This window comes from Bombyx mori, chromosome 24 (assembly GCF_030269925.1).
Source record: "Bombyx mori chromosome 24, ASM3026992v2".
Classification (NCBI taxonomy): Eukaryota; Metazoa; Arthropoda; class Insecta; order Lepidoptera; family Bombycidae; genus Bombyx; species Bombyx mori.
Window position 1 is genome coordinate 17,008,519 of NC_085130.1, and position 482,854 is coordinate 17,491,372.

The 482,854-nt window shown below is 39.5% G+C and overlaps 18 protein-coding genes and 4 long non-coding RNA genes across 42 annotated transcripts; 14 read left to right on the forward strand and 8 right to left on the reverse strand.

Moving 5' to 3' along the window:
* Positions 1–244: 244 nt before the first annotated feature.
* Positions 245–63,787, reverse strand: LOC101746479 (pantothenate kinase 3). Of its 4 annotated transcripts, XM_038019722.2 has the most exons (12): positions 63,591–63,787; positions 58,708–58,821; positions 14,965–15,053; positions 14,118–14,242; positions 12,819–12,997; positions 12,545–12,718; positions 11,562–11,705; positions 10,883–11,034; positions 9,836–10,012; positions 9,168–9,303; positions 8,028–8,143; positions 245–7,095 (listed from the first exon to the last, which is right to left on the reverse strand). In XM_038019722.2, exons 3-12 carry the CDS (start codon positions 15,051–15,053, stop codon positions 6,990–6,992), a joined length of 1,398 nt encoding a protein of 465 aa, XP_037875650.1. In that variant the 5' UTR covers positions 58,708–58,821; positions 63,591–63,787; the 3' UTR covers positions 245–6,989. The 4 variants fall into 4 exon arrangements, with proteins under 4 accessions (XP_037875650.1, XP_062531876.1, XP_062531877.1 ...); XM_062675892.1 differs by lacking the exons at positions 58,708–58,821; positions 63,591–63,787 and adding an exon at positions 48,147–48,167; XM_062675893.1 differs by lacking the exons at positions 58,708–58,821; positions 63,591–63,787 and adding an exon at positions 47,483–47,502.
* LOC134201341 (uncharacterized) lies at positions 35,494–37,886 on the forward strand. Its single transcript, XR_009976574.1, has 2 exons — positions 35,494–36,289; positions 36,381–37,886. It is a non-coding gene; the product is annotated as an uncharacterized LOC134201341 (long non-coding RNA).
* Positions 63,788–66,300: 2,513 nt separating the features above from the next.
* LOC101742544 (charged multivesicular body protein 7) lies at positions 66,301–86,155 on the forward strand. Its single transcript, XM_038019756.2, has 11 exons — positions 66,301–66,700; positions 66,906–67,125; positions 68,477–68,651; positions 69,436–69,602; positions 70,503–70,639; positions 71,491–71,578; positions 72,805–72,949; positions 73,590–73,781; positions 74,984–75,127; positions 75,578–75,722; positions 77,476–86,155. Exons 1-11 carry the CDS (start codon positions 66,426–66,428, stop codon positions 77,618–77,620), a joined length of 1,833 nt encoding a protein of 610 aa, XP_037875684.1. The 5' UTR covers positions 66,301–66,425; the 3' UTR covers positions 77,621–86,155.
* A 2,970-nt stretch (positions 86,156–89,125) lies between these two features.
* LOC119630411 (endocuticle structural glycoprotein ABD-4) lies at positions 89,126–104,283 on the forward strand. The gene is made up of 4 exons (XM_038019757.2): positions 89,126–89,572; positions 99,450–99,558; positions 100,862–100,956; positions 103,806–104,283. Exons 1-4 carry the CDS (start codon positions 89,549–89,551, stop codon positions 103,947–103,949), a joined length of 372 nt encoding a protein of 123 aa, XP_037875685.1. The 5' UTR covers positions 89,126–89,548; the 3' UTR covers positions 103,950–104,283.
* Positions 104,284–117,578: 13,295 nt separating this feature from the next.
* On the forward strand, positions 117,579–120,659 carry LOC119630413 (uncharacterized). 3 transcript variants are annotated; one of them, XR_009976568.1, is made up of 2 exons: positions 117,579–119,481; positions 119,549–120,659. XR_009976568.1 is itself a non-coding variant. In XM_062675886.1 (2 exons), the coding sequence occupies exons 1-2, from the start codon at positions 117,579–117,581 to the stop codon at positions 120,094–120,096; spliced, it is 960 nt and encodes a 319-aa protein (XP_062531870.1). In that variant the 3' UTR covers positions 120,097–120,659. The 3 variants fall into 3 exon arrangements, 1 of the variants encoding a protein (XP_062531870.1); XR_009976569.1 differs by having other exon boundaries at positions 120,080–120,659; XM_062675886.1 differs by having other exon boundaries at positions 117,579–118,521; positions 120,080–120,659.
* Positions 120,660–120,906: 247 nt separating this feature from the next.
* Positions 120,907–134,552, forward strand: LOC101742042 (uncharacterized). The gene is made up of 5 exons (XM_038019767.2): positions 120,907–121,168; positions 123,095–123,592; positions 125,462–125,503; positions 130,309–130,480; positions 131,801–134,552. The coding sequence occupies exons 1-4, from the start codon at positions 120,987–120,989 to the stop codon at positions 130,472–130,474; spliced, it is 888 nt and encodes a 295-aa protein (XP_037875695.1). The 5' UTR covers positions 120,907–120,986; the 3' UTR covers positions 130,475–130,480; positions 131,801–134,552.
* Positions 134,553–135,902: 1,350 nt separating this feature from the next.
* On the reverse strand, positions 135,903–155,712 carry LOC119630809 (zinc finger protein 26). Of its 2 annotated transcripts, XM_038021333.2 has the most exons (11): positions 155,287–155,712; positions 153,286–153,397; positions 152,157–152,240; positions 151,328–151,427; positions 150,030–150,142; positions 148,110–148,237; positions 140,919–141,054; positions 140,003–140,136; positions 138,968–139,100; positions 137,066–137,298; positions 135,903–136,058 (listed from the first exon to the last, which is right to left on the reverse strand). In XM_038021333.2, exons 1-11 carry the CDS (start codon positions 155,413–155,415, stop codon positions 135,993–135,995), a joined length of 1,368 nt encoding a protein of 455 aa, XP_037877261.1. In that variant the 5' UTR covers positions 155,416–155,712; the 3' UTR covers positions 135,903–135,992. The 2 variants fall into 2 exon arrangements, 1 of the variants encoding a protein (XP_037877261.1); XR_009976567.1 differs by lacking the exons at positions 135,903–136,058; positions 137,066–137,298; positions 138,968–139,100; ... (5 more) ...; positions 153,286–153,397; positions 155,287–155,712 and adding an exon at positions 142,283–148,102 and having other exon boundaries at positions 140,928–141,054.
* A 324-nt stretch (positions 155,713–156,036) lies between these two features.
* LOC101742836 (major facilitator superfamily domain-containing protein 6) lies at positions 156,037–185,737 on the forward strand. 5 transcript variants are annotated; one of them, XM_038021328.2, is made up of 11 exons: positions 156,037–156,560; positions 168,926–169,071; positions 170,294–170,879; positions 172,074–172,261; positions 173,162–173,298; positions 174,250–174,365; positions 174,969–175,087; positions 175,748–175,874; positions 178,487–178,624; positions 181,142–181,291; positions 181,372–185,737. In XM_038021328.2, exons 1-11 carry the CDS (start codon positions 156,503–156,505, stop codon positions 181,470–181,472), a joined length of 1,866 nt encoding a protein of 621 aa, XP_037877256.1. In that variant the 5' UTR covers positions 156,037–156,502; the 3' UTR covers positions 181,473–185,737. The 5 variants fall into 5 exon arrangements, with proteins under 5 accessions (XP_037877256.1, XP_037877258.1, XP_062531868.1 ...); XM_038021330.2 differs by having other exon boundaries at positions 181,145–181,291; XM_062675884.1 differs by having other exon boundaries at positions 181,356–181,447.
* A 3,284-nt stretch (positions 185,738–189,021) lies between these two features.
* Positions 189,022–218,326, reverse strand: LOC101742979 (programmed cell death protein 4). Its single transcript, XM_038021334.2, has 11 exons — positions 218,260–218,326; positions 217,737–217,801; positions 214,504–214,524; positions 202,782–202,883; positions 200,896–201,013; positions 197,678–197,837; positions 196,597–196,686; positions 195,663–195,795; positions 194,597–194,707; positions 193,566–193,705; positions 189,022–192,792 (listed from the first exon to the last, which is right to left on the reverse strand). Exons 1-11 carry the CDS (start codon positions 218,324–218,326, stop codon positions 192,720–192,722), a joined length of 1,080 nt encoding a protein of 359 aa, XP_037877262.2. The 3' UTR covers positions 189,022–192,719.
* Positions 215,573–236,255, forward strand: LOC101743118 (uncharacterized). Its single transcript, XM_038021335.2, has 8 exons — positions 215,573–215,900; positions 218,835–218,971; positions 219,800–219,887; positions 221,465–221,609; positions 222,249–222,440; positions 224,273–224,416; positions 225,163–225,307; positions 226,375–236,255. The coding sequence occupies exons 2-8, from the start codon at positions 218,928–218,930 to the stop codon at positions 226,517–226,519; spliced, it is 903 nt and encodes a 300-aa protein (XP_037877263.2). The 5' UTR covers positions 215,573–215,900; positions 218,835–218,927; the 3' UTR covers positions 226,520–236,255.
* Positions 228,426–255,500, forward strand: CPR51 (cuticular protein RR-1 motif 51). Of its 2 annotated transcripts, none has more exons than XM_038021327.2 (4): positions 228,426–228,567; positions 250,688–250,796; positions 252,079–252,173; positions 255,023–255,500. In XM_038021327.2, the coding sequence occupies exons 2-4, from the start codon at positions 250,691–250,693 to the stop codon at positions 255,164–255,166; spliced, it is 345 nt and encodes a 114-aa protein (XP_037877255.1). In that variant the 5' UTR covers positions 228,426–228,567; positions 250,688–250,690; the 3' UTR covers positions 255,167–255,500. The 2 variants fall into 2 exon arrangements, with proteins under 2 accessions (XP_037877255.1, NP_001166706.1); NM_001173235.1 differs by lacking the exon at positions 228,426–228,567 and adding an exon at positions 239,482–239,680 and having other exon boundaries at positions 255,023–255,460.
* A 10,419-nt stretch (positions 255,501–265,919) lies between these two features.
* On the forward strand, positions 265,920–271,836 carry LOC119630412 (uncharacterized). 5 transcript variants are annotated; one of them, XM_062675876.1, is made up of 3 exons: positions 265,920–269,492; positions 269,584–270,657; positions 270,726–271,836. In XM_062675876.1, the coding sequence occupies exons 1-2, from the start codon at positions 267,909–267,911 to the stop codon at positions 269,590–269,592; spliced, it is 1,593 nt and encodes a 530-aa protein (XP_062531860.1). In that variant the 5' UTR covers positions 265,920–267,908; the 3' UTR covers positions 269,593–270,657; positions 270,726–271,836. The 5 variants fall into 5 exon arrangements, with proteins under 5 accessions (XP_062531860.1, XP_062531862.1, XP_062531858.1 ...); XM_062675878.1 differs by having other exon boundaries at positions 269,584–269,697; positions 271,257–271,836; XM_062675874.1 differs by having other exon boundaries at positions 265,920–270,657.
* A 327-nt stretch (positions 271,837–272,163) lies between these two features.
* On the forward strand, positions 272,164–292,555 carry LOC101742349 (uncharacterized). The gene is made up of 5 exons (XR_005246170.2): positions 272,164–272,345; positions 274,272–274,769; positions 276,432–276,473; positions 280,497–280,668; positions 281,624–292,555. It is a non-coding gene; the product is annotated as an uncharacterized LOC101742349 (long non-coding RNA).
* Positions 292,556–293,199: 644 nt separating this feature from the next.
* LOC105841481 (zinc finger protein 26) lies at positions 293,200–316,877 on the reverse strand. The gene is made up of 11 exons (XM_038019766.2): positions 316,487–316,877; positions 314,487–314,598; positions 310,451–310,534; positions 309,680–309,779; positions 308,331–308,443; positions 302,333–302,460; positions 300,903–301,038; positions 299,912–300,045; positions 296,610–296,742; positions 294,755–294,987; positions 293,200–293,355 (listed from the first exon to the last, which is right to left on the reverse strand). The coding sequence occupies exons 1-11, from the start codon at positions 316,613–316,615 to the stop codon at positions 293,290–293,292; spliced, it is 1,368 nt and encodes a 455-aa protein (XP_037875694.1). The 5' UTR covers positions 316,616–316,877; the 3' UTR covers positions 293,200–293,289.
* A 360-nt stretch (positions 316,878–317,237) lies between these two features.
* LOC101743822 (major facilitator superfamily domain-containing protein 6) lies at positions 317,238–345,594 on the forward strand. Of its 5 annotated transcripts, none has more exons than XM_062675882.1 (11): positions 317,238–317,760; positions 330,420–330,565; positions 331,615–332,200; positions 333,096–333,283; positions 335,285–335,421; positions 336,126–336,241; positions 337,062–337,180; positions 338,784–338,910; positions 339,785–339,922; positions 342,783–342,932; positions 343,001–345,594. In XM_062675882.1, the coding sequence occupies exons 1-11, from the start codon at positions 317,703–317,705 to the stop codon at positions 343,033–343,035; spliced, it is 1,800 nt and encodes a 599-aa protein (XP_062531866.1). In that variant the 5' UTR covers positions 317,238–317,702; the 3' UTR covers positions 343,036–345,594. The 5 variants fall into 5 exon arrangements, with proteins under 5 accessions (XP_062531866.1, XP_037875688.1, XP_062531867.1 ...); XM_038019760.2 differs by having other exon boundaries at positions 343,017–345,594; XM_062675883.1 differs by having other exon boundaries at positions 342,786–342,932.
* Positions 345,595–361,128: 15,534 nt separating this feature from the next.
* Positions 361,129–361,659, reverse strand: LOC134201344 (uncharacterized). Its single transcript, XR_009976577.1, has 2 exons — positions 361,526–361,659; positions 361,129–361,420 (listed from the first exon to the last, which is right to left on the reverse strand). It is a non-coding gene; the product is annotated as an uncharacterized LOC134201344 (long non-coding RNA).
* Positions 361,660–362,161: 502 nt separating this feature from the next.
* LOC134201340 (uncharacterized) lies at positions 362,162–366,807 on the forward strand. Its single transcript, XR_009976572.1, has 3 exons — positions 362,162–362,181; positions 363,539–365,746; positions 366,096–366,807. It is a non-coding gene; the product is annotated as an uncharacterized LOC134201340 (long non-coding RNA).
* Positions 365,020–395,137, reverse strand: LOC101737003 (programmed cell death protein 4). The gene is made up of 10 exons (XM_038019769.2): positions 392,460–395,137; positions 387,690–387,850; positions 377,801–377,902; positions 375,915–376,032; positions 373,805–373,964; positions 372,724–372,813; positions 371,796–371,928; positions 370,669–370,779; positions 369,492–369,631; positions 365,020–368,812 (listed from the first exon to the last, which is right to left on the reverse strand). The coding sequence occupies exons 1-10, from the start codon at positions 392,701–392,703 to the stop codon at positions 368,740–368,742; spliced, it is 1,332 nt and encodes a 443-aa protein (XP_037875697.1). The 5' UTR covers positions 392,704–395,137; the 3' UTR covers positions 365,020–368,739.
* Positions 392,999–395,142, forward strand: LOC101739165 (probable basic-leucine zipper transcription factor G). Its single transcript, XM_021347304.3, has one exon. It carries the CDS (start codon positions 393,744–393,746, stop codon positions 394,989–394,991), a length of 1,248 nt encoding a protein of 415 aa, XP_021202979.2. The 5' UTR covers positions 392,999–393,743; the 3' UTR covers positions 394,992–395,142.
* Positions 395,143–396,881: 1,739 nt separating this feature from the next.
* Positions 396,882–413,730, forward strand: LOC101739017 (uncharacterized). 2 transcript variants are annotated; one of them, XR_009976571.1, is made up of 6 exons: positions 396,882–397,056; positions 402,307–402,388; positions 404,826–405,002; positions 405,303–405,417; positions 406,319–406,662; positions 411,430–413,730. XR_009976571.1 is itself a non-coding variant. In XM_062675909.1 (5 exons), exons 2-5 carry the CDS (start codon positions 402,319–402,321, stop codon positions 406,440–406,442), a joined length of 486 nt encoding a protein of 161 aa, XP_062531893.1. In that variant the 5' UTR covers positions 396,882–397,056; positions 402,307–402,318; the 3' UTR covers positions 406,443–413,730. The 2 variants fall into 2 exon arrangements, 1 of the variants encoding a protein (XP_062531893.1); XM_062675909.1 differs by having other exon boundaries at positions 406,319–413,730.
* A 2,593-nt stretch (positions 413,731–416,323) lies between these two features.
* Positions 416,324–444,957, reverse strand: LOC101743391 (cilia- and flagella-associated protein 91). The gene is made up of 26 exons (XM_012689519.4): positions 444,883–444,957; positions 443,697–443,773; positions 441,930–442,006; positions 441,092–441,155; positions 440,472–440,604; positions 438,953–439,069; positions 438,031–438,131; positions 437,461–437,527; positions 436,247–436,367; positions 435,416–435,584; positions 434,799–434,996; positions 433,412–433,585; positions 431,736–431,920; positions 430,314–430,391; positions 429,486–429,554; positions 428,270–428,399; positions 426,871–426,962; positions 426,188–426,336; positions 424,395–424,561; positions 423,804–423,926; positions 423,335–423,424; positions 421,449–421,565; positions 419,439–419,558; positions 418,931–419,038; positions 418,737–418,832; positions 416,324–417,630 (listed from the first exon to the last, which is right to left on the reverse strand). Exons 2-26 carry the CDS (start codon positions 443,770–443,772, stop codon positions 417,563–417,565), a joined length of 2,889 nt encoding a protein of 962 aa, XP_012544973.3. The 5' UTR covers position 443,773; positions 444,883–444,957; the 3' UTR covers positions 416,324–417,562.
* A 7,132-nt stretch (positions 444,958–452,089) lies between these two features.
* Positions 452,090–481,210, reverse strand: LOC101742971 (uncharacterized). Its single transcript, XM_038019916.2, has 17 exons — positions 481,029–481,210; positions 480,702–480,812; positions 479,651–479,777; positions 478,812–478,953; positions 477,651–477,738; positions 476,991–477,089; positions 475,632–475,736; positions 473,752–473,884; positions 471,189–471,332; positions 469,913–470,040; positions 468,652–468,744; positions 466,798–466,924; positions 466,226–466,345; positions 464,981–465,090; positions 463,758–463,874; positions 454,133–454,223; positions 452,090–453,986 (listed from the first exon to the last, which is right to left on the reverse strand). The coding sequence occupies exons 1-17, from the start codon at positions 481,071–481,073 to the stop codon at positions 453,814–453,816; spliced, it is 1,953 nt and encodes a 650-aa protein (XP_037875844.1). The 5' UTR covers positions 481,074–481,210; the 3' UTR covers positions 452,090–453,813.
* Positions 481,211–482,854: the final 1,644 nt, after the last annotated feature.

Below are 482,854 nucleotides of genomic sequence, written 5' to 3' on the forward strand. Positions count from 1 at the left end.
GCTAATAAAAGCGTATTAAAATAATATCTTCGTAATCAAATATAATTAGTATGTCCTAGTGGCTGGCTTTGTTTTCTCCATTTCTTGTTAATAATATATGATAATATACTGTACACCATCAAAACATTATAAGTGTTTATAAAATAGTGTGATTATTTATTTTTGAGGGCTATTTCCCGCTAACAGTAGAGATCACACAACGACATTCAGTTAAGAAAGTGGGCAATGAAAAATGAAACCAAAATAATTTTTTTCTCATATATTTCTAAATTAATACAAAAAAATATATATCAGCCGTTGTGCAATAATCACGTTAATCGCAATTAATTCCGTACATACAATTCACCGAAAAAAAATAAAAAAAAGATATAAATAAACAAAAAAAAATCTAATTATAATAGTTATTAATAATAATAGTAACCCTGATATTATAACACATACATTATGCAGAACAAAAAGTTAAATTACTTAAGAATATATTTATTCGCACGTGCGTACCAAATTGAGACAAGACAACTGTCACATAATATCGATGCGTCAAAGGCTGTTTGGTGTTTTTTTTTTTTTTTGGTCAGAAGGAAATCGCCGGCTTCCGCCCTTTTCTGGGGATACTGGGCGGGGTATGTCAGAGTCGAACTGACTAAAACCTCCTGTCGCTCAACAACCAACGTCCAAACCTCGCATGAGACAGAACTCATGACAAGGCAAAGGGGGGAAAGTGAAGTGTTTGGTGTAAGCGACATTTTTGTAAATTTACTGGAGATATATTTAAAACTAGCTGACCCGGCAGACTTCGTAGTGCCTCAATCGATAAATAAAAGACCTAAACTTTTGTATAAAATACACTTAAAACAAACAAAAGGAATCCGTCCGACGGGGGACACATCAAAGGAAAAACAAAATTGTTATTTTTATTTAATTCCAAGCATTTTCATATTTATCTACCTTTTAAACCTTTTCTGGACTTCGACAAATAATTCAAGACCAAAATTAGCCAAATCGGTCCAGCCGTTCTCGAGTTTTAGCGAGACTAACGAACAGCAATTCAATTTTACGTATATAGATTTTGAGAAAATATCATAACACAAAAAAACTTCAGCTATTTTTCAAAGGCAGTAAACTTAATTGAAGTTGTCGACGTCGCCCAAAACACGTCATTTCGGATCCTACCGATCCATTAACGGTGCTTTTAGGTACCTCAAGCACCGGTCACTGCTCGCGCTAACTCGTCGCTTGCGACGAAGGGCTCGACGAGTAAATTAACCCACAGACACAGCCCACTGAGTTTCTCGCCGGATCTTCTCAGTGGGTCGCGTTTCCAATCCGGTGGTAGATTCTACGAAGCACGGCTCTTGCTAGGGCCAGTGTTAGAAAAACTCCCGGTTTGAGCCCCGTGAGCTCACCTACACGTCGAGGAGAAGCTGAAATAGCCTCTCAAGGCTATCAGCATAGTTAGGAAAAAAAAGAAGAAGTTCAATTAAAAACATCGAACCGTTGATGCTAATACCGAATAAACCTATAATTACAAAGATAAATGTCGCTTAAAAAAAATAGCTTTCCACCCTTCGATATGTGAATGCGACTACTTACTCATTTGGAGACATTAAATTTTCAATCAATCACATACATAATTATACAGCCATCTTTTTTTTTAATGCGTCAATAAGTGAACGATCTCACTGTCCACCTGATATTATATACATCAACAATGTAAATGCCGCCACCCACCTTGAAACACGAGTTGTAATGTCTCACTTTTAACAGTACAACGGCTGCCCCACCCTTCAAACCGAAACGCGTTACTGCTTCACGGCAGAAATAGGCAGGGTGGTGGTACCCACCCGCGCGGCCTCACAACACGTCCTACCACCAATAAACTACCACAACCATCTCACTAATACGGATAACGAAAAGCCCCTATTGAAAATGTATTTCCCGCGAAACGATCGCACAAGAACTTACCAAATACGACCCATAAATATATGAAGACATGAGTGGATGAAGGGGATATGATACTATTGTTAATTTTGACAAAACGGGCAACAAACTTTAATTGTACTTTTTCTTCGTACATAAAACTCCTTCATTGCATGCAATTTCTAAAAATAGCCTTTAAATCCCGAGTTTTAAGGTCTAATATGGTTTATACAGGCACATAACACCTTATAATGTCAGAAGCCCTAAAACTGCGATACTTTAAGAAATATTTTTTCTATATGGAAACTAGCGACATCTTGTAAGCGGGTACCCCTAAACTTATATTTTGTTAAAGCTAAGGCATTTAATTATTGTATAAATTAACACAGAAGATAAAAAATTAATAAATCATACAAGTCTTTATTTGTTATAGACAAATTGATTAAATTTTATCAATTGGTGGTTTCTGAAAATTTACCAAATCCTTCATTAAAAATAAAGTATAGGATAGTTAATATGTCACTGCCATCTACAAGAGGAATGAGAAACTAATCGAAGCGAAGCCATCTAGTGGCTGACACCCGTAAACATTTTTGTTGAGTGCCTGAGTTGCTTATCTATAACTAATCTAATCCACTCAGGACTTTTTGGCGGGAACGCAAGGAGAGAAGTTGTGTGATTTGTTTTATTTCTCTATTTAGTGTTTCTTCAGGTTTAAATGTGTAATAACGGTGGATTATTAACTGTTTAGTATCTATGAGTGTGCACAAATGTGGGAAAATGAAACAAAGCCGCTGGACGTAACTACTCGGGATCCTCCCAAAAAGTCCACTGAAAAAAATCTCAGCAAATACCACCATTTTACTAAGATTATATTTCATCCCATATCATCTCATCTCATTTCATATAATTTCATCCCAGTCGATTAATGTCTCAAATTAATCATCTTCATTTCATTTCATTCCATATTACCATTTTTCATAAAAATAAGAATATAAAGTTAAATAAGACATGACCTAAAGGTCTTAAGTTTTATGACCTGGTGGTCATAAAATCCTTTAACAAAAAAAAATTATCCACTCGTGTCTTCATATTTAAGTCGCATCCGGACACGACAAACAAAGCGAAAGCGCGCCATCTAGTGGACGCGGGCCACAACCACTCGTCAAGCATCAGGTTACTTCGGGTGGAGCGCTTCGGCAGAGTCGAGGTGTCATTGAGAGCACATGCGTTGTCTGACTTAGGAAGAGTGAAGATGTTTCGCAACTGTCACACATTCATGCTGCGCAATTTCTTTGCACGACTACCCACCATATGTCAATAAATAATAAAAACATCGGCCCATTCTACGAAAAAATATAGTACATTGTGCACTAATGGAGAAAAGTAGGACATTTCCTGCCGCGTGTATACTTCACTATTAAATTTTATTGCCTTTTGTTTATTTCACTTTTATACTAAACACAATATTGCAAATTACCCGAGCACAACAATGGCAGAGAATTTTAGGTGCGTGAGAGCAGACGTAGACACTAAGGCGCATGCGCACTTGTCAGTACCCAGGGAGGAAAAGTTACACTTTCTTCCCTGTACAGCGGGAGGAAAACCGAACTTTCGGCGTCGGTAGGAGAAAAAATATATTTTTTACCTACCTATGCTGGTTGAGGGGGAGGGTGATGGGAGAAATGTGCTCCGCACTAAGCGCTTCACTTTCCCCCTTTGCCTTTTCACGAGTTCTGTCTCATGCGAGGTTCGGGTCATGCGACAGGAGGTTTTAGTCGGTTCGACTCCGACATTCCCCACCCTCCAACCCCAGTGGAGGGCGGAACTCCAGCGATTTCCTACTGACCAACAAAAAAAAACATATGCTGGTAATCTTGAGGTCTTAAGCCAGCGTAACCCAACGAATAGGTGAGCTCACGGGGCTCTAATTTAGTCAATTTGCTAACACTAGCCCTAGCAAGAGCAGTGCTTCCCCATTAATACATAGATCAGTGCATTCCCAATTTTACCCCAACAGTAGTATTAGTACGTAATAACCAAAACCATTTATCGTATTAAATAAGCGTAGAGTGTTCTTTATATATTTGTACGGTTTAGGATTTTCACATATTTCATTTTAAACTAATAATAACGTCGACAGTTTAAACAGATACAAGTAACCAAATACGGATTTCAAATAAGAACATTCGAAATTAATAAAAATTGATTGACTGAAACTTTTATATACTGTGATCGACTTATACAAGTTGAAAATGTGATGCAGAATTATGTGCGTAAATAAGAGACATAATTATGTACGTACACGTTCGAGAATCAATTGTCATTGTCATAAACAACTGTCGATTAGTTCAGTCAATTCAAATCGTGAACAACAACAACAACCAACAAAACAGAAATACTACCAAAATGGTAGAAAATCGATAGAATATTCACCCAAAATGGTAGAAAATCGATAGAATATTCACGCAAGCACCGTAACAACAATATTTTGCTTCATAATTTTAAATATTTATCTGTAAAACATTTTATATACGCCCAACGAATCTATATAAACATTTCTGATATTAACATCAAACAAATTGAAACAACAGCGAAATTTGAATGTCAAATTTTCTAGTCATTGGTTAAATTCAATAAAAGCGATTGAAAAAAGGAAAAGCTCAATTGGAAAATGCTTTAAGCTTTTCCCTAGAGTAGCAACGAGAAGTTCTCGCACTCGTTTTGTTTTAGGCTTTTTTTTATTGCTTAGATGGGTGGACGAGCTCACGACCCACCTGGTGTTAAGTGGTTACTGGAGCCCATAGACATCTACAACGTAAATGCGCCACCCACCTTGAGATATAAGTTCTAAGGTCTCAGTATAGTTACAACGGCTGCCCCGCCCTTAGAACCGAAACGGCATTACTGCTTCACGGCAGAAATAGGCAGGGTGGTGGTACCTATCCGTGTGGACTCACATGAACTCCTATCACCAGTAAAAACGGAGCCAAAAACAAAAATTCCATAAACCTCTATAATTTTTACACAAAACAATTATATCCCTTTGCCTCTGATGTTTTAAAATATTACCATTATCTATACTATACATAACGCTTTTCTCTCGTCACTATTAAATTCAATCAACGACTCGTAAATATTTTTCTACATACATTTATTTGTTATATTTATAATAACACATGTATCAGTCATTAGGCTAATTTTTTTAATTTCTTTTTTCCGTGTAGGGTAAGCCGGACTATTACTAGCACACTCATATAAAATATCAAAGGGGTTTAATTTTATTTATTTTTTAATTTTGTTTGCTGGTAGCAAAACTTTACACAATGGCAACTCGAATATCGTGTGAATCCTTATGATACTGAAAACTAATTTATATTTTTTTATTTCTTTAATCCATTATTCTTTCCTGTATAGATGTTTTTAATATTTTGATTTCTTCGGAAAATTCTAATTGAGTTTCAGTATTTTTGCCACTTTTTTTGTTTGCCTCAATGAAATTCCATTTCCATAGTTTGTATAACATACAAAATAGCTTCGTTCTATTAGTAAAATATATAGGCTGTATGCCTTACGTTCCTTTAGTCAATCTAAATGGATAGCCTAACAAAAAAAAAATGAATCACTAAAAAATTATATAAATATTTGATTGATTTTTTCGCCATCAAAGAATACACCACAGCTAGGTGTGTCAATAATAGTGCAGTTTACCCTGTAAACTTTATTCTATATACAGAATTCAAATTTCAAAAATGATTAAAATCAGGAACTAATATTATTGTAAAACAAACTTTTACATTTTATTATTTTGATGGTTTACGAATGCTCCATAGTTTTCCTAGTCCGCGAACGACTCTTGTATTTATCCGTTGACATTTTATATACAGATATTCAGTATTTATTGTATTTATATTATATTATATTCATTGAAAGACAAGCATCGTTACAACTAAAGTCATGTATAAGATACTACTACTCTCCTATCAAAGAGAAGCTTTCTCTTATAGTACGCCCCCCGACCGACAGATGGAGTTAGAAACGCAATTTAGTTACATTTAAAAAAGTTGGTACTTTCCATGTATTACACTCGCAGCCAACATTTAATCATTTTTGAGAACAATTCGGACTTTAGCTACACTAAACAACAATTAATATAATTTGTTCAATACAATCGTTCTTGGCAAGTTTCTTTCTTTCGTTTCATAGTCGACTTCCGTCACGCTCGCACTCGCAGCTAACGTCGCAAGAGCGCACGAGACATGACTAAATTCCTTTTCTTGTTAAAACTAAAGCTTCTATTGCAATCTTATAGCAAGAAAATAGTACATTGTGCACCAAGGGAGAAAAGTTGGACATTTCCTCCACACGTTTGTCCAATTTTACACGTGGGAGGAAATGTCCAACTTTTTTCCCGTGGTGCACATACTATTTTTTCTCCTACCAAGCCGAAAGTTCGTGGAGTAATGGGCCGGAAGCCCCTGTGGGGATAGGGGGGGGCGAAGCTCCCCACACTCATATATTTTTAAATAAACTACTACTAATTAAATAAGAACTTTCTGATGAACTCATCTTTGTTTAATACTTCACTATTAAATTTTATTGCCTTTTGTTTATTTCACTTTTACACTAAACACAATATTGCAAATTACCCGAGCACAACAATGGCGGAGAATTTTAGGTCCATGAGAGCAGACGTAGACACTTAATGCGCATGCGCACTTGTACCCAGGGAGAAAAGTTACACTTTCTTCCCTGTACAGCGGGACGAAAACCAAACTTTCGGCGTAGGTAGGAGAAAAATATTCTTTGTTTGTTTTTTTACCCGAATTATATTTAAACACCAAAAAAAAGACCTATCATTATCTTTACAAATTTTGAGAGCACTTCAAACACCCAGACCGTCTCGCGTCCCCGACGGCGACGACAACGAACGCCACAACCATAATTAAAATTAATGGAAAATAATAATAATAATAATATGTAGTACATAACGATAATCATTAAAATAATAACCCAAATGTCAAAAAACGTCGGTTTTGACGTGCGTCAAGTTGACAGCTGTCAGTTCAGGTTCACCTGTCTGCGTGCGCGGCGTCGCCCGTCGGTGGCGTGCGGTTCCGCAGCTTCTTGTGGTTCTCAGCGTCGAGGTGCAGGAGACAGCCGACGGCCCCAAAGTAGCTGGAAACAAGCGTCATTAGATCTGTTTTTAATTTTTGGCGGGAAACGCGAGGAGTGAAGTTGTGTAATTTGTTTTATTTTGTCTATTTAGTGTTTCTTCAGGTTTAACTGTGTAGTAATGGTAATTTATTAACTGTTTAATATCTGTGAAAGTGCACGAATGTGGGAAAATGAAACAAAGCCGCTGAACGTAACTTCTCGGGATCCTCCTCCACTGAAAAAGACTCGGTAAATGACCACCATTTTACTGAGATTATATTTCATCCCATAACATCTCATTTCATGCCATGTTTCATATTAATCAACTTCATTTCATTTCATAATATCATCTTTCATATAAAAAGTTTTCATTAAAATTAATATAAGACTTGACCTAAAGGTCTTAGTTACCAGATCATAAAATCGCTTAAAAATTAGATCTGTTTAGAACAGGGGCTCCCAAACTCATTAATCTACTGCCCACTTTGAGAATAAATTACTTTTTATTCGCCCCCATTTTTTCACCTACTTAAAAACCACTATAACGAGAGCTCAGTCGGTGACTAAGAGCTCCGCCCCTTTTTCTGGGTTTCTTACCGCCTAAAATTCATTTAAGAGTCTTACGGAATTTGCGTGCATGCATTTATATATGTTATTATTTTTTTGACATAGAAGAGTGACATTAGGCTTCCTTTTATCTCAAAGAAACGTCTCATTTCCACTAGAAACTGTTTTTATTATTTTATTGCCCTAATAGGTAGAAGAGCATACGGCTCACCTGATGGTGAGTGGTTACCGTCGCCCATGGACTACAGCAATGTCAAGGGCAGAGCCAAGCCACTGCCTACTGTTAAAGCTAACCTTATCAGCTAAATGATTAATTAAGAAATGTGAATTCGGATCTCTCGTTACATCGTCTCGCCAATCAAGCCACGCACGCTTCGGAAACTCACCCCTCGTGCTCCAAGAACAGTGCTTTCAAAGCTCCCCTCGACCAGTAGGACATGGCGTACGACAAAAGCTTCATCGACAACGGATTCACTCGTAGGAAGTTACCGCAAAATACAACCTACAAAATAATTTTTGAATTAGTATTGTTACACCGGTAAGAGCAACGCCATCTATCACCGAATAGCCGAACGAATATCGGAGGATCTAGTAGCACCTAGAACGCTCGATAAGTACAACGCCATCTATTGTCAGATATCAGAAACACAATACTCGAAATGTGTGGAATATTCTCGATAATTCTAGGGATGTCGTATCGACTATAAAAGCGTTGCAGAGATGACACGCAGTCAGTCAGTAATCGGATCTACTCGAAGCAAAGCAGCGAACGGATCAGCTGAAGCGAATTGAGAAATTTAAAGTGTTTGTTAATGTTTTAAAGTGTTCTAAGTGCAAATACAGTTTTTAGTTGTACTTTGGTGGAACATTTATTTATCCCGAACCCCAGCTCTTAACAGTATATCTGTTTTGAAAATAATGTATTTGCAAATTCAATTTTATAAGCTTCAAATTGAAGACATTCAGTTGAGTTGTAATATTTTTTACATTTTCTTATTTTTTATTTTTGTTTTCAGGTTTGTTAAATTTTAAAATTATTATATATATTATTATAAAATTCTGACTTTCACACGGAAATTGAATTTGATATTTACAAAATCGAACTTGAAGTTAATAAAATAGTCTGTATGTTGCTTCGAACATACGAAAATGACTAAACGAATTACGAATGAAACGCATATAAATCGTCCACGGCCCAATTGAAACACTTAGTTTTTTTTACCTATTCATTGGTAGCCTAAGCTATTTTAGATAATCACTGACTGGTAGTTGATAGATTCGATTTGAAAGAATTTGCCAACACTGGCCCTGGCAAGAGCAGTGCTTCGCTGAATCTACCACCGGATCGGAAACGCGACCCACTCAGTGGGCTGTGTTTGTGGGTTAATTTACTAGTCGAGCCCTTCGTCACAAGCGACGGGTTCGACGAGAACGATGACCGGTGCTTGAGGTACCTAAAAGCGTTTGGATCCGACGTGATGACCACGTATGACGTCACACCGCGACGCGATATAGCTACCACTCACCCTCTCGACGCGCTCGTTGCAAGCGCACAGCCTCGCTATCGAGCCGATGTTGTTGGTGATGGTGACCAGCGTGGCCCGCGCCAGGTCCTCCCTCGACACCTTGGCCCTTCGGTCCGCGGAGCACATCTGCCCGAAGCTGAAAAAAAATAATCAAAAATGATTTAAAAGTCATATTATTATTAACGATGACGCGGGGTCGCTGACGCTCTTGGACATCGACAACACCACATGAGTCCTTTTTTTTATTGCTTAGATGAGTGGACGAGCTCACAGTCCACCTGATGTTAAGTGGTTATTGGGGCCCATAGACATCTACAACGTAAATGCGCCACCCACCTGGAGACATAAGTTCTAAGATCTCAGTATAGTTACAACGGCTGCCCAACCCTTCAAACCGAAACGCATTACTGCTTCACGGCAGAAATAGGCAGGCGCGGACTCGCAAGAGCTCCTTCCTACCAGCAGTAATTACGTAAATTACAATTTTGCGGGTTTCATTTTTATTACACGATATTATTCCTTCATCGCGGAAGTCAATCGTGAACATTTGTTAAGTACGTATTTCATTAGAAAAATTGGTACCCGCCTGCGGGATTCGAACACCGGTGCATCGCTACATACGAATGCACCGGACGTCTTATCGTTTAGACCGCGAGGCGTGCCGTTACCTGCTGGCCACCAGGTCCCCGGGCAAGCCGAAGCGCGCGTAGTCCCCGCCGTATATGTCGCGCACCAGCTTGTCCACGGTGGTGTTGTCCCCGGACGCCGCCAGAGATATCGCCTCCTCGAAGCTGCTGCAGCCGGTCAGCAGACAGCACAGCCCCAGGAACGTCCCCCCGCCGAGACTGCAAGCAAGGCGAGGCGGTGCCATCAACTTTTTTTTTATTGCTTAGTAGGGTGGACGAGCTCACAGCCCACCTAGTATTAAGTGGTAACTGGAGCCCATAGACATCTACAACGTAAATGCGCCATCCACCTTGAGATATAAGTTCTTAGGTCTCAGTATAGTTACAACGGCTGCCCCGCCCTTCAAACCTTTCAAGCTGAAACGCATTACTGCTTCACGGCAGAAATAGGCAGGGTGGTGGTACCTACCCGTGCGGACTCACAAGAGGTCCCACCACCAGTAATTCATGAGACGCATGATGCACGCGGACGACTTCCACCACGAAGGAATGACATTGTGACGGACAGCCATCATAGAACAGTAGGTAGCAGGTAGGCAGCGACTTGGCTCTGCCCCTGGCATTGCTGATGGCCATGGGCGACGGTAACCATTCACCATCAGGTGGACCGTATACTCGTCTGCCTACAAGGGCAATAAAAAATAAAAAACATAAGATATTTGGCGGATGCCCGAATCTTGCCCACGACATTATCAAGGACGTCTTGTGAGGCCGCACGGGTAGATACCACCGTCCTGCCTGTTTCTGCCGTGAAGCAATAATGCGTTTCGGTTTAAAGGGCGGGGCAGCCGTTCTACTGGTAAAACTGAGGCCTTACAACTCATATTTCAGGATAGGTGGCGGCATTTACGTTGCAGATGTCTATGGGCTCCGGTAACCATGGCACCCATTGCTGCCAACAGGTTCCGTTGACCACTTTACCATACCAAGCGACATATGGGTCTATTTGTCTACCCTTGCGGACCACGAGACCCCCTACCGACATTAGACCACGAGGCTCTACGTATCATCATGACATGGAGGACGTACCTGGTCCCGCTGACTCTGTAGTAGTTGTCCGGTCCGTTGACCACAAGCAGGGACACTCCGCTGCCGATGTTCACCAACAGGAACGGGTAGGGACAGGAGAAGTCGTAGGGCTTGCGAACGTATTGACTAAGGGCGGCTTCCAAGTAAGGAGGCTGGGAAAGTAACAAAAAAAACCAAAACTGTATTTTGACGAACTTCAAAAACAAAGGAAGAGGTTCCTCAATTGAAGTCGGTTTGAATCGTCGCGGTCTAAAGGATAAGACGTCCGGTGCATTCGTATCTAGCGATGCACCGGTGTTCAAATCCCGCAGGCGGGTACCAATTTTTCTAATGAAATACGTACTCAACAAATGTTCACGATTGACTTCCACGGTGAAGGAATAACGTCGTGTAATAAAAATCAAACCCGCAAAATTATAATTTGCGTAATTACTGGTGGTAGGAGCTCTTGTGAGTCCGCACGGGTAGGTACCACCCCCCTGCCCGTTTCTGCCGTGAAGCAGTAATGCGTTTCGGTTCGAAGGGTGGGGCAGCCGTTGTGAGTGACGGCATTTACGTTATACTTGTAATAAGAAAATGTCACGCTAAAAAAAAAAACCACGATCAGCGCCATCTCTCGTCAAAGGACGGTACTAAGCACAACAGTAACGCCATCTAGTTGGTTGCGTGTGCGACTCACCGTGTCGCTGGGCAGCTGGTGCACGGGCTGCTCGTCTGGCGGCGCCCAATAGTAGCACTCCCTCGGATTCATAGAGTCCACGTACAAAACGCCCGCGATCAGAGCGTCTAGTTCGTCCATCTTTGAGAGACGCATATTCACCTCCTGAATTTACAAATGAATTCGGGTTTAATTGTAATTTATATATATATGGGATTGGTAAGAACGGAACGTGTGAAAAAAGTGTGGAAGAGTGGAATAGGAGAGATGGGTGGACAAGCTCACAGCCCATCTGGTGTTAAGTGGTTGCCGGAGCCCATAGACATCTCAAATGAAATCAAAAAAAATTATTCAACATAAATGAAAGTACATACTTGTTGAACGTCAAAAAGAAACTACTGCCAATTCACAAAAACTAGCCTCCGTCCTGAGAAGAATTGGCAAGAAACTCAGCGGGCATGTCTTTTTTTTTTATATTAGATATATATTTTTTTAATATTATATTTCAGAATCTACAACGTAAATGCCGCCACCCACCTTGAGATATGAGTCTAAGGTCTCAGTATAGTCACTACGGTATAGTGAGAGAGAAAACGGTATGAAAGGAAAAAGATAATGACAGAAAAAAGGAAGACGGCGAAGACGGTTAAAAGATAAGCAAGGCGTAATAAAAGGCAAAATGAAACAAAGCCACTGAACGTAACTTATCGAGATCCTCCAAAAAGTCCACAGAAAAAATCTCAGTAAATGACCATCATTTCACTGAGATTATATTTCATCGCATGTCATCTCATTTCATTTGATTTGATTTGATTTCATTTCATTGATAATATCAATTTCCATAGAAAAAAGTTTTCGTTAAAATTAAAATAAAACATGACCAAAGGTCTTAGTTACCAGGCCACAAAATCCTTTAAAAAAATTTAAAACTATTGACAATCTATGAAGATTTTGACAAGGATTAAGCTAGTTAAAATAAATTATATTTTATACATAGTTTATACCTTAATGAAGTCCTCCTCGAACTTGTACGCGCCCCCCCCTGTCGCGTAGATTGTGTTCACCAGATCCGCCATGCCCTTAGAGCGGGCCAGCTGGAGGAAAGCTCCCACCTCCGAAGTCGGGAACCTTATGAAGTGCAGCGTGCCCCTGCGGCCTCTTATCGTTACGTTCTCCATCTATTAGGAGAGGGGAGAACCGGCCATTATAGAAATGAAAACTTTTTTTAATTTTCCTAATGGGCCCAAAGCGTCCCACCAGTAATCCCACCATTATTACCTGCAGATGAACGTCCCTTCTCCCGGTCTTCCCGTAAGCCGAGTTCCTCGTCAAGTATCTCCTGATATTCTTCAGGACTTCGGTCTCCTTGTCGAGTTCGCGTCTGTTCGTCTCGCGGGGCTCGAAATAGACCAGTTTCGTCAGCGTGCCCCCAATGTCCATGCCGAACCAGGGCATCGCTGGGAAGCGTGTTCAGATGACTTTATTTGTTCGTAATATTAACAGACAGCTTTAGGCAGCAAAGCTAGGAGCTGCAAGGTCTAGGAGTTGTAAAGTCTAGTAGTTGTAAAGTCTAGGAGTTGCAAAGTCTAGGAGCTGCAAAGTCTAGGAGTTGTAAAGTCTAGGAGTTGTAAAGTCTAGGAGTTGCAAAGTCTAGGAGTCACAAATTCTAAGAGTCGCAAAGTCTAAGAGTCATAAAGACTAGGAGTTAGTTTAGAAAGCTGCGATCCAAACAACGACCAAAATTTTGTCGATAGACCGAGAGCTCGGCCAATCTTAGCTCTAACATTATGAATACAAAGATTATAACAAAAACAAAATTTTAAAAGTGAAATGAGAACATCATTAATATAATCGAAGTAAATTAAATATGCATCATTAAGGATAGCCCAAAAACTAATGACCGGGTTCTTGGTACAATTTACCACACGAAGGCCACAAGAGAAGCACTAGTTTTCCAATAAATCAAAGAGGATCAAAAAGATGGGCTCAACTAAAAACCTAGGTGTGACGTCACACACAAACCCCCCCTCGATATGTTTAAAAACATATGTTAAAAAAATGGTTGTTTGAATAAATTTCCATAGGCCTCTTCGATCGCAAGCCACTGAGCGCGATTTCTTTTTGTTTTATTGCTTGGATGGGTGGACGAGCTCACAGCCCACCTGGTGTTAAGTGGTACTGGAGCCCATAGACATCTACAACGTAAATGCGCCACCCACCTTGAGATATAAGTTCTAAGGTCTCAAGTATAGTTACAACGGCTGCCCCGCGGACTCTCAAGAGGTCCTGCCACCAGTAAGGCTAGCGATCCTAGGCTTCTCTCATTCAGTGTGCTAAGTGTGAGTTTTTTAACGTTCTCGATAGCGTAAAAGTTAACTCAATTTGCATGGAATTGGAACAGCGCCCCTAGCGGCAAACGAAGGCAAGCGTTCCAACTCCATACAAATTTGAGTTAACTTTTACGCTATCGAGAACTTTAAAAAACTCACATCAAACACACTATAGAATTAAGAACCCCCTCGATTTTTCTAGAAGTCAGTTAAGATAGTACGGTTTAATTTTAATGAGAGCACTTACGTGGGGCGTTATTGTCGGGCGGCGTGGGCGGTGCGGACTCCGCCATCTTGGCTGGGAAGTGTTCCTTTGTCGTTGCGTGCGGAGGCGAGTACGGATTACGTCTCGCTCGTTTCAATAGCTTAGTCCTGTCGAGGGAAAGAGATGGTGTTTGGCGCAGAGAACTGTTTAAGCATTTACAGGGTTTTTTTTCCATTCCTACCTATGCTCAAGGCTATCTTGAGAGGCTATATCAGCGTTACCCTAGCGTGTGGGTGAGCTCACGGGGCTCAAACCTGAGGTGTTGCTATCACTGGTCCTAGTAAGAGCAGTGATTGGCAGAATCTACCACCGGACCGGAAATGGCGGATCTTCTCAGTGGGTCGTGTTAGCAACGTTGTCAGGTTTGAGCCCTATGAGCACACCTACTAGTTCGGAGAATCCAGAATAACCCCTCGAGGTTACTAGAATAGATGGTAAAAAAAAGGTGGACTTACTAACCACGTATGACGCAAGATCCGTCGCCAACGATGCCTACTTCCTTAAAGTTACTAAATGACAAAAGGATTTTCTCCACCTTATCCCACTAGGTGGGGTCGGCACAGTTAATTTTTCTCTTCCATTCTCTTCTATCAGCCGTCATCTCAACACTCACTCCTCTCTCTCTCTTATCGTCATTCACACACTCCATCCATGTCTTCTTCGGTCGACCTCTTCCCCCTCTACCTTGCACTACCATTTCCGTACATCTCCTAGTCACATGGATCTTCTCTCTACGCATCACATGTCCATACCACGCTAAGTAATTATGGTTAAAGGATTATGGTTTTGACTGGATGGAGCCAATTAATAATTCTATCAAGTGGTTTACCTGATGAGGGGTCTAGGGGTTGAAGAGAGGGCGGCGCGGCGTTCTCTGCCGCACGCCGCTAGGCAGCCCTCACAACGATGAAGACGCATCTAGAACAAATTCGTTTCTGTTTAGTAACACTTTTATTGTTTACTAGCTGACCCGGCAGACTTCGTAGTGCCTCAATCGATAAATTTAATAAAAGACCTAAACTTTTGTATAAAATAAACTTAAAACAAACAAAAGGAATGCGTCCGACGCGGCGACGGGGGACACATGAAAGGAAAAACAAAATTGTTATTTTTATTTAATTCCGAGCAATTTCATATTTATCTACCTTTTAAACCTTCTCTGGACTTCCACAAATAATTCAAGACCAAAAATAGCCAAATCGGTCCAGCCGTTCTCGAGTTTTAGCGAGACTAACGAACAACAATTCATTTTTATATATATAGATAGATAGATAGATAGATATGGGTGGGTGGACGAACTCACAGCCCACCTGGTGTTAAGTGGTTACCGGAGCCCATAGACATCTACGACGTAAATGCGCCGCTCACCTTGAGATATAAGCTCTAAGCTCTCAAGTATAGTTACAACGGCTGCCCCACCATTCAAACCGAAACGCATTACTGCTTCACGGCAGAAATAGGCAGGGCGGTGGTACCACCAGTACGTTTATATTTAATTTTAATTTAAAAAAAAAAAACTAAATAATTTCGATTAATTCAATGACCGGTTCAACTATCACAGTTCTATAGTTTCCAAACAACATTAATGTCTTCATGTCCTAATATCTTCGGGTCATTTGTAAATGTTTCCTTGTCATTAAGAAGGGCTTGTTTGAGAACCAACAAAAAAAATGAGTACTCATTAGGACAATGTGGCGACGAAAATTCAACGGTATTTTTTTTAATATTAATACGTGAAGCAAAAACTTTGTACCTCTTTTTACGAAAATTGCGCGGACGCAAGAGTATGAAATTTTCCACACTTATAGGAAATGTCGAGAAGAAGTGCAGAATACTAATTTTTTTTCAAATTATTTATTAAAAAATACGTTAAATCAATAAAGAAAACATTACACACGCTACCGTGTATTTGACACACACACATATATAATATACTCTTTGTTTATTGTCAAACTTTTGTTATTGCTTAAAGTCTGTGATCAAATTGAGAATAGGTTAATATTGTTTATCTTTAATATTACGAGTATTTGTCTATAGTGTAGTCTTGGCGAAATCTGTAACAATAGAACCATAATAATGTTGAAACTTATAATTTCAATTGATTATAGTCGAATTTCGACTACTGCGGGGCCACTAGTTTTTTTTAATTACCCTACCATGATCGTTGGTAAGGCTAAGGGGCTTATCCAGCTACTCGGGGACCGGTTGGTGAGCTCACGGGCTCAACCTGGCCCAAGAATTGCTAACACTGGCCCTAGCTAGAGCAGAGTTTCGCTGAATCTACCACCGGATCGCGACCCACTGAGAAGATCCGGCGAGAAACTCAGTGACCTGTCTCTATGGGTTAGACTAAATCCGCTACAAGCAATACATTCGTCAGCTTATCTTTAGGCCGACGTGTGCTGCCAACGATAACAAGTGTCCCATAAAATACTGATAATGGACAGGCTTATCTCGCCTAATAATTATAGATAAATATTTGTTTTTTTTGCAAGGAAACACAGTAAGTCCGCGGTGAAATGTTAGCGATTGTGCATTATTTAATACTATTAATAATTTATCTATCTCGGCGGTGGAATTAATTAGCAGCTTTGACTTTAGCGCCGAGGGTCGTTGGTTCGATTCCCACATCGGGCAACCTTTCGTGTGATGAACAGATTTTGTTTGCTCTTCGTTTGGGTGTTTTTTATCTATATACATATATATTTAAACGATTATAAGCATGTACGTCAGTTTCTAGTACCCGTAACACAGGGAATCGTAATTTGGGAGCGGATGATCGTGCGCGATTGGTTCCCAGTAATATATATTTATTAAGACGCTTTTATTAGCTTCAGACGTATGTATGTTAGTATGTAACGGAATCTTTGAACATGATTTTGACCCCCTTCAAAACATCGGATTAACTCGAAATTTGGCGTAAAGCCGATTTAAGGACCGATGACAATTCAACAAAAAAGGGAAATCACTAGGTGCGCCGATCACCTATTTCTCGGATAAGTTACCGAATGATCTAGATAAAATTTTTGAAAAATTGAAAATATCGCAATTCAACTAAAAACTGAAATACAAATGCTTAATAGTTTAAAAAAAAACTAAAAAATAAGCTTTTGTAGAAATTCCAACAAAAAAAATGGAAAATTAATTTTAATAAATTTCAATTAAAAATAGTGTAAGGAAAAATGATTTTATTCAGGATATTATCAAAATATTTATAACTATTAATGATAAGCATTGAGGTGTCACTACTCGGCCTAACTTTTAGCAAAAATCGCGTGTTCCCGTTTGAAAAATTGCACAATGGGCTCCTCATAATCTATACAAATATATAAATCTACAGTGGTTTTTACGGATGTTCCGTTATAACTATTGAACCACGCATCCGATTGACTTGAAACTTGGTATCCATGTAGAAAATACATGTACTTCATGGATAGGCTAATATTTATATGAGTGTTGGACTCTCTAATAATAGTGACAATAAATAATAATGTTCATTTTAAATGCCCAGCGAAGCGGACGAGTACAGCTAGTAGACTCATATAATCGAGACATTAATATAATTTATCCTTAACCATACAGATTTTCGCACTTACCAAAAAAAAAGACAAAACAAGACGTTCAAAGTGCAACGACCATAAGAGACAAAATCTGACAATTGACAACCAAATATTTATCTATACATACATATAAATAAAATTGGAGTGTCTGTTTGTAGTATTGAAATAACCGTTTTTTACTACATGCATAATATGAATATAATAATATATACGGTACATACACCAAAATAACATATTTACAATTTTTCTGTGTCTGTATGTTTTTTTTTATTGCTTAGATGGGTGGACGAGTTCGCAGCCCACCTGGTGTTAAGTGGTTACTGGATCCCATAGACATCTACAACGTAAATGCGCCACCCACCTTAAGACATGAGTTCTAAGGTCTCAGTATAGTTACAAAGGCTGCCCCACCCTTCATACTTCAAACCGAAACGCATTACTACTTCACGGCAGAAATAGGCAGGGTGGTGGTACCTACCCGCGCGGACTCACAAGAGTTCCTACCACCAGTACAATAGTCTGTCTGTTTGTTCCGGCTAATCTCTGGAACGGCTGCACCGAATTTGACGAGATTTTCACTGATAGATAGCTGATGATATAATGAGTAACTTAGGCTACTTTTTTAGACTAGCTTCGCCCCGCGGCGTCACCCGCGGTACGACAATAACCGCGGGTAACATCGCAGGACTCGGATATCAATAATAAAAATTAATGTTTCCGAAGCGAAGCGAGGGCGGGTCGCTAGTTATAAAATACAAACAAAATCAGTTTCCTACAAAAACGTATTACGTAAATAGTAGTTTCTATGTTGCCGGATGCTTTTTTTTATTTATTTATTTTTATTGCCCGAGCAGGCAGACGAGCATACAGCCCACCTGATGGTGAGTGGTTACCGTCGCCCATGGACTTCAGCAATGCCAGGGGCAGAGCCAAGCCGCTGCCTACCCATCTATCTATCTATCTATTTGATCTAATCAGTAGGTAAGTACATACACATTGAAAAAAAAAAAACATATGTGCAATTCACTAAACAATTATCCTAAATGTCTAAGTATGTATATCGACCCTTGAAAGGCAAACATGACTGAGCGACAATGCGTGAACTTTACAGTAGACTAATTTAAAGTTGAAATACCTGAAAACAAAATCTATTTTAACGAATCTAGCTGTAGGATTGAAATGATTTTAATAGACCTAGCAATATATATTTTTTGCGCATCGAATATGGTTATTGCCTATCATTTATGTACAAAGCAGTTATTGTCGCTTAGTCACGTTTGCCTTTCAAGAGTCGATATGTAAAATTTTGTGATTAGTAAATAATTGTAAATCATCTTTTATAGTATGAGGTAGCGCCCTCTGTGAATTGATATTTTAACTTCACGTCTAATGTGTCCTATCTCGTTCTCTCGCCGGCTGAATCTTATACATTTATGTGTTTGTGTCTCTATGGACTTATTTTTTCGTTTCATCGAGTTTGAAATCACAACGATTCTTTTTTTATTTTTTTATTGCTTAGATGGGTGGACGAGCTCACAGCCCACCTGGTGTCAAGTGGTTACTGGAGCCCATAGACATCCACAACGTAAATGCGCCACCCACCTTGAGATATAAGTTCTAAGGTCTCAAGTATAGTTACAACGGCTACCCCGCCCTACTAAAGAAGTTTCACTTCAAAAAAGGATTCCAATATGTAGGTATCCAACCGAAGATCCTTTGTGAGCTCGCTTTCCCATACTCATATTCGCGGCATATTTACAGAACAAATACCTCACGAAATAAATTTTGATAAATTTGAATTAAAAATAGTGTAAGAAAAAGCGTGGGATGCTTTTCAGGATATTTTCAAAATAACCCATCTATCTACTCATATCTGTTCACAAAATATTTAAACTACTGATACCATGCGCCCTACGCTTTTTTTTACAATAAAATCGTTTTTTCTTACACTATTTTTAATTCAAATTTATTAAAATTTATTTTCTATTTTTTTTTTTAATTTTCCAATATTTCATCTGAATCTGTCGGTAGCTTACGACACGATGCACATTTAACCTTCAAAGTATTTGTATTGTTCGAGATGATGCCGTCATCTCGTTTTTACTAACACTCCGCCCGCCACCGGGGCAAAGTTCATCCAGACTACCCAGAACCGTTGCGTTTACAGGCAGCGCGTTTCCAGAGAGATCTGCCCTAAACACGTCATTACGGATCCTCCCGATCTACTAACGGCGCTTTTAGGTACCACAAGCACCGGTCATCGTTCTCGTCGAACCCGTCGCTTGCGACGAAGGGCTCGGCGAGTAAACTAACCCTTAAACACAGTCCACTGACTTTCTCGCCGGATCTTCTCAGTGGGTCGCGTTTCCGATCCGGTGGTAGATTCTGCGTAGCACGGCTCTTGCTAGGGTTCGTGTTAGCAACGTCGTCAGGTTAGAGACCCGTGAGCTCACCTACTAGCTCGGCGAATCTAGACTAACCCCTTACTAGAATAGGTAGGGAAAAAAAGGCCGCTTATAGCCAGCAACTAAATTCTTCATTAACTTTCCTAGTTTGCATCGCAACCTGCTCAGGGTCAAAGATCATGAGACGAAAATACAGAGTAACAATTCAAAACGGACATTTCGTATGCAAATCAAAACGAAACGACTCCATTGTTACGTCGAATGCGGTCAATTTGAAAATAAATTTTTAATTAAAAATGACGTTTAAAAGGCTAACCGAATTAATTACACAAAGTATACTATCCGGTCAGGTTATTAGAGCTAAATTTTTTATTTTATTTAATTTAATTTGCGTAATTACTGGTAATTACTGGTAGGACCTCTTGTGAGTCCGCACGGGTAGGTACCATCGCCCCGCCTGTTTCTGCCGTGAAGCAGTAATGCGTTTCGGTTCGACATCGGTTGTGACTATACTGAGACCTTAGAACTTATGTCTCAATGTGGGTGGGGCACTTTGTAGATGTCAATGGGCTCCAGTAACAACTTAACGCCAGGTGGGCTGTGAGCTCGTCCAACCAATATACGCAAAAAAATATATTATATCCTCATCGGTTCTTGACGCGTTTGAGAATTCTTCAAGTCGATCGCATGGAAATGATATAAGCTCAAAGTTCCCGTTATATAGATATAACCCTATAAAGCCCTTGCTAGGGCTAGGGCTAGTGTTAGCATCGTCCAACGTCCAACGTTATGTTAGAGCCCGCGAGATCAGATCACCTACTTGTTAGGTTACGCTGATATAGCCTCTCAAAGCTATCAGCTTAGGTAGGAAAGAAACAAATAGGGCTCGTGCGAATCAAGAATTTCCGGCACGTCAATAACACGTGCCAATAATTAGCAACGTTCATCTGTACGCTTTGAAAAAAAAACGTTTTAACACGTTATGCTAAATTTGGTTTTTAAATAACAAACAATAAAAACGCGCGAAACACACAAACACACCGCATAAGTAGCTTGTGTTCGCGTAATCTATACATTAATACGTGAAGCAAAAACTTTGTATCCCTTTTTACGAAAATTGCGCGGACGGAGGAGTATGAAATTTTCCACACTTATAGAGAATATAGAGAAGAAGTGCACAATGCTAATATTTTTTTTAAATAATGCCTAAAAGATACATCAAATCAATAAAGAAAACATTACACACACTATATACCATGTATTTGACGCACACACGCATGCATACTATTTATTGTCAAACTTTTGTTCTTGGCGTCTGTGGTCAAATTGAGAATAGATTAAATATTGTTTGTCTTTGTTAATATTTTTTTATAGTGTAGTCTTGGCGAAATTTGTGATTATAGAAATATAAAATACAATCATAATAGTGTACAAACTTACAATTTCAATTAATTATAGTCGAATTTCGACTACTGCGGGACCTCTAGTTATTATTATAACATACATATGAGGAATAAAGATTTGTATATTTTTTTTTTCAAAGGTATGTTATGTAAGTATGATAAAAGTTGATTTTCATTTATTATCTGAAGTCGTTTGTTTATCAATTCGCTAGAGCAGTGATTCTCAACCTTTTTTTTTGTTACATATACGGCACATATTTAACGATTTCAAAATTTGGCGGCACACAAAAAAAAAAAAGATAAAAATAATTATTTACTTATTACAACACACTGCATAAATAGTTTATCAAAAAATTTTAATATACGAAATAAACTAAAATATACTATAATTTTTTTTTGTGGATTTAAATATATATATTCATGTTTAAAATATTTTTCTTTTAAAATGATATCATTTAATAATATTAACATTATTATATATTCGAAAAATTTGGCGGCACACTTTTGAAATTTGGCGGCACACAAAAGTGCCGCGGAACAGTGGTTGAGAATCACTGCGCTAGAGAAATCCGGCTGCGCTTGACTTTAAACTATCGCTACCTACCTTATATGAGGACATCAGCGCAAAAGTGGCCTAACCCACAACTTTTTATGTTCAAGCTTATATGACGTATATTGGAATTTACTTAAAATGAGTCGACTATTATCAAAGGCGGCAATCTGACTTTTGGACAATGATTGGTAAATCAGAAAAACGAATTATTGACTTTGTATTCCATTGGCAATCACAAAACTCTTCGGAACGACATCTTAGATAAATAAGAGGTTAACTATTAACCTTTATTTAATGCGGGTTTTGAACCGTATTCTTTGAAGGAGACGATTATATTCAAATAAATCTGTATTGACATATCAATAAATTTTTTTTGTCCAAATGCACAGATTGCCACCTTTGATAATAGACGACTCAAATATAATAAATTTGGATGCGAAACCGGCTTATCCATAGTTTCACCCATAATCTATATATATAAAAATGAATCGCTGTTCGTTAGTCTCGCTAAAACACGATAGCGGCTGGACCGATTTAGCTAATTTTGGTCTTGAATTGTTTGTGAAGGTCCAGAGAAGGTTTAAAAGGTAGATAAATATGAAAATGCTCGGAATTAAATAAAAATAACAATTTTGTTTTTCCTTTCATGTGTCGTCGTCCCCCCCGTCCCCCAGCCGGGCGGATTCCTTTTGTTTGTTTTAAGTTTATTTTATACAAAAGTTTAGGTCTTTTATTTATCGATTGAGGCACTACGAAGTCTGCCGGGTCAGCTAGTATAATAATAAATAGCTTTGTAAACATTATTTTTGAGCGTATTGTTTTTTTGTCTACTCAAGTTCAAATTGATGAAAATTCAAAGCTAATTTTTTTTTTTTTTTTTATTGCTTAGATGTGTGGACGAGCTCACAGCCCACCTGATGTTAAGTGGTTACTGGAGCCCATAGACATCTACAACGTAAATGCGCCACACACCTTGAGATATAGTTCTAAGGTCTCAGTATAGTCACAACGGCTGCCCCACCCTTCAAACCGAAACGCATTACTGCTTCACGGCAGAAATAGGCGGAGCGGTGGTACCTACCCGTGCGGACTCACAAGAGGTCCTACCACCAGTAATGCCAGTAATTGCCTCAACTATGGTAAGCTTAGGCCACTTTTGCGCTGACGGCCTCATATAGTACGTGTGAAATACACACATCTGTACAAACTAGACGCACGCCATCTGCCGGACGTTGATCGTACTATGACGGAAACTTTTTTCCTACTTATGCTGATAGCCTTGAGAGGCTATTTCAGCTTCACCCTAGCGTTTAGGTGAGCTCTCGGGGCTCAAACTGGAAGTGTTGATAACACTGGCCCTGGCAAGAGCAGTGCATCGCAGAATCTACCATCAGAACCGAAACGCGACCCACTGAGAAGATCCGGCGAGAAACTCAGTGGGCTGTGTCTGAGGGTTAATTTACTCGTCGAGGCCTTCCTCGCAAGCGACGGGTTCGATGAGAACGCTGACCGGTGTTTGGGGTATCTAAAAGCATCGTTAATGGATCGGGAGGATCCGTAATGACGTGTTTAGTGCGACGTCGACTGTTTACCGGAAACTTTAAATGCCAACAATAACTATAACAAATTTCATCCTAATCCGACAAAATTTTGTATGAAGGACAAACATAAGGATAAACAAACGTAATTATTTTAATTCGATTTTTACTGGTGGCAGGACCTCTTGTGAGTCCGCACGGGTAGGTACCACCACCCTGCCTATTTCTGCCGTGAAGCAGTAATGCGTTTTGGTTTGAAGGGTGGAGCAGCCGTTGTAACTACACTTGAGACCTTAGAACTTATATCTCAAGGTGGGAGGCGCATTTACGTTGTAGATGTCTATGGGCTCCAGTAACCACTTAACACCAAGTGGGCTGTGAGCTCGTCCACCCTTCTAACCAATAAAAAAAAGACAGCACGGCGCTGGGGGGTTTCTGCCAGGCGTCAACCCTGGCTAATCGAATTAAGTATAAGTATATATAGATGTACAATGCGGCCAGTCATGCTACGAAAAGCCCCCTCTCAATTCCTCCCAGCATCAGCCTCACCTCTGCCTTTCATGGCAGGGAGCTTCTGCCCGGGCAGCGGCGTTTGTCCCTAAGACCTGTTCCGTGTCCATGTAAGGGGGTACAACGACCTATTTAACGCGTCAAGTTGTTCAACGAGGAATAAACGCTCTAAACGTCCATTACGCGCAGAAGTATCTGCGAAGCACCGCTCTTGCCAGGGCTAGTGTTAGCAATTTCTCTCAGTTTGAGTCCGTAAGCTCACCTACCCGTAGCATAGCTAGAATAGCCTCTTAAGCTACCAGCGAATAGGTAGGGGGGAAAAAAGCGTAGAATATCCCTACGAGAGGCAGAAAAACAATACGGACTACCTATACCTATTATAGAGTTGATTGCAGTCAAACCAGGAACTGGTGTGTCGTGATATATTGTAGTACTCTGAATATATCAAGACTTCGTGCACTAAAATCACGATGAATGGACATTAGCGAGACATAATTGTCGGCCATTACCGACATGTATATTACAATATTTACCTTGGAAATGTCGTTAGGGCGATTTTGACAATTATTTTTTTATTCTATGACTGCTCATGTCTTATTTGAAGCGAAAGAGGGTGTTAGTCATTCTGTTCACCAATGCTCCCAAAACGAAAGAGGAAACTCGAAGAATTCCTTCAGACCCAAACATAGAAACCCACCTGTATGTATACGACAAAGGGAAGATCTTCCACCGAGCGGGTGATATTGCTCGGTAGACCGACGGTCCGAATGTTGTTGTTCGGAACTTGTATATATGCAAGCTTATCTCGTAAATGTCGTAAGCGAGATTCAGGCATCTGTCAAATATCTTACGGCCACACACCTAGTAACGTGGCGTAGTGGCATAGCGGTCATAAAAGTGCATCATAATCCTCCATCGAATTGAGGACGTTCATATTCCCTTTGCCGTGCGTATAATTAAATAAAAAACAAAAAAGGCGCGCCGCCGTTAACCTATCCTAAAACGTAATTACCAAAAACTGGATACAATTCTTTATTTTTTAAAACAAAAGCAGTGGTTCTCAAAGTCAATGAACACGTACATAGCATAAATATTTATGTACGTAAACAAGGGTGTTGTTGACGTAGCGATAAAATTGTAACAATTTGTTATCCGACCAGGGATCGGGGGGAGGGGGTGCTGGGGTCTTAAAACCAACTATTATTAACATGGTAATGAAATTGCGATCCCCACGATATCAGGTAAATCGACTTTTTGGGGAATGCTCCCCCACAAACACAGCCCACTGAATTTCTCGCCGGATCTTCTCGGTGGGTCGCGTTTCCGATCCGGTGGTAGATTCTGCGAAGCACTGCTCTTACTAGGGCCAATGTTAGCAACGACGTCAAGCTAGAGCCCTATGAGCTCACCTACGCGCCCGGTTACGCTGGCATAACCTCCCTATGTTACCAGTTTAGGTAAGAAAAAACAAAAAGAGAAACGCTCAGAGTAATATAGATATACCTGGTTTCAGTGTCGGATACTGACAGCGCGGGACCACGCTTTTTAATACGCTTTTATTAGCTTCAGACGTATGTATGTTGTTAGTATGTAACGGAATCTTTGAACATCAGTTTGACCCCCTTCAAAACGTCGGATTAACTCGAAATTTGGTATACTTATTAAGGACGGATGACAATTTAAAATAAAAAAAATGAATGAAAAAAGTCAACTATAAAAATGAAAAATAAATAATAGTTTAAAAAAACTAACAAAACACGCTTTTATACAAAATCCAACTAAAAAATAGAAAATAAATTTGAATTATTATAAAAATAGTGTAAGAAAAAATGATTTTATTGTAAAAAAGCGTGGGGTGCTTTTCAGGATATTATCAGAATAACCCTTCTACTATATCTGTTCATAAAATATTTATACCATGCACCCCACGCTTTTTTTTGAATAATTTTTTTTTTCTTACACTACTTTTAATACAAATTTATTAAAATTTATTTTCTAGTTTTTAAGTTGGATTTTCTATAAAAGCGTATTTTTTTTAGTTTTTATAATCTATTATTTATTTTACAGTAAATTTACTTATTTTCTATTTTTTACTTAGATCTTCTAAAATTTATTTTTGGATAGTTAGGTCCCACCTATGCAAGAGAGCACTGACCTGGAAAATGTCTGACAAAAGGATAAGAGGTCGTCCCAGAACACCTTGGCGTCACTCAGTGGAGCAAGAGTTAGGCGTCTTGGACATGACGGGGGAGGAGTTAAAACAGACTGCCCAAGACCGATGTAAGTGGAAGGATTTGATTCGGGCCCTACACCCCGGCAGAGGGTAGTGAGAAAGAAATAATATTTATTATTATTTATTTTTTCTTCTTTATTTATTGCACACTAGCGACCCGCCCTCGCTTCGCTTCGGTAACTGTAATTTATTATTGATTTCTCCACTATTTAATTGATGTTATTATACATAAAAACCTTCCTCTTCAATCACTCTATCTATTTAAAAAAACCGCATCAAAATCCGTTGCGTAGTTTTAAAGATTTAAGCATACATAGGGATATAGGGACAAAGAAAGCGACTTTGTTTTATACTATGTAATGATATATATAAGTGGACGAGCTTACAGCCCACCTGGTGTTGAATGGTTACAATGTAAATGCCGCCACCCACCTTGAGATCTGAGTTCTAAGGTTACAGTATAGTTACAACGGCTGCCCCGCCCTTCAAACTGAAACGCATTACTGCTTCACGGCTGAAATAGGCAGGGCGGTGGTGCCTACCCGTGCGGACTCACAAGAGGTCCTACCACCAGTACCTTCTTCAAGCAACATATTTGTTTGGTTAATCAACAGATTTTCCTACCATCGGTTCGAGATTCGATTCCCGATCGAAGTCACTATCTAACTCCGCTAAAGATATTTCGCCTTTTCGCATTAAAAGTGTACAATTTTATTAAAATACTCGAAATTGAATTAATATACGGGATGATTTGGTATCACCAGTATTTTTCTCATAAATACTGTCAAAGGGCGTAGTTTAGTTTTATTTTTTAATTTTTTTTAATTTACCTATATTTTGACTACTATTAACAAAATTAATACATAATTTTATTTTAATTTAAAAGACAGACAATGTAACTGGTAAAAAATAAAAATAAAATGTTGCAAATATGATTAATATTAAAAATATTACATGTAAACATTTAAAACACTCTCCTGTAAAATTTGTAAGTTCTGAGAATTTTTTTTTTATTGCTTAGATGTGTGGACGAGCTCACAGCCCACCTGGTGTTAAGTGGTTACTGGAGCCCATAGACATCTACAACGTAAATGCGCCACCCACCTTGAGATACAAGTTCTAAGGTCTCAGTATAGTTACAACGGCTGCCCCGCCCTTCAAACCGAAACGCGTTACTGCTTCACGGCAGAAATAGGCGGGGCGGTGGTACCTACCCGTGCGGATTCACAACAGGTCCTACCACCAGTAATTACGCAAATTATAATTTTGCGAGTTTCACTTTTATTACACGATGTTATTCCTTCACCGTGGAAGTCAATCGTGAACATTTGTTGAGTACGTATTTCGTTAGAAAAATTGGTACCCGCCTGACAGTTTTAATGCGAGAAGACGATTTATGGTCCTAGCTAAATTTTCTTTTTCAGCTTATTTTTAATATAACACAACGAAAAATACAGTAGCTAGTTAGTTAGTCATTTATTATGAGTTGTCAATTTATGTTTGCTTAATGACTGAAGTTTAAAAATTTATAGCCAAACTACTCACATTCGTAAGCATAACCATAATATATCAGTTAATTATTTACTAAATTCAAAATTCTTTTTTTAATTTATTGCTTAGATAGGTGGACGAGCTCACATGGTGCTATGTGGTTACTGGAGCCCATAGACATCTACAACGTAAATGCGCCACCCACCTCGAGATATAAACCGAAACGCATTATTGCTTCACGGCAGACATAGACAGTGTGGTGGTGCGGACTCACAAGAGGTCCTACGGTCCTACCACCAGCAAATTACGCAAATTATAATTTTGCGGGTTTGTTTTTTTATTACACGATGTTATTCCTTCACGGAAGTCAACATGTTGAGTACGTATTTCATTAGAAAAATTGGTACCCGCCTGAGATTCGAACACCGGTGCATCGCTCAACACGCATGTACCGGACGTCTTATCCTTTAAGCCACGACGACTAAATAATGTAATTAGAGTATAGAAAATTTTCCGTATTGATTTTAATACTATAAGCCTTAAAGCATATACCTTATAAATTAAGGTATCCGTTTGATTTAAAAGAAACGGAACTATGTACTTTGTCTTTTTTTTAACCACAATTGAAATTTTATTTTTAACTAGCTGACCCGGCAGACTTCGTAGTGCCTCAATCGATAAATAAAAGACCTAAACTTTTGTATAAAATAAACTTAAAACAAACAAAAGGAATCCGTCCGACGGGAGACATTTAAAAACTTGTTATTTTTATTTAAATTCCGAGCATTTTCATATTTATCTACCTTTTAAACCTTCTCTGGACTTCCACAAATAATTCAAGACCACAATTTTAGCCAAATCGGTCCATAGCCGTTCTCGAGTTTTAGCGAGACTAACGAACAGCAATTCATTTTTATTTAAATATAGATTTAAAAAAATGTATTTTATAAACTAATAGAATTCTTAAGTAGTATTAAGTATAAAACGCATTTTCTTAAATTTTTAGTTAAGCCACTTTATTTCTATAGGTGCGATATATTCTGTCTGTCTGTCTATTTGTTCTGTGTATTTGTTCTCTCGGTCTGTCTGTGTGAAGGATGTCTTTTTTTGTCCCTACCTATGCTGATAGCCTTGAGAGGCTATTTCAGCTTCTCCTCAACGTGTAGGTGAGCTCACGGGGCTCAAATCGCAAGTGTTGCAACACCGGTCCTTACAAGAGCAGTGCTTCGCAGAATGCAGAATCTACCACCGGAGATGATCCGGCGAGAAACTCAGTGGGCTGTGTCTGTGGGTTAATTTACTCGTCGGGCCCTTCGTCGCAAGCGACGGGTTTGCAGAGGACGGTGACCGGTGCTTGAGGTATCTAAAAGCACCGTTAATGGATCGGGAGGATCCGTAATGACGTGATAAGGATGTCAGTACAGAGATGACATACGACGAGAGGCGTGAATGGAAATAAGACATTCTGCGTCGACCCCACATTGTGAGCTAAGGTCAAGAAAAACAAGACCATATTTGTTTGTTTGCGCAAGATTCATATTATGCATTTGTAAAAAAAAACAACTGCGGTTTTTTTCCTGCAAAGTACGCAAATGAAATCATAGGCAAAGGGCTAAAAACCAAACATCCAAATGCGTACACTTATCAATAATGAACTGCTCAAATATCTTTTTTTAATACGCTTTTATTAGCTTCAGACATATGTATGTTAGTATGTAACGGAATCTTTGAACATGATTTTGACCCCCTTCAAATCATCGGATTAACTTGAAATTTGGTATACTTATTAAGGACCGATGACAATTTAATATGAAAAAATAATTGAAAAACTTGAAATTCAACTATTATACAAAATGAAAACTACATAATAGTTTAAAAAAACTAACAAAATACGCTTTTATAGAAAATCCAACAAAAAAATTGAAAATAAATTTTAATAATATTAATACGTGAAGCAAAACTGTGTATCCCTATTTACGAAAATTGCGCGGACGGAGGAGTATGAAATTTTGCAGACTTAAAGAGAATATAGAGAAGAAGTGCACAATGAAAATTTTTTTTTTAAATAATGCATAAAAGATACATTAAATCAATAAAGAAAACATTACACACGCTACATACCATGTATTTGACGCACACACGCATGCATACTATTTATTGTCAAACTTTTGTTCTTGACGTCTGTTGTCAAATTGAGATTAAATATTGTTTCTTTGTTAATATTTTTTATAGTGTAGTCTTGGCGAAATTTGTGATTATAGAAGTATAAAATACAATCATAATAGTGTACAAACTTACAATTCCAATTAATTATAGTCGAATTTCGACTACTGCGGGACCTCTAGTTTTAATAAATTTGAATCAAAAATAATTCAAAAAAATATGATTTTATTGTAAAAAAAGCGTGGGGTGCATGGTATCAGTAATTATAAATATTTTATGAATAAATATGAGTAGAAGGGTTATTTTTGATAATTACCTGAAAAGCACCCCACGCTTTTTTACAATAAAATCATTTTTTCTTACACTATTTTTAATTCAAATTTATTAAACATTTTTTTTAATTAACTAGCTTATAGACTGACTCGGTGGTCGAGTAGTTAGCAGCCCTGACTTTTGGGTCGAACATTGTGAGTTCGATTCCCACATCAGGCATACGTTTGTGTGGTGAACAGGTTTGTTAGCTCATTGTCTGCGTGTTGATAACCTACATATTTTAATATATGTAGTATATATATTTAAAACGTATACAAGTACGTATGTTAGTCTCTGACCGTATCTAAGTCCGTAAAACTATCCTAATTTAGAGCCGGATGACCGACCGGGCGTGATTTGTTCCCAGTTATTTTTATTATAATTTTTTATTGCTTAGGGTGGACGAGCTCACGGCCCACCTGATGTTGAGAGGTTAGCAGAGCCCATAGACATCGACAACGTAAATGCCGCGACCCACAACGGCTGCCCCGCCCTTCAAACCGAAACGCGTTACTGCTTCACAGCAGAAATAGGCAGGGTGGTGGTACCTACCCGTGCGGACTCACAAGACGTCCTACCGCCAGTAATTACGCAAATTACAATTTAACAAGTACGTATTTTATTAGAAAAATTGGTACCCGCCGGCGAGATTCGAACACATTAGTCAAAAGTTAACTCAAAATTGTATGAAGTTGGAACGTTTGCCTACGTTTGCCGCTAGGGGCGCTGTTCCAACTTCATACAAATTTGAGTTAACTTTTACGTTATCGACAACGTTAAGAAACTCTCACTAAGCACATAGACGACGGAGCAACGCAAAGTCGCCGTCGCCCGAAACATCGTCTTATCGGAACCCCCAGATCCACTGCTTATAGGCGATAAAGTATTTTTTTATGATTTAAAGTTTACTGGTGGCCCGAAGGCCTTTCCAGTTTCACCAGGACAGCAAAGGCTCAGCCAGGAGGAGTGGGATTTGCTAACAACTGCCCTAGCGCCTACGAAGAAGACCCGACAACTCAAGAGCAATTGCTTCGCGAATGAATCTACTACCGGATCGGAATCGTGACCCCCTGAGAAGATCCAGCGAGAAACTCAGCGGGCTGATGCACGGGTTAGGTTGCACGTCGACCTCTTTGTTGAGTTCGACGAGTACGGTTACCGGGGTCCCCCTGCTCCTAGTGTTAGAGCTGAAGGCGTCTAATGCAAAGGTTATTGGATCTGATGGATCCGTAAGGGCGCGGGGCGATGAAGAGTTCGACGAGAGCACTAACCCATAGACACAGCCCCCTGAGTTTTTTTATTGCCCTTGTAGGCAGACGAGCACACGGCCCACCTGATGGTGAGAGGTTACCGTCGCCCATGGACTTCAGCAATGCCAGGGGCAGAGCCAAGCCGCTCCCTACCGTTACTCGCCGGACCTTCCCAGTGGATCGCGATTACGATTCGGTGGTAGATTCAGCGAAGCACTGCTCTTGCTTACCCACTACATCTTCAGTAATACAGCTTTTCTTATGCTTAGTTGGGGCAAACGAACTCACGGCCTACCGAGCACTAAGTGATCACAGCAGCCCGTAGACATCAACAAGCGACCTTGAGGAATTCGCGACAAAAGTACGCAGGTCGGTGATAACAGTCCGTGCGGGCTCACAAAACGCTCATCCACAACCAAATGACACTATGTACACTTACTTGATGTATCGTTATAACTCCAGACTGTTCTGTCATTTTCCTTCACAAAAACAAAACACTTAAAAACTATTATCACAGATTGAATAAATAATAAATTAATGTTACGCTATGTAATTAAAACAATATTATCAGAACATTTTCGATCAATCGTCTTCAACGTCCAGATCCCACATGTTCGCTAAGCCCGATAATAAACTTCGGATAACCGAATCTACGATCTTATTCAAAAATATAAAATAATAAAACAGAATCCACCAGAATTCGATGAAAACACGAAAGTCGGCGGTTAACATTTAATAGGCGTGCGTATCGCGCGGCGGTCGGCCACCGAATGAAGCCGTGACATTTCGAATTCTGCGCGTGCGCAAGCTCTGCGAGGTGTGGCGCGATTTCTATGCCTCGTTTGAAATGAAATAGTCTATTGTGCAGATTGTGCTCGGTAATACTAATATTAATAACTAGCGGCCCGCTCCGGCTCAGCTCGGGTCTTTAACAAATATTTCAACGATTCAAAGAACACTTATTGCGGCACAGCTATAATAGTTAGACATATGCTGTCGCGACACTTTTTGTAAATAATAATGTGCTCTACAAATTCGTAATACATTATTTTATTCTATCATCAATAGTTTTCGCAGGGCACGCGATGTAAAAATATTTTAAGTAATTTTTTTTTACACGTTGGGTTACATTATTAAAGTTTATGTAAGGATCCCTAATTTTTTTCAAAAAACATTATCACCGTCTGTGTCACTCGGGAATAGTGTAGCTTCCAAACAGTGAAAGATTTTTTCAAATCGGTTCAGTAGTTTCGGAGCCTATTCAATACAAACAAACAAACAAATCTTTCCTCTTTATAATATTAATAATATAATAATAATTAATATTAGTAATATATTAGTATTAGTATATTAGTATTAAGTATAGAAGTATAAAAACCTAACAACTCGAGAGTAGCTGCTACGCGAATGAATCTACTACCGGATCGTTTTTAACTTCTCGACCGCGTAAAAGTTAACTCAAATTTGTATGGAGTTGGAACAGCGCCCCTAGCGGCAAACGAAGGAAAACCGTTTCGACTTCATACAAACTTAAGTTAACCTTTACGGGGTTCGAGAAGTTAAAAACTCGCACTAAGCACACTGCTCTCACAGCCTTAGTTTAATTAATCTATTAACCACTAAACAGTGGTAGGCAAGTCGAGTGGCGCATTGCAAACGGTGCATAAAGCAATATTGATACGCGGGACATTATCATTCAGTGTTCACGGCTACATTGCTAAGCGAAATTATTATTACGTTAAACAAGATCACTGGTGGTAGGAACTCTGGGAGTCCGCACGGGTAGGCACCGCCACCCTGCCTATTTCGGCCGTGGAGCAGTAATGCGTTTCGGTTTGAAGGTTGGGACAGCCGTTGTAACTATACTGAGACCTTAGAACTCATGTCTCAAGTTGGCATTTACGTTGTTGAGGTCCATGGGCTCCGGTAACCACTTAAGGCCCTTAGCTCGTCCACCGTCTAAGCAATAAAATAAGCAAAGAACATTCATCATCATCATCATCATCATTTCAGCCTATCGCCGTCCACTGCTGAACATAGGCCTCTCCAATAGATTTCCAGTGCGACCGGTCCATTGCCACGTGCATCCAACGAGACCCAGCGCTTTTTACTAGGTCGTCGGTCCATCTAGTAGATGGCCGTCCCACACTGCGCATGCCAGTACGTGGTCGCCACTCCAGGACCTTTCTGCCCCATCGACCGTCCTCTCTTCGTGCTATGTGGCCGGCCCATTGCCACTTCAGTTCACTAATTCTACGGGCTATGTCAGCAACCTTAATTAATTAAGCAAAGAACATTAATTAGTAATTATTTTATCGCGGTAACAATTAAAGACATTTGATTTATTTAATTACATTTCTTTAATATTAGTCATTCAGTTGTTATTTCCGAGGGCTGATAGCGAACAAATAGAATTTATTATTTGATGAACGAAATATCTAAAATACAACGTTAGAATATTCTCGAAATCACTACATAGTTTAAAAAACAAAGTCGCTTTCTCTGTCCCTATATCTGTCTGTCCCTATGTATGCTTAAATCTTTAAAACTACGCAACGGATTTTGATGCGGTTTTTTTTAACAGATAGAGTGATTGAAGAGGAAGGTTTATATGTATAATAACATCCATCAAATAGTGGAGAAATCAATAATAAATTACAGTTTCCGAAGCGAAGCGAGGGCGGGTCGCTAGTAGTGAATATAATAGTGTCGAGGGTTGACAGCAGGGGGGTGCAACTCCCATACAAAGGAAAATAACATACAACTAGCGTCATCTTACTCCTGTGGCGACGTCATTTTTGTAACTTTTAGGCATTAATGATCTAATAAACTCACTAGATGGCAGATATGAGTTCTGACTCAATAAAAAATGTAGCGTACTTTGAAGCAGTGCTTCCACTTTTAGGGAATTCTCCCTTTTTTAAGGAAAAATAGCTGATATTTTGGATGATAAAGACAATTTAAAAAATACCAGGATTTAGGATATTTCGGGGTAAAAAGCAAAGCCTATACTAGTAACTGTTGTGAATTTTAAAATAAACGATAATTAAAGTAAAACAATGAACATTTTATTTTATGGAGAGAGAATGACATTAAGTCGAGTTGACAAGTAAAAGAATAAAACAGAGTTGTGTATAAAAACTATAAAGGTTTGATTCAACAGTAACCCTCTAGTAAAGTAAATCATAGATTAAGCCACTGCTTTTTCTTAGGGATTCCCCAGAATCCCAATAAGTATAATCCGCCAAATTTTTATTTACCTATTTTCGTTGATGTCACCAGAACTTACTTGTATTGTAATATACAGGTACTTCATGTACCATGAAAGATTATCATGGTAATTTCATTTACGAAAACCTTGTAATTGTCATTTCACTTTTGCTAGCAGTTCCTTCTTCAAAGACTGAGGTGGAAAGATTATTCAGTGTTCTCAAATTTAAAAACTGACAAAAGAAACAGGCTTTCTAATGAAACCCTGAACGGCTTGCTTCATAGAAAGTTCCCAACTTTGCCAGCAAACAATTGCTCAATTTTAGAACCGAACAGTGTTAGGTTGTGCAGCAAAAGAATATAAAAGCAATGCGTCGACTTCCTTGAAAATTCTAATCCTATAGATCTATGATCTTCTGGGGGCGTTTATATTATATATACCTACATTAAATAATATGCTGTGGTTTATTTTCTGTATTTTATTTACGCTTTCTATATAAAGGATTTATGAAAGTTGTCTAGGAAATTTTAGGGTAAATTCAAAAGAAACTAGGGTAAAATGTGTTAAAAAAAACGTAAGTGGAAACACTGCTTTGAAGTTTTCAAAATTCCAGGGCCGTAAAACAATCTCAAAAAAAAAAAAAAAGTTTTCAAAATGTCGTAACGATTTAATTTTTTAAATCGTTTTTTTTTGGTCTTGGTGTGAGTTATTTTACGTTGTAGTATTAATTTAGAGCAACTTTTAGCTTTATGAGAATATTAGACGATTAGACATTGAGAAACTCTGTTTTGAATTCTCTTTAGACATAGCTTGGCTCCAATACTTTTTTCTTCGTTAGCGTTTCGTAAGCCTGTGTAACTATTTTCATTTCTTACAGAATGTTTATTATTAAAAATCAGCATGCCTCGAAGATCGAAAATGAAATGCTATTTCGGATGCCTTGATAACGGTGAGTTTACACTATTTTCCCGGTATATTATTTGCTAACAGAATTATTATTCATAATATAATTAAATGAATTAGCACCAACTAATGGTCCTTCCTATTTCTGCTGCCTAGCTATCATATATGTTAAGTTTTGATCAAAACAGTCGGTATTAAGTCTCGTACTATCACACACACACCTCAGATAATAAAATTGTCTCGAGTGGGTGGAAGTATTTATGTTTTGCAACTCAGCGTATTATATGCTTATTGTCAAGTGGGCCCGAACTAGTTTTTTGGAATGATCAATCAGTCATGCTTTCCTGTTTAAATAAAATACAGCACAATTGATCTCACATCCAAAGTTAGATGATGGCATTCACGTTTTGTTTCCTGGTGTTTGATAACTAAGTTACACCAAGTGGCCTGTGACCACGTTCATCCTTCTACCCAATATAAAATAATGTTTTTATTTTTGTAGACAAAGGTTTGATAATGACAAAATTTTATGGAAAAATTAAAGGAGCACTAAAATGTCTGAAACATGAAAAGATTGATGCACTATATTTGAACCAGAACGTGTTATGTAATATATTAATTTGTAAGTAAGATTACATTAACACTAAATTTTTCATGGTCGTATTTTTTCAATATTTGTTACATACTTAAGATACTTTGTTTCTCCGTTTCAGAAGAGAAACTGATTCAGCAAGGAACGTGAACTCTCAAGGGATCTTATTTTTTTTAAATATGTTTATAATTGATAAATTAATAATTGAAATAGTTCATAAGAACTAAATTGATGCCAATTTTGTTTTAAAATAGATTGTTTAGTTCTTATAGTTATAGTATTACGTTTGAATAGTTGTAATTAGTAAGTTAGTAATATATGAAAATACTGATATAAATTTTTGTAAATAACCTTTTGTAAATTCTACGAGAAGATGATTTTAATTAATGATCAAAAGTCAACGGTCTTTAAAAGCATTATTTGCAATTATTTAGATTAACTGTGGAATATATTTGCTAAGTTGTGTTTTCTGTATGAGCAGATATAAATGAAAATGCCCAAACATGATTATGTTTCTTACATTTTCATTATGTGAAATCAATATGCTTGTGACTGAGTATATTAATAATTTATTAAAACTTAAGTGATAGACAGCAACCCCTATGGCACTGCTGAAGTTTATAAGCACTGGTGACCACTTATCATGGGCCGGGTTGCGTGCTCGTCTGCTGTTGAGTGCAATAAAAATTTTCGAAACCCTTTCTATTATTTAGATGTAATATTAGTGTACATTTAATTTGGATTAAAAGATAAATTTACATTTTATGTTTGCATGTGTATGTTTATAATTCATTTGCATGTAACGAACACCAGTTTCTTTTGTAACAAAATGTAAACTAATGGTTTGTAATGAATGTAATTAACTTTAAGATGATTTTCTTTCAATCTGCTGTTTGTTTCATCTAGTATTACCAAAGCTAAAGCATCAGAAACGTCAGAATAGAAATAATTTAGATAGGGAATAAAAGTATAACTAATGTAATCATGTCTAAGATTACTATAAGCGTCATTAAGTACAAACTATCAATATTTAAGAGTACTTTAAATCATCATTACATTTTTTAAACATTTTTTGTTTTTCAAATCATGTAATAAAACGTTTGTGCAGAACAAAATGTCACATGTTATGAACATGATTGTGGGTTAATCGTTTCTTAAATTTCTAAATGTTTATAAGAATGCTAAGAATAATTTAGTATTCACTTTAGTGTGTGTATTATCTCTACAATGCTAGTATAAATGACAATTATTGTATGACGAAGCATAGGTAGTGTTTATAGATGTAATATTTTCATACAAGGTCATGATCTGTCACGATCAACTTTAAGCAAGAACTGCTATAGTTAAGAAACAAATTTATTAAATTTAATTCAAATTGTCTACTATGTTTGTAATGGAAAGCTGACATGTTTATATTTCGCACAAATGACTTAAGTGACATTGAATGATTTGATTATCTAGACTTAATTAACTTTTAGATAACTTTCGATTTAATGTTATTAAGTACTCTAGTAGGATTAATCTAGAGGAGTTATTGTTATTCGAAATTTTATACAATTGTACGTTCATACTATCTTTTAACAGTAAATTGTTTGTAATATAGGGAAATTAAATAGCTTACAGAGAATTACAGCTTTTTATTTAAAAAAACTGTTTTCTCTCTGTATGAAAAGGTCTTATCGATTAGAATGCTGAACACAATCAAACGTTCTTTAATATTTCATAAGTACTACCGGGAATTTCAGCGATTCTAAACGATAAGATTTTTTCATAAAGAGAGTTAATTATAAAAAATATTAAAATTACTAAAAAAGCCACCTGGTGGGGGGTAGGGAGACTAATAATCGACAGCAGCGACGCCTGCTGTCCCGGGCTCTAACTAAAGCAAAAATAAAAATGAGAGTTGCGCATCTATCTCAAATATATTAAGTGTATAATCTATGGTTGACAGGTTATTTGGTTTGAGCGACATTTATTTTTGTAATTAAGGTCGATTTTTTTTTATTACATATTAGCATCAACAGTTCGATGTTTTTAGTTGAACTTCAATTAAGTTTATCTCATTCATATAGCCGAAAAATTTTGTTTCGTTACGATATATTTTTTTTCAAATTATAAACTTGAAATGGCTCTACAAAGTTGCAAAAATGAAAAAAAAAAACGCCATATTGAATCGTCAATGTGTAGTTTTAATTAACCCTTTTAGTGCTGAGCTTACTATCAAATATTTCCGAGAAATCGCTAAAGGATTTTTGAAAAAATGGACTCTAAATTCGTAGCAAAATACATATTCTATTTATAAATTTTAATAACTTATTGCAAACGTTAAATGTACATGAGCGCGTTAAGACACGTCCGCACAGGTCAATACGTAATACCTATAATCAAACTGCACAATAGTCGGTATTCCGACGCGACGCTCCGCACTTTATACGTGTTAATAGAGGGACGATCTATCGACGGTTCGCGCTCAACCATGTCGGTTTTTCGATTAAAAATCTTCGTAACCGATTACCGGGACGAACATAAAAGAAAAAAAAAACTATAATTTGATTCCTAATCCCCAAACGAAGCGGTCGTTACCTACTGTCTTTTGCTATGGCTAGTAGCCTTAAAAGCTATTCCAGCTAGCTACACGCGGACCGATAATGCCGACTTAACTAACCGCATTCATCGAATTCTCCAAAGAGTTCGAAGTTCAACCTAACCCATAGATAAGCCCGCTGAGTTTCTCGCCGGATCTTCTCAGCGGGTCGCGATTCCGATCCGGTACTAGATAGCCCACTGAGTTTCTCGCCGGATCTTCTCAGCGGGTCGCGATTCCGATCCGGTGGTAGATTCTGCGAAGCACGGCTCTTGCTTGGGTTCGTGTTAGCAACGTCGTCAGGTTTGAGCCCCGTGAGCTCACCTACTAGTTAAGGTTCCGCTGATATAGCCTCTCAAAGCTATCAGCTTAAGTAGGGAAAAAAAAGGTACTAGATTCATTCGCGAAGCAGCTGCCCTTGAGTTGTCAGGTCTCTTTCGGAGGCGCTCAGATAGCCGTTAGCAAATCCATTCCCTCCTAACTGAGCCTTTACTCGATTGCCTGTCCTGGTGAAACTAAAAAGCCCTCCAGGTAATAAGCAATCCTATCTACCCTTCACACACAAACAATCCAAGACAGAAAGTTACCTCTACTTAACAATTTACCCTAACGGTCATGCCGCACGGGAAAAACCGCAATTGCTCACCCCAGGGTCGGGTGTCATTTGATAAAATAATCTCTGGAAATGCAATATTCATACAGTATCTCTGATTCGTATGGACACCCGAGTCCTTCTGTACCAGTCAACCGATATTAAAACGGTTTTCACGAACAGATGCGAGCTGTAAACGTGGAAGGGTAGATAGAATAGGAAAATCCATTTATTCGATATCAAAAGAATGAATGGCTGAATATGGCGACAATTCGTTTAACTTTCTATCTTTGTAATTATAGATGTTTTATTTGTTACATATTTTGATGTTTTTAATTGAACTTCAATTAGGTTTACTCTTTTTTTATTGCTTTGGTTGGTGGACGAGCTCACGGCCCACATGGAGTTAAGTGGTTACTGGAGCCCATACACATCAACTACGTAAATGCCGCCACCTACCTTGAGATAGAGTTCTTAGAACGCAGTTTTTACAGTACAACGGCTGCCCCACCCTTCAGACCAAATCGCATTACTACTTCACAGCAGAAATAGGCAGGGCGGTGGTACCTACCCGCGCGGACTCACAAGACGTCCTACCACCAGCACTCCATTCAAACAGCTGAAAAAGTTTTTTTGCTACGATATTTTTTTCAAATTTTAAACTTTAATGGCTCTCCTGTAGAGTTGCGAAAATGTAGCTTAAACCATATAATAACCTTTTACCTATCGCTTTAATTATTTCTGCGATATAATAATTACTAATTAACGTTCTTCATTATTTTCTTATATTGTTTAAAATTGGGGTCGGTAAAGCCTTGTTCGGACTAGACGAGTATTTTTAGTCGAGTACCCAATAATTTAGTAGCTAAATGTGTCTGAGCACCAAAAATTTAGTCGAGTAGGTTTAGTAAATAATTTAGTCAAGTCAATCCATTTTGTTCTATTTTTTCGGGCGAGTAGCGAGTAGTTTAGCCACTAAATTACTCGGTGCTCGACTAAAATACTCGCCTAGTCCGAACAAGGCTTAAATGCTTTATCGAAGTCCACAGACAAAAACGTAAGTACCGCCATTTACATAAGTTCTAAGTCTCAGCTTTTTTTAGGTACAACAGCTCCTACCTCATTCAAACCGAAACGCATTATTGCTTCACGGCAGGAATGGGCAGGGTCGTTGTACCTACATGTCCAAGTTACCAATACGACCTATCACCAGTGAATAGCTAACGCTAGGCCGAAACTTTGGGGATGTAGTCCGCAAAGTTAGGGCCGAAAAACAACCCATATAAAAATTAACAAAAATAAATAGCTCAGTACATTATGCCCTCAATTTCTCGACAGAATAGTCCACTGGACCGAATGGAATTATCCCATAGACAGTTTCTCGCCGGATCTTCTCAGTGGCTCGCGATTCCGGTGGTAGATTCAGGGTTATCCCATAGACAGTTTCTCGCCGGATCTTCTCAGTGGCTCGCGATTCCGGTGATAGATTCAGGGTTATCCCATAGACAGTTTCTTGCCGGATCTTCTCAGTGGCTCGCGATTCCGGTGGTAGATTCAGGATTATCCCATAGACAGTTTCTTGCCGGATCTTCTCAGTGGCTCGCGATTCCGGTGGTAGATTCAGGGAATCACTCTTGCTAGGGCGAGTTGGAACCATAACCAAATCATGCATTCCAGAAACTTCTTCGACGGAATTTGCCGACCAGTTATGAGGCTGGGAGAGTCGTTAGCACAATTAAGACTTCCAACCCCATTCCTAAAGTTAAGTGACATTCACGTTGCCATAGTTACTGACTCTGGCGACTTATAAACACATTTCCGCTCGATTATGTCCTTAAAATAATTAATAAAAGAAACGTATTCATTATGACCAAAAGCGTGTTTACGATATAACCACGCCACAACATCGGCCATAATATGTGAATATATCACATTCTGTCTCAATTACCGACATTGAAAACATACGGTCACACAGAATTGTGTTAGCAATGACCCGGTTTACTGACGATCTTTGAACATGAGCCGATATTGGAAACGAAATCGAAAAACTGGTTGTAGCAAACAAAAATATATACACAAATTTATTCTCCTATACCTTATATCCATACATATATGATAAATGTGAAAGTGTATTTGTTTGTCCTTCTTTTCCAGACGTCAAAACAAAGCAACGGGGTTCGACATGAATATTGTGGATAGTCACATTTAATCCCGGAAAATAAATAATAGTTTAAAAAAAAACTAACAAAATAACCCTTCTACTAATATCTGTGGTTTTTCTTACACTCTTTTCAATTCAAATTCATATTTATTTTCTATTTTTTAGTTGGATTTTCTATAAAAACATATTCTTATTTATTTTTCATGTTTTAGTTGAATTTCAATTTTTTTTTTTTTTAATATTGTATTGTCATCGGTCCTTAATAAGTATACCAAATTACAAGTTAATCCGACGTTTTGAAGGGGATCAAAATCATGTTCAAAGATTACGTTACATACTTACTAACATATATTATACGTCTGAAGCTAATAAAAGCGTATTAATATCACATTTCCACCGGAAAGCTACACAGATATATTTCGCGCAGACCAAACCCCTAGTAACCGCTAGTCTTTCTATACCTATACTCAGTAACCACGCTTATAACGCGGTACCTCTATAACGCGATTTCCTTTCTCTGGTACGATCCGCGTTTTAGGCCATATAACGCAGGGATCTCCCGCATTTATGTACTGTGACATTTATAATGACTTGTTCATTTCACAACTAATATCGCATTACGTAGGTCGCTTTCGAGAAAATTCCCCGAGCTCAACCTATTGCATGATTCCCTGTCTACCCCGGGAAACACGTCAAGTTCAATCCTATTCATATGATCTTAAGCTTTAACAATCTTAAGCTTTTAAAATTACTAGTAAATAAATAAATAAATATTTACTAACAATCCCGCCACATTAACTGGTCCCGTACTAAGTTCGTAAAGAACTTGTATTACAGGTACCAGATAACGGAAATAAATGTAAGATTTTTATTATACACATACATATAACTAGTCAGGTCATAAGTATTGTCACACAGTAAAAACTTTTCTTTTAGAATGCTGGCCACAAAAAAGTTTATTGAATTCGAATTTCGAATTGTTCATGAAAATAAAAATGTATACTTTTAGAATTTTACTCATTTTTAAATATGGAGTGGACGCTTAAAGAAGACCGTGTTGCAGTTATTGCGTTGCATCGTTGCGGTTACGCGCCAATTCAAATTTTTAACATACTGATAAATTTCAATGTAACCAAAAGATTCGTTTATCGTACCATCAAACGATACAATGAAGACTCTAGTGTAGATGACAGGTCAAGAAGTGGTCGCCCTCGGTCTGTTAGGACTCCAGCAGTGATAAAAGCTGTGAAGGCGCGAATTCAAAGAAATCCCAAACGTAAGCAGAAACTGTTGGCCCTTCAGATGGGGTTAAGCAGAACCACGGTGAAAAGGGTGTTAAATGAAGACTTAGGGCTTCGGGCATATCGAAGATAAACAGGACATCGTTTGAATGCTCGTCTAATGGACCTGAGACTGAAGAGATGCCGCGCTTTGTTGAAGCGGTACGCGGGAAAAATATATCGGGAAATTCTTTTTTCGGATGAAAAAATTTTTACCGTAGAAGAGAGCTACAACAAACAAAATGATAAGGTGTACGCACACACTAGTGAAGAAGCGAGCAACCGTATTCCGCGTGTCCAACGAGGTCATTTTCCATCCTCGCTCATGGTATGGTTGGGAGTTTCTTATTGGGGCTTAACAGAGGTACATTTTTGATTTTTCTCATACCATGTTCAATAACAGGCACTGGGTATTCCAACAAGATTCGGCGCCAGCTCATAGAGCGAAGAGCACACAAGACTGGCTGGCGGCGCGTGAAATCGATTTCATCCGGCACGAAGACTGGCCCTCCTCCAGTCCAGATTTGAATCCGTTAGATTACAAGATATGGCAACACTTGGAGGAAAAGGCGTGCTCAAAGCCTCATCCCAATTTGGAGTCACTCAAGACATCCTTGATTAAGGCAGCCGCCGATATTGACATGGCCTCGTTCGTGCTGCGATAGACGACTGGCCGCGCAGATTGAAGGCCTGTATTCAAAATCACGGAGGTCATTTTGAATAAACTTTAGTGTCATAAGAATGTATGTTTTGTTAAGTTCATTTTGGTATATGAATGGTTACATATTGAATAAACTTGTTTCAATTATTTTACATTAAACATGTGACAGAATTTATGACCTGACTAGGTATTTAATAAACATCCATAACCCTGGAAAAGACATTTACCATACAAATATCTTCCCTTGGCGGGATTCGAACCCGCGACCCCCTTGTGTAGTGACCATGTCACTTACCACTACACCAGACGGCCGTTAAATAGTGATGTGATCTCGCAGTAGTCGAAATTCGACTATAATTAATTGAAATTGTAAGTTTGCACACAATTATGATTCTATTTTCAAAGTTTTTCGCTAAGACTACACTATTAAAAAATATTAATAAAGACAAACAATATTTAATCTATTCTCAATTTGACTACAGACGTCACGAACAAAAGTTTGACAATAAATAGTATGCATGCGTGTGTGCGTCAAATACATGGTAGTGTGTGTAATGTTTTTTTTATTGGTCTAATGTTTTTTTTTATTTAATGCTTAGATGGTTGGACGAGCTCACAGCCTACTTGGTGTTAAGTGATTACGTTTCGCGCATTAACTCTGTAAATGTCTATGGGCTCCAGAAACCACTTTACACCAGGTGGGCTGTTAGCTCGTCCACCCATCTAAGCAATAAAAAAATAAAATAAACATATTTCATCTCGTTGTCGATGCCAGGTCAATGTCAGTAATGCCAGGGGCAAGGTCAAGGCGCTATCCGCGTGCCATTTCAACGGTATCTGCACGGACGAAGGCCCTTGGAAAATACGACATGATAATGGCACGTTTCAGAGCACGAGATTCGCGCATGCAGTTCGAATCGTTAGATCTTCGAATCATGACCTAGCCCAGGTCAATCTTAGCGAAAACGTCTTATAATTCGATGGAGCCGGCTGCAAGCACGAAAAAACATGACTCATGCGGCGTTACCTCGCTCTGAGGCGATGCATCCGCGTGGCAGCTGCTATACAATAAAAAAAATTGTGAGCCGTCACGGGACGCCTGGCAGATGTGAAACATCGACATTATTTTGTAAAAGTAATATGCAGAAAAGAACAGACTGTGATAGGAACTAAATATGTCATAATGATCAAATAAAATATTACGAAAAAATAATTTGTTTTCAAGTAAAACACAGGTTATGTGTACTGTAGTAAACAACACTGTATACACTACGGAGTATACACTATAGGTATCCGAGCTCAGTGTAGCGAGAGAGATGGCTTAACGCCGGATCGAGTGGGAGAGAATCGCACAGTCGATTGCGCATGGCGACGCGTCGCCACACCGTACACACTACTGCATATAGACTGTATATATATATATATATACCATCATATAGCGTGGCGATGCGTCGCCACGGCATGCGTCGCCACGCCAGAAATCGGTTTTACGTGCGGCTATAGATGTTTCACATCAATACAATTCAAAGCACATTCATACTTGTAAAAAAAATATATTGACATAATTGTATTTATGCGTACAAATAAATGTAACTTGATCAAAAGTGACTTCCATTTACCTCTTTCTCTATATCCATACAAAATGTCTATCAAACAAATAAAATTAAAATTTTCTTTTGAATAATGAAACCATTCCATCAGTATTTTCTTATGACGTTGTCACGTTCAACTATCGTCAGTAAACCGACTTTACAGACAACCGATTTTTTTTTATTGCTTAGATGGATGGACGAGCTCACAGCCCACCTGGTTGTTAAGTGGTCGGTGGAGTCCATAGACATCTGCAACGTAAATGCGCCACCCACGTTGAGGTATAAGTTCTAAGGTCTCAGTATAGTTACAACGGCTGCCCCGCCCTTCAAACCGAAACGCATTACTGCTTCACGGCTGAAATAGGCGGGGCGGTGGTGCCTACCCGTGCGGACTCACAAGAGGTCCTACCGCCACAAAATGTTGTTCCAATTTAGTTACCAGAATTCCTTATTCCGTTCTAGAGTTAAAAAGCCAATGATTCCGTATAATACAATTCTGAATTCACCGTAATTCGCTTCGATCATATCGCGCAATATTATAATGCATATCAATTATTATATGAACGATATCTCGACAGATTCGAGGTCAAGTTCAAAAGGTTATTCAGAAATCACGTGTTACTGGACTGATAAACAAGATTTTCTCGTACACATACAGACACAGTTCCGACCTACATCTAGCCGAGAGTCCTATACTACACTACCAGATACAGTCCTCTGCAGGTCTGTACTGATCCCGAGCACTTCTCGTACACAAACGGACACAGATCCGACCTACATCTAGCCTCTAGTCCTATACTACACTACTGTAGACACAGTCCTCTGCAGGTCTGTACTGATCCCGAGCACTTCTCGTACACAAACAGACACAGATCCGACCTACATCTAGCCGAGAGTCCTATACTACACTACTGTAGACATAGTCCTCTGCAGCTCTGTACTGATCCCGAGCACTTCTCGTACACAAACAGACACAGATCCGACCTACATCTAGCCGAGAGTCCTATACTACACTACTGTAGACACAGTCCTCTGCAGCTCTGTACGGATCCCGAGCTCTTCTCGTACATAAACAGACACAGATCCGACCTACATCTAGCCGAAAGTCCTATACTACAGTTCTGTAGACACAGTCCTCTGCAGCTCTGTACGGATCCCGAGCTCTTCTCGTACACAAACAGACACAGTTCCGACCTACATCTAGCCGAGAGTCCTATACTACACTACCAGATACAGTCCTCTGCAGGTCTGTACTGATCCCGAGCACTTCTCGTACACAAACGGACACAGATCCGACCTACATCTAGCCTCTAGTCCTATACTACACTACTGTAGACACAGTCCTCTGCAGCTCTGAAATGATTCCGAGCTCTTCTCGTACACAAACAGACACAGATCCGACCTACATCTAGCCGAAAGTCCTATACCACACTACCAGATACAGTCCTCTGCAGGTCTGTACTGATCCCGAGCACTTCTCGTACACAAACAGACACAGATCCGACCTACATCTAGCCGAGAGTCCTATACTACACTACTATAGACACAGTCCTCTGCAGCTCTGTACTGATCCCGAGCTCTTCTCGTACATAAACAGACACAGATCCGACCTACATCTAGCCGAAAGTCCTATACTACAGTTCTGTAGACACAGTCCTCTGCAGCTCTGTACGGATCCCGAGCTCTTCTCGTACACAAACAGACACAGATCCGACCTACATCTAGCCGAAAGTCCTATACCACACTACCAGAGATACAGTCCTCCGCAGCTCTGTACTGATCCGAGCACTTCTCGTACACAAACAGACACAGATCCGACCTACATCTAGCCGAGACTCCTATACTACACTACTGTAGACACAGTCCCCTGCAGCTCTGTACTGATCCCGAGCTCTTCTCGTACACAAACAGACACAGATCCGACCTACATCTAGCCGAGAGTCCTATACTACACTACTGTAGACACAGTCTTCTGCAGCTCTGTACTGATCCCGAACTCTTCTCGTACACAAACAGACACAGATCTGACGTACATCTAGCCGAGAGTCCTATACTACACTACTGTAGACACAGTCCCCTGCAGCTCTGTACTGATCCCGAGCTCTTCCCATACTCAAACAGACACAGATCCGACCTACATTTATCTACATTTAATTACAACCTACATTACATCTTTGCAACTCTATACTAATTCTACTGGTATAGAAACCGACCTCTGTACTTATCTCCACTTACATTAAATCAACAGTATTATAAAATACACAAAAACTGACCAACAATTTTGTACAAAAAACGACATACGATCATCTAAAGTAGCCTTAATGAGGTATCAAAGTAGTGAAAAGGATCTCACACGATTAAGAAGCAGACCAATGGAATTGTGAACGCATTTCCAACAGCCCAAGTTAATGGATAGAATACCTGGAAAAATAAATTAAGGTAGAATTTGCTCTTGTGAGTCCGCACGGGTAGGTACCACTACCCTGCCTATTTCTGCCGTGAAGCAGTAATACGTTTCGGTTTGAAGGGCGGGGCAGCCGTTGTTACTATACTGAGACCTTAGAACTTATATCTCAAGGTGGGTGACGCATTTACGTCGTAGATGTCTATGGGCTCATTTTTTTTTCCTACCTAAGCTGAGAGAGAGCCTTGAATCGCTATACCAGCGTAACCTTAACTAGTAGGTGAGCTCACGGGGCTCAAACCTGACGACGTTGCTAACACGAACCCTACCCAGAGCCGTGCTTCGCAGAATCTACCACCGGATCGGAAACGCGACCCACTGAGCGGATCCGGCAAGAAACTCAGTAGGCTGTGTCTGAGGGTTAATATGGGCTCCAGTAACCACTTAACACAAGGTGGGCTGTGAGCTCGTCCACCCATCTAAGCAATATTTTTTTTATTAAATCTTACAAAATATCAATAGGTGGAATAATTTTTTAAGTAAATTTGAAATACCCAAGGTACAAAATTACTATGCAGATAGAACGTTATAAAAACGAGTTCTCCATACTTACTCAATAGTTTACCCGAGGACATGAGACGTGAGCATATACTAGCTAAATTTAAAAGTCTATAAAAAAAATATGTGAGCCGTCGCGGGACGCCTGGCAGATGTGAAACACCGACATTATATAGTAATATGCAGAAAAGAACAGATTGTGATAGGAACTAAATATGTCATAATGATGAAATAAAATATTACGAAAAAATAATTTTTTTTCAAGTAAAACACAGGTTATGTGTACTGTAGTAAACAACACTGTATACACTACACACAAACAAATCGCACAGTCGATTGCGCATTTGTCGCCACATCGTACACACTACTGCATGTAGACTGTATATAATAATATATACCATCATACAGATTCTGGCGATGCGTCGCCACGCCAGAAATCGGTTTTACGTGCGGCTATAGATGTTTAACATCAAAAACACTTGTTAAATACGTTGTAACCATTTACGTAGGTAAATTAATTGTATTAATAATATAACCTAATTTAATAATTTATAAGCTATGTTTATATAAAGCGGGTTGCCTGCAGTCAAACTGCGTAAGCAGTTTTTCGGGACGTGGTTTATATGAAAGTGTAACTTTATGAATAAATATATTACATACTAGCGGCCCGCTCCGGCTCCGCTCGGGTCTTTAACAAAAATATCAACGATATTTGACGTTGTTTAATTTTTTTAAATAAAAGAACACTTACTGTGGCATAACTACAATAGCTAAACATATGCTGTCGCGACACTTTTTATAAATAATAATGTGTTCTACAAAGTCATAGTACATTCTTTTTTTTATTCTATCATCAATAGTTTTCGCAGGGCACGCGATGTAAAGAATATGTTAGGTAATTTTTTTACACCTTGGGTTACGTTTATTTATTTATTTATTTATGTATACACAAAAAAGAAGACATAGTACAGAGTAGCAGGAAAATTATGTACAAAGGCATTATGTACAAATTATGTTGTAATGGTAAAAGCCCGATAAAATCGTTTCTTTTTTACATATTCTTACACTAGCGGCCCGCTCCGGCTCCGCTCGGGTCTTTAACAAAAATTTCAACGGTATTTGACGTTGTTTTATTATTTTAAATAAAAGAACACTTATTGTGGCATAACTATAATAGTTAGACATATGCTGTCGCGACACCTTTTGTAATTAATAATGTGTTCTACACAGTCGTATCATTATTTTATTCTATCATCAATAGTTTTCGCGGGGCACGCGATATAAAGAATATTTTAGGTAATTTTTTTACACCTTAGGTTACACTATTGGAGGTTTAGTAAGGATGCCTAATTTTTTCAAAAAAAATTATAGCCAATGCACTCCAGAATAGTGTAGCTTCCAAACAGTGAAAGAATTTTTCAAATCGGTTCAGTAGTTTCGGAGTCTATTCAATACAAACAAACAAACAAATCTTTCCTCTTTATAATATTAGTATAGATTTACCGACTCGTGTTGGTAGACCCTAAGATTTACTGGTAAAACCTAAGATTTACCAATATTCGCGCTTTTACAGTAACATATACACACAAAAATGGATTTTCAAAAATCCCCCCATCGGCCAAAGCTTTTACGCGCCATTAAGCACCGTTTTCGTTGATGATGCTGAAGGGGAGAGTATAGAAAGGATTGAAAGCATTCGAGTTTCTCGCTGGACTTTCTCAGTGGGTCGCAATTACAATCAAGTGGTAGATTTAGCGAAGCACTAGTCTTTTTAGGGCAGATGTTATCAAATTCTCTCAGTTTGAGCTCGTGAGCTCAAGGTTATAATCAGGTAGGTAAAAAAAACGAACTTTGGAAACATTTACCCTTTTAGTGTTAAGCTTATTTTCATTAATTGCTAAAGGTTTTTTTTTTTAAAAAGTTTTTTAAACTTAAAAATATACAAAATCGATGATAAGCTGTTAAGATAAGTTATTTATAAGCTTTATTAACTCTGACTTATTTAGCTTATTAAAAACGTTATACATGAGCGGGATAAGACACGTCCGTACAGGTCGATATTGATCTATTACTTATAATCAAACTTCGCAATAGTCTGTATTCCGACGCTCCGCACTTTATACGCATTAATAGAGAGTCGTTCTATCGACGATTTCCGCTCTAAGGGTCAAACCGAAGTCCAGCTTTATTAGGTCTTTTATCCCACCCTTAATAAAAACACCACAGAGTTCTCTGTATAGGACACGAAGGTATAGTTTAAGTCTTACTAGAATACTAACGACCCGCCCTCGCTTCGCTTCGGAAACATTAAATTTTATTATTGATAGTTGGGTCCCGCGATGTTACCCGCGGCTATTGTCGTACCGCACGTAACGCCGCGGGGCGAAGCTAGTCTAAAAAAAGTAGCCTAAGTTACTCCTTATATCATCAGCTACCTATCAGTGAAAGTCTCGTCAAAATCGGTCCAGCCGTTCCAGAGATTAGCCGGAACAAACAGACAGACAGATGAAAATTAAAAAAATTCATTTTTTGGTATATGTACTGTGTACGCATTTAGTAAAAAGTGGTTATTTTATTATTACAAACAGACAATTCAATTTTATTTATTTGTATAGATAATAAAATATCTTAACACCCTAATGTCACTAGCTTGGTTCAGCGGCGATATCGACGTATCGAATACTCAATTAACTTCCCGGAGGAGTTCAGATTGCATCAATCAATTAAACAGCATTTAACGGTTGGCAACGGCTCGGCTCTGCCCCTAACATTGCTGAAGCCCATGGGCGACCGTAACCACTCACCATCAGGTGAGCCGTATGTTTGTCTGCCTACAAGGGCAGATGTTTATGGGCTCCAGTAACCACTTAACACCAGGTGGGCTGTGAGCTCGTCCACCCATCTAAGCAATAAAAAAAATAAAAAAATGGGCAATAAAAAATTTGACGCTTCCGTCGAGTTTCTGGCTAGACTGACATCTAATAATCTTAAGCAACAGTTCGACTCTGCCCCTAACATTGCTGAAGCCCATGAGCGACCGTAACCACTCACCATCAGGTGGGCCATATGCTTCTCTGCCTACAAGGGCAATAGACTAGACTGACATTAATACCATTCAAACCGATCCAGCCGGTTTGTTTGACGCCAGTGCCCGATATAGGGATTGGAGAAAGAAGGAAAAGGAGACATTAACAAGAATTCTACAAAGGCCGAATGATGCACACAAATAGGTTGTAGCATCGCATAGCATCTTCTACCCTTTTTTCCCCACCTATGCTGATAGCCTTGAGAGGCTATATCAGCGTTACCCTAGCGTGTAGGTGAGCTCACGGGGCTCAAACCTGATGACGTTGCTAACACTAACCCTAGCAAGAGCAGTGCATCTGAGCGGAAACGCGACCTACTGAGAAGATCCGGCGACCAACTCAGTGGGCTGTGTCAGTGGGTTAATTCACTCGCCGAGCCCTTCGTCGCAAGCGACGGGTTCGACGAGAACGATGACCGGATAGCATAGATAGCATAGCATCTTCCGTCCATCACCCGTAAGTAAATACTATCGTTATGTATAATCAGTCGCACAACAAGAATTCTGCTGTTGCAACAACAGACGCAAAACAACAACAAACACGTCGGCCAATTGTCACATCAGGTCAAGAACCAATACGTGCATTGTTTAATTCATGCATCTGTTACGTCAATTCGCTTTCACTACCCTCGTGGCGTCAGTGTCGTTACAACTGTACGTATCTAATTGACACATCCATAACAATTTGTTCGTATATTTTAATCTATATATCGGTTTTTTTAAATCAAATACAATTTTATAAACATCAAATTCAATTTCTACACCAAGATTAAAAAAAAAGAAAGGTAATAAATAAAATTCAATTAAATCAATCAATCTTAAAGTCGTGTATTTTTTTTGGTTCATTTTTTTTTGGCTTTAGTTTTATTCATTTTAAAAGAATAATAAACAATTATTATAATGTTGGACCTTGCCAACAGTACCTACCACAGGCCACAAAGATTTAAATACTCTTGAAACAAGTGAACTCTCCAATCCGCAATGGCGAGCGTGGCGTTTTAAGTCCAATGACCTTCCTATATTATGCAAACTTATATTGAAAAAATCGTTAGTGATATTCATGCATCTGTCAAATATCTTGTGTTTTATTATAGCTACCGCCACAACGGTAACTACACTTGAGACCTTAGAACTTATATCTCAAGGTGGGTGGCGCATTTACGTTGTGGATGTCTATGGACTCCAGTAACCACCTATCACCAGGTGGGCTGTGAGCTCGGTAATGAGAATTGACCGCAAATAAAACAGTATTTCAATAACACTTCAGAAAGTCTGTTATTAGGTTTATGTCCGTGTTTATGGTGCTATGTCATTTAAATAAAATAATCTAGAACCGTTCCATGACCATAGTGTGGTCAAATCATATCAGCCCTATTTACTTTGATTGCATTAATTAAAAAAATATTCCTAACTGTAAATATGTTCCTTATGAACTCCGAAACGGCCGGATCGAATCCGATGGAAATCTTCAGGTAATTTTCAGACTGGCCCAGCGTTTGGTTAACCCTGTGCAGATTGTAACGTACGGGCCAAAATCTTAAGATGGGGTCATTTGCGATGGCCCATAGACACAAACCACTGAGTTTCTCGCCGAATCTTCTCAGTGGGTTCTGATTTCAACTTGGTGGTAGATTCTGCGAAGCACTGCCTTTGCTAGGGCCAGTGTTAGCAAACTAGCGGAATGGCCCCTAATAACCTACCCGCTAAGGGCAAGGCAACAAAAACACTGCAGTGGGTATGTGGTATTCGCAGTTCCTGAAGCGCTAACGAGCTCTTTCACACATCCAATTCCCACGGAGACATAATTCGAAAAGCGTAGTCGCGGTGGATAGTTGGTTTTCTTATCCAACTAACTTAAATACTACAGATCACCGTACCAGTGGTCATCAGCGTCGCGAACTCAACGCCCAGTCGAAATTAAGTCCTCGCAACCTAAAAGATAAGACACTAAAAACAAAGCGCGAATATAAGTATGTTTGTCAATCTCTAGTGCCTCATACCCGATCTTGTAGACCGAATAGTAAACAGTCGACATCGCCCAAAACACGTCATTACGGATCCTCCCGATCCATTAACGGTGCTTTTAGGTACCACAGGCACCGGTCACCGTCCTTGCGACGAAGGGCTCGACGAGCGAATTTACCCACAGACACAGCCCACTGAGTTTCTCGCCTGATCTTCTCAGTAGGTGGCGTTTCCGATCCGGTGGTAGATTTTGCACTGCTCTTGCTAGGGCCAGTGTTAGCAACACTCCGGTTTGAGCCCCGTGAGCTCACCTACACGTTAGGGTGAAGCTGATATAGCCTCTCAAGGCTATCAGCATAGGCATGGAAAAGACAAAAAAAAATCTGGTGCCTATAATACATGGAATCCCAAATTGGGGACCGATGACCATGTGTAAGTTGTTCCCAATTATTATTATTATTACGATGCCCAATCGCGCGAGTAATACGGCCCAACAATGTACACCGTAGAAACAAAATAGCTCGTAACACGAAACCTCAGAAGCAATATTTTGCTGGCAATGAGACGAGGAAGTGCAATCCGGCATAATCGTTTGGCGTTTCGCCTAGGATAGATACACTTGGACGGGGAATTGTTAGCAACGAGCCTACAGTATCACCAATCTACGCTATTGTTACAGCGGTTGCAGAGGGAGCCACCTCTGATCGATTACAGAGACTAATAACGCTGTAGCGACATCTAGTAGACAATGCTAGAACATAAAACAGAAACATTCCAAGAAATAATAGTTAAAAAAAAAATAACAAAATACGCTTTTATAGAAAATCCAACTAAAAAATAGAAAACAAATTATGATAAATTTGAATTAAAAAGTTTAAAATAAAAATATTTTATTGTAAAAAAGCGTGGGTGCATGGTATCCCCATAAGTTTTGAGTTAACTTTTACGCTATCGAGAACGTTAAAAAACTCGCACTAAGCACACTGACATGACTCGCCAGACCTAATTTCCTTTTAAATAGGGCTACATCAAAAGACATGACACCAAGTGCTATGGGTGAGTACATAAGATGGCTTCGATACCTTTGCGTGTTTGGCGTTTTGCTTCGCGTATCCCACCATGTCCCACCACACCCTATACGTGCTACGTTCAATATTACTTTGTTACACGTCCGTCTGTCGCGTCGCTTGTGATAAATAAATAAATAAATAATAAATATTTACTAACAATCACGCCACGTTAAATGGTCCCGTGATAAGTTCGTAAAGAACTTGCGTTACAGGTACCAGATAACGGAAATAAATGTAAGATTTTTATTATACACATACATATATATAATATACATCCATAACCCTGGAAAAGACATTTTATATTTGTCACACAAATATCTTCCCTTGGCGGGATTCGAACCCGCGACCCCCTTGTGTAGTGGCCATGTCACTTACCACTACACCAGACGGCCGTTAAGCTCGATTTTCTGTGCTATTGAACCCTAAAAGCGTCAACAACGTTCTCGAATCTTACAAACGTCACGCGTTGACGTATAATGTGCGCACGCGAACCCGAGTATCAATCGAAATCTGATATTTACCTGAACAATGGTTATGTTAATAAGAAAATATTAGGTGCTAGTCAAAGTCCAGCCCAGTTAGCTGGGCGATCTTTGGTCGCTTCCAACTTCACGGGATCACCCGCTGGGGCATTCCTCAGAAATTTACGTTACGCTGAACTAGCCTCTCAAGGCTATCAGCTTAGGTAGGAAAAAAAAAGAAAAGCGATTGTAAAAACGAGATGATGGTATCATCATCTCAAAGAATTCCTCAGAGCCCTCCCCACTCCTCTAAGCCGCTATGAATTTCAGGCCAGTGGTCGTAATTCGACGTCAATTTTAGGGACCACTGTCCAAACTACCAAGAGTAGACACATCTATACTAATATTATAAAGAGGAAAGATTTGTTTGTTTGTTTGTATTGAATAGGCTCCGAAACTATTGAACCGATTTGAAAAATTCTTTCACTGTTTGGAAGCTACATTATTCCTGAGTGACATAGGCTATAATCTTTTTTGAAAAAAATTAGGGATCCTTACTAAAATTCCAATAATGTAACTCAAGGTGTAAAAAAATTACCTAAAATATTCTTTACGACGCGTGCCCTGCGAAAGCTATTGATGATAGAATATAACAATGTACTACGACTTTGTAGAACACATTATTATTTACAAAACGTGTCGCGACAGCATATGTCTACCTATTATAGTTATGCCGCAATAAGTGTTCTTTTATTTTTAAAAAAATAAAACAACGTCAAACATCCTCAAAAATTTTTGTTAAAGACCCGAGCGGAGCCGGAGCCGGCCGCTAGTAATAAATATAGCGAGTTAATGTTTTTTTTTAATTTCACACGTGTGTACTTATTCCTTCACCTTGGAAATCGTTCGTGAACAAATATTAGGTACGTATTTCTTTAGAAACAAACAAAAAATGTATTTGCAAGCGGAACTTGAAGCGTTTGTCTTCTAATAACTTTTTAATTACTTAGTGGTCACTGAGCGACCACTCGAAATACGACTATAATCTATATATTAATAAGTGAAGCATATATTTTGTATCCCTTTTTACGAAAATTGCGCGGACGGAGGAGTTTGAAATTTTCCACACTTATAGAGAATTTAGAGAAGAAGTGCACAATGCTAATATTTTTTTTAAATAATGCATAAAAGATACATTAAATCAATAAAGAAAACATTACACACACTACATACCATGTATTTGACGCACACACGCATGCATACTATTTATTGTTAAACTTTTGTTCTTGACGTCTGTTGTCAAATTGAGAATAGATTAAATATTGTTTGTCTTTGTTAAGATTTTTTATAATGTAGTCTTAGTGAAATTTGTGATTATAGAAGTATAAAATACAATCATAATAGTGTACAAACTTACAATTCCAATTGATTATAGTCGAATTTCGACTACTGCGGGACCTCTAGTTAATTGTAATTTTATGTATATTTATCTATTATCACAGATTTCGCCAAGACTACATTATAGACAAATATTGAAATAATATTAAAGACAAACAATATTAATCTATTCTTTTTTTAAAATGGATTTTATGACCTGGTAACTAAGACCTTTAGGTCAAGTCTTATTTTAATTTATATTCTTATTTTTATGAAAAATCATAATATGGAGTGAAACGAAATGAGATGAAATGATATGGGATGAAAATTAAATATAGTCTACTCTCAATTTGACCACAGACTTTAAACTTTAAACAATAACAAAAGTTTGACAATTGACAATAAACAAAGAGTATTTATATATGTGTTGTGTAAAATAGATAGTAGGGTGTGTAATGTTTTTTTGTTTTTTAATTAGTGTATTTTTAATGCATAATTTAAAATAATAGCATTCTGCACTCCTCTATATTCTCTTATAAGTGAGAGAAATTTTATACTCCACCGTCCGCGCAAATTACGTAAATACGGATACAAAGTTTTTGCTTCAAGTATTAATATATAACTATCTGTTTTAGCATACTACAATTATATGCAAATTAAAAACATCTCTGTGAAGTCGCATAGGAACTTTTTGGTCGTATTGCCACTGCTAGCGCCATCTAGTATATATTAATGTAACTACGTTGACGGCGTTGGTCTAATGCAGGCCTTTGTAACTCAATTGATATCAAACATGATAAGGCTAAACGAGATCTTCAATTATCAAATGTATCTGATCAAGATTATACATCAAGTTACATTACTTCGTATAAAAACGAATATTAGCAGATTTGCAAGTGATTGTAGTTTACTTACGAAGTATCAGACAATTTCAACTAGATGGCGCTACTTATGAAGCACGTACTCAATATCAGCTGTACATAATTTTAATAATTATAATAAACGTAATTAATTATTGTTATATTACAAATGGCGGATTTTTTTCAAAACAAGTATTGAAGAACAATCATTCAAATTAAGCCAATCCTAGTTGCTTAGTAACCGCAGTTAGTTAGATACGTCCCAGGATGATAGTTTGACCCAATCAGGTAAGCGGATTACGGTTTAATTACAAAAAAAAATAACTCGATAGTGTATACTGTCGGAGCTGGTCATCGTAAACCAGTGATAACATCCAAAAACATAGAAGAAAGAGGGTAGATAGATAAATCTGCTAACAGCAAATCAAATCAAATCAAAAAATTTTTATTCAACATAAATGAAAGTACATACTTGTTGAACGTCAAAAGAACTACCGCCAATTCACAAGAACTAGCCTCAGTCCTGAGAAGAATTGGCAAGAAACTCAGCGGGCACGTCTTTTTTTTTTTTTTTTTAAGTATGAAATTATTATTTATTTATTTTTTAATATTAGATTATTATTTTTTTAAATATGATTTTTTTACAATGAGTATTATAACGTAACAATTACTACGATATTGAAATGCCTGGAGCGAGCAACTCATTCCCACTTTGTGCAATCTTCTAGATAATCATTGACTTTATAGTAAGCTTTATTGCACAGATGTTCTTTAATAGTTTTCTTAAACCTATGTATATGTAGGTTCTGAACATCTTGTGGGATTTTGTTGTACAGGCGCACAGACAAACACCCGAATGAGTTTCGTATCTTATGTAACCTACTCATCGGCACAACAAGCTTGTGTTTGTTCCTAGTATTTCTATTATGTATGTCCGACTTTTTAGGAAACTCCTCAACCTACCTCAGCCTACCCACAGTCAGATATTCGCCTACCAACAGCATTGGAATATCAGGAACAGAGTATAGGTAATTCTTGTTACAGGCGGTAGAGCGTCTTGTAAGTCTGCACGGGTAGGTACCACAATCCCGACCATTTTTGCCGCGAAGCAGTAATGCGTTCCAGCCTGAGAGGTGGGGCTGCCGTTGACTATACAACTCAGACTTAGAATTTGTGTCTCAAGGTAGGTGGTGGCATGTATATTGCTTATGTCCATGGACTCCGGTGACGACTTAGCACCAGATGGAACGTCAGTTCGTTCGCGAATCTAAGCAAGTGAAATCATTAGAGTATGTTAAAACATTTTTTTTTCATCAAGCCTTGGTATCATCAAGCATGGTAGTTTAATGTATCTATACATATAAATAAAATTGGAGTGTCTGTTTGTAATTTTGAAATAACCGCTTTTTACTACATGCATATGAATATATGTACGGTACATAGACCAAAATAACATTTTTTTACAATTTTTGTCTGTCTGTCTGTTTGTTCCGGCCAAACTCTGGAACGGCTGGACCGATTTTGACGAGACTTTCACTGATAGGTAGCTGATGATATAAGGAGTAACTTAGGCTACTTTTTTAAGACTAGCTTCGCCCCTCGGCGTCAATCGCGGTACGACAATAGCCGCGGGTAACATTGCGGGACTCAGCTATCAATAATAAAATTTAATGTTTCCGAAGCGAAGCGAGGGCGGGTCGCTAGTCCTAAAATATAATTCAATATACATTGACTGTTATGAAGGAACAACAGAAAGGCTGACAGATGACGACAGAACAAGTTACAATAAAAGACTCACCTAACACCATAGTCGATGGGATCTCTGTCTATGTACACATAGTAGTCCTGGACGGTTGTGTGTGGATGCGTTCCGTGTGTGCGCCACTAAATTGTTGCCATACTTCTTGATCATCTTAAAAGAAAATGTAAAATTTTAATTACCCATGTTCGCTGATATTTTTTTATTGAATCATAAAAAACCTAATCATCAGTAGAGACCATTGGCGAAAATGGCAATCGTGTTCTATATTGGTTGTCCTACACGTAAAATCAGAAATTGTGACTGCAACAATATCTAGTAAAGTAACAATAAATAATAAAATAAATAATAAATATTTACTAACAATCACGCCACGTTAACTGGTCCCGTGCTAAGTTCGTAAAGAACTTCTGTTACAGGTACCAGATAACGGAAATAAATGTAAGATTTTTATTATACACATACTTATATTTAATATACATCCATAGCCCTGGAAAAGACATTTTTTTTATATTTATCATACAAATATCTTCCCTTGGCGGGATTCGAACCCGCGACCCCCTTGTGTAGTGACCATGTCACTTACCACTACACCAGACGGCCGTTATAACAATATCTAGTTAAAGGTACAAATCTTAAGCTGGTAAAGTTATTGATTGGAATGGTACATAGTGGATGGAGATTTTATTACCGGTGGATAGTACAGGATATATTATTAGGACACTTGAGTCGTCTATTATCAAAGGTGGCAATCTGTGCATTAGGACAAAAAAATGTTATTGATATTGCGATACAGATCGATTTGAATATAATCGTCTCCTTCAAAGAATACGGTTCAAAACCTGCATTAAATAAAGGTTAATACTTAACCTGTTATTTATCTAAGATGTCGTTCAGAAGAGTTTTGTGACTGCCAATGGAATATTTGTATTCCATTGGCAGTCACAAAACTCTTTGATTTTTGTCAATAAAGATTTTTGTCAAGACTTTGGTCAATAATTCGTTTTTCTGATTTACCAATAATTGTCCAAAAGTCACATTGCCGGCTTCGATAATAGTCGACTCACTTGTAATAAGCATCTACCTCTCGTTAATTTAACACAGTGACTGGTATAGTGGTGATCACTCATTTAACATTGTTTCATTATTGATTGTATTAGTTCCTTTATTTAATTTTAATTTTATATTAGTAGTTGACTATTTTAATAATTGTGATTCCGTTTCATTTGATTTGATTTCATTTTTGTTTATTTTTATTTTTAATAATTCTGATAAATTGTAATTATAATTTTAATGTATTTTGATTTAAATTTTATGCAATTGTATGTCAAATTTTATGGGTTTAAGTTGCCTGAAATAAACGCATTTCATTTCATTGTTATGAGGCAAAGAGTGGTTTGAGGAATAATGTAATACAAAAAAAAATACAGAGGTTGAAGTGTCAGGCAATTGTTTGTGCAAGCCGTAAAAAAATCTAAGATAAGGTACAGATATAAGTATAATAATACCATACGACGTACGACATCCTGTTACTAACAATGAGAACACTGAGAACTGATTTCTGATAAAAACACTGATAAGTTAAGAAATAGAATGTAAGGTCAAGCTAGACTAGATTACGTGACAGATAAATGATTTAATCAAAAAAAATGTGAGCCGTCACGGGACGCCTGGCATATGTGAAACATCGACATTCTTTTGTAAAAGTAATATGCAGAAAAGAACAGATTGTGATAGGAACTAAATATGTCATAATGATAAAATAAAATAGTATTACGAAAAAATAATTTGTTTTCAAGTAAAACACAGGTTATGTGTACTGTAGTAAACACCACTGTATACACTACGGAGTATACACTATAGGTAACCGAGCTCAGTGTAGCGAGAGAGATGGCTTAACGCCGGATCGAGTGGGAGAGAATCGCACAGTCGATTGCGCATGGCGACGCGTCGCCACGGCATGCGTCGCCACGCCATAAATCGGTTTTACGTGCGGCTATAGATGTTTCACATCAAAAATACAGTTTCTAAAAACAAAATTAAAACTCTGCCCGCTTATGATACCAGCAATAAAATTCTTCAAGAATAAACGTGAAGAATAATTAAAACTACTTTTGTAGTTTAGTTTAATCTCATATTTATGGATTTATGCTATTATTTAACTTCTATATCACTTCCAATAATTTATTTTTTGTGATCACAGATGACTAAGGTCTTAAGTCTAGGTCTAGGTCATGGACGGTTAGCGGGGTATGGACGCGTGATGCGTAGACAGAAGATGCATGTGACTAGAAGATGTATGGAAATGGTAGTACAAGGTAGAGGGGGAAAAGGGCGACCGAAGAAGACATGGATGGAGTGTGTGAATGACGATATGAGAAAGAGAGGAGTGAGTGTTGAGATGACGCCTGATAGAGGAGAATGGAAGAGAAAAATTAGCCTAGTGGAATAAGGTGGAGAAAAAGAAGGATGACTAGGGTCTTATTCATTCAGATTTAAATACAATCTACAGTCTCATTTTGTTAATTTATAAATTTGGAACGTAACCAAAGTCATAAATGGGACATCAGTGTCATATTAGCTTTAATATTTCTTTAACTGGCAAAAACCAATAGAAAAAAATCAGGCGCATAACGCATTTCGTGTGACATGCTATACTCTCTAGTACGATTTTGGTCCCCATAATTTTCATACCCCGGGCCTATATATGTAAATCGATTCTTAAGGAGTAAACTCCAATAAACTCCAAAAATAAATTTAAAAAAGTGTGTGTGTCCGCTCCGACGCACGACTAGAGTTTACTGGATATAAATATAAATTTGTGTCAGTTGAATACAGTAAAATATGGAAGTTACGTATTCTAGTGAGAATGATCCGGGAGTTGCGGAACACGTGGATGCGGTAATTAAGTAAGTCTATATAATTCACTTTTACAATTAATATATAAGTTGTCCATTCACTGATAGAAGGAATTGTTTATATTTAATAAGCTTTATTAATAAATGATTTGTAGCGGGTTATATTCGGGTATCAACCCACTAACAGTTGATACGTTCAGGAATCGAACCCGAACGGCGTCCGGCCACAAGCAAAACGATGTCGGTAAATTAAACGAAACAATACGAGAAATAGTTCTATATTACGACAACACGATACACTACAGATTATTAACAAATTAACGAGACACAAAACAAACGACTAACAAATATATGAAAATACAATAATGAGAGAAACGCGCGATCAGTACGAGGCTTTGTGGCGGACTGCCGGCGCAGCAGCCCGGCGTCACCTGCGATAACGCGGCCGCGCGTTGGCTCCTGATTGGCGCGCGCACGCATCACGCAATCAGGAGCCAATCAGGCGCATAACGCATTTCGTGTGACATGCTATACTCTCTAGTACGATTTTGGTCCCCATAATTTTCATACCCCGGGCCTATATATGTAAATCGATTCTTAAGGAGTAAACTCCAAAAAATAAACAATAAAAAAATAAACTTGAGGAATTTGTGATATAGAACCTTACAATATAGGCATCAGCAAAAGCTACAGTATGTATATTTTATTCGGTAAATGAATAAACGTCTAATGTAATAAATGTCACTAAATATTAAGTGAGACTTTTAATGCGAGGAAATGGTATTACACCATAAGTCAATTAATCAGTTATATTTAGCACAGTCAGTCAGATTGTTAACTGCACTCATTATCTGTATTACCAATAAAATAAGATAAACATCAGTTTAATTCAAAATGAGTGGGCTATAAATAGGGATTACTATACTCAATTTACTGATAACCATAAAACTAAGAACATAAGAGTTATCTATCATCTATCAAACAAACAAAAAACTCTCCAGTTTTCTATGGCCCCTACAACATATTGTAAGTATAGGTATTTGTTGTGATATCATCACATGTGACTTTGTTTCACCACTACACATACCCTAATTTAAGTATTGAAACAGATTATTTCTGAATTTTCATTAAGTTTCTCAATTAAAACTTCCTAATTTAAAGATGTGTAGAAGTATTTATATACAGATAGAGGTCTTAAGGAGGTATCTTTTTTAAGATTAATTGTGTTGCAATTTGTTGTGTTGTAACTTCGTATGTACTTTACCAAGGCTGTATGACTACAAAATGACTACAAATGAGTATTACTAATTTAGTAATTGAAAGAGAATCAGTATTTATGTCAGGCAATGCACATCCAGCAATGTGATATTTAAAATTCTATCATATTTCTATCACATAGTAACATTTAACGGCCGTCTGGTGTAGTGGTAAGTGACATGGTCACTACACAAGGGGGTCGCGGGTTCGAATCCCGCCAAGGGAAGATATTTGTATGATAAATATAAATGTCTTTTCCAGGGTTATGGATGTATATTAAATATATGTATGTGTATAAGAAAAATCTTACATTTATATCCGTTATCTGGTACCTGTAACACAAGTTCTTTACGAACTTATCACGGGACCAGTTAACGTGGCGTGATTGTTAGTAAATGTTTATTTATTTATTTATTATGCACATACAATCTTAAGCAGCAAAATAAAGATTTACCTGCTGTGTATTAAGATTACGATTAAGCGGAGGTCGATCGTCAAAAACAAATGTAAAATTAGATTCACAATACGACAGAGCCGTTTATGTTATTAATTATGAATAATTAAAATTATTTGTCTTTCGTTTGATTCTAGAATTCGTAACCGCAGTACGTAATTACAGTTACAATTAACTTGTTTCACACAAAATATTCGATTGCGAATAAGTAATTTATAGTAATATAAATACAGCCAAAGTTCAGTTACGACGGGTTTTTTTATTAAGAATTTTTTATACAAACATTGTAAGTAAGCCGACTCGCTGGCTCAATAGAAACTTTGACATATTTTTTTTTTATATAAGTTTCTTACCGGATTCAGATACAACGTTTCTTGTTGAAATTGCGAGAATTCTTCAAATTTGTTAATGTCTTGAAATTTTAACAGTTCTTCGTACAAAATGACCAGCAATAATGCACATTAACACACGACAAAACATAAACGAGTGTCATAGGCTGAAGAAATACCTATTAAGATTCAATTGGATTGAATTGAATTGAAGGCAATTGAAGGTTTTACCTGACGTTTGGCATTTAATGTTATCAGCCTTAATAATTGCCTGAAAATTGCTGGAAAGAAAAAAGTTCACACATTTTAAAAATATATAATTAATAAAATATGTACAATTAAGACAATTGTAATATATATTTTAATAAAGCAACTTTGCTACTTATTGGGAATTATTTTAGCCAGAAAGATGAATTGTTTTAGTTTCTTAATTTGCTGTTTCTGTAGGTTTGTATGTTTAAATTAGTGGGCTATTAACTGTTTCGCACTATTGAAAGTTCACGATTATGGACAATGAAACACATGCCCTTACGGATCCTTAAGATTAATTATTCTCAGCTAGAAGCTTTCAGCTCTAACACTAGGAACAGACTAGAAACCCCAGTAGCCGTATTCGTCGAACTCGGCAAAGAGTTCAACATGCAGCCTAACCCACACAGCGGGTCGCGATTCCGATCCGGTAGTAGATTCATTTGCCAAGCAGCTGCCTTTGAGTTGTTAGGTCTTCTCCGGAGACGTTCGGACAGCCGATACCAAATCCCTTCCCTCCCGACTGAGCCTTTGCTTGCGCACCTGTCCTGGTCAAACTAGAAAGGCCTCCGGGCCACCAGTAATGGCAGTAATCCCTCTTTCCTTTAAAAAAATGAAACAAAATGCTGGGTGTGATTTCTCGAGTTTTTCTTTAAAGACCAGTATATTCCGTTCATTAGAAATCTTTCATTATGAAGTTTCAGATAAACCAACTTTTTTCCATTACACTCTAACTTACTTTTCCATACCCGAAGCTTGTAGAAAAAAAATAATTAAATAAAGGGTTGCAATATAAGCCTTTAAATTATTTAAAAACAAATAATTCGTTTTCGTTTAAATTTGGCCCATTCTATGCTATGAGAACAGTACATATTAAGAGCTGTAGCAAAAACACACCGTGAAATGATTGAAAACAATTTTAAATAATTTTGCGGCTAATTATTTGACTTACGACTAATGTTGTTTTTATATTTCAGAACTACGAGAAGTTAGTAGGTACGAAGGTAAGAAGTTAAATTGATTTTAAATTTTACTTAGCATTCACTTACTACAATCGATGTCGAAATGAATGGCAAAATCGATTTCTCACCCGTTTATTTGAACAACGTATGATGATCCAAGATGCATGGTAATCGAAAAGCTCCCAATAGTACGACTATCTAATTCCTTGGGCTTATTACTTTTTTTTTATCGCCCTTGTAGGCAGACGAGCATACGGCCCACCTGATGGTGAGTGGTTACCGTCGCCCATGGACTTCAGCAATGGCAGGGGCAGAGCCAAGCCGCTGCCTACCGATTACTTTAATTGATTAATGATTTTGACGAATGAGGAATGATGTGTGGGCCAACTGATTCACTGTTACGTTTGTTTATAGGTTCTTCGTCGTTCAGGGGCATTTACTCGTGACTAAAAGGCTTCCTTTTTCATATATATTTTAATTATACATATTTTAATAATGTTGATACAATTATTGTCATATTTTCTAAAAATTGCTATCCTTATTCGCGATCAAGTCGATTGCAGTAGTAAATTAAGACCAATTATGTGTTTTTCCAATCGTAAGAAATCGATTTGACGATGTAGGCTTAACCTACTATATCACTACTATATATAGATCTATGAAATTTACGAATTACGAACCATCAATGATTAGCCGTCCTAGAACGTCAAACTAATAAATGGACCACAGCAAAGTAAAGGAGTGGACTTTTGGCGGTGGACTACTTTTGGTGTGGACTACTGAATTAAATTATGTGAATGCTTTCAATTTGTTCTTTTAATATTTCTTCAGGTTCCAAATGTAGGGAAAAATAATCTTAATGAATATAACTTCTCACGTTTTTCCAAAAAGGCCATCAAAGTCTATAAATCTCCATTATTTAACTAAATGATATTTAAAGTGAATAAATTCACCTTTTGATTCATTTCAATAATAATCTATAGTCAAATTCATGTATCATTTAGATAAATCCACTTTAAAAAAACCGCTCTATTTCATTTCGTGGATCCATACACTAATGAAGTTTGACATAAAAATCTTGTAATCTGTGTTGGACTTCACTACTATTTTAACTGACTTTTTGGCGGGAACGCGTGGAGTGAAGTTGTGTGATTTGTTTTATTTTGTCTATTTAGTGTTTCTTCAGGTTTAAATGTGTAATAACGGTGGTTTATTAACTGTTTAACTGTGAAAGTGCACAAATGTGGGAAAATGAAACAAAGCCGCTGGACGTCACTTCTCGGGATCCTCCAAAAAGTCTAATGAAAAAGTCTCAGTAGATGACCACCATTTTACTGATATTATATTTCATCCCACATCATCTCATCTCATTTCATTTGATTTCATCCCAGTTGATTAATATCTCAAATTAATCATCTTCATTTCATTTCATCATTTATCATAAAAATAAGAAAATAAATTAAAATAAGATATGACTTAAAAGTCTTAGCTACCAGGTCATAAAATCCCTTCAAAAAAAACATTTTAACTGTCAAAATTGAAAATTTCAACACGCCATTGTGCGTGATAAAAATAAACACGTTTTCGCTAAAAAGAAATACTAATCGCAAACAAAGAGACTGCTAATATTTTCCGTCATTACTGTCCCATGATGGGTCTACCCGACCGAGGAATACCCGAGGACAAGCTCCCGCAGTGTTGGTACGACGATGTCCGAATGAACGCACTCTTCGCCCCGTTTCGTTTAAAAACCACCAACCCTGAGTCCTGGGACATGAAGATGAAGTTCTGGTCTGATATGCTCAGGCAGTGGTGTAAGCACAGAAAGGACCCTATAGTGTCTCCTGCAGACGCAAGAGCAGCGTTCCAAAGAAAAGGACGCACTCCGGCCTGTCTTGATATTGTTATCGAAGAAATGTTTCGGTCAGTGCAAATTATTCTTTTTTTTATTTATTGCCTAGATGGGCGGACGAGCCCACAGCCCACCTGGTGTTAAGTTGTTACTGGAGCCCATAGATATGTACAACGTAAATGCGCCACCCACCTTCAGATATAAGTTCTAAGGTCTCAAGTATAGTTATACTTGCCCCCCTTCAAACTTATTGCATGCATATTTCCTCATCTACAGAAGCGGAGAGCTTTGTCCAATCTCAAAATATCAACGAATTCTTCACAACGGGACTGAGGGCTGGGTACGTTGGACAGCTCGACTTGCTCTCAAACCTGCTGCACTCGCTCTCACAGCTGTCTCTTCATTTCTACCTGCACGACAAACTCTGGACAATGATGGCTTGCCTAAAGCTAGTATAGAATGCACACAGAGGTTCCTACTTGAAGGATCGGTCAAGGTTAGTAACTTACTTTGATATTTATAAATATTTCGCTAGCGTAGTAGTTGTGACCTTCATAGCTCATAGCCAAGTTATTTACTGATTACACATTGATTTAAGTAATAATATGATGATGGTTGTATTTTTGTTGATTTAAGCATTCACACATTGTTTGATTGCACTCTGAGGAAGTTTTCTAGCATAGTCTTCTTTGTCGTTTCCTCATTACTGAGGATCGTGACCACCTTGGTCCAGTTTTTGCACCAGCTTCCTCCAATGTTGCCTGCATTCGGCCTGCTTAATGACGCAATAATCTAGCATAGTACATTCTAGTAATATGTATATCATATTTCAAGAGCCCCCTTTTCTAAAATGAACTGATACTTCAGATAATATCCAAATTGCAAAATGTATCTCTAGTTTTCTCCATTGATACAAATTAAAAAAAACTTTATGGACAGTATAATATTATCCAGTTTGTACTTAAGTGATCAAATTTTTTTTCTTTATTTTTTTATTGCTTAGATGGGTGGATGAGCTGACAGCCCACCTGGTGTTAAGTAGGTACTGGAGCCCATTGACATCTACAACGTAAATGCGCTACCCACCTGGATCTAAGGTCTCAGTATAGTTAGAACAGTTGCCCTACCCTTCAAACCGAAACACATTACTGCTTCACAGCAGAAATAGACAAGGTGGTGGTACCTACCCGCGCGGATACTTTACCCCGTAAATCAAGCTCTTTGGAAATCCCTTGGCAATTATTTAGTAAAATCATACGTAGTAGTAGTAGTAGTAGAGTTTATCCATACTACCTGAAGCCTGGACATGTCCTTCTTTAAATGAGGCTTGTGAAGAGTACTTAAAGGTAGACAGCGGCTTGGCTTAGCTTGGCTTGGCTTGGCTCCTGGCATTGCTGAAGTCCATGGGCAACAGTAATTACTAACCATCAGGTACGGTCGTCTGACAACAAAGACATTAAAATAAAACGTTACAATAATGGTACAGATACTAATAACAAATTAGTACATTTGTCTTGAATATCGAACCTAAATTGAGATAATCAACAGTCAGAGGTTACTAGGATTCACCTGTTTCCTATCACTACATAGTATAAAACAAAGTCGCTTTCTCTGTCCCTATATCTGTCTGTCCATATGTGCATACATATGGATAGACAGATCTTTAAAACTACGCAACGGATTAAGATGCGGTTTTTTTAATAGATAAAGTGATTGAAGAGGAAGGTTTATATGTATAATAACATCCACTAAAAAGTGGAGAAATTAATAATAAATTACAGTTTCCGAAGCGAAGCGAAGGCGGGTCACTAGTTAAATAATAAAACATTATACAAAAATTAATTCAGGAGCTAGCAACAGAACTACTTCACACAAACGTACCTGAAATAGACCGAATCGGTACTATAGAAGAATTAATGAAGAACTTTGAGTATCAAGGTGGCAGAGAAGTCTTCGAAGTGCTGCTCGGTTGGCTGGTAGCTCAGGGCTATGCAGTAAAAAAAGATGAAGTTATTAAACTGGGTTAGTATGAAACGTCATTAACATTTATAGAAATACATCATATCCGTGGTCATTGACCGTGGTGTCCAGTGAAACCTTTTTTTTTTAAATATTTTGAGTTATTATGTTGAGATTTTAAATATGGAATATCATAAATACCTAATTAGATTAAATCCAACCTATACATATACCTAACAGTGTATAATTTTTGTTATTCTAACAGAGATGCATAGCTCTGCCCTTCTTGGGCTTACGGTTACTCAAACCATAGACACACCGTGAAGTCGTGGCCTAAGGGATAAGACGTCCGGTGCATTGATGTTGAGCGATGCACCGGTGTTCGAATCTCAAGCGGGTAGCAATTTTTCTAATGCAAAAATACTTAACAAATGTTCACGATTGACTTCCATGAAGGAATAACGTCGTGTAATAAAAATCAAACCTGCAAAATTTTTGTAATGAATTGTAATTTGGGTTATTACATGATCTCTTGTGAGTCCGCAAGGGTAGTTACCACCACCCTGCCTATTTCTGCCGTGAAGCAATAATACGTTTCGGTTTGAAGCGTGGGCAAGCCGTTGTAACTTTACTTGAGACCTTAGAACTTATGTCTCATGGTAGGTGGCGCATTTACGTCTTAGATGTTTATTGGCTCCAGTAACCACTTAACACCAGATGGCCTGTGAGCTCGTCCAACCATATAGGAAAAAAAAAATCTCCCAACAAATTTCATTGATACCCTTACTAACTAAAACATTTTGTCGGTCAATGACTTGAAAGGTAATAAGTATTATAAATCAAACAGCTGAACCAGATAAGAAAGCCACCCCCGTGACAGAGTCAGATGAAGCGCTTGTGAAGCTAGTCACAGCTGAGAGGCACTTGCACGGAGACTCCACAAGACTGTCCCGAGAACTAGCAACTATTGAGAATGATGCTCGAGCTGCACTTCAGCTAGGTAATAGGATTGCGGTAAGTTTTGTTAGAAGTACATTTCTCTGTCACATAATTGGAAGCAACCCCAGGGTCTAGGCTGGGCACTGTCTGGCATGGATCAGGATTCCCCTACCGTCTTCATACCCGATCCTGCAGACCAAATGGTAAACGGTCGACGTCGCCCACAACACGTAATTACGGATCCGCCCGATCCATTAACGGTGCTTTAAGGTACCACAAGCACCGGTCATCGTTCTCGCCGAATCCGTCGCTTGCGACGAAGGGCTCGACGAGCGAATTAACCTATAGACACAATCCACTGAGTTTCTCACCGGATCTTCTCAGTGGGTCGCGTTTTCGATCCGGTGGTAGATTCTGCAAAGCACTGCTCTTGCTAGGGTCAGTGTTAGCATCACTCCGGTTTGAGCCCCGTGAGCTCACCTACTAGTTAAGGTTACGCTGAAATAGCCTCTCAAGGCTATCAGCTTAGGTAGGAAAAAAAAACCGTCTATTGGCCAGCGGAACTTTTATCTGAAGTCTATAGGGGATAAAGTATGATGTTTTTGTAATTATTATTTTAAAAGTCGAAAGAGTTGCTCATTCCTACTTTGAGTATCAAATTTTCACTACTTTAAATAGATCAATTCTGTGGCCAGTTATCAACTAAAAATTTCAGCTGTCAATATTAAGACAGAAAATTATGATAAGTTTAATGATATTAGTTTGTCGTCAATCCTTATCGAGGCCAATAACTGATGTTTAACATGTTTCTAATTGCATTTTATTAGATTGGAGGTAACAGTACTGTAAAACTCAACCGTCACTATGACCCATACAGATTTATAATTTTACATATCCCCTTGTTTAATGATATCAGAACCATGCATGGTCTTTTGATGAAAATTGTTCATTGTCATTTCTATTCAATTGTTACAGGCCAAGAATCATCTGAGACGTAAGCACAAAGTGCAACGGAAACTGGAACAGTGCACGAAAGCTCTGGAAAACGTACAGAACTTACTACAACAGATGAGGGATGTACATTTCAATGCATCAATTGTCGATACTTACAAGTAAGTTATATATTGTTACGTGCTGGGTTTCGGGATAAATAAAATTTCATCAAAGTACAACTAAAAACTGTATTCAACACTTAAAGCACACTCAACAAACACTTTAAAACTCTCAATTCGCTTGTTCCGCTTCGCCTCAGGTGATCCGTTCGCTGTTACGCTTCGAGTAGTTCCGATTCGAGTAGACTGACTGACTGCGTGCCATCTCTGCAACACTTTTATAGTCGATACCACATCCCTAGAATTATCGATAATATTTCACACATCTCTAGTATTGTGTTTTCGCTATCTGACAATAGATGGCGTTGTACTTTTCGAGCGTTCTAGATGCTACTAGATCCTTCGATGTTCGTTCGAATATTCGGCGATGGATGGCGTTACTCTTACCGGCGTAACAATATTTTTGGGCTGCATAAGCTTTAGATCAAAGTATCCAACAAAGAGACTGTTCCAGGAAAAACAGCCTTAAAGCTTTGTGATAATGATTTTGATCACATTTGATCAATATTACTATAATATAATACTCTAAACAGAAGAAAATTATTCTGATGTGTCCCGAGATAAATTATTACCTTAAATTATAAGGCGCTAATGGTGTTGATTTCATTTTTGCACATGCAAATGATATTATTCATATCAAGTACCTGTATCAACAGTATCATACAATAGCATAACTCATTTGTATCTAGTATCTTCTCATTGAACCTCCTCTATGTCAGTTAGCGTAACTCTATCCAATTGAAAAATATTCATAATATTTCACATTATACTATTAGTAACACAATATTCTCTTGGCTTATTGCGTATAAGTGTCTTATATTTTTTTATTTTTTTATTGATATTATTTTCAGGACAACATCAGAAGCTATGAAGCGAGGATTAAAAGACAACGGTCTTGAGGTGGATACAGTTCACGACACGATGGACGATCTGAAAGAGGTATAAAAATTAAGACGAATTTTTAACCTCATAGCTCTGAAGGTTGTTTTTTTCTGCCTATGCTGAGAGCCTTGAAAGGCTATTTCTGCTTTACCCTAGCATGTAGGTGAGCTCACGGGGCTCAAACCAGAGTGTTGCTAACACTGGCCCTAGCAAGAGCAGTGCTTCGCAGAATCTACCAGCGGATCGGAAACGCGACCCACTGAAAAGATCCGGTGAGAAACTCAGTGGGCTGTGTCTGTGGGTTAATTTACTCGCCGAGCCCTTCGTCGCAAGCGACAGGTTCGACGAGAACGATGACCGGTGCTTGAGGTACCTAAAAGCATCGTTAGTGGATCGGGAAGATCTGTAATGATGTGTGTTATTTGTAATTCAGTCGATATAATATGGATATGCCACATGGTTGCGGGTTATGCTATGGGAGCTATCGGGTGGGCTCATTCGTATCTCAGGAACTATAAGAACTTTTTATGGAAAGTATAGGACGAACAAAACCAAACACTGTCAGGATCACTATCGACACAGAACTTGAGAGTAGCAGTGTAAATTGATATAAAATACACGATTAAAGGATTTCATTCAAAAAACTTTCCTATTTTATCTATTTAAATAAGCTTTTATTAGCTTCATATGTGTGTTAGTATGTAACGGAATCTTTGAACATGATTTTGACCCCCTTCAAAACGTCGGATTAACTCGAAATTTGGCATACTTATTAAGGACCGATGACAATTCGATATTTTAAACAGTTTGATCCGTTATCCTTACTAGGGACAACGATTTTTTGTTTTCCTGAGACTCGGAGTGTCTGCGTCAAGACCAAGAAGGGAAACTACCAGGCGCGCCGATTACCTATTTCTCGGATAAGCTTACCGACTGATTCAGATGACATTTTTGAAAAATTTCGAAAATCGAAATACAATTTAAAAATGAAACATAAATAATAGTTTAAAAAAGTAAAAAAATACGCTTTTTACGGTGCATGGTATCAGTAGTTATAAATATTTTATGAACAGATATGAGTAGAAGGGTTATTTTCATAATATCCTGAAAAGCACCCCACGCTTTTTTTTCCAATAAAATCATTTTTTCTTACAATATTTTTAATTCAAATTTATTTTTTAATTGGATTTAGTTTTTTTTAAACTATTATTTACTGAATTCACAGTCTAACGACTACAGAAATTGTCTCCACATCCACATTGACATCAAATATGTCTTCTTAGGTAATGGATTCATATAGCGAAATGGAGAGAGCACTTGGTACAACAATAGACGACACCGACACAGCTGAGCTTGAAAGAGAATTGAAGGAACTGCTGTCGGGACCGTCGGCGCCTGGTGGCGGAACTCCCGGGAAGGAGGGGGAGGGTAAGGCCTTCATCTTATTTACCTCTTCTTTAAATTTGAACTTTAGTCTCCGATGGAAGAAGTCGTCGTAGCCTAAAGGATAAGACGTCTGGTGCATTCGTGTTGGAGTGATGCACCGGTGTTCAAATCCCGCAGGCGGGTACCAATTTTTCTAATGAAATACGTACTGAACAAATGTTCACGATTGACTTCCACAGTGAAGGAATAAAATCGTGTAATAAAAATCAAACCCGCAAAATTATAATTGGCGTAATTATTGGTGGTAGGACCTCTTGTGAGTCTTGTGAGTCTTGTGTCTAAAACAGATTCTAACAAGAAGCTTAGTAATCTTTTTTTTTTTTATCGCTTAGATGGGTGGACGAGCTCACAGCCCACCTGGTGTTAAGTGGTTACTGGAGCCTATAGACATTTACAATGCAAATGCGCCACACACCTTGAGATATAAGTTCTAAGGTCTCAGTATAGTTACAACGGCTGCCCCACACTTCAAACCGAAACACAATACTGCTTCACGACAGAAATAGGCAGGGTGGTGGTACCTCCTTGCGCGGACTTACATGAGGTCTTATCACCAGCTAAGATCATACCACCATCTTTACAGTTTCGATCATGGAATTATTATGTTATCTTGTATGTACAGTTGGAGCAACGCAGAAGCCGGTCAGAAAGACATCGGAACGAGAATTCATCTTTGATGGTGAAGAGAGAATGCTGGCAGAACTGAATGACCTGGGTATAGAGGAGGCAAGTCCCAGTGGAAAGGCAGAGAAGGATAAAGAGAACAGAGTCAGGAGAAAGATTGCAGTACCCGATGGAGACTGGGAGGAGAAAGGTAAGAGAGTGTTCTTCTACCCATAATAAGCTTACTGGTGGTAGGACCTCTTGTGAGTCCGCGCGGGTAGGTACCACCGCCCTGCCTATTTCTGCCGTGAAGCAGTAATGCGTTTCGGTTTTAAGGATGGGGCAGCCGTTGTAACTATACTGAGACCTTAGAACTCGTATCTCAAGGTGGGTGGCGCATTTATGTTGTAGATGTCTGTGGGCTCCGGTAACCACTTAAGATCAGGTGGGCCATGAGCTCGTCCACTTATCAAAGAAATAAATAAAAAACTTAGCAAAGTTACTCATTCGGTTATGATGAAGTTCACTACAGGTTTTCGTTCGTACCGTTCTTATTGGTACCTATCTAATTATTAATGGAACCTCTGGGTCTGCGGTTTCTGCAAAGGGACTTCGGTTCCCTGAGTATTTTGTACCGTATATTCCATGGCGAGTGCTCTGAGGAATTGTTCAAGAAGATATCATCATCTCGTTTCTACCATCGCACCGCCCGCCACCGGAGTAGAGTTCATCCATACTACCTGGAGCCACTGCGGTCATCCACAGTGCGTTTCCAGAGATCTTTCTTGCCACGTACCATCCGGCTATGGAATGAGCTCCCCTCCACGGTATCTCCCGAGCGCCACGACATGTCCTTACTCAAACGACCCTTGTGGAGAGTACTTAACTACTATTTTTGAAGTTATACTTCTTTAGGCGCGTTATGAAAATTTGATGAGAGTGAAATTTTACAATGCGCGCGCACCGTGACACAAAATTAACAGAATGAAGTTGCCCACTAAATCGCTCATTACAATACGACCGACGTAACTTGGCGAGTCTGAATATAGCCGCAGGTGAACTTTCCGAACCGTACCGAGAATTACCGAATTTATACGATGTCAAGAAAAGGGATGTCCAATATGCGTGTTTGAGGATGTTGTTTAATCGATTTTTTTCAAATTGAATAAAATTTAAATTAAAAAAAAAGAAATAAATTTAATAAAAATAAAGTATAACTTCTTAAGCGCGTACATAACTGCAGGCACCCTTTTTTTATTGCCCGTGTAGGTAGACAAGCATACGGCCTATCTGATGGTGAGTGGTTATCGTCGCCCATGGACTTCAGCAATGCGAGGGGTAGAGCCAAGCCGCTGCCTACCTTACAACAGCTAGTTAACAGTATTTGATTTAAAATGATTTTTTTTATTGCAGATAAGGAACCCGCAGACGATTTGGATAATGCGAAGCAATCGAAGCCCTGGTACCCGCGCTTTGAGGAGTGCCTTAAAACGGACGCGGCATGGCGGGACGCGGACGCCGCGCACGAGATACGAACCGACGATAGACTTCATCCGGGTAAGAAAAGCTTTTTTGTAACTTTTATTCGTAGAGAAAACGGTCCAAAAAACAGGATTTAAAAACAAAATATTGCTTAGATGGGTGGACGAGCTCACAGCCCACCTGATGTTAAGTGGTTACCGGAGCCCATGGACATCTACAACGTAAATGCGCCACCCACCTTGAGATATAAGTTCTAAAATCTCAGTATAGTTACAACGGCTGCCCCGCCCTTCAAACCGAAACGCATTACTGCTGCACGGCAGAAATAGGCAGGGTGGTGGTACCTACCCGCGCGGACTCACAAGAGGTCCTACCACCAGTAAGAAAATCGTTACATGAAAACCTTACATTACCTGTACCTTACATTACATTACCCTTACAGGCCTGCAGCGCCCATAAGGGGACGTTATCGCTCACTTTGAGAAAGGCTGTCTTAGTGCCTCCATATTCCTTTCTATTGTTTAGGTCAGAAGCTGGATGTGGATTACACGAAGCCCCCTCGGCTGTACAACTCTGACTTCGCCGTGAAGGACCACCGACTGGAGGCCGGGGTGTGGCTCTACAACAGGCGAGACGCCGACGACTTCGCCTGCAGCACGGAGTTCTTTAGGTGAGACCTAGAGGACGAGCCACTGGCTTGTGACGTCATTTGTGGTCAACGACGTTGTTTAATAGAATACGCCACTTTGATAAAGCGGCACGACACGAGAACCCTCTCATCGTAGCCGCCGATACCTACATTTCCGATCCTGCGGACAGAATAGAAAGCAGCCGATGTCGCCCCAAACACGTCATCTCGGATCCTCCCGATCCACTCACGGTGCTTTTAGGTACCTCAAGCACCGCTCATTGTTCTCGTCGAACCCGTCGCTTGCGACGAAGGACTCTAAGAGTAAATTAACCCTCAGACACAGCCCACTGAGTTTCTCGCCGGATCTTCTCAGTGGGTCGCGTTTCCGATCCGGTGGTAGATTCTGCGAAGCACTGCTCTTGCTAGGGGCAGTGTTAGCAACGTCGTCAGGTTTGAGCCCCGTGAGCTCACCTACTAATTAAGGTTCCGCTGAAATAGCCTCTCAAGGCTCTCTCAAGCTCAGGTAGCAAGAAAATAAAATAGAGTACGAGTTGTTTAATCGTTATCGAAATAACAGAACAGTTTATTGACGGCTCAAACAATTTTACGTTGCGTTGGATGCAGGTGATAACGGACATCAATTGGAGTAGCCTATGTTCAGCAGTAGATAGGCCGAGATGATGGTAATGATGATGATAAAAATAATAATAAAATTAATGATGGCTAGAAATATCAACTGATTTTCGTTTATCTAAAAATAATAGTGGTCCCGCAGTGGTCCAAATTCGACTATAATTAATCGAAATTATAATTTTGAACATTATTATGGTTCTATTGTCAAAGACTTTACTTCTATAATCCCAGAGTTCGTCAAGACTACACTATAGACAGATAATATTAAAGATAAACAATATTAATCTATTCTCAATTTGACCACAGACTTTAAGCAATAACAAAAGTTTAACAATTAACAAAGGGTATTTATCTGTGAGTGTGTGTGTGTGTGTGTCAAATACACGGTAGTGTGTGTTATGCTTTTTTTTTTATTTAGTGTATAATATTATTAATGCATAATTTAAATAAAATATTAGCATTGTGCACTTCTTCTCTATATTCTCTATAAGTGTGGAAAATTTCATACTCCTCCGTCCGCGCAATTTTCGTAAAAAGGATACAAAGTTTTTGCTTCACGTATATATAGATTATATAGATTATGCGCCCTCATAGAAATATCAGATGAATATGACTGTATTCAATTTCAAATAATTTCAACATAATAACATTACTATGTTGGAATTATTTGGAATTGAATTGGAAGCTTGCCTTCGTTTGCCGCTAGGGACGCTGTTCCAACTCCGAACATATTAGAGTTAACTTTTACGCTATCGAGAACGTTAAAAAACTCGCAATAAGCACACTGATACTTTCTGCCCATGCAAATCGGTAGCTTTTGTATTTAAATTTCGAGTGTCCTGGTAATCATTGTATCGTGGCTGGTAACAATTCCTTGCAGTTTCCATACAAATTTGAGTTAACTTTTACTCTATCGAGAACTTTAAAAAACTCTCAATAAGCACACTGATACTATCTAATGGTAGGCAGTGGCTTGGCTTTGAGCCTGGCATTGCTGACGTCCATGAGCGACGGTGACCACTTACCATCAGGTGGGCCGTATGCGTGTCTGCCTACAAAGGCAATAAATAAATCTGCCCTTGCAAATCGATGGCTTTTGTATTTAAATATCGTGCGTCGTGGAAATCATAGTATCGAGGCTGGTAACACTTTCTTGCAGTTCCGAGAGTCCCGGGAAAGCTCCGGTCGGTGGCTTCCAAATGGCACCCGGGGGCGAGAGGAAGAAGTCACAGCTCTCGCCTGACGAGGAGACCCCGGACGAGGAATTGGAACGAAGATTGAAGAATCTAAGGGGCTTTAACTAGTAAACGTATGTAGTCAAACGTTAGAACGAATGTTGCCATAGAAAAAAAAAAAATTTTTTTTTAAATCAATTTCTAATTATATATCGAGGGGTGAAAGGTTGTTTGGTTCAAGCGATATTTTTGCAATATTACAGTAGAGCCATTTAAGGGCCTGTGCACACCACGCCTTTTAACACAACACACCGCGCTTTTAATCTACAGAGCGATTTGTTGTCATCTGTATCGATACAAACGCGATACTGACGCGCGTCTGTATCGATAAAAACGCGCGTCGACGCTGCGTTTAAAAAACCGCGGTGTGCACACGTCCTAAAGTTTGAAATTTACAAAAATTATTATAACAAAAAAAATCTATTCTTCAACTATTCGAATATAGTAAACTTATTTGAAGTTCAATTAAAGACCAAATAAAACTGACCTTTAATTACAAAGATAAATGTCGCTTATGACTTTTCACTCCTCGATACATTGGAATTATAGGGGATACCTTTTTAAGTGACAAAATAAAAACACACCTTAGGCGTAGTTGTAATAAGGTCTAGTTTCCTTTTTTTATTAGTCTTATTTCATGAAGCCTTCCCAAAGGACTTTTACATACATATTGAAATCCTTTTTATCAATGTGTAAACTTAGGCCAACCAGACGAGATAATAAACGTAAGCAAGCGGACCGTTACTGAGTTACATTGCGATGGCGAGGGATTATTATCTCTGTCCTTATCACTCGTACGCGCAGTTATGGCGTCAGTTGGTCGACAACAGCTGCCGTTGTGTGTTTCGTGGTACAGGAAAGCACTGAGTACCGCAGCTGTCAACATTTGGTCCGCCATTTTGTGAACAAGTTCATTCCTGTTTGGATCGCGTTCGAAGTGATACATGAGTCGTCTATTATCAAAGGTGGCAATCTGTGCTTTTGGACAAAAAAAATTTATTGATATGTCAATACAGATTTATTTGAATATAATCGTCTCCTTCAAAGAATACGGTTCAAAACCTGCATTAAATAAAAGGTTAATACTTAACCTTTTATTTATCTAAGATGTCGTTCAGAAGAGTTTTGTGACTGCCAATGGAATACAAAGTCAATAATTCGTTTTTCTGATTTACCAGTAATTGTCCAAAAGTCACATTGCCGGCTTTGATAATTAATAGTCGACTCACATATATACTTTTATAGCAATATTGACAACATGATTGATAATACAATAGATAGTTTTATCATAAACACAACTGACTCGGACTCTTCCGACGAATCATCTTTGTCTAGTACAGATGACGGCGATTAAAATTCGAACTTTGTAATAATTTATATTTAAATAAAAATGTTTTTTACTCCTCTGAAACTTTGTTTACATTTTTTATCTCGTCTGGTTGGCCTTACTTTAGTATGTACCGATATAGCGATCAGCTTTGCGAACAAAGAATTCTTTAGTTGTGAATATAGGAATTGGGTCGTTGTTTTTTTTTATTTATTTAATCCGCGAATAGTGAAAGCACAAATAAGGAGCTTTTGCTATACATTAAATAAATTGACGTAAGTGATTTTTATGATTAAAATAAAATGCTGTGTTATTCACTTCTTAATTGAAAATAAGTTAAATTTAGGTTAGTATAAATAATATTAATAAATAAATAAAAATGTGTACTACACGTCGACTGGTGGTCAAATTTGTATGGAGTTGGAATGTTTGCCGCTAGGGACTTTGTTCCAACTCCATACAAATTGAGTTAACTTTTACGCTATCGAGAATGTTAAAAAACTCGGACTAAGCAAACCGAACGAGTCGTGACGTCCCTATATCGAGGGGTGAAAGACTGTTTGGTTTTAGTGACATTTTTGCAACTTTATATTAGAGATTCTATTTTTTCCTACCTATGCTGATAGCCTTGAGAGGCTATTTCAGCTTCGCCCTAACGTGTAGGTGAGCTCACGGGGCTCAAACCGGAGTGTTGCTAACACTGACCCTAGCAAGAGCAGTGCTTCGCAGAATCTACCACCGGATCGGAAACGCGACCCACTGAGAAGATCCGGCGAGAAACTCAGTGGCCTGTGTCTGTGGGTTAATTCGATGACCGGTGCTTGAGGTACCTAAAAGCACCGTTAGTGGATCGGAAGGGTCCGTAATGACGTGGTGCTAAGACGTTGCCACGCGTTCGACATAACGGTAGAGATCACGATAGAGCGAGACATAATAAATCAATAAACTTCACTTTAATAAAAAAGTCCACCAGTGCTGCAATCATTTTTATAGCAGCCGTATAGATATTATTTAGCCGTATTTCGGTTTGAAAGGTGGGGCAGCCGTTGTAACTATACTGAGACCTTAGAACTTATGTCTCAAGGTGGGTGGCGCATTTGCGTTGTAGATGTCTATGGGCTCCAGTAACCACTTAACACCAGGTGGGCTGTGAGCTCGTCCACCCATCTAAGCAATAGAAAAACAAAAAATACATGATTCTACTGTGAAATCAAAACATTGGTTAGACGTATTTATTGAGACCGTAGAATTAGCTCGCATTGACTATATCGGTCACGAAGCAGTCAGAGCTTTCTTTTATTTGTAACATCAATCAAACAAGAGCGCATCGTAGTAAAGTTGTAGTTATAATACTAGCTGTACCCGTCCGCTTCGCTGGGCATTTAAAATTAACATTATTATTTCTCTCCCCCACAAAGATTCTCAGTATTAACGCCCCCGCAACTGGTGTAGGAAGTCCAACACTCATATAAATATTAGCCTATCCATTAAGTACATGTATTTTCTACATGGATACCAAGTTTCAAGTCAATCGGATGCACGGTTCAGTAGTTATAACGGAACATCCGTAAAAACCACTGTAGATTTATATGTTAGTATAGATGTATGTAAAGAAAAACCTTTAGTATTGAAAACCTTTAAAACTTTCTTTAGTTTAAAAAAAAGAAAGATTTTTCTTAGGCAGATTCACAGACCTATCTGCCATCGAGACAAAAAGAAGAGTTTTGTTGTAACAAAATTCAATAATACTGTTTAAAAAAAAAAAATTAAAAAAAAGAGATGAAATGGCTTTAAATGCTTTTTTATAATATGGTTTTAAATACTAAAGGTTTTTCTTTTTTACATTTATTTTAAGTGAGTAGTTTCTTTAAGAAAAATTTAAAAAAATAAAATAAAAAAAAGATCATAAATATACTTATATATGAGGTCGTCAGCGCAATAGTGACCTACGCTTACCATAGTTATTATGGAGCAAACAATGTTTTAAGTTTTCATGCATTTGAATTTGAGTAGGAGGCAAAAAAACAATACCCGCAAAAATAATGTTTACAACGCCATCTGTGTTTACTATGGGTGAAACTATGGATAGGCCGGTTTTGCATTAAAAAATTTTATATCTTAAATAAGTTGCAATATACATAATTATAAGCATGATTATGAAAAATTGTGGGCTAGGCTACTTTTGCGCTGACGGCCTTATATATTAACAACTATTTTTCATTAAGTATAGATAGTAATAGTATTTTATGTATTAATAAGAATATAAAAAAAAATAAGACTTGACCTAAAGGTCTTAGTTACCAGACCATAAAGTCCCTTTAAAAAAAACTATTAATTATTATGATAGCGGCTGATATGGAGAGTAGAATTGTAGAGTACCATCTAGTAACACTAAATAGTGGCGGCGCCACGGAAACAAGTGGAAGGATTTTTAAAAAAACAGTGTCATAAAGTACCATACTTCACTCTGTTCAAAACTGCTATATTCCTATCATTTCCACTTCCTACACTAGCGCTGTTTCGGTGAGTCTTCCGACAATAACTCGCCATTTACAGGCGACCGCTTTTTCGACTTGTCCCCTATGCAAGATGGCGCCTCTTACTTCTACCCTCCATGGTTATCAGTAGAAGACGTGATAATTCTTAGTATGGCCGTAGTTACCATGTGAGCTTATTGTTGGTAGAACGTCTTGTGAGTCCGCACGGGTAGGTACCACCGCCCCGCCTATTTCTGCCGTGAAGCAGTAATGCTTTTCGGTTTGAAGGGGAGGGGCAGCCGTTGTAACTATACTTGAGACCTTAGAACTTATATCTCAAGGTGGGTGGCGCATTTACGTTGTAGATGTCTTATGGGCTTCAGTAACCACTTAACACCGGGTGGGCTGTGAGCTCGTCCACCCATCTAAGCAATAAAAAAAAGCGCACGTCGCCGGATGGTAAGGTTAGGTGAATGGTTACCATCGTTCAAGGTCGATCGATGTTACCAGTGGCGGGTGGTGCGATGGTAACCTTTATATGACGACATGACTGTACGTAATAACAGGATTGACTGAAGTATCATTAGACCGAGAGGCTGAAGCCATTTTATCATTGGAAAAACAAACAAAAAAAGTTTTTTTAAGTCATATTTCTTTGTATAATGCACCGTTATAATAATAATACTCGATAGTGAAAAATTGAATTTGTAATAAAAATAACATTTAGGGTGTCGACTCTTAGACTATATAGGTTTTTATAATAGTTGAAATCTTCAAAAAAATATTAGCATGTAAACGTTTGAATATATCTATAGTATACTCGGAGCAGTTATAACCTAAAATGTTGCCATTGAAAAAATGTAATCATAGATGTATACAACTTTATGGTATTTGTATGTCTATGGTTTTTTAGCTATATTTTTTTATATTCGACTATATACGATAATAACTTACTTGTAAATATTAATTATAAAGATGTACCTGCTAATTTTAGGATTATATAATTAATGTGAATAATTTAATGAAATGAACAAAAATGTAAAAAAAAAATGTGTTTGTAAATATATGTAAGTGCCTTAATTTTTTTTGTTTTAAATGTAATTTTCAATTTTTAATCTATGATCAACTAGGTAAACAAACGGTGATAACTCCAAATTTAAAAATGTTCAAAATGAATTAATATTCCTTTTTTTTTTAATGTGATATGTGACGGATTTTATGTTCATACAGCCACCACTAGCAGTGTGTACCAACAAACAGCCAAATAGTCATTATCCATGTTGAGAAACCGATGAATTGTTTGAAATATCTCAATCCAAATTGAAATCCGGTCTTATTCATAATTAAAAGCTTATTAAAATTATTAATGCTAATTGAATTTATTGTTGTGTTAATGAACTCATTAAATCGATCGATTGATTATAACGAAACAAAAAGCGTTTTTTGACAGTCTTATATAATGGGCTAATAAAGCTCTGATTGCTGATTATGAATAAGACCGTCCCAACGTTGTTTAATAGGTACATCGGGATGTGAAAGGTTATTTGGTTTAAGTGATATTTTTATAGGAGAGCTATTTAAAATTTAAATTTTGGGAAAAAAATATCATAAAAAAAACTTCTTCGCCTATTGTGTATGGGATAAACTTAATTGAAGTTCAATTGAATATGTTTATTGACTGACTGAATATGTATTATGTTTATTTAATATCTTTTTGTAAATATAGTCAGCGGTAAGAAGGTCACGGTATCCGTAGATCGCATCAAGCCGGCCTACATACTGCATGACTCAGACACCACACACTTACACAGCCCACACATACACCACACACACATACACCACACACACATACACCACACACACATACCAACCACACACACTTACGTACTCCATACACAGACGATCGGGTGCTACCAGAAGCCGAAGAACATACTCGTCGAACTAGATCAGGGCGTAGGGTCAGATTTCCGGACCATTGTCGCCCGTAACCCGGCCTCTGGAGGGGGGTGATGTAGTGTAACTATGTTGTTACAAAACATATGCAATTTTGAAAAGGGTACATGTCGCATATTTTGTCAAATACGTTTTTTTCATATACATGTAGTTTTGAGGCTCACCTACTACACCCGTTTTATAATAATTCCAGTAATTTTCAATTGCTAATTAACACTAAAATATATCTCGAAAGTTGATATTTTAAATTTTACACTGCTTTAGAAATAAATCAGTTTTTTTCGTTTCCTGAACATTTTAAATTTTCAGAGATGTGCCCTTTTCGAAATTGCATATATCTATATATTAATACGTGAAGCAAAAACTTTGTATCCCTTTTTACGAAAATTGCGCCCGGACGGAGGAGTATAAAATTTTCCACACTTCTAGATAATATATAGAGAAGAAGAGCACAATGCTAATATTTTTTTTAAATAATGCATAAAAGATACATTAAATCAATAAAGAAAACATTACACACACTACATACCATGTATTTGACAAACTTTTGTTCTTGACGTCTGTGGTCAAATTGAGAATAGATCAAATATTGTTTGTCTTTATTAATATTTTCTATAGTGTAGTCTCGGCGAAATTTGTGATTATAAAAGTATAAAATACAATCATAATAGTGTACAAACTTACAATTCCAATTAATTATAGTCGAATTTCGACTACTGCGGGACCTCTAGTTCAAATTAAAAACGCCGCATTGTTGATGCTGATACCAAATGAAACGGACCCTTAATTTCAAAGATAAATGTCGCGTATTAGACGTTACAAAGATAAATGTCGCGTATTAGACGTTATACCGCTTAAACCATTTTGCCTTTCGCTCCACGATATACTTAGTCTGGCCATAAATACTGTTACAAAGGAAAACAAAAAAAAGTCTTAAGTCATCTTTTAAAATACGCGACATGGTTCTAGGTGCTATCTTCATCTCCCGATATAAAATATTTTGTTTTCGGACAGGATTTCTTCGAATTCTTTCCCTTACTGCTTTGACCACCGTTTTCGTACGAAAACTACGTGGACGGCCAGATCTTTTTCTGTCACAAACAGAGGAGGTCTCATTGCACCTATTAATAGCCCGGTACACAAACATTTTACTAATACCAAGCGTATGGAGAGTTTTAAAAATTGCATTTGGCTCCATACCTACTTTGTGTAATGCAATCACAGCGGTTCGGTTCTCTTTATCACCCCACTCCATTTTAATATCGCAAAATATTGTACAATGTATTGGCGTCAAAATGAGAAAACTCAATGAGCAATCATATAAAAATGACAAATAGCCCGGTACACAAACATTTTACTAATACCAAGCGTATGGAAAGTTTTAAAAATTGCATTTGGCTCCATGCCTACTTTGTGTAATGCAATCACAGCGATTCGGTTCTCTTTATCACCCCACTCCATTTTAATATCGCAAAATATTGTACAATGTATTGGCGCCAAAATGAGAAAACTCAATGAGCAATCATATAAAAGTGACAGATTCCAAATTCAAATGTAATATTTTGTTTATTTTTAATTGTAACAGTATTTATGGCCAGATTAAGTATCACATGTATGCGTGAATAGAAAAAAGTTCTCGAAATGAAACAAAGCTATAGTAAACGGTAATATGATTAATTAAATAATTTAGAATAAAAATTATCGATCGTGTAATTTTTTGTGAGCCAGCAATGTACAGTGTAGGTAGACGGCGAGCGATTGAGGTCATTGATCCTACGCGTCATTTGATTTTTAATTGTGTTTCATTGCGTGTTTCAGAGAACGGTATTTTTCGGTTATGATTATTTTAATGTGTCAGGAAGCATCAGTTCTGCTGTATGTCTCCAATGTCCTAGTTGTAAAATGGCTCCAAAATACTATGCTCTATACAGATGTATGTTTTATAGCAAGATTGTTTTTCTATATAATAGGTTGGGGAGAAAGTTTTTTCGCATTTTTTAAGAAAATTCACAACATTTTTTTAATATAGTTTATTTACGAACTAAAGTATGTAGGTACCATTTTGTTCGATAACTTTTTGCCATCTTGTAGATAGGGATATGATCCCATTGCTATAGAAATTTTGGGGCTTCTGATCAAAATACCGCAACAATTAGTTTTGGCATGAAAAACAAATAAAAATCAGACATTCTCCTAATTTGAATTTGGAATTATCTTCTTTAAAATTGAAACTTTTAATGATACCAAAACCAGCCAGTTACAAATAATATAGCCAAAGAAATTTTATTACAAGTTCATACATACAACGCTAAAAGACTTTTTACCCAACCTATTAGGTATTTGTTTCAAAGATCACTAGGTACTTCGAGGAAAACAATTTTGTCTTGAAAACGGTCATGTATAATGATATATATATATAATAACTAGCGACCCGCCCTCGCTTCGCTTCGGAAACATTAAATTCTATTATTGATAGGCGAAGCCCGCCATGTTGCGCGCGTTACGACAATAACTGCGGGTGAAGCCGCGGGGCGAAGCTATTCTAAAAAAAGTAGCCTAAGTTACTCCTTAAATCATCAGCTACCTATTAGTGAGTCCAGCCGTTCTATAGATCATCCGGAACAAACAGACAGACAAAAATTGTAAAAAATGTTATTTTGGTGTATATGCATGTAGTAAAAAGCGGTTATTTCAATACAACAAACAGACGCTCTAATTTTATTTCAATGTATAGATATACCGTTAATTATGTTAATTATAATAATGTCAGATCTTATCCGGAATGCTTTTGATAAAATATGTATTTAATCATGTGAATAAAAATGTATGATGATGAGAAAGTGGAAAGTGTGCGTGTTTTTTTTTCCAATTCGTATTCTGAAGGGTCATATTTGGTTTGAAATAGATGCAGCCAAATTTGTTTGGTATTAAACTTGTCCAGTTGAGTGAGGACAACAGCAAATTGGATTTGTCAAGTTCGTGTGCTGAAAGATGGGGTGATTTGACCGCGGCTTAAATCGTGTAAATGGGTTTTTTTTTAATGGTAAATAAAGACTAACACAGTGAAGGAATAAATATTTACCGGTGGTAGGACGTGTTGTGAGTCCGCTCGGGTAGGTACCACCACTCTGCCTATTTCTGCCGTGAAGCAGTAACGCGTTTCGGTTTGTAGGGTGGGGCAATCGGTTAGGCAGATCGGACCGAGAACCGCATAGTGTGGATCGAGCCTTGCGTTTCAAATTGACAATTTCGTTGTTAAAAAATTGACTCTGGGTCATTCATTATACAGGCGAGAATCCGTTGTTATGTCAATATAGGCCTAAGTCAAATCGCGTTTCTTCAGAAAAACCAATTCCTTGGTATATTCGTCCTCAATATATCAATGAAAATAATCATCTGTGCGTCAACTAATCAAACAAGGAAATACACTACTACGGTAATTAGAACTGTGCAAAACAAATTCTTTTGGTTATCGCAAATATCTAATATTTGTATTACTATTCAAACTTGTTTGATTTTCCGAGGTAATTAATCGGTTTTTATTAATGTAAGGACAAAATGTCTTAAGCCGGCCCTGGTGGTATAGTCCATTGAAATGTTACATGAGCTTTGCAGTTTTTAGGAGACGCAATATTATTTTTGGGACATGTGTCAATAGAAGCTTAACTTCCAAGTTTGTGGGGTTGCCACCCTTGTGTCCTGGCCGCCATTATGGAAAAAGGGGTGAAAACACTTTTTTCGCGATATCTCGGAAACTATACGTCTTACAGAACATTTGTAAAGTCATAATTTGTAGCAAAAGGTTTTGCCTACAAATATGTTTATATAACTTTTTGCCATAAATTAAAAAAGTTATAATTATTATTATAATTAAAGGCGGACTTAATCTTTTCTATCCTGTCATTGCTTAGAAACGAATATTGCAAGTAGCCTCAGGGGCTATGCAAGGTTCACCGAATGTGTAGGCGAGCTCATGGGGCTCACATCACACATAATGTGGGATTAGAGCAAGAAGAAGAACGCATGGATGTGCATTGACGTCTCTAGCACCGCGTGCAATCATTACCCTAGCGACCTGCGCGGTCAAAATGGAATAGGTACAAATGTAACAGGTTCATTGAGGGTGCCGAAATCCTTAGTACTCATTCATAATACAGTAATACCCCCTATAACGCGGTAGATAGATTCCGCGTTATGTGTGTATTCCCGTATAACGCGTTTTACGACCTCGTATAACGCCTTACGTGATAAATAATTCATCACGTTCAACTTTTAATATTTCTAATTATTTTTTTAAACAATATTTATAAAAGTAATATTTAACCTACACCTTTTAATACACAAATTTTATAAAATAATTAATTTTTGTAATAACTCAATTGAAAAACGTGCAAAGGTACGCGAGGTTAAATATGAACTGTACAAATCATTATAAATTTCACAGTACAGACATATGTATGTGGGAAATCCTCGCGTTATATGGGGGAATGTCCGTGTTATACGGGGGATTGAAATCGCGTAATATGAAAACGCGTTATAAGGGTACCGCGTTATAGGGGGATTACTGTACACCGCAATTATTTCCATTCCAAATTTTTTTTTTTTTTTGTGTGTTGTCTAAGAAGGCTTCATCCGAACGTTATGCAGTATGTTTTCACATTCTATTTGCCTAAAGACTTTCCGTCAAATTATCACATCAAAGTGAAAGGAATGTAGTCCTTTCGTAATAGGCAACAGGTATGTTATTATTATATACACTATCGAAAATCGTTATGCAATATGGATTCATACATAAAGAATTGAATTTGTGGTAGAGTAAATTCTTTTTTGTTTTATTGCTTAGATGGGTGGACGAGCTCACAGCTTATCTGATGCTTAGTGGTTACTGGAGCCTATAGACATATACAACGTATATGCCACCCACCTTGAGATATAAGTTCTAAGGTCTCAGTATAGTTACAACGGCTGCCCCGCCCTTCAAACCGAAACGCATTACTGCTTCACGGCAGAAATAGGCGGGGTGGTGGTACCTTCCCGTGCGGGCTCACAAGAGATCCTACCACCAGTAATTATGCAATTTATAATTTTGCGGGTTTGATTTTTGTTACACGATGTTATTCCTTCACCGTGGAAGGCAATCGTTAACATTTGTTGAGTGCGTTTTTCATTAGAAAAATTGGTACCCGCCTGCGGGATTCGAACACCGGTGCATCGCTACATACGAATGCACCGGACGTCTGATCCTTTAGGCCACGACGACTTCAAAATTCGATATTGTTTTGTGTTATTAACTACAAGTGTCGATTTTATTATACTTTTAACCCTGCTATGTAATATGGACGGGTAGTGGTGAAGCAAACAGTCTTGTATATAGGGCACAGGTTGAAAAAGTGTCCGTCTGTAAATAGCAAGTTATTGTTGGACGGGTGGAGGTAAGGAGCACCATCTTGTATAGGGGACAAGTTGAAAAAGCGTCCACCTGTAGTAACCAGCGAGCTATGACTCACCAAGACTCACCGAAATAGCGCTAGTGTGGCAAGTGGAAGTGAAGTAACATCGTGTAATAAAAATCAAACCAGCAAAATTATAATTTGCGTAATTACTGGTGGTAGGACCTCTTGTGAGTCCGCGCGGGTATCACCACCCTTCCAGGGGCGAGGGACTTGGAAAAGCCCTCGCCCCCTATTCGATGGACCCGAAGCGGAGGCGCGTGCCGGTGTCTGCGTGTGCCTCTGTGACGATGCACGGGGTAGCTGAACACCTCACTACCCCGAGACGAGGCCTGGACAGACTGGGCCAGCACTAGTGTGGGGCTGCGGAAGAATTTCGATTACCGCGGCCCCGCGCGCACTTGTGGGGAGATACCGGGGTGGTTTTAGCCGGAGTCCGGCACGCCCCTCCGCCTTTCCCTAGGCGGAGGTAGTCCATGAGGATTTCCCCCCGAAATGTTAAAACTGTTATTAATCGTTGGTTCATTTCTGCATGGCACCAATTCAGATATATCAGACGTAACATAAGATGGGTCGGAGGTCGCCACTTGTTTAAGCTCTTCTCAAAGTGCAGTCACGTGTAGTACGCTTACACAAGCCGCCGCCATTACAGTGCGCTGGCAAAACGGCGGGAAAATATTTCATTGGAATATAATATATTAATACAATTTTTTTTAATTTTTAATTCTTGTATTCATTTTGTCTGAATTTTTAATCTGACTCTGAATCAGCGTTTTCAAATTTCTAAGTTATGAGGCTCAACGCTATTTTTTTGGTGAGTTTTTTTTTTTATTATTTCTAAACTATGAGACTCAAGATAATTTTTTTTGTGACTTTTTTTGTAATTTTTTTTTAAAGTTGACCGTTATACATTCTCGTCGGTTAGTTGGCGTCAAGTGTAGCCTTGAGACGTGATGAGGTTGAAGTGTTAATGACTGGGAGTAGTTCGTGAATTCATTCTAAATATTGGTATTTGATTGTGTTTGAACTCAACCAAAGACATCGCGTATTTTATTTATTAGACTCACAATACACATCACAAGCTAAAAAGATACATAAAAAACACAAGTAAAAAGAAACCATATCTGGCTTGCAACATAAGTTATGTGAGCAACAATGTTCCTTACAAAACAACACGATAACGAAAACTAATCTAACTTATAATGTAAGGGAAAAAAAATTATTCACAATATGATACATTAAACAAATTTTTTTATTGCCTTTGTAGGCAGACGAGCATACGGCCCACCTGATGGTAAGTGGTCACCGTCGCTCATGGACGTCAGCAATGCCAGGGGCAGATCCAAGCCGCTGCCTACCATATACATTACATTAACCTACCTATTACTAACGTGGTATGAACACTTGACATGAAATAGTAGTGAATTAATACGAAAAAAAGCATAATAAATAAATAATAGTTAAAAAGAAAACTAGGATATTATCAAAATAACCATTCTACTCATATCTGTTCATAAAATATTTATAACTATTGGTACCATGCACCCCACGCTTTTTTTACAATAAAATCATTTTTTCTTAAACTATTTTTTATTCAAATTTATTAAAATTTATTTTCTATTTTTTAGTTGGGTTTTCTACAAAAGCGTATTTTTTTAGTTTTTTTAAAGTTTAATTTCAATATTATATTTTTTTGGTTTTTCAATTTTTCAAATATTTCCTCTTTATCAGTCGGTAACTTATCCGAGAAATAGACGATCGGCGCACCTGGTAATTAATTTTCCTTCTTGGTCTTGACGCAGACACTTCGGGTCTCAGGAAAACAAAAAAATCGCTAATCCTGATTATCCTAGATCCTAACGGATCAAACTGTTTAAAATATTGAATTGTCATCGGTCCTTAATAAGTATGCCAATTTCCGAGTTATTATGACGTTTTGAAGGGGGTCAAAATCATGTTCAAAGATTCCGTTACACACTAACTTCTCCTTCTTTCTTTTTCTCCACCTTATCCCACTAGGTGGGGTCGGCACAGCTAATTTTTCTCTTCCATTCTCTTCTATCAGCCGTCATCTCAGCACTCACTCCTCTCTCTCTCTCATATCGTCATTCACACACTCCATCCATGTCTTCTTCGGTCGACCTCTTCCCCCTCTACTTTGCACTACCATTTCCATACATCTCCTCCATCTCCGTTACACACTAACATACATACTAAAACATATGTATGAAGCTAAAAGCATAAAAGCGTATTAATAAGAAAAGCGACTTCAAAGTTCTGAGTATATATCTATTTATGGTTTACCTATATATGTATATATATTTTTTCTTTAACAATGTATTATTAATAGTAATACCGTAACATACCTATTGTATATTTATCTTTTCCAGAATTTCTGTGAATTAAACGGTTGTCTGGAAGAGATCGCTTTTAGCGATAAGACCGCCTATTGTACAAAAGTATCTACTTGTTGACTTTTTTTTAATGTAGTGTTTCAGTGTGCATTTAATTCTATTCTTTCTCTCTGTCTCTCCCTCTCTCTCTCTCTCTCTCTCCCCGTCTCTCTCTCTCTCTCTCCCCGTCTCTCTCTGTCTCTTTCTGTCTAATTAATTAATGCACATAAAAAACAGTCGAATTGAGAAACTCCTCTCCTTTTTTAAAGTCCGGTTAATAATAAAAAGATCGACACTCCGATATTAGGCAATGAAACCTTAAAAATCTAATTTGCATTTCGTTCTCGAGACACGCCTTCGTACGGCCAATAGTTTTTAAATTCTTTGATGATGTATATTGGCAATCAAATTATTACTTACTAGCGACTCGCCCTCGCTTCGCTTCGGAAACATTAAAACACACATGAAACCAAAAAAATAAAATAAAAAATAAATAAATAAAAGTAGCCTATGTTCATCAGGGACAATGTCGGCTTCTAATGGAAAAAGAATTTTTCAAATCGGTCCAGTAGTTTCGGAGCCTATTCGAAACAAACAAACAAACAAATCTTTCCTCTTTATAATATTAGTATAGATATAGATTATTATTATAATAAACTAGCTGTACCCGTCCGCTTCGCTGGACATTTAAAATTAACATTATTATTTCTCACCCCCCACCAAGATTCTCATCATTAACGCCCCTACAACTGGTGTAGGGAGTCCAACGCTCATATAAATATTAGCCTATCTATTAAGTACATGTATTTTCTACATGGATACCAAGTTTCAAGTCAATCGGATGCATGGTTCAGTAGTTATAAGGGAACATCCGTAAAAACCACTGTAGATTTATTTTTTAAGATTAAAGTACCGCTGGTCTGAGGCTGTGGAAGGAAATTTACGTGAACTCTAAGTGTCGGAGTGGCGAGGCGTTGCGCAGCGCAGGGATGATAGGCAAAGCTTATTGTCAGAGACCAAGACCCATTTCGGGGTCATAATACCAGCGCAGTAGTAGTATTATAGTATTCTGGAAACGTCAGGGGGTGAGAAGCTTTATGGTTTAAGTGCCTTTTTTATTGCTTAATTGGGTGGACGAGCTCGTAGCCCACCTGGTGTTAAGTGGTTACTAGAACCCATAGACATCTATAACGTAAATGCCCACTTCGAGATATGAGTACTAAGGTCTCAGTATAGTTACAACGGCTGCCCCACCCTTCAAACCGAAACTCATTACTGCTTCACGGCAGAAATAGGCAGGGCGGTGGTACCTACCCGTGCGGACTCGCAACTGGTCCTACCACCAGTAATGTCTGGTAGACGGCATGATATGTCCGAAGAAGCTCATATCACGTTCCCGGCAGATGGAAGAGAGCCTTTTTCGGGTGTTTAGCTCTCTTAGAATCCCTAATCGCTTGTGTCCTCGAGCGGCTATCCCAGACTGATGGCCAAACTCGTGGGCATCAGCCTCAGAGATGCTGCTAACACTGGCCCTAGCAAGAGCAGTGCTTCGTTGATTCTCCCACCGGATCGGAATCGCGGCCACAGAGCAGATTCAACGAGATACTCAGTGGGTCTGTTGATAAAGATACATATCAAATTTATCAAATAACAGAGAGATACAAATTATTCTTCATCTAAAAAAAACAAATTATGTTAATGATTGAATCAAAAGGAAAAATCATAATTTTAATGCCACACCGGGTCATCGGGTTAATGGTTAATGGTTTCTGAATGTTATTACACTGTTCCAGCTCATTAATGTTTTGCGCAATGATTAGATTAAGGTGAGATTTGAACATCAGGTCCAGTCGGCAATGGTGCCTCGCACCTTAGATTACAATAGATAAAATATCTATATCATGATTAATCTATACACTAGATGATGACCGAGCTTTGCTCGCTATTTTTTTTTTATTTTTATAAATTGTAACGGACGTGACGTCAGCTGTCATGCCCTGCCGCCAGCCAAGCCGCCAAGCCATGTTAACACGCCCCCTTCCGCCACAGCCACCGCCGCCGCCGCCAGCCAAAGCCAACGAAGGGGGGATAGTGTTAATAAAACAAGCCGTGCCAGCCATTTCTACCTGCTTTCTGCATTCTCGCACAAATAAAAGAACTTGTCGTTACGCTGCTGGTTTTTATTGTCACATCATTTGCAACAGGATTGATTTTTTTAGAAATTATATTTAAATACGAATTACATATTGACAAAATGATGAAATATTCCAAGATCGTTTACTGTAGGCAGCGGCTTGGCTTACGGTAGGCAGCGGCTTGGCTCTGCCCCTGGCATTGCTGAAGTCCATGAGCGACGGTAACCACTCACCATCAGGTGGGCCGTATGCTAGTCGTCTGCCTACAAGGGCAATAAAAAAAAGGCATTTTTAAGAGGCTTCGGGTGGCTTAACAACGCCATCTGCTGAAATAGCTTTAGTGTTATTGTGTCTTTAAAGCAGTTAGTTAATTCGCCAATAGATGTCGGGAAGAGTCACTAAGTTGATTATCGATAAAGTTGATTATTGAAAACACGAATAAAACAGCATTTTCTGAAAATAAATCGTAGCTAGATCGATTTAACGCCCCCGAAATCGCCTGTATACTAATTTTTATAAAAATCGTTGGAGCCGTTTCCGAGATTCAGATTATATATATGTCGGCGCAGCGCCACGGATGGCTAAGCGGTAGTTTCCGTCATCACTCGTATTTGGTTGAACTCAGTTTATAAAAGTCAATAAAACCTTTTGAATAATAATTATTGAAACTCAACACACAACTTTCACAATGATAGGGTAAACTGACAGTTTCGTTCCACATACCGACTGACTGACTGACTGACTGTCAGAGACTCACTGCTGAGACGGACGGACCGTCCGATACGGACTGGATGACTGTCTGATACGGAATGCCACGACTCTGTCCACGTACCGCCATTTTATACTGTGGCGTTACGGAGTCTACCCTACATTTTGTGATATTTATCAAAACAACATTTCATCATTTAAAATAATAGTCAGAACAACGTCTTAATATTACTAAAAGTCGTTAACCACGATATATGAGTCGTCTATTATCAATCAAAGGTGGCAATCTGTGCATTTGGACAAAAAAATGTTATTGATATGTCAATACAGATTGATTTGAATATAATCGTCTCCTTCAAAGAATACGGTTCAAAACCTGCATTAAATAGAGGTTAATACTTAACCTGTTATTTATCTAAGATGTCGTTCAGAAGAGTTTTGTGACTGCCAATGGAATACAAAGTCAATAATTCGTTTTTCTGATTTACCAATAATTGTCCAAAAGTCACATTGCCGGCTTTGATAATAGTCGACTCATATATAAGAATTGTTCGTTTAAAGGTATAAGATAAGATATTGTTACGCCGCTAAAAGTAACGCAAATAAAAAAAGCTATAAACAAAAATACCACCACACCCAGACACGTGAGTGAGTCTTATTTAAATTCTCAATCACGTATCTCTGTTGTCTTAAACATTACCTATACATACACGCCATTAAAATGTTAACTGTCACAGTACACACTAAATATTCGGACAAAAAAGAACGAAACAATTCGTAATAAAAATAAATTTACATCTATAATTTTATGTTAACCTATTCTCAAAGCGTATGTATTTGTTAATGAAACTATTCTTAGAAATATACATATGTGTTTCTTTTTACGATTGTCGTTAAGGCGGCAATCTTATTGGGTTTTTTGCCTAACCATCTTTTTTTTTATTTCTGGTATCCACGTGCTACTAAATAAAGATATTAACCCTTTGACTCCCATGTAGGTCACCGGTGCCCTACGCGGCGCTCTGAAGTAATTATGTCTCTAATTATGTCTGTCCTACAGAGCAATCAAAGAGTTTAAAAAAAATGTTTTTTTAACTACTCTTTTTTATGAACCAGAAGCTATATATATATATCTATATATATAAAAATGAATTGCTGTTCGTTAGTCTCGCTCTTCGCTAGAAGTAATAGTGTTCGTTAGTCTCACTAAAACTCGAGAGCGGCTGGACCGATTCGGCTAATTTTGGTCTTGAATTATTTGTGGAAGTCCAGAGAAGGTTTGCAAGGAAATATGATATGAATATAGATAAATATGAAAATGCTCGGAATTAAATAAAAATAACAATTTTGTTTTTCCTTTGACATGTCCCCCGTCGGACGAATTCTTATTATTTGTTTTAAATTTATTTTATACAAAAGTTTAGGTTTGTTATTTATCGATTGAGGCACGAAGTCTGCCGGGTCAGCTTGTATTGTAATAAAAATAACAAATAAAGTACATATTATGTCTAGAAATATGTATGTATAAATTTATTATTATAGGTTTAGGTCGTCGTTTAGGTTGTTTCGTTAGGTTACGTCTTTTAATATCGCGGAGACCGACGTCGTTGGTCGTCGACTATCGCCTCGACGACCCGTCGGTCGGGCGTCCTCGGGGTGGCGCCGCGTGTCTGGTTGTAGTGTTGACCGCGGGAACCCCCCTACTCTGACCGGGTTCTGACCCTGGACGGAGATCGGACGTCGGGTGTAAGAGTGCAGGGGAGTCGTTTAGTGGGTGGGCCCTAAAATCCTTGGGCCCGCGGTCTGCTCACAACACCATGCAGACCGTTGAGTCTCACATACCCCGCGCGCCCCTTTTGCGCGGGGACCTCGTAGGAGGTTCGGCCATCTGCCCGAAAAAAAAATATATATATATATATATATATGACATATTCTTCTGAGCGCTACGACATATCCTTTTTCAAACGAGGCTTGTGAAGAGTACTTAACGATAATCGACATACTTAGCGCCGCGTAGGGCACCGGTGACCAACACGGCAGTGAACGTGTTATTTTTTTTATTGCCCTTGTACGCAGACGAGCACACGGCCCACCTGATGGTGAGTGGTTACCGTTGCTCATGGACTTCAGCAATGCCAGGGGCAGAGCCAAGCCGCTGTAGGCAGCGGCTTGGCTCTGGCTCTTGGCTTGAAAAGAGAGAGAGTTGCGGTAGGCCGCAACTCTCTCTCTTTTCGATCGGTCCCTCACTGCTGAGGATCGTGACTCCGTCCGATTTCGTCAACCAACTGTCTCCATCGATCCCGCCCTGCAGCCCGGTGGAGTGCGTCGCTGATGGGTATCCCCAGTTCCTCCGCTATTTGGTCCGACCATCGTTTGGGACCTCTACCCCTAGGTCTTTTTCCCTCTATTTTACCGGTCACCACAAGGCGTTCCAAATTGCTGGTATCCCTACGTGTAACATGACCAAAATACCGCAATATTCTTTGTAGGCAGATTGTGGATAGACGTTGAATCTTTTCTATTTTTAACTGCCTGAGAATAGATATGTTGGTGCGGCGGGCCGTCCATGGTATTCGTAGCATACGTCGCCAGCACCACATCTCAAAAGCGTCGATTCTCTGCCTATCTGCAACTACAGTAACAATTTTTTTTTTTTAATTTTTTTGTGGTATGATATACAGCGTTAATATGGATCTTAAATATTGTAAATGGACTCGTTATAACCCATTTAACCTCCTTTCGGCTTCACGGGTAGTTTTGTAATACCCTGTATATTCGTCTATATGTATATAAAAAAGCGTGTTAAAAATGGGCCGTCATAAGACCGAGAACGGTTTTCAACATGCGGACGTACTTCAGAATCTTATATAATTTATTTATTCGTATTCATCTCTTGCTCAATATTGACGTGGTCACATAAGGCACTTGAAGCTGTGCTTGAGGTAAGTTAATAAAGACCGGAGAAGAAACATTGGGGGTTCCGTAGCGCCGAACAAAAGAAAAACAAAAATGAAAAATGTATCTTTTCAATTCTCAAAGTACACCTTGCTTTTGGTAGGACATCTTGTGAGTCCGCACGGGTAGCTACCATCGCCCTGCCTAGTTCTGCCGTGAAGCAGTAATGCGTTTCGGTTTGAAGAATGGGGCAGGCGTTGTACTGTTATAAAAGTAAGACCTTAGAACTTATGTCTCATGTTGTAGATGTCTATGGGCTCCGTTAACCACTTAATACCATATAGGCTCGTTGACCTATCTTCTTCTTCTTTTCCTCCACCTTATCCCAATAGATGGGATCGGCACAGTGAATTTTTCTGTTCCATTCTCTTCTATCAGCCGTCATCTCAGCACTCACTCTTCTCTCTCTCTCATATCGTCATTCACACACTCCATCCATGTCTTCTTCGGTCGACCTCTTCCCCCTCTACCTTGCACTACCATTTCCGTACATCTCCTAGTCACATGCATCTCCTCTCTACGCATCACATGTCCAGACCACGCTAACCGCCCGCTCTTTAATTTAGTTTCCTCATTGACCTATTTATGTATTAAATAAAAGAATAAATGTCATTTTGACAGACTTCAAAGTTCACACACACTTCACGAACAGTGTGCTTAATGCGAGTTTTTTAACGTTCTCTATAGCGTAAGAGTTACCTCATATTTGTATGGAATGGGATCGTTTGCCTACGTTTGCCGCTAGGGGCGCTATTCAAACTGCATGTATCAAAGTTGCGTTAACTTTCACGCTATCGAGAACGTTAAAAAACTCGCACTAATCACACTGATGACGTTACTAGATTATTACATAAATTATTATCAATATTGTCGTCCATAATTATTATAAAATATTTTTTTGTATCTCAGGAATGTGGACAAGATAGGACCATAATAACAAATTACATTATTATTTTTGCAACGTTTCGGTCTTTTATTAGACCTTCATCAGGCATCTGAAAATTACACATATTAATAACCAACACTATAAAAAAACAACAATTGTCAACACTACAATATTTACCATAATATGAATTACATAAATTATAATTACTTACATATCGATTAAAAAAATATGGTAAGCGTACAACTTGGTGCACGTGAATGAAGTGAAACTTCTTTTGCGGTGTGAAGTATTGTGGTTTTCTTAATTTTTCATTCTTAAATCAAATTTCTCTTGTAATAGGGAATGATGTGTATAAGAGAAACGACCTAACTCGCTTTGTCCTCTCCCTCTCTCCACGGTCGAGTGGTTCGCGAGACGCTCTGTCTATTTTCTCACTCTCGCTCTTCATAAATTGTATCTTTTCTCTCTAGCAATACTTTTAGTAATGACGATTAAAGTTTAGGCACCTTTCCGGTCACCATCCTCGTCAAACCCGCAAGGACTCGGCGAGTGAATTAACCCTCACACACAGCCCACTGAGTTTCTCGCCGGATCTTCTCCTGGGTCGCGTTTCCGATCCGGTGGTAGATTCTGCGAAGCACTGCTCTTTCTAGGGCCAGTGTTAGCAACGTCGTCAGGTTTGAGCCCCGTGAGCTCGTGAAGCTGAAATAGCCTCTCCAGGCTATCAGCATAGATACGAAAAAAAAGGCATCTTGTTGGCGCCAATTTCCGATGAAAGCGCGCCACGAAAGAAATCTGACAAATACCCGAGAACCATACTAATAATAATTTAAAAACAAATCATGGACGACTCGACGCGGTCTAGAAAAACATACGAAAAACTTTCTCTATGTAATGCTCATTAAAGTTCATTTTAGGTTACACAATCAAATCACTAAACGACAATTTGAAAAAACATACTTCTGTACGAGGTGCTAATGAAATTTTATTTCAAACTAGTCTCATCAAAATCGGTCCTGCCGTTCCAGAGATTAGCCGGAACAGACAGACAGACAGACAAAAATTGTAAAAAATATTATTTTGGTGTACGTACCGTATATATTTTCATATGCATGTAGTAAAAAGCGGTTATTTCAATATTACAAACAGACACTCCAATTTTATTTATATGTGTAGGTTATATGCGATATTAAATATTTCTGTTTTTTTTTTCTTTCAAATAATCAAAATCGGTTTTCAAGTAATCTCTCTATTCGTAATTTATATTTAAACAAGCCATCCTAACATCCCCAATGTTTGTCTCAATTGTTAGAATCAATTAGCATTTATTACATACACCATTAGTACCATTATCCGACCTTGTTGCTTGAGTGGATGTTAAACACTTCTAGGCAATATGCCATTCTCCTAACCTAATTTTCAACGGAAGTAGCGGTTCTAAGCGGCTATATGACTTCCAATATATGTAATTACATCTATGAACTTATGTACACATACTGAGTCTCTCGCCGGTGTGCTTAGTGCGAGTTTTTTAACGTTCTCGATAGCGTAAAAGTTAGCGATAGGGCGGTATCGCCATCTTGTTTAAATGGCGCCTTTTTTTTTTCTTCGCAGTTCATGGCAGTTGCGTCCTTGGGTCAATGTCAACGGCACAGCCAGATAATTCGAGACGACATTGACGGTCCGAACCCGGATGGCTCTTACAAATGGGCAATCGAAACAGGTATATCAAATGAAATGAAATCAAATTTTTTTTATTCAACATAAATGAAAGTACTTACATACTTGTTGAACGTCAAAAATAACTACGGCCAATTCACAAAAACTAGCCTCCGTCATGAGAAGAACTGACAAGAAACTCAGCGGGCATGTCTTTTTTTTTATTCAATTTTAGTTTTTTTTTTAAATATTCATTTTTACAAGGAGTCTTATAACGTAACAATGATGGCAATATTGAAATGCCCGGAGCGAGCAACTCATTCCCACTTTGTGCAATCTTCTAGATATAATCATTGACTTTATAGTAAGCTTTATTGCACAGATGTTCTTTAATAGTTTTCTTAAACCTATGTATATGTAGGTTCTGAACATCTTGTGGGGTTTTATTGTACAGACGCACAGACAAACACCCGTATGAATTTCGTATCTTATATAACCATCGGCACATGAAGCTTGTGTTTGAATCCCGGGAGACTGAATACAAACATCGCAACCATAATTCACTATTCGTAAAACAACATTAATTTGCCCAAAACGAGCATAAATACTTTTTATCGCTTAAATGGGTGTTCGTTCATCCTGTCCGCCTAGTGTTAAGTGGTTACCGGAACCAACGTGTGCGCTACCACCCATACAAGCTTACGCTATTACGGTAGGCAGCAGCTTGGCTCTGTTCCTTCCGTTGCTGAAGTCCATAAGTAACGGTAACCACTCACCATCAGGTGGGCCGTATGCTCGTCTGCCTACAAAGGAAATAAAGTAACTAAATTGCTATTTAAAATTAATTGTACTTGTGCTATTTAAAATGTTTGCAAGTTTGATTTTGATTACACGACCTTATTCCGTGAACAAGAATCGAATACATGTTTCACTAAAAAAAATTAGGTAGGTATGGTAGGTACCACCGCCCTGCCTATTTCTGCCGTGAAGCAGTCATGCGTTCCGGCTTAAAGGGTGGGGTAACCGTTGTAACTACACTGAGACCTTAGAACCTATATGTTCAGGCAGCGGCTTGGCTCTGCCCCTGGCATTGCTGAAGTCCATGGGCGACGGTAACCACTCACCATCAGGTGGGCCGCATGCTCGTCTGCCTACAAAGGCAATAAAAAAGAAGGTGGGTGGCGCGTTTACGTTGTAGATGTCTATGGGCTCCATTTTACACCAGGTGGGCTGTGAGCTCGTCCACTGATCTAAGCAATAAAAAAAAAGCAACGTCTATTAAAAAAAAGACTCATCAGACACAAGACATACAGTCGGACCACATTATTTTTTGAAGTCCGTGAAAAATGAACATTGTCCATACACAGATGAGGGAATCTACCACGAGCAGCGAGGGTCGGTGCAAGAAGACACCGGATTGGCTGTGAAGGGGCAGTATCAATACGTCGCTCCCGACGGGCAGGTAAATCGTACTTCGGTTCCCTCTGTATTTTGTACCGTATGGTCCATGGGGTGTGCTCTGAGGAATTGTTTGAGATGATCCCTTCATCTCCTTTTTATCATCGCACCTCCCGCCATCGGAGCAGAGCTCATCCATATTATCTGGAAGCGCTGCGTTCATCCACAGTGCGTTTCTAGAGGTCCTTTTTGCTATCCATCCGGCTATGGAACGAGCTCCCCTCCACGGTGTTTCCCGAGCGCTTTGAAATGTCCTTCTTCAAAAGAGGCTTGTGGAGAGTATTAAGCGGTAGGCAGCGGCTTGGCTGTGCCCCTAGCATTGCTGAAGTCCATGGACGACGGTAACCACTCACCATCAGGTGGGCCGTATGCTCGTCTGCCTACAAGGGCAATAAAAAAAACTTAAATAAGATACCTGTTTTTCCCCTAGCGATTCGCTGGTAGCCTAAGGGGCTATTCTAGCTATACTATGTGTGGTAGGTGAGCTCACGGAGCTAAATCTGAGGGGGTTTGCTAGCACTAGCAAGAGCAGTGCTTCGCAGAATCTACCAACGGATCGGAAACGGGACCCACTGAGAAGATCCGGCGAGAAACTCAGTGGTCTGTGTCTTTTTTTTTTATTGCTTAGGTGGGTGGACGAGCTCACAGCCCACCTGATGTTAAGTGGTTACTGGAGCCCATAGACATCTACAACGTAAATGTGCCAACCACCTTAAAATGGGTAGTTTTCTCCACCCACCTATGGGCTAGTTTTCTCGTCGATTCCGACGATGACTGGTAATTTATGAGCCTAAAAGCACCGAGACGAGAGTTGACCCTGTTTATCCGACAATGTTTCAGGCGACGCGACGGCGGATTTACGTTGCCCCATCGCCTGGGTTGGATGTGTAATTAGGGGCGGTCACGTTAAGAGGGTTTTCGTGTCGCGCCGCTCGTTCAAAGTAGCGTTCTAACGCTTTCTTTAAATACATACGAATCGGTTCTAAATGTCCCCGACGCTCTATCGAAGCTAGAGAGGGGATTGGCTGGTATTGGCTGAACGTATCAGGCGAATTATTTGCTTTTAAAGAGTAAAGTGTTAATTTTATTAAGTACTAGCTGACCCAGCAAACTTCGTAGTGCCTCAATCGATAAATAAAAAACCTAAAATTTTGTATAAAATAAACTTAAAACAAACAAAAGGAATCCGTCTGACGCCGGAGATATCAAAGGAAAAACGAAATAGTTATTTTTATTTAATTCCGAGCATTTCCATGATTATCTATCTTTTAAACCTTCTCTGGACTTCCACAAATAATTCAAGATCCAAATTAGCCAAATCGGTCCAGCCGTTCTTGAGTTTTAGCGAGACTACCGAACAGCAATTCATTTTTATATAATAATATACCTAGTCAGGTCATAAGTATTGTCACACAGTAAAAACTTTTCTTTTAGAATGGTGGCCACAAAAAAGTTTATTGAATTCGAATTTCGAATTGTTCATGAAAATAAAAATGTATACTTTATAGAATTTTACTCATTTTTAAATATGGAGTGGACGCTTAAAGAAGACCGTGTTGCAGTTATTGCGTTGCATCGTTGCGGTTACGCGCCAATTCAAATTTTTAACATACTGAAAAATTTGAATGTAACCAAAAGATTCGTTTATCGTACCATCAAACGATACAATGAAGACTCTAGTGTAGATGACAGGTCAAGAAGTGGTCGCCCTCGGTCTGTTAGGACTCCAGTAGTGATAAAAGCTGTGAAGGCGCGAATTCAAAGAAATCCCAAACGTAAGCAGAAACTGTTGGCCCTTCAGATGGGGTTAAGCAGAACCACGGTGAAAAGGGTGTTAAATGAAGACTTAGGGCTTCGGGCATATCGAAGAAAAACAGGACATCGTTTGAATGCTCGTCTAATGGACCTGAGACTGAAGAGATGCCGCGCTTTGTTGAAGCGGTACGTGGGATAAAAATATCGGGAAATTCTTTTTTCGGATGAAAAAATTTTTACCGTAGAAGAGAGCTACAACAAACAAAATGATAAGGTGTACGCACACAGTAGTGAAGATCCGAGCAACCGTATTCCGCGTGTCCAACGAGGTCATTTTCCATCCTCGCTCATGGTATGGTTGGGAGTTTCTTATTGGGGCTTAACAGAGGTACATTTTTGTGAGAAAGGTGTAAAAACGAATGCAGTTGTGTATCAAAATACAGTCCTGACGAACCTTGTGGAACCTGTTTCTCATACCATGTTCAATAACAGGCACTGGGTATTCCAACAAGATTCGGCGCCAGCTCATAGAGCGAAGAGCACACAAGACTGGCTGGCAGCGCGTGAAATCGACTTCATCCGGCACGAAGACTGGCCCTCCTCCAGTCCAGATTTGAATCCGTTAGATTACAAGATATGGCAACACTTGGAGGAAAAGGCGTGCTCAAAGCCTCATCCCAATTTGGAGTCACTCAAGACATCCTTGATTAAGGCAGCCGCCGATATTGACATGGACCTCGTTCGTGCTGCGATAGACGACTGGCCGCGCAGATTGAAGGCCTGTATTCAAAATCACGGAGGTCATTTTGAATAAACTTTAGTGTCATAAGAATCTATGTTTTGTTAAGTTCATTTTGGTATATAAATGGTTACATAATGAATAAACTTGTTTCAATTATTTTACATTAAACATGTGACAGAATTTATGACCTGACTAGGTATAGATAGATAGATAACGGCTGTCCAACCTTTCAAATCGAAACGCATTACTGCTTAAGGGCAGAAATAGTAGTGGTACCTATCCGTGCGGGCTCACAAGGCGTCCTACCACCAGCAAAATGTCTAAAGATCCAGTTTTAATGCCCTTCGTGTTCACAGGTGATCAACGTACTGTACAGTGCTGACGAGAATGGGTTTCAAGCGAGCGGCGCTCACCTGCCGACACCCCCACCAGTCCCGCCGGCCATACAAAAAATCATTGACTACCTCAACAGCCATCCGACAGAGCCGACTCGGATATAAATAAAAAACGCGCCCCGCCGAATCCGTGTGCGCGCATTCGAGAACATTCCTTCATTTTTACGCGCTCTTTTCTCCGTCAGATTATTTTTCTTTAATTTTTGGTTCCGACACGGTTTGTGCCAGCGTCAAGTAATAACATTTTTATGATTCGCCGTTTTAATTATTTACAGTTTATGAATAATAATAAAAACTAAGGAAACTAGTCGTGACATAACGTAAATCATTAAAAACGAATTAAATTTACAAATGAGATGATATGTGATTAAATATAATCTCATTAAAATGGTGGTCATTTAATAAATACTTTTCGGAGGATTCCAAGAAGCTAAGTCCAGCGGCTTTGTTTCATTTTCTCACAATTGTGCACTTTCACACATTCTAAACAGTTAATAAGCCACAGTTATTCATTTAAGCCCGAAGAAACACTAAATAGACAAAATAAAACAATTCACACAACTTCGTACCTCGCATTCCCGCCAAAAAGTCGTCAGATTCTTTAATGAGTTTGACACCGAATTTGACAGCTGTGACAAAATCACAGGCTATAGTTTATTAAGGCTATGTTCCGATTATGGAGTGTAGAGGTAAGGAAAACCGTTTCATATTAGAAAAGCTTGAAAAAGTGTCCCACTTTCAGCACTAAATAACAGCTCAAAAATCCTCTAGAATGGCGCTATCATAGCCACAGGGTATGATATGAATTGAGCAGGTCTTAACTGTTTGAAGTATGCTGAGTTAGAAAATTTAATATTTTTAATGACTAGAGTAGTTTGTGACAGTGTAATAATATACAAGACCTCACATGTTTACGTAGTCCAAACTAATTTCGTCAATATAACCTAAAATTATTGCTATGGTAAAGCGTGGAGACATCGATTGCATTTTCTTATCAGCTTAAAATAAAATACTTTTTGTGATTTTGTAGCGCTTACAGTTCTTTCGTCCTTTTTTATTTCTCTATCTTATTCTAATAACTTTCGGCGCCGTTTTTAAGATTTACCCGGTTGCTACTGTAGCACCACCCTTAAAGGACACTTTTTCACACACAGAGACAGTTCTCCTTACCTCTACCCTCCATACTTTTTACGCGCTCTTTTCTCCGTCAGATTCTTTTTTTTTTTATTTTGGCTTCGGCACGGTTTGTGTATTAGCCAGCGTCAAGTAATAAAAATTTTATAATTCGTCGTTTTAATTATTTACAGTTTATGAATAATAATAAAAACTACGGAAACTAATCGCAACATAACGTAAATGATTAAAAACGAGTTAAATGTACAAATGAGATGATATGTGATGAAATATAATCTCCTTAAAATGGTGGTCATTTAATAAAGACTTTTTAGGGGATCCCGAGAAGCTAACTCCAGCAGCTTTGTTTCATTTTCTCACAATTGTGCACTTTCGCGGATTCTAAACAGTTAATAAAGCACCGTTATTACACATTTAAACTTCGTTCCTCACGTTCCCGCCCAAAAAGTCGTCAGATTCCTTAATGGAACTTGACCCGAATTTGACAGCTGTGTCAAAATCACAGACTATAGTTTATTAAGGCTATGTTCGATATGCATTGCGGGCAGGTAGGCTCACTGAAGTTGGTCCCACTTTTTTTATTTTCGGATTTTTTTTATATTTAATTATTTGTTCGTCGTTTGTTCGTTAATGTTCGAATGTAAAAATTATTTGTTCGTCTTTTACTTGTTTATAATTAATTAAACAAATGATCACCCTTAAGTCGGCCCCCCTTACTAGATATCTTTATTTTTATCGCTCAGATTAATCAATTATCGTTTGTTCGACGACTATTGGTGATTGTTCGATCATCCTCCTCCTCCTCCGTGCGTCGTATTCCTCAGTTCTGAGGGTCGTGACCTTTACTGAGCACTTTTGTCAGGACTATGTTCTTCCATTCACTTCTGTCCTCCGCGCAGTGGATAGCGACATTGATGCTGGATTCCAAAGTCGTCAAAAAAACAATTAAATTCCCAATTCTTAATTATTTTATATCTAATAAGCAAACCATCACCTCACGCCTACATTGCGCATGCGCCGGTTTTGTCAGTCAGCTGGCAATGGCCCTATTTAACAATATATCAATCAACTTCTCGATAGTAATAATTAAGATAATATAGACGTAAAAATTAAAAAAAATCCGAAAATCAAAAAAAGTGGGGTCAAATTCAGTGAGCCGGGCAGGTATGACGTCAGGTATATTAGGTATACTGCGAAGCTGTTCCTTTATAGTTAGCTAGTCGCTGGTCAAAAACGGACATCAGTACAATAAACTGTCATGTTACAATACAATAAAATGTCATGTAAGCTTGACGTTGTTTTAAAAAAATATTGTTTTTAATTTAGCTAGATCAAAATAATTGAACATTCAAGTTATTGTCAGTTGAATTGATCGCATATAAACGTAACAATACCTTTTAGTAATAGAAAATATTGTTTTTCAATCAATATATTTTTTTTTTTCCTACCTAAGCTGATAGCCTTGAGAGGCTATGTCAGCGTAACCCTAACTTTAGTAGGTGAGCTCACGGGGCTCAAACCTGACGATGTTGCTAACACGAACCCTAGCAAGAGCCGTGCTTCGCAGAATCTACCACCGGATCGGAAACGCGACCCACTGAGAAGATCCGGCGAGAAACTCAGTGGGCTGTGTCTGAGAGTTAATTTACTCGTCGAGCCCTTCGTCGCAAGCGTCGGGTTCGACGAGAACGGTGACCGGTGCTTGAAGTACCTAAAAGCACCGTTAGTGGATCGGGAGGATCCGAGATGACGTGTTTTGGGCGACGTCGACTGCTTTCCATTCTGTCCGCAGGATCGGGAATGTAGTTACCGGCGGCCACGATGAGAGGGTTCTCGTGTCGTGCCGCTTTATCGAAGTGGCGCATGGACGCCGACTGCAGATACTTACTGATGGACTCTAAGTCCAGGTCGTCATGGAGGTCGACATTCCTGACGAACCACGGGGCTCCGACGGCTATCCTGCAAAAACGGGATTGAATGATTTGGAAGGATTTTAAGTGTATGCGGGCCGCGTGAGCGAACACTACACTTGCATAGGTCATGACGGGGCGTATGCAAGTTTTGTAGAGTGTCACCTTATTTCTAAGGGACATTTTACTTCGCCTACATATCATCGGGTAGAGACGTCCTAGAATGAAGGCGGCACGGTCGCGTACCGTCTTGATGTGGGGGCGGAATGTCATCCTACTGTCGAGGGTGACGCCTAAGTATTTGACCTTCGGAGCCCACGGTATGGGCTGGTCGAACATCGTGATTGGGCGAACGGCGGGGGCGGGGGTGTTGACGCGCCTAGTCGGGAGAGGGATGCTCAGCGTGGTGTTCGGAGGGCGACCCCTTTTGAAGAGCACCGCTGTGCTTTTCGTGGGGTTGATGTCGATGCGCCACTTCCGGAACCACTGTCCCATGGTGGTAGCCGCGGTCTAAAGTCTTCGATGAAGCAACGCCTTCTTCCTACACGAGTAGTAGATGGCGGTGTCATCGGCGAAGAGCGCCAGATGGGTCTCCGGAGACCGGGGTATATCATTGATATACAAACTAAATAGTAACGGGGAGAGGGCGGAGCCTTGCGGGACTCCGGCTGTGACGTGACGGGGCCGGGAACGCGTTCCCTCGACTCGATATCGGAACGAACGGTTCGACAAGTAGTCTCGTATGATGAGCACGAGTCTGTCTGGCACTCCCATGTTATACAGTTTGTATATCAAACCGTTGTGCCAGACTTTGTCGAACGCCTTCACTATATCGAAGAAGAGGGCTCCTGTCGGAATGGGTTTCCGCCTGTTCAGCCCTATTAAGATGTGCTCCGTGAGGCGGTGCACTTGATGGACGCACGAGTGTCTGGCGCGAAATCCAAACTGCTCGTCTATCAGAATTTTGTTCGCGGATACGAAGTCCCAGAGGCGTTTACGAAGGAGCCGTTCGTATAGTTTGCCTATCGCCGGGAGGAGACTGATGGGGCGGTAACTCGCGGTTTCGTTCTTCGGTTTGCCCGGCTTGTGTATGCCGATAACGTCCGCTTCTTTCCACGCCGCGGGAAAGATGCAGTTCGTCATAGCAGCATTTAATATGGTGGCCAACATCGTTATCAGTTGGGCTGGTAACAGTTTAAGCGCGCGGTTGCGGATGCCGTCGGAGCCGGGAGCTTTCCGTGGTTGTAGGCTATCGATCGCCTCCTTGACCTCGGAAGTGGTAATGGGGGGTAACGCGTCCGAGGGCGGCAGGGAAGCTCTACGCTCGACCTCCCTGTCGACGAACTCGGTGTGTTCGGGGTCCGCGTGTTGAGTGCTGGTGGTGCACTGCTCTTGCAGTGCATCGGCCAGCAACTCTGCCTTGTCATCGTCATCGTAAGCCGGTGATTGGCCTGAGGGGCGTACGAGAGGCGGCATAGTGGCTATAGTTTCGGACTTGAGGGTCCTAGCTAGTTGCCAGTATGCTTGGTGAGTGGGCGCGAGTTCTTCTAAATAACTATCCCAGTTTTCGTTTCGGGCGTCGCTTAAGCGGGATTTGACCTCCCGCTGTAAGCGACGCATCCGAGTCTACATTCCGACATTGCCTCGATGGAGCGTAAGCGCAGAGTTACGTTCCTCAGCAGTGCCAGATCTATTGTGCTCGGACGACGCGCGGCGTTGTACGGATAGCACGTGGGGGTCGGGGGGTTGAATATTTCGAATGTGAGGTCGTCTATGAACGCGTCGAGACGCCTACCGTTCACATTCATGCGATGGCAGTTCCACCTAGTGTGGTGGCAATTTAAATCGCCTGCCAGGATGACTGCGTCCCCCATACCGAGCAGTGTCTCGAGGTCACTGCTCAGGAGGGGTTTGTCAGGGGGGAGATAAACGGATGCAATGACGATCGGCTGGTGTCCCGTCAGCGCGATGCGGCACACTGACGCCTCGATATGTAAGAGAATCAATTTAATGTATGTACCTTATAACCGAATTATTGAAGTGAGATTGTCCACGGTAAAAGTGATCACGTGATCACCTTACTTCGGAAACACCTGCAGTGATCACAGTATAAAAATGGCGACTATTTATGACGTCATATATTTCTATAAGATACTGCGACAGTATTCAGTCAGTCATGTCCGTATCTTTAGACGTTTTGTAAAATAGTCCTCCACTCTTAGCTCATGCGATGATACTCGAGCATTCCTCCCAAACTTACTCGAGTTTGGTATTTTTAGTCGACCATAACAATATTCCTCAACGGTCCTCGAGTGAGGAAGAGTCGTGTTATTGCGTCACCACAACAACATCAGTTTGGGGAAAATTTGATCAAGCTAGCATCAAACCCATAGAGTTCTGTAGTCTATGGTCATTGTTTAATGTCAAAGTCAAGCTGCCGCTGTCTGTTTGACACACTGAAGGTTTGACACTAGAAGCATTGAACTTGTTTGATGTTTTGGTTGCTGAGTTATTCGTAAATATGTGTGCGTGCGGTAAATTTGAAAGTGTATTATTTATTTTCTAACCTATTATTATTTTAGATTTCGGATCCGGCTTTGTATTTTTATTCTCCGCTTTTGTGTGATTTTGATTGAATCGTGTTGTTGAAGTGCTTTTCCACAACCACCAATTTATTATTATATAAATAAAACTTATAATCGCATTGACTTTATTTATCAGGTAGTAAGCAAAATATGACTCTTATGTAGGTAAATAAAATAAAGAGTTTCAAATGTCTAACCTCGAACTATTTACCTACTTTATTAATAAATATTATCAAAATTAAATTATCAAAATATGCGGAAATCATGCACAGATCCAGGCCATTGCACAACAATATCATATATTTCAATTTGCGGTCCACATACTATTTGGACATTGATAGAAAACCAGCCTTGAGGAACGTTTAAGGTACGTCGCGACGTACCTTTACTTGACAGTTCGCTTCACTCCGGTTAGGAAAATTTTCCAAGGACGTTTGAGTGGAGTTTATTTTTACGACTAATCATACCAAAACGCGCGTTGGAGGTTGAGTCGAGTCGAGTCGAGTTAAGCTCGTGTATACGACTAAAGATACGGGGGTTAGTCAGTCATTTCTGAAGGAATTCATATTAATCAGAAGAGTTTTGAAACTTAGTGTATGTATGCGTTAAAATAAATATGATTAATAAGGTTTTTGGTGGTTTTTTTTCATTGCTTCGATGAGTGGATGTCCATCTGGTGTTATATGGTTACCGGAGCCCGTGGACATTTACAATGTAAATGCCGCCAACCACCTTGAGATATGAGTTTTAATGTCTCAGATTTTAGAGTACAACAGCTGCCCCGCCCTTCAAACCAAAACGCATTCCTGCTTCACGGCAGAAATAGGCAGGGCGGTGGTACCTACCCGTGCGGGCTCACAAAATGTCCTAGAAGTAATCTCGCCGGATCTTCTCAGTGGATCGCGATTACGATCCGGTGGCAAATTGCCCTTGCTAGGACTAGTGATGTCCGGTAAAACTATTATAACCCATCGCTTAGTACCCATCGATTAAGTAGGCAAAAATATATATTGAGAAAGTTGCTGATTTGCTTCAGGTTTCTTGCTAACCGTCTTTAATTTTACGATATCTAGCTCTACTGCAGTGTTTGATATGTACTTCGTATGTCGCGACCCGCTCCGCTCACATTAGTAATAAACCAGCTGTTATTACGTACGGTCGTTTCATTGCCCCTAAGTTCCGAACTGGAATTACCCACAAGTGCACATTATACATTAAAAAAAATATATATAGCTCAACTTATGGGAAACATATTTATCTGTGTTTGATTATAAAACCCAAGAAACAACCGTATTTTGCCGCCATTTTTTTTTCTTTCTTTCTCGGCTCCTACTGTTTTCGCCGTATCGTCAACAGATGGCGTAAGGTGGCGAAAAGAACTAACACGAAAAGGAAGTACCAACAAATACGACTTATCCAAAAAATAAAAAGTGTCTCAATGATTTATAATATAATTTTACTTGACAGTAAACACAAGCGTGTACACGTAAGTATTATTTTGCGAACAAAATTATTTTTCCGCTGCACTATGTTCCTGAAATAGGAAAAAGTAACTTTAGATTTCAATAGATAAACAAAATATTCGTTAATGAATAAAATAAAATAAAATAAAATAAAACCGTTAAAGAGTTATAACCCTGCCTATATGCCGTGAAGCAGTAATGCGTTTCGGTTTGAAGGGCGGGGCAGCTGTTACATTGTAAAAACTAAGACTTTTGAACTCATATCCTAAGGTAGGTGACGGCATTAATGTTGTAGATGTCTATGGGCTCCGGTAACCGCTTAACATCAGATGGGCCGTCAACTCGACCAAAACTAAGCAACAATAATAATAATAAATAAATTCACTGGAAGATAGTCGAAACTAATCACCAATAGTCCAAACATTAATATAACGTTAAAATAAGAAAATGAACTAATCTATTGATGTTGATTTTAAGGGAAGAATCGTCCCTAATACCATCCCCCCCCCAACCCCCCAACACCCCGCCCCCGTCAAAAACTTCCTTACTGCTACTATCTTCGCCGATTCGCGCCTTGAGCTCCGTGCGGTGGGGGAACCTTCCTTTCTTGCCACCAAGTAAAGAGAAATGTTCCGACCGCCACAACCGCCATCGCGCCTAGTGCTAAAGCATTAGCCTGAAAAATAAATAAAAATGAAAGAGACAAAAAAATTTTTTTTTTTTCCTACCTAAGCTGATAGCCCTAGCGGCTATGTCAGCGTAACCCTAACTTTAGTAGGTGAGCTCACGGGGCTCAAACCTGACGATGTTGCTAACACGAACCCTAGCAAGAGCCGTGCTTCGCAGAATCTACTACCGGATCGGAAACGCGACCCACTGAGAAGATCCGGCGAGAAACTCAGTGGGCTGTGTCTAAGAGTTAATTTACTCGTCGAGCCCTTCGTCGCAAGCGACGGGTTCGACGAGAACGGTGACCGGTGCTTGAAGTACCTAAAAGCACCGTTAGTGGATCAAAAAACTTGACACTCGTTGCTTATATAAATACTAGCTTTTGCCCGCGACTTTGTCCGCGTGGAATAGTTACTTTGGCATAACGCATAAATTTTACCCACCTCTTCATTTACGTAGAAAGTGAAAATATTTTTGAATAACAGAATGTTAAGGGGTTATTTAAGGTACCGAAATCACGCTACTTAACCGACTTGCATTGGTATTAGCGTGATGTTAAGCAGCCTGTAGCCTTCCTCAATAAATCGGCTATCTGACACTGAAAGAATTTTTCAAATAGGCCCAGTACTTCCTGAGATTAGCGCGTTCAAATAAACAAACTCTTTAGCTTTATAATAATACTAGCGACACGCCCTCGCTTCGCTTCGGAAACATTAAATTTTATTATAGATAGTTGAGTCCCGCGATGTTACGACGCCGCGGGGCGAAGCTAGTCTAAAAAAGTAGCCTAATACTGAAAAATTTTAATATAAACAAAAGATTCGTTTATCGTACCATTAAACGATACAATGAAGACTCTAGTATAGATGACAGGTCAAGAAAGTGGTCGCCCTCGGTCTGTTAGGACTCCAGCAGTGATAAAAGCTGTGAAGGCGCGAATTCAAAGAAATCCCAAACGTAAGCAGAAACTGTTGGCCCTTCAAATGGGGTTAAGAAGAACCACGGTGAAAAGGGTGTTAAATGAAGACTTAGGGCTTCGGGCATATCGAAGAAAAACAGGACATCGTTTGAATGCTCGTCTAATGGACCTGAGACTGAAGAGATGCCGCGCTTTGTTGAAGCGGTACGCGGGAAAAAAATATCGGGAAATTCTTTTTTCGGATGAAAAATTTTTTACCGTAGAAGAGAGCTACAACAAACAAAATGATAAGGTGTACGCACACAGTAGTGAAGAAGCGAGCAACCGTATTCCGCGTGTCCAACGAGGTCATTTTGCATCCTCGCTCATGGTATGGTTGGGAGTTTCTTATTGGGGCTTAACAGAGGTACATTTTTGTGAGAAAGGTGTAAAAACGAATGCAGTTGTGTATCAAAATACAGTCCTGACGAACCTTGTGGAACCTGTTTCTCATACCATGTTCAATAACAGGCACTGGGTATTCCAACAAGATTCGGCGCCAGCTCATAGAGCGAAGAGCACACAAGACTGGCTGGCGGCGCGTGAAATCGACTTCATCCGGCACGAAGACTGGCCCTCCTCCAGTCCAGATTTGAATCCGTTAGATTACAAGATATGGCAACACTTGGAGGAAAAGGCGTGCTCAAAGCCTCATCCCAATTTGGAGTCACTCAAGACATCCTTGATTAAGGCAGCCGCCGATATTGACATGGACCTCGTTCGTGCTGCGATAGACGACTGGCCGCGCAGATTGAAGGCCTGTATTCAAAATCACGGAGGTCATTTTGAATAAACTTTAGTGTCATAAGAATCTATGTTTTGTTAAGTTCATTTTGGTATATGAATGGTTACATAATGAATAAACTTGTTTCAATTATTTTACATTAAACATGTGACAGAACTTATGACCTGACTAGGTATATATGTCGGAGACGATATGTCGGTCATTAGTTTGGTAGCTACACGAAACGCAACACGATTCCCGACAGATGGCAGCACAATTGCGGTGTCGTCGGAACTCGGCTAACTTCATGCTACGACAGAGCCTAGCCGATGGAGGCACGTAGACGCCAACACATGATCACAATTACTAACCAGCATTCTTGAAGTTTTGGTATGAAGGGTGGGGCAGCCGTTGTAAGTATACTTGAGACCTTAGAACTTATGTCTCAAGGTGGGTGGCGCAATTAGATTGTAGATGTCTATGGGCTCCAGTAACCACTTAACGCCAGGTGGGCTGTGAGCTCGTCCACCCATCTAAGCAATAAAAAAAATACAAATTTATCTGGGTCATTGCACTTTTTCGCATTAATAATACATACGAGCCAAATTATCATTTTCGATAATTCTGATATTGAGCTATCTTATCTGTATAATCTTGGATTGATTTGACAAAAGAAGCAGCTATATATTATGAATAAAGAGTGGATTTAAAAACTTTCAAAACTTTGCCGAATATTCATGTTAGCATTGTCTGTGTATACAGATAAACGGTTAAGTGTCACTAGATAGAATATGGTGGCTGGATACCAGTCGTGCTGGTGGCCCAGGCCCCCGGGACCTAGCCTCTAGTTAAAAAACAAATGTACCGAAACGATCTAGCCAATTGCGAGAAGCTCTTACCGCAGGAGGATACCTCCGGGTCGCGGTAGGGGACTGCCTTCAAGGATATCTACTGATGCCTATACGCTGATAGCTTTAGGAGCAATTCCAACTACGCCTGGACGGGTAGGTGAGCTCACGGGCTCAACCTGAGAGATTTTTTTAATACTAGCCTTTTAGCAAGGGCAGTTTTTTTTACCTACCTAAGCTGATGGTCTTGAGAGATCATTTCAGCGTAAACTTAACTAGTAGGTAGCTCACGGGGCTCAAACCTGACGACGTTGCTAACACTGACCCTAGCAGTGCTTCGCAGAATCTACCACCGGATCGGAAACGCGACCCACTGAGAAGATCCGGCGAGAAACTCAGTGGGCTGTGTCTGTGAGTTAATTTTCAGGACGAACCCTTCGTCATAAAAATCATACCCGCCAAAATTATTATTTGATATTATCAATATTGTCGTCCATAATTATTATAAAATCTTTTTCGTGTATCTCAGGAATGTGGACAAGATAGGACTATTATAACAAATTACATTATTATTTTAGCAACGTTTCGGTCTTTTATTAGACCTTCATCAGGCATCTGAAAATTACACATAATTGATAACCTACAATACAAAAACAACAATTGTCCAAACTACCATATTTACCATAATATGAATTTAAATAATCTCTATCATACACTGCACAATTGTCTCAGACATCAGAGACTAATACAAATCTACAAAGCCACTAAATTATTTAATTACTATTTTTTGATTCCGGAAACAAAGCCAACACGACACATAAAATTGCTAATTGCGTGACAAAGGTTAGCCCACTATTGAAACTTCAGTACATAGACTATACTTTACAATATTTTATACTAGCGCAAACCTCGCTAAGTATCAAATTCAAATATATCTGAAATGAAGGTTATTTTTTTCTATTAGATTTATACTCTTTTAATATATCATTATATAAAATACTTAAATTGTTAGTGTCTGTTCGTTTGTTCACAGTATCATTAGTTTTTATAAAGATCATTTCACTAACATTACGTTTCCACCAATTCATTTCTTTATCCAAGATTTCTATCTTATCAAACTTAAAATTATGATGTTGGTCAAAGTGGTGGGTTGCTAATGCTGTTTTATTCTCTTTTAATATATTAATATTTTTACAATCATAAATGTGTTGTTTTACTCTATTACTCAAATACTGCCTAGTTTGTCCAACATAGCATAAGTCACACGAACAAGGTATTTTATACACTATTCCAGTTTGTTGTTGTTTATTTACTGGATCTTTTAACTTAGAATAGATTGAATTAACTCTCAAGATGTTATAAAATGCTAATCTTACATGAGTTCCTATAAAAACTCTGTTTAATTTATGTGATAATTCTGCTATATAAGGAAACCGACAATATCTAATGTTATTATTATTTGAGTTGACCAAACTCCTTGGTTTATTATTTAAGTTCTCTTTAAATTTATTTATAACACTGTCTACTAATGGTATTTCATAATTATTATTCAACAATATGTTACGAATCTTACCAAAATTAATTTCATAAAAATCACTACTACTTAACTTTGTCATTCTATCAAGTAAACCTTTTATCATACCTATCTTCTGAGACCGAGGATGATTTGAATTCCAATTTAATAGCCGACCTGAACTAATGGGTTTGACAAACCAATCAGTTATCAATTTATCATTTGATCTTTTGACTAACACATCTAGAAAAGATAAACTATCATCCTTTTCTACTTCCATGGTAAATTGTATATTATTGTCAAAGCTATTAAATAACTCTAAGATATTATTTACTTCCGACTCCGGTATGGCTGCGATAGTATCATCCACGTATAACTTTAAGAAGTGAATTTCAAACGGTAGAATCTTCAATATCTGATCGATGACATAGTTCATAACGATGTTAGCTATGACTGGACTTGCAGGGTTTCCCATACTGCTGCCTTCCGTTTGTGCATAGAACTCTCCTTGATATACAAAGTAACTTGAATCATAACAAAACGTAATGAGGTCAACTAACACACTCTTAGGAATTTTTACTAAATGCTTCATGTTATCCCAAGTTTCCTCAATTACTTTAAGAATCAAGTCACGACGTACATTCGTGAACAATGACACTACATCCAATGAAATCAGTACATAATTCTTCGGTAAGCTAACCTTTCTACTAAATGTCACGAAGTCAAATGAATTTTTTACATTATATTGAAACTTCTCAATCACTGGAGTCAGTATTTCATGTAGGAACCGTGCCAGGCTGTAACTCGGGGAATTAACACAACTGACCACTGGACGCAAACAACAAGTCTCCTTATGTGTTTTCCTCAAACCATAAATCCTGGGTGCAACAGTATACTTTGCTTTCAGATGTTTACCTTGTTGTTCCTCAACAATTTTTGCTACTACTAACTTGTTCACTAAACTGTTTGCAACTTTTTGCCATTTATTTGTAGGATCCTTTTTCAGTAATTTATATGTCACCTTGTCATTCAACATCTTTCTCATTTCAGTGTCATACTCAGTTTTTAACATTATCACTGTTGTGTTCCCTTTATCCGCTCTTGCAACTATTAAGTCCGGTCTCTCTTTTAGAAATTTTCGAGTAATATATAAATTTTTTATTAATACTGTATGATTTAGTCTATCATTTTTTTTTTTGTTTTTGTTTTTTTGTAATAGTTAGAAATTACATTAATCGCTTTAGATCTCAAATTATTCTTAACAATATCTTTTCCTTCATCGTTACAATCATCCAACTGTACAGCTTCAATTCCAAATTCTAAATCCTTAATCACAGTTGGTATCACCTTCCACTTTTCTTTTATTTCTATACCAAACTTAGGTTCTAAGTTCAATATCATTTCTACTTCAGTTGGTAGCTGTACATCTGTATAATTGTAAATATGTTTACTCTTGCTTGATAATGTATGACGGTTTATTTTTTGTTTAATTAATATATCAAATTTTTTAATGTTGGTATTTTTTATCTTATTAAAATTATATTCATATCTTTTGTTGATCATTACCACACATCTTCTAAATAACTGTTCTGAGACCAAACCTTTAACTTTATCCTCCATGTCTACTATCCGTTTATTTTGTTGCTCTAATTTCCATAGTGTCACCTTTATCTCCAGACTCAATATCGAACCTTGAAAACCCGTAATCAATCTATCCGACATCTTCTTAAAAGGATGATCCTCAATATTTAATGATAAAATACATTTCATATTATTACTGATATGTTTAGGAATAATATTATTTGTACGGCATTTTAGTAAGAAAATTTTTCTGTTATGTAATGATGCCAATTTAATTATGCTATTCGACCATTCCTTTACTGATCTTACTACTTCATCTCCATGTGCAATTCTCATTACTTGAAAAAAAATGTTAAAAACTGAGTATGACACTGAAATGAGAAAGATGTTGAATGACAAGGTGACATATAAATTACTGAAAAAGGATCCTACAAATAAATGGCAAAAAGTTGCAAACAGTTTAGTGAACAAGTTAGTAGTAGCAAAAATTGTTGAGGAACAACAAGGTAAACATCTGAAAGCAAAGTATACTGTTGCACCCAGGATTTATGGTTTGAGGAAAACACATAAGGAGACTTGTTGTTTGCGTCCAGTGGTCAGTTGTGTTAATTCCCCGAGTTACAGCCTGGCACGGTTCCTACATGAAATACTGACTCCAGTGATTGAGAAGTTTCAATATAATGTAAAAAATTCATTTGACTTCGTGACATTTAGTAGAAAGGTTAGCTTACCGAAGAATTATGTACTGATTTCATTGGATGTAGTGTCATTGTTCACGAATGTACGTCGTGACTTGATTCTTAAAGTAATTGAGGAAACTTGGGATAACATGAAGCATTTAGTAAAAATTCCTAAGAGTGTGTTAGTTGACCTCATTACGTTTTGTTATGATTCAAGTTACTTTGTATATCAAGGAGAGTTCTATGCACAAACGGAAGGCAGCAGTATGGGAAACCCTGCAAGTCCAGTCATAGCTAACATCGTTATGAACTATGTCATCGATCAGATATTGAAGATTCTACCGTTTGAAATTCACTTCTTAAAGTTATACGTGGATGATACTATCGCAGCCATACCGGAGTCGGAAGTAAATAATATCTTAGAGTTATTTAATAGCTTTGACAATAATATACAATTTACCATGGAAGTAGAAAAGGATGATAGTTTATCTTTTCTAGATGTGTTAGTCAAAAGATCAAATGATAAATTGATAACTGATTGGTTTGTCAAACCCATTAGTTCAGGTCGGCTATTAAATTGGAATTCAAATCATCCTCGGTCTCAGAAGATAGGTATGATAAAAGGTTTACTTGATAGAATGACAAAGTTAAGTAGTAGTGATTTTTATGAAATTAATTTTGGTAAGATTCGTAACATATTGTTGAATAATAATTATGAAATACCATTAGTAGACAGTGTTATAAATAAATTTAAAGAGAACTTAAATAATAAACCAAGGAGTTTGGTCAACTCAAATAATAATAACATTAGATATTGTCGGTTTCCTTATATAGCAGAATTATCACATAAATTAAACAGAGTTTTTATAGGAACTCATGTAAGATTAGCATTTTATAACATCTTGAGAGTTAATTCAATCTATTCTAAGTTAAAAGATCCAGTAAATAAACAACAACAAACTGGAATAGTGTATAAAATACCTTGTTCGTGTGACTTATGCTATGTTGGACAAACTAGGCAGTATTTGAGTAATAGAGTAAAACAACACATTTATGATTGTAAAAATATTAATATATTAAAAGAGAATAAAACAGCATTAGCAACCCACCACTTTGACCAACATCATAATTTTAAGTTTGATAAGATAGAAATCTTGGATAAAGAAATGAATTGGTGGAAACGTAATGTTAGTGAAATGATCTTTATAAAAACTAATGATACTGTGAACAAACGAACAGACACTAACAATTTAAGTATTTTATATAATGATATATTAAAAGAGTATAAATCTAATAGAAAAAAATAACCTTCATTTCAGATATATTTGAATTTGATACTTAGCGAGGTTTGCGCTAGTATAAAATATTGTAAAGTATAGTCTATGTACTGAAGTTTCAATAGTGGGCTAACCTTTGTCACGCAATTAGCAATTTTATGTGTCGTGTTGGCTTTGTTTCCGGAATCAAAAAATAGTAATTAAATAATTTAGTGGCTTTGTAGATTTGTATTAGTCTCTGATGTCTGAGACAATTGTGCAGTGTATGATAGAGATTATTTAAATTCATATTATGGTAAATATGGTAGTTTGGACAATTGTTGTTTTTGTATTGTAGGTTATCAATTATGTGTAATTTTCAGATGCCTGATGAAGGTCTAATAAAAGACCGAAACGTTGCTAAAATAATAATGTAATTTGTTATAATAGTCCTATCTTGTCCACATTCCTGAGATACACGAAAAAGATATTATTATTTGAGTATATAATTACTAGTGTGAGTCCGCAAGAGTAGGTACCAGCAATCCCCCCCCACCCCTCGATTTGTATGGATTATCCTGCGTTAAAAAAAAGCAAAAAGGTACCACCACTCTGCCTCTTTCTGTCGTGAAGCAATAACACGTTTCGGTTGAAGGGTAGGGCAGTTGTTGTACTGTAAAAACTCATGCCTCAAGGTGGGCGGCGGCATTTACGTTGATGATGTCAACGGGTACCGCTAGTCATTTAACAGCTGGTTGGTCGTGAACGCGTTCACTCTAAGCAATAAGAAATATACTTATAAAATTACACATGCTCAGCTAATTAGACCCATTCGTAAATATATACATATAAAATTACACATAATATTCAGATAATTATATTAGACCTATTTATTCGTTTTAATTGTTTATTAGGAAAAGGAAATGATTAAACTCACAGCGGATGTGTTGCTGCCCTGCGAATTAGAATTCTTGGTCATCGCAAAATGGCAATTTATTTGTGGCAACGAAAAACGACAATGATTGTGATGGAACACTTTGCACGGTACAGATTGAAAACGAGACAAAACTAGCTTGCCGTTTCACAATTCACTGTCATTCGCCGCCATAATTTGTTGTCTGACTGAAAGGAATTTACGTAATTCCCCGAACAAAATATACGTTTGCGCGTTCCGTTTATGTTTTTAATATATCACTATGCGCATACCTAATTTTATTTCTTGAAAACAATAAGTTTCGTATGTGGCAAATAAAAATCTAAAACAAAGTGAAATAGATAATTGACATGTTGATGAAATGACATGTAAAAACGTATTCTTGTATTTTGAAAAATTATATTGAAATAATTATTTTCTTCGTATAAAGAAACTTCCGTTCAATCGGATGGGGATTATCTGTGAACTATCTCGAGAAAAACCAGATTCAAATGAATGTTCAAGGCTACTGCGTAAAACTACTATTTACACTTATTTTATATATTATATCATAAATCTGACTCTAATAAGTTTTATTTAATTAAATGAAGCCTTCCCAACGTTTTGTTTATTGGATTCATATACAAATAGCAGTGCCAAATTTTCAAATCGATAATCTCGATTCTATACTAACGTACGAGCACATCACTAAACCACAAAAAATTACTGTAATTCTAGCATCACATCGACCTATCTCTCTCCCACAGCGCCAAAATAGACAGAGATAAAGATAATGCTAATTAAAAGACATTTCATGTCATCAAATCTGGATCAATGTATAGTTACATCAAAACATAAATATTTTCGTTGACTTGGTATTTTTTAATTTCGATTATTTTTAATTAATAATGAGTGTACGCGAGGAAGACAGGCAGAAAACGGGATGCACTGGTCGCGGCCTTGGGATCGCGGCCGCGGTCGGTGTCGGCGTTGGTGCTGCTTTGTATTACTTCTTAAGCAAAAGGCCTGAGCAACCCGATACTGAGGGTTCCACCAGTTCTGCGTGGGCATACAACGATCACAGTGCTTTGTAAGTAATAATAATATTTTTGTAATATTCTCGAACTTTTTACGTAGGTACATAAATACGTAAAAAAAATTACATAAACAGAAAACGGTAAGCCATTTTTTTTTCAAATCCACCTACATTACCTTTTTTTGGCGCTTTTTTGAGCACGCTTCTAAAGAGATTCCATTATTTTTTTCATACATATAAGCGTGTTAAGCTACCTGAAATTCATTTTTCCATACATAAACAGTTACTATTAGAATAAATATTATAAATTGCATCATTATTTTAAGGTATTGTGTGTTCTCAATTTTTTTGGGTGTTTTATAAAAGTATAATTTCGAATAGATTTAAAAACTAGTTGATAATTGACGAAATAAATTTGTATTGTGGTGTCATGTCAATCTATCAGTTTTAGTGTGATAATAATGCATTAATAATGTCGAAAATAAAAACTTCTTTTGACACATCACTTAACACATAGCAGTTGGAGAAACTTATTGAGGGGTAAAAAGTTATTTGGCTTAAGCGACATTTTTGCAACTTTACAGGAGAGCCTTAAAAAAGTTTAAAATTGGGAAAAATATCATATCAAAAGAATTTCTTAAGCTATGTGTTTGAATGGAGTAAACATAATTGACGTTTAATTAAAACAATGGAATCGTTAATACTAATGCCAAATAAAACGGTTCATTAATTACAAAGATAATTTCATTGTATTTTTTTATTGCTTAGATGTGTGGATGAGCTCATGTGACATCTTCAACATAAATGCCCCACCCACCTTGAGATATAAGTTAACCACTTAACACCAGGTGGGCTGTGAGCTCGCCCAGCCATCAAAGCAAAAAAAAAAGGTCTCTAGTATAGTTACAACGGCTGCCCCACCCTTCAAAACGAACCACATTACTGCTTCACAGCAGAAATAAGCAGGGTGGTGGTACCTACCCACGCGGACTCACAAGAGGTCCTACCACCAGTAATAAATGTTGCTTTAACTAAATACCTTTACCCCTCGATATAGTTTTAATGTTGATATTCAGTAGTGATAACTGTGGATACAGGTTATAAAGGAATTGAGGTCATTTGTAATTTTTACAAACTTCTAAAATGGGAATATTATTGTTTTAACATTAGCACAACTGGTGCCAAAAACTGTAGGCAGCGGCTTGGCTGTATCCTAAGGTATTGTTGATGTCCATGAGTGACAGTGAACACTTACCATCAGGTGAACCATAATAGATATATACACAAATAGCTGTTATTACCCATACTAGATGCTTACATAAATAGTTCCCCACTAAACTGTATTAAAATATTAAAACATGAAATCAAATCATCTTCGCATCGAATCAAATTAATTTTAGTACATTATTTTAAAATATAATAGCAATAATCTGATAGTCTTATTTGTATAGTAGTTGGCTAGATACTCGGTAAACACCTTCAGAATTTATATTTGTACATGCTATTAATGCATTTTGCATTGGCATAAAAAAAATGCATTGCGCATCCGATAGTCAAAGCTTGGCTTAAATAACAATCTTCACTGTCTTAGTAGTTTTTATTTATTGGTTTTTTATTACCTACTATATATTTCAATATGAATAAAATGAAACAGAAAAAATCACCACAAACCATAACCCGCTCATTTATTTGCACTAACTACAATAATATATCAACGCTTGAAAGGCAAACATGACTAAGCGACAAGGCATGAACTTTACAGTAGACTAATTTAAAGTTGAAATACCTGAAAAAAATTATATTTTAACGAATCTAGCTGTAGGATTGAAATGATTTTAATAGACATAGAAATATATATTTTTTGTGCATCGAATATGGTTGTTGCCTATCATTTATGTACAAAGCTGTTATTGTCGCTTAGTCACGTTTGCCTTTCAAGCGTCGATATGCTTTTCATCACTCATTTTTGTCAATTCATAGCCCATTAACAGATAGAATGGACTCGGATAGCTATTCCACGATATCAGAACACAGCACTTCCGATACAAGCATAATAGAAGACTCGATGCCGGATACAAGTATTTCTAGCTGCCGTTCAGAATCTACGAATAGCGTATCAAGTGATCAAGATATGTCTAACACTGAAGATACACATTCACCTTCGAACAATGACACCAGAGGTTCAGGTTCGATCTATTCAGATGACGCTGAAGAATCTGATGACGACACAACGTACGATACTGATACGTCCATTTCTGAAATCAGCGACTTAGATGAGTCACATGAGAACCGGAGTGTGACCCTCGAGACAGGGTATCTGTCGTTTCAAAACGTCGAGGAAAGAGTGGATTCTGATTCCGATATTCAAATGGAATGGGACATCACTAATTCTTCTATCGATGTGCCCTTTGAGGAGAGACGGTCTCCGTTAATGATGTTTTTTAGTGGATTAACGCATATGATAAGTCCAAGGAGAAAGTGAGTAAATGATTTTAGCAAAAGATACTGTGGGATCTGAATAGTTATTGTTATTTTCATATATATTTTTTGAAGTGAAAACTTCTTTAGAATCGTTGTGATTTCAAACCGGATGCAACGGAAAAAACGACAGGTAAGAGACACAAATACAAAAATGTGTAGGATGAAGCCAGCAAAGAATGAGACAGAAATACTATTTAATACAGCGCCATCTGTGAGATTTTTTAATACTAACGTGTGTATGAAAGCTCTTGTAGTGAATTTTAATTTAGGATTATACGTGAAATTAAAATATCAATTCACAGAGGGCGCTACCTTACAATTATTTACTAATGACAAAATTTTACATATACTTAAGACGTTTAGGATAATTGTATTTTAATTTTGGAAGGTTTCACTTCTACCACGTGTGAATTGCACACATTTTGTTTTTTTAATTTAACCCTTGGAAACTCGTAGGTCACCGGTGTCCTACGCGGCGCACCGAAGTGATTATATCGATTTCTGTTACTCCGTCATTCGTGGCCTTTTTTCCTACCTATTTTAGAAAGCTCGAGGTCATACTAGATTCACTAGCCGACTAAGTGAGCTTACGGGGTTCTAACCCATGGACGTTGCTAAGGGCTTGTACACATAACTGCGAATCGGCGCGATGCGAATAGGAATGATGAATAATTTTCAAAATCTATTCTATGATTAAAGCGAAAACAATAGGTTTTTTTTTGTTAAAATTGCATTGATCGCGCGTAAGCTCAAACGAAACAAGATGACGATTACTGAGGCGTGACGTATATCGCTCTGATTGGTGTTTAAGCTAACATGGCTGATTGTTGTATTTTGTAGATTCATTTTAACAAATAAATCATACATCTCGTCGTTAATATGAAAATAAATACATTTTTCAAAATCGTTGAATCCTGTTTCATTAGATCAGTTAAATATTTTGGTGATACTTGACTATTCAACTAGTCATCATGCATAATAGGCACACACAAAACTACGACAAGAATTCGTGCGGCAAGGCCTTCCACAACTGTATTTCAATTTTTTCTTTTTTTTTTTCTTTGATGAGTAGAAGGGCTCACAGCCCACCTGGTGTTAAGTGGTTAGTGGAGCCCATAGACATCCACAACGTAAATGCGCCACTCACCTTGAGATATAAGTTCTAAGATCTCAAGTATAGTTACACAATTCTACAATCGTTTCACATCGCAGGAATGCGTACGCGAAATCAATTCGCAATTTCTTGCGATACGTCGTGGCAGCTCGTATATTTATACGATACGTCGTGGGAGCTCGTAGATTATTACGATGCGTCGTGGGAGCTCGTAGATTTTTACGATGCGCCGTGGGAGCTCGTAGATTTTTACGATGCGTCGTAGGAGCTCGTAGATTTTTACGATGCGTCGTGGGAGCTCGTAGATTTTTACGATGCGTCGTAGGAGCTCGTAGATTTTTACGATGCGACGTCGCATCGCAGCTATGTGTACAAGCCCTAACTCTAGCCCTAGCCAGAGCGGTGCTTCGCAGAATCTACCACCCGCTCAGATAATCCGGCGAGAAACTCGTGGGCTGTCCGTGGCCACTATAAATGTGAAGTATTTTCTAGACGTCGGAAATAATGTAGTAATGACAATATAGAAACGCGTGATCAAACCGTAAAAGAAGTTTGAATTTTTTTCTTTGTTTCCGATATTTTCGGCAACAATTTGAATAATTACGCATTTCCACGTAATAAATTTTATTAGTTGTTGTGTTGTTTAAAACAGAATAGTGAGAGCCTAATAATAAATGAAAATACGTGTTATACGTTAATCGAATTGATACTAACGCGATACTGGTTACGGTAATAGCTGATATTTTTCGCAGAGCGGAAGACAGCCAGATAAATAGGCTCAGGGATGAGCACTTGTGAGTCCTTCTTTTTTTTTTTCGTTGTTTTTGTTTTTTGGTTTTAAAAAAAATATCGTATTTAATTTTTTGTGTTAACTTTTTTCGTACTACCTACCTTAATACGCGTGTATTTTTTTCTTTTCTAACTTTACTAACCTCTATAATTGAGGTCGTAAGTACAAAAGTGGCCTAATAGTTAGTATGGGAATAATGAGGTTCGAATTTACTTTTACAATACTTCGTAAGCAAAAAAATACGCGCCAAAATGATATTTAAAAAGTCATCTGTTGTCTATGTATGGAAACTAGGGATAGGCTACGCGCTACAATGATGTTTACAAAGTAATCTGTTGTCTATGTATCGAAACTAAGGATAGGCCGATATTGCATAAAAATTTATTAAGTTTTAAATAAATTGCAATACATAAGCCTGAATATAAATTGTGGGTTAGGCCACTTTTGCGCTAACGGCCTCAATTATGTATTATATATGTCATTGTCGTCATCAGCCTATAGCAACGCACTGTTGGACAATAGGTCTGTTCAATTTCCACTGAACGCGATTGTGGTTTGTTATTTACTCTCCGTATTGGCGGGAAATTTTCACTCAGAATATATAAAAGTTGTTTTAGGTGCATGTTTACGATAACAACAAACAAACAAAATAAATTTTAATAAATTTTAATTAAAAATAGTGTAAGAAAAAATGATTTTATTGTAAAAAAGCGTGGGGTGCTTTTCAGGATATTATCAAAATAACCCTTCTACTCATAATATCTGTTCATAAAATATTTATAACTATTGATACCATGCAACCCACGGTTTTTTTTACACTATTTTTAATTCAAATTGATGAAAATTTTTTTTCTATTTTTAGTTGGATTTTCTATAAAAGCGTATTTTCTAACCTAAATTATTCTTTATTTTTCATTTTTTAGTTGAATTTCAATTTTTTCAATGTTTTTTTTAATTTATTTTTTAAATATTGAATTGTCATCGGTCCTTAATAAGTATACGAAATTTCGAGTTAATCCGACGTTTTGAAGGGGGTCAAAAATCATGTTCAAAAATTCCGTTGCATACATACGTCTGAAGCTAATAAAAGCGTATTAAAAAAGGAGGAAATGGCGCTGAGCACTATAGACGATACAAATTATACTAAAATTTAAATCGGCGCGCGAATAATGTTGGTGTGACGCCAGATAACACCTGTGCCTTCGGGAATTCCGATCGCGCCCGATTACACCCGAATGCGACCCGATATGACAGTGTTCCACGCTATTTTATTTATTTTTTTCGTACCTAAGCTGATGGTCTTGAGAGACCATTTTAGCCTACCCTTAACAAGTAGGTGAGCTCACGGGGCTCAAACCTGACGACGTTGCTAACACTGACCCTAACAAGAGCAGTGCTTCGCAGAATCTACCACCGGATCCGAAACGCGACCCACTGAGAAGATCCGGCGAGAAACTCAGTGGGCTGTGTCTAATGGGTTGTTTTACTCGCCGAGCACTTCGTCGCAAGCGACGGGTTCGGCGAGAACGATGACCGGTACTTGAGGTACCTAAAAGCACCTTTAGTGGATCGGGAGGATCCGAAATGACGTGTTTTGGGCGACGTCGACTGTTTTCCATTCAGTCCGCAGGATCGGGGGTCCGTCCTCTGTTTCCCTAATCCAGCTTTTGCCAGCTACCCTTCATAGAACGTCACTCATCCGAGCCTGAGGATGTCTTACGCTACGTTTGCCCGTGGTCTTCACTCAAGAACGCGTTCATCCCAACTGTTCTCCGGCTAATACCGCCAGCCCATTGCCACTTCAGCTTACTAATCTATAGCAGTGGATTACTATAGGCTGATTATGACTTTTTGGCGGGAACGCGAGGAGTGAAGTTGTGTGATTTGTTTTATTTTGTCTATTTAGTGTTTCTTCAGGCTTAAATGTGTAATAACGGCGGTTTATTAACTGTTTAGTATTTGTGAAAGTGCATAAATGTGGGAAAATGAAACAAAGCCGCTGGACGTAACTTCTCGGGATCCTCCAAAAAGTCCACTCAAAAAAATCCCAGTAAATCACCACCATTTTTCTGAGATTATATCTCATCTCATTTCATTTTATTTTATCCCAGTTGATTAATGTCCGAAATGAATCATCTTCATTTCAATTCATTTCACTCTGTATTATCATTTATCATAAAAATAAGAATATAAATTAAAATAAGACATGAATGACCTAAAGGAATATAGGAAAATAAATAAATGAATAAAGGAATACCGTGGACAGGGGAAAGTGGAAAAAGATCCTAAGATTGAAGCTCATGAGTGATGGTGGTCACGACCCTCAGACATGAGGAACACGACTCGAGGAGGAGGAAAGGACTTAGTTACCAGGTCATAAAAAAAACAGGCTGATGATGACGGTGATGATAAACATATTTTATGCATAGTATTTAAGGTACTAATCAATCGTATCATCATACAGCCTTACCGTAATTTCTAAAGTTGAATTAGTATCTAACCGATATGTAATTGTAGTGTTTGAAGTGTTAACTCCATTAAAACAGTTGCATGGTCTCCCAGAAATCATAACAGAAAAAGTATTCCGCGCATTGCTCAAAATAGCTTTTACACAGAATTATCGTATAGTTTATTTTTTGGAAAACGCTCCTTGCATTGTAGCAGCTTTTTTTTAAAGATTTTTGTGTTAAAGTTAATTTTGGGTCGGCGTGACCATCTAGAACAGCATCAGTCCGTCTCTTTCCCACCCCGAAAGGCGTTGAAAAACGCACTTAACTATCACAATCGACTTCCACGGTGAAGGAATAACATCGTGTAATAAAAATCAAACCAGCAAAATTATAATTTGCGTAATTACTGGTGGCAGGACGTGTTGTGAGTCCGCGCGGGTAGATACCACCGCCCTGCCTATTTCTGCCGTGAAGCAGTAATTCGCTACGGTTTGGTCTTGTGTAGTGGTAAGTGACATCTGGTCACTACACAAGGGGGTTGCGGGTTCGAATCCCGCCAAGGGAAGATATTTGTATGATAAATATAAAATGTATTTTCCGGGGTTATGGATGTATATTAAATATAGTATGTTGACGCTTGAAAGGCGAATGTGACTAAACGACAATAACTGCTTTGTACATAAATGATAGGCAATAACCATATTCGATGCGTAAAAAAATATATTTCTAGGTCTATTAAAATCATTTCAATCCTACAGCTATATTAAAATAGATTTTTTTTTCCAGGTATTTCTCAGGTACATTTTAAATTAATTTCAACTTTAAATTAGTCTACTGTAAAGTTCACGCATTGTCGCTTAGTCAGTCACATTTGCCTTTCAAGCGCCGATGTGTATAATAAAAATCTTATATTTATTTCCGTTATCTGGTACCTGTAATGCAAGTTCTTTACGAACTTAGCACGGGACCACTTAACGTGGCGTGATTGTTAGTACATATTTATTTATTTATTTGTCTATGGGCTCCGGTAACCGCTTGGCAACAATGAATACTATAGTAGAATTATTTTGTCCGTGCAGTGGGTCATAAAACGAGTCGACTATTATCAAAGCCGGCAATGTGACTTTTGGACAATTATTGGTAAATCAGAAAAACGAATTATTGACTTTGTATTCCATTGGCAGTCACAAAACTCTTCTGAACGACATCTTAGATAAATAACAGGTTAACTATTAACCTTTATTTAATGCAGGTTTTGAACCGTACTAGAGGTCCCGCATTAGTCGAAATTCGACTATAATTAATTGGAATTGTAAGTTTTAGTGTACAAACTTACAATTCTAATTAATTATAGTCGAATGTTATGATTGTATTTTATACTTCTATAATCACAAATTTCTCCAAGACTACACTATAAAAAATATTTACAAAGGCAAACAATATTTAATCTATTCTTAATTTGACAACAGACGCCAAGAACAAAAGTTTGACAATAAATAGTATGCACGCGTGTGTGCGTCAAATACATGGCATGTAGTGTGTGTAATGTTTTCTTTATTGATTTAATGTATCTTTTATGCATTATTTTAAAAAAATATTAGCATTGTGCACTTCTTCTCTATATTCTCTATAAGTGTGGAAAATTTCATACTCCTCCGTCCGCGCAATTTTCGTAAAAAGGGATACAAAGTTTTTGCTTCACGTATTAATATATAGATTCTTTGAAGGAGACGATTATATTCAAATCAATCTGTATTGACATATCAATAAATTTTTTTTGTCCAAATGCACAGATTGCCACCTTTGATAATAGACGACTCAAACATAGCCCAGCTAGGGCGGTGAGCATGTTGCGCGGACGCAACGCCATTATCGATAAAAACAAACGAGTCATCGAAGGCAGGTAGGTACACGCGGCGACGGGGCGGTATACGAAGTAGTGGGGGTGAGATATTATGTTATGAGTCAAAGTACAAAAATTAGACTTTTTTGCAACATAATACTTTATCATCGACGATAAACGGTCTCATTGCGTTGACTGTACAATCAACATTCGTCGGCAACCCGCATTTCGACAGATGGAGAATTTTCAATCAAGTTTATGTAGACTGTGGACCACTGCGTCACTTATTACAGTGAATGGTGGTTTAACAAAAATCCTAATGTTAAATGGTTACCGTTATAATCCATAGACATCTTAACATTTCGACAATGGGGGTTTTTATAGTTTTTGTTTGCAACAAACGATGGCGCGTTTTACATTTTTAATCTAGCGACATCTATTGACTAACCGGGCTATGGTTTATGACACGGACAAAATAATTCTACTATAGTGTGTGACACATGAACAACCCAACAGCCGTAAGCGCTCGTGGTCGTTGGAAGAATGCTCCATCTGCTTCGAGATCATGCTGAAGGATCAGGAGCTGATGGCCCTACCGTGCACCCACAATTTTCACTCGCAGTGCATCATGCCCTGGCTTCAGGAGAAACAGACGTGCCCCAATTGCCGGAAGGACGCCTGATCGAAGGTAAGCCGCGTTTGGATTTTAAAGATGTATATGTATGAACCAGCGACCCGCCATCGCTTCACTTCGGAAACATTAAATTTTATTATTGAAATAGTTGAGTCCCGCGATGTTACCCGCGGTTATTGTCGTACCGCGGGTGACGCCGCGGGGCGAAGATAGTCTTAAAGAAAGTTACCTAGCTTAGCCTAAGTTACTCCTTATATCATCAGCTACCAGTCAGTGAAAGTCCCGTCAAAATCGGTCCAGCCGTTCCAGAGATTAGCCGGAACAAACAGACAGACAGACAAAAAATGTGGAGCAATGATGTTTTTAAAAATGAACACGTCATCATTCTTTTAATTATTATGATTGTCTTCCATAGTGACAGTAATACGAACTTACTTTTTCCAACGACTCCTTTTTTTAAGTATACTACAGTAACAATGGAGAGGTCCAACCCGTTCGGTTGCTCATGATGGAATGTCTTGCGCTTTTTTTTTCCTACCTACGTTGATGGTCTAAGAGAGACCATTTCAGCATAACCTTAACTAGTAGGTAAGCTCACGTGGCCCAAACCTGACGACGTTGCAAACACGAACCCTAGCAAGAGCGTTGCTTCGATGAATCTACCACAATAACGAAATAACGACATTAACTGTCGATGCATACTCTTTGCTCGCCGCGACCGAATCAAGAAATTCCGTAACGAAAATAAAACCTAACGCTCCTCACTCCGCCTACCATGTAGCTCGCGTTCAACACATTCACACGTTGCGCTTGTGTAGTGTTTGTGAATAAACGCGCGGCGTGACATCGGACTGCATACGCATCATGAAAACTGCCCAGCTCTCTCTCGCGCGGTCTAGCTTATGAGTGTGAAGAGGACAGTTAATGTTTTGCTTTTGTTAATGTTTATAAATAGGGCGTGGTTTATTTTATTATTGTTTTAATATTAAATTATTATTGTCTAATTAGAATTGCATAAGTTGATAAAAAATGCTATGCAATAGTTTTACCGCGGCAGTCCCCGAGTGCCACACTTGTTTTTTTTATTGCTTAGATCGGTGGATGAGCTCACAGCCTACCTGGTGTTAAGTGGTTACTCGAGCCCATAGACATCTACAATGTAAATGCGCCACCCACCTTGAGATATCAGTTGTAAGGTCTCAGTATAGTTACAAGGGCATCCCCACCCTTCAAACCGAAACGCATTACTGCTTGACTACAGAAACAGGCAGGACCACCCTACCTACTCGCGCGGACTCACAAGAGATCTTACCACCAGTATATTACCTAAAGTAATTAAAGTAATCTTTATACCTATGTTATTTTTATTTACAGGTGATAAAGGAAGTAAAAAGCGCTGACTGGATCAATGTTTTTTTTTGTTATTAATAACGTAAAATAAAATGATAGTATTTTTTTTTTGTAATTTTTATTATAACTTTTTTTTATAAGACGAATTAATTTGTAAAATATAAAAAAAACGGTGTAAAAAAGAACTTATCAGCTGCTTCGCTTGCTAGAACGATTTGTATCATGAACCATATTATTTGCAGTAGGAGTTAAACACGAAAAGGACAATCTACCTGACATCTCAAGGTCTAAATTTGCGTGCGATATCATCTAAGTACCTAGAATAGACTTTGGTCTGATTATCTACAGTAATAAAAAAGAAAACTGCTTAAAATATTTACCCAGATATCGAATGCTGAAAGGTTATTTGGTCTAAGCGACAATTCGCTCATTTATCTTTGTAATTAAAGGTCCGTTTGTATTTGATATTAGCATCAACAATTTGATGTTTTTAATTGAATCTCAATTGAGTTTACTCCATTCCAAAAAAGCTAAAGAAGTTTTTTTTGTTGTTATGATTTGTTTTTCCGAATTTTTAACCTTTAGCTCTCCTGTAAAGTAGCAAATTTACTTCAACTTTTTCCTCACAAAAGTTTCATTTTTACCCTCCAAAATTTCATTTTACCCCATTTGGGGGTAATTTACCCCGGCTCCCCGACCGCTGTTCTAAAGCATCGTGATGGAATTCAGCCTCAGAATCACTTCCCCCTTTATCGGTTCCAAAATCCACTGCTTCTCCAATATGACTGTGTTTGATCGCGTTATATGTCCAAAGAGAATTGGTTGATTTTCTCGCTCTATGAGAGGCAAGTCGTAGTTTTGATGCAAGAGCCCTTGTAGAATCGATCTCTTTATGGCAGCTTCCATGGTGCCCTCAGATTCCCCTCCTAATAGAGCCTTTGCTCGCCCATCTGTCCTGGTGAAATTGGAAATCCAAGCAATAATCCTTCAATCGTAAAAAAAAAGTTAGTCTCTAAAAGTTAGTCTTTAGCGGTAGGCAGCGGCTTGGCTCTCCCCATGGCATTGCTGAAGTCCATGGGCGACGGTAACCACTCACCTTCAGGTGGGCCGTGCGCTCGTCTGCCTACAAGGGCAAATAAAAATAAAAAAAAACTGCACCAAATTTCAAAAGCCCGTATTTCGTTCATATCTCGACTTTTGAGGCTCCTTGTTTCGATGACTTCCTACAAACATTTGTCTGTTATGTTTGATAGACAAAATAACACTAGATACGTTCCAACAAAATATCTCTGCTGTTTTGCGAAACAGTATGAAACTGTAGACGTCAATACAATAATAATTGTAAATAGACATGCTTTAACAAAAACTGACTTCAAATAGAAAAAAAAAAGATATTCCAAAACAAATTAATACACACTAAAAGCAATAATCATCGAAATCGGTTGGTGTGATATTGAGTTAATGAGCTATTCATTTATTTGTCGCGCACGTATTTAATGCAAATTTAAGACTTATGTATATGGTCTTCTCATGGGTACCATTATCAGATCTGGACTAAATTGAAATGAGACCACACGGGAAATATCAGCTTTCTAATAAAAAAAGAATCATCAAAATCGATTTACCCAGTCAAAGTTATGAGGTAACAAACATAAAAAAAACATACAGTCAAATTGAGAACCTCCTCCTTTTTTGAAGTCGGTTAAAAAGGCAGATTTTTTCTGAATGAAGCATCTCAACTATGCCTGTATGTGATTTTTACGTATTATACATGAAAAAAATGAACAGTAAAATTTCGGTTATTCCCATTTATTGTGTGTTCATAGTGCATAGTGTAATTTTCTAAAAATTTTTAAACAAAAATTTCGTTATCGTGTTCTAGAAATACTGTGTTATGAGAGGGTTTTGTGGAAATTTTCTTTTCGTGTTAGAGTGGAAGCATGTTGTAAAATACCGTGCTATAGAAGGTGTTAACTGTAATAAGAAATATCAGAATCGCACAGTAAAAGCCAGCCAGTAAAATAGACAAAAAAATCTAAAATGAGAATGAAATACGGCATAGATATATTATTTATAAAAATATATAGAAAAAGTATATGTAATCGTTCCAATAGATCTGTAAAATAGTATCTAGTCATTTGTCTCGATTCTTCTTTAGAACAAATGCAATTGTTTTTTTTTGCAAACACCTAGGTTACATATTTTTAATTAAGACCTCATTCAGTAATTGAATTTCAGTCCGTTGTTCGTCGCACTATTGGGAATTTAAAGATTATAATTATTTGTAACAATAAAAATTAAATTATTTTGATAATGTTTCATTTTATGCAATAAGGAAAATAAAAGGTGTCACGCATTAAACTCAAAGTTTTTAATAAATTGAGGAAGATATTCGTTTGCCTAAGAGAGGAGTTCCCGCCAAATTTGCTGTCAGTCAAATAGAAACTCTTTGTTTATTTAAGAGAACTAAAATGCTGGTTTGATTCAAATATTCCAAAAATTATCTACATTTATCTACATCTTTTAAAGAATCCTTTGCCGATACGGTACGTTAATAAAAAGGTACTTGTACAGCAAATTTGTGGATTAACTTTTTTTGTCTAATTGATTAATTGTCTCCATATCAAAGTAAAATTTTCATTCGCATCGATAATTAAATTAAAGTTGATGTTATAATATCGTTAAGACTATATTTATATATACGAAATAAATTATTAGAAATTATAATTGAAAACGTTTGCTATTGCTCAATTAAAATAAAGATTTAATTAAAATATTTCGACTCTTATTTTAGAAATAAATACGCCTTTGAGACAGACCGCTTTACACGACGGTTACAGTGGTAGTTTTCCAATTACAGCACTAGAGCGCATTATACGGCATAATGCCCAACGTTGAATGTTCCAACTACAGCAACGCTTCGCACAATCGAGCACTCTCAAAAGTACTGCTCTCGCGAGATACTCGCAATCGATACCGACTCAGTGACAGAAAATTGACAAGTATTTTTTCTTTAAGTTGGCATCGATCGAATTTTTTTTTTTATTTTTTTTTTTTTATTGCTTAGATGGGTGGACGAGCTCACAGCCCACCTGGTGTTAAGTGGTTACTGGAGCCCATAGACATCTACAACGTAAATGCGCCACCCACCATGAGATATAAATTCTAAGGTCTCAGTATAGTTACAACGGCTACCCCACCCTTCGAACCGAAACGCATTACTGCTTCACGGCGGAAATAGGCGGGGTGGTGGTACCTACCCGTGCGGACTCCCAAGAGGTCCTACCACCAGTGATAAATTTTGTTTATATTATCGTTCGTAATATTATTTAATGTTGAAAAAAATGGTAAGGCTTTCGTTTCGTCGTAGTTTCTTAGAAATAATCAATGTTAATTAAAACTGTGCTAACTTAGCGCACTCTGCTGATGCATTTGAAAACTAATTCACGTTCCAATTAAGCTTCAGCATAATTCGGCATTGTGCGTCACTGAGTCGCATTATGCTCTGTAATTGGAAAACTAGCAGTATACTAAAAGTTTAAGTTTCCACGTTGACGTGCTAGAGATGTAAGCTTAAAACTGCCTTAGCTCTGCCTTAAATAAAGCTCTGATTTGAAAGTTTTATACTACTTGCCAAATAAAAAAAATTGACTTTTTCGTATTTTAGGATTCTTTGACCTTTAAGCCAAATGATATTTTCTGATACTCTGACTAATATAATAATTACGGAATTACATTCAACAAAGAATTATTTTAGAAGAAGAGATTCTTTTTTGTTATTGTTGTACGCTTGAAATTCAATAAATGGAATTCATTGGAAGAGTGAGGTTTTTTTTTATTGCTTAGATGGGTAGACGAGCTCACAGCCCACCTGGTGTTAAGTGGTTAACGGATCCCATAGACGACTACAACGTAGACGCGCCACCCACCTTGAGATAAAGTTCTAAAGCCTCAGTATAGTTACAACGGCTGCCCCGCCCTTCAAACCGAAACGCATTACTGCTTCACGGCAGAAATAGGCAGGGTGGTGGTACCTACCCGCGCGGACTCACAACTGATCCTATCAACAGTAACAAGTCTTATTTATTATCACTGTGGAAGGCAATTACAACAAATAAAACTAAAATGAAGAAAACAATCAATCCTTTATTTTAACAAAATTAATAACTCCTCAACTTAACCTATAATTTGTCTATGTCTATCTACATTATTTAAACTAAAATATATTGATGTTGTGCTCCAATCGTATGTGATCCGACCAAGATTCTAGATTCTGAAAATCCTGCAAATAAATGCTAATGCTCAAAAATAAGTCAATGACACGTCAGAAAAACAATATGGAAATTTTCTGAGAGATTTTTACAATTTTGAAAACGTTTTTTTGAATAATAGGATCAGAGTCCATAGACATTTACAACGTAAATCCGCCACCTACATTGGGATATGAGTGCTAATGTCTTAGTATAATTACAACGGCTGCCCCGCCCTTCAAACCGAAACGCATTACTGCTTTACGGCAGAAATAAGCAGGGTGGTGGTACCTACCCGTGCGGACTCACAAGAGGTCCTACCACCAGTAATTACGCAAGTTATAATTTTGCGGGTTTGATTTTTATTACATGATGTTATTCCTTCACAGCGCAAGTCAATCGTGAACATTTGTTAAGTACGTATTTCATTAGAAAAATTGGTATCCGCCTGCGGGATTCGAACACCGGTGCATCGCTACACACGAATGCACCGGACGTCTTATCCTTTAGGCCACGACGACGCAGTAATGCGTTTTGAATTAAAAGGCATAATAACTAATGTCCCAAGTCGGATAGCGGCATTAACTTTGTCCGGGTAAGGCTCCGGCAACCACTTAACACATGATGAGTCTCGACAGCTAAGTACCCTTCTACTTTAACGCGAAATGAGATGAAGCCAGTATATTTGAAACCGAAATCAATTGGGTTGGTTAGTGGAAGATCCGGCGAGAAACTCGGTGGGCTGTGTCTGTGGGTTAATTCGCTCGCCGAGCCCTTCGTCGCAAGCGACGGGTTCAACGAGGACGGTGACCGGTGCTTATGGTACCTAAAAGCACCGTTAATGGATCGGGAGGATCCGTAATGACGTGTTTAGGGCGACGTCGACTGTTTACCATTCGGTCTACAGGATCGGGTATGTATAGGAACCCTAGCAAGAGCCGTGCTACGCAGAATCTACCACCGGGTCGGAAACGCGACCCACTGAGGAGATCCGGCGAGAAACTCAGCGGGCTGTCTGTGGATAAAATTTCGCACTCACATCGTCGCAATATTGACACGAGTACATCTCGAGGCCGTGCGTCGCGATGTGGCCCCTGAACTTGTCGATCGCGTAGAAGGCCATCCCGCAAGCGTCGCATATCAACGCTTCGGTTTCGGCCATCTCGTCGGCCTCGTTTTCGGCCTTCGGCTCCATTTCGTGCATCGACGATTCGGCCGAGGAGCAGTCCGGCTTCGGCTTCTTCGGCTCTCGGGGCTCAAAATACGGACAGGCTATAGTGGGAGGGAATAAACGGAGGCTGGGAGACGATGGGTCGCACTAATTGGCCATTTAGAAACAGGAGAACTATCTAGAACAGTGACGCGCAACTTTTTTCGACTAGGATCCCTTCAATGGAAAAAAAATTTGGAGATCCCTTAGTTAGTCCGAAATTTGAAAAATAACGACCCCCAACAAACTTTTAACGACCCCCAAAGGGGACGCGACCCTTAGTTTGCGCACCACTGATCTAAAATATCTTCTAAGTACTACTCGCAAAATTTAAAGCATATTACTTTACTAGTTTTTATTCTCCATATTCTAGTAGTACGGGCCAGAGACCGTTGGTTTGCAACCAGTAGCGATTTCGGCACTTTTAGCGTTTTCTTAATCAGAAAAGTTAAAAGTAGCCTATTTGAGATGCTGCGAATTCCTGCGACGGCACATCGAACCAACTTTGGAATCAATCCTGGAAGAACTAGGCGTTTCCATAAGACTTTCCACCACTTGCCTACGTAGGATTTTCGAGATGGTCACGTTACGAGGAAGAAGGACGACGGTTTCGAAAAACTACTCAGCACCCACAGGAGTGGAAGGAAAGAGGCCAAGGTGGCGTAGCCCCATGCACCTATTCTATGCATTACGATATTCTACGCACTATCTAGAAGTAAGGAGCACCATTTCGGTGTATTAAAGTGTCCGCTAAAAGGAAGCCAATTAAGGTGGCGCCACAGAAGCAAATGGAAGGATTTTAAAAACAGCACCATAAACTATTAGAGTAGGATACTAAATTAAGAAGGAAACACTTCCTACGTAAATAGTAATAAATTAAATAGTTAAGATTTTAAATGCTGCGTATTTTTTAACTACACGAATTACGAAAAATATAAAAACTTTCAACCCAGCACACTACACTCTAACTGCTATATTCATGTTTCCGCATACTACACTAGCGCTATACCCTATCCACATAGTGGCACATAGTACTCTTTACCTCTAACCCACTCTAAAACTAAACAAATAGCAAGCCAATATAAATTTTTAAAATTACTTCCTACTGGTGATCCTAGTCGAGATATTTTAGAGAAAAACAATAAGCTCAATTATTCTATTGGACATCGCACGTCTTAAACTTTTTTTACTGCGGTCCCCTTGATGGTCAATGCTCACCGTCGCTACCACTATGGACATGAGCAATACGAATGACTTCTAAAACCTCAAGACGCCCGATCAACTTGACCATCTGCAGACGCATCATGATCCAATGACGGTTCCAATAACACTGGCCTTCGTTTCGCCCTAAAATGTCTTGACCTAGATCACTATGGCGAGACATAGGCAGATCAAGCCATAACTTTAGATGGATGGACGAGCTCACAGCCCATCTGGTGTTAAGTGGATACTGGAGCCCATAGACATCTACAACGTAAATGCGCCACCCACCTTAAGATATAAGTTCTAAGATCTCAGTATAGTTACAACGGCTGCCCCACCCTTCAAACCGAAACGCATTACTGCTTCACGGCAGAAATAGGCAGGGCGGTGGTACCTACCCCCGTGGACTCTCAAGAGGTCCTACCACCGGTAATTACGCAAATTATAATTTTGCGGGTTTAATTTTTTTTTACACGATGTTATTCCTTCATGGAAGTCAATAGTGAACATAAAACTGTCTCAACTAACGGCCGTGACCCACGTGGGTCTTGTAAAACGTGACCAGCACCCGGTCCGTCGTCTCCGTGACGATCATGTGGGCCGGACACGCCTTCCCGGTCTTGTATATCTGGCGCTCTGGTGCCGGCCTCTTCCCCTTACCCTGGACACGAGATATACTCGCAGTTTTTTTTTTATTGCTTAAATGGGTGGACGAGCTCACAGCCCACCTGGTTGTTAAGTTGTTACTGGAGCCCATAAACATGTACAACGTATATGCGCCACCCACCTTGAGATATAAATTCTAAGGTCTCAGTATAGTTACAACGGCTGCCCCACCCTTTAAACCGAAACGCATTACTGTTTCACGGCAGAAATAGGCGGGGTGGTGGTGCCTGGCCGTGCGGACTCACAAGAGGTCCTACCACCAGTAATTACCCGCAGTTTTAAACGTCTGCTATTAATACTAGCTGTCGTATTTGACTGCTTTTTGCTTAAATGAATGGACGAGCTCATCCCCAACCCTGAGTCAGCATCCCTAAGCCGGTGTGCCCTGTGTCATGGCGTAACCAGAGACAGATACATATCTTTACATATAGATATATACCTTTAAATATATACATATATAGATATTACACAGCAAAGAGCGAACTAAGCCTGTTCGTCACAGAAAAGTCAGCCTGATGTGAGACCACGATCCAAATCGAAGCCACGTCCTTCCTTATGCACCGGAACTAGCGAAATAATGCATATCCTCACTTTTTTTCCTACCTATGCTGATAGCCTTGAGAGGCTATTTCAGCGTAACCTTAACTAGTAGGTGAGCTCACGGGGCTCAAACCTGACTCCGTTGCTAACACGAACCCTAGCAAGAGCCGTGCTTCGCAGAATCTACCACCGGATCGGAAACGCGACCCACTGAGAAGATCCGGCGAGAAACTCAGTGGGCTGTGTCTGTGGGTTAATTTAATCATTAATCGATAACCGGTGCTTGAGGTACCTAAAAGCATCGTTAGTGGATCGGGAGGATATGCTCACGCTACGTCTTCCAAACTATCAAAATACCTGGTAAACATAAACTCCAGACTGACTGCACATGTAGTGCGACCTGATCCCCTCAATCGTCTGTTTGCTGGCGGTCGTCTTCCTGAACCTATATTTGGTTTCTTCCTGTATTGCGCTTTTGTAGATCATAAAGTCTGAAATATCAATCTTGGCGCTTAAGGGAGGATGTGGACAGATGCCTGGTTTCTTCATTAGTTTCTAACTTAGATTGGGAATTCTAATAAATCTTGTGCTATCAGAATGCCCGTGCACTTGTGATGTCCATAAATCACAATGACAATGGCCCGATCCACTTTCAGGACCGGTTAAGTACAACGGCTGCCCCAAATTTCAAACTCCGGTTTTACTGGTTCACGGCAGTAATACGCAGCGCGGTAGGCCGTATCTGTGCGAGTTCAAAGGACGTCCTTTATTCCTTCCCCCTTAATCGACGGAAACGTAGCTGTGATGCTGTATTTTATTGGCTTTTAGGCAGACGAGCTTGCGACCCTGTCTATTATTACTTATATTATCGCTATATCACTATGGACATCAGCAATGGCACAACCGTTGTCTAAGGCTGACCACTCTCCGCAACTCTTGTTTGAAGGACATGTCACAGCGCTCGAGGAATATATTTGCAATTATTTTCAAATGAGCCACGTATTTGAGAAATCTTCAAAATCTTTTTTTTTATTGCCCTTGTAGGCAGACGAGCATACGGCCCACCTGATGGTGAGTGGTTACCGTCGCCCATGGACTTCAGCAATGCCCGGGGCAGAGCCAAGCCGCTGCCTACCGCAAATACCGGACTAAGCCTGTTCGAAACTCCTTATTGCAAATAAAAGGCAAACTGTTCGCGTTCCCGCCAAAAATTTGACAACTTTTTTTTAAATATTCTATGGTCTAGCAATCCAGTTCAGCACAGATAACTCACCGTCCATATCGTGGAACTCTAGTTGCTCAACGTGTTCGTGTACTCTGTGCACGTGCAATAAATGCGCACTGAAATTCGACCCGTAGCTCACTCTCTCGTCGCACAGCGGACAAATAAAGGCTTTACGTTTTTCTACCTATAGAACTATACAGCGTGTATATTATGTAGGGTGATAATGTTAAAAGACACTACCCGTGTGCTTAGTGCGTTTTTTTTAACGTTCTCGATAGCGTAAAAGTTAACTCAAATTTGTATGGAGTCGAGCTGCAAATGTCTACAGGCGGGAGGGCGTGTTAGGAACCCGCACGGGTGGGTACCACCGCCCTGCCTAATTCTGCCGCGAAGCAGTAATGCGTTTTAAATGATAACAACTGTAGCGGGTGTAGTTTAGTTTAGTGCCGGTAAACGAAAGGAATATGTTCCAACTCCATACAAATTTGAATTAACTTTGACGCTATCGAAAACGTTAAAAAACTCGCACTAAGCACACTGAGGATAAGGTGACGACGCAAAACAACAAAACGGATATATCAAAAACGAGCTTTAATTACGTCAGCTAGTCGCGAAAGCTCGAAGATTAGTTCTTGATTATGTAAACAGGCTAGAGGTGCCATAGCCTTTTAGGTGTCAGAATCACAAGTAATTCATCCACCCTTGATACGTGAGACGAGGACCCACAACAAACCCAGCCAATTAGACTGATCTAGTTATATTAAGGCTTCAAACGTATATTACAAAATAAAAACATCACTCTTTTGTTTTGTCTGGAGGAAATCGTCTTTGATCTGTGCATTGTGGGTATTATTTTTTCGAGAATTAGGTGGACCTTTTCTCAATCATTGCAGAGAAGTCCACAAATTTTGCTCGTAATGGTAAACTATTTTAATTGTATTAATAGTGTATGTATGTAGGAACGGAACGTTATGGATGAATGACAGTTAAGGAGCATGACTGAATGAGAGAGATAGGAGATATCGTGTTAGGAAGTAAGCAAGACGGTGAATGAATGCGGAACACATAGTATTATTTTTTAAGCGAGAAGAGGGTAGTTGCCGGACGCTACGGCGGACAGACGCGGTGTAACTCTGAAGAAGCAAGACGTTTATATTTTAATTAAGATTAACACCATTAAGACAAAATAAAGAATCATGTTTGTGTGAAGTGATCAATCGTTTCAATGACCCACCCTGAATATAAAACCATGTATGTTATCCTTTTCTTTTGTTTTCTTACTTTAACTTTACTAGCAATTACTACTACATTTTTTAAGAAATCGCTGTTACTAACTGGATTAATATTTTATCTGCAATAAATGAATTTAATAATAATGTACAGTAAGGAACGAAATAAGTCTGAAGACTTACCGGTTCACCTTCCTTCCACTGCCTCGCGCTCCCTGGGCTCAGCGTCGTTTCCGGAGGTGGGACCGTCTGTCCCTTGACTGGTACACGATGAACAATTGTCGCTGGTTCTAATGGTTACGCGTGACTTGCGTTGGGTAATTTTTGTTGTTTTTTAATAAAGAATGTCTGCCGCGGAACGCGTGTGCTAAGTTACTATACGACGGCGATCTCTGCCCGTATGCTTGGAGGGGTTGCTCAGCAAGCTTCTGGTTGGCTAGTCGGCCGTCTACAGGCGAGATCGAACCTTACTGTACCTAGGTTAAGATTTGTGTTGTCTTGAAGATGTATTGCCTAATACTCGATATTAATAAAAATACAGAAACACGAAAAATCTGTTTCAGTACGAAACATGCCGCTCACCTTAAAATAATGAAATTGTTTTAACACTACTTATGAAGGAATTTAAACTCTCAATAACTCAACCACGTATGTGTGAAAATTAAAAGTACTAACAAAAATAAAAGAAAAAACAATGAGTGACATAATAATAATAAAAAAGTTAGTTTATTGGAAGTGGACAAAGTTTGACTACTGCACGTTTAACGAAGGTTTTACCGATTTGAACAGTTACTATACGAGTAACGTTGTCAGACCCGGGATGAAGAGCGCGTACGCAAGCCAGTCTCCAGTGTAACGGAGGAAGATTATCGTCGCGTACCACGACAATGGTGCCTTCACGTATGAGTGGTCCGCGATTTTGAAACCATTTATTGCGACTGGATAAGATCCAGAATCTTTGAAATAAAATGTGTTGAACAGATTGAGATCCGGCATGCAAATTTGTGATATGAGCGTTATCGATTATTAAAAAAGTTAAATGATGTTTTTTAGGTAGAATCAACTGGTGCTTAGAATCAAAATTCAAAATCGACTTGTGAAGTCGTCCTCCTACTCGTAAATTATTGTCTTTGTCAAGAAAGGGATTTAAACGTCTGAGTTTATTTGAAGGATATTTTCCCTGTGAAATATTTTTTATGTCCTCATAAAAATAAAATAACTGAACTCTGTGAATTAATTTCATTAAAGAAAACTCATACTCGGACACCGTAATAAAATCAGGATAGGATTTTTTTATTCGCTTACAATTATTGTAAAAACGAAATATTCGAGCTGTAATTCTAACGAGTTTACCTAACGTGGAAAAGCGTGATATGTATTCCACGTCCTCCGGTTGTGTTATTACTGAATTCAGCATTACTGTTAAATTACGTCTTTCCTCCGTAGTATTAGGAATGTTTTTGTTCGTGGGCCAGTAAGACGGCTCTCGGGCAAGCCAGGGCGGGCCATTAAACCACCTTTCATTATTTAGAAATGTTTGAGGAAGCATCCCACGAGATGGAGCATCTGCTGGGTTATCCTCAGATGGAACGTGACGCCAGCACCTTGCTGGAAGTCGTGAGAGTATCTCGCTCGTTCGATTAGACACGAAAGTTTTCCATGCATGAGGTGGTGATCGAAGCCACGCTAACACAATAGAAGAATCTGACCATGCGTATATATCTTGGCAGTTCACACGATCTTTATAAATACATAGCACCCTCTCACACAGCTGAGACAATAATACCGCCGCACATAACTCTAAGCGTGGTATCGTCAAAACCGGTTTGATAGGCGCCACGCGAGTTTTTGCAATTAAAAGAAAGCATCTAACATTATGTTGTAAGTTCGTAAGACGTAGGTAAATGCTAGCAGCATATGCTTTCTCGGATGCGTCCGAAAACCCATGAATTTGGACAGCATATGTATTTGGCAAAACATAACGTGGAATTTCTAATTGCGATAAGAGTGGTAACTCATTGATAAAGGTCGACCACGCGTTTGCTATATTCACGGGCAGTGGGTCGTCCCAGCCAACTTTTGATAACCATAATAATTGTATTAAATGTTTGGCATATAAAGTGACAGGAGCGAGCCAACCCATGGGATCATAAATTTTCGCTATTTGAGAAAGAATCGCACGTTTTGTTATTTTATCGGTTCGTACTTGAACAGAAAATGAAAAAACGTCAAGCTTTGGGTTCCACTGCAGACCGAGGACTTTGATTTGCATATCATTTTCCATGGAAGCGAAGGATATGTTGTCCTGCCGCTCACCGTGAAGACTTGGCGTCTGAACTGCCGCGAGTATCGCGGGCGAGTTGCTGCACCACTTTCGCAGTTCGAATCCCGCTGATTGACAAATACCAATTAATTGTTGTTGTAAAACTAAAGCACGTGACTCGTCACTTTCTCCCGTGACCACGTCATCAACAAACACTTGGTCCCTCAGGACCTCGGAGGCTAACGGGAACCGCGTCTGCTCATCGACAGCTAGTTGTCGTATCGTGCGTAGTGCTAAATATGGTGAAGAACTAATGCCGAAAGTAACTGTTCGGAGTCGATAGTCGCGTACGGGTTCATTTAATGATGACCGCCATAAGATCCGTTGAAAATCGCGATCCGACTCGCGTATTAAAATGTTTCGGTACATTTGTTTTATATCTGCCGTGAAAGCAATAGAATTTAATCTAAATTTTAGTAAAACATCGACTATGTCTTGATGCAATTTAGGACCGACTAACAATATGTCATTCAAAGACTTTCCATTGGAAGTTTTGCAACCTGTATCAAAAACAACGCGCGTTCGAGTAGTAGTACTCGATTCTTTGACCACGCAGTGGTGCGGTATGTAATACGAATTGTCCGGGACCAGGGATGGAGTGTTAACTAACTCCATGTGGTCAAGATCATCGTATTCTTTTAAACACGTGTGATAATTCATTTTTAACAAAGGATTACGTTCTAAACGATATTCTAATTTATTTAATCTAGCTAAAGCTATACTCCGGGATTCACCTAAGGACGGGGAATCCGGTCTAAGCGGAAGGGGGACTATGTATCGTCCGGTTTTGTCACGAGTATGTGAGCTAACAAATAACGATTCGCACAAAGTTTCATCTGGAGTGAACCCTTTCCTTTCAGGCAACGACTCCAATTCCCAAAATTTTGTTAGTTCCATGTCATCGTAGGATGAGCTAAAACTTGAATGATAAACTTGTATTCCTGTAGTAACAGGGGAAGAATTGTGATTGAAAGAAAGACTACCTAACAATAGATAACCGAAGATACTATTTATAGCTATCGGCGAACCAGGTGGTCCCGTAATCACATTGCCTAATAATATTTGGGACAGTATGTCCGCACCTAAAAGCATTTCCACTGGTTGTGGACTATGAAAGTTGGGATCAGCTAATGTAATATTCTGTATATGAGGCCATTCCGTGAAAGGTAAAGAAACACTTGGCATATTTTGTAAAACAATCTTTGGTAAAATTAATGCTTCAACCGGGATCGAAGGCTGATCCCCATTACGAGGGGTAACGCAAAACGTTACGCAGCCATTCGGGTATACAGGCTTACTATCACCCACACCGAACACCGGAACGTTAGTGTATTTACGCGCCAAATTTAAACGCTGCGCGCAAGCTTCTGTGATAAATGTCGCCTGACTACCACTATCTACAATACATCGAACGATGTGTTTAATACGCGGAGTCACACATACATGGATGAGCGCTGTGGCTAACAAAACTGTATCCCGAACATACGATGCAGTAGACTGTGTGTGATTCACCGCGGTCATGACGTGTTGAGCGGCTACGTCAGATTGAGATGACTCGTTGCGCGAGAGAGATGCAGAACTACTTTCTGTCATACCACTATTTACTGTAACCGACAAACGATGAGAATCAAAATGAAGCAAAGTGTGATGTCTTTTTTGACACGAGCGACACACAAAATTGGACTTGCATTGTTTCACATCATGACCGACATTTAAACAATTAAAACAAACGTTTTTATTTTGAATGAAAGAATATCTATCACGCGGAGATAAATTTAGAAATTTGCTGCATTTATTTAACGTATGCTGAGCCTCACAACATAAACATATATTGTTCTTCGTGTTTTTATTTCTTAAGGGAACGTCATGAATGACGCTAGCGGCAAATGAACGTCGCGTACCTAAGGTGGCTTCGCTTGACTTAGAAACAACACGCGATGCATTTTGCGGTAATGTTCGAGAACTACCCCCATGTGCGACCATTTTATCATTTGTATTTAAACTAACTGAATTTGAGTTTGAAAACTGGCATGCAGATAACTCACGTTCTAAGAAGTTTATTAACGTGTCAATGTCTGGAATATCGCATGGTTGTATTAGAGATAACTCGAACCTCTTACGTATTGATGGTGGTATTTTACGCAGTAGGATGTTCAATAATAAAAAACTCCATTTTTTCGTAGGCAATGACATAACTTCCAACGCTTTTATATTTTCTTGATATACGTTCAGTAAATTACGCAAAGTAAGAATGTTTCTTTCGGAACAAGGTTCGATATCGAGTATTTTGTCGATATGTTTCACTGCGATCACCCGTTTATTATCATACCGAGAAATTAAAATGTTCAAAGCCACAAAGTAGTTGTCCTCTGTTATCGGTAGTGACTTTATTAAATTATACGGCTCATTTTTTAAAGTTAAAAGTAAGTAACGGAATTTCTCCGTGTTGGTGAAGGCATCACTGTCGTGCACTAACGAACGAAATAAATCTTAAAAGGGGGGCCACTCGGTAGGTTCCCCGTTGAAACACGGCATAGGCAAAGTGGGTAGTTTGGTTGCGCAACCACCGCTATGAGCATTGAACGAAGAATTTAAAATACTCATCCGTCTACTCTCTTCATCCGATTTTTTCAAACTATTCATATGAGCAATTATGGCGTAGTAACAATCATTAAAATCACCACGAATTTTAAGCTGTTCATCTTTATCGAAACATTTTGATTTGATTAGAAGCTTTTCAATTTTCGATTGTAACTTTGAGAACTTTCTGTGTTGAGAAGTTAGGTCTACAACACGAGATCTAAATTGTTGTTCATTAATTTGAGCAACTTGTAATGTACGTTTGATATCGTCAAGAATTATTTCGCGTTCAAACAAATCTTGTTCGATATCCGCCATGATGGCTACGGAGCAGCGCGAGTTAATGGCGGTTATCGTGAATTTTATTTTATTACAAATTAAAAATGAATACAACTCAAGACAACACAAGGTCACGCTATGCAATTCGGTTCGAATGGACCAAAAAAAATATGTACAGTAAGGAACGAAATAAGTCTGAAGACTTACCGGTTCACCTTCCTTCCACTGCCTCGCGCTCCCTGGGCTCAGCGTCGTTTCCGGAGGTGGGACCGTCTGTCCCTTGACTGGTACACGATGAACAATTGTCGCTGGTTCTAATGGTTACGCGTGACTTGCGTTGGGTAATTTTTGTTGTTTTTTAATAAAGAATGTCTGCCGCGGAACGCGTGTGCTAAGTTACTATACGACGGCGATCTCTGCCCGTATGCTTGGAGGGGTTGCTCAGCAAGCTTCTGGTTGGCTAGTCGGCCGTCTACAGGCGAGATCGAACCTTACTGTACCTAGGTTAAGATTTGTGTTGTCTTGAAGATGTATTGCCTAATACTCGATATTAATAAAAATACAGAAACACGAAAAATCTGTTTCAGTACGAAACAAATAATAATAATAATTATGCATAGGACAACGGAATCGAAGACTAAACGGCACTGGGCACGCAACCCATCTCTCGCCACCACCACAAACCATGTAAACCCAATATCAGTGAACCCATTTTTAAATGCTTCTCAATTCTGATTTGGTTCTTCCACTGGAGCCTTGAGTACAGCAAAATGCTCGTTAAATTCTGAAACTACACACGCCATAGCTAGCACTACATCAGTTGCTTACCTCGATCCCGTGAGCCTTCATCAGGTGTTTGTTGAGGATCTGCTTCTGACTGAAGTCCCTACTGCAGAGGTGACACTTCTTGCGTTCCCTTACGACAAATTTCGGAGTCTGGTCGTTGCATAGCTTCACTATTCAAGGAAATGTGCACGAAAATATAAACTATAACCCCTTTAGGGAAACATTAAGGACACTTTACTGTTTTAACAAGACTTATCTAACTAAACGAGCAAATAATGATATAAATTTTGGTACGTTTATATTCTCAATCAAATTACTTCATAAAACTTAAGAAACTTAAGTTTTGTAAAGTATTGGAAGCCTTATAGTCTAGACGAGATGAGCTAATTTCCCTTTCATTTTGGAACCGATTTACTATGTTAATTTTACACGCCAAGCCCCTGCCAAGCGACCGTCCATTGCGCTGAAGCGATTAATCAACCAGATTCTAGCAAAGTGACGCTCTTCATCACAAAGGCGTCTCTAATCCATGCAGTGACGTGTGTAATCATTACCCTAGCGCTGTCTAGTAAACCCGTGGTCATAACGGAATGGCTACAAATGTATGAGACCGGCAACCCCTAACACCGCTGTACCACAAATAGCCTCTGACCAACAAACTTGACGTATTGCTTACTGCGAGTTTTTTAACTTCTCGATCGCGTAAAAGTTAACTCAAATTTATATGGAATTCGAACAACGCCCCTACGTTTACCTACGTTTGCCGCTAGGGGCGCTGTTCGAGAATCGAGAACGTTAAAAAACTCGCACTAAGCACACCGAGCTGCGATTAGCACCAAACTAAAATGTCGGGTGTTAAGCGAAATGTTGCTTAAACCAAACAGCCTTTCACCCCTCGACATAGAGACTCATTTCTCATTAAATCAAAGCGGGAAGGAAATAGTATGCTTCAGTAGACGTGTTTCAAATAGGATTTAAAAGTTTCAGAGTCACAGTGTAGGGTAAAACAAGCACGTATTGCGAACGATGTGTTTGTCATTCGGCGTGCTTAATGCGAGTTTTTTAACGTACTCGATAGCGTAAAAGTTAAGTCAACTTTGTTTGTAATTAATGACGTTTGTAATTAATGAATAAATATATATAATAATAATAATTCACTTACTTCTCTCTTAAAGGTACAAGGTACATACAAATTCAAATGGAAATAAATTAACCTTATAATTTATTTTGTAAGCCTTTGAAAGAGCTGAAGTCTGTACTAGGTTCAAAGACCTGTATTACTGATCTCCAGGCTCCCTCCTTCTTAAGAATAGATTAGGTTAGGTTAAGTCGTGAACAGATGCTGCGGACTAGTGTTGAGAGATCATTAGGTGTTATATTTTAAGAAGGTCATTTTAAGTGTGTGTGCGTGTGTGAATGTGTGTGTATTTGGATGTGTGTGTGTGTGTGTGTGTGTGTGTGTGTGTGTGTGTGTGTGTGTGTGAGTGTGTGTATATGTGGGCGTGTGCGCGCATGCATGTTGTATTGTGTATGTGTGAGTATCTGCATCTATGCGTGTTTATTATTACTATTACATAGGTATAAATAATTTTTTGCTTAATTGGGCTCGAAAACAAAATTTGTATGGAGTTGGAACAGCGCCTCTAGCAGCAAATATTCCAACTCCATACAAATTTGACACGGAACAATTCGTTCGCCTACAGAACCCATTACAGACCAAACGATAAACAAAGAGCGAACCGAATTCAGTTTTTTATTTCCTATCTATGTTGATAACCTTGAGAGGCTATTTCAGCTTCGCCCAATATGTAGGTGAACTCACGGGGCACAAACTGGAGTGTTGCTCACACTGACCCTAGCAAGAGCAGTGCTTCGCAGAATCTACCACCGGATCGGAAACGCGACCCACTGAGAAGATCCGGCGAGAAACTCAGTGGGCTAATTCAGCATTATCATACTCACATCCGTGTTTCATTCTCAAATGTGTAAAGCACGCTTTCTTGCTGATATAAACGTTATCGCAAAAATGACAAGAGTATTTCCGTCCTTCGATTTCTGACTTCAGACTGTGGCATCTGGAGTCCAACGCAAAATAAACATTATAGAAATAGTATTATAATAGTCCTCCATGGGAAATGCTCTGAGGAATTATTCGAGATTAACCCCTCTTTTCATTTTTACCATCATACCTGCCACTACCAGAGCAGAGTTCATCCATATTATCTGGAACCGCTGCGTTCATCGACAGTGCGTTTCTAAAGATCTTTTTTGCCACGTACCATCCAGCTTTGGAATGAACTCCCCTCCACGGTTTTTCCTGAGCACTATGACATGTCCTTCTTCAAACCAGGCTCGCAGAGATTACTCAATCGTAAGCAGTGACTTGGCTGTGCCTGACCGTAACCACTTACTTTCAAGCCGTATGCTCCTTTGCCTAACAAGGTAATCCTTTTTTATATTCTTTGGTATTCGCGAGGTATGTATATGCCCAATTAAAACAAATTTTTACGTTTTAATTTCGCGCTTATATTGCCATTATATTGTTTTAAAGGACATATTAAGTGGTTACTAGAGCACATACGACATTAACCACCGACACAACTTGATACATGAGTTCTAAGGTCTCAGTTTTATGGTAAAACGGCTGTCCTCTGCCCTTCAACTTCAAACCGAATTACTGCTTCACGATAGAAATAGGCAGGACGCTGGTACCTACCCGTATGGGCTCCCAAGATGTCCTACCACCAGTAATTACGAATATAAGACTTTAGGATGTGCGACGTTTGAGTCAGCAATGGTTATTCCACCCTATAAGGCGGCACACATGACGGCGGAAATAGGCAAATATTTATTAAAAAAAAAAAGGATTTTTCCAGCGATTTTTATTGTTATTCAGCTATATAGAAACTCATAGACCGCAGCGTAAATACCTAACTTGCTCCATGTCTTTCAATAGCAGAATATGGATAATGCAGGCTACAAATCTTTTTTATTTTTTATTGCTTAGATGGGTGAACGAGCTCACAGCCCACCTGGTGTTAAGTGGTTACTGGAGCCCATAGACATCTACAATGTAAATGCGCCACCCACCTTGAGATATAAGTTCTAAGGTCTCGGTACAGTTATAACAGCTGCCCCACCCTTCACACCGAAACGCATTACTGCTTCACGGAAAAAATAGGCAAGGCGGTGGTACCTACCCGCGCGGACACAAGAGGTCCTACCACCAGTATTGCGACACCAACGAAACACCCTCTCACCTGTTCTTATGATCGTCCGGATCTCTGACTGTCACACCGCAAATGGTGCATTCCGTGAACATCGTCCCATCTAAGGCCTCAATTTGATCAGAATCCAAGTCTAGTGAAGAAAACCGCTTTTTAAATAATCACGCTCATTCTCGATAAGCTATCAGAGGTATTTTTGAAGATTCTTAACGTGTCAAAGTCCCCTAGGTATTTTCGTAAAGCCACTTCATTACTCTCGCCCTGAGCGGCATATTACGCCTTGACTCTGCTTCTAGTATTAAGGGTGAACATGAGCAATGGTTGCCGCTTGCTCGGACGGCTCATTGGATTAAAGGCACTCTGCCCTTTGACCAGCAACGCAAAATCGGTACAGAAACAGGGTCGGATTTAGGGGAGGGCAACCGGGGCCTTCACAATCGAAGGGCCCCCACAATAGAGACTTTGGAACAAAAACCTTTCAAATTCCGACAAGTAAACACTTCCTTCTCCTTCGCTATTCTTTCGCTGTTTTGCTTAACGTTAATACCAAAATTTCATTTCAGATAATTCTTGTCTCCGATTATATTTATGTATGTTTGTATTTAACAACTAAGAGAGTCTATGTGGCTTCACAACAAATTATTTATTTATTGTGAAGCCTTCGACTGAAAAAAAATTGTTCATTTTATTTGGATCATTCATCATTCAATTCATCAATTTGCGGAGGGGGGGCTTGCGCTCCTCTGTTGCCCCGAGGCCTCCAGACCTCCAAATTCGACCCTGTATAGAAATCAGCAGGGCTTCGAACCAAACTCAGTGGGATCATTACACGCCCCAATACAGAAAGCATAGGTTACGTTACCGTCAAATTCTTTCATGTCATTTCGGTGGAAATTGTTCGAAGATTCAGCCTCTTCGAGTATTGATTCGTCCAGATATTCCTCGTCTGTTCACAAATCGAAAAGGCTATTAGAGACTATATTTCTTACTACAGCAGGCTATATCCAAATAATTGCACTGTCGAATGATTTAGATGAGACGTCTGCTACCATCACCTTGCTTTATGAATTAATTACTCGGTGACTCCGATATATAAGAATGTATGTTAGTCTCTGGTTATGTATGTTAGTCTCAGCCCACTTGGTGTTAAGTGGTTACTGGAGCCCATAGACATCTACAATGTAAATTCGCCACCCACTTTAAGATATAAATTCTAGGTCTCAGTATAGTTAGTTACAACGGCTGCCCCACCCATCAAACCGAAATGCATTACTGCTTCACGGCAGAAATAAGCGGGGTAGTGGTACCTGCCCGTGCGGACTCACAAGAGGTCCTCCCAGTAGTAATTACGCAAATTATAATTTTGCGGGTTTCATTTTTATTACACGATGTTATTCCTTCACCGTGGAAGTCAGTCGTGAACATTTCTTAAGTACGTATTTAATCAGAAAAATCGGTACCCGCCTGCGAGATTCGAACACCGGTGCATCGCTACATACGAATGCACCGGACGTCTTAGCCTTTAAGTCACGACGACTTAAATTGCGGCAGAATGACTATGGGTGACTCCACACGTGATATCCTTCCACAAATGTGCTAATACGGATTGGTACAATTGCATTGGGAGCATTAGCGTGCTATGGACGAGACAATGATGCTTACTATTATTAGTACTTAGGTATATATTTTTTAACCTAAGCTAATAATAGCTTTGCGAAGCTATGTCAACGTAACCTAACAAGTAGGTGAGCTCACGGGGCTCAAACCTGACGACGTTGCTAACACTGGCCCTAGCAAGAGCCGTGCTTCGCAGAATCTACCACCGAATCAGAAACGCGACCCACTGAGAAGATCCGGCGAGAAACTCATTGGGCTTAATAGTAGTGATTACGACTTCAATTAATATCTCGAGGCGGCTTTGTTGAGCCTCATCAGCTCCGCGACCCATTGCGCTAAAGGACTCTGGACTTTTGGCCTCAAATCAAGCTCACCTCTGATATTCTGTAGCACAGCCAGATTCTTTTCCGTCTGTTCTTTGAGGGTCGCACACTTTTCTAGGCTTTCGACACACTCATAGCATATGTATCTGATGTGAATCGGTACCTGGATTGGAGGAATTAGCGGGTCAGCCCTAGGAGAGCTTGGGAGGAGGAAAGGACCAATAAGGTTTTTTTTATTTATTGCTTAGATCGGTGAACGATCTCACAGCCCACCTGGTGTAAGTGGTTACTGGAACCCATAGACATCTACGACGTAAATGCGCCACCTACCTTGAGATATAAGTTCTAAGGTCTCAGTATAATTACAACGGCTACCCCGCCCTTCAAACCGAAACGCATTACTGCTTCACGGCAGAAATAGGCGGGGTGGTGGTACCTACCCGTGCGGACTCACAAGAGGTCCTACCACCAGTAGGTAGGTTTGATGAACTAGTCTAGAGCCTCTCTATTTAAGGTCTTTTTTTTCCTACCTATTCCCTGGTAGCTTAGGGGGCTATTTCAGCAATGCCCGAACAAGTAGGTGAGTTTATGGGCTCAATAAGCTTACTCTAGCCATAGCAAGAGCAGTGCTTCGCAGAATCTACCATCAGATCGGATTCGAGACTCACTGAGAAAATCCGACGAGAAACTCAGTGGGCTAAACGAAGGTCATCGGAAGACTACACACACCTCACCTCCCATGTCTGGTAGATAATGACCTTGATTATTTTACCACTAGCTCAAAGGTCAATTCCAGAGACAGTTTTTTTTTTTTAATAAAACTTGATATTCTTAGTCGAAGTTGATCTAGTAAGTTTTCCGATACTAATGAAAAAGAGAAGATTGAAGCTCTTTAATATTAATTCTACTCCCTGCTAGATGGCGCTACTAAGTAGTTCCGCTACGAGAAATAGTCTATAATCAAGGGCGGATCCAGCTTTGGCGCCAGGAGGGGGTCACATAGTCAAATTTAGATGCGTTCGTTCCCAAACGTTTGCCATTATACAAAGTTATTATATTATTATATTAAATTAATTAAATATTGAAGGTATGTAGTTACATAAAATCTGTATGGTGACAAAATATATAAATAAAATCATTATATTCAATTAGTGGTCCACCTAAGTCCTGGAACCAGCTCAGGGGGTGGTCATGACCCCCATGACCCCCCCCCCCGGATCCGCCATTGTCTATAATATATAGTATGGAAAACAGTATGCAATATATCGAGGGGTGAAAGGCTATTTGGTTTAAGCGACATTTCGCTTAATACGCGATATACATTTTTTTTTTGTGATTAAAAGTCCATATTATTTGGTAGCATCAACAGTTCGATGTTTTTAATTGAACTTCAATTATGTTTTCTCTATTCGAATGAAGAAGTTTTTTTGTTAATATTTTTCCAAATTTTAAACTTTAGTTGGGGTCTTCTGTAATGTTTCCAAAACGTCGCTTAAACCAAATAGTCTTTCACCTGTCGATATTTTTTTGTTACGGATACAATGGTTATTTCTGTCGCGAAAGAGTCTTAGAGTCCGGTTTGAAGAATGATCCAACCAGTACGATTGAGACTTCCAAGGTGCACATTCAGTTTGTGAGGTCTATGGCCTCTGGTAACCACTAACATCAGGTCAGCCGTCAGGTCATTCATTGACTAATTAAAAAAAAATGCAAGCCATCTTTGTGACGGGACTATCAAAACAAGAGGGTTCAAAATACGGACCAAATTTAGTGCTCAATACGTGTAGGAATAGTAATTTCTAGAGCTAGGATCACATACTAGAATGTACGAAATAAGCCGACCAAATTCGTAACATTCGTAATGATCAATTACGGTTGGATTATAATAATAATGTCTGTGTTAAAAACTCGAATTGTTAATAATCTGGCGCCGATTTTTAAATCGTCATTGTTAAAATACAACCGATTAATGTAATTTCGTTAAAATCCTAACTTCTGAATAAATACTTAAAGAGGTGTTAGAACGAATCAGAGCCAATAACTTTTTTGTACCTTAATTCCGAAACAGGTTTCAAGCAAACTAGCGTAGGTTTCGACATTTTCTTCATAAACAGCAAATAGGTCGTACAGATCACTAGTTCCCATGCAGCTGATGCAACCTACAAACTCCTCCTCGTCCATGATTTTTTTTACAAATATACTTTTTCTAGTACGTCACGCGTGCACGACGAAAAAGTCCATGTTTTTTCATTTCGATATTCAAATAACAATTGGCGATCGCGCCATGGCGCTTCGCTAGTGTCGTTCTTGACTCGAATTTAAAAGTCGATCGATTTAAATATAATTTGTATTTGTAACTAGAGAAATGAAGTCAATGTTGAACAGCTCAATGATGGCTAAATTCGCATATAAATTACAATTTAAAATTCAAGATAACTTAATATGTTCATTAATAAAATTGACAATGTTAGTGACCTTAGGAGAAATCATTGACCCCATTCTTTGTTGTGACTGGTTTTGACATTTAGAAAGAGATATAAGATCCAAAAAATGAAAGAATAGTACTGTACACTTTTCCGCCATCTATTGTTTAAGTTGAACATGATGTTAAATAATTTAAGAAGAAAGGCGCTTAGCTAAAACAACACGAGAATGAGACAATTGATATCATTAAAATTATATGTATTTTAGGTTTTTTCCACTATTCAAAATCTTTATAAGCTATCGTTAAGTTTTTATTCAGTTTTTTTATTTGACAGAAACTATGTATTCTTGAACAACAGATGGCGCTATACCCCACCAAGTTATCAAAAATTGGAAAGTTAGCTTGACTGTTGTTGATACTAAACTTGTTATCTTTCGTCTTCCAATATTCATATTTCAAATGTTGCTCTTATTGATAAACAAAAGTGAAAATCCTAGACTGATAACCCATCACAATTTTATCACACTGAACCATGTTTTGATAGAAATGTTAGATTGCTCTGTTAAAAATACACTTCACAACAGAGCTGCGACTTTGTTTTTAAGTCAACATAGTTTAATGAATACAGTTGAATAGAAATTACATTTTAATCACTTTAATTTATTGTGGAAGCAAACAAAGATTATTATTTATGGAACTGCGTCTAGATTTTTAATTCTGTATGGTTCGCGGACTACACGACAGGGCAGATCGTTATGTTAGTGTTCAGTTTCGTCAAAAAATAAAAACTAGTTTTAAAATTAATTTCATGAATACGCCATCGCTTAATGAAATTTGCATAAAATGAAGATTAACAAAAGCTTGCTGCCTGTAAAGGCGCATTTCTTCTTTTTCTTCGCCGGTAAGTAATATTTATTGTTATTATTTTAAATCATCAAGAAAAATATTGAGTAATCAAAATACACTTAATGGTGGTGTTTATAAAATGTCTTAAAAAATGAGAATAACCTTTTAATTCTTGATCTATTTTTTAACATTACAATTGAATATCAGGAAATTTTGGGAATTTCAAAAATTTGGTGAAAGTTCAATATGGACATATAATAATGGCTCCATTCTATATTTGCTTCAACTACTTCACTAGAACAGTGCTTTCGAGTTTTAAAAAAAATAAATTGCTTAGATGTGTGAACGAGCTGACAACCCACCTGTTGTTAAGTGAATACTGGAGCTCATAGACATCTACAACACGAATGCCGCCATCCACCTTGAGGCATGAGTTCTGAGGTCTCACTTTTAACTACGGCTGCCCTGCTCTTCAAACCCAAACTCATAACTACTTCACTGCAGAAATAGGGAGGGTGGTGGTAGCTACCCGTGCGGACTCACAGGACATCTTACCACCAGTAAAAATTAGAGTACTTAAAGAATTATTTTTAATATACTTAAATAATTTTACCTAGAAACAGTTTAGTCGACTTAATAGAAACTACTGCTTAATCTCACAGCTTGTTATGGTAATTTTTACTACGTTTTTAATAATACTAGAGGTCCCGTAGTAGTCGAAATTCGACTATAATTAATTAGAATTGTATAATAAGTTTGTAAACTACTATGATTGTATTTTATACTTCTATAATCACAAATTTCGCCAAGGCTACACTATAAAAAAAAATTTATAAAGACAAACAATATTTGATCTATTCTCAATTTGACCACAGACGTCAAGAACAAAAGTTTGACAATAAATAGTATGCATGCGTGTGTGCATCAAATACATGGTATGTAGTGTGTGTAAGTGTTCTTTATTGATTTAATGTATCTTTTATGCATTATTTTAAAAAAATATTAGCATTGTGCACTTCTTCTCTATATTTTCTATAAGTGTGGAAAATTTGATACTCCTCTGTCTGTGCAATTTTCGTAAAAAGGGATACAAAGTTTTTGCTTCACGTATTAATATATAGATATAGAGTTTCCGTGGTCATAGATGACTTTATTTGACTTTTAACCAATGAACTAACTTCTTCTCTATTTGGCCTAAGTTAATTTAGCTATGATGCTCTAACGAAATTACACAACTTAGGGCAGAAATAGACTGGACAACGGTACTTATTGTTAGGTTTAATCTTACCTCTTGTGCTGTTCCCAGAGTGATAACTATCCCATTTAAAATCAGATTTGAAAAGAATCCTTTGCCACAGTCCTGAGCTATCTTCATATACAAAAACTATTTTTTACTTCAACATTAAATTGCAAAGGAATTTGATAAAAGTCCTTATCGGTAAGCAGCAGTTTGACTGACAAGTCCATACCGACTATCCCATAGACATCTACAACGTAAATGCTGTCACCCACCTATGAGTTCTAAGGTCTCAGTATAGTTACAACGGCTGCCCCACCCTTCAAACCGAAACCCATTATGGTTTCACGGCAGAAATAGGCAAGGTGGTGATTCGTACCCGTGTGGGCTCATAAAAGGTCCTACCACCGGTAACTGCCTCAAAAATTATTAGTAAAGTATAATTTATTAGCTTGTTACCTGTGGCTTTTTCTGTATGGTTTTTAAAAAATGTTGGTGTTATTACTCGTGATAATGACATGATTTTAATCTGACCCAATACAAAACAACACAAGCCTATTGGCTGTTTTTGAATGTTGTTTGTGTGTTGGTCTGCAATAAAGTCTAAGGTCTCTCTGTCTCTTTCTCTCTCTCTTTCTCTCTCTCTTTCTCTCTCTCTTTCTCTCTCTCTCTCTCTCTCTCTCTCTCTCTCTCTCTCTCTCTCTCTCTCTCTCTCTCTCTCTCTCTCTCTCTCTTCTCAAAAAAAGCAAACACATCATCACAGGTTTCACCACTGAAACAACAAACTCAAAACTTTCTCTTCTCCAAATAAATGTACACTATACAAACATGATAATACATTATTATTATATAATATTTTAGTAGATGCTTGCTCAATCTTTGACCTTGAATAAATCACTTCAGAATTAATTGCCTAACATTATGTGATCATACAGTAATTCGCGGTATCAACAGTCTCCAGATTGTGATATTAATGTTATCTAAAATGCTATATCTTATATAATCAGCAAATTATGTTATAAACATTACTATATGAATAGATAGCACAAAATGGTTATGAAACGTTTTGTTCCATAGTTCTTCTAATTTGTGACACCGTCTTTTAAAGTACCTTTATTTTATGTTTTTATTTAACACTAGCTTTTGCCCGCGACTCCATCCGCGTGGAATAGTTATTTTGGCATAACGCAAAATTTAACCCCCACTTCATTTATGTAGAAAGTGAAAATATTTTTGAAATATACCTAGTCAGGCCATAAATCCTGTCACATGTTTAATGTAAAATAATTGAAACAAGTTTATTCATTATGTAACCATTCATATACCAAAATGAACTTAACAAGACATAGATTCTTATGACACTAAAGTTTATTCAAAATGACCTCCGTGATTTTGAATACAGGCCTTCAATCTGCGCGGCCAGTCGTCTATCGCAGCACGAACGAGGTCCATGTCAATATCGGCGGCTGCCTTAATCAGGAATGTCTTGAGTGACTCCAAATTGGGATGAGGCTTTGAGCACGCCTTTTCCTCTAAGTGTTGCCATATCTTGTAATCTAACGGATTGAAATCTGGACTGGAGGAGGGCCAGTCTTCGTGCCGGATGAAGTCGATTTCACGCGCCGCCAGTCAGTCTTGTGTGCTCTTCGCTCTATGAGCTGGTGCCGAATCTTGTTGGAATACCCAGTGCCTGTTATTGAACATGGTATGAGAAACAGGTTCCACAAGGTTCGTCAGGACTGTATTTTGATACACAACTGCATTCGTTTTTACATCTTTCTCACAAAAATGTACCTCTGTTAAGCCCCAATAAGAAACTCCCAACCATACCATGAGCGAGGATGGAAAACGACCTCGTTGGACACGCGGAATACGGTTGCTCGCTTCTTCACTACTGTGTGCGTACACCTTGTCATTTTGTTCGTTGTAGCTCTCTTCTACGGTAAAAATTTTTTCATCCGAAAAAAAGAATTTCCCGATATTTTTTTCCCGCGTACCGCTTCAACAAAGCGCGGCATCCCTTCAGTCTCAGGTCCATTAGACGAGCATTCAAACGATGTCCTGTTTTTCTTCGATATGCCCGAAGCCCTAAGTCTTCATTTAACACCCTTTTCACCGTGGTTCTGCTTAACCCCATCTGAAGGGCCAACAGTTTCTGCTTAAGTTTGGGATTTCTTTGAATTCGCGCCTTCACAGCTTTTATCACTGCTGGAGTCCTAACAGACCGAGGGCGACCACTTCTTGACCTGTCATCTACACTAAAGTCTTCATTGTATCGTTTGATGGTACGATAAGCAAATCTTTTGGTTATATTCAAAATTTTCAGTATGTTAAAAATTTGAATTGGCGCGTAACCGCAACGATGCAACGCAATAACTGCAACACGGTCTTCTTTAAGCGTCCACTCCATATTTAAAAATGAGTAAAATTCTAAAAGTATACATTTTTATTTTCATGAACAATTCGAAATTCGAATTCAATAAACTTTTTTGTGGCCAGCATTCTAAAAGAAAAGTTTTTACTGTGTGACAATACTTATGACCTGACTAGTTAGAATGTTAATGAACTATTTAAATGCCTATTTTGAAACATTATTTATTGGTGCTTCACTTGTATTGGCCTTACCGTGATGCTATAAAGCCTATAGCCTTCCTCAATAAATGGGTTATCTAACACTGAAAGAATTTTTCAAATCGGACCAGTAGTTCCTGAGTTTAGTGCGTTCAAACAAACAAACTCTTCAGCTTTATAATATTAGTATAGATAGGAACATAATAATAATTTTACTGATAGATAAATAGAGATATGACATTTATGGGTAGCCCATGGCCCAGCTTATGTATAGTAACCCACTGAGAAATAAAATAGGTGTTTTGCACACACGGTGAATGCTCACCGTCGCTCATTTAATATTGTTATCCTAGAGGTGAAGCCGAGCCTTGGTACTGTCCTGATTCTCTTGTTTAGATAAACAATGCGTTATGGAGTCAATATCCACTGTAATAACACTATAGAATTGCAGCAGTAATAGACCTTAATTACAACAACAACGTGCTATAAGTGGCTTCACTCACATATCAATTGAACTGCCATATATTATAGTAAATTTTATGAATAATGTCTGCACTCTTTTTTATTATGCAGATGAGCTCACAGTTCTGGTTTTTTTTTTAATGATTAGATGGGTGGACGAACTCACAGCCCACCTGGTGTTAATTGGTTACTGGAGCCCATAGACATCTACGACGTAAATGCGCCACGCACCTTGAGATATGAGTTCTAAGGTCTCATTATAGTTACAACGGCTGCCCCACCCTTCAAACCGAAACGCATTACTGCTTCACGGCAGAAATAGGCAGGGCGGTGGTACCTACCCGCGCGGCTTCACAAGAGGTCCTACCACCAGTAAAAAAGGTAGAAGCCAGTATGAGATTACTCTGACTACAATCAGGCACGAGTTCAACTGTAAAGGTCTTCATTTTATAATACAGATGTTTCATGATTAAAACCGGTACCCATGATTCTTTTGTTGTAATAATAGCCATAAAAACCAAAATGCTAAGAAAATACGGATCGTATTTACGAACCTGAAATCCAAGTTTATTATTTTTACACTATGTAGTCTTATATTGCTAAGAAGAAAATATTCAAATCACGTTCCTTTACGACTGTAAGTAAGTTAGCAGGTATTTCCATAAAAAATGTTGGCAAAAAATCAGTTAGATCTTATTTCTTCTTGGTGTGTGTTCTTAATAAGAAAACAAATTACATTTTTTTAAATAGGTAATATGTATTTTATTAGAAAAATACAAATAAAAGTAGCCACTTCTAACGTTAAGGTATAAATCTAACAGATGGCGCGAAAAAACGATTTCAGTAAAAATGTGAGGTTAGGAGGTATTGGCAGCTTACGGTCGATGTACATGTTTATAAGTTTTCACTGGTGGTAGGGCCTCTTGTGAGTCCGCACGGGTAGGTACCACCATCCCGCCTATTTCTGCCGTGAAGCAGTAATGCGTTTCGGTTTGAAGGGTGGGGCAGCCGTTGTAACTATACTGAGACCTTAGAACTTATATCTCAAGGTGGGTGGCGCATTTACATTGTAGATGTCTATGGGCTCCAGTAACCACTTAATAACAGGTGGGCTGTGAGCTCGTCCACCCATCTAAGCAATAAAAAAAAAGTTGTTCAAAGTATAAAAATTATTTTCTTAATTTTTTTAGTTCAGCCAACTTCAATTCTAAAGGTGCGATTTGGAGCCTTGTGTTTAAAGTAAATGTTCAAGAGACGAGTCTTAGTAGGCAAGATAATAAGTAATATTCCGTGTCCGAATTAAACATTTCGCGGAAGAGTCGTAGCTGAGGACTCCAAGAAGCCGAGGGTAGCTGACCACTACGATAGACCAAACGAATGGTCATTCAATCGAAGAGACAAGGACAGTACGGCTGGAGTTCCGCAAGGCTCTGCCCTCTCGCCCCTCCTATTTAGTTTATTCGTCAAAGATATTCCCCGGTCACCGCCGACCCAGTTAGCTTTATTCGCCGACGACACGAGTGTTTACTATTGGAGTAGAAACAAGTCCCTAATCGCGAGGAAGCTTCAGATTGCAGCCGTAGCCCTAGGACGGTGGTTCCGAAAATGGCGCATAGACATCGACCCAGCGAAAAGTACTGCGGTGCTATTTCAAAGGGGAAGCTCCACACGGATTTCCTCCCGGATTAGGAGGAAGAATCTCACACCCCAGATTACTCGGGCAGCTGTTAGCAAATCCCACCTCTCCTGACTGAGCCTTTGCTCGCCCACCTGTCCTGGTGAAACTGGAAAAAAAAGTTTTACCGATACGCGTTGAACAAGACCCCAATTAAATTCTAAAAAGCCTCTTCCCTGTTTAACAGCCGTTATAATTATATCTGCAGTGCTACACTCGTATTAATTTAACATTCATAAACAAGTCAATTGGTCTTGATGAAAGGCGACGTCGTATGACAACAATGTGCTTAGTGCGAGTTTTTTAACGTTCTCGATAACGTTAAAGTTTACTCATATTTGTATTTTTTTTATTGCTTAGATGTGTGGACGAGCTCACAGCCCACCTTGTGTTAAGTGGTTACTGGAGCCCATAGACATTTACAACGTAAATGCGCCACCCACCTTGAGATATGAGTTCTAAGGTCTCATTATAGTTACAACGGCTGCCCCACCCTTCAAACCGAAACGCATTACTGCTTCACAGCAGAAATAGGCAGGGCGTTTGTACCTTCCCGCGCGGATTCACAAGTGGTCCTACCACCAGTAATTACGCAAATTATAATTTTACGGGTTTGATTTTTATTACACGATGCTATTCCTTCACCATGGAAGTCAATCGTGAACATTTCTTAAGTACGTATTTCATTAGAAAAATTGGTACCCGCCTGCGGGATTCGAACACCGGTGCATCCCTAGATACGAATGCACCGGACGTCTTATCCTTTAGGCCACGACGACTTCAGACTTCAGTATGCAGTTGTAACAGCGCCCCTAGCGGCAAACGTAGGTAAACGTTCCAACTCCATACAAATTTGAGTTAACTTTTACGCTAGCGAGAACGTTAAACTCGCACTAAGCACATTGGTATTCGCGATTTGTTTCGATGATGCGACGCGAAAGATTGTTACATAACGTTGCGCGACTATCAATTTAAATTCGCTTATCGCTTCAATGCCAATGTTAATGACCCCCTTTCGGCCGGTTCCCGGTTTCCTATGAGACCCAACTGGGTTCGCCGGTTGAATTCACGTGCCTTATCGTGCTAGATGTTCCGCTGTTTTGTTTTTTTTTTTTAAAGAGCTTACTAAGCGAATGCCTGTAATGTTTGTGAACATAAACTTTTGCGGGTTTACGATGAAGATCTTCCACTGAGCGAGTGAAATTTCACGGTAGACAAACGATCCGAATTTTGTTGTTCAGAACTTTACTGGTGGCAGGACCTCTTGTGAGTCCGCGCGGGTAGGTACCACCGCCCTGCCTATTTCTGCCGTGAAGCAGTAATGCGTCTCAGTTTGAAGGGTGGGCCGTTGTAACTATACTTGAGACCTTAGAACTTATATCCCAAGGTGGATGGCGCATTTACGTCGTAGATGTCTATGGACTCCAGTAACCACTTAACACCAGGTGGGCTGTGAGCTCGTCCACCCATCTAAGCAATAAAAAAAAAAACGAAAATTTCCAGTGAAGAGTTTTGGATGGAATCTGTGTGCGGTTACAAATATTCAGAGCTACAAAAATTAATTAAATCTACAACGCAAATGCGCCACCCACCCTGAGATATAAGTTCTAAGGTCTCACTATACCTAGTTACAACGGCTGCCCCACCCTTCAAACCGAAAAGCATCACTGCTTCACGGCAGAAACAGGCGACCACCAGTGCGTACTGTATAGTTCAAATTTCTGTGTTCTCGTGGTCCGCCTCAAAATGGTTCGGCATTCCATTCAATGGGTGGCGACCCCTAGAACCTAGAAAATAGTTCTCAGATAACACAACCCCTCCTTTGTTGAAGTCAGGTAAAAATAATAATATACTACACAGTACATTATGGTTTTGTTTGCCTCAAATTTCTCTCAGAAATCACGCATACAAAACCAGACCAGTCTTCGTTTACATGTTATCTAATTGTCGCTATCTCAGAGTGTACATAATAAAATCCAATTAGGGTATTGTGATGTTTGACTTGTCAATGCATGCAATAACAGATAACATTCATACAGATAATAACAACGAATTCGTCGTGGCCTAAAGGATAAGATGTCCGGTGTATTTGTATGTAGCAATGCGACGCGACGGTGTTCAAATCCCGCTAGGGGCACTGTTCCAACTGCATACTACAGTCGTCGTGGCCTAAAGGATAAGACGTCCGGTGCAATCGTATCTAGGGATGCAACGGTGTTCGAATCCCGCAGGCGGGTACCAATTTTTCTAATGAAATACGTACTCAACAAATGTTCACGATTGACTTCCACGGTGAAGGAATAACATCGTGTAATAAAAATCAAACCCGCAAAATTATAATTTGCGTAATTACTGGTGGTAGGACCTCTTGTAAGTCCGCGCGGGTAGGTATCACCACCCTGGCTATTTCTGTCGTGAAGCAGTAATGCGTATCGGTTTGAAGGGTGGGGCAACCGTTGTAACTATTCTGAGACCTTAGAACTCATACCTCAAGGCGGCATTTACGTTGTAGACGTCTATTAGACTCATATGTCAAAGTGGGTGGCGAATTTACGTTGTAGATGTCTATGGGCTCCGGAGTGGTGGCTCTTAATACCAGGTGGGCCGTGAGATCGAAGCCCCCACGTGAGCAATAAAAAAAAATGACTTGTTCATCACACGAATCTATGGCCCTATGTGGGAATCGAACCCACGACCCTCGCCGCAAAAGTCAGGACCGCTAACCACTGCTCCACCGAGTCAGTCAAATTGTGTCAAATAATTGTGAATATTTTTCTAACTACCGTCAATTTTTTCGATAAATAAATTTACTCAGAACGCTCTAACAGTAATCTGTAAACGTTATTTTGAATTATGTCTTCGGGACTTTTTGGCGGGAACGCGAGCAGTGAAGTTGGGTGATTTGTTTTATTTTGTCTATTTAGTGTTTCTTCAGGTTTAAATGCGTAATAACGGTGGTTTATTAACTGTTTAGAATCTGTGAAAGTGCACAAATGTGGGAAAATGAAACAAAGCCGCTGGACGTAGCTTCTGGGATCCCCCAAAAAGTCCCCTGAAAAAATCTCAGTAAATGACCACCATTTTACTGAGATTACATTTCATCTCATATCATCTCATCTTATTTCATTTGATTTCATCCCAGTTGATTAATTTCTCAAATTAATCATCTTCATTTCATTTCATTTCACTCCATATTATAATTTTTCAATACTAATATTATAAAGAGGAAGGATTTGTTTGTTTGTTTGTATTGAATAGGCTCCGAAACTACTGAACCGATTTGAAAAATTCTTTCACTGTTTGGAAGCTACACTATTTCCGAGTGACATAGGCTATAATCTTATTTGAAAAAAATTAAGATCCTTACTAAAACTCTTATAATGTAACCCAAGGTGTAAAAAAATTACCTAAAATATTCTTTACATCGCGTGCCCTGCGAAAACTATTCATGATAGAATAAAATAATGTACCACGACTTTGTAGAACACATTATTATTTACAAAAAGTGTCGCGATACATATCTCTAACTATTATAGTTATGCCGCAATAATGTTCTTTTATTTAAAAAAATAAAACAACGTCAAATATCGTTGAAATTTTTGTTAAAGACCCGAGCGGGGCCGGAGCAGGCCGCTAGTTTTAAAAAATAAAGCAACGGCAAACATTGTTGAAATTTATGTTAAAGACCCGAGCGGAGCCTTAGCGGGCCGCTAGTCATAAAATAAGAATATAAATTAAAATAAGACATGACCTAAAGGTCAGTTACCAGGTCATAAACTCCTTTAAAAAAAAATGTCTTTCATTCACGGAATATACAATAAAATAAATATATACGTATGCGAATCTTGGTGTTTCTCTGACTTCCGTGTGCGCTACACTTATCTATAACGTAACATACAAACTTATCTTTGGATCGTTCAATGCCTAAAGTGTTTTATCAGGCAGATACAAATATTTCTTTGGTAAACTACATGATGATATATTTATCTTGATGCTGGATTTGTTTAAGGCTGTTTTGTATATGTGTTTCTGTTTTTATAAATTTAACTAGCAGGCCCGGCCACACGTTGCTGTGGCTAAGGTTTTTGGTTTCTAAGTAATACGTGGCCGGCTATGCTAATACCAAAAATTAACAAAGTAAGAACAATTGGATTTACGAAATAAATTTTACTTATACTTTAGCCTCAGCAACATGTGGTGTTTATGCCATTCAATTGTAGCTTATATGAAACGTTGGTAAATTTAACACAGCGCCATCTATGAGATATTAATGTCAGACAGTATCACAATTGGCTGTAAAAACTAATTTAAAGCGCCATCTGTTTTAGACTTATGAAACTTACAATTAACAACAATAATCAATATAAGAAATTATTTTATTGTTAATTAATAAATATAGCGACCATTAATCGAAATAAAAACCATCCTATGGCCTAAGTTGGAACAAAACACATATTTAAAATTAAAAAAGTTACAATCGGTTCAGTAGTTTAGGTGTCCATCGCGGACAAACAACGTGACACGTAATTTATATATATATTAAGTAATGAACGATATATAGCGCTCGGCTATGCTTGCAATATGAAGCAGAATTATGCGATCCTACTATATGGACCGAATGGTAAATAGTCGACGTCGCCCTAAACACGTCATTTCGGATCCTTCCGATCCACTATCGGTGCTATTAGGTACCCCAAGTACAAGTCATCGGTCACGTCGAACTCGTCGCTTGCGACAAAGGGTTCAGCGCGTAAATTAACCCGCCGGGTCTTCTCAGTGGGTCGCGTTTCCGATCCGGTGGTAGATTCTGCGAAGCACTGCCCTTGCTAGCAACGTGGTCGGGCTTGAGCCCCGTGAGCTCACCTACTCATTCTGTGAATCTAGTATAACCCCTCGAGGTTACTAGAGTAAGTAGGATAAAAAAGAAAGGTTATAAGGTAGATGCATGCTAGTCTAGTTTTGTAATGTTATTAATGTATATGCTGTTATAAAAAATTTCGTTACGTCATTCTTAATTAGATAAGTAACGAAGCTTTATTGACAATGGCAATATACATACATACCTACATTTGATAAGAATGCAATGCTAAGAAGATTTTCCACGGTGTTTCCTGAGCGCTATGACATGTCCTTCTTCAAACGAGACTTGTGGAGAGTATTAAGCGGTAGGCAGCGGCTTGGCTCTGTCCCTGGCATTGCTGAAGTCCATGGGCGACGGTAACCACTCACCATCAGGTGGGCAGTATGCTCGTCTGCCTACAAGGGCAATAAAAAAAAAAAAAAAAGATAAATGATTTCACAGACTGTGACAAGTTTTAGGATCTTTTTAACCATAACTCTTAAAGAAATTTCGTTGTTTTGTCTCATAGCGTGTGCTTCACATCTTCATACCCGATCCTGCATACCAAATGGTAAACAGTCGACGTCGCCCAAAACACGTCATTGCGGATCCTCCCTATCATTAAAGGTGCTTTTAGGCACCTTAAGCACCGTTCACAGTCCTCGTCGAGCCAATTAACCCATAGACACAGCCCACTGAGTTTCTCACCGGATCTTCTCAGTGGGTCGCGTTTCCGATCCGGAGGTAGATTCTGCGAAGCACTGCTCTTGCTAGGGTCAGAGTTAGCATCACTCCAGTTTGAGCCCCGTGAGCTCACCTACTAGTTAAGGTTACGCTGAAATAGCTTCTCAAGGCTATCAGCTTAGGTAGGAAAAGAAAAAGTGCTTCACATCATGATGTCCACGGGCTACGGTAGCCAATTAATATCTTATGGCTCGCTTGCGTTCTCTTCTATATCGTTCTCTGACTGCTGAGGATCGCGACCACATGTGACGTTCTTCCACTGTGTTCGATCATGGGTGGCACGGACCGAATGGTACACACTACCACCAAGTGCTTCCCTTACTAGATCTGACCATCTGGATGGTGTTCTGCCCATTGCTTACGTAGCTGCAGCAAAAAAGTTGCCTGCGATGGAGTTTTTGATACCTTTTTTTATTGCTTAGGTGGGTAGACGAACTCACAGCCCACCTGATGTTAAGTGGTTACTGGAGCCCATAGACATCTACGAACGTAAACGCGTCACCTACCTTGAGATATAAGTTCTAAGGTCTCAGTATAGTTACAACGGCTGCTCCGCCCTTTAAACCGAAACGCATTACTGCTTCACGGCAGAAATAGGCAGGACGGTGGTACCTACCCGCGCAGACTCAAAAGAGGTCCTACCACCAGTAATTACGCAATTTATAATTTTTGCGGGTTTCATTTTTATTGCACGATGTTATTCCTTCACCGTGGAAGTCAATCGTGAACATTTGTTGAGTACGTATTTCATTAGAAAAATTGGTACCCGCCTGAGATTCGAACACCGGTGAATCGCTCAACACGAATGCACCGGACGTCTTATCCTTTAGGTCACGACGACTTCTAAAAAAAAACAAACAAACATACCTAACAGTCTTTCCTTGTTTGCAGCCCTGGGGCCGCTGTTGCCGCAAATGAATGTGTTCGGGCGGCAACTGGGAGTCACGCCCGCAGCGATGGGAATCGTGACGGCGATTCTGCCCCTGCTGTGGGCGACTGCGAAGCCACTCTTCGGCTACGTTGTAGATTATTGGCCGGTAAACTACAATTCGTTCATTCGTTTTCATAGCACGTAATGTACGCTAAAAGCCAGTCGCGCTGGTTCAACGGCCTCTTGTGGCATGGCGTTACATTGCGTACTCGCGGATTGTGAACCTACTAAAATCAAATACGTTTAATAAATAAATGTTGTTTACCGTTCACAATATGCAGGGTAGTTTATTCCCATTTTAGCACGGGCAGTAATTTTACTACACAGATACGGTGTGCTAAGTCAAACAGAACAAAGCGATACGCGCTAGGAATGTTATTCCTTATAACTCAAATTTGGGTTACAATGTTATTCCTTGCACTTATGGACAAACCATTCCCAGTAGAAGCACCCATAACTATGTTTCTTTTTTTTTATGTTTGAAGGATTACTGGTGGCCCGGAGGCCTTTCCAGTTTCACTAGGACAGGTGGGCGAGCAAAGGCTCAGCCAGGAGGGGTATACGTTTCTCTGCTCTAACGTTGTTCCAACTCCATACAAATTTTAGATAACTTTTACGCTATCGAGAACATTAAAAAACTAGAACTAAGCACATTGGATGCAATCACAATGACTAGTGGGAGGGCGTTTCGTGAACCTGCCAGGGTAGATACCACCTACCTGTCTAATTCTGCTGTGAATCTGTCATTCAGTTTCAAAGGCCCATTGGGCCCAAGAATTGAGACTACGGACTCATGCCTCATGATGGACTCCGGTAATCAGTAAATCAGTAAAAGAAAATTCCTATATCTTGACCGCCTTATTGGTACACTGATTGACGAACCCAACCATTATACTACGTGTGGGGTTACGGGCTCTCGTATCGAATCTGCGCAGCATCTATGGTCAAGAATCCCCTTGTCGGGTATTTTCAACTGATGCCTTACAAGAGTCTTTCTTGGTAGTTTGACTATATACCCTCATCATCATCATTCTCCTGCCCTTCTTCCAGTAACCTGTGGTCGGCGAAATATATTTTCTCCTTTCATACTCCTCTATCATATACCATTTATTCGCTCACTCCCCTCTTACACATATCGTTTTTCACGCTATCCATCCATTTTTTTTTCAGTCTAATTTTTCCTCTAAAGCCTTCCACATCGATATTTAAAACTCTCTTACCAACCTCATTGTCATTTCGTCTTATCACAACACACATTTGACTGCCCTATTGATATAAAAGCAAAAATAAAGGTATCGTGCTAAGAATTATTTCTGTGTACCCTACAGGCGCACAGGAAGCTAGTATTCATGCTGCTAATATCGGTTATGACCGGCTCGTACTGTTGCCTCTGGTTCTTGCCCACCCCGGAAACCGTCGAGCCGCCCCTCCTGGAATACGTTTATAAACTGGAAACCGTTGATTTGAGACGAAACGATCAGTCCCTGAACCTAGAAAAGTACACGTGCCACTGGAATTGTACTCCGGGAACGTTCGATGTGTACCTGCGGAACACGACCCTTATCGATACAGCATACTTGGACAGTGACGTCACGAATTCGACCTGTCTGACCCTGAACATGGACTTAAGCGAAGTCCGAGACGGGCAAGTGAAGTGCACGCCCAGAGACGGCTGCGATTTGTTGTGCTACGAAAAGGGATTGAATCGAGTCAAAAGAGAGATATCAGGTTCCACTAAGAATTTGGTTGACGTTAACGAGAAGATCTCTGGTGATTCTTCTGTTGAAACGGGGGGAGGAGGTAGCGTCTATGTGAGTCTTACGTTTTGGGCGTTCGTGGTTCTGATGAGTCTGGGTACAGTGGCGTTTAATGTGGCCAATTGTATCGGTGACGCCGTGTGCTTCGACGTGCTTGGTGAGTGGTTTTTGTTTTATTCGAATTTGAGGCTTTTTTTTTTGCATGGCAGCGTTCATCCACGGTTCATTTCTAGGGAACTGCCCTCCACGGTATTACCCGAGCGCTATGTTATGTTCTTTATTTTGCTCAGTGTTGTTAGCGTTAGGCAGCGACTTGGCTGTATTTCCAGCGTTGCTGACGTCCATGAGCCAACGTAGCTCTTATAATATGACGCGCCTACCTACCTATAAAGACGTAAAAAAATATCGAAATATTTACCGCGGCTCCCGCGACTCATGGTTATAATTAAAACTACTTTTATGGTTTGGTCACGCGTTGTCTCCAGACAATAAAAACCAGGAGTAAAAGTAGTTTTATTTAAGGCTTCACGGTCCACTCGGTGTTGGACAGTCACTGAAGCTCGTGGATGTGGTAACATTAATACCGCCATTCTCCTTGGGGCCACGCCACCCATGAGGGGTATGACGCTTATATCTTCATTACAACAGCAGTAATAGGCATAGGATGAAGTAACTAACCTTAAAATCCAGTATTTGGTGTAGTGTTTTTATTTATTTTTATTGCTTAGTTTGGTGAACGAGCGCACAGCCCACCTGGTGTTAAGTGGTTACTGGAGCCCATAGACATCTACGACGTAAATATGCCACCCACCTTGAGATAAGTTCTAAAATCTCAAGTATAGTTACAACGGCTGCCCCACCCTTTAAACCGAAACGCATTACTGCTTCACGGCTGAAAGAGACGGGGTGGTGGTACCCACCCGCGCGGGCTCACAAGAGGTCCTACCACCAGTAAATATGTGTGATAGGGGTTTTGTGAAAGACTAGTCCACTGAGTTTCTCACCGGATCTCTTCAGTATGTCGTGATCCCGATCCGGTGGTAGATTCAGCGAAGCACTGCTCTTGCTAGGGCTAGTGTTAGCAAATTCTCTCAGGTTGAGCCCGTGAGCTCACCTGCCCGTCCGAGCGTAGCCGGAAAAGCTCCCTAGACTACCAACGAATAGGTAGGGGAAAAAAGTGAAAGGGTTCCCGAGTGGCAGGAAAGGGAAAAGTATGGAGGTCTCTTTCTAGATCCACCGAAAGATGATACATGATGATAGATGAAGGTATGTGACAGCAGCTAGATGCTACAAATAACGGTCATCGGGTCTTTGTGGGGGGTCAATGATTTAATTAGATAAACTCTTGAAGGTCCAGATCGAGGATCGAAATACGGTGCCCAACGAGCTTGGGGCACTATCGGATATGGGGTGACGGCCCTGCTGGGAGGTTGCCTGGTGGATATGGTATCTGATGGCAAGTACAAGGACTACACGCCGGCGTTCGTGATAGCCCTAATTGCGACCGGCATCGATCTTTATAGCTGCAGAGCGTTGACGGTAAGCGAATATCTATATTATGTTCATATACAGGGTGTAGCCAAAAATAATAAGTAAAATCTGTATATACATTTTTTTTAATTACCCTTGTAGGCAGACGAGCTTACGGCCCACCTGATGGTGAATGATTACCGTCGCCCATGGACTTCAGCAATGCCAAGAGCTAAACCGCTGCCTACCATTATACTATTTACAAATGTTTAAAGGCGAGATCAAAACACTTGGAACATTTTTCGTCCGTGTAGCTATTGGTAAGTTTTAGTGTTAATTTTGTTTTAATTGTAAAATATTCTTTGTTTTTTATTTTTAGAAGAAAATATAATATCAATAAAAATACAAAATAGAAAAAGTAATATATATAAAATGAATCGATTTCCGAGTATTGGGTGAACACTTGTATGCGTTGTCTTTTGTCGTTTTACGAAGTAAATACTTTGTGAAGGCGCAATGAAAATCAAAATCCCTGACTCCGTATGTCAGCTGTTTTTGTTTTTAAGGGATTTTATGACCTGGTAACTGAGACCTTTAGGTCAAGTCTTAGTTTAATTTATATTCTTATTTGTGGGAAAAATGATAATATGGAGTCAAATTAAATTTTAATGAAATGAAGATGATTAATTTGAGACATTAATGAAATGAGATGAAATGAAATGAGATGAGATAATATGGGATGAAATATAATCTCAGTAAAATGGTGGTTTTTTACTGAGTTTTTTTCAGATTAACCTATTCTTAATTTTACCATAGATTATAAAGCAACAAAAGTTTGGCAATAAAAATAGAGTATACATATGTGTGCGTGTCAAATACACGGTAGTGTGTTTAATGTTTTTTTTATTGATTCCACTCTTCGCGTTTCCATCAAAAAGTCCCAGCTGATTGTCAACAAAATATTTTCAGCTACCCTCATTATCGAGCCCCACCGATTCCGGTGCGGCATTACGTTCTGTACTGCGGATACCGAAGGTGATTGTGTTCATAGTGTTCGCCGTACTGGCGGGCACATTCGACAGCTTCATAATCTATTACATGTTCTGGTAAGTGTTGCCATAAGAACCGCCACGGAACTTGGTAGGCAGCGGCTTGGCTCTGCCCCTGGCATTGCCGACGTCCATGAGCGACGGTAACCACTCACCATCAGGTGGGCCGTATGCTCGTCTGTCTATAGGGCAATAAAAAAAAAACTTACGTCTTACATTGCTGCATACAAACAACATGTGTGGTGTCGTGGGACACCGGATAGGAACGAGGTTTCTTATTATAAAAATTTTCATTTTAAGTTCTATTCGAGGTATAAAGAAAATAAAACTGGAGGTTTCGCAACAACCCACGGCGAACTTATTGTGGTACACTTCATTCACGGTTGTTTGCATAAGAGTTAGTGTATTGCGCAAACGAACGCTCTGAGATCGTCCTTTTTCTTTTTTTTTTTTTTTTCTCCCTACCTAAGCTGATAGCCCTAGGGGCTATTTCAGCGTAACCCTAACTTTAGTAGGTGAGCTCACGGGGCTCAAACCTGATGACGTTGCTAACACGAACCCTAGCAAGAGCCGTGCTTCGCAGAATCTACCACCGGATCGGAAAGCGACCCACTGAGAAGATCCGGCCAGAAACTCAGTGGGCTGTGTCTGAGAGTGTCGTCCTCAATGAATGATAAACAATATGTAATTTTTTGTACATTATTAAAAAGTTAACTTTTTAATAATGTACGACTTAAGTCGTACACTGTGTGCATTACTAATAAAATCTTACGTTACGGACGTTTTTTCCCGGTTAGGGTACCCTTCCGCATCGTCCCATAAGGAACCTCGTTCCAAAAAATTAATTTTTTTATAGTTCTTTTCGGTTCCAGCATTCGTCCGATATCTTGTGTTCTAAATAAATTGCGTTGCTATGATAAAATGTATATGTAAGTTTCGGATAACTACCCTCTTATTTAGGAAGCTCATTAGTTTCCGGAGCTTTGCGTCTATATGCGAACTTTGTAGGTTCCTGGAAGAATTGGCCGAGGAAACCGGTTCGATTGCTACGATAAAGCTCATCGAGGGCGTGGTGGTAGCCGCGCAGAGCTTCGTCGGGGAGCTTCTGTTCTTTTTCTGTTCAGGTAAGAGATTCAGGAAAAGCTTGGCCAAGAGTACGCCTCCCTCCTGCGTGACGCGAGGTCATTGACTCCGCCATTGGATTTTTGGTTACATTGCGTGCGTAAAGAAACGAAGTGTATTGGCAAAATAAAAAGTCACGATAAAAGGGTGGTGATAGGGCCTCTTGTGAGTCCGCGCGGGTGGGTACCACCACCCTGCCTAGGAGTTAGTTAATTTGAGACTTGAATCAATTGGGACGAAATGAAAGGAGATGAGATAGTATGACATAAAGTCTTAGTAAATTTTTGGTTATTTCCTGAGACTTCAGTTTTTGGAAGAAACCCTCGAAGCCACGTCCGGCGACTCTGCTCCATTACCCCGACCCCCCCCCCCCCTCCCCCCACTTGTAAATGTGCCCAGACGCTAAACGGTCTATAAGCCAACGTCTATAAGCTTAACATCTGACCCTGAAGAGACACTAAATTAACAAAATAAAACAATTATATTGAAATGTATTGTATTGTATTGTATTGTATTGCATTGTATTGCATTGCATTGCATTGCATTGTAATGTAATGAAATGTATTGCACTGTACGGTATTGCATTGCATTGTATTGAATTCCAGGTAAAATAATAAAGCGCTGGGGCTACGGAACGACGCTGACGTTTTCATTGTTCTGTTACGGAATTAGAATGGCGTTGATATCGTTCATTCGGAATCCGTGGCAATTGGTGTTGATAGAGGTAAGACCCCTGGGATGGGACGAAGAGGTAGTGTTATTAACCGACCCCAATACAAAAGGAGGTAGTTCTCAATTTGAACATATCTATATATACATACTAGCTGTACCCGTCTGCTTCGCTGGGCATTTAAAATTAACATTATTATTTCTCACCCCCACAAAGATTCTCATCATTAACGCCCCCGCAACTGGTGTAGGGAGTTTAACACTCATATAAATATTGGCCTATCCATTAAGTACATGCATTTTCTACATGGATACCAAGTTTCAAGTCAATCGGATGCAAGGTTCAGTAGTTATAACGGAACATCCGTAAAAACCACTGTAGATTTATATATTAGTATAGATGTACATATATAATTTGTGTATTTAAGTGGTCATTTGCTTTTGTCTCATAGCAACAATTAACAGTTCTGAAGTTCTGAAGATTCCAGAGCCAGATATATCGGATATAATCGGACTTTTCCACACATAGGGAGTGTACTCCTGATATCTACCCTCCAAAATGGTAGCCAACCTTGGAAATGCTTATAGCGCGATTGATGTCTCTGATAAAACTATAACTACAGCTAATATCACGAGAAGCATTGAAATATGTTTATCAAGTAGAAATAGAGGAATTTTTTTTATTATTCACAAATGCTTCTCTTTGGTTCTTTAGGGGATTATGCAAGGCCCGACATATGCCCTTTGCTACGCTACTATAGTCGGGTACGCGGCTCATGTGGCCCCGGACGGTTACTCGGCGACTGTCCAGGGCATAGTGGCCGGCATGGACGACGGCGTGGGTGCGTATTTACCAGACCAGAGGGTACTTGGAAAAAAAAATTGTTTAAAAAAACTAACAAAATACGCTTTTATAGAAAATCCAATTAAAAAATAGAAAATCAATTTTAATAAAGGACATCGGGCACCTTTGTATGGGACACTTACCTACAGCGAACAAAAATGAAATTAGGTCTGGTGGATAGGCAATTGAATCTAGTTTACAATGGTATAGGTCCCATATCTGTGAGCCGTGGGAATAAGGAGAAACTGGACATTAAAAAAATATTTTTTTTTTTACTTTTTTGTGCAATAATTCAAGAGGAAAAAAGGAATAAAAAAAACATGTTTTTCTCTTTACTTTTATTCTGCCGCATCCAAATCTACAAGAGTTTCGTCTAAAAACGCCGCAGGTGCGTGAAATTCTTCTTGATATATAGCCCAAGATAAAAAGTATACCACACTGGCGATGTGCGCGCAACTCCCTACAGTGCGGCGGCCGTGTATACAGGAACAGTAATACCCTTCGAGGCTTTGTCTTCCTTGCAATGCCGGATTTATTAGTATATATGTATAATAGCGTTTTGCTCTTATGTGACGAGACTGTATTCTGCCTCGTATTAATATTTTATTTTCTACCAACTCTCTGCGATGGTATAATTCCATTATATACACTCCGTTTGGCCGCATGTGTTCATGGCAATAAGATTTGGCCAATTTCAAATGGTATATTCCCAAGGTAAATAAAAATAGCTCGTCGTAAGTTAATTGTGGAAAATCTCTTAATTCGGGATTGTTTGCCTCTATCGGCGTGAATGCAACTCTTTGCCTGTTTAAGTTGTTTCGAATCACGTAATCAGCCAATTCATTTTCTCTATTTATATTCTCATTTATTATATTTATAAATAATTAAAATACCACGGAGTGATATTTTAACTTACTGAGCGGTCATATTTAGTAATTAGGACAAATAGTCAACTTAAAATATGAATTTCATTTTACTTTTATTTCCATTTTCCCATTGTTATGAATTAAAATAACCACATAATATTAAATATGATTGGAAGCACTATGATTTAAAAGTGTTTTGGTTTATGTTCGCGACTTTAAAAAAAGCGGGTAAAAAACGCCCAATGATCTTTGAATTATAAATAGTGTAAGAAAAAATGATTTTATTGTAAAAAAAAAGCGCGGGGTGCTTTTCAGGATTTTATAAAAATAACCCTTCTACTCATATCTGTTCATAAAATATTTATAACTACCGATAATCATTTTTTCTTACACTATTTTTAATTGAAATTTATTTTCTATTTTTTAGTTGGATTTTCTATAAAAGCGTATTTTTTTTCTTTTTTTAAACTATAATTTATTTTTCATTTTTTAGTTGAATTTCAATTTTTTCAATTTTTTTTTATAATATTGAATTCCCACCGTTCCTTAATAAGTATACCAAATTTCGAGTTAATCGGACGTTTTGAAGGGGGTCAAAATCATGTTCAAAGATTCCGTTACATACTAACATTCATGCGTCTGAAGCTAATAAAAGCGTATCAAAAACACCAAATAAACATTTTCTCATATCAAGTTAAACACGAAACACAACACGCGATTGCAACACACGTAATGATTTTGCTTAGACGAGTGGATGACTCGCCCGTCTGGTGTTTTTTTCTTCTTTTTGTATTGCTTATATGGGTGGAGCCCATAGACATCTAAATTGTAAATGCGCCACCCACCTTGAGATATAAGTTCTAAGGTCTCAGTATAGTTATAACGTCTGCCCCAGCCTTCAAACCGAAACACATTACTGCTTCACGGCAGAAATAGACAGAGCGTGGGTACCTACCCACGTGGTCTCACAAGAGATCATACCACCAGTAATTACGCAAAATATAATTTTGCGGGTTTGATTTTTATTACACGATGTTATTCCTTCACCGTGGAAGTCAATCGTGAACATTTGTTAAGTACGTATTTCATTAGAAAAATTGGTACTTGCCAGCGGGATTCGAACACCAGTGCATCGCTACATACGAATGCACCGGACGTCTTATCCTTTGGGCCACGACGACTTCAGATTCAGGTGTTAAGCGGCTACCGGTGCCCACCTTGAAACATGAGCTCTAAGTTTCCCCTCACACTTCGAACATGGCTTTACCATACGGTATACCATAAGCTTTTGGGCTTTCTCGTCGGGGAGATTCAACTGAGCCGGTCTGTTTAGGGCGGCACACCGTCCCTCACGAGTCGAAGTGTCAATAATTGTCCAATTTCGGGTCGCTTCGGGGTTCGGCGGTCGATGGCCACCGGATCAGCAAGGCGACCCCATAGACACAGCCGTTCTCGGAACCCGTCGCTTGCGACGAAGGGCTCGGCGAGTAAATTAATCCATAGACTGCCATTATTTATTCGTAGACACAGCCCAGTGAGTTTCTCGCCGGATCTTCTCAGTGGGTCGCGTTTCCGATCCGGTGGTAGATTCTGCGAAGCACTGCTCTTGCTAGGGTTCGTGTTAGCAACGTCGTCAGGTTAGAGCCCCGCGAGCTCATCTACTAGTTAAGGTTACGCTGAAATAGCCTCTCAAGGCTATCAGCATAGGTAGGAAAAAAAACCCAGCAAGGCGGTATCTCTGCAGGTTTCGCCCTGGGATCGCTGCTAGGCGGACAACTGTACGGTTCGATGGGCGGTCGATATTCGTTCCGAGTGTTCAGCGTATTGGCGGTGATCGCGGCCGCCCTGCACGCCGCAATGTTCTTGGAATTCGATCGGGCTGGTAAGATTTTGATACCTCCACAGGCAGAGGTGGGGTCGGCCTGGTTGTGATGGGTTACCGGTCGCTATGTTGGACGTCGTCAATGACCCTGGTAGAGCCGGGCCCCTGTCAACCACTGATCCGTTAGTCATGTTTGAAGAAGCACGTGCCCAGAAGGAGGAGAGTCCATTTCAGCTTCGGATGGTGCGTGAAGGAAAAGATCTCTGGAATTGCACTGTGGATAAACCGTTATATACTAGTGGTAGGACCTCTTGTGAGTCCGCGCGGGTAGGTACCACCACCCCGCCTATTTCTGCCGTGAAGCAGTAATACGTTTCGGTTTGAAGGGTAGGGCAGCCGTTGTTGATGTCTATGGGCTCCAGTAACCATCTAACACCAGGTGGGCTGTAAGCTCGTCCACCCATCTAAGAAAAAAAATAAAAAATATATAGGTAGTCTGGATGAAGGGACCATGGATCCAAAGGTATATGTATATATTGATTCACACAACACCATTGCAATCGTTTCCAAAGCGCACTAGTGGTAATAAGCTAATATATTTTTATGTGAAAAGTTGAATTATTTCATCTGTCAATACTCTACTGAACTTGTCTTGTATTAAACGTATTTGAGGGTATTTCATAATTCGCTGCGGTCAGTGACCCGGTTGTTTTGGTTGCATTAGATTGCGCGGTTCGCTAACTTCGTCAATAACAAAACTGTATTCGATATTGTAGTGCACCAGATAGACAGACGAGCTAACAGGCCGTCTGATGATATACAGGTGCACGGAGTGATGCAGGATTATTGTTTCAATACATTCTAACAACTTTACAGAGAGGTCTAAGGCGCAAGCAGAGCTCGTAGAGGCAGAGAAGATGCTTCGTCCTAATCAAGCTGTGTACAGAGAGACCGTCGTATCTAGTCACGAGACGTGATACCGTGTACCTGTTATCGTACTACCTGATATTACCTAGTATATACTATATCGGGTTTTTAATCTATCAAATTTTAATACGACCGTTGTGATTGTTTTTATTAACATCAACAATGACAAGGTCTGTTGACGTGCCAACGTGTTTTATTTTAGTGAGAGTCAAAATAAGGAACTAAGATATTTAAATTGGTGGCTTTAATTTTTATATTTTTCTAAATACAAAATGTATTTTTAATTTTATATGATATAGTTTAATCTTCACCAGGACTGATTGTAATAGGGGAGCCCAAAGGGGGGTTTCTGGGATTTGGGGAGAAACCTTGCACCCTATCAAGTACCTCCACCATACATGAACCTTTCATATAGGGTCGTGCATTTAGGGCAGGCGATCAGAATAGTAATTATAAATGTAATTTAAGGAATGCAATTTTTTTTTAGTTTTTCCATTTAGTACCTTAAGGTGTGCACTTGGTTTAAAAGAGACGGAGAGAGTAACTTTATCCTTTTCTAGACTAAAAGAGACTATTAAATTTTATAAACTGATAAAATAATGCAATATGTTTATAAGTTGTTCAAAGTATAAAACTATTTTTTTTTTAATCTTTTTATTAAGCTACTTCAATTCTATTAATGCGATATTATCTGCATCTCTCTCTCTCTCTCTTCGGTCGGTCCCTCACTGCTGAGGATCGTGACTCCGTCCGATTTCGTCAACCAACTGTCTCCATCGATCCCGCCCTGCAGCCCGGTGGAGTGCGTCGCTGATAGGTATCCCCAGTTCCTCCGCTATTTGGTCCGACCATCGTTTGGGACCTCAACCCCTAGGCCTTTTTCCCTCTATTTTACCGGTCACCACAAGGCGTTCCAAATTGCCGGTATCCCTACGTGCAACATGACCAAAATACCGCAATAAAATAATAACATACTTTAATAAAATTATCTTTTGATGTTAATTTTCCTTCATAACTAGCGGTCCGCTCCGGCTCCACTCGGATCTTTAACAAAATTTTCAACGATATTTGATGTTGTTTTATTTTTTTAAATAAAAGAACAGTTATTGCGGCATAACTATAATAGTTAGACATATGCTGTCGCGACACTTTTTGTAAATAATAATGTGTTCTACAAAGTCGTAGTACATTATTTTATTCTATCATCGATAGTTTTCGCAGGGCACGCGATGTAAAGAATATTTTAGGTATTTTTTTTACAACTTGGGTTACATTATTGGAGTTTTAATAAGGATATAGCCTATGTCACTCGGGAATAATGTAGCTTCCAAACAGTTAAAGAATTTTTCAAATCTTTCCTCTTTATGATATTAGTATAGATAACAATAATAAAATCATTTATTTCCTTTCACACATATTAAAATTATTACAAGTAGATAAATAAAATAAAAAAAGGCAAAATAATAAATAATAATATAATTTAATGATACATTTAATTTCGATAATGCTCACACATCTGGTGTCACATCACATCACAATCACATCACATCACATCATCACAATCACATCACACCATCACAATCACATCACATCACATCATGCTGGTGGTGGTATGCTCACCACAGTCGCGTGATGGCTTAACTTCACCAGCAGATTCCTGTTGGACGAATGACGATGGTGATAAGCCGAAGGTGACTCGGTTCGTTGGTAGACGCCAATCAGAAGTGGATGAAGACTGTGATGATTATAATTATGATGATGTCGTAACGCCTGATGATTTAGAGGAATACCAGGATTCAGGTGGGCTTTGGCTTTTTGATATCGTGAAATAATGTTTGTTATATATATATTTAATAATGGTTAGTCATTTCTTGTTGCAGACACGCGAGATTGCGATGAAAACATACAAATAGAAACGGTATATTGTTATGAAGACGATTCCACTTGTTATGTTGATAATAATAATGATGATGATGATTGAGAAAATATATTTTTGACAAAAAAAAATACTTTTTTTTTCTACCTAAGCTGATGGTCTAAAGAGATCATGTCAGTGTCGCCGGGCTAGTAGGTGAGCTCACGGGGCTCAAACCTATAGTTTGGACAGCCCTGACCTAGTTGATTGAGTATCAATGGTAGCCCCATTACACAAACCAAAACGCGTGATCGCTTCGTAGCAGAAGTAAACAGAGTGGTGGTACTTACTCGTGCGGGCTCACAGGACACACCTTTTTTTCGACCTAAGCTGATGGTCTTGAGAGATCATTTCAGCGTAACCTTAACTAGTAGGTGAGTTTACGGGGCTCAAACCTGACGACGTTGCTAACACGAACCCTAGCAAGAGCAGTGCTTCGTAGAATCTACCACCGGATCGGAAACGCGACCCACTGAGAAGATCCGGCGAGAAACTCAGTGGACTGTGTCTGTGGGTTAATTTACTCGTCGAGTCCTTCGTCGCAAGCGACGGGTTCGACGAGGACTATGACCGGTGCTTGAGGTACCTGAAAGCACCGTTAATGGATCGGGAGGATCCGTAATGACGTGTTTAGGGCGATGTCGACTGTTTACCATTCGGTCCGCAGGATCGGGTATATAATTTCTGGCGGCCACGACAAGAGGGTTCTCGTGTTGTGTTGTCTGTCTCGGATATACTTAACATCCGTTCTGAATAACTGAACTTTTTACTGGTGGTAGGACTTCTTGTGAGTCCGCACGGGTAGGTACCACCACCCCGCCTATTTCTGCCGTGAAACAGTAATGCGTTTCGGTTTGAAGGGTGGGGCAGCCGTTGTAACTATACTGAGAGCTTAGAACTTATATCTCAAGGTGGGTGGCGCATTTACGTTGTAGATGTCTATGGGATCCAGTAACCACTTAACACCAGGTGGGCCGTGAGCTCGTCCACCCATCTAAGTAATATAAAAAAACCTGACGTGCTGGAATGAAATGTTTTTTTTTCCATTTCCCCTCGGTATGGCCACTGCCGCCGTGCAAAACAGGCTGATTTATATTTATCGGTCATCAAAAACAAATGTGGCGCTTACGCTATTAATATCTGAAGCGCTCGAGTATTTCTTTGTTGGATTTTTTGACGTGATAACGTCTTGTTTTTTTTAAGGGATTTTATGTCCTGGTAGCTAAGACCTTTAAGTCATGTCTCATTTTAATTTATATTCATATTTATATGAAAAATGATATTATAGAGTGAAATGAAATGAAGATGATTAATTTGAGACAGTAATCGACTGGGATGAAATTAAATGAGATGAGATGAATGGGATGAAATATAATCTCAGTAAAATGGTGGTCATTTACTAAGATTTTTTCAGAGGACTTTTTGGAGGATCCCGAGAAGTTACGTCCAGCGGCTTTGTTTTATTTTCCCACATGTGTGCACTTTCACAGATATCAAACAGTTAATAAACCACCATTATTACACATTTAAACCTGAAGAAACACTAAATAGACAAAACAAAACAAATCACACAACTTCACTCCTCGCGTTCCCGCCAAAAAGTCTGATAACGTCTTGTAAATCGGTGAACACCGGCTGTACGCTCGAAAAAGTGTCACGTTCCGCCCGAGTTTGAGCGTGTAAACGAGAGCGCGGAACAAACGATAGATAGGCAAGATCCGCCCAAGTGTTGGCTTGTGACACATTCATCTCTCTTCTCGCGTGACGTCATAACTAGCAGTTCGAATATTTCCGCTACTGGCGTTATCACGTAAAACTATCGTCCGTAAATCGACCTAACAGACAACCAATATTATTTTTAAGCTATTGCATAGATTTTATCGCGGGCCTTGAGCGCGGCGACCGAATCATGAAATTCCGCAACGAAAAAAACCTTCCACCCCCCACTCCGCCTACCATGTAGCTCGCGTTCAACACATTCACACGTTGCGCTTGTGTAGTGTTTGTGAATAAGCGCGCGGCGTGACGTCGCACTGCATGCGCATCATGAAAAGTCTGCCCATCTCTCTCTCGCGCGGTCTAGCTTATGAGTGTGAAGGGGACAGTTAAGGTTTTGCTTTTATTAATGTTTCATATAGCGTGGTCTTGTTTTATTATTGTTTTAATATTAAATTATCATTGTCTAATTATAATTGTATAAGTTGATAAAAAATGCTATGCAATAGCTTTACCGCGGCAGTTCCCGAGTGCCACACGCTTTTTTGTACATTTTTGAAAAATTAGCATCTAATCTTAACAATCCAAAAGGTCTCCGCGAAGTTCGGATAAGTCAATACCTATTTAGCTTCTTGGGCTCCCCAACTGTCGTGTGTCATATTTTATGAAATGTTAATCTTTGTTGTTGTTTAAAATGTTTTTTATTTACAATTTTTATTAATTTTAGTAGCATAGGCATCCCTGATAACATTGGCTTGTTATTGACTGAAGGAGAGTTCGCATATACGCAGTGCTCACAAGCGCTGACATATTGGCGATCAGGCGTTATTAACGCTGTCTATATTGAATTGATATTTGACGATATAGTGAAAGTGAAGTCGTCGTGGACTAAAGGATAAGACGTCCGGTGCATTCGTATGTAGCGATGCACCGCTGTTCGAATCCCGCAGGCGGGTACCAATTTTTCTAATGAAATACGTACTTGACAAATGTTCACGATTGACTTCCACGGTGAAGGAATAGCATCGTGTAATAAAAATCATCACATGTAATAAAAACCAAACCCGCAAAATTATAATTTGCGTAATTACTAGCGGCAGGACCTCTTGTGAGTCCGTGCGGGTAGGTGCAATTAAGTATGAACTGACTTGCAATATTTTTTTTTATATTGTAGCTTGTTTGTTTTTTTATTGAAATTTGGAACTGGAGTACAATTGCGCACTCACGTATTATTATTGTGTTCATTCTTAGACATATCGACGCTTGAAAGAAAAACGTGACTAAGCGACAATAACTGCCTTGTACATAAATGATAGGCAATAACCATATTCGATGCGTAAAAAATATATATTTCTAGGTCTATTAAAATCATTTCAATCCTACAGCTAGATTCGTTAAAATATAATTTTTTTCAGATATTTCAACTTTATTATTAGTCTACTGTAAAGTTCACGCATTGTCGCTTAGTCATGTTTGCCTTTCAAGCGTCGATATGTATATAAATATAGTTGGATTTTTTCTTTATTACAATGAATTCAAATTCAAATTCAAATTCGTTTATTTCAACTTAGATGTCAGTATAACACACTTGTTGAATGTCAAAATATAAATAACAATGTTAACTCTACCACCGGTTCCAAAAAAAGCCACAGTCCTGAGAAGAACCGGCGGAACAAACTCAGCGAGTTTTTTTTTGTAAAAAAATATATTTGAGAAAAATCTCATTTTTATTTTATTTTAAATAACTAGATTTGCAATAAACGAAAAAACAAGTCAAAAATACAATTACAAAATAATAGGTAATAATAATGAAAAATGAAAAGGCCAGGAGCGAGCGCCTCATTCCCACGTAGTGCCATCTAGTAGATAATCCTTAACTTTATAATACGCCTTGTTGCACAAACGTTCCTTGACAGTTTTCTTAAATCTATGAACAGGTAGTAGTTGAATTATTTTAAAGCACAAATATGAGGGTAGTTATGTTTAAGTTTTCGAGGGTACATATCGAAGGGTGAAAGGGTATTCGTACTAAGCGACATATCACTTAATAATTCACATACATTTATTTTTGTAATTAAAGGTGCATTTTATTTGGTATTAGCATCAACAGTTCAATGTTCTTAATTGAACTTCAATTAAGTTTACCCCGTTCTAACAGCTGAAGAAGTTTTCTCGCTCTGGCCGTCATACATTTACATTAGTCCAGCGAGGGCGCATTAAGAATCGATCGGGGACGCCGCGTTGCCGACCTCTAGTCTAGAGAGATCATGTTAGCGTCGCCAGGCTAGTAGGTGAGCTCACGGGGCTCAAACCTGATGTTGTTGCTAACACTGGCCCTAGCAAGAGCAGTGCTTCGCAGAATCTACCACCGGATCGGTACCTATAGAATTGAGACGTAAGAACTCATTTGTAAACGTGGGTAGGTTTAACGCTGTTGATGTCTGTAGGCTCTAGTGACCACTGAACATGAGGTAGGCGGCGAAATCTTTCGTTTATTTAGTTAAATAATAAATTCATTGAAATTATGTTGATTTTGTCACCACAATTCTAGTTATAAGTACATTTTATGTATGGTTAATGTTGAACAAAAAAAAAATAAACAGTTTTGATACTTATCGTTGTGTTTTATTATTAATGTTTAGTTATGGGTTGATCTTTGGATAACAAGCTCTCCATTTAATTTAAGTCTCGCAATATATTTGAACTTCGATCTTCGAGACAGCCAAAGATACATTAGGCAACTGTATGCTCTTTTTCGTCGCGATCAGAATTATTTTTGCGGATGTAATAATATTAAAAATAAGAAGAAAAAGACAATTGTCTTTCACGTAAATTTAGATTATTACAGATAAATAAATGAGAAAGAGAGAGAGAGAGAGAGAGAGAGAGAGAGAGAGAAAGGCTTTGAAAGAAGTTGTTGGCTCAGCTGACGCCATTCAAAGGACGCATCGTATAACGCTGATTTTTTTTTTTTTTTTTTTTTCGGGCCGGGGCAAACCTCCTACGAGGTCCCCGCGCCTAGGGGGCGCGCGGGGTATGTGAAACTCAACGATCTGCAGGTGTTGAGAGCAGATCGCGGGCCCAAGGATTTTAGGGCCCACCCACTAAACGACTCCCCTGCACTCTTACACCCGACGTCCGATCTCCGTCCGGGGTCAGAACCCGTTCAGAGTAGGGGGGTTCCCGCGGTCAACACTACAACCAGACACGCGGCGCCACCCCGAGGACGCCCGACCGACGGGTCGTCGAGGCGGTAGTCGACGACCAACGACGTCGGTCTCCGCGGTACGGCGGCCCTACCAGGCCGCCCGGGCGGTGCCGCTGGTGTTCCAGGATACCCCGCTGGGCCAGAACCAGCCTGCCGGGTCGGAACGCGATACACCGCCGACCGGGTTGCTCTTCAACAGTATGTTCGGCGACGACAGCGACGACGAAAATGCGGACCGCATCGCAGTCCGCAGCCGCCGACGCGCCGTCCCGTCCTCCTGGTGCCAGCGCGCTAGAGTGACGGTAGCGTGCGGCGCAGCCTCAACCCCCTTAGGTCGCCCCGTGACCATCACCGGGAGGAGACTGCCTCCTACGCTGATTTTAACTCAACCCTTTGATTTATTGTAAGGTTTGAGGCTGGGTACGTGGGTTTTTTTTTTATTGCCCTTGTAGGCAGACGAGCATACGGCCCTCCTGATGGTGAGTGGTTACCGTCACCCATGGACTTCAGCAATGCCAGCGGCATAGCCAAGCCGCTGCCTACCGTTAATGTAAAACTATAATAAAAATAAGAAGAAAAGACAAAATATATACAGGCTCAAGTAAGGAAACAATGGAAAAACTAATATTTGGACACAGAACAAAATGAATGTGTCCAGTTTGCTATAATGTAAGAATACTTTCGATTTTTTAGTGGCAATAACGTATAGTGACAGCGTAGGAGGAAGCTAATAGCAGTTGACGTTTCAGATTAGGACTGTCTTGACAACGGCCCGCGGACCGCATGCTGGTGATCACGCGGCCCGCCACAAATGTTTTAATCAGAAAATAGTTTTAAAAATACATACCATGCAAAGGATAAGACGTCCGGTGCATTCGTATCTAGCGATGCACCGGTGTTCGAATCCCGCAGGCGGGTACCAATTTTTCTAATAAAATACGTACTTAACAAATGTTCACGATCGACTTCCACGGTGAAGGAATAACACTGAGTAATAAAAATAAAAACCCGGAAAATTTTAATTTGCGTAATTACTGGTGGTAAGAACTCTTGTGAGTCCGCACGAGTAGGTACCACCGCCCTGCCTATTTCTGCCGTGAAGCAGTAATGCGTTTCGGTTTGAAGGGTGCGGCAGCCGTTGTAACTGTACTGAGACCTTAGAACTTATATCTCAAGGTGGGTGGCGGTATTTACGTTATAGATGTCTAGGGGCTCTAGTTACCACTTAATACCAGGTAGGCTGTAAGTTAGACCAAGCATCTAAAAAAATTTAGCTAATAGAATTCTTTGTCGAAACACGCAATCAATATTTGGTATAATCTATCTTTATTCTTGTAACATTCAATTCTCATGACATAATTTAAAAGTGAAGCTATCTTTTACTATTATTGGGGGTAGGTATAATATATTGGGAAAGTAACTAGATTAGGTACTGCCCTGAATATTTTTTAACTTGAAAACTGAAAATATTTTTTTCGACTGCTCTCCAGCTTTTGTAGTAAATTTAATTAGCTCGCAAAGGTATGTAGTTTGGACAGCCCTGACCCAAGGGCGGATCCAGCTTTGGTGCCAGGAGGGGGTCACATAGTCATGGTCAAGTCAAGAACTTATAATTTAATTTTGATAACAATAGATACAAGTAAAAAGTAGGTATTTTATTAATGTACGTAAGTACTGTACTTAAAGGATTTATTCTTTATTGTACACTTGAAAAACTTAACACATACTTAATAACTTGTACATATTGTCATCTTCTCTTGAAGAAATCCAGAGAAGCACTATCACGCCCGGAATGAGGCAGCTTATTTATATTCCATAACCGTGGTCCTAAAATCATTATGTTCAATATGTGGTCCACCTAGGTCCTGGAACCAGCTCAGGGGGGGTCATGATCCCCATGACCCCCCCCCCTGGATCCGCCCTTGCCCTGACCTAGTTAATTGAGCATCAGCGGTAACCCCACTATCCAAACCACAACGCGTGATCGCTTCGTAGCAGAAGTAAGCAGAGTGATGGTACCTACCCAGGCGGGCTCACAGGACGCCCCAAAAACACCTTTTTTTCTACCTAAGCTGATGGTCTTGAGACCATTTTAGCGTAGCCTTAACTAGTAGGTGAGCTCACGGGGCTCAAACCCGACGACGTTGCTAACTCTGACCCTAGCAAGAGCAGTGCTTCGCAGAATCTACCACCGGATCGGAAACGCGACCCACTGAGATCCGGCGAGAAGCTCAGTGGGCTGTCTGTGGGTTGATTTACTCGTCGAGCCCTTCGTCACAAGCGACGGGTTCGACGATGACCGGTGCTTGAGGTACCTTAAAGCACCGTTAGTGGATCGGGAGTATCCGTAATGACGTATTCACAAACACCAAAAGCTTACCTTCTGCTGTGAAGCAGTAATGCGTTTCGGTTTGAAGGGTGAGGCAGCCGTTGTAACTATACTTGAGATCTTAGAACTTATATCTCAAGGTGGGTGGCGCATTTACGTTGTAGATATCTATGGGCTCCAGCAACCACTTAACACCAGGTGGGCTGTGAGCTCGTCCACCCATCTAAGAAATAAAAAAACTTTGACTTCATACACCAACTTCTCGAGCACATTTAAAAGATTCATCCCAAAAAGATCCACTGAGATTTATTAACCTAAATTCACACTGTCAAACTTTCACCATATAAATAAAACAAAAGGCATATTTTTATTATTTATATTTTTTTTTTTGTTTTGTTTACAATACTTTTATATAAGGAAAGAAATTAACACACAGACACCACAACGTAAGCGGAAAAATATAAAAAAAAAGTTAAAGAATGAAAAAAAAAACGTCATTAATATCGCATATATTATGATCCCGCGGGATTACGGGATCGTCCCATCCCGGTGGGTAAAACGACATAACATTCACCAGACACACCGAGTCGCAGTATTCATTCGCAATCATTCTCGAAGCGTCATAAACAATGATAATGCCATTTAAAAAAAAAAACGCGAAATTAAATCCGTAAAAGTACTGGTGGTAGGACGTCTTGTGAGTCCGCGCGGGTAGGTACCACCACCCCGCCTATTTCTGCCGTGAAGCAGTAATGCGTTTTGGTTTGAAGGGCGGGGCAGCCGTTGTAACTGAATATGAAATTTCGAAAAGGGCACATGTCGCATATTTTGTCAAATACGTTTTTTCATACACATGTAGTTTTGAGGCTTACCTACACCCATTTTATAATAATTCCACTAATTTTCAATTTCTAATTAACACTAAAATATATCTCGAAAATTAATATTTTAAATTTTACACTGCTTTAGAAAATAATCATGCTTTTTTTCATTTCCTGAACATTTCACATTTTCAGAGATGTGCCCTTTTCGAAATTGCATATTCAACTATACTGAGACCTTAGAACTGATATCTCAAGGTGGGTGGCGCATTTACTAACCACTTCATTAACCACTTAACACCGGGTGGGCTGTGAGCTCGTCCACCCACCTAAGCAATCAAAAAATAAAAATTTAAAGTCTAACACACATTTTAATATAATAATACAATTCAACGAATCTCGAATTTGTTTGATTGATATCAAAACAAAAACAAAACTAATTATCATCACTTCGTCGGGCATACGCGACGTTGGCGTTTTTTTTTATTGCTTAGATGGGTGGACGAGCTCACAGCCCACCTGGTGTTAAGCGGTTACTGGAGCCCATGGACATCTACAACGCAAATGCGCCACCCATCTTGAGATACAAGTTCTAAGGTCTCTAATACGTTAAGGCGTTTACGTATAACGTCCCAGTGTGCTCAGTGCGAGTTTTTTAACGTTCTCGATAGCGTAAAAGTTAACTCAAATTTGTATGGAACTGGAAAAGCGCCCCTAGCGGCAAACGTAGGCAAACTTAACCGAATCTGAACATAATTACCGAATTAGTGGGACGTACAATACATAATAAGCGTATAGTAATTACGTCATAGTCAAAAATGATGTTCATTGAATTTGAATCATTTTTAATACGCTTTTATTAGCTTCAGACTTATGTTAGTTAGTAACGGAATCTTTGAACAAGATATTGACCCCCTTCAAAACGTCGGATTAACTCGAAATTAGGCATACTTATTAAGGATCGATGACAATACAATATTTTAAACAGTTTGATCCGTTATCCTTACTAGGATAATCAGGATTAGCGATTTTTTGTTTTCCTGAAACCATTTTTTTTGTGTGTCCCCAATAGCTCTACTATAAGGTGTTTCAGAATTATCCATACTTTCTTGGACACCCTGCATATACTCAATATGCTGCAATGCCTCAAGTTTTATAAGTGCATCCATTCCGGGTGGTGGTTTCCCGGGATCCGCCGAGTTCTAGCGGGGAAAGGGGGGGGGTCATATTCATTTCGCTTCGAGACCTATCTTCGCATTACCGGGATTATCGTTGGACACTCAAGCTCACAGTTCAACCGACGTTAAGCCGACCCTGAAGTCTGCGGAAGCCACACGAGTGGGGACTCAACACGCAGCGTACAAGGTCGCGACCAGAACGTAGCGTGAGCGGTTTGAGACGACAATCGCTGCCAGTGTGACCCGACCCTTACTTACTCTATCCTACCCTTAAACTCTCAACTGTCAACATTTAATATAAACATTCACACATTCGTATCCAAACAAAACACGCGCATCACTTAAACATATACATAAATATATATTTTTTTAAATAACACATTTTATATATCAAAGGACGAAAAGGCTATTGGTTTTAAGCGATATTTAATCTTTGTAATTAAATGTCCGCTTTATTTGATATTAGCGACCCGCCCTCGCTTCGCTTCGGAAACATTAAATTTTATTATTGATAGCTGAGTCCCGCGATGCTACCCGCGTTATTGTCGTAGCGCGAGTGAAGCCGCGGGGCGAAGCTAGTCTAAAAAAAAGTAGCCTAAATTACTCCTTATATCATCAGCTACCTATCAGTGAAAGTCTCGTCAAAATCGGTCCAGTCGTTCCAGAGATTAGTCGGAACAAACAAACAGACAGACAGACAGACAGACAGACAAAAATTGTAAAAAATGTTATTTTGGTGTATGTACCGTATATGCATTTAGTAAAAAGCGGTTATTTCAATATTACAAACAGACACTCCAATTTTATTTATATGTATAGATTTTATCATCAACAGTTCGATGTTTTTAATTGAACTTCAATTAAGTTTACTCTATTAAAATAAACAAAAAAAATTTTTTTAGTATTTTTTCCCAAAATTTTAAACTTTAAATGGCTCTCTTCTGTAATGTTACAAAAATTTCGCTTAGATCAAATAGCTTTTCAGCCCTTGATATATATATATATATATATATATATGTACATATCGACGCTTGAAAGGCAAACGTGACTAAGCGACAATAACTGCTTTGTAGATAAATGATAGGCAATAACCATATACGATGCGCCAAAAAAATTTATATATTTCTAGGTCTATTAAAATAATTTCAATCCTACAGCTAGATTCGTTAAAATAGAATTTTTTTCAGGTATTTCTCAGGTATATTTTATATTAATTTCAAGGTTAAATTTTTATAATTAAATTATTTTTAGTTAATTTCATTAATTAATTAAATTAATCTACAGTTTAAAGTTCACGCATTGTCGCTTAGTCACATTTGCCTTTCAAGCGTCGATGTTATTATATACTCAAATGCCATTACAAGACTAATACGGACAGAAGATCGGATCTAGTTTTGATTATTAACAAATTATTGCTCAATAGTTATCATTTTTTTCTTTTTGTCTTTTATCGATTCGCAGTTCGGACGAGCGAGCCCGGCGCGCCATCACTACAGCGGCCCGTGGACATCAGACTGACGCGACCTCTGTTAAATTCCAACCGAATCCACTTGTGAAGTTCAGGCGTCTACCTTCAGACCAAAATTCCCTGCGCATCCTGTATAATATAACCTGCTTCAACTTTACAACGCGATTCTTACACAGATAGTAGATTCAGATGAAGCATTGTCTCACAAACAGTCCGTGATAATTAATTTTATTGTCAATTAGAAAGAAGAAAAAAAAACACACGCTGTATGTAGCCGTTGTGACGTCACCGAACCCGCGCGTCTACCCGAAACACCCTGTATCGCACTATCCATTACAACTTAACAACGCGATTCATACACGGATAGTGACGATGACTATCGTCTCACAAATAAATTCCGACACTGTGTAATTTATTGTCCAAGAAAAATAAAACACACGCTGTATGTAGCCGCTGTGACGTCACCGCGCCCGCGCGTCATAAGGCACTCTCGCAACCGTGCGGTCCCGGGGGGCGGCGGCGGGGGCAGGGGGCGGGGGGGGCGGCGCCTCCAGGGGTGTCCGGTGTCTGTGTGTCGGCAGGCGTCCTCGCATTCACTCGCGCAGCTTCAGCGCGTGATCCTTGATGGCGCCTCCGTCTCCTTCGGACACGAAGCGCTTGCGACCTCTGCCGGTTGGAGACGACCAGTATTGATTAGTAAAAAGCGATAGAAAAGAAAGAGACAAAACATATGTCTACAGAATATCGGTAACGAAAGAAAGAGATAGATATACTTTTGAAGTAAGCAATACAACAATAATCGTGAACATTTGTTATGTACGTAGTTCATTAGAAAAATTGGGACCCGCCTGCAGGATTCGAACACCGGTGCATCGGACGTCTTATCCTTCAGGCCACGACGACTAAAATTAACACAACCAAAATACTAAATTTAGCTTAATCAATTTTAGTCTTTAACGGCATTAATGAACGTTGCTAATTGCGTGTGCATCCGTGACCTAAAGGTCTTAGTTATCAGGTCATAAAACCCCATAAAAAAAGTGACTTGAGAGCTAATATAATTCAATGTGTCCTTTAAAAGAAATCTGATTAGTGAATTATTGAAATATTGCCAAATTCCAATAAATACTCAATTTTGGTTAATAAATTTTAGTCCTTAACGGGCTATTAATTAAGGTTGCTAATTGTGTGTATATCCATCCGGCTGACCTCGTCCACCAGACATCTATTAGGACACGACGACTAGCACAATAAATACTCAAATTTAGCTTAATCAATTTTAGTCCTTAAGGACTACTAATTGAGGTTGCTAATTGCGTGTACATCCGGCTGATCTAGTCTACTAAAATTAACACAATCAATACTAAATTTAGCTTAATCAATTTTAGTCCTTAACACCTATAAATTAAGGTCGCTAATTGCGTGTACATCCGGCTCACCTGGTCGGCACTCGCTTCAGCACGTTGTCCCCGAGCCTGAACCTCGTCTGGCACCGCTCCAAGAACCTGTCCAGCATGATGTAAGCGAGAGGCACGTCCAGGACGATATCATTCATATCCTCGAGCACGCGGATGAAGCCCTGAGACAAAAACCGATACGAGGACGTTAGTCACACCTGGTGTTAATAACCATAGCAGCCCATAGACATTTTTTCTTATTAGAAAAGGCAAGGGGATCTAAGCCCATACAGCCTTGTCGGTTTTAAATAATTATTGAAATAAAAATTTCAATAAGACCGAAGCCAAGTTTTATATAATTTCCAATCCTTGTAAAATCAGCCCATAGACATCTACAACGTAAGTGCGTCATCCACCTAGAGATGTTAGTTCTAAGATCTCAGTATAGGTACCACGGCTGCCCCACCCTTTAAACCGAAACGCATTACTGCTTCACGGCAGAAATTGCCAGGGTGGTGGTACCTACCCGTGCGGACTCACAAGAGGTCTTACCACCAGTAATTTTAATTTTAATTTAATAAAATAAAAATTTTAGTATTGTCTACTACCCACTTTGGGAATAAATTATTTTTTAGTCATTAGCGACTAAGCTCTGTCATTTTCAGCGACATGGTCCGATTATTGTACCTAGATATTGTCATCTCCGTCATGTAGACATTGATGGTGACATTTATAGTAGTATGAGGCATTTCATGAAACTACTGGTCTCCCGATAGTCGAGATTCGACTATAATTAATTGAAATTATAAGTTTGTACATTATTATGGTTCTATTGTCAAAGTTGTTACTGGTGGTAGGACCTCTTGTGAGTTACCACCGCCCTGCCTATTTCCACCGTGAAGCAGTAATGCGTTTCGGTTTGAAACTATACCGAGACCTTAGAACTGATATCTCAAGGTGTGTGGCGCATTTTCGTCGTAGATATCTATGGGCTCCGGTAACCACTCAACACCAGGTGAGCCGTGAGCTCATCCACCCATCTAAGCAATAAAAAACTGGGACCGGCCACTCACCCTATCCATTTGGTCGGGCGTGACTATACAGCACCTCCGCAACTCAGCCAGGAAAGTACAAAGCTGTTCTTCAACACCAGAATTTATGGTCTCCAAAGCCAGGAGTATTGTCTGAAAGCAAAAAAAAAATTGTTGTCTATATATTAATACGTGAAGCAAAAACTTTGTCCACTTTTTACGAAAATTGCGCGGACGGAGGAGTATGAAATTTCCCACACTTATCTATATATATATAAAAGAAAGTCGTGTTAGTTACACTATTTATAACTCAAGAACGGCTGAATTGATTTGGCTGAAAATTGGTGGGGAGGTAGCTTAGAGCCAGGAGAAGGACATAGGATACTTTTTATCAAGCTCCCGTGGGACGTGACATAAAACGTGGTATAACAAAACGCAACTGATATGGAATAACAAAACGCAACTGATATGGAATAACAAAACGCAACTGATATGGAATAACAAAACGCAACTGATATGGAATAACAAAACGCAACTGATATGGAATAACAAAACGCAACTGATATGGAATAACAAAACGCAACTGACAGCCAAACGTAATGTAGTTTATGGTTAATTATAGTAGAATTTTGAAGTTGACCGGTTGATGTGTTTGTTTCGAATTTCTATTTATTGTGCCGAGATAGGTAATCATTAAGAAAGCCATGCCGCGACCAGCACTATCGAATGTTTCCCGACGAAGCCGTAATACAACCAGGATTCGAAACATCGCGAGTGAAAGGACTGAAGAAGAATAAAAAAAAATACAATAATAATAATAAAGTATCATTAAAATACTTGCTATTTTAATTTATATTAATTATCCAAATAAGAAATTGACCATGATAAAATCAAAAGTCTGCTCATTTATTGCCTCTAAGGCGGAACAAAGTTTGCCGGGTCACCTAGTACAGAATATATAGAAGGAGTGCAGAATGTTATTATTTTATTTAAATTATGCATTAATAATACATGAAATCAATAAATAAAAAACATTATACACACACACAAACACATATTATAACAGTATTTATGGTGAGACTAAGTATTGACAGTCTACGGCTCTGACCTCGTAGACCAGCTCGTGGTGGAAGTGAGGAACCTCCAACTCCCGCACGCAGCGCATCGCCTCCGCGAGCTCACCCGACGTCAGGTACTCCTTCAGCAGCAACTGGATCTGACGGATGAGAGACTTGACCGGCCTGCGGTAGGGGACCAGACCGGACCAGATATTAGTGACCGAACTAGTAAATCTTTGAAGTGAAACTTCTTTAGAAACGTTGTGATTTCAAACTCGATGAAACGAAATGAAACGAAACGAAAAAATAAGTCCATAGTAACAGACACTAACACATAAATGTATATATGATTCAGCCGGTTAGAGTATGAGATAGAACACATGTAGACGTGAAGTTCAAATATCAATTCACAGAGGGCGCTACCTCATACTATAATAGATGATTTACAGTTATTTACTAATCACAAAATTTTACATATACTTAGACTTCGAAGGTTTCACTTCTACCACGTGTGAATTGCACACATGTTTTTTTAAATATTTTTTTATTGCATAGATGAGTGGACGATCTCACAGCCCACCTAGTGTTAAATGGTTACCGGAGACCATAGACATCTACAATGTAAATGCTGCCATCCACCTTGAGATATGAGTTCCAAGGTCTCAGTATAGTTACAACGGCTGTCCCACCCTTTAAACCGAAAAAATCGGAAACTTCGGAAACCTATTTTATATAATCATAATTTTACTTGTAGTAGGACGTCTTATGAGTCCGCACGGGTAGGCGCCACCACCCTGCCCTATTTCTGCCGTGAAGCAGTAATGCGTTTCGATTTGAAGGGCGTTTACGTTATAGATGTATATGGGCTTCTGTAACCACTTAACACCAGGTGGGATGTGAGTTCGTCCACCCATCTATGCAATAAAAATTTTTGGCTCAAAAGAGCAGAATCTTAAGCCTTTAAAAAAAATTGTTATTTATTACCTGATACCTCCGCCGACGCCCCATATGTTGTCCAGCCTCACTAGCCCTTGCTTCATAGACAGTAGAGTCTCAGCTCTGTGTATAGCTTGTCTGTGGACGTAAAAAAAAGATTTAAATATGGCGGTATTTAATTGTGTACATAATTGTTTTTGTGAACATTATTATTGTGTTTACAATTAAGCTCCTTATTTGCAATTTCAAAATAATGCGACTCAAGTCCGGCATTTAAAGATTTCTTTATTCGGGGTTGTTTGAGAATTTAAACAAAATGAAATCAACCTTATTACTCAGTACATAAAGTATATTTTTAATGCGGCCACATGAGCTGTTCCGTCCTTAGATCCTTAGAGTCGCTTTGCGTGTTTTATTATTTCAATATGTAAATCACCATCCCATAATCACGTGTTCCTGTATTCGCAGCATATTTACAGGACACATATCCTGCAGTATTTTTTATTGTCCTTGTAGGCAGACGAGCATACGGCCCATCTAGGTTAGTTCGATGACCTCCGAATGGTGGCCGGCCGGAGGTGGATGAGGAGAGCCGAAGACCGGGCTCAGTATTGGAGATTAGAAGAGGCCTATGTTCAACAACGCAGAACTGGCCTGATGATGATAATGATGACGATGATGATGACGACGACGACGATGATGATGATGATGATGATAATGATAATGATAATGATGATGATGATGATGATGATGATAATGATGACGACGATGACAATAATGATATAAACGATGATGCTGATGACTACGATAATAATGACGATGATGATGATAACGACGATGACAACAATGATAATAACGATGACGGTGATAATAATGATCGACGACGATGATGATTGTGATGACGATGTTGAGGATGACGACGACGATAATAATGATGATGATGATCGACATGATGATGATTATGATGACGACGACGATAATAATGATGATGATGATCGACGACGATGATAATAATGACGACGAGGACGATCGACGTCACCAATGGCAGGGGCAGTGCCGAGCCGCCGTCCACCGAATACAGAGCTATCACTGTATAGACTGTGTATAGACCGCGCGTGTCGTGTCTCACCTGGCGGGCGCGGAGAGCGCGGCGGCGGCCTGCGCCTGCACGAAGCGCGGCGGCAGGCAGTCGTCGGCCACGCAGCGCGCTATGAAGTTGGACAGCAGCAGCGCCGCGTCCGGCGTGTCCAGCACCAGGTCCGGCAGCTTCTCCAGCAGACGCTCGAACGCTGACCGACAGACCGGACCGACGCTATAGGTACGAACCGCGCCAATGGTGGTAGGACCTCTTGTGAGTCCGCGCAGGTAGGTACCAACGCCCTGCCTATTTCTGCCGTGAATCAGTAACGCGTTTCGGCTTGAAGAGCGGGGCAGCCGTTGTAACTATACTTGAGAACTTAGAACTGATATCTCAAGGTGGGTGGCGCATTTACTTCGTAGATGTCTGTGGGTTCCAGTAACCACTTAACACCAGGTGGGCTGTGAGCTCGTCCACCCATCTAATAAAAAAAAAAAACGAAACGAATCTAAAATGGCAACGGCGGCGATCATGCGCTCTCACTCTAAACTATTGCTTTTTTGTCCTACCTAAGCTGAGAGCCTTGAGGGGCTATATCAGCGTAACCTTAACTAGTAGGTGATCTCACGGGGCTCAAACCTGACGACGTTGCTAACATGAACCCTAGCAAGAGCAATGCTTCGCAGAATCTACCACCGGATCGGAAACGCGACCCACTGAGAAGATCCGGCGAGAAACTCAGTGGGCTGTGTCTGTGGGTTAATTTACTCGTCGAGCCCTACGTCGCAAGCGATGGGTTCGACGAGAACGATGCCCGGTTAATCCGATTGAGTTGATTGAATATTTATAGGGGGTAGATTGTAAATAGTATTTTCCCAACCCAACCACCTGACCCACTGTAATCCGGTTTCGAATATAAGACAAAATTCCGACACTGCCCAATACGTCCTTTTGCTTAGGTGGATGGACGAGCTCACCCGGTGTTATGTGGTTACCGAAGCCTATAGACATCTACAACGTAAATACCTACCTTGAGATATAAGTTCTAACAGCCTGGCCACGGGACATTCGCCGATGCGAATATTCGCGCGGTGCGAACGGCGAAGCGTCTAGCGACTAAAACAAGCGCATAGAAATGTACCTAACAAGCCACGCGCACCGGCGACCGGCGAAGCGACCGGCGAAATGTACCGAGCGAATCGCGCGATGCGGCGGGCGAGCAAAACAAATGCATGAATACGGACGGCGCGAGCCACGGAGTCGAGCGGTAGTCGCGGCGAATAGTGCAGTGATTAAATGAGTTTAGTTGTTTTCGCCGCGAAAAATTAACGCCGAAATTTTTATATTTTTTATTTATTTTTTATTTTATATTTTTAAAGTCGTCGTGGCCTAACGGACGTCCGGTGCAATCGTGTTGAGCGATGCACCGGTGTTCGAATATCAGGCGGGTACCAATTTTTGTAATGAAATACGTACTCAACAACACTCAACGTTCACGATTGATTTCCACGGTGAAGGAATAACATCGTGTGATAAAAATGAAATCTTCAAAATAATAATTTGCGTAATTACTGGTGGTAGGACCTCTTGTGAGTCTACACGGGTGGGTACTACCACCCTGCCTATTTCTGCCGTGAAGTAGTAATGCGTTTCGGTTTGAAGGGTGAGGCAGCCATTATAACTATACTTGAGACCTTAGAACTTATATCTCAAGGTGGGTGGCGCATTTACGTTGTGGATGTCTATGGGCTCCAGTAACCACTTAACACAAGGTGGGCTGTGAGCTCGTCCACCCATCTAAGCAATAAAAAAATAAAATAGCTGAAATACTAGCTAGACCAGCTATTTGGAAGTCTAGCCACCCAAAGTATTTCTCGTACTTCTTGTGGAATTCTCCATCTATAGGTATACTCCGATTCTTATTCAAATCATGTACTTCACAATCTTTTCCAAATAATAGGTCCTGAACCAAAAAACTATTAATTTGTAAGCAATATCGAGATAATTTCGATATAGACATTTCGCTGTCGGACTTCCTTACTAGTCGCGGCGGCGAACGTGAGTACCCGTGGCCTGCAAACGGTGCTGCGCGAATGGTCGCCTCGCCCACCGCTTCGCTGTTCGCACCGCCGATCCCCGTGGCCAGGCCGTAAGGTCTCAGTATAGTTACAACGGCTGCCCCGCCCTTCAAACCGAAACGCACTACTGCTTCACGGCAGAAATAGGCGGGGCGGTGGTACCACCCGAGCGGACTGACAAGACTTCCTACCACCAGTTAACAAAATCTTATTCAAACAAGCCATGCGGAGTACTCAATCGTAGACAGCGACTATGCTTTGTCCCTGACATTTCTGACATCCATGAGTCACGGTAACCAATCACCATCAGGTTAGACGTAGGCTCGTCACTGCCTACAAGGGCAATACAAAAAAAAAGACTGTTGTAAAAAACGTAGTTTAAGTAAATAGGATTAAGTTTAAACACCACTAATGTACTAGGTTTAAGTTGTAAATGTAAAAATAATAGAAATAAATGGGTCCCAATTGCCCTACTCCGCCCCCTCACCCTTTTTTAGTCGTAGCTAGGAATGCAAAGTATGAATAATAAATGCGAGAACTGGTATGATAATGAATGCGTCGGAATTAATGCGTGACCTAGCTTTTAAGCCCCTTATGTAGTATGGGCAGGCAAACTATAAATTAAAATTAAAACAAAAAATGTAAAGCCTTCGTCAAACAGAATGCGTAATTAGCGCGCGTTAGAGCGCTAATCTGACGCCGCGCTATGACGCCGAGATGTGTTGTACTACTATGGTAACATACCGTCAAACAGAGCCCCAGCGCTATGAGTACGCAGCGCTCTGTCGCGGCGTTAGGACGCTTTGACGTCAGGCGTTGTAATTTTTTACAAATTGTTTTAGCTTCCGAGTGAATGTGTATTAAAATACTAGATAATGCCCGAAAAAATGATATAAATAGTTAGAAAATACCCATGCTTATACAATGCCACATCTGAATCACTCGATTTCTTAATACTTTGAAATTTTCCCACTGCTATCGAAAGGCACTATGATTTGGCGAATGCGTTGCGTCAAGGAGCGTTAGACTCATCTAGTCAATTTGAAGAGCGCGACGTTAAGTACGCGGCGCTAAGTACGCGTTCTGTTTGACAAAGGCTTATATAAGAACCTCTGGCTTTGTTGTTTGACAGAGAGGTACGAAAAAAAACCCTCGTCTGCGAGTGGCTGTGTGAAAAACTTTAAAACTCACCGTAGCCGATGTCTTTGGCTGAAAAAACTCTTCCATACAGATCGGATATGAGGACCGAGGCCATTTCGCAGTGCATCGCCTTGTGATCCAACGCTATCTCCACAATTGTCTCGCACACCTGAAGGGAGCCAGGTTTGTTTACACATGAGGCCTATAAAATCAAAGGCAGCTAAACGCCTTAATGTCGTAAAATGGATTAACAATGGCGCTATCTTATTTAGTTAGTTGGACACGTTTTCATGTTATAACAAATGCATCTAAATCTCTAACAAATTCGGTTAAAAAAATTTATTTTTACTCTGTACTGAGTACTAATAAACGAAGTTTTATCATTTAAAATTCAGATTAATATTCCCATTCTTTATAAATCTGCTTTAAAATAAAGAATATCGGTAGCTACCCGAACAAAGTTACTTCAGCTTCTGAAACCGTGAGTCTTGCTAACACTGGCCCTAGCAAGAGCAGTACTTCGATGGATCGGGAGGATCCGTAATGACGTGCTTAGGGCCGATTTTTGTAGTTTACCTGAATATTTGACAGACTTGGATTTAGCTGCCTTTGTTTTTATAGGCCTCACATGTACAGACGAAACTGTTAGTTTTTTATTGCTTAGATGGGTGGACGAGCTTCACAGCCCACGTGGTTACCGGAGCCCATAGGCATCTACAACGTAAATGCCGCCACCCACCTTGAGTCCTACCACCCACTCACTGGTGGTAGGACCTCTTGTGAGTCCGCGCGGGTAGGTACCACCGCTCTGCCTATTTCTGCCGTGAAGCAGTAATGCGTTTCGGTTTGAAATGTGGGGCAGCAGTTACAACTATACTTGAGACTTTAGAACTTATATCTCAAGGTGGGTGGCGCATTTACGCCGTAAATGTCTATGGGCTCCAGTAACCACTTAACACCAGGTGGGCTGTGAGCTCGTCCACCCATCTAAGCAATAAAAAAAAAAGAAATGAGTTGTAAGATTTCACTACAGTGCGCGGCGATAAACGCTCCCCATCGTCCTTTAGAAAGAGACACGGTTAATTTCATAGAGCGTCGTCTCTGTCGCACACTACCAGTCCGATCGCTCCCTACCCGCTCTGGACACTAACGGTGCTTTTAGGTACCCCAAGCACCGGTCACCGTCCTCGTCGAACCCATCGCTTGCGACGAAGGGCTCGATGAGTAAATTAACCCACAGACACAGCCCACTGAGTTTCTCGCCGGATCTTCTCAGCGGGTCGCGTTTCCGATCCGGTGGTAGATTCTGCGAAGCACGGCTCTTGCTAGAGATAGTGTTAGCAACAACGTCAGGTTTGAGTCCCGTGAGCTCACCTACTAGCCCGGTGACGCTGATATGATCCCTCTAAGCCAGCGGTCGGGGAACTTTTTTAATTATTACCCCAAAATATTTTTGTGTAAGTTGATATTATTACCCCATGGCGAAGAAGAAAAAAAAAAAGAAATCGCTTCTTTTTAGCATCTTTCATACTATATCCCCCATTATAATTTTGAAAAGAAAACAATAACAAAAATTTAATTTAAATATCATTTATATTAATTTATATTAACCTAGTAATACAAAACGGTAATAATACTAATATATGTAATATACAGTTGAGGCAAAAAAAATCGCCCCCACAGAAAATATATGTAAATGATAATTTCTTGTTTTGAGTTTGAAATCGCAACGATTCTAAAGAAGTTTCACTTCAATATATACTTTTTTCTTACAAAAGTTTCATTTTTAACCCCCAAAATTTCATTTGACCCTATTTGGGGTAATTTACCCCGGTTCCCCGACCGCTGCTCTAAACCATCAGCTGAGGTAGGGGAAAAAAAGCCGCTCTGGTACGTCTGACAAACGTCACGTATAGACAAGACAGCTGAAGCCTTACCAGATGACTCCTCGCCGCCGTCACAAAGTCTAGGAACTCCTCGGCGGCCGCGTTCGTGTCTCCATGCTCAAAATACTCTAATATCACAGGCTCGGATTTACGCTGTAACATGAGACAAATCGAAATATTTAATATAAATAAATATAAATATTTTACTAACAATCACGCCACGTTAACTGGTCCCGTGATAAGTTCGTAAAGAACTTGTGTTACAGGTACCAGATAACGGAAATAAATGTAAGATTTTTATTATACACATACATATATTTAATATACATCCATAACCCCGGAAAAGACATTTATATTTATCATACAAATATCTCCCCTTGGCAAGATTCGAACCCGCGACCCCCTAGTGTAGTGACCATGTCACTTACCACTACACCAGACGGACGTTAATAAATTTGAATCAAAAATAGTCTAAGAAAAAATGATTTTATTGTCAAGAAAAAAGCGCGGGTTGCATGGTATCAGTACATAGTTATAAATATTTTGTTTTAATTCAAATGTATTTTAAAAATTTTTTGTTGGCTTTTCTATGAAAGCGTATTTTGTTAGTTTTTTTAAACTATTATTTATTTTCCATTTTTTAGTTGAATATCATTTTTTTTTTTAATTTTGTATTGTCATCAGTTCTTAACAAGTATACCAAATTTCGAGCTAATCCGACGTTTTAAAGGGGTCAAAATCATGTTCAAAGATTCCGTAACATACATATACGTCTGAAGCTAATAAAAGTGTATTAAAAACATCAGTGTGCTTCCCTTCGTTTGCCGCTAGGGGCGCTGTTCCAGTTCCATATAAATTTGAGTTAACTACCATCAGTAATTACGCAAATTATAATTTTGCGGGTTTTGATTTTTATTACACGATGTTATTCCTTCACCGTGGAAGTCAATCGTGAACATTTGTTAAGTACGTATTTCATTAGAAAAATTGGTACCCGCCTGCGGGATTCGAACACCGTTGCATTGCTTCAACACGAATGCACCGGACGTCTTATCCTTTAGGCCACGACTTCATTATTTTGAATTAAGATTCAAAGATTCAAATCACAAATCCATCACATACGCGATATGCGATTCTCAACCTTAATCTAATAAGAAACTATGGTAAAACTCATTATGAATCGCGATTAGATATTGCCTTCGTAATATAATTATCTCCCGGGTCAATGCACCGTGCGATGTTACACAAAATGCTTACGCGTCGTACGCACGCGAGGTGTATTTGTGCCAAACTGGACGAACTCAGGGTGGTCAGACTGTGGTCCAAAATAAAAATGTTTTTTTTTTACTGTCCCCCCAAGTTGCTCAGTAATCGTAAGGGTCCGTTCACACAGACCGGCTCGGAGAGGAGAGGAGATTTTTATCACGTTGGAAACGGAGTTTTGAGTGATTGTAGTAAAGTTCATTTTTGCATGTGCTCATTTTTAATACGCTTTTATTAGCTTCAGACGTATGTATGTTAGTATGTAACGAAATCTTTGGACACGATTTTGACCCCCTTCAAAACATCGGATTAACTCGAAATTTAGTATACTTATTAAGGACCGATGACAAATCAATATTAAAAAAATATATACATAAATTCAACTAAAAAATTCAAATTAAATAGTTTAAAAAAACGAACAAAATAGTATTTGAAAATACGCTTTTATAGAAAATCCAACTAAAAAATAGAAAATAAATTTTAATAAATTTGAATTAAAAATAGTGTAAGAAAAATTATTTTATTGTAAAAAAAAAGCGTGGGGTGCATGGTATCAGTAGTTATAAATATTTTATGAACAGATATGAGCAGAAGGGTTATTTTGATAATATCCTGAAAAGCACTCCACGCTTTTTCTACAATAAAATAAATTTTTTTTTACACTATTTTTATTTTAAATTTATTGAAATTTATTTTCTGCTGAGATGAGGGGAAGAGGTCACTGCCCCCTGGTGTGCAGTAGTCACTTTAGCCCAAAGACATCAAACAACATAAATGCCGCCACCCACCTTGAGACAAGAGTTCTAAAACAACGTAAATAAATGCCGCCAACTTAGAAACATGAGTTCTAAGGTCTCAGTTTTAACAGTACAGCGGCTGCCCTACCTTGCATAACGGAACGCATTAGTGCTTCGCGACCGAATTAGGCAGGGTGGTGGTACCTATCCGCACGGACAACTAAGGTTCATGCTAATACTGTGATGGGTGTGATTTTTGTTAAATACTCTTCTATTCTAACCCAAGCTTGTTGACTAAAAGTATATATTTCAGAGTTCTGTCACCTTTAACGTTTGACATGAGACATTCTGATGCTACTAACTTCCAGTGTGCTTAGTGAGACTTTTATAACGTTCTCGATAGCGTAAAAGTTACCTCAAATTTGTATGCAGTTGGAACAGCGCCCCTAGCGGCAAACGTAGGGAATCTGTTCCAACTCCATAAATAATAAAAAAATACGTGTAGCACTCGGAGATTGCCGCGATAAAGCTATTGCATAGCATTTTTTATCAACTTATACAATTATAATTAGACAATAATAAAATAAGACCACGCTATATTTATAAACATTAACTGTTCCCTTCACACTCATAAGCTAGACCGCGCGAGAGAGAGATGGGCAGACTTTTCATGATGCGCATTATTAAATTTGGTAGACGGGACCCCGCGACCTGACCCCCCCCAAGTCCGTCTCTGTAATGTACGTGCACTCCATTTGTGTTGACGAACCTTCAGGGCCGCATCGAGACGTGATTTCCCTAACGTCAGCGTGTTTGTTTACACAACACCAACAGGTATTTAAATAATTATATTTATCGAAGGCGTTGGTTGGTTTCTTTCAGCATTCCATCTGTTTGCCGAATTTATTTTATGAACGACGCGAATAAAGCCATTCGCTCAGAGTGATTAGGTCGAAATTCCAATGGCACAGCGGAGTGCAAAATGGGATATTTTGAAAATGCTATATTTAAAAAAACGTAGTAGTAGTGAAACCGGTAAAAATGAAAAAACACCCGAACAGTCAGACGAGCACACGGCTCACCTGATGATGAGTGGTTACCATCGCTCATGGGCGTCAGCAATGCCAGGGGCAGAGCCAAGCCGCTGCCCACCATTAAGTACTCTCCACAAGTCTCGTTTGAAGAAGGACATGTCATAGCGCTCGGGAAACACCGTGGAGGGGCTCATTCCAAAGCCTAATCGTACGTGGCAAAAATGATCTCTGAAAACGCGCTGTGGATCAATGCGAAAATTCGGGATCCGATGTTGCTTTAACGTGGGCTCTACGATAATGCGGGATTCTTTTGCTTGGTAATCTGCCTTCTGATTAGTAAAGTACGTAATTCATTAGAGAAATTGGTACCCGTCTGCGGGATTCGAACACCGGTGCATCGCAAGATACAAATGCACGGGGCGTCTTAAGCTGCTCTCAGACTACGCTATACTATGGTGCTACGCTATACTATTAAGTGTTAAGTGGTCACTGGAGCTCATAGACATCTACAAATGTCATCAACTACATCGACCTAACCCATGAATCAGCTCGCTGAGTTTCTCGCCGGATCTTCTCAGCGGGTCGCGATTCCGATCCGGTAGTAGATTCATTCGCGAAGCAGCTGCTCTTGAGCTGTTAGGTCTCCTTCGGAGGCGCTCGGGTAGCTGTTAGCAAATCCCACCCCTCCTGGCTGAGCCTTTGCTCGCCCACCTGTCCTGGTGAAACTGGAAAGGCCTCCGGGCCACCAGTAATCCTTCAATCATAAAAAAAAAAAAAAAAAAAAAAAAAACATCTACAAATGTAAATGCGCCACCCAGGTCTCAGTATTACGTAACGTACGCATTACTGCTTCACGGCAGAAATAGGCAGGGTGGTGGTATCTACCCGTGCGGACTGACAAGAGGTCCTACCACCAGTAATAGCTTCTCTCATAGTCCGCCACAATGAACCATCCTCCGCTTTCCGCATCCAATCTTTCCCAGCATATCGCCGCAAGCCATCGGTCCACCGAGCAGGAGGACGCCCAACGCAGCGCTTAGTAGCCTATACTTAGCCAATAATATATAGTACAGTAGTGTGAATATGTCCATAACAATGTATGGTGTGCGATACTGTTGTGATGTCAAATTCAAATTCAAATTCAAAATCATTTATTTCAACATAGATGTCAGTATGACATATTTGTTGAATGTCAAAATACAAATAACAATGTTAACCACCGGTCTACCACCGGTTTAAAAAAAAGCCAGTCCTGAGAAGAACCGGCGAAACAAAATCAGCGGGCTTTTTTTGTTTTTTCTCAAATATTTTCTTTTTTTTAAATAAATAAAAATATTTACAATAAAGGAAAAAACAAGCCGAAAAATACAATTAAAAAAAATAATTAATAATAATGAAAAATGAAAAGGCCAGGAGCGAGCGCCTCATTTCATGTTAGCTATAATATACTACTAGAGGATGACCGGTTTTTTTGTTGTTGATAAATTGCGTTTTTTGGAAATTTTAATTAAACTAGCAACCCGCCCTCGCTTCGTTTCGGAAACTGTAATTTACTATTGATTTCTCCACTATTTAATGGATGTTATTATACATATAAACGTTCCTCTTCAATCCCTCTATCTATTAAAAAAAACCGTATCAAAATCCGTTGCGTAGTTTTAAAGATTTAAGCATACATAGGGATATAGGGACAGAGAAAGCGACTTTGTTTTATACTATGTAGCGATGATACGAATTACATAAATTGATAAAATGATTAAATATTTCAAGATCGTTTAGGCATTTTTAAGTGAACACGTGAGTTAAAAAGACCCAAATAATATAAACTAGATGATGACCGGTTTTTTTTTTTATAACGCCATCTTGTTGTGTCTTTAAAGCGGTTAGTTGCCCTCAATTAAGAAAAATAGTATTATTATTCGCCAATAGATGTCGGGAAGAGTTGATTATTGAAAACACGAATAAAACAACATTTTCTGAAAATAAATCGTAGCTAGATCGATTTATCGCCTCCAAAATCTCCTGTATACTAAATTTTATGAAAATCGTTGGAGCCGTTTCCGAGATTCAGATTATATACATATACTATATATTAATATACAAGAATTGCTCGTTTAAAGGTATAAGATAAACTATTCATTTTCTTGGTCTAACCTTAAATCAAACACTCATTGGCTTCGGGTGTCTTAACAACGCCATCTGCTGAAGTAGCTTTAGTGTTATTGTGTCTTTAAAGCAGTCAGTTTCTCTCAATTACGAAAAATAGTATTATTATTCGCCAATAGATGTCGGGAAGAGTCATAAAGTTGATTATCGATAAAGTTGATTATTGAAAACACGAATAAAACAACGTTTTCTGAAAATGAATCGTAGCTAGATCGATTTATCGCCTCCGAAATCCCCTGTATACAAAATTTTATGAAAATCGTTGGGGCCGTTTCCGAGATTCAGATTATATATTATATATATATATTTATAGACAAGAATTGCTCGTTTAAAGATATAAGATATGCTTATTATATTAAAGCGTAGTCTGAAAGCAGCTTTATCCTTTAGGCCGCGACGACTTCAAAATGTATGCGGGCGTAATCAAACGAGGTTTGGAAGAACTCTCGAGGTAGACTGCGATATGCTTGTCCCATCTGGCTTATGTATGATAGCCAACCACAAACAATCAACTTTGAAAGCAATAAAAAAATAATCGGTCTGAATTATTAAGAATCATACGTAGAATTAAAATAAAGTTTCTCTATAAGAAACTTAAAAAAAAGTGCAAAAAAATATTGTTTTATGTTATTTATGCATATATGTAATCTATATAAGTATCTATATTTAGCATTATGTGTATTTTATAATACTGAGATGTTACTTTAAGGAAGATTTTTGTTTTGATTTTGTTCTTTTTTTGTTTTTTTGTTGTTGTTTGTTATTCTTTTGTTAATCCTTTTATTGCTTAGATGGGTGGACGAGCTCACAGCCCACCTGGTGTTAAGTGGTTACTGGAGCCCATAGACATCTACAATGTAAATGCGCCACCCACCTTGAGATATAAGTTCTAAGGTCTCAGCACAGTCACAACAGCTACCCCACCCTTCAAACCGAAACGCATCACTGCTTCACGGCAGAAAATAGGCAGGGCGGTGGTAGGTTACATTGGCGGACTTCATGCCTAAGGCATTATCTACCAGTCAACAAAAGGTAGTGCAGAGAAAATAGTGGTAAGTGCAATGAATTTATGCATGTAACGGAAACTTTTGACATGTGCCCCTTCAAAATTTCGGATTAACTCGAAATTTGACATACTTATCAAGGGCCGATATTATTACAATATTTCGTGGGGTGCTTTTTAAGATATTATCAAAATAATAATCCTTCTACTCATATCTGTCAATAAAATATTTATGACTATTGATATCATGCACCCCAGGCTTTTATAATACAATAAATATATTTTCCATGTTAATGCACCTACCATGCATTATCTCTGCACCACCCTATGGTCGACTGGAAGAGAATGCCCATGGCATTAAGTCCGCCTGTGTACAACTTTTGTTTTGTGCATAAAGTAAAAAAAAAAAATTTAGTAAATATTTCGAATCAAAAAAATTTCGATAAAATCGACTTTTCATACGGTAGTAGGGGCCACGACTCCACGACGACGACCTACATAATTTCGAACGGAATGAAGTTAGCAAAAAAACAACTATGAGATAACAGACGCGGTGACATATCTATAGTCTAGTATTATGTTCGTAATGTTTTTATAATGAAAATGAATCGCAAAAAAAAAAGGAAATAAAAATACAGGTGTCCTTCATATAACACGAAACTGCTGTTATGTATCATAAAATTTTACACCTAAGACATGTTTTTGATAGAAAACGCGGTACACATTGCTTTTATTTATATTATTTCATGATTACTAAATATAACACGGTTTCGATACAACACAAGACATGGCCTTCATACTACACGGTATATCTTGTTTCGTATAACGCGGTTTCGATATAACACGCAGTATACATTGCTTTTATTTATATTGAGGGGTGAAAGGCGATTTGATGTAAGCGACATTTTTTGAAACTTTACAAGAGAGATATTTAAAGTTAAAAATTTGGGAAAAATATCACAACTAAAAAACTTTTTATAGCTATTTGAACGGAATAAACTTAATTGAACTTCAATTAAAAACATCGAACTGTTGATGCTAATACCAAATAAAACGAATCTTTAATTATAAAGATAAATGTTGCGTATTAAGCATAATTTTCCAAATAAGGCCAAATATTCTTTATTTTTATATCGTATAACGCGACTTCGCGGTATAGCACGGTACGAACTGATCGTGTTATACGAGGGACGCCTGTATCAAATGACACCCCCTCCCCCCCCAGATGGAACGTTTCTGATTACCATTAAATTGAAATATGAATATCTGAGCATAGAGAGCATTATTCATATGCTTATGTTTCGCAACTTCTTGAAACATGAGCATGTCTAGAGTTTTCTGATCATCGGTCCCTACAAAGTTCCTTAGAAAAATTATCAAAGTCATAAGTGTGGTTCAGAAGTAAAATAACAAACAAACCTAACTACGGAACCTGAACTGAAAATAATAACATTTTAAAGTTCTTTTTAATTCTGCTTTCTTGCGGTCGCCAAGGAAAGTCTCATATAACCTTAACAGCTTTTAAACGTGTAACGATGCGTTTGTGGTTTAAAAACTATACTTGAGTCCTTAGAACTGATATCTCAAAGTGGGTGGCGCATTTACGTAGATGTCTATAGACTCCAGTAACCGCTTAGCACCAGGTGGGCTGTAAGCTCATCCACCAATCAAAGCAATAAAAAAAAATTATATAGTACGGATCAACAAAACCAGTGAGAGATTTAATATTTTATATAAATAACATTAAAAACAAACGAAATCTAAACTACACATACATGTCCATCGTATACTTCAAACGTTCGAGTTTGTAAACATAGCTTCAAGGTTTTATCAAACATTAAAAATGTGAATGTAATGTTTAAAATGAATTAAAGAGATTATACGAATTGTTTTGTTTTTAGTTTTTTTTTTATGAAGAAGAAAAAAAAACAAAATGGTGCGAGTGTTTAGAAAATATTTCTTACAATTTAATTTTTTTTTTTCTTCAAATATTTCTGTTCTTCATATAAATATCAAACATTTCTTTAAATATAATTTCCGTTCCGATTTCTAATAATAAAACTGATTCGAGATGGAGTTTTATCACTGAAATGTTGACGAAAGAAATTTTACTTCGTTTTTTTTAATTTCTTAAGTGTGTATATTATACATTAAATCATAATTAATCAAGATGCGACCACAACTTTTTTATCCGTAATAATGAATATTTAATTCACTTCGACTATCTTGATGATATCCCTCATTTTATTCCGTTAAAATCGGTTTTCTGTTATCGTTAAAAATATGTTTATTTTATTACTTCGACGGGTGGACTAGCTCACAGCCCATCTGGTGTTAAGTGGGTACTGGAGCCCATAGACATCTACAACGTAAATGCGCCACCCAAGTTGAGATATGAGTTCTAAGGTCTCACTCAGTATAGATACAAGGGCTGCCCCACCCTTCAAACCGAAACGCATTACTGCTTCACGGAGGAAATAGACGGTGCGGTGGCACCTACCCGTGCGGACTCACACGAGGCCCTACCACCAGTAATTACGCAAATTATAATTTGGCGGGTTTCATTTTAATTACACGATGTTATTCCTTCACCGCGGAAGTCAATCGTGAACATTTGTTAAGTACGTATTTCATTAGGAAACAAAGTACCCGCCACGGGGTTTAGAACACCGGTGCATCGCTAGATACGAATGCACCGGACGTCTTATCCTTTAGGCCACGACGACTTGTACGTGTGTATTTTTAATGTTTTTTTAAATCAATACTAAACGTTGTCATCATTAGCACACACAGAGACGTGCTTTATCTACCACCGGACAGTATATCAATCAGTAGGTACTACCGCGCTGAGTGTGGTACAGACAAACCTAAATGATTTTCGCCTTCGCGTAGTCAATGACCGCAATTCTTGGCTATTAAGACGCTGCTAAAATACTAAATGCTATACTAACTAATATTGAATTTCATACGCAATGAAGGGACCAGTAATGAATCTGACCGGCCATCGTTCACGTAGCCCCCGTCGCTTGCGACGAAGGGCTCTACGAATAAATTAACCCACAGACACAGCCCACTGAGTAGGCAGCGGCTTGGCTCTGCCCCTGGCATTGCTGAAGTCCATGGGCGACGGTAACCACTCACCATCAGGTGGGCCGTATGCTCGTCTGCCTACAAGGGCAATAAAAAACTAAAAAAAGAACTGAGTTTCTCGCCAGATCTTCTCAGTGGGTCGCGATTCCGATCCGGTGGTAGATTCAGCGAAGCACTGCTCTTGCTAGGGCCAGTGTTAGCAACACTCCGGTTTGAGCCCCGTGAGCTCACCTACCACCAATAATTACGCAAATTATAATTTTGCGGGTTTGATTTTTATTACACGGCATATATAGGTCGACTATTATCAAAGCCGGCAATGTGACTTTTGGACAATTATTGGTAAATCAGAAAAACGAATTATTGACTTTGTATTCCATTGGCAGTCACTAAACTCTTCTGAACGACATCTTAGATAAATAACAGGTTAAGTATTAACCTTTATTTAATGCAGGTTTTGAACCGTATTCTTTGAAGGAGACGATTATATTCAAATCAATCTGTATCGCCATATCAATAACATTTTTTTGTCCAAATGCACAGATTGCCACTTTTGATAATAGACGACTCATATATCGGGGGGGGTGTTAAATGTTAATTTTTATGCTAATCGAGAAACCTCTATTTATTATAATCGGAGTTCGTTAGTATATAATCTTTTTACGCAATCGACGCGTCTGTGCCAACATCACAGGCGGACGCACAAATAAACCGGGCAGTCCCAGTATATGGCTATTTTCGATTCCGATCTTTAAAAGCATTTTTTATAGTTTAGATGGGTGGACGAGCTCACAGCCTACCTGGTGTTAAGCGGTTACTGGAGCCCATAGACATCCACAACGTTAATGCGCCACCCACCTTGAGATATAAGTTCTAAGGTCTCAGTATAGTTACAACGGCTGCCCAGCCCTTCAAACCGAAACGCATTACTGCTTCAAGGCAGAAATAGGCGGGGTGGTGGTACCTACCCGCGCGGACTCGCAAGAGGCCCTACCACCAGTTGAAAATATGATATCAGTAGTTAAGGTATTTTCGTGTTAGCGTTATGGCACTGGTGAATAGGGCCTCTGAGATTACCGCTTCCACTACCGAAAGTAACTTGACCAGCACTTGCATTCCCGGTGCCTATGGGGGACGATCGAGGAAATCTTTACTACTGAAGATTGTGAAGAATATTAACGAAATGTAAATTTAAAAATGTAGTGATTTTTTTTATTTTTCTTTGTCATGCTTAGATGGGTGGACGAGCTGACAGTCCACCTGGTGTTAAGTGGTTACTGGAGCCCATAGACATCTACAACGTAAATGCGCCACCCACCTTGAGATATAAGTTATAAGGTCTCAATTATAGTTGCAACAGCTGCCCCCCTTTAAACCTATTAAATGCATATTTCCTCATCTACAGAAGCGGAGAGCTTTGTCCAATATCAAAATATCAACGAATTCTTCACAACGGGACCGAGGGCTGGGTACGTTGGACAGCTCGACTTGCTCTCAAACCTGCTGCACTTGCTCTCACAGCTGTCTCCTCATTTCTACCTGCACGACAAACTCTGGACAATGATGGCTTGCCTAAAGCTAGTATAGAATGCACGCAGAGGTTCCTACTTGAAGGATCGGTCAAGGTTAGTAACTTACTTTGAGATTTATAAATATTTCACTAGCGTAGTAATTGTGACCTTCATAGCTCATAGCCAAGTTATTTATTTTTACACATTGATTTTAAGTAAACATATGATGTTGGTTGTATTTTTGTTGATTTAAGCACTCACGCATTATCTGATTGCACTCCACAAAAGTTTTCTAGCATAGTACACCTTAGCATAGTACACTTATATCATATTTCAAGTGACTTTTACAAAATGATTGATACTTCAGACAATATCGAAATTGCAAATTATATCTCTAGTTTTCTCCATTGGTACAAATTTTAAAAACATTGTGGACGGTAATATTATCCTGTGTGTAAGCATATAAAGTTCTTTAGGAATCTCTTGGCAATTATTTAGCAAAATCATACACAGTAGTAGTAGTAGTAGAGTTCATCCATACTACCTGGAGCCACAGCGTTCATCTATAGTGCATTTCCAGAGATTTTTGCCACGTACCATCTGGCTTTGGAATCAGCTCCTCTCCACAGTGTTTCCCGAGCTCTATGACATGTCCTTCTTTAAAAGAGGCTTGTGCAGGGTACTTAAAGGTAGGCAGTGGCTTGGCTTTCTGCCCCTGGCATTGTCAAAGTCCATGAGCGATCGTCCTCCAGCAAAGACATTAGAAAAAACATTACAATAATTGTATAGATACTAATAACAAATTAGAACCAAGTACATTTGGGAATAGTTAAAGTCTTGAATATCGAACCTTAATTGAGATAATCAACAGTCAGAGGTTACTGGGCTACCTGTTTCCTATTAAATAATTAAACATTAATTAAAAATAAATTCAGGAGCTAGCAACAGAACTACTTCACACAAACGTACCTGAAATAGACCGAATTGGTACTATAGAAGAATTAATGAAGAACTTTGAGTACCAAGGTGGCAGAGAAGTCTTCGAAGTGCTGCTCGGTTGGCTGGTAGCTCAGGGTTATGCAGTAAAAAAAGATGAGGTTATTAAACTGGGTTAGTATATAACATAATATAATATAACATTATACCGGAAGACGTAGTGTGGGTAGGCCTCCCACAAGATGGACTGACGATCTATCGAGTTTCGCGGGGATCCACTGGATGCAGGCAGCGCAGGGCCGGTCTTTGTGGCGAGGCTTGGGGGAGGCCTATGTCCAGCACTGGACGTCTGTGAGCTTATAATTATATAATAATAAAGTATGCAACATTGTTAACATTTATAGAAATACATCATATCCATGGTCGATGACAGTGGTGTTCAGTGAAACTTTTTTTTTATATTTTGAGATTTTAAATATTGAATGTCATAACTACCTAATTATTATTAATTTTTTTTAATTGCTTCGATGGGTGGACGCGTTCACGGCCCTCGTGGTGTTTTGTGGTAACCGGAGCCCATAGACATGTTTTTTTTATTTTTTTTATTGCTTAGATGGGTGGACGAGCTCACAGCCCACCTGGTGTTAAGTGGTTACTGGAGCCCATAGACATCGACAATGTAAATGCGCCACCCACCTTGAGATATAAGTTCTAAGGTCTCAGTATAGTTACAACGACTACCCCACCCTTCAAACCGAAACGCATTACACATTACAATATTAACGGCAGAAATAGGCAGGGTAGTGGTACCTACACATGCGGACTCACAAGATGTCCTACCACCAGTAAATATGCAAATTATAATTTTGCGGGCTTGATTTTTATTACATGATCTTATTCCTTCACGGTGGAAGCCAATTGTGTACATTTGTGAAGTACTTATTTCATTAGAAAAATTGTTACCTGCCAGCGGGATTTGACCACCGATGCATCGCTACATACGAATGCACTAGGCGCCTTATCATTTAGGCAACGATGACTACAAATTTATTTTAATAATTAGATAAAATCTATCCTATAAATATATATAACAGTGTGTAATCTTTGTGTTTCTAACAGAGATGCATAGCTCTGCTCTTCTTGGGCTTACGGTTACTCAAACACACCATGAAATCCACAAATAAATTTCACCGATACTTTTACTAACTAAAGTAGTTAGTCGGTCAATGACTTGAAAGCTAATAGGTATTATAACTCAAACAGCTGAACCAGATAAGAAAGCCACCCCCGTGACAGAGTCAGATGAAGCCCTTGTGAAGCTAGTCACAGCTGAGAGGCACTTGCACGGAGACTCCACAAGACTGTCCCGAGAACTAGCAACTATTGAGAATGATGCTCGAGCTGCACTTCAGCTAGGTAATAGGATTGCGGTAAGTTTTGTTAGAAGTACACTTTTTTTTTCTTATATGGGTGGACAAACTCACAGCCCACCTGGTGTTAAGTGGTTACTGGAGCCCATAAACATCTACAAACGTAAATGCCGCCACCCACCTTGAGGTATAAGCTCTAAGATCTCAGTATAGTTAGGGGGCGTCCATAAATTACGTGAGGTGTTTAGGAGGGGGTCGAGTCAAATCTCATCTAATCTTACGTTGGAGAGAGGGGGGTCTCGGCAAATATCACGTAAATTTTTTTCTGATTGAAACAAAAAAAAATATACCATTTTTGTCCATTTAATCCAGATTGTACATGCTTTTTTTTTTTTTTTTTTTTTTCCGCAGGAGAAAATCGCCGGATCCCCACCCGCGCGGCAGGTGGGGTATGTGGGAGTTGAACCTCACTAAAAACTCCTGCCGCTCACAACCGGCGCCCTACCTCGGACCGGGCCGGAGCCCAGTCGGGGCTATTGAAACGGCGGGACAGGGTTGACGCAGAGCACATTACATCCATCCCACCGTCCCACGGACGCCGGACCGGTGGCCGCCAGCGAAACGACCACCGGTTCCCTCGTTCAGCGGGCCGAGAGCCCGCTTTGATGGCGCCGCGTTACACCTTCCCCCAGAGCGGTCGGGGGAACGCGGTCTACCATCACCCGGCTTCCTATTGCGGGTGAGCGTGCAGAGCACGCCACCCCTCGTCTGGGTCCCTCCCCGCACAAAACGGGTGGGACCCCTAGCTCTTAGGGGGCCAGGTCACGGATACGACCCCGGTCCCGACCCCCTGCTCGGCGGCGGCGGGTTTCTGCGTAGTGAGGAGAGCTTTCCCTCACTCGCCCCGCCGCCTCCTTCTGCGAGATGGTGCACTCGCAGAAGTCGAGCATAGCCTTCCATGACTCATCGCTGCCAAGCATCGACGCCACGACGCCAGGCAGCGACAAGTCAGGTCCTATCTTTGCGACCAGGACACGGCGCTGCACCTCCCAAGCGGGGCAGACAGCGAGCGTATGCTCCGCCGTGTCCAGGTCGTGTCCACAATGGTGACACCTCGTCGTCGGCTCAGCCCCTATCCGGCGCAGGTACTTCCCGAAGCATCCGTGCCCGGTCAGCACCTGCACCAGACGAAAGGTGAGACGTCCCTTGCCACGATTCACCCAGTCATCAAAGACCGGGTAAACCGCCTCGACGGTCCGTAGCCCCCACGTGGGGTTGGCCAATCGCCTCGACCACGACTCGAGCACGGACCGCCGAGAATGGGCCTTCCGCGCCCGCAGCTCACTCTCGGGGACACGCGCCACGCCCCGAGCACGAAGCTCGCTGCGCCACCGATAGTCGGCAGCGAGCGACTCCGCCTCCAGCTCCCATGGCGGCGTCCCCGCCAAAACACACGCCGCCTCGAAGGAGACGGTGCGATATCCGCGGATGACCCTGATGGCAACGGCGCGCTGCGGCCGGCGTAGGAACCGAGCCATAGTGGCCCGGTTGCGCGGCTCAACCCATACAGGTGCACCGTACAGGACCATCGATCGCACCACCCCCGCGTAGAGGCGGCGCACAACCTGATCCGGTCCCCCAATATTCGGGAGCAGCCGGCTCAAAGAACCGGCCGTCCTCATCAATCGGGGGACCAGCTCCGCAAAGTGAGCACGAAAAGCCCACCGGCTGTCCAACACGAGGCCGAGGTACTTCAACTGCACCCCGACCCCTATCCGGACGCCTCCAACCACGATGTGGGAGATTGTACATGCTTAAGATTTAATCTTGAGCGTAATCGTAATACGATTAAGATCATTCACTAATTCGTTCGAAAGAAAATAATTTCATTCATACTTGACTGTTGGTTCCAATAGTCTCTCTTGAGGTCTCATGCACGGTCGTGCATGATTCTCCATGGACTGAATTAGAGTAGATATTCTTTTTTTAATCACAGTAGTTACGATTTCAGTATTCTATTGTTAAATTTTCATTACACTTATAAAATTAAACTCAGCAACATTGATTACTAGTCATAACATATTAAGTGTATAATCTATGGTCATAACTAAACAAAAGCACGAAGCAATTTTTTTATTTTTCTTTTTATAATAACAATCCAACGCGTTTATGTAAGAAACTCACATTTTGAATAATCTCACGTGAGATTGGGAGATCGGGGAGGGGTTTGAATAAAATCTCACGACATCTCACCAGGGGGGGAGGGAGTGGCAGAAAATTTTAAAAAACACCTCACGTAATTTATGGACGCCCCCTTACAACGGCTGCCCCACCCTTCAAACCGAAACGCATTACTGCTTCACGGCAGAAATAGGCAGGGTGGTAGTACCTACCCGTGCGGACTCACAATGGGTCTTACCTATGTTCTCTATCTTGTCACATAATTGGAAGCAACCCCAGGGTCTAGGCTGGGCACTGTCTGGCATGTAATTACTAACTGCACCCGTAAAGAGAAAATAAAGATACATATTTCATCCGAATCAGGATTACCCTACCGTCTGTTGGCCAGCAGAATTTTTATCTGAAGTCTATAGGGGATAAAAGTATGATGTTTTTGTGATTATTATTTGTGGTTAATATTATATATTATTAAAAGTAGAAAGAGTTGCATATTTCAACTTCGAGTATCAAGTTTGGTGGCCAGTGAAACAACTAACATTTTAAGCTGCTAATATTAAGACAGAAAAATATGATAAGCTGAATGCGATTATTTTGTCCTTATCGAGACCAATAATCAAAGTTATCAAAGTTTAACATAATAAATTTTTCTAATTGCATTTTATTAGATTGGAGGTAACGGTACAGTAAAACCCAGCTGTCACTATGACCCATACTGATTTATAATTTTACATATCCCCTTGTTTAATGATATCAGAACCATGCATGGTCTTTTGATGAAAATTGTTCATTGTCATTTCTATTCAATTGTTACAGGCCAAGAATCATCTGAGACGTAAGCACAAAGTGCAACGGAAACTGGAACAGTGCACGAAAGCTCTGGAAAACGTACAGAATTTACTACAACAGATGAGGGATGTACATTTCAATGCATCAATTGTCGATACTTACAAGTAAGTTATATAGGGTTTCGGGATAAATAAAATTTCACCAAAGTACAACTAAAAACTGTATTCAACACTTAAAGCACTCAACAAACACTTAAAAACTCTCAATTCGCTTGTTCCGCTTCGCTTCAGGTGATCCGTTCGCTGTTTCGCTTCGAGTAGTTCCGATTACTGACTGACTGCGTGCCATCTCTGCAGCGCCTTTATAGCCGATATCTCATCCTTACAATTATCGAGAATATTCCACACGTCTCTAGTAGCAGTTTCCGCTATCTGACAATAGATGGCGTTGTACTTCTCGAGCGTTCTAGATGCTACTAGATCCTTCAATGTTCGTTCGAATATTCGGCGATGGATGGCGTTACTCTTACCGGCGTAACAATATTTTTGGGCTGCATAAGCTTTAGATCAAAGTATCCAACAAAGAGACTGTTCCAGGAAAAATAGCCAGAAAGCTTTGTCATAATGATTTTGATCGCATTTGATCAATATTACTATAACATAATACTCTAAAGAGAAGAAAATTATTCTGATGTGTCCCGAGATAAATTATTACCTTAAATTATAAGGTGCTAATGGTGTTGATTTCATTTTTGCGCATGCAAATAATATCATTCATATCAAGTATCTGTATCAACAGTATCATACAATAGCATAACTCATTTGTATCTAGTATCTTCTCATTGAACCTCCTCTATGTCAGTTAGCGTAACTCTATCCAATTGAAAAATATTCATAATATTTCACATTATACTATTAGTAACACAATATTCTCTTGGCTTATTGCGTATAAGTGTCTTATATTTTTTATTTATTTATTGATATTATTTTCAGGACAACATCAGAAGCTATGAAGCGAGGATTAAAAGACAACGGTCTTGAGGTGGATACAGTTCACGACACGATGGACGATCTGAAAGAGGTATAAAAATTAAGACGAATTTTTAACCTCATAGCTCTGAAGGTTGTTTTTTTCTGCCTATGCTGAGAGCCTTGAAAGGCTATTTCTGCTTTACCCTAGCATGTAGGTGAGCTCACGGGGCTCAAACCGGAGTGTTGCTAACACTGACCCTAGCAAGAGCAGTGCTTCGCGCGTCCTCGGGGTGGCGCCGCGTGTCTGGTTGTAGTGTTGACCGCGGGAACCCCCCTACTCTGACCGGGTTTTGACCCCGGACGGAGATCGGACGCCGGGTGTAAGAGTGCAGGGGAGTCGTTTAGTGGGTGGGCCCTAAATTCCTTGGGCCCGCGGTCTGCTCTCAACACCTGCATATCGTTGAGTCTCACATACCCCGCGCGCCCCCTAGGCGCGGGGACCTCGTAGGAGGCTCGGCCCTCGGCCCGGAAAAAAAAAAAAAAAAAACGAGGCTCAAACCAGAGTGTTGCTAACACTGGCCCTAGCAAGAGCAGTGCTTCGCAGAATCTACCACCGGATCGGAAACGCGACCCACTGAGAAGGTCCGGCGAGAAACTCAGTGGGCTGTGTCTGAGGGTTAATTTACTCGTCGAGCCCTTCGTCGCAAGCGACGGGTTCGACGAGAACGATGACCGGTGCTTGAGGTACCTAAAAGCATCGTTAGTAGATCTGGAAGATCTGTAATGATGTGTGTTATTTGTAATTCAGTCGATATAATATGGATATGCCACATGGTTGCGGGTTATGCTATGGGGGCTATCGGGTGGGCTCATTCGTATCTCAGGAACTATAAGAACTTTTTATGGAAAGTATAGGACGAACAAAACCAAACACTGTCAGGATCACTATCGACACAGAGCTTGAGAGTAGCAGTGTAAATTGATATAAAATACACGATTAAAGGATTTCATTCATAAATTTTTCCTATTTTATCTATTTAAATAAGCTTTTATTAGCTTCATATGTGTGTTAGTATGTAACGGAATCTTTGAACAAGATATCGACCCCCTTCAAAACGTCGGATTAACTCGAAATTTGGCATACTCATTAAGGACCGATGACAATTCGATATTTTAAACAGTTTGATCCGTTATCCTTACTAGGGACAATCAGGATTAACGATTTTTTGTTTTCCTGAGACTCGGAGTGTCTGCGTCAAGACCAAGAAGGGAAACTACCAGGCGCGCCGATTACCTATTTCTCGGATAAGCTTACCGACTGATTCAGATGACATTTTTGAAAAATTTAGAAAATCGAAATACAATTGAAATGAAAATTAAATAATAGTTTAAAAAAAGTAAAAAAATACGCTTTTTACGGTGCATGGTATCAGTAGTTATAAATATTTTATGAACAGATATGAGTAGAAGGGTTATTTTGATAATATCCTGACAAGCACCCCACGCTTTTTCTTCCAATAAAATCATTTTTCTTACAATATTTTTAATTCAAATGTATTTTTAGTTGGATTTTCTATAAAAGCATATTTTTTTAGTTTTTTTTAAACTATTATTTACTGAATTCACAGTCTTACGACTACAGAAATTGTCTCCACATCCACATTGACATCAAATATGTCTTCTTAGGTAATGGATTCATATAGCGAAATGGAGAGAGCACTTGGTACAACAATAGACGACACCGACACAGCTGAGCTTGAAAGAGAATTGAAGGAACTGCTGTCGGGACCGTCGGCGCCTGGTGGCGGAACTCCCGGGAAGGAGGGGGAGGGTAAGGCCTTCATCTTATTTACCTCTTCTTTAAATTTGAACTTTAGTCTCCGATGGAAGAAGTCGTCGTAGCCTAAAGGATAAGACCTCTGGTGCATTCGTGTTGAAGTGATGCACCGGTGTTCGAATCCCGCAGGCGGGTACCAATTTTTCTAATGAAATACGTACTGAACAAATGTTCACGATTGACTTCCACAGTGAAGGAATAAAATCGTGTAATAAAAATCAAACCCGCAAAATTATAATTGGCGTAATCATTGGTGGTAGGACCACTTGTGAGTCTTGTGAGTCTTGTGTCTAAAACAGATTCTAACAAGAAGCTTAGTAATCTTTTTTTTTTTATCGCTTAGATGGGGGGACGAGCTCACAGCCCACCTGGTGTTAAGTGGTTACTGGAGCCTATAGACATTTACAATGCAAATGCGCCACCCACCTTGAGATATAAGTTCTAAGGTCTCAGTATAGTTACAACGGCTGCCCCACCCTTCAAACCGAAACACAATACTGCTTCACGACAGAAATAGGCAGGGTGGTGGTACCTACTTGCGCGGACTTACATGAGGTCTTATCACCAGCTAAGATCATACCACCATCTTTACAGTTTCGATCATGGAATTATTATGTTATCTTGTATGTACAGTTGGAGCAACGCAAAAGCCGGTCAAAAAGACATCGGAACGAGAATTTATCTTTGATGGTGAAGAGAGAATGCTGGCAGAACTGAATGACCTGGGTATAGAGGAGGCAAGTCCCAGTGGAAAGGCAGAGAAGGATAAAGAGAACAGAGTCAGGAGAAAGATTGCAGTACCCGATGGAGACTGGGAGGAGAAAGGTAAGAGAGTGTTCTTCTACCCATAATACGCTTACTGGTGGTAGGACCTCTTGTGAGTCCGCGCGGGTAGGTACCACCGCCCTGCCTGTTTCTGCCGTGAAGCAGTAATGCGTTTCGGTTTGAAGGGCGGGGTAGCCGTTGTAATTATACTGAGACCTTACAACTCATGTCTCAAGGTGAGCGGCGGCATTTACATTGTAGATGTTTATGGGCACTAGTAACCACTTAACACCAGGTGGGCTGTGAGCTCGTCCACTTATCAAAGAAATAAATAAATAAATAAATAAATTAGCAAAGTTACTCATTCGGTTGTGATGAAGTTTACTACAAGTTTTAGTTCGTACCGTACTTATTGGTACCTATCTAATTATTAATAGAACCTCTGGATCTGCGGTCTCTGCAAAGGGTCTTTGGTACCCTGAGTATTTTGTTCCCGCAAATTCCATGGGGAGTGCTCTGAGGACTTGTTACGAGATGATACCGACATCTCGTTTTTACCATCGCACCGCCCGCCACCGGAGTAGAGTTCATCCATACTACCTGGAGCCACTGCGGTCATCCACAGTGCGCTTCCAGAGGTCTTTCTTGCCACGTACCATCCGGCTATGGAATGATCTCCCCTCCACGATGTCTCCCGAGCGCCACGACATGTCCTTCTTCAAACGAGGCCTGTGGAGAGTATTCAGCAGTAGTCAGCGGCTTGGCTCTGCTCATTGGTATTGCTGATGTCCATGGGCGACGGTAACCACTCATCCACAACAATTTTTTTTTTTATTGCCCTAGTAGGCAAATAAGCGTACGGCCCATCTGATGGTGAGTGGTTACCGTCGCCCAAGGACTTCAGCAATGCCAGGGTCAGAGTCAAGCCGCTGCCTATCGTATAGCAGTTAAGGCTTCGTCAAGCAGAACGCGTACTTAGCGCGCGTCAGAACGCAAACTGACGGCGCTATGACGTCGAAATGTGTTGTACTACTATGGTAATAAACTGTCAAACAGAGCCCCGGCGCTATAAGTACGCAACGCTCTATCGCGGCGTTAGGGCGCTTTGACGTCAAGCGTTGTAATTTTTTACAAAATTTATTTTAGTGTCCGAGTGAATGTGTATTAAAATACTAGATAATGCCCGAAAAATTGATAGAAATAGTTAGGAAATACCCATGCTTATACAATGCCACATCTGAATCACTCGATATCTTAATACTTTTAAATTTTGACACTGCTATCCAAAGGCACTATGATTTGGCGAAGGCGTTGCGTTAAGGAGCGTTGGGCTCATCGAGTCAATTTGTGTGACATGAAAAGAGCGCGACGTTAAAACGCAGCGCTAAATACGCGTTCTGTTTGACGAAGCCTTTAGTTAATGGCATTTGATTTAAAATTAAACTTTTTATGTGAAACATCTATAGCCGCACGTAAAACCGACTGGCGTGGCGACGCATGCCGTGGCGACGCGTCGCCACGCGATATGATGGTATATATATACAGTCTATATGCAGTAGTGTGTACGGTGTGGCGACGCGTCGCCATGCGCAATCGACTGTGCGATTCTCTCCCTCTCGATCCGGCGTAAAGCCATCTCTCGCGCTACACTGAGCTCGGATACCTGTAGTGTATATATACTCCGTAGTGTATACAGTGTTGTTTACTACAGTACACATAACCTGTGTTTTACTTGAAAACTAATTATTTTTTGGTAATATTTTATTTGATCATTATGACATATTTAGTTCCTATCACAATCTGTTCTTTTCTGCACATTACTTTTACAAAATAATGCCGATGTTTCACATCTGCCAGGCGTCCCGTAACGGCTCACAATTTTTTTATTGCAGAGAAGGAACCCGCAGACGATTTGAACAGTGCGAAGCAATCGAAGCCCTGGTACCCGCGATTTGAGGAGTGTCTTAAAACGGACGCGGCTTGGAGGGACGCGGACGCCGCGCACGAGATACGAACCGACGATAGACTTCATCCGGGTAAGAGAAGCTTTTTTGTAGCTTTTATTCGTAGAGAAAACGGTCCAAAAAACAGGATTTAAAAAAAACAAAATATTGCTTAAATGGGTGAACGAGCTCACAGCCCACTTGATGTTAAGTGGTTACCGGAGCCCATGGACATCTACAACGTAAACGCGCCGCTCACCTTGAGATGTGAGTTTTAAGGTCTCAGTATAGTTACAACGGCTGCCCCACCCTTCAAGCCGTAATGCATTACTGCTTCACGGCAGAAATAGGCAGGGTGGTGGTACCTACCCGCGCGGACTCACAAGAGGTCCTACCACTAGTAAATATTTATTCCTTTACTGTGTTAGTCTTCATTTACTATTTAAAAAAACCCATTTACATTATTTAAGCCGCGGCCAAATCACCCCATCTCTCAGCACACGAACTTGACGAATCCAATTTGCTGTTGTTCTCACTCAACTGGTCACGTTTAAAACCAAACAAATTTGGCTGTATCTATTTCAAACCAAATATGACCCTTCAGAATACGAATTGGAAAAAAAACACACACTTTCCACTTTCTCATCATCATACATTTTTTTTTAGGAGAGGTCCTACCACCAGTAAGAAAACCTTTACATGAAAACTGTACATTATTACTCCCCCATTTTTCACTGGGTTTCTTACCGCCCCCCATTAGGCCTGCAGCGCCCACAAGGGGGCGTTATCACCCACTTTGGAAAAGTTTTAGTGCCTCCATATTCCTTTCTATTCTTCAGGTCAGAAGCTGGATGTGGATTACACGAGGCCCCCTCGTCTCTACAACTCTGACTTCGCCGTGAAGGACCACCGACTGGAGGCCGGGGTGTGGCTCTACAACAGGCGGGACGCCGACGACTTCGCCTGCAGCACGGAGTTCTTCAGGTGAGTCACTGGCTTGTGACGTCACTTGTGGTCAACAAAGCAGACGAGCCACGGGCTTGTGACGTCATTTGTGGTGAACGACGCAGTATAATAGAATACGAGTCGTTTTATTGTTATCGAAATAACAGATCAGTTTATTGACGATTTTTTTTTAATTACCTCCAACGCCTTTAGCATTGATTTTGTCAATGTACCGCAAAAATCGGGACACTTTTTAAGTTCGACATTGATTTCTATCGTTTTTTTTTGTTGTAGATATAGCAATAAAACGGAGATAAATAATGGTTCTGGTAGTTTAAATTTTCAATTATAATGCATTAAGATATAGTTTATTGAAGAATAATTGTAAAAAGTTGCAAAAACTCACTTGTCCCTACTCACCCAGGCTTTGGGTGAATCGTGTCGCTTAAGGGGACAACAGCCCCCTGGCTAGGTGGTGCGATGACCTCCGCACGGTGGCCGGCAAGAAGTGGATGAGGAGAGCCGCAGACCGGGCTCAGTGGTGTGGATTGGGAGAGGCCTATGTCCAGCAGTGGACGACTGTGGGTTGTTGATGATGATGATGATGAAGGGGGTTATAGAGTTTTCGATAGGGCTGGAACTATTTAGTTGTTCGATAGGTACCTAAAAATAATAATACAAAAGCTACCGATTTGTATGGGCAGAAAGTATCTGTGCGCGTAGTGCGAGTTTTTCAAAATTCTCGATCGCGTAAAAGTTAACTCAAATTTTTATGGAGTTGGAACGTTGTCTAGGTTTGCCGCTAGGGGCGCTGTTCCAACTGCATACAAATTTGAGTTAACTTTTACTGTATCGAGAACTTTAAAAAACTCTCAATAAGCACACTGATACTTTCTAATGGTAGGCAGCGGCTTGGCTTTGACCCTGGCATTGCTGACGTCCATGAGCGACGGTGACCACCTACCATCAGGTGGGCCGTATGCTCGTCTGCCTACGAAGGCAATAAAAACATAAATAAATCTGCCCATGTAAATCGATGGCTTTTGTATTTAAATTTCGTGTGTCGTGGAAATCATTGTATCGAGGCTGGTAACACTTCCTTGCAGTTCCGAGAGTCCCGGGAAAGCTCCGGTCGGTGGCTTCCAAATGGCTCCCGGGGGCGAGAGGAAGAAGTCACAGCTCTCGCCTGACGAAGAGACCCCGGACGAGGAATTGGAACGAAGATTGAAGAATCTAAGGGGCTTTAACTAGTAAACGTATGTAGTCGAAGGACAGAACGAATGTTGCCGTAGAATTTTTTTTTTTTTTTTAAATCGGTGTCTAAGTATATGTCGAAGGGTGAAAGGTTGTTTGGGTCAAGCGATATTTTTGCAATATTACAGTAGAGCCATTTAAGGGCTTGTGCACACCAGGTTTTTTTAACACTACACACCACGCTTTTAATCTACATAGCGGTTTGTTGTCGTTTCTATCGATACAAACGCGATACTGACGCGCGTCTGTATCGATAAAAACGCGCGTCGACGCTGCGTTTAAAAAACCGCGGTGTGCACACGTCCTAAAGTTTGAAATTTACAAAAATTATTATAACAAAAAAAATCTATTCTTCAACTATTCGAATATAGTAAACTTATTTGAAGTTCAATTAAAAACCAAATAAAACTGACCTTTAATTACAAAGATAAATGCCGCTTATAACTTTTCACTCCTCGATACATTAGAATTATAGGGGATACGTTCCTAAGTGACAAAATAAAAACACACCTTAGGCGTAGTTGTAATAAGGTCTAGTTTCCTTTTTTTATTAGTTATATTTCATGAATCCTTCACAAAGGACTTTTACATATATATTGGAATCCTTTTTATCAATGTGTAAACTTAGGCCAACCAGACGAGATAATAAGCGTAAACAAGCGGACCGTTACTGAGTTACATTGCGATAGATAGGGATTATTATCTCTGTCCTTATCACTCGCACGCGCAGTTATGGCGTCAGTTGGTCGACAACAGCTGTCGTTGTGTGTTTCGTGGTACAGGAAAGCACTGAGTACCGCAGCTGTCAACATTTGGTCCGCCATTTTGTGAACAAGTTCATTCCTGTTTGGATTGCGTGCGTTGGCGCATTTACGTTGTAGATGTCTATGGGCTCCAGTAACCACCTAACACCAGGGGGGCTGTGAACTCGTCCATCCATCTAAGCTATAAAAAAAAAAGATTGTAGGGCACATTACACTTTTTTCACAAATCAGTAACCTTAACAGAAGGTATTTTCAAGGCATATATGAGTCGTCTATTATCAAAGGTGGCAATCTGTGCTTTTGGACAAAAAATTTTTATTGATATGTCAATACAGATTGATTTGAATATAATCGTCTCCTTCAAAGAATACGGTTCAAAACCTGCATTAAATAAAGGTTAATACTTAACCTGTTATTTATCTAAGATGTCGTTCAGAAGAGTTTTGTGACTGCCAATGGAATACAAAGTCAATAATTCGTTTTCTGATTTACCAGTAATTGTCCAAAAGTCACATTGCCGGCTTTGATAATAGTCGACTCACATATATACTTTTATAGCAATACTACTTACAATAATACTTTGACGAAGCATGTTGCTGATAACTCTGTTTCTGTAATCTGACGAAGCATGTTGCGGATAATAACATGTACTTTTAGGTTAGGAATATTGTGTTCTTTTTTTTTATAATAAATAAATTTATAGCAATATTGACAACATGATTGATAATACAATAGATAGTTTTATCATAAACACAGCTGACTCGGACTCTTCGGACGAATCATCTTTGTCTAGTACAGATGACAGCGATTAAAATTCGAACTTTGTAATAATTTATTTAAATACTAGCGACCCGCCCTCGCTTCGCTTCGGAAACATTAAAAGACACATGAAACAAAAAAAAAAAATTGAAAAAAGTAACCTATGTTCATCAGGGACAATGTCGGCTTCTAATGGAAAAATAATTTTTCAAATCGGTCCAGTAGTTTCGGAGCCTATTCGAAACAAACAAACAAACAAATCTTTCCTCTTTATAATATTATAAGTATAAGTATAAGTATAAGTATAGAAAAATGTTTTTTACTCCTGAAACTTTGTTTACATTTTTTATCTCGTCTGGTTGGCCTTACTTTAGTATGTACCGATATAGCGATCAGCTTTGCGAACAAATAATTCTTTAGTTGTGAATATAGGAATTGGGTCGTTGTTTTTTTTTATTTATTTAATCCGCGAATAGTGAAAGCACAAATAAGGAGCTTTTGCTATACATTAAATAAATTGACGTAAGTGATTTTTATGATTAAAATAAAATGCTGTGTTATTCACTTCTTAATTGAAAATAAGTTAAATTTAGGTTAGTATAAATAATATTAATAAATAAATAAAAATGTGTACTACACGTCGACTGGTGGTCAAATTTGTATGGAGTTGGAATGTTTGCCGCTAGGGACTTTGTTCCAACTCCATACAAATTGAGTTAACTTTTACGCTATCGAGAATGTTAAAAAACTCGGACTAAGCAAACCGAACGAGTCGTGACGTCCCTATATCGAGGGGTGAAAGACTGTTTGGTTTTAGTGACATTTTTGCAACTTTATATTAGAGATTCTATTTTTTCCTACCTATGCTGATAGCCTTGAGAGGCTATTTCAGCTTCGCCCTAACGTGTAGGTGAGCTCACGGGGCTCAAACCGGAGTGTTGCTAACACTGACCCTAGCAAGAGCAGTGCTTCGCAGAATCTACCACCGGATCGGAAACGCGACCCACTGAGAAGATCCGGCGAGAAACTCAGTGGCCTGTGTCTGTGGGTTAATTCGATGACCGGTGCTTGAGGTACCTAAAAGCACCGTTAGTGGATCGGAAGGGTCCGTAATGACGTGGTGCTAAGACGTTGCCACGCGTTCGACATAACGGTAGAGATCACGATAGAGCGAGACATAATAAATCAATAAACTTCACTTTAATAAAAAAGTCCACCAGTGCTGCAATCATTTTTATAGCAGCCGTATAGATATTATTTAGCCGTATTTCGGTTTGAAAGGTGGGGCAGCCGTTGTAACTATACTGAGACCTTAGAACTTATGTCTCAAGGTGGGTGGCGCATTTGCGTTGTAGATGTCTATGGGCTCCAGTAACCACTTAACACCAGGTGGGCTGTGAGCTCGTCCACCCATCTAAGCAATAGAAAAACAAAAAATACATGATTCTACTGTGAAATCAAAACATTGGTTAGACGTATTTATTGAGACCGTAGAATTAGCTCGCATTGACTATATCGGTCACGAAGCAGTCAGAGCTTTCTTTTATTTGTAACATCAATCAAACAAGAGCGCATCGTAGTAAAGTTGTAGTTATAATACTAGCTGTACCCGTCCGCTTCGCTGGGCATTTAAAATTAACATTATTATTTCTCTCCCCCACAAAGATTCTCAGTATTAACGCCCCCGCAACTGGTGTAGGAAGTCCAACACTCATATAAATATTAGCCTATCCATTAAGTACATGTATTTTCTACATGGATACCAAGTTTCAAGTCAATCGGATGCACGGTTCAGTAGTTATAACGGAACATCCGTAAAAACCACTGTAGATTTATATGTTAGTATAGATGTATGTAAAGAAAAACCTTTAGTATTGAAAACCTTTAAAACTTTCTTTAGTTTAAAAAAAAGAAAGATTTTTCTTAGGCAGATTCACAGACCTATCTGCCATCGAGACAAAAAGAAGAGTTTTGTTGTAACAAAATTCAATAATACTGTTTAAAAAAAAAAAAATTAAAAAAAAGAGATGAAATGGCTTTAAATGCTTTTTTATAATATGGTTTTAAATACTAAAGGTTTTTCTTTTTTACATTTATTTTAAGTGAGTAGTTTCTTTAAGAAAAATTTAAAAAAATAAAATAAAAAAAAGATCATAAATATACTTATATATGAGGTCGTCAGCGCAATAGTGACCTACGCTTACCATAGTTATTATGGAGCAAACAATGTTTTAAGTTTTCATGCATTTGAATTTGAGTAGGAGGCAAAAAAACAATACCCGCAAAAATAATGTTTACAACGCCATCTGTGTTTACTATGGGTGAAACTATGGATAGGCCGGTTTTGCATTAAAAAATTTTATATCTTAAATAAGTTGCAATATACATAATTATAAGCATGATTATGAAAAATTGTGGGCTAGGCTACTTTTGCGCTGACGGCCTTATATATTAACAACTATTTTTCATTAAGTATAGATAGTAATAGTATTTTATGTATTAATAAGAATATAAAAAAAAATAAGACTTGACCTAAAGGTCTTAGTTACCAGACCATAAAGTCCCTTTAAAAAAAACTATTAATTATTATGATAGCGGCTGATATGGAGAGTAGAATTGTAGAGTACCATCTAGTAACACTAAATAGTGGCGGCGCCACGGAAACAAGTGGAAGGATTTTTAAAAAAACAGTGTCATAAAGTACCATACTTCACTCTGTTCAAAACTGCTATATTCCTATCATTTCCACTTCCTACACTAGCGCTGTTTCGGTGAGTCTTCCGACAATAACTCGCCATTTACAGGCGACCGCTTTTTCGACTTGTCCCCTATGCAAGATGGCGCCTCTTACTTCTACCCTCCATGGTTATCAGTAGAAGACGTGATAATTCTTAGTATGGCCGTAGTTACCATGTGAGCTTATTGTTGGTAGAACGTCTTGTGAGTCCGCACGGGTAGGTACCACCGCCCCGCCTATTTCTGCCGTGAAGCAGTAATGCTTTTCGGTTTGAAGGGGAGGGGCAGCCGTTGTAACTATACTTGAGACCTTAGAACTTATATCTCAAGGTGGGTGGCGCATTTACGTTGTAGATGTCTTATGGGCTTCAGTAACCACTTAACACCGGGTGGGCTGTGAGCTCGTCCACCCATCTAAGCAATAAAAAAAAGCGCACGTCGCCGGATGGTAAGGTTAGGTGAATGGTTACCATCGTTCAAGGTCGATCGATGTTACCAGTGGCGGGTGGTGCGATGGTAACCTTTATATGACGACATGACTGTACGTAATAACAGGATTGACTGAAGTATCATTAGACCGAGAGGCTGAAGCCATTTTATCATTGGAAAAACAAACAAAAAAAGTTTTTTTAAGTCATATTTCTTTGTATAATGCACCGTTATAATAATAATACTCGATAGTGAAAAATTGAATTTGTAATAAAAATAACATTTAGGGTGTCGACTCTTAGACTATATAGGTTTTTATAATAGTTGAAATCTTCAAAAAAATATTAGCATGTAAACGTTTGAATATATCTATAGTATACTCGGAGCAGTTATAACCTAAAATGTTGCCATTGAAAAAATGTAATCATAGATGTATACAACTTTATGGTATTTGTATGTCTATGGTTTTTTAGCTATATTTTTTTATATTCGACTATATACGATAATAACTTACTTGTAAATATTAATTATAAAGATGTACCTGCTAATTTTAGGATTATATAATTAATGTGAATAATTTAATGAAATGAACAAAAATGTAAAAAAAAAATGTGTTTGTAAATATATGTAAGTGCCTTAATTTTTTTTGTTTTAAATGTAATTTTCAATTTTTAATCTATGATCAACTAGGTAAACAAACGGTGATAACTCCAAATTTAAAAATGTTCAAAATGAATTAATATTCCTTTTTTTTTTAATGTGATATGTGACGGATTTTATGTTCATACAGCCACCACTAGCAGTGTGTACCAACAAACAGCCAAATAGTCATTATCCATGTTGAGAAACCGATGAATTGTTTGAAATATCTCAATCCAAATTGAAATCCGGTCTTATTCATAATTAAAAGCTTATTAAAATTATTAATGCTAATTGAATTTATTGTTGTGTTAATGAACTCATTAAATCGATCGATTGATTATAACGAAACAAAAAGCGTTTTTTGACAGTCTTATATAATGGGCTAATAAAGCTCTGATTGCTGATTATGAATAAGACCGTCCCAACGTTGTTTAATAGGTACATCGGGATGTGAAAGGTTATTTGGTTTAAGTGATATTTTTATAGGAGAGCTATTTAAAATTTAAATTTTGGGAAAAAAATATCATAAAAAAAACTTCTTCGCCTATTGTGTATGGGATAAACTTAATTGAAGTTCAATTGAATATGTTTATTGACTGACTGAATATGTATTATGTTTATTTAATATCTTTTTGTAAATATAGTCAGCGGTATGAAGGTCACGGTATCCGTAGATCTCATCAAGCCGGCCTACATACTGCATGACCCAGACACCACACACTTACACAGCCCACACATACACCACACACACGTACGCCACACACTTACGTACTCCATACACAGACGATCGGGTGCTACCAGAAGTCGAAGAACATACTCGTCGAACTAGATCAGGGCGTAGGGTCAGATTTCCGGACCATTGTCGCCCGTAACCGGTCTCTGGAGGGGGTGATGTAGTGTAACTATGTAGTTACACTACATATCGACGCTTGAAAGGCAAACGTGACTAACCGACAATGCGTGAACTTTACAGTAGACTAATAATTTAAAGTTGAAATACCTGAAAACAAAAGTTATTTTAACGAATCCAGCTGTAGTAGAATCTAGCTAGTAGCTGTAGGATTGAAATGATTTTAATAGACCTAGAAATATGTATATATTTTTTTGCGCATCGAATATGGTTATTGCCTATCATTTATGTACAAAGCAGTTATTGTCGCTTAGTCACTTTTGCCTTTCAAGCGTCGATATGCAATTTCGGAAAGCGCACATGTCGCATATTTTGTCAAATACGTTTTTTCATATACACATGTAGTTTTGAGGCTTACCTGCTACACCCGTTTTATAATAATTCCAGTAATTTTCAATTGCTAATTAACACTAAAATATATCTCGAAAGTTAATATTTTAAATTTTACACTTTGCTTTAGAAAACGATCAGTTTTTTTTGTTTCCTGAACATTTTACATTTTCAGAGATGTGCCCTTTTCGAAATTGCATATATCTATATATTAATACGTGAAGCAAAAACTTTGTATCCCTTTTTACGAAAATTGCGCGGACGGAGGAGTATGAAATTTTCCACACTTCTAGATAATATATAGAGAAGAAGTGCACAATGCTAATATTTTTTTAAAATAATGCATAAAAGATACATTAAATCAATAAAGAAAACATTACACACACTACATACCATGTATTTGACACACACACGTATGCATACTATTTATTGTCAAACTTTTGTTCTTGACGTCTGTGGTCAAATTGAGAATAGATTAAATATTGTTTGTCTTTGTTAATATTTTTTATAGTGTAGTCTTGGCGAAATTTGTGATTAAAGAAGTATAAAATACAATCATAATAGTGTACAAAGTTACAATTCCAATTAATTATAGTCGAATTTCGACTACTGCGGGACCACTAGTTCAAATTAAAAACGCCGCATTGTTGATGCTGATACCAAATGAAACGGACCCTTAATTTCAAAGATAAATGTCGCGTATTAGACGTTACATACCGCTTAAACCATATTGCCTTTCGCTCCACGATATACTTAGTCTGGCCATAAATACTGTTACAAAGGAAAACAAAAAAATGTCCTAAGTCATCTTTTAAAATACGCGACATGGTTCTAGGTGCTATCTTCATCTCCCGAGATAAAATCTTTTGCTTTCGGACAAGATTTCTTCGAATTCTTTCCCTTACTGCTTTGACCACCCTTTTCGTACGAACACTACGTGGACGGCCAGATCTTTTTCTGTCACAAACAGAGGAGGTCTCATTGCACCTATTAATAGCCCGGTACACAAACATTTTACTAACCAAGCGTATGGAGTGTTTTAAAAATTGCATTTGGCTCCATACCTACTTTGTGTAATGCAATCACAGCGGTTCGGTTCTCTTTATCACCCCACTCCATTTTAATATCGCAAAATATTGTACAATGTATTGGCGCCAAAATGAAAAAACTCAATGAGCAATCATATAAAAATGACAGATTCCAAACTCAAATGTAATAGCTTGTTTATTTTTAATTGTAACAGTATTTATGGCCAGATTAAGTATCACATGTATGCGTGAATAGAAAAAAGTTCTCGAAATGAAACAAAGCTATAGCAAACGGTAATATGATTAATTAAATAATTTAGAATAAAAATTATCGATCGTGTAATTTTTGTGAGCCAGCAATGTACAGTGTAGGTAGACGGCGAGCGATTGAGGTCATTGATCCTACGCGTGATTTGATTTTTAATTGCGTTCCATTGCGTGTTTCGGAGAACGGTATTTTTCGGTTATGATTATTTTAATGTGTCAGGAAGCATCAGTTCTGCTGTATGTCTCCAATGTCCTAGTTGTAAAATGGCTCCAAAATACTATGCTCTATACAGATGTATGTTTTATAGTAAGATAGTTATTCTATGTAATAGGTCGGGGAAAAAGTTTCTTCGCATTTTTTTAAGAAAATTCACAACATATTTTTAATATAGTTTATTTACGAACTAAAGTATGTAGGTACCATTTTGTTCGATAACTTTTTGCCATCTTGTAGATAGGGACATTATCCCATTGCTATAGAAATTTTGGGGCTTCTGATCGATATACCGCGACAATTGGTTTTGGCATGAAAACTAAATAAAAATCACACATTCTCGTAATTTGAATTTGGAATTATGTTCCTTAAAATTTAAACTTTTAATTATACCAAAACCAGCCAGATACAAATAGTATAGCCAAAGAGATTTTATTACAAGTATAATGCAAATTTTATTACAAGTAATACATACTATAATGCAAAAAGACTTTTTACCCAACCTATTAGGTATTTGTTTCAAAGATCACTAGGTTCTTCGAGGAAAACAATTTTGTCTTGAAAACGGTCATGTATAATGATATATACAGTCAAAACCGTTTACTGCGACATCGTTTAATACAACATGCCGGTTATAATAACCTGGAACAAAGGTCCCGGCTGAATGCTATATGACCGCCTTATTAAAAACATTGCTTTTTACGACATTGCTTATAACGACATACCTCATAAAACGACCACATTTAACTAATATTTCGGAGAATTAGATCTGTTATAACGACCGGCTAAGCTGTATTGTAAACAATTTGAATAGGTATCCACATTTGTCTTCAATGGAAGAAAACAATAGGATTTAGTTTAGTGTAGGGTCTTTTCTAATTCTTAGAAACAAAACACGTGCATGCAGTAGAGTCAAAGCCCGCTTCTTCATATCTCTTCAGTTAGTTTGTTACTTATCTATACACAAGACGCACCAAAACATTGTGGAGTTATTCGTGAAACTTTAAAAATGTCGCAAAGAAAAATGTACATAATTGAATAAATATATTTTTCCAATAATTCCCTATCGATTTGTTTGTACTTGCACTATACACATTAAGCATCACCGGTTGTTACGACTATCGGTTTTTACGACTGAATATGAGCAGTCCCTTCGATGTCGTTATAACAGATTTTGACTGTATATATAATAACTAGCGACCCGCCCTCGCTTCGCTTCGGAAACATTAAATTCTATTATTGATAGGCGAAGCCCGCCATGTTGCGCGCGGTACGACAATAACTGCGGGTGAAGCCGCGGGGCGAAGCTATTCTAAAAAAAGTAGCCTAAGTTACTCCTTATATCATCAGCTACCTATCAGTGAAAGTCTCGTCAAAATCGGTCCAGCCGTTCCAGAGATTAGCCGGAACAAACAGACAGACAAAATTAAAAAAAAAATGTTATTTTGGTGTATGTACCGTATATATATTCTTATGCATATAGTAAAAAGCGGTTATTTCAATATTACAAACAGACACTCTAGTTTTATTTCAATGTATAGATATACCGTTAATTATGTTAATTATAATAATGTCAGATCTTATCCGGAATGCTTTTGATAAAATATGTATTTAATCATGTGAATAAAAATGTATGATGATGAGAAAGTGGAAAGTGTGCGTGTTTTTTTTTCCAATTCGTATTCTGAAGGGTCATATTTGGTTTGAAATAGATGCAGCCAAATTTGTTTGGTATTAAACTTGTCCAGTTGAGTGAGGACAACAGCAAATTGGATTTGTCAAGTTCGTGTGCTGAAAGATGGGGTGATTTGACCGCGGCTTAAATCGTGTAAATGGGTTTTTTTTTATGGTAAATAAAGACTAACACAGTGAAGGAATAAATATTTACCGGTGGTAGGACGTGTTGTGAGTCCGCTCGGGTAGGTACCACCACTCTGCCTATTTCTGCCGTGAAGCAGTAACGCGTTTCGGTTTGTAGGGTGGGGCAATCGGTTAGGCAGATCAGACCGAGAACCGCATAGTGTGGATCGAGCCTTACGTTTCAAATTGACAATTTCGTTGTTTTAAAAATGGACTCTGGATCATTCGTTATACAGGCGAGAATCGGTTGTTATGTCAATATAGGCCTAAGTCAAATTGTGTTTCTTCAGAAAAACCAATAATTCCTTCGTATTCGTCCTCAATATATCAATGAAAATAATCATCTGTGCGTCAACTAATCAAACAAGGAAATACACTACTACGGTAATTAGAACTGTGCAAAACAAATTCTTTTGGTTATCGCAAATATCTAATATTTGTATTACTATTCAAACTTGTTTGATTTTCCGAGGTAATTAATCGGTTTTTATTAAAGTAAGGGCAAAATGTCATAAGCCGGCCCCGGAGGTATAGTCCATTGAAATGTTACATGAGCTTTGCATTTTTTAGGAGACGCAATATTATTTTTGGGACATGTATGGGGGATCAATATTAGCTTAACCTCAGGTTTGTGGGGTTGCCACTCTGTGTCCCGGCCGCCCTTTTGGAAAAAGCGGTGAAAACACTTTTTTCGCGATATCTCTGAAACTATGCGTTTTACAAAAAAATTGTAAAGTCATAATTTGTAGCAAACTGTTTTGCCTACAAATGTTTATATAACTTTTTGCCCTAAATTAAGAATTAAAAAAGTTATAATTATTATTACAATTAAAGGCGGACTTAATCTTTTCTATCCTGTCATTGCTTAGAAACGAATATTGCAAGTAGCCTCAGGGGCTATGCAAGGTTCACCGAATGTGTAGGCGAGCTCATGGGGCTCACATCACACATAATGTGGGATTAGAGCAAGAAGAAGAACGCATGGATGTGCATTGACGTCTCTAGCACCGCGTGCAATCATTACCCTAGCGACCTGCGCGGTCAAAATGGAATAGGTACAAATGTAACAGGTTCATTGAGGGTGCCGAAATCCTTAGTACTCATTCATAATACAGTAATACCCCCTATAACGCGGTAGATAGATTCCGCGTTATGTGTGTATTCCCGTATAACGCGTTTTACGACCTCGTATAACGCCTTACGTGATAAATAATTCATCACGTTCAACTTTTAATATTTCTAATTATTTTTTTAAACAATATTTATAAAAGTAATATTTAACCTACACCTTTTAATACACAAATTTTATAAAATAATTAATTTTTGTAATAACTCAATTGAAAAACGTGCAAAGGTACGCGAGGTTAAATATGAACTGTACAAATCATTATAAATTTCACAGTACAGACATATGTATGTGGGAAATCCTCGCGTTATATGGGGGAATGTCCGTGTTATACGGGGGATTGAAATCGCGTAATATGAAAACGCGTTATAAGGGTACCGCGTTATAGGGGGATTACTGTACACCGCAATTATTTCCATTCCAAATTTGTTTTTTTTTTTGTGTTTTGTCTAAGAAGGCTTCATCCGAACGTTATGCAGTATGTTTTCACATTCTATTTGCCTAAAGACTTTCCGTCAAATTATCACATCAAAGTGAAAGGAATGTAGTCCTTTCGTAATAGGCAACAGGTATGTTATTATTATATACACTATCGAAAATCGTTATGCAATATGGATTCATACATAAAGAATTGAATTTGTGGTAGAGTAAATTCTTTTTTGTTTTATTGCTTAGATGGGTGGACGAGCTCACAGCTTATCTGATGCTTAGTGGTTACTGGAGCCTATAGACATATACAACGTATATGCCACCCACCTTGAGATATAAGTTCTAAGGTCTCAGTATAGTTACAACGGCTGCCCCGCCCTTCAAACCGAAACGCATTACTGCTTCACGGCAGAAATAGGCGGGGTGGTGGTACCTTCCCGTGCGGGCTCACAAGAGATCCTACCACCAGTAATTATGCAATTTATAATTTTGCGGGTTTGATTTTTGTTACACGATGTTATTCCTTCACCGTGGAAGGCAATCGTTAACATTTGTTGAGTGCGTTTTTCATTAGAAAAATTGGTACCCGCCTGCGGGATTCGAACACCGGTGCATCGCTACATACGAATGCACCGGACGTCTGATCCTTTAGGCCACGACGACTTCAAAATTCGATATTGTTTTGTGTTATTAACTACAAGTGTCGATTTTATTATACTTTTAACCCTGCTATGTAATATGGACGGGTAGTGGTGAAGCAAACAGTCTTGTATATAGGGCACAGGTTGAAAAAGTGTCCGTCTGTAAATAGCAAGTTATTGTTGGACGGGTGGAGGTAAGGAGCACCATCTTGTATAGGGGACAAGTTGAAAAAGCGTCCACCTGTAGTAACCAGCGAGCTATGACTCACCAAGACTCACCGAAATAGCGCTAGTGTGGCAAGTGGAAGTGAAGTAACATCGTGTAATAAAAATCAAACCAGCAAAATTATAATTTGCGTAATTACTGGTGGTAGGACCTCTTGTGAGTCCGCGCGGGTATCACCACCCTTCCAGGGGCGAGGGACTTGGAAAAGCCCTCGCCCCCTATTCGATGGACCCGAAGCGGAGGCGCGTGCCGGTGTCTGCGTGTGCCTCTGTGACGATGCACGGGGTAGCTGAACACCTCACTACCCCGAGACGAGGCCTGGACAGACTGGGCCAGCACTAGTGTGGGGCTGCGGAAGAATTTCGATTACCGCGGCCCCGCGCGCACTTGTGGGGAGATACCGGGGTGGTTTTAGCCGGAGTCCGGCACGCCCCTCCGCCTTTCCCCAGGCGGAGGTAGTCCATGAGGATTTCCCCCCGAAATGTTAAAACTGTTATTAATCGTTGGTTCATTTCTGCATGGCACCAATTCAGATATATCAGACGTAACATAAGATGGGTCGGAGGTCGCCACTTGTTTAAGCTCTTCTCAAAGTGCAGTCACGTGTAGTACGCTTACACAAGCCGCCGCCATTACAGTGCGCTGGCAAAACGGCGGGAAAATATTTCATTGGAATATATATTAATACAATTTTTTTTAATTTTTAATTCTTGTATTCATTTTGTCTGAATTTTTAATCTGACTCTGAATCAGCGTTTTCAAATTTCTAAGTTATGAGGCTCAACGCTATTTTTTTGGTGAGTTTTTTTTTTTATTATTTCTAAACTATGAGACTCAAGATAATTTTTTTTGTGACTTTTTTTGTAATTTTTTTTTAAAGTTGACCGTTATACATTCTCGTCGGTTAGTTGGCGTCAAGTGTAGCCTTGAGACGTGATGAGGTTGAAGTGTTAATGACTGTTCAGCTTGGGAGTAGTTCGTGAATTCATTCTAAATATTGGTATTTGATTGTGTTTGAACTCAACCAAAGACATCGCGTATTTTATTTATTAGACTCACAATACACATCACAAGCTAAAAAGATACATAAAAAACACAAGTAAAAAGAAACCATATCTGGCTTGCAACATAAGTTATGTGAGCAACAATGTTCCTTACAAAACAACACGATAACGAAAACTAATCTAACTTATAATGTAAGGGAAAAAAAATTATTCACAATATGATACATTAAACAAATTTTTTTATTGCCTTTGTAGGCAGACGAGCATACGGCCCACCTGATGGTAAGTGGTCACCGTCGCTCATGGACGTCAGCAATGCCAGGGGCAGATCCAAGCCGCTGCCTACCATATACATTACATTAACCTACCTATTACTAACGTGGTATGAACACTTGACATGAAATAGTAGTGAATTAATACGAAAAAAAGCATAATAAATAAATAATAGTTAAAAAGAAAACTAGGATATTATCAAAATAACCATTCTACTCATATCTGTTCATAAAATATTTATAACTATTGGTACCATGCACCCCACGCTTTTTTTACAATAAAATCATTTTTTCTTAAACTATTTTTTATTCAAATTTATTAAAATTTATTTTCTATTTTTTAGTTGGGTTTTCTACAAAAGCGTATTTTTTTAGTTTTTTTAAAGTTTAATTTCAATATTATATTTTTTTGGTTTTTCAATTTTTCAAATATTTCCTCTTTATCAGTCGGTAACTTATCCGAGAAATAGACGATCGGCGCACCTGGTAATTAATTTTCCTTCTTGGTCTTGACGCAGACACTTCGGGTCTCAGGAAAACAAAAAAATCGCTAATCCTGATTATCCTAGATCCTAACGGATCAAACTGTTTAAAATATTGAATTGTCATCGGTCCTTAATAAGTATGCCAATTTCCGAGTTATTATGACGTTTTGAAGGGGGTCAAAATCATGTTCAAAGATTCCGTTACACACTAACTTCTCCTTCTTTCTTTTTCTCCACCTTATCCCACTAGGTGGGGTCGGCACAGCTAATTTTTCTCTTCCATTCTCTTCTATCAGCCGTCATCTCAGCACTCACTCCTCTCTCTCTCTCATATCGTCATTCACACACTCCATCCATGTCTTCTTCGGTCGACCTCTTCCCCCTCTACTTTGCACTACCATTTCCATACATCTCCTCCATCTCCGTTACACACTAACATACATACTAAAACATATGTATGAAGCTAAAAGCATAAAAGCGTATTAATAAGAAAAGCGACTTCAAAGTTCTGAGTATATATCTATTTATGGTTTACCTATATATGTATATATATTTTTTCTTTAACAATGTATTATTAATAGTAACACCGTCACATACCTATTGTATCTTTATCTTTTCTAGAATTTCTGTAAATTAAACGGTTGTCTGGAAGAGATTGCTTTTAGCGATAAGACCGCCTATTGTACAAAAGTATCTACTTGTTGACTTTTTTTTTAATGTAGTGTTTCAGTGTGCATTTAATTCTATTCTATCTCTCTGTCTCTCCCTCTCTCTCTCTCTCCCCGTCTCTCTCTGTCTCTTTCTGTCTAATTAATTAATGCACATAAAAAACAGTCGAATTGAGAAACTCCTCTCCTTTTTTAAAGTCCGGTTAATAATAAAAAGATCGACACTCCGATATTAGGCAATGAAACCTTAAAAATCTAATTTGCATTTCGTTCTCGAGACACGCCTTCGTACGGTCAATAGTTCTTAAATTCTTTGATGATGTATATTGGCAATCAAATTATTACTTATTATTATAATAAACTAGCTGTACCCGTCCGCTTCGCTGGACATTTAAAATTAACATTATTATTTCTCACCCCTCACAAAGATTCTCATCATTAACGCCCCCGCAACTGGTGTAGGGAGTCCAACGCTCATATAAATATTAGCCTATCCATTAAGTTCATGTATTTTCTACATGGATACCAAGTTTCAAGTCAATCGGATGCATGCTTCAGTAGTTATAACGGAACATCCGTAAAAACCACTGTAGATTTATTTTTTAGTATAGATTATAGTACCGCTGGTCTGAGGCTATGGAAGGAAATTTACGTGAACTCTAAGTGTCGGAGTGGCAAGGCGTTGCGATGCGCAGGGATGATAGGCAAAGCTTATTGTCAGAGACCAAGACCCATTTCGGGGTCAGAGCACCAGCGCAGTAGTAGTATTATAGTATTCAGGAAACGTCAGGGGGTGAGAAGCTTTATGGTTAAGTGCCTTTTTTTATTGCTTAATTGGGTGGACGAGCTCGTAGCCCACCTGGTGTTAAGTGGTTACTGGAGCCCATATAAATCTATAACGTAAATGCGCCACCCACCTCGAGATATAAGTTCTAACGTCTCAAGTATAGTTACAACGGCTGCCCCGCCCTTCAAACCGAAACGCATTACTGCTTCACGGCAGAAATAGGCAGAGCGGTGGTACCTACCCGCGCGGACTTACAAGAGGTCCTACCACCAGTAATGTCTGGGAGACGGCATGATGTGTCCGAAGAAGCTCCTATCACGTTCCCGGCAGATGGAAGAGAGCCTTTTTCGGATGTTTAGTTCTCCTAAAATCCCTAATCGCTTGTATCCTCGAGGGGCTATCCCAGACTGATGGCCAAACTCGTGGGCATCAGCCTCAGAGATGCAGCTAACACTGGCCCTAGCAAGAGCAGTGCTTCGTTGATTCTCCCACCGGATCGGAATCGCGGCCACAGAGCAGATTCAACGAAATACTCAGTGGGTCTGTTGATAAAGATACACATCGAATTTATCAAATAACAGAGAGATACAAATTATTCTTCATCTAAAAAAAAACAAAACATAAAAACATATTATGTTAATGATTGAATCAAAAGGAAAAATCATAATTTTAATGCCACCGGGTCATCGGGTTAATGGTTAATGGTTTCTGAATGTTATTACACTGTTCCAGCTCATTAATGTTTTGCGCAATGATTAGATTAAGGTGAGATTTGAACATCGCGCCCTAGATCTAAGATAAAATATCTATATCATGATTAATCTATACACTAGACGGTGACCGAGCTTTGTGCGCTATTTTTTTTTATAAATTGTGTTTTTTAGAAATTATATTTAGGTAGGCACCGGCTTGGCTACGGTAGGCAGCGGCTTGGCTCTGCCCCTGGCATTGCTGAAGTCCATGGGCGACGGTAACCACTCACCATCAGGTGGGCCGTATGCTAGTCGTCTGCCTACAAGGGCAATAAAAAAAGGCATTTTTAAGAGGCTTCGGGTGGCTTAACAACGCCATCTGCTGAAATAGCTTTGGTGTTATTGTGTCTTTAAAGCAGTTAATTCGCCAAGAGATGTCGGGAAGAGTCATTTAGTTGATTATCAATAAAGTTGATTATTGAAAACACGAATAAAACAACATTTTCTGAAAATAAATCGTAGCTAGATCGATTTATCGCCCCCGAAAGCGCCTGTATACTAATTTTTATAAAAATCGTTGGAGCCGTTTCCGAGATTCAGATTATATATATGTCGGAGCAGCGCCACGGATGGCTAAGCGGTAGTTTCCGTCATCACTCGTATTTGGTTGAACTCAGTTTATAAAAAGTCAATAAAACCTTTTGAATGATAATTATTGAAACTCAACACACACAACTTTCACAATGACAGGGTAAACTGACAGTTTCGTTCCACATACCGACAGACCGACTGACTGACTGCCAGAGACTCACTGACTGAGACGGACGGACCGTCCGATACGGACTGAATGACTGTCTGATACGGAATGCTACGACTCTGTCCACGTACCGCCATTTTATACAGTGGCGTTACGGAGTCTACCCTACATTTTGTGATATTTATCAAAACAACATTTCATCATTTAAAACAATAGTCAGAACAACGTCTTAATATTACTAAAAGTCGTTAACCACGATATATGAGTCGTCTATTATCAAAGCCGGCAATCTGACTTTTGGACAATTATTGGTAAATCAGAAAACTAATTATTGACTTTGTATTCCATTGGCAGTCACAAAACTCTTCGGAACGACATCTTAGATAAATAACAGGTTAACTAATTATATAATGCAGGTTTCGAACCGTATTCTTTGAAGGAGACGATTATATTCAAATCAATCTGTATTAACATATCAATAATATCGCCATATCAATAACATTTTTTTGTCCAAATGTACAGATTGCCACCTTTGATAATAGACGACTCATATATAAGAATTGCTCGTTTAAAGGTATAAGATATTGTTACGCCGCTAAAAGTAACACAAATAAAAAAAGCACTCAATAAAATACCAACACACCTGGACACGTGAGTGAGTCTTATTTAAATTCTCAATCACGTTTCTCTGTTGTCTTAAACATTACCGTATACAAGCCATTAAAATGTTAACTGTCACAGTACACAGTAAATATTTGGACAAAAAATAACGAAACAATTCGTAATAAAAATAAATTTACATCTATAATTTTATGTTAACCTATTCTCAAAGCGTATGTATTTGTTAATGAAACTATTCTTAGAAATATATGTGTTTTTTTTACGATTGTCGTTGAGGCGGCAATCTTATTGGGTTTTTTACCTACTGTGGGGGGTAGCCATCATACAACGCAAGATAATTGACAGATGCCTGAATCGCACTTACGACATTTTCAAGACAAGCTTGCATTTATACAAGTTCCAAACAACAACATTCAGACCATCGGTCTACCGAGCAATATCACCCGCTCGGTGGAAGATCTTCATTTTCGTCGTAAGCCTTTTTTCTTTTTTTTTTTTTTTTTTTTTCGGGTAGATGGCCGAACCTCCTACGAGGTCCCCGCGCAAAAGGGGCGCGCGGGGTATGTGAGACTCAACGATCTGCATGGTGTTGTGAGCAGACCGCGGGCCCAAGGATTTTAGGACCCACCCACTAAACGACTCCCCTGCACTCTTACACCCGACGTCCGATCCCCTCCGAGGTCAGAACCCGGATGAGGTAGGGGGGCTACCACGGTCAACACTATAACCAGACGGCGCGGCTCACCCCAAGGACGCCTAGCCGACGGAGCCTTCGAGGCGAATCGAAGGCTCTGAAACGTCGGCCGTCTCGGTACGGCAGCCCGTCGGGCCGCCCAGACGGTGCCGCTGGTGTCCCGGGATACCCCGCTGGACCAGAACCAGCCTGCCGGGTCGGGACGCGATACACCGTCAACCGGTCGCTCTATTCACTTCACGGCAGCGCGCTAGAGTGCTGGTAGCGCGCCGCGCGGCCTCACCCCCTCAGGTCGCCCCTTGACCTTCACCGGGGGGAGGCCGCTACCTACAGGGGCCGGGACGTACGGGCGTATTCCCTCCTCCGGCCCCCGGCTCGACGGCGACGGATCGGTGCGGAAAGGGAAGAGCTCTCCCTCTCTCGCTCCGCCGCCTCCTTCTGCGAGATGGTGGACTCGCAGAAGTCGAGCATCGCCTTCCAGGACGCGTCGCTGCCGGCACGACGCGCGGCAGCGAGAGGTCCTCTCCTATGACCGCGACGAGGGCGGCGCGTTGCTCGTCGAATCCAGAGCAACGCGCCAATGTATGTTCCGCTGTGTCATCCTCGTCGCGGTCAGCGCAGTGGTGGCACTGCGCCGTCGGTTCCCTTCCGGCTATTTTGAAAAGGTACCGGCCAAAACAACCATGGCCGGTCAACATTTGCGTCAGCCGGAAGGTGAGGCATCCGCGGTCGCGGCCCACCCAGGCCGCGAGAACCGGGCGGACCGCCTCGACGGTACGGAGGCCGGCCGACGGGTCCCCCAAGCGGCGAGACCACGCCTCCAGCACGGACCGCCGAGAGTGGAGCCTCCGCGCTCGAACTACACCTTCGCCGGGGCGCCCTTCCCCCCTAGATCGGAGGTCGCTACGCCACCTGTAATCGGCAGCGAGCGCCTCCGCCTCCAGGTCCCAGGGTGGCGCCCCGGCGAGCAAGCACGCCGCCTCGAAGGAGACGGTGCGGTATCCTCGGATCGCCCTGACCGCGATCGCACGCTGCGGACGTCGCAGAGCCGCGACGTTCTTGCGGGTCAGGGCGCGGCACCATACGGGAGCCCCGTATAGTGCCATCGACCGCACCACCCCCATGTAGAGGCGGCGCGCCACCTGATCGGGACCCCCGACGTTTGGAAGCAGCCGGCCGTCGCCATCAGTCGAGGGCCCAACTTCGCAAAGTGAGCGCGGAAGTTCCACCGACCGTCCAGTTCGAGGCCGAGGTACCGAAGACCGGTCACCCCGACCCCGACGCGGACGCCTCCGATCACGAGGTGGGCACCCAGAGTAATCCGAACAGCCTTCTTCTGTCTTCTTTTTCTCCACCTTATCCCACTAGGTGGGGTCGGCACATCGAATTTTTCTATTCCATTCTCCTCTATCAGCCGTCATCTCAACACTCACTCCTCTCTCTCTCTCATATGGTCATTCACACACTCCATCCATGTCTTCTTCAGTCAACCTCTACCTTGCACTACCATTTCTATATATCTCCTAGTCACATGCATCTTCTTTCTATGCATCACATGTCCATACCATACCGTCCGCTTTTTAATTTATCAATCACTGGAGCTACTTTCACACTTGCTCGGCTCTCTTCTCTATGAGAACGAGTATACAGCCCACCTGGTGTTAGATGGTTACTGGAACCCATAGACATCTGCAACGTAAATGCGCCACCCACCTTGAGATATAAGTTTTAAGGTCTCAGTATAGTTACAACGGCTGCCCCACCCTTCAAACCGAAACGCATTACTGCTTCACGGCAGAAATAGGCAAGGCGGTGGTAACCTACCCCTCCGGACTCACAAGAGGTCCTACCACCAGTATAATTTCTGGTATCCACGTGCTACAAAATAAATATATTAACCCTTTGACTCCCATGTAGGTCACCGGTGCCCTACGCGGCGCACTTAAGTAATTATATCGATGTCTGTCTTCGATCTTCTTACTAAGGTGACGTTATATCTAGTAAATTCTAGAAAACCCGAATCCGAAGATACTGGAAATGAATCTATTTCTAAGAGACCTAACAATTTACAGGGCAGTCGAAGAGTTTAAAAAAAAAGTTTTTTTAACTACTCTTTTTTATGAACCAGAAGCTATACCTAGTCAGGTCATAAATTCTGTCACATGTTTAATGTAAAATAATTGAAACAAGTTTATTCATTATGTAACCATTCATATACCAAAATGAACTTAACAAAACATAGATTCTTATGACACTAAAGTTTATTCAAAATGACCTCCGTGATTTTGAATACAGGCCTTCAATCTGCGCGGCCAGTCGTCTATCGCAGCACGAACGAGGTCCATGTCAATATCGGCGGCTGCCTTAATCAAGGATGTCTTGAGTGACTCCAAATTGGGATGAGGCTTTGAGCACGCCTTTTCCTCCAAGTGTTGCTATATCTTGTAATCTAACGGATTCAAATCTGGACTGGAGGAGGGCCAGTCTTCGTACCGGATGAAGTCGATTTCACGCGCCGCCAGCCAGTCTTGTGTGCTCTTCGCTCTATGAGCTGGCGCCGAATCTTGTTGGAATACCCAGTGCCTGTTATTGAACATGGTATGAGAAACAGGTTCCACAAGGTTCGTCAGGACTGTATTTTGATACACAACTGCATTCGTTTCCAGACGACATTAGATTAAATATTGTTTGTCTTTGTTAATATTTTTTTATTGTTGGCAAAATTTGTGATTATAGAAGTATAAAATACAATCATAATAGTGTACAAACTTACAATTAATTATACTCGAATTTCGACTACTGCGGGATCTCTAGTACTAATAATAATTTGAAAACAAATTACTGGTGGTAGGACCTCTTGTGAGTCCGCACGGGTAGGTACCACCGCCCTGCCTATTTCTGCCGTGAAGCAGTAATGCGTTTCGGTTTGAAGGGTGGGGCAGCCGTTGTAACTATACTGAGACCTTAGAACTTATATCTCAAGGTGTGTGGCGCATTTACATTGTAGGTGTCTATGGGCTCCAGTAACCACTTAGCACCAGGTGAGCTCGTCCGCCTATCTAAGCAATAAATTAAAAAAAGAATTTTGAATTTAGTGACTTCAATTCTATAATTGCGATATGTGTGTAAATAATTAACTGATATATGGTTATGCTTACGAATGTGGTGAGTTTGGCTATAAATTTTTGCCCACTTAACACCAGGTGGGCTGTGAGCTCGTCCACACACCTAGGCAATAAAAAAAAATAAAAAAAAAATACATACGAAAAGCTTTCTCTATGTAATGCTCATTAAAGTTCATTTTAGGTTACACAATCAAATCACTAAACGACAATTTGAAAAACATACCTACTTCTATGCGAGGTGCTAATGAAATTTTATTTCAAACTAACGACCCGCCCTCGCTTCGCTTCGGAAACATTAAATTTTATTATTGATAGGCGAAACCCGCCATGTTGCTCGCGGTACGACAATAACTGCGGGTGACGCCGCGGGGCGAAGCTAGTCTAAAAAAAGTAGCCTAAGTTACTCCTTATATCATCAGCTACCTGTTAGTGAAAGTCTCATCAAAATCGGTCCTGCCGTTCCAGAGATTAGCCGGAACAAACAGACAGACAGACAGACAAAAATTGTAAAAAATGTTATTTTGGTGTATGTATCGTATATATTTTCATATGCATGTAGTAAAAAGCGGTTATTTCAATATTACAAACAGACACTCCCATTTTATTTATAAGTTTTTTTTTTTTTTATGATTGAGAGTTTACTGGTGGCCCGAAGGCCTTTCCAGTTTCACCAGGACAGGTGGGCGAGCAAAGGCTCAGCCAAGAGGGGCGGGATTTGCTAACAACTGCCCGAGCGCCTCCGAAGGAGACCTAACAACTCAAGAGCAATTGTTTCGCGAATGAATCTACTACCGGATCGGAATCGCGACCCGCTGAGAAGATCCGGCGAGAAACTCAGCGGGCTGATGCATGGGTTAGGTTGCACGTCGACCTCTTTGTCGAGTTCGACGGGTACGGTTATCGCGGTCCCTAAGCCTGCTCCTAGTATTAGAGCTGAAGGCATCTAATGCAAAGGTTATTGGATATGATGGATCCGTAAGGACGTGTCTAGGGCGTTGACGGTGACTGGCTCCTGCATGATCAGGATTCGGGGAGTAGCCAGCGGCGGCAACGATAAGGCGATTATCATGACGCATAGCCTTATCGAAGTATCGTTCCGACGCTGACTTCATGTATTTCCGAATTGATTCGAGGCCCAGGTCGTCGTGTAGGTCAACGTTCCTCACGAACCACGGAGCCCCGACAGCTAACCTTCAAAAGCGGGATTGTAGGGATTGGAGGGTGTCTATGTGTGTGCAGGCCGCGTGAGCGAACACCACACTCGCGTAAGTCATGACGGGCCTTATGCAAGTTTTGTAAAGTGTCACCTTGTTCCGAAGGGACATTTTACTCCGCTTACAGATCATGGGGTAGAGTCTACCGAGAATAAACGCAGCACGGTCACGGATTGATTTTATATGCGGGCGGAATGTCATCGATGCATCCAGGGTAACGCCCAGGTACTTGACCTTCCAAGCCCAGGGTATGGGTTGTCTAAAGAGAGTAATCGGGGGTGTGAGATTCCTCCTCCTAATCCGGGAGGAAATCCGTGTGGAGCTTCCCCTCTGAAATAGCACCGCAGTACTTTTCGCTGGGTTGATGTCTATGCGCCATTTTCGGAACCACTGTCCTAGGGCTAGGGCTGCGCTCTGAAGCTTCTTCGCGATTAGGGACTTGTTTCTACTGGAATAGTAAACAGTCGTGTCGTCGGCGAATAAGGCTAACTGGGTCGGCGGCGACCGGGGAATATCGTTGACGAATAAGCTAAATAGGAGGGGTGAGAGGACAGAGCCTTGCGGGACTCCAGCTGTGAGAGGTCGCGGGGAGGAGCGGGTTCCCTCGACACGATATCGAAAAGAGCGGTTCGTAAAGAAGTCCCGTATGATGAGCACGAGACTATCCGGCACGCCCATGTTGAATAGTTTGAAAATCAAACCGTTGTGCCAGACTTTGTCGAACGCTTTTGCGACGTCGAAGAAGAGAGCTCCCGTGTATAACGGTTTTGGTCGATTAAGCCCCACAAGAATGTGCTCCGTGAGGCGGTGCACCTGTTGAACGCATGAGTGATTTGTACGGAATCCGAATTGTTCATCGATGAGAATGCCCTTGGATGAGACGAAGTCTCTGAGGCGTTTGTAAAGCAGACGCTCATACAGTTTGCCTAGAGACATGAGGAGGCTAATCGGGCGGTTGCTCGTCGGATGATTTTTTGGTTTACCGGGTTTATGTATGCCGATAACGTCCGCTTCTTTCCACACCGCGGGAAAGATACAGTTTATTTATATGTGTAGATTATGCGATATTAAATATTTCTGTTTTTTTTTTCTTTCAAATAATCAAAATCGGTTTTCAAGTAATCTCTCTATTCATAATTTGTATTTAAAAGAGCTATCGTAATATCCCTAATGTTTGTCTCAATTGTTAGAATCAATTAGCATTTATTACATACACCATTAGTACCATTATCCGACCTTGTTGCTTGAGTGGATGTTAAACACTTCTAGGCAATATGCCATTCTCCTAACCTAATTTTCAACGGAAGTAGCGGTTCTAAGCGGCTATATGACTTCCATTATATGTAATTACATCTATGATCTTATGTACACATACTGAGTCTCTCGCCGGTGTGTTTAGTGCGAGTTTTTTAACGTTCGGTAAAAGTTAGCGATAGGGCGGTATCGCCATCTTGTTTAAATGGCGCCTTTTTTTTTTCTTCGCAGTTCATGGCAGTGGCGTCCTTGGGTCAATGTCAACGGCACAGCCAGATAATTCGAGACGACATTGACGGTCCGAACCCGGATGGCTCTTACAAATGGGCAATCGAAACTGGTATATCAAATGAAATGAAATCAAAATTTTTTTATTCAACATAAATGAAAGTACATACTTGTTGAACGTCAAAAAAAACTACCGCCAATACACAAAAACTAGCCTCCGTCATGAGAAGAACTGGCAATAAACTCAGCGGGCATGTCTTGTTTTTTTAATAATAGAGGTTTTTTTTCAATTTTAGATTTTTTTTAAGAGTTATTGCAATATTAAAATGCCCGGAGCGAGCAACTCATTCCCACTTTGTGCAATCTTCTAGATATAATCATTGACTTTATAGTAAGCTTTATTGCACAGATGTTCTTTAATAGTTTTCTTAAACCTATGTATATGTAGGTTGTGAACATCTTGTGGGGTTTTATTGTACAGACGCACAGACAAACACCCGTATGAATTTCGTATCTTATATAACCATCGGCACATGAAGCTTGTGTTTGAATCCCGGGAGACTGAATACAAACATCGCAACCATAATTCACTATTCGTAAAACAACATTAATTTGCCCAAAACGAGCATAAATACTTTTTATCGCTTAAATGGGTGTTCGTTCATCCTGTCCGCCTAGTGTTAAGTGGTTACCGGAACCAACGTGTGCGCTACCACCCATACAAGCTTACGCTATTACGGTAGGCAGCAGCTTGGCTCTGTTCCTTCCGTTGCTGAAGTCCATAAGTAACGGTAACCACTCACCATCAGGTGGGCCGTATGCTCGTCTGCCTACAAAGGAAATAAAGTAACTAAATTGCTATTTAAAATTAATTGTACTTGTGCTATTTAAAATGTTTGCAAGTTTGATTTTGATTACACGACCTTATTCCGTGAACAAGAATCGAATACATGTTTCACTAAAAAAAATTAGGTAGGTATGGTAGGTACCACCGCCCTGCCTATTTCTGCCGTGAAGCAGTCATGCGTTCCGGCTTAAAGGGTGGGGTAACCGTTGTAACTACACTGAGACCTTAGAACCTATATGTTCAGGCAGCGGCTTGGCTCTGCCCCTGGCATTGCTGAAGTCCATGGGCGACGGTAACCACTCACCATCAGGTGGGCCGCATGCTCGTCTGCCTACAAAGGCAATAAAAAAGAAGGTGGGTGGCGCGTTTACGTTGTAGATGTCTATGGGCTCCATTTTACACCAGGTGGGCTGTGAGCTCGTCCACTGATCTAAGCAATAAAAAAAAAGCAACGTCTATTAAAAAAAAGACTCATCAGACACAAGACATACAGTCGGACCACATTATTTTTTGAAGTCCGTGAAAAATGAACATTGTCCATACACAGATGAGGGAATCTACCACGAGCAGCGAGGGTCGGTGCAAGAAGACACCGGATTGGCTGTGAAGGGGCAGTATCAATACGTCGCTCCCGACGGGCAGGTAAATCGTACTTCGGTTCCCTCTGTATTTTGTACCGTATGGTCCATGGGGTGTGCTCTGAGGAATTGTTTGAGATGATCCCTTCATCTCCTTTTTATCATCGCACCTCCCGCCATCGGAGCAGAGCTCATCCATATTATCTGGAAGCGCTGCGTTCATCCACAGTGCGTTTCTAGAGGTCCTTTTTGCTATCCATCCGGCTATGGAACGAGCTCCCCTCCACGGTGTTTCCCGAGCGCTTTGAAATGTCCTTCTTCAAAAGAGGCTTGTGGAGAGTATTAAGCGGTAGGCAGCGGCTTGGCTGTGCCCCTAGCATTGCTGAAGTCCATGGACGACGGTAACCACTCACCATCAGGTGGGCCGTATGCTCGTCTGCCTACAAGGGCAATAAAAAAAACTTAAATAAGATACCTGTTTTTCCCCTAGCGATTCGCTGGTAGCCTAAGGGGCTATTCTAGCTATACTATGTGTGGTAGGTGAGCTCACGGAGCTAAATCTGAGGGGGTTTGCTAGCACTAGCAAGAGCAGTGCTTCGCAGAATCTACCACCGGATCGGAAACGGGACCCACTGAGAAGATCCGGCGAGAAACTCAGTGGTCTGTGTCTTTTTTTTTTATTGCTTAGGTGGGTGGACGAGCTCACAGCCCACCTGATGTTAAGTGGTTACTGGAGCCCATAGACATCTACAACGTAAATGTGCCAACCACCTTAAAATGGGTAGTTTTCTCCACCCACCTATGGGCTAGTTTTCTCGTCGATTCCGACGATGACTGGTAATTTATGAGCCTAAAAGCACCGAGACGAGAGTTGACCCTGTTTATCCGACAATGTTTCAGGCGACGCGACGGCGGATTTACGTTGCCCCATCGCCTGGGTTGGATGTGTAATTAGGGGCGGTCACGTTAAGAGGGTTTTCGTGTCGCGCCGCTCGTTCAAAGTAGCGTTCTAACGCTTTCTTTAAATACATACGAATCGGTTCTAAATGTCCCCGACGCTCTATCGAAGCTAGAGAGGGGATTGGCTGGTATTGGCTGAACGTATCAGGCGAATTATTTGCTTTTAAAGAGTAAAGTGTTAATTTTATTAAGTACTAGCTGACCCAGCAAACTTCGTAGTGCCTCAATCGATAAATAAAAAACCTAAAATTTTGTATAAAATAAACTTAAAACAAACAAAAGGAATCCGTCTGACGCCGGAGATATCAAAGGAAAAACGAAATAGTTATTTTTATTTAATTCCGAGCATTTCCATGATTATCTATCTTTTAAACCTTCTCTGGACTTCCACAAATAATTCAAGATCCAAATTAGCCAAATCGGTCCAGCCGTTCTTGAGTTTTAGCGAGACTACCGAACAGCAATTCATTTTTATATAATAATATACCTAGTCAGGTCATAAGTATTGTCACACAGTAAAAACTTTTCTTTTAGAATGGTGGCCACAAAAAAGTTTATTGAATTCGAATTTCGAATTGTTCATGAAAATAAAAATGTATACTTTATAGAATTTTACTCATTTTTAAATATGGAGTGGACGCTTAAAGAAGACCGTGTTGCAGTTATTGCGTTGCATCGTTGCGGTTACGCGCCAATTCAAATTTTTAACATACTGAAAAATTTGAATGTAACCAAAAGATTCGTTTATCGTACCATCAAACGATACAATGAAGACTCTAGTGTAGATGACAGGTCAAGAAGTGGTCGCCCTCGGTCTGTTAGGACTCCAGTAGTGATAAAAGCTGTGAAGGCGCGAATTCAAAGAAATCCCAAACGTAAGCAGAAACTGTTGGCCCTTCAGATGGGGTTAAGCAGAACCACGGTGAAAAGGGTGTTAAATGAAGACTTAGGGCTTCGGGCATATCGAAGAAAAACAGGACATCGTTTGAATGCTCGTCTAATGGACCTGAGACTGAAGAGATGCCGCGCTTTGTTGAAGCGGTACGTGGGATAAAAATATCGGGAAATTCTTTTTTCGGATGAAAAAATTTTTACCGTAGAAGAGAGCTACAACAAACAAAATGATAAGGTGTACGCACACAGTAGTGAAGATCCGAGCAACCGTATTCCGCGTGTCCAACGAGGTCATTTTCCATCCTCGCTCATGGTATGGTTGGGAGTTTCTTATTGGGGCTTAACAGAGGTACATTTTTGTGAGAAAGGTGTAAAAACGAATGCAGTTGTGTATCAAAATACAGTCCTGACGAACCTTGTGGAACCTGTTTCTCATACCATGTTCAATAACAGGCACTGGGTATTCCAACAAGATTCGGCGCCAGCTCATAGAGCGAAGAGCACACAAGACTGGCTGGCAGCGCGTGAAATCGACTTCATCCGGCACGAAGACTGGCCCTCCTCCAGTCCAGATTTGAATCCGTTAGATTACAAGATATGGCAACACTTGGAGGAAAAGGCGTGCTCAAAGCCTCATCCCAATTTGGAGTCACTCAAGACATCCTTGATTAAGGCAGCCGCCGATATTGACATGGACCTCGTTCGTGCTGCGATAGACGACTGGCCGCGCAGATTGAAGGCCTGTATTCAAAATCACGGAGGTCATTTTGAATAAACTTTAGTGTCATAAGAATCTATGTTTTGTTAAGTTCATTTTGGTATATAAATGGTTACATAATGAATAAACTTGTTTCAATCATTTTACATTAAACATGTGACAGAATTTATGACCTGACTAGGTATAGATAGATAGATAACGGCTGTCCAACCTTTCAAATCGAAACGCATTACTGCTTAAGGGCAGAAATAGTAGTGGTACCTATCCGTGCGGGCTCACAAGGCGTCCTACCACCAGCAAAATGTCTAAAGATCCAGTTTTAATGCCCTTCGTGTTCACAGGTGATCAACGTACTGTACAGTGCTGACGAGAATGGGTTTCAAGCGAGCGGCGCTCACCTGCCGACACCCCCACCAGTCCCGCCGGCCATACAAAAAATCATTGACTACCTCAACAGCCATCCGACAGAGCCGACTCGGATATAAATAAAAAACGCGCCCCGCCGAATCCGTGTGCGCGCATTCGAGAACATTCCTTCATTTTTACGCGCTCTTTTCTCCGTCAGATTATTTTTCTTTAATTTTTGGTTCCGACACGGTTTGTGCCAGCGTCAAGTAATAACATTTTTATGATTCGCCGTTTTAATTATTTACAGTTTATGAATAATAATAAAAACTAAGGAAACTAGTCGTGACATAACGTAAATCATTAAAAACGAATTAAATTTACAAATGAGATGATATGTGATTAAATATAATCTCATTAAAATGGTGGTCATTTAATAAATACTTTTCGGAGGATTCCGAGAAGCTAAGTCCAGCGGCTTTGTTTCATTTTCTCACAATTGTGCACTTTCACACATTCTAAACAGTTAATAAGCCACAGTTATTCATTTAAGCCCGAAGAAACACTAAATAGACAAAATAAAACAATTCACACAACTTCGTACCTCGCATTCCCGCCAAAAAGTCGTCAGATTCTTTAATGAGTTTGACACCGAATTTGACAGCTGTGACAAAATCACAGGCTATAGTTTATTAAGGCTATGTTCCGATTATGGAGTGTAGAGGTAAGGAAAACCGTTTCATATTAGAAAAGCTTGAAAAAGTGTCCCACTTTCAGCACTAAATAACAGCTCAAAAATCCTCTAGAATGGCGCTATCATAGCCACAGGGTATGATATGAATTGAGCAGGTCTTAACTGTTTGAAGTATGCTGAGTTAGAAAATTTAATATTTTTAATGACTAGAGTAGTTTGTGACAGTGTAATAATATACAAGACCTCACATGTTTACGTAGTCCAAACTAATTTCGTCAATATAACCTAAAATTATTGCTATGGTAAAGCGTGGAGACATCGATTGCATTTTCTTATCAGCTTAAAATAAAATACTTTTTGTGATTTTGTAGCGCTTACAGTTCTTTCGTCCTTTTTTATTTCTCTATCTTATTCTAATAACTTTCGGCGCCGTTTTTAAGATTTACCCGGTTGCTACTGTAGCACCACCCTTAAAGGACACTTTTTCACACACAGAGACAGTTCTCCTTACCTCTACCCTCCATACTTTTTACGCGCTCTTTTCTCCGTCAGATTCTTTTTTTTTTAATTTTGGCTTCGGCACGGTTTGTGTATTAGCCAGCGTCAAGTAATAAAAATTTTATAATTCGTCGTTTTAATTATTTACAGTTTATGAATAATAATAAAAACTACGGAAACTAATCGCAACATAACGTAAATGATTAAAAACGAGTTAAATGTACAAATGAGATGATATGTGATGAAATATAATCTCCTTAAAATGGTGGTCATTTAATAAAGACTTTTTAGGGGATCCCGAGAAGCTAACTCCAGCAGCTTTGTTTCATTTTCTCACAATTGTGCACTTTCGCGGATTCTAAACAGTTAATAAAGCACCGTTATTACACATTTAAACTTCGTTCCTCACGTTCCCGCCCAAAAAGTCGTCAGATTCCTTAATGGAACTTGACCCGAATTTGACAGCTGTGTCAAAATCACAGACTATAGTTTATTAAGGCTATGTTCGATATGCATTGCGGGCAGGTAGGCTCACTGAAGTTGGTCCCACTTTTTTTATTTTCGGATTTTTTTTATATTTAATTATTTGTTCGTCTTTTACTTGTTTATAATTAATTAAACAAATGATCACCCTTAAGTCGGCCCCCCTTACTAGATATCTTTATTTTTATCGCTCAGATTAATCAATTATCGTTTGTTCGACGACTATTGGTGATTGTTCGATCATCCTCCTCCTCCTCCGTGCGTCGTATTCCTCAGTTCTGAGGGTCGTGACCTTTACTGAGCACTTTTGTCAGGACTATGTTCTTCCATTCACTTCTGTCCTCCGCGCAGTGGATAGCGACATTGATGCTGGATTCCAAAGTCGTCAAAAAAACAATTAAATTCCCAATTCTTAATTATTTTATATCTAATAAGCAAACCATCACCTCACGCCTACATTGCGCATGCGCCGGTTTTGTCAGTCAGCTGGCAATGGCCCTATTTAACAATATATCAATCAACTTCTCGATAGTAATAATTAAGATAATATAGACGTAAAAATTAAAAAAAATCCGAAAATCAAAAAAAGTGGGGTCAAATTCAGTGAGCCGGGCAGGTATGACGTCAGGTATATTAGGTATACTGCGAAGCTGTTCCTTTATAGTTAGCTAGTCGCTGGTCAAAAACGGACATCAGTACAATAAACTGTCATGTTACAATACAATAAAATGTCATGTAAGCTTGACGTTGTTTTAAAAAAATATTGTTTTTAATTTAGCTAGATCAAAATAATTGAACATTCAAGTTATTGTCAGTTGAATTGATCGCATATAAACGTAACAATACCTTTTAGTAATAGAAAATATTGTTTTTCAATCAATATATTTTTTTTTTTTCCTACCTAAGCTGATAGCCTTGAGAGGCTATGTCAGCGTAACCCTAACTTTAGTAGGTGAGCTCACGGGGCTCAAACCTGACGATGTTGCTAACACGAACCCTAGCAAGAGCCGTGCTTCGCAGAATCTACCACCGGATCGGAAACGCGACCCACTGAGAAGATCCGGCGAGAAACTCAGTGGGCTGTGTCTGAGAGTTAATTTACTCGTCGAGCCCTTCGTCGCAAGCGTCGGGTTCGACGAGAACGGTGACCGGTGCTTGAAGTACCTAAAAGCACCGTTAGTGGATCGGGAGGATCCGAGATGACGTGTTTTGGGCGACGTCGACTGCTTTCCATTCTGTCCGCAGGATCGGGAATGTAGTTACCGGCGGCCACGATGAGAGGGTTCTCGTGTCGTGCCGCTTTATCGAAGTGGCGCATGGACGCCGACTGCAGATACTTACTGATGGACTCTAAGTCCAGGTCGTCATGGAGGTCGACATTCCTGACGAACCACGGGGCTCCGACGGCTATCCTGCAAAAACGGGATTGAATGATTTGGAAGGATTTTAAGTGTATGCGGGCCGCGTGAGCGAACACTACACTTGCATAGGTCATGACGGGGCGTATGCAAGTTTTGTAGAGTGTCACCTTATTTCTAAGGGACATTTTACTTCGCCTACATATCATCGGGTAGAGACGTCCTAGAATGAAGGCGGCACGGTCGCGTACCGTCTTGATGTGGGGGCGGAATGTCATCCTACTGTCGAGGGTGACGCCTAAGTATTTGACCTTCGGAGCCCACGGTATGGGCTGGTCGAACATCGTGATTGGGCGAACGGCGGGGGCGGGGGTGTTGACGCGCCTAGTCGGGAGAGGGATGCTCAGCGTGGTGTTCGGAGGGCGACCCCTTTTGAAGAGCACCGCTGTGCTTTTCGTGGGGTTGATGTCGATGCGCCACTTCCGGAACCACTGTCCCATGGTGGTAGCCGCGGTCTAAAGTCTTCGATGAAGCAACGCCTTCTTCCTACACGAGTAGTAGATGGCGGTGTCATCGGCGAAGAGCGCCAGATGGGTCTCCGGAGACCGGGGTATATCATTGATATACAAACTAAATAGTAACGGGGAGAGGGCGGAGCCTTGCGGGACTCCGGCTGTGACGTGACGGGGCCGGGAACGCGTTCCCTCGACTCGATATCGGAACGAACGGTTCGACAAGTAGTCTCGTATGATGAGCACGAGTCTGTCTGGCACTCCCATGTTATACAGTTTGTATATCAAACCGTTGTGCCAGACTTTGTCGAACGCCTTCACTATATCGAAGAAGAGGGCTCCTGTCGGAATGGGTTTCCGCCTGTTCAGCCCTATTAAGATGTGCTCCGTGAGGCGGTGCACTTGATGGACGCACGAGTGTCTGGCGCGAAATCCAAACTGCTCGTCTATCAGAATTTTGTTCGCGGATACGAAGTCCCAGAGGCGTTTACGAAGGAGCCGTTCGTATAGTTTGCCTATCGCCGGGAGGAGACTGATGGGGCGGTAACTCGCGGTTTCGTTCTTCGGTTTGCCCGGCTTGTGTATGCCGATAACGTCCGCTTCTTTCCACGCCGCGGGAAAGATGCAGTTCGTCATAGCAGCATTTAATATGGTGGCCAACATCGTTATCAGTTGGGCTGGTAACAGTTTAAGCGCGCGGTTGCGGATGCCGTCGGAGCCGGGAGCTTTCCGTGGTTGTAGGCTATCGATCGCCTCCTTGACCTCGGAAGTGGTAATGGGGGGTAACGCGTCCGAGGGCGGCAGGGAAGCTCTACGCTCGACCTCCCTGTCGACGAACTCGGTGTGTTCGGGGTCCGCGTGTTGAGTGCTGGTGGTGCACTGCTCTTGCAGTGCATCGGCCAGCAACTCTGCCTTGTCATCGTCATCGTAAGCCGGTGATTGGCCTGAGGGGCGTACGAGAGGCGGCATAGTGGCTATAGTTTCGGACTTGAGGGTCCTAGCTAGTTGCCAGTATGCTTGATGAGTGGGCGCGAGTTCTTCTAAATAACTATCCCAGTTTTCGTTTCGGGCGTCGCTTAAGCGGGATTTGACCTCCCGCTGTAAGCGACGCATCCGAGTCTACATTCCGACATTGCCTCGATGGAGCGTAAGCGCAGTTACGTTCCTCAGCAGTGCCAGATCTATTGTGCTCGGACGACGCGCGGCGTTGTACGGATAGCACGTGGGGGTCGGGGGGTTGAATATTTCGAATGTGAGGTCGTCTATGAACGCGTCGAGACGCCTACCGTTCACATTCATGCGATGGCAGTTCCACCTAGTGTGGTGGCAATTTAAATCGCCTGCCAGGATGACTGCGTCCCCCATACCGAGCAGTGTCTCGAGGTCACTGCTCAGGAGGGGTTTGTCAGGGGGGAGATAAACGGATGCAATGACGATCGGCTGGTGTCCCGTCAGCGCGATGCGGCACACTGACGCCTCGATATGTAAGAGAATCAATTTAATGTATGTACCTTATAACCGAATTATTGAAGTGAGATTGTCCACGGTAAAAGTGATCACGTGATCACCTTACTTCGGAAACACCTGCAGTGATCACAGTATAAAAATGGCGACTATTTATGACGTCATATATTTCTATAAGATACTGCGACAGTATTCAGTCAGTCATGTCCGTATCTTTAGACGTTTTGTAAAATAGTCCTCCACTCTTAGCTCATGCGATGATACTCGAGCATTCCTCCCAAACTTACTCGAGTTTGGTATTTTTAGTCGACCATAACAATATTCCTCAACGGTCCTCGAGTGAGGAAGAGTCGTGTTATTGCGTCACCACAACAACATCAGTTTGGGGAAAATTTGATCAAGCTAGCATCAAACCCATAGAGTTCTGTAGTCTATGGTCATTGTTTAATGTCAAAGTCAAGCTGCCGCTGTCTGTTTGACACACTGAAGGTTTGACACTAGAAGCATTGAACTTGTTTGATGTTTTGGTTGCTGAGTTATTCGTAAATATGTGTGCGTGCGGTAAATTTGAAAGTGTATTATTTATTTTCTAACCTATTATTATTTTAGATTTCGGATCCGGCTTTGTATTTTTATTCTCCGCTTTTGTGTGATTTTGATTGAATCGTATTGTTGAAGTGCTTTTCCACAACCACCAATTTATTATTATATAAATAAAACTTATAATCGCATTGACTTTATTTATCAGGTAGTAAGCAAAATATGACTCTTATGTAGGTAAATAAAATAAAGAGTTTCAAATGTCTAACCTCGAACTATTTACCTACTTTATTAATAAATATTATCAAAATTAAATTATCAAAATAAGCGGAAATCATGCACAGATCCAGGCCATTGCACAACAATATCATATATTTCAATTTGCGGTCCACATACTATTTGGACATTGATAGAAAACCAGCCTTGAGGAACGTTTAAGGTACGTCGCGACGTACCTTTACTTGACAGTTCGCTTCACTCCGGTTAGGAAAATTTTCCAAGGACGTTTGAGTGGAGTTTATTTTTACGACTAATCATACCAAAACGCGCGTTGGAGGTTGAGTCGAGTCGAGTCGAGTTAAGCTCGTGTATACGACTAAAGATACGGGGGTTAGTCAGTCATTTCTGAAGGAATTCATATTAATCAGAAGAGTTTTGAAACTTAGTGTATGTATGCGTTAAAATAAATATGATTAATAAGGTTTTTGGTGTTTTTTTTTCATTGCTTCGATGAGTGGATGTCCATCTGGTGTTATATGGTTACCGGAGCCCGTGGACATTTACAATGTAAATGCCGCCAACCACCTTGAGATATGAGTTTTAATGTCTCAGATTTTAGAGTACAACAGCTGCCCCGCCCTTCAAACCAAAACGCATTCCTGCTTCACGGCAGAAATAGGCAGGGCGGTGGTACCTACCCGTGCGGGCTCACAAAATGTCCTAGAAGTAATCTCGCCGGATCTTCTCAGTGGATCGCGATTACGATCCGGTGGCAAATTGCCCTTGCTAGGACTAGTGATGTCCGGTAAAACTATTATAACCCATCGCTTAGTACCCATCGATTAAGTAGGCAAAAATATATATTGAGAAAGTTGCTGATTTGCTTCAGGTTTCTTGCTAACCGTCTTTAATTTTACGATATCTAGCTCTACTGCAGTGTTTGATATGTACTTCGTATGTCGCGACCCGCTCCGCTCACATTAGTAATAAACCAGCTGTTATTACGTACGGTCGTTTCATTGCCCCTAAGTTCCGAACTGGAATTACCCACAAGTGCACATTATACATTAAAAAAAATATATATAGCTCAACTTATGGGAAACATATTTATCTGTGTTTGATTATAAAACCCAAGAAACAACCGTATTTTGCCGCCATTTTTTTTTCTTTCTTTCTCGGCTCCTACTGTTTTCGCCGTATCGTCAACAGATGGCGTAAGGTGGCGAAAAGAACTAACACGAAAAGGAAGTACCAACAAATACGACTTATCCAAAAAATAAAAAGTGTCTCAATGATTTATAATATAATTTTACTTGACAGTAAACACAAGCGTGTACACGTAAGTATTATTTTGCGAACAAAATTATTTTTCCGCTGCACTATGTTCCTGAAATAGGAAAAAGTAACTTTAGATTTCAATAGATAAACAAAATATTCGTTAATGAATAAAATAAAATAAAATAAAATAAAACCGTTAAAGAGTTATAACCCTGCCTATATGCCGTGAAGCAGTAATGCGTTTCGGTTTGAAGGGCGGGGCAGCTGTTACATTGTAAAAACTAAGACTTTTGAACTCATATCCTAAGGTAGGTGACGGCATTAATGTTGTAGATGTCTATGGGCTCCGGTAACCGCTTAACATCAGATGGGCCGTCAACTCGACCAAAACTAAGCAACAATAATAATAATAAATAAATTCACTGGAAGATAGTCGAAACTAATCACCAATAGTCCAAACATTAATATAACGTTAAAATAAGAAAATGAACTAATCTATTGATGTTGATTTTAAGGGAAGAATCGTCCCTAATACCATCCCCCCCCCCAACCCCCCAACACCCCGCCCCCGTCAAAAACTTCCTTACTGCTACTATCTTCGCCGATTCGCGCCTTGAGCTCCGTGCGGTGGGGGAACCTCCCTTTCTTGCCACCAAGTAAAGAGAAATGTTCCGACCGCCACAACCGTCATCGCGCCTAGTGCTATAGCATTAGCCTGAAAAATAAATAAAAATGAAAGAGACAAAAAATTTTTTTTTTTTTCCTACCTAAGCTGATAGCCCTAGCGGCTATGTCAGCGTAACCCTAACTTTAGTAGGTGAGCTCACGGGGCTCAAACCTGACGATGTTGCTAACACGAACCCTAGCAAGAGCCGTGCTTCGCAGAATCTACTACCGGATCGGAAACGCGACCCACTGAGAAGATCCGGCGAGAAACTCGGTGGGCTGTGTCTAAGAGTTAATTTACTCGTCGAGCCCTTCGTCGCAAGCGACGGGTTCGACGAGAACGGTGACCGGTGCTTGAAGTACCTAAAAGCACCGTTAGTGGATCAAAAAACTTGACACTCGTTGCTTATATAAATACTAGCTTTTGCCCGCGACTTTGTCCGCGTGGAATAGTTACTTTGGCATAACGCATAAATTTTACCCACCTCTTCATTTACGTAGAAAGTGAAAATATTTTTGAATAACAGAATGTTAAGGGGTTATTTAAGGTACCGAAATCACGCTACTTAACCGACTTGCATTGGTATTAGCGTGATGTTAAGCAGCCTGTAGCCTTCCTCAATAAATCGGCTATCTGACACTGAAAGAATTTTTCAAATAGGCCCAGTACTTCCTGAGATTAGCGCGTTCAAATAAACAAACTCTTTAGCTTTATAATAATACTAGCGACACGCCCTCGCTTCGCTTCGGAAACATTAAATTTTATTATAGATAGTTGAGTCCCGCGATGTTACGACGCCGCGGGGCGAAGCTAGTCTAAAAAAGTAGCCTAATACTGAAAAATTTTAATATAAACAAAAGATTCGTTTATCGTACCATTAAACGATACAATGAAGACTCTAGTATAGATGACAGGTCAAGAAAGTGGTCGCACTCGGTCTGTTAGGACTCCAGCAGTGATAAAAGCTGTGAAGGCGCGAATTCAAAGAAATCCCAAACGTAAGCAGAAACTGTTGGCCCTTCAAATGGGGTTAAGAAGAACCACGGTGAAAAGGGTGTTAAATGAAGACTTAGGGCTTCGGGCATATCGAAGAAAAACAGGACATCGTTTGAATGCTCGTCTAATGGACCTGAGACTGAAGAGATGCCGCGCTTTGTTGAAGCGGTACGCGGGAAAAAAATATCGGGAAATTCTTTTTTCGGATGAAAAATTTTTTACCGTAGAAGAGAGCTACAACAAACAAAATGATAAGGTGTACGCACACAGTAGTGAAGAAGCGAGCAACCGTATTCCGCGTGTCCAACGAGGTCATTTTGCATCCTCGCTCATGGTATGGTTGGGAGTTTCTTATTGGGGCTTAACAGAGGTACATTTTTGTGAGAAAGGTGTAAAAACGAATGCAGTTGTGTATCAAAATACAGTCCTGACGAACCTTGTGGAACCTGTTTCTCATACCATGTTCAATAACAGGCACTGGGTATTCCAACAAGATTCGGCGCCAGCTCATAGAGCGAAGAGCACACAAGACTGGCTGGCGGCGCGTGAAATCGACTTCATCCGGCACGAAGACTGGCCCTCCTCCAGTCCAGATTTGAATCCGTTAGATTACAAGATATGGCAACACTTGGAGGAAAAGGCGTGCTCAAAGCCTCATCCCAATTTGGAGTCACTCAAGACATCCTTGATTAAGGCAGCCGCCGATATTGACATGGACCTCGTTCGTGCTGCGATAGACGACTGGCCGCGCAGATTGAAGGCCTGTATTCAAAATCACGGAGGTCATTTTGAATAAACTTTAGTGTCATAAGAATCTATGTTTTGTTAAGTTCATTTTGGTATATGAATGGTTACATAATGAATAAACTTGTTTCAATTATTTTACATTAAACATGTGACAGAACTTATGACCTGACTAGGTATATATGTCGGAGACGATATGTCGGTCATTAGTTTGGTAGCTACACGAAACGCAACACGATTCCCGACAGATGGCAGCACAATTGCGGTGTCGTCGGAACTCGGCTAACTTCATGCTACGACAGAGCCTAGCCGATGGAGGCACGTAGACGCCAACACATGATCACAATTACTAACCAGCATTCTTGAAGTTTTGGTATGAAGGGTGGGGCAGCCGTTGTAAGTATACTTGAGACCTTAGAACTTATGTCTCAAGGTGGGTGGCGCAATTAGATTGTAGATGTCTATGGGCTCCAGTAACCACTTAACGCCAGGTGGGCTGTGAGCTCGTCCACCCATCTAAGCAATAAAAAAAATACAAATTTATCTGGGTCATTGCACTTTTTCGCATTAATAATACATACGAGCCAAATTATCATTTTCGATAATTCTGATATTGAGCTATCTTATCTGTATAATCTTGGATTGATTTGACAAAAGAAGCAGCTATATATTATGAATAAAGAGTGGATTTAAAAACTTTCAAAACTTTGCCGAATATTCATGTTAGCATTGTCTGTGTATACAGATAAACGGTTAAGTGTCACTAGATAGAATATGGTGGCTGGATACCAGTCGTGCTGGTGGCCCAGGCCCCCGGGACCTAGCCTCTAGTTAAAAAACAAATGTACCGAAACGATCTAGCCAATTGCGAGAAGCTCTTACCGCAGGAGGATACCTCCGGGTCGCGGTAGGGGACTGCCTTCAAGGATATCTACTGATGCCTATACGCTGATAGCTTTAGGAGCAATTCCAACTACGCCTGGACGGGTAGGTGAGCTCACGGGCTCAACCTGAGAGATTTTTTTAATACTAGCCTTTTAGCAAGGGCAGTTTTTTTTACCTACCTAAGCTGATGGTCTTGAGAGATCATTTCAGCGTAAACTTAACTAGTAGGTAGCTCACGGGGCTCAAACCTGACGACGTTGCTAACACTGACCCTAGCAGTGCTTCGCAGAATCTACCACCGGATCGGAAACGCGACCCACTGAGAAGATCCGGCGAGAAACTCAGTGGGCTGTGTCTGTGAGTTAATTTTCAGGACGAACCCTTCGTCATAAAAATCATACCCGCCAAAATTATTATTTGATATTATCAATATTGTCGTCCATAATTATTATAAAATCTTTTTCGTGTATCTCAGGAATGTGGACAAGATAGGACTATTATAACAAATTACATTATTATTTTAGCAACGTTTCGGTCTTTTATTAGACCTTCATCAGGCATCTGAAAATTACACATAATTGATAACCTACAATACAAAAACAACAATTGTCCAAACTACCATATTTACCATAATATGAATTTAAATAATCTCTATCATACACTGCACAATTGTCTCAGACATCAGAGACTAATACAAATCTACAAAGCCACTAAATTATTTAATTACTATTTTTTGATTCCGGAAACAAAGCCAACACGACACATAAAATTGCTAATTGCGTGACAAAGGTTAGCCCACTATTGAAACTTCAGTACATAGACTATACTTTACAATATTTTATACTAGCGCAAACCTCGCTAAGTATCAAATTCAAATATATCTGAAATGAAGGTTATTTTTTTCTATTAGATTTATACTCTTTTAATATATCATTATATAAAATACTTGAATTGTTAGTGTCTGTTCGTTTGTTCACAGTATCATTAGTTTTTATAAAGATCATTTCACTAACATTACGTTTCCACCAATTCATTTCTTTATCCAAGATTTCTATCTTATCAAACTTAAAATTATGATGTTGGTCAAAGTGGTGGGTTGCTAATGCTGTTTTATTCTCTTTTAATATATTAATATTTTTACAATCATAAATGTGTTGTTTTACTCTATTACTCAAATACTGCCTAGTTTGTCCAACATAGCATAAGTCACACGAACAAGGTATTTTATACACTATTCCAGTTTGTTGTTGTTTATTTACTGGATCTTTTAACTTAGAATAGATTGAATTAACTCTCAAGATGTTATAAAATGCTAATCTTACATGAGTTCCTATAAAAACTCTGTTTAATTTATGTGATAATTCTGCTATATAAGGAAACCGACAATATCTAATGTTATTATTATTTGAGTTGACCAAACTCCTTGGTTTATTATTTAAGTTCTCTTTAAATTTATTTATAACACTGTCTACTAATGGTATTTCATAATTATTATTCAACAATATGTTACGAATCTTACCAAAATTAATTTCATAAAAATCACTACTACTTAACTTTGTCATTCTATCAAGTAAACCTTTTATCATACCTATCTTCTGAGACCGAGGATGATTTGAATTCCAATTTAATAGCCGACCTGAACTAATGGGTTTGACAAACCAATCAGTTATCAATTTATCATTTGATCTTTTGACTAACACATCTAGAAAAGATAAACTATCATCCTTTTCTACTTCCATGGTAAATTGTATATTATTGTCAAAGCTATTAAATAACTCTAAGATATTATTTACTTCCGACTCCGGTATGGCTGCGATAGTATCATCCACGTATAACTTTAAGAAGTGAATTTCAAACGGTAGAATCTTCAATATCTGATCGATGACATAGTTCATAACGATGTTAGCTATGACTGGACTTGCAGGGTTTCCCATACTGCTGCCTTCCGTTTGTGCATAGAACTCTCCTTGATATACAAAGTAACTTGAATCATAACAAAACGTAATGAGGTCAACTAACACACTCTTAGGAATTTTTACTAAATGCTTCATGTTATCCCAAGTTTCCTCAATTACTTTAAGAATCAAGTCACGACGTACATTCGTGAACAATGACACTACATCCAATGAAATCAGTACATAATTCTTCGGTAAGCTAACCTTTCTACTAAATGTCACGAAGTCAAATGAATTTTTTACATTATATTGAAACTTCTCAATCACTGGAGTCAGTATTTCATGTAGGAACCGTGCCAGGCTGTAACTCGGGGAATTAACACAACTGACCACTGGACGCAAACAACAAGTCTCCTTATGTGTTTTCCTCAAACCATAAATCCTGGGTGCAACAGTATACTTTGCTTTCAGATGTTTACCTTGTTGTTCCTCAACAATTTTTGCTACTACTAACTTGTTCACTAAACTGTTTGCAACTTTTTGCCATTTATTTGTAGGATCCTTTTTCAGTAATTTATATGTCACCTTGTCATTCAACATCTTTCTCATTTCAGTGTCATACTCAGTTTTTAACATTTTTTTTCAAGTAATGAGAATTGCACATGGAGATGAAGTAGTAAGATCAGTAAAGGAATGGTCGAATAGCATAATTAAATTGGCATCATTACATAACAGAAAAATTTTCTTACTAAAATGCCGTACAAATAATATTATTCCTAAACATATCAGTAATAATATGAAATGTATTTTATCATTAAATATTGAGGATCATCCTTTTAAGAAGATGTCGGATAGATTGATTACGGGTTTTCAAGGTTCGATATTGAGTCTGGAGATAAAGGTGACACTATGGAAATTAGAGCAACAAAATAAACGGATAGTAGACATGGAGGATAAAGTTAAAGGTTTGGTCTCAGAACAGTTATTTAGAAGATGTGTGGTAATGATCAACAAAAGATATGAATATAATTTTAATAAGATAAAAAATACCAACATTAAAAAATTTGATATATTAATTAAACAAAAAATAAACCGTCATACATTATCAAGCAAGAGTAAACATATTTACAATTATACAGATGTACAGCTACCAACTGAAGTAGAAATGATATTGAACTTAGAACCTAAGTTTGGTATAGAAATAAAAGAAAAGTGGAAGGTGATACCAACTGTGATTAAGGATTTAGAATTTGGAATTGAAGCTGTACAGTTGGATGATTGTAACGATGAAGGAAAAGATATTGTTAAGAATAATTTGAGATCTAAAGCGATTAATGTAATTTCTAACTATTACAAAAAAACAAAAACAAAAAAAAAAAATGATAGACTAAATCATACAGTATTAATAAAAAATTTATATATTACTCGAAAATTTCTAAAAGAGAGACCGGACTTAATAGTTGCAAGAGCGGATAAAGGGAACACAACAGTGATAATGTTAAAAACTGAGTATGACACTGAAATGAGAAAGATGTTGAATGACAAGGTGACATATAAATTACTGAAAAAGGATCCTACAAATAAATGGCAAAAAGTTGCAAACAGTTTAGTGAACAAGTTAGTAGTAGCAAAAATTGTTGAGGAACAACAAGGTAAACATCTGAAAGCAAAGTATACTGTTGCACCCAGGATTTATGGTTTGAGGAAAACACATAAGGAGACTTGTTGTTTGCGTCCAGTGGTCAGTTGTGTTAATTCCCCGAGTTACAGCCTGGCACGGTTCCTACATGAAATACTGACTCCAGTGATTGAGAAGTTTCAATATAATGTAAAAAATTCATTTGACTTCGTGACATTTAGTAGAAAGGTTAGCTTACCGAAGAATTATGTACTGATTTCATTGGATGTAGTGTCATTGTTCACGAATGTACGTCGTGACTTGATTCTTAAAGTAATTGAGGAAACTTGGGATAACATGAAGCATTTAGTAAAAATTCCTAAGAGTGTGTTAGTTGACCTCATTACGTTTTGTTATGATTCAAGTTACTTTGTATATCAAGGAGAGTTCTATGCACAAACGGAAGGCAGCAGTATGGGAAACCCTGCAAGTCCAGTCATAGCTAACATCGTTATGAACTATGTCATCGATCAGATATTGAAGATTCTACCGTTTGAAATTCACTTCTTAAAGTTATACGTGGATGATACTATCGCAGCCATACCGGAGTCGGAAGTAAATAATATCTTAGAGTTATTTAATAGCTTTGACAATAATATACAATTTACCATGGAAGTAGAAAAGGATGATAGTTTATCTTTTCTAGATGTGTTAGTCAAAAGATCAAATGATAAATTGATAACTGATTGGTTTGTCAAACCCATTAGTTCAGGTCGGCTATTAAATTGGAATTCAAATCATCCTCGGTCTCAGAAGATAGGTATGATAAAAGGTTTACTTGATAGAATGACAAAGTTAAGTAGTAGTGATTTTTATGAAATTAATTTTGGTAAGATTCGTAACATATTGTTGAATAATAATTATGAAATACCATTAGTAGACAGTGTTATAAATAAATTTAAAGAGAACTTAAATAATAAACCAAGGAGTTTGGTCAACTCAAATAATAATAACATTAGATATTGTCGGTTTCCTTATATAGCAGAATTATCACATAAATTAAACAGAGTTTTTATAGGAACTCATGTAAGATTAGCATTTTATAACATCTTGAGAGTTAATTCAATCTATTCTAAGTTAAAAGATCCAGTAAATAAACAACAACAAACTGGAATAGTGTATAAAATACCTTGTTCGTGTGACTTATGCTATGTTGGACAAACTAGGCAGTATTTGAGTAATAGAGTAAAACAACACATTTATGATTGTAAAAATATTAATATATTAAAAGAGAATAAAACAGCATTAGCAACCCACCACTTTGACCAACATCATAATTTTAAGTTTGATAAGATAGAAATCTTGGATAAAGAAATGAATTGGTGGAAACGTAATGTTAGTGAAATGATCTTTATAAAAACTAATGATACTGTGAACAAACGAACAGACACTAACAATTTAAGTATTTTATATAATGATATATTAAAAGAGTATAAATCTAATAGAAAAAAATAACCTTCATTTCAGATATATTTGAATTTGATACTTAGCGAGGTTTGCGCTAGTATAAAATATTGTAAAGTATAGTCTATGTACTGAAGTTTCAATAGTGGGCTAACCTTTGTCACGCAATTAGCAATTTTATGTGTCGTGTTGGCTTTGTTTCCGGAATCAAAAAATAGTAATTAAATAATTTAGTGGCTTTGTAGATTTGTATTAGTCTCTGATGTCTGAGACAATTGTGCAGTGTATGATAGAGATTATTTAAATTCATATTATGGTAAATATGGTAGTTTGGGGCAATTGTTGTTTTTGTATTGTAGGTTATCAATTATGTGTAATTTTCAGATGCCTGATGAAGGTCTAATAAAAGACCGAAACGTTGCTAAAATAATAATGTAATTTGTTATAATAGTCCTATCTTGTCCACATTCCTGAGATACACGAAAAAGATATTATTATTTGAGTATATAATTACTAGTGTGAGTCCGCAAGAGTAGGTACCAGCAATCCCCCCCCACCCCTCGATTTGTATGGATTATCCTGCGTTAAAAAAAAGCAAAAAGGTACCACCACTCTGCCTCTTTCTGTCGTGAAGCAATAACACGTTTCGGTTGAAGGGTAGGGCAGTTGTTGTACTGTAAAAACTCATGCCTCAAGGTGGGCGGCGGCATTTACGTTGATGATGTCAACGGGTACCGCTAGTCATTTAACAGCTGGTTGGTCGTGAACGCGTTCACTCTAAGCAATAAGAAATATACTTATAAAATTACACATGCTCAGCTAATTAGACCCATTCGTAAATATATACATATAAAATTACACATAATATTCAGATAATTATATTAGACCTATTTATTCGTTTTAATTGTTTATTAGGAAAAGGAAATGATTAAACTCACAGCGGATGTGTTGCTGCCCTGCGAATTAGAATTCTTGGTCATCGCAAAATGGCAATTTATTTGTGGCAACGAAAAACGACAATGATTGTGATGGAACACTTTGCACGGTACAGATTGAAAACGAGACAAAACTAGCTTGCCGTTTCACAATTCACTGTCATTCGCCGCCATAATTTGTTGTCTGACTGAAAGGAATTTACGTAATTCCCCGAACAAAATATACGTTTGCGCGTTCCGTTTATGTTTTTAATATATCACTATGCGCATACCTAATTTTATTTCTTGAAAACAATAAGTTTCGTATGTGGCAAATAAAAATCTAAAACAAAGTGAAATAGATAATTGACATGTTGATGAAATGACATGTAAAAACGTATTCTTGTATTTTGAAAAATTATATTGAAATAATTATTTTCTTCGTATAAAGAAACTTCCGTTCAATCGGATGGGGATTATCTGTGAACTATCTCGAGAAAAACCAGATTCAAATGAATGTTCAAGGCTACTGCGTAAAACTACTATTTACACTTATTTTATATATTATATCATAAATCTGACTCTAATAAGTTTTATTTAATTAAATGAAGCCTTCCCAACGTTTTGTTTATTGGATTCATATACAAATAGCAGTGCCAAATTTTCAAATCGATAATCTCGATTCTATACTAACGTACGAGCACATCACTAAACCACAAAAAATTACTGTAATTCTAGCATCACATCGACCTATCTCTCTCCCACAGCGCCAAAATAGACAGAGATAAAGATAATGCTAATTAAAAGACATTTCATGTCATCAAATCTGGATCAATGTATAGTTACATCAAAACATAAATATTTTCGTTGACTTGGTATTTTTTAATTTCGATTATTTTTAATTAATAATGAGTGTACGCGAGGAAGACAGGCAGAAAACGGGATGCACTGGTCGCGGCCTTGGGATCGCGGCCGCGGTCGGTGTCGGCGTTGGTGCTGCTTTGTATTACTTCTTAAGCAAAAGGCCTGAGCAACCCGATACTGAGGGTTCCACCAGTTCTGCGTGGGCATACAACGATCACAGTGCTTTGTAAGTAATAATAATATTTTTGTAATATTCTCGAACTTTTTACGTAGGTACATAAATACGTAAAAAAAATTACATAAACAGAAAACGGTAAGCCATTTTTTTTTCAAATCCACCTACATTACCTTTTTTTGGCGCTTTTTTGAGCACGCTTCTAAAGAGATTCCATTATTTTTTTCATACATATAAGCGTGTTAAGCTACCTGAAATTCATTTTTCCATACATAAACAGTTACTATTAGAATAAATATTATAAATTGCATCATTATTTTAAGGTATTGTGTGTTCTCAATTTTTTTGGGTGTTTTATAAAAGTATAATTTCGAATAGATTTAAAAACTAGTTGATAATTGACGAAATAAATTTGTATTGTGGTGTCATGTCAATCTATCAGTTTTAGTGTGATAATAATGCATTAATAATGTCGAAAATAAAAACTTCTTTTGACACATCACTTAACACATAGCAGTTGGAGAAACTTATTGAGGGGTAAAAAGTTATTTGGCTTAAGCGACATTTTTGCAACTTTACAGGAGAGCCTTAAAAAAGTTTAAAATTGGGAAAAATATCATATCAAAAGAATTTCTTAAGCTATGTGTTTGAATGGAGTAAACATAATTGACGTTTAATTAAAACAATGGAATCGTTAATACTAATGCCAAATAAAACGGTTCATTAATTACAAAGATAATTTCATTGTATTTTTTTATTGCTTAGATGTGTGGATGAGCTCATGTGACATCTTCAACATAAATGCCCCACCCACCTTGAGATATAAGTTAACCACTTAACACCAGGTGGGCTGTGAGCTCGCCCAGCCATCAAAGCAAAAAAAAAAGGTCTCTAGTATAGTTACAACGGCTGCCCCACCCTTCAAAACGAACCACATTACTGCTTCACAGCAGAAATAAGCAGGGTGGTGGTACCTACCCACGCGGACTCACAAGAGGTCCTACCACCAGTAATAAATGTTGCTTTAACTAAATACCTTTACCCCTCGATATAGTTTTAATGTTGATATTCAGTAGTGATAACTGTGGATACAGGTTATAAAGGAATTGAGGTCATTTGTAATTTTTACAAACTTCTAAAATGGGAATATTATTGTTTTAACATTAGCACAACTGGTGCCAAAAACTGTAGGCAGCGGCTTGGCTGTATCCTAAGGTATTGTTGATGTCCATGAGTGACAGTGAACACTTACCATCAGGTGAACCATAATAGATATATACACAAATAGCTGTTATTACCCATACTAGATGCTTACATAAATAGTTCCCCACTAAACTGTATTAAAATATTAAAACATGAAATCAAATCATCTTCGCATCGAATCAAATTAATTTTAGTACATTATTTTAAAATATAATAGCAATAATCTGATAGTCTTATTTGTATAGTAGTTGGCTAGATACTCGGTAAACACCTTCAGAATTTATATTTGTACATGCTATTAATGCATTTTGCATTGGCATAAAAAAAATGCATTGCGCATCCGATAGTCAAAGCTTGGCTTAAATAACAATCTTCACTGTCTTAGTAGTTTTTATTTATTGGTTTTTTATTACCTACTATATATTTCAATATGAATAAAATGAAACAGAAAAAATCACCACAAACCATAACCCGCTCATTTATTTGCACTAACTACAATAATATATCAACGCTTGAAAGGCAAACATGACTAAGCGACAAGGCATGAACTTTACAGTAGACTAATTTAAAGTTGAAATACCTGAAAAAAATTATATTTTAACGAATCTAGCTGTAGGATTGAAATGATTTTAATAGACATAGAAATATATATTTTTTGTGCATCGAATATGGTTGTTGCCTATCATTTATGTACAAAGCTGTTATTGTCGCTTAGTCACGTTTGCCTTTCAAGCGTCGATATGCTTTTCATCACTCATTTTTGTCAATTCATAGCCCATTAACAGATAGAATGGACTCGGATAGCTATTCCACGATATCAGAACACAGCACTTCCGATACAAGCATAATAGAAGACTCGATGCCGGATACAAGTATTTCTAGCTGCCGTTCAGAATCTACGAATAGCGTATCAAGTGATCAAGATATGTCTAACACTGAAGATACACATTCACCTTCGAACAATGACACCAGAGGTTCAGGTTCGATCTATTCAGATGACGCTGAAGAATCTGATGACGACACAACGTACGATACTGATACGTCCATTTCTGAAATCAGCGACTTAGATGAGTCACATGAGAACCGGAGTGTGACCCTCGAGACAGGGTATCTGTCGTTTCAAAACGTCGAGGAAAGAGTGGATTCTGATTCCGATATTCAAATGGAATGGGACATCACTAATTCTTCTATCGATGTGCCCTTTGAGGAGAGACGGTCTCCGTTAATGATGTTTTTTAGTGGATTAACGCATATGATAAGTCCAAGGAGAAAGTGAGTAAATGATTTTAGCAAAAGATACTGTGGGATCTGAATAGTTATTGTTATTTTCATATATATTTTTTGAAGTGAAAACTTCTTTAGAATCGTTGTGATTTCAAACCGGATGCAACGGAAAAAACGACAGGTAAGAGACACAAATACAAAAATGTGTAGGATGAAGCCAGCAAAGAATGAGACAGAAATACTATTTAATACAGCGCCATCTGTGAGATTTTTTAATACTAACGTGTGTATGAAAGCTCTTGTAGTGAATTTTAATTTAGGATTATACGTGAAATTAAAATATCAATTCACAGAGGGCGCTACCTTACAATTATTTACTAATGACAAAATTTTACATATACTTAAGACGTTTAGGATAATTGTATTTTAATTTTGGAAGGTTTCACTTCTACCACGTGTGAATTGCACACATTTTGTTTTTTTAATTTAACCCTTGGAAACTCGTAGGTCACCGGTGTCCTACGCGGCGCACCGAAGTGATTATATCGATTTCTGTTACTCCGTCATTCGTGGCCTTTTTTCCTACCTATTTTAGAAAGCTCGAGGTCATACTAGATTCACTAGCCGACTAAGTGAGCTTACGGGGTTCTAACCCATGGACGTTGCTAAGGGCTTGTACACATAACTGCGAATCGGCGCGATGCGAATAGGCATAATGACTAATTTTCAAAATTTATTTTATTATTCTATGATTAAAGCGAAAACAATAGTTTTTTTTTGTTAAAATTGCAGTGATCGCGCGTAAGCTCAAACGAAACAAGATGACGTTTACTGAGGCGTGACGTAATTCGCTCTGATTGGTGTTTAAGCTATCATGGCTGATTGTTGTATTTTGTAGATTCATTTTAACAAATAAATCATACATCTTGTCGTTCATATGAAAATAAATACATTTTTCAAAATCGTTGAATCCTGTTTCATTAGATCAGTTAAATATTTTGGTGATACTTGACCATTGTCATCATACAACACTACACACACATAGGCACACAAAACTACGACAAGAATTCGTGCGGCAAGGCGTTTCACAATTGTATTTAAATTTTTTTTTTTTTATTTCTTAGTTTAGTGGACGAGCTCACAGCCCACCTGGTGTTAAGTGGTTACTGGAGCCCATAGACATCCACAACGTAAATGCGCCACTCACCTTGAGATATAAGTTCTGATGCGTCGTGGAAGCTTGTAGATTTTTACGATGCGTCGTGGGAGCTCGTAGATTTTTACGATGCGACGTCGCAACGCAGCTATGTGTACAAGCCCTAACTCTAGCCCTAGCCAGAGCGGTGCTTCGCAGAATCTACCACCCGCTCAGATAATCCGGCGAGAAACTCAGTGGGCTGTTTCTGTGGGTTTTTGTCCGTGACCACTATAAATGTGAAGTATTTTCTAGACGTCGGAAATAATGTAGTGATGACAATAGAGAAACGCGTGATCAAAGCGTAAAAGAATTTTGAATTTTTTTCTTTGTTTCCGATATTTTCGGCAACAATTTGAATAATTACGCATTTCCACGTAATAAATTTTATTAGCCGTTGTGTTATTTAAAGAAGTATAGTGAGAGCCTAATAATAAATGAAAATACGTGTTATACGTTAATCGAATTGATACTAACGCGATACTGGTTACGGTAATAGCTGATATTTTTCGCAGAGCGGAAGACAGCCAGATAAATAGGCTAAGGGATGAGCACTTGTGAGTCCTTCTTTTTTTTTTTCTTTGTTTTTGTTTTTTTGGTTTTTGGTTTGTAAAAAAATATCGTATTTAATTTTTTGTGATAACTTGTTTCGTACTACCCACCTTAATACGTGTGTATTTTTTTCTTTTCTAACTTTACTAACCTCTATAATTGAGGTCGTAAGTACAAAAGTGGCCTTAGCTCACAATAGTTAGTATGGGAATAATGAGGTTCGACTTTACCTTTACAATACTTTGGAAGCAAAAAAATACGCGCCAAAATGATATTTAAAAAGTCATCTGTTGTCTATGTAAGGAAACTAGGGATAGGTCGATTTTGCATCAAAATTTATTATGTTTTAAATAAATTGCAATATGAATGCATAAATATGAATTGTGGGTTAGGCCACTTTTCTGCTAACGGCCTCAATTATGTATTATATACGTCATTGTCGTCATCAGCCTATAGCAATGCACTGTTGGACAATAGGTCTGTTCAATTTCCACTGAACGCGATTGTGGTTTGTTATTTTCTCTCCGTATTGGCGGGAAATTTTCACTCAGAATATATAAAAGTTGTTTTAGGTGTATTGTAGGCAGCGGCTTGGCTCTGCCCCTGGCATTGCTGACGTCCATGAGCGACGGTGACCACTTACCATCAGGTGGGCCGTATGCTCGTCTGCCTACGAAGGCAATAAAAAAATATATATATTAAAAACAAACAAAATAAATTGTAATAAATTTGAATTAAAAATAGTGTAAAAAAAAAAGCGTGGGATGCTTTTCAGGATATTATTAAAATAACCCTTCTACTCATATCTGTTCATAAAATATTTATAACTACTGATACCACGCACCTCACGCTTTTTTTACAATAGAATAATTTTTTCTTACACTATTTTTAATTCAAATAGATTAATTTTTTTTTTCTATTTTTTAGTTGGACTTTCTATAAAAGCGTATTTCTTAACTATTCTTTATTTTTAATTTTTTAGTTGAATTTATATTTTTTCTATGTTTTTTTTTAATATTGAATTTTCATCGGTCCTTAATAAGTATACCAAATTTCGAGTTAATCCGACGTTTTGAAGGGGGTCGAAATCATGTTCAAAGATTCCGTTGCATACATACGTCCGAAGCTAATAAAAGCGTTTTAAAAAAAGGAGGAAATGGCGCTGAGCACTATAAGACTATACAAATTATACTAAAAATTTCGATTTTATGTTTAATTTAAATTGGCGCGCCAATGTTGCTGGTGTGACGTCAGATGACACCTGCGGGAATTCCGATCGCACCCGATTACACCCGAATACGACCCGATATGACAGTGTTGCACGCTACTTTATTTATTTTTTTCGTACCTAAGCTGATGGTCTTGAGACCATTTTAGCGTTAGTGGATCGGGAGGATCCGTAATGACGTGTTTTGGGCGACGTCAACTATTTTCCATTCAGTCCGCAGGATCGGGGATCCGTTATAGGATCCTCGTTTTTTGTAGGCAGACGAGCATACGGCCCACCTGATGGTAAGTGGTCACCGTCGCTCATGGACGTCAGCAATGCCAGGGGCAGAGCCAAGCCGCTGCCTACCATAAAGTACTCTCCGCAAGCCTCGTTTGAAGAAGGACATGTCATAGCGCTCGGAAAACACCTACGGTTTCCCTAATCCAGCTTTTGCCAGCTACCCTTCATAGAACGTCACTCATCCGAGCCTGAGGATGTCTTACGCTACGTTTGCCCGTGGTCTTCACTCAAGAACGCATTTATCCCAACTGTTCTCCGGCTAATACGGCCAGCCCATTGCCACTTTAGCTTACTAATCTGTAGCAGTGGATTACTATAGGCTGATTATGACTTTTTGGCGGGAACGCGAGGAGTGAAGTTGTGTGATTTGTTTTATTATGTCTATTTAGTGTTTCTTCAGGCTTAAATGTGTAATAACGGCGGTTTATTAACTGTTTAGTATCTGTGAAAGTGCACAAATGTGGGAAAATGGAACAAAGCCGCTGGACGTAACTTCTCGGGATCCTCCAAAAAGTCCACTCAAAAAAATCCCAGTAAATCACCACCATTTTACTGAGATTATATCTCATCTCATTTCATTTAATTTTATCCCAGTTGATTAATGTACCAAATTAATCATCCTCATTTCAATTCATTTCACTCTGTATTATTATTTTTCATAAAAATAAGAATATAAATTAAAATAAGACATGACCTAAAAGTCTTAGTTACCAGGTCATAAAATCCCTTTAAAAAAAACAGGCTGATGATGACGGTGATGATATACATATTTTATGTATAGTATGTAAGGTACTAATCAATCGTATCATCATACAGCCTTACCGTAATTTCTAAAGTTGAATTAATATATAACCGATATGTAATTGTAGTGTTTGAAATGTTAACTCCATTAAAATAGTTGCATGGTCTCCCAGAAATCATAACAGAAAAAGTATTCCGCGCATTGCCCAAAATAGCTTTTACACAGAATTATCGTACAGTTTTTTTTTTTTTTTTGGAATACGCTTCTTGCTCTGTAGCAGTTTTTTTTTAAGATTTTGGTGTTGAAGTTCATTTTGAGTCGGCGTGACCATCTAGAACAGCATCAGTCCGTCTCTTTCCCACCAAGAAAGGCGTTGAAAAACGCACTTAACTATCACGACCGACTTCCACGGTGAAGGAATAACATCGTGTAATAAAAATCAGACCCGCAAAATTATATTTTGCGTAGTTACTGGGGCAGGACGTGTTGTGAGTCCGCGCGGGTAGGTACCACCGCCCTGCCTATTTCTGCCGTGAAGCAGTAATGCGCTACGGTTTGAAGGGTATGGCAGCCATTGTACTGTTACAACTGGACTGTAAAAATATTGTCTCAAGGTGAGTGGCGACATTTACGATGCATTTTAGGGCCGTCTGGTGTAGTACTGGTAAGTAGTAAGTGACATCTGGTCACTACACAAGGGGGTCGCGGGTCCGAATCCCGCCAAGGGAAGATATTTGTATGATAAATATAAAATGTATTTTCCAGGGTTATGGATGTATATTAAATGTAGTATGTTGACGCTTGAAAGGCGAATGTGACTAAGCGACAATAACTGCTTTGTACATAAATGATAGGCAATAACCATATTCGATGTGCAAAAAAAATATATTTCTAGGTCTATTAAAATCATTTCAATCCTACAGCTAGATTAAAATAGAATTTTTTATAGGTATTTCTCAGGTATATTTTCAATTAATTTCAACTTTAAATTAGTCTACTGTAAAGTTCACGCGTTGTCGGTTAGTCACGTTTGCCTTTCAAGCGTCGATGTGTATAATAAAAATCTTACATTTATTTCCGTTATCTGGTACCTGTAACACAAGTTCTTTACGAACTTAGCACGGGACCAGTTAACGTGGCGTGATTGTTAGTAAATATTTATTTATTTGTCTATGGGCTCCGGTAACCACTTGGCAACAATGAATGCTATAGTAAAATTGTTTTGTCCGTCCAGTTTGGGTAATAAAACATAGCCCAGCTAGGGAGGTGAGCATGTTGCGTGGACGCAACGCCATTATCGATAAAAACAAACGAGTCATCGAAGGCAGGTAGGTACACGGCGGCGGGGCGGTATACGAAGTAGTGGTGGTGAGACATTATGTTATGAGTCAAAGTACAAAATGCAACATAATACTTTATCATCGACGATAAACGGTCTCATTGCGTTGACTGTACAATCAACATTCGTCGGCAACCCGCATTTCGACAAATGGAGACTTTCAATCAAGTTTATGTAGACTGTGGACCACTGCGTCACTTATTACAGTGAATGGTGGTTTAACAAAAATCCTAATGTTAAGTGGTTACCGTCATAATCCATAGACATCTTAACATTTCGACAATGGGGGTTGTTATAGTTTTTGTTTGCAACAAACGATGGCCCGTTTTACATTTTTAATCTAGCGACATCTATTGACCAGCCGGGCTATGTGTTATGACCCAAACTGCACGGACAAAATAATTCTACTATAGTGTGACACATGAACAACCCAACAGCCGTAAGCGCTCGTGGTCGTTGGAAGAGTGCTCCATCTGCTTCGAGATCATGCTGAAGGATCAGGAGCTGATGGCCCTACCGTGCACCCACAATTTCCACTCGCAGTGCATCATGCCCTGGCTTCAGGAGAAACAGACGTGCCCCAATTGCCGGAAGGACGCCTGATCGAAGGTAAGCCGCGTTTGGATTTTAAAGATGTATATGTATGAACCAGCGACCCGCCATCGCTTCGCTTCGGAAACATTAAATTTTATTATTGAAATAGTTGAGTCCCGCGATGTTAGCCGCGGTTATTGTCGTACCGCGGGTGACGCCGCGGGGCGAAGATAGTCTTAAAAAAAGTTACCCAGTTTAGCCTAAGTTACTCCTTATATCATCAGCTACCAGTCAGTGTTTTTAAAAATGAACACGTCATCATTCTTTCAATTATTATGATTGTCTTCCATAGTGACAGTAATACAAACTTACTTTTTCCAACGACTCATTTTTAAGTATACTACAGTAACAATGGAGAGGTCCTCATGATGGAATGTCTTGCGCTTTTTTTTCCTACCTACGTTGATGGTCTAAGAGAGACCATTTCAGCATAACCTTAACTAGTAGGTGAGCTCACGTGGCCCAAACCTGACGACGTTGTTAACACTAGCCCCAGCAAGAGAGTTGCTTTGATGAATCTACCACAATATCGAAATAACGACATTAATTGTCGATACATACCCTTTGACGGCTTTGAGCGCGGCGACCGAATCAAGAAATTCCGTAACGAAAATAAAACGTAACACCCCCCACGTCGCCTATCATGTAGCTCGCGTTCAACCCATTCACACGTTGCGCTTGTGTAGTGTTTGTGAATAAGCGCACGGCGTAACGTCGTGGCGTAACGTAAGTGGTTACTGGAGCCCATAGACATCTACAACCGCGCCACCCACTTTGACATATAAGTTCTAAGGTCACATTATAGTTACAACGGCTGCCCCGCCCTTCAAACCGAAACGCATTACTACTTCACGGCAGAAATAGGCAGGGCGTACACACCCGCGCGGTCTCACAAGAGGTCCTACCACAAGTATATTACCTAATAAAGTAATTAAAGTAATCTTTATACCTATGTTATTTTCATTTACAGGTGATAAAGGAAGTAAAAAGCGCTGACTGGATCAATGTTTTTTTTGTTATTGTATGTGAGACGTTAGTTCCCGGCTCGGTAGTTTGTTTTAGCCGGTTATCGTCGCGACACACACACTGGGTCTGGACAAACCAATCGATCCCTGGTCGGGGATGGATACGGAACTTGCCCAGCAAGGTATCCTAGGTCCCCGATGTACGTCTAGGATTCAACAAATAGTGTAAATGCACATACGCACCTGGGACTGCCACACGGAGCTCCTGGACGCGTGCACTGTTCTAGAATCACTAGGCCTTGTTAATGTATTATAATTTAACTTCACCCGCGGTCGTCGATTTCGGTTAAGTTTAAATGTTCTAGATTCGGTTGCGTGTTGCTCGGCTCCCGTTCGTAATCGATGTGTGTGTGCATGCGATGTAGCTTCGCTGTCATTTGCTGGATCCGAACGTGGAGATCGATTGGCGTTGTAAAATGTCAGATTTAAAATTTGCCGCGAAGACGGCACATACCGCCCACCAAAATACAAGTTATTGGATTTTCCACTAAGTTAAATGATAAAATGAAAACTAAAGAAATTACTAAAGAAACCTACATCTAAATTAAATTAAAGACAATACAATTTTAATAATTTTAGAATTTTAGTTAATCAGAATAAATAGGTAGGGGAGCTAACTTCGTTAATGGCCTAGTGTAGAATTTGCCATTGGCTGTACGGACAGTGGCAATACGAACCACGCCATCAGGGCTGGCGTGAAGCTTGGAGACACGAGCTAAAGGCCAGTGCAACGGCATTGTACTTTCACTCTTAATCAGTACAACAGAACCATCATTCAAAGTTTCGCCTCTTTTGTTCCACTTTGCTCTCTGAGTTAGGGAATGCAGATACTCGGACTTCCAGCGTTGCCAGAAATGCCGCTGGAAACGTTGAATCAATTGCCAGCGATTCAATCTAGACATCTGATCATCCAACAAGTTAGAATCTGGAACGGCGGTAAGTGGTTCCAGAACCAAGAAATGTCCCGGCGTTAAAACGTTCAAATCGTTAGGATCTGAACTCAAAGAGCAAAGCGGCCGAGAATTTAGCAAAGCTTCGATTTGAACGAAAAGTGTTGTTAACTCTTCGAACGTTAAAGTTTGATTACCTATAATACGATGTAAGTGAGTTTTAGCTGCTTTAATTTGTATTTCCCATACACCTCCGAAATGTGGAGCAGAAGGGGGATTGAATTTAAATTCAATGTTTTGAGACTCAGAAGCAGAATTCATATAAAGATTAAGGATCTTCTGAGCTCCAATAAAATTCGTACCACAATCGGAGTGTATAACATTCACCCTATCGCGTCTCCCAACAAAACGGCGCAGGGCAGCAATAAAGGCTTCGGACGAGAGCTCACTAACCACTTCCAAATGAACTGCTTTGGTACTAAAACATACGAATAGGCACAAATAGGCCTTACCGATTTTGGCACCGCGATGCTTACCGAGTTTGATTTGGAATGGACCTGCGTAGTCCACGCCAACAATAGAGAATGGTTTGACTTGATTCACACGAGAAGCCGGCAAGTCACTCATGAATGGTTCCAATAATTTCGGATTAGTTTTATAACACGAAACACATTTTGACAAGCAATGACGAATAGCACGTTTAGAAGAGAATACCCAAAACAGCTGCATCAAAAGATATTGTGTCGTTCCCAACCCAGGATGACAATTCTCTTTGTGAATTGCTTCGATGATCATGTATGTGAACCTAGAATGACGCGGCAACAGAGCAGGATGCTTATGACTAAACTCAAGACCAGAACGAGACAAACGGCCGCCCACCCTGACAACTCCTTGGTCGTCCAGGAATGGATTGAGTTTTCTCCACGGTTTAGGTAATGGTACACCATTCTCGAGCTTACGAATTTCATCCTGAAAGTTGAGAAATTGAATTCGCTTGGTAATCGTCATCAGGGCCCCATGAAGTTCTGCACGACCTAAAAAGGTACCCGGAACACGTGTCTGTTTTTTGTTAGCATTTCTGATAAAACGAAGACAATAACCAATAATACGTTGAACCTTACGAATTGATGAAAACCTTTCGAGCAAAGAATCGATAAAGTTAGGTTCATCATTCACGACCAACGAAAAACAGCGTTCCTCGGCAAGCATATCAGTCTCGTTCACCTCGAGACCGGAATTTGAAGGCCATGAAGATGAAGGTTGCCGAAGCCAGCTCGGTCCCGCCCACCATAACTCACTTTGGAGTAGGTCGCTCGGACACATACCGCGGGAAGCTATGTCCGCAGGATTTTCATTAGAGCGCACGTGATTCCAGTGAGTTTCGGGGACAGTTTCTTGGATATGACTAACCCTATTAGCAACAAATGTTTTCCAACGCGAGGAATGGCCACGAATCCATGACAGAGTTACCGTTGAATCTGACCAAGCAAATGTATCAGAAAGCGGAAGTAACGGTACATACACTTCTTTTACGAATTTGAGCAGGTCAGCGAGCAGAACCGCAGCGCAGAGCTCTAGTCTCGGCAATGAAACTCTCTTAATTGGGGCCACGCGAGACTTAGCACATAAAAAGGATACTCCTATATGACCATCGGAATTAAGAGTTCGAAGATAAACCACAGCTCCATAGCCAGCCTCCGAACTGTCAGCAAAACCATGTAATTGGTACGATTCCATGCTTCCAGTGGTCGATATACATCTAGGAATACGAATACGTTCAATAAGTGGAAGCTCGGCTACGTACAGGTTCCAATGACGCACTATGTCGTCAGGAGGGACATCATCCCACCCAACACTCAAGACCCACAAACGCTGAACCAATAACTTGGGAATGAACGTCAAAGGACAGAGAAAGCCCAAAGGGTCATAAATACGAGCCACCTCACTTAGAATGGTACGCTTGGTACATTCTCTGTGAAGAACATTAACTTGGAAAGAAAAGATGTCCGGAAGAGGTTCCCACTTCAAACCCAATATTTTGTGAGAAGGGGTAATTTCTATATCTAATGATACAAAATCGGTTACGCAATGTTCAGGAGGTATGTCTGCAAGTAACTCTTTCTTGTTACTTGCCCATTTCCGTAATTCAAAACCTCCCTTCTTCAATAAATGAATGACGTCAGATTTAATCAACTCGGCTTCACCCAAACTTGAGGCTCCATGGGCCACATCGTCAACGTAAATGGAAGAAGTAAGAGGAAAAACAGCACATGGAAAACAAGAACCTTCATCGTGGACGAGTTGCTTAATTGTTCTGCACGCCAGGAACGGAGAAGACGCCACTCCATAGGTAACGGTATTCAACTCATACTCCTGAACCGGTTCAAATTGATTAAAACGCCAAAATATCCTCTGGAAACCACGATCCTGTTCCTGTTGAATAATATTCCTGAACATTTGCTTTATATCCGCTGTAAAAACAACGGGGTAGCCGCGAAATCTCAAAAGGATTTCTGTAATATTAGTCTGTAATTTGGGCCTATTAATAAGGAATCGTTAAGTGAAATCCCTCGAGCGTCCTTAGCAGAAGCATCGAAAACCACCCTCAATTGAGTAGTTGAACTGCCAGGACGAAAAACACAATGATGAGGAATGTAATATTTTCCCTTATGCAGGTCGGTGGCTGAGACACGGGTCATGTGACCATTATTTAAGTAGTCCAGCATGAAGTCCGAATACTGCTCATGAAGGTTTGGGTTTGAAAGAAGTCTTCGTTCCAATGAATGAAATCTTCGCAATGCATTTTCACGCGAACCCGGAAACTGTAACTCCCCATCCCTCTGCCTAAACGGCAAAGAAACGATGTACCTTCCAGATGTACCTCGAGCGTGGGTTTCAGTGAAAAGTTTCTCACATTGCTGCTCGTCCGGCGTTAGAACTGATGATTTAGGTATGACCTCCAACTCCCACAGTCTCCTCAATTCCTCATGGAGAGGAGTATCGTGTTCTCTTAGAAAAAAAGAATTTGAGTGTTTTGTCTCATCCCTGCATTTGACACTTCCCATCAGGATCCAACCGAAGATGGTGTTCAAGGCTGAGGGTTCATGAGGACTACTTGAAATATTTCCGGGTAGTAACAGCGTTGAAAACATTTCAGCACCGATAAGCAGATCTATTGGTCCAGGCTTATTATAATTCGGATCAGCGAGTCGCAAATTACGTAGGTGTTCGCATGAAGAAAGATCAAGACGAGCAGTGGGCATTTGTGCACAAATAGATGGTAAGATGAGAGCCGTTAAATTAAATAAATTCTTTTGATGAACTCCAAGTTGAAGCTCCACCATTCCAGTCACTGACGTCGATGATTGCCCCAAGCCACAAACATTTCGCGAAGTTTGCTTAGGCTTTAAGCCCAATCGTTCCATAGCTTGATTAGAAATGAAATGTGACTGACTACCAGGGTCGATGAGTGCGCGAAGAGTATGAAAGTGACCAGATGAGTCACGCACTTCAACGTTAGCAGTAGCCAGCAGAACTACAGAGCTACCATTCATGTTTGTAAAAGCCTGCGTTTGTGGCTCTTGACTAGAAGACGGTGGCAGTCGATTAATCGATGAATGACTCTTGGTCACGTCCTCGTGGACAGTGTCACAGAAATCTCTGTGGAGAAGCGTGTGATGGTTCTGTCTACAAATTTTACATCTGAAGATAGATTTACAATTTTTTAATTGATGCGAGGCGCGTAAGCAATTGAAACACCATCGATGAAGCTTCGCATGATTGTATCTATCATCTACCGATTTTTGTGAAAATGATTCGCAAGAGACTATAGTGTGCTCACCGTCACAGTACGAGCACTTGAGTGTCGGTGGAGTAGAATTTACTACGGTAGTTGGTGTCAGCATATCCTTAGAATCGTTCTTCTTCGGTGGGGTGTTTGATAAAAAAGTAGAAACCGGTTTTTTATTGAATGAAACGACGTTATGAATCGCAGCAGAACGTGGCTTATCCGGAGCAGGACGATCATGAACAAAGAAGTGGCTATCGCGTATAAGGGCTTCGCATTTGTTTTGTAAAAATCGTTTGAGGTCGTTGAAGGCTGTCAACTCAGAATCTGAAAATTGTATTTCAAAAGCACGACGAGTGTTTGAGTCCAGCTTTGAAAGAACTAAGTAGCTAAGTATAAAATCCCAACTGTCAGTTGGTAGGTTTAACCCTTTCAATATCGATAAATTTTCGTTAAACAAATCAAGACTACGTCGAAAGTCAGATGGAGAATTTAATTTTAAATTTACATTAAGTATTTCTTTCCAACAGGTGAAAGCTAAATCACGCTTATTTTGATAACGATCAATCAATGTTTGATAAGCCTCCTGATAGAATTTCCCTTCATAAGGGAAGGAGCGTATGAGTGCCACGGCATCTCCAGACAAACTTGATATTAGATAATGCATACGCTCTGAGTCCGTAAGTGTTGCGTTGTTATGAATGAGGGAGTGGAATACGTCATGGAATTTAGGCCAACCTTTTATTTCACCTGAAAACTGCGGTACAGAAATTTTAGGAAGTTTTATGTTGTGACTTGTTACCTTGGAAGATTCTAGCGAAGTGTTCAATTCACTACCCGTTTTGATAGTCAACTGCCTATATATAGAAAGAATCTCCATATAAATATCATCAAATTCCATGCGAAGCAGGTCCTCAGCCTCCTCATCGCAACTGTCTATCAGTGATATAATGTCACCGTATGCAGCCTCAAAGGCACTAACAACTTTTTTTACTTCCGGAAAACAAGCAAGGAAGGTGTTACATTGTTCCGGATCATATTTAGCCGCTCGGGCAATAACTAAGGTTTTCTTTAATCGATTTAAAGATAAAGTACGCTTCCGTCGCAATACTGGTAGGTCCTGAACCGAAATTTCATCTGTGTCCATCGACCTCGATTTACTTTTCTTAAGTACAGCACACGATACCTTCCGTTTCACGGAATGTGACATTCTTAATCGGAGCTACGATGTTATTTCAATTGAATTCAAAAAAAATAAAACAAAAAAATAAAAAATTAGAAAATAAGTACTATGAATATTTGAAGGAAAATGAACGATTAATGTAAAATGTTTTTGTAATGTAAAATGTTTTGTAATTACGCAACCAATACAAAAGGATAAAACTACAAGGTCAATAACCCATTTGCAATTGAATAACTCAGGTAAAAGATGACGTATGTGTTCGTATACCTGAGTTGTAAGTATTAGAATAATATCGCAAACACAAAGAACCGTAATCACCAAACGACATTTATAGGTAGGTAGGTAGTACGGAAACGAAAAACTAAATAAAATAAAAATTCACAAAGTAACTCATTAATTTGTCAATACGTGGACGGTATTTGATCGTGACAAAACAAGATTGGTATAGGTTTAGATTTAAATTTAAATGTTTTAAAATTAAACCAAACGTGATATTATTTAAAATCGGTGTTAGCACAACAATTATATTTATAAGAATATAACTTTGTACCAAGATGCATAATTAACTGATGGGCGAACAATGCAGCGTTATACGTTCAACAAACGAAGACGGAGGGTATCCTCGTAAAGTTGACGACAATTAATCTAGAATTATTTATTAGATTCTCTTTTACGTTTAATATAATGAATTTTACAAATTAATGCACTGAAGAGAATGAAGTACATACACCGTTATGTTATTTGATTGTATGCACAGCGTTACGGATTGCAATTAATTTGCACAGTGGATTGATGACGTGATTCGTATTGTCTTAGGCCTAATGAAATTGATCGTAATATAATTAAGAAAGCGGTTAAAAAGTAGTTACGTTAAATACTAGTTAAATTTAAGAACTTGTATTTTGCTGTGACGGTAGATTTCCCGGGTTTCGGCACCATAAAATGTATGTGAGACGTTAGTTCCCGGCTCGGTAGTTTGTTTTAGCCGGTTATCGTCGCGACACACACACTGGGTCTGGACAAACCAATCGATCCCTGGTCGGGGATGGATACGGAACTTGCCCAGCAAGGTATCCTAGGTCCCCGATGTACGTCTAGGATTCAACAAATAGTGTAAATGCACATACGCACCTGGGACTGCCACACGGAGCTCCTGGACGCGTGCACTGTTCTAGAATCACTAGGCCTTGTTAATGTATTATAATTTAACTTCACCCGCGGTCGTCGATTTCGGTTAAGTTTAAATGTTCTAGATTCGGTTGCGTGTTGCTCGGCTCCCGTTCGTAATCGATGTGTGTGTGCATGCGATGTAGCTTCGCTGTCATTTGCTGGATCCGAACGTGGAGATCGATTGGCGTTGTAAAATGTCAGATTTAAAATTTGCCGCGAAGACGGCACAGTTATTAATAACGTAAAATAAAATGATAGTATTTTTTGTAATTTTTATTATAACTTTTTTTATAAGACGAATTAATTTGTAAAATAAAAAAAAACGGTTTGAAAAAAAAAAACTTAGCCGCTTCGCTTGCTAGAACGATTTGTATCATGAGTCATATTTGCAGTAGGAGTTAAACATGAAACACGCGACATTTATCTTTGTAATTAAAGGCTTCGTCAAACAGAACGCGTACTTAGCGCGCGTCAGAGCGCTAAACTAACGCCGCGCTATGACGCCGGGATGTGTTGTAATACTATGGTAAGATACTGTCAAACAGAGCGCCAGCGCTATAGCGCCGTCACACAGAGCGCCAGCGCTATAAGCGCTATAGCGCTGGCCTTCTGTTTGACGGTATCTTACCATAGTAGTACAACACATCTCGACGTCATAGTTAATTGAATCAATTGAGTTTACTCCATTCCAAAAAAGCTAAAGAAATTTTTTTTTTGTTATGATTTGTTTTTCTTTAAACCTTTAGCTCTCCTGTAAAGTAGCAAATATGTCGTAAAATCATACCCTCACTATTAGACATTCGTGGTCTTAAAAGATTTGTCTCCATGGACTCTTATCTCGGGATCGTTGTGGGATTTCTGTTGGCGTCTCCACAATACTTCTAAAGCAGCGGTCGGGGAACTTTTTTAATTATTACCCCAAAATATTTTTGTGTAAGTTGATATTACCCCATGACGAAGAACAAAAGAAAAAAAACGTAATCGCTTCTTTTTAGCATCTTTCATATTATAGCCCCCATGATAATTTTGAAAAGAAAACAATAACTAAAAATTAAATTTAAACATCATTTATTCAATTTATCAATGTAATGCCAATACCTAGTAAAACATAACGGTAATAATAGTAATATATGTAATATATAGTTGAGGAAAAAAAATCGCCACCACAGAAAAAAAATGAGCCGTCACGGGACGCCTGGCAGATGTGAAACATCGACATTATTTTGTAAAAATATGCAGAAAAGAACAGATTGTGATAGGAACTAAATATGTCATAATGATAAAATAAAATATTACGAAAAAATAATTTGTTTTCAAGTAAAACACAGGTTATGTGTACTGTAGTAAACAACACTGTATACACTACGGAGTATACACTATAGGTATCCGAGCTCAGTGTAGCGAGAGAGATGGCTTAACGCCGGATCGAGTGGGAGAGAATCGCACAGTCGATTGCGCATGGCGACGCGTCGCCACACCGTACACACTACTGCATATAGACTGTATATATATACCATCATATATACCAGAAATCGGTTTTACGTGCGGCTATAGATGTTTCACATCAATATAAGTAAATGATAATTTCTTGTTATTTTATAATTCATATGATATTTTTCTTGTATTATTAGACGAAAAAATTTCGTTTTGTTTCATTTCGTTTCATCGAGTTTGAAATCACAACGATCCTAAAGAAGTTTCACTTCAATATATACTTTTTACTCACAAAAGTTTCATTTTTACCCCCCAAAATTTCATTTTACCCCTTTTGGGGTAATTTACCCCGGCTCCCCGACCGCTGTTCTAAAGCATCGTGGTGGAATTCAGCATCAAAATCACTTCCCCTTTATCGGTTCCAAAATCCACTGCTTCTCCAATAAGAGCGTGTTTGATCGCGTTATGTGTCCAAAGAGAATTGGTTGACCTTTTCGCCCTCTGAGAAGCAAATCGTAGTTTTGATGCAAGAGCCCTTGTAGAATCGATCTCTTTATGGCAGCTTCCGTGGTGCCCTCAGATTCCCCTCCTAACTGAGGCTTTGCTCGCCCATCTGTCCTGGTGAAATTGGAAATCCAAGCATAATCCTTCAATCGTAAAAAAAAAGTTAGTCTCTATAAGTTAGTCTTTAGCGGTAGGCAGCGGCTTGGCTCTGCCCGTGGCATTGCTGAAGTCCATGGGCGACGATAACCACTCACCTTCAGGTGGGCCGTGCGCTCGTCTGCCTACATGGGCAAAAAAATAAAATAAAATAAAACTGCACCAAATTTCAAAAGCCCGTATTTAGTTCATATCTCGACTTTTGAGGCTCCTTGTTTCGATGACTTCCTACAAACATTTGTCTGTTATGTTTGATAGACAAAATAACACTATAGATACGTTCCAACAAAATATCTCTGCTGTTTTGCGAAACAGTGTTATATGAAACTATAGACGTCAATAAAATAATAATTGTAAATAGACATGCTTTAACAAAAACCGACTTCAAATAGAAAAAAAAAGATATTCCAAAACAAATTAATACACACTAAAAGCAATAATCATAGAAATCGGTTGGTGTGATATTGAGTTATTGTGTTATTCATCTATTTGTCGCGCACGTATTTAATGCAAATTTAAGACTTATCTGGTCTTCTCATGGATACCATTATCAGATCTGGACTAAATTGAAATGAGACCACACGGGAAACGTCAACTTTCTAATAAAAAAAGAATCATCAAAATCGATTCACCCAGTCAAAGTTATGACGTAAGAAACATAAAAAAAAACATACAGTCGAATTGAGAACCTTCTCCTTTTTTGAAGTCTGTTTAAAAGGCAGATTTTTTCTGAATGAAACATCTCAACTATGCCTGTATGTGATTTTTACGTATTATACATGAAAAAAATGAACAGTAAAATTTCGGTTATTCCCATTTATTGTGTGTTCATAGTGCATAGTGCATAGTGTAATTTTGTAAATATTTTTAAACAAAAATCTCATCATTGTGTTGTAGAAAGACCGTGCAATGAGAGGGTTTTGGGGAAATCTTCTTTTCGTGTTAGAGTGGAAGCGTGTTGTAAAATGCCGTGCTATAGAAGTTGTTAACTGCAATAAGAAATATCAGAATCGCACAGTAAAAGCCGGCCAGTAAAAAAGAAAAAAAGATGTAAAATGAGAATGAAATACGGCATATATACATTATTTATAAAATATATATAGAAAAAGTACATAAAATCTTTCTAATAGATCTATAAAATAGTATCTAGTCATTTGTCTCGATTCTTATTTAGAACAAATGCAATTGTTTTTTTTTTTGCAAAATACCTAGGTTACATATTATTAAGACCTCATTCAATTATATTGAATTTCAGTCCGTTGTTCGTCGCACTATTGGGAATTTAAAGAAATTTGTAACAATAAAAATTGTATTATTTTGATAATGTTTCATTTTATGCAATAAGGAAAATAAATAAATTGAGGAAGATATTCGTTTGCCTAAGAGAGGAGTTCCCGCCAAATTTGCTGTCAGTCAAATAGAAATTTATTCGTTTTATGGCAACTAAAATATTTATGTACTGGTTTGATTTAAATAATATTTCAAAAATTATTTACATTTATCTGCATCTTTTAAAGAATCCTTTGTCGTTGTACGATAATAAAAAGGTACTTGTACAGCAAAATTGTGGATTAACTTTTTGTTGTCTAACTGATTGTTTTCTAAAGTAAAATGTTCATTCGCATCGATAATTAAATTAAAGTTGATGTTATAATATCGTTAGACTATATTTATATATACGAAATAAATTATTAGAAATTATAATTGAAAATGTTTGCTATTGCTCAATTAAAATAAAGATTTAATTAAAATATTTCGACTCTTATTTTAGAAATAAACACGCCTTTGACACAGGCCGCTACACACAACGATTACAGTTAACTAAACGGTTAAGTTTCCACGTTGACGTGCTAGAGATGTAAGCTTAAAACTGCCTTAGCTCTGCATTAAATAAAGCTCTGATTTGAAAGTTTTATACTACTTGCCAAATAAAAAAAATGGGCTTTTTCTTATTTTAGGATTCTTTGACCTTTAAGCCAAATGATATTTTCTGATACTCTGACTAATATAATAATTACGGAATTACATTCAACCAAGAATTCTTTCAGAAGAGATTCTTTGTTGTTGTTGTTGTTGTACGCTTGAAATTCAATAAATTGAATTCATTGGAAGAGTGAGTTTTTTTTATTGCTTAGATGGGTAGATGAGCTCACAGCCCACCTGGTGTTAAGTGGTTAACGGATCACATAGACGTCTACAACGTAGACGCCCCACCCACCTTGAGATACAAGTTCTAAAGCCTCAGTATAGTTACAACGGCTGCACCGCCCTTCAAACCGAAACGCATTACTGCTTCACGGCAGAAATAGGCAGGGCGGTGGTACTTACCTGTGCGGACTCACAAGAGCTCCCACCACTTTAAAAATGTGGGGGAACTGCGAAGAAATAAAACTAAAATGAAAAAAACAATCAATCCTTTATTTTAACAAAATTAATAACTCCTCAACTTAACCTATAATCTGTCTATATCTATCTACATTATTTAAACTAAAATATATTGATGTTGTGCTCCAATCGTATGTGATCCGACCAAGATTCTAGATTCTGAAAATCCTGCAAATAAAACTAATGCTCAAACATACGTCAACGATACATCAAAAAATAAAATAGGGAAATTTTCAGTGAGATTTTCTTTACAATTTTGAAAACGATTTTGTGGATAATAGGACGCCTTGTGTGCTTCGGCTGGGTAAGTACCACCATCCTGACTATTTTTCCTGCGAAGGTTTTTTCTTTGCTTAGGTGGGTGGCCGATCTCACGGCCACCTGGTCTTAAGCGTTTACCGAAGCCCATAGACATCTACAATGTAAATGCCGCCACCCGCCGTGGGATATGAGTTCTAAGGTTACAACGGCTGCTCCACCCTTCAAAACGAAATGCATTACTGCTTCACGGCAAAAACAGGCGGGGTGGTGGTACCAACCATGCGGACTCACAAGAGGTCCCACCACCAGTAAATACGCAAGTTATAATTTTGCGGGTTTGATTTTTACTACACGATGTTATTCCTTCACCGCGCATGACAATCGTGAATATTCGTGAACATTTGTTAAGTACGTATTTCATTACAAAATTTTACCCGCCTGCGGGATTCGAACACCGGTGCATCGCTACATACGAATGCACCGGACGTCTTATCCTTTAGGCCACGACGATGCAGTAATGCGTTTTGGATTAAAAGGCATAATAACTAATGCCCCAAGTATCCGACTTGGGGCATTGGCGGCATTAACTTTGTACGGGTAAGGCTCCGGCAACCACTTAACACATGATGAGTCTCGACAGCTAAGTACCCTTCTACTTTAACGCGAAATGAGATGAAGCCAATATATTTGAAACCGAAATCAATTGGGTTGGTTAGTGGAAGATCCGGCGAGAAACTCGGTGGGCTGTGTCTGTGGGTTAATTCGCTCGTCGAGCCCTTCGTCGCAAGCGACGGGTTCGACGAGGACGGTGACCGGTGCTTGAGGTACCTAAAATCACCTTTAATGGATCGGGAGGATCCGTAATGACGTGTTTTGGGCGACGTCGACTGTTTACCATTCGGTCTACAGGATCGAGTATGTACACGAACCCTAGCAAGAGCAGTGCTTCGCAGAATCTACCACCGGATCGGAAACGCGACCCACTGAGAAGATCCGGCGAGAAACTCGGTGGGCTGTGTCTGTGGGTTAATTCGCTCGTCGAGCCCTTCGTCGCAAGCGACGGGTTCAACAAGGACGGTGACCGGTGCTTGAGGTACCTAAAAGCAACGTTAATGGATCTTGAGGATCCGTAATGACGTGCTTAGGGCGACGTCGACTGTTTACCATTCGGTCTACAGGATCGGGTATGTACAGGAACCCTAGCAAGAGCCGTGCTTCGCAGAATTTACCACCGGGTCGTTAACTGATGAGAAGATCCGGCGAGAAACTCAGCGAGCTATGTCTGTGCATTAAATTTCGCACTCACATCGTCGCAATATTGACACGAGTACATCTCGAGGCCGTGCGTCGCGATGTGGCCCCTGAACTTGTCGATCGCGTAGAAGGCCATCCCGCAAGCGTCGCATATCAACGCTTCGGTTTCGGCCATCTCGTCGGCCTCGTTTTCGGCCTTCGGCTCCATTTCGTGCATCGACGATTCGGCCGAGGAGCAGTCCGGCTTCGGCTTCTTCGGCTCTCGGGGCTCAAAATACGGACAGGCTATGGTGGGAGGGAATAAACGGAGGCTGGGAGACGATGGGTCGCACTAATTGGCCATTTAGAACTAGGAGAACCATCTAGAACAGTGGTGCGCAACTTTCTTCGACTAGGATAACTTCAGTGGAAAAAAAAAATTTGGAGATCCCCTAGTTAGTCCGAAATATTAAAAAATAACGACCCCCAACAAAGTTATAACGACCCCCAAAGGGGACGCGACCCTTAGTTTGCGCACCACTGATCTAAAATATCTTCTAAGTATTACTCGCAAAATTTAAAGCATATTACTTTAGTAGTTTTTATTCTCCATATTCTAGTAGTACGGGCCAGAGACCGATGGTTTGCAACCAGTAGCGATTTCGGCCTATTTGAGATGCTGCGAATTCGAGATGCATCGAACCAACTTTAGAATCAATCCTGGAAGAACTAGGCGTTTCCATAAGACTTTCCACCACTTGCCTACGTAGGATTTTCGAGATGGCCACGTTACGAGGAAGAAGGACGACGGTCTCGAAAAACTACTCAGCACCCGCAGGAGTGGAAGGAAAGAGGCCAAGGTGGCGTAGCCCCATGCACCTATTCTATGCATTACGATATTCTACGCACTATCTAGAAGTAAGGAGCATCATTTCTGTGTATTAAAGTGTCCACTAAAAGGAAGCCAATTAAGTTGGCGCCACAGAAACAAGTGGAGGGATTTTAAAAATGGCGCCATAAATTATTAGAGTAGGATACTAAATTAAGAAGGAAACAATTCCTACGTAAATAGTAATAAATTAAATAGTTAAGATTTTAAATGCTGCGTATTTTTTAACTACACGAGTCACGAAAAATATTGAAATTTTCAATCCAACACACTACGCTCTGTTTAAATCTGCTATATCCAGGTTTCCACTATCACTGACCACACTAGCGCTATACCCTATCCACATAGTACTCTTTACCTCTAACCCACTCTAAAACTAAACAAATAGCAAGCCAATATAAATTTTTAAAATTACTTCCTACTAGTGATCCTAGTCGAGATATTTTAGAGAAAAACAATAAGCACAATAAAATTATTCTATTGGATATCGCACGTCTTAAACTTTTTTTACTGCGGTCCCCTTGATGGTCAATGCTCACCGTCGCTACCACTATGGACATGAGCAATACGAATGACTTCTAAAACCTCAAGACGCCCGATCAACTTGACCATCTGCAGACGCATCATGATCCAATGACGGTTCCAATAACACTGGCCTTCGTTTCGCCCTAAAATGTCTTGACCTAGATCACTATGGCGAGACATAGGCAGATCAATCCATAACTTTAGATGGATGGACGAGCTCACAGCCCATCTGATGTTAAGTAGTTACTGGAGCCCATAGACATCTACAATGTAAATGCGCCACCCACCTTAAGATATAAGTTCTAAGATCTCAGTATAGTTACAACGGCTACCCCACCCTTCAAATCGAAACGCATTACTGCTTCACGGCAGAAATAGGCAGGGCGGTGGTACCTACCCGCGCAGACTCGCAACAGGTCCTACCACCGGTAATTACGCAAATTATAAATTTTTTTTTACACGATGTTATTCCTTCATGGAAGTCAATAGTGAACATAAAACTGTCTCAACTAACGGCCGTGACCCACGTGGGTCTTGTAAAACGTGACCAGCACCCGGTCCGTCGTCTCCGTGACGATCATGTGGGCCGGACACGCCTTCCCGGTCTTGTATATCTGGCGCTCTGGTGCCGGCCTCTTCCCCTTACCCTGGACACGAGATTTACTCGAAGTTTTTTTTTATTGCTTAAATGGGTGGACTAGCTCACATCCCACCTGGTTATTAAGTTTTTACTGGAGCCCATAAACATGTACAACGTAAATGCGCCACCCACCTTGAGATACAAGTTCTAAGGTATCAGTCTAGTTACAGCGGCTGCCCCACCCTTTAAACCGAAACGCATTACTGTTTCACGGCAGAAATAGGCGGGGTGGTGGTACCTGGCCGTGCGGACTCACAAGAGGTCCTACCACCAGTAATTACTCGCAGTTTTAAACGTCTGCTATTAATACTAGCTGTCGTATTTGACTGCTTTTTGGTTAAATGAATGGACGAGCTTACCCCCAACCCAGAGCCAGCATTAACAACGTAAAAGGTGCCGTAAGACAAGAGCTCTAAGTCTCCGTTTGTACAGCCCAACGGCTGCCACGCCCTTCAAGCCAAAAGGCATTACTGCTTCACGGCAGGTGAAGCAGTAATGCCTTTTGGCTAGTTTTGCGCTAACAGGGTTCCGTCTTCATGGAAGACCGCCCACGTCCACCCTATCCCCAAGAAGGGTGACCGGTCGGACCCGTCGAGCTATAGGCCTATCGCGATAACTTCCTTGCTTTCCAAGGTGATGGAGCGAATAATAAATACACAACTCCTGAAGTATCTTGAGGATCGCCAGCTGATCAGTGACCGACAGTACGGTTTCCGTCACGGTCGCTCAGCTGGCGATCTTCTTGTATACCTTACTCACAGGTGGGCTGAAGCCTTGGAGAGCAAGGGCGAGGCTCTTGCTGTGAGCCTTGATATCGCGAAGGCCTTCGACAGGGTCTGGCATAGGGCACTTCTATCGAAGCTACCATCTTACGGAATCCCCGAGGGACTCTGCAAGTGGATCGCTAGCTTTTTGGATGGGCGGAGCATCACGGTCGTTGTAGACGGTGACTGCTCTGATACCATGACCATTAACGCTGGCGTTCCACAAGGTTCGGTGCTCTCCCCCACGCTTTTCATCCTGTATATCAATGACATGCTGTCTATTGATGGCATGCATTGCTATGCGGATGACAGCACGGGGGATGCGCGATATATCGGCCATCAGAGTCTCTCTCGGAGCGCGGTGCAAGAGAGACGATCAAAACTTGTGTCTGAAGTGGAGAACTCTCTGGGGCGAGTCTCCGAATGGGGTGAATTGAACTTAGTTCAATTCAACCCGATAAAGACACAAGTTTGCGCGTTCACTGCGAAGAAGGACCCCTTTGTCATGGCGCCGCAATTCCAAGGAGTATCCCTGCAACCTTCCGAGAGTATCGGGATACTTGGGGTCGACATTTCGAGCGATGTCCAGTTTCGGAGTCATTTGGAAGGCAAAGCCAAGTTGGCGTCCAAAATGCTGGGAGTCCTCAACAGAGCAAAGCGGTACTTCACGCCTGGACAAAGACTTTTGCTTTATAAAGCTCAAGTCCGGCCTCGCGTGGAGTACTGCTCCCATCTCTGGGCCGGGGCTCCCAAATACTAGCTTCTTCCATTTGACTCCATACAGAAGAGGGCCGTTCGGATTGTCGATAATCCCATTCTCACGGATCGTTTGGAGCCTCTGGGTCTGCGGAGGGACTTCGGTTCCCTCTGTATTCTGTACCGCATGTTCCATGGGGAGTGCTCTGAGGAATTGTTCGAGATGATACCGGCATCTCGTTTTTACCATCGCACCGCCCGCCACCGGAGTAGAGTTCATCCATACTACCTGGAGCCACTGCGGTCATCCACAGTGCGTTTCCAGAGATCTTTTTTGCCACGTACCATCCGGCTATGGAATGAGCTCCCCTCCACGGTGTTTCCCGAGCGCTATGACATGTCCTTCTTCAAACGAGGCTTGTGGAGAGTATTAAGCGGTAGGCAGCGGCTTGGCTCTGCCCCTGGCATTGCTGAAGTCCATGGGCGACGGTAACCACTCACCATCAGGTGGGCCGTATGCTCGTCTGCCTACAAGGGCAATAAAAAAAAAAAAAAAAAAAAAAAAAAAAAATAAGGAAGGCGCTGGAATCTACCCGCAAAGGCTCACAAGACGCCCTACCACCATTAAAGTACTGGTTGTGTGGTCAAATATCACTGTAGTTTCACAACAGATGTTCTTTTTTCGGGGTTAAAACTTAGCCTATACCACTCTCCTGGCCTAATACTATTACTTCAAACACAAACAAACAAACAAACACACTTTCGCATCTATAATATTAGAATGGATGTCGCACAATGACGAATTTGATCATCATCTACCGGCACAGGTGGACGTATAGTAAGCAGTCGCGTAATGAGACTGTTTTAATCACAAAAGCAATTATTGATTGCTATCAATTGCTATTAGTATAAAGAAATTAATAGAGTTTACGCATCGCAAAAACATGTGACAGTCCCGAGACGTCTTCACTCTTCCCAAGTCAGGCGACGAATGTCTCTATTCAAATTTAACGATGGCACCTCGACTATGGCGCCATCCAAAGTGAGCCGATGTTTGACGAGTAGTTGGGACTGCACGGCCACTAGATGGCGCGCTTTCGCTTCGTTCACAGCGTCCAGATGCCACTTACATATATATCATACATGACCAACACAAATGTCGACACTTAAGGCATGAGTTCAAATTCTGACCCTAAGCCGGGGTGCTCTGTCTCATGGCGTAACAGGAGACAGATACATATCTTTACTTATAGATATATACCTTTAAATATATACATATATAGATATTTATTACACAGCAGAGAGCGAACTAAGCCTGTTCGTCACAGTAAAGTCAGCCCGATCTAAGACCGCGATCCAAATCGAAGCCACGTCCTTCCTTATGCACCAAAACTAGCGGAATAATGCATATCCTCACTTTTTTTCCTACCTATGCTGATAGCCTTGAGAGGCTATTTCAGCGTAACCTTAACTAGTAGGTGAGCTCACGGGGCTCAAACCTGACGACGTTGCTAACACGAACCCTAGCAAGAGCAGTGCTTCGCAGAATCTACCAACGGATCGGAAACGCGACCCACTGAGAAGATCCGGCGAGTAACTCAGTGGGCTGTGTCTGTGGGTTAATTTACTCGATGACCGGTGCTTGAGGTACCTAAAAGCAACGTTAGTGGATCGGGAGGATATGCTCACGCTACGTCTTCCAAACTATCAAAATACCTGGTAAACATAAACTCCAGACTGACTGCACATGTAGTGCGACCTGATCCCCTCAATCGTCTGTTTGCTGGCGGTCGTCTTCCTGAACCTATATTTGGTTTCCTCCTGTATTGCGCTTTTGTAGATCATAAAGTCTGAAATATCAATCTTGGCGCTTAAGGGAGGATGTTGACAGATGCCAGGTTTCTTCATTAGGAATTCATTCATTCTTCATAGGGGACCTCGCAGGAGGTTCGGCCCTCAACCCGAAAAAAAAAAAAAAAAAAAGGTTTCTTCATTAGATTCTAATGTAGATTGGGAATTCTAATGAACTCCGTGCTATCAGAATGTCCGTGCACTTGTGATGTCCGTACATCACAATGACAATGGCCCGGTCCACTTTCAATACCAGTTGAGTACAACGGCTGCCCCAAATTTCAAACTCCGGTTTTACTGGTTCACGGCAGTAATAGGCAGGGCGGTAGGCCCTATCTGTTCGAATTCAAAGGACGTCCTTTATTTCTTCCCCCTTAATCGACGGAACCGTAGCTGTGATGCTGTATTTTATTGGCTTTTAGGCAGACGAGCTTGCGACCCTGTCTAATATTACTTATATCACTATGGACATCAGCAATGGCACAACCGTTGTCTAAGGCTGACCACTCTCCGCAACTCTCGTTTGAAGGACATGTCACAGCACTCGAGGAATTTTTGCAATTATTTTCAAATGAGCAACGTATTTGAGAAACCTTCAAAATCTTTTTTTTTATTGCCCTTGTAGGCAGACGAGCATACAGCCCACCTGATGGTGAGTGGTTACCGTCGCCCATGGACTTCAGCAATGCCAGGGGCAGAGCCAAGCCGCTGCCTACCGCAAATACCGGACTACGCCTGTTCGAAACTCCTTATTGCAAATAAAAGGCAAACTGTTCGCGTTCCCGCCAAAAATTTGACAACTTTATGTTATTAATAATCTATGGCCTAGCAATCCAGTTTAGCACAGATAACTCACCGTCCATATCGTGGAACTCTAGTTGCTCAACGTGTTCGTGTACTCTGTGCACGTGCAATAAATGCGCACTGAAATTCGACCCGTAGCTCACTCTCTCGTCGCACAGCGGACAAATGAAGGCTTTACGTTTTTCTACCTATAGAACTATACAGCGTGTATATTATGTAGGGTGATAGTGTTAAAAGACACACTACCTTTGTGCTTAGTGCGTTTTTTTTAACGTTCTCGATAGCGTAAAAGTTAACTCAAATTCGTATGGAGTCGAGCTGCAAATGTCTACAAGTGGGAGGGCGTGTTAGGAACCCGCATGGGTGAGTTAACTTTTACGCTATCGAGAACGTTAAAAAACTCGCACTAAGCACACTGAGGACAAGGCGACAACGCAAAACAACAAAACAGATATATCAAAAGCGAGCTTTAATTAAGTCAGCTAGTCGCGAAAGCTCCAAGATTAGTTCTTGATTATGTAATCAGGCTAGAGGTGCCATAGCCTTTTAGGTGTCAGAATCACAAGTAATTCATCCACCCTTGATACGTGAGACGAGGACCCACAACAAACCCAGCCAATTAGACTGATCTAGTTATATTAAGGCTTCAGGCCTATATTACGAAATAAAAACATCACTCATTTGTTTTGTCTGGAGGAAATCGTCTTTGATCTGTGCATTGTGGGTATTATTTTTTCGAGAATTAGGTGGACCTTTTCTCAATCATTGCAGAGAAGTCCACAAATTTTGCTCGTAATGGTAAACTATTTTAATTTTATTAATAGTGTATGTATGTAGGAACGGAACGATATGGATGAATGACAGTTAAGGAGCATGACTGAATGAGAGAGATAGGAGATATCGTGTTAGGAAGTAAGCAAGACGGTGAATGAATGCGGAACACATAGTTTTATTTTTTAAGCGAGAAGAGGGTAGTTGCCGGACGCTACGGCGGACAGACGCGGTGTAACTCTGAAGAAGCAAGACGTTTATATTTTAATTAAGATTAACACCATTAAGACAAAATAAAGAATCAAGTTTGTGTGAAGTGATCAATCGTTTCAATGACCCACCCTGAATATAAAACCATGTATGTTATCCTTTTCTTTTGTTTTCTTACTTTAACTTTACTAGCAATTACTACTACATTTTTTAAGAAATCGCTGTTACTAACTGGATTAATATTTTATCTGCAATAAATGAATTTAATAATAATAATAATAATAATTATGCATAGGACAACGGAATCGAAGACTAAACGGCACTGGGCACGCAACCCATCTCTCGCCACCACCACACACGTAAAACCCAATATCACTGAACCCATTTTTAAATGCTTCTCAATTCTGGTTTGGTTCTTCCACTGGAGACTTGAGTTCAGCAAAAGGCTCGTTAAATTCTGGCACTACACACGCCACAGTTAGCGCTACATCAGTGGCTTACCTCGATCCCGTGAGCCTTCATCAGGTGTTTGTTGAGGATCTGCTTCTGACTGAAGTCCCTACTGCAGAGGTGACACTTCTTGCGTTCCCTTACGACAAATTTCGGAGTTTGGTCGTTGCATAGCTTCACTATTCAAGGAAATGTGCACAAAAATTCAAACTATAACCCCTTTAGGGAAACATTAAGGACACTTTACTGTTTTAACAAGGCTTATATCTAACTATACGAGCAAATGCCGCACAGTAACTACAAAACAAAATGATATCAACTTTGGTATGTTTATATTCTCAATCAAATTACTTCATAAAACTTAAGAAACTTAAGTTTTGTAAAGTATTGGAAGCCTTATAGTCTAGACGAGATGAGCTAATTTCCCTTTCATTTTGGAACCGATTTACTATGTTAATTTTACACGCCAAGCCCCTGCCAAGCGACCGTCCATTGCGCTGAAGCGATTAATCAACTAGATTCTAGCAAAGTGACGCTCTTTACCACAAAGGCGTCTCTAATCCATGCAGTGACGTCTGTAATCATTACCCTAGCGCTGTCTAGTAAACCCGTGGTCATAACGAAATGGCTACAAATGTATGTGAGACCGGCAACCCCTAACACCGCTGTACCACAAATAGCCTCTGACCAACAAACTTGACGTGTTGCTTACTGCGAGTTTTTAACTTCTCGATCGCGTAAAAGTAAAAGTTGTTAGTGGGTACATCCCTATTAAGAAGTGTGCGCTGTAGCACGACACTAGTATAAAAAAGGATATAGATAGAAGAGTAGCGTCATAACACTATGGTCTCTAAGAAAATTGTAAAAACAGTAAAACCAGTAATGTCCAGTTAAATAAATAATATATATTAATAAAAGATTTATTTCTCTCGTCTGAGCATCTCCACACCCTTCAGGTTATGGGCCCAGGACCCGAGACTGCTCAGACAGAACCAGAGACTCCAGAACCAGGACCCGAGACTGCCCATACAAAACCCGAGACTGTACAGAACCAGAACCAGACTGCCCAGAGTGAGAAAAGTGTATAAAAAATTATTAAAACAAAATGAATAACCAAGAAGAAAATGTAGAAAAACTTACGAACTCTGAAAATTTCCACATCTGGAAATTTGAGATAAATATACATGTTTCGGCATCGAATCTGTCGGAAGTGTTGAAAGAAACAAAACCAGAACAGAGAGAAAAACCAGAATTCCAAACTAAGGATGCTAAGGTAAAGAAGTTGATTTTAAACTCCATAGATAGAAAATTAAAAGGTCACATCATAAATTGCCAAAATGCACATGAAATGTACAATAAGCTTTGTGCAATATTTGAAGGATCTGAAGAAAGAAACAAGTCTTCCTTATTACAAGATTTCTTTAACTTCAAATTTGAAAACCAGACAATGTCACAGTTGATCACCGATATAGAAAACTTGAGGATGAGATTAAATAATCTTAAACAAAACATTGATGATGACATGGTAATTTCTAAAATATTAACCTGCTTACCAAACCAATATAAGTTCTTCATCACAGCATGGGAATCAACACCCGATGACAAAAAGACACTTACCAACTTAACTAACAGACTTTTATCAGAAGAAAACAGATATATAGAAAGGAAAATTGAGTACAAACAGGTTGCTTTTAAGACGGAGAATAAAAACATAAAATGCTTTAAATGTAACAAAATAGGCCATCTAAAAAAGAATTGTAAGATGTGCATTTTTTGTAAAAGATATAACCATGAAGAAAAAGATTGTAAGTTAAAAAACAGCTGTTGTTCAGTTTGTAAGAAAAATAATCATACAGAAGAAAATTGTTTCTTTAAGAAAAAAGGTAATAGTAAGAAACATAAAAATGTTACTTTTTTGACACAAAACTCTGAACAGACTTCAATAAAATTCATAGTAGATTCTGGAAGCACAGTGCATATGACAAATGACTCTAGCATTTTAAGCAATTTTGAAGAAATGGATTCTACAGTTTATGCAGCCAATGATGAAAAAATGAAAGCACAAGGATCAGGTACTGTCCATGGAATCTCATGTGATTTACAAAAGACTTTATTTATACCAGACCTAGCACAAAACCTTTTGTCTGTAAATTGTGTTACCAACAATGATGGCTCTGTTGTGTTCACAAAGAATAAAGTGGAGATTTACAAAAATTCAAAATTAATTTTAACCGGCAAAAAAGAAAATGGCTTATACAGGGTGAATTTAGTACAAGACCTGAAAAATAAAAATAAATCTTTACTTACACAAGTAAATGGAACAGCATTGGAATGGCATGCAAAACTGGGACACCCAGGTAAATCAGTACTAGAAACACTAACAAAAGTTGCAGACGGCATAAATATACAAGGACCAAAAGTATTACAAGAACAGTGTAAAATATGTGCTGAAGCAAAACAGTCAAGACTACCATTTACTACAATCAGAACTCGTGCTGAAAGATACCTACAAATAATACACACAGACATATGTGGTCCCTTCGAGGAAAAGACTCATGATGGATATAGATATGTATTAACAATAATGGACGACTACAGTCATTTTACAAAAATCTATTTACTTAAAAACAAGAGCGATGCAAAAGCAGAAATTAAAAATTATATTGAAGAAACGGAGCGAGAGAAAAATAGTAAAGTATCAATTATAAGATGCGACAACGGAGGTGAATATACAAGTAACGATTTTAAAGCATTTTGTCAACAAAAAGGCATAAAATTAGACTACACAGTGCCCTACTCACCACAATTAAATGGAAAAGCTGAACGCCTAAACCGGACATTATTAGAAAAAACAAGAGCATTACTCTTTGATTCTAAATTGAACAAAGAAATGTGGGGTGAAGCAATATATTGTGCTACTTATATTTTAAACAGACTACCAAGTGATGCCCTGAAAAACAAAACACCATATGAAATGTGGGTTGGAAAAAAGCCTAATATATCTAATATGCAAAAGTTTGGTTCTACTGTCTATGCAAAACAGTTACATCCAAATGTAAAGAAACTGGATCCTAGAAGCAAGAAACTAATAATGATTGGATACACTAATAATGGGTACAGACTGTGGAATGACAAGGAGAGAAAAATAGAGATATCAAGGGACATAGTGATAGTAAAAAGTGAAACTGAACAAAAGAAAGAAAACTATAAGAAAATAAATAATAATAAAAGTGAAAATGATGAAAAAGAGACAACAGAAAACCAGGAAGAGACTATAGAAAACCAGGAACAGATTATAGAACAGCAGGAAGAGACAACAGAAGATACCAGAACAGAAGATAATAAAAATGATGAGACTTTTGAAGATGTAGTATCAGAAACTGAATCAGAAGACACAGAAAGAGAAAGAAACAGACATCATGAAGAAAACGGTTACCTAAGAAGAAGCAAGAGAATTAAACACATACCAATACATTTAAGAGACTACAGTTTACTTACTTACAGAGAGGCTGTAACATCTAAAGAGGGAGAAAACTGGGAGAAGGCCATAAATTCGGAGAAGGAATCCCTAAAAATCAATAATACCTGGGAAATAGTAGACAAGAAAGAGGCAAAAGATAGTAAAATACTTACAAACAAATGGGTATTCCGTGTGAAAGATAATGGGACTTATAAAGCTAGACTTGTCGTACGAGGATTTGAACAAAATAGTATTGACTACAATGAAATATACAGTCCAGTTGTCAGTCAGTCAACTTTAAAATCTTTATTTGCACTTGCTGCTTCTAAAGACTATAACATGATGACATTTGATGTTAAGACTGCATTTTTATATGGAGAGCTGGATGAAAATGTGTATATGAATATACCGGATGGTTATGAAAAACAACCTGGGAAAGTTTGTTGATTAAAGAAATCCTTATATGGACTAAAACAAGCTCCTATTACATGGAACAAAAGATTTACAAAAGCAATGTTAAAACTTGGTTTAAAAGCTACCAAAACAGATCAGTGTGTATTTACAAATGAAGATAATACAATAATAATAGCAATCTATGTAGATGATGGACTTGCTTTGGCTAAAGAAAAGCAAACATTAAAAAACATTTTAAACTGCTTAGAAAAGGAATTTGAAATAAAAGTATACAATGATCCTACTACTTTTATTGGATTTGAAGTCAAAAAGACTGAGAAAGGTATAACACTGAAACAAGAAAGCTACATTGGAAACTTATTAAAGAAATTCAGTATGGAAGATTCTCAACCTGTTAATACACCCTGCAATACAGAAAATAAAACAGAAACGCAAAACACAGATTCTATAAATTTTCCATATAGAGAACTGATTGGAGGACTTCTATATGTATCTACAAGAACAAGACCAGACATAAGTCAAGCTGTAAATGAAGCAAGCAGAAAAATAGAAAACCCTACGAAAGATGATGTGATAGCTGCAAAGAAAATACTAAAATATTTAAATGGAACAAGACAGAAAGGAATCATGTACAAGAAAGGAGGAGATATGTCAAAACTAAATGCATACTGTGATGCAGACTATGCCAATTGTATCAAGACAAGACGCAGTACAACCGGATTTGTGATAATGTTAGCAGAAGGACCTGTCTTGGTGTTCAAAACGACAACCAATCGTTGCATTATCATCAACTGAAGCAGAGTATATTGCAGCAGCTGATTGCTGTAAGGAATGCTTATATTTAAAGTCATTTTTAAAGGAGTTGATTGGTTCTGAAGTTGAAATTACATTAAATGTTGATAACCAAAGTGCTATTCAGCTGATCAAAACAGGTTCATTCAATAAAAGATCCAAACACATTGATGTGAGATACTATTTTATTCATGAAAATTATAAAAAGGGTAAAATTAATATTAAATACTGTCCTACTGATAAACAGACTGCAGACATATTTACAAAACCATTGTTAAATAATAAATTTAATTTTCATGCTCAAAATATTGTCAACTAAATAAGTTCATGATATATGTATATAACTTAAGAAACATCTACTTAAAATTTGTATAATTTAAAATTTGATAGCATAGAATAACAAGTATTATTTAAATTGTAAACAATTTTAATAATAGGAGAAGGTGTTAGTGGGTACATCCCTATTAAGAAGTGTGCGCTGTAGCACGACACTAGTATAAAAAAGGATATAGAAGAGTAGCGTCATAACAAGTCTCAAGTCAAGTCAAGGTCTCTAAGAAAATTGTAAAAACAGTAAAACCAGTAATGTCCAGTTAAATAAATAATATATATTAATAAAAGATTTATTTCTCTCGTCTGAGCATCTCCACACCCTTCAAAAGTTAACTCAAATTTGTATGGAATTCGAACAACGCCCCTACGTTTACCTACGTTTGCCACTAGAGGCGCTGTTCGAGAATCGACAAAGTTAAAAAACTCGCACTAAGCACACCGAGCTGCGAGTAGCACCAAACTAAAATGTCGAGTGTTAAGCGAAATGTTGCTTAAACCAAGTAGCCTTTCAACCCTCGATATAGGGAAGTCACGACTCATTTCTCATTAAATCAATGCGGGAAGGAAATAGTATGCTTTAGGAGACGTCTTTCAAATAGGATTTAAAAATTTCAGAGTCACAGTGTAGGGTACAACGGTCACGTATTGCGAACGATATGTTTGTCATTCGGTGAGCTTAGTGCGAGTTTTTTAACGTACTCGATAGCATAAAAGTTAAGTCAACTTTGTATGGAGTTGGAACAGCGCCTCTAGCAGCAAATATTCCAACTCCATACAAATTTGACATGGAACTATTCGTCCGCCTACAGAACCCGTTACAGACCAAACGATCAACAAAGAGCGAACCGAATTCAGTTTTTTATTTCCTACCTATATTGATAGCCTTGAGAGGCTATTTCAGCTTCGCCCTAACATGTAGGTGAACTCATGGGGCTCACTGGCTCTAGCAAGAGCAGTGCCTCGCAGAATCTACCACCGGATCGGAAACGCGACCCACTGAGAAGATCCGGCGAGAAACTCAGTGGGCTAATTCAGCATTGTCATACTCACATCCGTGTTTCATTCTCAAATGTGTAAAGCACGCTTTCTTGCTTATATAAACGTTATCGCAAAAATGACAAGAGTACTTCCGGCCTTCGATTTCTGACTTCAGACTGTGGCATCTGGAGTCCAACGCAAAATAAACATTATAGAAATAATATTATAATAGTCCTCCATAGGGAATGCTGTGAGGAATTATTCGAGATTAACCTCTCATCTCCTTTTTACCATAATACCTGCCACTACCAGAGCAGAGTTCATCCATATTATCTGGAACCGCTGCGTTCATCGACATTGCGTTTCTAAAGATCTTTTTTGCCACGTACCATCCAGCTTTGGAATGAACTCCCCTCCACGGTTTTTCCTGAGCACTATGACATGTCCTTCTTCGAACCAGGCTCGCGGAGATAACTCAATCGTAAGCAGTGACTTGGCTGTGCCCGACTGTAACCACTTACCTTCAGGCCGTATGCTCCTTTGCCTAACAAGGTAATCCTTTTTTATATTCTTTGGTATTCGCGAGGTATACGCCCAATTAAAACAAATTTTTACGTTTTAATTTCGCGCTTATTATTGCCATTATTGTTTTAAAGGACATATTAAGTCGTTACTAGAGCACATACGACGTTAACCACCGACACAACTTGAGACATGAGTTCTAAGGTCTCAGTTTTATGGTAAAACGGCTGTCCTCTGCCCTTTAACTTCAAACCGAATTACTGCTTCACGATAGAAATAGGCAGGATTGTGGTTCCTGCACGTACGGGCTCCCAAGATGTCCTACCACCAGTAATTACGAATATAAGACTTTGAGATGCACGCCGTTTCACCAATGGCTATCGTACCCTATAAGGCGGAACACATGATGGCGGAAATAGGCAAATATTAATTTAAAAAAAAGGAAGATTTTTCGAGCGATTTGTATTGTTATTCGGCTATATAGGAGCTCATAGACCGCAGCGTAAATACCTAACTTGCTCCGTGTCTTTCAATGGCTTTATTTATTGCTTCAGAACATGGACAATGCAGGCTACAAATCACCCTCAGACAGTTCTACCATGAATTGAAATGTAAAGTAGAAGTGAAATTTTTTTTTATTGCTTAGTTGGGTGGACGAGCTCACAGCCCATCTGGTGTTAAGTGGTTACTGGAACCTATAAACATCTACAACGTAAATGCGCCACCCACCTTGAGATATAAGTTCTAAGATCTCAGTACAGTTACAACGGCTGCCCCACCCTTCACACCGAAACGCATTACTGCTTCACGGAAGAAATAGGCAAGGCGGTGGTACCTACTCGCGCGGACTCAAGAGGTCCTACCACCAGTATTGCGACACCAACGAAACACCCTCTCACCTGTTCTTATGATCGTCCGGATCTCTGACTGTCACACCGCAAATGGTGCATTCCGTGAACATCGTCCCATCTAAGGCCTCAATTTGATCAGAATCCAAGTCTAGTGAAGAAAACCACTTTTTAATCAACACGCTCATCCTCGATAAGCGATCAGAGGTCTTTTTGAAGATCAAACGTTCTCAACGTGTCAAAGTCCCCTAGGTATTTTCCGTAAAGCCACTAAATTACCCCTTGACTCTGCTTTTAGTATTAAGGGTCATCAACATAAACAATGGTCGCGGCTTGCTTGGACGGGTCATTGGATTAAAGCATTCTGCCCTTCGACCAGCAACGCAAAATTGCTACAGAAACAGGGCCGGATTTATGAGAGGGCAACCGGGGCCTTCACAAACGGAGGACCCCCACAATAGAGACTTTGGAAAAAGTCTTCCAAATTCCGGCAAGTAAACACTTCCTTCTCCTTCGCTATTCTTTCGCTGTTTTGCTTAACGATAATACCAAAATTTAATTTCAGATAATTCTTGTCTCCGATTATATTTATGTATGTTTGTTAAATACTAATCTATGTGGCTTCACAATAAATAATTTATTGTGAAGCCCTCGACTGAAAAAAATTGTTCATTTTATTTGGATAATAATTTGAGTCCTGCGCTCCTCTGTTGTCCCGAGGCCTCCAGACCTCCAAATTCGGTCCTGTACAGAAATCAGCAGGGCTCCGAACCAAACTCAGTGGGATAATTACACCAATATAGAAAGCATAGGTTACGTTACCGTCAAATTCTTTCATGTCATTTCGGTGGAAATTGTTCGAAGATTCAGCCTCTTCGAGTATTGATTCGTCCAGATATTCCTCGTCTGTTCACAAATCAAAAAGGCTATTAGAGACTAAATTTCTTACTGCAGCAGGCAATATCCAAATAATCGCACTATCGAATGATTTAGATGAGACGTCTGCTACCATCACCTTGCTTAATGAATTAATTACTCGGTGACTCCGATATATAAGAATGTATGTTAGTCTCTGGTTATGTATGTTAGTCTCAGCCCACTTGGTGTTAAGTGGTTACTGGAGCCCATAGACATCTACAATGTAAATTCGCCACCCACTTTAAGATATAAATTCTAGGTCTCAGTATAGTTAGTTACAACGGCTGCCCCACCCATCAAACCGAAATGCATTACTGCTTCACGGCAGAAATAAGCGGGGTAGTGGTACCTGCCCGTGCGGACTCACAAGAGGTCCTCCCAGTAGTAATTACGCAAATTATAATTTTGCGGGTTTCATTTTTATTACACGATGTTATTCCTTCACCGTGGAAGTCAGTCGTGAACATTTCTTAAGTACGTATTTAATCAGAAAAATCGGTACCCGCCTGCGAGATTCGAACACCGGTGCATCGCTACATACGAATGCACCGGACGTCTTAGCCTTTAAGTCACGACGACTTAAATTGCGGCAGAATGACTATGGGTGACTCCACACGTGATATCCTTCCACAAATGTGCTAATACGGATTGGTACAATTGCATTGGGAGCATTAGCGTGCTATGGACGAGACAATGATGCTTACTATTATTAGTACTTAGGTATATATTTTTTAACCTAAGCTAATAATAGCTTTGCGAAGCTATGTCAACGTAACCTAACAAGTACCGTGAAACCTGGCAACTTTGCCACTTTTTGGCGGATAAAAAAGTTTGGAAAGGTTTTTCTCAAAAAATCTCTATGAGAATATAAAAAAGCAATCAATCAGCTTGATAGTGCATTTTATGCATAGTTGAAATGTAACCAAATATCTATTGTTTTCTTAAATATAATTGATATTTAAGTGCAAAAACAAAAATGGCAAAGTTAACCGTCACTTTTGGTAAGATTGCCATACCCAAATTTTAAATGAAATAAATGGAATTATTGTAAAATGCCACTGTTGTCATTGCCACAGGCTTGGTCACAGTAAAATTATACTAAAATTTTATCATATTCTCGGCTAGTAATGGAAATATCTACAATGTGGCAAATTTAGCCGCCCTTTTTAGATTTTTTCAAACAAAATAGAAATGAGAGTCAGGGTTGTCACAAGATTAAAAAATATTAAGGTTTTAAAAAAACTTTAATAAATATAGGGTACCTACATAGTATAATCAGTTATTTTAACCATATATTCAAACAAGTATAAAATAATGCTTAGGAGCATAAAATCTTTAAGTCTATCAGTAAATTATCTTATTAAAATATATAGGTTATAAAATACGCTTTAATAAAGATAGGATAAATTAAATAGTACTTTTGGTAATCAGTTACAATGATAAACTTATCCAATCTTATGATAGTGTTTAGGAACTTAAAATCTTTGAACTTATCAATAAATAAATAAACCCTTAACGAGGATATGAGATCGACATAAATCACAATAACATAAAGGAAAGTATCAATTTTTTTTTGTAAGGTAAACTTGATAATTTTGTAAAACCAAAGACTAAAATGATAAGAGCCCAAGAAATTTAAAAAAAATATTTAGTGTTCAAGATAAAGCAAAGACTTTGTTAATCAGTTGTAACAAGAAACATAATCAAGCATAAGACAAAATTTGGGGTTAAATTTTTTTAAGTTATCATTAAATATGAAAATACTTAATGTACCTAATTATAAAATCATTCACCATTCATCAATCATTTAGGAATCATCATAAATGACATACCGATGGGCACATAACCATATTATTGAACATTATACTTTGAAAAGTCGATACAGTCAAATCTTAAAGTACCTCTTCGACCCTCGTGAGGGATTCCTAGGATAATTTCGATGTCACTTTTTACTGTATAACTAATGTCATCGATATGTGGCCAATAAAATTCTTCCTTTCTGTTCCTCATAAATTTAACATACATACCAGAATCATCAATAATATCCAATACTTTTCCAACATAGTATTTGTTGGTTTTTGGCCCACAAAATTTAACTAAAACGTAACTATCAATCCGAAGAGTTTCACATTTTTTCACTGTATTTTGTGCATTTTGTTCTTCAAAATCTTCACATGACTCTGATTCCGATGGTATAAAACATTCATCTTCAGAAGTATCTCTTAAGGAATAACTGTCACTATTTTCGCTATTGTCGTCACTATTGTCTCTCTTTATCTTCTTTTTTGCATTACATGACTCCGGTTTTTTAAGTATCAACCTTTTATTATCTGCAGACGTTGATGGCATTTGGTTTTCGTAATCTATGTACTCTAAAAATTCTTCTTCAGGTTGAATTACGGGCAGATTCTCCTTACTTTCAGATTTGAATATGTTGTAGCTTTTATCTACCTTTTTAAGATTCTGTGGAAGCATCTTTGTCAAATCTGCATAGGCGCAATTATATGGACTAAATCTGACTTCTGAAAGAATAGTAACCTTTGGTCGGGTTTTTGAATTAGGCTCATCGATCACTGGCTCTGCATCAAGATTCGTTTCTAGATCAAGAAAAGTTTGTTGAGCTTCCTTAATGTTACTTCGATTTGTTTCTCTAGATAACTTAGATTTCTTTTTCGTCATGAATAACTGAACTTCTTGAGAGGAAATAGACTTACCTGGAGTAATATTAAATTTTTTGTTTCTTAATTTTTGTAGAGGGTTCGCTGTACGATTGGCTTTCAAATAATCTAAGAGCGCGGTATCGATTGTATAATTGTTTTGCTCTTCATAATCGGGTATCTTTCGTAATATTGTTTGGGGATTAAAAGGCACTATGCCTGTTGCCTTAAATCCAGCGCAGATATTTGCTTTACTATTTATTTCTATAGCCTCTAATAGAGATTTTAACAACATGGGGAAGTGGGCTTTGTTAATTTGAGGTTCTGCTAGATTATGTATTTTATATTGGGTCAAAATATCGCGCCATTTTCTTTTTAAGGGACCAAAAAATAGCTCTTAATGTGATACTATTTTATAGATCAGAATAATATATAGGATATAGTTATCTACGTTTGAGCAAAATCCGTTAAGTAGTCTTTACTTGAAAGAGTAACAAATACTTATCCATCCATATAAATAATAGAAGTATGATAATTTGGATTTGAAATTAAGTAACAATAAAAGTATTTTTTTTTAAATATTTTTGTGACAGCCCTAGCCTCATAGAAAACATGGCAAAGTTTACATCACCAAAACTTTGTATCTGGTTAGCAAATTTGCCAACAGTGATTTTAAGACTAAATTAATTTATAGAACGTAAATTACCATAACTTTGATAAAAAAACACTATTAAGAATGTTATTTTAAAATTTAACTTACCTACAAAACATAAAACTCACTTATTTACACTGAAGTTCTGGAGCACGTAGTTACCACGAACTTAGCAGTTGAAAAATGTAACGGCCAAAAATGTCAATTTTTCAAATCTGGGTTGTCAAAAAAAATAAGATGTTGCCAACAAAATATTCAAAATTATTTCAAAGTTATTGCAAACGTTAAGAAACATAAAGTTTTGACGTTATAAATTATTTTGTCTTATAAGTCGGGTCATGGCAAATTTAACAACCTTTGGCAAAGTCGCCAGGTTTCACGGTAGGTGAGCTCACGGGGCTCAAACCTGACGACGTTGCTAACACTGGCCCTAGCAAGAGCCGTGCTTCGCAGAATCTACCACCGAATCAGAAACGCGACCCACTGAGAAGATCCGGCGAGAAACTCATTGGGCTTAATAGTAGTGATTACGACTTCAATTAATATCTCGAGGCGGCTTTGTTGAGCCTCATCAGCTCCGCGACCCATTGCGCTAAAGGACTCTGGACTTTTGGCCTCAAATCAAGCTCACCTCTGATATTCTGTAGCACAGCCAGATTCTTTTCCGTCTGTTCTTTGAGGGTCGCACACTTTTCTAGGCTTTCGACACACTCATAGCATATGTATCTGATGTGAATCGGTACCTGGATTGGAGGAATTAGCGGGTCAGCCCTAGGAGAGCTTGGGAGGAGGAAAGGACCAATAAGGTTTTTTTTATTTATTGCTTAGATCGGTGAACGATCTCACAGCCCACCTGGTGTAAGTGGTTACTGGAACCCATAGACATCTACGACGTAAATGCGCCACCTACCTTGAGATATAAGTTCTAAGGTCTCAGTATAATTACAACGGCTACCCCGCCCTTCAAACCGAAACGCATTACTGCTTCACGGCAGAAATAGGCGGGGTGGTGGTACCTACCCGTGCGGACTCACAAGAGGTCCTACCACCAGTAGGTAGGTTTGATGAACTAGTCTAGAGCCTCTCTATTTAAGGTCTTTTTTTTCCTACCTATTCCCTGGTAGCTTAGGGGGCTATTTCAGCAATGCCCGAACAAGTAGGTGAGTTTATGGGCTCAATAAGCTTACTCTAGCCATAGCAAGAGCAGTGCTTCGCAGAATCTACCATCAGATCGGATTCGAGACTCACTGAGAAAATCCGACGAGAAACTCAGTGGGCTAAACGAAGGTCATCGGAAGACTACACACACCTCACCTCCCATGTCTGGTAGATAATGACCTTGATTATTTTACCACTAGCTCAAAGGTCAATTCCAGAGACAGTTTTTTTTTTTTAATAAAACTTGATATTCTTAGTCGAAGTTGATCTAGTAAGTTTTCCGATACTAATGAAAAAGAGAAGATTGAAGCTCTTTAATATTAATTCTACTCCCTGCTAGATGGCGCTACTAAGTAGTTCCGCTACGAGAAATAGTCTATAATCAAGGGCGGATCCAGCTTTGGCGCCAGGAGGGGGTCACATAGTCAAATTTAGATGCGTTCGTTCCCAAACGTTTGCCATTATACAAAGTTATTATATTATTATATTAAATTAATTAAATATTGAAGGTATGTAGTTACATAAAATCTGTATGGTGACAAAATATATAAATAAAATCATTATATTCAATTAGTGGTCCACCTAAGTCCTGGAACCAGCTCAGGGGGTGGTCATGACCCCCATGACCCCCCCCCCGGATCCGCCATTGTCTATAATATATAGTATGGAAAACAGTATGCAATATATCGAGGGGTGAAAGGCTATTTGGTTTAAGCGACATTTCGCTTAATACGCGATATACATTTTTTTTTTGTGATTAAAAGTCCATATTATTTGGTAGCATCAACAGTTCGATGTTTTTAATTGAACTTCAATTATGTTTTCTCTATTCGAATGAAGAAGTTTTTTTGTTAATATTTTTCCAAATTTTAAACTTTAGTTGGGGTCTTCTGTAATGTTTCCAAAACGTCGCTTAAACCAAATAGTCTTTCACCTGTCGATATTTTTTTGTTACGGATACAATGGTTATTTCTGTCGCGAAAGAGTCTTAGAGTCCGGTTTGAAGAATGATCCAACCAGTACGATTGAGACTTCCAAGGTGCACATTCAGTTTGTGAGGTCTATGGCCTCTGGTAACCACTAACATCAGGTCAGCCGTCAGGTCATTCATTGACTAATTAAAAAAAAATGCAAGCCATCTTTGTGACGGGACTATCAAAACAAGAGGGTTCAAAATACGGACCAAATTTAGTGCTCAATACGTGTAGGAATAGTAATTTCTAGAGCTAGGATCACATACTAGAATGTACGAAATAAGCCGACCAAATTCGTAACATTCGTAATGATCAATTACGGTTGGATTATAATAATAATGTCTGTGTTAAAAACTCGAATTGTTAATAATCTGGCGCCGATTTTTAAATCGTCATTGTTAAAATACAACCGATTAATGTAATTTCGTTAAAATCCTAACTTCTGAATAAATACTTAAAGAGGTGTTAGAACGAATCAGAGCCAATAACTTTTTTGTACCTTAATTCCGAAACAGGTTTCAAGCAAACTAGCGTAGGTTTCGACATTTTCTTCATAAACAGCAAATAGGTCGTACAGATCACTAGTTCCCATGCAGCTGATGCAACCTACAAACTCCTCCTCGTCCATGATTTTTTTTACAAATATACTTTTTCTAGTACGTCACGCGTGCACGACGAAAAAGTCCATGTTTTTTCATTTCGATATTCAAATAACAATTGGCGATCGCGCCATGGCGCTTCGCTAGTGTCGTTCTTGACTCGAATTTAAAAGTCGATCGATTTAAATATAATTTGTATTTGTAACTAGAGAAATGAAGTCAATGTTGAACAGCTCAATGATGGCTAAATTCGCATATAAATTACAATTTAAAAATCAAGATAACTTAATATGTTCATTAATAAAATTGACAATGTTAGTGACCTTAGGAGAAATCATTGACCCCATTCTTTGTTGTGACTGGTTTTGACATTTAGAAAGAGATATAAGATCCAAAAAATGAAAGAATAGTACTGTACACTTTTCCGCCATCTATTGTTTAAGTTGAACATGATGTTAAATAATTTAAGAAGAAAGGCGCTTAGCTAAAACAACACGAGAATGAGACAATTGATATCATTAAAATTATATGTATTTTAGGTTTTTTCCACTATTCAAAATCTTTATAAGCTATCGTTAAGTTTTTATTCAGTTTTTTTATTTGACAGAAACTATGTATTCTTGAACAACAGATGGCGCTATACCCCACCAAGTTATCAAAAATTGGAAAGTTAGCTTGACTGTTGTTGATACTAAACTTGTTATCTTTCGTCTTCCAATATTCATATTTCAAATGTTGCTCTTATTGATAAACAAAAGTGAAAATCCTAGACTGATAACCCATCACAATTTTATCACACTGAACCATGTTTTGATAGAAATGTTAGATTGCTCTGTTAAAAATACACTTCACAACAGAGCTGCGACTTTGTTTTTAAGTCAACATAGTTTAATGAATACAGTTGAATAGAAATTACATTTTAATCACTTTAATTTATTGTGGAAGCAAACAAAGATTATTATTTATGGAACTGCGTCTAGATTTTTAATTCTGTATGGTTCGCTGACTACACGACAGGGCAGATCGTTATGTTAGTGTTCAGTTTCGTCAAAAAATAAAAACTAGTTTTAAAATTAATTTCATGAATACGCCATCGCTTAATGAAATTTGCATAAAATGAAGATTAACAAAAGCTTGCTGCCTGTAAAGGCGCATTTCTTCTTTTTCTTCGCCGGTAAGTAATATTTATTGTTATTATTTTAAATCATCAAGAAAAATATTGAGTAATCAAAATACACTTAATGGTGGTGTTTATAAAATGTCTTAAAAAATGAGAATAACCTTTTAATTCTTGATCTATTTTTTAACATTACAATTGAATATCAGGAAATTTTGGGAATTTCAAAAATTTGGTGAAAGTTCAATATGGACATATAATAATGGCTCCATTTTATATTTGCTTCAACTACTTCACTAGAACAGTGCTTACGAGTTTTAAAAAAAATAAATTGCTTAGATGTGTGGACGAGCTGACAACCCACCTGTTGTTAAGTGGATACTGGAGCTCATAGACATCTACAACGTAAATGCCGCCACCTACCTTGAGGCATGAGTTCTGAGGTCTCACTTTTAACTACGGCTGCCCTGCTCTTCAAACCCAAACTCATAACTACTTCACTGCAGAAATAGGGAGGGTGGTGGTAGCTACCCGTGCGGACTCACAGGACATCTTACCACCAGTAAAAATTAGAGTACTTAAAGAATTATTTTTAATATACTTAAATAATTTTACCTAGAAACAGTTTAGTCGACTTAATAGAAACTACTGCTTAATCTCACAGCTTGTTATGGTAATTTTTACTACGTTTTTAATAATACTAGAGGTCCCGTAGTAGTCGAAATTCGACTATAATTAATTGGAATTGTATAATAAGTTTGTAAACTACTATGATTGTATTTTATACTTCTATAATCACAAATTTCGCCAAGGCTACACTATAAAAAAAAATTTATAAAGACAAACAATATTTGATCTATTCTCAATTTGACCACAGACGTCAAGAACAAAAGTTTGACAATAAATAGTATGCATGCGTGTGTGCATCAAATACATGGTATGTAGTGTGTGTAAGTGTTCTTTATTGATTTAATGTATCTTTTATGCATTATTTTAAAAAAATATTAGCATTGTGCACTTCTTCTCTATATTTTCTATAAGTGTGGAAAATTTCATACTCCTCTGTCTGTGCAATTTTCGTAAAAAGGGATACAAAGTTTTTGCTTCACGTATTAATATATAGATATAGAGTTTCCGTGGTCATAGATGACTTTATTTGACTTTTAACCAATGAACTAACTTCTTCTCTATTTGGCCTAAGTTAATTTAGCTATGATGCTCTAACGAAATTACACAACTTAGGGCAGAAATAGACTGGACAACGGTACTTATTGTTAGGTTTAATCTTACCTCTTGTGCTGTTCCCAGAGTGATAACTATCCCATTTAAAATCAGATTTGAAAAGAATCCTTTGCCACAGTCCTGAGCTATCTTCATATACAAAAACTATTTTTTACTTCAACATTAAATTGCAAAGGAAGTTGATAAAAGTCCTTATCGGTAAGCAGCAGTTTGACTCACAAGTCCATAGCGACTAGCCCATAGACATCTACAACGTAAATGCCGTCACCCACCTTGAGATATGAGTTCTAAGGTCTCAGTATAGTCACAACGGCTGCTGCAACCTGCAAACCGAAACCGATTACGGTTTCACGGCAGAAATGGGCAGGGTGGTGATACCTACTCGTGTGGGCTCACAAGAGGTCCTACCACCAGTAACTGCCTCAACAATGATTAGTAAAGTATAATTTATTAGCTTGTTACCTGTGGCTTTTTCTGTATGGTTTTTAAAAAATGTTGGTGTTACTACTCGTGGGAATGACATGATTTTAATCTGACCCAATACATAACAACACAATAAAAGCCTGTTGGCTGTTTTTGGATGTTGTTTGTGTGTTGGTGTGCAATAAAGTCTAAGGTCTCTGTCTCTCTCTCTGTGTCTCTTTCTCTCTGTCTCTTTCTCTCTCTCTCTCTCTCTGTCTCTTTCTCTCTCTCTCTCTCTCTCTCTCTTTCTCTCTCTCTCTCTTTCTCTCTCTCTCTCTATAGGTCTCTTTCTCTCTTTCTGTCTCTTTATCATAAAAAGCAAACACATCATCACAGGTTTCACCACTGAAACAACAAACTCAAAACTTTCTCTTCTCCAAATAAATGTACACTATACAAACATGATAATACATTATTATTATATAATATTTTAGTAGATGCTTGCTCAATCTTTGACCTTGAATAAATCACTTCAGAATTAATTGCCTAACATTATGTGATCATACAGTATTTCGCGGTATCAACAGTCTCCAGATTGTGATATTAATGTTATCTAAAATGCTATATCTTATATGATCAGCAAATTATGTTATAAACATTACTATATGAATAGATAGCACGAAATGGTTATGAAACGTTTTGTTCCATAGTTCTTCTAATTTGTGACACCGTCTCATAAAGTACCTTTATTTTATGTTTTTATTTAACACTAGCTTTTGCCCGCGACTCCGTCGGGCGTGGAATAGTTTTTTTTTTCTAATTTTTTTTTTCTTTTTATTGATGCACAAAACAAATTACAACCAAAGAAATTATAAGTTTAAATGTTTAACATAACAATCTGGATTGCAATTCAAGACAGGTGCATACAGAATTTTTTTATAACTGAACAGATGCCTAAATACCATGTATACATACTCACATACGCTCACACTCACACACTCACACACTCACACACACACACACACACACACACACACACACACACACACACACACACACACACACACACACACACACACAACCGCACGCACAACCGCACGCACACACACTCACACACATATGTAAGTTACTATCTGATTAAATTAGATCTAATATATTATTAACTGGACAATATTAATTATTTGAGAATATGTTTAACTAATTTACAATATTTATAAAAATTATTCTCAAATATATCAAGATCAGTGTTGCCACTTGCCAACTTACAACAAGTTATTTTGGCATAACGCAAAATTTTACCCCCACTTCATTTATGTAGAAAGTGAAAATATTTTTGCAATATAGAATGTTAATGAACTATTTAAATGCCTATTTTGAAACATTATTTATTGGTGCTCCACTTGTATTGGCCTTACCGTGATGTTATAAAGCCTTATAGCCTTCCTCAATAAATGGGTTATCTAACACTGAAAGAATTTTTCAAGTCGGACCAGTAGTTCCTGAGTTTAGTGCGTTCAAACAAACAAACTCTTCAGCTTTATAATATTAGTATAGATAGGAACATAATAACAATTTTACTGATAGATAAACAGAGATATGACATTTATGGGCAGCTCATGGCCCAGCTTATGTATAGTAACCCACTGAGAAATAAAATAGGTGTTTTGCACACACAGTGAATGCTCACCGTCACTCATTTAATATTGTTATCGTAGAGGTGAAGCCGAGTCTTGGTGCTGTCCAGAATTCTCTTGTTTAATGAACATGTGTCGTCGTCGTGGCCTAAAGGATAAGACGTCCGGTGCATTCGTATCTAGCGATGCACCGGTGTTCGAATCCCGCAGGCGGGTACCAATTTTTCTAATGAAATACGTACTTAACAAAATGTTCACGATTGACTTCCACGGTGAAGGAATAACATCGTGTAATAAAAATCAAAACCCGCAAAATTATAATTTTCGTAATTACTGGTGGTAGGACCTCTTGTGAGTCCGCACGGGTAGGTACCACCGCCCCGCCTATTTCTGCCGTGAAGCAATAATGCGTTTCGGTTTGAAGGGTGGGGCAGCCGTTGTAACTATACTGAGATCTTAGAACTTATATCTCAAGGTGTGTGGCGCATTTGCGTTGTGGATGTCTATGGGCTCTAGTAACCACTTAACACCAGGAGGGCCGTGAGATCTTCCACACATCTAAAAAAAAAAAAATGTGCTATGGAGTCAATGTACATTTCCACTGTAATAACACTATAGAATTGCAGCAGTAATATACCTTAATTACAACAACAACGTGCTATAAGTGGCTTCACTCACATATCAATTGAACTGCCATATATTATAGTAAATTTTATGAATAATATCTGCACTCTTTTTTATTATGCAGATGAGCTCACAGTTCTGGTAATTTTTTTTTTTTATATTAGATGGGTGGGCGAACTCACAGCCCACCTGGTGTTAATTGGTTACTGGAGCCCATAGACATCTACGACGTAAATGCGTCACCTACCTTGAGATAAGTTCTAAGGTCTCAAGTATAGTTACAACGGCTGCCCCACCCTTCAAACCGAAACGCATTACTGCTTCGCAGCAGAAATAGGCAGGGCGGTGGTACCTACCCGCGCGGACTCACAAGAAGTCCTACCACTAGTAAAAAAGGTAGAAGCCAGTATGAGATTACTCTGACTGCAATCAGACATGAGTTCAACTATAAAGGTCTCAATTTTATAATACAGATGTTCAATGATTAAAACCGGTACCCATGATTCTTTTGTTGTAATAATAGCCATAAAAACCAAAATGCTAAGAAAATACGGATCGTATTTACGAACCCGAAATCCAAGTATATTATTTTTACACTATATATAGTCTTATATTGCTAAGAAGAATATATTCAAATCACGTTCCTTTACGACTGTAAGTAAGTTAGCAGGTATTTCCATAAAAAATGCTTGGCAGAAAAATCAGCTAGATCTTATTTCCTCTTGGTGTAAGTTCTTAAAATAAAAACAAATTACATATTTTTTTAAATAGGTAATATGTATTTTATTAGAAAAAATACAAATATAAGTAGCCACTTCTATCATTAAGGTATAAAGTTAACAGATGGCGCGAAAAAACGATATCAGTAAAAATGTGAGGTACTGGAATCTTACGGTCGATGTACATAACACAAATTATAAAAATTATTTTCTTAATTTTTTTAGTTCAGCCAACTTCAATTCTAAATGAGCGATTTGGAGCCTCGTGTTTAAAAAAAATATTTAAGAGACGAGTCTTAGTAGGCAAGATAATAAGTAATATTCCGTGTCCGAATTAAACATTTCGCGGAACAGCCGTAGCTGAGGACTCCAAGAAGCCGAGGGTAGCTGACCACTAAGATAGACCAAACGAATGGTCATTCAATCGAAGAGACGAGGATAGTACGGCTGGAGTCCCGCGAGGCTCTGTCCTCTCGCCCCTCCTATTTAGTTTATTCGTCAAATATATTCCCCGGTCACTGCCGACCCAATTAGCTTTATTCGCCGACGACACGAGTGCTTACTATTGGAGTCAGAAACAAGTCCTTAATCGCGAGGAAGCTTCAGAGCGCAGCCGTAGCCCTAGGACGGTGGTTCCGAAAATGGCGCATAGACATCGACCCAGCGAAAAGTAGTACGGTGCTATTTCAAAGGAGAAGCTCCACACGGATTTCCTCTCGGATTAGGAGGAGGAATCTCACACCCCAGATTACTCGGGCAGCTGTTAGCAAATCCCACCCCTCCTGAGCCTTTGCTCGCCCACCTGTCCTGGTGAAACTGGAAAAAAAAGCTTTACCAATACGCGTTAAATAAGACCCCAATTAAATTCTAAAAAGCCTCTTCCCTGTTTAACAGCCGTTTTAATTATATCTGCAGTGCTACACTTGTGTTAATTTAAAATTCATAGACAAGTCAATTGGTTTGATGAAAGGTGACGTCATATCACAACAGTGTGCTTAGTGCGAGTTTTTTAACGTTCTCGATAACGTAAAAGTTTACTCATATTTGTATTTTTTTTATTGCTTAGATGTGTGGACGAGCTCACAGCCCACCTGGTGTTAAGCGGTTACTGGAGCCCATAGACATCAACAACGTAAATGTCGCCACCCACCTTGAGATATGAGTTCTAAGGTCTCAGTATAGTTACAACGGCTACCCCACCCTTCAAGCCGAAACGCATTACTGCTTCACGGCAGAAATAGGCGGGGCGGTTGTACCTACCCGTGCGGACTCAAGAGGTCCTACCACCAGTAATTACGCAAATTATAATTTTGCGGGTTTGATTTTTATTACACGATCTTATTCCTTCACCGTGGAAGTCAATCGTGAACATTTGTTGAGTATGTATTTCATTAGAAAAATTGGTACCCGCCTGCGGGATTCGAACACCGGTGCATCCCTAGATACGAATGCACCGGACGTCTTATCCTTTAGGCCACGACGACTTCAGACTTCAGTATGCAGTTGTAACAGCGCCCCTAGCGGCAAACGTAGGTAAACGTTCCAACTCCATACAAATTTGAGTTAACTTTTACGCTAGCGAGAACGTTAAACTCGCACTAAGCACATTGGTATTCGCGATTTGTTTTGACGATGCGACGCGAAAGATTGTTATATAACGTTGCGCGACTATCAATTTAAATTCGCTTATCGCTTCAATGCCAATGTTAATGACCCCCTTTCGGCCGGTTCCCGGTTTCCTTTGAGACCCAACTGGGTTCGCCGGTTGAATTCACGTGCCTTAGCGTGTTAGATGTTCCGGTGTTTTTTTTTTTTTTGAATGAATTTACTAAGCGAATGCCTGTAATGTTTGTGAACATAAACTTTTGCGGGTTTACGATGAAGATCTTCCACTATATCAGCGTCGTCTTAACTAGCAGGTGAGCTCACGGGGCTCAAACCTGATGACGTTGCTAACACGAACCCTAGCAAGAGCCGTGCTTCGCAGAATCTACCACCGGATCGGAAACGCTACCCACTGAGAAGATCCGACGAGAAACTCAGTGGGCTGTGTCTGAGGGTTAATTTACTCTTCAAGACCTTCGTCGCGAGCGACGGGTTCGACGAGAACGGTGACCGGTGCTTGAGGTACCTAAAAGCACCGTTAATGGATCGGGAGGATCCGAGATGACGTGTTTGGGGCGACGTCGACTGCTTTCCATTCTGTCCGCAGGATCGGGAATGATCTTGTGGTCTGTGATGGCTGGTATATATGTAAGTGTCTACATAGTTTTTAAATTTAGTTAACTGGCCTTTGATAGAGCTACGTTTGGCTACTAATTCCTTCAATTTAGATGAGAGGGCTTTGTCTTCCTTGTTAGACATTTTGATTTTGGAGAAAACTTATAAAATTAAAATGGCTCACGCTCCTCAAGTCGACGACACCTTCTTGCAGTTGATGTGTCTGAGAACTGGTATACGTCTTCCAAGGGTTGTTCCATCCAAGAGTCCAGGATCTTGTCCCTGTTCGGGCGCCAAGTTTTGTATCTGATGATACAATGAAATCCCGTTGTTTTCTATTACGAGACTTTATTTTATATTCGTACAGTAAGCTTATCTTGAAAATGTCGTAAGCGAGATTCAGGCATCTGTCAAATATCTTGTATTGTATGATGGCTTCATTGAAGTAGACGCGGCTGGATGATAAGACGCCGGTGTATATGTTATCGAGCGATCACTGACCAGGCATCAAGTTATCTGATAAAATAAATAATAGTTTAAAAAAAAAAAACTAAAAAAATACGCTTTTATAGAAAATCCAAGTAAAGAATAGAAAATAAAGTTTAATAAATTTGAATTAAAAATAGTGTAAGAAAAAATTATATTATTGTAAAAAAGCGTGGGGTGTTTAATACAAACAAACAAACAAATCTTTCCTCTTTATAATATTATATAGTAATATAGTATAGATATAGATGAAGTTCATCTTTGAAAATGCTTCTTCATATATACCCATCTCGTCTTTTCGCATTAAAAGTGTACAATTTCCTAAAATATTCGAAATAGAGTTAATATGCGGAATCATTTGGTATCGCCAGTGTTTTCCTCATAATATATACTGTTAAAAGAGCCTAGTTTAGTTTTAGTTTACCTATGTTTTGACTACTATTAACAAAATTAATACATACTTTTTTCTTACTTTAATAGACACATAATGTAACTGGTAAAAAATAAAAAATAAATGTTGCAAAGATGATTAATATTAAAAATATCACACGTTAAAACCTTTAAAACACTCTCCTGTAAAATTAGCAAGTTTTGAGATTATACAGTTTTAATGCGAGAAGACGATCTATTGATCCAAACAAAGTCAGAAGTTTCAAAGCTTAATTTTTGTGGTTCTGAATATTTGTAACCGCACACAGATTCCATCCAGAACTCTTCACTGTAAATTCCGTACTCTATAGTTCAAGTTTCTGTGTTCTCGTGGTCTGCCTCAAAATGGATCGGCATTCCACCATTGGCGACCCCTAGAACCTAAAAAATAGTTCTCAGACAACACAACCCCTCCTTTGTTGAAGTGGCGGAAAAATAATTGTCGTGGCGTGCAACCTCTTTGACAGGACCTAAGACCTACAATGACTAGACATAGACCAAGACAGAGACTTGACAAGAATTCAAAAAGAAATGGAACGAGGGCGTACGTGACCAGCGGCAACGCAGTACATTATTTGACGACCTTAAAGAAAGACGCAAAAAGATGAAAAAGAACGAATTGACCGTTCTCATATTCTCAAGACGACAATGGAACAAACGACCGTTCAACTGATCCTTCGACCGTTAAATTCTTTTTTTTTTTTATTGCTTAGACGGGTAGACGAGCTCACAGCCCACCTGGTGTAAAGTGGTTACTGGAGCCCATGGACATCTACAACGTAAATGCGCCACCCACCTTGAGATATAAGTTCTAAGATCTCAGTATAGTTACAACGGCTGCCCCACCCTTCAAACCGAAACGCATTACTGCTTCAAGGCAGAAATAGGCAGAGTGGTGGTACCTACCCGCGCGGACTCACAAGAGGTCCTACCACCAGTAATGACATCCATACACCATAAATATGACATCCATGCTCCCTTAAGGGCGATAACAATTAAACATCCGCCGGCGCGTTGGATCACTGACCATATTAGAGATCTGAAGAGGAGGAAGTCTGCGGTTAAAACTAAGTATAAGTTGCGCCCAACCGAGTTTAACCGAACACGTTACGTTAAGATCAGAAATCGTTGCAATATGGTGTGTTGAGACGCTCAAAGACGTCACATTCATGATTCCGTTCAAGTTGGGGATCCAGCAAAAAAGTCTGGAAATTTCTAAGGTCATTAGGAGTTTGTAAATCTCGTCAAGAGTGTAATTCTACAAACACTAACAATAACAATATACTACAAAGTACATTATGGTTTTGTTTGCCTCAAATTTCTCTCAGAAATCACGCATACAAAACCAGACCAGTCTTCGTTTACATGTTATCTAATTGTCGCTATCTCAGAGTGCACATAATAAAATCCAATTAGGGTATTGTGATGTTTGACTTGTCAATGCATGCAATAACAGATAACATTCATACAGATAATAACAACGAATTCGTCGTGGCCTAAAGGATAAGATGTCCGGTGTATTTGTATGTAGCAATGCGACGCGACGGTGTTCAAATCTCGCAGGCGGGTACCAATTTTTCTAATGAAATACGTACTCAACAAATGTTCACGATTGACTTCCACGGTGAAGGAATAATATCGTCTAATAAAAATCAAACCCGCAAAATTATAATTTGCGTGTTTACTGGTGGTAGGACCTCTTGTGAGTTCACACGGGTACCACCACCCCGCCTATTTCTGCCGTGAAGCAGTAATGCGTTTCGGTTCGAAGGGTGGGGTAGCCGTTGTAACTATACTGAGACCTTAGAACTTATATCTCGAGGTGGGTGGCGCATTTACGTTGTAGATGTCTATGGGCTCCAGTAACCACTTAACATCAGGTGGGCTGAGAGCTCGTCCACACAACTAAGCAATAAAAAATAAAAAAAAATTCGTTCTATTTTATCATTTTTCAATACTAATATTATAAAGAGGAAAGATTTGTTTATTTGTTTGTATTAAATAGGCTCCGAAACTACTGAACCGTTTTGAAAAAATCTTTCATTGTTTGGAAGCTACATTATTCCCGAGTGACATAGGCTGTAATCATTTTTGAAAAAAAATAGGGTTCCTTACTAAAACTCCAATAATGTAACCCAAGGTGTAAAAAAAATACCTGAAATATGCTTTACATCGCGTGCCCTGCGAAAACTATTCATGATAGAATAAAATAATGTACTACGACTTTTTAGAACACATTATTATTTACAAAAAGTGTCTGTTGCGACTGTTATGTCTATTATAGTTATGCCGCAATAAGAGTTCTTTTATTTAAAAAAATAAAGCAATGGCAAATATCGTTGAAATTTATGTTAAAGACCCGAGCGGAGCCTTAGCGGGCCGCTAGTCATAAAATAAGAATATAAATTAAAATAAGACATGACCTAATAAAGGTCAGTAGTTACCAGGTCATAAACTCATTTAAAAAAAATGTCTTTCATTCACGGAATATACAATAAAATAAATATATACGTATGCGAATCTTGGTGTTTCTCTGACTTCCGTGTGCGCTTCACTTATCTACACCGTAACATACAAACTTATCTTTGGATCGTTCAATGCCTAAAGTGTTTTATCAGGCAGATACAGTTACATTCTTTGGTAAACTACATGATATATTTATCTTGATGCTGGATTTCTTTAAGGCAGTTTTGTATATGTGTTTCTGTTTTATAAATTTAACTAGCAGGCCCGGCCACACGTTGGTGTGGCTAAGGTTTTTGGTTTCTAAATAACACGTGGCCGGCTATGCTAATACCAAAAATTAACAAAGTAAGAACAATTGGATTTCACTGTATTGCGTTTACTACGAAATAAATTTCACTTATGCTTTAGCCTCAGCAACATGTGGTGTTTATGCCGTTACATTGTAGCTTAAGTTGGTATTTTTAACACAGCGCCATCTGTGAGATATTAATGTCAGACAGTATCAGAATTGGCTGTGAAAACTGATTTAAGACGCCATCTGTTTTAGACTTATGAAACTTACAATTAACAACAATACTCAACATAAGAAATAATTTTATTGTTAATTAATAAATATTGCGACCATTAATCGAAATAAAAACCATCCTATGGCCTAAGTTGGAACAAAACACATATTTAAAAAGAAAAAAGTTAAAATCGGTTCAGTAGTTTAGGTATACATCGCGGACAAACAACGTGACACGTAATTTATATATATATTAAGTAATGAACGATATATAGCGCTCGGCTATTATTGCAATATGAAGCAGAAATTATCCGATCCTACGGACCGAATGGTAAATAGTCGACGTCGCCCTAAACACGTCATATCGGATCCTTCCGATCCACTATCAGTGCTATTAGGTACCACAAGCACCAGTCATCGTTCTTGTCGTAGGGTTCAGCATGTAAATTAACCCACAGACACAACCCTTTGAGTTTCTCGCCGGATCTTCTCAGTGGGTCGCGTTTCCGATCCAGTGGTAGATTCTGCGAAGCACTGCCCTTGCTAGCAACGTGGTCGGGCTTGAACCCCGTGAGCTCACCTACTCATTCTGTGAATCTAGTATAACCCCTCGAGGTTACTAGAGTAAGTAGGATAAAAAAGAAAGGTTATAAGGAAGATGCATGCTAGTCTAGTTTTGTAATGTTATTAATGTATATGCTGTTATAAAAATTTTCGTTACGTCATTCTTAATTAGATAAGTAACGAAGCTTTATTGACAATGGCAATATACATACATTTGATAAGATTGCAATGCTAAAACCCCCATAAATGATATCGCAAACTGTGACAAGTTTTAGGATCTTTTTAACCATAATCTCTAAAGAAATTTCCTTTTGTCTCATGGCGTGTGCTTCACATCTTCATACCCGATCCTGCAGACTGAATGGTAAACAATCGACGTCGCCCAAAACACGTCATTACGGATCCTTCCGATCCATTAACGGTGCTTTTAGGTACCACAAGCACCGGTCACCGTCCTCGCCGAGCCCGTCGCTTGCGACGAAGGGCTCGTCGAGCAAATTAACCCACAGACATAGCCCATTGAGTTTCTCGTCGGATCTTCTCAGTGGGTCGCGTTAGGTCCCGTAGGGTAAGTGCTAGCATCACTCCGGTTTGAGCCCCGTGAGCTCACCTACTAGTTAAGGTTACGCTGAAATAGCTTCTCAAGGCTATCAGCTTAGGTAGGAAAAGAAAAAGTGATTCACATCATGATGTCCACGGGCTACGGTAGCCAATTAATATCTTATGGCTCGCTTGCGTTCTCTTCTATATCGTTCCCTTACTGCTGAGGATCGCGACCACACGTGACGTTCTTCCACTGTGTTCCATCATGGGTGGCACGAACCGAATGGTACACACTACCACCAAGTGCTTCCCTTACTAGATCTGACCATCTGGATGGTGTTCTGCCCATTGCTTACGTAGCTACAGCAAAAAAGTTGCTTGCGATGGATTTTTTGACACCTTTTTTTATTTATTGCTTAGGTGGTTAAACGAACTCACAGCCCACCTGATGTTAAGTGGTTACTGGAGCCCATACACATCTACAACGTAAATGCGCCACCCACCTTGAGATATAAGTTCTAAGGTCTCAGTATAGTTACAACGGCTGCCCCGCCCTTCAAATCGAAACGCATTACTGCTTCACGGCAGAAATAGGCAGGGCGGTGGTAACTACCCGCGCGGACTCTCAAGAGGTACTACCACCAGTAATTACGCAATTTATAATTTTTGCGGGTTTCATTTTTATTACACGATGTTATTCCTTCACCGTGGAAGTCAACATTTGTTGAGTACGTATTTCATTAGAAAAATTGGTACCCGCCTGAGATTCGAACACCGGTGAATCGCTCAACACGAATGCACCGGACGTCTTATCCTTTAGGTCACGACGACTTCTAAAAAAAAAACAAACAAACATACCTAACAGTCTTTCCTTGTTTGCAGCCCTGGGGCCGCTGTTGCCGCAAATGAATGTGTTCGGGCGGCAACTGGGAGTCACGCCCGCAGCGATGGGAATCGTGACAGCTATTCTGCCCCTGCTGTGGGCGACTGCGAAGCCACTCTTCGGCTACGTTGTAGATTATTGGCCGGTAAACTACAATTCGTTCATTCGTTTTCATATCACGTAATGTACGTTAAAAGCCAGTCGCGCTGGGTCAACGGCCTGTTGTGACATGGCGTTACATTGCGTACCCGTGCAATGTGAACTTACTAAAATCAAGTACCTACGTTTAATTATTAAATGTTGTTTTCCCTTAGTTTTAGCACGGGCAGTGATTTTACTACACAGATACATTTTCAATAAATAAACTATAAATTTAGAAACGCCGTCGGCGTGCTAAGTCTAACAGAACAAAGCGATACGCGCTAGGAATAACATTGTAAATTAGTTTGAGCTAAATTTGAGTTACAATGTTATTCCTTGCACTTAACGGCAATCCATTTTCAGTAGAAGCACCCATAAATCACAATAACTAGTGGGAGGGCCTATTGTAAGCCTGCCACCTACCTGCCTATTTCTGCTGCGAAGCAGTGATGCGTTTCAGTTTCAAAGGCCCTTGGACCAAAGAATTGAGACTAGAGCCTCATGCCTCATGGTAAACTCCGGTAAAATCACTTTAAACCAGTAAACAAATCCTATATCTTGGCCGCCTCATTGGTACACTGATCGACATTCCCAACCACTATACTACGTGTGGGATTACGTGTGAGGGGGCTCTCGTATCGAATCTGCGCAGCATCCATGGTCAAGAACCCCCTTGTCGGGTATTTTCAGCTGATGCCTAACCAGAGTATTTCTCGGAAGTTTAACTATATATAGCCTCATCATCATCATCATCATTCTCCTGCCCTTCTCCCAGTCACCTGGGGTCGGCGAAACATATTTTCTCGTTCCATACTCCTCTATCATATACCATTTCTTCGCTCACTCTCCTCTAACACATCGTCTTTCACGCAATCCATAATTTTTTTCTTCGGTCTACCTTTTCCTCTAAAGCCTTCCACATCGATATTTAAAACTCTCTCACCGTCCTCAATGTCATTTCGTCTCATCACAACACACATTTGACTGCCCTATTGATATAAAAGCAAAAATAAAGGTATCGTGCTAAGAAGGTATTTCTGTGTACCCCTACAGGCGCACAGGAAGCTAGTATTCATGCTACTAATATCGGTTATGACTGGGTCGTACTGTTGCCTCTGGTTCCTGCCCACCCCGGAAACCGTCGAGCCGCCCCTCCTAGAATACGTTTATAAACTGGAAACCGTTGATTTGAGACGAAACGATCAGTCCCTGAACTTAGAAAAGTACACGTGCCACTGGAATTGTACTCCGGGAACGTTCGATGTGTACCTGCGGAACACGACCGTCATCGATACGGCATACTTGGACAGTGACGTCACGAATTCGACCTGTCTGACCCTGAACATGGACTTAAGCGAAGTTCGAGATGGGCAAGTGAAGTGCACGCCCAGAGACGGCTGCGATTTGTTGTGCTACGAAAAGGGATTGAATCGAGTTAAAAGAGAGATATCAGGTTCCACTAAGAATTTGGTTGACGTTAATGAGAAGAACTCTGGAGATTCTTCTGTTGAAACGGGTGGAGGGGGTAGCGTCTATGTGAGTCTTACGTTTTGGGCGTTCGTGGTTCTGATGAGTCTGGGTACAGTGGCGTTTAATGTGGCCAATTGTATCGGTGACGCCGTGTGCTTCGACGTGCTTGGTGAGTGGTTTTTGTTTTATTCGAATTTGAGGCTTTTTTTTGCATGGCAGTGTTCATCTACGGTTCATTTCTAGGGAACTACCCTCCACGGTGTTTCCTGAGAGCTATGTCATGTTTTTTCTTTTGCGCAGTGTTGTTAGCGTTAGGCTGCGACTTGGCTGCATTTCCAGCATTGCTGATGTCCATATGCCAACGTCGCTCTTATGATATGACCCGTCTACCTACCTATAAAGACGTAAAAAAAAGTCGAAATATTTCCCGCGGCTCCTGCAACTTGTGGGCATAGTTAAAATGACTTACGGTGTGGTCTCGCGTTGTCTCCAGACAATAAAAAACAGGAGTAAAAGTATTTTTATTTAAAGCCTCATGGTCCATGTGGTAACATTAATACCGCCACTCTCCTTGGGGCGTGAGGCATATGACACTTATATCTTCATTGCAACAGCAGGAATAGGCATAGGACAGAAGTAACTACCCTTAAAGTCCAGTATTGGTGTCTTGTAGTGTGATAGGGGTTTTGTGAAAGGCTAGTCCTCTGAGTGTCTCACCGGATCTCTTCAGTGGGTCGTGATTCCGATCCGGTGATAGATTCAGCGAAGCACTGCTCTTGCTAGGGCTAGTGTTAGCAAATTCTCTCAGGTTGAGCCCGCGAGCTTACATACCCGTGTGGACGTAGCTGGAATAGTCCCCTAGACTACCAATGAATAGGTAGGGGAAAAAAGTGAAAGGGTTCCCGAGTGACAGGAAAGGAAAAAGTAGGGTGATCTCTTTCTAGATCCACCGAAAGATGATACATGATGATAGATGAAGGTATGTGACAGCAGCTAGATGCTACAAATAACGGTCATCGGGTCTACGTGGGCGGTCAATGATTTAATTAGATAAACTCTTGAAGGTCCAGATCGAGGGTCAAAATACGGTGCCCAACGAGCTTGGGGCACTATCGGATATGGGGTGACGGCCCTGCTGGGAGGTTGCCTGGTGGATATGGTATCTGATGGCAAGTACAAGGACTACACGCCGGCGTTCGTGATAGCCCTAATTGCGACCGGCATCGATCTGTATAGCTGCAGAGCGTTGACGGTAAGCGAATATCTATATTATGTTCATATACAGGGTGTAGCCAAAAATAATAAGTAAAATCTGTATATACATTTTTTTTAATTACCCTTGTAGGCAGACGAGCTTACGGTCTACCTGATGGTGAGTGATTACCGTCGCCCATGGACTTCAGCATTGTCAAGGGCAGAGCCAAGTCGCTGCCTATCACTATACTATATATATACTTAGTCTGGCCATAAATACTGTTACAATTAAAAATAAAAAAAATTCTATTGCAAATAAAATTTATTACTTTTACAGTGTATTAGTTTAATACATAAATATAAAACAATTTAACGTATGAAAAGCTTATTTGAAGTGGTCTCCATTGGCTGCAATACAGTCCTTTAAACGTTAAGGCCAGTTATCAATAGAAGCACGCACGCTTTCCATGGGAAAATTTTTCACTGCGATTCTTACGGATTGTTTTAGGGACTCCAAATTATCATGGCGTTTAGAGCAAGCCGTACTCTCTAAAACTGACCATACACCATAATCCAGCGGATTAAGATCGGGACTAGACGACGGCCAGTCTTCAGCTCTGATGAAGTCCGAAGCGTTCGTTTCCAACCAAGACTGCGTAGACCGAGCTTTATGACCTGGCGCCGAGTCTTGCTGGAAGGACCATTCTTGATTATTAAACATGGTGTTGTTAAGGGGCTTCACTACCTTCTCAAAAATGGTATCTTGATACACTTGTGCCGATTTTTTGATACCTTTTTCACAAAAGTATGGCTCAGTCACTCCTTCATAGCTAATACCCCACCAAACCATCACTGAAGTCGGATAGTGCCCACGTTGCACTCTGTCGACTAATTGGGAAGCTTCCTTAGAGCTTTGAGCATAAATACGGTCATTTTGTTTGTTAAAATGTTGCTCAATTGTAAAAAATATCTCATCCGTAAACAAAATGTTTCTATGACCTCCCTTTGCGTACCGCTTCAGTAGTTGTTTCGATTTTACATAAAATATATTGCTTTCGGACAGGATTTCTTCGAATTCTTTCCCTTACTGCTTTGACCACCTTTTTCGTACGAAAACTACGTGACGGCCAGACCTTTTTCTGTCATAAATAGAGGAGGTCTCATTGCACCTATTAATAGCCCGGTACACAAACATTTTACTAATACCAAGCGTATGGAGAGTTTTAAAAATTGCATTTGGCTCCATACCTACTTTGTGTAATGCAATCACAGCGATTCGGTTCTCTTTATCACCCCACTCCATTTTAATATCGCAAAATATTATACAATGTATTGGCGCCAAAATGAGAAAACCCAATGAGCGATCATATAAAAATGACAGATTCCAAATTCAAATGTAATATTTTGTTTATTTTTAATTGTAACAGTATTTATGGCCAGACTAAGTATATACACGTTTAAAGACGAGATCAAAACACTTAGAACATTTTTATTTTATGTCAGCTATTTTTTTAAGAGATTTTTTGACCTGGTAACGGAGACCTTTAGGTCAAGTCTTATTTTAATCTATATTATTTTTTTCTGAAAAACGATAATATGGTGTGAAATGAAATGAAATGGAGATGATTAATTTGAGACGTTAAACAACTGAGATGAAATGAGATCAGATGATATGGGATGAAATCTCGGTAAAATGGTGGTTATTTACTGAGATTTTTTCAGTGGGCTTTTTAGAGGATCCCGAGAAGCTACGTCCAGCGACTTCGTTTCATTTTCCCACATTTGTGCACTTTCACAGATATTAAACAGTTAATAAACCACCATTATTACACATTGAAACCTGAAGAAACACAAAGTCCCAATATTAACCTATTCTCAATTTGACCACAGATTATAATTTGACAACAAAAGTTTGACAATAAGCATAGAGTATACATATGTGTGTGTATGTGAAATACACGGTAGTGTGTGTAAAAAAAAACATTTTTTTTTTTTATTCGTTTCACTCCTCGCGTTCCCGCCAAAAAGTCCCAGCTGATTGTAAACAAAATATTTTCAGCTACCCTCATTATCGAGCCCCACCGATTCCGGTGCGGCATTACGGTCTGTACTGCGGATACCGAAGGTGATTGTGTTCATAGTGTTCGCCGTACTGGCGGGCACATTCGACAGCTTCATAATCTATTACATGTTCTGGTAAGTGTTGCCATAAGAACCGCCACGGAACTTGGTAGGCAGCGGCTTGGCTCTGCCCCTGGCATTGCCGACGTCCATGAGCGACGGTAACCACTCACCATCATGCCGTATGCTCGTCTGACTATAGGGCAATAAAAAAAAACCTCTTAAACGTCTTACATTGCTGTGTACAAAACAAAGATGTGTGGTGTCTTGGGATACCGGATAGGAACGAAGTTTCTTATTATAAAAATATTAATTTTATGTTTTATTCGAGGTATAAAGAAAATAAAACTGGAGGTTTCGCAACAACCCACGGCGAACTTATTGTGGTACACTTCATTCACGGTTGTTTGCATAAGAGTGAGTGTATCGCGCAAACGAACGCTCTGAGATCGTGCTCAATGAATGATAAAAAAAATATGTAATTTTTTGTACGTTATTACAAAGTTAAGTCGTACAGTGTGTGCATTACTAATAAAATCTTACGTTACGGACGTTTTTTCCCGGTTACGGTACCCTTCCGCATCGTCCCATAAGGAACTTCGTTCCAAAAAATGAATTTTTTAATAGTTATTTTCGATTCCAGCATTCGTCCGATATCTTGTGTTCTAAATAAATTGTGTTGCTATGATAAAATGTATATCTAAGTTTCGGATAACTATCCTCTTATTTAGGAAGCTCATTAGTTTCCGGAGCTTTGCGTCTATATGCGAACTTTGCAGGTTCCTGGAAGAATTGGCCGAGGAAACCGGTTCGATTGCTACGATAAAGCTCATCGAGGGCGTGGTGGTAGCCGCTCAGAGCTTCGTCGGGGAGCTTCTGTTCTTTTTCTGTTCAGGTAAGAGATTCAGGAAAAGCTTGGCCAAGAGTACGCCTCCCTCCTGCGTGACGCGAGGTCATTGACTCCGCCATTGGATTTTTGGTTACATTGCGTGCGTAAAGAAACGAAGTGTATTGGCAAAATAAAAAGTCACGATAAAAGGGTGGTGGTAGGCCTCTTGTGAGTCCGCGCGGGTGGGTACCACCACCCTGCCTAGGAGTTAGTTAATTTGAGACTTGAATCAATTGGGACGAAATGAAAGGAGATGAGATAGTATGACATAAAGTCTTAGTAAATTTTTGGTTATTTCCTGAGACTTCAGTTTTTGGAAGAAACCCTCGAAGCCACGTCCGGCGACTCTGCTCCATTACCCCCCCCCCCCCCTCCCCCCACTTGTAAATGTGCCCAGACGCTAAACGGTCTATAAGCCAACGTCTATAAGCTTAACGTCTGACCCTGAAGAGACACTAAATTAACAAAATAAAACAATTCACTCCACTTCGCATTTTAATTTTAAGTGTACTGTTTTTCGTTCATTTGCATTGCATTGCATTGCATTGTATTTTATTGCATTGTAATGTATTGCATTGTAATGTATTGCACTAAACGGTATTGCATTGTATTGACTTGTATTGTATTGTGTTGTATTGCATTGCATTGTAATGTAATGAAATGCATTGTACTGTACGGTATTGCATTGCATTGTAATGTATTGCATTGTAGTGTATTGCACTAAACGGTATTGCATTGTATTGTGTTGTATTGCATTGCATTGCATTGTAATGTAATGAAATGCATTGTACTGTACGGTATTGCATTGCATTGTATTGAATTCCAGGTAAAATAATAAAGCGCTGGGGCTACGGAACGACGCTGACGTTCTCATTGTTCTGTTACGGAATTAGAATGGCGTTGATATCGTTCATACGGAATCCGTGGCAATTGGTGTTGATAGAGGTAAGACCCCTGGGATGGGATGAAGAGGTAGAGTGTTATTAACCGACCCCAATACAAAAAAGGTAGTCCTCAATTCGAACATATATATATATATATATTTATACTAGCTGTACCCGTCTGCTTCGCTGGGCATTTAAAACTAACATTATTATTTCTCAACCCCACAAAGATTCTCATCATTAACGCCCCCGCAACTGGTGTAGGGAGTTTAACACTCATATAAATATTGGCCTATACATTAAGTACATGTATTTTCTAAATGGATACCAAGTTTCAAGTCAATCGGATGCACGGGTCAGTAGTTATAACGGAACATCCGTAAAAACCACTGTAGATTTATATATTAGTATAGATATATATTTGTATATTGAATTGGTCATTGGATTTTGTCTCATAGCAACAATTAACAATTAGATATGTAAAATAATAGTGGTGTGGTTTTAAATGCGTGATTTCGGGGATGAGTTTGAGCCAAATAAAAATTATAATGTACCCGCAACTTAATATAACTTTTTTAACTGACTTTAATAAAAAAGGGGGGAATTTGCTGTCTCAGAATTATTTTCTGGGAAAAAAGATTTTAATGATTCTTTGTTGAATCATGTTTAGTGGAAGGCTGGTGCTTCTGACTTTGGAACTGTTTAAATTGCACCAAGATTTCATAGAGACATATGTACATAGTACGGCCCGTTTAGTGGTAACTGTCGCCCATGGACATTATCAAAGCCGCTGTCCGCCACTGAGTACACATAAACCTCGTCACGTGTCGTGGCGCTTTGGAAATTACGTGGAGGGTAGTTCAAGGCCAGATGGTATTAAAAATTAAGGTGAAAAGATCTCTGGATAAGCAGTACGGATGAACGCAACGGTTCTAGGTAGTCTTGATGAAGTCTCTCAATAGATCCAGAAGTTCTGAAGATTCCAGAGCCAGATATATCGGATATAATCGGACTTTTCCACACATAGGGAGTATACTCCTTATATCTACCCTCCAAAATGGTAGCCAACCTTGGAAATGCTTAAGCCTACTTAGGTAATGCTTATAGCGCGATTCAGGGTTTTTATCGAACACCCTCTATTCTCTAATGAAACCCTTAACTATAGTTAATATCTCGAGAAGCATTGAAATATGTTTATCAAGAAAAAAGACATGTGTGCAATTCACACGTGGTAGAAGTGAAACCTTCCAAAATTAAAATACAATTATCCTAAACGTCTTAAGTATATGTAAAATTTTGTCATTAGTAAATAATTGTGAATAATCTGTTATAGTATGAGGTAGCGCCCTCTGTGAATCGATATTTTAACTTCACGTATAATCCTAAATTAAAATTCACTACAAGAGGTTTCATTCATACACACGTTAGTATTAAAAAATCTCATAGATGGCGCTGTATTAAAAAAAACAGTACACTGAGAGCGTCTAACGTGTTCTATCTCATTCTCTCGCCGGCTGAATCATATACATTTATGTGTTTTTGTCTCTATAGACTTATTTTTTCGTTTCATCGACTTTGAAATCTCAACGATTATAAAGAAGTTTCACTTCAAAAATTGGGGAAAATTTTTGGTTATTCACAAATTCTTCTCTTTGACTCTTTAGGGGATTATGCAAGGCCCGACATATGCCCTTTGCTACGCTACTATAGTCGGGTACGCGGCTCATGTGGCCCCGGACGGTTACTCGGCGACTGTCCAGGGCATAGTGGCCGGCATGGACGACGGCGTGGGTGCGTATTTGAAATACCAGATCAGAGGGTATTTGGAAAAAAAAAATTGTTTAAAAAAACTAACAAAATACGTTTTTATAGAAAATCCAAATAAAAAATAGAAAATAAATTTTAATAAATTTAAATTGAAAATAGTGTAAGAAAAGATGCTGAGTGGTTACCGTCGCCCATGGACTTCAGCAATGCCGGATGGTACGTGGCAAAAAAGATCTCTGGAAACGCACTGTGGATGACCGCAGTGGCTCCAGGTAGTATGGATGAACTCTACTCCGGCGGCGGGCGGTGCGATGGTAAAAACGAGATGCCGGTATCATCTCGAACAATTCCTCAGAGCACTCCCCTTTTCATTTTTTAGTTAAATTTTCTATAAAAGCGTATTTTTAAAACTATTAAGTACTTTAACATCAATTCCTGCCTTATCGACTATAGATAAAAATTATATAAATTGGCAAAAATCTAATTTTGCAATGCAATTGAATAATGGAATAATCTTATCAAATTAGTGTATTGTCATTGGTCCTCGATAAGTCTATTATACAAAGTTTGAATGAAATCTGGCCGTTTAAAATGGGTCAAAATCGCGTCTAAAGGGGTCAGTTACAAACATACTAACATACATACAAGCGAAGCTAATATAAAGCTTGTAAAAACCAGGTTACTGGTGGTAGGACCTATTGTGAGTCCGCGCAGGTAGGTACCACCGCCCTGCCTATTTCTGCCGTGAAGCAGCAATGCGTTTCGGTTTGAAGGGTGGGGCAGCCGTTGTAACTATACTGAGAACTTAGAACTTATATCTCAAGGTAGGTGGCGCATTTACATTGTAGATATCCATGGGCTCCAGTAACCACTTAACACCAAGGCGGTATCTCTGCAGGTTTCGCCCTGGGCTCGCTGCTAGGCGGACAACTTTACGGTTCGATGGGCGGTCGATATTCCTTCCGCGTGTTCAGCGTATTGGCGGTGATGGCGGCCGTCCTCCACGCCGCGATGTTCCTGGAATTCGATCGGGCTGGTGAGATTTTGATACCTCCACAGGCGGTGGTGGGGGGGGGGTGTGCGGTCGGCCTGGTGGTGATGGGTTACCGGTCGCTATGTTGGACGTCGTCAATGACACTGGCAGAGCCGGGCCTCTGTCAACCGCTGATCTGCAAGCCGTGTTTGAAGAAGCACGTGGCTTAGTGCCCAGGAGGAGAAGAGTCCATTGGAACCACACCATCCGACACTGGAGTGTGCGTGGAGGAAAAGATCTCTGGAATCGTTCTAGGTGATCTGAATGAAGTTCCTCCATGGATCCAAAGGTTCTAAAGATTTCAAAGCTATATGGATATATCGATTCACACAAGAGCATTGCAATCGGCAATGGTGGTAGGACCTCTTGTGAGTCCGCGCGGGTAGGTACCACCACTCTGCCTATTTCTGCCGTGAAGCAGTAATGCGTTTCGGTTTGAAGGGCGGGGCAGCCTATTGATTCACACAAGAGCATTGCAATCGTTTCCAAAGCGCACTGGTGGTAATAAGCTAATATATTTTTATGTGAAAAGTTTAATTATTTCATTTGTCAATACTCTACTAAACTTGTCTCATGTTGTCACATGTTCAATATATGAACGTAATTGAGGGTATTTCATTACTCGCCGCGGTCATTGACTCCGTTGTTTTGTTTACGTTAGATTGCGCGGTCCGCTAACTTGGTCAATAAAAAAAAAACAAAATGTGTGCAATTCGCACGTGGTAGAAGTGAGACCTTCCAAAATTAAAATACAATTATCCTAAACGTCTTGAGTATATGTAAAATTTTGTCATTAGTAAATAATTGTAAGGTAGTGCCCTCTGTGAATTGATATTTTAATTTCACGTATAATCCTAAATTAAAATTCACTACAAGAGCTTTCATACACACGTTAGTATTAAAAAATCTCACAGATGGCGCTGTATTAAATAGTATGTATATTTCTGTCTCATTCTTTGCTGGCTTCATCCTACACATTTTTGTATTTGTGTCTCTTACCTGTCGTTTTTTCCGTTGCATCCGGTTTGAAATCACAACGGTTCTAAAGAAGTTTTCACTTCAAAAACTGTATTGGATATTGTAGCGCTCCAGATAGACAGACGAGCTAACAGCCCGTCTGATGGTATACCGATGCACGGTGTGATGCAGGATTATTGTTTCAATACATTCTAACAACTTTACAGAGAGGTCTAAGGCGCAAGCAGAGCTCGTAGAGGCAGAGAAGATGCTTCGTCCTAATCAAGCTGTGTACAGAGAGACCGTCGTATCTAGTCACGAGACGTGATACCGTGTACCTGTTATCGTACTACCTGATATTACCTAGTATATACTATATCGGGTTTTTAATCTATCAAATTTTAATACGACCGTTGTGATTGTTTTTATTAACATCAACAATGACAAGGTCTGTTGACGTGCCAACGTTTTTTATTTTAGTGAGAGTCAAAATAAGGAACTAAGATATTTAAATTGGTGGCTTTAATTTTTATATTTTTGTAAATACAAAATGTATTTTTAATGTTATATGATAAAGTTTAATCTTCGCTAGGACTGATTGTAGTAGGGGAGCCTAAAGGGGGGATTCGGGGATTTCGGGGGAAAAATTGCACCCTATCAAGTGCCTCTACCATACATGAACCTTTCATAAAGGGTCGTGCATTTAGGGCAGGCGATCAGAATAGTATTTATAAATACAATTTAAGAAATGTTTTTTTTTTGTTTCCCTGTAATACTTTAAGGTATGTATGCGCTTGGTTTAAAAGAGACGGAAAGAGTAACTTTATCCTTTTCTAGACTAAAAGAGACTATTAAATTTTATAAGCTGATAAAATAATACATATTTATAAGTTGTTCAAAGTATAAAACTATTTTTTTTTAAATCTTTTTAATAAGCTGCTTCAATTCTATTAATGCGATATTATCTGCATCTCTCTCTCTCTCTTCGATCGGTCCCTCACTGCTGAGGATCGTGACTCCGTCCGATTTCGTCAACCAACTGTCTCCATCGATCCCGCCCTGCAGCCCGGTGGAGTGCGTCGCTGATAGGTATCCCCAGTTCCTCCGCTATTTGGTCCGACCATCGTTTGGGACCTCTACCCCTAGGCTTTTTTCCCTCTTATTTTACCGGTCACCACAAGGCGTTCCAAATTGCTGGTATCCCTACGTGCAACATGACCAAAATACCGCAATAAAATAATAACATACTTTAATAAAATTACCTTTTGATGTTAATTTTCCTTCATAACTAGCGGCCCGCTCCGGCTCTGCTCGGGTCTTTAACAAAATTTTCAACGATATTTGATGTTGTTTTATTTATTTTAAATAAAAGAACACTTATTGCGGCATAACTATAATAGTTAGACATATGCTGTCGCGACACTTTTTGTAAATAATAATGTGTTCTACAAAGTCGTAGTACATTATTTTATTCTATCATCGATATTTTTCGCAGGGGACGCGATGTAAATAATATTTTAGGTATTTTTTTTACACCTTGGGTTACATTATTGGAGTTTTAGTAAGGATCCCTAATTTTTTTTCAATAAAGATTATAGCCTATATCACTCGGGAATAGAGTAGCTTCCAAACAGTGAAATAATTTTTCAAATCTTTCCTCTTTGTGATATTAGTACAGATAACAATAATAAAATCATTTATTTCCTTTCACACGTATTAAGATTATTATATTACAAGTAGATAAATAAAAGATAAAAAGGCAAAATAATAAATAATAATATAATTTAATGATACATTTAATTTCGATAATGCTCACACATCTGGTGTCACATCACAATCACATCACATCACACCATGCTGGTGGTGGTATGCTGACCACAGTCGCGTGATGGCTTAACTTCACCAGCAGATTCCTGTTGGACGAATGACGATGGTGATAAGCCGAAGGTGACTCGGTTCGTTGGTAGACGCCAATCAGAAGTGGATGAAGACTGTGATGATTATAATTATGATGATGTCGTAATGCCTGATGATTTAGGGGAATACCAGGATTCAGGTGGGCCTTTTTCTTGTGATATTGTGTATAGTAATGTTTGTTATGTATATATATTTAATAATGGTTAGTCATTTCTTGTTGCAGACACGCGAGATTGCGATGAAAACATACAAATAGAAACGGTATATTGTTATGAAGACGATTCCACTTGTTATGTTGATAATAATAATGATGATGATGATTGAGAAAATATATTTTTGACAAAAAAAAATACTTTTTTTTTCTACCTAAGCTGATGGTCTAAAGAGATCATGTCAGTGTCGCCGGGCTAGTAGGTGAGCTCACGGAGCTCAAACCTATAGTTTGGACAGCCCTGACCTAGTTAATTGAGTATCAATGGTAGCCCCATTACACAAACCAAAACGCGTGATCGCTTCGTAGCAGAAGTAAACAGAGTGGTGGTACCTACTCGTGCGGGCTCACAGGACGCCCCACACACACCTTTTTTTCTACCTAAGCTGATGGTCTTGAGAGATCATTTCAGCGTAACCTTAACTAGTAGGTGAGTTTACGGGGCTCAAACCTGACGACGTTACTAACACTGGCCCTTGCAAGAGCAGTGCTTTACAGAATCTACCACCGGATCGGAAACGCGACCCACTGAGAAGATCCAGCGAGAAACTCAGTGTGGCCTGTGTCTGTGGGTTAATTTACTCGTCGAGCCCTTCGTCGCAAGCGACGGGTTCGACGAGAACGATGACCGATGTTTGAGGTACCTAAAAGCACCGTTAGTGGATCGGGAGGATCCGTAATGACGTGTTTTGGGCGACGTCGACTGTTTACCATTCGGTCCACAGGATCGCATATGTAATTACCGGCGGCCACGACAAGAGGGTTCTCGTGTCGTGCCGCCTTCTCAAAGTGGCGTACTGATGCCGACTGTAAATACTTACTGAGTCGAGCTCCAGGTCATCATGGATCATTATCTGGAGTATTTAATATCATTAGTCAGTTATCAGTTATAAGTCCATCGCCCACTTCAGGGTATACTTAACATAGGTTCTGAATAACTGAACTTTTTAATGGTGGTAGAACCTCTTGTGAGTCCGCACGGGTAGGTACCACCACCCCGCCTATTTCTGCCGTGAAGCAGTAATGCGTTTCGGTTTGAAGGGTGGGGCAGCCGTTGTAACTATACTGAGACCTTAGAACTTATATCTCAAGGTGGGTGGCGCATTTACGTTGTAGATGTCTATGGGCTCCAGTAACCACTTAACACCAGGTGGGCCGTGAGCTCGTCCACCCATCTAAGCAATATAAAAAAAACTGACGTGCTGGAATGAAATGTTTTTTTTCCATTTCCCCTCGGTATGGCCACTGCTGCCGTTCAAAACCGGCTGATTTATATTTATCGGTCATCAAAAATAAATGTGGCGCATACGCTATTAATATCTGAAGCGCTCGAGTATATCTGTGTGATTTTTTGACGTCAAATCGTCTTGTTTTTTTTTAAGGGATTTTATGACCTGATAGCTAAGACCTTTAAGTCATGTCTCAGTTTAATTTATATTCATATTTATATGAAAAATTATATTATGGAGTGAAATGAAATGAAGATGATTAATTTGAGACATTAATCGGCTGGGATGAAATTAAATGAGATGAGATGAGATGACTGGGATGAAATATAATCTGGGAGAATGATGAGAATAATGAGGATCCCGAGAAGTTACGTCCAGCGGCTTTGTTTTATTTTCCGACATTTGTGCACTTTCACAGATATCAAACAGTTAATAAACCACCATTATTACACATTTAAACCTGAAGAAACACTAAATAGACAAAACAAAACAAATCACACAACTTCACTCCTCGCGTTCCCGCCAAAAAGTCTGATAACGTCTTGTAAATCGGTGAACACCGGCTGCCCGCTCGAAAAAGTGTCACGTTCCGCCCCAGTCTGAGCGTGCAAGTGAGAGCGCGGAACAAGCGATAGAGAGGCACGATCGGCCCAAGCGTTGGCTTGTGACACATTAATCTCTCTTCTCGCGTGACGTCATAACTAGCAGTTCGAATATTTCCGCTACTGGCGTTATCACGTAAAGCTATCGTCCGTAAATCGACCTAACAGACAACCAATATTATTTTTAAGCTATTGCATAGATTTTATCGCGGGCCTTGAGCGCGGCGACCGAATCATGAAATTCCGTAACGAAAAAAACCTAACACCCCTCATTCCGCCCACCATGTAGCTCGCGTTCAACACATTCACGCGTTGCGCTTGTGTAGTGTTTGTGAATAAGCGCGCGGCGTGACGTCGCACTGCATGCACATCATGAAAACTGCCCATCTCTCTCTCGCGCGGTCTAGCTTATGAGTGTGAAGGGGACAGTTAAGGTTTTGCTTTTATTAATGTTTAATATAGCGTGGTCTTGTTTTATTATTGTTTTAATATTAAATTATAATCATTGTCTAATTATAATTGTATAAGTTGATAAAAAATGCTATGCAATAGCTTTACCGCGGCAGTTCCCGAGTGCCACACGTTTTTTTGTACATTTTTGAAAAATTAGCATCTAATCTTCACAATCCAAAAGGTCTCCGCGAAGTTCGGATGAGTCAATACCTATTTAGCTTCTTGGGCTCCCCAACTGTCGTGTGTCATATTTTATATTAAATGTTAATCTTTGTTGTTGCTGATTAAAATGTTTTTTATTTACAATTTTTATTTTTAATTTAGTAGCATAGGCATCCCTGATAACATTGGCTTGTTATTGACTGAAGGAGAGTTCGCATATACGCAGTGCTCACAGGCGCTGACATATTGGCGATCAGGCGTTATTAACACTGTCTATATTGAATTGATATTTGACGATATAGTGAAAGTGAAGTCGACGTAGCCTAAAGGATAAGACGTCCGGTGCGTTCGTATGTAGCGATGCACCGGTGTTCGAATCCCGCAGACGGGTACCAAATTTTCTAATGAAATACGTACTCAACAAATGTTCACGATTGACTTCCACGGTGAAGGAATAACATCGTGTAATAAAAATCATCACATGTAATAAAAATCAAACCCGCAAAATTATAATTTGCGTAATTACTAGCGGTAGGACCTCTTGTGAGTCCGCGCGGGTAGGTGCAAGTAAGTATGAACTGACTTGCAATATTTATTTATTTATTTTTTATTTATACTTTATGCACAAAACAAAACTTGTACACAGGCGGACTTAATGCCATGGGCATTCTCTTCCAGTCGACCATAGGGTGGTGCAGAGATAATGCATGGTAGGTGCATTGACAAAAGAATAACAAACAACAACAAAACAAACAAAAAAAGAACAAACTCAAAACAAAAATCTTCCTTAAAATAACATCTCAGTATTATAGAATACACATACTACAATTTAATTTACCTATGTATAAAATAGTAAAATACATACATACACATAATTACACACAATATAATATACATGTAAAGTAATAATATATAAATACACATGAAAATACACAATTTAGTATTATAGTTAAGAATGGCTAGAAGTAAATATATATATATATATATATTTTAATAATAATAATTGAAAAATAAAAATACATTAGTTTGGAGATGATTCTTCCAGTTTTTTGTGGATGTATTCGCGAACTTTTAGTTTAAAAGTAAAGCGATTGCTGATCATCCTGATTTCTTTGGGAAGCGAATTCCATAATATTATGGACTGTACAAAGAAAGAAGAATGTAAAAAATCTGAGCGATGGATAGGACATTGTAAGAGACGATTATGTGAAGAACGTAGACTTTTCTCATGGCTTGCGTTCAAGTATCTAAAATGCGATTTTAAATAAGAGGGTGAGGAGGCAGAGTCCAAAAGAGAAAACAAGGTAGTAAGCGCTCTCTCCTCTCTACGCTGACGGATCGGTAACCATTTCAGACATTTCATTTGGGGGTTGGTGCTTCCCGCTTCCGTAGGTTTAACCCGCGATTCCCTACAAGTGACCCCTGGGTGGTGCTAAACGGGAGCCGAAAACATAACCGGTGGTAGGACCTAGTCCGACTGGCTGGCGACCACCCTCCAACTAGAGTCCGCCGCCAAATAGCCTAGCTGTGTTCCGGCGTGTGGGTTGGAGAGCCAGTTCTATCCCTTCCCTTTCCCCTTCCTTGTTGGGGTTGAGTCTTGGTGACGACTGGAACTTGCGGAGCAGACGTGCGTGCGAACTCACGGGGCGTGATTGTTTGACGGGGGTATAGGGAGACCCAGTGAAACGGTACCCGCTGCCGCCCGCCGGTCAGTAGGGGACCTGAACCCGGGTGTCTCTACTAAACTCCGCCCCGGGAAGCTGTCCCGCCAACCGGTGTAAAATCCTGTCGTGCGGTCGTCGTGCCGGAGTCGGAGACCGGAGTGGATCCCGGCGATCGCACGCAGAGTGGACTGGGGGCCCTTCCATGCCCTGCGTCAGTCTCTCACGCAACCCGTGGTCGAGCACGTACTATGTTCCGCGCTTCATTCAGGTGTTGCCTCGATCTCACCTCCAACATCCTACCTCTCCTTATCCTACTCTCCGAAAACTAAAGAATCATGAAGACGACAAAAAAAAAGAAAAGGGTTTCACAGGCGGTCCCCCATTCCACATTTAATGTGGATTTCAGCAATGTCAGGGGCCTACATAGCAACCTTGACGCCGTACACCACCACCTTGAGACGGCGCAGCCTGCCCTGCTTTTTTTAACGGAGACGCAGATATCTGCTCCGGATGATACCTCATACCTTGAATACCCCGGCTACGTATTGGAGCACAACTTCCTGCGTAAAGCCGGGGTCTGCGTATTCGTCCGGGCTGATGTCTGTTGTCGCCGTCTTCGGGGCCTCGAACAACGGGACCTGTCCCTCTTGTGGCTGCGCGTAGATCATGGGGGCCGTAGCCGAATCTACGCGTGCCTGTACAGGTCCCACAGCAGTGATGCAGGTTCAGCTCTGTTTGAGCATGTGCAAGAGGGGACTAACCGCATGCTTGAGCAGTACCCATCTGCGGAGGTGGTGGTTCTTGGAGACTTTAACGCTCACCACCAAGAGTGGTTGGGATCCAGAACCACTGACCTCCCGGGTCGGACTGCCTACGATTTCGCCTTGGCCTACGGCTTCTCCCAGCTGGTAACACAGCCCACCCGTGTCCCAGATATCGAGGGGCACGAGCCTTCTTTGTTGGACCTTCTGCTGACCACAGATCCGGCCGGATACAGTGTGGTGGTCGACGCTCCGCTTGGATCGTCTGATCACTGCCTTATTCGTGCTGCCGTACCACTCTCTCGTCCTGATCGTCGAACGACGACCAGGTATCGAAGAGTTTGGCGGTATATGTCAGCAGATTGGGATGGATTGCGTGAATTTTACGCATCCTACCCATGGGGGCGGTTCTGCTTTTCCTCTGCTGATCCTGACGTCTGTACGGACCGTCTTAAAGACGTGGTGCTCCAGGGGATGGAATTGTTTATTCCCTCCTCTGAAGTGCCCGTTGGGGGTCGCAGCAGACCCTGGTATAACAATGCCAGCAGGGATGCTGCACGCCTCAAGCGGTCCGCATACGTGGCATGGGATAATGCCAGGAGACGTCGGGATCCTAACATCTCAGGGGAAAGGCGGAAATATAACGCCGCTTCCAGGTCCTACAAGAAGGTAATTGCCAAGGCGAAGTCGGAGCACGTCGCTAGAGTTGGCGAGCGATTGAAGAGCTATCCCTCCGGGAGCCGTGCTTTTTGGTCGCTCGCCAAAGCTGCAGAAGGAAACTTCTGCAGGTCTAGTCTCCCACCACTGCGCAAGTCCGATGACAATCTGGCCCACAGCGCGAAAGAGAAGGCTGACCTTCTGGTCAAACTCTTCGCCTCGAACTCGACTGTGGACGACGGGGGTGCCACACCACCGAACATCCCCCGGTGTGATAGCTCCCTGCCAGATATCTGCTTCACACAGTGTGCAGTCAGGCGGGAGCTCCGACTCCTGGACGTCCATAAGTCGAGTGGGCCAGACGGCATCCCCGCAGTGGTTTTGAAAACGTGCGCCCCTGAGCTGACACCTGCGCTAACGCGTTTGTATCGCCTCTCTTATTGCACTAACAGGGTTCCGTCTTCATGGAAGACCGCCCACGTCCACCCTATCCCCAAGAAGGGTGACCGGTCGGACCCATCGAGCTACAGGCCTATCGCGATAACTTCCTTGCTTTCCAAGGTGATGGAGCGAATTATAAATACACAACTCCTGAAGTATCTTGAAGATCGCCAGCTGATCAGTGACCGACAGTACGGTTTCCGTCACGGTCGCTCAGCTGGCGATCTTCTTGTATACCTTACTCACAGGTGGGCTGAAGCCTTGGAGAGCAAGGGCGAGGCTCTTGCTGTGAGCCTTGATATCGCGAAGGCCTTCGACAGGGTCTGGCATAGGGCACTTCTATCGAAGTTACCATCTTACGGAATCCCCGAGGGTCTCTGCAAGTGGATCGCTAGCTTTTTGGATGGGCGGAGCATCACGGTCGTTGTAGACGGTGACTGTTCTGATACCATGACCATTAACGCTGGCGTTCCACAAGGTTCGGTGCTCTCCCCCACGCTTTTCATCCTGTATATCAATGACATGCTGTCTATTGATGGCATGCATTGCTATGCAGATGATAGCACGGGGGATGCGCGATATATCGGCCATCAGAGTCTCTCTCGGAGCGTGGTGCAAGAGAGACGATCAAAACTTGTGTCTGAAGTGGAGAACTCTCTGGGGCGAGTCTCCGAATGGGGTGAATTGAACTTGGTTCAATTCAACCCGATAAAGACACAAGTTTGCGCGTTCACTGCGAAGAAGGACCCCTTTGTCATGGCGCCGCAATTCCAAGGAGTATCCCTGCAACCTTCCGAGAGTATCGGGATACTTGGGGTCGACATTTCGAGCGATGTCCAGTTTCGGAGTCATTTGGAAGGCAAAGCCAAGTTGGCGTCCAAAATGCTGGGAGTCCTCAACAGAGCGAAGCGGTACTTCACGCCCGGACAAAGACTTTTGCTTTATAAAGCACAAGTCCGGCCTCGCGTGGAGTACTGCTCCCATCTCTGGGCCGGGGCTCCCAAATACCAGCTTCTTCCATTTGACTCCATACAGAGGAGGGCCGTTCGGATTGTCGATAATCCCATTCTCTCGGATCGTTTGGAGCCTCTGGGTCTGCGGAGGGACTTCGGTTCCCTCTGTATTTTGTACCGTATGTTCCATGGGGAGTGCTCTGAGGAATTGTTCGAGATGATACCAGCATCTCGTTTTTACCATCGCACCGCCCGCCACCGGAGTAGAGTTCATCCATACTACCTGGAGCCACTGCGGTCATCCACAGTGCGTTTCCAGAGATCTTTTTTGCCACGTACCATCCGGCTATGGAATGAGCTCCCCTCCACGGTGTTTCCCGAGCGCTATGACATGTCCTTCTTCAAACGAGGCTTATGGAGAGTATTAAGCGGTAGGCAGCGGCTTGGCTCTGCCCCTGGCATTGCTGAAGTCCATGGGCGACGGTAACCACTCACCATCAGGTGGGCCGTATGCCCGTCTGCCTACAAAGGCAATAAAAAAAAAAAAAAAAAAAAAGACGAGTTCGATGCACGGACACATGGTCATATTTTCTGAGATTGAAAACGAATCGAATGCAATTATTGAGAAGGCGGTCTAGTTTGTTGAGGAGATCTGCATTCAGGTCATAGTAGCACACATCACCGTAGTCTATCATAGGGAAAATTAAAGTCTGCACAAGCATGGCCTTTACATTCGATGGTAGCATATTTTTTAGCCGATAGAGACATCGCAAGGTCCTGATGACTTTTTGACTAATGGATGTTATATGCGCTCTCCAACCAAGTGTAGTGTCAATGTGTAATCCAAGATTTTTCACGTTTCGGCTAAAGGGGATGATTATGTCATTGAAAACAACAGGCGGCAACTTAAAATTACTGATCTTACTCATATTTCGATGGCTACCAACAATTATCGCCTGGCATTTGGTAGGATTCACCGCCAGACCAAACCTATCGGACCAATTTTTGATTGATTTTAAATCATTGTTTAGTTTGGTAATAGTGTCCGATATGTGATCAACATCGGTTTGTGCGTACAGTTGTAGATCATCGGCGTAAAGATGAAATGCACACCGTAGCTCAGGGGTGAGAAAATTTATAAAAATTGAAAACAAGAGAGGAGAGAGGACACCGCCTTGTGGGACGCCAGATTCAAGATTACACCAGTTTGATGAGAGTTCGTCTTTACGAACAGATTGCTGACGTCCCTGAAGATAGGAAGAGAACCAATACAACGCCCCTTTTGAGACGTTGAGATGAGAGAGGATGGAAAGAAGGATATCGTGACAAACGGTGTTAAACGCGTTAGAGAAATCAACCAAAACTAGTATAGTGATTTTGGATTCTTCCAAGCCCACCCTGATATCACCTGTCACTTTCAGAAGCGCGGAAATGGTACTGTGGCCTGGTCTAAACCCAGATTGAAAAGGGCTAATTAGGGAATTATTAAATATAAATCGAGAAAGTTGCTTATGGACACAGATCTCAAGCACTTTGGATAGGAAGGGTAAAATTGAAATTGGGCGAAAGTGATTAGGAACAGAAGGGTCAGGAATTTTAGGTAGGGCACGAACATAAGCTCTGCGCCATAGGAAAGGAAACTCTCCGGAGTCAAGAGAGAAGTTAATAATATGATAGATTGCAGGTAGGAGACAGTCTAGGATAGTTATAATCATGCGGCGAGATATGTTGTCATATCCCACCGCATTAGATTTAATGGAAAGTATCACTTTTCTTATCTCAGAGGGGGCAACTGGGAAGAGCTGAAAGGGGACAACATCTGGACGCTTTAGGCCAGACAAATAAGCTAACGTTTGATTTTTAGTTAAGGGATCTATCACGGAGGATGTGGAGAAGTGTCGGTTGAGATCATCTAATTGAATAATATTTGGAATGTCCAAACGTCGCGATCTGCCGATACCCAAAGTTCCGAGAAATTTCCAAACATCGGCAGGAGAAGAAGAAGCGATATTATCCAGAATGTGGCGGTGCTTGGCATTGCGTATCATTTGATTACACCTATTCCTAGCAGACTTAAAAAGGACCCAATTATCTTCTATGCGATTCTTTTTGTATTTTCGAAAAGCGCGATCTCTGCGACGCATGGCCATCTTAACTCCTTCAGTCATCCACGGTGCAGGCGTTCGTTTCAGTTTTACTTTTCTAATTGGGGCATGGATATCATATAATTTGATTACGATATTATTGAAAATTTCGACTTTGTGATCAACTGATGCAGCATCTACTAGGGGATCCCAGTTTATCTTGGCTGCATCATTTCTGAGTTTTTCAAGATCCATGCGAGAAAAGCAGCGCCTGTGCAGGGTCTTGGGAATAGGTTTTGGGGATTTAAGGATATAGGTAAGAAAGATTAGGTCATGATGAGAGAACCCTGGAGCAGAATGTTGACCATGAGAGGAAACTAAGGAAGGATTCGAGGTAAGGATTAAATCGAGCCAGGTGTCTTCACCGACGGCGACGACGACGAATATTATTTTTTATATTGTAGCTTGTTTGTTTTTTATTGAAATCTGGAACTGGAGTACAATTGCGCACTCACGGAATATTATTGTGTTCATTCTTAGACATATCGACGCTTGAAAGGCAAACGTGACTAAGCGACAATAACTGCTTTGTACATAAATGTAGGATTTAATTATTACTAACATTTCTAATTATTGTAAAACATTTCTGAACGAGTGAAAGATTCTGAACGCATGATGTGTGAAAGGGACGGATGTAGCTCTAGTTCGCTCTCTCGCACGACGCCGCCATTAGGAGTAAGACGTGTTCAAAGTGCTCTCTAAGAATTAAATAAAAAGTATTGTGAAACCCTAGAAAAGAGTGATTTCATTTAGACCCACACCTACAATTTCTCGTCCGGGATACTCAGGAATATCAGGGTCTAAATGATTTAACGTATCTACGCATATTTTACGAAGTTGTCGCGTGGTGTGAACAACGCCGCGGCCGCCATACTTAACCTGCGCCGACGCCACGCCGCCGGTTACATTTTTCAAAGACGAAAGACGCATTTATACGACGATATACGACGATTCTGCACGATGGCGGAGAGCAAAAACGACGATAGCAAGAATTTATTTTACACGATGGACGCTGTGCCAAAGTTCACGGGTGATGACATCACGTACTCTTCTGCGAAGTGGACACAAGATCTCGACGATAATGCCGATATATTTGGGTGGAGCCAGCAGCAGAAACTCATTATAGCGCGACGATGTTTAGCTGGAACAGCAGAATTATGGCTAAAAAGCGAAAAAACTTTCAGAAGTTACGAAGAACTAAAAGTGGCTTTGATGAAGGAATTCCCTGAGGTGATAAACAGTAAACAAATGCATGAGACAATGAGCAGACGGAAAAAACAACCCAATGAGTCGTTTTATCAATATATGCTCGTAATGAAAGAACTCGGAAAAAGAGCTAAGTTTCCGGATTACGTCGCGATTCAGTATATAATCGACGGAATATCTGACTATGAATCTAACAAGTTGTTATTCTACGGGGTAACGTCGTATTCTGTGCTCAAGGAGAAATTAGTATTATATGAAAGTTTCAAAGAGAAGTCCAAAAAAAGTGTTGATACCATGAGACGAGGTCAGCGAGACACGGCGGTAATGCCTAGACAGGTTCATCGATGTTACAATTGTGGTGAAAGAGGGCACCTATCTAGTTCCTGCCGCAGAGGTATCAAATGCTTCAAGTGCAACGGGTTCGGGCACAAGGGTACGGAGTGCCGCGCATCACAAGGTATGGAAGCTAAAAAAGCATCAAATAATTATTATGGAGGAGGTGATGAACAAGATCGGCGATCTATGTTTGTTCGACAGCAGGAGGACGACGAGAAGAACGAGAACGAACTATACGAACGTGAGCAATGCGATTTAAAAGAGCAAGTGAGTGATATGCCAAATTTTAGTTGTCAACAACTAAATCATATTGTTTCGTCAAATTTATTAAATGTAAACAAACGTGATTCTATAAACATGAGTGTAAAATCAGTAAAAGTTGGTAACTATGTGACTAATTGTTTAATTGACACAGGTAGCGACTTAAATTTAATAACTTTTGATTTGTTTACAAAACTAAAATGCGAGTACATACCAGAAAAAATGTTGCTTACTGGGTTAGGAAGCTCTAAAGTATATTCGATTGGTAAGTTCGACACAGATTTAACTATTGACAGTCACAGATATAGTATTAATTTGTATATTGTGCCTACAGGTGGAATACCATATGATGTAATACTGGGTCAACAATTTTTAGTAAATACTATCACAGTTATTGACAAGGGTTTGGTTGAGGTCAGGCCTACTTGTTATGACATATCGTATCAAAATGCTATCTGTCTATCTTCCAGTAGCGATGACCACTGTACAGCGGTGAGGGAAATTATTGACAGTTACACACCTTTGAAGACTAAAGATGCACCTATCAGGCTGAAGATTGTGTTGAAGGATGATGTACCAGTTTCACAAAGACCAAGACGACTAGCCATCACTGAAGAACAGTTAGTTAAGCAGCAAATTGATGATTGGTTGGAGCGAGGTGTTATTCGTCCGAGCTACTCTGAGTATTCATCTCCACTTGTACTAGTGAAGAAAAAGGATGGAAATATACGAGTGTGTGTGGATTATAGGAAAATTAACCAGAAGATGGTGAAAGATGAACACCCATTACCTGTGATTGAGGATCATATTGACAAGCTAAGTAAAGTAAATGTGTTCAGTACTCTAGATTTAAAAAATGGATTTTTTCATTTGCCGATTGAAGAAGAATCTGTTAAATATACAGCATTTGTTACTAGTAACCCTGAAGGCCAGTATGAATTTTTAAAAGCACCATTTGGTCTGTCCATTTGTCCAAAGTACTTCACCAGATATATAAACATAATATTTGCTGAGTTCATAAGAAAAGGAATTGTGTTGATATTTATTGACGACTTGATCATACTATCAAAAGATGAAAAAGAAGGTATTACAAGACTAAAAGATGTGTTAAGAGTTGCAGCAGAGTATGGTCTGGAAATTAATTGGAAAAAGTCACAACTACTACAGAGATCTGTTGAATATTTAGGTTATAGTATTTCTAATGGGACTGTAAAGCCATCTATAGATAAAACAAATGCTATTATGACGTTTCCTGTACCAAAGAATTTGAAAGAAGTACACAGCTTTATAGGACTAACTTCGTATTTCAGAAAATTTATAGAAAAGTATGCACTGATAGCTAAACCACTGAGTGACTTATTAAAGAAAGGTGAATTCAGATTTGAAGAAGCTGAAAGACAAGCCTTTGAAGAATTGAAATCAAAATTGTGTAATAATCCAGTTTTAAAAATATTTGATATTCATTTAGAAACTGAACTGCATACAGATGCTTCTATGTATGGCTATGCAGCTATTCTGCTACAAAGGGACCCTAATGATAACTGCATGCATCCAGTACATTACATGAGTCGGAAAACTAGCGATGCTCAACAAAAATGCAGCAGTTATGAGCTTGAAGCTTTAGCAGTCATAGAAGGGGTAAAAAAGTTCAGAAGATATCTCATCGGGAAGCCTTTTAAGATTGTGACAGATTGTGAAGCTTTTCAGAAGACCCTGAATAAAAAGGATGTATCTGCAAAAGTGGCTCGTTGGATACTATACTTGCAAGACTTTGACTTTTCTATTGAACATCGAACGGGAGATAGAATGCAGCATGTTGATGCATTGAGCAGAAACGTACTTTTTGTTGATGTCGAGTTACATGCAAGAGTGAAGAAGGCTCAAGCAGATGACGAAAGTTTGAAGGTTATCAGAAAAATCTTAGAAGAAAATGAGTATGAAGATTATTTCCTTGAGAATGGAGTTATTTACAAGGGTATAGAAAAGAAGTTGGTGTTACCTAAGATACTGGATATGGAAATTATTAAGAAAGCACATTGTACAGGACACTTTGGTAAAAAGAAGATAAGGGATATTATAGAGAAAGATTACTTTATTACTAAATTAGATAGCAAAATTGAAAAAGTAATTTCTACATGTGTACCATGTCTATTAGCAAGCAGGAAGTCTGGAAAGAAGGAAGGTTCGTTAAATCCCATAGAAAAAGGAGAATTACCACTGGATACTCTTCACTGTGATCACCTAGGACCCTTAGATGCAACTAAGAAAATGTATAACTACATACTTACTATAATTGATGGATTTACAAAGTTTGTGTGGATTTATCCAGTCAAGACTGTAACAGCAAAAGAAACTGTGGAAAAATTGAGATTACATCAAAAGGATTTTGGCAACCCACGGAGGATTATCACTGACCGAGGTACAGCATTCACAGGCAGTGAGTTCCGAGAATATTGTGAAGAAGAAGACATCGAACATGTTACAATCACTACTGGAATACCTCGTGGAAATGGCCAAGTAGAACGCATGAACAGTATTATTATTTCTGCGTTGACAAAGATGTGTATTGAAGAACCTGGTCACTGGTACAAATATACAAGCAAACTACAACAAGTGATAAACAGCACATACCAGCGGGCAATCTGTACTACACCATTCGAACTGTTAACAGGAGTGAAACTTAAACTGAAAGAGGATTTATCAATTTTAGAATATTTAGAAGAAGAAAATAGATTGCAATTTATGAATAGGAGAGAAGAAGCACGAAGAGAAGCCAAAGCTCAAATTTTAAGAATGCAAGAGGAGAATAGAAAGACTTATAATAAACGACGTAAAGTAGGAGAAATGTACAAGGTTGGAGATCTTGTAGCTATTCAAAGGACACAATTTGGGAGCGCCCTAAAATTGAAACCTAAATTTTATGGACCATATCGCATCACTAGGGAAATGGGGAAAGGTCGATATGAGGTCGAAAAAATAGACAGAAGCAAAGATGGGCCAGTACGAACTACATCAGCATTAGATTTCATGAAGAGGTGGCCTTGACTCAATCTAACTCTGGTCTGAGTGTTTAGGTGCATTGTAACACTACATTGTTTGTCTATTTTAGGTTGATCTAGTATTTACATTGCTCATTTTGTTATTGAATAAGTAACTGTGAATAATTATCATGCATTGCTGTTCTCTGTCATTGTAACTTGTTTGCCTCTAAACTGATAGTTTAAACCTACTGTTTTTGTTGTGTTATGTACTAAGTAAGAGTAATTACTATTTGTTTTATTAGCTGTGTGCAGAGTTATAGCATGATTGTTTGTAATAGGTAGTATAAGGTTTAACTAAAAATATTTTTGTAGCGTTATTATTGTGTAAAAATGTTTAGAAAAAAAAAATTTGCATAGTAGTAGTATTAGGTAAATTAAGGTAAAGTTAGAGATTTTATTTTTGTTATTTTTATTTTTAATTCATAAGAACTATTTTATTATCTCAGTACTTTCAGTCTGAGGCCAGACTGATGTGCAGGAAGGCCGAGTTGTAGGATTTAATTATTACTAACATTTCTAATTATTGTAAAACATTTCTGAACGAGTGAAAGATTCTGAACGCATGATGTGTGAAAGGGACGGATGTAGCTCTAGTTCGCTCTCTCGCACGACGCCGCCATTAGGAGTAAGACGTGTTCAAAGTGCTCTCTAAGAATTAAATAAAAAGTATTGTGAAACCCTAGAAAAGAGTGATTTCATTTAGACCCACACCTACATAAATGATAGGAAATAACCATATTCGATGCGCAAAAAATATATATTTCTAGGTCTATTAAAATCATTTCAATCCTACAGCTAGATTCGTTAAAATATAATTTTTTTCAGATATTTCAACTTTAAATTAGTCTACTGTAAAGTTCACGCATTGTCGCTTAGACATGTTTACCTTTCAAGCGTCGATATGTATATAACTATAGTTGGATTTTTTCTTTATTACAATGAATTCAAATTCAAATTCAAAATCATTTATTTCAGCTTAGATGTCAGTATAACACACTTGTTGAATGTCAAAATATAAATAACAATGTTAACTCTACCACCGGTTCCAAAAAAAAGCCACAGTCCTGAGAAGAACCGGCGAAACAAACTCAGCGGGCCGTTTCTTTTTGTTTTTTTCTCAAATATTTTTTATTTTATTTTAAATAAGTAACAATATTTGCAATAAACAAAAAAACAAGTCAAAAATACAATTACAAAATAATAATAATAATGAAAAATGAAAAGGCCAGAAGCGAACGCCTCATTCCCACGTAGTGCCATCTAGTCATCGATATATTACCACTAGATCCCGCGTAAAGGCGTCAAAAGTAACCAAACAAAACAGTGCTTAGATTCATATTAAGCACTGTTTTGCCGTCAGTGTCACGCCGACCGTCGAGTGGAACGATCCTAAAATGCGCTGTAAAAAGATGTAAAAAACACGCTTATAAAGAGAAAACAACATGAAATTTAGTATTTTTGGTAAGTTTTATAATTTTTATTAACAGATAGTGATAAATATTTGAAATAAATCAGTTATTCTTACCAAATTAGTACTTCAAGAAATTAAATCCTATTATTTTGCTTCGCAGTTATTTCTTTCGCACACATAATAACGGTTACATGTAAGACAAGGATGAAATAGGGCTATTTCAGAACAAGTGTAGTGGAGTCACATAATTTTTTATTTTTTTATTTTTTTTTATTGCTTAGATGGGTGGACGAGCTCACAGCCCACCTGGAGTTAAGTGGTTATACTGGAGCCCATAGACATCTACAGCGTATTTACGCTGCCATTTGCGCATTTGCGCCACCCACCTTGAGATATAACTTCTAAGGTCTCAAGTATAGTTACAACGGGTGCCCCATTACTGCTTCACGGCAGAAATAGGTGGGGTGGTGGTACCTACTCGTGCGGACCCACAAGAGGTCCTACAACCAGTAATTACGCAAAGTATTTTGCGGGTTTGATTTTTATTACACGATGTTATTCGTTCACCGTGGAAGTCAATTGTGAACATTTGTTAAGTACGTATTTCATTAGAAAAATTGGTACCCGCCTGGGATTCGAACACCCAGTGTATCGCTAGATCAGATACGAATGCAACAGACGTCTGTACAACGGACGGCGAAGTGAAATCTGTAAACTGGAATTTGTTTTTACATTTTTACAGATTTAATAACAGAGTAATAAAAGAAAAAGAAGCAACAATTATTTCAAACCTAATTGCTCCAGTGTGGTTTGTGCAGACCATTTTACCGAATCTGACATGTATTTAATAAATAAAACAATTTGTTAGGGATTATGTTGTTGTGATTTAAAAAGCTCTTATCCATTTTCCCCATCGATGTGCAAGGTACAATATAGCTAACTCAGGTATAATTATCTATAGTTATACAATATTTGTTGTTAATCATATGGAATTAAATTGAAAAAATTGAATGAATATGAATTAAAAAAACATAATAAAAAATAAGTCGAAGTTTAGAAGTCGTCGTGGCCTAAAGGATAAGACGTCCGGTGCATTCGTGTTGAAGCGATGCAACGGTGTTCGAATCCCGCAGGCGAGTACCAATTTTTCTAATGAAATACGTACTCAACAAATGTTCACGATTGACTTCCACGGTGAAGGAATAACATCGTGCAGTAAAAATCAAACCCGCAAAATTATAATTTGCGTAATTACTGGTGGTAGGACCTCTTGTGAATCCGCACGGGTAGGTACCACCGCCCCGCCTATTTCTGCCGTGAAGCAGCAATGCGTTTCGGTTTGAAGGGTGGGGCAGCCGTTGTGACTATACTGAGACCTTAGAACTATATCTCAAGGTGTGTGGCGCATTTACGTTGTAGATGTCTATGGGCTCCAGTAACCACTTAACACCAGGTGGGCTGTGAGCTCGTCCACACACATAAGCAATAAAAAAAAAAAAAAAAAAAAAAAAAAATTACTCAAAATATTCTTACAAAAAAAGTATAAAGTGCGACTCCGTAATACTCTGTTCGGAGCAGTAAAGTCTTAATATTGTAAGTTTAAAAGGGCGTAAGTAAAATGCTATGCTTGTAAATTTTTGCTTTATTTTTAAGGAGATAAGGTTAAATTTGGAATAAAAGTTATTGTAAAAAACTATATTTTTCTGTCATTCATGGCGTAAGGTTGTAAGTGAATGTTAAAATAATCTAAACTGCACTTTATTGCTTGGGGAAAAGGCATAGGTTACAATTATTATATTATACATCGTTTTTCTCCACTTGATGGTGTAGTCAGATCAGTTAGTCGATGCCATTTTTGTGTTTGGTTTTTGTATGTGATGCGTTATCTAGTGGTAATATATCGATGCATCTAGTAGATAATCCTTAACTTTAAAATATGCCTTGTTGCACAAACGTTCCTTGACAGTTTTCTTAAATCAATGAACAGGTAGTAATTGAATTATTTTAAAGCACAAATATGAGGGTATTTATGTTTAAGTTTTCGAGGGTACATGAGTCGACTATTATCAAAGCCGGCAATGTGACTTTTGAACAATTATTGGTAAATGAGAAAAACGAATTATTGACTTTGTATTCCATTGGCAGTCACAGAACTCTTCTGAACGACATCTTAGATAAATAACAGGTTAAGTTAATACTTTATTTAATGCAGGTTTTGAACCGTATTCTTTGAAGGAGACGATTATATTCAAATCAATCTGTATTGCCATATCAATAACATTTTTTTGTCCAAATGCACAGATTGCCACCTTTGATAATAGACAACTCACATATCGAAGGGTGAAAGGGTATTCGTATTAAGCGACATATCACTTAATAATCCACATACATTTATTTTTGTAATGAAAGCTGCGGTTTATTTGGTATTAGCATCAACAATTCGGTTTTTTTAATTGAACTTCAATTAAGTTTACCCCATTCTAACAGCTGAAGAAGTTTTCTCGCTCTGGCCGTCATACATTTACAGTAGTCCAGCGAGGGCGCATTAAAAATCGACCGGGGACGCCGCGTTGCCGACCTCAGTGTGCTTAGGCCCGGTTCCAAAAAATAACGAATCGTCATTGTATTATAACAACTAATCGTAATCATGCTACCAATACGTAGGCGTATATTAGCGTTCCACAACTATTTTACTTGCCGCGTTACCTACGAGCATCCGTCGGCGCGCTGCTTACTAACGAATCCCTCTGCGTTTCGTTAATGCAAATGATTGTGTCACAAAGATCCTTTAGAAATAAAACTCTTTTCAAAATACATAAGTTTTTATTAGTATTTTTACATAAATATTTTAAAATAATATAAATTAATTGTAATTCATCACATATGTAATTTTATTTGAACATTCACAATTTAAAAACAGTTACTTTAGTTTTAACTGTAAAGTGAACAAAACGCCATGAAGAGACAAAGGAAACGCCAGATGTCGCCGGACCGCGCCAAAATACCAAAAAAATTGTGTTAGCGTCGTACTTTGTTGTTCGTTCATTTCATTACAAACTGATAAATTGTAATGTAAGGGAGATATTCCATGATTCCTAGAATTAAAATAAACTAGTAAATACTATTTTCATGTAATCACGTGTTAAATAGTTAACTACTTCATAAAATACCAATTAACAGCTGGCATTAAAAATACGAACCTGGTTCCTTTTACCTTTAAAAAAGGATAAATTTCACCTAACAGTAATTGCACAGACTGCTTGTCGAGCCGAAATCTTAGTTGAAACTCCTGATTATCGAGCTCTGAATAATAATTGATTCTTGTTTTATACACTCTATTACTTCGCGTATCATCACTTGAATCGTCGCTTGAATTCAGTAACATTAAAACTTCGTTATCACTTTCTGAACTCGACATTTTAAAAGAAAAAAAACAAACACAAAAATTCCAAAGCACAACCGAACAAAATCGGTAGGTTAAAAAATGCTCTACGCGTGGTAGTTCTGACAGCTCACTGACATTTCTAAAATAATATAGGAACACTACAGACAACAGTCTCCATACAAAACGCAGTACGAACCGTTATGTTAGCCCTCCCATCCGTTAGTAGCAAGTCATCAGTAATTTTAAAAACGAGTCGTTTTTATAGGAACTATTTTGTCCTACGATTCGTAGATATTGTAACGGATTGTAATATAAAACGATTCGTTTTTTGGATATTGGAACCGGGCGTTAGTGCGAGTTTTTTAACGTTTTCGATAACGTAAAAGTTAGCTCATATTTGTATGGAATGGGACGTTTGCCTACGTTTGCCGCTAGGGGCGCTGTTCCAACTACATAGCACTAAGCACACTGGTCTAGAGAAACCCATTCCGACAGGAGCCCTCTTCTTCGATATAGCGAAGGCGTTCGACAAAGTCTGGCACAACGGTTTGATATACAAACTGTATAACATGGGAGTGCCAGACAGGCTCGTGCTCATCATACGAGACTACTTGTCGAACCGTTCGTTCCGATATCGAGTCGAGGGAACGCGTTCCCGGCCCCGTCACGTCACAGCCGGAGTCCCGCAAGGCTCCGCCCTCTCCCCGTTACTATTCAGTTTGTATATTAACGATATACCCCGGTCTCCGGAGACCCATCTGGCGCTCTTCGCCGATGACACCGCCATCTACTACTCGTGTAGGAAGAAGGCGTTGCTTCATCGACGACTTCAGACCGCAGCTACCACCATGGGACAGTGGTTCCGGAAGTGGCGCATCGACATTAACCCCACGAAAAGCACAGCGGTGCTCTTCAAAAGGGGTCGCCCTCCGAACACCACGCTGAGCATCCCTCTCCCGACTAGGCGCGTCAACACCCCCGCCCCCGCCGTTCGCCCAATCACGATGTACGACCAGCCCATACCGTGGGCCCCGAAGGTCAAATATTTAGGCGTCACCCTCGACAGTAGGATGACATTCCGCCCCCACATCAAGACGGTACGCGATCGTGCCGCCTTCATCCTAGGACGTCTCTACCCGATGATATGTAGGCGAAGTAAAATGTCCCTTAGAAATAAGGTGACACTCTACAAAACTTGCATACGCCCCGTCATGACCTATGCAAGTGTAGTGTTCGCTCACGCGGCCCGCATACACTTAAAATCCTTCCAAATTATTCAATCCCGTTTTTGCAGGATAGCCGTCGGAGCCCCGTGGTTCGTCAGGAACGTCGACCTCCATGACGACCTGGACTTAGAGTCCATCAGTAAGTATCTTCAGTCGGCGTCCATGCGCCACTTCGATAAAGCGGCACGACACGAGAACCCTCTCATCGTGGCCGCCGGTAACTACATTCCCGATCCTGCGGACAGAATGGAAAGCAGTCGACGTCGCCCTAAACACGTCATCTCGGATCCTCCTGATCCACTAACGGTGCTTTTAGGTACTTCAAGCACCGGTCACCGTTCTCGTCGAACCCGTCGCTTGCGACGAAGGGCTCGACGAGTAAATTAACTCTCAGACACAGCCCACTGAGTTTCTCGCCGGATCTTCTCAGTGGGTCGCGTTTCCGATCCGGTGGTAGATTCTGCGAAGCACGACTCTTGCTAGGGTTCGTGTTAGCAACATCGTCAGGTTTGAGCCCCGTGAGCTCACCTACTAAAGTTAGGTTACGCTGAAATAGCCGCTAGGGCTATCAGCTTAGGTAGGAAAAAAAAAAAAAAAAAAAGGTCTAGAGAAATCATGTTAGCGTCGCCGGGCTAGTAGGTGAGCTCACGGGGCTCAAACCTGATGATGTTGCTAACACTGGCCTTAGCAAGAGCAGTGCTTCGCAGAATCTACCACCGGATCGGTACCTATAGAATTGAGACGTAATAACTCCTTTCTAAAGGCGATGTCTTTCGTTTATTTAGTTAAATAATAAATTCATTGAAATTATGTTAATTTTGTCATCACAATTCTAGTTATAAGTACATTTTATGTATGGTTAACGTTGAACAAAAAAAATAAACAGTTTTGATACTTATCGTTGTTTTATTAATTATGTTTAGATGTGGATTGATCTTTGATTAAAAAGCTCTCAATTTAATTTAAGTCTCGCAATATAATTGAACTTCGATCTTCGAGACAGCCAAAAATACATTAGGCATGCTCTTTTTCTCGCGATCAGAATTACTTTTGCGGATATAATAATATAATAAATAAGAAGAAAAAGACAATTGCCTTTCACGTAAATTTAGATTATTACAGGTATATAAATGAGAGAGAGAGAGAGTAAAGGCTTTGAAAGAAGTTATGGGCTCAGTTGACGCCATTCAAAGTGGACGCGTCGTGTAACGCTGATTTTAACCCAACCCTTTGATTTATTGTGAGATTTGAAGCTGGGTACGTAGGAATTAATGTAAAACTATAATAAAAACAAGAAGACAAGATAAAATACGTACAGGCTCAAGTAAGGAAACAATGGGAAAAATAATATTTGGATACAGAACAAAATGAATGTGTCCAGTTTGCTATAATGTAAGAATACTTTCGATTTTTTAGTGGCAATAACGTATAGTGACAGCGTAGGAGGAAGCTAATAGCAGTTGACGTTTCAGATTAGGGCTGTCTAGACAACGGCTCACGGGCCACATGCTGGTGTTCACGCGGCCCGCCACGAATGTTTTAATCAGAAAATAGTTGTAGAAATACACACTATACAAAGGATGAGACGTCCGGTGCATTCGTATGTAGCGATACACCGGTGTTCGAATCCCGCAGGCGGGTACCAATTTTTGTAATGAAATACGTACTTGACTAATGTTCACGATCGACTTCCACGGTGAAGGAATAACATTGAGTAATAAAAATAAAAACCCGGAAAATTTTAATTTGCGTAATTACCGGCGGTAGAACCTCTTGTGCCATGAAGCAGTAATGCGTTTCGGTTTGAAGGGCGGGGCAGCCGTTGTAACTATACTTGAGATCTTAGAACTTATATCTCAAGGTGGGTGGCGCATTTACGTTGTAGATATCTATGGACTCCAGCAACCACTAAACACCAGGTGGGCTGTGAGCTCGTCCACCAATCTAAGAAATAAAAAAACCTTGACTTCATACACCAACTTCTCGAGCACATTTTAAAGATTCATCCCAAAAAGATCCATTGTGATTTATCAACCTAAATTCACACTATCAAACTTTCACCATATAAATAAAACAAAAGGCATATTTTTATTATTTATATAATTTTTTTTTTGTTTTGTTTACAATACTTTTATATAAGGAAAGAAATTAACACACAGACACCACAACGTAAGCGGAAAAATATAAAAAAAAGTTAAAGAATGAAAAAAAAAAACGTCATTATTATCGCATATATTATGATCCCGGGGGATTACGGGATCGTCCCATCCCGGTGGGTAAAACGACATAAAATACATCAGACACACCGAGTCGCAACATTCATTCGCAAGCATTCTCGAAGCGTCATAAACAATGATAATGCCATTTAAAAAAAAAAAACGCCAAATTAAATCCGTAAAAGTAGGTACTGGTGGTAGGACCTCTTGTAAGTCCGCACGGGTAGGTACCCCCACCCTGCCTATTTCTGCCGTGAAGCAGTAATGCGATTCGGTTTGAAGGGCGGGGCAGCCGTTGTTACTGAATATGCAATTTGGAAAAGGGCACATGTCGCATACTTTGTCAAATACGTTTTTTCATATACATGTAGTTTTGAGGTTTATACCTACACCCATTTTATAATAATTCCAGTAATTTTCAATTGCTAATTAACACTAAAATATATCTCAAAAGTTAATATTTTAAATTTCAAACATGCTTTAGAAAATAATCATGCTTTTTTTCATTTCCTGAACATTTCACATTTTCAGAGATGTGCCTTTTTGGAAATTGCATATTCAACTATACTGAGACCTTAGAACTGATATCTCAAGGTGGGTGGCGCATTTACACTGTAGATGTCTATGGGCTTCATTAACCACTTAACACCAGGTGGGCTGTGAGCTCGTCCACCCACCAAAGCAATAAAAATTTTTTTTTAAGTCTAACACACATTTTTATATAATAATACAATTCAACGAATCTCGAATTTGTTTGATTGATATCAAAACAAAAACAAAACTAATTATCATCACTTCGTCGGGCATACGCGACGTGGGCGTTTTTTTTTTATTGCTTAGATGGGTGGACGAGCTCACAGCCCAACTGGTGTTAACTGGTTACTGGAGCCCATGGACATCTACAACGTAAATGCGCCACCCACCTTGAGATACAAGTTCTAAGGTCCCAAGTACGTCAAGGAGTTTACGTATAACGTCCCAGTGTGCTTATTGTGAGTTTTTTAACGTTCTCGATAGCGTAAAAGTTAACTCAAATTTGTATAGAGTTAGAACAGCGCCCCTAGCGGCAAACGAAGGGAAGCTAAACCGAATCTGAACTTAATTACCGAATTAGTGGGACGTACAATACAAAATAAGCGTATAGTAATTACGTCATAGTCAAAAACGATGTTCATTGAATTTGAATAATTTTTAATACGCTTTTATTAGCTTCAGACGTATGTATGTTAGTATGTAACGGAATCTTTGAACATGATTTTGACCCCCTTCAAAACATCGGATTAACTCGGAATTTGGCATACTTATTAAGGACTGATGACAATACAATATTTTAAACAGTTTGATCCGTTATCCTTACTAGGATAATCAGGATTAGCGATTTTTTGTTTTCCTGAAACCATTTTTTTTGTGTGTCCCCAATAGCTCTACTATAAGGTGTTTCAGAATTATCCATACTTTCTTGGACACCCTGCATATACTCAATATGCTGCAATGCCTCAAGTTTTATAAGTGCATCCATTCCGGGTGGTGGTTTCCCGGGATCCGCCGAGTTCTAGCGGGGAAAGGGGGGGGTCATATTCATTTCGCTTCGAGACCTATCTTCGCATTACCGGGATTATCGTTGGACACTCAAGCTCACATTTCAACCGACGTTAAGCCGACCCTGAAGTCTGCGGAAGCCACACGAGTGGGGACTCAACACGCAGCGTACAAGGTCGCGACCCGAACGTAGCGTGAGCGGTTTGAGACGACAATCGCTGCCAGTGTGACCCGACCCTTACTTACTCTATCCTACCCTTAAACTCTCAACTGTCAACATTTAATATAAACATTCACACATTCGTATCCAAACAAAACACGCGCATCACTTAAACATATACATAAATATATTTTTTTTTAAATAACACATTTTATATATCAAAGGACGAAAAGGCTATTGGTTTTAAGCGATATTTAATCTTTGTAATTAAATGTCCGCTTTATTTGATATTAGCGACCCGCCCTCGCTTCGCTTCGGAAACATTAAATTTTATTATTGATAGCTGAGTCCCGCGATGCTACCCGCGTTATTGTCGTAGCGCGAGTGAAGCCGCGGGGCGAAGCTAGTCTAAAAAAAAGTAGCCTAAATTACTCCTTATATCATCAGCTACCTATCAGTGAAAGTCTCGTCAAAATCGGTCCAGTCGTTCCAGAGATTAGTCGGAACAAACAAACAGACAGACAGACAGACAGACAGACAAAAATTGTAAAAAATGTTATTTTGGTGTATGTACCGTATATGCATTTAGTAAAAAGCGGTTATTTCAATAATACAAACAGACACTCCAATTTTATTTATATGTATAGATTTTATCATCAACAGTTCGATGTTTTTAATTGAACTTCAATTAAGTTTACTCTATTCAAATAAACAAAAAAAAAATTTTTTTTATTTTTTTCCCAAAATTTTAATCTTTAAATTGCTCTCTTCTGTAATGTTACAAAAATTTCGCTTAAAACAAATAGCTTTTCAGCCCTTGATATATATATATATATATATATATATATGCATATCGACGCTTGAAAGGCAAACGTGACTAAGCGACAATAACTGCTTTGTACATAAATGATAGGCAATAACCATATTCGATGCGCAAAAAAAATATATATATTTCTAGGTCTATTAAAATCATTTCAATCCTACAGCTAGATTCGTTAAGATATAATTTTTTTCAGGTATTTTTTATATTAATTTCAAGGTTAAATTTTTATAATTAAATTATTTTTAGTTAATTTAATTAATTAATTAAATTAGTCTACAGTGTAAAGTTCACGCATTGTCGCTTAGTCACATTTGCCTTTGAGGCGTCGATATTATTATATACTCAAATGCCATTACAAGACTAATACGGACAGAAGATCGGATCTAGTTTTGATTATTAAAAAATTATTGCTCAATGGTTATCATTTTTTTCTTTTTGTCTTTTATCGATACGCAGTTCGGACGAGCGAGCCCGGCGCGCCATCACTACAGCGGCCCGTGGACATCAGACTGACGCGACCTCTGCTAAATTCCAACCGAATCCACTTGTGAAGTTCAGGCGTCTACCTTCAGACCAAAATTCCCTGCGCATCCTGTATAATATAACCTGCTTCAACTTTACATCGCGATTCTTACACAGATAGTAGATTCAGATGAAGCATTGTCTCACAAACAAAGTCAGTGACAATTAATTTTATTGTCAATTAAAACAAAAAGAAAAAAACACACGCTGTATGTAGCCGTTGTGACGTCACCGAGCCCGCGCGTCGTCCCGAAACACCCTGTGTCGCACTATCCATTACAACTTTACAACGCGATTGATACACGGATAGTGACGATCACTATCGTCTCACAAATAAACTCCGACACTGTGTAATTTATTGTCCGTTAGAGAAACCAAAAAAAACACACGCTGTATGTAGCCGCTGTGACGTCACCGCGCCCGCGCGTCGTAAGGCACTCTCGCAACCGTGCGGTCCCGGGGGGCGGCGGCGGGGGCAGGGGGCGGGGGGGGCGGCGCCTCCAGGGGTGTCCGGTGTCTGTGTGTCGGCAGGCGTCCTCGCATTCACTCGCGCAGCTTCAGCGCGTGATCCTTGATGGCGCCCCCGTCTCCTTCGGACACGAAGCGCTTGCGACCTCTGCCGGTAGGAGACGACCAGTATTAATTAATAAAAAGCAATAGAAAAGAAAGAGACAAACATACGTCTACAGGATATGGGTAACGAGAGAACGAGATAGATATACTTTTGAAGTAAGCAATACAACAACAATTGTGAACATTTATTAAGTACGTATTTCATTAGAAAAGTTGGTACCCGCCTGCGGGATTCGAACATCGTTGCATCGCTACATACGAATGCACCGGACGTCTTATCCTTTAAGCCACGACGTCTAAAATTAACACAATCAATACAAAATTTTGCTTAATAAATTTTAGTCCTTAAGGACTTTTAATTTAAGTCGCTAATTGCAGGTACATCCGTGACCTAAAGGTGTTAATTCCAGGTCATAAAATCCCTCTAAAAAAAATTAACTTGAGAGCTATTATAATTTATTGTCCTTTAAAAGAAATCTGATTAGTGAATTATTGAAATATTGCCAAATTCCAATAAATACTCAATTTAGCTTAATAAATTTTTGTCCTTAACACATATAGATTAAGGTCGCTAATTGCGTGTACGTCCGGCTGACCTCGTCCACCAGACATCTATTAGGCCACGACGACTAACACAACCAAAATACTAAATTTTGCTTAATCAATTTTAGTCCTTAACACCTAAAGATTAAGGTCGCTAATCGCGTGCACATCCGGCTCACCTCGTCGGCACACGCTTCAGCACGTTGTCCCCGAGCCTGAACCTCGTCTGGCACCGCTCCAAGAACCTGTCCAGCATGATGTAAGCGAGAGGCACGTCCAGGACGATATCATTCATATCCTCGAGCACGCGGATGAAGCCCTGAGACAAAAACCGATACGAGGACGTTAGTCACACACCTGGTGTTAATAACCATAGCAGACCATAGACATTTTCTTTTTGAAGTTATACTTCTTTAGGCGCGTTATGAAACATTGATGAAAGTGAAATTTTACGATGCGCGCGCACCGGGACACAAAATTAACAGAATGAAGTTGCCCACTAAATCGCTCATTACAATACGACCGACATAACTTGGCGAGTCTGAATATGGCCGCAGGTGAACTTTCCGAACCGTACCGAGAATTACCCACTTTATAAGATGTCAAGAAAAGGGATGTCCAATCTGCGTGTTTGAGGATGTTGTTTAATCGATTTTTTTTCAAATTGATTAAAATTTAAATAAAAATAAAATAAAAATTAATAAAAATAAAGTATAACTTCTTACGCGCGTACATAAGTACACGCACCCTTCTTTTTTTTGGTACAATTATTCCTTATTAGGAAAGGCAAAGGGATCTGAGCCCATACAGCCTTGTCTGTTCTATATAATTTCTGAAATAAAAATTTAAGGCCGAAGCCAAATCTTATATAATTTCCAATCCTTGTAAAATCAGCCCATAGACATCTACAACGTAAATCCGCCACCCACCTTGAGATATGAGTTCTAACGTCTCAAGTATAGTTACAACGGCTGCCCCACCCTTCAAACCGAAACGCATTACTGCTTCGCGACAGAAACAGGCAGGGCGATGGTACCTACCCGCGCGGACTCACAAGAGGTCCTACCACCAGTAACAACTTTGACAATAGAATCATAATAATGTACAAACTTATAATTTCAATTAATTATAGTCGAATCTCGACTACCGGGAGACCACCCTGCCTATTTCCACCGTGGAGCAGAAATGCGTTTCGGTTTGAAACTATACCGAGACCTTAGAATTCATATCTCAAGGTGGGTGGGTGGCGGCATTTACGTTTTTCATGTCTATGGACTCCGGTAACCACTCACCACCAGGTGGGCCGTGAGCTCGTCCACCCATCTAAGCAATAAAAAACTGGGACCGGCCACTCACCCTGTCCATTTGGTCGGGCGTGACTATACAGCACCTCCGCAATTCAGCAAGAAACGTGCAAAGCTGTTCTTCAACACCAGAATTTATGGTCTCCAAAGCCAGGAGTATTGTCTGAAAGCAAAAAAATAATAATTGTTGTCTATATATTAATATTTGAAGCAAAAACTTTGTCAACTTTTTACAAAAATTGCGCGGACGGAGGAGTATGAAATTTCCCACACTTGTCTATATATATATAAAAGAAAATCGTGTTAGTTACACTATTTATAACTCAAGAACGGATGAACTAATTTGGCTGAAAATTGGTGAGGAGGTAGCTTAGAACCAGGAGAAGGACATAGGATATACTTTTTATCACGCTCCCGTGGGACGCGACATAAAACGTGGTATAACAAAACGCAACTGATATGGAATAACAAAATGCAACTGTATAGCTAAACGTAATATAGTCTATGGCTAATTATAGTAGAATTTTGAAGTTGACCGGTTGATGTGTTTGTTTCGAATTTCTATTTATTGTGCCGAGATAGGTAATCATTAAGAAAGCCATGCCGCGACCAGCACTATCAAATGTTTCCCGACGAAGCCGTAATACAACCAGGATTCGAAACATCGCGAGTGAAAGGACTGAAGAAGAATAAAAAAAAATACAATAATAATAATAAAGTATCATTAAAATACTTGCTATTTTAATTTATATTAATTATCCAAATAAGAAATTGACCATGATAAAATCAAAAGTCTGCTCATTTATTGCCTCTAAGGCGGAACAAAGTTTCCCGGGTCACCTAGTACAGAATATATAGAAGGAGTGCAGAATGTTATTATTTTATTTAAATTATGCATTAATAATACATTAAATCAATAAATAAAAAACATTATAACACACACACACACACACACACACACACACACACACACACACACACACACACACACACACAAACACACAAACACACAAACACACAAACACACAAACACACAAACACACAAACACACAAACACACAAACACACACGCACGCACGCACGCACGCACGCACGCACGCACGCACGCACGCACGCACGCACGCATATATTGTAACAGTATTTATGGTGAGACTAAGTATTGACAGTCTACGGCTCTCACCTCGTAGACCAGCTCGTGGTGGAAGTGAGGAACCTCCAACTCCCGCACGCAGCGCATCGCCTCCGCGAGCTCGCCCGAAGTCAGGTACTCCTTCAGCAGCAACTGGATCTGACGGATGAGAGACTTGACCGGCCTGCGGTAGGGGACCAGACCGGACCAGATATTAGTGACCGAACTAGTAAATCTTTGAAGTGAAACTTCTTTAGAAACGTTGTGATTTCAAACTCGATGAAACGAAATGAAACGAAACGAAAAAATAAGTCCATAGTAACAGACACAAACACAAAAATGTATATAGGATTCAGCCGGTTAGAGTATGAGATAGAACACATGTAGACGTGAAGTTAAAATATCAATTCACAGAGGGCGCTACCTCATACTATAAAAGATGATTTACAGTTATTTACTAATGACAACATTTTACATATACTTAGACTTCGAAGGTTTCACTTCTACCACGTGTGAATTGCACACGTTTTTTTTTTTTTTTATCGCATAGTTGAGTGGACGAGCTCACAGCCCACCTGGTGTTAAATGGTTATCGGATACCATAGACATCTACAACATAAACGCCGCCACCCACCTTGAGATATAAGTTCCAAGGTCTCAGTATAGTTACAACGGCTGTCCCACCCTTTAAACCGAAAAAATCGGAAACTTCGGAAACCTATTTTATATAATCATAATTTTACTTGTAGTAGGACGTCTTATGAGTCCGCACGGGTAGGCGCCACCACCCTGCCCTATTTCTGCCGTGAAGCAGTAATGCGTTTCGACTTGAAGGGCGTTTACGTTATAGGTGTATATGGGCTTCTGTAACCACTTAACACCAGGTGGGATGTGAGTTCGTCCACCCATCTATGCAATAAAAATTTTTGGCTCAAAAGAGCAGAATCTTAAGCCTTTAAAAAAAATTGTTATTTATTACCTGATACCTCCGCCGACGCCCCATATGTTGTCCAGCCTCACTAGCCCTTGCTTCATAGACAGTAGAGTCTCAGCTCTGTGTATAGCTTGTCTGTGGACGTAAAAAAAAGATTTAAATATGGCGGTATTTAATTGTGTACATAATTGTTTTTGTGAACATTATTATTGTGTTTACAATTAAGCTCCTTATTTGCAATTTCAAAATAATGCGACTCAAGTCCGGCATTTAAAGATTTCTTTATTCGGGGTTGTTTGAGAATTTAAACAAAATGAAATCAACCTTATTACTCAGTACATAAAGTATATTTTTAATGCGGCCACATGAGCTGTTCCGTCCTTAGATCCTTAGAGTCGCTTTGCGTGTTTTATTATTTCAATATGTAAATCACCATCCCATAATCACGTGTTCCTGTATTCGCAGCATATTTACAGGACACATATCCTGCAGTATTTTTTATTGTCCTTGTAGGCAGACGAGCATACGGCCCATCTAGGTTAGTTCGATGACCTCCGAATGGTGGCCGGCCGGAGGTGGATGAGGAGAGCCGAAGACCGGGCTCAGTATTGGAGATTAGAAGAGGCCTATGTTCAACAACGCAGAACTGGCCTGATGATGATAATGATGACGATGATGATGACGACGACGACGATGATGATGATGATGATGATAATGATAATGATAATGATGATGATGATGATGATGATGATAATGATGACGACGATGACAATAATGATATAAACGATGATGCTGATGACTACGATAATAATGACGATGATGATGATAACGACGATGACAACAATGATAATAACGATGACGGTGATAATAATGATCGACGACGATGATGATTGTGATGACGATGTTGAGGATGACGACGACGATAATAATGATGATGATGATCGACATGATGATGATTATGATGACGACGACGATAATAATGATGATGATGATCGACGACGATGATAATAATGACGACGAGGACGATCGACGTCACCAATGGCAGGGGCAGTGCCGAGCCGCCGTCCACCGAATACAGAGCTATCACTGTATAGACTGTGTATAGACCGCGCGTGTCGTGTCTCACCTGGCGGGCGCGGAGAGCGCGGCGGCGGCCTGCGCCTGCACGAAGCGCGGCGGCAGGCAGTCGTCGGCCACGCAGCGCGCTATGAAGTTGGACAGCAGCAGCGCCGCGTCCGGCGTGTCCAGCACCAGGTCCGGCAGCTTCTCCAGCAGACGCTCGAACGCTGACCGACAGACCGGACCGACGCTATAGGTACGAACCGCGCCAATGGTGGTAGGACCTCTTGTGAGTCCGCGCAGGTAGGTACCAACGCCCTGCCTATTTCTGCCGTGAATCAGTAACGCGTTTCGGCTTGAAGAGCGGGGCAGCCGTTGTAACTATACTTGAGAACTTAGAACTGATATCTCAAGGTGGGTGGTTTACTTCGTAGATGTCTGTGGGTTCCAGTAACCACTTAACACCAGGTGGGCTGTGAGCTCGTCCACCCATCTAATAAAAAAAAAAAACGAAACGAATCTAAAATGGCAACGGCGGCGATCATGCGCTCTCACTCTAAACTATTGCTTTTTTGTCCTACCTAAGCTGAGAGCCTTGAGGGGCTATATCAGCGTAACCTTAACTAGTAGGTGATCTCACGGGGCTCAAACCTGACGACGTTGCTAACATGAACCCTAGCAAGAGCAATGCTTCGCAGAATCTACCACCGGATCGGAAACGCGACCCACTGAGAAGATCCGGCGAGAAACTCAGTGGGCTGTGTCTGTGGGTTAATTTACTCGTCGAGCCCTACGTCGCAAGCGATGGGTTCGACGAGAACGATGCCCGGTTAATCCGATTGAGTTGATTGAATATTTATAGGGGGTAGATTGTAAATAGTATTTTCCCAACCCAACCACCTGACCCACTGTAATCCGGTTTCGAATATAAGACAAAATTCCGACACTGCCCAATACGTCCTTTTGCTTAGGTGGATGGACGAGCTCACCCGGTGTTATGTGGTTACCGAAGCCTATAGACATCTACAACGTAAATACCTACCTTGAGATATAAGTTCTAAGGTCTCAGTATAGTTACAACGGCTGCCCCGCCCTTCAAACCGAAACGCACTACTGCTTCACGGCAGAAATAGGCGGGGCGGTGGTACCACCCGAGCGGACTGACAAGACTTCCTACCACCAGTTAACAAAATCTTATTCAAACAAGCCATGCGGAGTACTCAATCGTAGACAGCGACTATGCTTTGTCCCTGACATTTCTGACATCCATGAGTCACGGTAACCAATCACCATCAGGTTAGACGTAGGCTCGTCACTGCCTACAAGGGCAATACAAAAAAAAAGACTGTTGTAAAAAACGTAGTTTAAGTAAATAGGATTAAGTTTAAACACCACTAATGTACTAGGTTTAAGTTGTAAATGTAAAAATAATAGAAATAAATGGGTCCCAATTGCCCTACTCCGCCCCCTCACCCTTTTTTAGTCGTAGCTAGGAATGCAAAGTATGAATAATAAATGCGAGAATTGGTATGATAATGAATGCGTCGGAATTAATGCGTGACCTAGCTTTTAAGCCCCTTATGTAGTATGGGCAGGCAAACTATAAATTAAAATTAAAACAAAAAATGTAAAGCCTTCGTCAAACAGAATGCGTAATTAGCGCGCGTTAGAGCGCTAATCTGACGCCGCGCTATGACGCCGAGATGTGTTGTACTACTATGGTAACATACCGTCAAACAGAGCCCCAGCGCTATGAGTACGCAGCGCTCTGTCGCGGCGTTAGGACGCTTTGACGTCAGGCGTTGTAATTTTTTACAAATTGTTTTAGCTTCCGAGTGAATGTGTATTAAAATACTAGATAATGCCCGAAAAAATGATATAAATAGTTAGAAAATACCCATGCTTATACAATGCCACATCTGAATCACTCGATTTCTTAATACTTTGAAATTTTCCCACTGCTATCGAAAGGCACTATGATTTGGCGAATGCGTTGCGTCAAGGAGCGTTAGACTCATCTAGTCAATTTGAAGAGCGCGACGTTAAGTACGCGGCGCTAAGTACGCGTTCTGTTTGACAAAGGCTTATATAAGAACCTCTGGCTTTGTTGTTTGACAGAGAGGTACGAAAAAAAACCCTCGTCTGCGAGTGGCTGTGTGAAAAACTTTAAAACTCACCGTAGCCGATGTCTTTGGCTGAAAAAACTCTTCCATACAGATCGGATATGAGGACCGAGGCCATTTCGCAGTGCATCGCCTTGTGATCCAACGCTATCTCCACAATTGTCTCGCACACCTGAAGGGAGCCAGGTTTGTTTACACATGAGGCCTATAAAATCAAAGGCAGCTAAACGCCTTAATGTCGTAAAATGGATTAACAATGGCGCTATCTTATTTAGTTAGTTGGACACGTTTTCATGTTATAACAAATGCATCTAAATCTCTAACAAATTCGGTTAAAAAAATTTATTTTTACTCTGTACTGAGTACTAATAAACGAAGTTTTATCATTTAAAATTCAGATTAATATTCCCATTCTTTATAAATCTGCTTTAAAATAAAGAATATCGGTAGCTACCCGAACAAAGTTACTTCAGCTTCTGAAACCGTGAGTCTTGCTAACACTGGCCCTAGCAAGAGCAGTACTTCGATGGATCGGGAGGATCCGTAATGACGTGCTTAGGGCCGATTTTTGTAGTTTACCTGAATATTTGACAGACTTGGATTTAGCTGCCTTTGTTTTTATAGGCCTCACATGTACAGACGAAACTGTTAGTTTTTTATTGCTTAGATGGGTGGACGAGCTTCACAGCCCACGTGGTTACCGGAGCCCATAGGCATCTACAACGTAAATGCCGCCACCCACCTTGAGTCCTACCACCCACTCACTGGTGGTAGGACCTCTTGTGAGTCCGCGCGGGTAGGTACCACCGCTCTGCCTATTTCTGCCGTGAAGCAGTAATGCGTTTCGGTTTGAAATGTGGGGCAGCAGTTACAACTATACTTGAGACTTTAGAACTTATATCTCAAGGTGGGTGGCGCATTTACGCCGTAAATGTCTATGGGCTCCAGTAACCACTTAACACCAGGTGGGCTGTGAGCTCGTCCACCCATCTAAGCAATAAAAAAAAAAGAAATGAGTTGTAAGATTTCACTACAGTGCGCGGCGATAAACGCTCCCCATCGTCCTTTAGAAAGAGACACGGTTAATTTCATAGAGCGTCGTCTCTGTCGCACACTACCAGTCCGATCGCTCCCTACCCGCTCTGGACACTAACGGTGCTTTTAGGTACCCCAAGCACCGGTCACCGTCCTCGTCGAACCCATCGCTTGCGACGAAGGGCTCGATGAGTAAATTAACCCACAGACACAGCCCACTGAGTTTCTCGCCGGATCTTCTCAGCGGGTCGCGTTTCCGATCCGGTGGTAGATTCTGCGAAGCACGGCTCTTGCTAGAGATAGTGTTAGCAACAACGTCAGGTTTGAGTCCCGTGAGCTCACCTACTAGCCCGGTGACGCTGATATGATCCCTCTAAGCCAGCGGTCGGGGAACTTTTTTAATTATTACCCCAAAATATTTTTGTGTAAGTTGATATTATTACCCCATGGCGAAGAAGAAAAAAAAAAAGAAATCGCTTCTTTTTAGCATCTTTCATACTATATCCCCCATTATAATTTTGAAAAGAAAACAATAACAAAAATTTAATTTAAATATCATTTATATTAATTTATATTAACCTAGTAATACAAAACGGTAATAATACTAATATATGTAATATACAGTTGAGGCAAAAAAAATCGCCCCCACAGAAAATATATGTAAATGATAATTTCTTGTTTTGAGTTTGAAATCGCAACGATTCTAAAGAAGTTTCACTTCAATATATACTTTTTTCTTACAAAAGTTTCATTTTTAACCCCCAAAATTTCATTTGACCCTATTTGGGGTAATTTACCCCGGTTCCCCGACCGCTGCTCTAAACCATCAGCTGAGGTAGGGGAAAAAAAGCCGCTCTGGTACGTCTGACAAACGTCACGTATAGACAAGACAGCTGAAGCCTTACCAGATGACTCCTCGCCGCCGTCACAAAGTCTAGGAACTCCTCGGCGGCCGCGTTCGTGTCTCCATGCTCAAAATACTCTAATATCACAGGCTCGGATTTACGCTGTAACATGAGACAAATCGAAATATTTAATATAAATAAATATAAATATTTTACTAACAATCACGCCACGTTAACTGGTCCCGTGATAAGTTCGTAAAGAACTTGTGTTACAGGTACCAGATAACGGAAATAAATGTAAGATTTTTATTATACACATACATATATTTAATATACATCCATAACCCCGGAAAAGACATTTATATTTATCATACAAATATCTCCCCTTGGCAAGATTCGAACCCGCGACCCCCTAGTGTAGTGACCATGTCACTTACCACTACACCAGACGGACGTTAATAAATTTGAATCAAAAATAGTCTAAGAAAAAATGATTTTATTGTCAAGAAAAAAGCGCGGGTTGCATGGTATCAGTACATAGTTATAAATATTTTGTTTTAATTCAAATGTATTTTAAAAATTTTTTGTTGGCTTTTCTATGAAAGCGTATTTTGTTAGTTTTTTTAAACTATTATTTATTTTCCATTTTTTAGTTGAATATCATTTTTTTTTTTAATTTTGTATTGTCATCAGTTCTTAACAAGTATACCAAATTTCGAGCTAATCCGACGTTTTAAAGGGGTCAAAATCATGTTCAAAGATTCCGTAACATACATATACGTCTGAAGCTAATAAAAGTGTATTAAAAACATCAGTGTGCTTCCCTTCGTTTGCCGCTAGGGGCGCTGTTCCAGTTCCATATAAATTTGAGTTAACTACCATCAGTAATTACGCAAATTATAATTTTGCGGGTTTTGATTTTTATTACACGATGTTATTCCTTCACCGTGGAAGTCAATCGTGAACATTTGTTAAGTACGTATTTCATTAGAAAAATTGGTACCCGCCTGCGGGATTCGAACACCGTTGCATTGCTTCAACACGAATGCACCGGACGTCTTATCCTTTAGGCCACGACTTCATTATTTTGAATTAAGATTCAAAGATTCAAATCACAAATCCATCACATACGCGATATGCGATTCTCAACCTTAATCTAATAAGAAACTATGGTAAAACTCATTATGAATCGCGATTAGATATTGCCTTCGTAATATAATTATCTCCCGGGTCAATGCACCGTGCGATGTTACACAAAATGCTTACGCGTCGTACGCACGCGAGGTGTATTTGTGCCAAACTGGACGAACTCAGGGTGGTCAGACTGTGGTCCAAAATAAAAATGTTTTTTTTTTACTGTCCCCCCAAGTTGCTCAGTAATCGTAAGGGTCCGTTCACACAGACCGGCTCGGAGAGGAGAGGAGATTTTTATCACGTTGGAAACGGAGTTTTGAGTGATTGTAGTAAAGTTCATTTTTGCATGTGCTCATTTTTAATACGCTTTTATTAGCTTCAGACGTATGTATGTTAGTATGTAACGAAATCTTTGGACACGATTTTGACCCCCTTCAAAACATCGGATTAACTCGAAATTTAGTATACTTATTAAGGACCGATGACAAATCAATATTAAAAAAATATATACATAAATTCAACTAAAAAATTCAAATTAAATAGTTTAAAAAAACGAACAAAATAGTATTTGAAAATACGCTTTTATAGAAAATCCAACTAAAAAATAGAAAATAAATTTTAATAAATTTGAATTAAAAATAGTGTAAGAAAAATTATTTTATTGTAAAAAAAAAGCGTGGGGTGCATGGTATCAGTAGTTATAAATATTTTATGAACAGATATGAGCAGAAGGGTTATTTTGATAATATCCTGAAAAGCACTCCACGCTTTTTCTACAATAAAATAATTTTTTTTTTACACTATTTTTATTTTAAATTTATTGAAATTTATTTTCTGCTGAGATGAGGGGAAGAGGTCACTGCCCCCTGGTGTGCAGTAGTCACTTTAGCCCAAAGACATCAAACAACATAAATGCCGCCACCCACCTTGAGACAAGAGTTCTAAAACAACGTAAATAAATGCCGCCAACTTAGAAACATGAGTTCTAAGGTCTCAGTTTTAACAGTACAGCGGCTGCCCTACCTTGCATAACGGAACGCATTAGTGCTTCGCGACCGAATTAGGCAGGGTGGTGGTACCTATCCGCACGGACAACTAAGGTTCATGCTAATACTGTGATGGGTGTGATTTTTGTTAAATACTCTTCTATTCTAACCCAAGCTTGTTGACTAAAAGTATATATTTCAGAGTTCTGTCACCTTTAACGTTTGACATGAGACATTCTGATGCTACTAACTTCCAGTGTGCTTAGTGAGACTTTTATAACGTTCTCGATAGCGTAAAAGTTACCTCAAATTTGTATGCAGTTGGAACAGCGCCCCTAGCGGCAAACGTAGGGAATCTGTTCCAACTCCATAAATAATAAAAAAATACGTGTAGCACTCGGAGATTGCCGCGATAAAGCTATTGCATAGCATTTTTTATCAACTTATACAATTATAATTAGACAATAATAAAATAAGACCACGCTATATTTATAAACATTAACTGTTCCCTTCACACTCATAAGCTAGACCGCGCGAGAGAGAGATGGGCAGACTTTTCATGATGCGCATTATTAAATTTGGTAGACGGGACCCCGCGACCTGACCCCCCCCAAGTCCGTCTCTGTAATGTACGTGCACTCCATTTGTGTTGACGAACCTTCAGGGCCGCATCGAGACGTGATTTCCCTAACGTCAGCGTGTTTGTTTACACAACACCAACAGGTATTTAAATAATTATATTTATCGAAGGCGTTGGTTGGTTTCTTTCAGCATTCCATCTGTTTGCCGAATTTATTTTATGAACGACGCGAATAAAGCCATTCGCTCAGAGTGATTAGGTCGAAATTCCAATGGCACAGCGGAGTGCAAAATGGGATATTTTGAAAATGCTATATTTAAAAAAACGTAGTAGTAGTGAAACCGGTAAAAATGAAAAAACACCCGAACAGTCAGACGAGCACACGGCTCACCTGATGATGAGTGGTTACCATCGCTCATGGGCGTCAGCAATGCCAGGGGCAGAGCCAAGCCGCTGCCCACCATTAAGTACTCTCCACAAGTCTCGTTTGAAGAAGGACATGTCATAGCGCTCGGGAAACACCGTGGAGGGGCTCATTCCAAAGCCTAATCGTACGTGGCAAAAATGATCTCTGAAAACGCGCTGTGGATCAATGCGAAAATTCGGGATCCGATGTTGCTTTAACGTGGGCTCTACGATAATGCGGGATTCTTTTGCTTGGTAATCTGCCTTCTGATTAGTAAAGTACGTAATTCATTAGAGAAATTGGTACCCGTCTGCGGGATTCGAACACCGGTGCATCGCAAGATACAAATGCACGGGGCGTCTTAAGCTGCTCTCAGACTACGCTATACTATGGTGCTACGCTATACTATTAAGTGTTAAGTGGTCACTGGAGCTCATAGACATACCCGTGCGGACTGACAAGAGGTCCTACCACCAGTAATAGCTTCTCTCATAGTCCGCCACAATGAACCATCCTCCGCTTTCCGCATCCAATCTTTCCCAGCATATCGCCGCAAGCCATCGGTCCACCGAGCAGGAGGACGCCCAACGCAGCGCTTAGTAGCCTATACTTAGCCAATAATATATAGTACAGTAGTGTGAATATGTCCATAACAATGTATGGTGTGCGATACTGTTGTGATGTCAAATTCAAATTCAAATTCAAAATCATTTATTTCAACATAGATGTCAGTATGACATATTTGTTGAATGTCAAAATACAAATAACAATGTTAACCACCGGTCTACCACCGGTTTAAAAAAAAGCCAGTCCTGAGAAGAACCGGCGAAACAAAATCAGCGGGCTTTTTTTGTTTTTTCTCAAATATTTTCTTTTTTTTAAATAAATAAAAATATTTACAATAAAGGAAAAAACAAGCCGAAAAATACAATTAAAAAAAATAATTAATAATAATGAAAAATGAAAAGGCCAGGAGCGAGCGCCTCATTTCATGTTAGCTATAATATACTACTAGAGGATGACCGGTTTTTTTGTTGTTGATAAATTGCGTTTTTTGGAAATTTTAATTAAACTAGCAACCCGCCCTCGCTTCGTTTCGGAAACTGTAATTTACTATTGATTTCTCCACTATTTAATGGATGTTATTATACATATAAACGTTCCTCTTCAATCCCTCTATCTATTAAAAAAAACCGTATCAAAATCCGTTGCGTAGTTTTAAAGATTTAAGCATACATAGGGATATAGGGACAGAGAAAGCGACTTTGTTTTATACTATGTAGCGATGATACGAATTACATAAATTGATAAAATGATTAAATATTTCAAGATCGTTTAGGCATTTTTAAGTGAACACGTGAGTTAAAAAGACCCAAATAATATAAACTAGATGATGACCGGTTTTTTTTTTTATAACGCCATCTTGTTGTGTCTTTAAAGCGGTTAGTTGCCCTCAATTAAGAAAAATAGTATTATTATTCGCCAATAGATGTCGGGAAGAGTTGATTATTGAAAACACGAATAAAACAACATTTTCTGAAAATAAATCGTAGCTAGATCGATTTATCGCCTCCAAAATCTCCTGTATACTAAATTTTATGAAAATCGTTGGAGCCGTTTCCGAGATTCAGATTATATACATATACTATATATTAATATACAAGAATTGCTCGTTTAAAGGTATAAGATAAACTATTCATTTTCTTGGTCTAACCTTAAATCAAACACTCATTGGCTTCGGGTGTCTTAACAACGCCATCTGCTGAAGTAGCTTTAGTGTTATTGTGTCTTTAAAGCAGTCAGTTTCTCTCAATTACGAAAAATAGTATTATTATTCGCCAATAGATGTCGGGAAGAGTCATAAAGTTGATTATCGATAAAGTTGATTATTGAAAACACGAATAAAACAACGTTTTCTGAAAATGAATCGTAGCTAGATCGATTTATCGCCTCCGAAATCCCCTGTATACAAAATTTTATGAAAATCGTTGGGGCCGTTTCCGAGATTCAGATTATATATTATATATATATATTTATAGACAAGAATTGCTCGTTTAAAGATATAAGATATGCTTATTATATTAAAGCGTAGTCTGAAAGCAGCTTTATCCTTTAGGCCGCGACGACTTCAAAATGTATGCGGGCGTAATCAAACGAGGTTTGGAAGAACTCTCGAGGTAGACTGCGATATGCTTGTCCCATCTGGCTTATGTATGATAGCCAACCACAAACAATCAACTTTGAAAGCAATAAAAAAATAATCGGTCTGAATTATTAAGAATCATACGTAGAATTAAAATAAAGTTTCTCTATAAGAAACTTAAAAAAAAGTGCAAAAAAATATTGTTTTATGTTATTTATGCATATATGTAATCTATATAAGTATCTATATTTAGCATTATGTGTATTTTATAATACTGAGATGTTACTTTAAGGAAGATTTTTGTTTTGATTTTGTTCTTTTTTTGTTTTTTTGTTGTTGTTTGTTATTCTTTTGTTAATCCTTTTATTGCTTAGATGGGTGGACGAGCTCACAGCCCACCTGGTGTTAAGTGGTTACTGGAGCCCATAGACATCTACAATGTAAATGCGCCACCCACCTTGAGATATAAGTTCTAAGGTCTCAGCACAGTCACAACAGCTACCCCACCCTTCAAACCGAAACGCATCACTGCTTCACGGCAGAAAATAGGCAGGGCGGTGGTAGGTTACATTGGCGGACTTCATGCCTAAGGCATTATCTACCAGTCAACAAAAGGTAGTGCAGAGAAAATAGTGGTAAGTGCAATGAATTTATGCATGTAACGGAAACTTTTGACATGTGCCCCTTCAAAATTTCGGATTAACTCGAAATTTGACATACTTATCAAGGGCCGATATTATTACAATATTTCGTGGGGTGCTTTTTAAGATATTATCAAAATAATAATCCTTCTACTCATATCTGTCAATAAAATATTTATGACTATTGATATCATGCACCCCAGGCTTTTATAATACAATAAATATATTTTCCATGTTAATGCACCTACCATGCATTATCTCTGCACCACCCTATGGTCGACTGGAAGAGAATGCCCATGGCATTAAGTCCGCCTGTGTACAACTTTTGTTTTGTGCATAAAGTAAAAAAAAAAAATTTAGTAAATATTTCGAATCAAAAAAATTTCGATAAAATCGACTTTTCATACGGTAGTAGGGGCCACGACTCCACGACGACGACCTACATAATTTCGAACGGAATGAAGTTAGCAAAAAAACAACTATGAGATAACAGACGCGGTGACATATCTATAGTCTAGTATTATGTTCGTAATGTTTTTATAATGAAAATGAATCGCAAAAAAAAAAGGAAATAAAAATACAGGTGTCCTTCATATAACACGAAACTGCTGTTATGTATCATAAAATTTTACACCTAAGACATGTTTTTGATAGAAAACGCGGTACACATTGCTTTTATTTATATTATTTCATGATTACTAAATATAACACGGTTTCGATACAACACAAGACATGGCCTTCATACTACACGGTATATCTTGTTTCGTATAACGCGGTTTCGATATAACACGCAGTATACATTGCTTTTATTTATATTGAGGGGTGAAAGGCGATTTGATGTAAGCGACATTTTTTGAAACTTTACAAGAGAGATATTTAAAGTTAAAAATTTGGGAAAAATATCACAACTAAAAAACTTTTTATAGCTATTTGAACGGAATAAACTTAATTGAACTTCAATTAAAAACATCGAACTGTTGATGCTAATACCAAATAAAACGAATCTTTAATTATAAAGATAAATGTTGCGTATTAAGCATAATTTTCCAAATAAGGCCAAATATTCTTTATTTTTATATCGTATAACGCGACTTCGCGGTATAGCACGGTACGAACTGATCGTGTTATACGAGGGACGCCTGTATCAAATGACACCCCCTCCCCCCCCAGATGGAACGTTTCTGATTACCATTAAATTGAAATATGAATATCTGAGCATAGAGAGCATTATTCATATGCTTATGTTTCGCAACTTCTTGAAACATGAGCATGTCTAGAGTTTTCTGATCATCGGTCCCTACAAAGTTCCTTAGAAAAATTATCAAAGTCATAAGTGTGGTTCAGAAGTAAAATAACAAACAAACCTAACTACGGAACCTGAACTGAAAATAATAACATTTTAAAGTTCTTTTTAATTCTGCTTTCTTGCGGTCGCCAAGGAAAGTCTCATATAACCTTAACAGCTTTTAAACGTGTAACGATGCGTTTGTGGTTTAAAAACTATACTTGAGTCCTTAGAACTGATATCTCAAAGTGGGTGGCGCATTTACGTAGATGTCTATAGACTCCAGTAACCGCTTAGCACCAGGTGGGCTGTAAGCTCATCCACCAATCAAAGCAATAAAAAAAAATTATATAGTACGGATCAACAAAACCAGTGAGAGATTTAATATTTTATATAAATAACATTAAAAACAAACGAAATCTAAACTACACATACATGTCCATCGTATACTTCAAACGTTCGAGTTTGTAAACATAGCTTCAAGGTTTTATCAAACATTAAAAATGTGAATGTAATGTTTAAAATGAATTAAAGAGATTATACGAATTGTTTTGTTTTTAGTTTTTTTTTTATGAAGAAGAAAAAAAAACAAAATGGTGCGAGTGTTTAGAAAATATTTCTTACAATTTAATTTTTTTTTTTCTTCAAATATTTCTGTTCTTCATATAAATATCAAACATTTCTTTAAATATAATTTCCGTTCCGATTTCTAATAATAAAACTGATTCGAGATGGAGTTTTATCACTGAAATGTTGACGAAAGAAATTTTACTTCGTTTTTTTTAATTTCTTAAGTGTGTATATTATACATTAAATCATAATTAATCAAGATGCGACCACAACTTTTTTATCCGTAATAATGAATATTTAATTCACTTCGACTATCTTGATGATATCCCTCATTTTATTCCGTTAAAATCGGTTTTCTGTTATCGTTAAAAATATGTTTATTTTATTACTTCGACGGGTGGACTAGCTCACAGCCCATCTGGTGTTAAGTGGGTACTGGAGCCCATAGACATCTACAACGTAAATGCGCCACCCAAGTTGAGATATGAGTTCTAAGGTCTCACTCAGTATAGATACAAGGGCTGCCCCACCCTTCAAACCGAAACGCATTACTGCTTCACGGAGGAAATAGACGGTGCGGTGGCACCTACCCGTGCGGACTCACACGAGGCCCTACCACCAGTAATTACGCAAATTATAATTTGGCGGGTTTCATTTTAATTACACGATGTTATTCCTTCACCGCGGAAGTCAATCGTGAACATTTGTTAAGTACGTATTTCATTAGGAAACAAAGTACCCGCCACGGGGTTTAGAACACCGGTGCATCGCTAGATACGAATGCACCGGACGTCTTATCCTTTAGGCCACGACGACTTGTACGTGTGTATTTTTAATGTTTTTTTAAATCAATACTAAACGTTGTCATCATTAGCACACACAGAGACGTGCTTTATCTACCACCGGACAGTATATCAATCAGTAGGTACTACCGCGCTGAGTGTGGTACAGACAAACCTAAATGATTTTCGCCTTCGCGTAGTCAATGACCGCAATTCTTGGCTATTAAGACGCTGCTAAAATACTAAATGCTATACTAACTAATATTGAATTTCATACGCAATGAAGGGACCAGTAATGAATCTGACCGGCCATCGTTCACGTAGCCCCCGTCGCTTGCGACGAAGGGCTCTACGAATAAATTAACCCACAGACACAGCCCACTGAGTAGGCAGCGGCTTGGCTCTGCCCCTGGCATTGCTGAAGTCCATGGGCGACGGTAACCACTCACCATCAGGTGGGCCGTATGCTCGTCTGCCTACAAGGGCAATAAAAAACTAAAAAAAGAACTGAGTTTCTCGCCAGATCTTCTCAGTGGGTCGCGATTCCGATCCGGTGGTAGATTCAGCGAAGCACTGCTCTTGCTAGGGCCAGTGTTAGCAACACTCCGGTTTGAGCCCCGTGAGCTCACCTACCACCAATAATTACGCAAATTATAATTTTGCGGGTTTGATTTTTATTACACGGCATATATAGGTCGACTATTATCAAAGCCGGCAATGTGACTTTTGGACAATTATTGGTAAATCAGAAAAACGAATTATTGACTTTGTATTCCATTGGCAGTCACTAAACTCTTCTGAACGACATCTTAGATAAATAACAGGTTAAGTATTAACCTTTATTTAATGCAGGTTTTGAACCGTATTCTTTGAAGGAGACGATTATATTCAAATCAATCTGTATCGCCATATCAATAACATTTTTTTGTCCAAATGCACAGATTGCCACTTTTGATAATAGACGACTCATATATCGGGGGGGGTGTTAAATGTTAATTTTTATGCTAATCGAGAAACCTCTATTTATTATAATCGGAGTTCGTTAGTATATAATCTTTTTACGCAATCGACGCGTCTGTGCCAACATCACAGGCGGACGCACAAATAAACCGGGCAGTCCCAGTATATGGCTATTTTCGATTCCGATCTTTAAAAGCATTTTTTATAGTTTAGATGGGTGGACGAGCTCACAGCCTACCTGGTGTTAAGCGGTTACTGGAGCCCATAGACATCCACAACGTTAATGCGCCACCCACCTTGAGATATAAGTTCTAAGGTCTCAAGTATAGTTACAACGGCTGCCCCGCCCTTCAAACCGAAACGCATTACTGCTTCACGACAGAAATAGGCAGGGTTGTGGTACCTACCCGCGCGGACTCACAAGAGGTCCTACCACCAGTAAATAATTCCTGAATCACTCACGATAATATCCTCGGGCTCCGCTTCGACTATGACCTGCTTGAATTCGATGTCGCCGTTGGTGACCGCCTCCGAATCGTAGTTCGGATCGTTCTGGTCCTCCACGTACTCCTCGAGCATCTCAGATCCGGGCAGACCCCACACGCCTTTGCCTCCCGCCCCACCTGGAAACGGCGGAAGGTTGACGCTGTCAGAATTCCTTTAGTGCCCCGCTTTGGGTTCGCGCATTCCCGATCCTGCGGAAAGAATGGAAAGCAGTCGACGTCGCCCCAAACACGTCATCTCGGAACCTCCCGATCCACTAACCGTTCTCGTCGAACCCGTCGCTTGCGACGAAGGGCTCGACGAGTAAATTAACCCTCAGACACAGCCCACTGAGTTTCTCGTCGGATCTTCTAAGAGGGTCGCGTTTCCGATCCGGCGGTAGATTCTGCGAAGCGCGGCTCTTGCTAGGGTTCGTGTTAGCAACGTCCTCAGGCTTGAGCCCCGTGAGCTCACCTACTAGTTAAGGTTACGCTGGAATAGCCTCTCAAGGCTACCAGCATAGGAAGGGAAAAAAAAAAGGAAATTTGGGTTCACGCGCCGGACAAACAAAAGACAAGAAGATCAATTTTAATTTAATGTAATTGTTTAATGTATTATATTGTGAATATATATTTTTTTCCTTACATTATAAGTTAGATTAATATTCGTGTTGTTTTGTCGTAATTGTAAGGAACGTTGTTGTACAAATTCAGCACTATATGTCTTGTTTTGTCGTGCGCACATAACTTACGTTGCAAGCCAGATTTGGTTTCTTTTTACTTGTGTTTTTTATGATCTTTTTTTGCTTGTGATGTGTATTGTGAGCCTAATAAATAAATAAAAATAAAATAAAATTCGTATCATATATAGTAAATAACGTGACCCGGATAAAGCCGGGTATATGTGCTGTAATAAACATAAGAGCACGTCCGTTGGTACATACATGATTTTACGTATCGACTATTTGAGAGCCATTGAAATAATTATTTGAGAGACGCTGGACATTTATTTCGAAGCAGCAATGCGTTCCAGTATTGACATCACTTAGCATCGCTTGAAAACCGTCTGTGCGATTAATTTTTTTTTTATTAAAAACCTTTTTCTTATGATTGTGGTCAATCTGGTTAGCAGCGCGGTTAATTACCTCAAAAGAGGGTTTTTTTTTTAATTATTAGTTTAGCTCCACATTCAGCCGAGCTCACAGCTCATATGATAATGGTAGTATAATGGTACCTATAATGCAATTCTAACCTGAGCTTTGTGTCACATTCTATTTTTTTTTCCCTACCTAAGCTGATAGCCTTGAGAGGCTATATCAGCGGAACCTTAACTAGTAGGTGAGCTCACGGGGCTCAAACCTGATGAATGTACAACTTCTGAACCGTTCTTCAAACCGGAACTCATTACTGCTTCGCGTTAGCAATAGGCAGGGTGGTGGTACCTACCCTTGTAGACTCATAAGACACCCTACCACCAGTAAATATCTATCTATAATAATGCATCAATAATAAATAAACATTGTGCTAACGGCTAGAATTTTCTCTTCTGTGGGCTACCGCTTTGAACAAGGCTGCTAATCCTACAGTAATTACTATTTTCATATTAATATTCTCTGCACAAAATGTTTTTTTGTATATATTTTAAAACGCATAGTAAATTGTCTCTGACAAAGCCAATAGTGACCACTCTCGTACATCTGAATCTTATATTTGTTGCACAGTTGAAACAGCGAAGAGATAAAGTTAAAACACGCCACTGATTAACAATAATATGGTAGATAATAATGAAAAAAAAATATAATATCTTGTTTCCATTTCGTTTTTATCTCTAGGTTTAAAACTTTAATCATTTAGGTCATACACTAATATGAGAGCTGTGTGTTTGTTTTTGTATTAATTCATTAATTACTTAGTTTATTTGTATTACTTATCAATCAACTTTTTTTTTTAGTTTTGATAAAGGCAAGAATATTTTTTTTCTGTTACCGATCTGAAATTACCAATAAGTATATATTTTTTTATTTTAATGTGTAATGACAATGCGATTACCTTCATATATCTTGACACTAGAGTTCAGTCTCAGCTATATTAGAATCAGACATCACTAACTTGAAACTGCAAATTAGTGATATCTGATTCTACTTGCAACTTGCACTAATTTTCAACTGAAAATGAGACAAAATAATGATACCTACTTATCATCACCATACATAGACATCATCAGGTAGGTAAGAGGTATGGCCAGCAACTAGATTATTTTTTTTATTTCTTATATGGGCGGACGAGCTAACGGGCCACCTGACGTTAAGTGGTTTCCAGAGCCAATAGACATCCACAGCGTAAATGCCTCCACCTTCAGATATGAGTTGTACGGTACCAGTTTTTACAATACAACAGCTGCCCCACGCTTCAAACCAAAACATATTACTGCTTCACTGCAGAAATAAGCAAGGTGATGGTACCTACCCGTGCGGACTCACAAGACCACCAGTAAATCGCCTGCTGCACTGTATGTTTTAGACTAACACTTCAAATAATGTTAGTTGTTAGTCATAGCTTTCATACAAATATTCAGTGGATTTTACAGAGATGATTTTTTTACATGAATAATTCAAATTAGACTCATGTTATCTATAGTACAACAGTGAGTGTTGTAACATATAGATCAGACAAAGCAAAAATGGCCATACAAGATTAGTTTTGTCATCGAAACATTGAAAATTCAGCGCAATGCATACAAAGTCATCAAATTAAATTGAAATCAATTGCCACATGTATGATGAAACATCATTTCAAAACGGCTCGACCAATGGCGGATCCAGGGGGAGGGTCACGGGGGTCATGACCACCCCCTGGGCTGGGTCCAGGACTTAGGTGGACCACTAATTGAATATAAAGATTTTATTTATATATTTTGCCACCATACAGATTTTATGTAAGTAACTACATACCTTCAATATGTAATTAATTTAATATAATATAATAACTTTGTATAATGGCAAACATTTGGGAACGAACGCATCTAAATTTGACTATGTGACCCCCTCCTGGCGCCAAAGCTGGATCCGCCCTTGGGCTCGACCGATTTCACTGATATTGTTCTTCGGACAAAAGTGTAAATGCAATAAAATTTATTTCTATATTTGCAGTGGCACAGTGGAACATGACTATGCGTCCGTAGTATAAAATAACAGAAGATTAGATAGAGAAGATTATCTACATTCATATCTACATACTATTCCATTACCTTGTATAGAGTTCTATTGGGACCGAGCAAAGATAATAGTTCTTTCTTTCTGCTATCATAGTTACGTTTCCTTATTAAACCATTCCCTTATGCCTAGTCATACACATAAATTAAAATTTTATTTAAAAAAATAAAAATAACTATCGTATACTCATTAAATTAATAATTCAATACTCAAGGTAAGTCATGTTAGTTAATATTCGTTTAGCTTAATATTAATTTATTAATATTGTACATACATAATTTTATGGATATTTTTTTAACATCCACTTCCACTGTTTATAAATATATTCATTTATTATTATACCTACTTTAATTACAAAATAAAACAGAATCTAAGTATAGGTATGTAACAAAGTCTAGATTATTCATAACATTTCTGAATGTAGACTACTTACTACATATTATAAAAGAGAACTGAAAAAAATTATGACTAAAACTCTAAGTATGTATTATTTATTAATATTATTATCAAATTAATATTAACATTATTTATAATACACACTTAGAATTATTAGAGGCACATTTCTCCATTATATGTAGTAAAATGTACCTCCAGAATTTTTTTGAATAATCTAGAGTTTTTTTGTTTGTTCTAACAAATTATAATTATAAAATACTAATTCTAAAGGATATTTTTTTTTATTGATAGAATAATAACGATTACTAAGTAAAACAATTTTAGTGACAAAAATGTAATAACCATAAAGACAAAAATAAGGATATTTCTGCCAATTTCTTGCTGTGAAAGAATAGGTCAGACTTGAAATTGGTTATTGACTAAATTAACCAACAACTTTCATATTGGTGTCTTCTACCTGGCTTTAGAAGGTTTATCGAGGAGCGAGGTGAGTTAGAGTATGCTTGCTGCTACAAATGTTTCTCAAGTATATTGTGTTCACATTGAGTTTTATTTTATATTTTATATAATCTATAATGTTTCTCCTCACTAACAAAATGAAATAAAGCACCGGGGGAAAATTACAAAAATGAGTCATCGCTGTGAGTTATGAAAATATTTCATCCCTTAACAACTTCAAACAGGCCTAGCATATGTCACGCGACTTTTTTTATTGTCGGCTGGTTTTAATTTTTAAAACAGAATAAGTACAATTTCGAATTATGAGTCGAACCACAATAGCCTTGCTTTACTATACGAAAGTTGTTTACAATCATTACGTAATGTGTCGTTCAACTTTTATCTCCCGCGTATGTTTGTCTAAAAACGCGTATTTTTATTATCAAACACGCCTTAAATAGGGGGGGCATTACTGCGCAGTAGCGTCCGAATGCATCGATACTGTGACCTTCACACGTACAAAACTCCTTACATGTATATATTATATATAGCTAATACTGCGTAGTAAACAAAGGTTACGTAAACTCGCACAAAATGCAACTGGGTTCAGGTTGCATTGCTTCCAGAAAGTTCCCCGGCCCGCATGAATAAATAATAGCTAGATGATAACCAATTAAGCCGGTTTTTTGGTTAAAACCACTCACCTTTCTTCGGTAACCCCCTGCCGTGGCCATTGCGTGGTCTTCGGCTGTTCTTCCAGCTACGATATTTCGGGAGCGGCGTCACAGCGCTCGGCCCGTCCTTGCTGTTAGAACGAGCGTATTTCTTGTTCTTGCGACGTAATCGCTCGGGATTGGACGTCGCAGCGTCTCCGGCGCCCTGTTCTACGACCGGCTTTTCGTCCATCGCCACGTTTTCAGAGTCGGAAGCGATGCGATCGACTTCCATTGCGGCGACGGTACGATTTATCTTGTGAAATATGGACTTTAATACAGTTAAACAAAAACTGTGCACGCGGTTATGCCGTTCAATGAAGACTTTCGTGTGATGAATTTTTTTTTTTGTGATAAACAAAGAATCGCACGACGCGAGCAGACTATTTGTTTTGAGAGCACACCAATGTGAACTTAGCAGAATAACATGGCGGTAGCAGCATTGCCAACTATGCAATGTCAACTTTTTTGTTACAACTATAAGTGTTCGAAACTAACTCGATCCGAATTGTGTGAGATTGGGAAAACCATTTTTTTTTAAAAGAAATACATAGTTTACATTATATTTTGGTATTGATCAATACGATTTAGGTTTTTTTCTTCAAATATATATATCATAGGAAACCACCCTTAAAACCGTAAAATCATTACGAAATTAGGAAGATTACCTAAGAAAATGGATGAAAAATCAAAAAAATTATACCAAATGTGGAATCTTTTAATAACTTACTGACAATATAAAACTGTAGTATCCTGAAAGCTACCATGACTTTATATCAGCAATTTGAATTTATTCGAATTATTTATTTTTGAGAATTTAGTTTCTTCGGGTTTAAATTATCAGTATTGTTGTCTTGTTGATTTTTACTATATCTAAAAGTGCTCAAATTTGGAAAAATGAAACCAAGTACGTGGCTTCTTGGGTTCTTCCACTTAAGTTTTAGTAAATTCTTATTTGGCCGAGGTATTATTTCATTTTGTCTCAATCCATTTGTACATTCAATTTTCATTCCACTTAAAAAGTAATTAAATTTTTTTTAATACGTTACGCTTTTTTAATTTTAGTACACGTATGTTTATTAAATTTTAGAATAATTGAAAAATAAATCTATTCGATCCCGCTAGCAATGGCATTACAAGAAGCCAATCACCAAAGAAAAAAAAAAGAAAAACCGGTACCACATTTAAAATATTTGACGTCAAAAATGTCAAATGTCTAATGTTGATTTGGATTCGAGAAATATCAAAACAATAGCAGTAAAGTAAACACTAAACATGAAAACACAAAAAGAAAATGTGTTTTTAGACAAATTTCGCCTATTAAATTCACAAGAATGCAGTGAAGAGATTACTTGGTCGTCCAGCTCGCTGAGTGATTACGAAAACCTAGATTACAACAAGAGTGTTTGCAAAAACACCAACAGTGTTCGAAGAAAGAGAAAACTTAAGAAAAAATCTCTTAATAACCTTTCCAATTTAGATATTACGATAATTGACTGTACAGAAGACCAAAAAAGAGCGAAAAATATTGAGAAATCACCTATTTTGTGTAAAAAGACTAGAATCAGTAAAAGTCCCATTTTGACACAGAAAAACGATGATAATTCGCCAATTTTAACTACCAGGAGTATTTTGAACAGCCCCATTCTCCTACCGAAGCTATCACCAAAGTCTACAATGAAAGTTAAAAAGAAATTATTCAGCATTGATCCAAAACAAATAAATAAAATAAATGAGAAGACAAAAATAACCCTAAATAATAATTGCAATAATATCAATCCAAATCAAAATCGAATCAATACAGACAAGATTAAATTAGAAATAGGATGTTCCAATGACATTGTAAAAGAGGAAAATTGTGAAAACAGTTCAAATGATGGCACATCGAAAGCTAAATTAGATTTAACAAAAAAGGTTAGTACATTCTTTGACAGAAATTTTTGTTCACAATCTACCTCCGAACATTCTATTCATGACACCACAGACACCAGCTCCATGAGTGAAGTTGAAATTCTGTCATGCAAATCGCAAAATGAAGTACCCTCAAAGGAAATAAAAAAAGAAATATCGGCCACAACGTCTCCAGACTCTACCTTTGATAATGACAGAAGGAAAAAAGTTAGATACAAAAAAGGAGGCCTAGCTTACCGTCTTACTGATTTGTTGAAAAAACAGAATGCTAAAATTTCACTGTGGCAACACGAGAAGTATCTGGCTGAAAATTCAAATTTTGTCATTCCGAAAGAAGAATACACTGCTTTCAGAGTTAAAGATGTAACGTTCAAATATGGCGTGTACATTTTAGAATGCTTAAATTTTGAGGACGAAAAATTTATTATTTTAATAAATAAATGTTACGTTATTAATAATGTATTATGTGAATCAGTATTGAAACTGTACAAACCATACTCAATATTAGACTATGAAGAAGATTGTAAATTAATTGTGAATGTATGTAGGTTTGAACATTTTTGCATCAAAAATGAATTTCAGGGTTCTTGTAGGGAAATTAAATTGTGTTAATACACCTAAATTCTGTAATTTGATGATTTGAAAAAAATACTGTTAGTAAAATAAACAAATATATTTTTTTCATTTTCTAAGCTACAGTAGTTTGTAAGTGTACTGTTTTTTTTTTAATTGTGACGAGAAATAAATGTAATTGAGAGGATCATTCATATTTTTTATTTTATCAACAATTCAGCCAGACAAGGTGACGCAACAAAAAAATTTATTTTTTTGTTGGATGTAAACATTTTTTTACAATTCTTTTTTTTAAATTGATATGCTTGATGAACGATCTCACGGCCTACCCAGTGTTGTTCTCTAACTGGAGGCCATAGACAATCACAAAGGAAATGTCGCGACCCACCTTGAGATGTGGATCAAAAGCTGAATAGTTTAATAAATTAGCTGTAACACTCAGCAAGCCGGAACGCATTATTGCTTCACTACAGAAATAGGCAGGGTGATGGTACCTACCCGTTCGGACCCACGAGACGGCGTACCACAAATAAACATTTGATGCTCAACACGAACTTCGCTTCCCCTTCATTTGTAATAGAAGGTTTTCTACAACTGAGATCCATCAATAAACATACGTGAAGGATCAGACAAAATTTAAACTAATTTTTCGTTTCTTTTTATTGCTTAGATGGGTGGACGAGCTCACAGCCCACCTGGTGTTAAGTGGTTACTGGAGCCCATAGACATCTACAACGTAAATACGCCACCCACCTTGAGATATAAGTTCTAAAGTCTCAAGTATAGTTACAACGGCTGCCCCACCCTCCAAACCGAAACGCATTACTGCTTCACGGCAGAAATAGGCAGGGCGGTGGTACCTACCCGTGCGGACTCACAAGAGGTCCTACCACCAGTAATTACGCAAATCATAATTTTGCGGGTTTGATTTTTATTCCACAATGTTATTCCTTCACCGTGGAAGTCAATCGTAAACATTTGTTAAGTACGTATTTCATTAGAAAAATTGGTACCCGCCTGAGATTCGAACACCGGTGCATCGCTCAATACGAATGCATCGGATGTCTTATCCTTTAGACCACGACGACTTCCAAAATTATACGCGTTATTATAATAAATAATCTGGAATTTTAATCACATAGCTTGAGTCGTAGACATCGCCACCAGCAGGATTAGATAAGAGGATTCTCTGTAGTGTGTGACGTGTGTGAGCCAAAGATTGATATAGACATAGATGTATCATTCTTTAATATATAATAGACACAAGGAAATATGTGCCTTGCCCTCTAGCGCCGATGTCACGGCTATCTACTACTCGTGTAGGAAGAAGTCGTTATTGCATCGGCGACTCCAGACCGCAGCACCTACTTATTAAGGTTACACTGAAATGGTCTCTCAAGACCATCATCTCAGGTAGGAAAAAAATCCTCGCCCTTAGCGTTTTGTCATGTCCTTTTAAGTGCCGCTGAAATTGTTGATGGATTAGTGTCCTAATCAGTCCCGTTAAAGTTATCTCTAGGCTTGTATTCTCGGTCTGGTAATGGAATCTTTATTTAAAAAACAATAATGTTTCATTAATAAGCCATTACCAAACCAAAATGTATTCAAATTATCATGATAAATAATACAAAATTTTCGTCGGAAGTAAAAAAAATATAACCCTTCAAACGTGTATGTTTCAAATATGGACAAAATTAATATAATGTCTCTGAAACGCAACCCGATTTGACATTAGCGATTACGTTTACGGAGTTACTTGTAGTGATATATATAGTGCAATATTTGAAATACACATTATTTACAAAATTTATAACACTTATAAAAAAAGACTGAGAAAATAATTTTATTTTATCTCGAAAAAAAAGAGGTCGGATTATTTAAAAAAAATCAAACTCTGTCTTCGTGAACGTGAATTTGTTTTCTGGCATCACTGAAATTCGATTATTTCAGCAATGAGCTTTCAGGTTCGACTTTTACAGTCAATAATTTTGCATACGCGAGTGCGCTTGTACGTAAACCGATGGAAAATGAGGCCTAAGTTATATTTTTAATCTTTTACTATACCTACATTTTACGGAAGTGTTTTTCGAGAATCGTAAAAAAGGTGAGTTGCTACAAAGCGTATTTATTGATTTATTTACGTATAAACATTATTAAAAGGGCTTCGTATTTATTGATTTATGTTAAAATTTGAGGAACGGCGAATTTCGTGTCGATTAGAATGATTTTTGCTTGAAGAATATCATGTTTTGTTTTGAAAACGCTAATGGAATTGAGGGCTGTTCTTTGAAAACGCTGAAAAATAAACGCGAAATTGCCTTTTTTATTTCGACCTATTTTTTTTAGTAAGACGAAGGAATCTCAAGTTTTTGATTATGGAATTAATGATTCCATTTTGTTTTCATTAAAGGCTTAAAAGGCTGACTTCTTTTTATTTCAATTAACTTTAATTTTCGAAATGAGATTTCGATTTTTTTTTTCATCAAATTAATACATTTTTTTATTGCTTAGGTGGGTGGACGAGCTCACAGCCCACCTGGTGTGAAGTGGTTACTGGAGCCCATAGACATCCACAACGTAAATGCGCCACCCACCTTGAGATATAAGTTCTAAGGTCTCAAGTATAGTTACAACGGCTGCCCCACCCTTCAAACCGAAACGCATTACTGCTTCAAGGCAGAAATAGACAGGGTGGTGGTACCCACCCGCGCGGACTCACAAGAGGTCCTACCACCAGTAAAACTTTTAAAACAAATATGTAATTTTTAATTGGTGTTTTTTACACGTCCTTCGGAAATGCACGATCGTGATTTGGATTTTACCAAGAACCTAAAGGACTTTGAAACCGTTCGTGGGTTAAAGCAACAGATAAGGATAACGGACTAGATGCCCATTAAACTCGTTTTTTTTAATTAAAGGATTACTGGTGGCCCCGAGGCCTTTCCAGTTTCACCAGGACAGATGGGCGAGCAAAGGCTCAGCTAGGAGGGGTGGGATAAGCTAACAACTGCCCGAGCGCCTCCGAAGGAGACCTAACAATTTGAGAGCAGTTGATTCGCGGATGAATCTACTACCGGATCGGAATCGCGACCCGCTTAAAAGATCCGGCGAGAAACTCAGCGGGCTGATGCATGGGTTAGGTTTCGAATAACCTAAACCCGACCCTATATTGATCCATTTTTTTTGTTGCGCTTGTAGGCAGACGAGCATACGGCACACCTGATGGTAAGTGGTTACCGTCGCTCACGGACGTCAGTAAAACCAGGGACAGAGCCAAGCCACTGCATACCGTTTCATATTCTCCAAAAGTCTCGTTTGAAGAAGGACATGTCATAGGGCTCGGGAAACACCTTGGAGGGGAGCTCATTCCAAAGCCGGATGGTGCGTGGCAAAAAGATCTCTGGAAGCGCACTGTGGATGAACGCAGTGGCTCCAGGTAGTATGAATGAGCTCTACTCCAGTGGCGGGCGGTGCGATGGTAAAAACGAAATGATGGTATCTTCTCAAACAAATCTTCAGAGCACTCAGATTTTAGGGTAATTGTTTTTATTTTTTCCGGGATCACGAAAAAGGCATCGCATTTATAGTTTGGGTTCGACTAAGCTAGATCTGTTTTGTAGTTAGTTTAAATTTTAAGAAGAATAACAAATTGTCGGAAGACATTGAAAACTTAAAACAATTTCAAATTTGACGTCTCATTAATAGAGTTCAATATAAAATTTAACAATTTTTACAAATGAACATGACATACGACGTAAACAATTTTGGTCTTAAGTGCTATGAGATAAGGTACTCAATCAACGCATTTCACACGAACATAAAATGGCGACACGGGTAACTGACGTTTTATAAACATGGCGTCTAGATTTAAATTCATAATAATCTTCAAGCATCCATACAATATTCGACGGTATTGCTTCGAGATAAAGAATAAATTCTTATGGATTTTCACGGGATGTTTGCGTTTTTGTAGCAAAAATAATGTACCTAAATGTAAACCGCGGGAAGTTATTAATGGAATTTTAAATAAAATGGTTCTCTGTTGTATGCTATTCGTCCGTAGGATTAGTAAATTTTGTGTTATTTGCATATGTTTATTTTCGCTTTAGTTTGAGTGACGATGGCCTAATAGTTTCGTGGAATACACAATAAATTGAATAAGCCGGGTCTGTTCGTTAGTGTGGAGCGAATAATTTCAAAAATGAAGTATGTTTTCTAAAGTTTACTAACTACACTCGCGAGCAAAAGTTTGGAATCACTTACTTGAAATTAGTTCCGCGCGATCTCGTGTACAAATTTTTTTTTTAATAACCATAAAAATGACATCGTTTTAAAGGTTCAATTCTTAACTTTAAGCTGATACTAAATTCATTAAAATCAAGCCAGTATCTAAGAAGCCATCCCGGATTAAGTGAAGGAATAACGAAAAAGACGTGTTTCAATTGCTTGATACGTCGCGAGTTGCGACTTATTGACCCCTATAAAAGCACCTGTTATCGGATTTTCTTTATCAGTTGACTTTCACATGTTGACCGGTACACATCTCCGCTAATTTTGATCCTTTACCTTGTACGACAATGGAGACAACACCTACAGAAGCAGCACAAATCGTAGACCTATTGCAAGAAGGGCTCAGCCAGCGGGTTGTCGCTCGTCGGCTCCACATAAGCCAGTCCTGTGTTTCGAAAACTTACAAGCGCTTTCAGGAGACTGGTGGCTTTATCTCGAGACCAAGATCTGGAAGGCGCCGGTGCACATCGGAGAGGGATGACCGTTTTATCGTGTCAACCTCTCTCCGAAATCGGCATTTACATGGTGTCGACGTCCAACAGGAGCTCCGAGATATTCGTGGGGTAGCAGCCAGCGAGTGGACACTTTGTCGACGACTCAAGCTAGCGAATCTGACTCCAAAAAGGCCTCCCACAGGCTCTAAACTCACGGTAGCTCACCGACAAGCACTCCTTCAATTTTCTCGCACCCATCTTGATTGGGAGGTTGAGCAATAGAGGCAAGTCCTGTTCTCCGACGAGAGCAGGATACATTTGTACGGTAGCGACCGAAGAGGTCGGGTCTACAGGCGGCCTGGGGAGCAATTTTCGCAGTGCTGTTTCGTTGAAACAGTGGCTAATGGGGGCGCCATTGTATGATGTGGGCCGGCATTTCCTTCGATGGTAAAACCGAGCTTGTTTTCGTGCCTGGCGGGGGACGAGGAGGCGGTCTAACTTCGGACCGGTACATTTCCAATATTCTGCTGGAACATGTCCTTACCTATGCTGGATATATCGGTGATCACTTCCTCCTTATGCACGATAACGCTCGTTGTCACACTGCCCGTGTAACAACTGTATACCTCGAAGAAGTCGGTATCGCCACATTGGACTGGCCAGCGCTCAGCCCTGACTTGAATCCCATTGAGCACGTGTGGAATGAACCGAAGAGGAAGTTTCGTTCCAGAACTCCTGCTCCTTCATGTCTGAATGAGCTGAAATCGGCGTTGATTTACGAGTGGAAAGGTATCCCACAAGAATCAATTCAGAAGCTGATCATGTCTATGAAGAATCGTCTTCGAGCAGTTATTAAGGCAAGGGAAGGGAACACAAAGTACTGATACTTAATTTTAAGGCTAAATAATTTTTTTTACTTATTAATTTTTGTTGTTCTGTTCATTCAATATTTTTCCATATTTCCTTGTTTTCCTACCTCTTTCACTTAATCCGAGATAGCTCCTTAACTACTGGCTCGATTTAAATAAATTTGGTATCAATTTAAAGTAGACAGTTGAACCTTTAAAATTATGTAATTTTTATGTTACTTAAAAATTTAGTTAGTAAGCAAGATCGCGCGGAACCAATTTCAAGTAAGTGATTCCAAACTTTTGCTCGCGTGTATAGTATCGATTGTTAGGACCGCCATCTTAATTTCGGACATTTTAGATATTACAGTTGTTACATATTATTACAGATTACAGATATTACAGTTCTAAGGAAAATTATTTAGTTCCGAACACCCCAAGTTGCTTTTGCTACATTCGATGCGTCTTCTATTCTCTATCAATGTACATAGAAGTAATTCGAAAGAACGCTGGAAGTGTTTCTCAAGTCGTAAAGACTTTATATGCAACACTTTTTATTACTGGTGGTAGGACCTCTTGTGAGTCCGCACGGGTAGGTACCACCACCCCGCCTATTTCTGCCGTGAAGCAGTAATGCGTTTCGGTTTGAAGGGCGGAAGGTAGCTTTTCAAGTCCGTTAAAAAGCATGATTTTGGTACCTTAAATAAGCTATTTTAAGGAGTTCCTTAGCATTCTATCATTAAAAAATATACAGTCAAACCTGGGTAAGTGAGAACTGGATAAGTGAGAGTAATAGCCAGGACCCGTCATTTAGAGCTCCCAAAACCTCTATTAGCGAGAAACAAAAACCTTGGTAAGAGAGAGTCGTTTTTTCCTCATGGACCTCCGTAAGTGAGACTGCTACTTATCTTTACCTCTATAAGCGACAGTCGAGCTTTATTTATTTATATTATTTAGGAGGAACAAATGACAAAACAAATTACAAATTTAACATCTGCTATTTTATGACTCATTCTTAGCTTTCGTGGAACTTCCTACCATTGTTTTTGTTGTTTTCTCGTCAATATTGAACCTATTCTATTTCGTGGAACTAAATTACGTTGTTATTTTATCGCTTTCTTTTCGAATGGACACGTGTGCCTGTGTACCGTGTTGTTTGTCAGACTTACTCAGTTTATCGTTAATCAATTGCGAAGGAAAGTTCTGTTCTGCATCATGTAAAAAACGGAAAATTAAAGTACTGTCATTAAGTGACAAACTAAAAATAGTGAATGCGTTTGAATCTGGAATATCGCGAAACGAAATTCAGAGGGTGCATTAGCGAGAAACTCGGGTTAGTGAGAAACCTCTATAAGCGAGAATGAGATTGTGCTCCTTTGAACTCTCGCTTATCCAGGTTTGACTGTACTTACTTCTACGTTAATGAAGTCGCGGGTAAAATTTAACCTTATACCAAAGTAAGTAGTCCACGCGGACGAAGTCGCGGGCAAAAGCTAGTCATCATATAAAAACGTTAAGAGCTGGTTGGTTTTTTTCCTACCTTATCATTGGTAGACTAAGGGGCTGTCCCAACTTCAGGGGGACCGGTAGATGAGCTCAAGGGCTCAATATGAGATAATTGCTAACACTGGCAAGTATCTCAGAGCTAGCAAGAGCAGTGCTTCTGCTTTTCTCCATAGTTCAGGTGAAGGCGGTGACTTCGCTATGTCCCTGTCAGTGTTTACGTCACGTCGGATTTTATGTTTAATAATAGTGTTATTCACTTCAAATATCCTGTTTCAGAATCAACGAAAGATGCAGAATATTCGCAAGATGATTACAATCTCCTTGAGCATCATGGTTCTACTCTGCAACGTGCCTTTGTGTGAGTTTGTTAATACGCTTGTCTTGCATCTATACTAGGCGTTAGGAGATCGTTTTCGAAAACGAAGACACAATAGTACTAATGACGCCTTTGATGATGGAACGGAAAAAAAAAACGATCCTGATTAAAAAAAACACGTGTGGCACTGGAGAACTGCCGCGGTAAATCTATTGCACAGCATTTTTTATCAACTTATGCAATTATAATTAGACACTGATAATTTAATATTAAAACAGTAATAAAACACGACCACGCTATATTAAACATTAATAAAAGCAAAACCTTAACTGACCCCTTCACTCACTTCACTCATAAGACTTTTCATGATGCGCATGCAGTGTGACGTCACGCCGCGCGCTTATTCACAAACACTACACAAGCGCAACGTGTGAATGTATTGAACGCTAGCTATATAGTAGGCGGAGTGAAGGGTGTAAGGTTTTTTTCGTTACGGAATTTCATGATTACAGTAAGCCGCGCTCAAGGCCGGCGATAAAAGCTATGCCAAAGCTCAAAAAAAAATTTTTTTTTTAACGTTCTATTAGCATTATTTACCGTCCATCATGTTAGCACAGCTAAATGAAACGATAGTTTCATAAAAAAATACATTACTTTACTTTAAAAAAAAACCCAGCAATGAAACACAAAATCAAAAACAGCTGATGCTCGGATGATTGAGCGCCCGGGCGCGGCGCTGATACCGCGCTCCCCAAAATTTACAACTCTGTAGATACAAAATTTTCATTTTCGGAAGCGGTCCCCTAACACCCAGTATATCTATGTAACGGAATCTTTGAACGTTATTATGACCAACTTGGATCTAATTTTTCTATCTAGAACCTAATCTAATTTTTTATTGATGGTAGGACCTCTTGTGAGTCCGCGCGGGTAGGTACCACCGCCCTGCCTATTTCTGCCGTGAAGCAGTAATGCCTTTCGGTCTGAAGGGTGGGGTAGCCGTTGTAACTATACTGAGATCTTAGAACTTATATCACTAGGTGGGTGACGCCTTTACGTTGTAGATGTCTATGGGCTCCAGTAACCACTTAACACCAGGTGGGCTGTGAGTTCGTCCACTCATCAAAGCTATAAAAAAAATCTATTAAACGATAATTGAAAAGATATGTTTCGTCTGATTTTCTTTACCTATTCACTGGTAGCCTAAGAGGCTATTTCAGCTACGCCCTGACGGGTAGGTGAGCTCACGGGCTCAACCCTAGAGAATTTGCTAATAGTAGCCTAGCCTATTAGGAAGAGCAGTGCTTCGCTGAATCTAACACCGGATCGGAATCGCGACCCACTGAGAAGATCCGGCGAGAAACTCAGTGGGCTCGGATATAATACAATAACAGCTTAAAATTAACTAACATTATAACGTCAAGTAGTTTTCCTTGGTTTTTTTTTATTGCTTAGATGGGTGGACGAGCTCACAGCCCACCTGGTGTTAAGTGGTACTGGAGCCCATAGACATTTACAACGTAAACGCGCCACGCACCTTGAGATACAAGTTCAAAGGTCTCAGCATAGTTGCCCCACCCTTCAAACCGAAACGCATTACTGCTTCACGTAATTACAACGTCTTCGGAATCCACCAAAAGAGCTAGATTTTTATGTTCGTCCGTGAACACGAATAGTGTTTTGAAGGGTCGGAAATAATATAAAGACAATAAAGGCACGAAATTAGACCGTAAAAGTGGTTTTATTATGAAATCTACTTAAGTTCGCTTTGCTATTAGAGTCTTTTGTTTTTAACATTATGTATTTTTATTTATTTATTATTAAAGTCGCTCTCAGTAAATGTGACTTAAGCTGTGTGGGAATATACGACAAAGGGAAGATCTTCCACCGAGCGGATGATATTGCTCGGTAGACCGACGGTCCGAATGTTGTTGTTCGGAACTTGTATATATATATATATGCGCTTTATCTTGAAAATGTCGTAAGCGAGATTCAGGCATCTGTCAATTATCTTGCGTTGTATGATGGCTACCCGCCACAGCTGTACTTACAAATCTTTCTTAGACCCAACAATAATTTATATTTGAAGCCTAAACTAGAATTAAAACTGATAGGCATAAAGTTTTTATTTTTATGAAAACATTCTGATTTTTTCTAATTTTAATTATTCCTTTAATGCTATGGTAGAAAGCTTAAAGTCTCATTTGCAATATCCTCAAATTCTTTTAATATTGACCAGGTTCACACAAACACAAAGAGTTATGTGGAGCTTGAGTTACCAAACTTTGAGCTTTCTTTTTACTTTTTTCTGCGTAGACGAGCTGTCAAGTTCAAAGCGAATCTGCGGTCACCACAGCTTATAGGTGTCTCGATGTGAATATCCTGTCCAGCATGATATACGATGAAAAGCACTGGAATTACTTTTATTCTGATACCTCAAAAGTACCAGGCTACCATAAACGCAAGGAGTTGTCCACAGCGCAAGCCATCGACTGTTTCAAATGCGTTTCAATGAACGGGAAATTCCCGCCATGCGACGATCCCTTCCACAACAATCATTCGCTGCAAATGCTGGAGGCGTCCTGTATGGGGGGCAGGAAGGGAAGGGACGGCCTGTTCCCTGCAACTTCGTGCATTAAAATAGCCGGTGTCTTCGGTGAGTTTTGCAACAAGCTGTTCCCGTATTTTGTTTAAATACTTTTAATATTAGGTAGGGACTTGGCTGTGCCCCTGCCATTGCTGTCGTCCATGAGTGACGGTAACCACTCACTATCAGGTGGGCCGTATGCTAGTCTGCCTAGACGGGCAATAAATAAAGCGAATGGATAGTCGTTCATCGTTTAGTAGCGGCCTTGTTCTAAAGCAATTAAAAATTTAAAAAAAATGACCATGATATAGCCAATGCATTTAAAGCAATTAAACTTCAGATACATGGATGATGTACTGATATTTACAGATGACACAGGCGAAACCATAACAGTGCGAGGTTGTGGTTTAGACTCTGGTACGGCCACTACTGACACTGAAATCATAAGGATGTCTCATTGCGGAAGATTCTATTACAATAACAGGTAATTTAGCTGTTACATTTTAATATAATATTGTTTAATGTTAGAATATTTCCCGTGTGTACACATTACAAAGATTAAGAAGGAATCTCTCTGATTTAAAATTGAACTACGTTCTCGAATAGCTTTGATCTTCGTGCCATAACAGCTTTCGGAAAACTTTTTCGGTCTTCTGGTGGTAGGGCGTAGAAGCTCGCACAGATAGGCATCATTAATCAGCCTATTTCGGGCGCAAAGCAGTAATGCCTTCCGATTTAATAGGTACAGTCTACATATTCTTCTTCTTCTTGTGCTCATCTCTTGTCATGTGTGGTACTCGCAGCATCTCTTCCTACCCTTCTGCACAGGGACTTGTTAGTTGTACGAGCAGTTGTCTGCTGACGTAATGCCTACCATATAGATATTAAACGCCCAGAGAAAGAGCGACCTGGCTGAGCCTTTGCTCGCCTACCTGTCCTGGTGAAACTGGAAAGGCCTCTGGGCCACCAGTAATTCTTGAATCAACCACAAATCTGTTCATCACGCGAATGTCTTAGGAGGGGATGGGATATGGGAATAGAACGACCTGCGACTCGCTAGCCAGCAGTTTTTTTTTTCTACCCAAGCTAATGGTCTTGAAAGACCATTTCAGCGTAACTTTAACTAGTAGGTGAGCTCACGGGGCTCAAAGCTGACGACGTTGCTAACACGAATCCTAGCAAGAGCAGTGCTTCGCAGAATCTACCACCGGGTCGGAAATGCGACCCACTGAGAAGATCCGGCGAGAAACTCAGTGGGCCGTGTCTGTGGGTTAATTTATTCATCGAGCCCTTCGTCACAAGCGACGGGTTCGACGAGAACGATGACCTGAAACCGGTGGCCCTAACTAAAGCACCACCGAATCAGTCAACTCATTCTGTTCTAGATACGTCCATGGCTGTCTTCAGAGCTGCAACGACGCTGACGCCTGCAACTCGGCGAAGGAATATGGACCTTATGTGACAGTCTTGTCGCTCATTTACCTCGCGCTCATAATGTTCATGAGCTAACAGACGTACGTTAAGGCAAAAAGTTTGTCGCTTAAGCCCAATTTCAGATGTAGCGCTACGTTTACAACGTTTTGCATTTATCGAATCTGGAGCGCGAATCGTTAATTGGGGCGGCGGCCGTTTTGTCTAATCACACATACGTATTACGTGTTCGAAATCTCGTTAATACAGACGTGATGTTCTGTAGAGATATTCGCAAGTTTTAAAAATATTCTTTATTGTACACACAGTTAATATTACAATAATTGCGTAAGATATAAAAAATGGCGAGCTTAACTCAACAATTGAGTTTTCTACCAGCTAACCGTTCTTAACGAAGGAAAGCTTTAAATGAGTGGGTAGAAGAATACAATCTAATCAATTTACAATCTAGACAAGAACTTAATAAAAAAAAAAAAAACAAAAAACAAAAAACACTAATACATAATATATTAGACTACATATATATACATACACACATAAATAACGTAAACATATACATACACGTACATATATAATGAAATACATAAAATAAATATATATAAGTAATACTAAATAGATAGATAGTGCTTCTTTAATGCCTTCCTGAATACCTCAAGTGAGGGACTTGCACGGATTGAGTGTGGAACTGAGTTCCACAGACGCACAGACTGCACAGTGAACGAACCGCCGTAGCGGCTGGAGGAGTGAGGGGGAAAATTAAGGAGAAGGGATCTACTTGTACGACAGGGTACACCTCGGGGCATCTGGTAATCGAAGCGCTCACGGAGGTACCGGGGAACAGCTGGGTTATTAAGGATGTTGAACAGCATACATAAAACATGTACATCACGGCGAAGTCGGATAGGTAACCAATTAAGTTGTGATCTGTACTGCGAGACATGATCATATTTGCGTAAACCAAAAATAAAGCGTATGCATAAATTTTGTAACCTTTCCAGTTTGTCCCACAGCCCCTCCGCGGCGTCCAGGAAACAGACATCTGCATAGTCAAGGAGAGGAAGCATAAGGGATTGGGCCAGGGTGACTTTAGCTTCAAAGGGCAAGAAACGCTGAAGACGCTTGAGAGACTGAAACGTGCAATGCACTTTCCTGCTAACTAAGTTTATCTGACTGGACCAAGAGAGATGACAATCAAGAACGATACCTAGGTTTTTTGCTGTTTTAGAATAAGCGATTGGAATTCCATCTAGCGTCACAGGGGGCAAATTAATGTGGTCAATCGTGTTGTACCTATAGGAACTACCAATTACTATGACCTGTGATTTTGATGGATTCACAAGAAGTCCAAAAGATTTAGCCCAAGCACTAATTCTACCAAGATCTCCATTGATTTCAGCAATAGCTAGAGCAACGTCATCAGCTTTAAAATGTCTATAAATCTGCAAATCGTCAGCGTAGAGATGGTAGTGAGAAGTCAGCACCTGAGTAATTTCATTAATGAAAATAGAGAAAAGGAGAGGAGATAGTACGCCACCTTGAGGTACACCCGCAGTTAAATCACACCATTTTGAAGTAGCATCATCAGAACGGACACACTGCGAGCGTCCCCGGAGATAAGATTCAAACCAGGTTAGAGCAAGTGGAGATACATTAAGAGATCCAAGGATACTTAGAAGGATGTCAAGGTCTACTGAGTTAAAAGCACTGCTGAAGTCCAATAAGGTCAACACGGTTAGCTGCCCCACATCAATCGCGTGGCGAATGTCGTCAGTGACCTTGAGCAATGCAGTGACCGTGCTGTGGCCTTGGCGGAAACCAGACTGAAAAGAGTTGAGGAGATTGTTTTTATTAAGGTAGATAGTGAGCTGTCTTTGGACTAAACCCTCCAAGACTTTAGAGAGAATGGGAAGTATTGAGATTGGACGAAACTGAGAAAAAGAGGAAGGATTAGGGACCTTAGGAAGTGGGAGAACATGAGCCTTTCTCCAGCTACTTGGGAATGAGCCTTTTGAGAGAGAGAAGTTAAGAATATATGTAATGATAGGGACAAGCTCATCCACAAGCAGAAGGATCATCTGAAGGTGAATCCCATCCTCACCCACAGCCCTAGTGGAAATAGAAAGGATGGATCTCTTAACGTCACACTCTGTAACCGGAGTGAAAGTAAAAGGAGTGCACATGGGTAAAGGCCTTTTGGAAAGTTGTAATAGTGTAGATGACTTTGTACTGTCATTAAGAATAATGAGAGCTTGAGAGAAATGCTTATTTAAAGCGTCGAGGTTAATAGTAAAGGAAGTATCGTTTAACTGTTTGCCAATGCCTAGTGAATTAAGGAATTTCCAGATTTGGCATGTGTTCAGACCCTCTAAGGAGCTATGAATATGGCGTCTTTTGGCATCTCTACACATCCGATTGCAACGATTACGAAGTTTCTTGTAAGTTGTAAGATTGTCTTCCGTTGGGAGCTTTCTGTATCTGCGTTTAGCCTTATCTCTCCTGGCCATCATCTGCCTAATTGAGTCGGATAACCAAGGTGAGGGTAACTGTTTAACTCTGACACGTCTGATGGGAGCATGATTATCATAAAGAAGCGAGATATTTTTATTGAAAGAACAAACCATGTCATCGATCGTGTCAGAGCCAAAGACAGTCGACCAGTCAACATTCCTCGCGTCAGCCCGCAATCGCTCCACGCCTATACCCTTGAAGCTACGAAGGAAAAGGTATTTGGGTTTGGGTTTAGGAGGACGAATCTTGTAGGAGAGATAAATTAAATCATGATAGGAAAAAGGAGCCGATAGTTGTCCGTGTGTAGCAACCATGTTGGATTCAGAAACAATAATTAAATCCAGAAGGGAGTGGTCTTGATATTGAGGTGCACAGTGTGTAGCTGCAAGAGGGAGGATATTTAAGTTGAGAGAAGTAACTACCGCACGAAGTTTATCAGCACGGCTGTCAGATTTCAGAAGGCAGGTGTTAAAATCACCAAGAATTATTGTATGATCATAAAGGGGGGAAAGAGATTCAAGTTTAGATTCGAAAGAGGAGAAATAGTCAACATGAGAAGAGGGGATATAAAGAACGCCTAGAAGAAGCTTAGTATGGTGAAAGGAGATTTCAATAAATAGGTTTTCTGCGGACTGCGTATATTCACCTGGGGACGCATCAATAACTTTAGAAGGAATATCAGAACGAAGATAAATCGCTACGCCACCTCCTCCTTTCCCTATTCTGTCGTTGCGTAGTAAGCGATACCCAGGTAGAGAGTACTGAGTAGAGGGAAGAGCAGGTTTAAGAAAGGATTCAGAGATGAGTACTGCATGGACGACACTGGAATCGAAAGAGGACAAGAGATCGGGATAGTGGGCTGGGACACTCTGTGCGTTTATGTGAACGATGTTGAGGAACTTAGGAAACGGCGAAAATTTTGCTTGAATCAAGTCTCGCAAATGAGTTGAGTCATCATCCTCACTAAATGCACTACCATAGCTTATGTCAGACGAGCTTGAGGAAGAGCATGAGAAGAAGGCATCATTAATATCTAAATTTGACATACTAAGATAATATAATATAAATATATACTAAACAAAAATACAGTAAAATAATAGAAAACACTAAAAAAAATAAATAAAGCTAACGTAAAACTAAAATCTAAAGATTTACAACTGTAACTTACTTCACAAACGCTCCTTTCGAGATTAGCAAATCACTTTAATCTAAGTCAGAAAATGTACATACTAAAAACAAAACGCAAATTCTATTATCATTGTCACAAATATATTAAGTAAATGTATAATCTATATTGACAATATAAAACTTAAGAGTTGGCTGTATGGCATAGTTCCATTGCCTTTCTCTTCGAGAAAAACCCTACTGCTGCTACTACTAAGTGCATAATCTATGATTATCACTTATCTATCTGTCAGTTCTATTACAATTATTTACAATCAAAATTTTTATATGTTGGTAATTTTGAAAGTTGATCGAAATAATGTTCAAAAACGCATTACAACTACCTCGAATAGATAACTAAGTTTTTAGTGTTACATCTATGAATAAGTTCAAGATACCGCCATACTACTTTCGACGAGTCGTCCTCTTGCCGATTTCTCGCTCTGCCGCTGATTTTGGTGCCGTCTTGGGTTCGTCATGAGATTTCCCAGATGACTGAGGAGCTCCTTGCGCTTTTTGAGCCGAGGGAAACTTGGTTTTCAGATGCTGAAGTTCAAACATCTGTTCAATCTTACAGCGTTTATTATCCGGGAGAAGGACGATTATTTTCCCATCTGTTGTCCAGCAGCGCTTAACGCCGAAATGAGAGCGGGCCTCCAAAAAGACATCATGACGTGATTTGGTCAGAAATTCTGAAATGATGACCCTAGAACCCTTCAGGAGTGTCTTGTTCTTCCACACTTCATTGCATCGCCTCAAACTCAGGAACCTGACTAATATAGGCCTAGGCTTATTGGTGTTGGAGCCTAACCGATAGCAAGCAGTTAAGTCCTCTTCTGTGCAACCAGCCACCTTCATTTGGTTGGTTAATATACCCACAATTGCTGTTGCTGGGTCTGTGGCATCTGACTCCGGGATTCCATGAAACAGAAGGACCTTACGACGCGACGCCATCTCATGCCTGTCCAACCCCAAGAGAACAAGCTCCATCTGTGACCTCAGCATGTTGAGTGTTTGTAGTGTGAGATTCCGGAATGCGATGAAATCTTGTGACAACTTGCCTAGGTCCGTGTGTGGTGACTGGTGACTGCTCAGCATTGCTTCAAACTCAGTCATCCTCTGCACAACGCTTGATTCCACCTCTTGTAACTTAGTGTACAGATCCATGATGCGGCGCTATTGATGATGTGGCAGTAGTGATGATGTGAAGTGATATTAATAGAGAGAACTTGTTATGAGCTGTTGTGAAGCAAGTTATGGAACCCAAATTATAGCATTTAGATATGAATAGGTAAAAATATATATTTTTAACAATTAAAAACACTGAGAGCTCAACAAACTAGTGTATACACTTCAACTACCCACAGTAGAAAAAAAATATATTTAAACGTAGCCTAAAACCATCACGAATTAGTTATAAGATTTCAAAACATAATATTTAGCTTAATGTACTGTTACGCGCTGGGATTCGGGATAAATAAAATTCTGCCGAATTACAAGTCACCACTGTATTCAACACTTAGAATACTTAAAGTTCGCTTCTTCCGCTTCGCTTCAGGTGATCCGTTCGCTGTTTCGCTTCGACTAGTTCCGATTACTGACTGACTACGTGCCATCTCTGCAACGCTTTTATAGTCGAGACGTAATTGCTAGAATCGTCGAGAATATTCCACAAGATTTTAGTATTGTGTGCTTCCGCTATCTGACAATAGATGGCGTTGTACTTCTCGAGCGTTTTAGATAATACTAGATCCGATATCCGGATATCCGACGATAGATGGCGCTACTCTTACCGGCGTAACAGTACGTTAATAAAAATACAAAATGAATAATAGTTAACAGAGGAGTGAAAGGTTATAATTTGGTTTAAGCGAACTTTTTGCAACTACACAGAAGAGTCATTTAAAGTTTAAAACTTTGAATAAATAAACCGACAAATAAAGCTTCTTCAGCTGTTTGAATGGGGTAAACATAATTTGAGTTCAATTAAAAACCACCGAATTGTTGATGCCAATACTAAATAAAACGGACTGGTGGTAGGACCTTTTGTGAGTCCGCGCGGGTAGGTACCACCGCCCTGCCTATTTCTGCTGTGAAGCAATAATGCGTTACGGTTTGAAGAGTGGGGCAGCCGTTGTAACTATACTGTGACCTTAGAACTTATATCTCAAGGTGGGTGGCGCATTTACGTTGTAGATGTCTCGTCCACCCATCTAAGCTTTAAAAAAATCATACTTACAAAGATAATGATCGCGTATTAAACCAAAGCTTAAATCAAAAGCTTAAACCAAATAAGCCTTTCATCCCTCGATATTATTAAGTCACAAGTTTAAATGCTATCATACAAACACTATTTATTTTGGTGTTTCCAAAAACTATAATTAATCGTATACAATTAATATATCAATATTATTATCAATATTATTATATATCAATATTATTAATATATTAATATGTATTTATGCTCTACAATTTTAGACGGTACTCTACACATTGTATTAATCTATAGTATAAGATTTCCCGCCCAAATACCGACCTGTCATGGCGGACGTAGTGACGTAGAGATTTAATGCTTAATGCCTTATCGATTATCGATTAATCCGTGCACGAATATGATCATCTAAAGAATCGAGCGAAACAAAACATATCGATATTAAAACAATAAAGAATGTTGTAGCTTACTTATTTATTAATGTGATGAAATGCGAGATCTGTATGACATTTGTGGGAAAATGTTTTTATGAATAATAATACAAAATGGTGCGCGTGCAACTTGGTGTACGTGAAAGAAGTGAAACTTCTTTTGCGGCGTGTAGTACGGTGGTTTTGTTCATTTTTCATCGTTAAATCAAATTTCTCTTGTAATAGGGAATGCTGTGTATAAAAGAAACGACCTCTTCGCCATTTATATATAATATATTTTAACTTATATATAGCATTTCTTTTTAATCCTTCATTAAAAAATAAAATATAAGATACTTAATATTATGTTGCTGCCATCTAGTAGCCGAAACCCGTAAACAGAATGTTTAAAACAGAAACGACCTAGCTTGCTTTCTCCCTCTCTCCACGATCGAATAGTTCGCGAGAAGCTCTGTCTATTTTCTCACTCTCGCTTTTCCTAAATTATATTTTTTCTCTCTAGCCGTAACGAATCTGTCGCAAGTTAAATTTTACTCTAAGCGCGCGTAAAGAAGTTTCACTTAAAAAATTAATTAATTAATTATTCGATTTTATATCGATTTGATTTTAGATATTTTTACGTAGCAATTTTATAGGTATTTAGTCTTTTACACGATGCACTTGGCTTATGTTGTAGGTACCCTCATTAATATTCACGATGTATCACGTCTGCATCTTAGTTAGATTTTATTAAACTATCTCTTTCGGACGCCATGCGCCAGCGTGGACTTAAAATATATTATGACGTCACTGTCATAGAGTATACACAGATAGAGCTGCTCTCCCATCGCACCATAGTCAATGTAAATGCTACCCTAGCATCTTACGGAAAGATAATTCGAATATTACAAAGGCCCTTGAAACTGCGATACTTTAAGACAAATATTTTTTCTGTATAACTAGCAAGGAAGCTAGCGACATCTTGTAGCGGATACCCTTAAACTTATATGTTGTTAAAGTTGAGGCATTTAATTATTGTATAACTAAACACAGAAAATAAAAAATTAATAAATCATACATACAAGTCTTTATTTGTTATAGACAAATTGATTAAATTTTGTCAATTTGTGGTTTCTGAAAGTTTACGAAATCCTTTATCTATATACATAATATAAAAATGAATTTGCTGTTCGTTAGTTTTGCTAAAACTCGAGAACGGCTGGACCGATTTGGCTAATTTTGGTCTTGAATTATTTGTCCAGAGAAGGTTTAAAAAGTAGATAAATATGAAAATGGTATCGGTATTCATACCGATACCGGAAATATCGGTATTCATACCGATACCATTTTCATTAAAAAACAGAATTGTTATTTTTATTGAAATAAAAATAACAATTCTGTTTTTCCTTTGATGTATCCCCCGTCGGACGGATTCCTTTTGTTTGTTTTAAGTTTATTTTATATAAAAGTTTAAGACTTTTACTTATCGATTGAGGCACTACCAAGTCTGCCGGGTCATCTAGTTAAAAATAAAATATAGGATAAGTAATATGCTACTGCCATCTACAAGAGCAATGAGAAACTAATCGAAGCGAAGCCATCTAGTGGCCGACGCCCGTAAACATTTTTGTTGAATGCTTGAGTTGCTTATCTATAACTAATTTATGTGTATTATCTATGATATTACAAATAAGTCTTACGACAGACTATTAGATATTGTATTCGCAAAGTATGGAGACAAGAAAACCGTGATTGTTTCAGGAATGATTAAAAAGAAGCGAAGGATTGTAAATAAATCACTTTCTTGTTTTATTTCATTCATTTATGTAGTAATGGTTATTATTACATGAGTCTAGGTGGGGAACACTTCGGTTCTTTCGTGTGCTTTGTAAGACATGTCCCACACATACAAGACCTGTGTTATTCGAGATTCGATTTACTGGTGGTAGGACGTGTTGTGAGTCCGCGCGGGTAGGTGCCACCACCCTGCCTATTTCTGCCGTGAAGCAGTAATGCGTTTCGGTTTGAAGGGCGCAGCAGCCGTTGTACTGTTAAAAGTGAGACCTTAGAACTCATGTCTCAAAGTGGATGGCGCATTTACGTTGTAGATGTTTATGGGATCCAGTAACCGCTTAACACCAGGTGGGCTGTGAGCTCGTCCAACCATCTAAGCAATAAAAAAAATAAAAATCGGTTGTCTGTAAAGTCGGTTTACTGACGATAGTTGAACGTGACAACGTCATAAGAAAATACTGATGGAATGGTTTCATTTTTCAATTATCGCGATGATCGTTGCTATAAACAATTGACATCACATTCACTTTTCACTGAACTTGACGAAAACATGTAAATGTATTATTGTATAGCAGCTGTCCACGCGGATGCATCGCTCACTCATGTAGGAGAGAGACAGATGTCGAACGCTGCCGAACGTGGAGGCCGATTGTGCCTCTTTGTCGCTCGTTGCGCGCTCTCGCTTGCACTTCAAGCCTTAAATGGAACGCCTCAGAGCGAGGTAACGCCGCATGAGTCATGTTATTTCGTGCGTGCAGCCGGCTCCATCGAATTTGTTACGTCAAAAAAAATTGTTGGGGTATTCTTATCAGAGTGGTCGTAGTAGCGCTGATGATGTACACGCAGACATAATGGTTCAGTTCCCAATTTATTCGAGGATTGCTCTCCTGATGTGCGCTTCAAGATCTGGCGTTTCAAAAGGTTTCGAATACATTTTTTTTTCCCTACCTACTCACTGGTAGCCAAGGAGCTATTTCGGCTACGCCCAAACTCGCAGACTCGACCTGAGAGAATTTACTGACACTGGCCCTAGCAAGAGCGGTGCTTCGCTGAATCTCACTAGAAATACTAGGAACAAACACAAGCTTGTTGTGCCGATAGGTTACATAAGATACGAAATTCATTCGGGTGTTTGTTTGGTGCGCCTGTACAACAAAATCCCACAAGATGTTCGGAACCAACATAAACATAGGAAGAAGAAAACTATTAAAGAGCATCTGTGCAATAAAGTTAACTATAAAGTCAATGATTATCTAGAAGATTGCACAAAGTGGGAATGAGTTGCTCGCTCCGGGCATTTCAATATTGCAATAATTGTTACGTTATAATACTCATTGTAAAAATGAATATTTAAAATATTATCTAATATTTAAAAACAAAAATCTAATATTAAAAAAAAAAAGACATGCGCTGAGTTTCTTGCCAGTTCTTCTCAGGACCGAGGCTAGTTTTTGTGAATTGGCGGTAGTTCTTTTTGACGTTCAACAAGTATGTACTTTCAACTATGTTGAATAATTTTTTTTGATTTGATTTGATCTAATAGCCCACTGAGTTTCTCGCCGGATCTTATCAGTGGGTCGCGTTTCCGATCCGGTGGTAAAAAAATTACTAGTGTTCTTAACATCGCGTGCCCTGCGAAAACGATTGATGATAGAATAAAATAATGTACTACGACTTTGTAGAACACATTATTATTTACAAAAAGTATCGCGACAGCATATATCTAACTATTATAGTTATGCCGCAATAAGTGTTCTTTTATTTCAAAAAATAAAACAACGTCAAATATCGTTGACATTTTTGTTATAGACCCGAGCGGAGCCGGAGCGGGCCGCTAGTGTATGATAAACAGTTTAAATAAAACACAACAGTTTCATTCATAGTAACTTTATTTGATCCCAAAAACATAATAGGTCATATCATCATTATCATCTTTAAATTTAAACACTCCAAATACATAATACCGATATTATTATGTCCAACGACGGATCCAGGGGGGGCCATGGGGGTCATGACCCCCCCCCCCCCCCCCCCCCCCGAGCCAGTTCCAGGACTTGAACTAACTTGGACTAATTGAGGAACATCATGATTTATTTATTATCTATTGTTATCAAAATTAAATTATAAGTTCTTAACTTGCCCACGATTATGTGACCCCCTCCTGGCGCCAAAGTTGGATCCGCCCTTGATTATGTCATCATTGACTCATTTATACGCAATAGTTCGTAATTGTATCCAATCTTCGGTTGTCGGTTGATTATTTTCATTATAACTACTAAATAACGACCTCCCCTAATTACCGAAATTTGTTTACCAAAATATATTTGAATATTTTTCTAACTACCGTCAAATTTTTTTTTTTACTGTACTTTTTTTTTTTTTGTCGAGATTATAAATCGTTAATTCAATATTAATTCGATTTCTTTAACAAAAAAATACAATATAAATATACAATAAGCTATATTGATAAAGTTTGTCGGTATTTAGCTAGAATTTGTATGCGCCCTTTTTAGAACAAGAGGTCAACATTCCACTGAAGACGCTACAGCTACGCCAAGTAGAGTTTCCAAGTACCACTTAAGCATCCATTGCGCAGACTATCAATTTTTTTTTCTTAAAACGGCTCTATTCATCATTATCATTAACTTAACAACATCAGTTTTGGATCGCACACATACAATTAACCCACTGCTGTAGAATGTTATAGTAACGAACAAAGATTGCACATTCTTAACTGGTGGTAGAACCTCTTATGAATCCGCGCGGGTAGGTACCACCACCTCGCCTATTTCCGCCGTGAAGCAGTAATGCGTTTCGGTTCGAAGGGCGAGGCAGCTATAGTAACTATACTGAGACCTTAGAACTTATATCTCAAGGTGGTTGGCGCATTTACGTCGTAGATGTCTATGGGCTCCGGTAACCACTTAACACCAGGTGGACTGTGAACTCGTCCGCTCATCTAAGCAATAAAAAAAAACAGCAATGTAATACAAATATAAGCATGTGACGCGCGAGGTCAACGTCCGCGCTGACGCTCAATCCGAGCGCTACCTTCCCAATAGATTGCGGGGCCCGAATAAGCGATATGTTTACAAGAAAGCATATATAAACTAAATTAGGTCAGTCTCGTCATCTTCACCTTCGACATTAGTTTGAAAATCTTCGGTAGAACATTGATCTGTTGATTTTAAAATTATCATTAGACTAACCGTTGTCCGTGACTTTGCTTGCGCGGTCAAGTCAGAAGTTCTTTCATCTTCTAAAGATAGCTGGATGATGACCGAGCATTGCCCGGTTTTTTTTTTGATAACGAAGTTGGCGTTGTGTCTTTAAAGCGGTTAGTTGCCCTCAATTTTAAGAAAAATAGTATTATTATTCGCCAATAGATGTCGGTAAGAGTTGATTATTGAAAACACGAATAAAACAACATTTTCTGAAATAAATCGTAGCTAGATCGATTCATCGCCCTCGAAATCCCCTGTATACTAAATTTTATGAAAATCGTTGGAGCCGTTTCCGAAATTCAGATTATATATACAAGAATTGCTCGTTTAAAGGTATAAGATAAATTCCCGTGGTGGTTGTTAACAAGCTTAATTTTTTCGAAATAAAAGATGGCTTAAGTCACTCTCCTGATCTGATACTATCGCTTTTTTATATAAAGCGACGTGAAAGAAGGACAAACAAACAAACAAACACACTTATCACATCTTGACTTAATGTAACACGCACATTAACACCGGTCTGTGCTTTGAAATAAAAAAAAATAAACTCCAAACAGTCTCTTGTTTTCTAAGAAGTCTCTATATATTCAAGTCGTCCGCTTTTATCGAGCGACGCGACTGTACCGGTGTTTGTATACATCTCACGAACGACCTCATTTCGATTACTCAACGCGATATTTACGTTGGTGACGTCATCGGGCCTCGGTAACCGAAACCCCCCCAACCCCCCTCGAACATGATCGATTGAAAGTTTAAATACCTTTTTTTTATTTTTTTTTTATTGCCTAGATGAGTGGACTAGTACACAGCCCACCTGGTGTTGAGTGGTTACTGGAGCCCATAGACATCTACAACGTAAATGCGCCACCCACCTTGAGATATAAGTTCTAAGGTCTCAGTATAGTTACAACGGCTACCCCGCCCTTCAAGCCGAAACGCATTACTGCTTCACGGCAGAAATAGGCAGGGCGGTGGTACCTACCCGTGCGGACTCACAAGAGGTCCTACCACCAGTAAAATACCTATAAGAGTCTAGATTCTAAATAGGAAGGGATCTCACCATGAGTGGCAGTGGTGATGGAGTCAGCGTCACACTTGCAGCGTCTCAGGTCCTCGAGCGCCCTGAGCTCTGAGGGCAGCAGATGCTTCTCGTCATCTGAAGATACGAAACATATCAGCACGTGCTCAGACCGATAGGTACATGCTCAGACCGATAGGCACGTGCGCGTTCGACACGAATTCGCGTTACTTTACCGAGTTGTATTGCAGACTTTCCGTCATCCTCGCAGCGGCATGTGCTGTCTCCGAGCCTCGCCTCCTCCTCGGCCCTCCGACGGACCTCCGAGGGCAGCTCCAGCGGACCTGTCGATATTTCAGATCGCTTTTACAAGCCACATGAACAATTCGATATTTTTTTACGTTATTCTCGGATGTGTGGAGAGAAAGAGAGAGAGAGACAGACAGAGAGGGAGAGAGAATATATTCGATTGTTATGGTATTTTATTTTACTTTTTACTATCTCCGGATTACTGTAAGGCTCGCATGAAGCAGCTGCTAAAAAGCCTTGTTTTCATTTGGACCTTTACAAGTTGCTCCGATAGATCCGTTGGTCTAATGTGCGGTCGATGGTATCCGCAGCATCTTCCTCCAGCACCACATCTCGGAGGCATCAACCTGGATGCGGTCTGCAGAACTTCAATCGTCAAAATTTCAGCTTCACAGAGATTCTTCATACAAAGGAAATACCAAAAAGTAAACTTACACGGCGACTTGTGGTAAGGCTCGCTCCGTTCTAAAGCATCTCCTATGACTCTCTTCATGTAGTGATGGTATTCTCTCTTCTTCAACGGCACCGGAACCTCTCCCGTCGCCCTGCTGATAGCTGCAAAGAGAAGTCAACGAAGGGTGAGTACAATGGCCCAGTATGAGTGAGAACCGATGGACTATATACTTATTTATCCTTGCAAACCAACAGAAAGAATGCATCATACAAACATTATTTAGCGTGTGTGTCGTGTGCCGAAAGAAGAGAATCCGATGATGTCAGGCAAGAAGTACAGGGGAATAGTTTAGTGAATCGCTTCGGTAATAAGCCACCCATCCCTCATGACGCAAGCATCTAGATGATTGGAGAATTCCACCGAAGAAAGTGCTACTCTCCGGTCTGGGCTCCCAAATATAAGCTACTTCGATTTGGACCTCATAGAGAAGAGAGCCGAGTAAGTTGTGAAAGTAGCCCCAGTGATTGCTAAATTAAAAAGCGGACGGTATGGTATGGACATGTGATGCATAGAAAGAAGATGCATGTGACTAGGAGATGTATGGAAATGGTAGTGCAAGGTATAGGGGGAAGAGGTCGACCGAAGAAGACATGGATGGAGTGAGAGAGAGAGAGGAGTGAGTGTTGAGATGACGGCTGATAGAGGAGAACGGAATAGAAAAATTCGATGTGCCGACCCCACCTAGTGGGATAAGGTGGAGAAAAAGAAGACAGAAGAAGGCTGTTCGGATTATCGACAAACCTATTCCCATGAATCTTTTAGAACCATCACTCTGTGCCTTATACCGTATGTTCCATGAGGACTGTTCTGAGGAATTGTTTGTAACCCGCAAAGACTAGCATCCACAATGCGCTTCCAATGAGCTTTTCCGCTAACTGCCACCCAGGTTTGAATTCCCTTTATGGCAGCCCCCGAGCGCTACAACAGGTCCTTAATCAAACGTGACTTGCGAAACCCGGCTCTGGCAAGAGCTCCCCTCCACAATATCCCGAGAGCGCTACAATAGGTCCTTATTCAAACGTGGCTTGCGAAACCCGGCTCTGGCATGAGCTCCCCTCCACAATATCCCCAGAGCGCTACAACAGGTCCTTAATCAAACGTGGCTTGCGAAACCCGGCTCTGGCATGAGCTCCCCTCCACAATATCCCCAGAGCGCTACAACAGGTCCTTAATCAAACGTGACTTGCGAAACCTGGCTCTGGCATGAGCTCCCCTCCATAATATCCCCAGAGCGCTACAACAGGTCCTTATTCAAACGTGGCTTGCGAAACCCGGCTCTGGCATGAGCTCCCCTCCACATTATCCCCAGAGCGCTACAACAGGTCCTTATTCAAACGTGGCTTGCGAAACCCGGCTCTGGCATGAGCTCCCCTCCACAATATCCCCAGAGCGCTACAACAGGTCCTTAATCAAACGTGACTTGCGAAACCCGGCTCTGGCATGAGCTCCCCTCCACAATATCCCCAGAGCGCTACAACAGGTCCTTATTCAAACGTGGCTTGCGAAACCCGGCTCTGGCATGAGCTCCCCTCCACAATATCCCCAGAGCGCTACAACAGGTCCTTAATCAAACGTGACTTGCGAAACCCGGCTCTGGCATGAGCTCCCCTCCACAATATCCCGAGAGTGCTACAACAGGTCCTTATTCAAACGTGGCTTGTGAAACCCGGCTCTGGCATGAGCTCCCCTCCACAATATCCCCCGAGCGCTACAACAGGTCCTTATTCAAACGTGGCTTGCGAAACCCGGCTCTGGCATAAACTCCCTCCACAATATCCCCAGAGCGCTACAACAGGTCCTTATTCAAAGGTGGCTTGCGAAACCCGGCTCTGGCATGAGCTCCCCTCCACAATATTCCCCCAGTGCTACAACAGGTCCTTAATCAAACGAGGCTTGTTAAGACCACTCGGCGACGTATCAAGGTTGATTGATTATCGGCAGCCTCTCCTCCGATTCCAAAGTCAAAAGCTGAAAGACCCTATGTCACTCACCAGTGTCGATCATCTCCACTGCATCGATGGTAGCTTCGGTTCTCTCCCGCAACGACCGCCCCCATTCGCTTCTCAAGGCGACCCTCGCTCGACGCGTGTCGCGGGACTCCAACACAGCTGTTAGACATGTCATGTGTTCTATCAGTCGTAGGGAGGAACAGCCGATGGAAGTGTAGAGTTCTTACAAGTTTTATTACTGTTAGTTTGTACCGGTGGTAGGTAGTGGTAGTTAGTTAGTTTATTGCTTCGATGGGTGGACGAGCTCACAGCCCACCTGGTGTCAAGTGGTTACTGGAGCGCATAGACAACTACAACGTAAATGTGCCATCCACCTTGAGATATGAGTTATTAGGATTCAAGTATAGTTCAACGGCTGCTCCACCTTTTTTTTTTTTTTTTTTCGGGCCGGGGCCCGAACCTCCTACGAGGTCCCCGCGCCTAGGGGACGCGCGGGGTATGTGAGACTCAACGATCTGAAGGTGTTGAGAGCAGATCGCGGGCCCAAGGATTTTAGGGCCCACCCACTAAACGACTCCCCTGCACTCTTACACCCGACGTCCGATCTCCGTCCGGGGTCAGAACCCGTTCAGAGTAGGGGGGTTCCCGTGGTCAACACTACAACCAGACACGCGGCGCCACCCCGAGGACGCCCGACCGACGGGTCGTCGAGGCGATAGTCGACGACCAACGACGTCGGTCTCCACGGTACGGCGGCCCTACCAGGCCGCCCGGGCGGTGCCGCTAGTGTTCCGGGATACCCCGCTGGGCCAGAACCAGCCTGCCGGGTCGGAACGCGATACACCGCCGACCGGGTTGCTCTTCAACAGTATGTTCGGCGACGACAGCGACGACGAAAATGCGGACCGCATCGCAGTCCGCTGCCGCCGACGCGCCGTCCCGTCCTCCTGGTGCCAGCGCGCTAGAGTGACGGTAGCGTGCGGCGCAGCCTCAACCCCCTTAGGTCGCCCCGTGACCATCACCGGGAGGAGACTGCCTCCTCATAAACGGCTGCTCCACCCTACATCAACGCATTACTGCTTCACAGCAGAAATTCACAGCGAGGTGGTGGTACCTACCCGTGCGGATTCACTAGAGGTCCTACCACCAGTTTCACGTTTACCAGTAAAATGGTTTGACCATAGTTTTTGATTGTGGTCAAGAATAAAAGCTAACTCAAATTTGTAGGCAAACGTTCGAATTGCATACAAATTTGAGTTAATTTTTACGCTGTCGAGAACGTTAAGAGACTCGCACTAAGCACACGAACATAAATCATAACGAACTTCGATACAGTTCCGTTGCTTGTTTACAGTCCCCGGCAACTAGATGGCACTAGTTGTAGATTCGTAAATTTTACTCTACCATCTACTGCACTTTTGGAGCTCACTGTACATAGTCGTGTATTATGTAAATAGGATGTGTTGTGCGATGTGCAGTGCGCGATAAGTTCCAAAAAATTACACTGGAGGCGCGCACATCAATCGATGATTCAATATTTTCGAATTTGACATTCAAATTATGGCATGGAGGAATCGCTTTTAGTGATAACGCCGCCTATTTGCACATGTAGCAGTGAACCCATATTTTGTGAATTGACTGGTTTCCAATTCAAAATATGTTTGGTATGTAAAAAGTATGCGACCACATTGTAGGTTGTAACTATACTGAGACCTTAGAACTTATATCTCAAGGTGGGTGGCGCATTTACGTCATAGATGTCTATGCGCTCCAGTTACCACTTAACACCAGGTGAGCTGTGAGCTCGTCCACCCATCTAAGCAATAAATAAAAAAAGACATTTCTGTAGTAAATGTTCTCGAAAAATCTAGAAGTCCTTTTTTTTTTTAATTTAAGCACAATCAGATTAGACGTGATCCATGACCTACCTTCATCGACCAACACGTTGAGCATGCAGCGCAGTTCGTGATGTACTGGATAGCGTTCGCTGAGTGACTTCGGTTCGACACGGGGCCGACCTGAAACAGTCATTTGTTTACGTCATTTGTGGATAGCGACGGGCGACCCAAAGGCTGTTCATTTGGATTTTTGTTGAAATACGCAAATTCGTAAATATTATTTTTCCATGTCTGTGTGTCGTGTATAATATAATACTAAGCTAATTCAATTTAAGCTACTCTGTAGTTTTAACATAATCTGTCTCTTACAAAAAAATTACGAGAGTAAAATATCCTGCTTCTTAACTTTATCGTTTAACAAAAAACAAGCATCTCTAAACAAATTATAAAGCCTCGTAAGCAACAAAACGGGATTTCATTGTAACATCAGATACAGCGTGAATCAGGCTTCTGTGAAGTAAGTTTGGTTCTAGGATCTTATTTCTACGATTAATCTCACTTCTAGTGTGCTTCCATCGAGGGTCATCTCTGGCTGGTCGCTCGGCTGGTGCCAGAGAAATAGGACATATCTTACAGCGACATCTCTCGTCGAGGGGTGTACCGCATTTAATGCATTGTAATTCTGTAATGAACAAAGACAAACTCTTTCTTATTCAATATGGCAACTACAGTTTCTTTCGATGTCATTGTTGCCTGTTAAAATTTTATAAAAATCCTCAGTTATAATGTAAATAGGTACATATTGTGTTATAATGAAATGAAATTGGCAATTAGGCCTAAATTAGATAAACTTAGATACGATAACATGTAACAAAGTCGCAGTAAAATGGTGTTTATTTATTGAGATTTCAGATTTTTCGGAGGCACTCCACAAGCCACGTCCGGTGACTCTACTTAATCTTCCCCCACTGGTGCACGTTCAAAGACGCTAAATGGTCAATAAGCCAACATAAACTTTTTACTCTGGAGAAACACTAAATTAACAAAATAAAACCGTTCACGCAATTTGAAGTCGTCCTTGAGACCTTAGAACACTAGGTGGGCTTTGAGCTCGTCCACCAGACTAAGCTATATAAAAAAAGTTCTATACCTGTCTTGTCCGGTTCGTCAATGAGACCAAATATGGTGCTCCTGGCCGCCTCCATCCTGGCCTGCTGCGTGGCGGCGATGCGGTGCCGCGCCGCCGTCCGGTGCGCGTGCGGCAACAGAAACTGGTGCACCAGTTCCGCCACCAGCTCGTTCTGCTCCGCCGTCGAACTGCGGAGAGGTGACTTTATGATTGAGAGCCTTCTGGTGGCCCTTTCCAGTTTCACCAGGACAGGTGAGGGAGCAAAGGCTCAGCCAGGAGGGGTGGGATTTTCTAACAGCCGCCTCCGAAGGAGACCTAACAACTCAAGAGCAGCTGCTTCGCGAATGAATCTACTAGCGGATCGGAATCGCGACCCGCTGAGAAGATCCGGCGAGAAACTCAGCGAGCCGGAACGGTGTTTTCTAAGGTTTTTATTTATTCACTAGCTGACCCGGCAGACTTCGTAGTGCCTCAATCGACAAATGAAATACCTAAACTTTTGTATTAAAATAAACGTAAAACAAACAAAAGGAATCCGTCCGACGGGGGACACGTCAAAGGAAAAACAAAATTGTTATTTTTATATAATTCCGAGCATTTTCATATTTATCTACCTTTTAAACCTTCTCTGGACTTCTACAAATAATTCAAGACCAAAATTAGCCAAATCGGTCCAGCCGTTCTCGAGTTTTAGCGAGACTAACGAACAGCAATTCATTTTTATTTATATAGATTGCTTAGATGGGGTCGAACTCACGGTCCACCTGGTATTAAGTAGTTACCCGTAGACATCTAAAACGTAAAATGCTGCCACCACCCACCTCGAGACATGAGTTGTAAGGTCTCCGTTTTTACAGTACAACGGCTGCCAGTACAGTAAAACTCTTAAAACCGAAACGCATTACTGCTTCACGGCAGAAATAGGCAGAGTGCTGGTACCTACCCGCGCGGACTCATAAGAAGTCCTACCAATAGTAGTAGTGGAGTAAGTACCGCCGCCTTATTAGTTGTTTTTACTTCAGAGCCATCTATTTATGAAGGTTGGAGCTTCTACTCGTAATATTAAGATTCCACCACAATATGGTGGCGTCAAGCACTAATGCGTACAGGCTATCTTGCTTTTCTTTCTATAATACTATCGTTTTGATAATCGGCTACACTAACTTGAAATCGACGATACTCCGACGAAAAAAAATTAATTGGTTGTCTGTAAAGTCGTTTTACGGACGATAGTTTTACGTGATAACGTCAGTAGCAGAACTATTCAAACTGCTAGCTCTGACGTCACGAGAGAAGGGAGATAAATGTGTCACAAGCCAACTCTTGGGACGATCGAAGTCGTCGTGGCCTAAAGGATAAGACGTTCGGTGCATTCGTACGTAGCGATGCACCGGTGTTCGAATCCCGCAGGCGGGTACTATTTTTGTAATGAAATACGTACTTGAAAATTGTTCACGATTGACTTCCAAGGTGAAGGAATAACATCGTGTAATAAAAATCAATTGCACAAAATTATAATTTGCGAAATTACTGGTGGTAGGACCTCTTGTGAGTCCGCACGGGTAGGTACCACCACCCTGCCTATTTCTGCCGTGAAGCAGTAATGCGGTTCGGCTTCAATGGTGGGGCAGCCGTTGTAACTATACTGAGACCTTAGAACTTACATCTCATGGTGCCTGGTGCATTTAGGTTGTAGATGTCTATGGGCTCCAGTAACCACTTAACACCAGGTGGGCTGTGAGCTCGTCCACCCATCTAAGCAATAAAAAAAAAACCAAAAACAAACACCCTGTATATACTATTGAGATACTAACATCGATTCGTTTTCCGCAAAGTCCGCATCGATCTTATCCGCATTGGCCTGCGCTCTCCGCAGCGCGTCTCTCTCCGCTGCGAGCTCCACTCCTCCGCTCACAATCTCCAGCAGATAATCATCGACTGTCTCTTGCGTAACTCCCAATATCTGCAGAGTTCATTTAAAAAAAAAAGTCTTTAAAACGCTACGGAACTATCTATACTAATATTATAAAGCTGAAGAGTTTGTTTGTTTGAACGCGCTAATCTCAGGAACTACTGGGCCGATTTGAAAAATCTTTCAGTGTTAGATAACCAATTTATCGAGGAAGGCTATATAACATCACACTAAGACCAATACAGAAAATATAAGTAAATGATAATTTCATGTTATTTTATAATTCATATGATATTTTTCTTGTGTTAATAGACGGAAAAACTAGATTAAATTTTATGTATAGCCCCCATAAAAAGCATTTTTGATTTAAATGATATTTTTCGGGAAAATTTCAGGAAAGTTTTATTTTTACCCCCGAAAATTTCATTTTACCCCATTTGGGGTAATTAACCCCGGTTCCCCGACCGCTGCACTATAGTATAGCGTAGTCTGAAAGCAGCTTAAGATGACTATGCGGATAGCTGTAAAAAAGCGAATGAAGGCGGTGTTAGAGTTTGGCCGCTACTACCGCTGCTTCAGACTTACCTGCTTGAACATCTGGTCGTGTTCCATGCGTCTATGCTCCTCCTTCTGTCTCCTGCCGGCTTCGGCAGCTTCGCGCATCGTCTTGTCACGCACTGCGTCATTAAGCAACGAATTAAGTTACAATTAAGCAAGTTACAACGGCTGTCCCACCCTTCAAACCGAAAAGCATTACTGCCTCACGGCAGAAATAGGCAGGGCGGTGGTACCTACCCGCGCGGACTCACAAGAGGTCCTACCACCAGTATTTATCTCTTTTTTTTTGTTCTTCTACCGAAGCTGATGGTCTTGAGAGACTATTTAAGCGTAGCCTTAACGAGTAGGTGAGCTCACACTAAGAGCTAAGTCGTCGTGGCCTAAAGGATAAGACGTCCGGTGCATTTGTGTTGAAGCGATGCATCGGTGTTCGAATCCCGCAGGCGGGTACCAATTTTTCTGATGAAATACGTACTCAACAAATGTTCACGATTGACTTCCACGGTGAAGGAATAACATCGTGTAATAAAAATCAAACCCGCAAATTTATAATTTGCGTAATTACTGGTGGTAGGACCTCTTGTGAGTCCGCACGGGTAGGTACCACCGCCCTGCCTATTTCCGCCGTGAAGCAGTAATGCGTTTCGGTTCGAAGGGTGGGGCAGCCGTTGTAACTATACTGAGACCTTAGAACTTATATCTCGAGGTGGGTGGCGCATTTACGTTGTAGATGTCTATGGGCTCCAGTAACCACTTAACACCAGGTGGGCTGTGAGCTCGTCTATCCATCTAAGCAATAAAAAAAAAAAAAAAAAAAACACGGGGCTCAAACCTGAGGACGTTGATAGCACTGGCCCTAGCAAGAGTCGTGCTTCGCAGAATCTACCACCGGATTGGGAACGCGACCCACTGAGAAGATCCGGCGAGAAACTCAGTGGGCTGTGTCTGTTGGTTAGTTTACTCGCCGAGCCCTTCGTCGCAAGACCGTACGTACAATATATCAAGTATCGTCCAAAAATCATTGAGCTATTTTTCCGCCAACATTGTATATATAATAGGTTTTTTTTTATTGCTTAGAAGGGTGGACGAGCTCACAGCCCACCTGGTGTTAAATAGTTACTGGAGCCCACAGAAATCTCCGACGTAAATGCGCCACCCACCTTGAGATATCAGTCCTAAGCTTTCGGTATAGTTACAACAGCTGCCCCGCCTTTCAAGCCGAAACGCATTACTGCTTTACGGCAGAAACAGGCAGGGCGGTGGTACTTACCCTACCATACCATAATAGGTGACTTATGGAAACAGTGACGTCAAATGTCGCCGTCCTCCAGACCCGACTTATCGGGGGTCATAAGGGTCCGCGGCGTCCCAATGGACTAAACATTGCTCCTAGTCTGGCGCTCAACGTGTTAAGCTTTAAACTCACAAGCGATAAGTATATACGCGTGCTGTCTCCTTTCCTCTCTGAGCCTGCGCAGCTCCTTCTCCAAGAAGTCCAAAGCGGTCGAGACTGCGCCCCCGCATAACTCGTCAACGAGTGCAGTCACGGCTTCCTCCTTGAGGCGATTAGTGGATTGAGTGCTTAGTGATAATAATTTCGGTCCCAAATTAGGATTTCCCGGTGATGTGGGTACCAGAGACTGACATACATACTTATGTACGTTTAAATATATACGTTGATAAACACTCAGACGAAAGGCAAAAAAATCTGTTCATCACACGAATGTTTGTCTGATGCGGAATTCGAACTCACGACCCTCGGCATAACAGTCAGGTCCTTCTTTTTTTCCTACCTATGCTGATAGCCTTGAGAGGCTATTTCAGCTTCACCCTAACGTGTGTAGGTGAGCTCACGGGGCTCAAACCGGAGTGTTGCTAACACTGACCCTAGCAAGAGCAGTGCTCCGCAGAATCTACCGCCGGATCGGGAACGCGACCCACTGAGAAGATCCGGCGAGAAACTCAGTGGGCTGTGTCTGTGGGTTAATTCGCTCGTCGAGCCCTTCGTCGCGAGTTCGGCGAGAACGATGACCGGTGCTTGTGGTGCCTAAAAGCACCGTTAATGGATCGGGGGGATCCATAATGACGTGCTTTGGGCGACGTCGACTGCTTACCATTCGGTCTACAGGATCGGGTATGGAGTCAGGTCCGCTAACTAGTGCGCTACCGAGTCAGTCAGAGTATCGTTATCGACTTATCGGTGCAATTCATTGTATCAAAAGTACTTTTGTAAACAAAAACAAACGTAGTTAATAGGAAAACATTCATCTTTTTATGATTGAGGTATTACTGTGGCCCGGAGGCCTTTCCAGTTTCACCAGGACAGGTGGATGAGCAAAGGCTCAGCCAGGAGGGGTGAGGTTTGCTAACAGCTGGCCGAGCGCCTCCGAAGGAAACCTAACAACTCAAGAGCAGCTGCTTCGCGAATGAATCTACTACCGGATCGGAATCGCGACGCGCTGAGAAGATCCGGCGAGAAACTCAGCGAGCTGATGTATGGGTTAGGTTGCACATCGAACTTATCGTCAAGTTCGACGAGTACGGTAACCGGGGTCCCTAAGTCTACTCCTAGTGTTAGAACTGAAGGCGTCTAATGCATGAATTATAGGATCTAAACCTTGATTATGACGAGAAAGACTTACCCTTTGTTCTCTTTCCATTTTGAAGATGTTGTATTCTCTCGCTTTAGTCTCTTCACGAGCGATGCGGGACTGTTAAAGCAATATGCGTATTTCTGCTTATGATATCGTATGTCAAGAAACTAAATCGCGATCCATGACATATCCAATCAGTAACAGAAATCAAAAAATGTTATCTAAATCGAAAGCCCTTACCGCCAGTCCGACACTGTAATGTTTATTGGCTCCTACCGTCTACATTATGTCAAAACTTACGAGTAACATTAGGGGGGTATTATAGGCTCGAGTCATTGTAACATCGGGCATACCGTTCTGCTCCGGGCTATGCGTTTCCTGGGACAGTTTTGATGTTTAGGCCCGAAATGCGTGATTTGCGTCACGAGGTGGATGGCGACGGTTACCATGTGATGACCATGGGCACAGTAAACCACTTAACACCACGAATCGTGACCTCCGTCTACACAATAAAAGCATAGTTGTTTAAACCTATCTTGAGGATCACAAGGATCTTTCACGCGTGATACGACGCCAATCAGTACACCAGCGATACTGTTATTGCTTGTCAATATCGTTGGCACGATTCAGCTTTTCTTCCAAGACTTCAAAAGTTCGCATTTTCACATTAGATATGCCAGATTCCTTGGTTGCCAAAATGGGTGTATGAGCTCACAGCTGACGTGGTGTTAAGTGGTTACCAGAGTCCGTGGACATCAACAATGTAAACGCCGCCACCCATGTTGAGACATAAGTTCTGAGTCTTACAGCACCGCCGCATCTTTAGAAGCCGTTGATGCTTGGCGACCAGTTCAAATCTAGATAATGAAAACTGACCTTGTCTTCTTTCTGGAGTCCGTGCGTGGTCTTCAGTTCCTCAGTCAACTCGGCCGCCCGCGTGCGACCTTCGTACATCTGTTATGTAACGGAGTAATGATGAAGAAATGACTTATCATCATAATCTATACTAATATATAAATCTACAGTGGTTTTTACGGATTTTCCATTATAACTACTGAACCATGCATCCGATTGACTTGAAACTTGGTATCCGTGTAGAAAATACATGTACTTAATGGATAGGCTAATATTTATATGAATGTTGGACTCCCTAATAATAATGACAATAAATAATAATGTTAATTTTAAATGCCCAGCGAAGCGGGCGACAAGAATCATTTTCTCAGTTCAGATTTGTTTAAAGAACAATTCAATAAAATCAACAATAAATGATAGTCTCCGCAGCGTAGCGAGGGCGGGTCGCTAGTCAATTCATACAATTGGTATGTGTCGAAACTGGACCAGCGCGGCGATTTTTAAAAGAGGCATAGTCGACGAGAGGCAGTGAAACAAATTCAGAGAACTATACTAGGCGTTAGGAAACCGCTTCCGAAAACGAAGACGGACGATAGTACTAATGAAACCTCTGATGATGGGATCGAAAAAAAAAATCGATCCTGATTTTTAACAAATCGTGTCGTTTTCGGAAGCGGTCTCCTAACACCCAGTATATCGAGGGGTGAAAAGATATTACGGAACGAAGTTCCTTATCGAGCGTTGTGTGAAAGAGGGCTAGACGGAAAAAATTCTTACGAAAAGTTGTCACGACACTTTTTAGATCCGTCATTCTGACCAATCAACGTGTAGGCGCTTATCGCGTGACATTGCTCATATTCGATAGATCCGCGTAATGAGTACAGTTTCTCGAGATAGCGTTTCAACAATAGTAATTTAGTTCATAGTATTGTTTTTTTCTTCTTCATAATGCCGTAATTTATTATTATAACTTAAAAAAAATTACAATTCCTTCACTAATTAATCAAAAGGAACTTCGTTCCATCCGGGTGTCCCTTGACACCTCTGAAGTTTTTTTTTATTTGAATTAAGCGTCATTTCGCTCAACACGCGACATTTATCTTTGTAATTAAAAATCCGTTTTCTTTAGTATTAGCATCAACAACTCCCATGTTTTTTTTAATTAAATTTACTCCATTCCAAATAGCTGAATTTTTTTTTCTTAGCATTATTTTTTTCAAATGTTAAACTTTAAATAGCTCTCCTGTAAAGTAACAAAAATTTCGCTTAAGCCAAATCGTTTTTTACCCCTCGATATTTCATCCCAACGTCTCCTTATTTCATCACAACGTTTCACGAACGCGATGATAATACGTACTTCTTCAAACGTGTTTCTGAAATGACTTAGAAGCGTCATGACCACGCGTGGTATACAGTCAATTAGCAAAAATCCCTAGAACTGACCAGAGTCTGTACCGCTCTGCCCCTCAAAACCCTCTGCAGCATTAGGGCGGCCTGGTGGTTCTCTTCTTCCGTATCATCGACCGCCTCCACCTCGGGAGTGGGAGGGCGAGGGCTGGCGTTAGTCACGCGAGGTCTGAGGACCCGGAGAGGACCGGCGGATTGGGATCCGGCGCCAAGACGGGCCTCTGTCAGACACGAAGTGTAGGACGTTACTTAATATAACTAGTGTGGCGGGTAGCCATCATACATCGCAAGATAATTGACAGATGCCTGAATCTCGCTTACGACATTTTCAAGATAAGCTTGCATATATATATACAAGTTCCGAACAACAACATTCGGACCGTCGGTCTACCGAGCAATATCACCCGCTCGGTGGAAGATCTTTCCTTTCGTCGTATACCTACACTAGTGGTCGCAAGGTGGCCGAATTTTTTTTTTTTTTTTTTTAATACGCTTTTATTCGCTTCAGACGTAGGTATGTTTGTTTGTAACGGAATCTTTGAACATGATTTTGTTTTGACCCCCTTCAAAACGTCGGGTTAACTCGAAATTTGGTATACTTATTGAGGACCGATGACTATTCAATATTAATGAAAAAATAAAAAAATTAAAAAAATTTGAAAAAAATTGAAATTAAACTAAAAAATTAAAAATAAACAATAGTTTAAAATTTTTAAAAAATACGGTTTTATAGAAAATCCAACTAAAAAATGGAAAATAAATTTTAATAAATTTAAATTAAAAATAGTGCAAGAAAAAATGAATTTATTGGAAAAAAAAGCGTGTGGTGCTTTTCGGGATATTATCAAACGTGAACATTTGTTAAGTACGTATTTGATTGGAAAAATTGGTACACGAACCTCCAAATTAATATTATGACACTAATTAATAGTCAAATTAGTTTTGATTGATTTAGATCTTTAAATATTGGAGCTCATTTAGCTTGTCCGGTATTTATTACAGACCAGTGTGTTTAGTGCGAGTTTCTTAACGTTCTCGCTAGCGTAAAAGTTAACCCAATTTTGTATGCAGTTGGAACAGCGGCCCTAGCGGCAAACGTACGCAAACGAACCCATTCTATATAAATACTATGAGCTAACTTTTACGCTATCGAGAACGTTAAAAAAAACGTGAGCCGTCACGGGACGCCTGGCAGATGTGAAACATCGACATTATTTTGTAAAAGTAATATGCAGAAAAGAACAGATTGTGATAGGAACTAAATATGTCATAATGATAAAATAAAATATTACGAAAAAATAATTTGTTTTCGAGTAAAACACAGGTTATGTGTACTGTAGTAAACAACACTGTATACACTACGGAGTATACACTATAGGTATCCGAGCTCAGTGTAGCGAGAGAGAGATGGCTTAACGCCGGATCGAGTGGGAGAGAATCGCACAGTCGATTGCGCATGGCGACGCGTCGCCACGGCATGCGTCGCCACGGCATGCGTCGCCACGGCAGAAATCGGTTTTACGTGCGGCTTTAGATGTTTCACATCAAAACTCGCACTAAGCACAAAGATAAACAACAGATTTTCCCTCATTCATTTCTAATTAGCTTTCGATTTCGATAAATTATTGGTCAAGCTTTTGTGATAAATACACGGGGCGTTAAGCGCGCCCAACGTCAGACTCAAGTTTGCTGGAAAGCCAACAGAAACTCACTCTTCAAGTCGTTGTGCAGGCTCTCTAAGAAGCTCTCACTCCATTTCGTCTCCCGCTGGCATAGCTGGGTCACGTCTCTGGGTAGATGATGCCCGGAACAGGTCCTGGTCAGATCCTGGCCGCATTTGTCCAGCCAAGAAGGAGGCTTCGAAAGCTCTTCATGGTCTTCGAGGGCTGGCAATAGAAAATTATTTGCACAGGATATTTCCAATTTATAATCCTGCTAGAAATTTTGTAAGAGCGCTAGGGCGCTCATAATAATTAGTATCGCATTATTTAGGAACAATGTGATACTAATTTTTGTGGAATTGTCAAATTTTAAAGTGAATTCAGAAGTGTCGCGTTTAGGGCGATTGCGTTTCACGAAAGAGAAGGAAGATATGACGCAACTTGAATAAGAAAGAGAACTGTATATTCCAAGACTCGGGATGTGGAGACAAAGAGAGCGACATAGACGGCTATAATTATTTTATGTATCGACAGCACACTGACAGTGTCAATATTCATGTAAGCATAGTTAAAGAAACTATAAGTAACCATCGTTATTTTTCCATATTAGATTCTCATGCGTTACTCAACCTTACTTATAGATGTCTCAAGACGATAGTAACTGTGAGGTTTGAGTCACCTTGAGGTTTGAGAGCCAACAGAAGCGCACGCGTCTCAATTTAAAGTTCGCTGGCTTATCATCAACTAAGCCTTCTGCTCGTCTAAATAGTATTAAGAATCTAAATATATCAAAGTACCAGGCTCACATAAATGTAAGGAGTTCTCTTTGAATTCGTTCTTCAATTCAGTAAGGCCAACCAAAGGAAATTTAAAATGGGCTTATTATTAAAAAAAACTTTTTTCTAGTCAAACAAAAAGGAAACAAAAGAAAAGTTTTTATACCATAAAATGAATCAAAATCTATGGTGTTTTAGGTCGATTTTCGGTCGTTCAGCGAACACTAGTTAACTCAAAACTTATTATTTAATCACATTTTTTTATTTTAATTATTGATAACTCCACTGTCTTATTATAATATATTGTAATATTGTTTAGAATTAGAATTTTTATGCCATATTAATTGAAAAGTTATTTGTATTTGTATTGTGGGGTACATAAATGCAATTATTATTATTATTAATATTATAATAAAAATCTGTAAATTCTATATTATTTGACGTCAAAACTCAAAGACTAATCCCGACGTAATGTTTTTTTTTATTGCTTTAATGTATTTTTTTTCATAATTTAAAAAAAAAATTAGCATTCTGCACTCCTTCTATATATACTCTATAAGTGTGCTAAATTTCATATTCCTCCGTCCGCGCAATTCTCGTAAAACGGGATACAAAGTTTTTGCTTCACGTTACATGTACTAGGACAACATAAGCGCTCTCACACAACAGGTCCGGGTCGTACGTGATCTCCGCGTGTCTTCTGCGCGCCTGGTACCCGTGCCTTGCTAACGGCGCGTGCGCGTCCGACGAAGGGTCCACGGCCTCTGCGCGAGCCGACCCGGCACCGCGAGACGCGCGCAACGCGGCCACAAGGCCGGCGCGACCTCCGCTGCTATGTACAGCGCTTAGCTTTCGTAATTCTAGAAGCTCAACAAAAGCACAAGTTCTTTTTATTGCATAGATAGGTAGACAAGCCCAGCTAATGTTAAGTGGTTACCGGAACCCATAGACATCGGCAACGTAAATGCCGCCACCCACCTCGAGATATGAGCTCTAAGGTCGCAGTTACAACGGCTGTTCCGTCTTTCAAACCGAAACGCATTATTGCTTCACGGCAGAAATAGACAAAGTGGTGGTACCTACCCGTGTGGGCTCACAAGATATCCTACCACCAGTAAATTCGTATTTGCTGATAAGTAAGCTCACGGGGCTCAATCTAAGAGAGTGTACTAACACTGGCCCTAGCAAGAGCTTCGCAGAGTCTACCACCGGATCGGAATCGCGACCCGCTGAAGATATTTGGCGATTAGTTCAGTGGGATAAACTCTCACACGCTCACCTCTATCCCTGGCCCTTCGTATGCCCTCGATCTTCTTGTCCATTTCCCGCTTCTTCGCGTCCCAGAGCCTCGCCAGCTTCGTCCCGGTCCTCGAGGTCTGCTTCTGGCGGTTCGCCATTTGCATCCGGTGCAGCAACTCCAGGCGAATCTCTTGCAGCTCATCTATTTCCTGTAAGAGATAATTCAATAAACTAGCAGCGCGCTATGATGGCCGTTTTGACTTTTGTGTACTGATGAAGTTTCGTAATCTATATATATAAAAATGTATTGGCTGTACCAATTTGGCTAATTTTGGTCTTGAATTATTTGTTAAAGTCCAGAGAAGGTTTACAAGGTAGATAAATATGAAAATTGTTTTTCCTTTGATGTATTTTGTTTTTCCTTTGATGTGTCCCCCGTCGAACGGATTCCTTTTGTTTGTTTTAAGTTTATTTTGTACAAAAGTTTAGGTCTTTTATTTATCGATTGAGGCACTACGAAGTCTGCCGGGTCAGCTAGTAATTAGTAATTAGATTTGAAGGAGCAAATTATTGTTCTTTATTGTCAATATTGTCAATTATTACTGGCGGTAGGACCTCTTGTGAGTCCACACTGGTTGGTACCACCACGCTGCCTAATTCTGCCACGAAGCAGTAATGCGTTTTGGTTTGAAACGAGCAGCCGTTGTAACTATACTGGGACCTTAGAACTTATATCTCAAGGTGGGTGACGTATTTACGTTGTAGTTGTCTATGGGCTCTGGTAACCACTTAACATCAGGTGGGCTGTGAGCTCGTCCACCCATCTAAGCAATAAAAAAAACGTCCATTACCGTTCAATTATATACATTACCGTCTCCCTGAATATCCAGTCCTTGGTCTCGACGTCCGTTATAATGGCGTCGCGTTTCTTCATCCAGCGCGGGAATTTCCCCTGCTCGGCCACCTCCGACCAGATGCGGGCGTGACGCATCCTTGAACGATTAAAAAGGAGAATGGTATTTTTGGAAGCAAAACTACTTTAGGCGCGTCGAGAGCAAAATCTAACTCGCGATAGAATCGTTACGGCTAGAGAGAAAAGAGAAGAGAAGAACAATTTAGGACGAGTGAGAGTGAGAAAATAGATAGAGTTTCTCGCGAACCACTCGACCGTGGAGAGAGAGGGAAAAAGCGAGCTAGGTCGTTTCTTTTAAACAGATTCTGTTTACGGGCGCCGGTCACTAGATGGCTTGTTATTAGTTTCTCATTGCTCCTGTAGATGGCAGTAACAAATTAACTATAATTAACGTTATTTTTAATGAAGTCAGTCAGGCGGGAATGCGAGAAGCTTAGTTGTGTGAATTGTTTTATTTCGTTAATTTATTGTTCTTTATTAACGGCTTAGCGTGGGAGGGAAATGGAGCAGAGACGCCGGTTGTGGCTTCAAGAACTCCAACAAATCCACTTTGATTAACCATAAATTAAGTAAATAACCACCATTTTACTGAGGCTTTATTTCATTCGATCTCACATCGTATAATACACTAAGTTCATCTCAATTTCGCCACGGATTACCTAGATCCAGTGCGTCGCGATTCCGATCTGGTACAGCGAAGCACTGCTCTTGCTAGAGCCAATAGCCAAAGCTCACCTACCAGACCGGCTATAGTTCAAAAAGACCCTTAGACTGCCAGCATATCCGATCCTATAGACCGAATGGTAATCAGTCTATGTCGCCCAAAACACGTCATTACGTATCCTCCCGATTCATTAACGGTGCTTTTAGAAACCACAAGCACCGGTCATCCTTCTGGTCGAACCCGTCGCTTGCGACGAAAGGCTCGACGAGTAAACTAACCCACAGACACAGCTCACTGAGTTTCTCATCGGATTTTCTCAGTGGGTCGCGTTTCTGATCCGATGGTAGATTCAGCGAAGCACTGCTCTTGCTAGTATAGTGTAGCTTAGCAACACTTCCGGTGAGTGCCCCGTGAGCTCATCTACACTTCAAGGAGAACCCGAAATAGCCTCTCAAGGCTATCAGCATAGGTAGGGAATAAACGGCACTAGATACTATTCAGAACTTACTTGTTTATTATTTCGGTGGTATGAAAATCGGCGGGCAAGTCCCCGGTGCGATACGGTTGACCCGGACCTATAGACCAACGTCACTATAAAGCCAGGGCTTTTTACGTGCCTACCTAATCGGCAAGCTTGAGAACGTATTGGAAAAAGCTTCCAGACAGGAGCAGATTGAGGACGATGCTTCCGTGATTCATTAATTTGTGGTCTCTTCCTACCTTCTTCATTGGCATTAAAGCCATTAACCACGTCAAAAGTCGCTTAACCTTCAGTAATAAATATCTATAAGCTTACGAGTATTGTACGAGTATTGTCCGAGTATTGTCCGAGTATTGTCCGAGTATTGTCCGAGTATTGTCCGAGTATTGTCCGAGTATTGTACGAGTATTGTACGAGTATTGTACGAGTGTTGTACGAGTATCGTACCAGTATCGTACCAATAAAATCAAGACTTCAATCTAATGAAAACTCAAAATCGGCTAAGGCTTTCGAATAGTGGCAACATCAAATGGACCGATCTGTTTACAAAAACGCTCACTGCAAAACTGACTCTATTGTCTGAACAATAAAACATACCCCACTCCAACTTATCGAGGTATAACACTTCTGGAGTTCGCTCGCAACCCTCGGCTTGTCTCGCGTCGGGCTGCCAAGGAACCGTCTGGGCTGATGACTCCCTGTTAGAAACACAGAAACACTCTTCCTGGTAAGTAGCGTAACTATATATATGTATAAAGAAAACCTTGTTTATGTAATTTTTATGTAAAACATATGAAACTTTTTTGGTTACTGCTTAGATTGTTTTAATACTGTATAAACTATTATATGTATGTATGTATGTACGTGTGTATGTATGTATATGTGCTTGTGTATATATGTATGTATATACTTTTTTTTGTGTATGTATTTGTAACTTAATATGAATTTCATTGCACCTACCGCTATTCACTCTGCACTACCTTTGGTTGAATGGTAGAGAATGCCTTAGGCATTAAGTCCGCCAATGTAAATTTTACATGAAGTGTAATAAATAAATAAATAAATAAGTGGAGAGAGCTTAACACCATACCTGGTGTTAAGGGGTTACTGGAGCCCAAAGACATCTACAACGTAAAAGCGCCACAGACTGCCCCATCCTTCAAACCCAAACGCATTACTGCTTCACGGCAGAACAGGCAGGCACGGCAGGCAGGACGCTGGTATCTACCCGTGCGGACTTACAAGAGGTCCTACTACCACCAGTAATTACACAAATTATAATTTTGCGGGTTTGATTTTTATTACACGATGTTATTCCTTCACCAATAGTGTAGTACGTATTTCATTAGAAAATTGGTACCCGCCTGCGGGATTCGAACACCGGTGCATCGCTACATACGAATGCACCGGACGTCTTATCCTTTAGTCCACGACGACTTCTACTATATAGCTCAAAATGTGATATATATTACACTCTATAGTCACCCTATACTCAACTCAATCTATTCTGGATTCATACCTGTAAAGGCTTTGAGTTCCTCTGCTCCTCGGCTTGTGGGGGAGCGAGGGTGCGCACTCCGGCGTCTGAGGCTGGAAGTCGGGAGTCGTTCTCGGCACAGCCAAAACTTGACGTGGCCTGGTATCAACAGACAACTGTTCAGGAATTGAACAAAATAATAAAATTATATTTTGAGAAGCTTTTATTAATGCTTTTTATAATTTTAATTTATTTTTAAGTCCTGCAGCTTATTGCTTATAGTCACGTCTGTCCTCGCGTATTTTTTTTATGTCATTGAAGGATTACTGGTGGCCCGGAGGCCTTTCCCAGGACAGGTGGGCGAGCAAAGGCTCAGCCAGGAGGGGTGGGATTTGCTAACAACTGCCCGAGCGCCTCCGAAGGAGACCTAACAATTCAAAATGTCCTCGCGTCTGTCTGCCATCACGTTTTGTTCGGGTCACCCCGCACCCCGCACTCCACTCCCCCCCCTCCCCTCGTCCTGATATCGTCGCCGACAACAATAATAAACTTTCAGATTTAACGTGCACAAAATCCTAAATCTGATGCAACTTATATTTTTCTTTTTAAGGATTAAAGGAGAACTGGTGGACTGAAGGTCCTTTCATTTACACCTAAGTGGGATTCCATAGTAGATGCTTAAACGTCTCCGAAGACATAGGCAGCTGTTTCGCGAGTGCATCTACCATTGGATCGAAATCGCGACCCGCTAAGAAGATCTAGCGAGAAACTCAGTGGGCTAATGTGTGGGTTAGGTTGCACATCAAACTCTTTGACGAGTATGATTACCAGAGTACCTAAACTTGCTCCTATTGCTAAAGGTCCAGGCGTCTAATGACAACATTAGTGAATCAGGTGGATCCGTAACGACGTGTCTAAGACTTCGACAGAAACTGGCTCCTAGATGAGACAAATCCGGAAAGTAAAACTTCAGACCTTAGAACAAATCTCAAGGTGGGTGGCGCATTTGCGTCGTGGATGTCTATGTGTTTCAGTAACCACTTAACACCAACTGGGCTGTGAGCTCGCCCACCAATCTAAGCCACAAAAATTAAATATAATCAGTCTAGTCCCCAAACGCAGATCAGTTTGGGGACTAGACTGATTATATTTTGAAATGAAAACTTCTTTAGAATCGTTGTGATTTCAAACCGGATGCAACGGAAAAAACGACAGGTAAGAGACACAAATACAAAAATGTGTAGGATGAAGCCAGCAAAGAATGAGACAGAAATATACATACTATTTAATACAGCGCCATCTGTGAGATTTTTTAATACTAACGTGTGTATGAAAGCTCTTGTAGTGAATTTTAATTTAGGATTATACGTGAAATTAAAATATCAATTCACAGAGGGCGCTACCTTACAATTATTTACTAATGACAAAATTTTACATATACTTAAGACGTTTAGGATAATTGTATTTTAATTTTGGAAGGTTTCACTTCTACCACGTGTGAATTGCACACATTTTGTTTTTTTTATAGAGTAGGCAGTAGACTTATTCAAGTGGCTCTTACGCAGCGCAATATTTGAACCGTTCCTTTCCCAGGAGTTCCGGAGTAGAAGCCGCCGGGGCGATCCTCCTCCTCCTCACGTAGGCGCCGTACGAGGCGTCAACGTGGTCTGGTAGACGGCAATTCGGATAATATACTGTAAATAAAAACCTTCAATCAACTGTTGACTTGTGGCATTATGTTAGAAGAGTCGTGGCCTAAATGATAAGATGCCCGGTGCATTCGTATCCAACAACGTGACGGTGCCGGGGTTCGAATCCCGCCAGCAGGTTTCAATTTTTCTAATGAAATGGGCGGGGCAGCCGTTGTACTGTTAAAATGAGACCTTACAACTCATGTCTCAAGGTGGGTGGCGGCGTTGACGTTGTAGATGTCTATGGGCTCCGGTAACCGCTCAACACTAGATTGTCCGTGAGCTTATCCACCCATCTAAGCAATAAATATATATAAAAGTTTAATGGTAACGTCTTCTCCCGTGGGCGGTATAGGCGTAGTGGCGAGAGGGGGTCGTTGCAACAATTGGCCAGTAAGTTTGGCCAACAGGTTGGGCTAAATCTACCACCGGATCAGAATCGTGCCCCACTGACAATATCCGGCGAGAAACTCAATGTGCTAGAACTTACCGACGCGCATTCGTGGATATTTCTTGATGTTCGAGAACATAGTTCTGTAAACCGGCTGAATGATCTAGAAACAACAGCTAAAATTACTGTTAAGTTCAACTGGTTCTGGTCCTGGTAGATTCTAGAAAGAAATTGATGGCAAAGCAGAAGAATAATAAAACGAATTACCGACAAAATTAAAAATTTAATTAAATATGATACTGAGATGTTTATTATAAAAGAGTATACTGGTCGCGGTCATTGTACAATTAACATGTTGTCTCAAGATAGATCAATGTCAATATCGCACCGCCCAACACCGGAGCAGATTTCATCCACCTATCATCCGACACTCGTGTGTTTAGAGTGTGTTTTTTAACTTCACGAACGCGTAAAAGTTAACTCAAATTTGTATGGAGTTGAAACAGCGCCCCTAATGGCAAGCCACGGGAAGGAAACTCCCACTAAACACAGAATGAACTCCCCTCCACGGCGTTTCCCGAGCGCTATGACACGTGGTTCTTCAAACGAGGTTTGAGGGAAATAATTGGCGGTAGGCAGCGGCTTGGCTCTGCCCCTGACATCGCAAGTCGGTTCCCAGGTTCGGCCATACGCTCGTCTCTGTGTTTAGTGCGAGTTTTTTAACGTACTCGATAGCGTAAAAGTTAGCGTTTGAACGTTTGACTACGTTTGCCGCTAGGGGCACTGTTCCAACTGCATCCAAATTTGAGTTAACTTTTACGCTATCGAGAACGTTAAAAAACTCGCACTAAGCACTCTGCCTACAAGGGCCATAACAACAATAGGTCTGCCCATCTCGAGTAATAAGAGTGAAGCTGTTTGATTTAAAATTACGCACAACTTGAGCCGATGCCATTGCGCCTTTGAAAGCGGTCCTCGCGTAGTCCCTTGCGCCGGATACAATGAACGTTGAATCTAAAATAATAATACAGGGTTAGACTTAAATTACTGGGGGTAGGGCGTCTTGTGAGTCCGCACGGGTAGGTACAATCTCGAACGCTTTGACGAATTCGACGGGTAGGGTTACCAGAGTACCTAAACCTGCTCCTATTGCTAAAGCTCCAGGCGTCTAATGACAACATTAGTGAATCGGGAGGATCCCTAACGACGTGTCTAGGACGTCGACGAAAACTGGCTCCTAGATGAGACAAATCCGTTAAGTAATCAGTCTAATCCCCAAACTGATCTGAGTTTGGGGGCAGTAGAGTTATATAGTAGAGATTAGAGTAATATAGTAGAGTTACCAACTCTGCCTGTTTCTGCCGTAAAGCGGTAATGCGTTCCGACTTAAAAAGCCGTTGGACTGTAAAAGCTTGGAATTAGAACTCATGTCTCATGGCGTCATTTACTTTGTATATGTCCATGGGCTCCAGTAGCCACTTAGCACCTGGGTCACAAGCTCGTCCACGTCCATTTAAACAATGAAATAAAAAAAATAAAAAAAATCTTGTGATATGCAACTGGCCATTTATTTTTACCACGAATCATAAAACGGTACCTACTTCGCGTAATAAATTTTAATTGTTGGCGGGAAGAATATTTTGTTAGTAATGTTCTAATAATTTTTTTATGGCTTAGATGGTTGGACAAGCTCACAGCCCACCTGGTGTTAAGTGGTTACTGGAGCCCATGGACATCTACATCGTAAATGCGCCACCCACCTCAGTCTCAGTATAGTTACAACGGCTACCCCACCCTTCAAACCGAAACGCATTACTGCTTCACGGCAGAAATAGGCACAGCGGTGGTACCTACCCGCGCGGACTCACAAGAGGTCCTACCACCAGTGAATATTAGAATAAAAGACTATTAATATTATTAATAGATAATTATAACAGAACACTATCAATAGTTAAAAAAACACACGTCAGTTCAATGATCCTGTTCTATTTATTTTCTTTTCGTACCTACGCAAGTAACCTCGAAGGGTTATAATAGCTTCACCAAACGTGTACCTGAGTTCAGTGTGCTTAGTGCGAGTTTTTTAACGTTCTCGATAGCGTAAAAGTTAACTCAAATTTGTATGCAGTTGGAACGGCAAACGTAGGCAAACGCACTAAGCACACATGGGGCTCAGCCTGGAGAACTTGCTAATACTAACCCTAACAAGAGAAGTGGTTAGCTGAATCTACCGTCGGATCGGAATCGTGACCCACTGAGAAGATCCGGCGAGAAACTCAGTGGGCTGTGTATGTGGGTTAATTTACTCGTCGAGCCCTTCGTCGCAAGCGACGGGTTCGACGTGAACGATGTCTGGTGCTCAGAGCACAAAGAACCGATAGTAGGTAAAGATGATCCGAAGCGACTTCTCTACTAAAGCTGGCAACAAAGACGGAGAATATTTACAGAGCCCGCTGAGTCTGTCACCGGATCTTCTCAGCGGGTCGTGATTCGGAACCGATAGTAGATTCATTCGCGAAGCAGCTGCCCTTGAGTTGTTAGGTCTCCTTCGGAGGCGCTTGGACAGCTGTTAACAAATAAAGCTCAGCCAGGACGGGTCGGCCCTCCTGGCTGAGCCTTTATTCGCCCAGCTGTCCTGGTGAAGCTGGAAAGGCCGCCGGGCCACCAGTAATCCCTCAATCATAAAAGAAAAAAGAATATTTACCGTATAAATAGTCGTGCGCTCGTATTTCGGGAACATTCTTTCTCTGTGGTCTTTCATACAGCGTGTCCCCGCTCATGCTTCGAATAGAAAACAAAAATATCTGTTCAGAGAGGGTTGATAGGATACAATTTCAAGTCGTCGCGGCCTAAAGGATAAGACGGCTAGTGTACAAGTACCAAGCGACACGTCCGTACCGACGTTCGAATCCCGCAGGCAGCTACACATTGTTCTAATGGATTACGTATTTTATTTAGCAAATATTCACGGACTTCCGCGATGAAGGTATATAATATCCCACAAAAAAATTATTTGCGTTGTGACCGGCGGTAGGACGCCTTGTCAGAGCGCATGAATAGTTATCACCCTGAATCTGCGATACTTTAAGACAAATATTTTTTTGTATGGAAACTAGCGACATCTAGTAGCGGATGCCCCTAAACATATATGCTGTTAAAGTTAAGGCATTTAATTTATTTTTAGGCATAATTGTATCACTAAACACAGAAAATAAAAAATCATACAAGTCTTTAATTGTTGTAGGAAATTTGCAAAATCTTATAATAAAAATAAAATATAGGATAGGTATGTTACTGCCATCTACAGGAGCAATGAAAAACTAATAGAAACGAAGCCATCTAGTGGCGGACGCCCGTAAACATTTTTATTGCTATTCCATAACTAATTTATTTATATAATAATATGTCGTAAGTGTAACGATTGTAAAAGATAATATCGAGAGGTGAAAGGTTATATAGTTTAAGCAACATTTTTGACAGGAGAGCCATTTAAAATTTAAAATTTGGTAAAAATATCATTACAAAAAAAAGCTTCTTCAGCTATCAAAACATTGAATTGTTGATACTAATCACTACATAGTATAAACCAAAGTCGCTTTCTCTGTCCCTATGTATCCTTAAATCTTTAAAACTACGCAACGGATTTCGATGCGGTTTTGTAGTGGAGAAATCAATAATAAATTACAGTTTCCGAAGCGAAGCGAGGGCGGGTCGCTAGTACCAAATAAAACGCATCTTTCATTACAAAGATAAATGTCGCGTGTTAAGCGAAATATCGCAAATATAAAAAAATATAGACAAATATAGACAAATATCCTTTCACCTTTCAATATTATATACATATAAAAACAATTCAATACACGAATATAAAATAATATTTTCAAACTCACATGCTTCTTTTATATAAATATTAGAAGTATGTAATTATCTTAACGTCAACTTGTATGACGTTTTATATAATTGATCCAACGGTTGCTAGGTTATTTATACGCAGATATCATAGTTGGTTTTTTTTTTCAGATATTGGCCCGTCGTTAATTCTCAAGGGACTTTTTGGCGCGAATGCGTGGAGTGATGTTGTGCGATTTGTTTTATTTTGTCTATTTAGTATTCTTTCAGGTTTAAATGTGTAATAACGGTAGTTTATTAACTGTTTAATATTTGTGAAAGTGCACAAATGTGGGAAAATGAAACAAATTCGCTGGACGTAACTTCTCGGAATCCTCCAAAAAGTCCACTGAAAAAATCTCAGTAAACGATCACCATTTTACTAAGATTATATTATTTCATCGCATATCATCTCACCTCATTTCATTTAATTTCATCCCAGTTGATTAATTTCTCAAGTTAATCATCTTCATTTCATTTCACTCCATATTATCATTTTTCATAAAAATAAGAATATAACTAAGACCTGACTTAAAGGTCTTAGTTACCAGATCATAAAATCCCTTAAAATAATTATAATTCTCAAGCAAGCCTTTTTGGCGGGAACGCCCGGAGTAGAGTTGTGTGAATTATTTTGTTTTGTTAATGTGTTTCTTTAGGATCAAACGTTTGTGGTGGCTTAATAATCGTTTGACATCGGTGAAAGTGCATAAGCAAGATAAAATTAAACAAAGTAGATAACATGTCCTCTTGGGTAGGTACTTTTTTTTTTTTTTTTTTTTTTTTATAACAACTAAGAGGCAAACGAGCAAGACGGGTCACCTGATGGTAAGTGATTCACCGCCGCCCACGGTCACCAGCGTTTACGCCAGTGCGTTGCCTACCCTTCAGATAAGAATATGCTCTTTTCTTGAATAACCCAATGTCGCAGTTGTTGGGGAAGACCGCTGATGGCAACGAATTCCAGAGATTGACTGTGCGTGGCAGAAAACTGTTTTTAAAACGCATTGTAGTGGAACGCCAACCATCCAGATGGTGCGGATGATTCCAAAAATTTAATCTTTTCACAAACACTTTATTTCCAACTACATAATTTCATTTCATTTTGTTGGAGTTTGTATGTTTAAGTAATGGCAGGCCACACTTGTCACGTGTGAATTAACAGTTTTCGAATATTGGAATGCTTTGAAGTCGTCGCGGCCTAAAGGATAAGACGTCCGGTGCATTCGTGTCGAGCGATGCACTGATGTTCGAATCCCGCAGGCGGGTACAAATTTTTCTAATGAAATACGTACTTACCAAATGTTCACGACTGACTTCCACGGTGAAGGAATAACATCGTGCAATAAAAATTAAACCCGCAAAATTATAATTTGCGTAATTACTGGTGGTAGGACCTCTTGTGAGTCCGCACGGGTAGGTACCACCGCCCCGCCTATTTCTGCCGTGAAGCAGTAATGCGTTTCGGTTTGAAGGGTGGGGCAGCCGTTGTGACTATACTGAGACCTTATAGTTCTAAGGTGTGTGGCGCATTTACGTTGTAGATGTCTATGGGCTCCAGTAACCACTTAACATCGGGTGGGCTGTGAGCTCGTCCACACATCTAAGCAATAAAAAAAAAAGCTTATTTAAATGTTTAAAACAGATGATTATCTTGTGGGTGACTCCTTCGATCAACAATAGTAACTAGATTTCGGGTCGGTGCAGAAAATCCGTCTCGTCAAATAACAGCTCACTTGAAATGTGAGCTGTTATTTTGTTTAGTTCACTTCAAACACAGCCAATGTCAACCCGTCTCACAATACCGCAATGTGTATTCAAAAGTTGCAAAAATAATGCCCGAAAAAGCAATTTAACGGCCGGAGTATCTTACTTTCGGTAAGTACATGAAGTATAAACTATATTTTAAGCTTTAAACTTATAAATAATATTAAATTTTGAACAAAATTACCGATTTTTAACCACCGCTACAAATGTTGGCCAAGGCTCGGCCAACACATGGACAAACTTTTGCTTAACAGAACAGTAAATGCATGGAGTTGATTTGTGTTGTAATAATTTTTTAAAATTTGTTAGCAGTACTTCGAAATTAGTTGGTTAAAAGTGGTTAATGCTGCTTTTGTGTCTGTTTGTTGGACTCTCATTATATACTTAGCTTTCCATTTTTATTTTAGCTTTCCTAGCAATCACGTGTGCAGAATGGATCTCGATTGTCGCCAGAGAAACAAGAGATGACTTTTATAAGCCAGCTAAGATCTCCGCTTTGACACTGGACATCTTTGCCTTCCGTGCTCACGGCTACTGAAACGTGGCCGAAACATTGTAATAAAAATACCGCGCTTGAAACCGTTTAAACGTTGTTTTATTATGTGCACTGGTCGCGAAAACTTAAAAACATCCTATAAAAATATATATTACACAAAAACGTAACGCTAATAAAATAATAAGTAATGTATAGATACTAACAAACATACATTTCCAAAACATAAAAATTAAACAACTAAATTTTTACTTTAATTCATTAATAAATTATTTTAGTGTTCAACGCGACTCCCTTACCTCCTGTAGTAAGCAGAAATCGGCATTTCAAGAAGCAAAAAAAAATAAAAAAAAACGTTATTAGTTCTCAGAGCAATTAAGGGAAAAGTTACTTTATTTCTTGCATTTTAAGATTGATTTAACATTATACATTCTTTAACATATGTCTTTTTATTGGTAAATGACAGGAGTAATTTATTGCTTTGCTAATTTTATGTGACGAATGATCGTAAGTATTAGATAATGTTTTGGAGATTTGTGACTTTATTAGTAGGTGCCATAGTTGTAATTAGTTTGAACGTAAAAGTGTTTCAAAACTTTTTTCTCCGTTTGTTAGTAAACGAATGTGTATATTCACGCGGACAGCTTTTGCTTTAATTTTGTACGTGTCCCTTTATCTAGTTACTATTGTTGATCGAAGGGTGACTCACATGTATTTATTTAATTTATAATATTTTATTATAATTACACTACACTGCAAGACATACATACTTTATTTTATATCAACACATTCATTTATTACACAATCATACAAAACATTATAGGAGTCGTCTATTGTCAAAGGTGGCAATCTGTGCATTTGGACAAAAAAAAAATATTGATATGTCAATACAGATTGATTTGAATATAATCGTCTTCTTCAAAGAATACGGTTCAAAACCTGCATTAAATAAAGGTTAATAGTTAACCTGTTATTTATCTAAGATGTCGTTCCGAAGAGTTTTGTGACTGCCAATGGAATACAAAGTCAATAATTCGTTTTTCTGATTTACCAATAATTGTCCAAAAGTCAGATTGCCGCCTTTGATAATAGTCGACTCATATACACTAAACAAAATTTAATTCACAATATAATAAAGTCAGGCGATAACTGCAGTATAGCGGCGGCGATAATATTTCGCGAGTACATCGGTGCATAGACGAACCGGTCGTCGCATTTTTACCGATCCACCGCCACCACCGCCACCAGACGTAATCTGACTTGCGAGCGTGCATCCTTTGTACCTTTCTGTACTACGCCTTTTAATTATTGCTTTTTTATTTCGTGTACCGCTTGTGTTGTTTGGACTATCTATTTCTTGTTTACTTTCTCCGTCTTTCTATATTTTGTGTTCGTCTTCAATAAAAGCTTTCATTATGTCCATTTGTGTTTGCAAAGACATTATAATACCAAAAAATCTGCTCTTCAGACTTATCTAGAAACGGACAGTGCAACATCTTAGGGTTTTATAAAAATAAAATATTATAATGGTGTAATAGTGTACAAAGTGTTTGCAATGTAATATATATTAACAACTAGCTGACCCGGCAGACTTCGTAACGCCTTAATCGATAAATAAAAGACCTAAACTTTTGTACAACATAAACTTAAAATAAACAAAAGGAATCCGTCCGACGGGGGACACATCAAAGGAAAAGCAAAATTGTTATTTTTATTTAATTCCGAGCATATTCATATTTATCTACCTTTTTAACCTTCTCTAGACTTCCACAAACAATTCAAGACCAAAATTAGCCAAATCGGTCCAGACGTTCTCAAGTTTTAGCGAGACTAACGAACAGCAATTCATTTTTATATATAGACTAGCGACCCGCCCTCGCTTCGCTTCGGAAACATTAAAACACACATAGACAAAAATAAAATAAAAAAAAGTAGCCTATGTTCATCAGGGACAATGTCGGCTTCTAATGGAAAAAGAATTTTTCAAATCGGTCCAGTAGTTTCGGAGCCTATTCGAAACAAACAAACAAACAAATCTTTCCTCTTTATAATATTAGTATAGATAAAGCAGTGTTTTTAAATAGCCCATCACCTGCAGAATCCAGCCCCCTCAAATAGAACTGTCCAACACATTTAAATTCGATCAAATTGATCTCATATGGAGAGGAATGAGACTAGTAGAGAGGAATGAGAGGAATGTTCACGATTGACTTCCATGTTGAAGAAATAACATCGTGTAATAAAAATCAAACCCGCAAAATTATAATTTGCGTAATCACTGGTCGTAGGACCTCTTGTGAGTCCGCACGGGTTAGTACCACGGCCCTGCCTGTTTTTGCCGTGAAGCAGTAATGCGTTTCGGTTTGAGGGGTGGGGTAGCCGTTGTAACTGTACTGAGACCTTAGAACTTATATCTCAAAGTGGGTGGCGCATTTACGTTGTAGATGTCTATGGTCTCCAGTAATCACTTAACATCCGGTGGGCTGTGAACTCTTTTTTTTTTTTTTTTTTATGATTGAAGGATTACTGGTGGCCCGGAGGCCTTTCCAGTTTCACCAGGACAGGTGGGCGAGCAAAGGCTCAGCCAGGAGGGGTGGGATTTGCTAACAGCTGCCCGAGCGCCTCCGAAGGAGACCTAACAACTCAAGAGTAGCTGCTTCGCGAATGAATCTACTACCGGATCGGAATCGCGACCCGCTGAGAAGATCCGGCGAGAAACTCAGCGAGCTGATTCATGGCTTAGGTTGCACGGCGAACTCTTTGTCGAGTTCGACGAGTACGGTTACCGAGGTCCCTAAGCCTGCTCCTAGAGCTGAAGGCGTCTAGTGCAAAGGTTATTGGATCTGATGGATCCGTAAGGACGTGTCTAGGGCGTCGACGGTGACTAGCTCCTGCATGATCAGGATTCGGGGAGTAGTCAGCGGCGGCTACGATAAGGCGATTATCATGACGCATAGCCTTATCGAAGTATCGTTCCGACGCTGACTTCATGTATTTCCGAATTGATTCGAGGCCCAGGTCGTCGTGTAGGTCAACGTTCCTCACGAACCACGGAGCCCCGACAGCTAACCTGCAAAAGCGGGATTGTAGGGATTGGAGGGTGTCTATGTGTGTGCGGGCCGCGTGAGCGAACACCACACTCGCGTAAGTCATGACGGGCCTTATGCAAGTTTTGTAAAGTGTCACCTTGTTCCGAAGGGACATTTTACTCCGCTTACAGATCATGGGGTAGAGTCTACCGAGAATAAACGCGGCACGGTCACGGACTGATTTTATATGCGGGCGGAATGTCATCGATGCATCCAGGGTAACGCCCAGGTACTTGACCTTCCTGGCCCAGGGTATGGGTTGTCTAAGGAGAGTAATCGGGGGTGTGAGATTCCTCCTCCTAAACCGGGAGGAAATCCGTGTGGAGCTTCCCCTCTGAAATAGCACCGCAGTACTTTTCGCTGGGTTGATGTCTATGCGCCATTTTCGGAACCACTGTCCTAGGGCTAGGGCTGCGCTCTGAAGCTTCTTCGCGATTAGGGACTTATTTCTACTAGAATAGTAAACAGTCGTGTCGTCGGCGAATAAAGCTAAATGGGTCGGCGGCGACCGGGGAATATCGTTGACGAATAAGCTAAATAGGAGGGGTGAGAGGACAGAGCCTTGCGGGACTCCAGCTGTGAGAGGTCGTGGGGAGGAGCGGGTTCCCTCGACTCGATATCGAAAAGAGCGGTTCGACAAGAAGTCCCGTATGATGAGCACGAGACTATCCGGCACGCCCATGTTGAATAGTTTGAAAATCAAACCATTCTGCCAGACTTTATCGAACGCTTTTGCGACGTCGAAGAAGAGAGATCCCGTGTATAACGGTTTTGGTCGATTAAGCCCCACAAGAATGTGCTCCGTGAGGCGGTGCACCTGTTGAACGCATGAGTGATTTGTACGGAATCCGAATTGTTCATCGATGAGAATGCCCTTGGATGAGACGAAGTCTCTGAGGCGTTTGTAGAGCAGACGCTCATACAGTTTGCCTAGAGACATGAGGAGGCTAATCGGGCGGTAGCTCGTCGGATGATTTTTTGGTTTACCGGGTTTATGTATGCCGATAACGTCCGCTTCTTTCCACACCGCGGGAAAGATACAGTTCGCCATAGCGGCATTGAAAATAGATGCCAACATCACGATGAGTTGGACGGGTAGAAGTTTAATAACGCGGTTAGATATACCGTCGGAACCGGGAGCCTTGCGAGGACGTAGGTCTTTGATCAAGTCTTTAACTTCTATCGGGGTGACGGGTGGTAACGCATCCGATGGTGGCAAGGAGGCTCTGCGTTCTACCTCACTGTCTACTAATTCTACATGAACAGGGTCCACGGATTGAGTGCTGGGCGTGCACTGGGTTTGCAATGTATCGGCCAGCAGCTCTGCTTTTTCGTCATCATCGAACGCCGCGAGTCGGCCTGAGGGGCCTACGAGGGGGGGCATAGTTACTACCGTATCCGATTTGAGAGTACGAGCTAAGCGGTAGTAAGACCTTTGGGAGGGCGCGAGTCCTAAGAAATCAGACCATCTGGCATCTCGGACTTCGGCGATGCGAGACTTTACGTCGCGTTGTACGGCACGCATTCGAATACGATTTTCCGCGGTAGGATACCTGTCGTAGGCGCGTATCGAGGCGTTCTTAGCTCTAAGGAGTTCCCTAATATCATCGGACAATTTGAAGCGGTGAAGGAAGTCCTCCGCTACAACTTGTTTCGATGATCTATCTAATGTTGAGGTGATGTGTGACGTCAAGCTGTGAACTCGTTCACCCATCTAAGCAATAAAAAAATATCGAAATACGAGCCACACGACCCACCTGATAGTGAATGGTTATTGTCGCCCATGGACATCAGCAACGCCGGGGCACAGACGAGCCGCTGCCTACCGTTGTCAGAGCAATTTTTCAAAAGAAAAACATATTTTTACAAAAGTATGTATTTTTTATTATTTTTATTTTATTCCATAAGCACTGCTGTGAATTATAACAAAAAAAAAATGAATCTCATTTCTAGTATAATTTTTTTGAGGTACTCAGTCAACAAAAAAAACTATATATTTACATACACATTTTTCTAACATAATTGGCGCGTGCAAGTTCTCAAATAATAATAATAATATTATTTATTTCATAACATAGTCGCTGTCAAACCAAAATCTGCTAAGTGCAAAAACTCTATTTTGAATTAACGAGTAAAAAAAACATTTTCGTATAAAATTTTGATCAATTTTGAAGAACTATAATATCAAATGAAAGCTATAAATAAATAATAGTTTAAAAAAACTAACAAAATACGGTTTTATAGAAAATCCAACTAAAAAAATAAGAAAATAAATTTTAATAAATTTGAATTAAAAATAGTGTAAGAAAAAATGATTTTATTGTAAAAAAAGGGCGTGGGGTGCTTTTCAGGATATTATCAAAATAACCCTTCTACTCATATCTGTTCATAAAATATTTATAACTACTGATACCATGCACCCCACCCTTTTTTTACAATAAAATCATTTTTTCTTACATTATTTTTAATTCAAATTTATTAAAATTTATTTTCTACTTTTTAGTTGGATTTTCTATAAAAGCGTATTTTGTTAGTTTTTTTTGAAACTATTATTTATTTTTTTGTTGAATTTCAATTATTTTCAATATTTTTTTAAATATTTAATTCTCATCGGTCCTTAATAAGTATACCAAACTTCGAGTTAATCCAACGTTGTGAAGGGGGTCAAAATTGTGTTCAAAGATTCCGTTACATACTAACATACGTATGAAGCTAATAAAAGCGTATTAATATTAAATCTATAGACACATAACAGTTTTTTTTTATACGTTAGATATAGATAGGGCTGTGAACTAAACGAAAAGATCAAAAATGAAAAATCTCAAAAAGTGCATGCACATAGTAGATTTTGGTTTGACAACGATGACATATTGTGTTTGGTCTTAATCCAATTACGTATTCCAGAGATATTAAGATGTAATTTTAACGGCATCATGGTTCATCCTTGGCCCGAGCTTTCTACAACTCCTCACCCTCGACAAGAACATGATATCCGGGTGTATTTGACTACGCCGCGAAGCATCAGCAGAAACTCCTATCCCGGATTTACTGGACCTTTTTTACTTTTTATTTATTTATTGCCTTTGTAGGCAGACGAGCGTACGGCCCACCTGATGGTAAGTGGTCACCGTCGACCATGGACGTCAGCAATGCCAGGGGCAGAGCCAAGCCGCTGCCTACCATAAAGTACTCTCCGCAAGCCTCGTTTGAAGAAGAACATGTCATAGCGCTCGGAAAACAGGGTGGTGGTAGGACCCACTGGTGGTAGGACGTCTTGTAAGTCCGTACGGGTAGGTACCACCGCCTTGCCTATTTATGCCGCGAAGCAGTAATGCGCTTGGAAGGGGGTGCAGGGCTCCGGTAACCACTTAACACTAGGCGGGCTGAAAGCTCGTCCACCCATCTAAAAGCCCTCCCCGAAACATCACAAACAGACAAACACAAAAATTCATTTCCATTTATTATCTACGGCAGGACTTGGTAGCTAGAGGTCATCGACCTTTCAGAGGTCATCGACCTTTTAGGCAGTATACAGGGTGTTGTTTTTTTTGTTTTTGTTTTTGTTAAGCTCTATTTTATTTTCTTCAAGTCGCTCTGAGGACGTCGTCTATTTCGGCGAGCGCCATCGTAGCGGACCTGACCAGCTCCGCCTTCTTCCTGCTGTTCTCAGTTAGAGTGCTGAGACTCTGTCGGAGGGTGTTCACGCGGGCCGACACTCGCCTCTTCTCTTCCAGGAGGAGTTCGCGCGCCTTTGGACCTGGGGATAGGTAAGTGTTAAACGTTGTTAGTTTACTGTTGGGTAGGACCTCTTGTGAGTCCGCGCGGGTAGGTACTACCACCCGGCCTATTTCCGCCGTGAAGCAGTAATGCGTTCCTGCCTGAGGGTAGTCAGCGCGTACGTACCGAGCAGCGGCAGGTAGTCCGGCGCGCGCTCCGTCCTCAGGTCCAGACTGAACCAGTCGTCCATGTCTTCAGAGTCCGACGAGGGCAACTCCTGCAATGAGGTTCAACAAATAAAACATTACTAGATACTCAATAACTATGATTATTGTTGCCTTTTTTAGAGACTGGAAGGGGGATGGGGGTGTTAGGGGGAGAGAGGGAAAGAGAGAGAGAGAGAATAATAAATACAAAAAAAAGTAAAATTGACGATCTTATCGCTAAGATCGATGTCTTCCAGACAACCATCAGGTGGAAAAGAATCGCTTGGAAACCAATTACACGCGGCGTATCAATTAATTGAAGTATATATACATAGATACACACACATATACATACATAAGTATACATACAATTATGAATAATGCAATAATAATTTTAATTTTCTACGCTTATGTAAGAACTAGCAGATGACCGGTATATTTTTTTTGATAAGTTCTGTTTTTTAGAAATTATATTTAAATACGAATTACATATTGATAAAATGATGAAATATTAATATAGTCTAGTCAACAAGTTCAAAAACGTGTTAAATAGACATAAAGCTCCTAAAAATATGTACGATAGCTCATTGGATGCGGAATGATGTCTACAAAAATGTTTTTTAAGGGCTTATTAGCACATAAAAAATTGCGATTGTTATAAACAAAATAAGATTTAAAAAAAAAGGAATTTGGTTTTTCCTTAATTATTTCTAAAATAATGATATTTAAGGAATTTTGAAAAAAGATCCTGAAAGAGGAGGAAATTTCCAATAAAAAAGTCCCAACTCCCGGAATTCTATCTCTATTATTTATAAAAAAAAATTAACGCTGAAAATAGCGCTCCGCGCGGTCGTTACGGCATAGGCGCGCCGTCTAAAAAGCCCGTATATAACCTAAAATATTTTTTTTATAGTATTAAATAACAATTTAAAAATTTGAATAAATTATGGTGTAATCTAAACACTTGAACGAAAAAAACCTCGGTGAAAAAAAATATTTATATCGATTTTTCAAACATTTACACCATTGTTAATTAACTAACTTTTTTCCAATCTCTGTTTTTATAAATTACGGTATAAAAGTTACAATAATTCATCTATAAATTTTTCACTTCGTGGAGCTCTTATCATTTAAGTACTTAATAAAGTTAAGCAAAAAAAATTTTTTAATCTTTATTATTTTTATTTATTTATTTATTTATTTATGTACACACAGAAAACAAGACACAGTACAGAGTAATAGGAAAATTATGTACAAAGGCACTGCTTATTTCTTTGAGAAATCTCTTCCAGCAGACCTGCGAGAGGATAATGAGAATAATAATAAAAAGTGATAAGTGTGTGTAGAACAAATAACACATAACTAAAATAACAAATACAACATGAGAATTATAGCACATACACATAGCAAATATTATAAGTAACACAGTAACACTCGTATATGCGAAGAGTATAGAACCATGATTATTCGGTTGATGAGAGATAAAATTGTTTTTGTATTTTGATAATTATATTTTTTTTAATTAACAAAAAATTAAATTTCTAAAAAATGTTATAAAAAATAGTTTTTTTTCGTAATATCTTAATATTGCTGTTTTTGCATATATAGGTATTAATTACCATTTAAAAAAAAATTTTTACGCTGTTTGTTAAGAAATTGTTTATAAATAAATAGACTATTTAGGGATTTAAAAAAAAAAAAATTACCGTCTTATTGTATAGGTGAAATAAAGATATAAAAAAAAAAAATTCTTAAATAAATGTTTTAATTGTTTAAAATCGTTTTTTTCATATTTCAATTGTTTAAATAATTAGTTAAGAAATTATTTTTTTCTTAAAAATCATCATTGACTCTTTTCAGCGGATTAACAAAGAAATACATTTTTTTATAAATAATTTCAGTGTTTATTAACTTAACAATTTGTTATAAAAAATTAATATTAATCGTTATATTTTTTTTCGAAGACTACAAAAAATGACAAAAACAACCATACATAACAAAATATAGAAAAAAAAAAATTGTATTTTTTACAGCATTTTTAGATATTATATGATAATGAAATTACAGCCGTTACATAATTTGTCAAGCTATAAATTGTTATAACTTTTAAACTATAAGAGATACGGTAAAGGACACTCAGGTCATTTTTATAAAGGATTTATTTATCTTTAAAATAAATTCAAAATCGATCCTGTAACTATTGTTTATCAGTTATAAGCATTTGTTTATAAAAATTTAAGATTTTTTTGATATTTTTTTAAATTTCATAGCTTATAATTTGTTGAATAATATAGATACAGCTACGGACCCAAAAACTTTTTTGTTCTATGATAAAATATCTTTCTAATTACGTATAAATCATAGAAATATATAATTTTGTTTAAATAATATACTAGTTTTAATTTATACTTACCTCATTTACATTCTGCTATCGATCAGTTTTCATTTATTTATCAAATGCTTATAACAACTGATAAACAATAGTTACAGGATCGATTTTGAATTTATTTTAAAGATAAATAAATCCTTTATGTGGGTGACTCACATGTATTTATTTATTTTATAATATTTTATTATAATTACACTACACAACAACACTACATACTTTATTTTATATCAAAACATTCATTTATCACACAATCATACAAAACATTATTTACACTAAACAAAATAATATTCACAAGCAAAGTCAGGCGATAACTGCAGTATAGCGGCGGCGATATATTTCGCTAGTACATCGGTCGCATTTTTACCGATCCACCGCCACCAGTCGAAATCTGACTTGCGAGCGCGCATCCCGTATATCTTTTATGTTCTACGCCCTTTTATAATTTTTGCTTTTTGTTTCGTGTACTGCTTGTGTTGCTTGGACTATCTGTTTCTTGTTACTTTCTCCTTCTTTCTTTATATTTGTGTTCGTCTTAAATAAAAACTTTGGTTGTGCCCTTTTGTGTTTGCAAAGACTTTATATCACAACCCAAGACGACTAAACTAGTGACCCCGGAGAACACATTCAAGAGATGTCCAGTTCGAGTGGAAGTGATACAGTTAAATCGCAAGTTAACACGCGGCCACGGCGACACGGTAAAATGGCGTCTCCGGTCGTAGCGACAGACTTAACAACTTTTTCGTCGCCACCCTCACATTTACGTATCCCACCTTTTTGGCCAGAAAAACCAGCTATATGGTTCGCTCAAATTGAAGCACAGTTTGCAGTAATGCGTATTACGGATGATGCGTCCAAATTTTACCACATCCTGAGTAACTTAGACAGGCAGTATGCGGCCGAAGTTGAAGACATTCTTACCGGCCCACCTGACTACAATCGACTTAAAGATGAGCTCATCAAGAGACTGTCAGTGTCGCAGGAGAATAAGGTGAAGCAGTTGCTCATGCACGAACAGCTCGGAAGCCGCAAGCCTTCACAATTCCTACGGCACCTGCAACATCTCGCTGGCCCCGGAATACCCGAGGACTTCGTCAAAACAATTTGGACAAGCCGTCTACCCACTGGATTGCAGCCAATCATCGCTTCACAGCCATCGTTGTCTCTCGACGCACTGGCGGAACTTGCCGACCGGGTCAATGACATCGCGACCCCGGTACCGCAGGTAGCAAGCGCTACCACGTCTACAAATATCGACGAGTTAACACGACAAGTAGCGGAGCTGACAAAGCATGTGAGCGCACTAGCCGCGCAAGTCAACCATCACCCAAGCAGAGGACAACGGAGACCGACAAAGCAACAGCGCAGCAGATCTTCATCTCGCCGCCGGTCACAGTCTAACTACAGACAGCACCCCATATGTTGGTATCACTTCAAATATGGTACCAAAGCCGTCAGATGTGTCCAGCCGTGCGACTACAAGGCGTCGGAAAACAGTCAACAGTCCGGACAGTCGCTGATGGCGACACAAGACTGCCGCAACACCACGGGTCGCCTCTTCATCACGGACAGTAAAACAAAAAATCAATTTCTTATTGATACCGGTAGTGATATTTGTGTCTACCCAGTGTCCGCACTTCGAGAGCGTCGTTATAAAACTTCTTTTCAACTCAGTGCCGCGAATGGTTCAGTGATAGATACTTATGGATATATCGAACTTAATCTTAATTTAGGTTTACGTCGTGACTTTCCATGGCGCTTTGTTGTTGCTGATGTCACAATGGCTATTATTGGTGTTGATTTTCTTTCTCATTACAACCTTATTGTTGACATCAGCAACCAACAACTTATTGATACTTTAACCAATCTTAAGTTTGTAACATCTATATGTAAAAATAATTGTCTTGTCACGAGTGTAAAAATTCCAACTGGTGGTAGTGGTAGGTATCACAATATTTTAGCACAATATCCGGAAATAACTCGCCCCGCTGGTACTCCGGGTATCGTCAGACATCACACGACACACCACATCATCACCACACCAGGTCCACCTGTATCGCTGCCGCCCCGTCGTCTCGCCCCAGATAAATTAAGAATTGCCAAGCAGGAGTTCGATGCCATGCTACGTAACGGCACGGCACGCCCTTCCTGCAGTCCTTGGGCATCACCACTGCATCTGGTGTCGAAAAAAAAAGACGACGGCTGGCGTCCATGTGGCGACTACAGGTCATTGAATGCACGAACCATACCCGACAAATATCCTATTCGTCATATACATGACTTTTCACATTGTTTGTCCGGATGCACAATTTTCTCTGTTGTCGATTTACAAAAAGCTTATAATCAGATACCAGTAGCTAAGGACGACATTTTAAAGACAGCGATCACAACACCTTTCGGATTATTCGAATTTCCGTATATGACGTTCGGGCTGCGCAATGCCGCGCAAACTTTTCAAAGATTCGCTGACGAGATGACGCGTGGACTGGATTTTACATTTCCTTATATCGACGATTTTTTAATTTTTAGCAGGTCAGCCCAGGAGCACGAAGACCACTTGCACCAACTCTTCACACGCATGAAAGAGTATGGCGTTTTGGTTAATACTACCAAATGTGTCTTCGGCGTCCCAGAAGTCACGTTTTTGGGCTACCAAATCTCCGAGAAGGGTACCAAGCCTCTGGTAAGCAAGGTCGAGGCTATCTCAAATTTTCCTGTCCCAAAAACCGTCAGAGAACTCCGGCGATTTTTGGGCATGATAAATTTTTATCGCCGATTTCTACCTAACGCTGCCCAGATACAAGCGCCTCTCAACGCATTGCTAGTTGGTTCCGTTAAAGGTGCGCAACCCGTCGCTATCGAGGGAAAGTCATTGCAAGCCTTCCAAGATTGCAAAACCAGCCTATGCAATGCAGCTCTCCTAGCCCATCCCGATACTCAAGCAAAGTTGAGTCTCGTGACAGACGCTTCGGACTCTGCAATAGGTGGAGTACTCCAGCAACTTAAAGGTGGAGATTGGCAGCCGTTAGCATTTTTCTCTCGAAAATTGAGCCCCTCGCAGTCAAAATACTCGCCGTACGACCGAGAGCTTCTCGCCATTTATGAGAGCATAAAATACTTTCGGCATATGCTTGAAGCAACAAACTTTACTGTGCATACTGACCACAAACCTTTATGTTACGCATTTCAGCAGCCGAAGCATAACTGTTCGCCGCGTCAGTACAGACATCTGGACTTCATCTCTCAGTTCACCATGGACATAAGGTTTGTTTCGGGCAAAGACAACCTTGTCGCTGACACCTTGTCTCGCATCTGTGAACTGCAGATGCCTGTGGACTTGGAAGAAATGGCCAAGCTACAAACCACAGATCCGGAGCTGGCAGAACATTTATCGGGTGGAACCTCTTTACGCCTGACTAAGATGAGCGTCCCTGGAAGTCAAGCTGTTTTGTACTGCGACGTCAGTACGCAGATGCCCAGGCCGTTCGTCCCACGAGAGATGCGTCAGAAGGTATTTCAGTGCCTTCATTCACTCAGCCACCCCGGTCCCAACGCTTCAGCCAAACTCGTTGCACAACGATTCGTTTGGCCACTAATGCGGAAAAATTGCCGTGAATGGTCTAAGGCATGTTTGAATTGCCAGCGCTCGAAGGTCACAAGACACGTCACCGCCCCTGTGGGCAGGCATGACCTACCTTCAGCACGATTCAAACATGTCCACCTAGACTTGATCGGACCCCTACCGCCAGCAGGTGATTATCGGTACTGCCTTACAGCCGTCGATCGCTTTACGCGATGGGCAGAAGCTGTACCTCTAACCGACATCACCGCCAAAACAGTGGCCACAGCATTCATTTCATGTTGGGTGTCCCGATACGGTTGTCCTGTCGAGGTTGTCACCGACCGCGGCAGACAATTCGAGTCGGATTTATTTTTACGGTTGTCCAAGTCCATCGGCTTTGATCACCGTAGAACAACAGCATATCATCCACAGTGCAACGGTTTGGTTGAACGTTTTCACCGGCAGCTGAAAGCTGCGATAACTTGCCACGTAGACGCAAACTGGACTGAGACCTTGCCACTCGTCCTTCTCGGTATTAGGACTGCTTTCAAGGAAGAACTCCAAACGTCATCGGCAGAGCTGGTGTACGGTGAGCCTCTTCGCCTCCCGGGTGAATTCTTCGGCCATAATATCACACACCACACTACCGACGTTACCGACTTCTTAGCTCGTATGAGGTCCTTTGCAGAGAAGATACGCCCAGTCCCTCCTCACAGGAGGAGGTCCATACAGGACCACACGAAGTACTTAAAAGAGGCGATAAATATTTTTCTATTCTTGTCAAAAACAAAGCTGTGACGGTAAGTATAGATCGCCTTAAGCCGGCATATATACTATGCAATGACACCGGCACGACCTTAAGTCACACATCTCCACCAGATACACCACCCACTGCACCAGATACACCAGATACACCACCCACTCCACCACACCAACACCTCCCAGTAAGAACAACACGATCAGGCAGGAGAGTACACTTTCCTGATTATTATCGCCCGTAGGCACGGTCTCCGGAGGGGAGTGATGTGGGTGACTCACATGTATTTATTTATTTTATAATATTTTATTATAATTACACTACACAACAACACTACATACTTTATTTTATATCAAAACATTCATTTATCACACAATCATACAAAACATTATTTACACTAAACAAAATAATATTCACAAGCAAAGTCAGGCGATAACTGCAGTATAGCGGCGGCGATATATTTCGCTAGTACATCGGTCGCATTTTTACCGATCCACCGCCACCAGTCGAAATCTGACTTGCGAGCGCGCATCCCGTATATCTTTTATGTTCTACGCCCTTTTATAATTTTTGCTTTTTGTTTCGTGTACTGCTTGTGTTGCTTGGACTATCTGTTTCTTGTTACTTTCTCCTTCTTTCTTTATATTTGTGTTCGTCTTAAATAAAAACTTTCTTTGTGTACTTTTGTGTTTGCAAAGACTTTATATCACAACCTAAGACGACTAAACTTTATAAAAATGACCTGAGTGTCCTTTACCGTATCTCTTATAGTTTAAAAGTTATAACAATTTATAACTTGACAAATTATGTAATGGCTGTAATTTCATTATCATTTAATATCTAAAAATGTGTAAAAAATACAAAAAAAAAATTTCTATATTTTGTTATGTATGGTTGGATTTGTAATTTTTTGTAGTTTTCGAAAAAAAATATAACGATTAATATTAATTTTTTAAAACAAATTGTTAAGTTAATAAACAATGAAATTATTTATAAAAAAATGTATTTCTTTGTTAATCCGCTGAAAAGAGTCAATGATGATTTTTAAGAAAAAAATAATTTCTTAACTAATTATTTAAACAATTGAAATATGAAAAAAACGATTTTAAACAATTAAAACATTTATTTAAGAATTTTTTTTTTTGTTTTAAATCTTTATTTCACCTATACAATAAGACGGTAATTTTTTTTTTTTTTAAATCCCAAAATAGTCTATTTATTTATAAACAATTTCTTAACAAACAGCGTAAATTTTTTTTTAAGTGTTAATAAATACCTATAGATGCAAAAACAGCAATATTAAGATATTACGAAAAAAAACAATTTTTCATAACATTTTTTAGAAATTTAATTTTTTGTTAATTAAAAAAAATTATAATTATCAAAATAATAAAGATTAAAAAATTTTTTTTGCTTAACTTTATTAAGTACTTAAATGATAAGAGCTCCACGAAGTGAAAAATTTATAGATGAATTATTGTAACTTTTATACCGTAATTTTATAAAAACAGAGATTGGAAAAAAGTTAGTTAATTAACAATGGTGTAAATTTTTGAAAAATCGATATAAAATTTTTTTTTCACCGAGGTTTTTTTCGTTCAAGTGTTTAGATTACACCATAATTTATTCAAATTTTTAAATTGTTATTTAATACTATAAAAAAAATATTTTAGGTTATATACGGGCTTTTTAGACGGCGCGCCTATGCCGTAACGACCGCGCGGAGCGCTATTTTCAGCGTTAATTTTTTTTTATAAATAATAGAGATAGAATTCCGGGAGTTGGGACTTTTTTATTGGAAATTTCCTCCTCTTTCAGGATCTTTTTTCAAAATTCCTTAAATATCATTATTTTAGAAATAATTAAGGAAAAACCAAATTCCTTTTTTTTTAAATCTTATTTTGTTTATAACAATCGCAATTTTTTATGTGCTAATAAGCCCTTAAAAAACATTTTTGTAGACATCATTCCGCATCCAATGAGCTATCGTACATATTTTTAGGAGCTTTATGTCTATTTAACACGTTTTTGAACTTGTTGACTAGACTAATAAAATATTTTTTCGATCTTACGGACAGAATAATAAAAAAAATATGAACTGGTTATTTAAGAAAAAAATCAAAATTATCGATAAAGTTGATTAGTGCAAACACGAATAAAACAACATTTTTTTGAAAATAAATCGTAGCTAGATCGATTTATCGCCCCCGAAATCCTCTGTATACTAAATTTTATGAAAATCGTTGGAGCCGTTTCCGAGATTCAGATTATATTATATTATATATATTTATATACTATACTAGCTGTACCCGACCTCTTCGCTGGGCGTTTAATATTAACATTATTATTTCTCAACCCCACAAAGATTCTCATCATTAACGCCCCCGCAACTGGTGTAGGGAGTCCAACACTCATATAAATATTAGCCTATCCATTAAGTACATGTATTTTCTACATGGATACCAAGTTTCAAGTCAATCGGATGCACGGTTCAGTAGTTATAACGGAACATCCGTAAAAACCACTGGAGATTTATATATTAGTATAGACTGCTCGTTTAAAGATATAAGATAAGCAATTTTTTTTTAATGAACTTTTTAAATATTAACTTCACATTTTTTTTTATTGCTTAGGTGGGTGGATGAGCTCACAGTCCACCTGGTGTTAAGTGGTTACTGGAGCCCATAGACATCTACAACGTAAATACGCCACCCACCTTGAGATATAAGTTCTAGCATCTCAGTATAGTTACAACGGCTGCCCCACCCTTCAAGTCGAAACGCATTACTGCTTCACGGCAGAAATAGGCGGGGTGGTGGTACCTACCCGCGCGGACTCACAAGAGGTCCTACCACCAGTAAGAAATTTGACTGGTCTAGTACAATACGCAAAACCCTTACATCATACAGGCTGCCTTCATCGGATCTGCTGTCGGCGTCCGAGGGCACCTCCTCGTCCATGTACTCCGGCCTCATGATACGCTGCTTCCCTTCGTCCAGCTCCGACTCCTCATCGAACTTGGTAAGAAATAAAAAGATATTCATTTTAAATATTGTTACTCCGCCAAGAGTAACAACATCTATCGCCGAATACGAATATCAAAGGAACTTGTATCGTCGAGAAAGCTCGAGACGTACAACGCCATCTATTGTCAGATAGCAGAAGCACGCATCGAAGCTACTCGACTTGCCCAGAATGTTCCCGATAAATCTAGGGATGTCGTATCGACTATAAAAGCGTTGTAGAGATGACACAAAATCAGTTAGTAGGCGATACTACTCGAAGCGAAACAGCGAACGGATCACCTGAAGCGAAGCGGAAGAAGCGAATTGACAATTTAAAGGTGTTCTGTGAGTGTTCTAAGTGCTCATATGCAGTCTTAATTTGTACTTCGGCAGAATATTTATCTATTTATCCCGAACCCTGGCGCGTACCAATATTATAATGTTACGCGCTGGTGTTCGGGATAAAAAAAAATCACCTAAGTTTTTTTTTTATTGCCTTTGTAGGCAGACGAGCGTACGGCCCCACCTGATGGTAAGTGGTTACCGTCGCCCATGGACTTCAGCAATGCCAGGAACAGAGCCAAGCCGCTGCCTACTTTGCTGTAGGCAGCGGCAGTAGGTTGTAGTAAGTACAACTTAAAAACTGTATTCAACACTTAAAGCACTTAAAACACTCAACAAACACTTTAAAACTCTCATTTCGCTTCTTCCGCTTCGCTTCAGGTGATCCGTTCGCTGTTTCGCTTCGAGTAGTTCCGATTACGGACTGACTGCGTGCCATCTCTATAATGTTTTTATAGCCGATACCTCATCCCTAGAATTATCGAGAATATTCCACACATCTCTAGTAGTAGTTTCCGTTATCTGTCAATAGATGGCGTTGTACTTCCCGAGCGTTCTATGTGCAACTAGATCCTTCGATATTCGTTCGAATATTCGGCGATAGATGGCGTTACTCTTACTGGCGTAACAATACTATTGTAATCATCGAATAGGAGCAGGAGAAAGAGAGTATGAGAGAAGAAGATATTGGGACTTATTGAGTAAGGTAGCACATTTGAAGCTTCACACGGATTCGAATCCGGTTCTCGCTGGCGGAGACGCGGACCACCACGTACCTCATCGTCGAGTTCGAAGTCCTCTTCGTCTTCAAGGAACTCCTCCTCATCGATTATCTCATCGCTCTCGACCGACCTCGCCGGCCGGGGCGGGTGCGATTGCGCCACCACTGAGGATCGAAATCAGAACGTTAGGCGGCTACCGGAGCCCGTGGGCAACACCAAAGTAAACGCGCTTCGAAGCAGAGAAGGGCAGGGCGGTGGTGTCTACCCGTGCGCTCCTCACAAGACAGCCCAATTACACAAATATTTTTTTGCGAGTTTGATTTTTATTACACGATGTTATTCCTTCACCGTGGAAGTCAATCGTGAACATTTGTCGAATACGTATTTCATTAGAAAAATTGGTAGCCGCCTGCGGGATTCGAACACCGGTACATCGCTACATACAAAAGCACAGGACGTCTTATCCCTTAGGCCACGACGACTTCAAATACATTATCACATAAAGTTAACAGAAATTGTAATCAATGTTTTTTATTAGCTTCAGACGTATGTATGTTTGTAACGGAATCTTTGAACATGATTTTGACCCCCTTCAAAACTTCGGATTAACTCGAAATTTGGTATAATTATTAAGGACCGATGACAATTCAAAATAAAATAAAAATTGAAAAAATTGAAATTCAACTAAAAAATTACAAATAAATAATAGTTTAAAAAAACTAACAAAATACGCTTTTATAGAAAATCCAACTAAAAAATTGAAAACTAATTTTTATAAATTTGAATTAAAAACAGGATATTGGCAAGATAACCCTTCTACTCATATCTGTTCATAAAATATTTATAACTACTGATAACATGTACCCGACGCTTTTTTTTACAATAAAATATTTTGTTCTTACAGTATTCTTAGCTCAAATTTATCAAAATTTATTTTCTATTTTTTAGTTGGATTTTCTACTTTTTTTTTATTTTATTGCTGAGATGTGTGGACGAGGTCACAGCCCACCTGATGTTAAGTGGTTACCGGAGCCCATAGACGTCTACAACGTCAACGTCGCCACTCACCTTGAGATATAAGTTGTTAGGTCTCAGTATAGTCACAAAGGCTGCCCCACCCTTCAAACCGAAACGCATTACTGCTTCACGGCAGAAATAGGCAGGGCGGTGGTACCTACATGTGCGGACTCACAAGAGGTCCTATCATCACCAGTAATGTAATCTATAAAAGTGTATTTTGTTAAGTTTTTTTCAAACTGAATAAGGGTCACAATCGCTTGCGCCAGTGATCGCGCCTACCCGCGTCCCCGCCGCCCCCGCCCCCCGCCCGCCCCGCGCCGCCCGGCTTGTTGGCCAACAGCTCATCGAACTTCCTGTCGTTCTCAGATATTTGCTTCAGTCGCGACGTCGCGTTTTTATCTGTGAAAAAAAAAACAATATTTTTTATATTTGAAAAAAAATATCTTTTTTTATTGTTTGATGGGTAGACGAGCTCACAGCCCACCTGGTGTTAATAGTGAAGTATTAAACAGAGATGAGAGACATTTCTTATTCAATTAGTAGTAGTTTATTTAAAAATTAAAAAACAGTTAAATTGTTTTTTGATGAGTACGGGGACTCCACCCCCCCCCCTACCCCCGGCCAGGGCTTTGCCCCTGGACCCCGGCTCGGTACTCCACGAGCTTTCGGCCTGGTAGGAGAAAAAATAGTAAGTGCACCGCAGGAGAAAAGTTGGACATTTCCTCCAGCGTGTTTACCAATCGGAAATTTTACACGCGGGAGGAAATATCCAACTTTTCTCACTTAGTACACAATGTACTATTGTATTGTGTACTGTTGGTTTTCCAAATAAATTAACAAACGATACTAACTCTTATTCCCTAGGTCATTACGTGCGTTTTTGCTCGACTTGTCGACGTGGGGCGGTTTCGCGGTGCTCTTCGAAGCGATCGGTTTCTTCGCGACGGTCCTCGCCACCGGCTTAGGTTCGCCTGAGGACTGACGAACGAATTTAGCCTTTAAATATATAGGCCTTTAGAACTGAATTGGCTTAACAAAAAAATATTAAGAAAATGAGGTGCATATTTTCTTTTGTTTGGTAGGCAGCGGCTTGGCTCTGCCCCTGGCATTGCTGAAGTCCATGGGCGAAATAATAATCATTTAATAACTAAAATATATTATTAATTAATTAAAAACTTAATTTGAATTTTGGTCATCAAAAAAGAAACAGAATTCATTTTCAGTCTCTTTTAAATCAAGCGCACATTTTAAGCTTTAAGTTATGCGCTCTAAAGCTTAAAGTATTAAAAACGAAATTTCAAAAAATTACCAAGTCAATTCTTCAATTACATAATTTTTTGACGTGTACTGTTAAAAGACCTTACAACTCACATCTCTTTGATATCATAATACCCTGGTACTTTTCTTCCTATAAATCAACAATAATAGCACGGTCCACGTGATGTTAAGTGGGGTCCCTGAGATTATTGAAATTACAAAATGAATTCCGTAAACCACCTTGAGACATGAGGTCGATTTCTCAAATCCGAAACCATGCTACAGAACATACAGCCGTTAATTAATAAAGAAGGCTGTACGTGTCAGAGCAGAGTTACAATAATATATCTCTTTGATATCATAATACCCTGGTACTTTTCTTCCTATAAATCAACAATAATAGCAAGGTCCACGTGATGTTAAGTGGGGTCCCTGAGATTATTGACATTACAAAATGAATTCCGTAAACCACCTTGTGACATGAGGTCGATTTTTCAAATCCGAAACCATGCTACAGAACATCAGCCGTTAATTAATAAACAAGGCTGTACGTGTCAGATATAGATCAGTTCAGTTATAATAATATATCTCTTTGATATCATAATACCCTGGTACTTTTCTTCCTATAAATCAACAATAATAGCACGGTCCACGTGATGTTAAGTGGGGTCCCTGAGATTATTGACATTACAAAATGAATTCCGTAAACCACCTTGTGACATGAGGTCGATTTTTCAAATCCGAAACCATGCTACAGAACATCAGCCGTTAATTAATAAACAAGGCTGTACGTGTCAGATATAGATCAGTTCAGTTATAATAATATATCTCTTTGATATCATAATACCCTGGTACTTTTCTTCCTATAAATCAACAATAATAGCACGGTCCACGTGATGTTAAGTGGAGTCCCTGAGATTATTGACATTACAAAATGAATTCCGTAAACCACCTTGTGACATGAGGTCGATTTTTCAAATCCGAAACCATGCTACAGAACATCAGCCGTTAATTAATAAACAAGGCTGTACGTGTCAGATATAGATCAGTTCAGTTATAATAATATATCTCTTTCATATCATAATACCCTGGTACTTTTCTTCGTATTATTTCACGTCATTACCAATAATAATACACAAGTGGCGGCATTTACGTTGTAGATGTCCATGGGCTACGGTAACCGCGAACATCAGGCGGGCCGTAAGCTCGTCTACCAAAGAAGGCAAAAAAATTTTTTTTGATTTAACCCATTTCAATTCTAAAGATGTGTGAGGTAAGGAGGAAAAGCACCGTTAATGGATCGGGAGGATCCGTAATGACGTGCTTTGGGCGACGTCGACGGTTTACCATTCGGTCTACAGGATCGGGTATGTAGTCTCCAGCGGCCACGACAAGAGGGTTCTCATGTCGTGCCGCCTTCTCAAAGTGGCGCATCATTTAGGACTGACCAGGTCTGTGTCTTCGTCGTCCGAAGTTTCGTCGGGCGCTTGTCTCTTGAACGCGACGCTTTTGGCGGATTTATTTTTACTAGTTTTTTTATCCTGAAAACAAATAAAAAAACTTTGAACAATACTATAACTATACTTGAGACCTTAGAACTTATATCTCAAGGTGGGTGGCGCATTTACGTTGTAGATGTCTATGGGCTACGGTAAACACTTAACAACCATGTGGGCTGTGAGCTTGTCCACCCATCAAAGCAATAAAATAAAAAAAAGATATACCCTCATTCGCCAGCGCTGTACGAAATGGAGCCCATAGACATCTACAACGCAGACGCGCCATCCACCTTGAGATATAAGTTCTAAGGTCTCAAGTAGTTACAACGGCTGCCCCGCCCTTCAAACCGAAACGCATTACTGCTTCACGGCAGAAATAGGCAGGACGATGGTACCTACCCGCGCGGACTCACAAGACGTCCTACCACCAGTAAAACCTGCCTGACGCGGGAATTGAACCCACGACCCTCGACGCAACAGCAGGGCTGCTAACTAATACTTATTTATTTATTTATTTATTTAATACAAGGAGAACCAACAGCCAACTAACAAAGTAAAATAATATAACAAATAATAGAAACAAAAAGCCAATTAAAGGTTCTCACCAATATAAACAAATTAAAAACACTAGAGAAACAAAAGCATAGAAACAAAAAAAAAATTAAAAACAATCAGCAAGCAAGAAACAACATAAGGAATGGAGGAAAACACCAGACTAATTTAAATGTACACTTATTTATAAATGTCACAAATTAATTAAAAACTGTTGTGCTACACATCACCGGCACATGGCCCCGCACCCTCTGCCCCCTCATCGCCCACGAAAAATCGGGCACTAAGCTGACGTCTAAGTCCTGTGATAGAGGAATAAAATGGGTCAATATCTAAGAACCTGCCAAGTCTGTTGAGGTCACCACCAACACGTAAAAAGAATGAGTTTTGCCTATAGTTAGTGGAAGCTAGTGGCAAAGAAATTAGATTTCGATGCCTTAATGATATTCTCTGTGCATTGAAGTCAACTTTGGATAAGAATAATAACACAATAAATACACAAATTTAAGACTCAGACCTCTCGTAGTCACCGAGCACCAGATGCCGCCTCTCATTTGAGGAGTTCCAGAATTTGGTTAGACTAGTGACGACCACTCGCGGAGTCCTATCAGCTCTGTACGAGACACGACGAGACAATCAGGGGCGCAGCGATACACACCTCAGGCTTGTGGTCCTCTTCATCTTCGAGGAGATCCTCATCAGCCGTCTCCTTGCTCTTCAAGTGGTTCGAAGACCTTGACGATTTAACGCCAACAACTGATTTAGTTTCTTTAGAGAGGTTTCGGACTGAAAACGAACACACATATTACAAGATCTATATATATATTATATAGAAGTGTTTTTTTTTAATACGCTTTTATTAGCTTCAGACGTATGTATGTTTGTATGTAACGGAATCTTTGAAAATGATTTTGACCCCCTTCAAAACGTCGGATTAACTCGAAATTTGGTATACCTATTAAGGACCGATGACAATTCAATATTTAAAACAAAAATGTAAAAAAAAATTGAAATTCATCTAAAAAAAAAAAAATTAAAAAAAACTAACAATATACGCTTTAATAGAAATCCAACTAAAAAATTGAAAATATTTTTTTCAAATTTGAATTAAAAATAGTGCAAGAAAAAATGATTTTATTGTAAAAAAAGCGTGGTTTTTTTTTTTTTTTTTCCTACCTATGCTGATAGCCTTGAGAGGCTATTTCAGCGTACCCTAGCTTGTGTAGGTGAGCTCGCGGGGCTCAAACCGGAGAATTGCTAACACCGCCCTAGCAAGAGCAGTGCTTCGCAGAATCTACCACCGGATCGGAAACGCGACCCACTGAGAAGATCCGGCGGGAAACTCAGTAGGATGTGTCTGTGGGTTAATTCGCTCGTCGAGCCCTTCGTCGCAAGCGACGGGTTCGGCGAGGACGGTGACCGGTGCTTGTATTGCCTAAAAACACCGTTAATGGATCAGGAGGATCCGTGATGACGTGCTTTGGGCGACGTCGACGATTTACCAAACGGTCTACAGGATCGGGTATGTAGTTTCCGGCGGCCACGACAAGAGGGTTCTCATGTCGTGTGTGCATGGTATCACTTTTTCTTACACTATTTTTAATTCAAATTTATAAAAAATTATTATTACATTTTTTAGTTGGATTTTCTATAAAAGCGTATTTTGTTAGTTTTTTTTAAACTATAAATTATTTCCTACCTAAGCTGATAGCCTTGAGAGACCATATCAGCGTAACCTAACTAGTAGGTGAGCTCACGGGGCTCAAACCTGACGACGTTGCTATCACGAACCCTAGCAAGAGCCGTGCTTCGCAGAATCTACCACCGGATCGGAAACGCGACCCACTGAAAAGATTCGGCGAGAAACTCTCACTGAGTTTAGTGTCAAGAATACCAAGCTAATAAAAAAAATATACCTAATCCTTAGTGTATACCTGTGACGGAAGCAGTCCTGCTACTGCTCCTGCCGTGGGCTGGTGAGGAGACCGTCGACTTCCTGACCGAAGGAGACTCATCAGATTTCTCTTTCGTCTCGAATTTTGGCTTCCATCGGGCAGGTGTTGAGTGGACCACTTTAACTGGAAAAAACCTCGTATTTAGTAGACCAAGGTATACTTCAATAAGCGATTTGGAGGGTGAGCAATTTTAGATGAGACTAGCGGTCCGATCCGGCTCCGCTTGGGTCTTTAACAAAAATGTCAACGATATTTGATGTTGTTTTATTTTCTTAAATAAAAGAACACTTATTGCGGCATAACTATAATAGTTAGAAATATGCTGTCGCGACATTTTTCATAAATAATAATGTGTTCTACAAAGTCGTAGTACATTATTTTATTCTACCATCAAAAGTTTTCACAGGGCACGCGATGTATAGAATGTTTTAGGTAATTTTTTTACACCTTGGGTTACATTATTGGAGTTTTAGTAAAGAACTCTAATTTTTTTCAAAAAATTTTATAACCTATGTCACTCGGGAATAGTGTAGCTTCTAAGCAGTGAAAGACTTTTTCAAATCGGTTCAGTACTTTCGGAGCCTATTCAATACAAACAAACAAACAAATCTTTCCTCTTTATAATATTAGTATAGAAGACGAACTCATGGACGCCTGGTGGAATAATGTTGGCTTAGTAGTAGTTGGTAGAAGGTTTGCTAACAACCTCCCCAGCACTCCCGGGAAAGACCCAGCGAGAAACCCACCGGACTGATGCTGTGGGCTTGGTACACGTTGAATTTTATGTTCAGTTTTGTGCTGGTGGCGTTAACACTGGTGGTAGGACCTCTTGTGAGTCCGCACGGGTAGGTACCACCACCCCGCCTATTTCTGGCGTGAAGCAGTAATGCGGGCAGCTGTTGTAACTACACTAAGACCTTAGAACTCATATCTCAAGGTGGGTGGCGCATTTACGTCGTAGATGTCTATAGGCTCCAGTAACCACTTAACACTGGGTGGGCTGTGATCTCGTCCACGCATTTAAGCAATAAAAAAAAAATGTGTGCGTGTACTAGTGTACACACGTAAGAAGTGAAACTTCTTTATGGCCTTATTTTTCGAAAAATGATCTACATGCAACTTTCTAGAAATTGGTTAAATAAAGTTAAATTAGATAAAGTTTAAACAAAAGGATTTTATTATCATAGACATGAATACAAAAAAGATGGCGCGTAACGGAAAAATGTGACGCGTAACCGAAAAATGTGACGGTAAATTTTTTTCCAACGCCGATAAAGAAGTTTCACTTCAAAAAACTGCGTGAATGAGAAGGATCAGCGAGGACTTGTCCCGACTCGTCGGTTATCTACCGCGTGGGACGCCTTGGGTCATGCAGTTGGAGCCAAGTGGAGTGGAATGGACATAACTGGATTATTGTCGTGCTGCTATTTCAGAGTGGCGTTTTATTTTTTTACAATTTTTTTTTGGATGGATTCGTTACCCAAATCGCCTTGGAAAAAATCGAATTCAATTGACGTACAGATTTTCAAATCGCCTTCTTTAACACTAAACATACCATAACGGGTCAAATGACTGTTGGGTGGACAATGTATGTTTTTACTGGTGGTAGGACCTCTTGTGAGTCCGCGCGGGTAGGTACCACCGCCCCGCTTATTTCTGCCGTGAAGCAGTAATGCGTTTCGGTCTGAAGGGTAGGGCAGCCGTTGTAACTATACTGAGATCAAAGAACTTATGTCTCAAGGTGGGTGGCGCATTTACGTCGTAGATGTCTATGGGCTCCAGTAATCACTTAACACCAGGTAGGCTGTGAGCTCGTCCATAAATCTAAGGAATAATAAAAAAAAAAAAAATTACCCATTTTGAACTTTTGCATTGAAAATGCACGTGTCATCTTAATGCTTTTGCACAGTTGACTTCATGCCCTTTTCTTACCAATTAATCTACAGTTATTATCCTTAATGAAGTTATACTTCTTTAGACGCGTTATGAAAAATTGATGAGAGTGAAATTTTACGATGCGCGCGCACCGTGACACAAAATTAACAGAAATGAAGTTGCCCACCAAATCGCTCATTACAATACGACCGCCGTAACTTAGCGAGTCTGAATATAGCCGCAGGTGAACTTTCGCGCATGTACACTCGTAAAAAAAAGTGTTATTAGCATTCATTTTTTAGTAATATAAATGACTACTATTATTATTTAATATAGTTCATACTACATATTATTAAATTATTAACGTTAAATATCTATTATTAATTATTTAATATTAAAAAAAAGGAATAAATGTAATAAAAATAAAGTATAACTTCTTACGCGCCTACATAAGTACACACACCCTTTTTTTTTTTTTTTTTGTTTAGTTTGCGTAATACTTGTCGTATACCAGTTATCTTCGTGCTATGGTAGAAATAGGTACCAGTGAGTGTTGGTATGATATATGTTAAAACGACGAAATCTAAAAGTAGTCCAGTTCGGAGCTGCGATACGAGACCTGGAAATTACAAATTTAGAAAAGCGCACAAGCGATACTTTAACTTACCCTTCTCTAAATTGACGTAAGGTACATTTTTGCTTGACTTATCGTTGTGGGGCAGTTTCGTCGTGCTCTTGGCCGCGACCGGTTTCGCTGCAACTCTTGCCGACTTTTTGACCGCCTTCTGTTCTCCTGAGGACTGAGGTGAAACGAAAAAAGTTTGGGCACATTTAATTGACATTGATTTGGAAGCGCAAGGTAGCGGGCGCAGTGGGGGCGTGGTGGCGGGCGCAGTGAGGGACGCGGTAAGGAATGCAGTGGGAGCGTGTTGGCGGGCGCAGTGGGGGACGCGGTGGCGGGCGCAATAAGGGATACAATGGCAGCGTGGTGTCAAGCGCAGTGGGGGACGTTTTGGGAGCATGGTGTCAGGCGCAGTGGAGGACGTTGTGGGGGCGTGGTAGCGGGCGCAATGGGCTACGCGGTGGGGGCGCCGTTACGAAATATCATAAGTGACGTTTTATTAAAACTTATATCAACCAACAACGAGTGACATTGCTTGGTAATCCCACAATCGAAGTATTTAATTTTCAGAGCGTTTAAATATGACACCTTGTGAATTTCGTAAGCGCGATTTGAAGCTTTTTTTTCAAGTCAGAAACGCTAGTGCGGCGTGAGTTGCGGACAGGCTAGCGGCCAATTACAGTGTCAAACAAGTGGAATTGTGTGGGTTCGTTCGTCTTCAGAGGGAAGCATCAAGTATGAAGTACCGTGAACGAGCGATTAGTCACTTATGAGAAACAATATTTATATTAATAGCTAAAGAGGACTGGGATGGGACTGGGATGGAATCAGTACAGAGCTGCAGAGGACTGTGTCTACAGTAGTGTAGTATAGGACTCTCGGCTAGATGTAGGTCGGATCTGTGTCTGTTTGTGTACGAGAAGAGCTCGGGATCAATACAGAGCTGCAGAGGACTGTGTCTACAGTAGTGTAGTATAGGACTCTCGGCTAGATGAAGGTCCGATCTGTGTCTGTTTGTGTACGAGAAGAGCTGGGGATCAGTACAGAGCTGCAGAGGACTGTGTCTACAGTAGTGTAGTATAGGACTCTCGGCTAGATGTAGGTCGGATCTGTGTCTGTTTGTGTACGAGAAGAGCTGGGGATCAGTACAGAGCTGCAGAGGACTGTGTCTACAGTAGTGTAGTATAGGACTCTCGGCTAGATGAAGGTCCGATCTGTGTCTGTTTGTGTACGAGAAGAGCTGGGGATCAGTACAGAGCTGCAGAGGACTGTGTCTACAGTAGTGTAGTATAGGACTCTCGGCTAGATGAAGGTCCGATCTGTGTCTGTTTGTGTACGAGAAGAGCTGGGGATCAGTACAGAGCTGCAGAGGACTGTGTCTACAGTAGTGTAGTATAGGACTCTCGGCTAGATGTAGGTCGGATCTGTGTCTGTTTGTGTACGAGAAGAGCTCGGGATCAGTACAGAGCTGCAGAGGACTGTGTCTACAGTAGTGTAGTATAGGACTCTCGGCTAGATGTAGGTCGGATCTGTGTCTGTTTGTGTACGAGAAGAGCTCGGGATCAGTACAGAGCTGCAGAGGACTGTGTCTACAGTAGTGTAGTATAGGACTCTCGGCTAGATGTAGGTCGGATCTGTGTCTGTTTGTGTACGAGAAGAGCTCGGGATCAGTACAGAGCTGCAGAGGACTGTGTCTACAGTAGTGTAGTATAGGACTCTCGGCTAGATGAAGGTCCGATCTGTGTCTGTTTGTGTACGAGAAGAGCTCGGGATCAGTACAGAGCTGCAGAGGACTGTGTCTACAGTAGTGTAGTATAGGATTCTCGGTTAGATGAAGGTCCGATCTGTGTCTGTTTGTGTACGAGAAGAGCTCGGGACCAGTACAGAGCTGCAGAGGACTGTATCTACAGTAGTGTAGGACTCACCTCCGAGCGATCATCGTCTGATGTCTCATCAAACTTTGCTTTAGTAGGAACTTGATTCTTGAATATAATGTTCTTGGCTAATTTCAGTTTCTTTATCTTTGAATCCTGTTCAATGAATAAATAAAAGCGTATAACTGTACTGAGTATGAGAGACCTTAAGATTAGAGGTCCATGTCGCAATTGTATAGTATATAATTACGTGAATTATAATGTTCACGGGTTACACGATGTTATTCCTTCATTATTTTAGGCGTTTTTTTTAAAAATGGGTAGATATTTCATTGGAAAAAAAGGGTTCTGTGTGCGAGATTCGAACCTCGGCACGGTCGCGTCGCTCGATACGAATTTACCAGCCGTCTTAACCTTTAGGCCGCGACGACTTCAAAACAAAATTGGTAGTATGATATAGAAATATGTTTGCTGTAGTGTCGTTTTCTCCTTAATTATGTAACAATAATATTTTTCTACGGACTAAACCCGGTTCTACCCTCAGTTACGAAGCCATAAGTGCGGTGTTTCCCAACGTGTGGCCCACGCCCCACAAGGTAGCAATTTGATAATTAAGAGGGGCAATCGCACTAAATGAATATAGAAATTCTGCGTTAAAATTATTTTAAATTTAAATTTCACTTTTTTAATATATGTTTTGAAACATTACTAACTGTGTTCTGATAACAATTTCATAATGATTTCTTCTTAAAACCTATCATTTATGTTTCATAAGTGAACAAATCAATTTTTTACGTTAAGAATTATGTATGGGAGGCATAAGAATTTTAGAAATGTTACAGTGGGGCATGGCACAAAAAATTTAGCAGAGAAACACTGCCTCAGTGTAGCTCGCACTAAACATTTTAAAACTTTATATTATACGAAGCTTACAAGTGCATTGATCTTTCATTTGAATTCAGAGTGAGAGGGCGCGCGTGAGTAGAGGCGTGCGAGCGAGACGGCAGACTTGTTAATAGAGGGTTCGACTTCCCTTCATTCATGTGTCCCTAGTACTTTAAGTTTGTTTTGGGTCTGTTGTTTACGGTTTCTCTTTTGGCTGGCGGACAGAACGCTATTGTTGTTAAGCTATCATTTGTTTCTTATTAACAACGATTAAAAATTATCACTGTTCAGTTTAATAATTTTTTTTTAATATTACGTAATGTAAGTATTTTTCGGCCTGTCACCATAGAGGTGAATTAAAAAAATTAATCGGTGTATTTTTTTTCTGCAATTGGACTCGAAGGGCTTTTATTTTGGCTGCCGGACAAACAGGCACTGTCAATAACCCCCACAAAGCCGTACTCCTGTGCAGACAGCTCCTCGGGGAATCCCCCCGTATACATTTATAAAAATAAAAAAACTCACCTCGTATATAAACTCATCATCATCAGTGGAAGCTTCGTTCACTTTTGACGACTTCTTTGTTAATACTTTCTTCTTGGTATCTTCGTCGCCTAGCAACCTCTGAGTAAATGGAAATTCTAAATATTAGTAGTTCGGTCCAAGAGTACAGGGATGGTTGTTAAGGCGAATCCCATTGTCCACATCAGTACAGTAATGCGTTCCAGTTTGAATGGTGGGGCATCCGTTACGATTGAGGCTTCGACCTCATGCCTCAAGGTGGCATTCACGCTGTGTTGCCCCTGGGCTCAGATCCCTACTAAGCACAGGCGACAGACTTCTAGTGCTTTAATAAAATAAAAACTTTTCAACTGCAACTAAATTATAACTTAATTTGCGTAATTACTGGTAAGTCAGTACGGGAAGGTATCATCGTCGGTCCTGCCTATTTCTGCCGTGAAGCAGTAATGCGTTTCGGTTTGAAGGGTATGGCAGCCATTGTACTGTAAAAACTGAGACCTTAGAACTTCATATCTCAAGGTGGGTAGCGCTATTAACGTTATAGATGTCTATGGGCTCCGGTAACCACTTAACACCCGGTGGGCTTTGAGCTCGTCCACCCATCTATGCAATAAAAATGAAAAATAATTTCCACTGCCGGAACAATCTTAATAAGTTTCTTACCAATAAATCATCTGTATCATTACCGTCTTCCTCTTGCTTGCTTTCTGATTTCGTACCATCAGGTTTGATAACTTGACCATCAGATTTCCTGAAACAAGAAATCTTATGCGAAAAAAAAACACACACACACAACATGGTTAATTAATGACCTCAAATTTTCTCCTTTGACAATAAGGTGTACATTAAAACCTAAATTTTTTCCTATTAGTAGTGAGAATAATTGCTAGAGTGGGGGAGGGTGATGGGAGAGATGTGCTCTGCACTAAACGCTTCGCTTTCCCCCTTTGCCTTTTCATGGGTCCTGTCTCATGCGAGGTTCGGACGCGGGTTGTTGAGCGACAGGAGGTTTTAGGCGGGCGGAAGTCCGGCGATTTCCTCCTGACCAAAAAAAAAGTGATGCAACGCGTGATTTTTTTGTTACATAATAATAATAATAAATAACAGGGAAAAAATCATACAATATGGTCATCTGGCCCCAATTTAGGATTCCCTATGTCATAAGTACCAGATACTGACATACATACTTATATACGTTTAATTATTTAAATGTATAGATATTAAACACCTGTTCATCACAAAAATGTTTGCCCGATGTGGGAATCGAACCCACGACCCTCAGCACAACAGCAGGGCCCCTAATTACTGCACCACCAAGTCAGCCAGAGTATTGTTTCGCCGGTAAGACCAACTCCATCTATTGCCGAATAGCAGAAACGGATATCAAAGGAACTAGTAAAGTCGAGATCGTTCGAGAAGTACAACGCCATCTATTGTCAGGTAGCGGAAACACACGTCGAAGTTACTCGACTCGCCCAGAATGTTCTCGATAAATCTAGGGATGTCGTATCGACTATCAAAGCGTTGCAGAAATGGCACGAAGCCAGTTAGTAATCGGCTCTACTCCAAGCGAAACAGCGAACGGATAACCTGAAGCGAAGCGGAAGAAATTAACTACGAGTTGTAATGTGTTCTGTGAGTGTTCTAATTGATAATACAGTGTGAAATTGTAATTTTGGTGAAACTTTTATTTATCCCAAACCCCAGCGTGTAACAGTATTATTACACATCTCAGCATATTTCAATTATTTATCATATTTCATTTATTTACCGAAATATGCCACTAAATATAAGTAATTGCGAAAAATCAAAATCCCTCCTTACCTTATAAGAAAAGCATCTAAGTCATCAGCTAGTTCGTTTTTTGTGTCCAAGTTATTAAGGGCCTCTTCAATATTCTGTACCTCATTTCTTGTCACCGAGACAGTTACCGTCGACTCCTTATCTATTCCTTGTGATTTCTCATCTGCCAAAGATGTTTTGTAGTTTACTTCTTAAGAATCGACTTCATATTATTGCTGACGATAGGATGTCTTGTGAGTCCGCACGGGAAGATGCCACAGCCCTGCTTATTTCTGCCTTGACACCGCGGAAGTCAATCGTGAACATTTGTGAAGTACGTATTTCATTAGAAAAATTGGTATCCGCCTGCGGGATTCGAACACCGGTGCATCGCTACATACGAATGCACTGAACGTCTTATCCTTTAGGCCACGACGACTACAAATTTAGCCGCTAGTAATACACCAATCCCTTCCTATCTAAGGGGTCGCCAAAAGTTTTTTCTCTACTGAAGAGGCCATAGTCAAAAAAAATTTACGCACCACTGACCTATACAATAAGAAAAAGAAAAAAGTTAGCAATGCTTAAAAAATGCTCTAAGTATTATATATTACCCAAAAAATTACCCATATTACATATGGTTGGTGGTGCAACGGAGAGTCAAGGACAAAAAATCTCACAAACACCAACACGATGGACAGACTTCATAAAATTGACTCACTCCAATATAAATGATTGCTCTCACTCTGTGAAACATCATACCACATGGCGTCGCATCGCGAGAGCATCAGTATCGCAGAATTCGACTGATGCATGACCAAAATCACTCCGTCAAGTGTGTACGACTAGGAAGTAAGTAGGTATTACCATACCAACATTACCTAGCATACTATCATTTTCTTGCTTTGTTTTATTCCATTCTTGACTTTCTTCCAAGGAATCAATGCTAGGGGTAGCATCATCATCTTGAGTAGCCAATTCAGATTGATCTAGTGTTTCTTGTTCACACTGAAATAAAAATTTATAAGTGATTTACCAAGGTGCTCTGGACTCTGGGATATTATAATAGATGACAAACCATCATTTCCGAAGTACTAAGCTAATATATTTTTTCTTTTTGAAAACTTGGTGGTAGAGATGTGGACGAGCTCACAGCCCACCTGGTGTTAAGTGGTTACCAGAGCCCATAGACATCTACAACGTAAATGCCGCTGTAGGTAACATCAAACTCGTTATTTTCACTGCGGAGGTAGGACCTCTTGTGAGACTGCGTGGGTTGGTACCACCACCCTGCCTATTTCTGCCGTGAAGCAGTAATGCGTTTTGGTTTGAAGGGTGGGGAAGCCGTTGTAACTATACTAAGACCTTAGAACTGATATCTCAAGGTGGGTGGCGCATTTACGTTCTAGATGTCTGTGGGCTCCAGTAACCACTTAACACCAGGTGGGCTGTGAGCTCGTCCACCCAAATAAGCAATTAAAAAAAGAATGTAACCGTTCCCTGCATTCCTTTAACCCCACAGATTGTACGCATTAGTTGACTACTGATTGTACTAAAATTACTCACAAAGTACACAGCAAGCAATAACATGGCTACTACATTCAGATGCTTTATAAATAGCGTTTAAACATGTTCATCAATATAAATACCTATATTTTCCAAACTAACTAGATTCATAAGCTAATCTTAAAAATTTAATTCATTTTATGTATTACCTATTCTCCTTAATTTCATTATTGACAGTATTCCTTGAAATTTATGGGAAATAAAAAATTATATAACTGCTTTGTCTTTCCCTATATATACAGATATATTAACAGAGTTTTAAGGTTTTTAATTTCTGCTAATCATGTTATAAAAATATATAAGCTCTATTTGAAGTCATCATTTAGTAGTAATGTACTTAGTCTTGAAAAGAAACAGATTAAATACCGTTTGGTTGTATTCATCATCAGTAAGCACTCCTTCGCTGAGCCATTCTTCTTGCGCCTCCATTTCCTCTTCATCCAATTCTAGACCTTCGGCAGAGCCCATAGCTTGACCCTGTTACCAGAATAATATTTCAGTTTCTTTTTTATTGGCATCGGAGGCGAAACGGCACGCCAGTACGCCGGATCGTAAGCGTTTAGCGTTACTCGTGAACATAAACAATGAATATACTTCTCGATATTACTCGATACCAAAACAATTATGAGGTATATACGCGTTTCATTATGAATTTTTGACAAGCCCAATTTATGAATTAAAAAATAAACTCACTCCCATTTTGGTCAATTTAGTCGGCGGTTCGTCTAAATCTGACATATTGCTTTATTAAAGGGTAAACGTTAACACATTAGTAACAGTTTAGTTAATCTTTTAATTTAAATAGCAAATATAACCTCAATTATTTACAGATCTATTGATCCGGCTTGTTTGCGAACAAGACGTCAAATTTTCGTTTATCTTTTTATTCGGCGTTTGAATAGGCAAAGGAAACAAAGCCCATCCAACCTTATTTTTTGTAGCAAAATCAATGTAAGAAAAACGCCTTTGTCATAGTGCCGCAATTCCAAGGAGTATCCCTGTAACCTTCCAAGAGTATTGGAATACTAAGTATTCGACATTTCGAACAATATCCAATTTCGGAGTCGTTTGGAGGGCAAGCTACCCGCTACTTCCATTTGACTCCATACAGAAGAGAGCCGTTCGAATTGTCGATAATCCCAATCTCACGGATCGTTTGGAACCTCTGGGTCTGCAGAGGGACGTCGGTTACCTATGTATTTTGTACCGTATGTTCTAAGGAGAGTGCTTTGAGATTTTTTTGAAATGATACAATATCTCGTTTTTACCATCGCACCGCCCGCCACCGGAGTAGAGTTCATCCATACTACCTGAAGCCACTGTATTCATCCACAATGCGTTTCCAGAGGTCTTTTTTGCCACGTACCATCCGCGTTTGGAATGAGCTCACCTCGACTGTATTTCGCGACACTATGAGTTGTCCTTCTTCAAACGAGGCTTGTGGAGAGTATTAAAAGGTAGACAGCTGCTTGGCTCTACCTATGGCAGTGCTGTCGTCCGTAAGCAACGGAAACCATCAGGTGGGCCGTGGGCAATAAAAACTAATAATAATGAAAAAGCTACATACTTCCGTCTGATCAATCATTTCGCCTCTTAGTGAGATTCTATCAATCTATCTATTTTTCTTTCAGTCTAGAGGTATTCACTGCTAGACTTAGGCCTTTTCGAAGGTTCGCCACAATAATTAGTGGATTCCCGCGACTTTAGCAAGTTGTCGGTCCACATCGTGGGAACCGTACTCACGTTACGCTTTCCGATACGCGGTCGGTACTCGAGAATCTTCGGCTCCAGCAGCCATTTGGTGAACACGTGTAATGAACGTATTTCCTTATAAATATTCTTCTTTTCTCCACCTTATCCCATTAGGTGAGGGTCGTCACAGCAATTTTTCTCTTCCATTCTCTATCGGCTATCATCTCAACACTCACTCCTCTCTCTCTCTCATATCGTCATTCACACACTCCGTCCATGACTTCTTCGGTCGACCTCTTCCCTTCTACCTTGCACTACCATTTCCATACATCTCCTAATCCCCCCGAGCCCCAGCGCATAACAGTACTATGAGTACCAATACAATAATACATGCTCGCGAAGATGACGATCATAGATAATACACATAAATTAGTTATAGATAAGTATAACATAAGCATATTTACGGGCGTCGGTCACTAGATGGCTTCGTTTCGACTAGTTTCTCATTGCTCCTGTAGATGGCAGTAACATATTATCTATCCTATATTTTATTTTTAATGAAGGATTTTGTAAAATTTCAGAAACCACTAATTGATAAGATTTAATCAATTTATGTATAATAAATAAATACTTGCATTATTTATAATTTTTTTATTTTCTGTTACACTATGATTATTATTATTTTTTATTGCTTAGATGGGTGGAAGAGCTCACAGCCCACCTGGTGTTCAGTCGTTACTGGAGCCCATAGACATCCACAACGTTAATGCGCCACCCACCTTGAGATATAAGTTCTAAGGTCTCAAGTATAGTTACAACGGCTGCCT

What these genes read in the sequence shown, in the direction of transcription:
- LOC101746479 (XM_038019721.2), bottom strand. Translation starts at nt 32,028, where the DNA reads ATGACAGAACAGTCTGGAGTTATAACGATACATCAA. An exon ending in GAAGGGACGTTCATCTGCAG is followed by an intron (nt 12,719 to 12,818) that starts GTAATAATGGTG and finishes CTCTCCTAATAG; the next exon opens with ATGGAGAACGTAACGATAAG. An exon ending in GCAACGAGCGCGTCGAGAGG is followed by an intron (nt 8,144 to 9,167) that starts GTGAGTGGTAGC and finishes ATTATTTTGTAG; the next exon opens with GTTGTATTTTGCGGTAACTT.
- LOC101742544 (XM_038019756.2), top strand. Translation starts at nt 66,426, where the DNA reads ATGATGGGTCTACCCGACCGAGGAATACCCGAGGACAAGCTCCCGCAG. An exon ending in AGCTAGGTAATAGGATTGCG is followed by an intron (nt 69,603 to 70,502) that starts GTAAGTTTTGTT and finishes CAATTGTTACAG; the next exon opens with GCCAAGAATCATCTGAGACG. An exon ending in CGACGATAGACTTCATCCGG is followed by an intron (nt 75,128 to 75,577) that starts GTAAGAAAAGCT and finishes TCTATTGTTTAG; the next exon opens with GTCAGAAGCTGGATGTGGAT.
- LOC119630411 (XM_038019757.2), top strand. Translation starts at nt 89,549, where the DNA reads ATGAGGCTCAACGCTATTTTTTTG. An exon ending in CAAATGGGCAATCGAAACAG is followed by an intron (nt 99,559 to 100,861) that starts GTATATCAAATG and finishes GTCCATACACAG; the next exon opens with ATGAGGGAATCTACCACGAG. An exon ending in ACGTCGCTCCCGACGGGCAG is followed by an intron (nt 100,957 to 103,805) that starts GTAAATCGTACT and finishes TCGTGTTCACAG; the next exon opens with GTGATCAACGTACTGTACAG.
- LOC119630413 (XM_062675886.1), top strand. Translation starts at nt 117,579, where the DNA reads ATGTTAAAAACTGAGTATGACACTGAAATGAGAAAGATGTTGAATGAC.
- LOC101742042 (XM_038019767.2), top strand. Translation starts at nt 120,987, where the DNA reads ATGAGTGTACGCGAGGAAGACAGGCAGAAAACGGGATGCACTGGTCGC. An exon ending in TACAACGATCACAGTGCTTT is followed by an intron (nt 121,169 to 123,094) that starts GTAAGTAATAAT and finishes GTCAATTCATAG; the next exon opens with CCCATTAACAGATAGAATGG. An exon ending in ATGATAAGTCCAAGGAGAAA is followed by an intron (nt 123,593 to 125,461) that starts GTGAGTAAATGA and finishes TATTTTTCGCAG; the next exon opens with AGCGGAAGACAGCCAGATAA.
- LOC119630809 (XM_038021333.2), bottom strand. Translation starts at nt 155,415, where the DNA reads ATGGACGAGGAGGAGTTTGTAGGTTGCATCAGCTGCATGGGAACTAGT. An exon ending in TGTGCTACAGAATATCAGAG is followed by an intron (nt 152,241 to 153,285) that starts GTGAGCTTGATT and finishes ATTTGTGAACAG; the next exon opens with ACGAGGAATATCTGGACGAA. An exon ending in AGAGTTCCACGATATGGACG is followed by an intron (nt 140,137 to 140,918) that starts GTGAGTTATCTG and finishes TTGATATTTCAG; the next exon opens with ACTTTATGATCTACAAAAGC.
- LOC101742836 (XM_038021328.2), top strand. Translation starts at nt 156,503, where the DNA reads ATGAAGATTAACAAAAGCTTGCTGCCTGTAAAGGCGCATTTCTTCTTT. An exon ending in CGTGTGCTTCGACGTGCTTG is followed by an intron (nt 170,880 to 172,073) that starts GTGAGTGGTTTT and finishes AAACTCTTGAAG; the next exon opens with GTCCAGATCGAGGATCGAAA. An exon ending in ATAATCTATTACATGTTCTG is followed by an intron (nt 173,299 to 174,249) that starts GTAAGTGTTGCC and finishes CGAACTTTGTAG; the next exon opens with GTTCCTGGAAGAATTGGCCG.
- LOC101742979 (XM_038021334.2), bottom strand. Translation starts at nt 218,326, where the DNA reads ATGCCAGACAGTGCCCAGCCTAGACCCTGGGGTTGCTTCCAATTATGT. An exon ending in GCGCTCTCCGCGCCCGCCAG is followed by an intron (nt 196,687 to 197,677) that starts GTGAGACACGAC and finishes TTACGTCCACAG; the next exon opens with ACAAGCTATACACAGAGCTG. An exon ending in ACCACGAGCTGGTCTACGAG is followed by an intron (nt 194,708 to 195,662) that starts GTCAGAGCCGTA and finishes TTTTGCTTTCAG; the next exon opens with ACAATACTCCTGGCTTTGGA.
- LOC101743118 (XM_038021335.2), top strand. Translation starts at nt 218,928, where the DNA reads ATGAGGGATGTACATTTCAATGCATCAATTGTCGATACTTACAA. An exon ending in TCCCGGGAAGGAGGGGGAGG is followed by an intron (nt 221,610 to 222,248) that starts GTAAGGCCTTCA and finishes TTGTATGTACAG; the next exon opens with TTGGAGCAACGCAAAAGCCG. An exon ending in CGACGATAGACTTCATCCGG is followed by an intron (nt 224,417 to 225,162) that starts GTAAGAGAAGCT and finishes TCTATTCTTCAG; the next exon opens with GTCAGAAGCTGGATGTGGAT.
- CPR51 (NM_001173235.1), top strand. Translation starts at nt 239,657, where the DNA reads ATGAGGCTCAACGCTATTTTTTTG. An exon ending in GGCTCAACGCTATTTTTTTG is followed by an intron (nt 239,681 to 250,687) that starts GTGAGTTTTTTT and finishes TTTTCTTCGCAG; the next exon opens with TTCATGGCAGTGGCGTCCTT. An exon ending in CAAATGGGCAATCGAAACTG is followed by an intron (nt 250,797 to 252,078) that starts GTATATCAAATG and finishes GTCCATACACAG; the next exon opens with ATGAGGGAATCTACCACGAG.
- LOC119630412 (XM_062675874.1), top strand. Translation starts at nt 267,909, where the DNA reads ATGAGAATTGCACATGGAGATGAAGTAGTAAGATCAGTAAAGGAATGG.
- LOC105841481 (XM_038019766.2), bottom strand. Translation starts at nt 316,615, where the DNA reads ATGGACGAGGAGGAGTTTGTAGGTTGCATCAGCTGCATGGGAACTAGT. An exon ending in TGTGCTACAGAATATCAGAG is followed by an intron (nt 310,535 to 314,486) that starts GTGAGCTTGATT and finishes ATTTGTGAACAG; the next exon opens with ACGAGGAATATCTGGACGAA. An exon ending in AGAGTTCCACGATATGGACG is followed by an intron (nt 300,046 to 300,902) that starts GTGAGTTATCTG and finishes TTGATATTTCAG; the next exon opens with ACTTTATGATCTACAAAAGC.
- LOC101743822 (XM_038019760.2), top strand. Translation starts at nt 317,703, where the DNA reads ATGAAGATTAACAAAAGCTTGCTGCCTGTAAAGGCGCATTTCTTCTTT. An exon ending in TCTGTTCTTTTTCTGTTCAG is followed by an intron (nt 336,242 to 337,061) that starts GTAAGAGATTCA and finishes ATTGAATTCCAG; the next exon opens with GTAAAATAATAAAGCGCTGG. An exon ending in AGGGGAATACCAGGATTCAG is followed by an intron (nt 342,933 to 343,016) that starts GTGGGCCTTTTT and finishes TTCTTGTTGCAG; the next exon opens with ACACGCGAGATTGCGATGAA.
- LOC101737003 (XM_038019769.2), bottom strand. Translation starts at nt 392,703, where the DNA reads ATGGAAGTCGATCGCATCGCTTCCGACTCTGAAAACGTGGCGATGGAC. An exon ending in ACCACGAGCTGGTCTACGAG is followed by an intron (nt 370,780 to 371,795) that starts GTGAGAGCCGTA and finishes TTTTGCTTTCAG; the next exon opens with ACAATACTCCTGGCTTTGGA. An exon ending in CTGAAGCGTGTGCCGACGAG is followed by an intron (nt 368,813 to 369,491) that starts GTGAGCCGGATG and finishes TCCTACCGGCAG; the next exon opens with AGGTCGCAAGCGCTTCGTGT.
- LOC101739165 (XM_021347304.3), top strand. Translation starts at nt 393,744, where the DNA reads ATGAAAACACAAAAAGAAAATGTGTTTTTAGACAAATTTCGCCTATTA.
- LOC101739017 (XM_062675909.1), top strand. Translation starts at nt 402,319, where the DNA reads ATGCAGAATATTCGCAAGATGATTACAATCTCCTTGAGCATCATGGTT. An exon ending in ACTCTGCAACGTGCCTTTGT is followed by an intron (nt 402,389 to 404,825) that starts GTGAGTTTGTTA and finishes AGTTGTCCACAG; the next exon opens with CGCAAGCCATCGACTGTTTC. An exon ending in AGATTCTATTACAATAACAG is followed by an intron (nt 405,418 to 406,318) that starts GTAATTTAGCTG and finishes ATTCTGTTCTAG; the next exon opens with ATACGTCCATGGCTGTCTTC.
- LOC101743391 (XM_012689519.4), bottom strand. Translation starts at nt 443,772, where the DNA reads ATGAGCGGGGACACGCTGTATGAAAGACCACAGAGAAAGAATGTTCCC. An exon ending in ACGACCAGATGTTCAAGCAG is followed by an intron (nt 426,337 to 426,870) that starts GTAAGTCTGAAG and finishes TGAACTCTGCAG; the next exon opens with ATATTGGGAGTTACGCAAGA. An exon ending in AGTGGAGATGATCGACACTG is followed by an intron (nt 419,559 to 421,448) that starts GTGAGTGACATA and finishes TTCTCTTTGCAG; the next exon opens with CTATCAGCAGGGCGACGGGA.
- LOC101742971 (XM_038019916.2), bottom strand. Translation starts at nt 481,073, where the DNA reads ATGTCAGATTTAGACGAACCGCCGACTAAATTGACCAAAATGGGA. An exon ending in CTAAATTGACCAAAATGGGA is followed by an intron (nt 480,813 to 481,028) that starts GTGAGTTTATTT and finishes TTCTGGTAACAG; the next exon opens with GGTCAAGCTATGGGCTCTGC. An exon ending in CGGGGGCGGCGGGGACGCGG is followed by an intron (nt 465,091 to 466,225) that starts GTAGGCGCGATC and finishes TTCGATCCTCAG; the next exon opens with TGGTGGCGCAATCGCACCCG.